The 556878-nt window shown below is 42.8% G+C and overlaps 6 protein-coding genes across 7 annotated transcripts; 4 read left to right on the forward strand and 2 right to left on the reverse strand.

Moving 5' to 3' along the window:
• The first annotated feature begins 15006 nt into the window (after window positions 1-15006).
• Window positions 15007-15897, forward strand: LOC104379212 (ankyrin repeat domain-containing protein 9). Its single transcript, XM_009986431.2, has one exon. The coding sequence runs from the start codon at window positions 15007-15009 to the stop codon at window positions 15895-15897; it is 891 nt and encodes a 296-aa protein (XP_009984733.1).
• Window positions 15898-73280: 57383 nt separating this feature from the next.
• ALK (ALK receptor tyrosine kinase) lies at window positions 73281-405719 on the forward strand. Its single transcript, XM_086629993.1, has 29 exons — window positions 73281-73863; window positions 159571-159690; window positions 171467-171631; window positions 226098-226299; window positions 295888-296015; window positions 325814-325945; window positions 334698-334829; window positions 336328-336428; window positions 346945-347114; window positions 359010-359104; window positions 360491-360634; window positions 371637-371799; window positions 376276-376426; window positions 380506-380637; window positions 381575-381719; window positions 382579-382761; window positions 384256-384354; window positions 385322-385474; window positions 386658-386756; window positions 388515-388701; window positions 390930-391020; window positions 391957-392021; window positions 392925-393054; window positions 398934-399031; window positions 400074-400166; window positions 401945-402046; window positions 402932-403066; window positions 403626-403716; window positions 405015-405719. The coding sequence occupies exons 1-29, from the start codon at window positions 73281-73283 to the stop codon at window positions 405717-405719; spliced, it is 4794 nt and encodes a 1597-aa protein (XP_086486119.1).
• Window positions 405720-415112: 9393 nt separating this feature from the next.
• CLIP4 (CAP-Gly domain containing linker protein family member 4) lies at window positions 415113-444226 on the reverse strand. 2 transcript variants are annotated; one of them, XM_086630016.1, is made up of 17 exons: window positions 444207-444226; window positions 441907-441957; window positions 441175-441321; window positions 438089-438228; window positions 437094-437187; window positions 436070-436231; window positions 432609-432727; window positions 430119-430355; window positions 426730-426862; window positions 425860-426003; window positions 423131-423214; window positions 420872-421012; window positions 420339-420470; window positions 418056-418179; window positions 416858-416922; window positions 416118-416190; window positions 415113-415483 (listed from the first exon to the last, which is right to left on the reverse strand). In XM_086630016.1, exons 3-17 carry the CDS (start codon window positions 441305-441307, stop codon window positions 415162-415164), a joined length of 2103 nt encoding a protein of 700 aa, XP_086486142.1. In that variant the 5' UTR covers window positions 441308-441321; window positions 441907-441957; window positions 444207-444226; the 3' UTR covers window positions 415113-415161. The 2 variants fall into 2 exon arrangements, with proteins under 2 accessions (XP_086486142.1, XP_009991093.2); XM_009992791.2 differs by having other exon boundaries at window positions 426727-426862.
• Window positions 444227-454514: 10288 nt separating this feature from the next.
• On the forward strand, window positions 454515-462579 carry PCARE (photoreceptor cilium actin regulator). Its single transcript, XM_009986212.1, has 2 exons — window positions 454515-458266; window positions 462450-462579. The coding sequence occupies exons 1-2, from the start codon at window positions 454515-454517 to the stop codon at window positions 462577-462579; spliced, it is 3882 nt and encodes a 1293-aa protein (XP_009984514.1).
• Window positions 462580-474522: 11943 nt separating this feature from the next.
• Window positions 474523-502937, reverse strand: LOC147529293 (TOG array regulator of axonemal microtubules protein 2-like). The gene is made up of 13 exons (XM_086626331.1): window positions 502911-502937; window positions 502108-502195; window positions 494989-495044; window positions 494443-494584; window positions 493766-493795; window positions 492672-492813; window positions 491864-491969; window positions 490095-490330; window positions 489698-489856; window positions 486597-486714; window positions 485459-485559; window positions 475496-475509; window positions 474523-474767 (listed from the first exon to the last, which is right to left on the reverse strand). The coding sequence occupies exons 1-13, from the start codon at window positions 502935-502937 to the stop codon at window positions 474523-474525; spliced, it is 1464 nt and encodes a 487-aa protein (XP_086482457.1).
• A 28103-nt stretch (window positions 502938-531040) lies between these two features.
• LOC147529294 (TOG array regulator of axonemal microtubules protein 2-like) lies at window positions 531041-554318 on the forward strand. The gene is made up of 15 exons (XM_086626338.1): window positions 531041-531068; window positions 533216-533347; window positions 533692-533991; window positions 536566-536756; window positions 537695-537836; window positions 538587-538728; window positions 539469-539574; window positions 540934-541169; window positions 542345-542503; window positions 544690-544807; window positions 545909-546009; window positions 548555-548759; window positions 549873-550089; window positions 551727-551813; window positions 554086-554318. Exons 1-15 carry the CDS (start codon window positions 531041-531043, stop codon window positions 554316-554318), a joined length of 2397 nt encoding a protein of 798 aa, XP_086482464.1.
• The last annotated feature ends 2560 nt before the right edge of the window (window positions 554319-556878 follow it).

The raw sequence follows: 556878 nt of genomic DNA on the forward strand, positions 1-556878 counted from the left end.
TCCTTCAGTACCCTTGGGGGGAACTCCATCTGGCCCCATAGACCTGTGTGTGTCTAAGTGGTGTAGCAGGTCGCTAACCATTTCCCCTTACATAATGAGGGCTTCATTTTGCTCCATATCCCTGTCTTCCAGCTCAGGGTGCTGGGTACCCAGAGAACAACTGGTCTTACTACTAAAGATTGAGGCAAAGAAGGCGTTAAGTACCTCGACCTTTTCCTCATCCTTTGTCACTATGTTTCCCCCCACCCCCCAGCATCCAATAAAGGATGATATTTCTCCTTAGCCCTCTGTTTGTTGCTCATGTATTTATAGAAACATTTTTTATTGTCTTTTACAGCAGTAGCCAGATTAAGTTCTAGTTGGGCTTTGGCCTTTCTCATTTTCTCCCTGCAGTGATCCTTTGGACAGACTGAGTGCAAGTTGCTGTTGGGTGATGCTTGCCCTACGGTTTAGAAAAACGAGTTGCTTGTGCAATAGGTGGCAATTCGTAAGGGGAGCTGGATGTTGGCATCTTTCCCCTACTGCATAGTGGAGTCTCTCCTCCTAAAATTATTGAATGGCACCACCTTGTGGGTGCTGGAAGGCGATGAGGCTTTTCCACCTTTTTTTCCATGTGTTGACTCCGCAGGGGTACATTTGAATAGTGAGGCATCCAAAGGTTGATTCATTCTCACGCTGTTTGTCAAAGACCAGGCAGTCATCAAGAGCTGGTTTTCTGCTTGTTTTCTGCCAGCTGACAGAAACAGGTTTTAGCGCTTAGTGGTTGATTTTCATGGCTTAACTGATTTTGCCTTTGGTAGTGGTCTTACTGGAAACTGTAAACCGAATAGATAAGTAAAACTTTTCAATTATAGAGGAAATGCAGAACAAAAACACTGAAATATACATTAAATGTCATCTGTCCTGTACGCAATGTCTTCCCTCTTTCTGAGATGAGAAATTCATGTGTCAGCCAGTCCATGCATCACAGAATTCACTGAACTCATGAAAGCAAAGTGTAGTGGGTGAATTTACCATATGTACTATTGTGTTTGCCTTTAGGGATTACCCTGGCAATGACAGCACATGTCCTCAACTGCAGAGTTTCTGGGAAGCATCAGACATATGTTCATGAATAGAACAACAGCCCGTGTACAGGGAGTCCAAGACTTCCCAGAAAGCATTGTCTGCCTGGTATGTATTTTATGCAGCAATAGGACGCTGATTATCATGGGTATGCAGGAACCCAGGATGCAAAGTAGCCACTGATAAGAGAGTCAGCATGGCTGTACATGTATGGAGTATCAGTTTTTTTTGGTCAAGTGGGATTACTACACATCTATAAATCCCAGACAACATAGCAGCTTCTTTAAATCTACCCAGATAAGATTTTGCAGAGGGAAAGAGATTATGTCCTGAAAAACAGGACATATTGTAGCCTAGACTATATCAAGAAAATGGAACAGAATCTTAAGCAGAACATAGGCAAGTGAGCAGACAAATTCATCCACTTCTATTGCCTATGGTGAGAAACACAATAAAAACATAAATAAATGCAAATGGTTAATGTGCCAATTAAATTTTTCAAGCCTGCTTCTCAAACTCAATTTCAGTTTTGGAAAGAGTGTTTTGCTTTTACAGTGTTGCTCCCCTCCAGCTGTGTGCCCACCCAGGGGTTTTGTAGGCATAGTTACAAGGGCAGGTCATGCTGCATGAAAGGTTGTGCCAGAGACACGCTCAGAACCCATCATGGGCAGAAAGAAGTGGTCAAGCCACATGGTCTATGAAGTGAGGAGGGTGTCAGGGAAAGGGATGAGGAAAGCTTGGCAGGGGATTAGAGAGGTTTCTGAGAGCAGGCATCAGGACAGGAGTGAGAAGGCACAAGGCCAGTCAAAGCAAGGCTCTGGTCATCCTCCTCTCCCTCACCATCAAGCCTGATGTCTGCTGGCTGGTTCTGCCCCTTGAGCCTGAGAGGCCTCCAGACAGGGAGCAGCTTACTGCATAGTACCCACAACCTTGGTCATCCACTGAGATCATACCATCTTAGGTGTCATATACGCACAGAATAAAAGATAGTCTTGTCCCCAGAGAACCTACAACATGATGATAGACCAAGATACAGAGAGGAAGGCGTATGCTACGAAAATAGCTGGGTGGGGCGAGAGGCAGTAATATCAGCACATCTGCAGTCTAACCTCTGTCAAGTGCTTTTTCCAGCCATGACAGTGAAATAGAGTTTAAAGCAGAGATCTGGAAGGGAAAAAGGAGCCAGTCTTAAAGACATTGATGGGAATTCCCTCATCACTGTCCTGGACATGCCTATGCCTATGTGGGAGAAAATATTAAGATGCTCACTTGAAAATTCAGAAAACTAATGACAGCAGTGACCTCCCTCGATCAATCAGAGATGGATATCAATGTTCAGCTGATGAACGGCAGTGGTGGGAAGGATGGGGATTTAGAGGCTGAGGAGATGAGCAGTGAACGTTTGCAACTCCGACGAAAGGGAGTGAGGGAGCCCCTCTAGTGGGAGACTCTGAGAAAGGCAATCTCAGCCATCGGCTGGGAAAATGATCCTTGCTGCAGCGTTCAGGATGGTCACAAACACAAATCAAGATTGTCCCAAGAAATTGACAGTGTAGCATAATTTATATCATGTAAGGCAAAACAGAGAGAAAAAAAAATCCAGCGGTTTCTGCCGTACTGATTGCAAGAAAATTCTTTCCTGACTGGATATCTGGTGATGGAGTCAAGCCTGAAAATGTAAGCAAAACATGCCAATCGTGCACATAAGAGACTTAAAATGGTGTAGAAACAGCAGCGTAGTTCCCACCCTTTTAGCCCAGACTCCAGAATTCCATGTTCATTCACCAGGCACTAGGGAAAGCCATGGAGACCCTGATATGCCGATATTAAATATTGGCCCCACCTCTTGTGTGAATCCGAGGTAGCTGGAAAGACTTGTAGCATGTTAAAAAAATAATACCATGGAAAGAGAAGAAACATTGCTTGCCTCAGTTATTTGGGGAAGTCACTACCTCTGTTTCTACCTCAGTTTCTAATATGTAAAGTGAGGGTTGAATAGCAAATGCTTCCCTCTTACAAAGAGTTGCATGACGAAAATCATGAAGGCTCTGAAATGCCAACACACTCAAGACAGGGAACCAGATCAGTTTCTGGCCCTGATATATGGTTACACCAATTTTTTTACAGTTTGCAGATTTTGTTTTAGCCTCGAGCTGCCAAATAGGACAGCGGACCAGCAGGGCCATGGGAGGAGAGGACGGCTCCAGCTGCAGAGCAGGCTTGCTCGTGACAGGCCCCTTCCACAGGAGCTGTGGCTGTCGGGAGGACAATGCCTCTGCCTGATGAAGAGATGTCCTCACTTCCACGTATGAGGAAGATAATGCATATTAGCCATCTGTAATAGTTTAACACTTTCTATTTTATGATGCAGCAGCACATTCAATATTTCCACCTATTTATGTAGTGTTTTAGGGCTATATTTGACAGGCTTTGATGTAAACATGGCATTGCTGGCACACAGACGGCTTTTTTTTTTTTGAAATTGCTTGTACAGTGTCTTTACATAGAATGAGTTGATGTGTGACTCATTTAAATTCAGATTTTTTACTTCGAGCAGATGCGGTCTCGCAGTGCGAGCCTGGGAACTGTTGGGGCGTTGCTGGGATTTCAGTTACAAACCTTCAAGCCAACAGTTTCAAATCTGGGTTAAAGTTAGATGCCTGTCTCCATGATAGATGGCCTCACTTTGAGAAGGAGTGAGTCCTGACAACTGGAGCTGCCTGAGAGAATGAATTTCTGTTTCACAAAGACGATTCTATTTTCAGGATATTTTCGGACGCCAGATCAAGATCTAAATTTCTGAATTCAAATATCATTTAGAGATGAACAACATTTCATCTTGCCAACACCAAGACTCCTGGAGACCCCTAGCTGTCGCCAGTGTTTAGCCAGGCTGCTGGAAGAACAGGGAGTCCCAGCTCTGTTGTCACCAGCCTGACTGAGCTGCGGGGTGGCAGGAGTGAAGGCTGGCTGGAAGCATTACTCAAGGGGCTGCGTGGTTCCCAAGTACTCTGGTGCTCAGGGGACAAGCCAGCCTGCGAGCTCATGGACTGTCCTTGGGACTTGGCATGGCAAGATTGTGTGCTAGGGGACCCCTGGGCTGCACAGCAGCTGTGAAGGTAAAAGAACCAGAGGGAGGCTGTAATAGAAACCTTGATTGTTCTTCAGCCCTGCTAGGGCCAGACCTCACCAGAGGCTTTTCTGGAGCTCTTCAGAGGAGAACCATTTCCATAAAAACATTGAATCTTCACACTGAAGACTCCAGTAGCTTTGAACAAGCAGTCACAGTCCTCAGTGTGCCCACAGCTGAATTGACCTTCAGAAGGAGAGGTGCGTGCACAGCACAGTGCCACCCGCGACCCCTGAAGCAACAGCTTTAAGACGAGAGAGGCTTCCCCAGTCATGTCACTCAGCATGGCTACTGAAGCGTACGAAGCCACATGAGGTGTCTAACATTGGTGCTAAGTCAGAAGCTCCACGTTGTTTTCTCTGGACTCTGGCTACTTTAGTGGAAAGGTGAGGAGCTTCAGTAGGTCCTTCTAGCAGCTCTGTCTAGGTGTCTCAGATCCTTAGCCCATCTCAAATGACACTAGATATTGCATTTAGGGATGGCAGCCTCCTGTGAATAGTCTGTCATTGTCAACATCACTGCCAGGCAAAGCAAAGGGAGGGCCCCCTCAGGTATCAGCTGAAATTTCACCTCCATCCATGACGCCAGGGAGAGCAGCATTCTTCCAGTCTAATTCCTTGTCCCCCAGAGCCTGGATTTTTGATTTGCGGCTTGGTGCAGAAATGCAAAGCCTGAGACAAAGAGGGAGAGGGGAGAAACCATGTTCAATGTGCCACGCACACGCCAACTGCAGCGTGTACTGCTGAGCAAAGGGGAGCTTGCAGTCCCAGAACATGAATGTAGGCCATGGCCCTTCATTAGCCCGCATTATTATTAGGGTGGTACTCAGAGGAATTTTGCTGCCAGTGGTGCATCTCTCCTCCTGCAAATGATCTCATATCCCAGTAAGAAAAGAGGGCCACACTGATGTTTTGGTTTAATTTCAGTTACCTTGCTGTTGAGATCTTGAACGAGTGTCTGCAAAGGCCGTCTGGCATGAGTCACCCAGAAAGGTGACGGTAAACATGAGTTTGTGCAGAATCCATTTTATGGAGGGAAAGAGCTTCTGCTTCCTAGGTTTTCACCTAAAAGCATTAGAAAGAAAACAAAAGGAAAACAGTAGCCAGCTGGCATGCATATTGAAAATTTAAGCCATCCTTCTAAATTCCGGTCAAGATCTTAAAGTTGAGCTGATTTCTTTCTGCCTCTCACCTTGGTTACTTTGTAGTAAAAGTTCTTTCCTTATCACCAGTTATCAACTTAATCAAAAGGAGAGAGTTTTGCTCATGATGGGCAAAAGACTCTTTTTAAACAGAGTATAGGAGTGATAAACTTAAATCCTGCAGTATGCTGAAGAAATTCAACATCCGTTGGGGCATTATTAATGAATATTTCAGTATGTTTAATAAGGCGTAAATAGAATTTATTTTTCTGTCCTGAATCAACTAGATAGATGAGCCAGAGGCTTCAGTCAGTAAAAGGGTGGCTTTGACTGTGAAGATCTTTAAATTCTCCTTTAGTGTTCAATTCAACAGGCGTTATCTGGGATCTCTCTAAAGGCTGTTATGCACTAGCAGCTCTTTCAGGGTTTCTGATATTTACAGTATTTGTACTGTCAGACAGCTCAGAGGTGTCCAGGATACTATTTTCCTGGGTGTTGACGAATGAGTGCTGAGGCAGTCTTCCCTCAGAAAGTTCACAGTCCAAGCAAACACCGTAGCTCAATGGACTTAATGGCAAACCACCCTGCCCAAAGAATTTCTGGAGCATTAAAATGCTTCTCCTTTAAGCAGCCCTATGGAATTTCCTGCTTTCGTTTCGCTAGTAATCCATCCATTATTGAGCGAATTCTCACTGGCCATCTACACATATACATTAAACCATAAAGAAGAAGGAAACAGATGACCAGCTGCAGGTTAGCAGGCTCTGAACTCATTACACGTGGTAGTAGAAGCAATTTGTCACTGGCTGAGTCATCGCAAGTGCCCTGTTCAGGGAATCCACTATTCCAATGCAATTCTTTGAAAAAAGCATTAGAGATAATAAAGTCCAGAATAATCTTACTTGGACAAATACAATTTTCAGGTATTTCTGAAGTGCTTATTGTTGATCGGACTGTGCACTTACCCCAGATTAAAAGCCCATTGCAGAAAAACCCACTGGAAACTGCGGAGAACATGGTGGCAAGTGGTTATCTTTGGCTCTGGATGAAGTATGTTGTCTATGAGACAACGAAATGCAGGGCCTAGGAACTGGCACTCTTGGTGACTGAATTAACTTTGACGTCTCTCTCAGTCTCTGAGGCCTCAGAAGACACTGCAAAGACTTTCTTAACAAATAATTTTTTAATGATACTAAGATCGTTTCCAGTAACATCCAGCAGTTAATTATGGGATTGTAACTTAGAGACTGTGAGATTTAACAGAGCTGCTCACAACCTGGATTTTTCTTTTGTAATGGATTCAATAAAAATAATTTTAAAAGTATGTTCATCCCGACCGTGAGTTTTTCAAAAGATGCAACGAAACTGATACATTCTGCAAAGTGGCTCAGTCTCATAGCACTGACATTTTCCACACAAAAATACACAGACGTTGACTTTCTGACAAGCTCTTGTTTGCAGTACTAATACAGCAGTAGAACTACTAAGATGGTTCAGACAAATTTGTCATCATCGTGTTAGGAATGGCACAGCTGTAGTTTTTTATTTACTTGCCTATCTACATGGTTGTAGAACCTTGGAGTTGCAGTTTTGGTGTAGTGTCAGCTGTTGCATATGCACAGAACAAAGACGTTAATATTTATAGAAAAATAAAAGCTACTTTGGAGACTGAAAAGCATTTAGCCTCGTTGATATTGTTTAGCACTGAATTCCCCAGGTTAATTATGAGTTGATTAAAAAAGCAGTGCTTTTCATCAGGTTTGGAAACTAAATGTGCTCATGCCTTCCTGAATGCTTTCTCAGTAGTCATCAGCCTTGACATTTTACAAAGAGGTATGGTAAAGCACTGATACCTGTAATCATCACGAGAAAGGAAAACGTCCAACAGCATAAGATTGTCTCGCAGTCTCAGCCATTCACTGGAAAAAACAGCATCTGCTTCAGTGTCTCTGTAGGCACAGACTGTCTGCAAGGGCTTTTTGTTCTTTAAACAGAGCTCAGCTGGCAGGTTACTTTCTGGAAGAGGCATGGTAATCTGTCTGTTTATGTACTGTCTTTGAGAGACGCGGTCTCAAATTAGGACAGGAGTTGGGGACTGAAACAAATGGGCCCACAGAAATGGGAGACATCAGGATTTTTGGCATGCAGGTTCTGTGCAATCAGGTCTCAAAAGCATTTTCGAACAATGGAATAAAATGAGCCTTGTTCCTTTCATAGCTGATTAAACCAAGCTGACATCTTATCCTCCAGACACGAGCGTACTACTTGATCTAACCTATATTTTAAGAGACGGATGACATTCAATGAGAGTTAGCAACATCTTTATCCTTCCTTTGGAGTTTTTCCACTGTTTACTGAGTGCCTGTCTTTAGAAACGGGCAATCCCTCACCGGGAGTTGAGGAAAAGCATTTGATTCATGGCAGTAGGGGTTCTGCCCTGATCAACCTGCAGCACCTGACAGTCTCCAGGCTCTGGCAAGCCCACCAGCTGCTCACAAGCAATTTCCCTGAAAACAGAGAGTTTAATAACCCAAATAGCTTATTTGGGCCCTGGATCTCATATCCATGACAGCCCTATTCAGAACACAGGCAGAAGGATGGTACTAATGGCACCTTGTTGCTCTGTGTCTTCTCCAATACTCTGAGAAAGTTCGCTCTTCATTTCTGCCACCTCACTTGGGTCCTGCTCCTGACCCATCTTTGTCCTAAGCCCAGTCCAACTTGAGACGTGGGCACTCATCCTCCTTGCTCAGGCTTGCTCAGACCCCAATGCCTGCCTGCTATGGCATTCTTCATGCTGAGACTTCGGAGGGAAATTGCTTTGGGAAAGACTCAATATTTCCACATTCCTCATCCGAAGGTAAGGGAGGTTGTACGTCAGAGTCGGAAGCCACAGCTAGTATTATGCCATAAGTCTCTGCCTTTCAAGTGACATCCAGACAGTCTTCAACACGCCTTTGTAGTAGGCCCGTGCCATGCAGTTATGCACCTTGAGGTTATGTATGCCAGAAGAGATGAGAGGGGCTCCAAAAATAAGCATTCAGCTTTCACTGATGCAGGGATAGAGACCTGCCACATATTTTATTACTTTTGTTCCTTAAAGCAAGAAGATGGATTAAAGGAACAAATATTCGTCATAACTCAGGAAATGCTGAAGAAATTTTTGCAGATTCACCTAGGTAGTCTATATAAATCATCCTGTGAAACTGGAGACACAGAGGATTCTGTGTCAAGATCCATCTTTAGTCTTACACCTTTCTTCTTTCACCATTGTGGTGATGCTATCACATTTATAGCAGGTTCCACCATAAGTGTGTTGCAATGAAGCTCATAATCTGCCATTGCTGTGACAATGCTCATGTTGCATAGACTTATGCTCCTGGTGGCCACCACACTGTGTGGTTGCTTCTAAAAGGCTTGCCCCATATCAACATCCATATATGCTTGAAGTGTTTCCTGTATTACAGGCTTTGAGCTTGGAAGTGGGAAAAGGAACAGGTGAAGGCACACTTGGCCCCCTTTTTGTGCATCTCCTGTGCATGCTGTTTGTGGCTTGCTGTGGTAGAGCTCAGACTCACTGCAGTTGGGAAGTGAAGCACTAGGTGAAACTCAAACACAACAGGCTAAGCCCTTTGCAGGCTGGATAAACAAGAGCCTTCCAGAAAACAATGTGTTGCCCAGGTTCTCCTACCTCTTGGGAGTGCTCCAGGTCTTGGTACAACATGCAGGTGAGCGTCTGAATGTAGCAGTATGAACAGGACATATGTCTGGGTTACAGGAGTGCTCAACCAGCAGCGTAGACATAATCTGAACATCCTCCATTTGTCTCTAGGTGACTCCCTCTTATATATATTTCGCTTATGACTCTTTTACGTAATTATCTTTCGCTTCCAAACTTCTGCAGGTAAATAACCATCTAGGGATTGATTTGTACCGCATACAGCACATCAGCTGGTCCCATTACATGTAATTCAAATGCTTTCCAAACTGGTAAAGCTCTGCTTATTTTCATTTCCAGCCTCTAGCCTTATAGTCAGAGATCATTTCACTCATACTTTGAGTTCTGCAAGCAGAAGTGAAATACTCTGCAATTCGGGACAGGTCAGACTGAAGATTTTTCCACCGTCTCGAAGCCTTATTTAATCAGCTGGATGAATTAGAGCTGGTAAGCGTGTAGCAGGGTATAAATGAAACCCTTCATGCTCCATAAAACCAGCCTTCTCTGTTAGCTATAGTTTTGTGACATAGGTAAGCTGTGCACCATTTTCTCAGTAACTAAGCAGTTTCTTTTCTGTCCAACACCTGCAGTCTTTGACCTTGGTTTTATCAAATCTTTTAAATCACAGTCTTTTTCACCGCATCATAGAATCACAGGATGGTTTGGGTCAGAAGGGACTTTAAAGATCATTTAGTTCCAACTCCCCTGCCATGGGCAAGGACACCTTCCTCTAGATCAGGTTGCTCAAAGCCTCATCCAGCTTGACCTTGAACACTTCCAGAGATGGGACAGCCACAACTTCTCTGGGCAACCTGTTCCAGTGCCTCACCACCCTCAGAGTGAAGAATTTCTTCCTTAGATCTAATCTAAATCTCCCCTCTTTCAGTTTAAAGTCATTGCCCCTTGTCCTATCACTACACTACATGCCCTGAGTTGGGATCCACTGTTGCCACCAGCTGAGTCCATTGCTCTTTTCACGACACAGCATTAAGAGCATGAAGAAACCAGAGAGGCACGGCAGGGCTCTGCACAAGGCTGCTAATTGATCACACAATGTGCCCGCAAGCTGCACCGCACAGTCTGGGTGGACGTGGAAAGCAGGGCACAGTGAGCATTGCTAGAGTTCCCACCACGGCTGAAGGGCTGTCATTCAGCAGGGTTTTTTTTCATGAGGAAAGGGAAAAGACCAGCAGACAGGTTACTGAAAAAACAGCATGCCTCTGAATCCAGAGATCAGGTTTCTGTAACTCTCTTGCTTTGTGCTCGGGCACCTGATACCTGGCAATGGCTTTACTTCTTTGTATGTCCTGTCTACACCATCCTGTGCCTCTCCTGTGCAAAGCACCTAGAGGAACTGGCATCAGTTGTGCCCTGCAAACAGATGCCAATAAAGAAAGAAGAAAGATTTCACTGAAGAAAGGCTGAAAGGGAGCAAGAAATATCTCACCAAAGTTTTTGAAAGATGTAGGATGCTGGAGATGGTCCCAGTCTTTCCCAAAGCCTTTTGTTCTTCTGTTCCCCAAGTAGATTTTTTCCTTGAAGCTTTTCAGGTGTGTGCCTAGGCAAAAACGTGGTGGGAAGGAGCTAGGCTCAGCTCAAATTAGCCAGTAGATCATTGTGGCCTGTGGCATGCCTGCTCCTCACTTACAGTAAGGAAACTGGTCGTTCCCATCAGCCAGTGAAATGACAAAACCTGAAAGCCCCACTCCCAGCCAAATCAGCAATTTATCCTCAGTCCCAGTGACCAAAAGCTGCTGTTCCTTTTGTCTGTTTCCAGAAGGTGTCTTCATCTACCCTTGACCCCACAGTGGTCCTCATCCCTCCCCATGTCTTTTACACAGAGTGGCAGGAGGAAGAAATGGCACAGAAAGGGTGATGAGCCTAAGCCACGTCCTCACTGGTGTGCAGTACACAAAGCCCTTCTGCTTTGGTTTATTCCAGAAATGGGATCTATTGAAACCCTCTATTCCTGCAGTACAGTGTGGCCATTGCTAGTAACAGGCCACAGGTTTTGTACTGAGTTTGCAAAGACTGAGGACTGAGGCTTGTCAGGCTTGCTTTGCCTGGACCTTTACTGACCTGCCTGCTGCTTTCTTTAAATTTGGTTTAGCTGCAGGAACATTTTTTTCCTCCTGACCAGATGGCTATGGCTGATTTGTTTTACTTTGATTAGCAACATATGATACAACCATGGTTTTATACAGCTAGCAGAAACAAGTAATTCTTCTGTGCACTGTGAGGTGGTCACAACTTCAACTTCATATGCTAGAGTTAACAGAGTTAATCACAGGCCTGGTATGACAGCAGAGGTCTTGAGAAGTGGAGGCATGGGACGTAGTGCAGAGGAGTACAGGCATGGGATGGTAAGAGATGGGTCTCAGGCTTGGCTCTGGAGACCTCCCAGCTACAAACAGCTCACTTGTGGTCAGTTAAAGAAATGCAGATTCAGAGCTGGACAAGAATGGTTCTAGGGGTAGCAACGAGGACGAAGAAAATGGTATCTTATATGTGTATAAGCAACATACATAGTAAATGTAAAATGAAATTTCAATCCAATGAAGAAAAAACAAGATGTAAAAGCATGTTAACAATCATAAAATGGACCCCCAGAAGATTCCAGAGTGAGGAAGAAGAAACTATCACCATCAACCTCACTAAAGGACTCCAGATGCCGACAATTCCCTGTAACACCCCCATCACCACCAGAACAAAACCACCAACCTTAGGACTCAGAGGAGCAAGGGCAGGGAGAGCATAACACCAGGAATAGGGGTAGAAGCTAAGAAGTGTATGGGTAACAATTATTATTATTTTTATTATTATTATTATTATTGTAACTTTTTCTGCATAGGAGTATTATTTATTTTTCTGTAATAGTTAGACCTGGACTAATAATGATTCTTTTATTAGAGTGCTAAGATTTCAGTTATACTAACAAGAAATTATTCTCTTTATTATGTATAAAGTACACTTCCCTTTTGCCCAGAAATAATATTTTGAGCATAACACTGTAAGAAGATTCCTGAATAACTCAGACACACACTATATTTCTCGCAGGCTCACAATAACCAAATCACTTTATGAGCCGAAATCACCATCAAAATGTGAAAAAAAAAAAAAAAAGCATCTGCCTGGGAGAGGTCTAAAGAGCCTCTTGGTCTCAGCTGAAATGGTAAATGGTGTTTTGGGTAATTTTTTTTTTTTTTATTCAGTTTCACCTTTCAAAACTGTTCCTGCTCCCTTAGATGCTGTCTCTAGGAGTCAAAACTGATTCTGCTCACCTTCTGGACTGCACTTTGGCCAAGAGGGAAGCCACAACAAATACTTTATAAGTTAGGATACATTATTCTTAGCCACAGATCAAGATTTTAAGAAAAAAACAGAAACTCACAAATTCCTAATCTTTTTCCAGTTCCTCAGTAAAGCTTTCCATGTTATTGGCTTTCATTTCTAAAGGATTTGTAATGTTGTACAGATGCATTATGCTTGTAATAAAATTCAGAAGAGACACATTGCCATCAAACACGTGCCCTAAGCTCCAGCTTTTCTAAACTCCTGGAAAAAACAAAACAGGCCAAGGACAGCAGCCCTGCACCATTTAACACCACGCAGAGGTGATGAGCAAACCATGCGAAGAGCTCCCCTAGTTTTGTGCTGGGCTTCCTGGGCAGAACTACGGTGTGACCTATAATTACAAGGTAACCTGCAATTACAGATGTTTTCACATCCTGGACCTGTGGTGTAGAGGTGATTCCCATAAGCCCAGTGGCCATTCCTGATTCTGGGATTTCCTCTTTCCTCGGAGATACTTGCAGAATATTTTTGTCTTGACTTTTATGGGTCTCTGCACCAAGTTCAACTCCCTGCTCCTCGCAGGGCTACCTAAAACTAAACCGTACGACTAAGAGCATTGTCCAGGTGCTCCTTGGACTCTGACAGGCTTGGTGCTGTGTCCACTTCCCTGAGGAGCCTTATCCTAACACCTGTAGCAGGTGAGGGTTGCTTAATAGCTATGACCCCTGGGCAAAGACACAGCAATTCCTGGTTCAGTGCCCAGCCCCATCTGGGAGCTGCTCTGTGAAACTGGGCTATGTAAAGTGCATGTGTGTTTTCTGGTACCTGCAAGATAGAAATAATGAAATCCATGTAATTGCTAGGGTATAGTCATGATTTACTAGTAGGAAAAGCCCTGTGAGGGCTTTAGACATAAGAGCCTAACCGCTTATATACTAATTCACCTCTTTTCCAAGTACCTAATTCCAAGTTTCAGATGCTTCGGGTTAGCAACTGGAGAAATAAAACGTGTGTCTCCAAGTGGTCAACTAATGCCTGATCCGCAGCATGCTGGAGTCAGTGGGAACCTCCCTGTGCACTTCAGTAGGCTTTAGATCTGGCCCTGAGCATGCACATGGTTTATTATGACCATGGGTACAAGACAGGTAATATCATGTGCAAGTCATACATAGCAGCATTTCCATGCATAGCCACAGTAATGGCAGGTGAAAAGAGGACGTATACTTGTTTACTCCAACCATATGAAAACTGGACATAAAATGAAATGTTTGGGCTATGGACTTGCACATCCAGAACTTTGGAAGATGTGCTAGATCTAGACCCAGTTTTGTTAGTGGCTTTGGTTTTCTCTTTGGATGACCCTAGACACCATTTGAAGATGTTCAGATTTGATATTCGAATACTCTCTAGTTTGAATATACTGATGCATGTTTGTCTCCTTGCTAAATGAAAAAGGAATTCTTGATTTTCTGTATTTTCCCTGTTTTCCTATCAAGATGGTGAGCTACCATCTTACCGCAATCTGTTGATTTATAAGATGCATGGAAGCTCTCCTTCCTTAAACACAAGTTGCCATAAAGGGTGCTCAGTTCATTTCTTCTCTATGAGTTTCATTTTGGTCAGGTCCTTCTGCCTCATCCCACAGGCACTACCCCCTCAAGCCTGTAGGCCTCGGTCCTCTGTGTCTTACCAGGGCATTGCACAAGTCTGATTGCTTAATCCCACTTCCTCCCATCCAACTGTCCCTGACCCCAGTCCTGGAGCATGACGTCTGAGAAATGCTTAGATCAAAGCTGTCCATCCGCCAGTGGGGTTTGGCCATTAACCTTTTGTTTATGCACCTGCTGTGCAACAGAGAGGCACTTCAGATGTTTCCTTGCTAAACAAAGGCAGGTGTTTAAACCCAGCAATATGCTTTATGACTCTGGGCATACTTACTCCACACACCGTTCGACTCTTTTCTCTGCCAGGATTAATGCTGGGATCTTAAACATCACTAATGCCTTATAGACAATCCATTAACATCAGTGTCTCCTAAGTGGCTAGCCATACCATTATTTAAAAAATAGGGATTCCTTCCTAATGCTACAGCTACCAATCCCTTGATTTCCCAAGCACGTAATCCTGGGTATGATCAGCTGTGGAGCATTTTACACTGCTACGTATATTTTACTATATAATGAGCAGCGTGTGTGTGAGCGACATACAGAAAATAGACGGATCTTGCTATTGCACTTACTGCAATGCATGAGCTGATCTGGTGAGACATGAAATGCAGACAGAAATCCGCCTCACTTCTCAAGCTAATTTTAGTCTCTCCCTCTCTTCTCTCTAGCTGCGTGCATATAAAATCACTCGCAGCCTGACAGCGTTCCAGTAACCTGTGCCACGCGCGGAGCGGGATGTGCTTACTAACCATCTGCTTGCATGGCACGGGTTAACTGAGCCTGTGGGATTGTGCTTACCTAAACAAAACCACTGCAGTGAGGGGAAAAACAATGAATGGGTGGAGATGATCAGCCCATGCATTCCAGCTAGTGCAGTCCAGGCAGCAATGACAGCCTGAAGGTTGCAGCAGCACCGGGATCTGCATTCCAAGTGCACAGATCTTACAGTCTGGAGTGATTTTACGTGGAGCTGCTCTTTATTTGCTGAGCCATGGCCAGCAACCAGGCCAGCCTGCAGGACGATCAGAGCAGGCACTGCAAGTTCTTATCCTATATGTTCTACCAGGCTGTGAGAGATCACAAGCCTGTGTGGATGCTGGAAGACATGAGAACTATGGAGTATTTTTACTGGGAGGAAAATGCCAGCCTAAGAACCTACTCACCTTCAGAAGCCCTTCTTTATGCAGTGGTGCATAATCACCTGCCTTACGCTCAGTATCTGCTGTCTCATTTTCCAGAGGAGGCTCTCAAGGTACCTGGGGAACACTTCTGCTATTGCCCATCCTCTGCTCCTCACTTGGCCATGGCGGTCACATACGACAGGAGAGATATCTTGGGGCTGATCATCAAAATTGCACACAAGCTCCCCAGCTTGAACTCCTACATCAATAGGACTGGCTGCTTTCATCTGGAAGACGGGAAAACCCCCTTGCACCTTGCCTGCGAACTGCTGAGGTCAGAGACGGTCCTCATCCTCCTCGGGAACGGTGCTTCGCCCAGGATAGAGGACAGTAAAGGGCTTACCCCGCTGGACGTCATCCTGGAGCAGATGTGGGACTCCAAAGTCAATGTGGCATCAAAGAAGCTCTGCCTCGACTACCTCTTGCTCTTCATGCCCAACCCACAGTTTAAGATGCGGAAAGTTCTGCAGGAGCATCCGGACCACTGGACAGCTTTGTTGGGGGAAGACAAATTCAACAGCCTGGTGGGGAACACACCTGCTTCTTTATATCTGCAAGCTATGCAAACTATTCTCCAGACTCTTCCCCCCTCCCACTTCCCTAAAAGCATCCAGGAACTACCTATACCTCAGGCACTAAAGCCCTTACCATCCTATGGCAAAAAGCTACCGACAAAAAACGTGGTAAATGTTTTTCCTTGACTTTATTCGCTGGGTCTTGGATTTTCAAAGGTGACTTAGGGGAGCTGGTCATTCACCACCCTCTGCATTTTAGTGTGATTTTAGTATTTTAACCTATTAGGCTATGCCGGAAAATCCAATATTTTGTGACAAGGTTTTAAATGTCTTTTCTAATTGATTGCAGGCACGGCACTTTTAAAGGCAAAACCCTTCCTTGTTTTCTGTTCTGTTGTGCATGTGAAGGGTTAACTGTAGTCGAGACTGTGTTATGTTTGGTTCCTTAGCTGTCAGCTGGTATTGGTGTATCTGAATTCTCAATATGATAACTGTATCCTGTGTAATGTACCTGTGTAAAAAGGAACTACGTGCCCAGTGGGATTTTCAAATGGTGTAACTATGGGACTGATCTGCTAGAGCTGGGAGAAATACCATCCCGTACCAACAGGGTTCATACGTCAGGTTTCCTTTCTAACAATGATCCAGCATCATCTAGTAATAACCGAAAAAACCCGTGGCTGATGCTGTAGGGACGCAGAGGCAGTCCCGCAGGGTGCGTGATTTTACTGAGTTGCTTCACAACAGGTCATAGTGTGGAGGGCATGAGTTCAGAGAGGGGCAGTGAGTGTATATTCCAGGGGGTGGGTGGGGATAGAAACCAGCAGAATTGCTACCAGAAAGCATCCTGTCTCACCTAGGAGTGAGGAGGTTAAAGGCAATCCCAGCCCTGATGGCTCTACAGACTTGTTCCGATGGGGAGGGAACCATTTTTCCCTGCTGTCCAGTAAAAAAATGGAAATCAGAGCAGGGCCAGTGACATTACCTCTCCTTGACTTGTGTTTTAGGGCTGAACGTATCTCCACAGCAGACTCAAGCTCACTAACTTCATTTCCCAGCAGGTCTCAGAGCCACTGGCATTTGCTAGTTATCCTAAGCTGGGGTGTGATGTTCTGCTGTTAAAAGTTGTCCCATTGCCAATTAGAGTATTTTTGCCACCCGGGTCCAGACAGAGGGCTTGATCCTGGAAAATACAAAAAGTTCCCACTGACTCCCCTGGGCACTGCAGGCAGGGTGTGTTTGCAGAAAGCAGGGCTGGGGCTGCCCTGCTTTCTGGGGAGCTCTGTGCCTTGCTACCCAGGCAGAGCCCTGTCTGTTCGAGGCACTGGTCCTGCTCTCCTGGCCATGCTCAGCACTAACGGAGCAGTGGCAGGATCTCAAATCCCTTTAGGAGACATCTCTTATTTTGGACCCCAATGTTCTCATCTCTCTGTAAGCACAACCCTCTGCTCTGCTGAAGTAGCATAACCCAGTTCCCTGGATCCGTACTGAACAGCAGTGAAGAAGTCACTCATCTCTTTAAATAAATCCGGAGCTGAAGGCTGTGGGGCACAAACCCCTTTTAGCAAGGCTCTGGCTAAGGAAGGATGCGCGTTCACATCTCAATTGCTCCGTGAGAAAATGTCTCGTGTCTCACGTGGCTAATTCCCTGACTGTGCCAAGGCGGCTGTGCTGGGGCTGCACCCTTTTTCCCATCAGCACAAGGAGAACTTCTGCTCGCATTCCCTGTTTGTGGGTACCTCCGATATGCCAGGACACTGGCAATGCCAGCCACAGTCAGGTGGAGATTTCCTGCAGGGCTGTGCAATGTGCCGGACACAGCCAGCTGGAATGCCCTTTCAGAGACACTAGGATGCTCCTCCCGGACATCCTTTCCCGCATGCCATGGAAGTACCTCGGTGCAGGTGCCGCCAGCGCTGCGGAAGGTGAAGATGCAGGCTTGCTTGTGAGGTGGAGAAAATGTCAGCCCAGTCCTAAAAGTGGCAAGCAGGCCGTGAAGGGGTTAAGCCTTCTCCTGAAATCCCACAGCCCTGGTGCTGCAGTGCCCTTCCACCCCTGTCCCTGGGGACTTGCCTGTCTTTCCTCATCAGTATCTATTCCTCCCTGATCGATGAGGGAGGGCGTGAACGGTGGTGGAGGTATTCAGGGCCGATCTTTGGTGAGGGTTTTGCGGAGAGGCGGCTCACTCGCTTGCTCCGCAGCCTCCGCAGCAGGCGGAGGCTGTCACAGCTTGGGAAGCAAAGCAGAGCCCAAGGCAGATTTGCACTACCAGCTGTGGCTGAGGTGCTGCTGCCAAACCCTGCCGGCTCCCCAGCCCTGGCAGAGCCTCGGAACCCGGAGCTGGAGGCAGAGGACGAAGCAGGCACTCGCTGCCCACGGCTGATGAGAGTGACTAACGAAGAGCAGGGCCCCTATGGCAACCCTGGAGTCTGGAGGAGCAGGGTTGGGTTTGTCCCCAGCAGCAATGCGGTATCTCATCCCGATGTCGGTGGGCGAGAGGCGGAGGAGGCTGGTGATGGATATTATTAGAATAGTAATTAGGGCCCAGGAGCAGAGATCCCAGGGAAGGAGGGAAGGGAAATCATCAACTGTTACTGCACTGGCTTGAAACTATGAGAATTTTGGTGCTATAGTGAGTTTCAGAAAAGACAGGAGGGAGGGGAAGGCTGTTTGACTTACAAATCAAAGGAGGCAGGAAGGGATTCATGGCATTAATGAGGTAATGTTTTCTAATAAGGCTGGGAGCTGTACCCAGAGAGCTGGAGCAACCCACTGGGAGCAAGAGGGTCTAAAATGGTGCAGGGATCTCTTACTCACTGCAATAGTTGTGGATCATTGCAAAGGTCAGGGTTCAGGCACTTCAGGCTTGATGGGTGGATTTGCAGCAGGCAGCAGGATGCTTGTGCGCTCGTGTTTGTCCATGTGGGAGGCCACCCTCTATCCACCAGCCCAGACAGAGGATAAGAGATGGATTCTCAGCAGCTGCTCAAGAAGGTCAAGTTCTGGGGCATATCTGCATCTGGCACCACAATCTTGGAAGAAAGCTGCTGGCCCACTGTTGGCCAACATGCAAAAGCTCTAGTGTGCTTGGCCCAGTGCACAACAGGCATCTACCCATGCTGGAAAGATCACTCCACAGCCCTCTCATTCCTCCTTTTCCTGACCATTTTAACAAGAGATGAAGCACCAGCTGGGCCTCAGCTGCTAAGCCACCATCTGACCTCCATGTGTGGTCCCAGTGGGCCATTAGCATTGTGGTGATGACTCTTTCCATCACCTGTAGCGATAATGACTGCAGGATGAGGCATCTTTCTGCTGGAATAGAGGAATCTTCTCCCTAAACCTGGCTTGCTTATCTTGTGGCGACCTGCCTGTTACTTTGAGATCCCATGTCTTCCTTCTCAGTACAGTGACATTACATCAGATACAGCCAAATCTACCTCAGCTTCGTCTGTGTCGGTTTTCTTCCTTCATTCTTTCCAAGCCAGGTCATTAGGAAAAATAAATTCCAATTATTTTCGACATTTCCTGCAACCTGACAGTCCATAGTCTTGAAAAATCCCTCTGCTTGCACGATAAAAATGTTAGCAACTTTGTTAATCAAAAAGGGTGCTTGGTGCTGTGTCGTGGTGTTTACATTTTGCATATATACATACTGAGTAAGTGTTGCTGTATTTCTGAACTGAGAAAAAGGAATAAAAGCAAGAGAGAAAAGGGAGAGGGTAAAGTCTTTGCTAATCTTTGGATTACAGGTTGTCTCTGCAAGTGGCATCTTTTTAAATTCAATTTTGAGGAGTAGCATTGTAAGGCTGAGTGGTGTGTGTGTGTGTGTGTGTGTGTGTGTGCGCGTGTGTGTGTGACTACGGTTTTGATGAGTATCACTTGAGTGAGCCTGGCGAGTGACTCGGCGCGTGTGTGTGCATGCGTGTGTGCGTGTGTGTGAGTGTGTAAACGTGCACATGTGTGTCTGTGTCTCTGCCTGCCCTCTCCTGGTAAAACCCATAACTGACTGACAGCACTCGCTTACATCAGCAATCGATGCCTTAAGAAAGCAGCGTTTCCGCGAGATAAGCGTGTGTCCCAAGCTCTGTGCTGCCAACAGGTAAGGACATTTCTTCTTCTCTCGTGAAGAGGAAGCAGCTTTGCTCTTGAAATGGGTGTTTTACCGCCGAACACTTACCACAAGGGCTTCTGCTCGCCAACAGCCACAACCATCCAGCAAAGGGTTTGTGATAGCGGCCACGTTACATTCTTGAATCCATTTTTTTTTTTTTTAATAAAAATCTGTTAAATGTGCAACTTTGTCTTTCTTTTCTCTGGGCTGCCAGCGAAGCTCAGCCACCTATGACTTCCTAACCCTACGCTTCTGTCTATTTCTGCAGCACCATTAGCAGGAAGGACAGGCCAGATCCTGAGCTCAGTTACAGCTCTTTACACCTGAAGTAATGCTTTTTAAGTCAGTTGTATCGCTCCCGAGGTTTGTTGGCCTAAAGGAAAACACAAACTGTTTGTGCACTGACATTCTTCAAGGCTCCATAACTCTGACTTCAGCATATAAATAAATGTGACGCTTAATCCCCGAAAACATTTTTTACCTTTTTCATACTTTGAATGTATATAGATATATATTTTCCATCTCTCTAACACTGATGGGCATTTTCTTGTTCCCAGTTCCCTTGGCTTTTTTGGGATCAGCACAACGGTGACAGATGCTGTTGTTCACTGATTAAGACCGAATGTTGCCATGCTCCAGTACAAACGAATGTTCATTGTACGATATGACTTTCTTATAAAGCCATACTTTTGTAATTTCGGTTTCTCTTTTTTAGGGAAAAAAAAATCTTCGATATAATTTTGTTTGTACATTACTCGCTGCATGATTAAACATAAAAAGGTTGTAACATGCTGGGAATAAAATATATATACACACCCTGATATAATTAGGTATATTAGCTGCGAAAATAATTTAATCTGATTGTATTACTGTAATAAACTTGCAATGTAAACTTGATGTGTCTTTTATTAGCCCGATGGTCAAAACCACCCATCAATATCCATTGCTTTCACTTTGGCTCATCTTGGTGTTTGATTATTTCATTCTGACTGCTGAGCCATTACCTTCAAAAATGTGATCTGAGGAAGATAATATTTTCCTTCACTGGCTCGCAATAGCTGGCTGTGCTGCCAGAGGATGACCCCAAGTGATGAGGTGAACCCACATTTCACAGATCTGCTGCAAGGTGGCGATTAATCAGAAGAAGGGGCTCAATAGGGGCGAGTGGTAATTGGTTTTGGAGATTTTCATCTTTTAGGTTTGAGTTCAGCTCATGGCAGCTTATGACAAAGTTGTTTACAGGGAATATAACAGTGCCAGCAGCCTCCTTTCCCTATCCTTTCCAAGGATTTTTTCTGTGAGGAAACATGCCCCGTAAGGCTTCCAGCACTAACTCTGACCGCTCCTGTAGGCTCGGCTGCTGCTGAAGGTCCTCAGGCAGATGTGCACCTTGCACCCGCTGTGCCACCTCCCTTGGGGTAACAATCTACCAGCTTCTGTGCACGAACACAAACCGCCCAGCTCCTCCACTGCCCTGTCAAAAACAGCTACACAAAACATTTCAGATGATGGTATCACAGGGCTTGGACTCCACTGCCAGCTGTACCCACAGATCTCCTCAGTGCACACTAGTACATACAAACTATAACCCAAAGAGTTTGTAATTTAGCTTGTGCTTGCATAATAAGTTAATGGTTTCATGGAAGAATGAAGAGAGGATCATTTTCTTCACTGATGTCACTTTAAAAAGCCTATCTCCTTGCCTTCACAGTGGGAGATGTAGCCCTGAACTACTTCACCTCAAGAATGGTCCCCAGAGATGTAAGTTTTCTGGCTTATTTGCTTCCACCTTTCCTGTATTTGAGAATGAAAAGTTGATTCAATTTCTCTTGTGCCCTGGCAGCTCTGCTGAGGCTGACCATCAGCACACCAGTGAGCAGCTCTGGCAGCTGAGGGAGCCTTGGGCTGATGCATCCCTCAGAGTCAGTCTCATCCAGGTATCAGGTCTTTTACAGCTGTAGCTAGTTGTAGCCCACACACTAGCAGGCAGCACGACAGGTATTTAAACAGAGAGAAAAACTTAAAGAGTATATTCCCTTGTGCGGGGGGAAGCACTGTCAGAAGCAGGTGATGCAACAACTGAAATCCTACCCACACCTCAGTTACCTGAGTGCACCTCCCCTGAGTGAGTCACCCCAAATGCAGCTGACAGGTTTGGCACGTCCCATCCTGGCCCACGTCCGTCTGGCTGGTGCAGCAGCAACGCCTTCTGGGAGCATGCACTGTGTTTTGGTGCAGCACCACGCTCAGCTGATGGTATAGATGACCACACTGTCGTGGTTCAGGACAATCCGGCAACTAAACTCCACACAGCGGCTCTCTCACTCCTTCTCCAGTAAAGTGGAGAGGAGAAAAATATAATGAAAGGACTGAGGGTCGAGACAAGAACAGAGAGGGAGCACCCACTGACCACGGTCCCAGGCAAAACAGACTCGACTTTCTTAAAGCAAAAGAATTTATTAACAGTTACTTAAAGGAATAAAGACAAGCAAAACCGGTTACTTAAGAGGATAAAAAGAAACAAGGCCAGATCTTAAAAACAACACCTCTCCACCCCCACTTCCCAACTCTACCTTCTCCCCCCAGCGGCGCAGGGGGACAGGGAACGGGGGAATGCAGGTCAGTTCATCCCATGTTGTTACTGCCACTCCTTTCTTAAAGGAGAAGGAGTCCTTACACCATTTTTCCGTGCTCCAGTGGATCCCCTACTCACGAGGAAAATCCACAAACTTCTCCAGCGTGAGTCCCACCCGCAGGATGCAATCCTTCCCCATCGGATTGCTCCAGTACAGGCTTTATCACAGTCTCAGATTCTTAGGGAGTTGTTGCCACTCGCTCCAGCGTGGGTCATCCCATGGACTCTAGATATGTCTCTACACAGACTCTAAATGCGTCTCATGCTCTACCGACTGAGCTATCTGGGCATCTCTTCTCCAGCGTAGGCTTCTCCATGGGCTGCGAGTGGGTCTCTGCTCCACCAAGACCGTCATGGCTGCAAGGGAGCCACCTGCCGTCTCGCCACCGGTTGCAGGGGAAACTCAGCTCCGGCACACCTCATCCCGTTCCATCTTCACTGACCTGGTGTCTGTGTGGCCGTTTCTCTCAGATCTTAGTCCTCTCTGGGTGAACTCGGCCCGGTGGGCACCCCGGAAGCGGGGTGCTCCCCGAGTTCCCCAAGTGGCTCCACCACGGCCATCCTCAGTGGGTGGCGCCAGCCCAGCACGGGCCACCGCCCGGCTGGGAGCCAGGGAGCGAGAGCAGCGCCCCCCTCCCCTCTCCTCACTCCTGGGCAAAGGCACACCTTTCCGGTTCCTTTGTCCCAACTTAAATAGGGCAATTCACGGAGGTGCTGATTGGCTCAACCCCAAGGGGAATGGAAGTCCGATCTGGTGGCCAGCTCCTGCCACCAGAACCTCCCCCCCCACATCAAACCATCACACACGCGCAGCCATTAGGATCCAGCTCCCAAGGCGCCCACAGTTGTCTCTAGCACTTGGGAAGCCGCTCTGAGGCCAAGCAGCCAGGTTTGCTCCGGCGGCAGCTCCCGAAGGCTGCTAGAGTTGGAAGATCAATGATAATTTTCTAGATTGAGTCCCAGTTCCAGCTCTAGTAAAATGTCTTTGTCTTTTGCTGTGGAGCTCCTGTGGAGCAAAGGTTTATTGCTATTGGGAAGGCTTTTGGTGAATTTCGTGAATACATACAGAGAGAAGATAGCTGTGTTCTGTACACCGGCTATGCCCACCCACACCATCAGATGGGGAGATTCCTGTGCAGAGCTGTGAGGAGGAAGAATGATTATCACAGAGTTGCTAGACTCTCAAAAGAAACTCTGGGAGAAAAAAGAGAAGAAAAGGATTGGGAGGGGCAGTATGGCAAGATCCCTTCTGGGAAGCAGCTCCTACAGTTAAACAGGGAAATAGGGAAAATAGTGTGGAGAATCCCAAACCACAGTACGAGCTATGAGAAACACAAAAGCACAGAAACCACTCCCCTGCCACTTTCTCCTGGACCTTGGCTTCAGGATCACAGAGAATGTCAGGTTCCAGTCTCAAAACCGAGGTAATGTAATGCCCTTGCCATCCACGTTCTGGCTGACATCTGGCTCCGATGGTCTTTGTCTTATACGGAGAGATATTGTCATGAACTCTTAAAGTTGCATAAGCAGGAACTGGCATAAAGAGCTCAGAGACACAGGCCCATCCCGCTGCTGCCTACTTGCTCCCTACCCCTGCCCTGAACAGAGCAAGTCCCAGCAAAGCTCTGTCACCATGCTGCCGCACGAGTGCCACTGCCACCCGAGGGGACGGAGGCTCTGCTAAGGGGAATGAGTGACCAGATAGGCGGTACTACTCATTTCCAAGGTTGCTTTTAACCTCAGCAGTAGAAGATCTCATTCTTTGATGCAAAATTAACAGGGGAGATCTCTTGTAATGCTGAACCAAGCCCACTCCTTCATGCTGTACATTATGTGCACCTAAGAAATACCCTAACTATCTCCTTAGACAAAGCAGACTCAGTCAGCTTACATCAGTGAAGGCTTCTGAAATGGGAGGAGGCTGACAAGCATTAGAAAAGGAAATAATCAGTAGAGCTGACTGAGTTGATGTTTCCATTCCACCAAAAATGACAATATTGCAAAACACGCTTCAATTTTGATTCCAAATGAAAATTCAAATATCAAAATCGGTATTGACTCAGTATTACAAAGAAGAAAACTGATCCAGATCAATCAAAATATTTCTTAGAGAATCGCAAAATTATGATAATGTAATATTTTGCTTTTCATTTTTAATGTTTTATCGTATATTGTAGCATTAAAGGACTCAAAAGTAATGAAAATAGCATGAATTTAAATTCCTCAATAATAGCACAATTAAAAAAAAAACTACAAAAGACAAAGTAAAAGTTTTCTTTATCAAAGTAAACTATTCTGACAGGTGAAACTGTTTAGATTTTCTTCTATGAGAACTTTTGTCAAAATAGGACCATAAAACCCATGTTGCTGGGTCCACCCAGCACCGTGCTGTGTCTCCAGCACTGGCAATAGCAGCAGCCGGGTAAGGAAAGCACCTTTGCCTGGCCACTTTCTGCAGTGCATTCCCTGCTTACTCCCTCAATACCCAAAGCTGTTGGATTGAGAATATAGAATCATAGAATCATAGAATGGTTAGGGTTGGAAGGGACCTCAAAGATCATCTAGTTCCAACCCCCCTGCCATGGGCAGGGAAATCCTCCACTACACCAGGTTGCCCAAAGCCTCATCCAACCTGGCCTTGAACACCTCCAGGGAGGGGGCATCTACAACCTCTCTGGGCAACCTGTTCCAATACCTCACCACTCTCAATGTAAAGAATTTCTTTCTTATATCTAACCTAAATCTGCCCTCTTTCAGTTTAAATCCATTGCCCCTTGTTCTATCACTACAGGCCCTTGTAAAAAGTCCCTCTCCAGCTTTCCCGTAGGCCTCCTTTAGGTACTGGAAAGCTGCTGTAAGATCACCCTGGAGCCTTCTCTTCTCCAGGCTGAACAGCCTCAACTCTCTCAGCCTGTCTTCATAGCAGAGGTGCTCCAGCCCTCTGATCATCTTCGTGGCCCTTCTCTGGACTCGTTCCAGTATCTCCATGTCCTTCTTGTGCTGGGGACTCCAGAGCTGAACACAGTATTCCAGGTGGGGTCTCACGAGAGCTGAGTAGAGGGGCAGAATCACTTTCCTCGACCTGCTGGCCACGCTCCTTTTGATACAGCCCAGGATACGATTTGCTTTCTGGGCTGCCAGCGCACATTGGAGGCTCATGTTGAGCTTTACATCCACCAGCACTCCCAAGTCCTTTTCCTCAGGGCTGCTCTCAATCCATTCTTCACCCAACCTGTACTTGTGCTTGGGATTGCCCCGACCCATGTGCAGGACCTTGCACTTGGCCTTGTTGAATTTCATGAGTTTCTCACAGGCCCATCTCTCCAGCCTGTCAAGGTCCCTCTGGATGGCATCCCTTCCCTCCAGCGTGTCCACAACACCACACAACTTGGTGTTATCTGCAAACTTGCTGAGGGTGCACTCAATCCCACTGTCCATGTCTCCAACAAAGATGTTAAATAGCACTGGTCTCAGTACCGACCCCTGAGGAACACCACTCGTCACTGGCCTCCACGTGGACATTGAACCATTGATCACAACTCTTTGAGAGCGACCATCCAGGCAATTCCTTATCCACCGAGTGGTCCATCCATCAAAACCACGTCTTTCCAGTTTAGAGACAAGGATGTCGTGCGGGACAGTATCAAATGCTTTGGATAAGTCCAGGTAGAAAATGTCAGTTGCTCTTCCCCTATCCATCAATGCTGTAACCTCATCATAGAAGGCCACCAAATTAGTCAGGCAGGATTTTCCCTTAGTGAAGCCATGTTGGCTGTCACCAATCACCTCCTTGTTTTCTATGTGTCTTAGCATAGGCACCATATTAGAGAATACATCCTTGCCTCGTCCTTTCGTATTCATCTTTTGATCTGCTGTCCCAAATTTGTCTAATACTTTTTTGAGCCTGTTGATACAGCCACATCCACAACACCCTATGGCAACAAGTTACACTTGCCTGCACCGAAGCTCATCTGTCACTTTTCTGCCCACTCAGTTTCGTGAGGCCCTTCAGGTGTCTTTTGCTATCGCTGTAGTGTTCGCATACTTGAAAAAGTCCAGTACTGTTGCAAACAAAGAGATTTCACTTTTCACACCTTTCTCCAGTCATTGGTTACATATTGAGCAAAACTGGTTCCAGCACTGATCCCTGGAGGATCCCACTGCTGGCTCTTCTCCATGCCAACCACTAAATCCCATCCTTTGCCGTGCTGTAACTAACTTTCACTCTATGAAATAATTCCTCTGATCCATAACAGCTTAATTTCTTTAATAACCTTTGGTGTGGAACCTTGCCAACAGCTTTTCAAGAATCCAAATACATTCACCGGATCTCTCCTTTATCCTCTATCCTTTTAAGTTAGTAATTTACAAACAATTCAATTTTTATGAAAGTACGTTTTGCAGTAAAACCTGTTCTTGCAGGAGATGTCAGAACTAAAAAGTATTGTCCATCAGAAGGACCTGAAGATTTTTAGAAATGATGCCAAGCCTGCTTATAGAAGCATCTCCCCCAGTGTGGCAGCATTGCCCTGTGTGGGATGGAAGCCGGCAGAGCAGCTCAATACCTCACCGTGGTACTTCCCCGTCCAGTTGTCCTTTCCACTAAAGATTTTAAAAGCTAGATTTCAGGCTTGCAAAATATAGCAGTGCCTATATAGACCTGGGATCTATATTCTTTATCCATCTGTCTCTGGTACGGGGACAATTATAGATTGGACTGTCTTTTCTACTTCTAGCTATCTTTACAGACCTCATCCCAAAACTTTCTGAAGAACACGATTGTCCTATATGTACACGATATCAAACATAATTAGGTCCAGTTTATGAAGGAAGTACTTAAAGGGTCTCTATCAATGAGGTAATGCCTGTCCCTCTGGAGCAACTCCCATCACAGATTACACAGAAAGTCTAGATGAGATTTTTAAAAAGTCTCTTCTGATTTTGAGGCTTTGACTGAAGCCAAAAATGAGCAACTACAGGACAAAAAAATCTCTGTTCTTCTGCCTAGAAGGTGTCAGGCAATGACACTGTAAGCAGCCTCTTTTTCTAAGTTTACAGATCTTAGCGAGATGCTATTTTCAGCTGTGATGAAAATATTTTCAGATGTTAAACTTCTCACCAATGTAGTTGATTGCTTGATCAAATGTTTTTTGTGGGACTTCTTCTGTGGGTAGAACTGAGCTTCAGCGATAGCTGCGGGCTTTGGCTTACTTCGGTACCAGCCAGCAGAGCCCTGTATGGTGACAGACAGAGACAAAATTACATTCCATGCATAATTTGGGATTTAATGAAAGGAGAACAGAAAGAAGAAGAGCTCTGCCTAAACCAAGTTTCTGCTTAAAGGTGTGTTCCCTAAGCACTCAGAAATCCACATGCTTATGTAGACCACCTCACTCAGATCTGGTGAGCTTCAGGAAGGTGTAAGATATGGTAAGTAACCCAAATTTGGGATCAGGGAGGCTGAGGGTAGCTTGCCCACAAAATTACCCAGCTCTCCTTTTGAAGAATTAACAGGTTCTAGAAGCAGAATTGTGTTTTGTGTTCTTTGGAAAACATGAACCAGGTTTAAAAAGGTCTCTTTTACCTCAACACACATCATCACCATCACCTCCTTCAAGTATAAAACATCAATTAAATGACAAGGTCCAAACCTAGACCTGTCCATGCTCATTCTTAGCTCCCTTTTGCAGATGTTTAGACCTGGGGAGCCCCTTCCATCATGTCCTGAGCCTTTGCCCCCCACAGCCATGCTGGGGATGAACACCCAAATTTAAAGCTCTAATAATTAGCTGCACATGATATACAGCGAACAGTATGAAAGCACATGCAAGTATCATGGCTGATGTGAAAGAGGAGGACTCGCATGAGTCTTACTCCTTTTTCTCACTCTCTCTTTTGCTCTCTGTGTAAAAAGACACTGCCTTGGCCAGGCAGGACCCCACGAGTAACGTTGGGCACAAACAACACCCCAGTTTGGTGCTGATGCCAGCTTGCCAGGTTTTGACACGGTCGCCAAGCCTCCACGCCAGACCTGTCAGTGCCACTGCTCCACGATTCAGGAAGGCAGCTCCTTGCGTTTAGGAAGTTCAGGTCAGCCTTTAAATAGGCTACTGCAGCTTTAGTTTGTGGTAGCTACTGCTGTAATCCTCCATGTGGACCTTTATACCACCCTCAATAAAATCTGAAGACTGTTGAACCTGGGAGAACTGCTAATGAATATGCTCTCACCAGCTAAAAGCAAGGAAAAAAGCCTGTATTTTAAAATGAAAGCCCTGTATTCAAGTTTTACATTTCAAATGCTTGAAGTGTTTTTTCTTCTTCTGTCATTCCTGCAGCGTTGTTTGAAAGGCCAGTTTTGCCCGGCTATTGTCTGATTCGCTACATGGCTCCCTGAATTTTTGCCATCGGTCCTCAAATCACCACAGCTTTGAAGTGGATCCATCTAAACCTTTTCTTCCACCTCTCTTCATCATCAGTTCCACAAAAGCCCTGTGGGGCTTTTGGACTCGAATGCCACTTTTTATTAGAAGAGGAAATAAAGATCGTAACTCATAAAATGGAGGAAACTCAGCTGGGCAAGGCAAGATAAAAATAAAAAAAAAGGGGATCACGAACAGCCCTCCCTTCCCCCAGGCTTGCCCTGGCTGCCAAAGCTGCAGCACATGAAGAAGTGAAAACAACATCTTGCACCTGTGCAGCTGCTACCGATGATCGTTTCCACACACCGCAATTGGCCTGTTTAGTGTTTTTTTTTACTACTCTTTTAATATTTTCCAGAGCAGCCCGGCGGGTCCCGCCGGCTGACAACCCGCGCGGTTGTCTCCTCCTCAGGCGGGCGAGGCGCCGCGGTGCCGCTCTCCGCCGCAAGATGGCGCCGCCACCCTTCCGGCGGGAAAGCGCGGCCGTCGGCCGCCGTGAGGGGACCCGGGGCCGTGAGGCGACGGCTCGTTAGACAAAGGAGTCGGAGATGGTGGAGCTGCAGGAGCCACCGTTTTCCTCCTTCTGAAGAGGAGTCTGGTGAGACTGACTGTGGCAGGACGTGGAGGAAGGCATTTCCACTGCGGCCGGGCAAGGAGCCTGCCTGTGAGCTGCGGCGTCTCCTGCAGAAAGCACAGGATTGCTGAAGGGGTTGGTACCTGTCAGCAGCAAGGAAAGGTACTACCAAAGATGTCTTTAGCTGTGTTTCTGGCACATTTAATTAAATCTTAAATAGCTCCCTAGGCAGTGGTAGCAGGCTTGATAAAGTCTCTGCTATTAAAAATCAGTATAGCTTTCTGGAGCTATCGCCCTCTGATCTGGGGGCCTGTCCCTTTATTTTCACTTCTCTCTGCCTTAAGGCTAATCAGCAGAGCTTGCAAGCCAATAACAAATCGGTTAAAAATCAGCTTTATATGCAAAGCCTAAAATAAAACATCTGTATGTATCCCAGAAGCCTTCACGACCGCCTGTTTTATTAGTATCTCTAAAATAACTTTTCTTTCTTGACTCTAATTCCAGCCAGAAGCACTCAGATAATCCTCGTAGGACTGTTATGTGTATTTCCAATTAAGCAATTTATAAGCACTGGCTGCGAGGAGCTTTTTGTTCTTAAGGAAATTATTTCTTCATTAAGCGTAAAACAAGTCTTTTTTTATCCCTGCTTTATCTGAAAGCCCTTGTGCCCCCTTCACATATGGTTTAAGTACTGAACTATGTAGAAGGAGATTAATCATCTTGTATCTCAACAAGCGGGTGAGACACGGCAGCTGGGTCAGCCGCAGAGGGAATAGGCTTTTCAGTGTTTGTTTTCAGAGAGAAGTAAAAGTCAGACAGACAGACACTTACTTTCAAGCTACTTGCCTTTGCCAGAGGCAACCCACACAATCATGAGCCCTTCTGGAGTCTGAGTCATGAAGAACTGCTGCAGATAAAATGAAGACAGTCAAGAGGGGGAAAAAAAAGTCCCATTCATACCCAGCTAATGAGTAGAAGTTCCAAATTGCCTCTTGTTTTCTGGGCTGTATACCTTAATTAGATGAATCACAGAACACTGAGGGTGGAAAACACAGGCCAGAGAGCTCATAAGAGTCCATTCTTTTACACTAGCAGCATTATCTACCTCCCCGCCAGGGAAGAATATCCCTCCATTTTCTCGGACAACAAAGTCTCCTGGCATGAGGCATGGACTAGCATGGAAAATGAAGAGCAGAAATGAGGTATCATTTACTTGAGCTAGTAAAGCACTAATGCTAGCACAAGCACTCTATTCCTATTCTTCTCCCCAAGTCCTAGTATTTACACTTTCTGTAAAGGCACTTACCAGCCGGCTTTCTGGTCAAGGTCAGACCCGTGACAAAATAGCCTGAGTTGCACTCAGCAGCAACATGAGGGACCAACTTCAGAGTGATGGCCCACTTGCTTAGTATTAGGAATCGACTCCTCAGAAAGCCTTCTGATGTGGTAACAGGAAGACATTATGATCCTTGGGCATTCCTGGGATTCTGGGAGGAAACTGCATGTTGGTGGAATAAGTAAACTGTATTCCCTTCATCTTTCTCTAAACCAGATTAGAAGGAGACAGCCTAACAATGTGACAGTTCCTGAATGTTAAGATTGATATCTAGTATCAGTTTGTAGTAACAAGTGTAGAGACGTGGAAGAACTCATAACAGAAAGTGTAATTAGTACAGTTAGTAAACAGCTAACCTATAGAAATGGATGAGAGACCGACACATCACTTCATGTAAGCCTATGTCAATGCTTAGCTTTCACAGGATCGGTGGAAAATGTGTCATACATTCCAACAGAACCAGCAGCCCCACGTGTTTCTCCAAGGAACAGGTGTGTAAAATGGCTGATGTTAACAGAGCTAGTAATGGTATGTTCAACTGTATATTTCAACGTAGGCATCATATAGTTCAGTGAAGAAACGAGTTCAGAATGAACTTAAAACCTTGAGGTTTCTTTCTCAGTCCCTGTATATCATGCTGTTCTCAGTAACACCATTTATCGTCTCCCTTTCTGTTAGAGTGGGGTTTTTTTTAGTAGTGCAAGGAAGAAATACATGGCTGCAGTTCCCTCAGCAAGCCCAACGGCATTGCATATTTTGGTTTTTCTGGTTTTATGATGTCCGTCCCTGTCTTAAAGGAAAATAGGTTTTGAAGAGGCATTTGAAGGAAGATGGGGTAATATGTGTCATTGTGCGTGGCTCCTGGGACAGAGACAGCCCTACTGGCAAACGGAGAGTAACTGATCTGCCAGGTCAAAAAAAATAAAATGTCACTTATGTCATGGCAGCATGAGAGAAAGGAAGAGGATGGAGTGACAAACAAGTCGTACCTGGTGCTCAGAGTCAACATTGTTGTCGAATGGAGGGGAGAACAGCAAAGGAAATGTCAGAAATAGATAAGCAGATTGATAAAGGCACAGTGGAAAGCAGAGATGTGTAGAAGATATAGAATCATAGAATGGCATAGGCTGGAAGGGACCTTAGAGATCAGCTAATCCAACCTCCCTGCCATGGGCAGGGACGCCTCTCAACTACATCAGGCTACTCAAGGCTCCATCCAGCCTGGCTTTGAACACCTCCAGGGAGGGGCATCCACAACCTCTCTGGGCAATCTATTCCAAAGTCTCACCGCCCTCGTACTGAAGAATTTCTTCCTAAGATCTAATCTAAATCTTTTCTCCTTCAACTTAAACCCATTTCCCCTTGTCCTATCAGTGGACACTCTTGTAAAAAGTCCCTCCCCAGCCTTCCTGTAGGTTCCCTGCAGGTATTGGAAGGCAGCTATTAGGTCTCCCCCAAAGTCTTCTCTTTTCAAGGCTGAACAATCCCAGCTCCCACAACCTGTCCTCGTAGCAGAGGTGCTCCAGCCCCTGGATCATCTTTATGGCCCTCCTCTGAACACGCTCCAACAGATCTATGTCTCTCTTATGGTGGGGACACCAGAAGTGGATGCAGTATTCGAGGTGGGGTCTCACAAGAGCAGAGTAGATGGGGAGAATCACCACTCTTGACCTGCTGACCACGCTTCTCTTGATACATCCCAGGATGCGGTTGGCCTTCTGGGCTGCACGAGCACACTGCTGGCTCATGTTGAGCTTCTCATCTATAAACACCCCCAAATCCTTCTCTTCAGGGCTATACTATAGTGGGAAATCAAGGATGAGGAGGATAAAGTAAGTGTGAATGATACTATCATTATGCAGGGCATGAGGTTGGTCTGGAGGCTGTGCCTTGGGCTGGCTGCAGTGTCAGAGAGGCCAGAAAGGAGGGAGGTAACACCAGGCAGAAGATAAGGTAAAAGTGGGCAAGAGCATGATGTGGCCTGAGTCTTAGAAACATTGCAGAAGAAGAATCATTGTGTCCTGGTTTTGGCTGAGATAGAGCTACTTTTCCTCTTAGTAGCTGGCATAGTGCTATGTTTTCAGATTTAGTATGAGAACAATACTGATAATATACCGATGGTTTTAGTTATTGCTAAGTAGTAGAGCTGATTTTCTTCTTAGTAGCTGGTATATTGCTGTGTTTTCAGATTTGGCATGAGAACAGTACTGAAACTACACTGATGTCTTCAGTTATAGCTAAGCAGTCAAGGACTTTCAGCTTCCCATGCTCAACCAGGTGCACAAGAAGATGGGAGGGAGTGCAGCCAGGACAGCTGGGCCAAAGTGGTCAATGGGATATTCCATACCATGTAACGTCATGCTCGGTATATAACCTGGGGGAGTTGGCCGGCAGTGGGCGATTGCTGCTCAGGAATGGGCTGAGCATCAGTCAGTGGGTGGTGAGCAATTGTGTTGTGCATCACTTGTTTTGTATATTCGTTTATTATCATTGTTGTTATTATTATTACTATTATTATCTTTTTTCCCCTTGTTCTATTAAACTGTCTTTATCTCAACCTCTGTGTTTTTTTCCTGATTCTCCTCCCCATCCCATTGAGGGGGTGGAATGGGCGAGCAGCTGCATGGTGCTTGGTTTCAGACGGGGTTAAACTACGACACGTTGGTATTTAGGTATATAGCCTAATGTGCAAAAGAGTATAGAGGGCAAACAGAATTGTCTGGCTGTTTAGCTGAAGGAAAAAAGACACAGCAGCACCTTAGTTATGAAAAATACAGAGAACGAGAGGAGGCAGTCAAAGAGAAAGATCAGGATTTAATTTGCTTGGTGTTCAGTCAGCAAGAGATATGGGGGTGGCAATATTGCCAAAGCAAAGCTGAGTTGAGAGAAATAGATTAGAAGTGGTGAGTCAGATGTGTGAGCTCAGGGTTGCACAGCTGATGTTTGAAGCTGCAGGAAGAGTGAGGATCATATGAAGCTCCAAGGGGGCATTTCTTCCTGGGTTTCACAGTTCAGATCCCATCAGAACATGCAGAGTTCAACAACCCTTAGTCATCACAAGCCTGCAAGAGCACGTCAGAGGCAGAGGAGAGAAAGGGAGAGCAGTGGCCAGATATAGAGCTGCAGGAATATTCTTTGAATGGAGGTAGGAATTTGAGAGAAAATCCCTCTCAAATCTAGATCCTCACTGAAAACCTCATCTCTCGAGGGAATCTTTTGTGAGTAAAGGCTTAGGACGTGTTCGTCAGTTGCTATGAAGTCTCTTTTGTAGCCAATCCAGGCAGTACCTAACTGGATGATGCATAACAACACATGGACCATGTTGGTGCTAGTCATATTTCCGTCTATAATCGCACTCATTAAAATAATTTTGTTTAAACAGCTTATCTTTGCTTTCCAGCAATACCGCTGATATCTCTTGTGGTATCCAAATGCATTTTTCTCCCCTCACTCAAGTTTTTGTGAAAAGGGAACCGCTTTGTGACATCTCCTTGATTCTTACATACCTGCCTTAGTGACTGTGGTAGCAACATGCTCCTCTATTGCTCTGGAAACTAGCTTTACATGCCCTGTTTCATCTACTCCTTAATTCTTCCACTGGGGCACTAAATCTGGACTAAGCTGAAATACTAGGACAATAATTCTTAATCCACTGTGGAACATTAACTGAGTGTTAAGACAGCGATTTGCTGTATATTATGAACGTGGCTCCATTTCGTTTCCTCTCTGGAGACGCTGATTCACTGATGGAGCGATGTTCTTCCAGGCAGGAAAAGATTAAATAGAGACAACAGACTCAGAAGTAATAAATAAGGCTGTAGAACAAAACTGCCTGATATTATATTATTTTAGAAGCTGTATATAATCATGCCATCAGAGATATGATGCACACATGCAAAGGACCAGAGTTAAGGTGGTGCCTCTAATCTTACATGGTGCAAGTCCGTGAGGTTGCAACTGTGTATTTTATGTCGCATCAATGCAGCTCTGGAAAGGAGGTTTTGCATCTATTTAGCTACAGCAGCAGTGTCTCCTTTTAGTTCTCTCTCAACCCCATCACAGTCACAGTGTTCTTGAAAGGAATGCGAGCACTGTTTCCCCTGCTTCCCAAATGCAAATCTGAGGTGCTGGAGAAGAGGCAGGTCCTTCACTCCCTGAGAGCAACATGCAGTAAAAAGCAACTGTGTTTCCTGGTCCCTGCTTCTGTGCGCAGTATGTGGTCACACTCTCTCCTTACCAGTGCACTACTGCAACGGGGCTGCATGGCTGAAACTCTGAAGACAAGTTTGGACAGTGCTTCTCTAACACACACGGAGCACAGGCTGGGAGCACAGGCAGCCTGTCAGAAAATTGTCACATCACCTTGTCTGAAGGGACCATCTTCAAAAACAGACAGCAGCAATTGATCAAGGACAAAGCTGTTGCTCTTCTCTCTTGATTTTGTGATTCTCCAGTCCAGAAAGTAGCTGGGCTGATATTGTCCTGGCTGCTGTTCATGCTGGTGCTGGGACCTTACCAGACTACCCTCTCTCAAGCTTGGGACAGGCAGCACATGGGGAAGATTGAGCACAGGCAGAAGGAAGGGGCTTACTGGACTATATTTCCACCTTTTCAGGGATAATGGCCAAATGGCCTACATTTCAGCAGTCTTTTGAGTGCACTAATCTACTCCAGGGCCAAAAACCGGTCCATGTAAATTGTGAAAATTAGGCAGTTGTAAAGTTTGTAATTCTCCTCTGAGTGGATCAAGGTACAGAAAAGAACCTGAGGTTGCTTGTGCATTACGAGAAGCCACATTGCTCTAGGACTTAACATTAACAAAAAAGCATGCTTCTTTTATCCTGAGCAAACAAATGTCAGAAAGCTGATCAGTGGCTGCTCGCAGGTTACGAGAGAGTGTGGATCTGGGAGTTTTCTGTATGCGCAGAACTCCACAAAAGCCCTCTGATTGTATCTGGGAATCCATTTCACCTAGGCCAGAGTTGCTAAAGAGGTCTGAAGAGAGGGCTTGATCTTTATTCCTAAGCAAAATCAGGGATGCAGAGCACCCCAATTACTTTTGACAGGATATTGTGTAGCTGTGAGAGATCGAACGTCCAAGACATGCTCTGGCAGTGACTCTGCTCTCTCCTGCAGGTGAGGGTGTTCTCCCAGGCCTGGAGCGTGCGTCTCTAAGGCCCCGCTCTTCTCTTTTGCTGTAGGAAGGGCTGAATGCATATACTGGTGGCTTACAGTGCTAGCCGCTCTCACTTCATGCTTTGGGGAACTTCAGTGTTTCACAGCAGGGTCGTAGTTGACATTCTTCTCACATTCCTTTCATTTCTTTCCCCTGGCATAGCAATTGATATTCCATACAATGCTGCCTCATTTCTGGTCAGCCTGTTCTTTACAATTTATTTTTAAGGTTTCCCCCCGAAAACTTGCCTAGTAAGAGCTTTTGCATAATAGCTCCTCAAAATTTGCATTTCAACACAGTATTAATTCTTGGAGCTGTCTTCAGGCTCATGTCACCTCCCTACAAGGTTAATCTACACAGCTAACTTAATCAAATGTTCTAAACACAGGGATACACTTTTGCTTTTATCCTCAGAACAGCATCTTTCTTGACCACTTTTTTTTTTTTCAAACTGATTCTATTGCTTCTGCAGTAGGTGTTAAACCTCCTAATTGAAGGGGGCTGCAATACCTGTGAGAAGAATTTTTTGGTGTATTTTTCTAAGTGCTCATCAGATTTCCCAAGTTTTGCAACTGTGAGATAGGCCTAGCTGATTTGTGACTGATGGTGCCACGGTGGTGGTTCTCTTTTTTTCTTCACCCTTTGTCAGCTGCTTTAAATTATCATCAGTGATAGACTCCTTACAGGTTAACAAGGCTTCATCACCTCCTGTGTCATTGGATTCAAAACAGAAAGATGACAAACTGAACCATATTTGCTTGCCAAAACCTAGCTTTGAAGTTTCCCTCTGGACTGGAACTCCCTGATTTTAATTCATTTCTGGATGGTACTGATTTAAGTATTTTCTTCACTGCACTCCCTAGATAAATGATTCTCTTTTTTTTTTTTTTTCCCCCTGTAAGGATTATCTACTTGTAAAGGTCCCTTGATGTTCTGCCTACACATTCCCTTTGCTTCAGATCATTTTAGAATTCTCCTATTTCTAACTGTTGCTCCCGTTATGATGTTTGGACTCTTGCACGCAATTTAAAAACATCTTCTGTCATTCTTACCTTTGCAGTTGTTACTTTGCCCCATTAGTTCTTTTTGATCTTTCCTCACTAACTCCAAAAGCTCTTTTTTTTTTTTAATTTGGCAGATAATGTTCTTCAAGTTCAAGCTCTTGTGATCCTATCTGCCCCTATCTGCCAGTATCTGTAACCTTTTTCTTATAAATAGTTCTTAGCGCTTTGCCAAGATGTCATAATAAGAGCAAAGTGGGAAAAAGTACAGATGCTAATGACATTTATTGAATTCCCAAGTAATGATCCTTGGCTTCATCTCCTGCCAAAATGTGCTTGATATGCTATCTTTTTGGTCTCTTGCTATGGGTATAAAAATGACCTTCCTCCTTATTCTTTTGCCGTAATTTTAAAAACTCTTGTTCCAAATAGGTAGTTTAACTGCCTTACTTGGCAAGTTTAACAACCTGAGTACCACTGGCCTGGGTCTTTGATGAGAAATGGAAGGGGAAGTAAGTGGGGGGAGTAAGCTACTGTCACACCATCTCTGTGGGTGATCACAGTCATTTTTTTTTGAGTTATGAGCCTGTTTGAATCTCTCTCTACTAGTAAACAAACTGGCAAGGTAGTAAACAAACTAGTAACCTCCTGGCAAGGCACAGGTAAACTCATGCAGCCTCCAAAACAAGGTAGCTGCATCCAAACTGCCTGTTGGGAGCTAGCTATACCCTTTGTCAGTTCCCAAACCATGCGCAGGCATTGTCTGGAAGAGTGTTAGCTGACCCAGACCAAACCTGTGCCACGGCTGTGCTAGCAGTTTAACAGCATAGGGACTCCCAGTTCCAAGTCTGTGTCCAGGCCTTACCCTGTGTCCTTTGGGTAAGGTGTATATTGTGCTTCGTTCCTTAATTTTTTTCTAGTGTGACTGTTGGAGTCAAGAAAGAGGTTCAAGATGCCTCACCTGTGCTTCATGCTCTGGGTCTGAGGGGAAGGGGAAGGTTTCCGTTGCTGCAACGAGGTGTGATTAGGCTCTATGGTACTGTGGTAGAAGGCAGATGTTGCAGAGGTATCTAAAATATTTTATAACACTGTCTTTCAAGGCACCCTTTCTCCACAGCTCATGTCAGCCAGACTTTGGAAAATTTTATCTAAAATTATTCAACCATGCATGAAAATGAGAGTATGGCAAATACGTTGACTTGGTTAAAAATCTTACAATACTTTGACTTGGAAGTCTTACTTCTTCCAGGGTTTGTAGAAAAACCTATTTTTGGTATGAAGTAAGCCCCTTTCGCTGTCTTCAGGAAAACGTGGATCGGCCAAATCATAAACTCTGACTAATTTTGATTTGGACACCCTCAGCAGAAACTTGTTAGAATTTGGCAGCTCAATTCCTGGCTGCTGACATGCAGCGAGCATCCTCCAGCCCTCCAGCTTCAACCTGCCAGCTCATGTGCCTCCATGCTGCAAGCCATAGCTGGCAGCTTCTCCTGTGGAGAGCAGAGCACCACAGGGTAAGGAGTGGCAAGCAGGGCCAGCAGGCAGGTAAAAGCAGATGAAAAGGGCAAAAGTTGGAGACTGTACTAGGACCTGAAATTATAGAAAGGAAAGAGCTATGAGGAAGGAGAATAAGCAGGGAGAAAGCAGAACCAACATTTATACAGCCCCATGTCTGTTCTTTCTCATCTAGCATTGAGACAATCCAAGGCTTTCTTGAGCCTCCATGCTTCGTTTGTGGGCAAATATCTGTATTATCTGGTGATGAAGTATGTGTGCTGCATCCCTCAAGTTTCTTGATTGAGTTTCTTCCTCCTGTGACTGATCTCTACGGCTGATAACAGACATCTACAGCTACCAATTACTTATTAGCACATGTGGTAGAGATCTGTACTGGGAAGCTAAAAGGTTTCAGTTCCATTTGGAGGTCACTAAGGTTTCGTATAATATCATTTATTTTCAATTAACATGGGAAGTGACTTGATAATTCCAATAAATTACTAGATACGTAAAGTAAACCCATCTGGAAATATGAATTTATATCCAGCTGAAAATTTTAACAATTACCATTTCACTTGAGACAACGTGGAAAAAAAATTTACTGTATTTTTGTGGCAGAACATTGAAACAAAATGCCTTTTTAATTTTTCCATGAGCTATGTCTTCAAAGGGTTAACAGGAATGAAGAAAATGAGGTGATCAAAGATTTTATGGACGGATGACTTTGATCTTGTACATGGCATAAGGCAAGGCTTAATCCAAAATTAACATACTATATGGGTTAATTAAAGGAAACAAATGTGAGAAAGATAGTTCTACTCTTGAACAGCTCATTTAGCTTATCTTTAGTGCTAAATTCCTGTCATGAAAATAAATCTCATTAAAAATACATCACTTCTTCACACACATGTAAACCAAGGAAAGAATGTGCTCCTACCGGGTGAATTTGATGTTACCCAGCTGCAGAGCAAAGATAATGTGGGTTTCAAAATGCAGTCACTGTTGCTTTCATCCAGGTTTACTTTCTTTGAAAATGTTTCTAAAGGGTAATATCACTCAGTGGACTATCAGAGTCCTTAATCAACATGGAAGAACGGAGGGCTGTAAACCTCCTTTTGAACCACAGTAGAGGAGTGTGATTGTCACCCATTTTACAGGTGGGAGACCTGACTAATTGAGGAAGTTAGAAGTTACATGGTCAGAATCAATGAATGATGATTAAAGGGCAGACTTAAGAGCATCAAGAGATCCAAACCTACGTTCTCTCTTCACCTCTGGACTCATATTGCCAAAGGTTATGTGTCCTTAGGCTTACAATCTCCTTGAGGTTTTCTATGACTTTCTATTGAGCAGAAGTTCAGGTAAAAGGAAACTGTGAAAGCAAATACTGTTTGAAACTGTATAAAAATGTAAAAAACTATATTGTGCTTATAAATCATGACATCATATTATTATTATTCTCTTGGAGCAGTTTATGGAGCAGTAAAGCCAGAATTCTGTACAGAGATGAAAGTCAATATCTATCTCCATCCCTGCACCAACATTAGTAGAAAATATTGCTAGACATTGCAAGCTAGGAAGGAGAGAAGAAGAATATTAACTAGAGGCTTTTTCCATATTATAGTCCCATGTTACAAAACAAACAACTATGTCTTCCTTTTTTGTATGCTTACAGAATTTCCTCTCCACTGAGCAATAAAGAAGTAGAGATTCCTAAACATTTGGGAGGACAAAGTCTGACAACTACAACATTGAGGATACCTCGAGAGGCAGTGATCTCCCTTCCCCTTAAGGTGAGAAACTCTAATAAAACACATTTTTATGGCAAGTAGGCACAGAAAGAATCTAATGATATTTTCATTGTATTTTAAAATGTATGTGTAGAGTGTAGTGTAAGATCAGCAAATCTTTTCTTTCATGTTTGTGATCCAAAAGGTGTTGTCTACGTTGAAGTTGTTGTGTCTTCCAAATGTCCATTCATTCCGCATATACTTTCTGGGTCTAGGTTAAAGCTTGGTCATCTCACTGAACTTTAGATCAGGCCCATGACCCGAATAGGAGTAAAGACACAAAGTCGACTGTTTAGCGTATTAAATTCTGTTCGGTATCTGGTACAGCCAGGAGGTGGCAGAGCAAGTCTAGTTTACCACGTCTGAATCTCAGGCTCTAGGTATTTCCCAGTCTCGACGCTACGGAAAGATGGTGAGTTGCTGCAGTTCTCCCATTTGCACCATTTAGTGGCAACTGCCTGCACACCACTCACAACATTTGCAAGGCTGTTAAGAGGGTCCCAGGAAGCTTGAAGAGCCCTCTAGGAAATGCTGCCTCGTCCTTTTTTTTTTTTTTTTTTTAATTATAATATTGTACTGCTGACTCAACTCTGCTGTTCACTGGCAGTTTGACCAAACTGGTCCTTTCAGCAGCAAGCCTGAGTCTTCTGACTATGCACATCCTTGCAAACAAATGATGTTGGCTTTTGCCCACAACAGCAAGTGAATGAAAACCCATCCTTAGAGCAAGTGCTTGACAAGTAATAGTATATAAATATGTAGTATATAATCCTGAATAAGTGTTAATGCAGATGCCCTCTCCTTTCTCCCCTTGGTTACTCCTGGGCACTGTAAGTGACCCACACGAAAAGCAGAGAGAAACCATGTGAGAGGGCAGAGCAGATGAACAAATACACAGAAAAAGCAAATAGAGAATGACAAACTGACCAGTATCAGCTGGGATACTTTTTGTGTCAGCCTGAGCTGCAGTGCATGTCTTTTAAACTAAACTGCTCTGGGTTGGGTGAGCGCATGATGGGGGTTGCTGAGGGAAAACCAGATGTTGCACACAAGTATTGCCAATAATTTGGTAGTTTAAACTGTATGTGCTTGTGAAATGACTATTAAATAAGAAACAAACTTCAGCAAAATCTATCTTTTTCTTAAGAGCTACTGCTGCTGGTTAGTAACAAAAAAGCAAAGCTTATTAACAGAAAGAAGCCTCAAGTTCTCTGTGCGTTAGTTTTAATGGGCTGCCTACACAAAAGGCAATCTGTCCTCTGCCTCTCAAACAGATTTTTGTATGTCCCTTTCCCTGAGGCTGCCGTAAAAGAGGAGGTAGAAGAGGAGCAAGAGGAGAATGCAGTAAGCATTGTCTTAGGGTTTGGTCATCTTTAAGAAAAAACAGGAAAACTTCAGATCTTGCTGTTGTAAAGAACTTGAAAAACCGATAGATGACAATGGAAATAGAGAGAAGAATCTCATTCAGTAAAGACTGCAAGAGGAATAGATGATGCAGAGAGTTTTGAACACAGGGTCAGATACAAAGGCAAGAGAACCATGCATGAGGGAGACAGGCAGTGAGGAGAGGTGAACAAAGGATTTTTTGCCCTGAAAGTACTGAAGTTATTATACTCTAAATTCTTCATCTATTGTCTGCCCCAAATGTCTGCTGGTTTCAAAGCGGCAATGTACGATAGAATCTGACCCTAAATGGATGTAGTTGTCAAAGTCAACAATGAGAAGCACAGATAGAAAGAGATTTGATATCTTCTCCACAATCCTACAGCTGCTGGTGATAGTTACTGCTAAAACTAGTCAGAGGAGGGAGGGAAACTGTATTTCTTCCAATCTCTCTGTTAACAGTTCCATCATTTTTTTAAATTCTAAGAACGAACCAACTATATGGCTGGGGAGAAATCACAAAAAATATCACTGATATTCTCCTGGAGTTTTCCCTAACCCTCTAAAGTTTTAGCCAAGCACAGATAAGGCATACACCCTGAACGCTAATGCAGGCAGTGCCCTCCAGACAGAGAGAGACTCAGCTCCAGATAGAACAGCTTGGGTGAGAGAAGAGGTCATCTACCATAGCCTATGTGGCCCCTGACTGCTCTGCTAACACCAGATGTAGAGATAGCATCTGGAAGACTGACTTATGTCCACAGGCAACTGAAATGAAAGCAATTAGCACAAGACAGACTGTGGAGATCCCTGTAACTTCGAATTGCTCCTGGCCAGACTGGAGTTAAACTGACATCTACCATTGAAAGGCTGCAGACATATCTTGTGGTCCCTTCCATGAGTTTTTCAAACAGTTCTGTGCATGTTACTGCAAGTCCTTTCTCATCAAACTGAGGGCTACAGCTGCCAGGAGGTCATGCGTTGCTCTAAGCATCCAGGTCCAAACCTCTTATCTAAAACAATGGCGTTTGGATTGGAAATGCTATTTTAATTCCCCTCTTTTTTTCAGTTGCCCCAGCCTTGAGGATGATGGCTTAGAATAGCTAGAATATTTAAAAACTCCACCAAGCACTGTGCTGACAAAACAGCAATTTGTATGTGCTCAGTACTTCTGGCTAATCTCAGCGTAGAGTTCACATGCTGAATGAATCTTTTTTTCTTTCATCGTTCAATGTATTAACTCAAGGTCATGCTCCACTGACACTCGCAAACAGCACCCGGCTCTGTCAGTCACAGCCATGGACAGAAGGAGCTTGAAAGGAATTAACTCTGTCTAATAGACGTAGTCAGCTTGCACACAGCCCCTCAGGATGGAGTGATAGCGTTAGGGACTGATGTGAAATCGTGGGAGGGGGGAACAGGGGTTAGCCTACAGAAATGGAAATGCTTCTGTTTGAAATGGTGCCACTAATAAATAATGTCACAGGTATTTAATTTGTGGGTTTTTTTGAGAGATCTACAAAACCCAGTAGTCATGGCGAAGCCAGCTCTTTTTGTATGGTTGCAATTATGGAAGTCCAAATGACACTTTGTGGTCCTGTGAACCGAGCACAGTGCTCTGTATCACTTCACGAGAAAGGAGCAGTGACTGGATTTAGTTCAAAGCTGTAAGAAAATAGAGAGAGCAGACCAATAATACCAGCAGTAACAGAGCTCTATTTCTTAAAGGAAAAGACATTCAGCAGCAATAAATAAAGGTGCTATTCACAAGAAGCCATTCATATTGCTGATGTGCAACATCACATATATGTGAGGTTAGAAAATGTGAGATTTGTCATCTGTGCAGCTGATCTCTAAGGGTGGATCCATCCTTTCTTCTCCTTTCCTCTTTCTTTCTTTCTGCTTTTATTCCAGAAGCTTCAGGAGGCTTCTTCCACTGGTGCAAGACTAATTATTTCGGGATTGAGGGTAAGTCCACATCTGATTAGCAGGAATAGGTGTAAATTAGCAGCATCTAATTCTGCATTTATATTCTCAACCCAGAATCACCAAGTACTTTATTCAAAGTTTGATAAGATCTTACCGCACATGTGCTGTAGGGAAATGGTTATTTTTATTTCATGGTCCAACAAATCGAGGTTGTGTGAGGAGCTACTGAGGATCACCACAGGCAATATTCTGACCTAGGATAGGAAGTCAGTACTTTTAGCTTTTGTGCACATAATGCGTTCTCTCACTGATGAGAAAATCTGTCCAAGGCAGAAAGGTTAGGAATATTCCATTCCAAAGAAGAAAATTTGGATGCTCTGACTCTTGTTTTGCCTCCCTTTATACTCAGTATACAGGTTTACTAGGCTGGTTGGAAGGAACTGACCGACCCTTCTATGTTATTAATGTTGCTTATCTGTCCATAGAATTATCAAGAACTGTCTTAGAAAAATATTAAAGCTGAGTCATATACCAATAAAAGCAAACAAATTCACTCTGGCAGCTGCAATAGTGAATTTAACTTACTCTCGCTGTGCCTAGGAAGAGTGTGGCATATGGTGCTGTGGTGATTTAATTTCATTTCGGGGTTTCTTTTTGACATATCGTGAAGTCTAATCGCGTCTCAAATGGAGTTACTGGGAGAGCAAAGGCAACTCTTTCAATATAGTACAAGCAAGGGACTCTGTGCATCTTACTGCCACATGTAAAGCCACCTATGAACATTGCTAGAAAAGTGAACAGGTGTTGTAAATGTCTAAATTCAATCTGTGCAAAGACCTCTGTGTCCCTAATGTGTAAAGGCAAACAAGCAGTGTTCTCCAGAGGCTGAAGCAGAGGTTGTGTGTGGATCTCCTCCTGACTCTCTGTTGTGATCAAACGTTCAGAGTGTGAAAAGCACAGGTGCTGCCTCAATTTTCCTGTACATTCAGCAAGATACAGCCTATTCATTGATGATAACTGTGAGATTTCAAAGTGAAAAGTGATGTGTTAAGCAGGAGATAGGATTGTTTTACTGATTGAAATCACAAGTGAAAAGATTATCTTTTCTTTCGAGAAGTATGCCAATTTTTGAGGCTATAGACAGCAAAAAGAATGGTGATTTTTACAGGCCGGAATGCAAATTATTGAATGGCACAGTATTACTATGGATCCTGGAAAACTGAGATGTTAGCTGGTTTAATATGAGAGCTGTACTGACTCTCTGACCATCATTGGGCGGATATTGCTCAGATGATGTGTTGTTCACAGTAATCCGGGTCTTGCTCATGCCTGACTCACATCTCCTGCATTCTCATAAGGGATCTGTATTTCTTACCATTCTGGCCTCCAAGGTACTGAGCCTCCTGTATCTTGCCATGTGTGGGAGGCCTGAGATCAAACATCAGGGAGCAGTAGCAGTCACTGCCAGAGTTTCCTGACGTGAGGATGTCAGATAGTGCCCAGCTCTTGGGATCCAACATGGATTTTTCATATTCCAGCAGTTAAAGTGCACTTAAGGGGGGTGGCAGGGAGGAGCCAGAAAGTGAGTCAGAATGGTGCAAACTTGTAGTTAGAGAAGAATGGGCTTTTCAGTCCATCTCTTTCTTTTGTTTAACAGCCCTGCATCCTATTTTATATCATCACAGGGAAACATCCAGACCTCGTGCATTAAGGACAATAGAATGTGGACACCCTTGGAAGTGAAGTGAGCAGGCTTTCACTAGACAATGTGCTTAGCTGAGATTCAGGGTGAAGAGGGAATTTTTTTTTACTAGAATTGCATGATAGCTCACAAATGTCTGTTTGGATAGATTTGGATAGGAATCCAATCCCCGAGGTCTCCAATGAAGGTGTCTTTCAAGGCAGGGAAGGTGTTCTTCAAAGACCCATGATTCTCCGTATAGACATAGAGCAAGTGTTGGACAATCAAGGCTGTCTTGTGGTGTCAGACCAGAATCTAGAAACCTGCTGCCATCGATGAGCAGATCCCCTCACTCACAGCTTTTGCTGATATTAATGGGTGTCTTAACATTAAGATAATTCTGCTGATGTTCCTGGACCCTTTTCTGGAGATGACCTTGAAGTATGAGGATTGGAGCCAGGCAAAGAGAGGTTGCTTTTCAGGAGGCGAAAGAAAAAATGTGACAGCAGAGCGCAGTGGATTAAACAAGTCATTTAGTATGTAATAATGCATGTGGTGATGGTTTTCTCTACTGCTCTGCACGCCTGTTACTGCAACTGAACAAAACTGGCCCCGAGTTACAAATTTTCATAGAATGTGTAAATTTTGAATCCTGAGTCCTCTGGACTCCTTATGATCTTTGCTGTAAGGGGCCCATCTGCACCTCATCAAAGTCCTCATAAATTTCTGGATAGGTTTGGAATGGATGACTAGATTATTGCTCTAATTTATCTACATACACTATCAGTAGTTACCTACTCGTTCTTTTAATTGGGCTAAAATTTGCCAAAGCATATGAAAAATTGCTTATCCCACTGAAAACAGAATTATATGCTGAGAGCTCACAGCCCATTCTTCAAATTTTGCATAAATATTTTTATTGTATAATTTTATGCTCTGCGTTAAAAGTATGTCCATGGGAACGTGTACTGGTTGTGAACACTGTACTTTCCACCAGCACCTGCTTCTTGAGCAGGCTAAATGTGGAAACATGTTCTAATGTTTGAGCTGTACAGTTTACTCTCTGTTCTGCAGTGGCATGAGTAAAGCAGGAAAAATGATATCTGGCTGAGTTGACCCAGAGTGAAACCTGACCAAGAAGCTTCAGTTCTGTACTGCAGGGAGACTCATTTGTTTTAACTTTTGAAAAGTAAGTGTGACTGAATTTGGCCTTGAAAGATCCTGTTGGGATGAGAAATAAAAGGATTTCTATTAGAAAATGTCTAAATCAAAAGTAGCAATTCCACCCTTATTTTCTTTTTTTTTTTTTTTCCCCTTTTTGCCAGTCGTAAACAATTGTTTTAAATGCATTCAGACTTCACAACTAGCCTAGGTTATGTCATGACACTGCATTTTTCTCCAAATAAACTTTTCATCCTGGATTTGTGGCTTGGCTGTTGAGTTAATGTTTGCTGTGAGGGTGATGCTGGAGCAGTATGCCGCAGACTGGTGGGAGGGGAGCTGTGGAGATCCCGTACCAGCAGCAGTGCACTGCAACCCTGCAGGCAAATCAAAAAAGGAATGCCAAACCCTGGTGAGACAAAACTGCTTAGAAACCTTCAGCTACAGGTTGACTCATTGCCCAGCTTTTTGTAAAGCAAGTAGGTTTGTCTAATTAATTAGGAAAAAGTAGGTGAAAGAACTGGACTTCAATCCTTGAATGATGACTGTTGACTTAAGCGTCTAAATGTCTGTGCAACAGCTCTCCTTTCTGCATATGATATACAAAGAAACGCTGCATTCTCCCACTTCCAAAAGCCTTGCAGAGTTTCAGAGTCATGTTTATCGTGGCAGAGCCCATGTTGTGAGCATGCCTAGTTTTGCTGTGGTTAATTCTTTCAAGCCCAGCAAAAAGGCATTACATATTTAAAATTCCCTCTCTCTTGAAAGCGTTTTTGTTAGGCAGCACTAGCTCTGAGGAAGACCTGTCTTGGTTGGGAGGCTGCATGTGTTTGCCAGGGCAGCCACAGGCTGATCAAAGATCCACCAAGGCACTAACTGATTGACCCAGCATCTCTCCTCCTCAGGAAGATCTCAGTGAAGAAGCTCTTTTCTATGAGGAACAAGGTTTGAATGAGCCTTGCTGTAATGAGTGCAAAAGGAGGCTAAATTCCCTTTTTTTCCCCCCCCCCACACACTTACTCATTCCATCACTTCACTTTGGATTTTACTGAAATCATTACATCAAACACTGGCATAACCTACAATATGCTGGAGGAGAGCAGCGTCACTGGTAACAAGTTGTTTTCTTTCTGGGGTCTTTCAGAAGTGGCCTCTTTTTCTCACTTCTTTTGTACTGGTTAATTAAACAGGCATACTGGACTGACCGCTCATGCCACAGATTTTTATTACACTTACTGATTTTAGAAGGACTTTTTTTTGTGCACAAAGCTAAAGCAAGACTTCTGTAAATTGGAGGAGGTCCTATTTGTGAAATCAATGTAGTAAAGAATATAAGAAGAGCAACATTGCATGCCTTTATGATAAACAGTATCTGATGGTTATTTTGGTGAGACCCCACCTGCAATACTGCGTTCAGCTCAGGGGCCCCCAACATAAGAAGGACATGGACCTGTTGGAGCAAGTCCAGAGGAGGGCCACAAAGATAATCCAAGGGCTGGAGCTCCTCTCCTATGATGACAGGCTGAGAGAGGTGGGGCTGTTCAGCCTGGAGAAGAGAAGGCTCCGAGGTGATCTTATAGCAGCTTTCCAGTACTTAAAGGGGGCCTACAAGAAAGCTGGAGAGGGTTTTTTTACAAGGGTGTGGAGTAATAGGACAAGGGGCAATGGCTTTAAACTGAAAAAGGGTAGATTTTTGTTAGACTGAAGGAAGAAATGCTTCACTCTGGGGTTGATGAAGCACTGGAACAGGTTGCCCAGAGAAGTTGTAGATGCCCCATCCCTGGAAATGTTCAAGGCCAGGTTGGATGAGACTTTGAGCAGCCTGGTGTAGTGGAAGGTGTCCCTGCCCATGGCAGAGGAGTTGGAACTAGACGATCTTTAAAGTCCCTTCCAACTCAAACCATTCTATGATTCTATGATACTGGAGCCTGTGGTGAATCTCTGCTCTAGGCCAAACGTCACAGTATCACATGCCCAGCAGGACCCATGAGAAACACTATGGAGAATAATATCTCTTTCTACGCAGAGATGGTACAGAATAGCCTCTCACTGTTCCTTTTCTCCAATTCCCTTCCCTCACAGCAGAATTCCTCCTAGAAGAGAGAAAGATAGTTCATTCTCAGTGGTCTGGGTACTGTGAGCAAATTTTAATCATGATAAGTTGGACAAACAATACCTTGAACTGGTTGAAAACCACCATTTCACATATTGGTCAATCTATCACAACTGTAAGACTGTAAAGAAGACAAGATCATGTCCCACATAGCCATGGGGCAAATTCTTTCATATGTCAGATTTGACATCTTTCGTTGTCAGATTGTGCTTTTGTTGGGAGAGAGGCCAGAGTTGCTTCAGTTCTGATGTTGCTTGTTCACAGAAAAAATGTATGTTGAATTCTGAAAGAAAAAAGAAAAAAAAAAAAAGGCATATGTGCTTTAATGGCCACAACACACTCCCAAACAGCAGCAGATATCACCAAACTATAGCATATCAGGATAGTGCTTCATACCAAAGGCAAAACTGATCAAATAAGTCACCAAGAACAGTTCTTTTGGATGCACCATGTCCTCAAACCAACCAAGAGGTCACTAGATGCAACAGCCTCCGTGTGACAACTGGGTGCAGCTTTGGTAATAACCTCTAGAAAAAAAAATACAATGCATGGGCACTTCAGAGAACAGCACCGTACAGAGGGCACTCTGGTGGAACAGAAACATTTGGAAAATGCTCCCATCACTACCCATGGTTTCAAGTCTCTGCAGAATCCTTCTTCTCTACTACGTGAGCTGAAAACATACTTCAAACATAGATCAGCATCTTTCCATTCATTAAGGTATTTATGTAGAAGTAGGATCTGCACTTGAGTCTACCTTGAGGGTGTAATTGTGTGTTGCTAATGTAATGGCTGGAGCTGGTGATCCAAATGGCAGCATATGAAAGGTCAATATGCAGAATGCAAGGTTGTGTGGAGCAATTGGACGAAAAATGGAGTCTGATTTAACAGAGTAAGAAGGAAGAGGGCGGGCAAGGGCAGTGAATGAGAGAGTGACAAGATGACTTTTAAAAATGGGCCCTGCAGAGGTGCAAACAAAAACCTTAACTCCATCAATTATATGCAAAGAATGTCTTAAAAAAGAAAGATAATAGATAAAGGAAGAAAGAAATAAAACCCAGAATCCGAGCAATTATTTAGCTGGCGTAAATGGGTATAAATTTCAGAGTAGCTGTTTCCACATGTATCATCATGGAATCATTATGTGTATATCCCATGGATGCCCTTAAAACATCATAGGCAATGGCATACCTTAAAAGGCAAGTTGTGGTAAAAAATTCATATTTCATATACCCTATACTGAACATCCAAAAGTAGTCTCTACCAAGAATCTACATGGCACAAATGAAAGCAGGACTGAACTCTTACCTTCATGTCATGTGTGCCATCATATTTTGCATTTTCCTATGTGCCATCTGACAAATCCGTGCAACTCAATTCTACTGACAATCAGAAAATGTCAGAACCCAGTGCAGCGTTATTACAGGGATTTATTCGATTTCCCACACAAATTTAAAATAGTATCATATCTTAACAAAATGTATCAGGGTAATTTTCTTGCCTTGAAACTGTCTAGTGGTCACTTTTGTGCTTCTGTCACTGCTTTGAGGTGCTCTCATTCACTTTAATGTAAAATGACTCGGACACTTGTATAAGGTTCATTTCAGTGTCTGAGTAAATATTTCAGTTGCTGCATAGCTCTCATCCCCATAGCATTTGGATGAGTACATCACTTGTCTAGGCCCAACTTCAGTGGAAGTAAGAATCTGAATCTTACTAAAACTGTCCAACCAAAAGAAAAAATTGATCTTTTATTTTCTTTGCTGGTTCTTCCCTTGCTTCTCTTCAGATGTAAAAACTAAATATAGCGTTTTGGAAAAGAAAAACTTGATCCAACAGTATTAACCTGATTACTTGTGATTGCGGATGGCACCATTACAGCTGATGTCATATACCAGTCACATATATCAACAGTCACAAGTTAATGTATTGTGTGCTACAAATTGACTCAAGTTTTTTATCCTTGTAGTGAGATAGAAAGGAGTGCTGTGGGTCTGTGACAGTGATAATAAAATAACAAAGGAAATAAGCAGGAAAAAGAAATAGAACTTTTACGCTCTCTTCTTGTGCATGCTACTCCTACTTAGTTAGATTTTGAACTACAAATGGCTTGAAGACCATGGTACCGCACTGGTTTATGTCACCTGAAGATCTAGTCCAGTATGTTACCACTCATTTCAATATTGTCATGCTCTGCTGAGGCCACAGAAAGGCTGGCCGGAGAGGCTTTTCATGTACATGGAGTTCTGTGAAGTACTCCGAGTTTCTTCAGGTCACAATTTTAAGTACTGCTACATGAACTTGTACCTCAAGAGGAACGCAATTCACAGCAATTATATAGAAATCAAGACAGAGGTGTCAAGCTAAATTCTTGGCATGCCGAATTGAAGTAGTTCTCAGAAAGCCCTTGTTCCCTGCACAGTTCCAGTCTTGTGGTTGCCTGTTAGGGAATTTGTTCTTGGGAGAGACTGTTGCGACAGCAATCTCCAAGGGACATTCCAGGAAATGGGAGCTAAAGGTGTGTTCAGAGGGATCCTGGGCCATGTTGAGGATCCGTCGTCCTGGGAGGGTGGACCGGTCTGTCCATTCTGTCAGAGACCTGATGGTCAGCACAGTCTATTTATTGTATGTGCTGCATGTGCCTCATCTGATGGTAAATCTTAATGACGTCTCTGTTACTGGCCATTCCAAACACTCAGCAAAAGTGCAGATCTGTCCTTTCTATTACAAGGCTACATTTTTACATATGAGAACAATTCCTGATGAAAAATCTTCTTTCTCTAGTGTATCTTGGGTCCACTAAGAGCTCTAGTTAACCCTGCTCACTTCCAAGTATCTGGCAGGTGCAGCTGCCAGAGCAGTGTGTTCAGCTGGGCCTTACAGCTCCTCATTTTCCAGGGAGGTGTTTCTTGCGTGCACCGAGGTTGTCTTTATGGATCAGAGGAAGCATGAAAAGGATTTTTCAAAACAAATAAACTAAACAAAATCCAACTGATCTCTTTATCCTTTAGCTGGAAGCCATTTCTTCTAAAGGGATCTCATCCAACAAGAGAGTAATCATAGCTGTGGCACTGAGAGCAAAACAACAAGCAATTTCCTGTACTTTTGTCTTTCCCATTTTCCACAAGTGCAAATAGCTTCAATTACTTCCTCAAAGTTTGATGAGAACCACAGCATGGCCAGTGATTAACTGCAAGGGAAATTTTTACTTCCCTCCTTGACTTCTGCTTTTTGGTAACCATTAAGCCATTCCACAGAAGCACTGAACGTCAGTCCTAACTAATCACCTGCACAGAAACACAAGGGGAAAGGAAGAGGGGGTGGCAGGAACAGCCCAGCTGAAATGCTGCAGAGGAAGGACTTTCTGTGTGCCTGGCCTCCGAGTGCTGTGTGGTGTGAGAGAGTTGAATCATGCTCTGAACACCAGAGCATGAGTAAGAAAGCCCAGCCTCCTCTGAAGCTTGGTTTTACTGATGAGCTGGCAACATCAGCTCCTGTTGCCAGCCTAGCTCTCCCCTGAGCCGCTCTCTGTGTGACTTCCTCTGCACTAGTCCTCTCTGCCCAAATAGGTAGTCTCATCCGCTTGCAGCCAGGGCCAACTGGAGCCACCTGCCATCATGACTCAGTGGCAACTATGATGAGTTTGGCATGATTAAGCAGCAGTGGTAATAACACCAGAAAACAAAGCAAGGGAAGAGGCCTGCAGGAGTTCTGCCTCGCCTTCTTATACAGCATTGCCATAATACATGAATAAAAACTGATTTCATGAGCAGTGGGGGAAGAGGAGGGGTAAGTCTTATATGTGCTGGCCCCATTTTACGTGCTGAACTCCTACTGATGGTTGAGAGGCCCAGGGCTGACTGGGAAACAGGTTTAGGTAACTTGGGAATGACCATGATATATAATACCTTTAGCACTGGAGATTTCAAAGAGGTAGATTCCTGATGAAGTACAAAAGGTATTGGGCAGTGAGTGCCCTGACATTCATAGCAAGTTTCAGGTTGGCTGGAGGTAGGAGGCAGACCCTGGCCCCAAAGCGTGGGCTTTTGTACCAAGCCCTGTGTGATGCTGCTCTGAACCCAGTGGACCTGCCCTTCTGAAAAGCACTAAGAGCACTCTACTTACAGAAACCACATCTTCTAAGCACACTGGAGGAAGCAAGCTTTGGCTCATTTGCTAATGTTTCCATTAAAAAGGTGACTTTTTTCAGTCAGAGTTAGTGTTTCTTCAGTCAGTGTAGGACTAGTCCGTGCTGATTTATACGGCTTTAGTACTCACCATGACTTCTTTGTCAACAAACTCCTCTGAGGAAGAATAACAAATGGAGCGTGTTCAGTGAGTTCAGTCAGTATTCTCACTTGGAATAACAGTGAGAAGAGATTGCAAGATTCACGAACCAAAAAGAGAGCAGCATTTCTTGAATAACTTATTCACTTGGGTTTACTTGCTCAGTGAGCCGAGAGGAAACGTAAAGTCGGGGAAGGGTGCTGAGGCCAAATAGACAGAGTGCCCAGGGGGATGGCAACGGAGACTGCAGGCACTCTTCCATCTCGCTTGACAGCTCTGAGGCCTTAACAAGGGGACCCTGGAGTAAGAACAGCATTGTTTACAGACCATGAAATCTTCTCCATCCATACCACCAGCGTATGGAAGAGTGCTTCCTTGTTCTGCAGGTGAAATCTTTCTCAACAGCTCACCTAGCCACTGGCCTTTTTGCCAGCACTGTTGGTGAGCAGTTGCTAGACCAGATGATAGGCTTGTGAGCAGGAGTTTGGGCGAGGTTCTCTTTGCCACTCTGTCCCCTTTTGCCAACCCCCTAAGTTAAAAACTTATTCTAAATGGGAAACTGAGGAGCACATAATGACAGTGCTACCTCTAAACCTCTCCATCCCATCTTATTCTGTATGGGCTTACTGTTTGGGTGAGGAGAATGATTTAGATGCAGTGGTGATTTTCGCTGACTAATGACCCTCTAGGAACTGTGAAAAGCCTTCAAGCATCCCTAAGCTGTATGGAATATGAGGACAACAGAAAAATGGTACATGATCTCACCTGCAGCTCTCCCTTCTCTTGATGCTTTCATTGCTTCCTTGCAACTCCTACATGCCAAGACCTGTGCTAGGACTTTACACAGAACATCCACCCTTTAGAAGTGCATCAACACATGATACAGATTTCTTCAAAAGAGATTTTATTGCTCCACTATCAATTGTCTGGCACAGATAGAAAATTAGGTGAATACTCACCTGCCCTGGAACATTGCTTATTTAAACGCAGTTTCAACTGAATACAAAGTTCTTCACTTCTCGGCCAAATTATTCTGCAGAGTCACTTGCTCTACAGCTGCTGCATCCTCCTGCTCCTATGTGGCAGCATTTCAGCAGTATCTGGAGGGGAAGCATCTGCCTGTCATAGCATTACACTGAGCTTTGGGATTCTCCCAAGTGGCAAGTCATTATATCACTGCACGGTGATATTACGAACGTATTTTCATCCAGCAACAGTCAATGTCAGATTGTTTCACGATGTGTTCAACAGGCATCAACATTTTAAAAAACACCAGACAAATGTCTTTTTACTTGACCTCTTTAATGCAATGTCATAGATCATTTGCGTGTCTAACAGCTCTCAAAACATTGACGCGTGTGTGCTTACAAAATAGATATCTTCTCACTCCTTTTTTTCCATCTTCAAGTGCCATGAGAAATTATTTAAGGAAGTTTTAATGAAATGCATCTGTCACTTATGAAGATAAATAGCCATAGTATGGCTTTCCATTACTGGAAATGGCAGAATTAAATTAGAAAATTACAATCCTCAGCATCTTCCCTGACTTGTTTTTGCATAATGTGTTAGAAAATATGCCCACATAGGCAGAATGCTGCAATACCAATGGAGCATGTCATAAAACAAGACCTCTTTTTATGGTTGTTTTGTTAGTTTGCATTGGGGAATTTTCTCCCATGGATTATTTTTGGTCCTGTTTCTGGGCAAGGAGGCCCAATCAGTAAGGGGAACCTAACTAGAGGGGCAAATAGATCAAACCCTCCCTCTCTTCTAAAACTTAAGTTCTGGACTTCAGTCTATATTGTTATATGGCTCCCAAGCCAAATGGGAAGACCACAGTAAAGCATATGATCCAGACTGTGTAATTCCTCATCTCCCATCTAGAGAGCATCTCCTTTTCCATTACATGGAATAAAAATAGTGTTACCATTAAAATCCTTGAGGCCTCACTTCGGGCAATAGGAATAAATATTGTATTCTGACTCTTAACAGACAAAAGGATGGCTATTAAAGGAGGCATTTAAATTAACAGTGGGATGGTGTGAAATTGTCTTTTCAGATGGAACCGGCGCCTCTTAGTCCCTCATTAGCAAGCTGGTCTTTTTGTCCTCAGAAGCAGATTGTTGGTAATTGGTTTTGTCTTTTTAAGTGAAGAGTTAGACTCCTTAGAGTCCTGCCCAGTTAGAGTAAGCCAGAATGAGATTTGCAGCCTTCAGCCCTGCAACTTCTGGAAGCAAAGAGGTAGCAATTGGAATAAGCACACAGCGGGAAATCCCCTGTGTTTCTCACCTGTGCTTCCAGCTGGCAACGGACGATGCATGCAGAATACTTGTGTCCCTTGGCTCTCATGCCCACTCCACACCAGCAGCATATGCTCCTGCTCCCCTGCTCCATTGACCTCCAACTGACCCAGCGCTCTTCCACTCATTCTCCTGGTGTTTCTCTCTTCTTTTTTTTTATGGCATGTGAATCTCGCATCTTTTGTTGCACAGAAGATGGCTTCGACAGAGACAGGAGTTCTTTTTCCATGCCTGCTACTCAAACTCAAGTTTCTTTCTCGGCACGTTCCTAATGAATCCTGATCCCTCACTTCCTCAGTAAATGCTTTAACTACTGTGCTTTTATTCAAAGCTGGTCACCAATGCTGTAATGCCTCTCACCAGCTGGCGTGTAGCTGTTACGCTACAGTTCACACTGAGCCCAGCGCTGCCTGTGTGTGTCAGGAGTCTTCAGCCAGGAGTCCTGCAGAAATGAGGAAGGACTGCCTTGCATCACATCTTGCGGGTAGTCAAATGCAGACGCAAAGGTTGATGTGAGCAGAGAATGTTCTTGTAACTAATGAATGTAGCAGGTTAAAAAGGAAGAGAAGGAATTTCACTATCATATCTTAAAAAATTGCTCTTTCTCTTTTTCCAAATGAAATTGATGTAATTTTTATTGTTCTTGTTCGTTCCAAGCTGCTAAATTTCTGAAACATTCCAAAGATCCCTGTGAGGAAAGGGGGGCTGTGTGTGAAGCAGCAGTAACTGAAGGTCCCAATGTACTGAATACATTTTAGGGAATCCCAGGGCTCTCTGAGAACAGGAGGAAAGCAGATAAAATGTATGGGGCACGAAGATGGACTTGTTGAGAGATGAGAGCTTTTAAAGCCCCAGCTGCTTTCCTTTCAGCTTCATCTTAATTGAACTGCTCAGATAACAGCAACCCTGCATGAAGTAAATGCTGGTTATCCTAGCTTTGACCTTCAGTAATCCTCCAGCAGTGCGGATAGGGATGTACATCACTTCACTTTTCCCCTGACTACACAAAGGAAGAAATACTCAGATTTGAATACCCAGATGAACAGGAACAACATAATCGATGAGCACAGACAGCACCAAGGTCACAGAGAAACGGCACAAGCAGTGGTCAGTGTGGCAAGTGCCTGGTCTCCAGCAGGGATCAGTAGTCGGTTCTTGCAGATGGCAACACATCCCTGTAATGCTCCCAGTTAGTAGTGGGATTTTGTTTGATCACTTACATCCCAAGGGTAGCATGTCTTGCTGACCCTGGTAGGGGTCATCCTAGGAAGCTTTGAAATTTGATTACTCTTAAGTTATCTGGCACTGCTCTGCATGTTATTAATAATCACACAATGAACAAACTCTTATAAAAATCCAGCCTTAGTATTTAACTTTATGACTTTCTCTGTAGCATACTCTACAGGTTGACTGCATCTTATGCAGAGAAGCATTTCTTTTTTCTTTTTTCCCCTACATGTAATGCCCTTTAATTTCATCAAGTTTCACTTGTTCTTTGACCTTCCATGCAATCTGCCCAGAGGTGGGATGAGAAACTTCTCCTCTATGCCTCCTGCCATCTGGAACAGGCTTGTCTGTGTTTCTCTGCTTCACTGGCTTTCCATCTCATTTTCAAATCTCAGCTGAAAACTCCTCCCTTCTCCCTTACTTCCGTCTTCCTGATCTTATTTTACCTCTGAAGCTACACTACTGGTTTCTATAAAGCAGTTGAGAGATGGAGTTTCCATGACAGACAGAATTCAAAGACTCAAACTTTTAACCTTTACTTACTAAGACATGTCTGTACTGGAGACAATGGGCTACCAGTGTAAGCAAAACCTGCAGGACCAAGCAGATCTGCAGACCAAGTGGACTTTCTTCTAGAATACATACAGGAAAGAGTAAAGAATTTATTTAGAGCATTCCTAATTGTAAATGCTAATATGAGCTCCAAAGCACATGCGCTTCGTGGGCTACAGGAATACTGTAACAGAGTATGCTGCCCCAGCATGGACCAGGGACCTGGGAGCCAGCTGGCCCTGTATAATTAGCAGATCAAGAAGATAAATGACCAGTGACTAAGCTGTAGGAAGCCACAGACAGGTTGTAGGAGGAAAATGGTCTTTCATGTCAGATGCTGACAAAGCTCAGGTTAGAGGGAAGGAGAGGCTGGCAATAGTATCCAGAATGGGCAGAAAGGCTAGAATTTTTTCAGAGAGAAAGGCAGGACTGAGTTTTGCCTAATCTTTTTTTTAAAAAACTCTGCCTTGCAGGAAGCTTCATCCTGATGGTACTGGGCTGGAGAATGAGTCCAACTGCCTGATAAAAATGCTGGCAGGTAATGAAAGGAAAATGCTGTAGAAAACTGACCCTGAGGTGTGGATGTGGGCTTCCTCTGCGCAATGTACTTAACAGCTCCTCTTGGAGGGGAAATACACGGTTGACTAGTGATGATGCAGAACGATTACTGCCTTGACAAAATGCTGCTTCTTTCCATGTCTCACCACACTGAAACCCCTCAGGATTTTGATTCAGTTTTGGATGCAAGGAATAGGAAATGGCACCACACATCATGACGTGTGGCTCTTTGGCCCTAAGACAAAAAGGATAAAATAAATGCTGGGTAAGAGGCATTCTTGTAGCAACACTTTATCACCCTTTGTGTTTCAAAGTGTTGAGACTCACAGTAAATTTCTTCTCTGAAAGGGTTGTCAGCCACCGGAATAGGCTGCCCAGGGACGTGGTTGAGTCCCCATCCCTGGATGTGTTTAAGAAAAGGGTGGATGAACTGCTTAGGGATATGGTTTAATGGGGGATTAGGGACGGTTGGACTGGATGATCTCTAAGGTCTTTTCCAACCTAGAAATTCTATGAAATTCTATGAAATTCTAAATCCAAGTCTGGAAGCCCTGCATCCTGGTGTGTCATCCTGTGCACTGTGGAACAGCTGCTTGGCCTTACTCCACCAGCCCTTGCCCAGTACAGAACACTTTTCATACCCTATCATGAATTTCAGGCTTTCATCAAAGCCTTTCCCCTGCAACCATCATCTATGATAGAAAAGAAGAAAGAGATTGACTTTGTCAATAATATTTTGGATATAATAATATTTATGATATATTAGATTAAAATTATCCAGTGGTTTTAGGTGGTAGACAAGTCTATGCCCTTCAGTAAAAAGCCAAACTAGGAGGAAATTACCTACTTACATCAGATCTGGCAATCAGTGGAAACCCAGTTATGTGGACAATAACGTAATAAAGCCACTTGGAAGACTTTAATACCTTGAGGAATGCCTATGCATACATCTCTGCTTCCTTTCTTCCTCTATGGCTAATCCCTGGTACTTCAGGGTAAAGGGAAAAAAGGAAAAAAGCCCAAGAATCAAAATTATGTACGAAGTGGAAAAAGATTCTTCCTATCCCTGGCAGGTAATTGGGAAAAGCTCCAGAGCATGGAATAAAATTTATGTAAATACATAGTGTAAGCAACACCTTCAACAAATAGTTGATGAAGTCTTCTTTTTTTTCAAACCCACTTGGTTATTCAAGGACTCACATCACAAGTTTAAATTGAAGTTCTTTGCCCATCACTGCTCTGTTTGAAAGGCTGTTCCAGAATGTCATTCTTCCGATAGTTGGAAACCTTCCCCTAATTTCCAGTCTAAATTTATTCATGACCAATTTATATCCATTTGATCTTGTTCCAGCATTATCATTTAGGTTAAATAATTCTTCTCCCTCCCTGATATTTACTCCTTGATATATCTATGAAGAGTCATTATCTCCCATCTCTAGTCTCGTTTTGCTAGGCCAAACAAGCCGAGCTCTTTTTATCTCTTTTTGCAAGATAGATCTTCTGTTCCCAAACTCCTCTTAGAAACTCTTCTCTGCACCCCTTTTAATTTCACTTTACCTTTTTTGAACAGAGGTGACAGGAACTGCGGTATCTGAAATGAGGCCTTACCAAGACTGTCTATGGTATTTCTCTGTCTTCACCGACAAAGCCTGGCCTGATGCACCCTAGAATCAGACCAGCTTTTCACCACTAGTGTCAGTCACACTGAGAACTACTAGTCATCTGGCACTGGGGCAGAAGCACAGGTTTGGCACATGGGCAGCATGTTAGTTCTGTGTGATTTGCTTGGATGTCAAAGGATACGTCTCTTAGGAAGATGGAAGTTATACTTCCTTCTATGGCAAATTTCTTTTATGCAGAGCAGTTCCCAACAGAAATATTCTGGGGAAAATTTGCAGAGTGGAAATTTCCATTCTTCCTTTCACATGAATGCAAGATGCTTTTAAATTGGAGGCCTAACTCCTAAGAGGACCTAGTAAGCAAACACAAAGAGACAAGGCTATTTTGGACCTTGCTTTGCTGAAATGTGGGATTTTCTGACTTGTTTTGTTTTAATTAAAATAAATTTAGAGAAAGATGAAAAACAACGACTTGCAAGTCTGAAGTCAACGGAAATAAAAGAGTCTCAGAAGTCCTAATCTCCCAGGGGCTCGTCTCGACTTCAGGAGGGGCTGAGCTTGCTTTGCACCTCGCTGGATTAGGGCCTGAGGAAAGCAAACGATCTTTCCTGCCAAGGGCAGTGTCTTTACGGGCTCTTTTGTGCCAAGTGCAGAATGCAACAGAAGCATAAATTACTTTTAAACAAGCAAATACGTAAGAAATGTGTGTGATCATTTCTTGGGGATAGTAACAGAAATAATTATGCAGGGAAGCAGGTTTCCATCTGTTTGTTTTGGTTTGTTTTGTTTTGAAGATTATAAAGCAATCTGGAAAGGATATACTGAAACGGTGCGATTCAACACGTGATTAAAATATAGCTATTTCTTGTTTCAGTAGGATTTTCTTGTTTTCTTGCTTGGATGTCTAAGTAAGCATTTAGTAAGAGTCAAGACGAATCCTGAGTGTGGTGGTTAACAAACGTTCAAGAACCTCCCAGCACTTCTAACAAACTGTGAGCGTTCTGCAATGGCCAAAGTCTGCTCTGACTTGTAAAAATAAACTTCTTCACACTGGTTGTACTGGAGTTCGATGCAGGTAATGATGACATAGAATTGGACCCTTTCTTTATGCTAAATGTTTGGAAAAGAGAGAACGGATCTCATTTCTTTGTGAGGCTGCACACAGGAGAGCAGCTGCTCTAACTGTTGTGCCAGTTCAGGGTTGGACACTTTTCTATTTGAATATGGCGCTTGTTGAAAAATGCAGATTTAGGTCAGTCAAAATCTAATTATGAACTGATGTTGATTTCAAATTTGTTAGCAACAGACGTTTCTGAGTGAAGGCTAAAATTGTTTGTTTGCCATTTCTCAAAGGGGAATGTTTCACTGAAACATTTACACTTTAGTTTTGAAATAGAAGCACAAACAAAAACAACCTAAAAACCTGACATTTTATTTGATTGAAAATGATTGATGGGAGGAAATGGAGGAGGGGAATAAGGGAGTATTTCATGCTGGAAAACTATTCTCCTTTGTTTGTGTATTGGTTTCAGGTCTGAACAAATCAAACCACTTTTTGATATTTTGGTTTGGCTAGTGCGCTTGATTCTCCGGGCTGCCGATAAGTCTCAGAAGACCTGCAGAACAGTCTGCTTGCCCCCAAAGCTGTTATCTAAGGTTTTGAGAGGAAGCCGCAACTTACTTTTTAATAACCTTGTATTTTTCTGACATTAATTTGTTTCATCACCCTTTGAATCCAGTTAAACCTTTTGGTATACAGAAAGCAATCTGGACAGTGTTACCTGCATTCAAAAAGCCCCTGGACAAATTCATGGAAGAAAAACCAAAGCTCCATGCTTGCCGTTACCCTTTAAAGCTGCCTCAGTGGACTTGGTGTAAGCGCGAACCAGGCCCGGTGTCACTCCCAATGTTCATCTTGCATGACCTCTCACATCTTTGTAAAAGTATGATACAAATTAGTACGTGCAACAGTCTCTCAACTATATACCGTGTATACAAGAGTGAGCTCAGCTCATTTTCAAGGCAGACAATTAAGATTCAGTAAGATTAAATGACTGACCCATTGTTCCTTAACAATTCATTTGTGAAGTGTAAATGATTAATTGGAAGCTCTTGTCTTCCTTTCACCTGGCCAGAATGTTTCTGTCGCAATGTAGGGAACAGACCATCAACAAACCTCTCCATCAGAAATCTGTAATCTTTTGCTGATGGCTTGCTTGGCAGGCTCTATGGATACTCTGGGACATCGTCCAAGAAGGGCCGAAGAAATTAATTGTCTCCTAGCCTGTTTTGAAATATAGGTCAGCCTTTCATGCCTGTGCTAAAGCAAAGACAACCTTAATCATCTTGGACAGCTAGTAAAAACTGGAAAAGGTGGAGGTTTTCAAGCTTTCCTATAGAGGATCTCCCAGGGCAAAATAACATTCTGACTGCCCTGGAGGGCGCCTTAACTCAAAAAAAAAAAAAAAAAAAAAAGGAGACAACTCTTTCAACCTTTCTTCTTAGCTGCCTTTCAATTCCCAGAGTATGATGCCAGTATTTAAAACTGGAAACTGAAGTAGAAATGTTAAGTGACTCAGAGAAAATGTAACAGAGTTCTGAAACTCCAGACTCCCCCTCCAGCACTCGCATCATCAAATAGCCCCCCTCTGGAATGATTAAATCATCATATGGGGATGATGCAGACAACTCCGTTGGGCTGCTATTGATGTGGTTCTGATGAAACTTGCTCTTTAGCCTATTGGGAGACGACTAATTCTTCTGGCCCCAGTGTGCTGCCTTTGCAGGGGAAGCAAAGTCACCCTGTTGGGACACAGTATTCCTCCACTATAGTTCTTACAGAGCTGGTTGGCAATAGCCCAGAGATATTATCTGTGGGATAATATCTGAGTGGCCTTCCCACCTAGGCCAGTCATATATGTGAACATGAATCTACATCTGCTGGGCTTATTTGCAGAGCATTTTGTAGTGAATTTGCTTCATCATATTGGGGAAACAGTGGGTTAATTTTTAACCTTCCCTCACTAAGCGATGTAGTAAGTCTTTATCTCCTTGATGCAAATTCGCAGTACCAGTGTCAGAAAAGATGATCATCAGCACTTATTTCCTGGATGACTTCAGAAATATCAAGACAAACTGCACTTATTTAAGGGCACATTTCTCAATGCTCTCAGGCTTTCCTGCTGTCTTAACATCAGCAGCCATTTAACCACTCTATAAGCTCTCAGTATTTTTCCTAACTTGGTGTAAGCAAATATTGATCGTGACTAAGATAGTAATTGAGTTCATTCATGATAATAGATGGTCCATTGGCTGCACCCATTAAAGCTTCTTTAAAAGCAAGAAACAACTTTAATTGCCTGGAGAGACATGGGATGATATTGCAGCAGATTGGAACCTATTAATAACAGTAAATTCAAGGTTTACCCTAGCTTGTTTATGCTTGTTATTATTAAAGCTTCACATGGAATAGAAAGATGACTAAAAGGGGCATTCCAGACAGAATACTAGCCTGATTATGCAGCTTTTATAAAACATCCTCTTTAATCCCTAAGAATATCTTCATACAGATCTGCAGAACTTTCTTGAAAAGAGCCTGTTCTAGGTTAAAGGTTTTTTTCCCCGTTACCTGAAAGATCTGGAAATTTGTCATGTTTTATGCCTTATGATTTAGTTTGCCATAGGAATAGAGGACCAGAAGGGATCACCAAATTCCTGTGAGTTAGTGCAGAGGTGATGAGATGCACACAGCTTATAAACTTCTAGTGTCAGTGTCTACTTGAAAATCTGAAGCAATTACAAATATGTCTGCATGTCTCCATGAACGATTTCAGGGGCTTTTGTAAAACAAGACCTTCAAGATATTAACAAAAAGCTCCTTCAGGCTGATAATAGTGGCTGGCAGACGTATCTCAGTATCTCTCAAATTTCAGTAAACCTTGGTATACAGGCAATGAGTTTCATTTTTGTAAATATCCAAGCAGAAAAAAACTTGCCAAGAAGAGAGGATTAGTAATCTAGGGATGAGGGTAGGATACCTTTTTCATACATTATTCCAGAACTGCATGGTTTTCCTTCATTCCTTGGCATCACCAGTGCTTCTTGAAGCCCTGTGACTCTGATAGCATGGCTCCTCCTTTATATATCCCAAAGCACCTGTGAAACTGCCAAATTAGGATGGTGGGATTTCATACCCATTCTGCATCAAGAGAAATGGTGAAACAGATCTCTGTTTTCTTCAATCTATTATCTACACTGGATATTATCTGAAACCAACTGCTTCATTAAAATTGGTAGGCATGTGAAGAGGACTCTTGAGAACACTTTCCATTGCTCTCTGCAATATACAGAACTTTGTTTTTTTCTAGATTTACAATGAAATATTATATTTATTATGAGGTCATTCCATTTATATTTTTTTAAATTATTATTAAAAAAACCCTCCTGTGGTTGGCAGCGTGTCTAAACATGACATCAGCAACATCTGGGAGCACAGAGTAACACCTCACAGATGCTGAGCAACAATCTCACTGAAGCTAATGGCAAAGGCACTTGTTCATAGTGTATGAAAATTAGGCCCCCAGCCAACATCTTCCCATTTAAAGTTAGGCACTGCAACCGCTACTGAGTATCATGAACATGTTCCAAATGTGCCTGCAACAGCATTAGGCTCTGCAGACAGAAAAGAAAGTCTTCTGCAGTTAAGTATTACTGTTCTTTTCATCCAACCTGAAAAGTTTAGAGCAAAGGCAAATGGATATTTGACAGATTTGTCACACAGAAGGGCAATATCGCCACAAATCTCTTCAGGAATTCCTGACACTACCCCCTCCTCCTCCTTCCAAGCAGCTGAGGGAGACCTCACAGCAATCAACTCTTCGGAAGTCATTGAGTTTTGGGGAAGTATTACTTCAGAAAATTAATGAGGAAAAGCAACCCCTAAGTGCAGTGGGTTCATCTTCATTAAGCAGTTTGCTGATTTTGCTGCCGGCCCTAAATATCAGCTTACCGCTGGACTGAGAAGTCCACTCCCTAAAGTCTCTTGCACTTACTGTTCATTATTTCTCTTGCAATGCTTGACTCAGCATTAAATTAGCCTCACAGACAGAAGATGAATAGCTGTGACTGTTTTTCACTTTGAAATGGGAAAAATCATGCTTCTCTGATAACACAACAAACACCAAACAAAATGATCAGATGTATACACCTGCCTGAACTTAAGATCACAGTGCGCCTCTCAGAAAAGGTCCTTTTCACTCCATTTGCAATAAGATAAGATGTGACCTATGATCCTAACATGATAATCCAAAGAGCCTCTGTGACCTTGTTCCATTTCCAGAGAAAGAGATTTAAGAATGTTACTGTCTATAAGGAATTCAGAAATTGTTTCAAAAGCCACTGATGTGCCAAGCCACAAGCATAGAAAGCAGACCTGAAATATTTCTTTCACAGCAATTTTGGGGGGAGTATGTCCATGTACTAAGGAGGTAGTCTCGCTGGTGCTCTGAAACAGCAAAACCACAAATACTTGAGTTTGATGTGAAATGCAGTCCAGCCTAGCTTGGCTACAGAGTCTGGTGTTCAAAGAGTAGAAAAGGGCCAGACAGGTCATTCGAAAAATCCATGTGTCAGCAGAAGCCTTGAAAGCCATAGAGCATGATCACCTGGAAAAAAATTCAGACGAATTTCAGGCACATGAAGTTTGGACAAGAAGGAGGAAGGCAGTATGCCCCCCTTAAAAGGGGGACTAGCTGAGGGAGAAGGGGTATAGCTGCACAAGGGAGACAGGTTCTGTGTTTCAGAAGAAAACTTGTGACCTCAAGAGGATTCCTGAGCACCTCAAAAGCCTGAGAACCTCTGACAGCAGTAAGGGAACGGAGGCAGAGAAATGTACACATATTTTATCATTTCCTTGCATACATCAGCACTTAAAGTAAAAAGTGATTGTGCTTCTAAATCTTTTCATAAACATGTCTGTATGTTTTAGTCATATGTTTAACTAAAATCCTGAAGAAGTGAATTGTAAGTCCAAAGCACCTACAGGGAAAATCCTTTAAGCTCTAATGTGATTAGCACTGGACCTGGGGACTCAGATAAGCTGAGCTACAGGTTGCTCTTCCTCTACAAGGTTCAGAGACAGAGAACCTGTGTTCAAAACTCCACTGGTTCTGCTGTCTACTCAGATAAATGTATTTGAAAAAAGGCAAGACTCAACTGGGAGCTGCCTAATGACTACCCGGGCAGCAAGAGCTTTTGCCACTGTGAAAGCAAGATGCACCAACAGCTTTTCAGTGAGGCCTTGTTTTTGGGAACTGTGGTTTCTGTCAGTCAGTATAGCATGAGGCTTCACACTGGGCACATTACACTATGCTGAAATCATAGAATGGCATAGGCTGGAAGGGACCTCAGAGATCATCAAATCCAACCTCCCTGTCATGGGCACATTTACCCCTTTATTGTTGGGTAACAACGCCTCTCAACTAGATCAGGCTACTCAAGGCTCTGTCCAACTTGGCCTTGAACACCTCCAGGGAGGGGGCATCCACAACTTCTCTGGGCAATTTATTCCAAAGATAATTTATTTACACCACCCTCGTACTGAAAAATTTCTTCCTAAGATCTAATCTAAATCTTTTCTCCTTCAACTTAAACCCATTTTCCCTTGTCCTATCGGTGGACACTCTTGTAAAAAGTCCCTCCCAGCCTTCCTGTAGGTTCCCTGCAGGTATTGGAAGGCAGTTATTAGGTCCCCCTCAAAGTCTTCTCTTTTCAAGGCTGAACAATCCCAGCTCCTGCAACCTGTCCTTGTAGCAGAGGTGCTCCAGCCCCTGGATCATCTTTGTAGCCCTCCTCTGAACATGCTCCAACAGATCTATGTCTCTCTTATGTTGGGGACACCAGAACTGGACGCAGTATTCGAGGTGGGGTCTCACAAGAGCAGAGTAGAGGGGGAGAATCACCTCTCTTGACCTGCTGACCACGCTTCTCTTGATACATCCCAGGATGCGGTTGGCCTTCTGGGCCGCACGAGCACACTGCTGGCTCATGTTGAGCTTCTCATCTATAAATACCCCCAAATCCTTCTCTTCAGGGCTACTCTCAACCCACTCTGTGCCCAGTTTGTAATTGTGCCTATTCAGCTCTTTTGAATTAATGTGGTCAACTGAGTTCTCTTGGAGAAACTGCTTCTCAGATACTGAGTTCCTCTACAAGGTCCTTTGGTATCTGTGAAAGAGCAATGTTGCAACTAGCTTGACTGCTTTTGAAATTTCAGCCGTCACTTCAAATGCCAGAAAATTGGCCTTTTCCCTCTTGTGAGCACAATTCACTGGAGGGCACTGAAGCAAGGTAAGTTCATATTTGTGCGTGTATATTGCTCGTTCAGGTGATCAGGGAAGAAATCACACTTCATTGGTGATGTGTTTGATCCTGCGTGGTTTGAAAAGCACAACACGGACTGCACAAACAGCAGTAAACAAGGACTGCACAAACAGCTGCTGGTAAGCAGCTGCTTACCAGCTTCCACCCTTCTCTGTTCTTACCCATGTGCTTTATAACCAGTCTTGTGCACACCAGCATCCAAAGGGATGTAAACTCTGGTGCAGATTTAGAAGCAGACCCCTGCATTTATGCAAGGTGAGGCAAGCAGAATTACAGGAAAGGTAATGCTGTCAAATGTCCCCATGCTATTTTACATAGCGCTAAAAGTAAGGTGAGACCAGATACCTCTTTTTTTGGAAATGAGAGTGGCATTTTCCCCTATTATAAACACAGTAATTCATCTTATTTTATTTTTGTCCCCAAACCTGCTTTATAGGGTGGTTTTTCGTATTTTATAGCCTGACACAGATTCAGCATTGATTTGTTTGTTTTTCTTAATGGGCAAAACTGTTGTACTGATGCACCCTGGTGCTGGGTGATATTAACGATCAGCGGTTCATGGCTGACACTTGAAAGTGCAGGCATTAAGTGATGGATTAAACTTGTCATTCAAAAGCTCCATCCTGCTTTTATCTGTGGCATGCTCTGTCCTTGATAAAGATTCTCACCAAATAGGAAAAAATGCTTGGAGTATTCAATAAGAGGAGAGATGAATCTGGATGAAAGTGAGAAAATATTTCATACAAGTGATGACTCATCTATTTTTATTTTCCATGTAGAATTCCGGGGATGCGTAGAAAGCTGTGACTAGGGGATACCCAATGAAAAAGAAGCAGCTTGGCTGGAATTGAGCACCAAATTTGCAATCAGGCTCTTAATTAGAATACAAACACTGTCAAATAGTAACATTATCACCTATAATTGGTCCAACGGAAAGAAACACTAATTGTGACATTAGCAGCCAGAATGCTTTCAGGCAGGATCTCCGTTAAAATGCAAACACTCTAATTGACACGATGAGGAAGATGAAAAAAAGAAGGTAATAAAAGAGGCTATTATGCTTTATCTTGGCAAATGGAAGGCTACTTTAGAAACACTCAATAGCCAAAGAAAGGGCAGGTAGCTTAAGCAAAGCAGTGGATGAAATAATGAGCGTTGTTGATTCACTGCCTTTGTCTCAGGGAGCCAGAGTGATTACAAAGTGATGAGCAAGAGCCAGAATCTACTTTCTGCCTCATTAGTGTAAACTCAAAGTAGCTTCATTGAAGTCAATAGAGTTGAGATTTACAGGCTTTCAGGTCTGGCCCCTCAATTACCAGCTCTGGATCCAAGTCTGGCTCTTTTTGGGACTCCAGACAGCAAGGCAGAGAGTAAGGAAATCAACCCCTGCCTTTTATAAATGAGATGCAAATTGATCAGCAACTGTTCTGGCCAACCCTAGTGAGGAAAGATCTACCGAAGTAGAGGTTGGGCTGTCAACTGGATCCCATTGGTCTAATGCACCCGTCAGGCAGTTTAGCTCAGCAGGCTTAAGAAGCAAGATTGCACCACGTAGAGGAACTACAGCTACTTCTCCATGAAGTGTGCTCTCTTCCTACACAGTCCCAAACAAAATGCACATCACCACGTCCCATTCTTTCTGCTGAACTGACATGTCTAGATACAGAAAACTTTATCTGGCACTGGCCTCCATCCTCAGCTCTCTCTTCGAAATATTTGCTGTGTATAGTACACACTTTGCTTTGAGGCCTTGCCACTACACCTTGGATCTACTATATCCCCAGAGTACAGATAACTGATGACTTGTATTAGGAACTCAGTCAGGAGGGGGAAAATATAAATGGCATCTCCCTCTGTTTACACCACGAGGAGTGCTTATACTCAGTAGTCGCTATTTCTTCCCAGAATCATAGAGTCATAGAATGGTTTAGGTTGGAAGGGACCTTAAAGATCATCTAGTTCCAACTCCCCTGCTGTGGGCAGGGACACCTTCCACAACTTCTCTGGGCAACCTGTTCCAGTGCCTCACTGTCCTGAGTGAAGAATTTCTTCCTTAGATCTAATCTAAATCTCCCCTCTTTCAGTTTAAAGCCATTGCCCCTTGTCCTATCACTACACGCCCTTGTAAAAAGTCCCTCTCCATCTTTCTTGTAGGCCCCCTTTAGGTACTGTAAGGCTGCTAGAAGGTGTCCCCAGAGCCTTCTCTTCTCCAGGCTGAACAACCTCAACTCTGTCAGCCTGTCATCATATGAGAGGTTCTCCAGCCCTCAGATCATCTTCGTGGCCCTCCTCTGGACTCACTCCAACAGCTCCATGTCCTTCTTATGTTGGGAGTCCCAGAGCTGAACGCAGTACTGCAAGTGGGGTCTCACAAGAGCAGAACAGAGGGGCAGAATCACCTCCCTTGACCTGCTGGCCACGCTTCTTTGGATGCAGCCCAGGATACGGTTGGCTTTCTGGGCGGCAAGGGCACATTTCCAGCTCGTGTTGAGCTTCTCATCCATCAGTATCTCCAAGTCCTTCTCCTCAGGGCTGCTCTCAATCCATTCTTTGCCCAGCCTGTACTTGGGCTTGGGACTGCCCCAACCCATGTGCAGGACCTTGCACTTGGCCATGTTGAACTTCATGAGCTTTGCACGGGCAATTTCATAAAAAATCTAGCTGAAAAACACCGTTCTTATATACCAGCTCCTTCTTGATAGCTTGGCTTAGTTCCTCACCAATATTTCTCTCCTTTTGCTTCGCTGACACTCTTAACACGGTTGTCCAAAATGCTGTCTCCTCATTTGGCTGTTGGTGAAGCCTTCCCAAGGCAGTGTTGCCTAAGGAGCTGACATTGTTTACATTCTCAGCTAAGTACAAGTAGAAAAGCTAAAACAAAGCAATTTTATCATGCTCGCTCAGTCTATTATATACCCATCTTCCACTCATGGTACTCCAATAGTCTTCTGATTTATTTTGAGGTTGTGTGGTATCGCTTAGCTCTATTACCCTGGTGGTATTTCCCATGAAGTTCTGGCAAAGGTTTGCTAGAATGTGGATATGTGAAAGTTCCTGGGTCTTTTCCAACATCTACGCAGTTGCAATTAGAGCCCCAACAGGTAATACAGTTTCCCTGGCACCATTTTTTTAATGTTTGAGGTTTGTGAGTCTTTTATCAGCAGAACGTGTCTTCCAGGGGCGACACGCCCTCAGCTCTTGCACGCTGCTATGCTTCCACTGAAGTCCCCTGTCTGGTGTGTTCTCTTTCACGTTTTCGCTGGCGTTGAAATGTAGACCTACCAATGTGACTGTTTTCCTCCATTGTAAAGGTTAGTACTGTATTTAATCCCCCACCCCTCATCCTTTGAGACTTCCTTGGTTTTCCTCTGTTTTTCAAAATTAGTTGCCAGTAGCAGTCAATTCATTAGCTAAATTAAAAACCTGGGAAGCATATTGTCCAGATCTGCTGATCCCAACCTATCACAGAGTCGAACAAAGTATTTCTTTACCTGGTCTTCATTAGTGGCTGCATTGGCCAGGCTTCTGTTCCTTCCCAAATGTCCATACCACTCTTCCTGTTAAAGACCAATTTAAAAAACGAGATAAAAAGGCAGGCCAGCAACTCAACCACTGGATATCCCTCGTTGATTGCTTTGCCTCTCTTCATTCATTAATGGGTCCATTTTCACTTTTCCTCTTTTGATGGATTAACAGCTGTTCCTGTTTCATATAAAGCCTATTAATAAAGACACCTCTTCATTTCAGTTTCCAGCTCTCACCTTCTTGTCTTTTGTGGGAATGAAACAAGGTAATACAGTGGGAAAAGTACACATCTACATACTTTGATGCACTACCTGATTTCCTTGGGACTGTTAAATAACAGTCCATTAGCTGCCATGACAGTTTCAGAACCCTCCTTTTTTTCCTGAAGCACACGCAGATTATTTCATTGAATGCCGTGTGTGGTTTGGGAATGCAGGGCTGCATCACCACTCAAATGCAGGCAAAGAGCACCCTCCCTTTCTCTTGTCCCCTGGCATCTCAAGGCTTTTTCCATATTGTCCCCAAGGAAACATCCCCAAAACAGGTGGGAGAGCCCCTAGGGTCTGTACAGTGCCCACATCGGTGACACTGACCAGAAACAAATTCCCTTACTCCTGGGTCAGGCACATCACAAAACCTTCTCCCGCTCAACAGCTTTTTTTTTTTGGCAAACTTAGTAGAGAAGGCAGAGCGTGAGATAGAGTGACAGATTCAACTCCAGGAGACAGCACCCACAAATATGAACAAGGAGTGTGAGAGAAGGCTGCAGTGAGCCACCACATGTTTTTAATCTCATTCTGAGGACAGATCAGAGCATGAGGTTTCTAGCCATGCCAGCCTGACTCATCACTGGGGCCAACTTTGGCTTTCCAGTTAAGATGACAGTCAGTGAGATACCTGTACAAGATCCAGGATAAAGAGTGAATTTGAGAAGACATGGTTTATCTTAGCAAGATGCTGAGCATAAAAAAAAAAATCAATTAAATTATTCTGTTCCTAGTACACAAGTTGAAAATCTGAACTGTGTCCTGGGTCTACCCAGTTACAGTCAATGGGAGAGCTACCAGTTGCTGAAATGAGCCCAACATAAGGGTCGAATTGATTGAATCCTGGAGGAAAATACTGAGAACTGAAAACTGTAGAAGTCCCACAGCAACAACTTTATTTGATGGAAATCTGATCAGTGCAAGCAGGAAAACAGCCCACAATAAACTGTAGAGGTTTTTTAGAACATTTCCCATGCCCGGCATACCCTTTTCTGCAATAATTGTCATTCTTCTCACGAGTGTGTGATGCGCAGGTGGAGTAAGATGACAGTCCAAAATAATGTGGTGAAGGGGGCAGGCTTCAGCACGTAGTTCTGAATCCACGAATGCGTGTGTTAATACGACTATCCACAAGAGTAAAAGAAGAGGTTGAACGTAAAGACTGGTGGCCCATGATTAATTCAGTCCATTTAACATTTTTTTCCAGTAAAGAATCTGAGCTCAAAGGCACAGACGCATACAGATCAATCTGAAATATTCCTGCGTTGGACTTTACGTCACAGAACACTTTCTATATATTTCAGTATCTTTCCAGTCGTCTTCCTCTTCTAACAGAAGGAAGACCGAGCCCGAAGGTGTTACTAAAACTTAAAAAGTGAAGGATTAGGGTTCACATATCGGGCAAGTGAATCTAATGGACTGTGAAATAAGAAGAGCGGGGGGAAAACTGAGGGTATGTCCAATGCCCAGATGGGGAAACGCCGCCGTCTTGGACGGGCTTTGAATTAACACACCTGCGTGAGGCTGAACACAGCACAAAAGTGCTGGTTTTGTAGGAATTGTATTATCTAACCGATCCTTCGGTGATCACCCTGAGGTTCCCTCCTCAACTTTTCCGTACAGAAAAGATCTTGGTTCCCTTTTCTAGCATCACGCCTGCAATTACACTCTTTGGCACTACAATTACGGAGGCATTACACTGTGGTTCTGCTCCACAATGTCTGTATATTAACATTAATTTGATGTAAGCAGAAGAATAACCGCATGACAGAATAATTGCGCTCTAATGATTATATAGTTAAAGTACCTGGATTATAAAAATATACATGCATTAAGTATCAAACTAAAGAGATAATAATAAGTCATTAATTCATATAGGCAACTTCCAGAAATTTGAATGAGTTATGATTAGCTATCCTAAGGCATAGCACCAATGTAATTACAGTAATTATATTGTATTTATTAAAGGTAAAAAAGGGGAAATTGTTGCATGAACCTTTCTTAAGGCTGTTGTTTTCATTCTGAAATGGAAGAATACTGTTCAGATTTTTAGAACGACTTATACTTTAAGATTTCCCCCCTCCTACTTCTCACTTCCCCCCCCCCCCCCCCCCAGAGGAAAGACAGTCAGGGTTGTTTTGGGGACGTCAGCCTTGAAGGCAGTAAGGAAGGAAGCCAGGAAGGAAAGGAAGGGAAGGGAAGGAAAGGAGGGTAGAAAGTGAAGGATGGGAGGAAAAGGAAGGATGGGAAGAGAGAGGGAAGGGAAGGAAGGGAGAAAATCGAAGAGCTCTGTCCATCGTTGCCTGCACAGAGAGAGAGAGAAGAAGCGGGGAACGCGACCCCAGAGCCCCTCACCACCCGGGGGGACCGGCCGGGCTCGGGGGCTGGTGCTCGGCCCCGGCCCCGGCCGGCGCCGTGGAGGTGCGGCTGCAGCCCTGCCCTCTCCGGAGCGCCGGGCCTCCCGCTGCGGGCCGCAGACGGCCGCTGCCCCAGCCCCGTGCCCGGGCACCGTGCCTTCCCCAGCCCCGTGCCCGGGCACCGTGCCTTCCCCAGCCCCGTGCCCGGGCACCGCGCCTTCCCCAGCCCCGTGCCCGGGCACCGCGCCTTCCCCAGCCCAGGGCCAGCGCTCCCGGCCCGGGCAGCGGGGCGCCCCGGGCCCGCCGGGCCATTTTATTTTCTCAATGAACGCGCCCCCCCGCCGCGCGCCCGGTGCCCGCCCGCCCCGCCCCCGGCACATTTGCATAATGACGGCTGCCGGGGCCGGCATTGGCTGCTGGCGGGCGGGCTCGGGCGTGATGTCAGCGCTCGCCGGGTAATGCCTGCGTTGTGGCGGGTAGTTGGAGCCGGCAAAGCCCGCGCAGCGCCGGCTCCGGCAGCACCGCTCTGGCGGCGGCCCCGCGCTCCCCGGCCTGCGCAGCGGCCCGGCGCCACGTCGCGCTCCCCGGGCGGAACAGCCCGGCGCCGCTCCGCGGCCGCCAGCCCCGCGGGCGCAGGACGGGGCGCGGCGCCCCGCGGGGCGCTGCCGGCCGCCGCGGGCGGGCAGGTGATGGCGGGGCGCAGGCTGCCCGCCCGCCTCCTGGCCGCCGCCTGCCTCGCCCTGAGCTTGGCCCCGGGGGCGGCGGGGCCGCGGGACAGCCCCGGCCTGTCGCGGCTGCAGAGAAGGAGCCTGGCGGTGGACTTCGTCGTGCCCTCGCTGTTTCGCACCTACGTGCGGGAGCTGGTGCTGGGGCCGCCGGGGCGCGCCGCGGCGCGGTGCCGCCTGCGGCTGGACTGCGCGCCTCTGCTTCGCGCCGCCCGCGGGGGGCCGCCGCGGGCCGCACCGCCCGCCCCCCCCGGCGGGCCCTCCGCGGTCGGGCGGCGGCTGCGGCGCGCCAAGCAGCTGGTGCTGGAGGTGGGCGAGGGCAGCCTGCGGGACGGCTGCGCCGGCGAGCCGCCGCCGGGCTCCGGCGGGGCGCAGCTGGAGTTCAACCTTACCGAGCTCTTCGCCTGGTGGCTCCGCGCCGGCGACGGGCGGCTGCGGGTGCGGCTGATGCCCGAGCGCCGCGGCGCCCTCCCGGGCAGCGAGCGCGGTCTGTCGGCGGCCATCCGCGCCGCCCGCCCCCGCCTCCTCTTCCACGTCTCCGCGGCAGGTGAGCCGTGCGTTGCATGCCGCGCACCGCGCCGGGCAGCGCCCCTCGCCCACTCCCGCCGAGCCCCCGCTGCGTGCGCCCCCGCGGAGCCCCCGCGGGCGCGGAGTCCCGGCGGCGCGGTGCGATGCCGTGTGCCCTCTGCACCGGGACGCACGTCCAGCCCCTCCGCGCCGTAGCCCCGCTCACTGCCAGCCCGGCGGGTGCGGGAAGCGCAGCTCCCCCGGGCAGTCGCGGCTTCCCCTAACAGCTTGTCCTTAAGGGCTGTGCTTCACCGGTGCAAAATGTATCGAGGGGCTTTTGCGGGGCCGGGAGGACTGGTTTTGAAAGCGCTGAGGGATTCTTACGAAATGCTAAAGAGTTCGTTTGTGCCAGACAGCCGCAAGCGAGACCCAGAGGTTAAAGTGTCATTAGTCTAAGGGCATCGAGATCAAGTTCTTTGAAACTTAAAAAATAAAAACGTCGTCTTAAAAAGGGAAGCTTCCTCAAACTGCTGCAAGTGATTCCAAGGTTATGTGCAGACAGACTTCAGGGAACAGCACAAACATTTCCAAAGCTGGAGCTGACCACCAAATTTGTACGTTAATTCTATGGGCTATTGCTATCAATATTATTACTCTTCTTTAAACATACAAGGTAATGGCTGACAGACAAACCTGCAAGAAGCAGGTTTTCCTCCGAGTTGCATGTATTTGGAACTGAGTGAATTTCTATCCCTTTTAAAAGCACAGAGGATCCTTAGTGAACTGCACTGTATCAGCTACAGTAAGTCAAGAAGTTGAACATCTGAGGCGGCTCGTGTGGCACTGGTGCTTCTGTGAAGAGAGAACCTGGCTTAAAATTTTGTTTCTGGACTGCAATGATTTGCAGTCAGGGTATGGAGCAGCTGCGTTACCTCAAATCAAGGCTCTGCTTTGGGCCAGTGATCAAGAGAGATTTCCATTCTGTGTGTGCGTTGTACCTTTAACACAAGCTCTGATTCAGACTCTCCCACTAAAAGAATATAATACCTAGAGGACTGCAGGGCCAAATAATTTGTCACAGTGAGTTAAGTCAGGCAGCTTTTATGAGGCTATGTCGAAGTCGGTGGTGTGTCCCTGAGTAGCCACCTACTTAATGGACCACAGAATATACTTAAGTAAATTCACAAGAGATGAGACAAGTCAGTGCTGGGCTTTGAATACAAAGTTGGAGCAACCGATTTTTGATGCTCATCTGAAAAGCTGGGCCAGCAATCTGAGTAACTACAAACTGAACCCATCCCGTTCCTTGCTGCCTGAAACAAAAATCAAAGCAGACTGTCCGAGCAGGCAGGGTGTGAGTCAGTCTTAAGCTTGCGGCTGAAGTGAGATAGCCGGGCTAGCAATTCCTCTGTCGATTCTGGCAGGGATAACACAGAGGTACCACCTACCACAAGGTGGCTAGGTGAGGCCAACACACCCTGCTTTCCAGCAGGTCTTGCCTTGCTACATTGCAGTAAAAAAAAAGCATAATGAATAAAAATTAAAGACACCGAAACCCACCGTCTCTTCTTTCTGTTTGGGGTAAGACAACAAATTTTATTGTGAGTAGCAGTTGTTTGCTTTACACATCTCTCTCTTTGGCAGTGAAGATGCAGTCTTAGCTTTTAATGCCATCTTGAGTCCCGTGCCTATGGCAATAAGGGAGCTGGAGGGCATGCGCTGGTGTTCTTTGAGGATGATGGTTTGTTTTTAACCTGAATGAAGGATATACATGTGAACTAACAGGTGCTTTGATCTTGTGAATACAAACCAGATGGAGCTTTAAGCAAAGTTAGTAAAACCCATAGGCTCTGGATGTTGTCTGTTGTCTCACTGTTGAGAAGAACTGTATGTTTTTCCAGATAAGTAGTAGTTAGCTACACCCCCGTAAAAGCATGTTGGAGACAAGGCTCTGCTGTTCTTACTGCAACACAGTCGTGCAAAGTCAGTCATAGGGCATGCAGGAAAAGGAGGAGCAGAGGGAAGGAGTATGGACCTCGTTTACCTATAATACACTAATAACTTCTCCTAGCAGCTGTTCATAATCTCCTGTAAAAATCTTAGTCTCTTCTTGAATTCTACGCCAAGGTTGCGCTATAGAATTGCATCTCTGCTTTTTCAGCAGTGATACCTTGATGTAGCTGTACTCTTATGTGGCTTTGCACTGGATTTGTAACACAGGTTTGTTTAAAAACATTACAAATCCATTCTTTCTGCTTTGCGAAGGTGCCGCCTATGTGAATACCATGTGTCACTGCCATGCTTAAATTTGTGCCGTGTAGCCCTGCCGACAGCAGGATGTGCTGACACAGTCATAACAGCATGAGCAGCATCCACCAGCCCATAAGCGTGCAGATTCCAGCGATTATTAACACCGTTGCAGCTAATGTGTACGGGGCTTAACTAAAGCCTTTCCTAAGGCAACTGAGCCTTTTCTTCATTGGTTAAGCTAATTGGAAATGGATTTCAAACAACACAGTCCTCCCATGAGCAATGGAAAGCTCCTTCACTTATGTTGACATACTTAGCTTGCCTTTTTTTTTTTTTTTTCTGTTTTTCTCCTCTCCTCTGCTGGACATGCCCAGGATTGCAGTACTTCCCAGGAAAAGGTATAATTACCTTGCTAAATTATTTTTGACAAATTATCCTCCATGGGAATGGAGAATGAATTATATTTTAAGGAGCAGAAAAAATTGCAGGGGGATGAATTCCCATTGACCTTAAGGGTGACGACAGAGTCCTGTAAATAACTCTTGATTCCCTTTAACTGTTATACTTGCCGATACTGGCTGGAAGATATTTAACTGGAGCGAACCTTTTCCCTTTTTAACAGCGTGTTTGCACAAAGCGTAAAGCAATTTGTCTCAGTGTGTTACTGAACAATTAGTAAAGGATGTATTTACCAGACTGCTGTTGTTTAACGGGCAAACCATGAAGTTCACAGGAATTTCTACAGGGCTCTCCTGCAAATATTCTCACTGCCAGATTTCTCTCACACACTCATGCTCGTGGGAACAGAGCATCCTGCACAAAAAACTTCCATTTAGAGAAGCTGCGGTCCTAAGCCCATCTACCATTTCTGTGTCAGCTTGGCCTTTTCAAAATCAAGTAGAAGAGAGTTTTCCTCTCTTGGAAATGCTTTCAGAATTAATATTGGCTTCTTCTTCTTCCCGCAGTGCTTCTCTGGGACAAAGAAATCAAATTAATTTCAATTATTTCTGTGGAAAAACACACAACAAAAAATGCAGAGGAAAGAAGGGGTGAGCTCAGAGAGGATCACAGTGCTGCAGATCTCCCATATTTTAGGCGAACCTCCCAACTACCAGGTTGCTGTTGACTTTGCTCTCATTGTCTTTGGTTTTGACTAGAAATTCCACCCTACTTCCAAGGAAACATGTCCCCGAAGAGTTTAGTCAAAACCAGCACATTGCCATGGAAAACCAAACAGCTAGCGAACCTTTCTGTCAGAAGAATCCTGACCAGGTTTAGTTCTGGTCTTAAAGGATTTGCTATCTAGTGTCAAAACACAGTAGGTCTCTGTAGCAGTGTACTCTCTTGACAGTTTATTGAGCTTTCTTGGGAAAAAATCCTAAATTATCTCTATCTAGAGACTGTCAATTAGAGAACAGTTAGTCAGCACTGACTGCCCTTTGCGTGACTGATCCTCTGCTGCTGAGCTAAAACTGTCCCCAGGACTTTTAAGATCAGGTAGGGTAGCATGTGTTGTGCAGAGGTCTTGCGAGGACCTTCTTGGCAAATCCATCCCACAGGCAATATGGTGTGGGTAGGCATGGGTTGGGGTAGTCCAAGGTGAGTGCTCTACACTCACACTGGCTCCGTAGTGATCCCGAGCCCTTGCACCCTAACCCTGCATTGGCGTTTGGATTTTTTTCATGTTAACGTCACAGGTAACGAAGCCACTCACTGTAGGGCACCTGAGCCACAAATGTTGCTAAATAGGTTTCTTGTGAGTTTACTCAGGAAGTTTAATAAGCTGAAATGGCCATAAAATAACTTCCCATGAGAACTAATTGCTACTTACATATGCAAAGGTGGGAAGCGTATGTTAAGAAGGGGCATACAGGGATGAAAATGAGTCATTCCTCCCTCTAAAGGTCAATGTACTTTCATTCATGAAATAGGTTTAACATTCCAATTATATTTTTTAAATAGCAATGCATAACTTTTCATCCTCTGGCTAGGCGAAATATTACTCCTGCACTGTGGCCTTCATCTAAAATTTTATTAACTTGCCACATGTATTCTCCCTGAAACTGTCTGCATTCACTACATACCAATGCTATGATAATGCTGAGGCAATTAGGCTTTACATCTTTAGGGTACTGCTACCATGCACGTGAACTCATTTGCAGGAGGAACCCTTTGCCTAAAGATCAGAAAGAACTTCAGACTAGATGAAACTGTGGTTTTGAAAGTGGACATTTTGTAAATGAAAATCAGATTTCCAAGCTGAAATTTGGCTGTAGTAAAGTCTGCAGAATTCTTTCTGCCTCTTTTAGAGGTACCAGAATTTAATCAAGGACTCTTGGTTACATTTTTGTTTTGTTATTTCTTGGTTTTGTTTTCCTGCTTTCGAAGAACAAAGTTTGGAGTTTTGCCATGCTGAGCAGAAAACCGGTAAAAGACGTCAGTCACTTTCCGGTTGCTCTCTGATTTTCTCTCATCCTCGACTGTATGTGACATCTGAGATCTGATCTTGCTCTTCTGATAAATCAGTGGCAAAACTTGGTAAATAAGACTGAAGCATTGCAGTAGGGCTTCTGAAGGATTATTTTCATTGCAGTGCAAGTGGTTTTGCTCTTTTCTGCTGGGGTTTTGCGCTTTGCCTCGGCTATCAGGCCAACTTTGCCAGTCCAAAACTTAAGGACGGGCCTGATGTTGCACTTGAGCTTCCTCTAGGCATGAACTAGTGCAAATTGAGGTTTTCGTTTTCTACCCTAGGGTGGTCGTGGGTGCCAGTGTGCTGCATGCTGATTACCAGTTGCTAAATTGCAGCGAATCTCAAGTGCACTTAGGAGAACCTTTCCCTGTCCTTCCTGCTCTAAATATTAGGTCTGTAGCACCTCCCTCTAGACCTCTGGTCACTGGTGCCCTCCAGAAATGTGCCTTTAGTCAGTCCACTAATTGAACTGCTGGCCTCTTCTTGAACTGTAAATGCCTCTTGAAGAGGAAACCTAGTGATGAGTTTGCCTAGCTTCACGGCAGCACGATCCTTGGTTCTGCTGCTGTCCTCCTGCCTGATCCTGTCCAAGTCACTTTCCTACTCCATCAGCACCACAAAAACTCATAGCAAATGACCCTCTTGACTCATGATGCCTTGTCCACTATTTCCATGCTGACCACAAAAATGTAGGGCTTTGCAAATTTGTCACCAATTATTTGGCAGATAATGTTAGAAATGATGCTCAATCTTTGAGTGGTTCATGGAAAACGTGATCACTATTCCACGTGGTTTTGGTTGACCCAGAGTTACGTGGTGTTGCGGATCTTTGACAGGAGTCAGGATTATGCACAATGTGTTTATGATTTCTAGGTCTTTTTTCTGCAAATTTTGTTTACTTTTAGGCTCATTGTTCTTATGAATGTTCTTATTCATAAGTGTGTTCAGTAAAATATCCATAAACAAACACCAAAAGGGGCGCAAGTATCAGTTTATTATGTTTATTTTTTTTATTTGAATGAACATTTATGGCATATTTTAAAAAGGTGTTTTATCTAAACTTGCTGTGTTTTTACTTTCCCATCCTGGAAAACAGAATAAATACCTACAGCAAAGCAGCACACTGGGAGGCTTAAGTGCTTTATTATACAAACGCAGAGACATTCTTCAAAATCAAAGGCGGTTTTGCAGTATCCGATTGACTTGTATCCTGAAGCAATGTGGTCATTTGGTTCACTGCACATCTCACGTGAACATTACATGATAGGAAATAAAATCTGCATTTGTGACTATGTTTGTGAATTAGCCAAAAAAAAAGTAGAAAAAGTGAGGGGAAATTGGCAGATTTAGCACTTACCGACAAAATTCCCAAATAAATGAGCCTCATCATAGTAAAGAAAGTATCACTGCCAACTCATTTGGGGTTATGGTGTTTTGGGAGTCCAAGTTGTGATTTTCTTCCCAAGCAGCAGCAAATTCCACGCTGTGCCTGGACATTTTCTGTCTTTAATTCTTATACCAAAGCATGCGCTTGGGCTTCCCGGAACTAGAGAACTGAGACTGGGAGATCTACTTTTCTGGCACGAGTGATTTACCTAACAGCAAACAGCAATCCAGGTTGCCTGCTTTCCAAATCTCTTTCTATCCACTTAGCCACAGCATCTGTTTCCTGAGCTCAACGGGGCTGCTGAGACTGCAGTGCTGAGCTGAGAAAGGTCCTTTATGAAATGTGCCACATTTGTCTTGCTTCTCTAATTCAGAAAAATTTGGTTGGAGAAAAATGTCATGGAAGCATAAATGCAGATTTGATAAGTCTGACCTTTCTTTTCTTGCTAACAATAAATGTCAGAAAGCTTAAAATGACAAGCTGGAATGGCTGGAAGTTATTTATGTGTTTAAATATTTGGGCAAGAAACACATTTTGAGACTAAAGTCTAATTTACTTGAGTATTTTGATTTATGACTGTGGTGGCTGAGTAGCTTCATGGTTGTCACTATCCAGCTTAGCATGGTTACTCAGAAATTCCCTGTGACAGCATAGATAGGATTTAGATATCTCTACTTTCAGACGCTATAAACTATGTCAGTTGTGGTGAAGGAGAATCATCTTCACTTGTTAGTCATGTAGGATCTATGACATGTGGTTGAATTGTTCTAGCTGTATCCAGTAGAATGAGCTGGTGGCCAGCTGCAAACAGACTTCAGACAAGTTTCTAGCCACAGGCATTTTAAAGAAAATGGTGAACTATTGTACGAAGATGGAATCGAGCATGGAAAAATAGGTACTGAATGTGAAGTGATCCTTGTGGTTTGAAAACAGCGTATCAGTTTATATTTTGCATTTATTTTTCCTTTTGCCAAAGAACTTCAGTAGTTAGCTGCAAGGGTAGCTGCAAGAATCGAGTTCTGCTGTGGCTTCCATCTTAATTATCTTGCAGTATTGGGTCTGTTGTCAGTGCCTATGGCATCGAGTGAGCAGGGAGTGAGGAGGGAATCACACTATTCTCTCCTGAGCAGGGAGTGAGCAGGGAGGAGGAGAGAATCACGCAAGGAACTGGCCTCAGAAGAGGGGTTGTGCATACACAGCTTTACCATTGACATGTCGTATGGCACAAAATACTTCCCTTCATGGCAGATGCTTCCTTTGCAAAGCAAGGGTAGTTTTGACTGCTTTTGAACTCCGTTGGTAGAAGGTGCTATTTTGTGTGCATTACTAGTGCTTTTACTTTCTAAGAACCTCAATAAAGACAATAAGGTGCAGTTTGAACTCTCAGATTTCTAAGGGAAAAAGCTAAAACAGCCTACAATATTGATTTATTCCCATCTCTGCAGTGCTAATCCTGCTATTTCCTTCACTTCAGTAATAGCAAACTTATGAAACTTCAAAATGGCATCAGTTTTGTTTGATGCTACAAGACATGGAGTTTCTGTTGGTGTTTTGTTTTTTTTTTTTAAATTATGATCCCTGGTTTTGACTACTAAAACATCACTTGTCTTGAAGCCAAATGGTCAAATATAGATTTGCAATTTGAATACTTTGTGAGGCTTTGGACAGGGATACTTGTAGCCCCACAAAACATGAGGGAGAGTGGATAGGCTATGGTTCCTCTGCCTGTGGCCAGCTGGCCAGGGTGCATTTAGCAGCTGGGCACCATCTCTGTTTGCAGTGAGGAGCTGCAGGTATTGGCTGCTGTTGGCTGCTGAGCAAACCAAGCACTGGCTGTCCTGGGAATGGAAAACATTGTGGAGACAGTGGGAGAAGGTTGGTTCTTTATGGTTTCCTACTTAAGGTAATCAGAAATTAACTCAGAATGGAGGATCTGAGGTTGTTTAAAAATTACTTGTTTCTTCCTAGCTTACAGATGGCAAAGTGGAGGTACTAGGCAGGAACCTTTCATCTAGATGGTTCTAGAAATGTAGGGCATCCCCTTTACAACTTCTCTCTGAAAACTCTTCAGTTCGGTTTGCAAATCTCAAAAGTCTTTCAGTGGTAGTCCAATGTTTACATCAAGGCAGAACTACCTTTCCTGCCCAAACAAGGGCATATGCTGAATCAATGTTGGGCTGGGATTCCCCCTATAGCAGTGCACTGTGAAGCCTGAAGGTGCAGGCTCTTTCTGCAAGCTTCTCCCCATTTTCTCACTGACAAGCAACTCTCTGTGATCTCACATCTTACAAAACCTTGTGATGAAAGAAAACCATGACTTTATCTCTGAGTTACAAGCTGAGCAAAGGAAGAAAAGATGGTTCTGTGTAAGGTGAAGAGCAGAGAACGCTTGGTGGTGAGTGCAGGGGAAAAGGCAGGGATACTGCAGTGGTGAGGCTGGGAGTACAGAGTGATATGGCTGAGTGTGGATTCTTGTGCTATGTATTTCTTGGCGTCTATTAGGAAGAGGTAATACTAGTCTAAGTACATACTGAATGATGTGGATCAGTAGGCACATCGGAAATGGTGTTTCTCCATATGTCATACTCTGTCTAGGACTTTTATGTCATTGAAGATTTCTTTCCAGCTCAGTTTGAAAGCTCACGTGGTTTTTCCGAATGCAGTTGCTGTAGTGCCTGTGACATGCAGCTGAATATCTGTGACTTCACCTACTAGAAGTCTGTGGTGATCCTTCAGAGCTCTGCAAGTTGCAGCAGACCTCCAATTATGACTTGTACATTGGCATTTGCCTGCTGTTTCTACTGGCCCGTTAAGTAACGGGCTATCTCAGATGCATCAGAATGTCTGGGCTTTTTATAGCCTCTTTCATGTTAGATTCTGAAAGTACTTTAAGCCTTATCACCCTGGTGACAACGCTAAGCATTATTATATGTATTTTACAGAGAGATCTTAGAAGCCAGAGATGGAAAAAGCATTATTTGATTGTGTTAGACTGCAAGTGCTGAATGCAATTTTCTCATATAGAATATACTAAATAGTGATGTCTGTCTCTCTGCTTCAGCCGAAAGGCCAAGAAAGAACAAGAAATTAGAGTTGAGAGGCTTGGTAACTCACTGGAAATACTGCAGCAGTTATTGGCAGAACCACCTTTGGGTCTTCTCTGTTCCACACCGTATTTGCGACATTTGTCTTTCAAATAAATCTGGTTTTGTCACATGCCACACTTTTTACAATATTGTTTGCCTTTTGGTTTTGGGAGCATCTGTGATCTGCCGAGCCTCTCCCTGTCTTCAGACATCGCCCTGTGGCCTTTCCGTTTGTAGGGCAGCATGTGTCAGCATTAGAGAGCGTGATGCAATCGTTATTTCTGAGGGACATTTCATTATTGATGCTAATTAAACTTGAAACTAATGAGAAAGGATTACTTTTCAGGCCTGGAGAGGAGGCCAGAATAGTTATTATAGGTTAATTATTCTTCTAAAAGACTCAGTTTAAGTAACAATTAATTTTGTCAACTTTTTTTCTTACCTTGTACAAGAGCCCTGTTTGAAGAGGATTCAAAATATAATTGCTGCACTGACCTCATCTAGCTCTCAATCAGTAATCTCCTTCCATCAGCAAAAGGTTAATAAAATCTTTAAGGAAAGGAATTCTGTGCCTTATCTATGTGTAGACAATTCAGAATAGGTCTCCCTGCAAGTATTTCCTATTACCCTTCTGCATGATTTCCTTGGCATACTTTTTAGATTTGAAAAATGTCATATTCCATAAAGCTTCCAAATTTAATGGTTGCTTTGCAAAACAGGTGCATTACAGAGGCAGAGAGTGAATCTAGTCAGGGCTGGCTTGAGAGTTGGCACATAAGTCAGAACCTGCTTCCCTTTGTTTTTAAAGGACTAGAGCCTGTGCTCAACCTTAAAAACCTCTCCTCACTTTACAGGGCAGTGGGGCGTCCACGTGATAATTAGTATTTGCTGAGGAACCAAGGAAAGGAGGAGACGAGGCTCATTTTGCATAGGAGCCAAGATCTTTTTCTTGCTGAGAAGCACTATGGCTTTTGGCAGGGAGGACGCACGCTGGTCCCCTTTGCTCCTTCCCAGGTCTCGTGTTGTCATTTTCTTCCCCTTGGCTTTTTGTAGAGACGGGTAAATGGCTTCAGACTGTTGCAATATGTACTACAAAAAGGGAAAGGGAGAGCTGGATTAGTGATACTGTGAGTGTGGAAAGCTGAATAAAATGTTTGTGGACAGGGAGGATGTCAGTCTTTATTAGCTGTAAATGTTAGGGCAGCTTATGTGCTCCATTATCCAGTTGCCTGATGCCTCTGTCAGGGCACCTGTGTTGCAGATACGGAGCTCTTGTATTAACGTGAGGGCTGTGAAGGCAAATGTCCATTTTTGAAGCTGGTGCTGTGAGCACCAAGGGCTCAAATGGATGGTTGGAGGATGCAGCTTAGGAAAGCCTCTCAGTGCTGAGGCTATTAACCTACTAGGTGCACGTGACAATCTGAGATGCAACACAGTTTCCCTGGGAAACTGCCCTCAGGGACAGGGGAGCCCAGCAGAGCTGACAGATCTTTAAGGATGTTTTCCAAAGAGTACAAGAGCTCTCGATCCCCAGGTGTAAGAAATCAGGCAAGGAAGGCAAGAGACTGGCATGGCTGAGTCGAGACCCGCTGGTCAAACTAAAGGGCAAGAAGAGGGAGGCTCAGTGGAAGCAGGGATAGGTAACCTGGGAAGAGTACAGAGACGCTGCGCAGCAGTGTAGGGATGGAGTCAGGAAGGCCAAAGCACAGCTGGAGCTGAACTTGGCAAGGAATGCAAAGAATAATAAGAAGGGCTTCTACAGGTATGTCAATCAGAAAAGGAAGGTCAAAGAAAGTGTACCCTCCTGATGAGCGAGCCTGGCAAACTGGTAACAATGGATGAGGAGAAGGCTCATGTACTCAACAACTTTTTTGCCTCAGTCTTCTCTGGCAACCTCTCCTCCCACACATCTCAAGTGGATGGACTGCAATGCAGGGACTGAGGGAACAAAATCCCTCCTGCTGTAAGAGAAGATCAGGTTTGTGACCACTCAAAGAACCTGAACATACATAAGTCTATGGGGCCTGATAAGAGGCATCCCAGAGTCCTGAGGGAATTAGCTCATGTAGTTGCCAAGCCACTCTCCATGATACTTGAAAAGTCATGAAAGTCACCTGAAGTCCTTGATGACTGGAAAAGGGAAACATTGCATCCATTTTAAAAAAAGGGTAGAAAGGAGGACCTTGGGAACTACTGACCTGTCATCCTCACCTCTGTACCTGGCAAGATCATGGAACAAGTCCTCCTAGAAGCTATGCTAAGGCACATGGAGGACAGGGAGGTGATTTGAGACAGCCAGCATGGCTTCATCAAGGGCAAGTCCTGCCTGACCAACCTAATAGCCTTCTATGACAGAGTGACTGCATCAGTGGACAAGGGAAGAGCTATGGAAGTCATCTATCTGGACTTCTGTAAGGCCTTTGACATGGTCCTCCACAGCATCCTTCTCTCTGAATTGTAGAGATATGGATTTGATGGACTGGGTTTGGTGGATGAGGAATTGGTTGGATGGTTGCATCCAGAGGGTAGTGGTCAACAGCTCAATGTCCAGATGGAGACTGGTGACAAGTGGTGTCCCTCAGGGATCCATATTGGGACCAATTGTTTAATATCTTCATCAATGACATAGACAGAGGGATTGTGTGCACACTTTGGATGTTTGCAAATGACACCAAGCTGTGTGGTGTGGTTGACAAGCCTGAGGGATGGGATGCCATCCAGAGGGTCTTGGACAAGCTCGAGAAGTGAGCCTGTGTGAACCTCATGAGGTTCAACAAGACCAAGTGCCAGGTCCTGCACATGGGCAAGCAATCCCTGGTATCAATACAGGCTGAGGAATGAAGGGATTGAGAAATGCCCTGTGGAGAAGGACTTGGGGATACTGGTGGATGAGAAGCTCAACATGAGCTGGCAATGTGCGCTGGCAGCCCAGAAAGCCAACCGTATCCTGGGCTGCATCCAAAGAAGCGTGGCCAGCAGGTCAAGGGAGGTGATTCTGCCCCTCTGCTCTGCTCTCATGAGACCCCACCTGCAGTACTGCGTTCAGCTTTGGGATCCCCAGCATAAGAAGGACATGGACCTGCTGGAGCGAGTCCAGAGGAGGGCCACGAAGATGATCCGAGGGCTGGAACACCTCTCATATGATGACAGGCTGAGACAGTTGGGGCTGTTCAGCCTGGAGAAGAGAAGGTTCCGGGGAGACCTTATTGCAGCCTTTCAGTAGAACTTAAAGGGGTCCTATCAGAAAGATGGGGACAGACTTTTTAGTAGGGCCTGTAGCAATAGGACAATGGGCAATGATTTTAAACTAAAAGAGGGTCGATTTTGATTAGATGGAAGAAATTTTTTTTTTTTATGAGGGTGATGAGGCACTGGAACAGGTTTCCCAGAGAGGTGGTAGATGCCCTATCCCTGGAAACATTCAAGGTCAGGTTGGACAGGACTCTGAGCAACCTGATCTAGTTGAAGATGTGCCTGCTCGCTGCACGGGTTGGACTAGATGACCTTTAAAGGTCCCTTCCAACTCAAGCTGTTCTATGATTCTATGAGAAGGGCAGCATTCACTAGTCCTGAGTTCAAGAAAAGAGTTACATCCTCCATCTGGGCATTGGTATCAAGTTCGAAGATAAAATATCCTCTGAGTAATCACTCTTGTCAGAGGACTCTGCTTAGGCCAGCTCGTAGGATTTTTGATATTTGAAGTTCCGAGTCCCTTTTGCGATTAAAGTTTTAAACCACACAAAGATTGATCAAGAGCCCAATGTTTCCTTCTCTGCCTTGCCAGCCTATTGTCCTTTATCTCCTGTAACAAAGCAGCATTAACTTTTAAGATCTGATTCGATAACTTTTTATGGATCATAATTATGACTGATATTAAGCCTTCAGCAACCAGTCTGTATGGAGACTTAATGTATTGAGGTTTATTACCAGTGTAACCTATCTTTTTACATCGGTTGTAAAGCAGAATCAACTACACTGATAAGAGGCAAAAGAAATATCAATGAACTATGTGCCTTTGCTTCTCTGCAGGGTGTTGGTATGCTTGCCACTTCATATTGCTAGCACGGTGGGTGTTTGCTGGTGAAGAGTTTCTGTTTACAGAGCCTGCTTGCGCAACTGCAGAGTTGTGATGAATGAACGAATGGGTGAATGAATGAGCTACAGCAGTCCTGGGCTGGGAAAAGGAATCCATTAGTGGATAGACCCTGGAGACCAATCGATCATCCTTTCCCTTTTAATAGTGTGTGAATTTGAAGTTTTCAGAGTTGCTATTTGGAGACGAGCTCCACAACTTCCTCTGAGGCTTATCCTGATAATGGAAGTTCTCAATGTGTGGAACATCTTTAGACAACCCATTATAGTGCTTTTTTTCCTGAAGTTTCCCAGCTTCTGTGATCTCATTGGGACATAGTTGTGTGTATACATGTCGTGACTGTTTATGGAAATGGTCCTTGAACCAAACTGAAGACCATGTTGAGCAGAAGAAAGCTCTGGTAGTTTCGAAGTCCCGAAGTGCTGTGCACAGTGGTCTAATATAAATTATAACATGAGGAAGGAAACTTGCCTTAGTTTCCATACAGGGTCAACACAGGAAGTTCTATTGTATTGGCACTGAAAAAGTCACCTGAAGGACCCAGGACTGGGTCCTTGCTCAGCTGAACCTTGTGATGTTCGTGCATCATTAACTGTAACTAATATATAGTTACCTTTTGTGCCTTGCTACTCCTCATAACTTTCTGTATAAGGAAATCTACATCCCTGGTAAGTTCAAATAAGATGCTGTCTGCTTGTGTCCTTTTTGCCTTTTTGATGGGAAAGCAGAAGGGAATTCTAAAGTGCTCTGGGAGCTACATGGAGGCCTTGCTTTGACATCTCTAAATATGTGAGTAATGGGGTGCTTAGAACTGATTTTACATGTGATGGATGCTCAACAATAAGGAATCACAAATTGTGGGCAGCAGAGCTTGGAGAGGAGAGCTGCTCAACAAGATTAATGGGAAGGGAGACCTTTAGTGTAATGAAAGACACAGTTCAGGCTTGAAAACAGACAATGACACACAAGATCGAGTCTTGAGGAGTTGGACAGTCAGGTTTCCTCTGCAGGTGGTAAAGCTATGCATCCGTAGAGCCCCTTGCTAGGTAGGAAACACAGAACAGCTGTGAGACAAATGCACTGTAATTCTGACTTCACCCACAAATGAGTACACTGGTGTACCAAGGGACTGGACTGTCTAAAGGTTATCTGTCAAGCTGGTGATAGCGATGTCGAAGGAATCCTAGAAATTGCTTTTTGTTCTAAGAAGTGCAGGCCAATGAGACAAACAGAATGAGACTGCAGTAGAACATCGCTGGATCTGAGAGCTGTGAGGTTTATTTTACAACCAAAATACAATCCTTTTAAGTATCTCACTGAGCACTTGGTATAAGATTAAGGCTGAAGTCAGTAAGATCCTCCTTGGATCTCACCTAGCCAGATTTTCCTATGCAAGGGAAACATAATTAAAAAAAACCCACCTTGGTCCCCTTTCAACTAGATAGTTAATAAAAATTTAAAGGTGTATTTTCTTACTAGTAGAAATATCAAGTTTAAAAGACAACCAATAGCTCTGTATATTTACTGAAAAGAATAAAAAAACCCCATGAAAGTGTAGCTCATCTTTCCAGCTCACTGTAAGTTGCAAGCTGTTGTTAACTCTGACTGTCATGACTAAGGGAGGATGAGCGGGGAGCAGAATTAGCAAAATGTTAGTGGAGCTGGCTACAGGATCATTGTTATGACTGCAACTGTTATTCTCTATCTCTGACAAGGATAATAGTGTGTGGAAATGAAGCCAGCAAACATGTAAAATACATCTAAATATAGAGGACAAAACAGCAAATAATAACCGGACCAGTAATCAGATGCAGAAGGCCTTATCTGTAAGTACAGTGGCTTGAAAGATGGCAATACTGGTAGATAAACATTAAGAGGACTATGAAGCTGAGAATAAATAGAGCAATATCCTCTAAACAGTAAAGAGCTGGAGCATAAGACCCTGGAAAGACATTCAGGACTTATTGCTTGAGAAAGATTCCTAAAGCTGTCAAGCAGATGTGCAGCTGGTAAGTAGATGACTCGCTGGGACATTGACTGAAATGGTAGAAGAAATAAATCAAAGGGGATTGCATTAGTGTAACTGAAGGCAGTATATTACTTTGCTTTGAAGTATAGTGTCCTGTGGAGAAAGCAATGACTGTCATCCCATAAGAATGATCAAACTGAGTGGAGACAAGTTCCAGATTTAGGCTGTAGCTTAGGCAGGGGTTTGTCTTCCATGCAGTCATAACTTCCAGGTTTTCTGGAAGGCTGTGAACTGGAGTTTGATGGGAGGCATAAGGAGCTGATCCTAAGCCTTCTGAAGCCAATGTCATCTTCCCATTGTACATCTGCTCCGCTCTCCAGCTCTCAGGTATGGCCAGGCTGGGCAAGAACCACCTTTCCTGCTCTTTGCTATCGGACCATCTACTACAAGTGCACAGGGTGACACAGTACACCTCATTTCTTGTGTCAGAAGATAAGAAATAGAACTTCTTTTCAATCTGGTGTGTTTTGTCAGCACTTCGTCTAGATGGTAGGCAAAATAAAACGTTGGTGCGAGGTTTAGTGACCAAAAGAGTATTGCTGGTCCTGTTCTCATACAGGCCAAATGAGCATGTGAGAGGCTGAAAGCTCTTCTTGAATTCTTGCTGTTTCATGGAACATAAACTCTTCCACTGTAGCAGGGGTGTTAGCCATCGAACACCTATTTTACTAGCCGACTCTTAGACCTTTGGCATTCTATATCTGGGTTTTGAGTTGAATGAAAACAAGGGAAGCATCAGCCCAGTAAGGGGAATGAAGAAGTAAGAGCATCCTAGTGCAAGCAAAGGGAAAAACGTCACCTCTGCAGAGTCCAGTGACAGGAGGAAAGCGCTTGTCAGGCTTACCAGAATATACCTAAAGACATGGAAGGTTCTGATAGTCACCTCTTAAAAACTTTACATCCACTTTTTATTAAGCATTGCATCTCTGAAGACCTAATTTCAAGTTTTTTACCTTTACTTAAAATGAAATTATGTTCGATTTACCCCAAGGTACTGTACAGCACAAACAGACCAGTGGGTCTCCTAACTGAGGATAAGCACCCTTCCCCTTTTCTACCCTTACTATGCTTCTGTGGTCGTGCCTTCATGGTAAGGCACTTTTACATGTTATCCCAGACTTGAAATTAAAAACATTAACAAATTTGCCCTTTCTGCCCCAAGAAAAAGTTCTCAGTATATGATACTAACTTTATTTCAAATACACTTTTTTCACGCCAAAGTGTAAAAAGAAGTCATTTTTAAAAATAGGGTAAAAGGATTGGAAAGTGGGCGAATGAGGCAATATCCTTCCTGAAAAGAAAAAGGCAACTGACTTAGTGTTCTCCATTCAGATGGACATCTCACTTTTTACTCAAGAAGGGACAGAAAATGCCTTGTTCCTGCCTGTAAAATCTGTTCCGAAGTATCTGTGATATTCAAATCCATCTGCAAAGATAAGGAACTGAAGTATGATCTTGTTTCTTATCGTGTCTTTTATCATCACTCTCATCCCTTTCCCCAGAAACACTTGGGGATGATGGACTGGAGTCCAGATTAAAATGCTGAAGGAAAGGAAAAATAATATGAGGGTCAGACTAGATTGTATTAAAGTCACATCAACAGCATTATCAGAAGGGAGCGCAGGCAAAGTACTTCAAACGTAATGAAAACTATTATCCAGACTAGTGTACAACTAACATGGAAGTGCCTTTTAACCTCCTGTGTTAGTTCAAGCTAGAATAATTCATAAATATTTTTTTCCTAGTCTCTAAACTGGTCCAACAATTGTTCCTTTTGGGGTAGCATCCTGAGAAACATCTGTTTTATTCATAGTTTTGATCTCATGGCAACACCAAGACTTCTTTCTCATGGGTGCTGATAACTCTAAGAAGAAAAGCTTTATATGGTGATTTTTGAGCTGCTCCAGGCATGTCCCTTCCTTAGCAATGAACCCCTAGCTTTCAGGGTAGCTTTGAGAACATGGTTCCCTGTCTGGAGCCTCATTACTGACCTCCCAACCCTGGTCACTGCTTTACTAAAGCCTGTGTCCAGATCTTCATGGACACTTCATTATCATAGAATCATAGAATAGTTTGAGTTGGAAGGGACCTTTAAAGGTCATCTAGTCCAGCACCCGTGCAGCGAGCAGGCACATCCTCAACTAGATCAGGTTGCTCAGAGCCCCGTCCAACTTGACCTTGAATGTTTCCAGGGGTGGGTCATCTACCACTTCTCTGGGCAACCTGTTCCAGTGTTTCACCACCCTGATCATAAAAAATCCTGGAATGATCACTGTGGCTCTTGAGGACAGAATCCTGTGATGTCTGGAAGCAGTTCTGTACACAGGTATCTCTTGCTTCTCTGTAGCTTCTATTGTTGGTACAGATTGCTGGGGTCACACACAGGGAGTTTCAGCTGTTCTTTTCAGTTCTTTTTCTGCCCAAGGACAGAGAGGGTGCTTGACTTTTGGAGCTACAGTTTCATGAAGGCTTAGTTTTGAAAATCACCTCTGTAAAAAGTCACAGGTAAAAAGGCCTTCTGGGTCAGAGCCAAAGCTGGAGCTAGAGCTGCAGAGGGGCAAGTTCAGCTCTAGTGACCCGAATCTCACCTGCCTTACCTGCAGAGACCAGGTGGGTTTTATTTTCCAGGGAAACCCATTTGGTTTTTTGTCTGTTTTTAACAGAATCTTCTCCGTTAAAACTCTTTTTTCTATCTGAGCAAGCTAAATGCTGTGTTGTGATTCTGTACTACAGCAAACAGGAATCCCTTCCCAAAATGGCCTCTTCCTCTAATGAGGCTGGTTGTGGTAGAACTTGTACCTCGCTGTGACTGACAACGTCATGACTTGGTCCTATGCAGATCTTCCTTGACACAACTTCCTTCACATGTTCCTTCCCAAGTGGTATTTTTTGATTTATTATTTATTTCTGAACAAGTAACTCTTCTCTCAAAGGCACTCCGTAAAAGCAACGTGCTGTAGTTCCTCTGAGTAGCACTGAAGCTGTGGCAAACCTAAGGGAGGTTCCCCAGCAAAGTGATAAACTACTGGCTTGACAACTTTTTTGCTGGCTAACTGGAAAATGAGGCAGGCAGCTTTATGCTTTAAAGTGGAGGAGACAAGGGCAGTTTCAGTGTTTCACAATCAGCCATGATCATCCATAAACTGATGAGGTCCTGGTTTTTGAAACTGATGTCTCGATAGTGAGTGACTCCATTTTTCACCAGTATTCATGCTTATTCCTGTGCTATTCAGTAACAGAAGATATTTACTAATATATTACACAACTAAGATTTCACCTGTTAACCATTTTCCTTGAAATGAAGTTTTCAAAAACATTTGTAATTGGAGCTGTTGATGAGGTCAAAACAAGTAAGACTGATGCCCAAGAAAATGACAAATTGCTGGAGTTGAGAGTGATGGGAGGTGAAGATTTGTAGCAGTTCCATAGTCTTTCATGATCCTAATTTTTCAGTAAAATAATGACATCAAGGAACCTTGCAATCCTGTGGAAGTCATGGGGAATAGAAGTGAATTTGGCTTTCTCCTAAGGCATTACGCTGAATAGGTTGTGCTGTAATCTGTGTCATTGGGAAACATCTCTGATACTTCAGGGAAGATGAGAAACTCTGACCTCTTGTTTTCTTTAATCTTAGGGCACTTCAGATAGTTCACTTTGTTATTCCTTCTTTTTGGGGTTTGATGTAACTTACCTATCAGTGCTGATAAATGCATGCCACTACCACAGTTCAGACCAGCAGTGAGTCACAGCCTGGTGCACCTGCCAGGTCAGTGCTTGGTGACAGGCGATGATGGGTGGCATTGCCAGCGGTGCTGCTGTAGGCCTGTGCTCTGGCAAGTGAGCTTCCCCACGTCACTAAGACTCCTCCTGTGCCCCAACTGGAACTGTATGTCTGTAATAAAACGTCAGCTAAGTGGTACCTGATGATCATGGCTTTCCTCTACCTGGGTGAGATAGGTGAAGTGCAAATATCTACACCATTACAGTTTGTCCTGGGAGCTGCAGGTCAGTTTCTTAGCACACCAAAAACTTCAAGGAGTTTTGGCTTCAGAATTCTTAAACAGGTCCAGAAGTCCCTTCCAGCCTCAACCACTCTGTGATTCTGAGATCTGTGACTGCAGAAGTCATCAAATAGGATTTGGCCAGGCTTTTTTAGGGCAGCTTGAGCTGTGCTGTGTTAGCCTGTGATACGTGTTCTTAACTCTATTATTCTGTCTTTTTGTGAATGCCAGCAACCTGAGCACCTCTGCTTGGAATACTGTGCTCAGGTTTGTGGCACTCTGCATGCAACTGCTCACCGTGCACATCAGCGGAATAAAGCAGTGCCTCTTATTAGAAGAGTGACGGATTTTTGACGAGATCATCGAATCCGAGTCGTGCATGAGTTCTCTAACTGCTTGAGGGCACGGCTTGGGTATCTGGTCATTACACGGGACTGATATGTGGTTCACTCACAGAGACAGCAGGTCAGCCCATTGACACGGGCCCAGTCTGTTAACGGACCAGTGAACCTACTGCTGTTTAATATTCGTATGACAATACAACAGAGTTGAGACTTGAGTTATAAAATGCAGGTCACTTGGTAGATGCAGCAGTCAGGGAGGGAGCACGAGGTGACAATGAAATAATTCAGATTAACAAGCGGGGGCATTGCAGCTGTTGGTGCTCTAATTGCATCTCTCCAGATGTTCCTGTGATGCGCGGTAGAAGCCAAGCAGTCTCTAGACAAAACTGTAATTCAGTGTTCAGCTTTCCAAACACTCTTCTGCGGTCTATAGAGAAGAGAGAATTTAAGGACCTAAGCCGTTTCATCTTCCGTGCTGTCAAATAAACTCTGTCATTCTGAAGTAACATTTCCTAGGTATATTTTTTTCGGAGATTTCTTTTCACATTAAGATCAGCAAAAGCTCTTTCTGAGAAGCCTGATTGAAAATGCAGTTCCTCCCAGGAAAGAAAAGAAAATAACATTTTCAGCATCAAAAGAGATCACAAAATTATAATGAAAAAATGAAATTAATTTTGACGATTATGCATTGCAGGAAAGTAGGTAGAAGTGACCTCAGGGCTTTCTGCTGTTTGTAAAGTAGTTTGTGTTTTTTTGAATAGACATCTGCTGGGAGTATAGGTGACAAAGACAAGAAGCGTCCTGTGTAGAGATTAGCTTCAAGAAGTTGATGAAGCTAGCTAATTTCTTCGCGAAATTTATCCTTGTCTGTATATTTAAAATTAAAAAAAAAAAAGCAAACAAACAACAAAACAACAGCAAAAAACAGACAAAAAGCCAACAAAAGCCATGTTTCTTTTCAGCTACATGCTGTTAGCCTTGCTGGGAATGCAAACACAGATGGCTTCCAGCTCTGTTGCAGACCTTTGCCTCCTAGGATCAGACTGGGGCATTGGCAAGTCAGGCTGTGGAAGTACAAACACTGCTTTCTTATTTTGCTCCTTTGAGCTGGGTCGTGTTCTTCTGTGGTGGTGTAATTAATCATACAACTGCCTGCATTCTATGTGGCCCTTAACTCTGTTAAAAAATAGAGAAAATCTCAGAAAAAGGAGTAATTTCTCCTTCGGCATTTTTGACATTTTACAATGGGTATAGAAGAGAGGATTCCAATGCCTTCAGATGTTACCTTCTATATTGCATATGGCCAAAATCTTTTCAAATGGTGTCCTTTTTATAAATATGTTTCCAGTCCAGATCTTCAGAGAAAAATGAATCTGGCAAGATATTCACCATTTTGTTTTGACAGTCTGAATTGTTTGCGAGACCTTAGCATTGAAGGCTCCTCCAACTCTAGTCTAACCTTCATCTGTAACCAACCCCTCTTCTGTTTCCTCCTCAAACATCCTTTCAGATGCGCATACGTTTCACAGGAATAGAAAATATTTATTGTTATTAGCAAAAAAATAATGATGCTTCCCCAAGGCCTATTTTTTATCAATAATTTTGATAAAGTGTGTTTTGCATCCTGAGATGTATCTAGCATTTTAGCTTGGAGCAATGCATTGGATACCTGGAAGGCAATGGTGACTGTCTTTCCAGTGTCTTTCATCAATCATTTAAGATGAGTTGTGTAAAATCCAACTGACCCTTCTATAATAACTGGGGGCAAATAGCTTTGAATTGTCATTTTGATAAATTTTGGAGTATTGGCAGTGTTACGGGCTAAGGAGCCAGGCATCCAAGCCTTTCATCTCTCAGTGCCATTATGAAACACCTTAAAAGAACAGGGGGAATGTGTCCTAGTGATTCGATAAATCTTATCTACATGAATGAGTGGATTTTGCGTGGTTTCATAATCTACTGAACTCTAATAGCCTATATCCTTTGCTTCAAAAATAGCTGTTAGAACAAGGTGTTTGATGAGTCCGTGTATTGTTTTTCTGCAACCTTTTGGATTTTTTTTATGTCAATGAATGACTTTCGGTGGTGAATACCATAGCAATTATTGACCTATGTGGTACACACATGGTTTTAACAATTTATCGTGCGATCAAAACTAATTTTTTACTGGATGGATGCATCATCAGTCTCTTCCCCGTGTTTCTCTGTAGAATATAATACCAAAGGCAGGCAGAACACTTTTCACAGCAGCATCGCAAGGAAAAATTCAAGACTAAGCGAAATAATTTTTGTTATATGTGTTACCAAATAAAATGCTGGTTTTAGCATCCTATATGGTGTCTACCACATGACTGGGGCCTATACTGATGATTTAGTGCAATCTAAGGACCTATTGTGGGTTTTTTATCAACACTGACTCTGTGTCGTTTTTAGCACAAACTGAAAGTTGAGTTCATCGCTTCACGCGCGATAGTTTAAATGAAACACAAATAACAATGAAATTAAAATAAGCTTCAGTGATCAGAAAGGACAGTTTGTGGAAGCCCAGTGGCCTTTTTCTACCCACTATAATGGGATTTCACAGTGCTTTGAAAACTAGTCCCACCAAGTAAACGACGGCTGATGAGGGCCCTTTTTCAATCACTACAAGATAGATAGTTAGCTCTGGTGAAGTCTGACTCTCGTTTTGCCAGCTGTGTTACCATTTTTTTTCTTTTTTTGGGAAAAGGCAGGCGAGGAGAGGAAGAGTGGAAAGAAGAGGAGAAAAGGTAGTGATGCTGCCTTGCTGGTAATATGTGTTAAACTGTCATGCAAGCTCATTTCCCAGACACAGGATATTTCTAGCAAAATGGGAATGGATATTACTGCAAATGTCAAAAAACAAGTCCGTACATAGGGGTTCCATATGAAAAGAGCTTGGCTTCTAGCTGAATGGTTTATAGGGTATCAGATTAGGAAACGGCCCATTATCTGAATTATATTAGGTGTATCTAACTCTTACTAGACTATTAACCGTTCTCCACAGTTTCGTGTTGGGTCATCATGACCACTGTTCAGTACTGAGGCCAAGAGTGCAATGTCCTTATGAGATATTTTGTCCCAAAGAAGTTGCAGGAGTTGGGCAGAGGGAGTGAACAGTGCAGGCATCCGTGCAAAGAGATTTGTGAGCAGATGTGATAGTGCAGGAGTGACCTGCTGGGCTGCCAGGTAGGAGTGAGAGTTTCTGTCTCTGTTTTTGTTTCTTTTCTGTTCTGGGGAGACAGTAGAGCCAGGGCTTACTAGTAAGCTTCAGACTTACTGTGCTTGTATTTTATAACCGTGGTACGTGTCCTTGTGCTGTGAACGGCAGAGGTTTCCAGGTTCTGCCTTGTATTTGAGGAAAGTTCGTGATTCTCCTGAGCATCTCCACATAGCACTGGTGCAACAGGATGAGTATCTTCTACCTAATAGAAGGTTCCACCATGCTCTGAAAGCCTGGACAAATGTAGCATTTCCTTGATATGTACCCGGACAAAATATCTGGGACAAAAAATAGAATCTTCACCAGGGAAAAAAGAAAAAAAAAAGAACAGAAGTGTCATTTGAGATTAAAGCTGAGTTTAACATAGCTTCATCTTAAGCCAGTGTTAATAGAAACACAACTGTGTATATTTTTTGCACTAATACAACTTGTTTTTAACTGACAGCTTAGATTTGTGTGACTCTGTCTTCAAAAATGAGGCTGCCTAGCTTGATAGTGAATGAGAAGTTCGTGGAGTAACTTAGTAGTAAAGAGCAAATTGACCTGCTATTTTGAATAATACAGTGCAAAAAAGGCTTGACATGACAGAAACCTGAAGAGGCACCAGCAGTATTCTGACAACGCTGATGAATGGCAGGTGGCCACAAGCCTGACTGCTGCTTTTTGGTTGCTGCTCGTGATTCTCAGGCAGGTGGGTGAGAATGTTAAGGGCCTGACACACGGAGTGACAGATACCCTTAGTGCTTGTGTGCACAACGCAATGGCATGTCTTAAAATAGAGCCAGCTGCATGCATAATTAAGGAGAAATAATTGCAATGCACTTATGTAAATCATCTTGTACTTCTCCTCTCTCCCCCGCCTTCCTCCCACAATGTTTCCATCAGGAAGGTCCCCCAGTCAAAAGATTCACCTGATAAGTGAGAAACACTAAAATGTTATGTTTGGAGAAAAAAAAAAAAAAAAATAGTTGTTGTCTTTAAGAGAATAAGAACAACATAATATGAGAAAAGTATGTGGCTCTAGAGTATATAGAGTCAATGTTGGCAATCTGGCAGTTCGTTATATGAACAAAAATTAATTTTAGAAACCTGCATGTGAATTTAGTGGTTCTGTCATTCTCGCTGTCTTATAACTCAGATAAATATCTCGTGTTTCTGCTAGCTGAAATTCTGCCTACATAAGCTTTTTTCATTCAGCCTGTTAGAATCATTCTGATAATATATGACTGTGAACTTAACCTCGTTTCTGTTTGTGCTAATTATAAGTTAGATTGTGTTTTTACTTTCTTTGGAAGGAACACAGAAACTCCATTCCGTATGTCACGGTTTTCTATGTCTCCCGGATGACTGTTCTGGATGCATCTGGAGTATTGTTTTCAATAAAATATTCTTTCACTCCACTTTGCTCATATCCCCCTTTCTTTATCAATTGAATAAAACTCTGTATATAGCTCTAACAAATTTCTGTATTTCCAGATCACTGGTGACTGCATGTATCCGATTCAAAAACAGTAGTCCAGAAGCTAGTGGATGTATTTCACTGCTAGGATGTTTGTAAAATGTTCGCATTGGCCATTCACTTTTCTCAGTATATGGTGGATCACATAGCACAGGATATAATTTTCAAAAGCTCTGATGCACCGTAAGTTCCCAAATCCTGGACTCCTTTTGCAGAGCTGTAACACACATGGTGGTATGACCAACTCCTGTCTCTGAGACCTCATTCTTGCATTTATAGGACTATTTTTAGGAGCAGGAAGGAATTTAATCACCCGTATCTCACACAGTCTTTGAACTCTGCTGAGACTGCTACAGAGTGTGCAAGCTGGGGTGGTGATGGTCTTGGGGAGTCAACAATTGCCCATTACGTTTTTTACTCAACCTCGTGTTAAATATTGAATACGCCACTTGGCAACTGTCAGAAGTGGATTGTTTGTAAGTAGCCCTGATCTAGGCTTGATTTAAGCTTATACCGTGCGGTTTCTCTGCTGTCCATTAGGTGCTTTTCTGGCATGCGAGAAGCGTGCATACAGTCCTGCTGTCCAACAAGAGAGAAACACGGCGACTGCACCACCTCCCTGCAGAATTTCATCCGCCTTCCCCTAGGATGCAGTGCCACAGGGCAAGGAACAGGGAAGGCAGCAAAGCAGAAAAAAATAGCATAAAGCAGGAGATGCACATCTGCTCATTCTGTGCTACATTTTATAATCAAAGCCCTGGAAAAAGTAAAACATCAAGTAATATATGAAGCATGACCATTGATTTCTATTTAATAGTCTCTACCCTTTTCTCACTTAGGGACAGCTGAATTCAAAATATTTATGGTTGACTGTACAGCAAATGCTGGAATCAGACTTTCCCTGCTCCTTTTGTGTTGCAGTGTCCTAAAATGCAGAGCTCGTGAAACTTCACAATGTATTTGAGAAAGATATAAGATGTGGTGCAATCATGTGAAACTCCGAGGTGGGAAGAGTTCCTCTCATGCAGCAATTATCAAGTAAATTTATTCAGTGGTTCATCGACCTCACTTTAAAGTTGATTAGCTCTCCTTGGAGCTGTTATTGTTGGTCTGCACAGACAACTGTTTTTGAGTAGTGGGTCCGGGGAAGAACATTTTCCCTTGAAAGCTGGCAATATATTGAAATAATTGAGCCACTGTATACGTGCAGTATATTGTGGAAATGGAGTAGTAACTCCTGAATGAATACAGAGCATGGAACCGCTAATATCACAGTTTAGTACATGATACGGTGTAAAACATATCACATACTAAAAAGCACAGTGTAAAAACTACTGAAAGCACTCTAATATTATAGGAGCCCAGATCACAGCGCCTATAGAAAGTGTCACCCCAAAATTTCCACTTACGACATTCTTTGATTGCTTATAATTTTCAGCCTTTAAAGCTTAAGAGAATTCTCCATGCTGATCATCTGCCAAAGACTCTTTTTGAGTAATGTTTCAGCTAGGACATCTTATCCTCTCTCAAAAATAAGCATATTAAGGAATTTTATTATGGGAAAACTTGAATTCTAAAGAAATTCATAACCAACTCTCTGTACTCTTTTTGAATTGGGGAAGATGGAGCTAGTGTTGCGATGGAAAGACTGATGGGCAACGTCAGTGATAGCGAAGTCTCACTGCTTACAAGAGTATAAATAAAACACTAGGAAAATTTTTGCCAAGCCATCCTTTGGACTTCTGAAAGGTTGGTAGCAATTTTAAATCAAGGAATTGATTAAAAGGAATTGCTTGTTCAATAAGTAAGATCTCAAAAACTCTTACAAACTACATGCCAAATTTCCCCATCACATGGTGATTGTTAAATCTTTGAATGTAGTTGATCTGTGTCTATTTTGGGAAAATATAATTGAGATGGAACCAATGAAATTGACAGCATCAATTTAATCAATCCCTAATGTTTGCTTGGTTGTGTATGTGTTGTTGGTTTTGTTGGTTTTTTTTTGAAGGTTGGAATGGGTTGAAAGTGCAAAAACATCTCTGTTAAGGACATCTGTAGCTACTAATGAGGTTAAAATCAATCAGGTAGTCTGGTTTAGAAAAAGAAGTCAGGCTTCCATCTGATACAATTTTCTGAAAATTGAAGTCTTGACCTGCAGGGGCAGAAACAGTTTCTTCAGAAGGGAAGTGATTTTTGAGGTGTGTATACCTACATGTCAGTGTGTCCTGCATGTAACCGCGACACAAAGTGATTTTTCTTCCCCCCTCCATTTTATTGAGCTAGATCTGACGCTGCGGTCGCCACAGAGGACAAGAATATGGACAGCTTCTGCTGCGTCTAAGAGCAAAGGATCTAAAAGGTCACTGCAGCCATGGACATTGCTTCTTCATGTTTCAGACAATATCAATCTATTCTGGAGATTCAAAACTTCATCAACTGCTTCTCAGGAGCTTTAACTTTTAGTTTTTAGTTTACCATTTTGAAGTATGAGCTGTACTGTAGTCTCCATTTTATATAGATAATCTATTTAAACAGCTCTAATAACTGAAACATCTGAAAGTTTATGTCCTCGCATGTCCAAATGCCTGTTCGTGTACTGAATTTGTCTTTAAGAGAATCGGAGCCCTAAGCTAGATACTAGTAAATTAACCCAGTTTCTAATCTTCCTACATGCTTTTAAATAATATATTAGTCCAGGAATTATTTGGGCCTAAGTATTAGGCATTAATGTATAAATTCAGTGTATAATTCATTAATCAGATGAATAATTTCTGAAGTATCAACAGAAGTAAAGAAGGTCTTAAGGGATGTGTGTTTATATGCATATGGACATTATAATGTATAAAATTATCATCCTAATATCCTATTGTGACTTGTGTTTGATACAAATACTGCACAGAATGCAACTGAACATTCTCCTCTGCTCTCTTCTGCCTCCTTTTTTCTTTCTTTTTTCTTTTTATTTTTTTTTCTATTGAAGCACATATACGTGACCTAAAATAGGTTGAAGTCTCCAGAGATTGGGATAATCAGCCGTATAAGATAAACTTTTAGAGAGCTTCTTGAAGTTAAGGCTAAGTCTGTCTCCCAATAGGAGACACTTCTTTCAGGGTGTCCTTGTTTTCTTTATTTATTTATTTATTTAGCTTGGCTTGCATAACCGTGGCCATGTTTTGAATTTTTTCTGAACTCTCTGAGATGTTCTTTATTCATGAACAAGGGATACGTCTTCTTCATTTGATATATATTTGGGCATCCTGAAAGTTCTATGACCTTCTACGTGAAGATGGATCATTCCGTATTATCTCTTTTTCTTTTTCTCCTTCTTTGGTGAAATAACCTCTCCCAATAAGTGCAGCCCCTTCAATGCATAGACTTGCCGCTTCTACATCTACGCTGTGGTCCCAGTCTCAACTGGGCCTAGGGAGGCACGAAGAACTTGGTTCTGTACGCATTTATTAGAAAAATGGCAATGGAAGTTGTGTCAACAAAAGATGTGAGTGCAGCCCAAGCTACCTGTGCATGCAAATATAAGCAACATATGCGGGTGCTTGAATGTGCACTCTTGTGCGAGCATTTCAGATTTTGCTTTTTGCAAGCTACTCAGAATGCATTATTTCCTTCCAGTCTCCTGTTTTAGGAAGCTTAACTGTCATGTGAGGAACTTAGGCTTTTTCTGAACAGCTAAGTTTCTTTTGATTTTCACTATTTGCATATGACTCAAAATTTAGATTAGCAGCTTACCAGAAAAAGGGATGTACTGAAGTTCTGTTTGATATATAGTGGGAATTGAACACATAATTTGCTTAAATGCTTTTACAATTTTACATCAAAAGCTCCTTCTGAAAAGCAATACATAAAACCTGGGATTTGAGTAAGATGGGACTGAATGTACAAATATTAGGAGGTCATTTTCCATGCCCAGAGTGACAAAGATTTTTGGTCAAAGCAAATTGTTAGAGTTCCCAGAAACCATGAAGGGAAAGAATTAACAGTCAGACCTGTGTCACAAAAACATGCTGGATAGTAAATTGTGCGAAAATTGTCTTCATTCAGTTTTTACTTCAGACTCACTGTTATCTGTTTAACTAATGTAAGGCCATGGATAACAAACAGGATTTGATGTGTCATAATCTGGTAGCCCAGTGACATTATGTATTTCCAATTAGCAGTGAGATCTTGATCTTCATCCTCCTTCCCATTCTGAGCATGAAATAACCTTCTGAGGGGTGGCTTCCTTAAATGCATTCAAGTGGTAACCCTCGAGAATAGTCTGGTCTTGCAAAAAATCATCTTAAATAGATTCTTCTAGTCTGAGTTTTTAACATCAACAGATGTTATGAAATTCTACTGGAAGCAGCCTAGAATGGAAGTGGAACGTGTCATTTTCCTCTCTCATTTCAGATGGCATAAAGTATGGCTGAAGTCCAGCTCTTTCCCCAGGTTAAATTGATGCAGTCTTGTTCTGAGATTTGAATACTTACTGGGCTTTTTGTTTTGTTCGTGTCCTGTGTTTCCTCATTTTTGAGCCAGTCTGGAATTAGCAGGGTTAAAGTACTGCAAGGAAAAGTTCCTGCTTTCATTCAAGGATCTCAAAACACCTGAAAAATTAATGAATCCTCATTAGTTCTACTAGGTAGGTAGATGATATAAATGCGTAGACTACAGCTAAGTGATTTACTGAGGATTACTGCATGTGGCTTTGCAAAGCAGACTTTCCTGCCAGTACTCTTAATTGCACAACCCTGTTGTCATCTGATCTCATGGGATCTCTGCTTCTGCCAGAAATGGTGGGGGGTAGGAGGAAGTTCACCAGCAAGGTCCTACTGCACCTTCTGCTGAGAGATGTCTGTGGGGAAGTCTGGATGAGAGTCTCTTGGAAGTGGCCTGAACTGCGAAGGCGACTGCAGTTCAGACAACACTAGTGTTTTGATTATTTAGCAAAAGGCACAGAATACCCTGGATGTTAAGAAGGAAACGTTGCTGAAATTAGAACTAGTACGTTTACATCTGATTTTCTTTCTTCTTTTTTTTTTTTTCATGGAATAGGAATCATATCTTGTTATCTTTTCAGAAAAACATTTTTTCTTCCTTCATGCACTCTTATCTTGTCTGATTCTGAAATTCACTAACTAATTGCTTGAATCTCTTACGCTAATTCTCCTGAAAGTTCAAGGATGTTGTGCTTGGATGTCTGCTAATTAATTAAAGGTTATGAATTGGCTCTTAATCAAGGATTTCTTCTGAAATCCAGAGCCCCGAATGCTCTAAGTGTATCATGTTCATGGTTGAAATGGGTAGGTAATGAGACCATTAGCACATTAAAATGGATCTCCGTCCGTGATCTAATAGCTGAAGTGTAGTACAACTGTGTACACAATTGCTTATCAGTGTGTACATCAAAGCTTTGTCACATGGCCCAAGCCTGGAGACTATATTGCTTCGTGTGATCGTTGACACAGTCAAACCGTATGGCAACAGGACGCCAAAATCACTGGAGATTACTGGGGGTGAGTCTGGACATTGCTGCTCTGGCCCACGGTTATTGCAGTCCAAACGATGGAGTAGACAGCGTTATGCATGTGGCAGATCTCCAGTAAGTGACGTGTGGAGCTTGCTTGCTTTCCTCAACGAGCGTAAACTACCTTTACATGAGTATGTTCATGCTGGCAAAATGGCCAGGACTGGGAAAGGGCTGGCGTATTTAGAGAATGAAACCTCTTTATAGCAAATAATGTCTCAGATGTCATAAATCAGACCCCAGACCCATATGCTGAAGACTGTGGCAGGTCTTTACATGGGCATCACCAGGAGCAGGGCAGTCATCAAGTGAGGGACTTGCTCAAGAACAGGCAGAGCGTGGGGCTGTGAAAGATTAGGCCCTTCAGATGCCCTGCAGGAGCTCACACAACAAAGAACACGCAGTGCTCTGACAGATCAAGGCCATGTACATGAGGTAGACATTAGACCTGTATTTATTTTTATCATCTATATATTTGTTTTCCCATTATTTTAGGTGCTGAGTTTAAATTACACCTTAGCTGAATCTCCTGTTCCCTCAGTCCCAATTGTTTTCTAATAAAAACCCCAATCATTTTCAGGTATTATTTATTGCTGTTTCCTCTGAGGATTATATTTTCTCAGTAGTCTATTACTCACTTTTTTTTTTAACATCCTTTCTTTTCTCTGATTTTCTTTTTAACATGGGAAATGCATGGGTAGAAATTTGCAAAGGAGCCCAGAAAGGGAGCGAGGGAGCAAATTGTGCCCTCTTCTCTCCCATGATCTGCCCCCTCACCTTGAACACAAGGTGTTCTCAGCACTGTCTCTTCATTCCCCCAATCTCTTGCTCCATGGTTTAACTGTTCAGTCTGTTACTGAAGCCTGAGTGATTGGAAAATGGCTCAGAGGATGCTTTTCTATTTATGTGTCTGTTTTTGTCTAGGTGCAGATTATTAATGGGCTTTTCTCAGTTATACTTACTAGTATGTAAATTATGTAAATAATTTTTTTTAAAAAGTAAGAGAGGGCATCCAATATTATCTTTAGGCAGAAGCTCAGCCCTGAGGACTGTCACCACTAAACCAATCCCATTTTCTCCTCACCATAATTGCCCAGCAGGTAGAGTTTCAGAACATATAGCATAGGTTGCTACATTAAGATGGCAGATTTCCTCCAGGGAATCAAAACCAAGATCAGGCTGCAGATCCATTTCCATAGGATTTTTTAAAATGGTATTTCTAATCCAAAGGTAATTGGAGCCAAGTTATAGAAACCATCCAGTGTACGGAAAAGCTTTATAGGAGTGGAGTGAGTGTTTGTTTATACGGGTATCAGACAGCTACACAGATTTATTTGGCAATTAGGGATTAGTCAGTCATGATCACTATTTTCATCCCTACTTCATTATTCCTTAGAAAGATAAAGTACTTGTTCTTTTCCCCTTTGAGGAATACAAAAAATGTTAGGCCAACCTTTAAAATTGCTTGGTCAGTGGTTCTCAATATCTCATATTTCATCCAGCTGCCTAGACTGTATAATTAGGATATTAAGACAAGCTCTTGATTAGATAGATACATCTAATTGTAATTCAGATTATGCTCTCTGCAAATCTGAATGTGCTCTACTACCTGCTCTTCTGGTGTGCTCAAAGAGAATCCAAGTTCTCCGTAACTAAGCCATAAAACCCCAAGTGTCAACCAACTAGATGTCTAAATATATGGCTAAAACATAGTACATTCTCTTGAAAGTTAATACTGGCTAAAACTGATCTCAACTTTGAACCATGGTCAGCTCACTTTCATCGCATAGAGAAACAGCTTAATTGTTGTATTACTGCCATTATTTCATGAGAAAGTGTTCCACTCTTGAAAATTTGAATAGACAGCATGCCAAAAAAAATTCCCACGAGTCTTTCAGAGTTAAATCACAGATATAATTTCTGTGAAGACTAGATCTTCTCCACTCTTGTAATCTCTACAGCTGAAACTTGTTGTATTCTGGGCTGTTGCAGCACCAGCTGTACTGGCACCATGTAAGTGCTGTGGATGGTGGTTGGTATCGGGCAGCCGAACTGGCAGGCACCGATGCTGCCAGCAAGGCTGGTGTGCTGTCTGCGCTACCTGGCCCCGCGCCGGCGAGGGTCTGGGTGCTGGGGCGTCTGGTCTGTTGGCTTCTAGCTGATGGATGCCGCTCATATATGTTCTGCAACTTCACAGGGAATAATAGCCTTTTATAATTACAGCTGCACTTTTGCCAACTCCTGCAATTTTACTGCAACCTTTACAGTATGTGATATCTTTTCTTATAAAAAATCCAAACAACCTTCCGCTTTTGGAATGGAGAAAACTGTTAAGTTTTGGTGAAAAGCCAGTCTCTTCTTTGTGTGGCAAAGGGAGAGGGGGAAGCTAAAATAGAGCAAACCCAGTCTCCAATATTTGGGTTTAAAACCATGAGCTTTCAAAAATACGCGGACTCGACTGCGTGCCTGTGCGTGTTTGGAGAAGTGAGCTCCCCTGTGGGGTTGGCATCAACTCAGCTACGCCCGCCGTGGTGCATCTCAGCCAGGGATATCAACAATACGTGAGTTTGCCTGGCCCGGGAGGCTTAGTGCGCTGGAGGGGCTGGACTGCAGCAACGAGCAGCAGATTGACTTGCTTCAGCTGTGGCAGCCGGGAGCTGCTGTAGCAATGTTTCCCATTTGGAATCACACCTGCTTTAGCAAGATCTTTTTAAAAGAATTGTTATTGCCATTTTTATGTAAGGGAGTAGAAGATTTTCCCCATTTCTTCACTCTTCCTACTTTTTTCAGCCAGCTTCTGTCAAAAGGCAGGGAAGAACTAGGGAGAGGAGTTGGCCACTACTCAGAAAATTTTCTGAAGCATTTGAGAAAGTAAATACCATTTTGAAGATCATGCTGCACTCATGTGTACACATGTGTATACTTTGGTCACATGCTGCCTGAAAATATTGCAGTACATCCTCTGTAACTTGCTAATATGTCATTAACAGGTTTCAGCATCCGCAATGAGCTGCGTACAGTTTTATATTGCAGTTGTTCTATTTTTGTGTCAGTTGTGCTAGCAGCTTAGAGCTTAGCTAATGTACCATTGACAAATGGCTCTCTTTGAAAGGAGGCTGTATATATTACATAAATTCATTTACATTGTATATATTCATTTAGGAATGAAACACAGAAGAGAAAATCAGTGCTTTTCAAATCAAATATGACAAATTCACCAGCGGAAGATATTTGATTTTCTAGTTTTTGAAAAGCAGACAAGATATTTACCATTCTGATGTATTTTGTTTTAAACTTAAAAAGACTAAAATATGTTCTAGAGCTGAATTTGTCATATTTGATTGGGCAAACTGTTCTTGTGGGCTTTTTTCTTTTTTCTTCTTCTCTGGTTTTCAAGATGAGTTTGAATTTACAAAGCTGTATTTTGAACACCTTAATTGAAATGCCACAACTTCAATATCCTTTGGGCAGTTCTAATGAGACAGGAAGGAAGGAAGGAGCTGAATGGGCAATTACCTTCCACCCCAGAAATGTTAAGTCTCTTGTATATTATTATTAATTTGTATTGATACATTTTAAAGTTTTCTGGGCTCTGATCCACAAAGGTTCCTGGGCACCTACATTTCACATAAATCCCACTGAGGCAATTCAGTTGAAGGCTGAGAGCCCCCACAACTGCTGTCTGGTACATTGGGGACCACTGGTGCAGCACCATGCCACATCATCGCAAGCTATTCAAGGCAGCTCCAGATGAGGTAGTTCAGCAGCAGTGAGTGCAGCACAGGAGAGAGATGCTTGCAGAGGTCCCAGGCACAGAGGCTGGCACACACGTGAGTCACGGTCACAGCACTTCACAGGGGCTGTGAGGAGCTGCAGGTGTCAGAGTACCAGTCCTTGTTAACAAGATTTCCTAGTGCCTTTTGCATTGATTGGGAGTTTTATCTGATAACACTCTAATTGTTTGAGTGTAAATGGATAAAATAAATATTGTTAATTCTTTCCTTGAGGGTGTGGCCTGAGGACGACATAAGGTCCTGACTCCGCTGGTGTTTAGCACTGGGTAAAGAGAATTGTTCATTCATCCTTGCCCTGGAGAAGTCATGGCCTAAATTATAGCTCATTGTTCTTCTTTGGCTGTGCCTCTGCAGAGTAATTTCTTCAATGAAGAAAGAAGTCTGCTCTTTCTTGGAACTATTTACAAATTCTGCGTATATTAACTTAATAGTTGCAGCTGGAAAAAGTATCAGGAGTTAGATTTATAAAAATGGCAAGTGGTTTCCTTTTGTATATTTAACCAACTGGTTAGAGCGATCACTCAGGGTGCAGAAATTCACGGTTTAATTACCTTCTCTGCCTGAAGGAGTTTGGGCTCGCAACTCCCACATCGCAGGAAAGCACCTAAACCATCAAGCAGTGCTACAATCAGTGGGGGAGGCAGGACTCTGAATCCTCAGAATGTCACATGCTGCTCTGTTTTGTGCAGAGCTTTTGAATATTCGTTTCAGCAAGAGCCAGAGCTCCAGTGTCCCACCTGCCAGGTGAGATGTGTCTCCACAAGATGATTGCATCATCTTCTCTCCATTGGACTGGTGATGAATATTCAAGCATTTTGTACAAAGATGGACAACTCCAGCAGGAGAAGCTGAAGGCAACTCACCTCAGAAGGCCTTGTAACTTACTTGTTATAGAGCACTTTCCTGGGAAGAGGGTCTCAGATGAGCTTTAGACCTGGATAAGAGCAAGGGATATTGGATGCAAAAACATTGCACTCTCTCCCACAGTGACTTCCCCTCCCTGCCACGTACGTGCTCTCCCAGTCCTGCAGCAGAGCTGAGAATTCAATTACTCACATAACATTAATCTGAACAGAGAAGATATGTGCAAGTTAGGACATGGAGCAGCAGAAAAAAACAATGAGAAGGCAGCAAACCTTACTGGAAGGAACAGTTCGGAAGGTTTTGTGTTATGGGTTTTTTTTAAGAGCAGACAGCTGAGGTGATAATATAACAAGTGTATTTAGAGTGATTTTTAGCTGTCTGTGATATTAAATGAGGCAATACTATGCCTAGAAACAAGAGGGAAAACACTGCTGGATATTTATAGGTGTTGGTTTTCTAAAGCTCTTTTGTTAGACTGAGTGAATGCTACATAGAGTCTTGTCAAGCCTTTCATTCTTCCTCCCGTTTTGCGAAACCTAGTGCCTTCAGATTCTTTCAGAAAAGAGTCACTTTTGAGAATCTCTGAAAGTAAACAAGTTTTAAAAAAAAAATCAATAATCTTGGCTGGTTGATACACGGAGTTCATCACCGGATCAAACGACCAGCGCTAACGCATGTTGGACTGTGCATTGCTGGGAAGTGTCCAGCTGGGTTAAAATCAGCAACTAGAGGCCATGCTTAGGTGTGAAGTGGGAAAACCTCAGATTGTTCTTGGCATTAAGGCCTGGCTCGGAGCAGGCGGCACAGTGCTGGTGCGTGGCCGCAGACACGCTACCAGGTGGGATTCGGAGGCTGCGTTTTAATGCGTATTTGTAACAAGAACCACATCGTTAGGAGATTTGCGAATCCGTGCTTTCCAAACTGTTGCTGAAGGATGCAAACCCTGCTGTTCTAAAGAATAAAACCTTTTTAAGGTAATATTTTTTTTTTTTAAAGTAATTGAAGCCTCCTTGCGAACATCTCAGAAGGTTGTAGCGTGGGATTAAACAGTCTTCTGGTGCCTTGTTAAAGTGCCATTTTGAGCATTGCTGCTCAGCCCAGAGGTGCCTGCAGGGCATTTGCTAGTGTGTCTGCAGCTCGTCGTGCTCATCAGAGAGAGGCCCCAGTCAAGCATGTCAGCAACTGTGTGAGGGATGGTCAAAGCAAGTGCAGAACATGAATTTTTCAGCTTGGCTTTATCTGAGCTCTAAATCTTTAATGGTCAACACATAGTAAGATGTTTAACTTAGCAGTTAATGAGGAAATGTCATAAAAAGAGCTGATGGAAATGAAAGTAAAGAAAGAATTTGTTGGTTATCATCCAGACTGGTATTAGGATCTAGCTTCACCATGTAGATAAAGTATGCTGCCAAGTGGTATCCAATGGTGAGAAGATGGGATCACGTAATCCCTCGTGTACATAACCTCAGCCTATGACTACACTTGACTTTTACTCTGCCAAAACTGCAGCTAACTGCGAGAGCCAGGCGTGAGTTGGGAACCGAGGCTTGAGCTTTTTCTGCAGTGTAAATGGAGCATTTCTGTAACAGAGAGGACCAGAAAAGTAACATGCTGATGAAAACTGCATGGGATGAAGGCCTGCTGCTTCCATCTGAATTGTGGCCCAAGACTTCAAGCGAATATGTGAGGAGTACAGCCAGTGGCATGAAACCTCCAGAGGGTACAAGTGTACCACTTTTTGGTAGAGCTCTGTTTATGCTATATTCTCTTGTTTCAGCCCTCTCTGCCTCTGAAACAGCCCCAATCCAGCTGCATATCTGAGCAAGCTGGTCCTCTTAACATCAGAGTCCCTTCACACTAAGCAGAACCCTTTTCTGCTTTTTTTTCCTCTTTTTTTTTTATTTTCCCCCTTTTTACTCTGTTCATGATAGTTTGCCATGAAGCAATTCATGCTGCTAAGCCAAGGTACAATGAAGTGGAGGTCTTCTCCAGATTCTCCTCTGAGGCTTGCTGCGTATAGCACTTATATCTCATTAAGCATCAAGCAGTTCTGTAAAACGCCACTTAGATCAAAGTGGCATGCTCTTTTAGGTATCTTAATCTTTGTCTCATGATAGACAGCTTGGATACTTTACTTGTAGGGACAAAATTATTTTGAAGAGACAACTTCTTGAAGTAAAAGCATCTTCTTTAGCTTATTGGTGCATCTGAGCCTAGAAGCAACTTCTAAACACATGCCAAGAGAAGAGTGATGGAATGCAAATGGCACTAATTGACACAAAAATTACTGCTCTGATTAATCATAAGATGGCTCAGAGACCCTTTGACCGGAGTAGGATTTTCTCCTGAGATGTGGAACCTATTTTTTCTTGTTCTCTGCACACTCAGAACTTGTTGTTGCTGCTTAAAGCACAGAAGAGGGTTGCATAAACATTTTAATATTGCATGAGGCTTCTATAAGCCTGAATGATCTTACGAATGCTAAAACCATGACATACAAGCACAAATGAAAGCAAGCAGCAAAGATTATGTAGTCTTATCTTCTGGATGAACATGATAGATAAGCCAGCACACTTTGGTGTCTTGTCATGATTTGTTTTCCCTCCCAGGATAATTCAGCCACAAGCCTTAAAAATACGCTGCCTGCCATTATTATTTTCAGCATTCCCGTAATATTTCGCCTCAGTTAGCAGACTAATTACACGTATTTAGACACAGCTATGTACTATGACTTAAAAAAAGATCGTGTGTGAATGGAGTCTCTGATTTGAATGAATGGCGTTGCACTTTCTGATCTTATTAACTGTACAAGTAACACTGAAGACTTCTTCAGTTTTCTTGCTGATACAAGATATATGGCTGTAGTAAAAGAACTGAATATCTGAGTAATATAAATTCAGAAATGAGATAAGGTGAAGACTTTGAATGGTAACCAGCTAGGACAATCTGCGAAGTAGTTGATGACTCATATAGTTTACAGTCTTGTAATGACATCCTCCAGGTAGTAGCTGTACCAGAAATCTGAGACTGAAGCAGAAGTTTGATAGTGCAGCTCTATAATATTCATTGGTTTTGTGCAATAAGTGAGCATAATCATCCTTACCGGCTTCCAAAAATAGTTGACACCGTTCAAACATTGAGTGGTTATACCAGATGAGACCAGGAACCTATGATGTCTGCCAATAGTCATAGCTTTAAAAAAAAAAAAATTAAAAAAAGTGTAAGAACAGAATGTCTATAAAGTGGTGCATTCCTTGGTATTATTATATCACAATTTCCAGCAATTTGTAGGAGAGGAACTTCCAGAGATGGAAGTTTCATCAGCATCATCTTGTTTAATAGCTTGTAATGGACTTTTCTTCCAAGAATTTGTCTCATTGCTTTTGGAATCCTTTGTACTTTCATGACATTTTGTGGCCTGAATGTCACAATTTAATAACTGTATCATTTGAGAACAATTGTATTTTAAAAGTTGTCAGATGACTTTACTGTGAGCTTCTAGGTTTTGACGTATGAAAAATAATTACCATATTTTCCCTGCAAGTCATAATTTCATATTCCCTTTTTATAAACCGTTTCAGTTATCTCTTTTCCATGCTGAAGAATTCTAGCCTGTTTAAGTTCTCCAGGTCTGCCATTTGGCTGATTGTTTTTGTTGACTTTTGTTGCCTGAAACTTTTCTAGCTCTTTCATGTTTGTGTTGAGAATGAGGGGAAGAAGTAGGCATCTCAGAGGGGAAAATGAGACCAGAGTTGTAACATAATTCCGTTTCCTGCTTTTTCTTGATTTCTTTTTGAATATTTTCTGAAGTTGCCTTTTTGACTTCTGTTGAGTGTTGAGGTGGTATTTTCGGGGAACTATGAACAATGAGTCTGAGAACTCTATTCAGAGAAGCACTGGCTAATTTAGTCATTGTTTGGTAAGTATACTAGGGCTGTTGATCACAATCTAATTAAATTTTGCAGGAAGGAGTGCTAACTCTCAAGCTGTCCTACTCCCCTTAATAAAACCTAGCGTTCAGTGTTCTTTGTTAAACAGGTTGATGGATACCCTCTGCTTCTTGTCAGTATTTCTCCTCGTTCATCAGCCTGTTCTTCATTGCAGCTGTGACAGGGGTACAAGTAGGGACTGTGTAGTTGAAATCTTGTTTATTTCCTGCAATGATAACCGCCTGAGCCAGCAGGAGTTGGTAGTGGGAGGATGGAAGGTACTAAAGAGAAATATGGATAATTAGGGAAGATTAGTGTGCTTCAATTATCTCAAAGATTTACCTATTTCAGCTTGCTTTTAAACAGAAATGAAGTGGGCCTTGTGTAGATCCTTCAGTTATCTACCAATTCATAGAATCATGGAATGGTTTGGGTTGAAAAGGACCTTAAAGATCATCTAGTTCCAATCTCCCTGCCGTGGGCAGGGACATCTTTCACTAGACCAGGTTGCTCAAAGCCTCCTCCAGCCTGGCCTTGAACGCTTCCAGGGATGGGGCATCCACAACTTCTCTTTGCAACCTGTTCCAGTGCCTCACCAACCTCACAGGGAAGAATTTCTTCCTTATATCTAATGGAAATCTCTCCTCTTTCAGTTTAAAGCCATTGCTCCTTGTCCTGTCACTACCTGCCATTGTAAAAAGTCCCTCTCCAGCTTTCTTGTAGGCCCCCTTTAGGTACTGGAAGGCTGCTAGAAGGTGTCCCTGGACCCTTCTCTTCTCCAGTCTGAACAACCCCAACTCTCTCAGCCTGTCTTCATAGGAGAAGTGCTCCAGCTCTCAGATCATCTTTGTGGCCCTCCTCTCGACCCGTTCCAGCAGCTCCATGTCCTTCTTATGTTGGGGGCCCAAGAGATGAACGCAGTACTACACGTGAGGCCTCGCAAGAGCAGAGTAGAGGGGCAGAATCACCTTCCTCGACCTGCTGGCCACGCTTCTTTGGATGCAGCCCAGGATACGGTTGGCTTTCTGGGCTGCCAGCACACATTGCCGGCTCATGCTGAGCTTTTCATCCACCAGTACCCTTAAGTCCTTCTCCACAGGGCTGCTCTCAATCCATTCTTCACCCAGTCTGTATTTGTGCTTGGGATTGTGCTAACCCATGTGCAGGACTGAACCTTGCACTTGGCCTTGTTGAACTTCATGAGGTTCACATGGGCCCACCTCTCCAGCCTGTCAAGGTCCCTCTGGATGGCATCCCTTCCCTCCAGAGTGTTGAACGCACCACACAGCTTGGTGTCATCACCAAATTTGCTGAGGGTGCACTCAGTCCCACTGTCCATGTCACCAACAAAGATGTTAAACAGTGCCGGTCCCAATACCGATTCCTGAGGAACACCACTTGTTATTGGTCTCCACTTGGACATCAAGCTGTTGACCGCAACACTTTGAGTGCGATTGTCCATCCAATTCCTTATCCACCGAGTGGTACATCCATCAAATCCACGTCTCTCCAATTCAGCTGATTTTTAAACCATAGCACAAAAGAATGCTTGTCTGGCACTCCAAGGGTCCTACTATTCACAGATCTGTGCAGCAGCTTTGTTAGAGAGCCTTGCACAGGCTTTTTGTGACAGTAGGATCTTCAGCAGTCCTAGACCTCCCTCTGTGGACTGTTTGTCCCTGTGCCATCCCATCCATTGGACTGTGGCCTAGGTAGACAGGAGTATTGCCTCTTCTAACTGCTTGGTGTTTTTTAATACGCTGGATTTGCCTCTTGGCAACAACTCGTCTAGGACATCTCCTTCCTTCACTTAATGCCTGAACAGATATTGGGTGACGACAGCTTTCAGCTGTTGCTGTGATTCTCTTTGGGAGAGGAGTAAGATGGGACTTACCTTTACAGCAGTGGAAGCACTCGATTGCTGCTTTGCAGTTCTCTTACCAAGGGACTACCGAGCTGCTTATCAGAGCTAAGAGCCGTGGGCTCTCTGGCTGGGCAGACAATTCTCTGTAGCCTTTGCTTGCTGTGGAGGTAGCCTCTGTGCCATCTTAGAAGTGCAATTTCCCTCAATTTATGTCAGAGTAATTAAAAAGAATATCTGATTGTTGATGTTTTATGATGATTTCAATATATACCCAGCGTTAACCTCATGTGATGATGAGAATAACACGTTTGACTGCTTTTTCCCCAGCTTTCCTTCCTTCTCTTTCACAACCTAGTAGAAAACTCAAAAGACGGCTGCCCTCTTGTTCACGTGAGGCAGGAAGGACAGCACTTGAACAGTCATATCTTCCTTTTGCTTGGTTTGCTGTTTGGTTGCTTGTGTGTGCTGTTCTGTGCGGGTCCAAGTACATTTGCAGCAAAACCAGATGCTTTGTAAAATGCCCAAAATAAGGGAAAGTTGTGCAGTGACAGAGTGGGTGTTACAGTTGAATAGTTCTCAGATGTTGGTTATGTACAGGATATTTCTCTGGAAGATGTACTCACGTTAAAGGAAGCCTCTTAGGAGAAGTCCCTTGCATCAATTACTCTAGATGCTATTGATTGTCGTGAATTGAAGGGCTTCAGAACCACCCAAGATCAGCCCCCATGTGATGGGATTACCATTAAGCATTGCAATGGCCAAAGGTAACATTGCTAACACAGGACTCGTAACAATCCTGTTATCTCATGACAAAGAAGAGACCTCTGAACCAAGAAAAGAAAAGATTCATCGGTTTGCAGAACTAAGACAAACCTCATGTAGGAGGAATGGTATATACTGGGTCATCATGTTTGCTTCCCCATAGACTCAGTGGTAATCCCATTTAAGATTTAAATAACTTCTTTTAAAAATAGCTAAGATTCCCTTCCTGCTTGTAATTAACACTCCAGAAAGGTTATTGCTGAACCTCGGTCCTCTGCTGTTCAGAAGCTCTGTTTTCTTTTCCAGATGTACTTTAACAGCAATTTGTATTTGTTTGCCCACATGCCAATAACTCCGTTTGGCTTTAATGACTCTGTTTTCCCCTGCTATTTATCTCCAGACATATTAAAGAGAGCAGCCTTCTACTTTTTCACCTTGTAGTTCTATCTGATATGTGGTCCCCCTCCATTTTAGTGTTCACACTAACAGCCATGCGTGTGATCCAATTCAAACTCACCCTGCTGGAATGCGCCAGAGCAGATCTGTACTCAGACTGACAGCTCCAACGTGTCTTGTGTCTCGTTTTGGCTGATAATTACTGGTAATCACTAAATGTATGACAATACAGGCACTTTCTCCATAGTCTGGTACTTCTATCCAGGCATCCAGTTTTTCACTTAAGACTTTGTGTTCCTCCTCCTCTTCCCAGAAGGGTGAGCTACTGTCATTTTGAATAACACTGAAATAGTGCCTGTTTCTGTGTGCAGCTAACTGCACCAACACTCCTTAAAGCTCTGTAATATACGGTTGTCTCAGTCCAGTCTGGAAAACAGGTACAGAATTTGTACCCAGCAATATTTGTAGGAATGGACTGAGGACCTCTCGTTGCGAGTTGCCCTTCCAGGACACCCAGTTATCACTACTTTGCTTTTAGCTACTCCCTTATTTCTCTCTCAGTCCTCCACTTCAGCTTTCCCAGTCTCATAGATTCCCTCCATGGCAGTGCCTCAAATGTTTTGTCTGCACAGGTGGAATATAAGGCACTGCCCTTATTTAGAAAATCAGTTACCTTAGCAAATATCTGTATTAGATCCGCCAGCTTTTGCTAAACCCAAGACACCTTTCAACCCCTTTTCCATTCACTCCCAATCTTTTACGCTTCAGAACCTGTTCAGCCTTGAATTCTGCCAGGGTCAGGCTAACAGGTCTGGATGTCTGGATCGCCCACCTCTTTACTCAATATACATGCTGTATCTCTGGTCGTACGATACCACCATTGACTTGATAGAATTATTTTTAAAGAATCTTTACTGCTGACTTGTAATTACAGGTGACTTATGGCAGAGAACAAATAGGAACAGGCTGTAATGAACGCAGGGGTAACTCTCGGCAGAGAGATTGCTGGACAGAAACAAAGTTCTGTGTTTCTTTTCCAGTTCAAGACTTAAACAGCCTGTAGTATCTAATGGCATGATTTAGAGAGAGTGGGAAATTGCTTTCTGTTTTTCATGGGAAATCTCGGTGAAGAAAAGCAATTCACTTTCACTAGCAAAATAGTACTGAAAATTTTGAATCCATGAAAACCTTGCTTTTTTCAGAGAAAAAACCCAGAATGCTTCCATTTTTCTATCCAGAAGCTTGCAATAAATGATGGTGTAGACTTAGGAAGGGATGTTGGAAAGACTGGACCACAACTCTACACTTCTGATTTTAATTTTAAAAACTTTGTATTTTTTCTTTATTTGTTCTGTCTAATTTCTGCCATGTTCATGAAGCAGTAGCAGTAAACTTGGGTTTTGAGGGCAACTACATTACACTAAAGAAAGAAGGCAAGATAGAGAAAAGCATCATTCAAGAGAATGCTAGATGATATGAGGGCTCTGCACTCTGTCACTTAGTCTGCAATTCACAGGTTGATGTACATGGACCAGTTTGTCTAACCCCTTTGCCTCTTTTGCCTGGGAACTGGGACTGCTGGTAAAACCTACCTTTTTAACTAAAGTACTTTGATATCCTTTAATGAAAAGCAGGAAATACTAAAAACACATAAGCCTTTGATTCAAGTTTGATGATTCTTCTCACTGTAGGTAATACTCATTTCCTGTACCTAGCTCTTGAAGATGCAGTAAGAAGTGTGGGAAGATGCATGGACTTAGGGTTAGAGAGGGGCAGGAGTGTATCCCTGGCTGTTTCGGAGCTATTCGTCATCTCTTTGTGGCTTTAATCCTACAGCACTGGCTCTGATCTCCTGTATGTAATGTGTTACGGTGCCTTCAAATCCTGGACATGGAAACTCTCTAGGACCTCAGAGGATAAAAAAATAAAGTTTTTAGCGTAGCATCCACATGCTGCATATAATACACTGGTTTGTGTTCCATCTATTGCTCTTCAGTGTTAATTTGATGAGTTTTCACTCTCTGAGAAGGAAGTCTTGTTTTCTTTATGGCAGAAGCGAGGGAGATTTCAGATTTGGGCCACCAGCAACAATTCTGAGGTTGGAAGTGTCAGAAGCTGTTTTGACTGTTTCCCCAGGTACTGAGCTCCTAAGCTAATGACTGTTTAGCTCGCTTGGCAACCCAGTTTTGTTCCCTGTGGGCTGAAGACAGAAAGAATAAGGTGGCAAATAGTTAATAATTTCTGTGACTCCTGGTTGAAGCGGATTCTAATTTGGGATAGCTTGACTGTTTAGGCAGTAGTTCCTTATTAATGTCCAGATCTCCATGGATGTAACTTCTGTCTCTAAAGACAAAACATGGCTCTTTTGTCATTGCTTTCCAGATTCTACCTGGGCATTTTTTACATTTTGAGCAGGAGGAGGAGGACACTCACTAACATGTTCTTCTTTTGCCTTCATGATAAGTATATGAATTGCTAGGGCAACAGGACAAAGAAAATGTTTCAGATAAGACTCAGATGATATTTTTATTCACATGTACATATGTGCCTAAATATAGAGGCAGCTGGGCACATAGGAGTCTTGTTCCTTTAAGAACATTGCCAGATAGCTACCTTCTAAATGATGACATTTATGCATTTTAATATAATGCATTATGTTCAGAGGAATGTCCAATACAGTAATTTGGTACTCTATATCAGGTCTCAGCTAGTGACTAATCCATCAAATTTGTTCAGCACTACAAGTCAGAACAAGATTTTTTCTAACTGCCAATGAGGCTAGCTCATGCTGTTCTTAGAAAAATCAAGTTGTGGGTTGTTTGGGTTTTTTTCCATTCCATACATCATCATCACTGCCCATGGTAAAGAGTTTAGAATCTGGGCTTGACTGACTGGCTATTTTTCTTAGAGTCACATGAGGCAAAGAAGCGCACAGCTCACTTGTCCAAACCTATTCAGAATTTGAAGGTACTCTGTGATACAAATTTACTGAGCAGATAAGAAAACTTGGAAGGCACAAACGGGGCAGATAAGGACGGCTGCAAAATCCCATGAATTCTTTCAGAATAGGTTTGAGAGTTTTTGGTGTTTTGCTTTGTTGTCTTTTTCTGGCATTGGTGCAGCACATTTTTGACAAGCCTCAGCAGTTTTAGAAAAGCATTCAGAAGTTTTTGATGCTCATCTGAACCAATTCCATCTAATCCGAACAAGAGCTGAGCGTTACTATTCACAGGAAGCAATTGTATTCATAGAATTTCATCTTTTCTGATGTCCTCAATTTGTCCTCTGACAGAAGCAACTTTTATTAATCTGTCCTTTCACTGTTATTGATTGGCCGTTTATTATGCCAATGCATCCAGCTTATGTTTACACATAAGCTGTTCAGTGAATCTAGTTGACAGACGTAATTTGAAACTCTCATGGATTGAACGAAAGCGCTGTCATATTTCTGTCACCTGCCGTATTCCAGCTTTCAGGGGTAGTGGTACAGACTTCCACTGCAAATGCTTCTGATTTCAAATGTTAGACTTCTTTCACTTGTCAAAGTATTCCCCTCATATTACTGCTTTGGGAAGTTCCTGTATTAGTAGACCCAGCATCATATTCACAAGAAGAGACCACAGCGAGGACATGGATCTACTGTCCAGTTGAATTCATGTAGGAGATTGTATTGTGGTGCGCTTCAGGACTCCAAAAGACAGCTTTCAGCTACCTTACCCATGGCATCATGGATCTCAGAGCTGGGTTATGCGCCTTGCTCTTCAGGTGGGCTTTGCAGCATGTGGTGGTTGGGTACTAAGTGCTGCTTTAAAGCCAGCACAGCATGTATCTGCATTAACCTCTAGCCATTGCCACAACTGCAAATTCCACGCACTGTGACTGGGAGTTGACAATCAATGTCGAAGGACTGAAATATTTACCCAAAGCTCATTAAGGTTGTTCGTTAATGCCAGGCTAGGCTAAAATTGTCAAGTAGTTGGCTTCTTCCTTTCTACTTGTAGCTAGGCCAGGTGTATAAGAACAGTCCTCACAGTTAACGTGTATATCGTGTGTAAATGGAAAAAGGCAATGGATAACCAGACATTTCTTCGGCTCATTATTTTTGTTTTGGATCAGCAGCGTGAGGAAGCATGGAGTTCAGCAGTGCCTCACTCGAAACAGACACTGCACATGGCCTCTCCCGTAGGTCCTCTTTTTCTCCGTGAGAAACGTGACTGCATGCTCCCATCGCAGCAGAACAGGGACTCCATCAATCACCAATACCCGCAGTAGCTGGCCCAGCCTGAATCACCAGGCTTGAAGTAAACACGCTGCCAACGTAATGGCTCTTTACACAATGTGGCAACGGGGCTTATCAAAAGTCACTGAGAATGCAGCTCTGCTGTGTGCACGTCACTGATCTTTGTCCTAACTTCCCCACTCTTTCCTAAGCTCCTGGCCAGCTCTACCTTTGCTTGGGTGGGTCACAGTCAGTTTGCTTTTCCCCACATAGCTTGGCACCGGTGCTGGAGGTGCCTGTCTGTCCCTGCAGAAGCTCATTTATACCCATTTCCTTCACGTAAATGGGTACAGAGGGTAATGCCAGGCACTTTTGCATAGATGCTATGCAGAAGTTGTAAGTCGAAAGTGATTGCATTGGTCCCACTACCAGTGAGCTCTGGTTGTCACTCAGGGAGCTCTCTGTTGACTGTATTGCACGATGTAGATAATACAAGCTATCAAGTCCTCCTTTTACTGGTGACATATGATTGGAAAGAGCCCAGGGCTTGTCCATGGGTTTGGGAGGGGAAAACAGCAGTTTATGTGAGAATCAAACAGATGTAGTTTTGAAATTGGTGAAGAGCAATGACTAGAGAACCCAGTGGTACCATTTCTACAAGCACACTTTTCTTAGGTTAGAAATCACAGTTTATGTGGCTTTAACAAGTGCATCTGAGGTTTTCAAACAACTAATATTATTGTTTTCGAATGAACAGTTTCCGTCTGGTTGTATGTTCACTGCACTATTTCAGCATGAAGGTAAAGCTGTTTGATTTCACAGTGGGGTTATCGTTTTCCTGTTGAAACTCTAGTTTCTTGAACACCACATCTTAATATCAAATCCAGCTTTGTCTCTGAGTGGTTCCGTAACATTTCCTTTTAAATCCTTTCTTAGCTATTTTGGGGTGGGCTGGAGGAAGGGCACAGTGGAATGCAGATGATAAGAGCCCTCAGTGCAAAATCTAATAGCCAAAAGAAGGTAAAGGTACAGCTCATACCCTGGCATGTTACTTATGTTTGGCTGACAGAGGACTTCCCCTTCTGGAGTTTGTGCTCACAAGGTTGCTTGCTGAAAGGTTACCTGCAGGGCCTGATGGCAGCTCTTGTGAGGGTGATAAATTAATACGTTGCACGCTAATCTCGGAATAACTACTTGTGAAGTAAAGCACTAATCAGCAAGGGAGAAGTTGGCTGAACTGTACTGCTTAGTTAGTAGAGGAAAAAAATAAAACATGCAAGATACTTTGCCCTGTAGCCCCAGGAATAACTCTCCATGTTTTTGTGGACCAGCTTTACTAGCTGGGGTTGGTCCTGCAGGGAAGTGCTAAATGAGTCCTGAAAGTGACTTGTTAATGCTGCTCTGGGGAGATTGCACTTGAGGGAGGCAGGACGTAATGCTCAGCTCAATGAAGTCCTGAGGTGAGACAGGAGCCTTGGGAGAACCCAAAGCTGAGGAGATTGTTCGGGCCAAACCTTGCTCTATCCTCATTTTAGTGTTTTTTGATTTTAATGAAACCAAATTTTGGGAAAGCTGAAGAAGAGGACAGTGTGGAGGAAAGGAGGAAGGAGAGGCATTTAGAGTTATTATATGGAACAGATTTAGAAAATTTGGAAAGCCATGAGACTGCATCATATTTGGGCATTTCTAGGATGTGGCACTGGTTGCGAATAGCCTTAGTGTGGCATCATCTGTTGGGCTTTGATGTCATCATTATTTGCTGATGTCATTCCCGTTAGTCCTTGAAACATGCTGGACATTTCTCCATTTCCTTCCTTTTGGTTAAACTACCCAGCGTGCTTTGTCTAAACCCTAATATTATACCCAGAGCCAGAAGATATGCAGTTACTATTCTGCTTGAAAATACATTTTGAATAATGCTGCATATATTTTACAGATTTTATATCCATTTTGTAATATTCTAACTGCCTCCTTCACTGATATACAGCCTCTAGATTCGTTCCTGTAGTAATGGGAAAAAGTACTATATTACTTCCTGGCTCTTCTCTTCTCGTTCTCCAATTCTCTCTTTCCTTGAAATATGATCTATTTTGTTCTTCCTATTTCTGTTCCAAACATATATTATGCATCCTGATCCCCATATGCACTTGCTATTACTTCTTACTACTTAACTGGGGATTGTTTGACTTTACCGACGCTAGCTAGCCAGTTTAGCCCTCTTTCTGTCCCCCATCTTTCCCCTGCTTTTCCCTCTCTTCCCCCTTTTTCCCCCGCCTCTCTCGTGCTGCTCCTTTTCTCACCGTCTATTCATCAGCCTTTCTTTGCCTATTTTGTTTGCATTGTTGATGGAATGCTCTCGAGATAAAAATAATATATTTATAACAAAAGCGGTCTTGCAGACTCACTAGAACAACATTGCAAATTATCAGTTGTACAAGCGTTTTGAAAATCTAGTTTCCGTTCTTCAGAGGAAAAAAAAAGATGCCTTAAAGCATTGTGCTATGTCAGTATAATTACTTTTAACCATCTATTTTGTTTATTACTTCATCATTTATTTCCCCAGTGAAATAAGACAAGTGAGTTTTGCTTTTTATTCTTGTCAGTCCTGGTTTGTGCGCTGGTACCGTGGTTAGACGCTGAGTTTACAAGTACTGCAGAGAATATTTGATTGCTTTGTTCCTTTTCATTGGAAGGAGTGGTAGGTAAAATGCTAAAAAGGTGAAATTTTAATGTCTCCTCCTCTTCTGTGTAGCTCCTCATCTGTCACGGGAAAACAGGGAATTTTTTAACAAATATTTGATGGTTCATGTTTCCATTTCAAAGCAAGATTTGGAAGAATCAATGCTAGAAACTGTTTCTGTAGAGACAGAGAGACGTCTGTATTGTCCCTCCACCCTGAGGATAGGAATGGGCAGGACATTTCCTACACTTTTGTTGTTTTTTTTTTTTTTTTGTTGTTGTTTTTGTTTTGTTTTTTTTAATTTGCTAGGAAGTGAGAGGCAACAAAGACAGAATTCAGCTCCTTTACTTGGTAAGAAACAAGGTCTGGCCTTGTTAGCACAGTGCTGATCATCTAAAAGGAGCTCAGCTGGTCAACCTGTGTCTGGAGGTTGGCCTTAAAGAGGGATCTACTCACCATACAAGTACCTTTCTCTTTTTTTCTTTTTTGTATCTGTATCACTGCCCTTGGCGATGGTACTCTTCAGATACTGGTTCTGCAGACACTGACTTTTGTGTAGTAGGTGTAAGTGGATGCTTTCCCAAACAGCTCTTTTAAACCAGTGGGCATTTTGTAAAGTCCCACTGCCTTTGATTCTAACCACCCAGAAAATCAGCAGAGAGGCTCTGAGATTTGGTTCTGCTGCAACACCTCAGCCTACATATCCCATGTCCCTTTTCCAGAAAGTCACTTCTGTCCTTCTTAAGCCTTGAATTCTTCCCCTCAGTGTGACTGCAGAACCTGCAAACATCTCTTGTAGGGATCTGAGTGCTTGTAGATAGACATCTTGCACCTCAGAGAAATCCTGCCTGCCTGCAAGAGGTCTTTGATACGCTTTTTAAAAGCAATATCCATTTCTTTCAAAAAGGCTGATCTGTCCCATTTGTGATGTATTTTCACTTCCGTAAAACTTGCTGAAGCAATAATCAGCCTTTTTAAAATTCTACTCTCTGCTCACTTCTAAACCACTTGAATATTTTCCTCCATCCAGGATCCGAGCAGCTTGCTCCTGTGCTTGCTGTCATTTTTTAAAGTAACTGAGAGGTTTGCATGAACAATGAGCTCATGGAAGTGATGAGCAAACAGAACTATTTAGCCAAAAATTCTATCGTTCCATGAACTGAGAATATTACAGATTATCTGCTGGGCTATCTGACTGTAATTATGAGAAATACATGACTTCTCGGGCTTTATTACTGCATCTTGTATGAGTGAGCGGGTCCTACTCCCTTGCATTTTACAGGCGTTGCTGTTGTCCTAATGTCGACTAACATTTGGTTCTGCCATGACAGTCCTTTAGCTCCCTCCTTGAGTGTATCTGATGGCCTCATTGTCTTAAGTAGTGGCTGGAATAAGAATTGTGACTTCCTGGTTGAGAACTTCTGGAATAACCCTGTCTGGACCATTTTGTTCCCGTTTGAGAAGTACTCGTATACATCTCTGACCTGCTGTTACAGATAAGAGGAGAATATAGGCCCATTCTGGTGGTTGTTCTTCGAGAGGTTTTCTTTAATAGCCAACCTGAGATGGGCAAGACTAAGTCATGCTGACAGGGTGCCATCCCATGAATTCTAAGGAGAATGCTTTCTCTGACAAGGGTTTTCCATTTAGTCTCTTGCCTGCTACCAATCTGAGCTTTCTTATCGACCGGACCTCAGTTTTTCCTTCCACGTGCAATGGTGACAATGACTTGCCACTTATCTCATCTTGAGATTTACTAATTCGTAGTGCTGTAAGAGCTAGATAGGAAAATGGAGAGGATTTGTGGAGGAGGAAGGGGATTGTATTGCTATTTCTTGCATGTTTCCTTTAGTTCCATAGATGTTTATTTCCAGAGAGATCAGTCTTGCTTTATTAATCTGACGCAGAAATTAAGATGTAATTTGTCAAGCCTATCAAGAAAACTGCACGATGCAAGTGAGACATTAGATTTACTCAGTGGCACACAGTGAGCCTATGCAGAACAGTGGACACCTCAGCACAGCACGAGAGTGGTCTTAACCTGAAGTAGTGGCTGATGCAGCTGTTCTCTGACTCTCATCAGCAGACACAGCTGCTTGAAAAGGTTGTGCACAGCGTTATGGGTTATATCCCTCCAAATCCAACTGGCCCCTCTAGGAAACGTTTTACTAGTGTTCGGATTCTGCCTCATCGTTCAAGCTGGTCCTACAGAGCTTCCTCTGAATTGCAGTGTCTGATGGATTATGAAGGCTGTGATCCAATATCTTGACTTTATTTGCAATTCAATAGCAGCATGATAACTTCCTCCAAGTTATAACAGGGATAGGATGGAAATAAAGCAATCCAAAATGCTGGATAAATATGAACGGTAGAATCCAAAATAGGAAAGCGCATACAGGAAGATTAAGGAAGATGAATGGCTCAAGCTTTCACTTTGAATGGCTGCAGTGGCAGGAGTCCATCACACCTCAGTCATGCATGGAGTCTCACCACTGCTTTCAGCAGCCTGTATGTAGCTGCTGCTCCACAGGTACCGGATATTGGCTTCTTGGTTGTGATAGAAAAATCCTGGTACGACTATTATGGCTATTGCAACTGTGGCTATTGCCCAGATTGCCCAGCTGGATTGAATTGATTGAATTTCCTAATTAGGGTTTAGACCCTGCCTACAAAAGGTGGGCCATTTCCTCCTGGCTGTGGGAGATGCAATGATATCCTTGGAGTTGCAGTCTGTGCTGGTGAGCAACAACTGGTGACTCTGATGTGATATGTCTGATAGACCCTGAGGACTGTGACTCCCTTGCCAGAGCCAGAGTAGCTGGAGCCAGGGCCAGAGCAAGAGTCCTTTGGTAAAGAAGGTAAAGCCGCAAGCCCAAAGGAGGGAAGTGAGCTGGGGTTGGAATGAATGGACTGGGTCTCTGCTCATTGTAAAGCCTTCACCTTCCTTTAAAAACAAAAACTGGTAAAACAAAAAGGGGGAATTATGGCTATTGCAACTGTGGCTATTGCCCAGCTGGATTGAATTGATTGAATTTCCTAATTAAGGTTTAGGCCCTGCCTACAAAAGGTGGGCCATTTCCTCCTGGCTGTGGGAGATGCAATGACATCCTTGGAGCTGCAGCCTAGGCTGGTGAGCAACATGACTAAATTGCCCAAGACTGTGAGTCCTGTAAAATGTAACTCAATCAAGTAGTTCCATGGGCCTAAATGATGCATACTGGGTAGGGTGGAGCTATCACTTCATAAAAGTCGCATCTCTCTAGAATCTCAGCCAAAATCATAGACTGTTCCTTCCTTGACACGAGGCGAATCCTTTTTTCCTTCTACAATGCCTTGTAATATTACTATTAATGATAGATGGTCTCACTCCTTTCTTTTGATACATCCTGACCAAACTGTGGAAAAATGGAACCGAACATGGCTACAGAGACAGAAAATAAAGATTTATTACATACACAGTTGTATCAGTGCACAAGCAAAGTATAGCTCGTAATGCTTCATTCTTATAGCAAAGAAAAAAAGACTCTATATAGGTAAAATGAAAACGGTGTTGAATAAACACATTGTTTTGGTGAAATCCATCGTAAGATCGGTGCTTGCAGAGGGGAGACAAAATCAATTCATCCTCATTATAATTGCAAGGTTATGATCTTGTTTGCTTAGATGCTGTGGTGATAGACTCAGAATTGGCTCTTGGTAAATACAAAATACTTTTCGCATAATATTGGTTTAGCTGTTCCAGGAATTTTTCAGTGCCGAGTGAAATTGCCTGCTAAAGCAATGTTGAAATTGGCCTTGGTTGTGTGGCTTTTTTGAAGCTTTGCCTGATCATTTCCTAATAGATCATGGTAAATTTGTTTCGTGATCCTATTAAGAAAGAACCGAGGAGACTGAGCATTCATCATTGTAAAAATTGTCAGTTTGTCTGAAAGTTCATTCACAAGTGCAAATCTGCCTTGTTAATCTTCTGTTTCCTTTACCCTCACCAGTACCATTGCTCAAATTTTGTGCTAAGTGCAGATGTGGAATTTAGGGAGCGTAGAAAACAAAAGCCGTGAATCAATCAGGTGTCATTAAAAAGTCACTTCTAATCTTCTGACAACCCTGTTAGGGATGAAGGCTTCACTCTCTGGTGTCTCTAGTGGTAAAGACAGTTTGACTTTTCACCGTGTCCACTTATTCCTGCTGCTATCCTCCTGGCCCTCACCATAGCTATATCAGTGCACTTATTTGAGGGACTTCGCTGGAAGACAAATCAATGAAGTGGGCAAGGCTTAAAAAAAATAATCCTCAAACTACTTCACACACTGCACCATTCTTTGGGTGTGATCCAGTTCAGGCTGCAGTGCTGTGTGCGTTCGCGTCAGTACAAAGTGGGGAAGGTAAACTGGGAGGATGAGGAAAACACGAAGGGAAGAATGAGATGTCCTCAGGGAAGAAAGGGAAGAGAAAAAGGACAAAATTGTTGCTGGACCAAATGCAACATGGGATTATCTGTTGGCCTATTGCTGGGGAAATTAGATCCTGTGAACAAATCGGTAACCTGGCTAGGCCATTGCTGCAGGAGCACGTGTGCTCTGCTTTGTTTTGATGGAAGGGAGTAGCTGCTTAGCCGAGAAACATGATCTCAACTACTGAAATCATTGGCAGGAAGGAGGAGGGGAATGTTGGTAAACAGTTTAACCAGAATGAAAAATGAAAGAAAAATTAAAAATGATGACCCATCGTGTCTTGCTGTTTAGATTCACAAGCTGTAGAAGCCAAGGAGCCTCACTTCTCCCTAGTATCAGCTGAGACGTTCATCTAGTAGACCCATGTTCAGATCTCCGCTCAGTTTGGGACAGCAATTTCGCCTCTGAGACACCCTTCCTGCCAGGCTGCAGGGTGCATTTCAGCATTCTCTCCCTCCCTCCCCCCTAAGAGAGTTGAATTTAACCTAAAATGATTGTTTTGATTGAGACGGAAAGCAAACGTAAAGCTGCCTCAGTAGCTGAGTTGCAACATGCCCCTGGATCTTGCCAACTCTGCTTTGAGCCAGGCAGAGTGGAGACTGCAGTGCACCTTCACACCACATCTGAGAGCCCTCACCCGCAGGCTGTAAATTACACTGAGAGATCATACTTATTGGGGCACTCTTTCTAATGCTATACCCATTATTTGACCCTAAACAGCTTTTTACTTTCCTCTTTGTCTATTTTCCTTTTTTCTCTTTCCTTGCCAAACTATGAAAATACAGATTGAACAGATTCAAATGACGTTGCTCTTAAATTGACTCAGCATAAGTTTTAGTCATAGATTCTGTATTGACGCAGCACAGTTTAAGCGGTGTTTGACACATTTTATTTCATCCAATATGATATGTAGAATAAAGCAATATAGGCCATATTAAGTAAATTAAGCACTCTGAGGCCACAAGTTACTGTACAAAGGGAATGTTTCTACACAGGATTCCCCAGAAACTTCTTGTTACCTAATGTTGTTGTATCAGAGATCTGGAGAAATTGTAAGATAACTGCAAAATTTGCGAATGAAACAAACAGCAGGGTAAGGTAAACAGCAAGCATAATGCTCTGGATGCAGGAACGAGATCCAGGCAGTAGCAAGGTGAGCTCTGTTAAGCGATGTGCACTGTAACACAGCCAGGCATAAAGTCTGCTAAAGAAACAGGACCACATCTCATCATCCCAGGTAGGATGAGGAGGCAGTGTTTTGCAAAGCCATGGCACTGAAAAGGAGATGTCACCTTCGCGGTCCTATCCTTTGGAGCGTTTCTGCTTTTTACTATTGGTGGGAGCTCAGCACAGCTAAGCCTCAGAGTGCTTGTAGAGAGCTCAGTGTGGATTGAGTCGTCTGACTTTTCAATCCCTGACTTTGAACGCTGTGTTTGACTTTTTGCTCCAGCGAGGTCGCTGCCATGAGCCAAACGCGAGCAGGGCATATTGCTGACACTGCTTCTGTGAACAGTAGGAGTTGAGCAAAACATAACGTGCATATTTATTTTGCTCATTTAACATGCAACAAATAATTTAAATAAATTAAAATGCTAACACCTTAATGGCAAATCAATGAATCACTTAATGACAATAGATTCTCCTGTACCTTTTGTGTCTGCATTAATGCTGCATTAGATCAAATGACTTTTATTGTGATGGATATGAACTGAACTCATTTAGCAACAGGACAACCAGCAATTTCTTACCCTGAGAGTCTGAATGTTTCTGTCAGGGACCTTGATTCAGGGAAACGTGACAGTTCAAGGTAGCATCTGAGTTTCTGTACTTCAAGCTTCTGTGGAGGTACCTTTTAGAAGGAGAGCTGAGGTTGGGTATGTGCCCAGTGTGTAGAGGGCTACATGAAACCAGTGAAAACGAATTGCTGAAATCCCACACAAATTCTTGTTTTCTGAGTATTTTTGCTATCTGGACAAAAGGCATGGGTGAGTTTTGGGTTGGTTTTTCTCCTCTGCCCCATCATCACAAAATTAACTATTCAATAATGACAAAATTACCAACTTCAGAATAACAAAAAATATCTCGGACAGATGATTTTACTGGGAAATTTGTCCTCTTCACAGGAAAATAAAATGGTTTATGTGCAAAACTGGCCTGATCTTAGAGATAACTGGACATGTTTAATCCCTGTTTTAAGACTCTGGGTCAGCCCTATGGGATCGATACTGCACCCTAAGGAAACCAAGGCCTACACAACTTCCATTATTTCCCATAATCCTGAACAAAATTCCCAGGAAATTCCCCCATCAGCTAGATGTTTCCCAGCCCAGCCGATTTTTCTTTTACAAAGATTATGCTATTGTCATACATTTTATTAGGGATGATCTTTTTGTTTATAATGTACCACCTTGCCATTTGCATGAGGTGCAGTGTTCATCCAAGAAGCTTGAATCAGGGACAACAGGATGGAAGAGCCAGGCCTTTACATTAGCTATAAATTTCATTCTGACATGGAGAAGTAGCAGGTTCTTCAAGTTCCTCTGACCAGCTTTTAGAGAGATGTAATCGTGCATCAGACTCTGTATCCTACATCTGAAATGGATGTTTAGGGCATATCTACGTGGATGGGTTTAGACATCCTGGAGTTTGCTCTGCCTGTGTTTGTTGTGGTCTTTGTGCAGCAGTGTGACAAATCTAGCGTGTCCCATGGACAAGGCATCCTCAGAAAGAGTAGGCTATTGTCTCCTGTACCGCTGGGTAAGAGCGCAGATGTCCATAGTTACCGTGGAGTGGCTAATGCATTGTAAATCCGCATGCCAGTTTATTTTGCCATACTACCTCTGTCCAGCCAGACCCTTAAATTTATTAAGTGAATTTTGGGTAGGAGCTATTTTAGTATGTACAAGGACATTTGGCTGTGTTAAAAAATCCTGCATGAAATGTAGAGCATAGTACCTAACCTAAATTTACAGCAGCGAGACTTTGATGTAACTTTTTACTTGCATCGGAATCCTTACAGAGAGGTGAATTTCTGCTGTGCGACAGGCTGATATTTACTGAACTTGCTTTTCAGTTGTCTCTGGCACATTGCAAGCCGTTTAAAAGACACCCTTTTTGCATTTCTGAGCACAGGAGCGAGCGCTGCAGCTTCATGCATTATTGAAGAGTGTGGCCTCAGCTCATGCAGTATAGCAGGATCCAAACGATCAGCACACACAAGCTTTTTCTGTGCACACAGGCGGGTCAAAAATGAGGTTCCAGAGATGTAGAAGAGTGAAAGGACTGAAAGCCAATGCAGAACATAAATAAAAACTTGTGCTTATGCAAAAACGAACAAATCACTTTTACTGAGGATGCAGCAGATGAAAATACTGGCCTTTAGAAGTCCAGGTGACCTCTAAGCCTTTTTTTGTGCTAATCTCAGCTGGCCAAGCACTCTGTCTCTCTCAATTTCTTCTCTGGAAGCTATTTTGCTCTGTGTATAGCTATTGAATATTCTTTGAAGCAGAACCTCAGTAACCCATTTCCTGATTGAGTGCTCTCACCTGAAGGTCATATCTAGTCATCCATTCCCTTCACCTGACCTGTATCGTAATGAAGGAAAGCCTGCAAAGTTATTGAATAGCCAAAGGAAATGCTTTAGCACCAGAGAATTGAAGTGCTTCGTCCCTTTAGGTGACCAGGAAAAGATCAAGGGGTCACTCTGGGAGACTTCATGTCCTGATTTTCTCCTTCTGGTGGTAGCTATCCAACACAGAGAGGTAGGAAAAGAACCTGTATGTGCAAAGTGACAAATCCCAACTTGGAGCACGGATTTCAGTTAAGGGTAGAGGGGATAATGAAGCGTTGAAACAAAATGTAGCAGCAAGTCCTCCTACTGCGTACACCTTCAGGTCATGTCTGGATGCCTTCTGGAAGATCTGTTTTAAACAGAAGGGATGGAGCTTAATAAAGGGGCAACTGGGTGAAATGTAAGGACCATTGCTACAAAAGAGCTCAGATGAGATCTAAAGCCATGTCGAGGAATTTATGACAAGGCTTGCTTCCAGGTGATTAATCCGGGAATTATCTCATGTCAGGCAAGTGTGTAGATTTGAGATCTTGGAAGTCGTCTATTTTCCTGAGCAGGACAGCCTGAAGGTTTTCAAAATTTTATTTTTATTTTTGTCTTCCCATTAAAAACAAACAAACCAACCAACCAACCCACACGAAACCAGGAGAACTAACTCTGGTCTACCTCAGCTGCTAGGCCAAGTTCTTTCCTTTTGAAGATCCTCCAGATTCAAGTTCCCTCGTGAGCTTCCCCCTTCCTGTGCATCAGCTTTAGCACCTGTAAAGCCACATCCTTTACTGTCCACTCATTTGCTGCCATATAACCTTCCCTGGGTTTGTGGTAACACAGGGGTCATTGCAGATTCTCTTCATATCTCCATCTGTTTGTCTTTGCATATGTTTATGCTAATTGGGCCCAGAAAAATACCATCTACATGCATGCTGTTGTACACCTATAAAATATTCATGCTAACATTGGCAAGTCAGTGTAGCTGGGACCTAAGTTAAGCCAGTAATATCCTTTTAAGACTCTGGTAAATATACTAGTGGCTTTTGTTATCTGCTTTGTTTTTTCAAGTGTTAGTTCTACATAGATGTGAGTAAGCCAGACTTTTTGTTTAAGAGATGCTAAATTATTTCCATAAATCTTATATTGCTGGCTGTTTAAATTATTATGAGCCAAGGTCCCTGGCACTAAAGGCTACACACTACAATGAAACGCGTTCATATTTTCTGCGTTTATGTATTTAAATTATGGCAGGGTACTGTCTTTCTCTTCTGTCTCATGTTTTTTCTCCTCAGAGCACTCCACTGTGGGTATTCACAGATGGGCTAATAATAATCACAAGGGTTGCCTATTTGTCACCCTGTCATGGGTTGCCAGAGATTCTTTATTTGTGCTATTAAAACCACACAAATAAAAAACACCTTTTAGCTGTTTGATGGTCCTCCTTGAAGGCCTATTTAGTTTCCAGAGGGAACTGAAAAATCAGGTTTTTAATCCTTAAAAAGAATAAAGAATGAGAAAGAAACTTTCCTACTTCATTGTAACTGATCTAGGTCTTCTTTCTCCAGTCCTGCCAACACATATCACTTATGCAAAGCGTTTCCTTTCTTCATCCAAAGGTAGGATATGAGGGAAGTTCAGATCATAACCAAACAATGGAGAACGAGTAACGCAATGTGCTACCCATTTGACAATAGCTTTATCTGTATCAGCTATGCGTTACAGAATCTTCTCATTTTGAGCCTTTTTAAAGCAAAACTTTTTCCAACTTTTCTCAAGTAGGTGGCTTCGATTTTCTTTCTCACCCATTTCCAGCAATTCATCTCCCACCTTCGCCATTGAAACAACCACTTGCAGGTCATAATATAGCAGCCGTTTCCCAGTATAAGGGAACAGCCATTGCAAGGCAAGGTGTAATTATGCATATGAAATCACAGGTAAAACTTGAATACATAGCCCCAGGCAATTCTCCCAAGCAGGACTTACCTGGCAGCCTGTGCTTCACATCCTAGTTTTGTCAAAAATATCCTGAGAGTTTTCCGTGGATTAGAAATTATGAAAACTTTGCGCTCACACCTCTGGTAGCACCACACTCACACCTGTATGCTGAGCCAGGGCATTAGCTTAGCAAGTGTCTTCAAAAGTACCTGTGCAGCAGTACCCAGTCCCCTCGCTGCCCACACACGTCTTCTGTAGCTTTGTTTGGAGCACAAAGAAAGTTTTTGGGGTGGGGAACATATTTCTCTGTGTGCAGACAGCGCATAGAATAATGGAGCTGATCTTGGCTGGAGTTGATAGGTCAGGTCACAACAGAAATAAGGAATGCTTGCAGTGGCAACCAATGCTATTCTCCTCCCCTGTGGCTGGACTTTATATAAAGCATCAAAGTTTTTCCACAGTGCCGTCTTCTAGGATCCTGATAAATTATGTACACTTGCTGGAGCTGGCTATCTGATACTCTCCCTTCTGGTGCTCTCTCTTACAAAATTGCTTCCTCTGGGAGCTTGTAGTAATGGAAGAAACGGCCAAGATGAAGTGGGAGCTAGCTAATTGGTAGATGCAGGCTACCTGAGCATTAAGTAAAGTAATCCTACTTTATACTATTTTTCTCAGATCTCGTTTCTGTTATCTAAACTTGCTGCTATGTGTCCAGCTGGAAAACAGAGCTTAGCTTAATGAAGATGCACTTTTCCCAAGTTTTACAATTGATCGCTCATTATAATAAATATATACAGCACATTTTCAGAGTTCTGTCCCCGTTACAATCTGCTGTTTGTGCTCACACTAATGTGGCCATTTCACTTTGGGTTTGCTGTGCACAAGTGATAAAAGCCATTAATGTTCCCCTGGAGTAGCTGATGGGTTCTTTCATAATTTGCAGGTCCCTTATTGGCATTGGCTGACTTGAGGTCCAGGACAGGTACTTCTTCAGTTTCTGCAAGAGACATAGTATTATTTACTCTGAACAGTGGAAGATTTTGCTAAATATAGTACTGACAAAGGGACTGAGTTCTTCGGAGTGAGAATCCGCAGAATTATAAAATTTGATCACCAGTTAGGGACATCAACCCTGACAAGCAAAAGAGGTCAAAAGACAGGTTGGCATTCTCCATCTCACACATGAAAGAACGAGCAGGTAAATGTGGAGCGCAGTCCTGTACACTTAATCCCAAACTGTTTCTGTTTCACGCTGCTGGAAAGTACCACAGCTAATGAGCAGCTGTACTGGGGATGCTGATTTCTGCTCCCATACAGGGGACACCCAGCAGACTGTGGCTTGTACTGAAATGGTGGACTCTTATGTAACTGTCTTCATGCAAGGTTTTGAGTATGATAGTTCTAAAGCGCCATAACAGGTATTACATTTTTTTGGTCTTCCTTTCTGCTGCATTATGAAAGTTGAACAGACATAAAAAATAAGGTGGCTGGTCCTTGCAGGACCAAAAAAATCTATGGTTTCTTTTATGGCTGTTAGTCACAGTTGTTCTGTTGCACACGGTTAATAAGTTCAGTAATAACAGACAAACTGCTGATGAGTCCTGTGGTGGTTGTCCTTGGTATATGTTTGCCTTTGACATTCAGGATAATCTTAAGGATGTTTTAAATGTCAGCAGAGGAGGTACCATGAAACGCCAAGAGAGTTCAGCTGTTTTCATCCTACTGTAATAATACTGTTCTTCACCTCATCCTGCTTTTCTCTCCATCAGGAACCACCTTTGCTTAGCTGCTATTATTATTATTATTATTATTATTATTATTATTATTATTATTATTAATTTCAGGTCTTGGCGTTGTTTGTGAGCTGCCCTATGTGGGCACAGTACTGAGTGTGTGTGCACATGTGTGCATGCATGCATGAGCTGCTCTAGCTCATGGAGACACTCAAATGCAAATAACTCAATGTTAGTCTTGTAGCAAAGGTTGCTACAAGTAGTTCGTACTGGCTAATGCAGGGCTACTTGTAAGGCTTTCCCAGACCTCAGGTTGGGCTGAGGAATCACTGAAGAGTTACTGATGGCAGTGCAGGATTTACCACCCAGCTAAATATCAGTGTAATGTGCTTTATTGCTTCCTGGCCTGCTGTTCTTCTCCTTCATCTTCCTTCTCCATGCTTTCTTGTCTGTCTTTTCAAGAAACCTGGGGTTTTCTTCTTCCTTGCTGATCTCCAGCTCCCAAGATACTATCTGGAAAAAGGCTGCAATGGGTTTTATACTTCTACAGAGCCTTGTTTATGAAAGCCTACACTGTAAAGATGCATAGTCTCTATGGAAGAAAAGCGTGTGCCAGGGATATGATTACTTTCTGTTATGTGAGCAAGGTTGAGCACAGCTGAGGTTTGCTTTATTAGCAATAAACTAATATTTCTGTGGTTTTAATATCGTAATGTCTGGGATATTAGAAGTTATATCACCCTTTAAGTCTTAAGTTCAAAGGTTCAAGTGCAGAAGATTTTTTGTTTGCTGAAAAGAAACTCCTCACTATTCTAGCTTTAATGGTAAATAGTACTGTTAGCTTTGAATTGGCATTGGGGAGGGGTGATGTATTAAGGCCATCACAATGTTGTAATTCTAAATGACCAGGACAGCAAACAATGCGAGAATCTCAGGCACCAGCAATATTCCAGTATCCACAGTATTCACCCAGCCCTGTGCGTGTCTCCCCAGGGTGAAAGTGGTGCTGCTGTGCTGGCAGCTCTCCTTGCTTACCTGGGCAGAGTGACAGAAGAGAGCTCCCATCCTTGTGGACTGAACAAGGAATGTGGGAGTCATAGCGGTGTGTAGGGAAGGGGGGATCGTGATTTGAAAGCGAGAGAGAGGGAAGGGTGATCTCAACCGTGTTGCAAACTCCTGCTGGCTGCAGGTCTCAGGCCCTCCGTGGGATCAGATTGACTGGAAGCAAAAGAGTGAGAAAGGGAATTGCTTCTTCCTGCAGCACCCCAGAATCCATGTCCTACAGTCTTAACAGAGTTGTGATACGTGATGAAGGCACAGTTCAGTACTGCCTGTGAGTCCGATGGTATCGCCAGGAAGTAGATTATGTTGTGTTCGACCCACTGGTTATTTTTCATCGTGGTTCTCGTTGTGTGTTCAGAGATATTTGCAAAGGAGAAGAGCTTCTTGGTGTATTGTTGCTTTTTAGGTACGCTTCAGTAGGATTGAGACAGAATTTCTCGTCTTGCTCTACAGCAGTGTGTTTATGGCATAAGTAGTGAAGAAATGCCCATGAGACACTATTATATTTACCTTCCAGATGATGGATTGGTTATTCCAGCCACAAGGCCCATTGAAGGGAGATCAGAAGATAATTGACTGTCAAGCTTTTGAGCAATGTTAAGGTCAATTGCTGCAGAGGTCAGTTTATTTGAACAATGGGCCCGTTTACAAAGGGTTACAGAATGCTAATAATAATTTTTGCTTTAATGGAAGTTCTCAACATTGTCAAGGGAGAATTAACTTTAAAATGTTAAGCTTAAATATCTTTTTGAAATCTGAAGGCTCTTGGACAAAGAACTCAGCTTCTTTTTTTTTTTTAATTGCAATGAATGTGAAAGATTTGAAAAAAATATTCTCTGGAAAATGCCAAAAGTCAATGCTTTGATTGCATGCCAAAAATAATTGATTTTTACCTCCAATCAGTCAGTTGAATTGCTAGTGTGTGCATGTATATTACATGCATATATATATATATATGTTTTTTTTAAATTTCTCAAGGCTTATCTTATCGAAGATACCTTGGTGGGAGTACATGAGTGAGTTTTCGAATCAAGCTTAGTATCAATGAAATTTCTGGTAAAAATCAGCAAGATTTCTAGGTCGATCCATTTGTTGCATTCACAGAGAGTGTTCTTTTTACCACTTGAAGTCACCAGAAAAAGCTCACAGCCCTGCTTCCAGCAAAATGCTGAAAAGCGTGCTGATTTTGGCATCTACACTTGCTGAGCTTCCCTACTTCCCTTGCTAGTGGGAGCCTTTGAAAGGAGGAGGAAACCACTCTGCCATACACACACACGGAAATTAGTCTTTGTTTTTAATATCTACTTTTTGTGTGTATGTAGAATGACACAGTGAAGCAGCATTGGTGGGAGTTGCCATGTCTTTCAGCCCTCCTGTTCTGCAGGAGCTCTTTCTTCATCAGTTATTAGTACATTTTGTCAGAGGGCTCAGTTGACCTAACATGGCTTTCAGGGAGAGCTGCCACCAGGACGATGCTTGGCTGCATGCAAGCACCATTAGCTCAATTCTAAGGGTGCCAGTTTCTTTTGTTACTGTGACAATAGCCTTGAGTAGTCTTTTGGGCCATTGGGGAGCACTGAGCCTGTGTGCTACCATATCTGCTGTGGCCAAAACTGGGCCTGTATGAAAGGAAGAGGGATGCTGAAGGAGTCTGAGGAAAATTATCAGGCTTATTAGAAAAAAAACCACACCACAATCCAGCTCTTGTTCCTGTGGTGGACAGGGTTGGAAGTCTAACAGAGGTTTAAACAGCTTTCATAGGCTGCCAGACTATGTCTAGTGTTAGGAAGTTCCTTCAGGCAGGTCTGTGTGATATTTTGCAGGCAGATGAAAGTGCGTGTGCTGGTATTCCTAACCTGCTGGTTGATCCTAGCCATGACCACAGGAAAGCTACACTCAGTGGAGCCCGTATGCCCTGCTGAAGGGGGAACTTATTCACCTGCTTTGGCACCAGCAGTTAAGGCTCTGTGTCATTACTTTCTCACCTGACTTACTATGTGCAAGGCAAGGTGGACTTGCAGAGCAAGTTCAAACCTGCCTGCAAAATACTAGAAGACTAGATCCTTCAATGGTTCTTGACAGTTTAAGAGAGATATGAAGGCCTCCAAGGCTCCTAGCCATTTTCCACCATCTAAGTGGTTCAAATAGGTGGTAAAACACATGAAAATCCCTTTATTCTAATTAATCACTACACTATGGGGAATTAGGAGACTGAATTAGTTCCCTAATATCCCTGAGTAAAGGGAACATCCATATACCTTTGATTTTTACATTAGTCTTCATTTGCTTTTCCTGTCCTACACACTTAAGGTAGAGTGTTCTGAAGCAGCATTTCAATTTTATTGCTTTTCGTTCTTTATGATATTTGTGCAAGCTAAACCAAGTTTAGGAAAGTAAACAGTGCCTCCATGTAATTCTTTTGCTTCCTGGTTCTTATGTGCTAACATATCCCTGAAATGTTTGTGTAGCATGTTCCTTAAAACAAAGCTTACTGCTTGACTCCCAGTCCAAACAAGTGAGATCCTAACAAATCTGGAGATTTCCAGAAGAGCTTAGCTACATAAATGTAATTGCAAGACTGGAGCAAATGTTCAAGTGCTACCCTTATGCTGTCTTGGTATGAGGAATCCTGTATAATTGGTTGTGTAAATCTGGTGAGGAGCTGGCTGTGACCCTTTCTGTATGAGTGCCACCTGAATAATGGCAGTGAGGGGGGGAATGTGCCAATGGATGTAAAGCATACGAGGACTAACTCCGTGTTAGTCATGTGCTGAAACAACATTACTGTACTATGCAAGCAACTGGGCTGCTCCAAGTGAATCTCTGTGGGATGTACAAAGCTAAAGTTAACTCTGTTTAGATTCCTCTGAAAATCCAAACCTCAGCTGGAGGAAAAAGTGTGACTCGTGTATGAGTCCAGATCTATCAGAGTATCAAAGAATGGTTTGAGTTGGGAGGGACCTTAAAGATCATCTAGTTTCAACTCTCCTGCCATTGGCAGGGACACCTTCCACTAGAGCATGATGCTCAAAGCCTCATCCAACCTGGCCTTGAACACTTCCAGGGATGGGGCGGCCACATCTCTGGGCAACGTGTTCCAGTGCCTCACCACTCTCATGGTGAAGAATTTCTTCTTTAGATCTAATCTAAATCTCCCCTATTTCAGTTTAAAGCCATTGCCCCTTGTCCTATCACTACATGCTCTTATAAAAAGTCCCTCTCCAGCTTTCTTGTAGGCCCCCTTTAGGTACTGGAAGGATGCAGTAAGATCTCCCCAGAGCCTTCTCTTCTCCAGGCTGAACATGTTGAACTTCATGAGGTTCACACAGGCCCACCTCTCAAGCCTGTCAAGGTCCCTCTGGATGGCATCCCTTCTCTCCACCGTGTGCAAGATTCCTGGCTAATCGGGAACCAGGGTGCATTGGAGTCCATAAAATGTCTGTGTTCTCCTGTGCAATGAGAGGAGGTCTAGAGAAGGAGGAGGAGGAAGAAAGAGCAATAAAGTTCTGCAATGGAAATAATGCTGTGAATTTAGTTAGAAGCAGCATCAGCAATCTGTATATTGCTATATCTGGTCCAGTTCATCCATCTCTACTTAATAGCCTTTTGGCTTATGTCTGTTAATAGAGTTATAAAATAACTCTTATCTGATGATAGTAAATACCTGTGTGTTCTCTGTGTGCTCAGATGTTTTCAAATATTTGGCTATATTCTATGTTTCAAAATTAAGACATTTTGGAAATATGCATATTGAGTAGTGTAAGACGAATGTGAAGTTTTAGCATATCCTCTTTAGGTTTTGCAAGCTTAAATGATGGCATAAAATACATGCCAAAGAGAAACAAGGCTTAGATGATTACATGATTTGTAGAAGGTCACCACGGGCAGAAACAGAAGTGAAAGACAGAACTTGGAATACGGTAAACCCAGGAGTCTTGTTCCCAAGTCCTTGACAAAGTTTGTCTAGGAAGGGATGAGTTTATCTTGCCTATATTCTAGGTATGTATTCTAGTAAGTTTCTATCATATTTGTTTTGTTTTGTTTTTAAAAATGCAGTTTTTAACAGTTGTTTTCCTATGTTTCTCAGTTTGGTAAACTTTTTATTCGCACCCTTAGGAGTAATGAGTATCTTGTGTACAGAGAGGAGCAAATGGTTGTAGCAGTGGCCGCTTAGTTGCAAGGCAGTAAAACATGATGATACTCATTTGCAGTGTTGCACAAATACCCAAGTCTGTGCATCACATTGCTCAACGCTAATGCATTTATGTGACTACAAATTCCATTACTTCGTGCAACTGAAAGGACAGAGGACTTTGCCAGATAAGGGAGAAATCCCAGAGCACTCTTATTAAGAACCTGATGTCAGTCCAGAAAGGGATAGTATATCTTGTTTTAAACATTCAACAAACCAAAGCTGAACAAAGGGAAAATAACAAACTCAAGATGGCTTAAGTTCTGCTTCAGGGCATAAGCAGATTGCCGTAGGAAGGTAGAGGAGTAATTGCCTGCTAAGGAGACCTAATTTCTGAAACAGGCACAGCTTCGAAAAATAATGATATGAAATTCAGACTATTCTATTTGCTGAAGAATAAGGAGTCTTATATGCTGCAGGAGGTTGTTCTAGAGGTAGTTTTATTGGAGATTAGCAATCAAAATATTACCATAAATTATTTTTGAAGGCAGTCAAGTGAGGCCTAGAAGTTTCTACAGTAGTAATATTTGTTTTAAAACGTTACTGAAATCAGAGGGCATAGATTTGCTGGTCTCACAGTGTTCTAGTGCCAGATACCTAGCTGTGTTCAGCATTTAGAGAAAAGGCTTTCCTAGGAGCCTTCTGCTCCAGAGGCTGTTTGGATCCTGGCCATGACTGAGGGCGACTCCAACAGCGGATGTGGAGGAGACAGCTCTTTTGCCTACCTGGAAGATCCGAGTCTAAAGGCAGCTGGATCTGAGCAGGATTGGTGAGTGAGCGACACGGAGTCAGGAGGGCTGGAGCAGAGCCAGGGAGCTCTGGAATGGCAGATTTAAGGATCTTTGAATGGACAGTTTGCTGTAAGCAAAAGCTGATGCCTCCCAACATGGTTGCAAGTGTGTGGCTCTCACTATGCCAGCTAAATGTCGGAGTTCCCCAGCTTGACTTCTTCCAAGCTCTGCTGAGCACAAGGTGGCACTGGAGCATATGTGTGCAGGTATAATATTTTGCAAGCCCTCCCAATGACTCATGAGCCAGGGATGGGATAGCGTGGGGGAAGAGGAGAAAGAGGGAAACAAGTTATAAGAGTAGTTTAGAGTTGAGAGGGATTCATATAAGCAAAAAGAGGAATAATGTACTTTTTTCCTATTTCTTAACTAGAACACAGTCACAACCTGGGGGAGCTGGAGTTGTCAAAGCCCCTCTGAAAATGCCTCTGGGTGCCCACTGCATCACTAGGTAGTTAGTGACACCCAGTGACATGTTGGCACCTCTTCCTTGCTGCAGATGACATACAGTGACTTTCGAAAAATCCCTTCTTTGTGATAGAAGACAAAGACTGGGAGAGTGTTTTAAATTTGTACGTTTATTTTCCTGGTTGGTAAAGAGAAGCCTTGAAAGAGACTCGAGAGCGAAGTAGAATAATCAAGCAACTCATTGATCTAAAGTTAATCTGCTGCAACTGCCTCAGCAAATGCTAAAAATGGTCTCCTTTCCTCCGTTCTATAACTGAGGAAACAGCTTCTGCCAATATCCCTCTAACACCAGCAGCCCTTGGCGCTTTTGTTAAACAACGCTCTGTGTTTGAACAGATCAAATGAAACTCATTTGTTGTTATTGTTTAAGATTAAGCCGTACTTATAGAATTACTGTGGCATTATTAGGCCAGTTTCCTAGAACACAAATAGAATGAAAAACAAAAATAAAAAAGAGGAAATTCTGTTTATTTTTTGTTTTAAAGCTCAGTGATGGGGTTTGAGTTTCTGCTGTTCCCTGTAGTGAATTACACAGTATTATGTTCTACAAAGACGCACCAAGAAGCTGTCTTAAAAACATATAATCGTTATACAAAGGTTCTGTGTGACATACGAAGCATTCAAAATGTTCCCAAAATGCTTGGTGTGTTTCTGGTGCAAAATAAGAGCAAATCATGCCTTTTGCTTTTTGGCTCTGGTATGGAATCTGTACAAACATAAGCAGGTCACCTTAAACTGACTATCTGCTGCTCCATCTGCAAAATGAAGCTATTGAGTGCCTCAAACTATCCAGGGAAGCCAGAAAAGGTATCTGTAGGCAAAATATTTTGGTGCTGACCTGCTGGGATTCATGCAAGCTGAAGTCTGCTTTTGTGCTTTCGCTGGTGGAGAGCATTCAAAGCCAACCATTGATACCAAGCCATCAGAAGTCATAATTTTCTTATATGAAAACTCATCAGTCCTCTAAGTCATCTTGAAAATGTATTATGGCTCACCACAATTATTTTCATAGAATCTTAGAGCAATTTGGGTTGAAAGGGAACATGGGAGGTCTCTAGTCCAGCCTCCTGCTCAAAGCAAGGTCTAGACTTGAATTGAAACCTGGTCTCAATTCAGACCAGGTTGCTCAGGGCTTTGTCCAGTCAGGGCTTGAAAACCTGCACATCTTCTCTTGGCCCCTGTCCCACTGCTGTGTCGTTCTTACAGGGATTTTCCCCCCTCCTCTTATGTCCAGGCAGAACCTTGCCAGCTCCAAGTCATGCCCATGTCTGTTGTTCTCCCACCATACATCTCTGCAGCAAGCTCAGTTCCACCTCTCAGTCACTTTCCCAGATCCAGTGGTCTAACAATTGCTAAGTAAAGGGGACTAATCACTTCCCTTAATCTACTGTCTGTGATCTTCTTGATACAGCCCAGGATGCTGCTTGCCATCTTCGCCACACTGCTGGCCTGTGCCCAGCCTGCTGCACCCCTGGGCCCTTTCAGCAGAGCTGTTCCCCAGCCAGGCAGTGCCCAGCCCTTATCGCTGCAGGGGATTCCTCATCCCCAGGTGCTGGGCTTTGAGTTTGTCCCTGTTGGATTTCACAAGGTTCCCGTCGGCCCATTTCTCTGGCCTGTCCCTGTCCCTCTGGATGGCAGCTTTGCCCTCTGGCACACCAGCTGCACCCCTTGGTTCATTGTCATCCACGTGCTTGATTTTAAAACAAAACTTATTCTGAATTGAAAAATAAATCTAAGCACCAGTGGCCTCTATTCATCCTCCATGTTGTTCCACTAATTTTGCTGCATTTAACAAGAAGCTTCTTTAGAAATGTTTTACAAGGAGAGTTTTCCTTGAGTTTAAAGAAATTCACTGGTCTGCAAACCTTTCCTGTCTTTGTTTTCAAGCAGTGAGTAAACTTACCCCTCTAGCTCCTTTAGATCTTGTGTACCTGCCAGATCACAACTTTATTGAGTTAAAAACAGAAAAGCAAACAAATATTACATTCCTCCCTACCACCACCATTTCAGGATGAAGTTAAGTTGCAAAGAATTTTTGTTAAAAAAAAAAAGAGCAAAGTTTGGAAAAAAATCAATACATTGACAGAGGAAACTGTTTCCCTGATTCTGCCAGAGGATGCAGGCATTAGGTTGTATCCCACTTGGGTTTAGGTTTTTTACTAGTTCTATATTGCCTGGAGCTCAGCCACTAACTAGCAAGATACTGGTAGAGATAATGCTTAAAGCACACAGAGGATTTTTTTTGTTTCTTCAGTAAAGTATACCTGGTGTTTAGCCAGCACATGGAAGCTTTATATATTAGCAAAATCTCTGGCTTTTGACCCCACAATAGCTATGGATTGTGCTGAATTTTGCTTCCGCTTCAACCCAACCTTGCAGGCAGGTGTTGTAGGATGTTTTGCTCTTACTGCAAGACTGGAGCATGCTAAAATCATGAATGCTACAGCATCCTGATGAACTCCCCAAACAAATGTAATTCACTACCAGTCTTAAAATTCTATTCTACTCTAGAGAATGACTATTCAGAAAAGGTTCTTATTTAATCAATAGAGTAACTCCCCGTGTACATTCAGGCGCATATAAAATCCGTTAGTGACAACATGATGGGTTTTATTGCTTTTTACTTCTAATAGTATGGCAGAACCAATTCAGCTTTGAGCAAGCCGTAATCTCCACCTTCCTATATTATATCCACCAAAAATAATAGCTGGCACAGCACAGAGGCTCTCAGGCACCTGAGCGCTATCAATAATGGCACTGTTAACCCAGGTTCTGGTGAGTAGCCTGCCCTGACCACTGAAAGCCCTGGGACTGCACAGGTTCTACTGAGACCATTATTTCAGTTTACAGGGTTTTTGCTACTGTGTACTCTGCAAGGACAGAAGAAACCCAGCTTGACTCTGACCCTAGCTTGTGTTTGCAGGTTAGGACATTATGGCATTTTTCATTGTGCAGCCGAGTACTGTTGCTGCATTAATGTAAAGCCTCATTAAAATATCTTTACAGAGCTGATTTCTGTGCAGTAGAGTTATATTAAAAATTGAGAAGTGTCATTCGATTTGGTTAAGGAAGTGATCATTTGGATACTCACCTCCAACACCTGCAAAACTGGATGGAAAAAGAGAAGAGAACCTGTGTGCCTGCAGTATTCTGATTTGTTTCTGTGGCTGGTAAAGACATAGCTTGAATCTATATTACTGGAAAAGCAGCATTACCTAGAAGAGAGAGGAACTCAATTAAGGGAAAAAAAGAAAAAGAAAAAAAAAAAGCCAAACAGATTATCTTAAAAAGTTGAGATGAAATTCTGAGCAATCTTGCTTATTTCATCCCATATCAATTCTGATTGCCCAGTGTCAAGGTTTCACAAAAATAGACTTAGAAGTAGCAGTTTGGATTTTGATTACAGCGCTGTGATTGACCTGTCAATGATGATAGGTCTGTGATAAATCCTTTTTAGACTACTCAATACAAGTGGCATCATGCTCTGCAGTTACCGGACATGAGATGATACAGATCCCTCCAAGCCAGGGTTCCAGTATGGATTTTGATTTTGCACACGCCAGAATTCAGGAGAGTTTGACTGAAGGTGTTTGACTTAGTTTCACTTTTAGTGAATGCACTGTAGGAAGCGTCCAGCGGTAGCCGGTCATCGTGGAAGTGGCAGGTTAGGTGCTGCGGGAGACCCAGAGGCCAGTGCCCTGAGGAGCAGGACAGACTTGCATTTCAGAATAGGAGACAGAGAGGAAGGAGGGAAGGTTCTTGGTGTTGCCACATGCAGCCCAGGATGTAATGGTCAGAAAGCAGAAGAGCTACCGGCAGATTAAAACTTAGAGCCGGGGAAGTGAATTTGCAGCTCAGGCAGCCTGTACAAGGAGATAATGATGTTAATTCCTGTGAGTAGTGAGCTGGATTCTGATCACCCTTGTGTAAGCAGGTGTACTCCAGAGATAGCAAGGAGCAGAAAAACAAGTTAATTACTATTTTTAGCGATGCAATAAGGGCAGACTGGACAAGTTAGAACTATTTCCCTTATAAATGTTAGATTTCGGGTGCTCAGAGAGCACAAGTGTCTGAGATGGAAACTACTAATCGAAAACTCTGCATGAGCTGGGCAGAGGCGGGTTTCATCTGCAGAACAACATACTCCATCCCTCACTGTGAGAATCAATCTGCTCCTGTACCTTGCCATCCCATCAGTGTCCTTCAGGTGCTCCAGACCAAGCTTTGCCCTGGTGAGACACACCTCACTGTTAATTGCCAGGGGAAACCTCCCCTCAGAACCAGTGCTGCCTCTGGTACCAGCTCCCAGAGCCAAGAATGTAGTTCCTTCTTGATGATATGAGAATTCCTAGGCCTCTTGCGCTCAGTCGTGGTGCAGGAGCAGGGATATAAAAAAAAAGATCAAGGAGAGAGCCTGTCCCTAGTACTTCTCTTGAGTAGAGCAAGGGAGGGGAAGAAGCAGATATACCCAATTCCTGAAGCCTGCTTCTAGCAGCCCAGAAGAATGACTATATTACGTCCATGAGCAGGAGGCTATAATGGCTTAAGGATACCTGAGTCAGAGGCAGATAAGCACTGAGGACAACCTGGGGAGAAAGAGAGGATGCTCTTGCTATTGGAATATCTTACTGGGGCCCTTATCATCATCAAGATGTCTGATAAGTGTCCTAGAGAAAACAGGACCCTGACCACCAAACTGTATTAGAGTTGCCTTGATGGCCAGGTAGTGAAGTTAGTGATCTGGTGGTAAAAATCCTCTTAACACACTCTGTTTTTTTGCATCATCTGGTCACCTCAGTATAATTCAGAAACTCTGTCAAATTATTCATACCTTCTCTTTGCAAGTTGCAATATGTCCATAGGATGGTGGTCTCTCTATTACCTCCTCCAGTTGTCTTTACAGACTTAAGACACCTTGCTGAACTAAGACACTTTACAGTCTTTACAGACTTAAGACTTTAAGTCTTTACAGACTTAAGACACCTTGTCTCTCCTGAGATAGAGTTGTCATGGGAGAAAAGCATGCTCCCGGTTTTTCTTCTTGCTTGGATTTCTTTTAGTAAATGGGATCGAAAGAAGGCTGCTTACTTTCACAAAGCACTTTTTTCTTAGGTAGGAGTTCAGCTATGTGGCTCCAAGATCTACGACACATCATCTGATGTGGGCTGAATCTGGGGGGCCTTCTGTCATGTGCAAAGCAGGACAGTTTCAGTTTGTGCTGAGAGCCCATACAGTCATCTCCACAGCACGCAGATTAGAGGGAAAAATGCTCTAAAACAGCATTGTGGCGTGCAGCAAATATTTTAATGCAAGATAACGCTCTACAACAGTTTTGAATAACAAGTTACTTAATATGGATACTTATTCTTCATATAATTTTATAGGCTTGCCCAGAATGTCTCAAACTGTAGTCCTGGGTGATGCATAGTCAGTTCATTAATGAATTCTGGAGGGCTGACTGCTAAGGTGATGCTGGCTGCTGTTTATTGCTACTTGGTAAGCCGTATGAAAAGAACCTTTAAAATACCCCAAATCCTCACCTGATAGTTTCTGTGATTGCCAATAGTGTCCTTGGCAGAGGGATATTAGGCAGGCTTTGGAAGCAGTTTGCAAAACTGATCGTTTCAAAAGACTTCTACCAATTAGGAACCAGAAATTACGAAAAGGCTGAATGCTCTCGCCTCCCTGATGGATGCAAACTTACAGAGCGGCTCTCTGCAGCTCCAGATGTGCCAGTTCAGCTTCTTGCGTTCAGTGACGGATCAGCTGCTTCCACTGTAAGACAGTGGAAGGTGTAGCTAGGACTACAGGTGCGGGCAGCTTGTAAACAGAAAGGCCAATTTTTATTTGCAAAGGAAAGGAAAATGGGTGGGTTTCATTCTTAAACTGCCTGCTAGTGTTATCAAGGAAGGGTATGGATATAAGGAGCAGTGGCATCATTCAGTGGGGATTCAGTCTGTTGTAATTCCCACAATGTTTTCCTGTCTCTCACATGCAGCTCCCTCTCTGTTGATAAAAAAAATACCTGCCTGAAGTTTGTAGCCGACAGAGAGTTTCTTTCATTTGAATTCTTTATGAATTTACCATAGCTGTGCTCATTCTGTTTTGCTCTTTACTAAATTTTCTGAAAGACCTCATTGACCCTCCATGAGTTTTTTTCAGACTGGCCAAGCTGAGTGGCCTCTCCAGTTCAAGGTCCCTGTCACGGGATTCTCAGAAAGGTGCTCTGGCAGCTGCGTAGCAAAGTCATATCTTGTCAGATGCACAAGAATTAGAATTACTAAAGTTGTTTCCTAATGCCAGATTTTCCATCAGGAAATATCATTTTGAAAACTAGACTTCCTATGGGAGTATATCAATTTACACAAAATGCTGGGGTCTTTTTTAGTCTGGGAGAAAATAAAAATGAAAAGTTTTGACCTTGCCACAATGAAGCATTTGGATCATTTACTTCATTTGCAACTCCACTATAGTATACTTTACTGTAACATAGGCATGAAACACTTAAATTTTAATTCTTTTACATGAAAGAATTTGTTCCCAAGCTGTTTTCCTATACAAGATTTTATTTTCAGGAAACTTCAGATTTATTCTTGTTCATTCCAACATGTAGAATGGAAAGAAAGAGAAATCATGGAGTTTCCCACAAAGCAGAAATTCAGATTGCTGCTCGGATCCAGCACCTATTCAGTACCACAGGCGTTTGAGAGACCAACTGGTGCATAGCTGGTGTACCACGCAAAGCAAACAAACAAAAAACCCCAAGGGCTGAAATCTGTTCCCAGTAAATATTTGAGTAATTTCAAAGTATTCACCAACCGTGGTCTGTCCATGAACAATTTGCAAACAGCCAACTAGTGCCAAATTTCACAAACAAACTGTTCATTGCAAATAGTTTGCCTCTTTACTGTGGCTGAGGTGTGTGTCATTAAAAAGCCAACTGTTCTTGTTAAACAAGCTTTTTAACCTTGCCATAGTAAAATTGTATGTGAGGAGCGGGACAATGGGGTTTAAGTGAAATGATATTTTGAAAACCTTGCTTAGATGTTTCTTCATTAAAATATTTACTGCTTTTTATCCAAGGATTCCCAGTGAGCATGGTTACTTTAATTTTAGTAGCAGAAAAAACAAGGCAAAAGGAGAAACTACAAAATTTATCTTAGATCCCATTGCAGATAAGAAGAGCTGGGAATGGAATTAGTTCTCTCGAGTTCCAGTTCACAACACAGTATCTATGGGATGATAAGTTGGCTTTTATTTACAATGGGTATTAATGTGGTACTCATCACAGAAGGCACTGTATAACTCCAAAAAATTCAACTTACTAGTTTCCATAGCAGATTTACAATAGAGGTCGGTATACTCTTCCTTTTCACAGCATCACAGAGTGTTAGGGATTGGAAGGGACCTCAAAGGATCATCTAGTCCAATCCCCCTGCCAGAGCAGGACCACCTAGATCAGATCACGCAAGAACGCGTCCAGGCAGGTTTTGAACATCTCCAGAGAAGGAGACTCCACAACCTCTCTGGGCAGCCTGTTCCAGTGTTCTGTTACCCTTACTGGGAAGAAGTTCTTCCTCATGTTTAAGCGGAACCTCCAATGTTCCAGCTTATATCCATTTCCCCTTGTCCTATCATTGGATGCCAGCGAGAAGAGCCTGGCTCCATCCTCATGACATATTTATAAACATTAATGAGGTCCCCCCTCATTCTCCTCTTCTCCAAGCTAAAGAGACCCATCTCCCTCAGCCTTTCCTCATCAGGGAGATGCTCCACTCCCTTAATTACCTTTGTGGCCCTGCGCTGGACTCTCTCAAGCAGTTCCTTGTCCTTCTTGAACTGAGGCAACTTTTCTCGATGCGGAAAATGAGGCATAGATTGCAAATTGTCTTACAGTATTTGGGTCTGGCAGTGGAAAAGTAGCGTGAGGCTAGCAGTGCTGTCTCAGCCTTTCCTGGCCTCCTCTCTCTTAATTTGTCACTCTTACCATCATCTCTAAACTCACCTTTAGAGCAACTGCCGAAAGTACTTTGATTTCGAGACATGCACACAGATAAAACATTCCACACTCAGAAACTAAAGGTGACACTGAGAAAAAAAAACCACCCCAACCCTGAAGCATCACACTGATGGCAGCTGGTGATGATTCCTCCTTGATTATTGCTTAAGGACCGCTATTTGCAAGCACCTTATCCCAGGAGGACTTTCTTGGGGAAAAGCCATAGGAAGAAGTCTTCTTGAAGAGGTGTCATCTGTCATGACAAGTTGCCTGTCCTGATGAGCCTGGTGCTGAGACCGCATTATGATGACTGATGAGGCCGTCCGCAGCAGTTAACTCAGCCGTTTGTAATCATTTCTCTTGCAGGCCTTTCAGTAATCACTTTGGTAAATCCTTTTTGAACAGTGCGGGTTCTGGGGGGAAGAGAAGCAAAGTTATTTTCTCTTTTGCAGGAAGGGATTTAGACAGACATAAACTTGGGGGAAAATGAAAAACAAAAATTGGTATAAAATATTTTACTGTCCTTCTAGATATTCCTGCAAGGCTCTTTTGTTTTATTTTTGTGTAGATTAAAGCCCCATCCACACACTGGCTTTGTTCCAGATACACAGAATTTCGCTTTCATAAGATAGAGTTTGGCAGAGGCAGAGCTGGACTACCAGAAGTGGAGACCTCTGGGGAGAAGGAAACAGTAAAGGTTGTTTTCTTTTCTAAACTTTACTACCACTTTGCAACATGAATTTGAGCAGGTTCTTCCCCACACAGGTTCCTCTGGCAGGGGGCTTGGAACTAGATGATCTTTAAGGCCCATTCCAACCCAAACCATTCTATAAGTCTATGATTTAATCCCATGGTTTTTTAGTACCCTCACATATAAGAGGTACATACTTCTGCAGCAAATCTGTTATGTCCATTTTTTTTCCATGTGGTTCTTGTCTTCTACTAGTTGTTTTACAGCTCCTTATGTTTCAGCTCCCTATGGGCCAGCTTTTCAGCCCAGCCCTTCTCACCAGTTTTGCCATATCTGAGGACGGCTGTAGCACTATATAGGAATATGTAACAGAGAAAACAGAAAGCTCCTGTTTTCTGTGATAGGCAGATGATAATAACCTGCCTCTTCCTACTCATCTTAGCTGTGTCTCATTGAGTATCTGGACAGCCGTCCTTATGCCAGAAGCCAAATATAAGGCTGAGTAAGACTCCACAGCAGCATGGGTTGCATCAGCAGAGATAACGTGGGCCATCCTGCCCAACACACAGGCTCTGCCTTGAGCTGCAGCACTCTCTTTTGTATCACCTAACTGAACCACTCTGGTGCCATCCAGCAGAGGATAGTGGTGGCTGGTGGCATCAGCTGCTTTACAACATCATTCACCTCTCTTAAGTGAATGCCGAGGATTAGTTAACATTTAAGATCTCTGGAAAGCAGCTATACAGAGCAAAATTGTGCCACAGTGGTTAAAAAAAACCCCGAAACAAACCAACTAAAAAAAATCAGGGCATCTCCAGAGATACTGCTTCTCGTTTTTCTTTTGCACCAGAATGACAAGTAATTCCCCTTTTACAATCTGTACTCATAGTCAACTCAGAGGTGTCTGTCTGGGTGAAGAAAGGAGTTTCTCATGCCTCGCTCAAGTGCTTTATGGCCTTCATTTTGGCAGCATTTGTAGAACTTCCTTGAGAACTACTTTCACGTCTAAATACCCCACAGTTGTAGTCAGAGATGCTGTCCTTTACCTTAAGCAAAATTAAATGTTGCAGTGAGAATAGACAATATAAGCACATTGGCATCTTTCCCAGTAAAGAGAATATGAAGTAGTTTTTATTGTTACTGCCAAGACAGCTGTGTTTTAGATTGAAATAGTCATCGCACCCTTTTGCTATTTCTAGAAATAATGCAGCTTGCCTACCAATAACAAATGTCTTGTATTTTCCCTGGTACTGAAACACCCTGCACATTTGTTTCTATCCTGCAACGCTATATCTTAACAGAAATGCCTAATGCGGCAAATAAATGGTTTTAGCCATACGAATGGCAGGAAATTCATAACTGTCACTGCTCACAGTTTGTGTCTGTTGTACATATGTAAGGCTTTGTATAATTCCTCAGAGCGTTCACTTTATGTTTTGATGTGGCAGGCATATTTTAAAACGTTCTTCTTCTAAAATGCCATCTTTAGATTGCAAGGTTTCAGAATTATTCCATGTATTAAAGCTGGACAAAGCCTCTGGAGCTGGAGTGACCTTTCTAAAGGTGTTCCCTCTGTTTGTGTGGTACGGTCGAGGCACAGTTTCTATGGGAGACATCACTTCAGAATTTCTGCCTCTTTGTACGGGAAATCTCCAGTTTTTACCTAAGTTCCTGTATTTTATTTCTTTTGCTTGTGGCCTATTTTAAATGTGAAGGGGTGACGATGTCTGATTTTAAAAAAAGCCCCTGGATTTGTGTTTCTATATGTGGGACCGTTATTGAGCCTTCTGCCAACATTATCTTTCACATGCACTTGTGCAATAAGCATAGAATTTGCCTCCTTTCACAGAAGCAATAATAGTAATAATGAGGAAAAATAAGGCTGACTTGTGCCACTGCCGTTGCTTTCTTCCAAATAACCAGTATTTACTGGCCACCATTTGCATCTGGCATTGTTGAATGGTTCCAGGCAGTGAAACGAGACCGGCTTGCACCTGAGGTGGGCTTATGCCAGGTGGTGGATGAGTGACTGTTCTGGACATTGCCCCACGCTCTTTGAGGAAGAAGGATGGTGCACGTCCAAAAGCTTCAGAAAGAAAGGGGTATACGCAGCAGTACTATGGGATACAGGGAATGAGAGTTCCTGGGGAAACCCGGATAAATCAGCTCGAGTGAAGTAAAGACACTTCCCAAATTAACTCAGGCTGAACTGGGACCTTTAAATTGTCTCTTGTGTCTGTATTAGGAACCATAGGATAAAAGTTTGTCCTTCCTTCGGATACGCAACAAGTTTGTGAAAGTGAACTTTGTGTCCTCTTCACTCCCCATCCAAGCTCAATGCTGCGGCGCAGTGGAAGAGAGGGTTTAAATGCTCAGGTCATGTGTCACTGTAGATTGATTTGATTTGGAAGGGGGGCATTTAGTTGCTATATATGAAATAAAAAAATTGTTCCCTAAACTTTGTTACGAGTGTCTCCAGAGCCAGAGGTATGAAAGTGTGGGAGAAGTGAGTTACCACTGTTTTCATCCTGATCAAAGAAGTCTTTAAAAGTTGATGCAGGCTGCCTGCTCTGAGGGTGAAAAGCCTCCTGCAGACCACAAAGATTCAGATCTGCGCCGAATCCTTCAAATACGTATTCCCCTGACGTTAAATGTTCAAGGAACTTTTGGATGTGTCTTTGTCCACTGGCACTTAAGAAATATGGAGACAAAAATAAGTGAGCATTGAATGCCACACCTGGAAAACAAGAGACACAAATCAAAAGGCAGATGTTGAGAAAAATATGAGCTTGTATTAAAATTTGCAGGGACTGAGTATCTAAATATCTGCAGCTGTGTTAAAAGTGGTAACTGCTCAGAGGTGTAAGTTTGTCTATGCATTCTGGTTTAGTACACAGTCAATGTAGTACAAAAGAAGGTTTTAAATGTAAGTAGAGCAAGAAGTTGTTTCTGGGTTTGTTTCTTTTTCTTTAATCTCACTACTTAAAACGATATAGGAAGAGTGCAAATCTGATGAGAGACTCCAACTGGGTATGTGTGTTAAATATGGAAGTAGCTATGCAGAAATCCAAGGTAAAGACACTATATGGTCTGAAGTCAGCATGTGTAATGACTTATTAAAATGCTGAGAAAACAACTGGTTTATTTTCCTTGAAAGCCTTGCTGCTGTGCTTCTAGAGGTTATGTTAACTGGGTACAGGCTAAGGGAAAGCACATGTAGAGGAGTCATCTGAGACATGTGATAGATGGACTCTGAAAATACTTGGGATCAGGACCTCAGTTGTGACAGATGAGAATCATACTGGCACAGCAATCATACTAGTATAGTATGAGATATATATATATAGTACATATACTGGTGTAGCAATCATGCTGGTAAGCAACTGCTCTGAAGTCCTTTGGATGAGGAACACTATAATAGGGAGTCCTTCTAGGGGCCAGTCCAGCAGGCACTGGAAGGGCTCCCGATGACTGTGAATGGAGGAACTCTAATGTTGACACACATGGACCAAACATTAACACTGCCTTTTGGTTGTCTTGCTGGAGGTTTTTCTAAGCTGCAGTAGAGAAACACCCCAGACAACAGTGGAAGGGCCACTTTATTTTTACATGTACAGAAAAAATTCAGAACATCTGCAACCCAAAGTACTTTAATGTGCCTTAGTAGAGAGGTGACCAATTCCACAGACTGTATCTTGTGCTTTCCTCCTGTCTGCAGGGTCTGGAGGTCTGTCCACGCTGCAGGAAACAGCTGGACATAATGGCTTCTGGTTTTCACTGCATACCTGGTCAGTAATTCAGACACATCAGTTATCAGTCCAAAGACAAGGGCAAGTATTGCCCTGTGTTGAAATACCACAGCCTCACAAAGTCACCACCCCGACACTCCTTTTCCAGTTGTGATCCTAAAATATCTAAAAGCTAATGCACAAGCATCCAAAATTCTGAATGTGTGTTTGTGTAAGGAGCTTTGCTGCTAAAGGGCTTTTCTCCTTTGTTTGGCAAAGCTGCAGGCTGGACAGGCAGAAGCGCATCCCTTGACACAGTCCTGCCAGCAGCCTCAGCTTTTGAGGGGACAAACCGGAGTTGAGAGCAGTTCAATTTCCAACACGCAGTCCTTTGTTTTCTCCGTGTTGCCCACAGAGATGCTTAATTGTGCTGTAAAAGATTATTACAGCAAAGATCAGTCTACTGTTGGATATTTTACAGGTTTCTTGTACGCACACCGATGAGTAATAACTTTAAGCCATTCCTTGTCTGGTCTGTAATTGAGACCCTGAGCTCTTTATCAGTGATTCATTATCGTTTTGTGGTGTCTTGCTGGGCAGGTCTTCAGCAGCCGCAGAGTGTCTGAGATGCAGTACTGTGCTCTAGATGGCAGTGTATTTTTAAACTGTATTAATTGAGCTGGGTAGAATATAAGCTTGGTCATTTTAATTGTGTTGGGGTTTTTTTAATGCTTTTTTTGTGCATTACTTGTTTTCAAAGTAGAAATCAAAAAACCTCTTAGATTTTGCAATATACATGCATATACTAAGAAGAATTCACAGAAAGCAGCAAAGAAAACAATATTGTTTTCCCCTGTGTTTCCCCTGCAGGAAAATGTGGATTTTTTTTTTTTTTTTTATTCCTGTAATGAGCAGCAACACATGGTACTTTGTTAATATTTCCCTGTCACAATGCCTTGGTGGAATTGTAATTTGGGTGTTTTGTGCTCCTCTCCTTCCAGAGCCAAGGTCTGCTGATCAGACCACATCTCACAGACTTAGCATAGACCCTCCTTCCATCAATAAATGTCCACGGGATGTTGTAGGTAGAGGGACTGCCTAGTTGGTAGAAAAGAATGGAGCTGTGGAGAACCTATTTGCTGATTGAAGTAGTCAGTTTTGGGGCATTTGGGTTTTTTCAATCACAAGTTAATAATCCCTGTGAAAAGGACATGAAAAAAAATACACTGCTAACAGAAAGAGGTTGAAAGAAAATTTTAAATAAGCCTTACAAAGACAAAAAAAAAAAAAGAGTAGTCAGGGCCAGAAGGATAACGGAGTTGTTGAGTTAAATACAGTTATATTAGTGACACGTGCTTCACGTACAGGAAGTGTATGCTATTCCCAAATTTACTCATCAAGCATCTGCCAGTCAGCGTTGTTGATCACTTCTATGCCTCATGCAGTACGTCTGACTGAATCCACTATCCACGGGTCTGCTACAGCCCACTAAATGCAAATCTCTTCTCCACAGCAATCCAGCAGAGGTTCAGTGACACACATACTATCGTTTATTTGCACTCATCAGGCCTTCAGTATGACATAAAATCATTGGAACATAATGCATTATTAAATATATTTTCCAACTGAAAAAGATAAACTTGACAGACTGTCAGCGAACATTTTCTTACTTTAGAAAAGGTTTGTAAAAAGAAACCCTGGAGTACATCCACCCATTAGTGTAAGTAAAGCTCCCCAACTACTCAGAGCAAGAAGCTGCGTGGAATGAGCTTGCCCTTTGCCTCGTTCTCTGGCTTGACTAAAAACAGAATTGGAATTTTGCTTCTGAATGTCATTTAGACAGTGATTTGTATCAGCGTAGTTCAGTCTATGGATTATTCACAAAGCGTTTACTTGGGCCGTTTGTTGGTTTTGGTGCTGCTTGGTCACCTCGACATAACGCGTTCTTTGCGCTTTCATGGGTGACTGAGTATGTTTGTAGCCGGGAAGAGGGGAAAAATGGAATTTTCTAAGAGGCTGTATGAGCACTGTTAGTGTGATTGTGAGGATCGGCTGTGAATTTTTGAGAGCTTACAGGGAATTCTCAGGCAATCTTTTTTGCCCTGGTTGCATCCCTTTACCCCGTCCGAAACGGAAACTGGGAACTTCTGTGGAGCCAGGAGCTCGCGACTCCTTTATCAGGGACCTCTGGGGCATATGCTTTCAGCTAGACAGAGGCAAGCCTGAACATCTCGCTGGTCATAGCCAGCCAGGGCTTCATAAATGCCAGGGTCCTGAGAGCTCTTTTGCAAGATGGAGGTGTTTGGCTTCAGGGCAGTGTTGGGTCTGCCACTTCCCAGGATGTCCTTGGATTACTGCTGGTTCGTAGGAGAAGCCTGCAGAGATTTGCATACCTGGGGCAGTCAGCTGCCTGTAAGACTCTCTGTTTTAATGCAATGAAGTTGGCTTGGTCTTGAGTAGATTTGGCCTTATTTATTTATTTTTTTTAATAAGGGAAAAGATAACTGTGTAATAGCCTTTCTGTGGAAAATTGCTACCTTTTGCTTAGAACTGGAATAACCTTTTCTGAAATGTCAGGCTTCCCCAGAGACTGGAAAATCCACATCTTAATGGAGGCTGTTTTGAAACACATCATTGTAATATTTGCTAATAACTACTGTATTGATTGCTGTTATAAATCAGAGCCACAAATACTACTAATGTTGATTTCTGATTTCCACACAAACAAATACGAATGATTTTGAGATATTTTTCCAGATGTAGATGTAGCTGAAAGTTCACATTGATCTCAGTTGTTAACTTACACATCTGTTGCAACTCTGAAATCTAGTGGACAGGTACACGCAGGTGTATTGCCTTAGATTTTCCACTGAGAAACTGGGAATAATACAGTTTAGTAAAGTGAGAACGCTTATCCACTGAGTAATGAAGCAATACCCAAAGGTAGTAGTAAGCAATATTCAGTTACATGTAGGTGCACATTTTGGTTAAAAAAGACATGGGTGTTTTGATAAAAATTCAATTACGTTTCTGCACTGCACGGAACTTTAGAAAACGATGTATGTTAATTGCTGGGGATATTTCTTCCTTCTCCCAGAAAGGGCAAAAAAGGGAGGAAATCCTATTTGTTTGAAAATTACTCAAGTAGAAAGCTTTTCTTGTTGCATTTTTATAGGAACATGCAGGGTTATTCTATTAAAGAGGTATTTTTCATTAAAATAATACATAAATATTTTATTTATTGAATTTGTGGCCTTGAGGCTTGACTTCAGTACACATGAACCATTTTCTATTTTTTTACCAAAAATCTTGGTGGGCTGAACAAATTTCACATCCTCTAAGTAGATTCCTTCGCACAGGTTTTAAAACAGGAATGTCAATGGCCCTGGGTATTCCTTTAAGCAGGAATATCTAAGAAACCTCTGTCGTAGCTTGCCATACTTCTGGCTACTAAAAGTGGAGCTTCCAGTTGCTAATCTACTAATTTTTTTTAAAGGTTAGGGTTACTGTTGACAAGTGACAGAGCACCCTGGTACAAACAACCAGAATGGGAGGTTAGCATATTTAAAAAGAAGGAGACAAAATTATCTTAGTGCTTTCTGACTTCAATATCAGTTGTTCTGGAGAGGGGAAAAAACTTTTATTTTGTAAAATGGCTACAGCGTGGTCTACATTTGCATTACCCTTGCTGCACAAGAAGCATTTGTTTAGCTGATCCAGTCTTCTGTAATTGCCTTTCTGGACGTAGAATGCCCTGGAGGTGCAAGAGGAAAGGTCTCTCCTTTTCCTAACCTATAGCTCACTCTGAAATCAAATCATTCCTCACTGTGAAGACTAGCCTCTTGGCTATACAAAAAGCTTTTACCCAGCATCTTTCTCTGAAGATAACTTAATTGGGAAAGATTCATAACTTCTGATACAATCTTCAGGTTCAGACCAATAGCCCAAGCAAATCATTTGAGATGAAGTTCCAAAATTAATCCTAAAGAATCTGAGAAAAAGGAGTTCTTAGGTTAAAATGAATTGAACTGATTCCATTTCATTCTTTAAAAACAGAGAAAAACTTTCAATTTTTTATGTTATCTCTTATGCACCTCTTGCTGCTGATAGAGGGGAGGTTCAGGTGCCTGGATTGCCCTCTCTTCTCTGCTCAGACATTCAGCTTTATTTTTTATCTCAATTTACTGCATACATTGGTGACGGAGGGAACATTTCCATTTAGCTGAGGCTGAAGGTAGGTGGGATTTCTGAAGAATGCAACGTGTAGTGCATTACAGTCATCAGAGGCATTCTTCTGAAGGTGAGGGTGCCAAGGAATTTGGGGTCCTGCAGCTGATTGCTGGGTTACTGATTCCCAGGTAAGGCTGTCCAGGCTAGTAGCAGTGATTTAATTTCGAATCCTGTGGCTGCAGCATTAGGGAGAGAAATGTGCAGTGGGACCTTCTCTCGGATGATTTTGGCAGGGGAACAGAGATGGGCAGCAGGTCAGTTTTTCAGGTTTGTGTGAAGTTTTCACAGGAATCTGACCCCAAGACTCGCTCATTATCAGTACTCAATGCATGATATCTACACTCATTTGGGTCTGTTAGGGATAAAGAGGCCCCAAAGTTCTTGTCTGTGGGAGACACATGACCTGTGTCTAGGGTATTAAATCCTTCCCCATTTTGGAGACTGAGGGCATACAGATGTTACATAATAGAGATATTGACACTGGTCAGGAATCTCACATCTGACAAAACACACATAATACATCCATTGTTTTTAAACCTAGCTTATTTCAGGAGCTCAATTTTTATTAATATTATTATTGTATTTATTATTTTATATCAGCATCAAATTGAAGCACATTTGTTGGAAAAAAAGCCTGCTTTTGGCAACTGTTATAACTATTGTAATGAAACCTGACATTATTTGCCACAACCAGCTTACGAGGAGCTACTGAAAGATACGTCAACTATGTCTTGATGTAAGGAAGGAAAAGCCAATATAAAGGTTATTCCATAGTTACCTAACACTTCACCATTCGCAATTGGAGGCAGGACTAGCTTTGATATCTACCCCCATAAATGGAATCATAGAATCATAGAATGGTTTAGGTTGGAAGGGACCTCAAAGATCATCTAGTTCCAACCCACCTGCCATGGGCAGGGACACCCTCCACTACACCAGGTTGCCCAAAGCCTCATCCAACCTGGCCTTGAACACTTCCAGGGATGGGGCAGCCACAACTTCTCTGGGCAACCTGCTCCAGTGCCTCACCACCCTCAGAGGCCTGATCTTCTGTGTCACTACATTCCAGACAACAGTAGAGGATATGTAGTTATTGTAACGCAACTTAGAACTAATTGAGCCATTTGGGATGTTAAATTTTTGCCACTCTAGAGTGGCTTACATTACAGCCTGAAGTCCATGCTTATCTTGAAGATTACTGCTCTAAGCAATGAGCAAGAGTCAGAGCTCTTACGTAAGAATGGTTGTTTTTCTCTTGGTTTTGCTATCGTTGCCCAGTTACGGGAGCGTGCTAAATATGCGATTGCACTGAGAACGAGACAGGGCACAACTAACACTTGGTATTTAAGCTTCTGACAAGCCCCTCTGAAATTTTCAAGTGAATTTTTCTTTAGTGGAAGTGGGAAGCAGGGCTAAGCAGAGCTTTAACAGAATCAAAGCAGTGTTTTCCCCAAGGCTTCAGCCATTTGCCACGTTTACTGTTATCCTCTTAAATGTATCTTTTATTATCCGTTACTATTTATCCATTGAAAAGGACAGTTCTTCAGCACTCTGAATTAATTATTACCCTAAGTTAGTTAATTCCTATTGTTACAGAAAGTTTTACCAAGCTTTTACTGGAAGTATTATCAAATTGGTTTGCTGTTATTACAGTGAAGCTTAGCACTGCACCTAAACTAAAAGAACTCAAGTAAGCAACTTGACAAAAATATTATTTACTAGATCAAAAAATGTACTTTTTCTTTCTGAACAACAAATTCTTTATGGCTTCTCTGAGAAATCAGAACATACCAGCAATCCAGAGGTTTATTTTGTTCCATCAAACGAACCTTCCAAACACAAGTTTTGCCTGCCTGTATTTCTGCAAAGTTAAATCCTACCTTTCCCCTGAGGACCTCAAAAAATGAGATGAGAATACTTAAGATCCTGTCATCTTCAGAAAATCCAACTTAAACGCTCACAGGGAAAATCTGTGCTTTCAAAGCTTACAGAGATCTGCTTTGCTCGTTGACCTTGCATGTTACTTCAGCTACTGTTTCTCTTTGCACCTCTAATATCATTGAGGTCTTGCAGAGTTAGCGCGGGGTTGTGCAGATCCTCACCTGTTCTGGGTCGCTGTAGTATTCTAATCCCCAAAAGCATCTTTGAGATGCATTGGGTTGTTGAACAGAAGCTTAGCACATATTTGCCTGTTCCATGTATGGCATCTCCACATGCTAACAAAACTTTAAAACAACAAATTGAGGGACTGAAAGGTCAAAGAGAACTTAGAATCAGTGTGAGATTAACGCTGACGGTTTTTCTAGGTGATGATAATTTTGCTATGTAAAGCAATTTATGTCCTGTCTCCCCGTGTGCCTATGTAACAGGAAGGAAGAACCGACCCAGAAGTAGTTGAATATTGGTGCTTATTGCATATGGTCTATAGAGCTGTTTAAGATCTTTGTGCTTGATGTGTAGTAACCAAACAGCTACGTTATACATAATGTTTGTTTTTCTTTTTTTTTAAACGAAAGGTCTGAGCACTTCTGAACTCCCAGCAAGCAGCCCTCCTCTTCCTCCTGGTTACTCTGCTTGGAACTTGACCTGGGTCATGAGAGACACATCCCCTTTCTTCTCCCACAGAGGACGACACAGTGAGTGGTATTTATATGTTATCCTCAAGAGGCTGTAGCTAACTGCCCAAGGATACTGGTATAATTAATACTGGTGCCAAACAACACAAGTCAAATGATTCATGATAAAATACCCTAATAAGCTAATAATAATCAGCTAATAAGCCTTACTGCCCCTTACCAGCCACCCCTGGGGCCTTTCCCCACCTTGCCCATAGGCCCAGGATCCTCATTTCAGCCCAGCCTAGGGTCAGGCTGATGTCCCAATGTGGCTTCGGCCCATCACCATCTCCATGGAGGTGCCTGGTGACCCTGGCTGGCCCAACCTGCCCTATTCTCTCAAAAACAAGGTCCCAGACTGTAATATCAGGGTGCTGTGTTGGAATCCAGTGATATTATGAAAAGAAGAGCTGCGTACCAAGCTTATTTTTTCTTGCCGTCTCTTTTCATAACTCCCATCCCTTCCAAAATTTGGGAATCTGTTTTCATCCATTCTCTGGTATGACCTCTTTACTGACTAACCATAGTAATTTCACTGTGAAATACTACAGTTGTAGTTAGGACCAGGCTGCATAAGGCAATATCTAATATGCAATCCAGAAAGTGACTGAAGTAGAATATATCTACTATATATCTACTACCAGTTTCTATGAGGGGAGATAAGGTGCTGAGAGGCTAATAAGATTTACTCACCCCAAGCCTGTAATTATCTGCTTGAGGGAAAAGTTTGACCTACCTATACGAAGGAGTCCCATATTTCTTCAAATTTATGTTGCAGCCTTTTATGTGTGCAATATATATTCTTTCCACTGGCATACAATATCTGCTGCTAGCTGTTGTATCTGCTTGAACGATGAGGACACACCAATTTTATTTTGGAAGGGACAGTAGTACAATCTTTTTTCCCTCACTTGGCTTTCTCAGAAGTTGCAAGGATGATTTTTAATTTATCCTTTACTACTTCTTCCTAAACTCTTTCAGTTTCTCCGTAATACTATTCTAAGGGAAGGCTTTGTTCTTAAAACCTGAAAGCATTGATTCCATCTGACAGCATCACATGGAGATAAATGTACTGCATCTAAGCACAAATGATTTATTATGATTTTAGCTGGTTGCACAAGACCAAATTTTACCATATTCCAACCATCTGTTTCGCAAGGAAAGGCAGGAATTGCATGAGGTGTTAAACACAAAATACAATCTTCACTCAGGACAAGTCTAAACTGTTTTCTCCCTCAGTAGGTGTAATTCAGGACATGCACTTGAAACTACTGGAGAATCTTGAAGAGGGGCAGGAGTAATTTGTTTTTTTCTAGCTTTGCACTTTAATATTTCCAACAGTTGGCAGAACCTCCTTTAAACTAAAGGGGTAACAGTAGCCCTCAAAGTCCTGCATTTCAGACTGGAACGCCCCATAGCATCACTATGCGGACATACTTCCTGCCACTTCAGACATGCAGTGTGTGGAGGACTGGTGTGGGCACGTGGAGTAGAGCCTTTAAGCAGAGCCCAAGCCTAAGAGGGCAATTCTTAAAACTCCTCTCCATTCCTCTGCATCCCTACAGCTTATATGCATCTGAATGTTTATCAGTAAACTTCCCGAGGATCTAGATTTCTGTCCAGAACTGCTATGAGCACGACAGGGATGGACAGTGCCTTTCAGCAGCTGGTTATTGGCTCTGGATCTAAGCAGCTCTGTGAAGGTCATGCAGGGAGTCAGCAGAACGAGGCAGAAGACAACGTTAGACCATCCAAGCTCTAGGCAAGTTACCTTGTCCCAGGACCACCCCTGCCTTCTGATTAAGTGGTTAATTCAAAATCACACAATAAATCATTAGCAGAAATAAAACCTAGCAGTCCTTTACTACCAGAGTGTTTTGCTCTGCTGTCAGAAGCTTTCCGCACTGCTCCCAGCATGATTATGATTACAGAGTGCTCTATAAAACTTCTATCAAAACTTTGTTTGCCTAATCATCTGATGGGACCCATCTAATTAACTGGCTCACATTGCTGGATTGGGGCAATATTAGTTGCCTTAATTACTTTTTTCCCATGTTGCCCTATTGGAGAAATCTCTTTGATTGAAAGGCTGAGTAAATTGAAACGTAGGGTCCCTCTTCCTCTGCCAAACTAAGTTCCCTGCTCCTTTCCTCAGAATTAAAAATTCTGACGGTCCACCTCCAGTAGTTCTGGCATGAACATTGCTTGGTGATATCTTTGAAACTAGATGCAGCAATCCCAAAAGATAATCACTGGCACAAGAGGATACTAGAGAGTGATGCATTCACAAGACTTTTTTTCTATTTTGTCTAGAGGTTTCTAGATTTGTCTCTATCCAAGCATTGATTAATCATCTACCATCTCAGAGATGCAAAATCCACCTGCCTTTCAGAACGTAAAAACTTAAAAAAAACAAACGCACGAAGTCAAAATTATCTGGGAATTCAGCCTGGAGGACAGGAGGAGTCTTTAAATGCCCATATTTTTGTGTTATCTTTTGTTCTCTTTGAAGTACATTCAGACTATTTCATGTGGCCAGAAGAAACTTTTAATGCATTCTGCGTATGTGGACTTATGGTAGCGTATTAATCTCCCATTTGCAGCGCTGATGGAACTCTGTCCTGAGGCTTACATGATTAAGTGCACCCAGCTGCATATTTCATTTCTTGTCCTGGTTGGTTGAATATTAATTTTCTCTTCTGTATAGGTATTGTATAAGAAATCAATTGTCCACTGCATAAAATCCATTAAGCTTCTGTAAGAGGGGTTCCAGATGACGGGCACCCCTTAAGGCCTGGAAGTCTTCATACAGTTAAATACACTCCTCTGCCTCATCCTCTACATCCCCTTGGGCCAGCCAACAACACAGAACCTGGAACACGATCCTGGCAGGGTATGGTAGCAACTGCAGAAAGTGCTACCAATTGGAAAAAAATCAAATGCCATTCAGCCCATCTAAATTCTGTTTTGAAAGAAGAACACATTTAATGAGAATAATAGGCGTAAGGGTTGCCATGTTGGACCTTTTGGGAAACAAGAGATGGCTTTTGCTTTTTAACTCTTCTTATGCCACTGTGCTATGTGTGCATCTCTTTGCCAGATTCCCCCAGTAGCAGCTGAACTCCTTGGCTGTTGTGAACCAGCTGAACTCTCAGGCTGTGTCATACTTCTTCAATATAGTTTACCAATTTTTTTTGCCCCCATGAAGTTTAGGAAATAGTGGTGGTTTGGATTCCAAAGTTAACTGGGGCTGAAACTCAGGGGGAAATAGCAGATTCAACTACCAAATGACTGGTTTGTTTAAAAATGTCTACAAAAGGTAAGTTCAGCAGAGGAGGAGCACATACCTTCAAGAGTGCATAATTATTCACAGCTTTGATTTAATAGGTACTAAAAGCATAATCCAAAGGATGGCCTCTATTAACAACTTATTAATAATTTCCTCAGCTCTAGGTCTTCAGGAAACTAATTTGACAGGGTTGTTGGTGGGTTTTTTTTACACTTTCTAATGGAATGTCGTCTATGACGAGCTCATGATTTCCTGAATTGGGTTTGCTAAAAAAACAATAAAATGCGTTGGACTAATTTTACTGCGGAATAATTTGGGGTCATTCTCGCTGTGTATTTGATGCTCAGTGGCACGGCAGCTGCTCAGCGAGGTGTCAGATTATTAATTTTTTCGCTGGTAGGTTGTGTGCACATTGCTGGATTCAAGTCCTCATGTGCGTGCGTTCAAAATACCATTTCATTCACATGAGTTGGATACCAGATAGATACTGCTGACATGAAACTCAGTGAGTCTGAACGTCAAACAAAAGGGAAGATGGAGAGAAAAAGGGCACCAGCCAGATGAATCCTTGCTACAGCTAGGTTCCCATGACTACTTGTTTTATAAATCTATGACATATCAGACTAATACTGACGTTTTCAGAGTGAAAAAGCTATCATGATACTTGGCTCAGCATGGCATGGTGAGATGCAGGGATACGAACTAATTGTTAAAACAAGCTCCTGTTCAGAAGGTGAGATAAAGTCAGCAGAGGAATGAGGAGAATAATACTTAGTCCCTGAGGAAAAATGAATCAATGCTTTCTTAGTAAAGATATTGCAAAAGTGATATACTACCTTAATTCAAACACGTCCTTTTTGCAATCTTAGAAGTACTCTAACATAGTTTTGGAAATAGTGTTATGAATATAATAGGGCAAGACTTCAATTAACAGCAATTATTCACACGAGATTAATAGAATTGCTCCATAAAAAATAGCAGATGCTGCGACCCCACATACATATGCAAGAATTCTTGTTTAACAATTAGATGGTATTTTTGCCATGTGCAATGGTGCTGAAATCCAGAGGGAGGAAAATCACAGGAAAAGCAGCGTCTGCCTACCTAAACTGAAGGCTGTGCTAAGCAAGAAAGAAGAAAAAAAAATCTTATTAGGGAGACATTTTTACTTACTTTCAAGTTATTCTTTTCCTTATATCCTCTTTGATCTGCAGATAATACGTCAATGACAGCACAACATTTTTTCAATAATAAAATAACATACAGTAAGACAACAAATGTCATTTCTCTCAAGTATTCATTTTCTCTAGAGATCTCTCAAACTTCACGCAAGAGGTCCCTTGTATGCATTGTCAAAATATGACGATTCATCCAACCACTGTTTCGCACCAGCTGGAGCATGTTTTCCAACAATTGCTGTTAGTCGGGACTTCTGTCTTTTGGCCAGAACTGGCATTAGCAATGCACTTTTGTTTATGGTTTTTGCTGCACGCATGGGAGACTCGGTGGACAAATATTTCCTGCGTGGAGGATGAGCTCTGTCACGTCTTAGAGCAGGAGGAATGAAAACAAGAACTATTGCTGGCTGTTCTTCCCCCACCCCTCACACCTCTCTCTGTAGCCGTCTTGGAAGACTGTGCTGATAATTGATTGATGAAGGCGTCCTGGCCCTCTTCTTTGTGGCTTGATTTCCACTGAACAAAGCAGCTGTCAAAGATTTGGTGGTTCAGTCCCTGGTGCGCGCTGAGGAGCTGGGAGGATATAAAGTATACGCTGTCATTTTAAAGGCTCTCTTAACAAATAAATGAATGGTTGCATTATTGCCGTTTTCTCCAAGCAGCGGCCCATCCAGCTGTGGCTCGCGCACTCCCCAGAGGATTAACTGAAACGCTTCTGGCACGAGAAGAGCGCCGGGCTCCCCCGGGAGGCAGGCAGCTTGCCCTCCGCTTGGCACCCAGGCCTGAGAGCTCTCCCCCGGGGAGTGATTCCCGCTTCCTACGGAGCAGGTGAAATCATCCCTCCTGTGGGGCACCGCTCCTCCAAAACTTTATTTCTTCAGGATGCGATCCGACTTTAACAGCCCCTCCCGAGGGAAACCCGAGCGGTTCTCCTTCGAGGCGGGCGGCGCAGGCCTGAGCAGCGCTGGCGCAGCCGGCGGGCAGCGCGCCCGGGAATACCCCCCGGACGCCGGGCACAAACCGGCCGCGATGAAACCTCCCTCGCACGCCGCGCAGCGCGCTCTGACGGGCCCCGGAGGCGGGCACCTGAGCGGGCCCGGCCGCCCCGGGTCCCCACCGGCGGCTGCGCGGGCTCGGGGACCGGGCGCGACCCCAGCCCCGCCGGGGAGCTGGGGGTGGCGGGGATGGGGAGCCTCTGCGGAGCGAGGAGGGAGGGAGGAAGAGGCCCCGGGCAGCAGCAGGGAAAGAACGGGGCGCTGCCCTGAAGGGGTGGGGGGGCTCGTAGGCAAGCGGGGCGAGCCCCTGAAGGCGTGCCGGGCATCGAGCCCCGCCGGGCATCGAGCCCCGCCGCGCCACCTCCCGGCCTCTTCCGGCCCCGGCTGCCCCACTCCGCTCCGGGGTTGGCCGGGGCTCTGCACCCCGCCCGGCCCGCGGGGTCACAAGCGGCCGCCGCCCGGGCCCGTGGGCGGGGGGACAGGCGCCGCGCTGCCGAGCAGCGGGGCCCAGAGGGACTGGAGCTGTTCCCGTCGGCGAACCGGAGGTCGAGGGAGCGTGCGTGAAGACCCACTGGTGCAGGGGAAGGACAGAGGGATGAGCTGACTTGCGCTAAGTAGCTTTAAATTAAAAGAAGGTCCCTGATGAACATGGGCTGGGTGTCAGGGCAGGGCGGGGGGTTGGTGTGCTGCCAAGATGCTCTCCTGCTCTCCTCACTGCTTCACTTGTCGGTGACTGAGGCACATCAGGTGGGATGGAGCCCAAAGCTGTGCAGTATGGAGCAATGCCATGGGGCTCCTCCAGTGCCTCCCTCGTTGCTCCCCTCCCTGTCATGCCGTGCTGCCGCTCTCCAGTTTGTCAGCTCCTGGGGCGGCACCCCAAAGACCAGGCACTTACTGTCAGTGCAGGTGTTTGCCAGGGGCAGTAAGGCCTGGGTTGGATGGCCGGGGTACACGTGTAGTACTATCCCTTAAAGTGTGCCAGTTTGTCCTTTCTCAGTGCTGAGCAATGGACGGAAGTAGGTGTAAATGTCTCTTCAGGCTTTCGTTTGTGTCAGGAACAAGGTAGTTAGACCCTGCAGTTGTTTTTCTGCTTTAATTTGCACCATTGCTGACACCTTTTCCCTTTCCCCTTGTGTTTTCTTCTGTACTCTTCCATCCTGCAGTGGATTCGTTCATTTTAAATGGCTGCTGTACCTCCATTTGCACAGTGGAAAGGTGGCACTGGGAATCCTTTTGCAAAGAGTTTCACCCCTACTTTGTGCCAGGAGGGCAATGCTGGCTTCCAAGGGCCTGGCCTGTGTTTGGTGTTCCACCAAAGGTGTTCAGCAGACTGTGAGCTGACAGCCAGAGAGCACAGTCTCCTGTTTATGTGCTGTTTTGGGGGAGAAATACTTGTCGCTGCAGGCTTCTTTGCATCGCCCCATGCATGTACCCCCCATATTGCTGGACTGAAATTCAGAAGGACCTGAAGAAGCAATCAAAAGCTTTAGATTGTATGCCCTGTACCCTTTTCTACCCAGAGGGAATGGGAAGGCTTTAGGAGCTGGCTCTGTCCCTAGGATTAATAACTGGAAAATCAATTTGTCATTTCCCTGTCATAAATTAAAACCTTATAGGCCTTCTAACATGAGTATAATAGAGGTTAGTGGGTATTGATGGAGGTCTCAAAGCTCACTCAGCAGAGCAAATCTCTACTATACAATTTAAATTATGTCTCCTCCACAAGGAATAACTGTCAATATTTGTATAAAAAAAGACATCTTGTGCAAGAATATTTTATCTGTTTCTACACTGCTGCTGCGATTGTTCCTGCTGGAGGTGGTGTGTTCTTGAGGGAGGTTGTGGTCCCATTTTGATCAGTGGAAGTGACCTCTACGCTGTGCATTTGTGTCTGTAGATGTAGTACAAATTAGTCATGTTTAAGCTGATGAGATGCTAGTTAGGATGTACATCTCTAAGCTTGTCCTTCTGAGAACAGAGAACTTCTACCTGCTCTCTTGTCTATTGTAGTCAGGTGAGAAAGCAGCCACACCTTTTCAAAGGGGTGACCAGCTGAGAGTAATGGAGGAGGAGTGATTTGTAAAAGTCAGCAGACCAGGAGTGAAAAGGACCTTTTTAGGTCAGACACATGTAGAACTAGAAAGGAGCAGTCTAAGAAGAAGAAATTACCTTCTGGTAAGATTTTTGTGGTTTAAAGGAGATGTGGCTTGAAATAAATCTAGTGTATTGTTGGGTAGCTGAAGAAAGGATAATCTGAGTAATTTCTTAAAAAGAATAGACTTTTTTATATCTATCTTTAAATTAGACTATTTTGGTCTAAATAAGGCATGTTTCTGTGATGTGTGGTTGCACAAATGATCTAAGATGATCCAAAGAGCAAGCGATCCATAATCTGACCTGCAGCAATGTAGAAGGTATTTTCTGCGGATTACTGTGTTTTGGCATGCGATTTATAGTGCTATTTTAAGTCATTTGTTTATTAGAAAACTCTAGTCAGTTTAATTGAAACAGATGTAGTTGCCAGGTATTTTAGTTGTTTGTGGACAGATTATTGCCGCTAGGTATGTTGATTAAAAAGAAATGAATTGGAGCACTCACAAGACTCTAACACCATCAGACATACACAGTTTCCGCTGTTTTTTCAATTGGATAGTAGCTTAACTTACTTTTCAGTCTATGATTGGTGTCCTGTATCTTCTTACATACCAGAAACTGAAATGATTGATGTCTACAGCCTTTCTTAAAACAGGTGTTTACCTTGATTTGATTATAAACATCACTTTTGTTTCCTCTCTAAAGGTGTAGTGCTGATGAAATACTTCTAATAAATTAGCTGTTCTGTCTCTAGCATCCAGTGCTTGCAGATGCAAACGATTGTTGGACAAGGAGGTTTTTTTTTTCCAATATATTTAAAAAGCGATTTTGCAATTTACTGGAACTTAAATTCCTAGAGAGCCTTTAGGCTGTATCGTGTCAATATAGCGTGGCATAAATGCGTATACTAGATATAAATCTTTGTGACATGTCTTAAAAAACCCCACCAAAAATCACAAAAAACTCCACTTTACTCACGGGGCACACTACTCGAGTCCTAAAGCTCTTTATCTAGTCAATTTGTATTGGTAGTAGGTCTAAAAAATAATCACTAAAAGTTGTGTTAGATTTAATTACCTTTCCTGCAGTGTTTGCTGTTTTTCAGAAAAGGGCAGAATGGCCTTTATTCAGCTTCCGAAGGCACGTGGCTACTTCTTTATGTGCTTGGCTGGGCAAGAAAAAAAATAAACTTGGTGTCACATTTAAACATGTTAAGACAAAAGTAAAAAAGGAAGGAGAAAGACCGTTTTTTACGCGTGGGCCTTAAAAATGGCAGGTGATTTGTGGCAGCAATCCAAATATTGTGAAGGTTCTGTATTTGCAAATGTGGTTTATATGGTCTTGAAGCAGCTACCACACCAAGGGCAACTTATTTGTGAAAAAAATGTAGGTATTGTATATAATGTGGGTTGTGTCTTTTTTTATAAAGTGTATTACATTGTCAGTAGTGAAGGGCATTGTGAAAGAAGGAAAGCCTGAGGGTAGGAAGTCAACGTGAGGCTTGGAAGACTGGATGCTTTTTGCACAGACTTTTGCTGTGTTGCATCAGATATCCTATTCTGTACAAAGAAATACTAATAGCAGTGAAATTTGTGTTCGATATGAGATTAGTTTAAGTAAGAGCCTTTGAAGAGTGCAGATATTCTGGTCATGTGGGAGAACTAAAAGATGGAAGTATGTTTTCGTTAGGTCGCAGACAATCTCAGATGTATGAGCCAGGTAGTCTCCCCCTCTTTCAAGGAATAACGTGTTGTAAAGGCTGTTCAGCTTGACCACAACAGGCGTGTCAGATCATGTCCGCTTCTCCGTAGGCTGTTCATTGCAAGGGAAGGAAATAGTATTCCTGCTTGCCTTTTTTCCTGTACTTTTCCTCCTTCAGGCAGAGGCTTTAGTTGTCTGCAGAGGTCATAACACTAAATGTGACGACTGTTATTTAATCACATATCCCAATTAAGCTGTCCCAGTTGTAGGTCAGAGACCTGCTGTGTTTAAGGCCTCCACAACCAATTGATAGCTCTCAATCTCAAATCTCTCTCTCTCAATTGAGGAGGAGGTTCTGGAAGGTGAGAATGAATGGGGGAGCTGAGCTGGCTATGGAGTGCTTGTAGGCACTGTAATCAGAGTGTCAGAGGGCGAGGGCTGGAGGAGGGAAACGGGAGCGCCTTGTGGATTCCATGAAGGGCTTCTCTGCGTGGGGGCAAGAGGGTATGAGAGCACAAAGGCTTCTGTTCCTGCCAGCTGGATGGGAGAGGAGTGGAAGCAACCACTGAGTGCTGGAAAGCTCATGAAAATAGGAGAGACTGGCAGGGGAGAGAGAGGCCCATGAAGAATGAAATAGTCGATTTGAAATGATTGCTCTTCCCATGTGTTGTCCTTGGTCTGTGCTTTCTCTTCCATTGTCCTGTGGGTTCTGTCAAAAAAGGTCCTTGCACGAGCTGTGTTTCTCCCCTCTGCCTTTTTTTTTTGACAGTGCCTTAAAACACGTACTACTCAAGGCGTTCCCTGTAACTAAACCGTACAGTAATGGTGATGTATCTTCTCTAACATGTAGTTGAATGTTTGGTTGCCCTTCTGTCCGTTTGGGCTTTCATACAGAGTTTATTACACCCTTAACACTTTATAGGGTTAAAAAAATGTTGGCTGTGTTTTTTCTTTTTTAATGAACATCTATGGGACTAGAGATAAGTGGTCTGAGGTTTGGGTATGATGTTGCAGTAGTAAACCATATAGCATGAATATATTCACTGTTCCCTGCTGCCTAAATTGAAGTGTGCTTCGTGTATCATGAAATTTGTATTGATAACAGAGAGGCCTGAAGAGGGTTGTGACTTGTGCATTCAGATTTAAGGAAATAATGTATAATCCTTGTTACTGCTGCTTGTCGTGTACATGGATTCCTTAGATTATATGGTTTCCATGGTGTTGTGAAGCATTTGAAATGCTGGGTGAATGATAGAACACCTGATTAAGAAAATCAAATGTAGACTGGAAAAACAGACTCTGCTCCTTCCAGCTTGCTGTTAAAAAGGCAAATTAGCTGGGAAAAGTAGAGTGAGAGGGCAACGGTATTAACCTTCAGATTAGAAAATGTTATATTGCCAGGAGAATAAAATGAACTACATAAATCTGTGCACACTAAGAAGAAATTAGATGTTTAATAGAGAATGTAATTGAAGTTTTTTTAAAAAATTAGTTAATTTCACTAACGTCAGTTCAGATTACTTGTTCCACTTGCATAGCTATGGCAGGACAGTAGACAGCACAGAAAACTGTAGAAGAGCTGTATTTTTTTGGGGGGGCTTTTTCAAATGGATCTAGCATTTCCAGAAATACTGAGTTAGTTCAGGAACAATTTCTTTCCGTTACTGAATAATATTGTGTTGAGTGCTGACTGTGGTGACAAAAGCAAACGAATACAGGGCATTCCAGCAATCTTGATGATTAAAAGTGAAATCTGTGCAGGTTATCACTGCCTGTTGTGTTAAGCAACTTGAATTAGGGTGTGATAGTAAGCTGGACACTGGGAAGTGAATCATAGTTGCACCAGCAGGGTAATTGGTTTCTGAAAGAGAAACATCTCAAAAAGAAATGTCTGTGTTAGAGGCAGATGCTGGCTGTACTGCCTGGAGGCTGAAGTTTTGCGGCAGTAGATCAAGCTTCTGCTGTTTCTGCTGCCTCAGTGAAGCTTTTCAAACCCAGGGGGTCAGGAGGTTGCTTCGCAGGGTGCAGTCCCTATGGCTACCAGCGTGTCCTGTATGCCCAGGATATATGACTCGCTTTGCAGAGTTCTGTGCTCGCTGAGATGGAACATGACTATGAAGCCTGTTAGTAGTCTTTGCACTATTATGGTCCTGGTTGAATTTGAACCAGCATCCCAGAAGAGATTGGCTTTCTGTCCCATTTTATCAGTTGACTAAGCTATTTCCCTTTCAGTCTAGATGATGCCTTTCCCTGCTTTAGCCTGTGCTGCCCTTTTATCTGTCCTGAAGGGGAATTACCGGCTCTTGGACCTTCCTCTTGATTTGCTGCTACCTCCATAATGACCCTCTCCGTGCGGTCCATTTTGGGCATGTTTTTGCCTGCCTGTTTATGGACTTCCTCCATGTCTTTCTACCTCATTATGGAAAACAGCAAGCCCTGACTTACTGAAATATAAAGTGAGTGTGTATACACACCTTCCAGCACAGAGGAAGCTGGATTTAATTAACCTGGTATGTTCTATGTCTGTTTTCTTTTTCTAGTATTTGAATGCAACTTTGAATCTCCTTGTGAGCTGGAATATTCCCTTTCCTCCAAAGATCGGGAAACCTCCAACAATGCCTGGCTCAGAGTGAGTGCAGAGGAGATTTCTCAGCTAAACATCCCAGATGGGCCAGAGAGGGATCACTCTGAGAATACACCTAAAGGTAAGATGAATACAACTATGTAATGCCTTCAATGTAGTGGTTAGTTTTAAAAACAAAACACCCCCTCTGACCACCTTGCTCCAAAAAACTACCAAAAAAAGCCTGAAAACCCACCCAAACAAACATGTTCTCTTAAAATACTGAAGACAGCTATAATCTTTTTGCTGGAGCAGACAATGAATGCAAATAGGGTCACAAAGGGAGTCACACTGCACATGAAGGATTTGGTTTTCTCTAAAGGCAATCTGAATCATATATATGGGAAACAAAATAACCGGTATAGTGTGGCGTAAAATCTGACTCGGGCTGACCCGTGCCACGGACAGTATTTGGATGAGAACAGTACTGTGGTGCTGATGTTTGAGGTCCTTCAGCGGTTGGAAGAGATGAATAAAACAGAGTCTGGTTTTACCTCTGCTCTAGGTGCTGTTTACTGCTTGCTTATTTGCAGACCATTTGAGGCAATATCCATGTGTCCCAGGCGTAGGTTTTCTGTTTGGTGAGAAAGCAAAAGATGGGATTTGCTCCTAATATAAGAAAAAAGTTCTTGTCTCTAAAGAGAACTAGGAAACATGAAAAGAGAGGAGTGCAACAGGCTCTTCTCCTTCCTTGGAAAAAACTTGGTTTGTCGGAATTATTTTTCCTACTAGTGATCATATCTGGGAGCAGCAGCATATTTCTTTAAGACTAGAAGTGCTAAAAAGTTTTTTAGGTATATTTGCACTCTTCTAATCCTGGGAAAGCAGGAAAATTCTTAACATCTGTCCTGCTGTTAATGACACCTGCTTGAAACCTCTCCCTGAAAGGGTCGAGTGGTGTTGATGAGAATGGAGCTACAAAATGCAAAGGGGGAATTAGGGCTACAAGCTTTATCCAAGCAAGGAGAATATAGAACAAAGAGGTATAGAGAAGGACAATAAAGATTGTCAGGGATATGGAGCAGTTTCCATACTAGGAAAAACTAAACAGACAAAGATTCTTTATTCTGTCTGCGATGGAAGGACTTAAAGATCTATGAAAATGCACATTGAAGAGCAATGGGAAGCGGCCATGAACTTAGTGGGTGCTGGGTGTAGAACAAGCAAGAGGAGATATTTTTCATGTGGTACCTGAATAAACTGTGGTAACAAGATGCATGAGGAGGCCAGAGGTATGCATAAGTTAAGAGAAAGAGCAGATGAGTTCTTGCAGAGTACGTTCATCGCTGGTTATTTAACTCGGTAGTCTGTTTACAGCCCCTGACTGAGGAAGCCTCTGACAGAAAGCTGCAATGAAAGGATCCTTTTCTTAGTAGCCGGTGTCAGAGATGGCATTTGACTCTGCAGACCTGCAGTCTGACTGCTTTTAACAGTTCCTATGTTCAGACAGATACTGAGGAAAAGTTGTGCTGCTTTAGTTCATATTCTTTAATTCTGTTTTCTCATCCATATCAATAGGATAGTACTTTTCCCCAGATAGCCGTTATAAATTAGCTTTCAAGGCCCATTGCTTGAGCACTGATTCATCAGCAAACCAAGTCATTTTGGTGGGATCTATGTCATGTGTAAAGCAGATGGACCACATTTGTGATGCATGCAGATATCTTCTAATTTTCGTGACAAAGAACATAGATATGCATAGTAAATTTATTGCTGCAGAGATAGTTAAATGAAAGTTTGAGGTAAATCGGAGTGTCTGCTGCTGAGAAGGTGTTTTCCTTAAATTCTCTTGCAAGCTGGCTGCTGCTGTAATTTAAGAATTAAAATCCGCCTGTTTTGAATTGAGAAGAGCAGCTGTCACTTTTATGGAGTGGGGAAAACCTGTGAGGAAGTAAATGTGTTGTTCCAGGTGAGAGGCCTGGCCGGGTCACCGTGGTGCTGCATATTGCTGTTGTATGTTTCTTTTGGATTCTTTTTGGTAAAGTTATACCTTTGTCTGTATTCAGTCAATTTTATATGTCTATCAAAGCAGAAGAAGGAGAGGCTGTTGGCTGGCCCTGTAGCCCAAAAATGAGGGTGGTATTAGCTGATGATTTCCAGTTGCCTACTGGGATAAAATTCCATTTCTAAGTTCAAAGTTTGGGTTTTTTTTTCTTCTTCTGGAATATAGGCAGTTTAGGCTGAAGCTTGTGTTCTGCTGTTTTCTCCCATTTTGAGGGGCAGGTACCCAGTGTCACACATCGATTGAATGGGTTTAGATTTGTGGGGTGGCAGTGTGGGTTGTTTGGGATGTTTTCTTTGCTTGTTTGTTGTTGGTTGGTTGGTTAGAAATTGTAAGGCTTGTAGGATATAGTCAGTAGTAATTTTCTCTTGAGACCCTCAGTAGAACTGTAGGTCTGCAACTCCTAGATGACTGTAACATGCATATAAAGACGCATTTGAAAATCGACACTTGGAGCTAGCATCTCTCTCTTTTAAATCACTTTAATTACAGCTGCTTGGCACACATAGTTGTGTGGTCTGTTTCAATCTGAAATAATTAAGCACAGTAATTCCAGCCCCCACTGTTTCCTGCAAATTGTACTTCCAATTATCTCAATCTCATTTCATCTCCTTTGCAGACAGTAATGCACAGAGATAAACAGATAGCTTAACTAGATTTTGGGATGGTTTAGCTCATCCTTGTCACTTGGCTATCAAGTCATGTCAAGACATTGATAGAGACAAATGCCTTGGGTATGATTCATTGTACTTCATGATGTTTCTGTAAAAAGATTCAGTAGGTAATCATTGGTAGATCTCCCAAAGAGTGATATTGGAAGAACTTCTGTATTTTTTTGCCCCTGTCCCTGCAGCATGATGCAGCTCAGTCTCAAGGAATCGGAACAAATCGGCATGGATCAAGCTACCCATAGGAAGAAGTAGTTTCGGGTGTTTCTGGATTTGGTTACAGTCACATCTGAGTGCTCCACTCACTTGACATGTTCAGCATGTGGTGTCACACAAATGATTGACCTTCTGAATAAGGATAGATGGTGAGGTGGCAAAGTTTGATATTAAACGTGAAAGATTGCAAGTCTGGTTTGCAAGGAATTGAAAGATGCTTAACCAGGTAATAGTGGCAGGTGAAATTTAGTGTAGATTATCTGAATTGAGTGATGGCTGAAAAAAAAAATCTGAGTTTGTCATATATAAGGACAGATTCTGAGCTGGTTGTAATCACTTAAGCCGATTTAGGGGTAAGAATAGAGCTGTGAGAACATCAACTCAGTACCAATCACAAAGTAAATGTGATGTTGGGACTTCCTAGGAAGGGAGTAGAAAATAGGAACAATATGCTATAGTATAAATATGTGGGGCAGCTGCATGTGGAATACAGCATTCTGTTGTATCCAGCAGAATGCTGTTTTGATCCCAAGCATCAAAAATCTTTTAGTACAGCTGGGAGGGTTATTAACAGAATGGAAACACGGATGATCTAAACTATGTAATGGCTGTCTTTTAGGGATACTTAATTTAACTAGGGCTACTCTGCCTGCAAGAGACATCTAAAGGAATACATGGCAGAGTTTTATAAAAATCACAGAATTTTAGAAAATCTTTATAAAATATGTATAAAGGTTTAATAAACTCCTAAGACTTTATAAAGCACCTAAAAGATGAGCGTAGAAGGAATATTCGTTATTTCATCTGATGCCGTCCAGTTCTGTATTAGAAGAAATCAGTAGATGTCAGGTTCAAAACAAAAGGAGATCCTTCAGTAAGTAACCAAACAGTAAAACTGTGGAACCGTTTTCCACAAGGTATTGTTGGTGCTAAAACCTTCTATGAATTCACAGAATTCACAGAATCACAAATTGACAGGATGTTTTCAGGGAAGAAAAACAGTTACAGCTACTAAATTCTCAAGACTACCTTTTCTGGCTCAGAAAATCCTTGCGCAGTAGATCCGTGAAGGCCAGGAGTGAGGAAGTACAACTGTTTGTTCTCCCTGCTCGTATATTCTCTCTTATGTATCTACACCTGACTGTTTTCAGAGCCAGACATCTGAAGCTGATGGATCTTTGGTCTGTGCTAGTAGGGCTGGTGTGGTGGTGTGTCCCTCCCTCCCTCCCCTCCCAGCCCATTTTTTTTCTTCCTTTTGAAAAAGGAGAGAAATGCAATAAGGGTTTCAGGCCAATTTGGAGAGTCAGAGAAAAGATGCTATTTAAACATTTAATGTTATTTGCTATTCTGTTAAAGCCTGATGAATGATATTGAACCATGCAAAAACATTGGGTATTTGGTAGGAAGAACTGCAGGACTGTCTGTTTATAGAAATCTATAGAAGGGAGACTGTCAACGTACTTTGTGTTTTTTTTTTTTTTTTTAAATTTTGTGCTAAAATGCTTCGCTCTTATCCATTCCCCCCCATCTTCTAAGTGGACCAGTGGGTAACAAAATCACTAGTGTATCTGCCAGCTAGATCCTGCATGGTATGTGAAGATCTGCTGGAGCTACTAATGTTTCCAAGTCAATTTTACGTAACTTTCTGCAGGATCAGAGATTTAAGATTGAAATTCCAGTGAAGTGCTAAAGATTGACAGGATAACCTCCGCTGTTGGGATCTGATTCAGACCTGTAATGAGTAGGCAATCCGTTGTGGATTACTAGACTTCTTTTCTTTTAATTCATGAATAAGCAAAAAGATGCTATAAAAAATTCAAGCATTCTGCATCGCTGACTGCATTTATTTATTTTGACAAGTGTGATTAATTCTTAATTATTTATGATACTTCATAATATATTATACCAGCAAATGTACTGCAGTCTATCATAACGAAATATGAGGAATTAGAGGTCTTGCAACTGTGGCAGTATTTTCTAAGGAGGCAGGTTAGACAACCCAGTCTGTGGTTAGAATGACAGGGTTTGTAGACCAAGGAAGTTGCACTTTGCAGCTGTGTGGACGTATGTGTTTGTCATGCTCAAGTGAAGGAGTAATTTGCCTCTCTGATAAACTTGAGATGGGTCAAACCAACTATAAATTCTGTGCCTCTCAACTCTTGATCCAAAGCCAGGGTTTGCTGTACTGTGAGGGCCTCTAGGATACAGCTCTGAGTAACAGATGGTTTAACGTCCATCAGAAAGTGTGCCTTTCCGGAATTCACCTGTCCTACTACCTTGTTGCAATGCTTGTGTTTTCCTTCCTCCAGAGAGGCACTGGCTCGGGTTCCTGTCAGCAACATTGCGTTGCTGTGTTACCCATGGATTTGTGGAGGGCAGTAATTGTGGTCCCTGATCTGGGATCAGTCGTGGCTTCCTTCTGAGTCAAATTTTAGGAAGGAAGAAGAGAGAAACAACTAGTACAAAGTTAATCTTGTGTATTCAAGGAGGAAGGACCGGCAGCAGCTGGACCCAAAACAGGTATACATAAACTGGATCCAGATCTGTGCTTGATCAAATGTCAGCGTAATCTGCTTCCAACTGTAAATGTAGTTTTAAACTTGAAGGATTAGAGGCTTGACTGCTCCTGACTGTGGTGATGCAAGCAAGTTGCCTGCTTCTCTTTTTAAATCTTGTGATTCTAGATAAAGTGAGTGAATTTCCGCTTCTGTTATCTGAAGATTTCAGGACTGTGAAAATTTGCAGCTACTTGATAAAAATTTTGGATGAAGGGATAAGTTGGGGGGAGTATGACCACCATTTCCAATGAGAATCAAAAAAGTAATAAACCACCCTGTAAATGTGAATGCCAATTGAGACAATTTCTTAATGGAAAATGTAGATTAAACTTTCATGAAGGGAGACAAGGAAAGTGGGAGATGAATGAGAACAGTGTCCTAACCAGCCACTGATTAGTTGAAAAGCTCTTACATAAGTTCTAAACCAAGAATATCTGCACATTGTGTTAATGTAGTTTTGGTTTTCGTAATTATTACTAAAGAAGTGGAGCAAGGCTAAGGCACTGAGCATATTAGCAAATGGGAGTTAATGAACTGCAGGATTATAAAATAGCTGTTGACTTTAATTTATGGTTCCTCAGACAAAGAGGAATGAGGCAGATAATAAAAGATAATAAATAATATTTTGTTTCTGATTATCACTTTATTAACAAAACAGTAGAGTATAAATCAATGTGAGCTTGCAAGAAGTAAGTAGTTGGAAAGTTATTTTTCATGTAGGACTCTTAGGCAGAGAAAAGACTTTTAACACTTAACATTCCACTAAAAACTGGGGGAAAAAATTCTTTCTGGAAAAGAATAAAGTGTGAAGAGAGTAACTGGGCTCATGCTAGACAGACAAAAGTCTTCCCTTTACATTAATCCTTAAGACTGGTTTGAGGATATGCTTTGATCTCATAGAATTGATCTATCTTATGTGCCTTTTAAACAGGGTGTGAGAGTATTTCTTCTTTTCTTTAGTAAATCAATACATGGAGTTTGAGGTTTTGACAGGGTGAGTCTTGAAAAAAAAAAAAACCAAACAAACCCAGCATTGTCTTCTCAGGAGAATTTCTGTTTTGGAAGAAAAATGGTTTTGAACCCATTGCAAATTTTGACAAAAACCTTGCAGACCTGAGTGTTTATTGCACTCCTCTTTTTTGTGCTGGAGAAGAATGTGGATCATCCTAGTCTGCAAAGATTCAGTCCAGATGGTTGAATGGTGCTTAAAAAGATACTGCTGTGGTATGGGGCCACCCTAGTTTTATTGTTTATGAACTACAGGTATCTTATGAAGAGTTGTAAACTTTTGCATTTTTCTTTAGTCAAAGTGAGATTCAGTTTTCTATTAGTCGTTTTTCTCTCTAAGATTTAGCCATTGAGTCAGTGGAAATAGTTGTTGCATGTGAGTTGAAGGATCAGCGACATACCACGAGTGAAATAGTAGAAGAATTAAATGAGATCTGGAAGCAGCACATGGACTGAAAATTATTCATCAGTCTTATTGCAAATGAGAGATTTATGGATATGTAGGGGCGACTCTCAAGCTCGTTGTAGAAAGAGAGGATTTTAAAATTAAAAATACTATTTGCAGTGAATAGTTCTGGCTGTTCTACTTGAGATTTAAATGTTGATGCTCAACTTGGCAACATATACATATCAAGTGTTACAACACAGCCCCATAGGAATTTATGCAACATTAATACGTGAAATGCAAACCAAACTTGCATCCAGAGTCCATTGGGCTGTGAAGGAAAAAAAATGCAGCCTTTTTATGGTGGTCAGATTCCAGCTCATACTGTCAGTACAAGAAATGGACCAGATGTTCTTAGCATTTTGCAGCTTGCTCTTCTCGTTAGTACTACACTTGTGCTTTGTTATTGCAAATTATTTCCCTTTAATGAGCCTTCTCTAAAGAGGCAAATTATTGTCTCACTGTAGGACAGTGTGATTGTTTATAGAGTGGATATGTATTTATATGGACTATGGATAAGCACGTGGGCTTGTTGATTTTAGAAATCTTGTTTATTCATTCTATAATTCAGTGAAGACTTGCGTGCAACTCGACTTGAAGCATTCTGTTCCCCAAGCTGAAAAAGAAAAAATAATTTCAGCGTGTATCAGATGTTAGTATGCTCTAATGGCTTGCTCCATACCTGTGACTAATGTACTTCAACAAGTATATCCAGAAAAGGCATAGACAATGAAGAATAAATGGGTTGTAAAATGGTCTCTTTCTCAATCATAGAGATGCTTTCTCCTTGGCAAGATGAGGCGTGTTGAAAAGACAGCTGGAGGGAAGTGTATCCTGCTCTTGGCTGTGTTTGACCTTTTTATAGGAAAAGACTACTGGATTAACACACATTTGTAGTTTTTTTTCCTCTGTGATGTAGGGGCAGTGTTCTTTATCCCCAAATGCTTGTGCACATCCATGCGTATGTTGTGTTTGGGATTTTTTAAATTGAACTTCTCAAGTATAGAAAACTTGTATTTGTGCAAAGAACATTCAATGAATTAATAAATTGTTATTTGATGGCTTTAATTTGCTTTAATTTCTTTCTAGCCTGCCTGCTACCCCTATTTTCTGTGTGTTTATTTTTTTACTATGCCAGTGACAGCTCTGTACATACAAATATAATGTATGATAAAGGGGTATCAGCAAGAGACTGTAAGCCTTGTAGCCACTTGGTTGCATGTTGCCACTGCCTGCCAACCATAGTCTAATGATATCCATTGCCGATTATTAAAGTATCCTGTGCTTCTTTAGTACTTTTCCTATGAGGCTCTCAGTGCTCTACTAAATACGGCACTTCATACAGTTTTAAAGTTAGGAGAATTGTTTCTCCATGTCATCAAAGAGAAACTAAAGCACGGTGTGGTTAAATCAATCGCGCAAGGTGCGTTGTGTTGCTAGCTGTGCCAAAGGTGTTTTGTCTCTTGCACTCTAACAAGTACTAACAGTTAGATGCCTGCTGTTCCACGGTATTTTTGTCAGGAAGTTGGCTTGGTCCACTTATAATACATGAACGTCACCATGCGGGATTTTCTACAGACCTATTCTGTGATATTATGTTAAAAGCATCAGTAAATGGATGAGAACTGGAATATTTTCACTATCGTTCTTAACATTGATGATAACGTGTCTGTTGTTGTGTTGCGGTAGCTATCTTGCACACCTAGGCTTTAATGAAGGCCTTAGAAGAGAGTCATAGAACTCTGGAAGCTACAGGATTTTACTGGTGTGACTCTCGACAAGAACAAAGCCTGAATAATTAAACAGAACTGTGATAGAGAAAAGATCATGATTCAGTCAGGATCTTGGGGCAGGCTAAGCTAAACCTGAATAGAGCCTGACCTAGACAGGTAAATTTGGGTAAAGAAAGAGAAGATCAATTTTGAATGTTCCTGTCCTCGGTTTTCTAATGAAATTTGTGTAGTTTAAATGCAAATCTGTAAAGGATGTGTTGGTTCTAACGCGTGTGTAATATCTAATCTTTGGAAAGACGCAATTGAATGTGCTGTTTCTGAGGTGTTGCAAGAAGTCTTCCCCTAGACGTGCCTTCAGAGGTTAAATCTTACTCACAGGAATTGTTAATGTTGGAGCTGACTAAAGCAGTTTCCTTTGCCTTTACCTTAAAGGGAAGGGGGGGGAACCTATGAGCTTAGCTGTATAATCCGTGAGTTTTCTCTTAAAGTGACTTAAACAGAGCGTGCTTGTTTTATCCTACTCGAAGTAACCAAAGAAGGTTGCAGTGTTAAGATAGTGAGAATTCTGTGCTGTATCTTTTTTTTTTTTTTTTTTTTTTTAAGAAATAATACCTGGCAATGCCTGTTTAGGTGGCCCCGAGCAACTTGCCTAGATTCTAATGAATAATCATCCATTCAATTATGAGCTAGAAGCTATCCCTGAAGTTTCATCTCTTTTCTTTGTTTGCTTCTTTGGAGAGCACAGTGATTAAACAGATGATATAATGGAGGAACATGAGAAATATGGGAGAACATGAGAATACTGTGAGAGCCGGAGAGGGAATCAAACTTGTGGCCAGACTTCTCAGAATATTCTCTTGGTCTCCAGACATGCTTGTGTCATGGAGCGCACGCTGAGGGGAGCAATAGAATAGAGTCCTCCATGTTAACGTTGTATGTCCCCTGGGATGCATACTACAATATCTTGTTGTTGATTTGGGATCTCCAGTCCTAGACCTTGTTCCTATGTTGAGCAATGCTGCCTTTCTGTGCAGTGAATTATGTTGTGCATCGCTCTCTGTGAAGAAATAGCTTTTTCTGAGTCCCTTCAGTCTTGATGGCACAGCCTTTGTTGTCTATATCAAATGCAAGCGATCTAGAAATGCTTGACCTTTGTCTTCTACCTTCCCTAAATAAACATTATTTAAAAGAAGATAAATACGAATGACTGTCATTAAAATGAAAAAAGGCTATTTTAAAAAATCATTTTGACTTGATATTAATGAGTTCGTATCACTTGCTAACCCAGATGAAAGTCATCTTTGTTAGCTGAACACTCCCGTGTCGCAACAGAGAGGAGAGAAGCAAGCGCCACTTAATTCTAAATGGCGTTTCCTTAAGAATTCAAGAAATGTGATAGTGGGGTTTTAGCCTTTGTTCTGCATTTTTCCTTCTTCCTGTTCTATGACTGTGATCAGATCTTCCCATTCTTCTGTGAGAGGCTGTCTTTCTAAATGATCTGATGTAAACATGAGTAAACAAGATCATGAGTAGGCTTCTCCGGATTTGAAGAGGTGTTCAAGCAGCAGAACCAGAAGGTTTGTTGCTTGCCATTAAACCTGATGTAGGACAGAACTACAATAACTCGCTTGGTATGCTGCTTTTAGCGTGGGTCATCTTGCTGCTCTCGTGTGCTTCCAGTGAGGAAGTGGAAAGGTCAGGCAATGAGGGGAAGCGTTCTGCTGCGTACCACAGATAGTCATCTCTGGCAGTCATTCGGAGCCTTGCCAGGCACATAAACAGCATAATAAAGGTTAGATCACAGCTCCTCTCACCTGTCACCGTAATTTTGTTTATCAGAGAAAAGCCCAAGCTGCAGAACTCAGATATTGATTTTGAGCAGCTGAAGGTTCAAGGATGTTCTGGTTTCAAGGTGTTTATTCAGAGTGTAGCAGAAATAAAAAGGACAAGTCAAAACAACATTACGATGCAGGTTTAATTCCACTCTCAGTGTTTTTCCCGAAGGTGAGGAAGTATTTGGGGAGGAGGCAGAGGATGGTTTATGTTTGACTGCCCTAAAAAATTATGGCTTTTCAGGCTGCCAAGTGTGGATAGGGCAGGCTCTGCCTGCCTGCCTGAGTTGATCCTGCATGTCAGCAAGGTCACTTCATTACAGTTTACTGTGACATATGGAACTTGGAATTTTACATGCTGAACTTTCTTAGATCGAGGGAAAAGAGAAGATCATTCTGGGAGCCTTGGTGTCTAATTACACGGTAGTGCAAACCCATTTGAATTCGGTAGTTGTTGGTTTATCTGTCTGGCTGAGGACGGTGTATTTAATGTTGTCATGTCATTGTCAAACCAAGATTCCTGAGGAACTAAGAGTGTAGAAAATTTAATTAATCTGTGTTTTATCATCAAAGAAGGGTTAAAAGCAAGAGTCCTAAAATAAGATACCATAAAATATTCGGAAGCTGTGTCTTCCACCTAAAGTAATGACCTTTCCATTGACCTGATGAGGTGCATCCACGGGTCCTGAGGGAACTGACAGATGAAGTTGCTAAGCCACTATCCATCATATTTCAGAAGTCGTGGCAATCTGGTGAAGTTCCCAATGATTGAAAAAAGGGAAACATAACCCCCATCTTTAAAAAGGGGAAAAAAGAAGACCCAGGGAACTACAGGCCAGTCAGTCTCACCTCTGTGCCTGGCAAGATCATGGAGCAGATCCTCCTGGCAACTATGCTAAGGCACATAGAAAATAAGGAGGTGATTGGTGACAGCCAACATGGCTTCACTGAGGGCAAATCCTGCCTGACTAATTTGGTGGCCTTCTATGGTGAGGTTACGGCATTGATGGATAGGGGAAGAGCAACTGACATGGTCTACCTGGACTTATCCAAAGCATTTGATACTGTCCCACATGACATCCTTATCTCTAAACTGGAAAGACGTGGTTTTGATGGATGGACCACTCGGTGGATAAGGAATTGGCTAGATGGTCGCACCCAAAGAGTTGTGGTCAACGGTTCAATGTCCACGTGGAGGCCAGTGACGAGTGGTGTTCCTCAGGGGTCGGTACTGAGACCAGTACTATTTAACATCTTTGTGGGAGACATGGACGGTGGGATTGAGTGCACCCTCAGCAAGTTTGCAGATGACACCAAGTTGTGTGGTGTTGTGGACACGCTGGAGGGAAGGGATGCCATCCAGAGGGACCTTGACAGGCTGGAGAGATGGGCCTGTGAGAACTTCATGAAGTTCAACACGGCCAAGTGCAATGTCCTGCACGTGGGTCGGGGCAATCCCATGCACAAGTACAGGCTGGGCGGAGAATGGATCGAGAGCAGCCCTGAGGAAAAGGACTTGGGAGTGCTGGTGGGTGAGAAGCTCAACATGAGCCGGCAATGTGCACTGGCAGCCCAGAAAGCCAACTGTATCCTGGGCTGTATCAAAAGGAGCGTGGCCAGCAGGTCGAGGGAAGTGATTCTGCCCCTCTACTCTGCTCTCGTGAGACCCCACCTGGAATACTGTGTTCAGCTCTGCAGTCCCCAGCACAAGAAGGACATGGAGCTACTGGAACGAGTCCAGAGGAGGGCCACGAAGATGATCCGAGGGCTGGAGCACCTCTGCTATGAAGGCAGGCTGAGAGAGTTGGGGCTGTTCAGCCTGGAGAAGAGAAGGCTCCGAGGTGATCTTATAGCAGCTTTCCAGTACCTAAAGGGGGCCTACAGGAAAGCTGGAGAGGGACTTTTTACAAGGGCGTGTAGTGATAGGACAAGGGGCAATGGATTTAAACTGAAAGAGGGCAGATTTAGGTTAGATATAAGAAAGAAATTTTTCACTCTGAGAGTGGTGAGGCAGTGGAACAGGTTGCCCAGAGAAGTTGTGGATGCCCCATCCCTGGCAGTGTTCAAGGCCAGGTTGGACGAGGCTTTGGGCAACCTGGTGTAGAGGAGGGTTTCCCTGCCCATGGCAGGGGGCTTGGAACTAGATGATCTTTAAGGTCCCTTCCAACCCAAACCATTCTATGATTCCAACGACTAAAAATCACTGCTTAGTCAAGATGCCGAGCCATTTGCAGTTAGTGGCAACAGCTGAGTGAGCAGCCAACAATTAACATTTTTACTAGCAAGTTTCTTTAAGGACATTTATTTATGAATACTAGTGTGAGGTAGATAGCTAGTTGTCCATTTATGGAGAAAGGCGGATAGAGGTGTAGATGGTGTTTTAGCTCTGCTGAAGGAATTGTTCACCTAATTAGAGAACAGAAAATCTGGATCCCAGGTTTTAGGAGGTTTTAGTAAACCTCCTGAAAAAAATAGTGATAATTATAATGACTTTGAAGCAAGGGATGACTAAAATGTACTCCAGGCCTTTTCAAGGTCGGTGTTTGACCTGCTGCAGGCAGTTCTCTCTGTGGTCAGCATGCAGAGTGAATGGTTCAACAGTTTGCCCTCTGAGGGACTCAAGGGATTTTTGTCAAGCTGAATTGAATATGGGCTTCTGAAATGTTTGAGGTGCTTAAATTCATGCGTATTATTCCTGAATGCCTTAAAATCAAGGAAAACTCAAGAACTACAAGTTTAAATATTGACTTTTTAGAAATTGAATTTGGGCTTCCATGAACACCTCCTGCTCTGTTGTACAGCGGGCATGTGCCAGGGCTCGGTGGCAGGACTGAGGGATGTCTCGCTGCAGATGAAACGTTGGGAATCGATGTTCAGGTTTTCCTTGTAGTGATGAGAAACGCCATTGCAAAGTCCTACTAGACCGAACGTGCTTTCAGTAGTGTTAGCATTGTGCCTTCACTTATGCGTGTAGCCGAGATGTTTGGGGAGTTTGTCATGGATGAGTTCTTTGTGAAGCTGGCTGCTTCTTTCCCGGGACCTGTGGTGAGAAGGTGGCTGCTGGACAGGTCCCGCCCAAAAAATTGGTCCCGCCCAAAAAATTGGTCCCGCCCAAAAAATTGGTCCCGCCCAAAAAATTGGTCCCGCCCAAAACCACTATTTCCTGCCAAAAAACACTATTTCTCACCAAAATTTTTCCCCCGCCATTTTCCCCCCGCCATTTTTCCCCCCGCCATTTTTTCCCCCCGCCATTTTTTCCCCCCGCCATTTTTTCCCCCCGCCATTTTTTCCCCCCGCCATTTTTTTCCCCCCGCCATTTTTTCCCCCCGCCATTTTTTCCCCCCGCCATTTTTTCCCCCCGCCATTTTTTCCCCCCGCCATTTTTTCCCCCCGCCATTTTTTCCCCCCGCCATTTTTTCCCCCCGCCATTTTTTCCCCCCGCCATTTTTTCCCCCCGCCATTTTTTCCCCCCGCCATTTTTTCCCCCCGCCATTTTTTTCCCCCCGCCATTTTTCCCCCCGCCATTTTTTCCCCCCGCCATTTTTCCCCCCCGCCATTTTTCCCCCCCGCCATTTTTCCCCCCCGCCATTTTTCCCCCCGCCATTTTTCCCCCCCGCCATTTTTTTCCCCCGCCATTTTTTTTCCCCCCGCCATTTTTTCCCCCCGCCATTTTTTCCCCCGCCATTTTTTTCCCCCGCCATTTTTTTCCCCCGCCATTTTTTTCCCCCGCCATTTTTTCCCCCGCCATTTTTTCCCCCGCCATTTTTTCCCCCGCCATTTTTTCCCCCCGCCATTTTTTCCCCCCGCCATTTTTTCCCCCCGCCATTTTTTCCCCCCGCCATTTTTTTCCCCCCGCCATTTTTTCCCCCCGCCATTTTTTTCCCCCCGCCATTTTTTCCCCCCGCCATTTTTTCCCCCCGCCATTTTTTCCCCCCGCCATTTTTTCCCCCCGCCATTTTTTCCCCCCGCCATTTTTTCCCCCCCGCCATTTTTCCCCCCGCCATTTTTCCCCCCCGCCATTTTTCCCCCCCGCCATTTTTCCCCCCCGCCATTTTTCCCCCCCGCCATTTTTTTCCCCCGCCATTTTTTTCCCCCGCCATTTTTTTCCCCCGCCATTTTTTTCCCCCGCCATTTTTTTCCCCCGCCGAAAAAAATTTCCCCCGCCGAAAAAAATTTCCCCCGCCGAAAAAAATTTCCCCCGCCGAAAAAAATTTCCCCCGCCGAAAAAAATTCCCCCGCCAATTTTTTTCCGGCCATTTTTTTCCCCGCCATTTTTCCCCGCCATTTTTCCCCGCCATTTTTTCCCGCCATTTTTTCCCGCCATTTTTCCCCGCCATTTTTCCCCGCCATTTTTCCCCGCCATTTTTTCCCCGCCAAATTTTCCCCGCCAAATTTTCCCCGCCAAATTTTCCCCGCCAAATTTTCCCCGCCAAATTTTCCCCGCCAAAATTTTCCCGCCAAATTTTCCCCGCCAAATTTTCCCCGCCAAATTTTCCCCGCCAAATTTTCCCCGCCAAATTTTCCCCGCCAAATTTTCCCCGCCAAATTTTCCCCGCCAAATTTTCCCCGCCAAATTTTCCCCGCCAAATTTTCCCCGCCAAAATTTTCCCGCCAAAATTTTCCCGCCAAAATTTTCCCGCCAAAATTTTCCCGCCAAATTTTTCCCGCCACTTTTTTCCCGCCACTTTTTTCCCGCCAAATTTTTTCCCGCCATTTTTTTCCCGCCATTTTTTTCCCCGCCATTTTTTTCCCCGCCATTTTTTTCCCCGCCATTTTTTCCCGCCAATTTTTTTTCCCGCCAATTTTTTTCCCGCCATTTTTTTTTCCCGCCATTTTTTTTTCCCGCCAAATTTTTTTCCCGCCAAATTTTTTTCCCGCCAAATTTTTTTCCCGCCAAATTTTTTTCCCGCCAAATTTTTTTCCCGCCATTTTTTTTCCCCGCCAAAATTTTCCCGCCATTTTTTCCCGCCAATTTTTTCCCGCCATTTTTTTCCCGCCATTTTTTTCCCCCGCCATTTTTTTTCCCCGCCATTTTTCCCCGCCATTTTTTTCCCCGCCATTATTTCCCGCCAAATTTTTTCCCGCCAATTTTTTTTCCCGCCAATTTTTTTTTCCCGCCAATTTTTTTCCCGCCAATTTTTTTTCCCGCCAATTTTTTTTCCCGCCATTTTTTTTTTCCCGCCAATTTTTTTTCCCGCCAAATTTTTTTCCCGCCATTTTTTTTCCCGCCATTTTTTTTCCCGCCATTTTTTTTCCCGCCAATTTTTTTCCCGCCAATTTTTTTCCCGCCAATTTTTTCCCGCCAATTTTTTTCCCGCCAATTTTTTTTTCCCGCCATTTTTTTTCCCGCCATTTTTTTTTCCCGCCATTTTTTTTTCCCGCCAAATTTTTTCCCGCCAAAATTTTCCCGCCAAAACTTTCCCGCCAAAATTTTCCCGCCAAAATTTTCCCGCCAAAATTTTCCCGCCAAAATTTTCCCGCCAAAATTTTCCCGCCAAAATTTTCCCGCCAAAATTTTCTCGCCAAAATTTTCCCGCCAAAATTTTCCCGCCATTTTTTTTCCCGCCAAATTTTTCCCGCCAAATTTTTCCCGCCATTTTTTTCCCGCCAATTTTTTTTCCCGCCAATTTTTTTTCCCGCCAATTTTTTTTCCCGCCAAATTTTTTTCCCGCCAATTTTTTCCCGCCAATTTTTTTTCCCGCCAAATTTTTCCCGCCAAATTTTTCCCGCCAAATGTTTTTCCCGCCAAATGTTTTTCCCGCCAAATGTTTTTCCCGCCAAATGTTTTTCCCGCCAAATGTTTTTCCCGCCAAATGTTTTTCCCGCCAAATGTTTTTCCCGCCAAATGTTTTTCCCGCCGATTTTTTCCCCCGCCATATTTTTTCCCCCGCCATATTTTTTCCCCCGCCAATTTTTCCCCCCGCCAATTTTTCTTTCCCGCCAATTTTTCTTTCCCGCCAATTTTTCTTTCCCGCCAATTTTTCTTTCCCGCCAATTTTTCTTTCCCGCCAATTTTTCTTTCCCGCCAATTTTTCTTTCCCGCCAAATGTTTTTTCCCGCCAAATGTTTTTTCCCGCCAAATGTTTTTTCCCGCCAAATGTTTTTTCCCGCCAAATGTTTTTTCCCGCCAAATGTTTTTTCCCGCCAAATGTTTTTTCCCGCCAAGTTTTTTCCCGCCAAATGTTTTTTCCCGCCAAATGTTTTTTCCCGCCAAATGTTTTTTCCCGCCAAATGTTTTTCCCCCGCCACATTTTTTCCCCCGCCACATTTTTTCCCCCGCCACATTTTTTCCCCCGCCACATTTTTTCCCCCGCCACATTTTTTCCCCCGCCACATTTTTTCCCCCGCCACATTTTTTTTCCCGCCCAAAAAAAATCCCTCCCAAAAAAAATTCCCGCCAATTTTTCCCGCAAAAAAAAATTTCCCGCCACATTTTTTTCCCGCCAAAAAAAAAAAAAAATTGCTTTTGGGGAACTTTCCCCCGGTTGACAGCAACTTAATGAGGGGTTGTGACTTTGTAATCAGTTTTAATTACGGTGTAGTTAGTGGTGCTTTTTAGCAACTAAACTAAACAACACTGTTGTTTAGCAACAACCACTTCGACTTTGATATTGGGTGATTGATTAGCGAAGCCACTTGTAGACAATTGATCTTTTGTTCCCCAAAGGTTTTCCTGTTAACATTTTTTAGAGTAAAGAAAAAAAAAAACCACAACAGGCAAAATTTCAGGAGCTAAAGCACAGATAATGTAGTGTCATAGTGAACGCTGCCATCATAACTGGTTTCTGTAAACTGGGAGCTGTGTGTTTCAATGGTTAAACCTGGAAACTCGGAGTCAGTGTTTCTGGGTGTGCTTTGCGTTCCTTCACTGAGTCTGTAGGGATCTAACCACGTACAGCAGCCGTTTTCTCCCCCGGTTTGCCAACAAGCAAGACTCTCTAAAATAGTCAGCCGGCCGTTAAGTGTCGTGCCAGTAAGGATCAGAGTAGACTGGTGGTAAGGTGACTGGTAGTATGGTAACTGATGGTAAGGCTGTTTTGCAAAGACAGAAGAAAACTGCCTTGTCCCGTTATTTTAAGAATACCTGTGCTCAGTTTACACATGATAAAATGTTGGGGTTTTTTTTTCTGTACTGGTAACTGTCAATCCAAAAGACCAGTTTCTTCTGGATTTTTTTCCCCCCTGTTATCAATAATATTAGAGAGTCTCTGACTGGACCGTTGTGCAGCCTGCTCTTCTGTTGTTGAGTAATAACTTTTGAGAATTTTACTTTTAATGTTTGAAGTGGAGGAGCATCGTCCTTCATTCCCCGAAACTGCCAGCCTCGTGGCATCAGAGATTCGGATGCCGCTGGAGCGGACCTGTTTGCTTGCGTGTGCATTGAAGGAGGCGAGAAAGAGCAAACCTCTCTCAGCTCGCCGTTGCTTAGAGCAGGACCACGCTCCGTGTGTTTGCGCAGTACTTGGACTTCCTTCAGAAGGAAGGTGCTGTAAGTGAATATGGCCGTTCTGCACCTAAGTGGTGCGGGGCTGTTCTGTTCCTTGGCAGTAATGGGGCAGCGAAAATGGATTATCATAATGTCAGCAAATCCCGTTCTAACGATGTTAAACCCGTATCTTTGTGAAACCAAATGAGATTTCTCCTAACACAGCTACTTATTTGTATGCACTACGCATCGCGCAGACCACCTCGCTGTTCTTAAAGCAACTACCAATCACCACGAGGAGTCAAGCAGACGCTGCATTCTCCATAATTACAAGCAATTTTCCAATTGAATTATCCCATGATTTAATTCCTTAGCTTGCATCTGGAGAGCATCAGCAATGTGCAGCTGTTTTGGCTTTGAGAATTAATTGTTGCTAAATGCATTAAGAGTGGTCTTGCCGCAATGATTTCAGAAAAGAGTTAAAATCCCAGCTTGCTTCTGGACTAAACTTTTACTTCCTATTTCCTGTGCTCTTGACTCAATGTCTTAAGAATCCCGAAATACGGTGGTGTATTTTCATAACTCCTGCGGGTTAATGAGACCATTCTTGAACTGTTCTGAGTTAACTAATGATACAAAGAAGATGTGGAACTTGTGAAGCATGCATTAAGTTTCTAGCTTTGACTTGTGTGACCTTTATATTGGTTATTTAATGTCCAGGCCCCTGTTGTAAACAAATACCTTTTGTGAAGCGTCGTTGATGTAAAGTAAGGTTGATATCAAGTACTTGCTTTGTTAACTGGTTTTGTTGCATAAATTCAGCTAGCAAAAAATTTTCTAGATTTTTAGAAAGAAAATGTTACTGTTAAATGAATATAGTTTAAAAGATATGCATCCCCGATAAGTAAAAGTTATTTATCCAAAGCCCAGGATTTAAGATTATGTGGCTAAATATAAAAAATTGGCTGGTTTAAGAGTTCTGAGATCCTGCAAGTCTTGTTCATATAAAATATGCAATGCGTATGGTTAACTTCTCTGAAAGCTTGGCTGTTTTCATCCAGTTCCTTGGACAAATTTGGGCCATGCTTTATACTAAATTAGCTTCTGGGTAACATCCTGAACTACCTTAAGGTAAGGTAGCATGACATAACACTATCGAAATTCAGTGTTTTTTCTGTTTATCAAGGGACAAACTATAAGCTGCTTATGCATTACTATAGCTGCTTATGAAGAAAATTAACTTAAGGAAATTATTTACTGAATATCTGCAGGATATTTGATCTGAGACCATGGTATAAAGCTTCTAATTATATTAATGATGGTAAATTTATATGAACCTGGAATAGAAAATAAGTTCTGTTTATGTATTGTTTATATTTTCAATGCATTTTAAAGATACCGGTTTGCAGAAAGTGTTATGTTTTCAGATTATACATATATGGATTATCACAATTCTGGATCTGACTCACTTTCTCAAACGCAATTTGTCTTTTCCCAATGATAAATATTCTATACCTTTACTTTGTTGTTTGTTTGGATTTTTTTTTTTGACTGTAGCAAAGTAATTTCTGTTCTGCAGAACTGAATCTACAAAGAAATGGAGAGTCCAGTATTTTATCTTTTAGTAAGTAGCCTTACATTAGAAGAAGGGGGGTGGCAAGTCCCCGCTATAAACACTGTGCTTTTCAAACACCTTACAGTGATAAGGACAAGTAGGTTCTGATTATATCTGAATAATATAAACATGATTGAGTTTGCCTAATGATTGTGTCTGGCTCATGATTTCTTCTTCCAGTGAGAATCGTATTGTGCAGGTTTAATGTAACCAGGACACTAAGGCAACAAGCAGTTGAATCAGCTGCTTCTTGCAAATTTCCTTTGTTCTTGCCCAGAAAGCAGCTTTCTGTAGGGCTTGTCTACTAAAGAATTTCATGCTGTTATTTTTATTCCTTAAAGGAAGGCTTAATTTGGGAACATGGACGACTAGCAAATGCCCTGAAAACAACTTTCTTCTCTTAAAACTGAAAAAATTTTCTTTGTTCTATGTCTTATCCTGTTCCCATACAAATGAAGCATCGTAGTTGCGTTTGGAAAGCCTGTGTGGGCAATTGCGGAGTCTTCACAAGCTGAAGAGAGGAACTCCTGAAGGAGGAGCAGTGAGAAAGGCGTAGGATTGTTGGACCAACAGATACAAGAATTTACAAGCCATTGCCTCTAGACAGTGTTGGCAACACAGCAGCAGTGGGATAAACGTGGCCACAGAGGAGTGAGAGGCATTGCTAATATAATAGTGGAATAAAGTAAGGAACAATGTGATGCCTTTAGGACTGCAGTCCTGGAGGCAAAAACTGTAGAAGAAAATGAAAAATCTTGTCATGGAGTATAGTAAGAATTTCTTTTGCAAGCAGGGGTTTTATTGGCTGGAAGCGGTAAGAGAGACTTGAGAGTTTGTTAATTGCCACAGCAGTCAGCTGCGAGACTGGTGAAGATTTTCTGGAATAAAGAAGAATATGCTATTGCCATTGCATAAAGCAGTAACAGTGCCTAATGCAGGGTGCTGCGTATCAGTCTGGTCAGCTATGTTTGAGAAAGGAAATCAAAAAATTGTCCAGAGGAGAGCCATGAAGATAATCAGAGGGCTGGAGCACCTCTCCTATGAAGACAGGCTGAGAGAGTTGGGGTTGTTCAGCCTGGAGAAGAGAAGGCTCTGGGGAGACCTTAGAGCAGCCTTCCAGTACCTAAAGGGGCCTACAAAGAAGCTGGAGAGGGACTTTTTGCAAGGGCGTGTAGTGGTAGGACAGGGGCAATGGCTTTACACTGAAAGAGAGGAGACTTCTATTAGATCTAAGGAAGAAATTTTTCACAGTGAGAGTGGTGAAACACTAGAACAGGTTGCCCAGAGAAGCTGTGGATGCCCTATCCCTTGAAGTGGTCGAGGCCAAGTTGGATGAGGCTTTGAGCAACCTGGTCTAGTGGAAGGTGTCTCTGCCCATGGCAGGGTTGTTGGAACTAGATGATTTTTAAGGTCCCTTCCAACCCAAACCATTCTATGATAATGTTAATAGGTGTAGAAAAGGGCTCCTAAGTTGTGCTAGGGAGCAGAGATCTTGCCACACCAGGTGAGATTACAAAATGGCCCTTATGAGTCTACTGACCTGAGGAGTAGATATTGATGTCTATAAATACATTTGAAGAAAGGCAGGCAACTGTTTAATTACAGAAGACAGCTAGCTGAGGGAGAAAGAAGTGTTGACCAAGGAACATGTGAACAAATACAGACTACAATATCGTTTAGCACAGAAATGAAAAAAAGATTACAAAGGATCAGAGCTGAGAATTGGCTTTTCAGTAAAGGGAGCTCATAATGAACACAGTTTTAACATAGCACTTCCTACTGTCCACCAACAGGTGAAAGAACTGCCTGGTCTGGTATTATTACGTGTACTTCTTGCCCTAAAGTGCCTACTGTGGTAACTTCTGAATTGTCCATAAGGCAGTCATCAGAGTGGGGTTGCTCTTCCCAGGTGCTGAAAACATCTGTGTCTCACACCATGCAGATCCTGTAATAAGTTCCCAGCCTGCAACTGCTTGCTGTCCCAGATGGTAGTGCTGTTTCATGCAGGTGCCTTGGCTCTGAGTTGCCACTGTTGTCAGGTTGCTGGGTTTTCTCTGCTTTTCAAAAAACCACTCTCCGGTTTTATGGTTTTATTTTCATGTGAATTTGAATGTCCTGAAATACATTCGATTTCATGGAATCATAGAATGGTTAGGGTTGGAAGGGACCTCAAAGATCATCTAGTTCCAATCCCCAATTTGCCGAATTTCTTTTTATATTGCAGAGTGAAGGGGCTTCTACCACCCCACAGGAGAACAGGGTGGCAGTAGGCCACCAGTGCTGTTTACCTAGCTACACTGTGAAGAAATAAAAGTGGGCACTTGGCAGCTGTATTCGTTGCCCCAAGTCCTCCACCAGTCCAGCACTGCATGCTGCACCATTTACGTTTGGTAACTGAGCAGTTAAAGTTGTTGTATTCTAATTACCTGGCCAATTATGTGCAGTGCTAAATTCCCTCCTAGTGCTGCCGTGATAGCCTGAGCTGCAGACAGTCTTGTGATTAAACTGTCCCTTGATGATGAAGTCGATAATTAACAAGAAGGCGTTTTGCTGAGTAGTGAACAAAGTCAGAGAAAGAACAGAATTGAGTTTTCAATGCTGTAATATGGTTTTAATGGTGCACTTCTCAGGGACGAGAATTGTCTCTGACCTCCCCTGGAATTAAAAATGCATACGCATGTGCAAGAATGTGGATCTGATTTCTTTACACAGAACATAATTTTGAGGATAAAAGGGCCAGCCTGGAGAACCTACCCTGTGAGGAAAGAATTAAGGAGTTAGATCTTTTCTCCCTGGAAAAGAGAAGGCTCGGGGGGACCTCATTGTAGTATTCCAGTACTTAAAGGATAGCTACGAAGAAGACAGAGGGTCTCTCTTCTCAAGGAGCCACATGGAGAAGGCAAGGGGCAACAGGTACAAGTTGCGCTGGGAGAGGTTTCATCTTGACATAAGAAATAAATTTTTTTACAGTAAGAACAATCAGTTGCTGGAAGAACTTCCTCACTGCTGGAGGTTTTCAAGATGCGATTGGACAGGGTGCTAGATAATCTCATCTAGGCTCCCTTTCCCATGAAACATTGGATCAGATAATCTTTCGAGGTCCCTTCCAGCCTGGGCTGTTCTATGATTAAAATTTTAACTGCGTAAAGCACCTCAATAACATGTTTTTCTGTGATAGCTTCATCCCAATAAAAACCTAGGCAGCCCATACCAGCCCTCTTGAAGACCATTCATAGCTGAGCATCTTTGTCCTTTGTGCCAATATGTGGAGTTCTGTGCCCTGAAAATTTGAGTGTCACTGTCCAGTAGTGACTAAAGATGAAATTCTTATTGTTCATTTTTCCTACAGTCCCAAAGTGGGAATTAGACATTTACTCCTCACAGTGTTAAGTATTGTATGGACATGCAGTAAACTGGACAGAAAGCCACACAGCTCATCCGTGTCGGCCTGGCATGAGCTAGGAGTCAGGCAGACCGAAAAATCTGTGCTATATTACAGCACTTTACTTGAACTGATTTTTCTGAATGTCCGCTTGAGCCATTCTCTTTGGAATTGCTTAGCTTTTACTGAGGGCTATCCACATAGAAAATTTAATCTTTGTGAAGATGTCAGCTGAGAAAAATTAAAGAGACTGTATTTTTCTTCCTTAAAAATTTCAAAATATTAGCAGAAGTAGTTATCCTGAATAATCAAATGTTACAATTAAAAGTTATCCTGAACATTGTGACCGTAATTAAATTATGGTAACTGGTTTAAATAAACTAAACCTGGATGTTTTATTCTTGCTAAAAGTTGTGGCAAGACAACTTAAAAATATACATGAACTTGAATAAACCTCCTTTGACCTGCTAAAAATTAGTTTTGTACATGGAATGAGCCATTTTCCTTAAAAGAAAAAAAATTAAGGAAAAGTTTAATTTCAGTCTAAAAGTGAAACTTCTGGCAAAGATCTTTCAAAGACAAGAACAAGTTAAACCAAGGGCTCGATTTTCTAGCTAATGTTGTTCATAAAAACAGCAATCATCATTTGCTAAATTAGTGCCTGAGAATGGACTGACAAGCAGAGAGAGTATAATGCAGCAATTGCGTGAGGTCTGTGGATATCAGGTTGTTATGACATGAGATTATCAGCTAAGTTAAATCTGATTAGTTTATATGTTTTTTTAAATTTTGTGCTTAGATTATGAAAATGCTCCTCATGGTTGAACATGGTGTTCTGTAAAAGAGGAGTGTGTCTTCCTCTGTGCTTTTTGAGGAATATTTGTCCTTAGAACAAGTACTTTGACGTCTCGTGTGTAGCAGCTTCTACTTGGATGGTTTTTAATGGCCTTAAAGGCACAGAAACTTACATCTGATCTTTCTAAGGTAAGTCTTATTAGGTCATTCATCACCTTAATAAAGGAAATAGCAAAAGCTGTAGAGAACTTCAACCATTACAGCAGATATACTGGCTAGCTCAATTTTCATTTAACCAAAAGCAAATAGAAATAAGTTTCCCTAACATCTTTGATGTTTGTGCATGTCAACCATCCATATCATACATGACATCAAAACTAGGCTGGACTTTTAAAAAAGAAGAATACTTATCATGAAGTTTCCACTATTCAGTCTGGCTGCAAGTCGTGAAATGAGATATGTTCTTGTTCAATTTCATTTTCCTTCCCTGTCTTTAACTTGGGACAGAAATGTGTGAATAGCAAGTGTATTAGCTCAATTTGGTAGGAATTCAGGCTTTTCTCTAGAGGTGTGTGAAAATGCAGAGGAGAAATTAGCGTTTCTTAAGTTGTAGGAAATTTCTCTTATCCTACAGAATTTTGTCAAAGCACAAAAAATCTATAGGCCCTTAGACTTGTTTTTATATTTTGCTTGTTGTAAGCATATATGTTTATATATCTGTGGATTGTACTGTCAAAGAAGCTTCATAAAATGGCTTGTCTACCCCTGTAAATTGTGAGGAATGAAACCAGTATCTCCTACAGGTGCTAATTTTGAAGAGGCTGAGTGTTAATGATGACCTCCAGTGAACTAACCTGTGGGGAGGCCCAAATTTGATAACAACGATGATAGTATTTCTAATTTTGTTTGAGACTGAAGGTGAGAGCTCTCATGCCATGAAACTAGCGTTTCATCAAGTCTAAGGTACTGTTGCAGAAACTAGTACTATGTCATACTCTTTGAGGGCTCAACATGAGCCAGCAACGTGCGCTGGCAGCCCGGAAAACCAACCGTATCCTGGGCTGCATCAAAAGGAGCGTGGCCAGCAGGTGGAGGGAGGTGATTCTGCCCCTCTACTCTGCTCTCGTGAGACTCCACCTGGAATACTTCGTTCAGCTCTGGAGTCCCCAGCACAAGAAGGACATGGAGCTGCTGGAGCAGGTCCAGAGGAGGGCCACGAAGATTATCAGAGGGCTGGAGCACCTCTGCGATGAAGACAGGCTGAGAGAGTTGGGGCTGTTCAGCCTGGAGAAGAGAAGGCTCCGGGGTGATCTTATTAGCAGCCTTCCAGTACTTAAAGGGGGCCTACAAGAAGGCTGGAGAGGGGCTTTTTACAAGGGCCTGTAGTGATAGGACAAGGGGCAATGGCTTTAAACTGAAAGAGGGCAGAGTTAGATTGAATATAAGGAAGAAATTTTTCACTCAGAGGGTGGTGAGGCACTGGAACAGGTTGCCCAGAGAAGCTGTAGATGCCCCATCCCTGGAAGTGTTCAAGGCCAGGTTGGATGAGGCTTTGGGCAACCTGGTGTAGTGGAGGGTATCCCTGCCCATGGCAGGGGGGTTGGAACTAGATGATCTTTGAGGTCCCTTCCAACCCAAACCATTCTATGATTCTATGACTGGTGCAAGAAGCACTCTAATGTGTAGGTATAGAGTAAGCACCTAAAACCAACTTCCAACCCTCTGCAGCAGGGATGGCTTACGTTGCTGTAAGCATTTGTATCTTCCTAGAGCTGTGGATATTTTTATTTCTATAAAAAGCTAGTTTGTTCTTAGTTTTTTTCCTTTTTTTTTTTTTTAAATGCTCTTGACTTCAATACTTCATTGCAATGAGTACCAGAAGCTAGTAGTGTGTTCTGTAAAAGGTTTTTCTTTTATCAGTTTTCAAACTGATACATTTCAATGGCTAGACTTTTCATCCTAATATTAGTGGAGATCTATTTAACATACATGAAATCAAGTCCTTCTTGATTTGAAAAAAAAAGAAATAGAAGACTAGATTTATTGAATTATTTTTAAAAAGCTTTCAGAATCTGTCTCTCCTTTATCTCCATGAGACTGAGATACCTGAGCACTGTTAGGTACTTAACAGCCTGTAAAAAATCTATCTATAGCAGATGTATGCTATTTAGTTGTGCTTTTTCTTTAAGCCTTGCCAGACTATAATTAGAATGTTTTATACAAATGTTTCTTTATCTGGAGGACGGATTTCACTGATTTGGTGGACTTCTTTCATAGTTTGCAAAGTGATTTGTGCTTCCCTTTGGAGTGAGGCTTAGCAAATCTGCTAAAATGCATTATTAAGAGTCTAATGTGTATGAGTACTTCAGATCTGTGGTGCTTCAAAGCTTGCTATTGAAGTAGTGTGGCTTAATTCACCTCTCAGGTAAAATAACATGTTACTCATAATCACCAAAGAATACAGATAGACTATTAATTGCCTTTTATCATCAATGTGGTTTTAGCTGGTCGCACTGAGTGTGTAACTTGTATGTCATTTTATAATTGACCGTGTATTTCTAACAACTACACAAAGCTCAGTTGTAACTGATAAAAATCAGAGGCGAATGTAAGGAGTTTTCAAGTTACAAAACTGCTTTGGAGAGCTGGAGCTTCTAGAAAGTTAGACAAGTGTCTTCCCATTATGCTAAAGCAAAATGCACTTGGAAGGCACCCATGAGAGGGACAAGGAACTGTATTACAAGGGCTGCTGTTAAATAGCTGTAGGTAGACTCCCACTTGTGCAGTAATTCTGGCTTCACAACTTGAGGATTTCTCCACGATTTTCACAAAACACGGGGATGGGAGGAAGACTGAGACAATAAGTAATGATTTCAGTCTGCGTATCTTGTTTTGGGCTTATTGGTTGAAAGGACGTGCAGCAGCATTGAGAGAAGCTCCTAAAGCAGAAACCTAGAGCTCTGGTGACATCAAGATGCAACCAAGTCCTGTGCCCAGAACTTAGGTACATTCTAATGCTTCAGAATATCAGAACTCAGAAAACTTGGCATTCAGTTGCTATAATTTTATCTGGTGGTTAGGAGTAGACTCATTACACTGGGACCACAGAGGGGAATGAATCAACATATGAGCCTTGTAAGAGACAAGTAACTAAGTTGCTGGGGAGACTGGGAATTGTTCCTAGTAATCTTGTTTGCTAGTAAATGCTGTAGTCTGTAAAAGCAGAAACGTTTTCCTCTGCCAATACAAATTCATTAGTTTGCAATTTACAGTGTAAGTTGATACAGAGCCAAATTCTACAAGAGCAAAGTTTATTTGCAAAGAGATCGTGCCATCAGTATGGTAGCTAACTGACCGGAAAGCATATTCTCTGCTTGCTTGAAATTCTATTTAAAAACATAAATAAATGCATGTGGATTTGTACCTAAATAATAAGTTTCATGAGCAATACAAAGCAGAGAAGGGGCAACAGATTTCTGCACTGTGATGTGAAACCAAACTGTATGTCTAAAGAGCTACTCAAGGAAAGGAGGAAGCCTGGAGAGGCAGAAGAGAGAGAGTTTAGTTGGAATCACGAGCTGTGGAGTATTTGCTGCCACAGCGTGGAGCAGCATTGTCAGGGGTCTGAGCACATGCTGTGACAGTGAGATTTATTGCAGAGGAAATGGCCTTTAGCATAAGAGCTGTGGATTTGCAAAGGTTAGGGCACTGCAAATGGAAAAGGGGGCAAGCCCTCTCCCTTCAGTCGCATAAAATGAGGGTAGTGACTGCAAATGAACTCTTATAACAGCTCCTTCCTGGGAACTTTTACTGATGTACCTTAGGAGATATACAAAGGTGCGCACATTTTAGGCACACAGCTTTGGACAAAAGTCCTTTATATATCTAAAATGTCTTAGGAAATAAATTTGTTGGGTTTTGTTGTTGTTTTGTTGGGTTTGTGGTTTGTTTTTTTTTTACTGAAACAACGTGCTAGAGTTTGGAGTTGGGGTGAAGAGACCCAGAAGACCTTACATTCTAAAATCTGAATTGAAATCGGCTTTTCTGGAATCACTATCTTTTCAGGGAATCAATGTCAAAAACAATTGGCATGAATAATTCAAAGTGCTTAGAGTATATACTTACAACGAAAGTGTTTAAAATCTCTGCCTGTAACTATTCATAGCTTTCATGTCCTTGGTGTCCCTTTAAAAAAAAAAAAAACATGTAACTTGATGTATCATCTTATATGCTACTGAAAGAGAAGGTTTCTAAATTACTTTATATGAAATCAATATAAAATGGCAGAAACTTAATAAATTCTTAGTAGGAGATACAAGAAGAGTACAGTCAGTCACACTGATTTGTTTTCGATGGAGGTGAAACATGTTTAGGTAGCACAATCTACATCCTGCAGACTAGATTTTTTTTTTTTCAATTCCACAACATTTTCTAGTAGTTTCCTTGCAGAAATATCCCTTAGGGTTTCACAGAAAGAAACCCTTTCCGCTGCATTGTGATTCATTGCAGTCAGTGGTAGAAATACCATTCTCTGCTACCTTTCACAGGGCTTGGATTGCCTTGTGATCTTCTTGACCATAGAGATGTCTGTGATTAAACCTATCCTGAAAGCAGAGGGGAAAAAAACATTTCTCCCCTTCTGTTCTTGACTTGCAATCCCACCCCTGATAGAGAGGCCTTCCCAGTGAAACATTTGCGAAATAAACCGGGAGGTTTCCTAAGCTTCAAAAAGATTGCACGTATTAGTTGGCTTGAATTGTTTGATTGAAGGTGTGTGGATCAGTCCTGCTTTGGACTGCCCGGAGGCATCCTGGACACTTCCAAGCAGTCTTCTGCTCTGTGTCTGCAGGCAGTGCTCTCCGTCTGTAATGCATTCATCATCATTGGGTTTTTTATGCTTATAATGGCATTACCTGTTCTTGAGTTAAACAGTATTTGCAGCTTAATAAAAATTTATAATGATCTTTGATAGCTTGATAGTTTTCTGAGAGAAGGGACATTAAAGTACTTAAAAATTGTATCCTTTTTACAAAAGAGAAGTGGCGATTTTTTAAAGGATTCTATATACTTCACTATACAGTGAAAGTGCTATTAAAGGGAATAATTGGTCATATTTTTATTAATAATTCAGAAGGATACAATCCCACTTCTAACTGTAGTCTTGCCTAGCAAATCACAGCATCGATATTTGCAATTCCATATTTTAGCTCACTGGCCTCAAAGTAAGAATGTGTGTACTGGCGTGGTTGGGATATTACAGGACTAAACTTGGAAAAACTGCAAAAATCTTTTCATGGACATTGCTTTAAGTAGCAGAGAGCTCATGTGATATTATTTTTTTTCCTGACTATAATTGTATCATTCCTTAATTTTCTCCGTCTTTTCTAATGATTTAGTTTCAGCCTGGAACTGGCACACCTGCACTGTCTTCACATTCTCATAAATCTGGGCAGTGCCGCTTCAAAATGTTCTTACCCTGGATGTGGATTTGCTTCCCAGCTGTTGCCAGTTGGTGTCCAGGCATGCTTCACAGGGTTGGTGGTACTGCGTAGCGTTTTAAATAAGATTGAGTACTGATTGAGATCCTGGGGTTTTCCCCCATACCATGGTGCTGCAGATGTGATCATATAAAGAAATCAAGCCGACACTGTGGTTTAAAAACCTTTGGGATGATCATTAGGGTTTTCTTAATGAGCAAGACATTCTACAAAGATCCTTTTAGTTTGTGGGTGGCTGTTTTTTCCTTCCCCAGAATGTAGGTTTTGCAGCCACTTGCCTTTGTGGTCTATCAATTTCCTGTCTTCCTACACTAAGAGGTTCATATAGCCTGGGAGTAGTAGTAGGATCTTACTCGTTGTTAGGAAAATTACAGTATCTTCAAGTCAGCCTCCAGGGAGATTGCTTTTGCAGGCAGTTGTTTTAAGCTTGGGAAAAGCTTTTGAGTGACATGATCGTCTTGACATTTGATTTAATGTATGAGGTTCTTAAAACTGTTGTAAGTAGTTAAAGGTGATAGATACAATAAAACTAAATGAATACCATCATGTACAGCAGCAGCAGGGTGGTTTATATAGTAACAAAGCATTAACATGGGTGAACAAGTTCAGATGAAAGGCTAGACCTTGCATGTCTTAAGAGAAGTTCACGTTCTCTTCTCTCAACCTTGTGCTGAATAAGGTTACTGCAGTAATAGTATAAGACGGCAGCCTTCAGCCTTCTGGGAAAAACTGGTAAGTCACATTAAGAGATTATTTCTCATGGCCAATAAGCTACTGTTGAATTGCATGCGGGACAAGCACTTTGCTTTTTTTTCATCTGCCACGGAGAATGTTCCAAGGGAGCTAGACTGGTGATCACATAATGCGTTGTAAATCCAAGTTCCCATATTAATCACGTTTACTTTGGACTTCTCCACCTTTTTTAGTGCATCTTTAATCTTTTTCTTTTGGATAAACTCTGCTATGGATATACTGAGAGACTTCGTGTTTTTCTTATTGTTTTTGCCATAGTTTTTCAAAGGGGAAAAGACAAAAACATTTAAGCTAAGTATCAGTACTGACAGTATGCTTGTCTGGGAGTTCCTTGCAGACATCTAGAACATCATTCATCTTCTCAGCAGGTCAGTGCTCTCAGACACCACATTTACATCCAAATTATACCTAAACTGAACGGTATCAGTTGAAAATTAACACATTCTAGTAAAAAGCATTTCCCTACCAAGGTGGCTTCGCTCTGCCCTTTCCTTATCTAGGGTGGTAGTCTGTGAAGACTGTTCTTGGAGTCATGTTTGGTCATCTGTGGAAAACAAATTAGTTAATAGATTTTAAGGTCAAAGGAGGCCATTATATCATCTGACCTCCTGTGTACATAGTATACAGAAATTGATCTAGTAATCTCTGTATTGATTCCTGTAAGTTATTTATCAAAATACACCTTGGTGAGAGATGGCTAGCATTTGCTTTGCTTGCTGTGTTGAGTGGCAGTGTGCAGAGCACACTAAACATTGTCAAAGTCTTGCATTATTTCAGTTGTTTGAAGGGAGAGGGTGAAAATACCAAGTTTCTGATAATGGCAGTACATTGCACTTGTAATTTATGTGGAGATCTCAACAGACTGAAAGATAGGAGAAGGGTTTTGGGGGTGGGAGGGTCGTGTTCAGTTTATCCTTCATACAGCAGTTATCCTGAAAAGTAACTCATTACTTGGCTAAAAGTGTGAAGTTTTTGCCTTATAAAAGAACAGTTTTAAAAGATGCCAAGTTCAGGACGCCTCTGTGTAAAAGAGTTTAGCTGGCTGCAGTCAAATGTCTTCCAGGCTCTGTTTCCTCTCACTGCCTGGTCCAAAACCATGTTGCTGATACTGAGAGCTCTAGTCAGGTACCAGCTCCCTGAAACTTTTGCATGACTGCTCAAAGCCCAGTCCAGTCGTCATGTCAGAACAACACAGATTTCCCTTGTGAAAATATGTTTACTTAGTAATCATCTCCTGTCTGTCGTGTTGTAAGACCCATCAGTCAGTTCTGAAGCCATTTAACCTGTCCCACGTTGATTCTCTGGTGTTCAGAATGTCAGGATCACCTCTGCAAACCTTTTAAAATTACTGGCGTAATACTGAATTTTCTTGGAAATTCCCTGTTATTCTAGGAGTTATTAAACATAAAACCTAACAGTTTAGAGAACTCCTTTAGCCATGTCTTCCACAATATGTCAGTGTTATCCCAGAGTAGATTGACTGTGTTTAAAAAAAAAAAAAAAAAGAAAAAGCATTAATTGAAAGAACAGCGATTTTTTTCTCAAAACTGTGTGAAGGTACAAGTGTTGTCTGAATTTACTAATAACATACCTATGAATAATAAGAAGCTGCTGCTGGAATGTTAAACAGTTGCGAACAGTAAGCAAGCAGTCTTTTCATATACTTCATAGCTACGTTGGCACCTTAAAAAAAAAAAAGCTGTCATTGCTGTTGCTAAAGACTACTTCGGATTCAGTACTGAATATGTTGGTTTAACAGTAGCAAAGTGCTCAGAAGGATGGACTGTGTCTCAACAGAGCTTCTGGCTCACCACCCTTCGAGCCAGTCAGCTGCACGCTGTCTTGGCAGGAGGCTTCCGGTTTGAATGTGTCCAAGATTACGATCAAGTAGTCCAGCTGCGACAAAGTGAAATGAAATCTGGATCCTTGTCCGTTACTTTGAACCAGGAATAGCTCAACTGTTCGCTTGAGTTGAATTTATTTTAATAACGTACTCCGCTTTTAAAATGCATTACGGCAGTTGGTCAGTGTGAGCAGGAAAGGTAAATTCATACAGCGCTCAGCAGAACCTCGGCTGCACACACGCCGATGCATCTTTTCTGATAGCAGAAACTCACAGTTTGGACTGATTGCATAACGCTTGGATAGACATCGAGAAGGTGGGTCTTCTCTTTAATTTCAGTTTGAGGGCATTAGAGACTATATACAGTTGTAGAGTAAATGTTGAGGGTGGGGTTTGTTTGGTTTTTCTTAAATATTGTGATTATGTTTGTTTGAAGTTCATGTACATCCCTAAAAGTAAATTACGTTCATTTATGCATCCTTGAAACATAAGAGCAGAATTTTAATATTTTTCAGATATTTTATGCTATTTCTAGCCTTAATAACACATCTGCTTCATAAAATATTAATGTTAAATTCTTGTAGTATTTTTCTAGGGATTTCACACACCATACTTAACAGGTACGTCACTAAGCCAGTGGGTGTTCTTGTATTTATTATGATACAGTTTTTCCTTTTTCCCTTTCCTTCTCACTTTCTCCTACTGCTTCCAGATCCATGGCAAAGGGTTGGATACTTCACTATTTCATCTGATGGAGTGAAATGAACACTTTCTGGAAGCTTTCAGCATTTTAATTAAACATGCAGATAGCTGAGGAGCAGTATATATTAAATTTTTTATTAAAAACATGGGTAAGGTACAACGTTAATCAGTGAGAAAGATCTTGCCCTTGCTTTTCTTAATGGATTATATTAGTCATTAGATCATTAGAATGAGTTCAAAGCGCTCCCTCTTCGTCTCATGCTGTCACTTTGTTAATACCACTCTCTTATGAGTCACCTTCCCTTTTAGGCAGTAATAAATTTTACCTCTCCTCCTCTCTTCTTTTCTTCCCAGCACCCACTTATTTGATTTGTTGGGTAACTTTCAAGGAAAGGCCATGTTACCTGGCGGAGGAGATTGAGAAAGATGCAACTGAAATGAAACAGCTAGGCAGTGAATTAGCTTTGCCGGTTCGTATTCTGCTTTGATTTATATTCTTTCAGATGCTTTTGAAGCACAGAAGATATGCTGGTCTCTGGAAATGAACACTTAATCTCCCTCCACCCCCTCCCCCCAAGGTTGACATTAGCTACTTAAGCGAAGTCTGATTTATGCAATTGGCCAAGGCTTCTATTCAACACCTCTATCACTTCCCAAGCCGGGAACTCGGAACAAAACAAAGTGCTTGGAGAAGTGCTCTTTGCTTCCTTGCCAGTACAGGTGTGTACTTGGGTGCAGAATGGCAAACCGGTAGGAACAGCTTTCTGTCTTCACAGCAACAAAAATATCGGTAAGACAGGGGATTGGTAATGGTTTTGGGACCTTGTCAAACCTGGGTCACTGATTCAAATTCAGCCAGTCCCCAGATGCTGGAAGCCATTGCCGTCTGCAGGGCATTTGATAGTCAGCAAGAAACGTGTTGAAGAACTCTGTCGTTTCCATCAAAGAACTGTCCGCAGGAGATGACACTAATTGGCTGCCCCTCTTGATAGCTTCTGCAGTGAGGCAAAGATTCTGAGCTACCTTGTCAGTCAGTCCTTACAATGGATTCATATCATGGTAGTGAGGTAGTACGTGAAGACACTTTCTTAAATTTTGGCCAATATACTTGTTCTAAGAAAAGCACTGATTTTCACGCTTTCAACTGGGAGATTTGTTGTAAACACTGCATTCATTCTGAAATCAGAGATCATTCTGATCTCTTTCAAAAAGATACAGGACAGCAGTTTTCAAAATCTTTATATTTTCCTTTGATGCAACTGAAAAAGACATCCTCCCATGCCCAAGCAACTGTGATAGTAACAAAAGCTTATAAATGCATAGCTGGCTAGTTGGACTAAATCAGTAGTAGATCATGGAGTAGTACCTTGGAGGATGGGATCCTGGTAAGGAGGATTTTTAAGGAAAGCCTGCTGTCCAGGTTCCTACGAATATTCTGCACCATGAGTCTAGTAAAGGAGAAGTCTGCAGTAATAAGATGACCGTCATGTACTGAGCAATCTCTCACCTGGAGAATGTAGAATGGAGTGCTTTTACAAACACTATCTTAAGCCTGCTGCTTGCTCATCTGAAGATTTCTGTTTGCAATAGCTTATTTGTATTGTGACTTAATCTTCTCCTCCTGACTGTTCTTAAGAGTGAGCTACATATTTTATATTTTCTTGCTTTGCATAGAGGTGTCACGTTCAGTCAGTCAGTCCTAGAAAGGAGCGTTGCCTCCTAAGAGTTAATGCTTATCCAGTCAGAGGTGCATTTGCATTACAGTGCAAACATAAAAGTTCAAACAGTGAATTAAGAATATTGAATTCGCTAAGACACAGTCTTTCTAAGCAGTTGAAGAGCAATCTATATTGCACATAAAACACTCCTCAAATCATTTCCAGTACAGAACATGTTCGTAAAAACTTTCCATCTGTTTGCAGATAATTCATGGCTAAATTAATAGAATATTCCTACGTTATTCAGTTATGGCATTGTGCACCTTAGCAATGCCTTAATAGGATGTGCTACAAACACCAGCTGTATTTAAAACAAAACAAGACCCACCAGATCCACTGGTACACCAGAGGTACATTTCATGATTGATATTCTTTGTAGTACGGCGGTTTCCAGGATCTATATTCCTGGGGAAGTACCAAATTCATTAAAAACCCACTCCTAGTGTAGAAGATTACATGAAAAAGGTTATTTCAAAGCTCCCTGAAACTGATGAGAACACTACAAAACTCAGACGTTTCAATGGAAAATTTTCCAGTAATTTCAGTGCTCTTTGCATCAGGTCAAGTATTTAATTTTATTTTTTTTTATTGTAGGATTGCATTTGTTAGGAAACATTTCTGATTGCCTTTCAGTGTTTTCTTGTCACATAAAGTTATTAATTTGTAAAATCAGAACTTTCTTTTAAGTATGGGGGAAAAAAAGGCTTTTTGAACATTCGTGCTTTAGCAACTGTTGCAGTTGCAACTACTACCTTCCTGAGCAGATTCCATAGTAGAGACACCTGCTTGTTTCAGTGTTCCAGTAGATTTGCACATGATGATTATCTGTCCACCAAGTTGCAAGGATCAACTGTAGCTGGGGATAAGTGCTCCTTTTGGCTGGGAGAAGAAGGAGCCAATATTGTGGTATCCAAAGTCTATAGAAAAACTTGTAAAAGAAACAGGTCTTCTGAAAGTCTTGGGACATGTCAGTGGTCAGCAGGCATTAGCAGCCTGATGAAGCGTCACGCAGACTCAGCATCGTCTTTCACTTGCTGTCTATGTTATTGTCAAGTGTCTCATCACCCCCTTTGGGACTCCTGCTTCAGCTGCCTTTAAAAACAAGCAAACAAAAAAGTCTCTCCAAAGACGGCAAAGTGTGCGTCACAACTGACACTTGAACTGCGTGGTAGTTGTGCTTCCTCGACAATCTTTGCTGCTGGGTCTGCTGTGCTGGAAGCCAGATCACGTTTGAGTTATGGCCTTGGCTTTTACACACTTTATTATGCGTTTAGTAGGCTGTGTACCCTGTCTAGCAAAGGTTGGTCACAGAGGTAAATTTGAGTGGTTGTCAAATGTTTCATGGTGTTTTCTCTGTTTTCCCTTCAGTTTCACTCAGTACAGGCAATGGAACATGTACCTGTGATAAATTTAATCTGATGATAATGTACATTCATCTTTGATTTCATGGCTGAATACCAAAGAACGGAGAGAGAAAGAAATTAGTAGAGGATCATGGTGGCAAGCAGGATTTAGAAGCTGGTAGAGATGATGGAAGTATCAGCAAGACTACTTGCAGCAGGAAAGGTAATAGCTAAAGAGGAACCAATGTGCACAAGATGGAAAAATACCAAAACTGGAGGCAAGAAAAATGATTATCAGTGACTTAAGGCTGAGAGTGTGAGACCAGCAAGAAAGCTACTGTGTGTAAGTTATTACAGCAGAGAGAGGGATACATACTAGAAGTGATGTTAATTGCAGGAATTTGCACTGTGACCAATCCAGTTGCATCAACAAAGTTCATTCAGTTGCTCTCTTTAGCTCTCTTGTATCACTTCAGAGTACAAATACCTTTGCTGCTGCCGTTGCTGAATACTAAACATATAAATTAATTCTCTAATAAAATTTAGACATGAAATAAATAGGTCAATCCATTTATGCTCTAACTAGAGTTCAGGAGGATAATGAGGTTTAGCTGGAGGGAGCATGGTGCCCTGGAAGCATATTGCTCTTTAGCTTGTTAATGATCTCTGTATGCTTAATGCTGATTCATTTTAAGTCATTCATTTGTTTAGGCTTTTAAAAATTGGTCTTAAGAAAATACTAAAAAATAGTGTTTTGAGAGACAAGCCCACCAACAGGCAGACCTTCATTGTCTTGTACTTCTGCTTAGAACAAATTTAAGTTTCTGTAATCTTCATTCTGTCTTGTTCTGTAGGTGCTCACTTTGCATCCTCTTGCCGTTGCTTTGCTACCTTTGTAATTTAGCTGTGGAAAGTCCTTGGACAGATTACGTGTTCGTGTGTGTGCCATGATAGTTACGTGTCTGTTTAACCCCTCCGTTAATTTTGTAGGTGGGCACATTTCTGAAGAAAATCTCTCTGAGGTGTGTTGGCAGTCAGAGTAATGCTCTCTGAATGACCCATCACAGTAATATCGGTAACATTTTGGTTTGTTTCTGTCTGTCTCCCCAGGGCAAAATACGTCAGTTTGTAAGCGACTGTGTTATGTACTTGCCTTAGTGAGAACATCATCCAAGGAGGTGGACTGCTTTCAGCAACGAAATGGCCAAGTGTTAAAGATATTCCTCCTTTTTGAGGATTTGTAGTCTAACATTTATGAGATTGCAAGAAAGTGATTATTTCTTTTGCCTAAGCAGCAGGCAGCCGTGTTTTGGTAAAAGATGGTTGCAGATGATAGCCGAGGTCTTGACGTTGGGGGTACATTCCTCTCTCTAGGTCTTACTTGGTTAAATAAGAGCTTCTTCGTTTTTTGTTTGGTTTGTTTTTTTTTTTTTTTTATCCTATTTCGTAGCGTTACATGACACCGTTAAAGACTTGCTAGCCTTTTCTCAAAATGTGATGCTTTTCCTGGTGAGCAAATTAAATCCTTATATGACATTTGCTTACTTGAGGTAGGTACTGAGAATTAATATATTATGAATCCCATTTTAAGACTCCGATGAAAAGGGCTACAGAAATGCAAAATATTTATTACCGTTTTTATGTACAATTCTCCTGTAATGTATGCAAATTCACTACAAATTCATAATGACATTTATTATCCAAAAATTTTCAGACTCTTGCTGTTAGTGTCGCGGGATTGGTTTCAGTACAATCTAGTTTTGGAAAGGCTTTCTTTTTTGAACTGTAATAGGCAAATCATAGCAGTAGCAGAATCTCAGAACTTCTTTTTCCTTTAATTGAGTTTAGCAATTACAAATCTGTGGCACCTGTGTGAACTACCATATGTTATTCATCTTTCTTATTGTTCTCAATTAGGGGGTTGTCTGGTAAGGGTTTTTTTGTCTGCATATTCTGCAGTGATTAATATAATAGAGTTATAATCTCACTTATAATCAAAATTTCAGGAAAGCTTATTGGATTTGAGGTGACTTGTATGCAAGCAATTTCCCGACAGCCAAACTAGATGCTTGCAATTTATGGGATGTCAAACCTTTATCATTTCATGGCCAGATTACTAGTACGTCTGATAGTCAGGTTTCTGGATTGTTGGGTTTTGGGTTTTTATTTGCTTTTCCATTTCAGAAGCAGTATCTGTGCTTCATTAACTACTGTGTAATTTTGTAGGAGTCCATTTTTTTCAGATACTTAGTAATTGGCTTGTTATCAAGGTAGCACAAAGCCATCGCCTGTCAACATGAGTGTTCCAGGCACGGTGAGGTAAGGAGAGCTGACTGGAAAAAATGATTTGCTTCAATGAAAAAACACAGAAAGATTTCTCTTTTAAACTATATATCCTCTCAATGTACTAGAAATATTGAATTTCTATGCATATATTTAGAAGCTACATTTGCCTGGAACAGGAGAAGCAGTACTAAGTTATAGGTTGACACAGTACAAAAATGTGTTTATTTCAACCTTTTAAACAAATCCAGGAGATAAAATAAAATGTCCTCAAATAGTGGGACGTCAGAATTGTCTTTTAAGAATTTTTACCCCATCAACAAGTAGGTGCCTGATGCTGGAAATTCTTCTTTTTGTCCAGTTACCCACTGTCGTGGTTTAAACCCAGTGGGCAGCCAAGTTACCACACAACTACTTGCTCATACCAGTGGGATGAGGGAGGGAATTGGAAGGGTAAAAATGAGAAAACTCATGTGCGGCGATAAAGGAAGTTTAATAGGTAAAGCAAAAGCCGTGCACGCAAGCAAAGCAAAATGAGGAATTCATTAACTGCTTCCCATGGGCAGGCAGGTGTTCAGCCATCTCCAGGAAAGCAGGGCTCTGTCATGCATAGCGGTTACTTGGGAAGACAAAAGGGATAACTCTGAACATCCCCCAGCTTCCTTCTTCCACTAGTTTCATATACTGGTGTGGAATATGATCATATGGTGTGGAATATCCCTTTAGTCAGTTGGGGTAAGCTGTGCCATCTGTGTCCCCTCCCAGCTTCTTGTGCACCCCTAGCCTGCTTGCTGGTGGGTGGGGTGAGACACAGAAAAGGCCTTGACACTGCGTAAAGACTGCTCAGCAATAACTAAAACATCCCTGTGTTATTGAGACTTTTCATCACAAATCCAAAATATAGCCCCGTAGTAGCTACTATGAAGGATTTAACTCTATCCCAGTCAAAACCAGTACACACACATTCTCTGTATGTAACCATCTTCCTTGTCCTCTCCTTGAATTAAGTGCTATGTGCATGTGAGGAGTGGTGTAGTTAGTAGGCTTGGTACTTTGTGTAAGAAGGTACGTGCTCGAAGAGGGAGAGGGAAAGTGTGGAATAGATCGTTTGCTTGCAGAAGATAAAGATTTGATTTTACTCAGGACAGAAATAGGGTAGGGTAATTTGCTAGCTGTAGAAGAATAAAGATTGCATTAAATATGTCTTTGTTTTTTCACTATATAAAGGTTTTCATTTCAAGCGGACCCTGATACTAAGGAACTATGATGGGACATTAGTGCTTTTTCCCCTAAAATTGCCAATTCTCTTATAATTGAGATCCTCTTAAGTCTCACTTGATACGCTGAGTGCTAAGGTGTATGTGTGGGGAGAATATTCCTGATCTACCTGAAATAATACTGCAAAGTTGAAGAAAGTGTCAGCACCTGTGAGAGGGTGCATCATTGACAAAACAGAAAGGCAGATATGATTGAGTTTTTTGAAGCAGCTGGCTGGAGAGGAAAGGTACTACATTAAAAGTGTCTGAATTACCAAAATTTACCAGCTGTGAAGGTTTTAGGATGATCTACGTGAAATAAATAGCAGCTGCAGCTTGGTTTCTGACTGGGTAAGTATCCACATGACAGAAGCTCTCCATCATAAATTGATAGCCCTGCTGGAAGTCTAGAGGCCAAGGAACAAATTGTCACCGTTATTTCTATAAAGCCAAGATTATTCTGTATGCTATCATGTAGGTGGTGCTAGCTTTACCCAGTACTTAAGCTCCCTAGAAAATATGAAATATTTTGATTCTTTTGAGTGCTGTTGTATTTCAGAATGGTTTATATTCCAAGTGTTTATGAACCATGATCCTTGATCAGCCTTCATCTCCCCTGCACAAGGTATTACAATCTGCAAATAGCAGGCTGATGTCAAATCCTTGAATGCCCTTTAGTATTTCCAGCAATAGCATCAAATTGAGTTTGCTGTATACTGCCCTCTTAATTTGAGGACTGCAGACTGAACTGTATAGGACCACAAAGATTGTCTTTTATGGCTTTGTATATCATTCCTCACTACCCTATTTGGTGTGGTTTGGGCCTTGTATGCTTTATTTACTACCAACTTGATGCTTTTACTGTAATATAAGGTGTCATCTGATTTCCATCTAGCCATACCAGGTTGGTATTTTCTCTCAGCTTTGTGGGCTGTGTAGTCTTCTAAAAAGACTACCAAGTTCTAGTTGTCTGCTGTTTCCAAATAGAGGAAGACATAGTGCTCATATTGGCCTTAATACTATTTTCTGTGCCGATTTGAAAGATGAAGACTCACTCACGTATTAATTAGTGTTCAGTTTGGTTGTGATGTGGAAGGTGCTGGTGTCTATAGGATAGCAACCAATGATCACTGTGAGTCAGGCCTGCCATTTTTGGCTGGCACATAGGGGTGCTTAGCTTCTAGCCGAGGCTTTGTATATCAGGTATCTCAAACCACAAAGGTCCTAAGATTCCCTGTCTCATCTGTCTGTGCTTGAATGCTGAATTATAGCCCTGAAGAGAGGATGCTGTGTCATGCATCTCACCAATGTTCTTCTTGTCTCCATCTTCCTGTGTTCAGCGTTCCCATTCAGCTGATTTTCCTACAAGAAAACCAAGAACTGAAAGAGACTACTGCACCTTTTCTCTTGATGCAAGAGTCATGTGGGTGGTAGTTGTTCAGTGTTGATGGCTGCCAAAAGAAGGCAGCTTTTCTGTTTTGTTTGTTTCCTTTTACACATTTGTCCTGAAGGAGAAAAGCCCTGTCAACTGCATCTAGAACAAGGGCTACAGCCATACTGAGACTTAACTAAATGAAATACCTTGATAGCTCATCTTCAGAGATGGAAATGGTTTGAAAGCCTCTTCAGTCTGAAAGTCTCTGCAATGTTCCTTTCAGGATCAGTTCTGTGTTTGTAATGAACAGAAAAAACATGTTATTCCCTTTTTTTTAAAAAAAAAAACAGTTTAATAAAAAAACCTCAACATTAAAACCTTGACAGTTAGGGTGAAAAATACTGCCTTGAGGAACTGTGAAAGTGCATACTGTCAAATATGACATATATGCACAAATACCTATGGGCTTATTAGTGCCTCCATAGTGATGTGCTGTCAACAGTGTATTTCTGCTGCATATGACCTTGCAATATTTACCTTTATCTAAAAGGAAAAGAGGGAGGGAGCGTTATTCAGTGAAGCTTGGGTATCTTCTGTAACCTTTATGGAGTCTCTGCCAACCACTTCCTAACAGTCCGTAGCACATTCGCTCTGTGTAGGGCTCAGGTTATTGAGAAACCATAGCGGTAAATCCTGTGTGGCTGGATGTCACAAGAAATAGGAGAACTCTCTGTTTGCTCTTCATGGTTGTATTACAGCTTACATGTCTGTTTCTTCCCCTGGCTTACTCCTCAGGGAGTTTATTTTCCATCCTTAAAAGAAGGCTGTCAGACTGATTTAAGGCCAGAAGCGATGCCTTCAAAAAAACATGGGTTTATTGAACCTTGGATCATTTGGCAGGTGGTCATAAGGTTTTGTTTGAAGTCAAAGCAAGCAGAATCTTATCTGGGTTTAAATAACTTGTCCCTTGCCACAAGTTTTGGCAGCCTTGTGCTAATGCGTCCAATTAGGAAAGGAAGGCAGCATGGTCATGCAACGAAAACTGACCTGCAGGTGAAATGCAAAATGTAGGCAAATTACATGAGTGGTGTAAAAGTGAATTAACAGGTAAGGTCTTTCCTCTCTTAATAATACAGGGATTTACAGTACAGGCTTTTAGAAGCAGCCTTGTTAAAAGTAAGTCCTATGCATCTTTCCTTGTTCTGTAGAGCACCAGTGACCTTTGTGAATTTAAAGACCACATGGATGGTTTCCCAGATGTACCTTAAATGCACTCTGCTTACTTCATTCATGTGTACCATATTGCATAAAACACTGCACCAGTTTACCATAATGCATCAGTTTGTAAAATTAGGTGTTTCTACTAGTGCTTCACTAGCAGGTAAGTCCTCTATCATTAGAGTGAAAAGCTGAGGGCGAGGATAGTTGTGTCATGGTAAACTGTCCTCACTCATGAGCCTCATTCATGGCTCCTAAATCACTTCTGTACTTCTTGCACATGCTATCTGATGTACCTGTTCATTTCAAAAGTAACATTCACTGTGTTTTTACTCCATAGGGATAAGCACTGGGAGGCATTTAGGGCTTGCTGCAGGTAGAATGAGACAGCACTGAGGTCAAAATCCACTGTGTATCTGCAGTGCAGGAACCACACAAGTTTCATTTACACCACCTCACCAAAATACCTTGCTTTGGTACTGATAACGGTAATGGCTTTGTGATGAGGACTCACTGAAACCATCAGCTGGAATCACTCTGTCAGGCAGAGCCAGCTTCTAAACTCTTGACTGCTGTCCTGGGCTGTGTAAAATCCGCATTATGAGTCACAATCCATTTCCACTTCACCCTGCCATCCAGTCCTTGTTCTGTTATCTCCAGGCTGAAGCTAGAGTAAGGAGATAGTCTTTTAATAAGACAGTAGTTCTTTCGGTCTACAGCCAACAGAAAACAAATAGAATGGAATTTCTCATTTATGCTATATCTTAGGAAGTGAAAAGAGAATGGAATAATTGTAACCAAGATAGATACACAAGTCATAACCTTCCTAGAATAACTATGCCTGTTTCTAGAAAATTAGAGTGTCAGTGAACTAAAGGTAATTTGTTCAGGGTGCCAAGAGAATAAGTCTGACTATTCGATTTTTAATTTTTTGTTCTCTCATTAGATAGTTTCAGTAAGACTGAAAGTGAATGTAGTTGGTCAGAAGAGCTTTGCTGATACACCTCCATCCACCTCTCCCCCAGCAATAATGTACGTGACTTCCTCAGTTTGATTTTTGAGGCAGAAATGTTTGGTAGGGCTGTAATGACATTTCAGAGACATTTAAGTATTTTTTTTCTGATTGTTCCATGAAGAAGAAAACTCCTATGATGTATAATGGTTAGTGCGGTTTAATTGAATTTCATGTAAAATTTCTCCATTATAGCTAGACTTCGTGCTGTCCAAATTTGTTATTTTTGAAGATAAACATTTGTCTCTTGAGCAATAGAATTGATTTAAAAGGCACGCTGAAAGTAGAATTACAACAAGTGAGATGATTGACATGCCCTGTTCAGTGGGCAGATCCCCTGTGGCTGTGTTTTTTGTTTTTAGAGCAAAAGAGCTGTACGGTCTTTCAGCCATAATGTTCATTGAGAGCTTGAACTTCTACAATTCGTACTCATGCAAAACCCAGATTGAAGCCCCATGGGTATTTGCCTGCAAGAAGAGTAGAGGGCTTGGTTGTCTGTGCTGGAAAAAGCGGTGTCCTTATTATTTCAGTCAGTTTGTTGTAGTCAGAGCCCAAACGTGTGAAAGGCAGCTGGCAGAATAAGTAAGGAGGAAGTGGCTCTTCCCTCGCAGAAATGTAGTGTGTAAGTGAATCGCAGCGCAATCACAGTGAGAACAGCAGACTGAAGAGACGAGACAGGGCACAGGAATTATGGTTTGGTATTGCAGCAAAAATATTTTGAGGTGCATGTGGTTTAATGGTCCCTGCTGGCATGACTGAAGCTCCAGTTTGTTTCCTCATGTGCCGTTGTTGCTATCCATCCATTCATAGCTGCCAGCTGTCTTTTCCCCCATTCTACAGGACTCTTTGGTGCAGTGACTTTCTAAGGTATTTTCTGTAAAGAGGTCTGGCTTTCAGTGAGACTCCTAGGCCCTGTTAAAAAAAAAAAGTAATAAAAATGATCCTTTGGTCTTCCTTGGTACACGTTAAAGCGTTTTTGGAAGGAGATGACAACACAACCTAGTAACAGATAATACTGAGAACGTAGAAGTACTTAGTGACTTTCTTTCGCGTTTACAGGCCAGAACAGCCCCCAGATCTTGTCATGTAACAGCATGGTTTCAAGAAAGGGGCAGCCAGGATTGGGAGGGCACAAAGTCAGGGACTGCTTAGAGAAGCTGGAGGCATTCAAATCCCTGGGACTGGGTACACCCAAAGGTGCTGTATCTAAAATTTATGAGAAATCGTTGTCATTGAAGGAGGTCCTTGACAACTGGAAAAGATCAGTAGTGTGTTAATTTCTAAGAAGGGTGAGATGGAGGACTTGGAGAACTGTAAGCTGTTCTGCCTCATATCAGTCCTCAAAAAGAACATGGAGCACGCCCTCTCGGGACTCTATTCCCAAACAGGTAGAGGACAAGAAAATAATTGGGAACACTTAGCATGGATTTGCTAAGGATAAATCATAGTCCACCAGCCTGATGTCCTTCTGTGTCAAATGACTGGCTGTGTAAGCGAAGGAGAAACCATGGATATGCTTCACTTTGGCTTATTAAGGCTTTAGGCACTGTCATCCCCAGCATCCTCATGTGGGAACTGAGGAGGTCTGGGTGGGTGAGCAGCCTGTTGGGCAGGCTGAAAAGTGGATGGTCTTTTGGGTGCTTCATGCCCAGTGACAGCCAGCACTGAATGCTGACCCCAGGGAGCCAGTATTGGGGCCGGTAGTACTCAGTGTCCTCATCCATAACCCGGATAATGAGACATTGGTCAAATTTGTAGATGATCTTCCAGCAGAGAGGAGAGAATGCTTGACTGATGCAGTCAATAGTAGAGCTTTGATCCAGAGGGACCTTGGTAAACTTGAGTATTGGGCTAACAGGAGCCTTCTGGAGCCACCAGAAATTAGAAGGTCTGCTCTTGGACCAGGACCCTCTAGGCTGGGAAGCAGTGGCCTGAGTAGTCCTGCTGAAGAGGACCTGCAGGTTATGGGGGACTCAACCCATCACAAATAGGGTAGGCAGCCGTCCAACCCCAAATAAGATGGGAGGAAGGCAGCCAGTATTGAGAGGAGTTATTATCCCGACCTGCTCAGTGGTGGTGAGGCCGCACCTAGGTTGTTCTGTTCAGCCTCAGCTCTCCTTCCCGGATCAAAGTGGATGTGGAGAAACTGGCAGGGTCCAGTCGGGGCTGCCTGTGTGTTCAGGGGCCCGCAGCACGTTCTCCCTCAGAGAGGTGACGCGAGCTGGGCTTGCTTAGGCTGGAAAAAGATGTCTGAGAGGTGAGCTAGTGGTGGCCTACAGCCGCCTGATGGAGAGATACAAAGAAGGCAGAGTCAAATAGTTCCCAGCCATAGCAGATGATACAAGAGGTGGTGGCAACAGTTTGCTGTTTGGGAAGTCCGGGTTGGACTTTAGGAAAGACTTTCACCAGGAGGGGGGTGCAGTGCTGGAACAGGTTACCCAGAGAGCCTGTCAAATCTCCATGCCCAGAGACATGCCAGACAAAGCTGCAGCTGCCCTCATCACCGTTGGTGATGGTCCTGCTCAGAGCTGGACGGTGACCTGTGGAGGGGCTTTCTAGTTCTTGTGGTTCAGTGATCCCATTGTAAAACAGTGGCAGCAGTGGGCAGGTCATTTCTTTCCTTGTGCTGGAAGGCCCTCCAGAGGCCAGAATCAAGGCTAGGTAGCTGGAGTCCAGTCTATCAAGATCTGATCTCACCAGGACACATGGCCTTCATCTGAACCATCCTCATTCCTTCGCCTGCATCACTATCTCTAAGGTGGAAAGGAGGATCTGTGTTATTTCATGAAAAAAGCAGATTAAGTAGAGTTTTAATTAAATAGCTAACTGCAAGAAGCAGATGAAACCAACTCTTTCAAATGAATGTTGCCATCATAAATAATATTGTTGGCACTTCAGCGGTTCAAACTACTAATTCTGCGTGATGACTGATTTTACTGCATTAAGGAGGCAAGCCCCTCACTTTAGTGCTATCTTTTCCAATTTGAAAAAGAATTTTTTAGAGTCCTGAGGTTTAATCGGTTAATGTTTGTGCAACATTTTGAATTTGTAAAACGCTATCTAAATGTGAGGTTTAACTGTGGTGTTGGAGAACACTTTTTATAAGTGATCCGAAGGCCCAGGGAAAAGTGATTGTCTTCAAACTCCCGGAGTCCTGTTCTCTTTCATTGATTGCCATGTCATTTTTCAACATGTCTGTCAACGTTCAGAGCTCTGACCAATTGTCAGACCTAGTGGAAAGGGTCGTTGTCCCCTCACTTGTCTGCTCCTTAACAAGTGGTGTGTGGGTGAAGCTTGCTTTTTTCCTGTACATGAATGTCAAGTGGGTTTTTTTGAATCACTGGAAGGAAAAACAGCAGCTGCAATGATGACTTAGGAAAGCATAGGATATATGAGGAAACTCTGGAGCTAAAAGATGAGTGGAAAGGGATCTGTCAGACAAAACTGACATACAGGATTGATAGATTGATACCGAGTTATTGAAAGGCAGATTTGGGATGGAAGTGGCATGGAGACTAGAGATGGAGGAAGGATGACTGATCCTCAAGATGGGCAGGGATTTGGCGACAGATGCTTTAGGCTATCAGGCATTCAACAAGCCGTGGATAGGATCATTGCTTTTCCCAATACTTTTGGGGAGAGTTGGCCAACTGATTGTCTCCCGGTACTGTCTGCATGCATGTATGTAGAGGAGAGGCTGACAAGGACAGATTAAAATGTATGAGACATTAGAATACACCATTTCCTCAAGATTTATCTTATTTGTGTTACCTGTGGACCAGTTTCATGATTCTCCGATGGTCTGAGTTATGACTTGTGCACTTAAAGCTGACATAATGGCAGCCTCTATGTGATGAGTTTAATCCTGGCACAGAATGAAAAAGGAGGAAGACTTACACCAAATAGATTTAGTTAATGCACCTTCTCTTGTGGCTTTTCTAGTTCTTCAGGGGAATAATTCGGAGTACTTGCTACTTATTTAATGTGATCTCTGACTTTACTGAGCTGTGAGTTGTTGCAATACCCATTCTGTCCCAGGCATGTTTCTATTCAGGTACTTGTGTGTCAGAGTATTGTCAAACTTCTTAATTTTTAAGCTTCTAGCCTCCTGAGAGTAATCGAATGAGCACGCTCAAGAGCAAAGTGGCAACTAGAGGCACAGTATTAGGCTTCCTTTCACACCCTGCCCTTGACTACTGCACATGCTGTGGAGTACTGAACAGACATTCTGCCTCTCTGTTGTTATTGACAGAATCAGCTTCCTCTTAGCTTTCCCTTTAGGTTGTTCTGTCTGTCTTGCTCGTAATGACGGAAAATTCTCCCATCCTCTAGTCTCAGAACAGAGATCTCAAAAGTAACTTGCCGTTCGCCTCTGTCAGCAGCAAAAGAGAAGATGCATATTGGTTAATCAGCTGTGCAAGGCTGAATTATTTAAACAGTCTTTTGTCATTCTCTAGGAAAGATTTTAATTTCAGCATTGAATTTTGAGTTTTTAATTAACTAACTACTTTTTTCAGTTCAGTGCTTTTCAGCTGGGAGCAAACACTGCTTGAGTCATTTAGGAATTGGGCTGTAACAGCATCTGGCTCTAGCTCCGATTAAGGAAGGCAATACCTGGAGCTTTTAATTGTTTTCTTCTTCCTTCTGATTTGTTCCTCTTGAAAAACTGGATGTAAAATGCTTAGTGAGAAAAACATCTTTTATTGTTGTCTATCTAAAGTAGATAGTGTGATGGGGTTCAGCTTTCCATGTGGATATGCTAAGGATCATTGGAATTTAAAGTGATAAATAATAATAAAGTTTTGTAGTAGTGTTCCTTTGGACTTCAGCTCACACACTACACCTGAGTTTAGTGAAGCGACAAGGGAAACCTGTAAAAGAGCTTTGTGAAGGTTATTGGTAGGAGACTGCTCCCTCTGCATGTAAGGCTTCAGGGTTGCCTCTAAGAGAATAGGTAAATTAATGAGGAAAATTTCTGGGACTGGAGTGTGAGAAAAGGGGCAGGACTCCTGTCTTTCCTGACTTCAAGTTATGTTTCTATAGCACTGCTGCAGTTCCCAAGGATCACAGTGAATACTGGTTGGTTGAGGGAGAAGGTTTGATACAAGTAGTGTCTTTGAATTAAAGAGAAACCGTATGGGGCAAATCGGATTTGCCTGATGCCTTAGTGAGAGGACAAAATTTGTCTTTCTTTTGCTTTGATGGGTTATTGACCTTCTTCTTTATACTTAGGAAATGAAAAATACTTGAATAGGAGGTAATTTTAAAGACTTGCAGATCTCTGCTGATACCAATCTTGGCCACATGCTGTTTACAGTTGTTTAATGTCTACCTTAACTTGTCCATTTGTGAAATGTATTACATGCCCACAAGAGCTAATATGAATTCATTAGCATTTCTGAATTGCTCTTGCATCATCTGGAGAAACGTGCTGTCATACCTGGTAGGTATTAGAAGTGAAATCCTGGTTCTATTTAAGCTAATAGCAAGAACTCTGATTGACTTCAAAAGAGGTAAGATATCATCCAATTACCATAATTAGATTGTTAAGAATTGTTCAGCTACAAATTTTGTAATAATTCAAAGGCTGTTACCTTCGTGAATTTTAAGTCAGATGCAAGTATAGCATGTTGCACATCTTCTGGTGCTTCTGCAGTCATGTAGTACTCAGGCAGTGGAGACTGTTCACATTCTTAGCGCTCAGCACATTTCCGAGCCTTGATGAGGCAATTAGAAAATCCATATAAATAAGCCTAGAAAAAGTATAACAGTATCTTTTCTTAATGTTGACACTCAGGTAGTTCTTCCATGGCTTTTACCAACTACTGAGCTCCTGCTATGAGAGTTTTGCTTGAATAGTTAGTTAGGAAATTGAGTGTAAAATGAAGAATCCAAAGACCAGCTCTGTGGCATGTTTTGTGATACTAGTGGAAACGTTCTCTTCAGTCAGCATCTCCAAAGACCATAAAACTTGATTTAAATTTTTTTTTCTACTGTACAGTCCCCAACAGACGTTAACCGTTAATAGTTTTTACAGCTCTAATTTAATCTGGTAGAGTATTGAACTTGTACGTGAAAGGTAATAAAATCCTTTTAGTAGGAAGATGGAGTTTATGTTCGGAATAACAATCTATCAGTTTTGCAAAGGATTGTTAAATTACTGCTTTATAACTGTGATCAGATTAAGTCAGCCTAGCTGTGTTTTGAGCCTTACTTTTCAAGAAAGTAAGTTAAAATAACAAAACTATCGTCTTTAGTTATTAGGGAAGAAATCTGTTTGAATTGGCATGGGGACACTTTAATTTGTATCAGATATCTGATTGTCTGCTCTGTGTGTATTATTGGCTTGGGTGTGTTGCTAAATATTATTTTCAAATAATGTGAACTTCCCTCTTCATGAATTCTAATGAATGCTGCTTTCATAACTGGTTTTTATGTCCCATTTCCCTGTTTGATGTCATGTCTTTAGGATCTTACTTGATTGTGTGATGTCAGGTATACAAGAGCATCTCATACTGGAAATGCTAGACCTCAGGTGCAAGTTGAGGAGTTGCCTCCATGTGTTTATCCCAGGTTGCTGTTTTCGGCAGTGAGCGCTTTCCTGGAGCGCTGTATGTTGCATTGTAGCTTCTCAGGCTGCCATCTTTCTGGGCTGCAGCCATCTTTCCTAGACTGCTGCCTCAGGAGGGTCAAAGGATGCAATAGGGTGCACTGACTTCACTGAGCATCATGAGATTGTTGGCAGAAGAACCTGACCTGGCTCTGTGCTGTACTTACCCTGAGACTGACTAGGAAGGATTTAGCATATGAGCAGTTAGCAGGATGCATTGGGTGGCTGTCAGATGACCAGCTTGTAAAGGGGCTAGCAGTAGGATACTAAGTTTGCCCAGTTCCTAGGGCCAAGTGATATGGCTCCGACTTTTGAACATCTCAGGATTGCATCAGCATTCACTGGCATGAGTTTCGGATATCTGATGCGCGTTCATATTGGACAAGGATGTCGGGCCAGAGATTGTAGGAATGGGCTTTGTTGCTGATGTGGTTTTGAGTTGTACTCTTAGCAGTCTATACCCCTTCATTTGAAAACTTTTTTGGACAGGTGCTCTATTCATAATGTATCTGTACATGCGTAGTACATTAGCATCAGTTTTCTTGTTTACAAATATCTCTCTTACCTCATTAGTCTTGAACAGCGCAACTTGAAGCTGTCTTCATCATCTCAAAAACATCTTGCTACTAAGCTGATAAGCCATCCTTCCCTTTTTGTGACATGAATGATAAAATGTTGTAAACAAGCTTCCAAAGGATCAACAGCAATTTTTCATGTGAGATATATTAATTTGTCTTGTAATATTCCCTTTATGTCAACTGCAATAATTCCCTGTGCTTAAGCATAAATGTCTTTTCATGTGCATTTGTCTGAAGTGACAGCAAGTTGCCAAAGATGTTATCAGACACAACACATGAGGATGAGTAAAACCATTGCGTTATGACTGCAGTTATTAAAGTAAGGAAAAAATATGATTAGAAGCTGAGTACTATTGGTAGGATTCTCCCACAGTTTGTGAGCAATTAGGGAGAACATGGAAAATAAAGTATTTGCATTTAGACCAGCAGTTTCTGAAACATCACAGAGCAGTACTAGCTAGTAGGGTTTCTGTCATACAATACAAACACAGGTGTATGTGGTGCGAAACGCTGAATGCTGTTGCCTCTGCAACCACATGGTTCTGCATGATGGTGATGATGAATGAGCTCAAGATCCAGGCAGTGCTAAGTGCCTGGGTCTGTGGCTGTGCATCTAGTTACAATGTGGTTATTTTAACTGTGTCTCTTCAATATCAGCACTGTGTTGTGCAGCCAGAGTCCAATTCAAAACCTGTAGCGGAAGACTCCTGACATGTCTCATTGGTGAACATCTTCCTGAAAAGTAAATAGACCCTTCGGAGTCCTGAGCAGTAGAACGTGACACTGGCAGCATGTACCATGAAGGGGCCTTTCATCTCAGCTTATATCCCTTGATATCTAAATAGCAGCAGAAGTTTGTTTGAAGCTACAGTGCTTTTTCTAGCTATTCACCCGGGAAGATCCCATGAGCCTTAGTAGAGCTGCGAGCTAATAGGAGAAAATAAGTGCATGGAGATCATAGCTGGAACCTTAGAGTCTCACGGGTCTACACGGTGATCTCAGAGCATGCCACGTGGATTTCCTCCCACTGGAGGGAAACATGAATGAACATGTAGCTTCTGATTTTGCCCTGAAAGTCCATTGTTGTGAAACAGTATTCTTATGTCCTTCAGCATGGATGGGGAATTGATCTCCATGTGATCTTTTAACTCTTTCTGAGTAGCAGGTTCTAATCTGAGCCTGGAACCGGTGCTCATATTGATCCCGTGGGAGGCTGTCGCAGGAAACAGTGGCAAGCAGTGACTGAGAGACTGTGCCTTTGAGGGAAGGGACAAGTATAAGGATTTGTGTTCAAAACGTGTCATTTCTCACTTCAGACACGTTAATTATTCCTTTGTGGGGTTTGACGCCATTGATTTCAGTAGCGTTAACTCCTGTTAACTTCAATGAAAGAGAATTTGGGCCTCTGTCAGTGGGTTGTTGTCTTTGTGTATTTGTGTGTATGTGTGCAGTTGACTGACAGACGTGTCTGGTATGCTTTGGAGACAGCAAATTCGTGAAATTGAGTTTGTCTGAATTGGCGTTTCGAGTCTGTCACTTATGTGGAAAAAAGTATGTGCAATGTTAATGTATGCTGAGATGTCAGGTCTGGTTACTATAGGAACTCACCGGTCTGCTCTGTAACAAGAAGATCTAACTCGTAGTGCCTGAACAGAAATCTTCACGTTCTTACGTGTAACAAACCCTCTGCTCTTTCTGTGTGGTTTCATCACAAGTACCCCTCATTTCACATTTTGAAACGCTTCCAGTAACACCAGAGCCAAAGGCAGCTCTGATGGTTCTTTCCTTAGCACTTATGGACTAGATGAGCAGTAAGAGCAAAAAGACAACGCCGCAGCAGGCAGGGAAGTCACCCACGGGATGGTTGAGCTTTCGAAACCGAGAACAAAGTTATGGTTATTCTGTCCCTTTGAAAAATAAAATAAAATTTAAAAAAAAAAAAAATTAAAAAAAGGTAATCTAGTCTTTGCCCGGGTAGATGATCTCCCCAAAAGCATGCCCCAGTAGGACATTTTGAACAAGACTGTGTACCAGTGGTGAGGACAACACAGTGTAATAGCCATGTCCTTTGGAGTGATTTTTCTAGGCACTGCTTCACAGCAGCGTATTGGCAAAATTGTTTTCCTTTTAGCAATATCATTTATTAGGTAGAACTGGCCATATGATGAGTAATAAGCCACAACTGCAACGTGTGAGCCCTGTACATACAGAGTAGAGATGTAAAAACCGAAACAAAGGCTGTTAGTGACCATCTCACAAATTTGATGTAGCAGCTAGCCTTGTCTAGTAGTAGACTTCACTCATGTTTCAAACCTGGCCCAAAGTCAGGGCATAAGAGGGACTATCCTTGGAAGCTCTTTTTATTTAGAACCACTGCAAGGAAAAAAAAGGAATGAGAGCTGCCTTTGTTCGTGGTTTTTTTTGTTTGTTTGTTTGTTTGTTTGGTTTTTTTTGTTTTTTTAAATCTGACTCCCTTTTGCAAGGCGGTAAATGAGCAAATGGCTCTTGCACCTGGCAAGTTACCATCAGCAATTACTGCAACGCTTAGTGTCTTTTTGCCACTAGCAGAAGTCTCTCTGCTCCCTTCTGTGTCACAGATTTCAGTGTTCTTATGGGGATGGTACAATTAAAGCCACAAGATTTAGTGCTCTAATTCTCTTTTGTTTGCAACAAAAGGGAGAGACAGGGAAGGATGATACATATGGCTGGGTTTTTGTTTTTATTTTACTGACCAGCAAAAATACTGTGTGTATATAACTGTGACAATAACAGAGTTTGTATAAACTCGTCAAATTGTTCTGTTGGTAACTGGATTAAAGGCTATTATTTCACATAAAGGAATCTTGTTATTAAAAAAAAAAATGCGGCAGCTACATTTCACTCCTCTTTGTTTACAAGCCTCGACATCTGAGCAGGCTGTACCTTATGTATTTCTGCATGTTTCTTTCAGTACAAATGTTTTCTAGTTTTAGATATGTCATTAACGTGATGCCAATGTCAAGAACACTGTTTTTGACAAGTATGTCAAAAATGCTGCTTGTGATAAATGTGTGTAGGGAGGGAAATGTGGTTGACAGGAATCCAAGTTTCATTTTTAGCCCTTCCATTATTGCCCTGTGTGCGGCCTGAGATGAGTTGCCAAATCAGACTTTTTCAAAGGGGACATCTGTGAGCAGGAGTGCAGTTCTCCTGCTCTAAACTGGCGTCTGACAGTGAGATTTCAAATCTGAGCTCTTGACCCTTAGTTCAGTGGGAACCACCAAAGGGCGGTTCACCAGATCCATTTCAGGATGAAGTGAACTACCATAGGAGCTCAGAGTGGCTGGTTTGCATCTTGTGGTCCACAGCTTAGACGCTGAGGTGAAGGCGAGCAGGATCCATTCGTTGGCCCCTCCACAGGGTTTCTTAGGCACCCTGGATCTCAGCTGAGCCATGCTCAGTGATGTGGAAGATCACACCTCTGAAGATTGAACCTTGATATTTTCAAAAACAAGCTGCTACTCCTGCTAAAATTCATGCACACTTAAAAAGGTTTAAATTACAGCCCTGTTGAGCCTTAGTTTTTCTCTCTGTGAAACTAAACTGTTCATCAGATCTGCATGTTTTAAGCATTAATGGACAGGCTTTATTAATGGGCGCTCCAGGAAATGAAATCTCATTGTCTTGATTACCTGACCAATCTTGCTAGAATCTGTGGATTCTCACAATTTTTCTTGCTTCAAGGGTTGGTCCCTTTCATTTACCTAACTGCACCTTTCATTCACCAGCTACACACCCCATTATGCTTGCTCTGTGGACAAACTGGTAACTTGGTCAGCTGCCAAAAGGGAATAATTTGACTTACCTGAAATGATGAAAATACATTAGCTCTGTCCCGCTGGATAAGCCTCAGATTGTATTGAAATAGAATTAGGCCAAGGGAGTCAATGTACTGGATAATAATGAAATGTTTAATGTGGATTAGCTGCATATAAAATTAATACATTAGAATGAATTGCTGAAGAAATAGAATTATGTCAGGCCTTTATCCTGACTCTAATGACTTAAAAATGCCGCACTCTTCTGTTTATAGAAGAGGAAAAGTAGAGCTGTTGAATTTGTGTTCTTTATTTGGGTGAGAGAAATAGATATAAAGTGTTATTAAAAATGATAAAAATAATAAAAAATAATATATGTCTCTCAGAGCTCTCAAATTAGGATCCCACTGAACCAAGGCCATAATGTTTGGGTCTGGACCATACCCGAGAGGTTACAGAGATGGGGATGAAGCCCAGGAAGACTAGGTACATGAAAACAAGAATCTAAACCTAGAACTCCTTAATCACCTGCCTAGGCTTAACTTTAGAAGTCTCTTGGTTGATTGAGTTTTATTGTTACTGTTTGGTTTTCCCTGCCCTTAATATTTATGGCTTTTTCCACTTTATGCTTTTTCTTCTGGCAGTTAAATCTAAATCTAATCTCTGTTTTAGACCATCCAAAGGTGAGTTGAAATGTTGCCTGCCCAGGAAAGTCTTAATGGGTTTAATAAAAAACGGGCAAACTTTCCAAACCGGTTGACAAAGATAATCTTTGACTGCAGAGTGAGCTGTGACATAAAAATTGCAAGTATTAATCTGCACTCTGTGAGACTTTTTGGGGTTTTTGTTCTTAAAGCTTTCTTGTTGCCTCATCTGTTCCAGGTTCGTTCCTGTTCCTCAATGCATCAGAGAGGCTGAGCCCTGTCATCCTGAGCCCTTGGCTGAGAAGCAGCAGTGACCAGTGCATAGTTCAAGTGGCTGTCTATAAGTTTTACCAGCAGAACGGAGAATATATCGCTCGTGTCCTTCCCATTGACGAAAGTAGCAGTGAAATCTTATCAGTGGAGACTCCAGAGAAACACGGGTAAGTCTCATTCTCTCATTTGACTTACAGCTTGAGCTGAGAAGAATCACGCGATTGTGTAGTGACACAGCCACAAAATGCATGCTGCACCTCTACTAAGGGGAGCAGGACACCACCCGAGTAGATGTTTGTCTTGCATGAGTCTAAATTATTATAGAAGCTGGAGATTGGTGCTCATTTTATTATACGAAGCATCAGCAAACTACTGGATCCATGTAACAGTGGGTCTCTAAGTCACCATCTTTATTCTCAGTGCTTGCAAGTACAGACATAGTGTGGATACTCAGGATCCTAAGTTTAAAGCTTTTCTGCCTAATTTGCTCTGTCTAATTTCTTTTTACTACTACTTTACCCAAGTATACTATTGAGCTTGGAATACCTACTGAGTCTTTGCAGTTTCATATGGCTGCATATACTTCAAGTTTTGTCTTGCATTTGAGTCTCTTTAAAAGCCATCTCGTGTCAGTAAATCAGTTCAGAGCTGCTGCTGGGGGAAGAACACTCTTGATCTTTCAAGGGTGCAACTGTTTGAAATGTTTTACCCTCTTTGTGCAGTTAATCTTAATTGTTGATGATGTCTTAATTTGACAGACTTCCCGTGCATTCTTTCAAGTTTTGGTTAGCGGCAGAACACAAGGAGCTGAACACAGTGGATATTTCAAAATGCTATAGTAGTGGAGTAACTTAGAATTGAATTCAGATATATGTGAGGCTGATGTTCTACCTGTTCTATATACTGGGTTTTTTTATTTTTTACTTCTGCTATGAAATGTGTGTTGAGAAACATAACTTTTACTAAGCATCTCAAATGTTCTTTGTTTTGATGTGATAGATTAGAGAGTTTCTAATGGCAAGTCCTGCTGGCTTGTGCTTGTAACAAGATGTGATTATCTGATTACTGTCTACAGCAAATTCTGTATTTTCCAGTAGCAAAAGAAGAATGCTCAATAAAAAACCTTCCAGGAGATAACCTAACTCAGAAACAGTTCGAATTGTTGTAATTCTCATATAACACATGGCCTATAAAAGTGAGGAGGAGAGCTTGTGTGTGGATCTAGATCATACTTAGTTCCAGCAACATCATCCAAATTGTAAATTACTGTTGATGTCTGGGGAAAGGTAATTAGGGGAGCTGCAGCAGCTGTCTTCTTCCTTAGCTCTTTGCAAACGCTGTGCTCCATGTCACAGCTAATAAGCACACTTCGTGCAAAGTGCCTCCTGCATTGGCAACACCACTGTTCCTTGGCACTCACAGGGAATACTGCTGTGTGTAAAATGCTTTGCTGTGCTGCTTGGAGGAGCCCTAGCTTGGATCTGTGGGCAGGCGGAACTCACCAGGAGCACAGGCAAGTGCCAGATGTAAGGAGCCTTGAAGGGAAGGGAAGGATGGCTTTAACTATGGTAACAAATGCTTACCTTTGCCATTTGCTGGAGACAATATTGAATCATAGAATGGTTTGGGTTGGAAGGGACCTCAAAGATCATCTAGTTCCAACTCCCCTGCCATGGGCAGGGAAACCCTCCACTACACCAGGTTGCCCAAAGTCTCATCCAACCTGGCCTTGAACACTTCCAGGGATGGGGCATTACAACTGCTCTGGGCAACCTGTTCCAGTGCCTCACCACCCTCTGAGTGAAAAACTTCTTCCTTATATCTAATCTAAATCTCCCCTCTTTCAGTTTAAAGCCATTGCCCCTTGTCCTATCACTACATGTGCTTGTAAAAAGTCCCTCTCCAGCTTTCCTGTAGGCCCCCTTTAGGTACTGGAAAGCTGCTATAAGATCACCTCGGAGCCTTCTCTTCTCCAGACTGAACAGCCCCAGCTCTCTCAGCCTGTTTTCATAGCAGAGGTGCTCCAGTCCTCGGATCATCTTCGTGGCCCTCCTCTGGACCTGATCCAGCAGCTCCATGTCCTCCTTACGTTGGAGACTCCAGAGCTGAACGCAGTATTCCAGGTGGGGTCTCACGAGAGCAGAGTAGAGGGGCAGAATCACCTCCCTTGACCTGCTGGCCACAGTTCTTTTGATGCAGCCCAGGACACAGATGGCTTGCTGGGCTGCCAGTGCACATTGCCAGCTCATGCTGAGCTTCTCATCCACCAGCACTCCCAAGTCTTTTTCCTCAGGGCTGCTCTCAATCCATTCTCTGCCCAGCCTGTACTTGTGCTTGGGATTGCCCTGACCCACGTGCAGGACCTTGCGCTTGGGACTACTCGGCTGTGTGTTGCAGGTGGAAATTGTCACTGCAGTAGAGAGGTTCTGTGCTTTTAAAGAGGATGGATTTGATATCCCATACACTGCTTGCGCTGCGACAGCATTTCTGTGGCACATGGGGTACTAAGGATGTGCCTGTGGCTTTCATGGCTTTGTATGGCTGAATCCTTGGTACTCTGTGTGCTATAAAACTTTGCAATTGGAGCAAATGGCTGGTTCATTTTTCCTCCTCTGGTCTTGTCTCTTTGCAGTGAGAGGTGGTAACTCTTCCCCCAGCTCAGCAATGCAGAAAGACTCTGATATTGTGCCTGCATAAATGGCACATAGGGATAGTTAAGTATCCACCCACAGACCACAGCCATGGATGATAAGGTAGCAGTTTTTTATCATCTACCCCGAACCTTCATTCCAGAATTTATGAGTGCTCCCCTGCCCTTTGTTCGGAGCAATAATATTTGATTATCCCAGGTCTGATAACAAACCGTGCAAATCTTACTTTTGTGAAGATCTCCTTTTCTTTAAATAGGAATCAAGAATAGCCGATCAGAAGCCAAGAATAATTCAATCAGTTCTTAAATGAACTAACAATCCTACAGTGGAAATCTGTTGTGTTTAATATTTTATTTTGACTTGATAATTGCAAAGACTTGTGTTGTTTTGTAATGAATTCTTTGACTATGCTATAACCGAATGATTTCTAAAATTTTGTAAGGATTTTAACTCTGGGTGCAAGGTAATTGAATTCCTCAGTGATGAGCGTGTGCTAGAAATAAAAATACTTCGAAGCTTCACAGGTGACACTCCTTTGATTCTACGTGTGTTATGCGTTGTTTTGCAAACAGGAGCTGTGAAGTGTGCGTAGTTCCCGGTGACTTGTCCATGCGGTAGTGAGCCCATGCCATTGCTTGAAGTCAAGCTCGTAGCAGGAAGAGTATGCTTTGCTGAAACAAATGCACCCGAAGGGTGGTAAAGCAATGAAGTAATTCTAGGGTGGATTTTCTCATACCTTGAGCTATGCACAGTGTCAGTAGTTTTTTACCCTTCTTTTTTTTTTTTTACTTTTTTTTTTTTTCTTTTTAAAGTGTGTGACCTGAATTACATATATTAATATCTTACAAGATCTTCACAGTTCACCTACATTTATGAGAGAAAAAAGTAGATGCTGTCAGGTACTACCGTTTCATTCAGGGTGAAACCAGGCAAGCAAAGGTTTTGGTTGACAGCACTTGGAGCTAATTTTAAGTAAAATATATGTAAAGCTATGAAACTTTATTGACCAGGCCGAAACAGCATAGCACCCAATATTTATTTGTTACCAGGGTTCAACTGTGTTGTCTTTGTGTGTAAAATACCAGGTGTGATTCCGATGGATACTCAGCACGCATAAAGACTCAAAGGCAGAACTAGTGATGTTCTGTTTGCTCCTCTGGACTTGGTCTCTCTAGAAAAAAATAGCCCAAGCCTGTGGACTAGAGTTGTACCAATTCCATAATGAGGCATAGCCATTACAGAAATTGTGGAAGACGCGTATTTGTTTATTTTCTTACTTGACGTATTTCACCGCAGCTCATCTATTGCGCACTGGGAGAAAGCTAGCTAATTTAAGATGCGTTACGTAGCAGTAGGATAGGGCAGATGGAACAGACGCCAGGAAGAATACGCCAGAAGTGATAGCTGCGAATGGTTCCTGAGTGAGGAAACACCAGAGGCTGGCAAAGGGATGCTTGTTTTGTATTATACAGAAACTTTGTCAAATACGATAGTAACTTTTCTACATAGTATTTGCAACAACGCTTACCAGTCGGAAGGTAATGATGTCCTTTTTTATCAGTTCAACAGAATTGTATACCTTTTTTTTTTTTTGTTAAAGAGCAGAAAGATCTTACTCTGTATTTATCTATGAGGTTTGGAACACCTTTGGTTAGACCTTCTCTAATTTAGTTCCTAAGCAATCAGTAGGACTCCTCTGTGGAGAACAATACATTACTATATTCTGTTAGAATTAGATTTTTTACGTGATAGTTTCTAGATGATCTGACTTTATGGATGTGTTTCTGGTATGGTTAGTCTCTTGTGGTATCTCTTGCAATTCTGTTGTGTTTCACAAGCACCTGCAAATGATACAGGGAGAGAATCAGTGCAGTGCTATCGATCCTTAGTAATGGCAGAAGAGTTGTTACAATTCCTGCCCTGCCATGGAGCACAGCACTTTTTGATTTATTCCATCTGCCACTAGATGTGGGTACTGTCTGATGCTGTTTTTCTGCTCCCATGGTGCTCTGTACAATCCTTTCTTGTTGCTATTTAATGAATTTCTTTTTTTTGTGTTACGGGAGGTGAGGAGGCAGCAAGTACATTCACGTACCATCTCGGTTATTTAGCAAAGCAGATTTACTTCCACAATTTGAATGGTGACTTCTGGGTGCTTGTCAGACTGTCACTGTGGCCACTGATTTTATTTTGCCTCTTAGATGTTTTCCCAGCTGTTAAATTTATACTTATAAAGCTACTAAGATTGTAAATATGGCTAATAGAGTGGGGAGAACACAAAGGAAAACTTGTCAATGAGGTCAGAGTTTATAATACAGGATTGATTTTTATTCCTTTTGATCTGTGTATTTCAGAAAATTTAGAGTTGGGCAAGGACAAAAATAGGATTGCTCATTTTAATTACCGTTATTGTTTTACATCTCCACCTTCACTATTAGTGGTAAGTTGCGGTATTATATACTATATATCAAACCAAATTTTTTAACAAGCCCTTAGCAAATGACAGAGTTACTTCAACTTGGTCTTTCATTGCAGACCTCCCTCATCACTAAATTCCATAACTGTGTTCTTGTCCCAAAAAATAATGTAACGAGTGGGTCTCAGTACTGTTCACATGACTGAAGGTAATTGAGGCCTCCTGGAAGAGGAGAGGTAGGAAAGATCCTCAGGTCAGCTACTTCAGCAGGAATACCAGGATGACAGCCTTGTTCAAATATAGATTCAAAAAATAAGATTTGAACTACTGGATTGAGTTCACTTCTGACATCTATCCCACATTTCCAGCATGAGCTGGGCACACCACATGTTCTGTCTTGTTGCTGCTTTTTCCTTATGGAAAAGAGCAGAGTAGTTTCTCTTAGATATATTTCTGTGTCTTTTTAGATTGTAATTGCTTTATGTTAGGTGGGACTTTGCTTCTTCCTGCAAATCCTTGCAACACTTCAGAGGCAAAGGGAGGTTGAGGCTGTGGCACTGACGGATCAACATGATCTGTTCTGTCGCCCCAAACTTAGGGAATGTGGATTGTAGAATCCCTGCATAAAATTGTTGGTACTGAACTATACATCTTTTGACTTAAGCATACCTATACAAACCACATAAAGTAACTTTGCAAGCCATATGTGATTTTTAATCTGTGAGTAGGACTCCTAGACTGGTCTTGAGACTTAACCAAACTTGAGATTCATCTGAAGACTTTTGTGTAAATATGTGAAATAAAAGATGTCTCTTAAATAAAACCGGAGATCTGAACATTCATGCATGAGCAAGGAAGCCATAAAATACTACTACTCCATATAGCCAGTACTTTAGTAGGTGTGTGTATGTTTCTGCACAGAGCACTTCCAATAGAGAAAGAGCACCTGTATTTGAAGGTTACTACAAATCATGATAGGCTGTTCCCTTTCTGGCATCTACAACTTCACTTGAAATTGATTGCATTGATAGATGTGAAGGAAAATAAATGAAGGAATCACTAGCATCTGTCACATTTGACCTTGGGGCTTGAAGTCTGAAGGTTATTTCTTGTACTGGTGGTGTTCCTTTTTTTTTTTCTTTTTTTTTTTTTTTTCTTTCTTTCTTTTCAATAGCTTCACTAATCTGTCACAGACCATGGGCTTAATAGAAGGAATTTACTTTCTTGGAACCCTTTAACCTTAAAAGTACCTTCTCAGGTTAGTGGTAATATGAATTTGCTTGGTGGTTTTTGTGGATGGTTTTTTTTTTTCCTTCTTCCCCTTGAAAAAAACACTTTCCTAAGTTCAAGCCTTTGTTTTGAAAATGCCTGGACTACAACATAAGAAGAATGAAGACTGAAATGTGTGGTTTTGGGGCACTTAAACTCATTGTTAGGCATAAAAATATGTCTCAAAAAATTTACAGCACATTTTACTCTCAGAGAATTCCAAATCAGGAGTTTAAGTCATTCTGTCTAAACTATACATTTGAGAAATTCAGGTAATCCAGGAAAGTAATCTGGATTTATGGATTCATTAGAAACTAAGCTCTTCTGCCTTGGTGGCCAGGCACAACTAATCCTACTTTTAAACGAAACTTCAATTGCTCTAGACAGAAAATCAGCACTTAAACTTTTCCTGTGCTGCTATCCACTAGCCAACTTATAGTCCCTTTCGGTCTGCCAAATAAAATGCAAAGAAAGCAATGGGGGGGGGGGGGGAGGGGAGGAAATAACATTGATGTCTCTTTTCCCTCTTCCCTTTTCAAAAGATACTGTCCTTGATATCTCTGAAGAATTAGTCGTTTTCATAGCAGATGCATGTATTTGGAAAGAAGTTTCTCATCTGCACCTCACAAAACCTTGATTCTTTCAGTATCTCAAGTCTAGATCTGAAGGAAACTTTAACTCTGTTGGTTGTGGCACCTTAAGGAGTTCATTTCTGGTTTGCTTTTGATAGATGAGGTTTAAATCAAAACGCTTCAGAATGTGTAAGGTGAAATGGAACCCCTCAAAGCTTTGTGAAACTGATGTACAGATGTCTTCAGATATGGAAAGATTGTCTTCCTCTTCCACTTGAGCACTAGAGCGTGTAGATTAAGTTGTCACTTTAGCACTAGAGGTAGGTACATGTCCATACACTTCTGCTTGAAACTTCTGTAGTGGTTTTGCTGCTGGTGAAGTGCTATATTACTTCTGGAGATAAACTTGGATCCTTTTTGTAGATTTTATGCAACATGGATTTGCTTTAGAGCATGCCATGTTTTTGCATATAACCCTCAAGTACAACAAAGGAGAAGCTTCAAACTGCTCCAGAAGTGTGTTGTCAGTTGAGACTGGACTGTAGCAGTTTATTTCCTCTTATGGACAGGTATATGGAAGAGAACTATTACAAAGAAAGATATCTTAATATTACCAGAAACTGGATTTTGAGTGCCATTCGCTGTAGTGGTATATCATATTGTGAAGCAACAACATTGTATGACCTCTTGAACCAACCAAAGCCAACCAACGTAAGTTCAGTAATTAGTAATTACAATTACTTCATTTTTTTAGCAGTTGATTATAGTTCCAATCAAACTGATTGGAAATCAGCTGGGGAGAGTGTAGGGGGGAAGTGCCCTTTCTTGTCTTCTAGTACATGTTATCAGACAGTTATTACGTGGCAGTGCTGCCTTTTGTTGATGGTTTGCCAGATGCAAATGCAAACGGGAATGCCGAAGTTGTATAGTCTGCTTCCAATTACAAGTATGGAAAAGGACAGGGGAAATAAAAGCCATCTTAAAGTTGAAATAAAAGTAACACATGAGGAAAACTTTTGTTAAATATAACAAAATTTGGCTTACTACAGAAGCAGATTACTTAATGTGTAGAGAATGGAACAGTAGAAGAAAAATAAACTTTTTTTTCAGGGTAAGAGTTCAGTTTTACAGATACCTAGTGGAGCAGCCTTTTCTGATGCTTTTAACATAGTGCTGAATGCACTGTAGCGGAGGAGGGCTAAGGTGGTGAGCTGGATGCCCAGTGTGTGTTGGCACAAGGATCCTCGTGGCTTCCCAAATAATTGCAGCAGCTGTTGGTGACCTCTTTGGGCTCTAGGAGCTGCTTCTGTGCCTGATACCCCAGAGGCTGGTACATCTGATCTTGTAAAAATGATGCCAAACTGACCACAGTAACAGAGTTGGGACACCCTTGAAAGTGGCTGGTTTGGGTATTTGTGCTTTTGAAACCAAAGATTCCTTAATATAACTTAGTTCTTACATGGCTGAAACAATTTCCTCAGACCACTCTGAGCAACCTAATCCAACATCTATACTGTCCAAATCCTGGGCACTGTCTTAAACTTTTATACCTTGTGTCCTTCAGAATTACTTGCAGTCTCCTCTTTCCTTGTTGTTATGCTATTCTCGCTTTCCGTAGCCTGGGTTGATTCCTGCCCTCACCCCCTGCTTCTCTTATTCCTTTAACTTGTTTCATAGATCTCTTGTTTTTTCTTTCTACCTGAGGCTTCAATTTTTAAAAGCCATCCCAAACTAGTCTTTACAGCCCCATGTTGACACTGGCCCATGTTGCACTTCCTATCAGTGTAGACATGCCAGGATGTATTTCAGTTTCCTAGAACCTAAACAAACAAGCAATGGGGCACACATACACACACCACCCAGCCTCCTCTTCCCAAGAACTCACACACACACTTCGTCATCTTTCTTTTCTTCGTTTAGGTATCTCTTCTGCTGTACAGAATTGCAAGCCGTTTCTTTAGGATCCTTTGCTACATAGCTTCCAAGTGTGCTTTCCCACAGCCAAAATGCTTCCAACATTTGTTTCCAGAGACTAGGCAACACACCTCATTAATATTGCCAGCCTTGTTTCTAGTTATTTTTCTGCTCCCCTCTAGCTAAGCTCTCTGTCATTCTGCTGTTGGCAAAGTTTTATAACTAGCCTGCGGTATAATTGCTTTCTGTATCTCTTACTTATTTTTGACCTTAAAAACCTCCTTCTGAGTTCTGCGCAACCTCCTCTGCGTGCTGCACCTTGGAGCATGGTTTTGTCGTGCACGATTTCCTTGGGGCTTTCCTTGCTAATGCTTAAGATTCTCCTTCTTATCCAAGACAAATCTACTCTGCAGTAGTAAGTGCTATACAAGATTTACAAGGTAGTATTTTTCCTTTCAAATTCAAAGCGGAATTATTAACTAGGTGCTGATAACCTTGCAAGACTTAAAAATCAAGTCCTTGACCTGTCCAGCTGCTAAGGGTGTTAGTGTAGTGCTAATGCAGTTGATTCTGCATTCTAAGCCAGATTCTCGGGTATTGCTCTTGAATTATCTCAGTTCTGTTTCATGACTCGCACCACAGGGTTCAAGTCCAGTAGGGCAGCTTTGCACCCTCACTTTAAAGAGCACTGTCTATATCACTGCCTCACCGAAAATGGTGCCCTGTATTCTCAGGTGCTGGTAAATCAGGTGTTTTCCACTCAAGAAAGAAGAAAGAGAACTCTGATAAGCTTGAACACTAACTCACAATTTACTTCTGCATGTTAAAAAGAAATCAAAGATTTATTCAACAGGAATTTGCAAGTTAATTCTTAATAAATTCCCAACTTGAAAATTGAAGGAAATGAAGGCAAAGAAGCTATTTAGATTCTGATGCTGTGGTGGCAGAGGAGGAGGCTTGGGGTTCTTTTAAGTGATCGAGGAGAGTACAGCACAGGCTTGCTTTCTGCAGGAATACAGTGAGGACTGCAGTGTTCCAAACCAGTGTGAAGCACTTTGCAGAGCTTTTCATTTAAAACTTGTGTACTATATTTGTTAACTAGAATTGCTAATATCTGAAAGCATTTTTCTGTCATTTTTCTGTCAAATAGCTACCTTTGTTTGCTTTGCAGTTTTATTGTTTTCTGTGGCATATGTCTGGTGCAGTAGAAATTATATTCCTGTAACAAAATACTGTCTCAAGGGCTTTTTTGTACTGGCAGTGGCAAACTATTAATGTCAGTGGCTAGTCTGGCAAAAACATGATTTTGGGTTGACACCAACACCAAAGGCACAGGTTTCAGACAGGGCTGTCAGATCTACTTCGTACATTGCTTTGTACAGCTTATTTCTTGACTTGTGCACTGAGACAGAAGGCTTTTGCCCACACGGTGCTGGATAATGCTTGTTTTCAAAATGAGTCAATATAGCAAAGCCATGAACATTCATGGCTTGCACAGTAGCATTTCGGTATCTTGTATACAGCAATGAACAGTCCTCCCCATTGCATTTGGAAGTACTTGCCTTTTCCCTACCTTTTTTGCAAGGATTGTGTTCATCTGTTTTTCTTTATGGACAGTGAGTTCTCTGAGTCACCAAGTTCAGTTGCCAGCTCTTCATAAGCACCAGTCAGTAACCTTACAATACTTGTTATCTCCTGTATCAGGCTGACTAAATATGATTTTCTGTTGGAAATAGCAGTAGTGAAGTTTGTTTACTGAATGTAATCGGAGCTTTTCCTGATCATCCTGGCTTGGTGTGCCATTCACCCTGATGGATTGAGGCCACAAAGATGCAATAATAAAGTTCCTTTTGACAAGACAAAGCTGTTCTAGTCTGGGACTTGAACCAGCAGCACCATCTGCCATCCTTGGTGAACTTCGCATGAGGATAAGACTACGGAATATCGGCACAAGTCTAAATCTTTCACGAGGCAACAAAGTTTTTATGACTCCGCTCCATTTAGCAGAGAATACGAGCAGTAAATGAAACTCAACTGTCTCTCATATTCCGATCACTGGCCAGTTATTATGAGTAAATAGAGTAAAATTACACTAAGGGGAAGATTTTATCAAAATATTTACATTGAAATACTTCTAATGAAGAAGCCAAATAATCTGATTTTCTTCAGCAGAGGAAAAATACGAAGTGTAGAAAAACTTTCCCTGTGCAGTGTGCTTACTCAGAGAGGTTAAGATAACTGTAGTTAGAAGATTGCTATAAGGACATTAAGTGCAATGGATGACCTGATTATTTTTAGGATGTCAAGCATCCTAAGAGCGTCTAGCTAAACGTACTACTACACCAGGAAATAAAAACATGAGGTGATTCATCTGGATGTTGTCTTAGTTTGAATGGAGACAGCGTTCTCAAATCTAGCAACTGTTTTTTGCATCTCTGCTCCATTCCTTTCTAAATGCCTGGCTTTCAGGAGGCCGTGGTGTGGGAAGCCTGGGCTAATGCTTTTGACAATTCAGATCCATATCAAAACCATGATGATTGCAATTTGTTATTATTTCATGCCAGATGAGCTTTTCAGAGGCTCATTTCTTAGAGGTCTCTAGATAACATCTGACACAAGTTGATTTCCTTTTTTTTTTTTAAAGCCAGTTGTCTGGAAACTTGGGCTCCTTTCATTCCTTTAGGCAATTTCTCCAGGTCAAGGCTGGGGCACGTATCTGGGCTATTTGAAAGGGAATTGACTCTGCTGTTACTATTTCTGTTTTAGATAGAGGATTTTGATTGCCAGCATCAAGGCAGTTGTGGTTGACAGTGCCCAGTAAAACAGCCTCTCTCAAACAATGAGAGTTACCATCAGCTTCAATGTTTATCAACAATCAGAACACTATCAGTTTTGAAATGTTTTTTTCACTAACATCTTGCTTTCTTTTCACTTACTGCTTGCCACCAGTATTCTATTGCAAAAGGAAAAAAAAAAAAAAAACCACAAAAAACCCCTATATAATTTTACTGGCTTCTTTCCTTAATAATTTGAAAACCGGGAGAGTGGTGTTGTCTTGGGTGACAGAATTTCTGTCTTTCCGTCAGCTCTTAGGTCTTTTCATTTATTCCCACTGCTCACTTGTTCCCTGCTCCCTCTATCTCAACATACTCTTCCCTTCTAGTTTTGTCTTCCAGGCTTTTCTTCTAAACAGGCTTTCCAGCTCTTCAACAGGTCTCGTTCCTCTCTCTCCCTTTATCTTCACTCCCTGTCTCTTGCTCCTGTGCTGCTTGCCTTTGACTCAGGTTTCTTCACATGTTCTGGCTCCAAAGGCTGGGAGGGTACAGAGCAGCTTCTTTTATGTGCGCAGGTCTGGTGCTGCGTGCTGCAGGCCAGGGTGAGCGCTGGACACCTCCCCTTGCCCAATTCAGCTGCCACTTCTAGAGGAAAATCTCTGCCAAGAGGACACACGCACCAGCCCGTTAGAGGCTTGCAAACTGGCCTTGTTGAGGTGAATTTTCACCGAAGGGTCACACACATGAAGCAAGTGATGCTATAGCTCTCCGGCGGCGCTTTCATCAAGTCATCTTAAAAGCATTAAGACCCTGCTGAAGTAGGTGGTACTATACAGATGGACACAATCAAGCATTAAAGAGATATTCTAGCAGATCGTTAGCGAGGTTGGTATTCAATAGAAGTGCAGCTGAGTGGCACTGCATTTATGGCATTATTTTTACTAGAAGAGTGCTGGTTTTAATGGAGAGAAATAATGATGTCTGAGTTTTCAGAGTGAAAGAAATTGATTCCAGCAGAGATGTTAATGTATATCTCCTTCACCTCAGGTGAGTGGCCTAGCGCTGTTTGGGGAGCAGGCATTAATCTCTAATTTCAGCGTACTCACAAATGAAATCTAGATTCTGCATTTGTTGCAATGTAGAAACACTTGTAGGGACAAAGTAAAGGGGGGAAAAATCTTAATTATTCATAACCTAGGAAAATTCTATCTCTGTAGCTTATCCTGAGACCTTTACCTCATAATGAGCACCACATGGCAGATAAATTTCCACCTCACAAGGGACAAGCGTTGCACAAACTCTTTCCATGTTCATGTCCTTTCCAGCTCTCCTTATTGCATTGTTTCCAATCCTAAGCCATGGATGTCTTTTTCTAACTGAATTGTGAACATTTCTTTCTCAAATTAATCACTACCCAATCCCAATTGCATGTGCCTTTGATGCCTGGTTTTAATTGCCTTAAAGTAGAAAGCTTCAATGAGCAGAGAAATTAAAATTGCAAAATCCTGATGGCATTTTTTTAGTTGAGTTATTTGCCTCCACATTCAATTTGAGTTGTGTGGGTTTTTTTTATTTATTTTTATTTTAAGCGAGTGAATGTCTTACTAGTTTTCTATTTATGACAGCCGCAGGCTTAACTGCAATGGATAGGCTACATTTTAGCTCCAGAACAGGGAACGTGTTCTGCATTGCCTACGTTCTGGGAGAGATGTTGCAAGTCAGTGAAATGAGCTCTCCCTTTCTTTTGAAGCTGGATTCTACTCAGGAAGGAAACTGCTGTTTGGAAAGGTGGAAACCTCTTATATGTAAAGGAGTCTGATCAGGGATGTCATGGATGGGGCAAAAGCAGGCATGAAGCATGTTGTGTCCAACTGAAAAGCCAGAAGTAATTTAGGACAATCACACGATTTCTTTAACCCAGAAATTGTATCTTCCATGAAATCAGAACTTTTCATGGGAAAAGTTCAATTTTGATTGTTTTCCCTTACAGCAAGCTAGATGAAATATTATTTTCTTGGACTAACCCCAAATACCTTCTTAGCTTTCTGTTCAGCATTACAGTGGGTGTCATTTTGCAGCCTTAGTTCGTGCGCAACAAAATTCGTATGTCCTGTTTCACAGGGATTATTCTTTATTCCTCTGATGAGACAGTATGTCTCTTCCAGCCATTATGTGGCATGCCATGGAAGTTGCATGACTCGAGGAGCATCGTCATGAGTGCTGATGGGAAAAGTCATAGAATCATAGAATGGTTTGGGTTGGAAGGGACCTCAAAGATTATCTAGTTCCAAACCCCCTACCATGGACAGGGAAACCCTCCACTACACCAGGTTGCCCAAAGCCTCATCCAGCCTGGCCTTGAACACTTCCAGGGATGGGGCATCCACAACTTCTCTGGGCAACCTGTTCCAGTGCCTCACCACCCTCTGAGTGAAAAATTTCTTCTTTATATCCAATCTAAATCTCCCCTCTTTCAATTTAAAGCCATTTCCCTTTGTCCTATCACTGCACACCCTTGTAAAAAGTCCCTCTCCAGCTTTCCTGTAGGCCCCCTTTAGGTACTGGAAAGCTGCAATAAGATCACCCCGGAGCCTTCTCTTCTCCAGGCTGAACAGCCCCAACTCTCTCAGCCTGTCTTCATAGCAGAGGTGTTCCAGCCCTTGGATCATCTTTGTGGCCCTCCTCTGGACCTGCTTCAGCAGCTCCATGTCCTTCTTGTGTTGGGGTCTTTATACAAGGAATAATGACACCATTTGAGTGTCCATGTGCAACTGTGCCGTACAGCAATATGGCATCATAAAGGAGTGCAACTGAATGATGAGCTGACTCTGAGAGAAATACTGCAGGTCAGCTATATAAAGCAAAACAAAACATGCTGATAAATGCATATCCATCTTTAGCTTTAGAAATGCAACTGTGATGCTAATTTACAAATTGTTTGGGTTTTTTTGAACTTAATGAGGTGTAATAGCAAAGCTAAAGGGTTCCGTATTTTCTCAGACTTAAGAGAAAAGTTACTTTGTGAAGAAAAATCACCTTGGTACAGGATAAGTTTATTAATTAGTGAGTGAAAAAGAAGTGATCTGTCAAACTGCTAGATTTCAAATCTGAACTTTGTTGCCTTTTACTGACTTGTTTTGTTTCTAGGACTGATACGACTGCTTTTTCCCAGTATTGACTTTTTCTTAATGACTTCTGCTTGTAGTCTTCTGTAATAATTTATGCCATGATCATGCTCAGTTATTATCTACTGACTGGTAATGGAGTTTATTTTACAAACAACATTCATTGTAATGTAACTGTTCAGTACTGACACAGCAAGCTGTGGTAATAATTTCTGCAGGTTAATGTCATTCTTTACTCAGCTGTTGCTCAATTATCCATCAGAAAGTATCTTATTTTCTGTTCCTTGCCTGTGACAGCCCTAGTGGGAGTGGATGGGATTTGTGGGATTTTTCAGTGTTTAGGTGTAAAATGGATTTTGATGCCTTTTTGCTTCAGGAAAGTATTTTAAACATCCTCTTGGAAAGTTCAGGATGTTCTTGAGGGACAAAGACATAGCGTTTATTGACCGTCTTTTTATACGGTTACCCTTTTTGACCAGAATAGGTATTCAGAGCTGAAGATCCACAGGTTGTCTTTGTAAGGAAGAAGAGTTGGCAATGAGGCAAGAGGTTTTGGTCATCCCGTTGATTTGAAAGCCTTGTGTTCCTGAAAACTGGAGACATCAAACACCGTAAAAATTTTTTGTTCGCAGCTCATGTAGCCCAGAAGCCTCTCTAGTTTTGTTTCTGGGCTGGTCTTAGTACTTCCTGAGCTATGTTTGATGTTTGTTCTTTTCTGCGTGTGATGTTCCTGGTTTTCTTCCTCGTTGTGTCTCTTCCTCACATGTGCATTATACTATATGCAGGAACTGGCCTTTTCCCTCCCTCTCCCTAAGAAGTTACTGTTTTCTTTCTCTTTCTCTTTTTGCTTGACTCTATATGGAGTGAGGGATTTTTTGTTTATGAGCTTGTGCACATAATTTTTGTGTGTGTGTGAGAGAGACAGGCACACGTATACACATACATACACGCATACTTTTTGCTTTCTGACTCTCTTTCAACAGTCTGGTACTGTATCTTCTTACATCCTTCGTCCTGGAATGACTGCTGAAGGGTGGATTTGCTGATCCCTGTTGCCTTTTGGAAAAGCTATCAAGGTTATGCAAGTCCATCCATCTGCTAGGAAATGTAATTCTAAAATTATTTTTTAATGATGTAGAAGAGGCATAAGCTCAATATGTTTTCAACCACAGAAGGAGAAGGAAGGGAGGAAGCGTTCCTCCAGCTCATTAATCAGAATGAGAAATGGAAACAGCTTCCTAGTCGTTTACTATTTGCTCCAAAGTAAATCTATCTAAATATTAGTGCACTGATGAGAGTTTAAAAAAAAAAAAAAAAAAAAAAAGGAGGTTGTGGGAGAGGCAGGAAAAAAGCCTTGTCGTTAGCTTGTCACGCTCTGTAGCAAGGTACATGGGAGACCATAGATATATGTACCATGGCATTTCTGTAATGAAAACTTGAGCAATAAAAGTTGTTTCTGTTATGTTCTGGAAAAGGAACTCTCAGAGGAAACACATTAACAGTATTTCACATTACAAATTATTATTGCATATTCAGCTATTGTTTCAAATGAGAATTGTGTGTATTACAGGGAGAGGAAAGAAAGATACAGTTAGTATTTCTTCTGTAAGCAAAATTAAGATTTTATGCATTTGGCTATATCAGTTCTACCTTAAAAATGTAATACTTTCACAGAATGATGAGTTGATTGGCCCTAAAATACTTGATGGACTTACACATGTAGTTCAGGGCTGAATATGTAGATCTCTTCACTTTCTCTGTGCTAAAGTGGAAGGTATTCCAGTGTGAAAATGAGTCTTGCTGGATATATCCAGTAAAGGGTGGTCTCCCGCATTGAATTTAATAGACCTCATGTTGTAGAAGTTGAATATTAACAAATAACAGTATTTTGGGCTCTGAATGCAAACTGCGTTTTTGCCATCATGCCTAAAAATTTTGAATTAATTAAATGCTTTGTTTCATCCACTCCCCTTTCTGCACCCAGGCAGGGTGTGTGCATAAAAAACCACTTGGTTATTTTCATTACCTTCTTACACTGTAATTAACTTTATGACCTTGCACGGGAGGTCACAGTTGTCTTCACAACAATTTGGAAGAAAGTTTAAAATATCATTGAGAGTTTCTGTATTAACATGTTACTAGCACAAAGCTCTTTCTGTGTTGTTGGAATGCTGATTTTTCTCCTTCCTCCTCTAGCCTCCTTCCTAGAGGAAGAAATGTCCCGTTTTCATCTTCATCTACTGTCCTCCCTTGACTGGAGAGCCAAGCAGTTCACCACTTGGCTCCCTTTTAGGCTTCCAAGAAACAGCTTCCAGCTCTTCTCTCCGAGCTGTGTTTATTTGGCTCTGACTGCGTACCTCAGTTTCCATTTTCTGATTTCTGAATGAAATTATCGATATGTGCTAGCACTTCAGAATTTCGCTTCAAATCTGTGTGAAAGTGAGAGAGAGAGAGAAATTGTTTTTCTTATTTTGTTAGTTTCTGGGTGTATAAATTGAAAAGTCTTAGAGACAACAGTTGTTCCAAAAGTGGTGTGCTGCCAAAGCTCCTACTTCTTTATTTGCCCCATTAAGCTGCAGAAAACTGAATCTAGGGGGAACTGGGTCCTATTTCCAATTTCTGCATTAGCTTATATAAGGGCAGGAGGAAGAAACAGTGTTTTCTTCTAAGGTTCTTCAGTCTGACAGATTGTCAGGCTGGCCTGAGATTAGATGGGGTCAAAGTAACAACGCTTGGACTGACAAGTCGCTCTGAATTTACAGAAGACCTAGGCTGATGTTACCAGAAATCAAAAGATGCAGTTAACATTGGTTTCGTTCTTCTGTTGTAATTACTGCTTTCTGGAAACGCTCCAGTGTCTTACCCTGCTTACCTTTGTTGTGGCCTGGCAGAATGGGATGCTGAACTTAGTTGCCTTGCAGAAGGCTCCAAAGAAGCATTGCATAAAGCTCGGCTTTTAGATCTTATGTACTGCTCGCATTTGGGCCTTAATGATGTTGCGTCAAGACAGTAGGATGTCTAATCCATATCAGCAACACTTTTCCTTCATTTATATTTACATTAAACTTATGTTAACAGTGTCATTAACATTTTAGTGATATTATAGCGTAGCCTTATCAGTGTGTTCTCAAAATGCTTCTTGTTGAAAGGGATTTGCCAAGTACTTTATTGCTAGCTACAAATGGTTCTAGAAAACCAATGAAACACTCTCTAATTAAATGAAAGTAGTTAATTTTCCTTTTCTTCCATTGAGATTGCAAGCCACAGTGGCAGCCCCAGGTACCCTGCCTCTGTACTCAAAATGACTGTGAATTGTTTTCCTCTTCACCATTGCCTGGCAGAGGATCTGAGATCTGACCCATTCAATTGACTTGCGGTCTCACATGCTGTCAAGATAAAAGCTCCAAAAGTTCTGGGGAAACAGAGGAGAGAGTGAAGCACTGTTGCAGAATGAGTAACTCAACTCTTGATTTTCCCTGGGTTTGCCCATCTGAGGTAGGTTAATCTTGGAGCTCAGGTGTGAATGAGGACATCTTAATTAGCACTGCACTGAAGACATACTGTGACGAAACGACATAATTGAATTTTGTAGAGGAAACATGGCTGCCCGCTCTGTGATGCAAGTACAGCATATTTCACAGGTTCTTATCAGTGTTCAACTGACTAGAAATAAAGCAGCTTGGCTCAGAAAGTAATCTAAGAAATGTTTTTGTGTTTCCCCCTTTATTTCCTTCACTATTTCTAATGTTTTGAAGTTAGGTTTTCCCTGGAGTGTTCACCATTCCCAAAAAACAGAGAGACCAAAGTGGACTTGTTATGAATACTCTGCTGTTTCTTTTTACATTGCTCTTCCATGACTATTTGTAATAGTAAGCATGTTTATAATGATATTTGCAGGAAACACGCATGGAGCAGGCACAATCTGAATCAAAACTGATTTTAAAAGATCAAATAGCTGCTGGAAACGTACTTGTTGCTTTCTTCTGTAGATGATAACCTGTCAGGTATGGGTGCTGTAAAGCTGAGTTCAGCAGTATGTGGAGAACACTTTAAGAGGATGGCAACTGAAAGAGCCGTGCATAGCATCGGTTAAGTGGAGCATGAGGGTTTTGATGTTTAGAAAAATGAGTATCTTATGGTGTATGTCTTCAACAAGGTAGCATCAGGTCTTTTCAGTGCCCATTTCAAGTCCTCTTGATTATGAATCTGTCCGTAGAGTTTAGTAGTCTTTCAGTCAAGTCTTAAATCATCAGCCAGGATTGCAGCCATGTTTCAGATGTATTTTGCTTTCTTAGTATGCTTTGAAATACATATAATCGGAGATATTCTATGGATATAATATATGGAATATTTCTTTCTGTTTTAACGTATGCAACATGTGGCAGATAAGTTTGGTGAAATAAATATGTGGCAATCTCTCACCCACCTGTCACCCCTCCTGGTTTTTGTTTTTGTTCGATTGTGGTTTTTTTTTTAAAAAAAAAAAAAAGCAGAATGAGAAATTGTGCCCAGATCTCCCTTGCAATTTTTATCTTCTTAAGTGAAATTTCAAGAAGTAAATTTCAACACATCAAATTAAAGCAGCAACAGTCAAACGAGTAAGTTGTGGATATAGATGTTGATTTCAGGTACTCTGAATGCTGGCTGGTAGCAAACTTTATCCCAGGAGTGGAGGGAGATAGTGAGAAGTTCACTAAGGCAGAAAGACAAACTTCTAGAGAAACAAAGAAGTTATGCTAATGTATGGCATGGTTTAGCCATATATAATTTAATGCTTTGCGCTTCAGCAACACCTTTCAGGTAAAAATCTGCAGGACATTATCAAGCAATAAGTTTTTTTATGATGTATTTTCTGCTGTCTTACAGGTAGCTGATTAGAAGACCAGCAATGTTAAGGGACTGTTCAGAGCTCTGTATTCAGAGCCCAGCAGTCCTGTGTGACAGTTGTGCGTGGTGGTGTTAGACTTCATTTTGGAGCCGTTGTCCTGCTGAATGCTTGCTTTGAATTTTGAAGACTTATTTGTCAGGATATTGTTTATACTGCTCTTTTTTTGTTGTTGTTCTCTGAGTGCTGTTTCTTCATCACAAGCCATAATCGGGATCCCAACCTTTAGCTCTCCAAGTGCTAAAAGCAAATTTTGTAATGAGAGATTTTATGGCTTTAGTCTGATAAAATAGAGCAACAGATGGAACCACTTCACTGTTCAGAATAAACTGTTGCCCAGAGCAGGTATATCGTCTTAAAATATCTTCCAGAGTTCGTTGGGAAATAGGAACAGAGACATTTGTCTGCATGAAGTGAGACCTGCCCTAATTCTGCATATTGGGCAAAGCATGATATTTATAGAGATTTCAAAATGTTTGATTCCTAGAGAGAGAGTATAGTACTCTGCTCCACCACCACTGAGGCTGAAGGTGGTTTGTGGTGTCAGACAGGCTAGAAGAGGCTGGAAGACACACCTGTGACAACTTCATATTTCAGTATTATTATCCATCTGTCTTGCTATAGTTGAGTGTAATCCCTTCACCAAGCTATCAGTGGTGGTGGACTCTTGCCAAGTCTGAAGACAGGTTGCCAACGCTAGTCAGTATGGTGACATGGATAGAATATTTTCCTATTAGTTGAAAACACTCACTTGACCTTCTGGGATGTGCTCTTCCTAGCACTGCTCATAACCTTTGCTGTTGCCTTGCATGAAAAGGTGGTAGTCTTCAGATGTAAATATCTGATAGTTTCACAGCAAAAGGAGGATTAGGTGAGGCTTGGGACCACTGGCTAGCCCTGTATCCCTGTTGTTCTCTTTTGTACTGCTCTTTGTCCTAACGCAGGGAATCCTTTTTACCCATCAGAATAACAAATAAAACTCACTAATTAAGAGACCAATCCTAAACGTTCTTTGTGTAGTCTCTGCTGCTGTAAAGACTGTGAGATTAAGCCAAATCTCTACTCATTATAAATAACAGCTATTGACATTCATCTCTCTTAGAAGTTGTCCATGTAAGTGCCAGATCGATCCATGTTTCCTTGAGTAGGGCAAGTGGCAGGAAAGCCCTGTTCTGGAAAGACATGCACTACCAGTGGTGCAGAGGTACAATTGTAAAGAATGAAATTTTGAACTCTGAGCTTTCTTTTTATTCTTTAGCTCTTTTTCACTCACTATTATCAGCTTTCTGGTTCGGTATGATATTTTAACATAAATTAAATCTTCACAGCGCAGAGTGCTGGTGTTGAAAACTTTAATGTCCTTAAGTTACGTACAGTTTCTTCAAATCAAGTGGTCTTTGGAAATCCGTCCATTCATTGGTCCTGACTGAATCAGTGGAGATGTGTTCGCTTGTAACCTGCTAAATTAAGTATCCTTCCTTTCTATCCTTTCCTTTCTTGTTTCTAGTGTATCGTGTACAAATCTCCCACATGGCATTCAGTCAGAAATACATACAGCAATTCTGGAGGGCATTTAGCCTTCTGTATTGCATTCTGCAGGCTGCCAACATGTTGTGGCAGATCCAAGCACACAGGTGGTAGGACTGTGTTGATGTGCAATATGGCTTGCCCTGTTTTCCCATGTGGACTTGGAGAGTTGGCCAAACACAGGAATTGACCCAAATGTGAAACTGAGATTTGGCTTTGAGAGTTGTCAGGAACACAGGCTAAATCAGATCTTTCTCGGTCTAATATTGTGGTTCCAGGAGTGGAACAGGCTTTTCAAAAAACTTTGCATTAAGTTGATGCTGGATTATCTGCTTTTTTTACATCTTAGATTTTATCGTATTTTTTTACTCTAGTTAATCTTCTATAGCTAGAAACTGCTTTAGGCTTTGAAAGAATTAGGTTAATAAAATAACATCTTAGGAAAGTTTTTGTCATTAATTCATTTTTTACCTTTAATTGTTTTACGTTGTAACAAAGCCAACACCTTTTCAAGTGTTAGGTGTGTGTTTCCTTGTCAAGCCCTTCTCTTCTGCCTTGCACCACAGCCTGGGATATATCCTGGTGCACACAGTAGACCCACAGACTAGACCACTCGCTTCCCTATAAGTATCAGTCTTGAGATACTGTTCTTTCTGGCTCATAGCTGGGATTTGTCTATTCTAGTGGTGTTTGGGGTGAAGTGAGTATTGATGCCTCTTTCTGCTAACAGAAATTCCATCATGAAATGAAAATCTTTTTTGAGATTGGTGTATTTGTTATCAAAAATTTTATTCCATTACATTTTCATTTTCATACGAAAATGTCTTTAGCCAGATAATTCCCAACAGTGTCATCTTAACAAATTCTTTTTAATAATTTTAACATTAGATGCTATTACAAAGATCTAGTCCTTTTCTGACCAGGTAGTTTTAATGCCATGTATTACAACCAAAAGCTTGTTTGTTAGCATTACTTGTCTCCTAGCTTCTAGTGTTTGCAAGTATGAACAATCATTGTGACATTGGGAGGAGGCTTTGAGTTGTGATAACTGTTACAGCTGTTGTGGTGGTTTTATGAGGAGTGAGTAAAAGTCTGTGCAAGTGAGTTAGCAACTTAATCTGCTCCCTTTCTCCCAACATGACTCACTAGAGCATTTCTATATGCGCAGCTGCCACCTTTCTCCCCAGTTGTGTTTGATGGACATTAGTCTGTTTAAGCTCTCCATACATGTGTTACCCTCTCTGTACCATGCAACTTTTGTCACGGTGCTGATGCCACCAGCTTTCAGATTCTCATGTGAGATTCCCCTGCAAGAGGATCTGACTCATAGACTCCTCCCGAGATCCATTTAACACACTGAATCAAATTCAAGTAGCTCTTGATGCTTGTTAGCATCTTCTGTCTGACTGACTGGGATCTTATTCCTTAGTCTTGATGTTGTTTGTAATATTAGATGGGTACATGGCATAGAATTATAGAATCATAGAATGGTTAGGGTTGGAAGGGACCTTAAAGATCATCTAGTTCCAACCCCCCTGCCATGGGCAGAGAAATCCTCCACTACACCAGGTTGCCCAAAGCCTCATTCAACCTGGCCTTGAACACTTCCAGGGATGGGGCATCCACAACTTCTCTGGGTAACCTGTTCCAGTGCCTCACCACCCTCAACGTAAAGAATTTCTTCCTTATATCTAATCGAAATCTCCCCTCTTTCAGTTTGAATCCATTGCCCCTTGTCCTATCACTACACCCTTGTAAAAAGTCCCTCTCCAGCTTTCCTGTAGGCCCCCTTTAGGAGGTACTGGAAAGCTGCTATAAGATCACCCCGGAGCCTTCTCTTCTCCAGGCTGAACAGCCCCTACTCACTCAGCCTGTCTTCATAGCAGAGGTGTTCCAGCCCTCGGATCATCTTTGTGGCCCTCCTCTGGACCTGCTTCAGTAGCTCCATGTCCTTCTTATGTTGGGGACTGCAGAGCTGAACACAGTATTCCAGGTGGGGTCTCACAAGAGCTGAGTAAAGGGGCAGAATCACTTCCCTTGACCTGCTGGCCACACTTGTTTTGATGCAGCCCAGGATACGATTTGCTTTCTGGGCTGCCAGTGCACATTGTTGGCTCATGTTGAGCTTTTCATCCACCAGCACTCCCAAGTCCTTTTCCTCAGGGCTGCTCTCAATCCATTCTTCACCCAGCCTGTACTTGTACTTGGGATTGCCTCGACCCATGTGCAGGACCTTGCACTTGGCCTTGTTGAACTTCATGAGGTTCTCACAGGCCCACCTCTCCATATCACAGATTTATGCCACTCCAGAGTCCCAATTGCTTTTTAATTTGGGTGGGGTTTTTTGCTGACTGTGTCTCCTTGAAGAGCTACAGAATATGTGGTCTCACTTCACAGCAAGTCCTTAGTGTGCAAACATTCTCCACCTGCTTTCTTAGTAATTTGTCCTTTTGTAATAATATGTCGTGCTCTGTTTTGCGTGCAAGCAATGCATTCCAGTGTCACTGACTGAGCTGGGAATAGAATGGTCTGTGTCCACCTTGGTTGTTGGCCTGCGGGATGATCTTGAGTGAGGCTTTTAATCTTGATTTCCTCAGCCTTGAGTAACATTAGGACCTTGTGAAAGTGTATGTGGTGTTAGACCACCCAAAGTATAAACGTTTGACTCCAATGTCTTTTGGAAATATTTGAGTGCTCACATGTAGTTTTGAAATGAGGTTCTAGTTAGGAGTTACTTTCTTTTTTTTCGCAGAAATCATAGTCATGAGGTGCTGTAAACCACACATTTGTATCTAAGTCTGCTTGAATTTTTTTTGGTTGGCCAGCTGGCAGTGCCATTAAGGATTTTCACACCACTTCCACAAGCTCCAACCTCACTGTCTGTTCACTGTTTCGAGGGTTTAGATTCCTTAAATAGATCCTCCAAGTGTAAGATATATCTTAAGCTTGTGTTAGTTCTTGCCTTCAAGTCAAATTATGAACCCAAAATAGTGGGCGTTTGGGAAAATGTTGACCTAAGTAATTAATCCAAAATCATATCAAAGCCCAACTGGAGATGAACAAGTAGCAAACATGAAAGCTAACAAGAAGGTACTCTACTAGTACAAGGAAATTCAGCAAAAGTGTTTGTCCATTGGTAAAAGGAAAAGGCAAAAGTAGTGGATGTTTTTTTAACTTGAGTCTTCACCAGCAAAGCCTGATCTGAGACCTATGTGCTTATTAGAACAGCTTGGAAAGGAGAAGTGCAGCCAACGTCAGAGGAGCAACAAGTCAGGGACTGCTTACGGAAGGTGGGTGTATTCAAGTCTGTGAAGCTGGAAGTGCCCAAGGGTCCTGAAAAAGCAGACTGGTGTGTTTGTGGGGCTGGTGTATAATGTCTATGACAAATTATGGTAATTGGGAAGGAAGCCGGCAAATTCCAGATGAATGAAAATAACAAGCGTTATACCAGTTTTTTGGAAAGGCAAGAAAGTGAAGGATCTGGGGAACTCATCAACCACATTCCCATCTCTGGAAAGGGCATGGTGCACATCATCTGAGAGACTATTAGACTAGATTGCTTCCAACCAACATTTTTATGATTCTGTTGTCTGAAAATGGAACCCTGATCAAATTGATGTTGTTCACGGTCAAAACTCCTGTGAACTTTGAGAAAAGTTAGGTCAAGTCTGAAGCTACACATTGCAGCTTAGGTAGTTTGTATTTGCCCTTTATTATCCTTAGTGAATCAATATTCAAAAGTGAATTTCTTTCTTTCTGTGATGTCATTGAGTTTGAGTTCGTCCAGTATCTGGGAAGAGAATAAATGCAGGGAATTTAATATCTTGCAGAGGTCAGAAAAGATTGATCTCTTTTCAGTTTATCGTGCTGTAACAATTATTTAATGCGTTATACAGCGTTGCTGGTTTTTAGCTCTTCCCCAAGTATTACGTAGTGGCTGTATGCCAGAGGCAAACTGCAGAACTAGTGAGATCAATAGTCTGACACATCTCATGTTCAGGTGTTATGCAAGTAGAAAAACACATACCGTGCTTCCAGAGCACAATGTAAGCTTATTTACTACTACTTTAGGTATTAAAATATGAAGTTTAATTTTTCCAATTACATGTTACAGTTTCATATTGTTAAATGCTGCAATGTATACTTGAAACGCTAGCAGCTCTGAATTAGGAGAGGCTTCTCAGCTTAATGAGAAGGACATTTTTATTGCTGTTTGTATGCTTTGATTAAATAGAAGATACAGAAATTCAAGTCTGATGATTATATTTTCAGGATAACATAATTAACAATAATTTGCTCTTTTCCTAATCCAGTGAATACATTTGAGAGATAATATTTGTGAAATGCTGTTGTGCTTTAGCCCAGCTGGCAGCTAAGCTACCTCGTGGTCACTCGCTCACTTCTCCCCCTTGATGAGGTGGAGAGGAGAAAAATGTAACAAAAGGCCTGAGGGTTGAGATAAGAACAGGGAGAGATCACCCACTGACCATGGCTCCTGGCAAAACAGTCTCAGTTTGGGGACAAATCAATTTAATTCATTACCAAGCACAGAGAGGAATGAGAAACAAAAGCCCAATCTTAAAAACACCTTCCCTCCACCCTTCTCTTCTTCCTGACCCTACCTCTTACCCCAGCGGCACAGGGGGATGGGGTGCTGGTGGGGGGAGTGTGTATGTTGCAGGTGGGTTTGTCACAGATTGTTTCTGCCACTCCTTTCTTTGAGGGGGAGGACTCCTTACACTCTTTCTCCTGCTCTAATGGATCCCCTCCTCATGGGACATAGTCCACAGACCTCTCCAGCGTGAGTCCTTCCCACAAGATGCAATCCTTACCCATCAGATTGCTCCAGCGCGGGCTTTTCCCACAGTCATAGCTTTTTAGGGTGCAGCCACCCGCTCCAGCATGAGGTCCTCCATGGGCTTCAGATGCATCTCTGCTTTGTTGCCAGTCTCCAGTAGCGTGAAGAGTCCTTCCCATGGAGACAATCTACAACCTCCCTTAGGCACAGGCATCACTGCTCCAGTGTGGGCTTCTCCAAGAGCTGCGGGTAGATCTCTGCTCTGCTGTTAATCTCCACAGATGACAGGGGGGCCGCTGCCATCTAAATACGGGCTGCAGCGGAATCTCAGCTCCAGCACACCACCTCCTGTTCCATCTCACTGACCTTGATGTCTGCGTAGCCGTTTCTCTCACATCTCAGTCTTCTCTCCGCTGCAGCCGTGCCAGGCCCGACAAACCTCTGCAGTCTCAGCAGGATGAACTCTGCCCAGCAGGTGCCTCAGGAGAGGGGCACTTCGGAGCTCTGCAAGCCGTGCCACCATGACCATCTCCAGTCGAGTGGGTGGCCCAGCGTGGGCAACTGACGACCCAGGAGGGCCAGCCCCTCACCTTCCCCCTCTCTTCACTGTAGGTCCACCCTCAGTTCAGGTTCATTTGTCCTTGTCTTAAATATGGCATTCACAGAGGTGTTGATTTGCTCAGCCTTGGCCAGAGGGCAGGAGGGTCCAACCTGGCCAGAGGCCGGTCCAACTGGTTTTGGAGCCCGGGAAGCTTCTCACAGCTTCTTATAGAGGCTATCCCTGTAGCCCCTCCCCTGCTACCAAACCCCCATCACACAAACCCAGCACAAATGCCAGTTTTGTCAATGAAATGAGAGCAGTGTCATCACACCAGAAGTGATTTCACATTCCAGGACTGTTTCCGTTATCACTAAACAAGTGCCCCGACAATCTCATACAGTACTTCCTGAGCCCCTGTCTCTTACATGCGTTTTTGCTGCAGTATGGAACGTCAGGGGACATGGCAAGGTTGGAGCTCCTGTCACGCATGTCAGAGCTATCCGGTCCTGGATCTATCAGCCTGCATGTGAGGTGAAAGTAATTGATACTGTAATGTAGAGACTCACTGGAAAAGTTGGTGCCAAGGCTGATTTTCACTCTTACGCTTCACTCCTCATATGTGCTTTCAGGTGCCTTCCTGGTCTTCTGCTTTAGCACAGACCTCGGTATGAGCTGAGCAGATGGGCAGTCCGGGCTCCCACGCTGGTGGTATCTGCTGCTGCGTGCCAGGGCTACCGCTGCTCTGGGGCTGAAAGCCACGTAGCTGGGTGGCGTGGTGTGGAGGGGCAGGACTTTGCAGCGAGGGCCTGCAGAGGTGTGCAGATGGCACCGAGCAGAGGTTTGCACGTGCTGTGGCTGCGGCCCAGAGTGGATGAAGCTGTCATGGTGCAGTCAACGTCTGAATGTGTAGGTGTGCTTGTTCTCTGAGAGCGCGACTCAGACAGGACTCTCACAGGAGTTATTGTACTAGATCTGTGCCACCTCTGGGCTGGGAATCACTCAAACTGTCCAGTTCCAGACACAAACCTGCTGCAGGAGAGGGCAGGTACTGTTTCCCTGCCTTCTGTGCAACTTTGGTGAGAGAGTGGCTTTATTTTTTGAAAATAAAAAACCCCAACAAAACAAAAACCCCAGAAGGTCTGTGCTGTTATTGATCAGTTTCAGCGTGATACCGCTGCTGCTGGCTCTGTATTTATGTTCACTCCTACCCCATATATTGCAATTCTATCAACAAGAGTGATCTGTGAGGATAGAGACATGGGAGAAAATACCCATAGGGTGAGCATGTCATTGTGAAGGAGAAGGAATCGTCGTTGCATTTTATCAAATCCTCAACAGCTTGGTCTGCTGGGGATAAATGTTTTTTCCTTACTGCTCTCTGGAATCCTGATATTCTTCATCCAGCATGATCCCGTGGTGTGCAATTGAATTGAGATTCATATGGTGTGGATTGCTATCACAGAGGCATATTTGAGGAGAATTGCCTAAAAAAACTTGCCATCTGAGGGAAGATGTTCACAGGATAAATGCTTTCTTCAGCCTCAATTACCTTCAAAACTAAGTCAAAGGTTGCCATATCGAATACACTGAACTCCACTGAGTAACTACCACGTACTGGTGATCTTGTTGCTCCCATGGGCAGGACTCTGGTCTCACCAGCCGTGATTCAGTGAGGGTCTGGCTTGGTTTAGGCATGCCTCTTCCTAAGAAGCCTTGGAGAAATGCTTTACGCTACAGGTGCACTAGGGCTGTAAATCAGAGCCCTTGGCACTGAGTTCTGCTGAAAAGATCTTTTCAGGGGTGGTGGCAGAATTTTGGTTTTCTTTCTTGCGTCGTTACAAAAGTGATCAGAATTGGGGCATTAAATGAAAGCAAAGTTAATTTTCACCCTGTGAATTTTGAAAGTGTATTATTTTTCATTTGCTTCATTAGCACATTTCAATTTGCAGCTCTGGAAGAAGGAAGGGCAGAAGCTATCCAAGCATCTGGAACTAGTGCCTGCCTGTGTTGGAGGTTAATTGTCATATTGCCTTTAAATATCTGTAATTTAAAATGAGTATTAATGGAGAGTGAGGCTCTGGTTTGGGTTCTTATATATGATTATCTGCTCAAATTCTTTGTGTACCTGGTGCTCTTAATTAGACCATGAGCTTTATAAAGCATACACTTTTTTAGTAAATTTCTCTCTTGTTTCTTTTTATTGGTCATATTTCCCCTCCCTGGTATTTATAAATCGTGCATCTGGCTTGAAAATAACACTGTTGGCAAGTTCTGTTAACTTGCCTCAAGCTTTTAAAACCTTAGCTCACATTTGTAAACCTTTTTTCCTCAAAACAATGATGACTAGAAACTTTTAGAGAGAAATAGTTATTTGACATTGAGAAAGACATCAAGTATTGCAAGACTTGTAATGAATTCACAAGAGATGGCAAGGCAGAGCATTTTGAAGATGTACATGACTATGTACCTATTACATCCACTTTTCTAAATTATTAGTAAGTAGCTGTGTACTGAAAGTGTCACTCAGTAGTTGCTCATTTTCACATTCAAGCATATGTCTTGCTCGTAGCCTGAGGGGTCTGTTTTGGGTACAAATGAGGCTTCTACATTTGAAAGCCTGGCTGAAATCTATCATGCCATCAAGAGCAATATTTTCTCCTTATCATAACAGAAACCATTTGTACTTAGTGCCGACGCTGTTGCTTGTACTCTTCTGATGGAAGACCAAACACGTGAAATAATCAGCAAAGTGATGTGCTTATCTTGTAACTGCTAAGTTGACTGCTCCTTGTGGACTGCAGCCCGACATGGTGTACAAGCATTGTATCAGATGTCACGGCCGCAGTGCAGCCCAGCATTTCGTCTCTGCTGCTGTTGACACATGACTGAGTCTGCAAAGACCTAACGTGCAGCTTTAACAAAGCGTATTTCGTTTCTGTGTTAGCATACAAATGGGAGTACATGCATATAAACTTAATGAAAGTGTGAAGCATCTGGATCTCAATCCCAGAGGTCTGGGATACCATAGGAGGAGAAGCACCTTAATATGGTGCTGTGACTTGTAGGTGCTATGGCAATATGAATATTAATAATTAAATAGTAATTCAAATGTTTCAGCAATTAGACTTCATTTCATGTGCTGTGTAAGGACTTAGGAAGTTAAGGACAGCTTGCATTTCCTTTTCCAACTCTCTGTCCGTTTATGTGGTTCAAAGTTCAGGGTAAAGTTGGAAAGCAATTAGCCTCCTAACTATGAGATGCAGCCATTTGTGATGCTGTGCTTTTTAATTTTTTTTTTTTTAACAAAGACATGATAAATGCTGTTGTTCTTTGACCGAAACTGAGTTAAACTTGTTTTCTGGTAACGGCAAAAGAAAGCAAAGTTAGGTTCGTTCTCATATTCTTTGCACTTTGCATCACTTACAGTGTTTGTAGTTTCCAACTGTACAGTGTTTTACACTTCCTGTATTTAATTTTTACTTAAAAAAACCCCAAACCCTAACTTCTAGGAGAAAGAAAATTCAATATAAATGTCTGTTACCAGGGAGATGTGGTATTAAACGTGATACATGAACTCCATCATTCTGATATACTTGTAAGTCTTTGCGTACTGGTTTTAATATGGTATTAGGCTACACCGTCAGCAAAATGTTTGCTTTTTCGTTCTGTGCAGTATCTCCTGCCTCACAGTGCAGCCTCGTTCAAGCTGTACTGACTTAGCATGCTGTCTAAAAATGTGCCGACTCTGGTTACAAGCACAAAATGTGTGTGATTCTAAACTACCAGAAAGTGTTTGACTTTCCGTTCCTCCAGATAACCAGTGAAATGGTAAGCTTTTTGCCTAGATACCAAAACGGTAGAAAGCTTAGAAGCATTTTAGCCACCTTCTGCAGATACCAGAGACCAAGGCATGAAAACCAGAGGGAATTTCCTAAGGCCTCACACACCTGAATGACAAGACCAGAATTGACAGTATTGTATTTTTTAGCTGGTTCTCCTTTCGTAAGTCTCTGCTTATCTTTATTTTACTTAGTTTTCTCTTCAATAGCAATGTTTTTCTCCTTCAAAAATTGCTGAAGGGAGTGATAGGGTCTCAAAATCTTGGATCCAACCACTTGAACACATCGGTATCAGGATATGGAATCCCTCTGAATTCCCCTTTAAGGTGCCAAATCTGCACGTTCAACGTGAACATCTCAAACTCTTTGGTTATATTTCGATTTGCATTCAGATCAGATTGGCCATTTGAATCCATCTACAGTTAAAGCTGGTTTGAAAGAAACATCAAGTACGCATGTCTAATTAAACTGAAGGTATCGTGCAGCATATAAATTGCAATCCATCATTCTTTTCAGCCTTCCTAGAAATCACTGACTGTATTTAATTCGAAGCAGCTATCTGTGTGGTTTAGGAATGTACTGCAGTAGGGCAGGTGAAGGGAGCACAGCTCTCTCTAGTGCTTAGCTTTGATGGTCTCAGAATGATGAATCTCAACGTATTTGTGGTCAGCTTGACAGTAGAATAGGCAGCAGATCACTTCTTTCCCCTGCTTTCCTGCTGTAACCACGTCCTGTCAGCCTGGGGCTGCTTCCTTGGGCTCTGATAGACAGCTCTCTCCTACCTGCATTACATTCTGCTACTGTTATAGATTGCATCTGAATACATCCCAGGAGCTAAAGCAAAACTGGCACCTAATTTGAAATGTCATTTCAACAGCTGCTTTGCACTGCTTGCTTATGGTCATGAGTCTGAAGCAGCTTCTCAGATAAGCATACCAAAAATAGACTTTCCTGCTTCTTTAATAAACATTTTGTGTGAAAAGAGGATGAAGAGAAGATGACGTGAATCAAGTCATGCTAATGAGAGCAAAGTACCTAGCCTGGAGGAGTGGGCTATGAACTGCTATGATCCATGCTCACTTGCAAGGGTGATGGAGAAGACTAATTCTACCACACTTTGGTATTACTTGTTTGTATGTCTATCCCAGACGTCTTTAGCTTCCTGTGTCGTTTAATGTAATTGTATCCTATTCATAATGCAAAACCATACAGATTTTAAAAAAATAAATCCATCTAATTCAAATTGTTGGAGTCAGATACTGGGCTGTGTAGTCACGATAGAGTTCACGCTGTCACCTGTTAAAAGAGGGAGCTTAATCGGAAAAAAAATCTAAAAATTTTTCTCTCAACCTGGTCCTAGTTTTCCCCTGGCATGCAGTGACTGAGTATTTAGCGTGTCACAAACTTCTCTAAGCACATGGATTACAGGGCTTCCCTTGAAGAGAACTGTAAGTAGAAACTACTCCCCAGTCTGTAAGTGAAAGGCTCTAGCTCTAGTGGCCTGATTAATTGTAATATTTATAAACAGTAATTTAAGCAAAGTGAAAAAAGGAAGAAGGAATTTTAGCCATCTTTAAATTTTTCACCAGCGTGTTTAAGGCAACAAACTGAGGCTGAGAAATATGTAAACTGCCTTCTAATTAAAGTAGTTCAATATACAAGGGTTCCTGGTGCTGTAACTTTAAGGTACAATATGCATTTAATTATCCCCAAGGCAAAAATGACTTTCGGAGTGGTGTAATTCTCCCCATACATGGAATAATATGGTTTACTGAACTGGGCCAGGCTTTAACAAGGCCTGCAACAGCAGTAATTTTAGTGGCTCCTTGGAGATTACAGAGTAAACATTTTAAAATCTCATTTATAGGAAATGCATTATTATGGTTTTGGTCAAGCCTAATTTATTGTTAACAGGATTATTAAATTGATATAAACTGAGGATCATTCCTGCTGAGTATTATGTACTCTTTGCTCCCAGTAAGGTTGACCAAAATTCAGCGTCGCTGTTTCACTACCTTATACAGATGTATAATACTCTCACGAGAGTAACACTTAATTTTTTAACTCTTCCATAAAATAAAACACTTTATCCCAAAGTAACCCACCTCTTGTTTGTTTTAATTTCTTTTGCATTGAAATTAGAAGTAAACAAGGTGTGGAACACGTAAAACTGTCTAATAGCAGTCATTTCTTGGTTTACTGTTATGACTGCCTCTTTAAAGTCAGTTGGATTTTTGTCTGTATTTAGCATTTAATAATCACATATCTTAAGATTTTTCAGGAACCAGGGGCGAAGTTACGTCAGAAACTTCAGAGCAGACTTTAGGTTTGTTTTTCCGTTTAACTGTCAAAATCCAGGCATCGTATTTGTTCTTTCAAATTCTGTTTGTACTTATGAAGCATGCCTTTTTTTAGGCAAAGAACCTGAATCTCGTTAAGAGTTAGACTCCTGCTGTATATTTCTGGGCTTTGTCCTTCTGTAAAATGACCTACAAAGCATTATTGACTGAAGATGTGCAAAGCCTGGAGCGAGTACCTTGTTTAAAGTATCTTAGTGCTGTCTTAAAATGACCAGTAGATTTATTGAGGGGCATCAAAATGTTCCATGTGCTGTATTTCTTATTTACTCTTTTCAAATTAATTCAGGGGGAAGAAGCAGAGGGAGAGGTTTCTGAAGCTACGATTCCCCAGAGCTTCAGGAAGGAGGGATGTGTAGCAGCTGCTGAAGTCACTAACTGATGAAGTGTTTGAATCCTGTCTCTTCATGGGTCCTTTATGCCCGGTTGTTCCTGAACTGTTAGTATTGTATTTGTTCTTGCCAGCTGATCATGGGAGAATTAGCTTACCTAGTTACTTCTAGTATGGTACTAGTTAAATCTGGTAACATACCTTGCAGTACATTAATAGTGACTGTGACTTCTGTCACAGATGAAGAGGACCAGTCAAGGTCAGGTCAAATGTGACTAAGTGAGCAACTTCAGTGCAAACTCAAACCCTGTATTTTGCAGAGGTTCAGGGTTTGCAACTGGGCTTTTTTTAAGAGAAAATAAAGTTTTATTTTCATGTTTCTGGTTCCTTCTATGACCAGGAACTTAAGAACTCTGAGCTAGGATTTGGAACACCTTCTCAAGAAATTTCCATCTCCATTTTACAAACAGGAGTACTTGAAAAGATCTACACACTTCTCAGAAGTCTTTGTTTTAAACCTGAAGCTGTGATGTATTTTAAGCTACTGATGTTGTGGTAAATGTTTTGGAGGTCAAGCCAATCTGCAGGAAGTTCTGAGCTGCGTGAGATTTGTTTTCAAAGGTGTTTTCTCAAAATGCTGTGCAGTTTGACCACAAGTTCATCTCTGACTGTCCTTTGGAAATGATTAGTAAAGAACAGGTTACTTTGGGTAGTGGTGGTTTCTTTTCTGTCTTGGCTTCCTTTTGAAAGTTTGTGTAGCTGTTAGGGCACTCTCTGTTGCTTAAAAGGAAAAATAGTAAGAATAGAGGTTAATCAAGCTCTTTGCTACCTCTGTTTTCATTTGTACAAGTAATTATTTTATTACTTTTCTGTGGCAATGGTGTTATCTAAGTTGAAGTTTAGGGGTCTTAGGTGTGGAAACTCACTGTTGTTGTTTGTGGTGTGTTGGTGACACTTTGCAATAGGGATGGCAGAAGTGCTCGGAAATAAGAACTTCTTTCTTCAGGATTTGCCATTTGAATTCTTATCAGATGTTCAAACAAACAACCCCTATAGCTCTCAGCTGAGAGCTAGGCCCCCTATCCATTTTTTCTCTCTTACTAACAGGGAACACACTCAGGAGTTAAACTTCAGTATCTTGAGTCCTAGTCAGCTGTGTTAAGTACAACATCATCTTTTATTCCCCTGGTAGAAGGGAAGTAAACAGCAACAAAATCCACATGTGTTCATCCTAGCATTAAATAGATGATAAAATCCTGATACTAAACTGATGATTATTTGCAAATCTACAGAACAGCTTAGTAAAGTACTTGCCTGTGTTTATGTTCCTGTTTTAAACTTGAAAAGATGAATTTTCCAACTCACTGTCTCTTAATCAGCTAATCATCAACTATGGAAAATTGTCCATAGCTCTTTTCATTGAGCCAGTGCTGTTGTTTTTATATTCTGGGTGGAAAGTTCATCCCTCTTCCGTCTTGCATCGGGAGGAACATGCATGCACACATACATACAAGCAAAAGTAAGAAGTATTGTGTTTTCTTTTTTTTCCCCCATGAAATGTTCAGAATTATGTGGAGTATCAATATGTCAAGGCAGAAAAAATAAGCATATGATACCTTTTGGTCCCCGGTACTCTGGACTCAAATCTATAAATAACATGGGCAATTAACTAAAATCTCCCTAGGTTTGCATTGATGTACCTGAGTTCTGCATATCTCTGTTTTTCGAGATTAATTTCCTTGTTTTATACAAAAATTATTAGACCAGTGCAGTTGGTGCTGTTACTGGTCTAATGAAAGTGGATAAATGTTAACCTTGAGAACACAGCGCATGAAATGGTCAGACAAAAACCAAATCTCCAGTTTTTCATTTCATTTCTGCAGTGACGTTTAATTTGAAGTGTCTTACACATTTCATTCTCTGATTATCTGTACCAGGTGTTTACCCCCCTCTGAATTTGCCTCCTCTTTTGTTCTCTCTTTCCAAAGCCCCTGAGCCTGTTCTGAAGGAATGCAGAAGCATCCAGTAGGCTGATTTTAGGCTGTTGCTGCCAGCGAGCCTCTAGGTACAACCCCACGTGCAGGTCATTGTGTCTGATGCCCTCCTAAATCAAGGAGATTCTGTAGCCAAATGCCCAGCTTTTGAACTAAACGCTGTCTCTGCAAACCTCTCAAAGGATGGGCCTAATCCACAGTGTACTGTTGATGAGTTGGGCACTTCTGGTTCAACTGCTTCTTCAAAGGAGAGCAATAGGGAGTGTCCAATGCACACAGAAATAGCCTGCGAGCAGGGTTTCTGAACACGACTGTCCTTTAAGAAGTGAAGTAGGGCTTTGCCGGGGAGTGAAACAAGACTGTGAACCTGATGGCCCTTTGTCCAGTGCCCGGGGGCCGGTGCATCGCTCGGCTCTGCTGCCTCCTCCACCACGGTAAGGGATCCTGCCCTTGCCGCTGCAAGCTTCAGCAGGGTTTTCCACAGCTGTAGCTCATGAAAATGAAGGCAGATACATATGACTGGTTTGCCTTCTAATGACTTGCAGTCCTCCTTATTTGATACTGGCCTGCCTTCGGGAGTTATGTCATGGTTAAGCCATATCCTACTGGTGGGTCGGTTCTGTTTGGCAGGAGCCTGACTTTGGTTCACAAGATCTGAAGATAACCCCAAATATCCTAATGAACAGGAGAACACAAAATCTCTTAAACTTTGTCCATGGAAAGAAGGGGATCACTGTGAAGGTTTTGTCTTAGTGCGTGGTTTTTGGAGGGAGACACAAACACTTTCTACAAAGCTAGAAGTTCTAGTTTTTATTAGAGAAACTTTTGTACTCCAAGTTTTTGTGAAATACTGGATTTTGAGAGAAAAAGAAAAGAGTTTGTGGAAGCTTCAAAACCCCTGCACACTCTTTTTACTATCTGTAGTTTGTATTTAGGCTAACACAGTGCATCTTTATTAACATTTGGGCCACTTTTTGTAGCCCAAAGCATTTGGGGACATTAAGTGATAAAATTTTGAAAAGCTGTTAAACCACAACACATACCTAGCAGAGAAAGGACTGTATTTCAAATCTTGTTTGAGCAGATGTAGGAAAAAATGAGGCGTGGCTGTATGAGACCTGTTCCAAGTGGCAAGATCTGCAGTACAGGATGGTTTTTGTACCAGCGGTGATGGGGATAGAAGACATGGTGAATAAATAGTTTGCTTGAGTTTGCGTTTGAGTGGAGCAAGAGGTTTAAGACACAGAACTGAAAGAAAGTCTGGCAAGATAGGCTGGGAGCATATAGAAACGGGTTTTAAAGAACGAGGAGAAACGCCATCAATCTCAGGGTTAGATGTGCTCCCTGCCCTTCTCCCCAGTCTGTAGCAGTGTCGTTAAGCTTCAAGCTCCAGAATTACATTCCAAATAACACAGTTTCCCTCTGTGGTTTTGGTTCAAGGGGTACTCTGATTCAGCCCCCTTATCTAAGAGCAGGAGAAATGATCCACATAGACCTGGTCCTTGGATTTCTTGGGAGAAATGTGCGATACAAATTCTCAACCACCTTCTTTATCCCTGTGGTATAGTGCTCTATTTAGAATAGAGTGGACCTTCTGGACTGAATTTTGGTTGTTTTGCTTTCAAGAGGAAAGAACCATAGTTACATCCTACTTGTTTTATGTGGTCACGTGCAAGACATGAAATTTTGGTAATTTCAGTAACATCTTTCTGGTAAATTTATCTCATCCATTGTTTTCTGATGTTCTATAGTCAAGGAAGAAAATTGTTCCTTTTTTGCAAATGTACATCTTAAAAGGGATTGATATTTTAGGTTGAGTATGGTGATCCCTTCATAACATGAGGTGAATTTTGCTGGTGGTAGACTTGCTTCGCTGCGGTGAGCTTAGCTTGCAATAGCCTGGGAAATGGGGAAGTTCTGTGTCTTTAAAAGTGGAGAAAAGTGTACTTATAGAATCAAAGAATCATAGAATGGCTTGGGTTGAGAGTGACCTCAAAGATCATCTAGTTCCAACCCCCCTGCCATGGGCAGGGTCACCCTCCACTACACCAGGTTGCCCAAAGCCTCATCCAACCTGGCCTTGAACACTTAAACACCTTGAACACTTAACACCTACTTTCAGAGGTTTGGTGTGGAAGAGATCTTTCTTCTCCTGTATGTAGTCTGGTTGCAGACTTTTTAAGCTGTCAGGACTTAAACTGGAAAACACATGAATATTTTTTTACCTGACTATAAAAAAGATATTTCCAAAACAGATGACAAGTATCGTGCATTAATTCCATTCTTTGCCTTTGTAATGCTTTTTTATTTGGTTGTGTCATCTGACAAGGGTTTTTCAGGGGATTTTGTTTTGCTTTTGGGTTTGCATGTATTTAATCAGATAGCAACACTACAGCCCTTAATCTTAGCCTGTTAAAATATATTTAGGCCTTCCTGTATTCAACTCCTTAAATCTAAGTCAACTTTTTACTTCTGGGTCTTCTCAACACAAGAAAAAGCAGAACAGAGGCATTTTTCCAGTTTTCACGCATCCAAAAGGTAAAACCAGCTTTAGTTGTGTTTTAGTCTGAGATGGCAACATGCATGAGGCGTCCCGCGTTTTGACCAAAGAGATCTCACAATCCCTCCTCCCTTCAGTGTGAGCTTACTCTCCAAACCTTGTAATTAAAAATGAGATTAAGATCGTATTTTCCTCTGAGCATTAGTCTCTGACATTATTGTTTATGTTCTTTCTTGCTAACTATACTCTTATGTATATGTATGCACATTCAAAGAATATTACTGAAGGATAAAATCAAGCATTCCAAACTTAGGAAATGCCAGAATGTTTTCCTGTCCAATCTTAATTCTACCTCTTGTAATTACATTCATTATGATACAGTCTTTAATTATATGAATTATAGTATTTTTAGTACAAGATACATACTTGATTCAGCACAGAGGATTGATGATCCTCACATAATGAGTAGCTGTGCAATATTTTTTTCTCATTGTTCAGTTAATGCCTCTGCGGTTTATTTACTGAAATGATTCAAACCTTGCTCAGAAGACAAAGTTGTTCATTTCCTTAGGGGTTTTATTCTTATCACACTCACAACTAGCATTTTGAATACTTCAGATACTGGTTTGTTTCTATACCATCTCAGTCAGGTGGGGAGATTATCTTTATTATGGAATCATAAATCTGTTCATAAAACCTGTGTATGTTGCCATTTTCTATTGCCAAGCTAAGAAAAAGAAGGCTTAAAAAAGTATGCACTGATTTTTAAGAGCCCAATTTGAGGCATGTATGAGCAGATTTTTGTTATGTGACACTGGATATTCAAAAAATATCTCCCATATATTTCAATAAGACAGTGAAAAACTGACAGAAAGACGATCTTTCTGCACAATTTCAAGCTTCTTGCCTTTCCAAAAAACCCACCCCCACAAAACCCAAACAACAAACCAGAGGAAATAATTAACCTGAGAATTTTTTTCTGTACTTGGCCTGAGGCAACTACTTCTCATGGTAAAACTCCCACTGGATGGGAATCTACCCCCAAGGTTCCTCAAAATTGCAATTCACATTTAAGAGAGATGTTGGAAAATATTAATATCATTATAGTATCTCTACTCATAGTATTGTAAACTTTTTATTAATAGTTTCTGGAGAATACAGACATTACAAAAGTGCAGTATATCATTCTTTTCCTCAGCTCTTATCCAATAGCTTTGTCATTCCCGAGTTTGATTTTAGTGTGTCTTTTTTGTGTGGGGAGAAAAAGGAGTTCTCCTTCAGAAAAGATTCTGCTGGAATCTAAAAGATTTCCCAGCTGAACAGTGTGCTCATAGGAGAAGCTCTCTTGTAAAGAGACCAGCACTTCCAGAAAAGGAATTAATTCTTAAAAAGATCTCAGCTGGCTGTATTACAGAGTTCGTTTGAACAACAGCTCTGTACATGGGGCTTGAGGAAGGACTCGTGACACCTCTTATACCTCTGTCTTTTTCCTTTTATTTTTTAATTGACTGATTGAGATGACATCCATGAGCTATTCCAATATAATTTTAGCATTGTAACTCATGTTTTGATTTCTTGAAAATTATTACTTAGCTTTTCCTTCACATGAAATTGACTACTGGCATGGTGGGTAATGAATTCTCTCTTTATTAGCACAAAAAATGCACTAGGCTGATTGTGATCATTCTGTTTTAAAGAAAAGTATGACTGTCAATAAGTATCTTTCCCTAGAGCTGTGTGGAAGGAGTTTCTCTTTCAGGTACAGGCTAAATCCTACAGTTTCTGCACAGGCAAAACACTCACCTAAGCTGCTTGGAATTCCTCCTAGTGTAAACCAGAGTTTTGCTTAAAAAACAGAATGAAGTTTATCCTGCACAATCTTATCTTAGCTTTCTCACTTAAATGAGGAAAAAAAAAAATCAGATTTCAAATGACAGGGAGAGCCTATCATGTTAATAATTTAAATTCTATTTACATACTGTGAGTTTGTGACTTAGACATGCCACATTTTTAAGTACAGCCATTCTGTCATTGCTCTGTACGTTGCTAAACAGGTCTAAACCCAGACTGAATCAGTCAAGTTCATTATTCCTTTTTTATAATACCATGATCGAAAGCAGAATCTGCCATGTTTAATGCATGGTAAGGCCAAACTAGAAGCCTTATTTCAATATCTAGGATTTCAACAGCAGAAACAGAAGACATGTTAAACTTGACTTTAGATTTAGATTAGGTTAAATCTCTCCCTATACATTTAAGACTGCAGAGTCATTTTGGAGGCCTCTGTAATTCTCCATTCAGGACACTTTTTTTCATTCTATGCTGCTACCATCCACTTTTACCTTTCCAAAACAGGACTTGTCTGTGTTTTGACACTAAGATCCCAAGCCATGGTTTGTCTAAGGACTGCAAGTGAAATTTGCACATCGTTTTTACCACAGGTGCATACTTGCTGACTTTGTATTACTATGAGCTAATTTGTACTGTTTTTTCTGCCTTATCCACATTCCCACGTCTAGAATTTTTTAGGCTGACTAACAGAGAAGCATAGTTTTAAGAAGTTTGAAACAGATCTGCATTAACAAATCCTGCCTCAATTTTCAAAAATTAGTGATAATTCTGATCACCTAAATGTTGATCTAAGTGTTATCCTATGGCCCGTATGTCCTGATCTTTTCAAAACTCTTTCTAGGGGTGGACAACTCGCAGTGACTTTCCAGAATTCTAACTCTCTCTGCAGGACCAAATGATTTCTATCAGTAGGAAAAGGCCAATGTCAGAGACAGTGCAGTCCACTTCAGTGGAGTCCCTCAACTTAGATAACTGGGGTATAAGTTTGTCATGTGTGTGCAAAGGAACAGAAATTTAGGAAGGTGTAACCAATGGCAGAGGATAGACTACTTTGACATATAACTATAGCAATCCCCTATCCTATATTCTTTGTTGTATTCTTCTGCTTTTTGTTATACTTCTATTACCCGTTGGTAGTTTGCTGAGTTAGCAACTTAGTGATGATACCAAAGAACCCCAGTCTGTTAAGGTAGAACACTCCATGTTGGAGAATCTACCAATTCAGATTTTGCTAATATGTTCAAGGAGAAAGTCAAGTGGTGGTATAAATCGCACTGGTTTAGACACTCTCTGGACTTTCTTTGTATTTAGATCCATTTCTGAATTTCCTTGTTCTGCTCTTGGAAACTAGTCTTCCTTAGTACTCAAGTTTGTCGTAAAAGGGGGATTTGTCCATACCTTCTGTCAGCCAGTGTCTCCTCGACAACATGGCACTGCAGTCAAAGCAGTTGAGACACTTCGCTTCTGTTTAGGCTAGATGCAGAATCATTTCCTCAGGAGTTGAAAAGTTCAGAGGCAGAATGAAATAAGATAATTTTCCCTCTATACTTTACAAAATTCTGCAAAGTAGGATAGACCTTTTTGCTCTTGCATCATTATGTACAGAGAAAGGTTAGGCTTTCATCACAGACTTGCTCAAGGCACATTATGTGAACTCCAGAAGAATGTATGCTTGAAATTGTCCAGCATGATTTTTGGGACAGAACAGCCAGAGCAACAAGAAAATATCGACTTGAGCAAATGCTGAAACAGTGAATGTCATTCAGTATTTAAAAGCCCTGAGGCAGATTGAAGTCATCAGTCTCTGCTTCAGTGCCCCCCATCCATGGTGTCTTCTCGTTTTACCTGCATCTGCAGAGTGATTTGTGGTACTTGAAGAAAGGACATTAGAAGAGAACAGAGAACCCTGACAGAATATGTGGCGTATGCTCTTGGGCTGATACTCTTCAGAGCTACAGAACTTCAACTGGATCCAACAAGAGAGGAGAGGGTATGTTTGGTATCATCTCCGTACCACGCAAATTCCGAGGTGCTACAGGGACAAGCAGTGTGAAGACAAGCCAAGGCTCTCTTGGGAGCTCTTTTCCTTCCCAGGGCCTCCCTGTGCCAGGCTGCAGCTTGTGTTGCTGATGGAGCCTCCACTCCACCGAGCAGTTTAGCAGCAAGCCTTCTTGTCACTGCTGTGCCAGCAGCAGCACCCTCCTGATCTCCTCAGCTTCCTTGGCCTTCGTTCCATGTCCCTTCAGCAGCACCCAGGGATCATGGTGGGCACTGAATTAGCTCAACATTTTGAAGGTGGTGAGTGCAGAAGATGTGTTTCTTATGTTCACTACTTTTAAAGGGAATTTCAGTTTCCCACCCTTTGCTCCTGCCACTTTCTAAAGGGAGGGGTAGGACTGTGTTTCTGAGGCAAGAGAAAAGCAAAACCAAGTCTTTATTTCTTTATCTTTGGTCTGGAAGAACCTCCTTATTGTAGTTGCCACAGCTGCAGCTTCTTCAGCCTTCAGATGAATGGCAAGACAGTTTTTGCAGAGTGTTTTTTTCTAAACCTTGTTTCTCAGGAGTTGAAAATAAACCTTGTGTCTTCCTGACTTAATATTCCCTCAGGGCTGCTTGTACAGCAAGGTTATAGCTTTTGTGGAGTCATAACCTGCCACCTAATGAGCCTTCCAGCACAAGGAAAGGCCTGATCTTCTTGTAATAAAAGACAGGCAGGAGAGAAGAAAGAAACAAAACAATACTCCTGAATAAAAACCTTCTGTAGTTTCTCTCTTCCTCACAGAGACATGACTCAGTGACCAAACTTTACTTTTGCTTTCAATCTTTTGACTGTTGTAAAAAAAGCATTGACAAAGGCAATGTCATAATTATATTCAATAAAAAAAAAACAACTGTTGGAAGACAATTTTATTGGCAGATCCTACTGAAGTGCTGATCCACTTCTCTTCTTCCTACACTTTCAACACTAGGGAAAGAGAAGAAAAGGAAGAGAAGGAAGGCACTGAAGAGGAGAAAGACAGAAATAAAAGAATGAACTGCTGCTGACAACCAGTAGCATTTTCTTAAGTTACGATCTGTGCAGTTTGATGGGGCAAAACTGAACTTGTATTTTAGTGAAGGTCTCACTGCCAATGCCAGTGTGTATTGGAACTACAGCCTTGATTTCTCTTCAGTATCAGTCTGAATAACCAATATTGAATGCTCGCTGAACCAGGGATTCGTGACTTCCAGGTGAATATTCCAATCAACAGAGCCTTTCTCACCCTCTTGCTTGCTTTCTCCTTGCACGTATATAGCGCGTTATACAAAATGAAGCACATAGCACAGAGGGGTGCATTTTTGGACTGCCCTTGTGTGCTGATGATTGAGGTGGGATTTTGATTTGACCTTCTAAACTGAAAAAGGGGTTTATAATTAAAGTCCCCTTCTTTTTAAATTGAAGTCTTCTTCTTTTTAGCCAGACTGTCCTTATCATTAGCCACCAGAGTGTATCAGAGTTTTGAGCAAGAACATTTTTTGAGAAACACTTTCTATCAGCACCTTTGAGACCCCAGGCAGCCTCAGTGTAGTTGCATGGAACAGACTTATCATAGACCACAAATGAGAGCAGCTTAATTTGATGTCATTGTTGAAAGGCACATGGACAAAATAGTTCCCATCTTCCCCTGCCTCAGTAAGAGCATTGATTCACATTCAAAGTCACTCAAAAAGTGGAATGATGAACTAGAGCTATCTGTAATTATTGTTAATTTTTCTTTTCTGGTTACTTCCTGTTTTTCCTAAGACTAAGCTATTAAATTCTCAAAAAATAAATAGAAATGTATCTGGTAACATTATTAATCTAAGCAGTTACTTGCAAACTAAGATGTTTTCTTCTAGGATAACATCCCTTAGGTATTCAATTTGTACAGCACATTTTTTCCAGCCTTTCCTTGGTAAAATATAAATACCAATTGAGTGTTTGGCTTTATGGCTTCTGGCAGACTTGGGAAAAGATGATAAACATTCAGTCGTAGAATCATAGAATGGTTTGGGTTGGAAGGGACCTCAAAGATCATCTAGTTCCAAACCCCCTGCCATGGGCAGGGAAACCCTCCACTACACCAGGTTGCCCAAAGCCTCATCCAACCTGGCCTTGAACACTTCCAGGGATGGGGCATCTACAGCTTCTCTGGGCAACCTGTTCCAGTGCCTCACCACCCTCTGAGTGAAGAATTTCTACCTTATATCTAATCTAAATCCGCCCTCTTTCAGTTTAAAGTCATTGCCCCTTGTCCTATCACTACACGCCCTTGTAAAAAGTCCCTCTCCAGCTTTTCTGTAGGCCCCCTTTAGGTACTGGAAAGCTGCTATAAGATCACCCTGGAGCCTTCTCTTCTCCAGGCTGAACAGCCCCAACTCTCTCAGCCTGTCTTCATAGCAGAGATGCTCCAGCCCTCTGATCATCTTCGTGGCCCTGCTCTGGACCTGCTCCAGCAGCTCCATGTCCTTCTTGTGTTGGGGATCCTCTTGCGTCCAAAATCTAAAAATCCGATAAAAAAGGGTTTTATTTTGCTGTGTTACGTTATTGCTGTACTGTGGAAGGCTTTGCCATTAAAACCACAGCACACCTTCTGCATTGAATTTCTCAGTATTTTCTTTTTCTTGTTTTAAAATGAAACTGAAGGTAACAGTACCAGTTTACTAGAGAGAAAACTGTTTCCCTAGAGGGAAGAATGATTTTTTAAAAGAATTCTTCAACATATGCCGTTTATTCTGAGGGATGAAAAGATGTAAAAATTTCATGAAGTAATCAAAACCTGAGAAGAGCAGAGAAGCATTGTCCGATCGATGGCTTCGAGAGCTGTGTTCGCCAGCGCATTCACTCCCTAACCGAGTTTGACGTTGACAGCATCAAATTTCTGGTTTTAGGACACTGCCCTGAGGATTTAAGCAAGACGTAAGTGTTACAGAAAGACATGTTCTGATGCTTTGTAAAAGTGACAAAATTAGCTTTCATTCTGTCAAGTTATAGTTCTGTGAGCATTTACTAACTGTTGTGACGCTGGAGCGGATCTGCATGGATCGGAAACCGGGATTATGGTCATGCCCTTTACTGAAACTTTGTATGTCTCCCAGAGCTGTGATTTGCAGCGTGATACACCATTTACCACCAAAGAGATTGGTAATCGGTGCTGATTAACAACAGAAGGCTTTTTGAACGCAGAATTGTACAGAGGCAAACATGCCCAGCAGGTGCCCTTTCTGATATTTAATTATAAGAGAATCTGATGGAGAGAGGTTTTTTTACAGTACTGGCTCTGGATTACCTACAAGGGGGTTTCTCACAGCAAAGGTTTAAAAAAAAAAGCACACGCTACTGCCAGACAAAGGTTAGGACAGTAGCTCAATTAGAGCTAATTAACGTCCTGTGAGTGCTTTGCTTTTTCAGCCACGCTGCCTAACAGCCCGTGTGGTGCTTCACTGCACAAGAACTTTTTGCTGTGCGCTGGAACAGTCTGATTCTTAAGTGCCTTAAATCAAAGAGTGCCACGATACTGCTACTGTAAGTCATAGTTTGCAAATGATCTTTGAGGGATTTAGAAGGTGATAAGGCTGTGACTAGTGTTGGTTTTCTGGTGTGTGGCTGGATGCTTAAGTGCCATATGGATGTATGAGGTACTGCAGTTAATGGATTGATCTGGTTGATGGTGGGTGTTTTGGGGAAGTTCAGGATCAGTTGGTGTGCTGTTCCCTGATGAACTAGAGAAGAGTAGCTGCAAGTTAAATAGAATGTTGAAATACCGTATCCTTTCTTTATGTGGAGAAAATAGAAAGATTTTGAACACTTGATCATTTGTTGCATGGATCAAAAATTACTTTTGTCCAAAGGCTCTTCAGTTTGTTTTGAAATGTGTTGGTGAACTTGGTGTAACTCTTAATGAACCCAGGTGGGATTTTCAAAAGCATAAACATTTGTCTGACTCTTGTCCCAGTGAAGCAAGTGTGTTCATCCCTGACTTCAACTGGGGTAAAGTTCAACCACATCTCAGTGCCTGTTTCTGAGAAGCCCACTCTTAGTGCCCAGATCACAGCGATCTCCCTTACACCTGACATTACTTGGCACTCTTGTTTGCAGTGCGAGTGGGTAGGTCACGGAATAAATAGATGCTGGATACCAGCCTTGCTTCCTTCTTCTTAATAAAAAGCTGCTGTTAAGGTCATAGATGGGTCAGGCTGATGGGCAATGAGCAAATACTTGTAGTGCTGCCTCTAGTCGGTAATTGCGCAGAAGATAACAACCGGGCTTCTCAGTACAACACAACCAAGATGAAAATGACAGAGGTAGGCTGAGAATATTGTACCAGAGCTTACACATAAAGCTTTCTCAAAGTGAAACTTTGCAAATTATTTTCTCCTTTCAAATAAGAGCTGGGGAAATAGGAGCATCAGTTTGAATAGGTTTTCAAATTGAAACAGGATGGCTGATGGAAACGTGAGAAGTAGCTTTCTGCAGTACTGGATTGTGAGAGAAAGGAGACCTTCAGCCTTTTCTCAGCTCCTCCAAACAGTTCAGGTACTTTGGGGCAGGTGTCTCTACCATGTTTTCCATACAGAGGTGCCTCAGACTTGGTTAGAGCATTGACATATTACCACGCTCTTAATGGAAATGAATTCTTCCCACCCTCTTTTTGTGTCTCCTTATTCTGAAGACGATTTAAGATGTCTTTTGAGGTAGTTGTAAAATCAATATCTTTGGCTTGTTGCATGTATTTGACTGTAGCCAGACAATTCACTTTCTTCATCTTCTGAATTATATTTTGATAAATACGTTTACTATTTTTCAGTATTTTTTCTGTCAATTTTTGCAAGCTTTAACAATCTAAACCTCATGGCTATTATTCCCTGAGTTAATCACCCAGAAGGATAGGAGACAAATGCTTAGACTTGAATTACTGAAATATTTGTATGTCTGTGCTGTGATCTCAAGACTACTACGTTTTTATGTACAGGGCAAGAAATAAAGCACCTTAAAACAAAGTTTAAGTTAGAAGCATTTCAAGATTGAGGTCGATTAAATCATCACTCAAACATGTAATGAGTATTTCATTTTCACTAGAAAAATGTAAGAAGATCTCTGATCCAAAAGTAATTGCTTTGAACTGAAACTGCAATTTGCAGTTTGTTTCACTTGTCACCAGATTTGCTTGTAGTGTACTGGCTACCTTCACTGAACCTATTCTGTTAAAGCTAGGAGTACACTTGTTTTGAGATGGATATAATTTGCTTTTTCTAATACTCTTTTAAGGAAACAGAATGAGAATTACCATTGAGAAATCTGAATGACAGTAGGGAAACTCTGAAGCATCTTGAACAACAAGGAACATGCGAGGAGTTACTATGCATCTTGCCTGAGAGACAGGATGGTCCAGGGACAGCTTAGGGAGTGATGCTCTTGGCCGCTGCACCTTCTTCAGAGCTGTTCGAGTACCTTGTGGTGCCAATAGTCTAATACCTCCTGCTCAGCCCGTGCCAAGCACAGGCCACTTCACCCCTTCGGACACCTGCTCATGTATGAAGTCCAACAGCCTGTTGTTTCGGCTGAAGAAGAAACATGAAGAAGAAACATGCTGGCTCATGTTGAGCTGTAGAAGCTCAACATGAGCCGGCAATGTGTGCTGGCAGCCCAGAAAGCCAACCATGTCCTGGGCTGTATCAAAAGGAGCATGGCCAGCAGGTCGAGGGAAGTGATTCTGCCCCTCCACTCAGCTCTCGTGAGACCCCACCTGGAATACTGTGTTCAGCTCTGGAGTCCCCAACACAAGAAAGACACGGAGCTACAGGAACGAGTCCAGAGGAGGGCCACGAAGATGATCCGAGGGCTGGAGCACCTCTGCTATGAAGACAGGCTGAGAGAGTTGGGGCTGTTCAGCCTGGAGAAGAGAAGGCTCCGGGGTGATCTTATAGCAGCTTTCCAGTACCTAAAGGGGGCCTACAGAAAAGCTGGAGAGGGACTTGGTAGTGATAGGACAAGGGGCAATGGATTTAAACTGAAAGAGGGCAGATTTAGGTTAGATATAAGAAAGAAATTCTTTACATTGAGGGTGGTGAGGCGCTGGAACAGGTTGCCCAGAGAAGCTGTAGATGCCCCCTCCCTGGAGGTGTTCAAGGCCAGGTTGGATGAGGTTTGGGCAACCTGGTGTAGTGGAGGATTTCCCTGCCCATGGCAGGGGGGTTGGAACTAGATGATCTTTGAGGTCCCTTCCAACCCTAACCATTCTATGATTCTATGACTGCATGTGGTCAGATACATGAAAGTGAGAGGTTGCCCAGCAGAGAGTGTGAAAAGGGGCGTTTTGTCCTAACTGCAGTGCGCTCGTACCCAGCACCCATTTGGAATGAGCCTTTGTAACTCTGGATGAAAAGCACCAAACAAATATTGTAAACTAGTATCTTGGCAAGCTGGAAAATGATACTGAGCCTTTCCACATTAGTTTTTTGTTAAAGGAGAAATCAGTCATGTGAAGCTTGAATTTATGCTCAGGAAATTGCTTTTCATCCTACAGCACGGGTTCTTGAGCAGAGGTAGGCTTGAACAATATGTTGAAAATTATCTTTTCACAGAATTTTGATCAAAGGACAAATGCCCTTGCCTCAGGAAGCAGTTTTCCCCTGAGAAGTGGTGCTGGAAAAATCAAAAAGAGCAAAGTCTGCTTGCTGACCAAAATTCACCCATGAATAAATAGCATCGCAAAGCTACCAACAACATGATGTTTTCGAAGACCGTGTCATATTGTTGCTATAAGAAAAGTGATTTCTAAGACTCAACGTTGTATGGGGCCTCTTGCCAGAACAATATTATTAGAAACTACTATTGTTTGTAATGCAATAGAGTGTAGAAATCTAGTAATATTTGTTCTAATTTAGTGGAATCCCGACCTGAACCAAGTTTTGACAGTTTCATGTTTTGCCTGTTTGGTAAGTTTCATGTAAACTTTTTCTGTGAAATTATGTTGAGACCTTTTGTAGGAACATACCTATATTTATTATTCGTATGTTTAGAATAGCAAAAAAAAAATAAATTTGTAATTACTAGTACATGTTTGAATCCTGAAGGATCCAAAAGAACTATCCAAGTAATGCTAAATGCCCACTGATGTATCATTTTACTTATTTTAATTTTGCTTGTTTGTTACAAAGCTGAGATTCTGTGATCCTATGATTCAAGGCCTCTTTTTTCTCTTTAACATAAGCTCTAGGAACCCAGGAATCTTCACTAATCAGGAGCCTCTGAATAGGCATAAATAATTGTTCATTATATGGAATTTTTCTTTTTTCTTTGAATTTCCCTTTTACTGAAAATACCTGCTTCTCATTCTGGTGTGGAGTGACACAGTTCTAAATAGAGAAGTTCTGGTGGAAATGATTCTGACTGTTTACTAGTTCTTTTTTGTATCTCAGCATCATTTTTGTGTGTTTTCACATGCTTTGGAAGATGAGAATTTCTTCTCCCATCCAGACTCTCTCTGTAAAAGGGACATCTGCATTGCCAGAAGACTTGCAGCTCAACTTTCCTTTGTCATCCCCTGAAAAGAAGGATGCATCTGCAGTTGAGAATTTTAATGTGTTTCACTGAAAAACTAAATTCTGTTGGTAATTCTGACTTTGCCTCTAATTCCACACCAAGATGTAAGGTTGAGTAATGCTGTTGAGGGTCTTTCCCAAGGAATTGGCCAGGGGAATCCCTAGTCAGTTATTGGTGGGCTTGTTAAAGAAGACCTTCTCAAAACCATGTTAAGTTCAGCTGATGTCAGTTTTTGCTGAATGTTTCAAGTTGTAACATGGGCTGGACACAGCTGCTGTGCATTGTCAGCTTGCATGTGCTTTCTTAGCAGACTTAGCTGAAAGAACATATAAAAGTGCTCTTCTAGCCACCTGTCACTTTCATACACTATTCCCGCAAAACCCCACCTCTGCTTGATATAAATGTTACAACTGTAGTTTTCTGCTCTATGCATGTGAAGAGAAATATAGAACATACGCATAAGAAAACTTAGGAGAAGACATTGTTACAGCACTGCAAAGGTCTCATCAAGAAGCTTTCTTTGGATCAGGGCTAAGGGTAGGTAAATCTATTTAGATAAGAAAGAGGGATTTAGATAGGAATCTGAACCTTTATGGGATACTTGCCAAGTTTGTCATTACCACACTTGTCGTTGGTGCAATAGAGCAAAGCTGGTGGTAATCCTAGATCTGGTCAGAAGCAGAGTCATGCCCATTTTCATTATTCTTCAGGCATGACTCTAAAGACTGCAGACATTTAGTATGCTTCTGGCATTTTTTGGCTGTTTTTAATGCATTAAGTGGAACTAGCCTCTTTGGAGACTTAAGTGTTCCATTTATTCAGAGATGTCTTCCTGTGATGCCGGTATGTTTCAACTATATACTACGGGAATAATTTTTAGAGGCAAGAGGGATTTAGTCTTCACAGTCTGCAGAGACTCCCAGCGCGATTTTCAAGAGAACCTCACCCTGAAATGGGGAAGGAATATCTAGGGTGAGAATATGAATCTTCATCTTTTGTACTTCATCATTTATTCAACAATGAGGTCTGGATGTGTCACTCGTTCCTATCTCTAGAAGTTTTCCTTCTGTGTGTGCCTCACTTGATTTCTTTTGTCTGTCACTTCAGCTGCCCTGGCCCATATGTCCCTTTCTGTTGACACTTTGTTGCTGATGCATAATCCGCATATTGTCATTATCTTTTCTTCAGGATAAATTTAGAAATAAGAGATTATTGAACTCAAGTGAATTTTGTAGTTCTTTTACATAAAAATAGTGTATTCTTTTCATATTTAGCAGATGTTTTTCAGTATAATTTAGAGATACAGCTGAAATGGTAGTCCAACATCAAAGTCCAGCTTGTCCTCAGGGGGTGAAAACCTGTATCAGAGTTGGTAATCTAGAGACTTGGCAGTTTAGAAAAAAAAAAAAGAAAAGAAAAGAAAAAAAAAAGAAATAAAAAAGGAGGGAGGGAGAAGACTCTGACCCTACTGAACTCTTTATCTAAAAAGCTGTTAGAAGCAAACAGCTTTTGATCACCATCAGCTTTTGGCTAAGTTAAAATATATGACTTAAAGTTAGGAACATAAAACTGGGAACAATCACTAGCATTGCAAGAGCTGGGGCATTAGTTAGTCTGTGCCTTTCTGGTCTCTCCACTGTAATGGAATCTTTTCTTTTTCCTCTCTTCAAATGAACTGAAGTTCACTAGTCTCACCCATTTCTACATGGATTGCATAGTTCAGGAGGCTGCGTCCTGTCTTTAATCTGCTGTCTTCACCTTGTCCCCGTTCTTTTTTCTTTTCCTTTCTCATGGGTCCCCGTCTTCGTCTCCCCATTTCCCAGAAAATGATGATGTTGAAAATCACCGTTAAAACTCTCTTTGGTATAGTATTTTTTCCCTCAGGCATTTTTAGATAAATTTCTGATTAATACCTTTAAGTTTCAGTTTTATGCTCTTTCTGATATTAACAGGTATTTCTGTAAAGGTTGTACGTACAGGATTATTCATAAAGATGATCTCAAGAAAAGAACAATAACTCAGGTCTCCTCTGGACTGTAATTCATGCAGCTAGGTTTTCCACTGTACAAAGATGACTCTGCTTTTTCCCAGTGGCTTTCTTCCTGAAATGTTTCATGGATTGCCTGGTATCCTTTCGAGAATGCTGATAGCACACAGTGTTTCCTTGCTCGTGACTCATGGCTGTACCCTGACATCCCAAAGGCTGAAGGAAAGGGAGAGCAGTATAGGGCTGAGGCAGAAGTTTATGTAGAGAAAGAGTCCGTGCTGGCTTTCAAGTATTTAAATACACTGTTTTGTTTGTCTTGCCCTAGGCTGTTGGTTTCATCCAGAAGTGTTCAAAAGTGCACCTGTTTTCCTGTCTTGTGTGAACCAGGAACTACACCCACAGTGAGAATGTGGTCACAGCCTCGGCTGCCTCTGGGGCACCGTGTCTGAGGCAGCTCGTGCTGTTGCGTGTATTTTGGCTGTCTTGCTTTTATCCACGTGCTTGTCTGTGCTCTGCCTGATTCATTGCTTGCCAACGCTATGGTTCTCCAGCTCCCCCTCTGTCCTTCTCCTTGGCTCCTGCTCTTTGACTCACTTGCCAACTGATGAACTTTCTGGCCTGGGTATGATCTGCCCCTATTCTCCAGTGCTCTGTGTTACAGAGACGTGTAAACATTTCAGTGTTTTGAATGTTGCCCTTTGCTAACACTGAGTAACAAGAAGAAATAACCTTTTTGCTTTTCTTCCTTCCCCCTCTGTTCATAGAGAATAGCGACCGGAAAAACAAGGTACAAGGTACAGGAATCACAGAGCAGCATGTCTAATAGGTCTGAAGGGTTTCCCTCCAGAGAAAGGCTGCTTGACACTTAACTAGCTTCTGCACATTTAACAGGAAGATAGTTCTTCCATTCTGAAATTAATTTCAGAGGGGACTGAGGTTTGAAACATTTGAAAGAAGCTGCATTAATGACTCTTGATGCTCTTCTAGCTCTTTCTGTTTTCAAGGCCTACATTAACTGGAGCAAAGCACAGTTTACTTCAATAAGTTGATAAATGTATCCTGTTTCAGTGCAAGTTAGGTTCATTCAACAAAAGCTCAGAATCTATAGCTGAAAAATTGAAGATGTGGCTACTGTTGAGCCTCCAGTACTGTTGATCCGGGAGCACCAGTAATTCAGCATGCTTAGTTAAAGAAAACAGCAGTGAAGACAGATCTTTAGCCAGTGGAACATCATCTACCTGTACAGGATCACAGAATGGTTGAAGTTGAAGGATGCCTCTCGAAATCATCTAGTCCGGCCTCCCTGCTCAAAACAGAGCCAAAGCAGGATATTTGTACATATTGATAAGATGCTACCTGAGCCTTCTCTTCTCCGAGCTAAACAACCCCAACTCTCTCAATCTCTCCTTGTATGTCAGATGCTTCAATCCATTCTGTCATTACCTCAGCTATTTGTCTAACATCTACTTATCAAAGTATCTGGAGGCTATTCTTCCTCGTGTGGCTGTAGGGTTGAGAAATCTTTCTCCTACTGGCAGAATTCATGTCTGAGTTAGCTGAAGTGGGATTTTTATGGAGACAGAGTTCAGGGCTTCTAGCAAAAGAGGCCCTGCCCCATCCATCCATCCATCCTAGAAAGAGTGTTACTGCTCAGACAGGTTACCACATCCACTACTGTGACCTCAGGCTGCAATTTCTGTGAGTGTTAGCAGAGTCTTGTGATAGACTCCTCTGTGTTGCATCTCTGCTTCTGCACTTTCATAATGAGTGGACATCAGGAAGCTTTATTTAGGGATACGTTGAGGACTTCAGAGTGCCTTTCCCTGGCACCTCATGCTCAAACTCAGGGGATTACATTAAGCTGTAGTGCTTTGTTAAAACACTGACAGGTCTCGTTCCAGAAGTAACTACATTATCATCATAGAATGGTTTGGGTTGGAAGGGACCTCAAAGATCATCTAGTTCCAACCCCCCTGCCATGGGCAGAGACACCCTCTACTACACCAGGTTGCTCAAAGCCTCATCCAACCTGGCCTTGAACACTTCCAAGGATGGGGCATCTACAACTTCTCTGGACAACCTGTTTCAGTGCCTCACCACCCTCTGAGTGAAAAATGTCTTACTTATATCTAATCTAAATCCCCCCTCTTTCAGTTTAATGCCATTTCCCCTTGTCCTATCACTACACGCCCTTGTAAAAAGTGTAGTAGCTTTCCTGTAGGCCCCCTTTATGTACCAGAAGGCTGCAATAAGATCATGTGCCCAGCACGCTTCTATCTGATGCCAGGGTTTAGCAATCCCAAGCTGGCATACGAGTGGCTGGGTATGTGGCAGGGTATATTATGCTGGTGTATCAGTATGGTCAGAAGAATAAAACTGACTTTTTGTTTAGTCAAAGTTTAGTAAAATTGAATTTGGTTTGTTTGTCCACTTGATTGCGTGTGGTTGAACATAAATTCCCTTAAGGGAGGAATTTCTGTGTGTGCTTTTGAGCCAGTTCCATTATTTTCTGTATAAACATTGCTGTCTGAGATCTTAGATGTCAAACAAAAGTTATAAGGAAAGTTCTTGAATTTACATGATTCACATCAGCAGTCATGAAATGTAATACCTAGATTCACCATTTCTTTTGTTGCTGTGGAGCGATGGTTCGCATGGGACATTACCTGCTCGAAAATTAACATTTTGCATCCACCAGGTGCCTCAGGATACAAACTTGTCCCTGTGAAAGCAGGGAGAGGAGAAAGGGCCTACATCTTGTTTTTCATGAAGTAGAAATTACAGAACATGTAAGCATCAGGACAGGAATGCTGGAGTTGCTTATACTTGGCATACTCTGAAAGGAGTTTGTTCACATTTGCAAAGCAAAAACAAAAATCTGGAAGGCTGAAACAGAAAATGACCAACTGCAACCAAAGCATTTGCTGCCTGTTTGCTCTGAATGTGCAATTGGCCTTGGTCTTTTAATTATAATCCGTAAAGATGGCTCTGTTCCCTACCCACCCATGGGCTTCCAGGAGTACTGAGTGCTTAGGGCTTGGGCTGCTAATGCTATAATTGAAACAGCTGCTCTGCTCTCTAAGTACTTTATTCATTCACCTTCAAAAATGTTGATGGATCTGTGGCGTGTTCTGGACCTTATCTGTAGATGTGAATCTCAAACACAGCCACTTGCTAGATAGAACTAATGAAGAGAATTTGCTACAGCTTTTAGTGTGTTGTCTCAGTTTTTAAAAGGAGAAGAAAAAGGGAGGGAGTGAGGGGAAGACTGCTTTTAGGCCATAAAGCTCTTTGGACTAAATTCACTTTACCTACAAGACCAGACACCCTAATTCTCCATTACTCTCAATGACTTAACCTTCAAGAGAATGTAAAATATTACTAGGCTAAAAGGTCATTATTTTTACATTCTGCACTGATTTTTAAATTAGCGCATACGGAGAAAAGCCTCTAGGAATTGTGCTGTAAACGAGCAGAGCATTGGGAAGGGTCCACACTAATTCATGAAGGCCCCAGGCTAGTGGTTGCTCCGCAGCCCTCCTTTTCTCTCTTGCTATGGGACTGCCGCAAAAGGGCTAAATTGCTGTCGGAGGCCTCATTAAAGCCTGAAAACTTCAGGCAGCCAACAGAAGCTCAAGTAAACCCATAGCCTTTCTCAATACGCCTTTCTTTACTCATTGTTTTTCCTTATCCTTGTTTTCAGCCCATTTCTGAATTACTGTCCAGAGAAGAAGAGTTTGTCGTCACGTCAGATGAATGCGTTTAGTCAGTGGAAGGTCATCCTAGTGTGAGCTAATGGAAAAGCTGGGATGCAGCTGGCAGTGGCTAACTTGGATGTATTTGTTTGGTAGGGCTCTGGCAGACATGGAGTTACTAACCAAAACATGACTGCTTGACTGCTCTGATAGAGGTTTAGCCCAGCGACATCTTCCTTGCGGCCCATTGCTCAGCTCAGCACATCCTACAGACTCGGGCAGCTATAACCTCCTTGTGACTAGAGTTTGATATATTCCAAGGCAAAAAGGGTTGTGCAGGAGCATCTAAACTCTTAATTACCCGGGAGCTGGTTCACCCAACAATGAGCTGAAACTGCATAAAACCTTTGAGCTAGGCAGAGACAAGGGCCGCCGTGGTCTAGAGTCTGATTTTTATTCAACATTATTGATTGTTCTTGGCAGATCCAGAGCCTGAGAGCTTTGTGGTTATGTTTGTTAGGGAGAATTAGAGATCATTGTGAGACTTTGAGAGTCAATGAATCTAAATTTTGATGAAAAGGCAAAATCCTACTCTGAAGCAAGTACTCAGCCCATGTGGGAAAGCAGTGAGGGAGGAAAGAAAGGGCTGGAAATTTTTCTGTATCTTCCCTGTCAGCCTGCAGGACTCGGATTATGGTTGTATTCTGTTCAGGAGAGGAAGAACAGTGACAAAACGGTCTTAGAAAATTGTACCTTGACATGAAACATGGTTAATGTCAGGAAATGCAGTCTTGGTGTTTGTGGTGCCTGAAGGTGAGCTGACAATATGTACCCCTGCAGAGAGACTTTGCATACCTACAGCCTTTGCCGTCTGAAGTGCTCAAAGTTTGTTCCAGGTTCATATAGCAAAACTCATCCTTGGTCAGAGTTTGATTTATAGATTCAAAGTAGGACGTAAGTCAGACCCTGGGAATGGTGCCTGGATTGATTTGGCCTTTTTCACTGACCTCGGTGTTGTTAACTTAATCGAACCTTGCAATATCCTCAGGCACCAAGTATATCCTTTTATACCTAAGTTCACGAAAATGTCACAATCTTCCTAAAGTCACGCTGGAGTATCACAGCAGGGGCCTTTCACCCTGTATGTGCCTTGTGAGGGAATCATGGAATGGTTTTCTTTCCAGGCTTTGCCTAATACAGGCGAGCTTGCAAGCAAGACTTGCTCTTTGAGGCCAAGCTCATGTTTCTGAGCTTTCCAGGATGCTGCAGTGCATGCTGTCCTTCCCAGGATGGTGTCTAAAGGCAAGAGCTATCCCAGGAGATGTTATTAAATTGCAGTTACTGATGTTGGTTAAAAAAAAGAGAAAAAAGACTCCTTGAATTTGAAAAACAATTTAATGTGATACTGAGACAAACAGCATTGGCAAGACTGCTGTGTTTTGGGAATGCATGAAAAGACCTAAGTATTTTCTTTATCAGTAAATACTAAAGACATTCATCATGTTTTCACACTGGTTTAAAATCACTGTTCAAAAACCACCTTCAATTTCATTGGCAATATTAACCCAAGGAAATGAGCTTCTTGGTTTAGGTACCTTTTTAATTTGGCTGTGAGGAACGAGTAAATTATACTAGAACATCTTGTGGAGCCTCTTTTGTATGCGTGTTCCTTGTCAAGACTTTTCTTATTTATGCTCAAAGGAAGCGTGTATGCCAAATGTTGAGACTAACAGGCAAACGTATGCCAAGCTAAATAAAACATCCCTGAGCTCCAAGTACTGGGGAGTTGAGATCCTAGACAATGGCTTAAACTCGTATTTCTAGGCAGTGGCAGATGTGGTCGGCTACTCTTGGCTTCCCTTCTGGGTGTTCTGCATGGCCTGTTACGATTCCTTTCTCAGAAATGCCCAATGCTAAATGAGGGAGATTAGATCAGTGGGACAGAGACATGTCTGGCAAAAGTTAGTCTTGACTGTAGGCAGCATTTCTTCTATTTGGACCTACACAGCGTGTGTTATTCTCGTATATCTTCCAAATGTGGTTAAGATAGTGAGGACATTCTTACCAGCTGGGATAACGTTGCTGTGACTGCTGCTCTGTTGAAAGCTGTGCACACCTCATGCGTTTCATGGCGTTTCTCTCTCTTTAAAGTTGGTGTTTCAGTTGTTAGGTAGTACGATCTGCCTGACTTCTGATGTGTCGTTTGCTCTGATGAGTAGATGCTGGCCTCCCAAGTTCCGTTTCTTTGAGTACAGTGACCAGCTGATTGTTTTAATCGCTCTTTTTTTTTTTTTTAAACATCTTTCTCCATTCAAAGTTGAGTTGTGCAGTTCAAAGGCCCCCTTCCCCACCAGGGTAACTATTATAATACCTGCTATGTAAGCGATAATGAACACAACCTTTCTGCATTCCAAGCCTCATCTTTCTTCATTCAGATCCTTCCTAATGAGTCATTTCTTTCAAAAGTCTGTGTCGTGGTTTTAGGCTGATCCAGCAACTAAAACTCACACAGTCTCTCCTTCTCCAGTAAAGTAGAGAGGAGAAAAAAAATAAAATAAAATAAAGGGACTGAGGGTTGAGACAAGCACAGAGGGAGCACCCACCAACCATGGTCCCGGGCAAAACAGACTGGGTTTTCTTAAAGCAAAACAGTTTATTAATGGTTACTTAGAAGGACGAAGGGAAATGAAACCGGTTACTTGAGAGGATAGAAAGAAGCAAAGCCAGATCTTAAAACCGACACCTTCCCCCCCCCTTTCTTTTTCCTCCTGACTCTACCTCCTCCCCCAGCGGCGCAGGGGGCAGGGACTCGGGGGTCTGCAGAGTGCAGGTCAGTTCATTCCGTGCTGTTACTGCCGCTTCTCTCTTAAAGGAGGAGGAGTTCTTACACCCTTTTCCCCTGCTCCAGTGGATCCCCTACCCACGAGGAAAAATCCACAAACTTCTCCAGCATGAGTCCAGCCCACTGGAAACAATCCTTCCCCATGGATTGCCCCAGTGTGGGCTTTACCACAGTCTCGGATACTTAGGGAGTTGTAGCCACTCGCTCCGGCGTGGGTCGTCACGCAGACTCCAGATGCCTCTCTGCCTTGTCGTGCGTCTCAACACGACCGTCCTCAGGCTCAGGCATCTTCTCTCCACGGGCTGCGAGTGGGTCTCTACTCTACTGAGGCCGTCCTGGTTGCAGGGGGGCCGCCTGCTATCTCACCATCAGCCGCAGGGGAAACTCGGCTCCGGCACACCTCCTCCCGCTCCATCCTCACTGACCTGCTGTCGATGCAGCTGTTTCTCTCAGATCTCAGTCCTCTCCAGGTGAACTCAGCCCAGTGGGCACCCCGGGAGTGGGGTGCCCCCGAGTTCCCCAGCTGGTTCCGCCGCCGCCATTCTCCGTGGGCGGTGCCAGCCCGACGCAGGCAGCTGCCCGGCCGGGAGCCAAGGAGCAGGGGCAGTGCCCTCCTCCCTTCTCTCCCCGCTCCTGGGCAAAGCACCTTTTCCGGTTCCTTTGTCCCGACTTAAATAGGGCAATTCGCAGAGGTGCCCTATTGGCTCAACCCCGAGGGGGATGGCAGTCTGATCTGGTGGCCAGAACTAAGCCTAACCCGGTTCCAAAACTGGGGAGGTCACAGGGAGCAAAACCCCTCTCCTGCCACCAGAACCCCCACCCCCTCCACATCGAACCATGACAGTCTGTTTGAAGGAAGCAAATGAAATTGGAAGAGGAAGTTGTTCATCAGGAAATACATATTTTATCTTCACCCCTGCAATTTCCTTTCATGCTACCTCTCACATTACTTATGTACAGACATCTTCTGTACTGTACAGTTTTATGAGAGATGTTTCACTTCTATTTATTTTGCACCATGTTTTATTTTTATTTACTTACCTCTTTTGCACCACATATGGCACACCCTATGTCTGATGCAGTCGTATGCTTACCTCTGTGTTGCAGCCAAACACTGGGAACAGCTGAAGCTAAGCTGGCGTTTGCTCAGGATTATTTGCCAGCCTTATTGGTTTCTCTGAATCTCTGAAATCCAGTCAGGCTATTTTTTTTTCTAACCAGATAGCTTTTCATGGGGTTTGATTTGATGAATGGATTTTAGGAGCCTCTTACAGGAGATTGGGGGCTGTCTTGTAGTGGGTGGGAAGGGAATGCCTGGAGTAGATGTTCTGTAAATGCTTCTGAACCTCATGATCCAAACAGTCCTTCATCTAGGCCTTAATCTTTCTTTGCATATATTGATACCTTATTTTGAAGTCTAGGTTATTAAAGATGCTAGCTAATTGCAACATGTCCTTAGAGGATACAGAGTTAAAAACAGCTTTTCTCTTAAGTAAAACCTTCCCTCTCATTCACTCTTTTAAACCTTTGAGCCTAAAATCTTTCATGGTTTTTATTCCACCATACAGATGGTGAGCAGACACAACATTCGTACTTCCCTTTAGCTGTGTCTTGAAAAGCCATTGCTGCATGCTGAGGTAAAACTCGGAGTTTAATTGTTCTCACAGACATGGCTACTGAGAACTCAGTTATTTCAGAATACTTTGCCACTACTCTTCTCTTTGAAAAGACATCCTGTCTTTCTGAAGCCTTGACTGTAATTAAGATTAGATTTTTTTTTACTTTAGATATTTAAATTAAAAAATGAAAACTACTCTTTGGCACACCTAAGCAGTGCTGTACATTGGATTGAAAGGATGGAATTTCTTTCTGATCCTCAAAGACAATTAAGTTACTCCCTGAAGCATGAAATTTAATTACCATCAACAGAAGCAGCATGATGCTATGGATTAGGACGTAGGAAAAAGAATCAGAAATTTTTATCTCTGATCCTGGTTCTCCATCTAGTTATTGACTAAATGAGTCATGTAACCTGTCTGTGCCTCCTTTTCACCCATCTGAAAAATGAGGTGTTTGATTACTTTGCTAGGGGCTGTGAGGTCTTTATAAGCATCTAAAGATGTAATGGTTTGTATGAATGCTAAGTGTTGCTGGGATTGCCTTGGCTTACATGCTGCCAGCAGTTACAGCAATTTGGTTTCATATAGTGAAATCTTGGGGTTTTTGACAGTATTGGTTTCATTAAAGGAAGTGTAATCAAGCTCACATGCAAATAGGGAGAGGACTACAAGAGGAGGTGACACTAAAGAGCCATTGTGCATCAGAAAAGTATGCTGAGCTGCTGTTCTTTTCACATCAGTTTTGATGCTACATCTTGAATACAGTTATTAATTGAAGCATCTCAGGAGTGCCCCCAAATGTGTACTTCTCAAGAGGTGGGAGAAAGTCTTCTCCGTCTTGTATAGTTTAACCGGAGAACAGAAAGGAACGTTCAGTGCCAGATGAACGTATTCCTCTGGGCAAGTTGCTTAGCTCTACTGTATTTCCAATTGCAGTAGTCTCTTGCTGGAGTGATTAGTCATGTCACATCAGTGAGGAGCTCCTGTGAAAAACTCAGAACTGTTTATTGGATGTGCTGAAGTGGCTAATTAAAATAATTTGTTCTGTCATTTAAAAACACAAAAATGCTTTCTCATATCTCAGCTCAACTTGGCCAACAGAGCTTTTGAGTAGACAAATTTCTTAGCATGCCTGTAGGATTAAGTTTACATTTCAGATGGTCAGTAACAAAAATTATATATAATTTTATAATATTATAATAATATAATATTATAATATTATTATAATATAATTATATATAATTTTATATATATAAAATTATATAGTGTCTGGGTTACTCTTTCCACAGACATTTTAAAAAAGAAAACTGAACTAATAACAACCCTCTCATTTAGTGAGTTACGTTCCAATGCAAAGGTGCCGGATTACTCTGTTGGAAAGAAGTTTACCCTCCACCAAGCAGCGTAATTTCATTGTCTGTTGGTGAATCCCTCTGCAGTTCCTGTGCTCTTTCTTCCAGAGCCTCTGTCTGTTTTAAATTCCATTAAAAGATTCTCATTTGTAACCACAAGAATTAGATTTAATTGTGAGGCTGCAGTTCTTTGGTTACTTAACTGATTCAATTCTTTACAGCACTCAAATGTAAGTCTTCAAATTTTCAGAGCAAGGAATTTACTTCAAACAGGTTAGTAAAGCAAAATCTTTGTAAAAATAATTTTTCTACAAGATGCTCAGGAAAGAAATGTTAAAAGAATTAATATTTTTTTACTCTATGGAATTTAACAGGAAAATACATTTTTCTGTAGGTTTTATCATTTGCTATTTTAATAAATTTTCCCATGTTGTGTTGTGGTCTTGTAGCTTGCTTTAAATACAGGAGGAGATTGTATTACCAATGAAACTCTAGTGGCTTAATTGCAAACTTACATTGTTATCCAAGAGTAAGTGTGACATAAAAATATCCTTTATGGGCTACTTGTGTCTCTCTGAAACCTAAAGCAATTTCTGCCATATTGCAATATCTCCCCAGTTGTACGATTCTAGCTGTACAAAAAAGCCCAGCATTGCCATCCTAGAAGTAGGGTAGAATCAGCTTCCTTCCTAGCACATGTGAGGTGATATCATTGCAGTCTGGATCCAAACTCTTGTTGATCTCCTGTTCTAGGCAAGGTAATTGCATACTGCAGCTGACTCATCGGTCAAACATGGCAGAATTACAGAGCATTTTTTTGCGGGGGGTGCGTGTGTTACTAGTTTTTTCTTAAAAGCGTTAAAAGAGTAAAAGCAAAGAAAATCATTACAATTATTTAATCTTTTTTATGGTGAAACTTTTGCAAAGCCATCTTCTAAACGCATTTTGAGGGAAGGGTGGAGAAACTTTCTTGGAACTAGTCACAGGGATGTTAAAGGTCTGATCCAATGACACTAATAAAGATCTTAACTGTATTTAACCTATCACCAACAGTTATGTCTTGCTTATGCAAAAGGCCACAGAAAAGGGTAGAAAGACAGCTGGCATTAAATCAATAGAGGAAAATGTATACCATTTTTCTTTCTCTTGTCAAGTAGAATGATCTGTGAGCAGGAGAGTTTGCGTTGCAAAATTTCTGCATTGCATGTCAAGAATTATCTCCTTTAATGCTAAATAATCTTCTGTTAACATACAGTAACTTTATTTGTTGCCATTTTAGAAAGTAGATCCTTTTCAAGACTATTATCATCATGCATCAAATTCAAGCCCTGATGTCTTTTAAGTAATTTTAAGATCAATGAACTGAAATTAATTTAAAGTTGATAATGAAAAGTAGTTACAAGGCAGTGTATTGTATTGTTTCAACTCTGAGGAAAGAGTTTACACAACCTTCTCTGGGTTCTATTTTTTTTTCTCCGTCTCTTAGGATTGCATTGGCATACAATACAATACATACAATGTGTTTCTTGAAAACATTTTTTTTTTTATTTTCTGTTTACTGCAGCCTGTAAAGATCTAGTCTGGTTCTTCCTTTGTGCAGTGCCTGTTAATTGCTGAAGCAAAAGAAAGTCTGGAGCAGTGTGAAGTCAAGATTAAAACCAGTTATAAACTCCCGGATGATCATACAATGGCATGCAGGATGGAGAAAGTTATATTCTTTCACCAAGTCATCTAGTAAAGGAGAAAAATTCTCTTTTGGACTCCTACTGATAGTTTTTAATTCTGCCCTTAGCAAGGTTTAATTCTCAAAAATCAGCTTCTGTTTTTTTTCACAACCTTTATCGTGCCACAGGTGGATTTTGATGTGAAATACTCTGATGCAACTGCTATTATTGCTATTTAATTTTGTAATTCTCAAAAGTTCACTAACCTTTTACCAAAGAGATAAACTAAGTCCTTGCCGAGATACATTGCGTTTTCCTCCCAGGCATACCAGGATAAGTGTTGGTAACAAGAGGAGTGTTTTAGATGGGAGGGAGCCTGGACCTGGAGAAATAAAATCACAGTGTAACTCAACTTAGGTATGAGAAGTCTGTTACATTCCAGAGTTTTTTTTTCTGTGGCGAGTGGAAATGAGAGCTGACTTCAGCTTGACTTCAGAGAGCTTTTTTCCTAAGGGGAGGAGATGTTTTGGAGTGCTCATCTTCCTTCCATCTCCCATTAATGGCTGCTGGGAGCACACAAGCTGAAGTGTGACCCAGGAGGGGCCATGCAGCTCGTCATTTGACACACTTCAGCTCAGGTGCATTGAGCCTTCATTTACTGTGTATAAGACAATAGGATTTATGAGTTGGTTGTTTTGTGCTCATTGTTTCCATATTCTTCTGATATGTTGAAGACTTCTGCTTTCAAATTGGTCTCTAAATGTGAGAAAGCAGTGGCTTTATCAGAGCCAGGCTGGGACAGTGTTCTGGGTGAAACTTAATTTACGCCTAGGTGCCGGAGCAAACCGACAGTGCACTGTACTGGAGACACAGAAACACCTCTTTAGCAGGATGAAAGAGCACAGAGTGACTATGTGTGTGTCAATTGGATTCAAAATCATTTATCTGTGAAGACAGACAAATGCAGGACACAAGTATGCTGGCTTGAGATTTTACTTGAGAGTTCTGGCACATCTTTTCTTTTAATTCACTGCCTCTAAGAGAGCATCCTTGCTATTAATCAGTGCTGGCATAACCCAGAGGAGCATGCAAAATGGCATCTAATGCATTAGTGTATTGATGAGAATTAATCAGAAATGTGTTTCTCCTGAAGCTATGTGCTGCATGAACAACCAAAGAGTGTCTAAACTATAAATATCTCTCCGAAGTTAAGTTTCCATTAAAACTGGATTATGGCTTCTAAAACTGGTTAACTATGTGTGAAATAGAAGTGGGGGAGCAAAACCTGCTACCTGGCAAGCTGAGTCATGGGTGGGAGGATTAAGAAGAGTTAGGTTACAGAGAAGTACTTTGGCTTGTTCAGGATCTATTTGCAAACCTAACCCTTGGAGGGTTGTACCAGGCCTGAGGTTGTTTCTAGCTTTGGGAAGGAGTGATACAGCCTTATAAGAGAAACTCTGGGTGTTGCCCAGGCTTTCCTTAAGGAACAAATTCTCTGTAGATAATATATCCAAGTCTGAACTTGTCTAAAGTCTGAAAATACTTTAGATTTCACTAAAATGCTTTAGCTGAAATCTAGGATTTTCAGCTACTCTGTCACTGAATCATAAAATCACAGAATGGTTCATGTTGGAAGGGACCTCAAAGATCATCTAGTTCCAACCCCCCTGCTATAGGCAGGGACACCCTCCACTACTCCAGATTGCTCAAAGCCTCATCCAGCCTGGCCTTGAACACTTCCAGGGATGGGGCAGCCAGAACTTCTCTGGACAACCTGTTCCTGTCCTTCACCACCCCGAGAGGGAAGAATTTCTTCCTTATATCTAATTTAAATCTCCCCTCTTTCAGTTTAAAGCCATTGCTCCTTGTCCTCTGACTACATGTCCTTGTAAAAAGTCCCTCTCCAGCTTTCTTGTAGGTCTCCTTTAGGTACTGGAAGGCTGCTAGAAGGTCTCCCTGGAGCTTTCTCTTCTTCAGTCTGAACAACCCCAGCTCTCTCAGGCTGTCTTCGTAGGAGAGGTGCCCCAGCCCTCAGATCATTTTCGTGGCCCTCCTCTGGACTAACTCCAACAGGTTCATGTCCTTCTTTTCTTGGAGGCCCCAGAGCTGAACACAGTACTGCAGGTGGGGTCTCACCAAAGCAGAGTAGAGTGGCAGAATCACCTCCCTCGACCTGCTGGCCACGCTTCTTTTGATGCAGCCCAGGATACGGTTGGCTTTCTGGGTTACAAGCGTGCATTGCTGGCTCATGTTGAGTTTCTCATCAGCCAACACTCCAAGTTCTTCTTAGGGCTGCTCTCAATCCATTCTTCACCCAGCCTGTATTTGTGCTTGGGATTGCCTTGACCCATGTGCAGCACCTTGCACCTGACCTTGTTGAACTTCATGAGATTTGTACAGGCCCACCTCTCCAGCCTGTCAAGGTCCCTCTGGATGGCATCCCTTCCCTCCAGCGTGTCAACCACACCACACAGCTTGGTGTTGTCAGCAAACTTGTTGAGGGTGCACTCGATCCCACTGTCCATGTCACTGACAAAGATGTTAAACAGCACCGGCCCCAATACTGACCCCTGAGGAACACCACTTGTCACTGGTCTCCACTTGTACATCGAGCTGTTGACTGCAACTCTTTGAGTGCGACCATCCAGCCAGTTCCTTATCCCACCGATTGGTCCATTTGTCAAATCCATGTCTCTTCAATTTAGAGACAAGGATGTCATGAAGACCAAGGTGTTATTAGTTTGTGTCTGTATTGCAGATTCTACACATCTGAGCCAACTCCTTTATTACTGTAACTTCAGTGAAGGTCCTGTTCACTGGATCTGACCTGCTGTATCAAGACACTGAGCAATACCTAAATAGTACCATATAGTATGTTCCTTTACAACATACAGCATTAAATTAAGATGTTAAACCATGGTCTCTTTTATTGTTTGGAGCAGTATCTAGAAAGATCATCTTAGTTGTTATGGCCAATGTTGAGGCAAAAATAGGTTTTGATGTTGAAGGCTGTGTGGAGATGATAGCTGTGTGCACAGTAACTGATGCTTTTGTCCTTGTGGTTGTCAGCTTACCAGTCTGATTCATCACTCTGTGGAGTGCTTGGAGGTTATGCAGAGGATAACACGAGCAATCTGTTATCTGCTGTAATTTGCTTTTGGGAGCTAAGTTTCACAGAATCACAGAATGGTTGAGGTTGGAAGGGACCTCTGAGATTGACTAGTCCAACTTCCCTGCTCAATACAGGATCAGCTAGAGCGGGTTATCCAGAGTCCGCATCCGGTCAGGTTCTGAATATCTCCCAGGACGGAGACTCTATAAGGTTTCTGGGCAACTTGTTCCAGTGTTCAGTCACCCTCAAAGTACGCAAGTTTTTTCTTGTGTTTAAATGGAAATTCTTGTATTTCAGTCCCAGCACATTGTCTGTTGTCCTTTCATTGGCTACCACTGTCTGCTTTTGTCTTCTTGCCATCCTCTCACAAGATAGAAACATTGATAAGGTTGTGCCTGAGCCTTCTGTTCTCCAGGTTAAGCAATCCCAGTTTTCTCAGCCTCTCCCCATATGTCAGATGCTCTAGTCCCTTAGTCATCTCTGTGGCTGTTTGCTGGATTCACTTCACTAAGTCCATGTTTGTCTTGTACTGAAAAGTCCAGCATTGGACCCAGAACTTCAGATATGTCTCCACAGCACTGGATAGAGGGGAAGGATCATCCCTTCAACCTGCTGTTCCCAGTGGAGCTCAGGAAGCTATTGATCTTGCTCGTCGTTGAGGACACGTTGCTAGCTTGTGTTCAATGTTTTGTCCAGAAGGACCTGCAAGTCTTTTTCTGCAAAGCTGCTTTCCAGCCTGTGCTGTGCAAAGGGTTGTTCCTCTCCAGAGTCAGAATTTGGCATTTCCCTTTGTTGAACTTCAGAAGGTTCCTGTTGGCCCAAATTTCAAGCCTGTTGAGGCCACTCTCAGTGGCAACCCAACCATCCTGTGTATCAACCACTTTTCCCGATTTGGCTGGAAACTTGCTGATGGTGCAGCCTGTCTGATTATCCAGGTTGTTAATGAAGATAGAAAACATTATTGGCCTCGCTGTTGGCCCAGAGGTATATCACTAGTGACCAGCTTCCAGGTGGACTTTGTACCACTGATGATAACCCTCTAAGCCTGGCAGTTCAGCCGGTTTTCAGTCCACCTTGTTGTCCACTTACATAGTCTGTACTTCCATCAGTTTGTCAGTGAGGATGACATGGGAGGCAGCATTGAAAACCTTACTAAAGTCAAGATAAGCAACATCCACACTCTCCTCATCCATCAAGCTGATCATCTGAGCATACAGAGCTGTTCAGGTTGGTTAGGCATGATTTCACTATGAAGAGGTTCCACACATGGTATTTTCTCATCTATCTCAAAATATGACTGAAGTAGCTTTTCTGTTACCTTGCTAAAATGCTTTCTAAAATTAGATTCATAACACATAGGCCACTAATAGAAATTTAATAAAGCTACTACTAATTAACATCTAATGCATATCAGTTATGCTGAAGTAGATCTTGCTGCTGCCAGGCAGCTTGTAGTACAGGATCCGCAAATGGGTATGGGTCTGTTAAATACAGGGTGTTTTATGGAAAGGCCTGGAGATCAGAGTCCCTATTCTGCCACGGAATGATGGCAGAATCGACTCCCATCCAGATTTGCTTGCAAGTTTCTCTACTGACCCAGTAGCTATTTTTAGTGTCCCTGATAATTCCACCAGTTAGTGTTGTCTTTAGCTCATTTGTTTTTGTGTCTCTGAGGAAAGAGGCTGATACTTGGGATTTCTTTTCACATGAATCTTTAAATCTCAGACAACCTATTGTAGGAATTTGTACCACAAAGTAGGAATATATTTTGTAATGAATCTGGACTTGAGTGAGTCTGCCTTTTTCCTTCTTGCGTTGCAGTGATATAAAATACCTGCTTGGCAACAGCTCTGGGAGTTAATAAAGTTTCTGTAGTAAACTATGAGAGGCCTGAGAATTTCAAACGAAAGTTATTGCACTAGTAACTCAGAAAAGCAATTCCTAAAACTCCTGGCACATTTATCCAGAGGGTTAGCAGTAGCACAGAAATGGAAATCATTGTTGAGAGCCACTGCGTACTTGGAATTAAAATCCATCAGTCTTCTGAAGCGGAGGAGAACGATTTTCATGACATACAGAACCTTCTGTATTTCATAACGAGAATTAAATCTAGGGTGGTTTTTTACTCTATTTGTAGGGAAATTTGTATCCTCTAATCCCTATAATATGCCTAACTTGAGATGACATCAAAAGAAATAATGTGCACAGAAGCTAGGTATTTAAAATACTCTCAATGCTTTATTTTATTTAATTTCAGTAAAGCAGATTTATGTATTTGTGGGAGGGAGACAGAAAAGGAGCAAGGATGTCAACATCCCTTTCTCAGGCGGGATCCTTGAGCACAGAAGTTGGAAGATGGGATGTGGCAATGAAAATAACTAAACAACAAAAAGAAACCTGGCAGTCTAGTTTTGCTCTTCTCGCTGGAAAAGAAAGGAGGAAGAAACCTAGTAAATCATTAAAAGCAATGTTTACTTTTCTGAGTTGCAAGTTGAACTGCATTAGCTCTCAGCAGGGTCTTTCCACAGCCCTTGCTTAGGACTTTTCTTTAGGTCCTTATAATACCTGTTGGCAGCTTCCTTGGCTGTGCCTGCTGGGAATTTTGTCCAGTTCAGTGGAGTGTAATGACACCGTTGTGTCCCTGATGAGATCAACAGTGTCTCTGCCTCTGGAGCAAAGAAAACTCTCCTAGCAGGTAGCAGTATAGGGTCTGCGATTTGGGATTGATCCATGCTTGCAGCAGGCACAAGTGATGGTTGGTTGGTGCAAATGTAATACCCATATGTTGTTATATTTCCTTTCAGAAGTGTGTCTTAACTTGATAACATCCAAATTTTGGCATACTTTTGGACAAAGAGGTTCTTGTTATGGATGCCAGATAAACTGTGTAGTTTCTTTTGTTCAGAACATCTGTTCCAGTTGGTTCCCTTCCCCAAGAAAAATGTGTTCTTGTGCACAGCCCACGTACAAGCACAAATCCCTGCACTGAGGGGACAGAGGTACTTGATGAGGCAACATTTCTGTAAGAGCAATGAAAAATGTGTTGCCCCAACCCATTATGTCAACTAGAAATAGTTACAGTCTTCTTCAAAAATGCTTAATATTGGCGTTTGAAAGCAACTTAAGGAAACACAGGAAGGTTTATTTCTCATCTTTTAAAATTGCAGCTGGAGCTGTAAAGAGCATTTCGTGATAGGCTTTATTAGACCCCTGTTGTCTTGTTTGGTTCCAGCTGACCAGTTACAGTACGCTAAAAAGAGATCTTTTTTCCTTGGTGCTGCATTTTTTCCCGTAACAGAAGTGTGAAAAAGTGGATTAGTAGTGACTGAGTGGCTTTACGGAATCTCTCGTCTCTGATCATGTTTATGGCACTGAATAAACTGGGGTGAAATGGGGGGTGGGCTCTGTATTGCTGCTGAAGTGATACATGCCTCTTGGGAAGCAGCCCTTCACAAATGGTGTCAAGAAGTGGTTTTACTGGCAGCCTGTGCCCAAGGATGAAAGGTGAAATGGTCCACAGCATGTTGTCATACAAGTATTTTATTCCTTATAGTTTTCCTTGCAGATCAGAATTCCACTATGCTGGGGGAAAAACAAATACTTATATTTTTACTGTATACCTGTAGACATGTCTTGCTGGACACAGAACATTTGGAAGTTAAATCAGAGGTAACGTTGTTAGAGCTGAGGGTCTAGGAGTAGTTCTTGTGCTGGCTGGCAAGGTGTTTCAGGCAGAGCAGCAGATCCAGCTGATCAGAGGGGAGAAGATAGACGTTAGAGACAGCCAGCCCTTGATGTCTTCTAGTGTCTCAGAGAGTAAATTAGGCTCGTACAGACTTTTTGTTTTCTTTTACTCTTAGCTGCATGCAGACTAAGTTGAAACACTCTTGGAGTGTGGACATTAGTCTCCAGTGCTGCTAACCTGGTTCCTTAGTTCCTTGATTTACTTGGTGGGACTTTTTGTTTGTTTGGGAGGAAGGGGGAGGAAGTATGAGGAGGAGAAATAACATGTTTTAGTTGTAGTGCTTCATGCATGTGTAGGTGTTCCAGCCAGCCACATTAGAAGAAAAATATGTTACCTCACCAGTGACACAGTGCTGGGAATTACAGCTATTGTGCAAGCCCTGGAGACTGGCTTACTGCCTGAGTGACTGAGAGGCTTTGCCGGTGAGAAGCAGGAGGAGTGGTATTTAGAGAGGATGTGCATATGTGCTACAGATTTCACAGCTTGCTTTGCAAAGAAAGTTAGGCTTCTTTTAAACAGCAGGCAGACATCTGTGAGAAATCCAGGAGCACAGAAGTGTGACAGAAGAGAAAAATAAGCTACTCTTCAGCTGGGTTTTTCACACCTTAGCTGGTTGGAAATCTTGGTGCTTAGAAGCTTGCTTTTGCAAAGTCCATGGGAGGGACAGGCCTTGGCCATGGGGCACCATGAGGAGAGTGAAGGCTGGGATAGGAGACACAGTATGAGTAGCCAGATGTGGAGCTGCTCCTTTGGGGGATTTGGTCCTTGTAAAGTAGTCTTTCTTACCCTCTTCTCCTTTGTTCTTTCCTTGCGCTGTATGATGAGACCAGATGGGTGTTGCTTCAGAGGAGAGTTGGACATCTAGAGAAACCATTTCGGATCTCACTGGAGTATGTCGCTAATGGGAACAAGAGCGTAGCAGCTGTGGATTCCTTTGCAATGAAGAACTGCAGTACAGGTAACATAGAGTGTTTTATTGCTTCTAGCTTATAGCTTTTTGATGCCTTTTGGGGGAGGAGTGTGATTTCTGGCTGTTACAGAACCTTCAAGAATGAAAGCTTCTCGTCAAATCGATCATTTAAATTAAAAAAATAGGGTCTCTTTAAGGGAAAAATTTTTTTAATGCTGCATCAGAAGTTTTTAACTTTTTGAAGGAAACAAGATTTTTTTGTTTTCCCCCTCCTTCGGAAAGAATTTCTATGAAAATTTCATTTTGGGAGAACCAAAGCAGTATTTATCCTGGCTTGCCAAAAGCCTATCCTGACGACTTCACGTTCTGCAACAGAAAGTAGAACAGATGAATGGTTCCTAGACAGGTAGCTTGCAAACCATCTTTTTCATTTTCCTGATAACAAATTTTAGGGTTGTTGTTTTAAACAACTGTGGAAAACTAGATTCTAACAAAGTATGCCTTTCTTTGGCAATGTTCCAAAGCAGTTATTGCTGAGTAACCCCTAATTCCTCAGTGTAGTGCATGGAATTTTAATAAATGGGCAACCTTAATGGGGGTTACTCTTTTAAATACAACCTCCGTTATAAATTCAAGTATGTAAATGTAGTGCTTCATGTCAGAAGCAGCTGCATTTTGGTTTTACCAGCTTTATGGAGCTTCCGAATCATACTGAAATCTTTAGGTGGCATGTCAGCGAAGATTATTATTACTTATAGCATTTAACACTTTACCTTTTGTCCGTTTTGTTTATTTGGAATACAGCTGAGTTGAGCTGCATGTCCTGCTTTTCAGCCTGTCTATGACAGGGATATCTGCTAGAGAATATACATTATTTTGGTTATTTATGTTGCTCCTCACAAAGGCCAGCTGTATTAAGGAGTTTAGTGCACTGTCCGTACATAAAGGTGATCTCTAAGCTCTTTTCAGCCTGGCGTAGTGCTGAAAGCGCAAGGCATGTTCTGACAGAACGCACCTGTTCTGCTGCCAAGGAACGGAACATCTTGGTATCTCTATAGGTTTAAAATAAAGTATTTCAACTCCTCAAAACAAAGCAGCAAATGGGACAGAAGTATTCAAATCCACAGTGCTTTGGGAATTCATTGCAACAAATTTTATGACAGGCTACAGGAGATACTCAGCTCCCACAAAGGTACATGGATTCTTCTCTTGGGAGTGCTTGAAGGAGAGCTGTAGGTGACAGTCAGCCAGCTGAGTGAAAGGGTAATGTTGTCTGAGTGAGCTCATACCAGCGCTGGGCACCGTTCTGCAGATGACGGATGTCAGTTGCTGAGGCTATTAAGATGCATTGTGAGTAAAAGAAGGAACAAGCCTCCCCTTTTGTCTATGAATTTGTAGTAGTTGGCTACTCCCCTGCTCTGCTTACAGGACACGATGAGTGAATAATACCAGCAGGGAATAAAACCACTTGTTCTTTTTTCAGTTGGTTGGAACCGCTAAGCCTTTTCCACACAGCTGAAGATGCGGTACTGTGTTGTCGTGGTTTAACTCATGGGCAGCCAAGCACCACCCAGCCGCTCACTCGCTCGCCACATCCAGTGGGATGGGGGAGAGAATCGGAAGAGTAAAAATGAGAAAACTCATGGGTCGAGATAAAGGCAGTTCAATAGGTAAAGCAAAAGCCACACACGCAAGCAAAGCAAAACAAGAAATTCGTTTGCTGCTTCCCATCAGCAGGCAGGTGTTCAGCCGTCTCCAGGAAATCAGAGTTCCATCAACTGTAACAGTTACTTGGGAAGACAAATGCTATAACTCTGAACTTTCCCCCCTTCCTTCTTCTTTCCTCAGCTTTGTATGCTGAGCATGACGTCATATGGTGTGGAATATCCCTTTGGTCAGCTGGGGTCAGCTGTCCCGGCTGTGTCCCCTCCCAACTTCTTGTGCACCCCCAGCCTGCTCGCTGGTGGGGTGGGATGAGAAGCAGAAAAGGCCTTGGCACTGTGCAAGCACTGCTCAGCAATAATGAAAACATCCCTGCATTACCAACAGTGTTTTCATCACAAAACCTTCTAGCTACTAGGAAGAAAATTAACTCTACCCCAGCCAAAACCAGCAGGTGTCCTTTTACTAGAAAGCAGGTGGTGATGAGCAGCCGAGGATGACACCTTAGGCTTGGAGGAAATAGGGAAAGCAATAAGAAAAGATTAATCTAAATCTAATTTTTCTGCAGCTGTTAGAAGCCTTTGGGCAGCTTAACTACTCACATACCTTGATGTCAGCAAAGCACCTAAAACATGGGTAAATTTTTGAAAGAAATATCTGGGAAAAAGTAACAAGCCTTCAGTCTAATTTTTATAAGCCTTTTAAAGGCCATATACACAATTTTAAAATAAATAAAAGTGCATGGACAATCTTACAAAATTAGGCTACTGTTTCCATAGGTGGATACAGGTTTGGATCTAAATTAGATGCCAACAAGGGCTTGAAGAAGGTAGAAGTTTGAGGTTGGGAATTGCTTTTGAGCATTGGGAATTCCATTTTTTGATTTCTTTAATTATGGAAAAAATGGGATTTTTATTGCATTTGAACTGAAAAAATAAAAGCCTGTTTGGGATTGAATCGGGAATTAAAATAAAAAAATAAATTCAGATGCTGATAAAATTCTGTTTTTTTTTTTTTAATTCTAAATTTAAAAGTTCTAGATTCATATCCCATCTAACTAAAAATGTTGAGTGGAAACATAACACCATCATGGCACTGTCTTAATTATGCTCCACATTTCCCTTTCGTCATTCAACAGTAGAGCAGATTAGAAAATCAAAGTTATCTGTCACTTGAATATCTTCACATTTCTCAATTCCCATCATATAATTGGTCTTGATTAGGTTAGCTTGATAGAAAAAAGGAGAGCCCTTACAGATTGAGAAGTTTCATTTGGGTTTCGTTTTTTGGGTTTTTGTTTTGTTTTGTTTTTAAATGCTCAGGACTGGCCAAAACTGTATTTGATGCATCTCTTACCATTGCTGTAGTTCATCACCACCATTCTTCTCAAGCGCTTCATTCTCTGGCATTAATTCTTGAAGGGCTTTTTAGCACCTGACATGTGCTAAGTGCTTTTTTTTTTTTACCCCTACAAAAAGTTTTCCTGAACCATAGGATTAGAAAGCCCCTACAGTCAATAGAAAGGCTGCTTGGACTTCTATAGGTTTTGGATCAGGACAGTTAACAGGTAGCATTGCCCATCATCCTACAGCCAATTGACTTTCAATTACTGTCTTAAATGTGAAGCAGATTGTGTTTGTCAATGTGTAAAACCTAAAATGTTGATTGCCTAATTTTCTTTCTTACAACTCACTGTTTAAATAAGTGCAGTATCCAAAGCTAAAAAAAAAAAACAAACAACAAATTGCAAAGAAGTAATGTATTAATTTAATAATGTCGGTTAAGAATTTGTTCCTCTACAAGTAAAGTAATTGGTACAATGGCATTTTATAGTTGATGGTAATTTCTAGTAATAAAAATAGAGTTCATTTCCTAAGTAATGTATTGACTTATTAATTATATTTAATGGCTTTCTTACTGATTTTTTATTGCAGTTGTAAATTAATTAATTTGCCAATTTATTTCCAAAAGTCTTAATTAAAGTACTTAATAGTAAGCACAAGTAAATGACAAGACATTGTTATACTTAGCAATGTTCGATGTACCAGTTCTAAGTAACTTTCTAAGTAAGGGGCATGGAGATCAAATGCTTCTAAAACATGTTAAAGGTTTAATGATGCTCCGAGGCTGTTAAAAGCAGCTATTTCAGACACTCAGCTTGTCCAAGAGGAAGCACTTAGCTTTCAAGATTTCAAGCTCAGTAAGCAACATTAAAAACATATTTATTTTAGAAAGGGGAGAGACCGTGTGTTGTTGATTAAGTTAATGCTTCTATCCACTCAGCAAAAACTTTTTTCACTAGGTACTGAAAGTACATAGAAATACACTCATTACCTTCAGAGCTGGTAAGTAGGTAGTTCTGTAGTGATCTCATGGTTATAATACGTATGCAAATTTCTGAAACTTAAGGTTAAGGTTATACTAAAAGCAAAATGCTTGATCCAAAAGCAGAGGACCTCTCACGAAAGGAAGAAATTTTGAAGACCTAAAGGTGATTTTACTGGAAAAAGAGATAGTGAGGGAAGAGTGAGAATATAGGCTTGAAACATGTATGAAGAGGTGTGAGCAACTGCCAGACAGAACTTTTCGTGATCCCATTTGATAAATAGTCTAAGCAACAGATTTATGAATCAACTGTGGGAAATCAATAAGGGATTTTGCGCGACAGGATTACTTAGGTCTCTGAATCATTACTAAAATGATGGGTTTGTGTATTCAGACAAAACCTGAATGTGTGTTGTTTCAGTTTTCCCACGTATGCTCACTTTCTGCAGTTTGTCTTATAAATTAAATTGCTGACAGGATGTTGTGGTTAACTGAACTTAATGAAATACTAGTGAGCCCCTTTTCAAAGTGAGTTCTTGCTGCTTCCCACTGGAAAATTGCCTAGAAAAGGTAACCTCTTCCAAACTGAGAATAGTATCAGCCTATCTGATAGAACTGTAGAAGAGCCCAGGTTGTAAGGGACCTCAAAAGATCATCTGGACCAACCTTTCATGGAAAGGGGAACCTCGATGAGATTATCTAGCACCCTGACCAGCCGCGTATTGAAAACCTTAAGTGATGGGGAATCCACCACGTCCCTGGGGAGGTTGTTCCAGTGTTTGATTGCTCTCACTGTAAAAAATTCTAACACAGGTTTCTAATTGAAGTCCCACATGACTCACATCTAATTTAGATGTTAATAATTAATTCATAACAACTTTTTTATACTTTCAAGTAAGTTTCACTTGAGTAAAATTGCAAGATGTTTACAGAAGCAACTAAGTTAATTGTGTTGATATTTTTTAATTAATTATTTGCTTAGTTGTGATTATGAGACAGAGGAGAGAAGACGTACCTTCAGTGGAACCAACCATGTCATTTTATATGGTCTGGAGATCCCGACTGCTCAGAAATTCAGTGGAATGGGTGAACAGAACAATGAACACAGTCGATATTGTGCCATTGTTATAAACCAAAAACAGACATGATTAAAAGAAAAAAAAAAATAGTCTTAAACTTCACAAGTAGTTGTTTCTGTTTGAACTTTAGGTCCAACATTTACCATAATACTTACTTGGCCTATTCAGGTCATTTTTGTGTAAAGGAAGGTGGAGGACTTCTTTTGGTATTAATGCCATGGTTAAGGAGCTTACAAAGCCAGAGGATAGATCCAGAGTTAACTGAAGTCAATGGGAATTATTCAGTATGTTTGGGTTAAGTTCTGAGTATCCTTCATTTTTAAAAAAGTAAAATTGGGCAGATTGGCTGGATTTTGCTGAGAGTGGCCTATGCTATTTATACAGTTCCACTGAGCTGGTTTTCCTGTGGATCTAATTTCACTAAGTAGGCATTTGGAAAAGCTTTACTATTTTAAGGATATTTGCCTCCAAATGGTTTGGCAACCACCTTCCTCCCGTTCACCTCTGCTTCCCCATGTGGTATGACTGATTATTCTGACTTCAGGTTGTGTGCCAAAAACCGTCTCTAACCTGCTAGTGTTATAATCCTGTAGGGATCTTGTGTTGGAGGAAAAAACAGCTTTACAGATGAGTGTGGTGGCTATAGTGAAGTTAAATTATTTTAAGGTAATTCCAAAGTGAAAATTATTTCTCTTGTGGTTTGTGCCCACTTAAGTAAAATAAATTTAATGCACTTGTTATGGGGCTATCTTTGTTTTAATTTTTCTTTGTCATCTTTTTTAAATTAAGTTGCAGTAATGCTAGGAATAAAAAATTAAGCAAATTTAGTCTTAATATTGCTTCTAGAAAAGGCACAGTAACTCAGTTAGTGGTAGAGTAGCTTCTTACAGTAATGAATTAGTGATTATGCATTTCTGTTGCTGACTGTGGACACCTACTTCTTGTGTAGCCAAATTTAGACAGTGATGGTTATGTTAAATAATTTAATCTATATAGAACATTAGTATGCTCACCAAAGGGGAGGGAGATAATCCTGAATATCTAGAGCATTTGTTTTTCATAGGTCTGTCATGCCATTATGTTGGTGAATGAGACCTAGTGGTCTGTTGTTTTATTTAGAAATCAACTGATGATATATTTGGGTTTTTAAGATATGAGCAGAAAGGTATAAATAAGTGCTTTAGATGGTGTAATGATGCTCATAAAATGGGTCTTTAAAATCGATGCATTCATACAGAAGGTGGAAAGGCTAGAATCTGCCACAGAATGGGGGTGTTTCTTAGACAAAGTTACTCACTTTTTACCAGAATGAGTAAGTTCATCTACTCTAATTCAAAAAAGGTTAGGTGATTTGGGTTAAGAAACAGAATTGAGAAATCTCAGCCTTTAAAATTCAAAGCTTTAGCAATCAAAAGAGAAAGACCTGCTCATAAGAGCTACTGGAAACTGCTTGAGAGACACTGCAAATCCCTCAGTTCCCCTGCAAATGTTGGCAGTTGTGAGTCTTAAGTACTTTTTAACACCTTGAAGAATTGTCCAATACATTATCTTTTTAGTGCTGTATATGATTTTTATCCTGACCTTCTCCCTTAATTAAGGCTTATTTCAACAGGGGACCCATTGATTCAGTGAAAGAAAATGAACTCTGTAATCTGCTTCCCCCAAATTGAACTTATTTTTATTACTATTAATTGCTGCCACTTAGTTCCTGTGATGTTTTAACTGCTTGGATTTATTGAAACAATCATAGGATTCACTATTATCACTTGAGAAATGGGGAGGACAGTGATGATTTACGGATGACCCAATGGTTTTAAACCAGTATTACTCCAGATTCAGTGATTTATGCAAGCTGATCCATTGTGTAAGTAGATGACAGTCTATCTCTCCCTTTCTTTCTCCATAATAAACCCCTACATTTTCAAAAGACTGCTAGCCTGTAACACAGGGCATGCAGAACCTTGATTTTGTTAAAACAAAGTCAGGAGTAATTTTGCTCTGAGTTTTGTTTTATATAGATCCATGAAGTTCCTTGGTAGCGAGGTAGAAGGGTTTTTGATTTAAACAGAACTGATGTCTGAAGACGTTAAGACCTGGCTGTGCAACTTGATTCATGTTTGTGAAGAGTTACAGTGGTCTTTGAGAAGAGGCAAAAGACAGCAGGGACGCTTAGAAAGTCAGAACAGAGGAGGGAGATGATCAAGCAAAAAGAATAGAGTCAGACTGCATGAGCAAAAGAAGAAACAAGAGAGGGAGAGATGAGGAAAGAAGAGATGGTGATAAACCAGTAACTCTGAAAACAAATGACAGGATATCAGGCAGGAATAATTAGTCTAGATAGTGGAAATGATTAAAGAGTTTGACCAGTTAGAAAGTGATTGGAATAAACATTTGCAGTCCAGTTAATGAACTAGAGCAGTCAAACTTAATCAGATAGGCACTCAGTCAACCAGACTGAACTAACTAGATGCATAATCTGTTGAACCAAGTGAGAACTGAGGGAAATGCAGTGAATTGTGAAAATTGAATGGAATGCAAAAGGATTAATCAATTAACATTTAAAATTAACAAATCCAAAGATAAATGCATGGATGTTCAGATGGAAGCTAGGCCTGCTTTCCAGCATGACTCAAAAGAGCCCAAAGGGCATTGGTGAGCAAAATCATTTTTGGAAGATGAAGAACGCAGAGGAGATGGGACAAGAAGGAAAGAAGATTTTCTGAGTGCACTTCCAGGTTGTGGAAGATGAAATAATATCAGCAGCAAGAACTTTAGGCATGCCTAGGTGTCATGCACACTAACACTGGATTCTGAGGTACCACTGCTCTGTAGTACTGCAACACATACAAGATTGAGAAATGTCTAATTTCTCTTTCTTTACCACAGTGAAGACTTCTTTAGATTTTTGGCTCTGAGCACTTCTACACCTCAAGGCTTATCTTCTGAAGTGTTCAAGTTCAGCTCATCTCCTCTGTCTGAGAGGTCTCATTGCAAATCTGCCCCAGTCTTGCTATAAGATCCTGTCCAACTCCTCGCCTTTTCTTGTCCAAAGCCTTCCTCTTTCTGCCTCAGGGAGCCTTGCTTGCTTTGTCCTGCTATTCGGTTTCTGAACCATCTACAGCAGCCAGCTTTCTTAGCAAACCAATTGCTGCACCAAATCACAGACATTGTTTAATAATTCTGCACTGTATCTAGTGTGGAAGAGGTGTGTCACGTTGATATGCCAGCATCGATGGATACAGTGAAGCAGACGCCTTGCAATGCAACAACTAAAACCAAAAAGCCCTGATCTTGTAGTTCCGAATCAAATCCATAATACATGAACAGAAATGCCAACTGACTAAACCCGATGCATGGATTTTTCCCTGAAAAATTTAAGAATCTGTAACGGAGGACCGAAGTTTTCTGAAAACGAGTGCGTGCCCTTTCAGCAAATGAGACTCTCTTATGCTGTATTTGGAAACTCACAACCAGTAGCTGCACATCAGATATTCGGTCAGGATCATTAAACCTGTATGTTGCGATTCTTTTGCTTTGAAGTAATGAAAAACGTGGGGAAACAGAGGAGCTTTCAAAAGCTGCCAAGTGACTTAGGAGCCCAAATTAATGGGAACTGTCTCCTTAGTCCCCCAGGAGTTTTCAAAAACACCATCGTTACTGAATTGCACTGAGGCATGCCTTCCACCTGTGAGGACGAGAAAGGGCAGACTGTGCACTGTTCTTCCATGGAGGTGGTTTTACAGAGTACCTCCACAAATGAGGCGTACAGGGCTTTTATGAATTGAGTCTTTGAAAGCCCTGCTAGTAACGCATATTGATCCCGAAGTCACGCACGGATGGCAAGATCCTAAATTACCAGTCAGGTTTTATTACATGAAAGAAATTTTAAGAATACTTTTTTCCCCCTTCTTTAAATGATTACCAGCTGAAGTGTGGAAGTTTTGTACAACTGGGAGGTTGCAAGCACTTAAATGAGTCAGCTGGATTCTGGGTCCAATTCCAGATTGAAGTGTATTGTTCATGAGGCATGATCGACGGTGTATCAGCAAATTTGTAAGCAAAGTAAGAGATTTGGAAATGTTTTTCAGATCTACAAGGAAATATAATGTGGTCAACTCTTACAGAGAGATTTATCATATTCCAAAAATAGTACCAGTGGTGGATTTTTCCACTGATGTGAGCAGAGATGAATAGAGATGAACAAAGCAACTATTTTGATACCTCAAAACTTTGAGGGTTGAGAGGCAATCTGTCTGGTTCTGTGAAATGATGGGTTGCAGCATACTGGGATCTAAGCTGTTTTGGTTGATTTGTGTGAGCCGCAATCTAGAGTAAATGATTTTGCGGGGACTACAGCAGTGAATATTCCATGTACTTAAGCCTAAATTATGTACTGGATTTTTAAGACATCATTTAGAGCTGTAAGCAACAACTACATAAATCCAGCATCATGTTATACGGTACAAAAAAAGATGAATATGAAAAGGATGAAATTTCAGTATTTCTGTAATATTATCTGGGTTGCTATTGATATATAGAAAGTCACTGTTAACCCTTTAAGCACCTCATAGAATAACAGTGTATGTACATGTGTCTATGAACTTATGTTAATGAAACCGTAATGAAAAGAAAGCAATCACTCCAAGATCAGAAACATTAAGTGTAAAGTTTTGGCAACAGTATTAACTTGTCAGGCACATTTATTGTACACATCAGTAACAAAGCAGTAGTAAAGTGACTCAGCTGTCTACAAAAATTGCCAAGTGGCTTAGACGCAAAGTAACATAAGTATTTACTGCGTGCGAGCTATTTCCTGAAGTGAAGGAAGTGAGTAACTATGAAGTTACTTGTGTGGAGCTTCTGCTAGTGAAAGTTGTAAAGCATGTTTCACGCCATCCCATTAATTGTTGAAGCTTCGGCTACTTTCATCATCTGAAGATTTGTCCCTGTATATTTATCAAAGCTTTTGAAAAAGGAGGATCCTAACAAGAAGTTCAATAGGAATATCGCTGATTTGAACTTCAGTTTCTTTGCCATTGCTGGGTTCTTCACAGCCAACAGAAGAGTTTGGATTGGAAAACAGAAGAGTAGGGTTAAAGTTATGGGTGTTCCTTCTTTGTAGGTAAAGGAGGCTGCAGCTGGTGCTTAGTGTTTGCAATGATACACATTACTGTAATGTTACATTGATTTTTAAAAAATTGCATTGCAAAATACATTTTGTACAAAGTATATTTTCTAAAAATATAACTTAAAGCTGATTAGGACAAATGTGAAACCCAAAATAACCTTTTGTATTGTATATTGAAAAAAAGTTCTACTTCAAGAGATGTTTGACCTACTCATCTTTGCACAGAGTGCTTTGCAGTGGTCTTCCATGCTTACAGTGTTTGTCTTTTCTTTTAATTTCATCTTTGGAGCACCTCCAAATTCCTCTGCTCCCAAATGAAATCAGTCAATTTCTCTCATTTGGACAAGCCTATTCCTCCTCTTTCTCTTTAGTCATAAAACATTCCTGCCTATCTAATCTCATCACGAAACCTTTAGGGCAATTGCTACTCCATTATAAGTTTATACTGTAGCAAGTAGTCTTCATCTTATTTGTTGTTTTGTAGAATGTGGGCTAATTTGTGACTTCATGTAGCTCCCCTTAAATTACAATAAATGTGCATCTTCTTGCTGCTTGTGTTATCAGCAGTACTAGGCATCAACAGAGTCTGTAAAGCGTCGCAGTTGTCTTTCTCAAGTGTAATAGCAGTCAGAGCATTCTCCGGTTCACATTATTTTTTGACTTTTCAAGTAAACAGTGTGTACCTTTCGTGGACAATTAGGGTAATTGCTGAAATGAAACCAAAGTGTTGACCCAGGCAGGATGCCACCACATGGAAGTCAGTTGTGCAAAATTACTCCTCATGCACTGCAAGCCCACAGTGATGCTGTTCTGAAGATACTACAGAGGAGTTTATTACTTTTTCCATTTTTTCATATTGCTATACCATCTCCGAGTAGTACTCACAGATGAGTCTGGTCTATGGTGCGCACTGAGACTGAGTGCAAGGACAAAGGATTAGATCGTGAATTCCTTAGTACAAATACAAAGGCAAGTGGCAATAGATGAATAAAGTTTAAGTTGAGAGATTTGACTGATAAAACAGGAAAGTGTAGACGCTGTCAGCTTTGAGTTTTTAGTTAGTGCTAAGCATTGTTTAAGCTGTAACCATGTTGGTATAATTGAGTGCTGTCTCTGGGGACTCCGCTTTAGAAAATTGCACTCATTCCAAAAGTTGCTTGGGCAGAGAGCTTGCTCATGGCAGAGCTTCACTGTTTGCCTAAGGAGTCTTGCTGTACTTGTGTGGGTTTTGCAAGTGGTCATAAAGAATTTGTAGGAATGGCGTTAGGTGAAATGAAGACAGTTTCTTTTCCAGTTTGCAAAGCCAAGCAGTGGACTTGTCCTCTGCTCTGTATTTCTTTGTCTTAATAGTGTTTAGGAGACTTCTTTTCTAACACATCTACTTTCTGCTGGTGTTGACTGCTTTTTTTAGCATTTGAATAAAAGCCAGAAAATATTTTCAGTGGATAGGAGACAAAAAATCCTTTTCTAAACTCCAGCTTGCAAAGCTAATTCCCAGGCAGTTCAGCACAATTCTGGGTCTAGACCTCAACTGAACTGTCAAGGAATAAAATCTATATAATAAACCACTCATCTAATTCACTACATCACGGGATTCAATCTCCCTAGGCAAGATTTAGTTCAGACATTCAGATGCTTTGTTGTATGAAGTTAGACAAGGTGGTATTCATCTTTTGTGACTTCAGTTATCTGAAAGTTAGGCATCATGTCAAAGTCAACAGGGAGAAAAAGTAGTACTTTGGAGAGCAATTCATTCCACCTTTAACATCATAGCATCATCAGAGTGTCAGAAAGGGGACAGTGCTTTGCTTGAGGAATTGTAGCCTGGAATTTCTAACAGAACTATCCTTTTAAAGGCAGTGGATGCTTTAATACCTGTAAACTATAAAGTCTGCCCACCAGTTCCTCACTTTTGAATGGTGTCAGGCAAGGAATCTTTAACAAACGGATCCTCTATTGAACATCCTTGACGCTCACTGGTTAGCAGGCTAGATAAATCATTTTATAGTAATTATTTTGTGGGAGTTTATACAGAGTCTGTTAGGATAAACCCTGAAAAAAATTAAATGGCTATTGAGTGCAAGATTAATAGTGCTATCCAGGAATACTATACAATATCAGCATTACCAATACAAGCTTCATCTGTGCATCTTTGACAGGATGCTTCCAGTCAGACCTAGAAGCCTCTCTGCACTAAAGGCAAAACTGCCAGCTGTTCTGTGAAACCTGTACGAGTTATAAACCAGAAATCAGCCTTGAGCTTTTACCCTCTGTAGATATATTATAAGTGGGTCTAGAAAAGAAGGTATATTTCTGAAATAAACCCCCAGTTCTTCACATAGAAGAACATTCAGATACAGAAGTGGTTTGTCAGAACTAAAGTGGGTTTTGGTAAAAGCAGAGCTACAGCCAAGAACTTTCTAGTGGAGTCCTATACATCATATTGCTTCTCTGCATCCTTACAAAATCACTTACACGTAAAAGCTTTGATTTATTTTTTGTTGACCACATTGCTTTATGGGAGACCTCAGTGAAGGCTTTTTGAAAAATCTACTTAAATTGAGTTGCATTTGGACATTGGATCCCATGCTGCTCTCCAAAGAGTGGTAATAGAAGATCTACATTATTTTTTCAGTTACTTCCTTACCAGTATGTGCAATTCCCTCTCTTGCATTATCTTGTTTATTTTTTATTACCCTTGTGAATGACTCCGTCACTTCTGTTTCAGCAGAAGCAGTAACTCAATCCCTTAATAAAGCCTTAAACAACATTGCTTCTAAATGAGGTTAAGATCTCTATTGTATGCAGCATTTGCCTTGAACCTTAATTCCTCCTACTTCTGCATGGATATCTGGTTACATTCAGGAGTTAGTCATTTCAAATCCAGTTTCTGGAGATCATTAAGTTCTATCCTAAATTTCAACTGACAAGACATCTTAGGTGTGATATACCATTAAGAGTCATATCAGGGAATTTCTGTTCCTTTAGGTTAGTGTAATGAATGTTTCTTCTGTATCAGGAAAACTTAAAATCTTTTTTTCTAAACAGAAACTTGTAGCACATTTGGGCTTTTCTGTGGTTCTTTTTTTTTAAAATATGTTCATTGTGGTTTAATAATTTTAAATAGTCTTCCACAAAAAAAGCTGCTATGATTTCCCGTACATAAACACACACTTTTTTCTCCAGCTTTGATTTAAAAGAAGGTCCTTCTTGTGTAGTTCTAAATTGAGACAGAATTTCCTCTGAACTTCAGCAACGTGCAGTTATTTTTTTCATTTCCATTCTCCTTGTTTTAGAAGACTTGAGCTGAGTATCTCAGATCAAGACCAAGCTGTGTTTACGAGTTTTCCCGGAGTTGCAAAGGTAATGGGCATTTGCAGTCTGATGTTCCACAGTATGCCCTCTTTAAAAAAGTGAAAGAGAAGTACTCCCTCTTCCATAAATTGCTTTGCATGGAATAGTAAGAATATTATCATGTCTCAGAATTACCTCACATATTAGAATGACATTTTTTTAAAGTGACTAGAGCACAGCCGCTGAGTTGCTCCTCTGCCTTGTACCACCATTGTACTGGGGCTTCAGTCCTTTAGTCTTTAAGCAGGTCACAGGAGTCTGTAAGATGTTTTAATGCAGCCCAGAGAGCAGCTGCCATTTGAAAATGAGACAGGTTAACATAAAATCCTTGAATAGGTAAGAACTGTTGTTCTGGGCTCACCTGTCTGACTTTACCTGGAATAAATTAGGGGGTATCTGCATGTGCTGCTTCATCAGCAGGTCAGAAGGGAAAGTGGTCCTGAACAGATGGTGGCAATAACCTCTCCTGCCAATGCGGCTGAAAGAGTATGTTTACCTGCAACCAAAGGGACCTACCTGTACCACAGCTACAAATAACTCCGAGATCTCATTACAGTCCAGTTTAACTCATTAGTGTTGACAACCATGAGCTGGGGTGTTGTAGCTAAGGCTAGAGCCTTGCACTACCTGGGATTTCTGGAGCAGAGTACCTTCATCTTGTGAATGTGTGACAGTAACGCTGAAAGTACTTGGCGACTGTTGACTCATGGAGGGTAACATCTGTAGAAAACTGTAAGAGAAGGACTGTGCAGTAGTTGGGCCAAATACTTAGATCTCAGGGCCCTTCTGTGGCATTTCTTTCTGTAGTTTCTTCAAGCAGCAGATCTGTATTGTATTGAGTATCACTAGAACTCGGGGATGGGCGTTTCTTGAAAGCACCTTTTTGGAGAAATAAATCACGTTTCTAAAGCATCTCTCCACCTTCAAATGCACATCCACTAAGAAGCAGCTTGGGTCCAGACTTGATGTTGGTAGGTTTCTATTGCTGTGTTCCACTACAATGAAAAGCAATTTGCACTTGAATTTTGGAAATCTGAGCAGTTATAATAGTATCAAGTACTCCAATGACAAAGTCTGGAAGTAATTTTGGTCAGAAATTGAAAGTCTCTCTTCATAATCTCATCCTAAAACTGTAATAGATACTCAGTGCTTCACCTACGGAAAATTTAATAACTTACACAGCATCAAAAATTGTTTGACACCATATATAAATTGCTGAGTGAAGTTCGTGATTTATAACATTGCATGTGAGATTTGTTTAGTATCTAATTTACTGGATTAATCACTGAATGCCAAATCAGTTTGCAGATTGCATGTAGATCAGTTTAATCTGTCACCTTAATTGTCAGTGAAATTTTTAATGCTGAGTTTACATTAACTGTTTTCCATACTACTTCCCACTGAGTAAGTAGTAGCAGCCTAATACATCCACAGTGCTCGGGTGACACTGCAGGCATCAATGGTTGTTTTTCACTGCTCTCCAAATCTGAGGTTCCCACAGTTAAATCTGTGTTTTGCTAATATTTGCATGTTTTAATACATGCCAAATGGAGAGAACGGTGTCAGTCCTGTCAGTGCTGACATGGTAAAAAGTTGTCTCTTTGGTGCAGTGTTCGAGTGAGTAGATTTCAGGGGACAGGACCAAGCTGAAATGACCCAGGGCTTCCTCAGACAAATGCTGCATTAGCATGTGGTAATATTAGACTCAAGTGATTCTGTCATCCTCCGTGCTTGTGATTAGCATTTAGTGATACACTCAGTGTAGCCTTTCACTCGAGAGCCGCCGTGAGTTACACAAGGGTAAGCAGCATCTCCAGTTTTATTCTAGGTTTGTTACAAATGCAACTTTAGTGGGACAAACCTGTTCAAAATTCTGGTCAAACTTAGTAAGTGTTTTGACACACAAAAAAATAAAAAAGGAGGGGGACGAAGAAACTGTAAATTTTAACACCTTTTCCCTGGACTTCAGGGTTTTTTTATTTGAAACTATGTTAAAAGGCACAAAGGAGGAATGAAATATCCAAAATGAAACAAATTTTTAACAAGCTTCTTGGAGCTAACCCGTATTTTATTTCAGGTCAAATAAAATCTTTTGGAATAATGCTGAGCAAACATTTTCCTTCTGCAGGGGACATTTTCATTTTAGATAGCTCTTAAAAATGAGGGAGTATTTTCTGTGCAAACAAAAATATGCTGTTCATATAGTGCTAGTTCTACTCAATAGCAAAGCCATATATCCCAAACAAAGTGTTATTTCTTTGTTGTGGGCAGTGAGATGGAAGCTTGAAGAAGTGAAGACACTTGCCCAAGGTCACAGCGTAAGAGCCAGTTTGGAAATCCTGACCGACTGGCTCCTTATTTGATAGGCAGCGTTTCCGAAGGCATTTTGCTAGCAACTCAAGGCCCCTGCACACATAAAAGGAGTGCTGGTTTGCAGTACCTTGAAAAGGGACACAGGGCTGCTGTGTTTTGTCTGTTTTCTGCTCAGTCCTTTGTTATTTAACTCTTTCTTCCCTTTGTTGGGTATTGGGAAAGGATGCCAGGCTTTTTATTTCCAAGGATACATTGTATGAGCTGGTAACTTAGTCGTGATGTACCTGGAAGAGGCCTACTGATTGCCATGAGAAACCTTTCACTTCCACTTTCTGTTAGCAGAGACCGACCAGGTTGTCCAGAGACCTTTCCACCAGGATTGTCAGTGGGAACAGGAGAGGGAGGTAGGATGGATGAGTTCTCACAGTGCAGAGAAAACTTGAACTGCTGCTGTCTGTGGTGAAACTGCTTAGCACAAAGGGAGCCAATAATTAGGGTTTGACACCTCGTCTTTTCCAGCTCTTAGTTTCTGTAGCTGTCCTACTGTTCTGCTGAAAACCTTTCCAAGAATGAGTGACTGTTGCCCATAAGGACCTGGCTGCCGTGGATGCAGAGCCCGCTGAGCTTTCTGATTATCTCACTGCCTGTGGGATAGTGGATCATTGATTTTATCCATATTAGATGCTAAGGCAAGGCACTTTTATCATCTTTGTGATACCTCATTGACAGGCTGTTTAAAATTATATTACTCACTAAAAAGCAGTGGTAATTACCTGTGGGATGGGAAGGAAGGACATGGTCAAAGTAGAGTTGAGAGCCTTTACTGTAACTACGGCCGCATAAGAGTCCTGCTGCTGTTTATCAAGAAATCCTGGTAAAGGAGGCAAGGCATTTTCCTGGTTTAGGTACAAATTCCAGGGCCATTGATTTTGTTGGTAGCATTTCAATAAACTTTCTGAATGTAGATTCTCCATGCGCTATGGTTACATTCCAGGCTTTGAGGTACTGCAGGGATGAGAGTAGTTGGCTGGTGACACCCTGGTGAACTGCCTCCACATCTCATTGAGTTAAATCCCCAGCAGGGCTGGAAGTCAGGGTTTTTAACTACTCTCTTTGTAAAAATTATATAGCAGGTATCTAGCACCTTTGCACTCGATATAACTTAACTACAGCATGAAGAGGACATGGGCAGCTTAGGATGAATGCAAGTACAAGTACAGAGCAACTGTGGACCATAGTAAAAAACAGGAAGAGTCAGTGTTCTCTAAGGTGGCTGACATCGCCAAGGTGGCTGACCTCACCAAGATGGCCACCACTCAGGAAGAAGGCTTGATGAAACGCATATGAAAATTAATGTTATTCATTATTTGGTCTTTTAAAATGATACTTCAAGACCAAGTGTAGACACACGTAAAGTACCTTTTAGGTCTCCCTTAGTCCATTTTATGGCCAAAGAAAGTCTGATGGTTCTCTTTTATTTTTCAGTGTGTTTGTGCAGTTTGTGCTGTCGAGTGAGTCCTGTCCAGTACAGCTTGTTAACTGTAACCCTCTCCTAAATTGATGGGGTTTTTTTCTAATGTTTCCTTTGAAACTGTGCCACAACTCAATAGGTCTTTGGTGGAGAGTGTACTGAATTTCATTATTTCCTGATATTAGCTTATAGGTCTCTTCTCTTAGTTCCTTATATGCCTAATCGGTTTTGATTCCAAGTCAGTCAGAATACTATGCATGTATGGCTGGGTTGGGTTCTGTATGTCATTTCTATGTGCTCTGCTTCTCCTTCTAGACCTTCTCATGATTATTTCTGAGTAGTTTATTACCTGTTTGCCACAAAACCAGACTAATCCCGTTTACTTTGCAGTGGGGCTAGCAACCCGTTTCATATTCTGTTGTTATTACTTGTTTTGTACCCGAATGTTTCTGTTCGCTGTGAAAAAGCAAACTGTTTGCTTGATGAAGAATGAGCAGTGAGCTGTGTGTCCTCCTACTTCTCTATTTTCTATAATGAATCATTTTGCAGTTGTGGAAGATTTAGTTATAAAGGATTTGTCTGCCAGGAAGAGGTACATTTGCATTGTATAAATAGATTTATCTCGAGTCAACAAGGTGTTACGCTTTGCTGAAACCTATCCAGCTGGGAGGAGCATTTTACATAATAACAGCAGTAGCAGATTTGTGAGAATTTGATACTGTTGTTGACAATAGTTAAGAGGTTAATTAATGGCCAACTGAATCAGTTATCAAAATGAGGCAAAGAAGAGTTGGAAGAACCTTGAAGAGGAGGTTGCCCTCAGCAGAAAACCTATTGTCAAAGTGGATATAAAGGAATATTTTGGGTTGGCATACATTTTGTGGTGCCAAATTTGAAGATGAGAACTGTAAAAAAGATGACTGTCAGTTCTGAGTTGTTGTGTAAAATCTTCTGAGAGTTTGATGGCACAGTCTGCTCATTGAAAGGTAAAGATCTTAAAAAAAACCTAGTCATAGAGACGTAAGACATGTTCTGTCTCCTTGATCTATCTTTACATATAGCAAGTGTTTTATTAAGATTCCTATCACCGTATTAAAAATTTTTCAAAGCCATTTTAATATTATTTAATGTTCATCTAGCTATTTTACTGTTGCTAGCAACCCACAGGCATCTCATCCTCAGGGCATGGTAATTCTGAGTAATGATATTGGACAACTCTTACAATTCTCTCTGCACCTCAGTATATCTTTGAGGAAGAGATCTTGCATGGAAAGCATTAACTGAAGTGTCTTTTAGAATGCCACAAGACAGTAGAGAGACTGCAGGAAACCTAGGTGGTCGTCTTGGAATTGTAATGTCATCCCTTCTTGTGTTTTTCCACTAATATCTTAACCACATACTTGGGCTGATACAGAGCTAATCAGTGCATCTGTTTTTTTTCTGTAAGCATTCCCAATTTGTAAGTCTTCCACACGTTCAAGGGTTAGCAGAGATCCTCCAGCAGAGACACAGACTCCAGAAAGGAGTCTTTCCGCAGGCTTTTTCTGATGTTGAGGGCCGTTGACCTTCAGCGGCTTTGCTCCTGGGATAATTTCATTCAAGTGTAGTAAGGCCTTGAAGCACAGCCTGATGCAGAAGAGCAAAGAAGTTCGACTTCCCCATCCCTTTGGACTGGCATCAAAGCATAGAGATGCAGGCAATCTTCAGTGCGTTCGGCTGGAAGAGTCACCAGTGAGTCATAGTGTCCACCAGCATACTGATGTTCAGGGGGTGTTTGGAGGTAGGATAACACTGCAGTATTTCCTTTTGCTTCCCTAGAACTGAAAGCTGGATAGCCTCCATCCGCATTATGTCTCTCCCAGTGGCAAACTTGTTATGTGTCATCAGTACTATTGCTCATGAGCACAGCAAGTGCTCATGTGCAATTGCATTTTGCTTATGCTTTGAGGTTTTGGGATATTGTTGTTCAGTTTTTGAACAAAGTGGAAATTATCTGCTTGATAGCAATTTGTTGCACTTACACAACTGCACAGTTTGGCAGAGGCTGGCAAAACGGAGAGGGGCACGACGCAAAAGCTTCTTCCCCAGCAAGCTTCTGCCTCTGCCTGGAACAACTATTGCTCTTCCACTGTGGGGCCACTGCTCTGCACAGCAAAGCATTTGGCCGTGATGTGAGGATGCATCACTGCACCCTGCTGAAAGGGACCACGTATGCATGCATGTGATTGTGCTGATTTGGGATATTCCACCCATCTCCCCCAGCAGCTGATCTGCAGTAAGGCCATAAACCTTAATTTAATACTGCTGAGAGCTAAAGGAGAGATACTGCTTTAAACAGCTACAGAAGCAGAATTGCAGTTTAGAAATGAAAAATATGATTCCTATTTAAAATGATGTTTGAATACAATTAAGTGTCATACCTCTATTTGTGTTTTTCATGACAAGGCATACAAATGTACCTCTGACTGGTTTGGCAGCGCTAAAAGACTGAGAAATTACTGAGATGCTACTACGGCAGAGTTCAGAGAGAGGTTATCAGCTTTTGAGGAGCCAAGCAACATTCTCCAGTCTCTCCTTTCTGTGGCTTTTTTCTTGCACCTGGGCAATTTCAGCCCAACTGGTAGAGGTTGAAACACGAGTCAGAGAGTTAGTCTGGTTTGGGCAATTTACAGTCTCATTTCAGTATTTGAAATTGGATGGTGTGTGCCTTAGTTTCCTCATCTGTAGAATGTTAGTGATTTTTTTCTTGATGTGATGTTTTTAAGAAATAAGAATGGGGAAAAATCCACTGTGTGTAGTGACAGTGTTGGTTGTGCTTGAAATTGGGGAGCCTGAACAGGCAAAGATAAAATTTACTTGAGTAATTGAAAGTGGATTTGAGCCCAGCCTTCTAGGAAGCAAAATGTGAAAAATTACATGTATATCCTATCTAATCAACTCTGAGAGTTTACCCCGAAAAGTCACAGATGACATTTGGAAGCACTATTTTCATAACCTGTCTCCAGTAACCTTGTTTTATTTCATATTCAATTCCATGTCTGATGTTGAGACTGGACCTGTGTTAAATCTGCTCCTATTGTCTATAAATAAGCTTAGAGATCTTAACCACCTCATGATTTTGTCAGCGTCTGCCGCACATGGCAAGGAGCATTCATCTTCCAGTGAGCTGGCAATGAGCCTGGCTGGCCTTTCCCCTGGGTGAGGTTGCTGGCTGGTAAGAGCTGGTCTCTGAGCCCACTCAGACCCAGAGAGGTCTGATGGGAATGGCAGACCTAACATTAGAAGTTGGACCTTTTTATTTTCCCTCTCCAAGGTTTGTATTTTGAAAAATGCACAGAAAAACACAGAAAAGATTGCTTTGGTGTTTTGTTTTGTTTTTTGTTTTTTTTTTTAATCAGTTGCTTACTGTTACAAGTATACTGATCACTGCTTTTAGGAGAGGTATGAAAGCTAAGTTTTGTTTGTATGTTTTGTGGTGAGTTTGTTGGGTTTCCTTAATCTCATGAAGATGCAGTGGTACTTGAAAGAAAAGGGAATCAAAGAGAAAATGTGGTCTGATATTGAAACAAGGGCAACAAAAAGCAACCAAAAGAAATTTAGTTCAGGATTTTAATAGAATTATTGTATCCCGTTGCACTGTTCTAAGTCAGCATGTTCATGTTTAGGGATGAAAATATTAAAGAACCGCTGTGCTGGTAGATGAGATTTTTTTAAAAAAATCCAGTGACTGTGCAAACACAGTGTCTATTAGGTATTTGGGAATAAGTATTAATTTTCTATTTCTTTTGGTCCCTTTCAATTTTGTAGATACCTCAGAATATATGTAGGTATCAATGCATGGTGGAAAATACGCTTCCTTTATAAAATTTACTGCTGCTGCTGTTTACTTGCTTGCTATTAATTTTTGGATGTGCTGTTGGAGCTACTTACCAATCAGTAAGCAAATCACAGGAAGAAATACATATGTTACATGAGCCCTAACAAAACCAAAAAAGCGGCTTGATTTTGTGCAAGATTAATAGGGAAAAATGTTATCATATCATTTATTGCTCTCAGCAATTATTTGCTGTCTCAGAAGCTATGAAGATAAATATTAGATCCTCAGTCAACTTCCCTAATTGAAAAATGAGGAAGTATGAAATATAGCGAACTTTCTTATTCCACATTCTTATTTCATTATGGTTTTAAGGAAGCTAGTTGTTGCTGTAAATTCAGAAAAGCTACATCACGCCGACATTAACTTTGGGGAGTCATTCAGTCAAAAGGTAGGAAGAGTAGCTAGAAGTGAAAAGCATTTCCAAGAGGACACAGAAGGCCTGGCTAGTCTCAATGCTGTACAGCTCTGCAGAAGGTTCATGCTGCTGAAAAACGGCAGTGAGCAAGTGCCCGCTCCTCAGGTGTGCTGCGAAGCTTTCTTCCATCATCATGGCATTAGGCAAGGCTGAAGGAAGGGACATTTTAAAATTTGCATGCTAAGCATAAGGTCCCTACTTTGAAACAGCAGCAGCAGAGAGGGAGAGCACGTTAGAACTGAGCTGGCTGAACTATTGACACGAGTGAGTTCCAAAACAGTAAGTTTCCACTTGAGTTTCCTGCCCAACATTTTATCTTTTTTTGAATTCATATGTTTTCAAATTTCTTGGGTTTATGATGATATTTAATTACATCTTGAAACCTCTTAAGTCAGTATTTCCAACCCAGAACTGTTTTGAAAATTTTGTTCTGTGAGATATTTTGGCATTTTTGTTTTATGATTAGATACATTTTCTGTGAAATGAAAATTCTGTTGCTACGTGTCTCTAATGAGCAAGACTTCTCACCTTGGAGTAGCTCGCTGTGGGAGTGCTGCGCCCTTAGCATGCAGGGCAGGGAGTGCTCCTTCAGTGGGAAGTTATTTGCTGTCCTCTTTCCTGCCTTCATCGGATGTATGACCCTATTCACTTTATACCATAAAATATTCAAACTGCACTGTGAAGACAGAGTAAATAATTTCCTTACAGGTTTTTCTGGTGGCTCTGTTATGATAACATCTTAGTTCCTTACAAATGTTAATGAAATGAACATCCTAGACCTCTTGTGATGAGTTTATTCCCATTTTATGTATAGGAAGTGAAATGAGAAGATTAAAGCCAATTTATGTTACTGGAAAAATGGGCAGGCATTGTGGTTTAACCCCAGCCGAAACTAAGCACCACACAGCAGCGTGCTCACTGCCCCTCACCCCTGCAATAGGACGGGGAGAATTGGAAAAAAAAACCCTCATAGCTTGAGATAAAGACAGTTTAATAGGACAGGAAAAAATAATAATAGCAACAACAATGATAATAAAAGAATATACGAAACAAGTGATGCACAGTACAATTGCTCGCCCACTGACTAATGTCCAGCCCATTCCCGAGCAGTGACTGGCCAACTCCCCCAGTTTATATACTGAGCATGGTATGGGATATCCCATTGACCACTTTGGCCCAGCTGTCCTGGCTGCGCTCCCTCCCATCGTCTTGTGCACCTGGTTGAGCATGGGAAGCTGAAAGTCCTTGACTGCTTAGCTATAACTGAGGACATCAGTGTAGTGTCAGTGGTGTTCTCATACTAAATCCGAAAACACAGCAATATACCAACTACTAAGAAGAAAGTTCGCTCTATCCCAGCTAAAACCAGGACAGTAGGCTCTCAGGCGTATACAAACATGGGCTGCTTTTTCTGCCTGTATCAGACAGTTTAATAAAAAGAGATTACCTCCTCTTACAAATGTGACTTCGCTTGCATCCTGAGGCAGTGACAGCAACAGTAACAATGCTGTCACAAAGATTAAAGCCAGAAATTATGAGTTGTTGACTAATTTTGGCTGCCTGGTGTGAGAAACCTGGAGTCCAATCTTTTTTCAAGGCGTTTTTTGAGGACATTGTGTTTTCCAAGTATCTCTCTCACTGGTCTCATTTGCAGCTGCGACCACTTGGCTTCTCTGCAGATCTGAATACAGGTGTCCTGGGGTGGGTGGCTGGAAATGAGGGCAGTGTAGATCGCTGTGAAAGTTTTGATTTATTTGATCTGCCCTATATCATGTTGGAATTCAATGACCATTTGCAAAGAATGGCTTCAATTCCCTTAAACACGAACTCGTCTTTCTCTTCTTTCACTTTCCTACTACCTTCATTTTATGTCTTCCAACTTCTCTAATGGTGGAAGCAGGAGTATTAATGACTCGTATCAATAGAAAATTTGCTTTGTCCTGGAATATGGCTGTCCTCAGCACCAAGTGAGCAATCAGCCTTTGAATGTCTGCGCTGCTATAAGGCTGGAGGGTAGGAAATGAAGAGTGAGGAAATTATGTGCCCATCAGAAATGACGAGTCATAGGAAAATCAATAATCAGAAACTCCTCAGAATTCTCACTATTCTTTTATAGCTAGACAGCAGCTTTTCTTTGTTTCACACAACCTCTAAATCCCCCAAGTGCTCTCTCTCTAAATATCTCTAAGTCAAGGCCTTGAACTCACACCAAAGGAGGAGCAGATGAAATTGAGAAGTTAATGACAAATACTTGTGACAGATAAGCATTGTCAGCGAGGTTGCACGATCCATGATTTCTAGTGGCGTTTAGTGGAGGAACGTTAGACTGCAGCACTAGACAGTTGGAAAATATTATTTAAGAGATGTAATTAAATAATACGAAAGTTTCTCTTTTTGGGGATGTAGCATATAGGGTGAGATAAGCATGGTGGAGTTCCGTGGGTAGGTATTTTTTACTACATACATGCATTTAAAAACGGATAGTTTTCACCGTGTGTGCACACAGGGTCTTGCTTCGAGAATCATTGGAGTCAATTCAGCTGTGTGCAGCCGGGCTTCTCAGGGATAGCCCAGAGAGCAGCTGTTTTTTGGTAAAACATGCACGAGGGTGCATATTCATCCCAGGTCTTTGCAATTTCTGTTCATCTTTTTTTTCAGAGTAGAAATGACAGGGTTTTTTAGCGACAACTGAGTACTGTCCTATTCAGCGATCTGGTTTTAATGTGCGCTGAGTGGGAGGACTTCACCTCACTGTTGGTCCCAAAAGCTTTCAGTAGCATTAAAAATTATGGCCTGAGAAGTTGAACGCAACATGTGAAGGTATAATTATGTTCAGCTTGATTAATCCTGCATGATAATTAGCATCGTAGCCAGTTTTCAAGATTAGGAATATCTTTGGAAGTGTCTCTAGGAATTTCAGTCTTCCCTCCCACTTGGCCAGCTGTGGTGGCAGTAAGGTGAAGGCTTCCATTTTTCACTGATCAAACATCACAATCTTTCTGGCCGCGTTCCTCAGAGTCGGATATACCAGAACTTGCCAGCACACTTTGATTTCTCTGCTCAACAAGGGAAGGGGGAAGAGGGAACTTAAATTATTATTTAATAATAAGGTCAGCAGTTCCCAGGTGAGTTGGCCTACGGTGTCTGAGTGCAGGGAGGGAGAGCAGATTGAAGCTCCTGTGATCCAAGAGGAACGGGTCAAGGATCTGCTCCTTCGGCTGGATGCCCACAAGTCTATGGGGCCTGATGGTATCCACCCGAGAGTCCTGAGAGAGCTGGCGGATGTCATTGCCAAACCCCTGTCCATTATCTTTGGGCAGTCTTGGCTCACTGGGGAAGTTCCGCTGGACTGGAGGATGGCGGATGTTACCCCCATTTACAAAAAAGGGCGGAAGGAGGATCCGGGGAACTACAGGCCTGTCAGTCTGACCTCGGTGAGGGGCAAAGTCATGGAACAGGTTATCTTGAGTGCTATTAATGAGCACATACAGGTTAACCGGGTGATCAGGCCCAGTCAACATGGGTTTATGAAAGGCAGGTCTTGCCAATCAAACCTGATCACCTTCTATGACAGGGTGACCCGCCTGGTTGACGAGGGAAGGGCTGTGGATGTAGTTTTCCTGGACCTCAGTAAAGCCTTTGATACAGTTTCTCATAGTGTTCTGGTGGAGAAACTGGTAACTGCTGGCCTGGATAGGCACACCCTCCTTTGGGTTAAAAACTGGCTGGACGGCCGGGCCCAAAGAGTGGTGGTAAATGGGGCTAAATCCGGCTGGAGGCCGGTCACCAGTGGGGTTCCCCAGGGCTCAGTGCTGGGTCCAGTTCTGTTTAACATCTTTATCAATGACCTGGATGAGGGGATTGAATGTACCCTCAGTAAATTTGCGGACGACACCAAGCTGGGAGGCTGTGTCGATCTGCTTGAGGGTAGGGAGGCCCTTCAGAGGGATTTGAACAGACTGGATCGTTGGGCTGAGGCCAATGGCATGAGCTTTAATAAGGCCAAGTGCAGAGTCCTTCACTTGGGGTATAAAAACCCCAAGCATCGCTATAGGCTCGGGGAGGAGTGGCTGGAGAGCTGCCTGGCGGAGAAGGACCTGGGGGTGTTGGTTGACTACCGGCTTGATATGAGCCAGCAGTGTGCCCAGGTGGCCAAGAAGGCCAATGGGATACTGGCATGTATCAAGAATAGTGTGACCAGCAGGAGCAGGGAAGTGATCCTGCCCCTGTACTCGGCACTGGTGAGGCCGCACCTGGAATATTGTGTCCAGTTTTGGGCCCCTCGCTTTAAGAGAGATATTGAGCTCCTGGAGCGAGTCCAAAGAAGGGCAACTAAACTGGTCAAGGGGCTGGAAAATAAAACTTATGAGGAGCGGCTGAGGGAGTTGGGGCTGTTTAGCCTGGAGAAGAGGAGGCTGAGGGGAGACCTGATTACGGCCTATAAATACTTGAGAAAAGATGGTGGGGAGGTAGGGGAAGGGCTCTTTACATTAGTGATGGGAGATAGAACAAGAGGAAATGGGCATAAGCTTAGTCAGGGGAGATTCAGGTTGGATGTTAGGAAGTATTTCTTCTCTGAAAGGGTTGTCAGCCACTGGAATAAGCTGCCCAGGGAAGTGGTTGAGTCCCCATCCCTGGATGTGTTTAAGAATAGGGTGGATGATCTACTTGAGGATATGGTTTAATGGGGATTAGGGATGGTTGGACTCGATGATCTCTAAGGTCTTTTCCAACCTAGAAATCTATGAATCTATGAATCTATGAATCTATGAACAGGCAACCCAAATCGGAGAAAATCTGCTGAGGAGTGAGATACATCCCCTTTGGCCCCACAGTCTGAGCAGTAATTCCTTATACTGTGTTAGGCTAAGCCATGTGATTTTCCTCTTTCGTGTTGATCTGCTACATGGAAACTGAAGTCCAAAAGCACAGGCAGTCAAGAGCCCAGGCTGTCGTTTGTGTCCAGGGTCTGGTACTGGGTTTGAACGCTGCCAAGGCTGGACTGTGTTCAGAAGTAGGACCTGTGAGGTACAAAGTCAGCACTTGTTCCCCAGGGAGTTCTTTGTTTCTCCTTTCAATTTAGAGCCTGAAATGCCATTTGTTTAATGTTGCTGTTTAAATAATGATTTATAAGACTCCAAGCCAGCCGTGGCACAGCTTAATGACTGCTATAATTTATGGATACCACTGGCTACATAAACATTGCTGTAAATATAAAGGACTTCTCCCACAAATTTTGCTTTGATACTTATTTGATACCATTCATTTTCCTTTCCTTACACATCTTTTGTGTGTGAGTTGAGGCCACTTGACTCAGCGATCCAGGTCATTCTGGCTCACCTTGCCAGGAGTGACTGGGGCTGGGGAATGAAAAGATCAAATGTCTATTTTTGTTACAAAAAAAATTAATTAAAAATTAGGTTTCCTTGAGCTTGGATGCAAACATCCGCATCAAGTGGCTCATTAAAACGGTCATTTGTATTTGGGCTTTTTTCGGTTATCTATTTGTTTTACTAGTTAATCATCTCCTTTATCCAATTCATTTTGCCTTTGTGCACACAAAGCAAACAGTGAGACAGGAATAAATCATGCACTGTCACAGCGCCCAGCCATTCTCCAGGCTGCAGCTTTGCTATTTGTGTTCTCTAACCTATACAAGGAGCATGTATATATGCGTCTAATGCAAATCTGAGCTAATTCAAGCCCTGTCTCCACAGAGATGAATGAGCATGCAAATCTGCTGCTTTGTTTTGGAGGAAAAGCTCCTGGAATTGCTTGATGTCTAGTTGCAACTGACAGCTTTTAAATACTACTGTCAGTTGACTTCAGGAGATTTGTGCTCCTGGGCTGCAACAACAACACCTGGGAAGATAGTAGGTGCTCTTGAATACCTTGGTTCCATTATAATTAGTGTTAATGCAGTCATGTGCTTGGAAAACTGAGTGCCTTTACAAAATTAAAATGAACTGAGTAAACAGAGAAACTCCATTGCCTACAATAACCCCTCCTCTGAATCTCTGCATATCATATCTCAGCAGCTGCTGGGATAAAAAATGGATGTTGCTGAAAAGATTGCAGATAAACTGAGTGGGACGTGAGAGCTGATAATAAATGTGGGAGCTTCTTCAAAGCCATCTGGGGGGTAATTCAGAGAGGCAAAAGTACCTCTGAATTGAGTAGGACTTAAACACCTTTAAGAGTGTTATGATGTTACTAACCTTATGGAAGTGCTCTAGACCTTGTCTCTTAACTTCTCTTTAGGTGATACTTCCGGCAACATGGTGCCATATAGGTTCATTGCATACGCCTAGGAGAAGAGATGACCTGCTGAGTTACCAGGGTCGTTTCTTACAGTTTTCTAGCACCCGTTTGCACACCATGACTGAGCTGTGACATGTGAAGAGCTTTACATCTAACATAGGGAAGGCTCCGAGTGGTGTCTCTAAGAGTGCATTTTTGCAAGGAGCACAGCAAGGACAAGGAAGATATCTTCTCATTGCCTTAAACCCTTACCAAGGGGCCTTCAGAAATTGTCAGCAACCAGCGCCGAGTTACTTGGTCTATTTTTTCTGCAAAGCTCTCCACTGTAGTCAGCCTTGACCCTGACTGAAATACAAGGGCACTGTGCAGCCTGTATGCGGCAAGCCAGAATTGCTCCAAGGCAGTCAAAAAAATTGAGCTGACAATAACACAGAGCACCCTTTTCAGGATCTGAGGTCCTTTATTAAAAAGGTTTGGCATGTATTCCCCCCACTCCTGAATTGATTTGCGCCATAAAATAAACTTGAAGAGAAATAGTGGTTGTTTTCCTACATGCTTCATTAATTTTTAGTTTTGGCAGGCAATATAAATAAAAGTACCAAGTGCACATCTAATTGAATCACCAGTGATTCCCAACTCCCTGTAGTACCAGAGAACATGATGTAGCTGCACTGTTTAGCAAGCACAGATGAGTTAGGCAAACAATGGCTCACTCTGCCCAGAGGCTTTGGTTTAATCTTGAGCATTTACCCATTTAATGTGAGACAGGGCAGTTACTGTTCACAGCACAGACCTCTTGGTACTTCTAGGCTTATCTTCTAGGAGTAGTGAACTGGAAGCACATTTCTGCAGAAAGTCAGGAAGATTTTGGTGAATTGCATCTACACCCAGATTTTTGTGGAGGGGACTCTTCCACTTCTCAAGCTTGAACTCCTCCGTATGTACTTACTGTAGGATGTCGCTGAACTAATTCCTGCCTCTCCAGGTGGCTGATCTAGAGCATATATCTCTTAGGACACATTAGACAAGTCCTTTTCTTTTCTTTTCAAATATCTCACTTGGCTACAATCAAAGGTCTCGAGATGAGAGAATTCTTACAGTAAGGAAAATGATACCTGTCGGGCTGGATGTTCTCTGACTTCTCAGCAGTCCAGGGAATCAAGTGCCTCCAGACAAGGACGGCGCGAAGGGAGAAGTACTTAAGATCCTTTCTGAATGGATGATATTGGCCTCTGATTGTAATGTTCAGTGACGTAATTTCATAAAGGTTTGCTCCTTTCCACATTGCTAGCTGCCTTTTGCTGCTTAGCATAAGTGAAATGAATTAGTGATTTTTGTGTCTTGTTAGATGTAGTCTGCTGTTCACTCCCTGACTCTAAGGAAGGGAAGTGCAGGCTGCAGGAGCAGGTATAGAATAGAAAGAAAACTACAAGCAGAAATCAGACTGTTTTTTTCTCATGCAGAGAGAATATGACAATGTGATACATCCAAGTCATAGGTAATACATGTTGGCAGGAGGGTATGTTGAAAGCTTGTGTTCTTTCCAAACAATGTAGCCACGTTATTCCTGAGTTAGACCGAGAGGATATCTGTCTTCAGGACTGTCAGTCTAGCAGTAAATTCACATGCAATTAAAAATCTGTTATGTGTATTGTGTTGTTCTTGAGAAGTACCACAGAGCAGGCTGCAGGATTTCAACCCTCTTTTCAAGGGTCAAAGGTGCCTTCTGAGTTAAAACACCAGAAAAGCCTGGGAAACTGAAGTTCTCTGTTAGGTGGACCATTAGATATTTGGCAAGATTAACAGGTCAAACAAAATAATTACCTTATCAAGTAATGGTTGGATTGAGAGGATTTCACAAGGTGTTCTCCCCTTCAGTGTTGTCTGGAATCTTATGACCTGTTGATTGAAAGGAAGGCAATTCTGTAATCTGAAGTGATTTTTGCTTTCTTTTTCTCTAGGATCTGCTTCTGGCTCAAAAATGGCTCTGGAGGGTTCCTTCAGCTGCTGGAATGGAACGGCGATCAGACTGGGGCAGGCGTGTGACTTCATCAGGGATTGCGCTGAGGGAGAAGATGAGGGAGATATCTGCAGTGAGTAAATCCAAACCCTAAGGCCGCGTCCTTCTTTTCCAAAAGCATTGATTGTTTTGAATTTTAATGCCTGAGACTTTAGCACTAATAGACTAATTCAGTACTATCAAAAGACTAGTGTCCTCCATAATACATGCAGTTTCTCTGGATGTCTGCCTGGAGCAAACCATTTGATATGTTCCTGTACTTGCCTGCATTAGTTCTGCACTAGGTTCTTAAGATGCTCTTAGTGCTTTCTCTTCCAAAGTCCTGATCAAAAATGCAAAGGAAGTGTAGCATGAATAGCTAGATGCCTTACAGAATTATGAAATGGGTAGTTTGTTAGAGCTTTTAATCAAAATGTAGCACAGCATGTGGCAGAAGGGAGAGGAAGGAGAAAACTTCTAAGATGAAAAATGAGTAGAGCCAGTAGCTTGTCTTTGACCAGCTCCTGTGTCTTTGTAATTCCTCTTGGTTTTTATCCCCTATTCAGCAGTCAGTAGTCTAATAAATACAGCAGAAGATAGATAGCAGCCTGAGTTTTCTGAAGTCGTGCTATGCCTGAATACTTTGTGATTGTGCTGCATAGCCTAGATACTTTAGGACTTTCTTTTAAGAAGAATGGGTCTTGAAGACCCCATGTCTTTTTTTCTATCCTCTACATGTTCTACCTCCAGCATCTTCCTTTTTGCCAGTCTATGGATAGTTAGGAGTGGTGGATTGTCAGCTGTATGGTTATCCACAGGGCAAATATATCAAGAAAAATAATCATTGAGAGTTCATCATTTACTGGCTTCAAGTGTACGTTCACAGCTGGTCTAGCCTATGGACTTCTGTCAACAGAGCTGCATTGATTTGGTATGCAAAAAATGTGTACCCTGACCAAAATACCAGTCCTGGCAAAAGCCTTTGGAATAGAAGAGGCAGCTATTCTCCATTTAGCTTTCATATGCAGTAGCTAGAGCAGAGGAGAATCTGGGTAAGGTAATTCAAACAAGCTGTGTTGATACAGGTGAGATAGAGAGACATGTTATTTACCATCAGTTGTATGTCCAGATCACCGTTGTGTCCTTCTACTATAAATGAGGGTAATCCTTCTGCCTTGTGAGGGTAATCCTGTCTATACCAGTAGGAACAGCAGAGCTCGCAAGATGGAGTTGTACCAATCATGGATGCAAACTAAATACCACTATAGGATGGGGCAGGCCTAGAGGAACATGCTTACCTGTTATTTTCAAACACTGGGTGCACCTGTGGCTGGTGTCTCGTCCATAGTCACATATCAGGAGGCTGGCTCTGGTTTTGCCCCTAGCTGCCACCCTGTATCCGATGGTGAGCCAGTTGGTAAAGAGACCAGTCCCCCACTCACATGCGCTCTCCACAGATGTTGGTTTGGTTGCCTTTTCCCCCTCCATGCATCTTTCATCTATAGCTATTTGCATAAAGCAGTATAGCACTTACAGTTGTGTCAGCAAAGGATGTTCTGAGAATGTAAATGAGAAAATGTAAAAAGCAGAACATATTTAACTGCCTGTTTAGCAGGGAATTGTTCCCTAGCTTGAGGAGAAGACCACACGACTTGTTTTCAACCACAGGTATTGGGAATGAGAGTTCTTACTCCCAGCCAAAAGGTCTGAAAAGTACCATCTTCCACCCAAGCAACAAAAAAGACTGTCTTGTCTTAGCAAGAGCTTGAGTTGTGAGTATGTCTGCTTATCCATTTACAAGCCTGCTCAGTTCTATGACTGATTTCTCTGCTTTTGCCTCTTTACTGTGTTGAATATTGTTGGCATAAGACTTCTTACACAAAACAGAGAAATGATCTGATGTTTTAGATGTCAGTTACATCTGCATGGCAGCCCAGCACAAAACATATGTCATCTTTCAGCATTTCAGTTGTCATTTTGCTCCGGAGCAACATGGATGTTTTCATCAGCTTTCTGCAAGTGTGGCAAAAAGTGATTCAGTTATATAAAGCGGAGAAAATGGTTTCTCAAATGCTTCTGCTTTAGCCATGCTAAAAACTGAGGGAAGAGCTTTTAAAATTACCAGTAACCAAAGGCTTCTACATTTGAGCTTCAAGGCGATGTTGGTGTTTTTTTCCTATCACAGTCTTATTAGCTGTGCAGGTGATGATTTTTTTTTTTCGTTTTTTTTTCTTCCTAGTTATTTGATTTTTGTTCCTTTCTTAGCTGAAAAGAAATCTCCCTAATGCCAGCTGTTTGTTAACATCTCTTTACTTATTAATGGCCAATGAAATGTCACGGTGCTTGCTCTGCATGCAACCAATTAGTCTGTGTAGAGTGTGTAAAATCAGAGAGGGACGAACCCTAGAGAAAAGTGTGTTGCTGTTTGAGTCATAATCAAATATTTTTGCAGGAGCAAAAGACAGCTTCAACGAGGCAGATGTGGAATTAGATACCGAACTGTGTTGATTTGGAACATGCAGAATCAAGGAATCATAGAATGTCAGCTTGGAAGGGACCTCAAGGATCATCTGGTCCAACCTTTCTTGGCAAAAGCACGGTCTAGACAAGATGGCCCAGCACTCTGTCCAGCTGAATCTTAGAAGTGTCCAATGTTGGGGAATCTGCCCCTTCCCTGGGGAAGTTACTCCAAAGGCTGATTGTTCTCATTGTGAAAAATTCTCCTCCTGCGTCCAGTCAGAATCTCCCCCAGAAGTAACTCGTACCCATTACCCCTCATCTTTTCCTTGTGACTCCTTGTAATAAGGAAGTCTTCATCTTCTTTGTAGCCACCCTTTCAATACTGGAACATGGTCATAAGTTCTCCCCTAAGCCTTCTTTTCTCAAGGTTGAGCAAACCCACTTCTCTCAGCCTTTCCTCCTATGGCAGGCTTCCCAGTCCTTTGATCGTCTTTATGGCTCTTCTCTGGACCCTCTCCAGCCTGTCCACATCTTTTTTGTATAGTGGGAACCAAAAACTGAGCACAGTATTCCAGGTGCAGCCTGACAAGCACTGATTAGAGTGGGATAATCATAGAATCATAGAATGGTTAGGGTTGGAAGGAACCTCAAACATCATCTAGTTCCAACCCCCCTGCAATGGTCAGGGACACCTTCCACTACACCAGGTTGCTCAAAGCCTCATCCAGCCTGGCCTTGAACACTTCCAGGGATGGGGCAGCCACAACTTCTCTGGGCAACCTGTTGTACTGCCTCACCACCCCAATGTAAAAAATTTCTTCCTTATATCTAATCTAAATCTCCCCTCTTTCAGTTTAAAGCCATTGCCCCTTGTCCTATCACTGCATGCCCTTGTAAAAAGTCCCTCTCCAGCTTTCTCGTAGGCTCCCTTCAGGTACTGGAAGACTGCTATAAGATAATGACTTCTTTATCTCTGCTAGTGATGTCCTTGTTGATGCAACCTAGCGTCCTGTTGGCTTTCTTTGCCACAGCAGCACACTGTTCACTCACATTGAGCTTGTTGTCCACCAGGACCCCTATGTCCCTTTCCACAGAGCTGCTCCCCACCTGGGTAGATCCCAGCCTGTTCTGCACTCCTGGATCATGTTTTCCTAGGTGCAAGACCTTACACTTGTCCTTTTTGAATTTCTTAAGGTTTTTGTTAGCCCGCTCTTACAGACTATCCAGGTCTTTCTGCAGGGTGGCTCTCCCTTCCAGAGCATGCACTTGCCCATTCAGCAACCTTCATCAGGGTACGCTTGATCCCATCATCCAGATCACTTCTGAAGATATTAAACATCATTGGGGCCCAATATTGATTCCTGGGGGACCTCACTTGTGACAGGTTGCCAGTTTGAAAAGGAGTTACAGATTTAACAGACTGATGGAAGTGCCCCCCACTGGAAATTACTTTGCAGAAGCATGCTTTGCAGACACACATTAAGACTTCAGATAATGGTCTTCTTATGACTTTGCTAGTAAATTCATGCTTTTATGAGTTATAACTTACTGCAAAAAAATAACATGCTTCCTCTTACTGTAGTAGAGAATCATATATGTAATATATATAGCTGGTATAGTACAAGACAGAGGTGAAAACTCATAGTAATTACTAATATAGATTGGCAGAGCTCTGCTTTACAGAAAGGAAGAGTTTGTTTCAGCAGTTTTGTACTTTTCTTTTTAGTTAACAGTATCTTGGATTTTGGTTCAGTCATCTTTTGTTGCAGGGAAGGAAGTCTGGGCAAAAATAAAAATGTTACTGAGAAAAAAAAGTGCATATACTTTTGGCTAGTCCAAAATTATTTTACTTTTTGTCTCAAATTCACCAGAATTTCAGCCTGGGAAAATACTGGTTAATCAGTCAAAGCATGTTAGCAAAGTAATGGGTATAGTTAAAAAAACAATTTAAAAAGAATAGAGGTGCTGATAGTATATTTATTTACTAGAGACCCAGAACTTAGAGGATTCACCCTGGTTATGACAAACCCAGGACTGATTCTTTCTTCTGCTTAACTGAATTTGAACCCATATTTCCTGTTTCCATGGAGACCTTCCAAGATTGTGGTCTGGAGTTCTGGACTAGTTCAGAAGAAAAAGGGTTACTCAAGTCTCTCCTGAGGTTACTCTTCCACATTTTATAAATTTTACCTGGAATAGGGATTGAAAGTAATGTCCTCTATCTTTCAAATAAATCTCATAACCACTGGCTTATAGGGTAATTTTCACTCTTTGCCTCATTGAATATTTAAAGATGTTAAACACATTGCCAGGTGAGGTGAGGAAGATGAGTGTCTGATTCATGAAAGGAGTGACTCAGGCTGTGCTGTGTGGTTGGAGGAGTGCGTGCACACGTCTGTCAAAAGACCAGGTGGCAGCTAGAATAGGAACCTATAGAGTTTGAATTTGTGATAACAGGAGCAGGTGGCCAAAAAAGCGTAGATAATTAATTCTATAGGGGCCAGTTTAATTTCCAGGCAAAAATGCATGAAGAAACAACTGGATTCATTTATGTCCTAGTGATAGATACAGCCCAGCAGTCTCCCTGCAAGCAAAATAATGAAGTAGCAACCTGTTGCCAGCAGTGCTCTCTTAGGTTGCCATGCAGTGCTCTCTTAAGGTTCCTGTCTTGCATATACTAATCCTTTGGCTTCTTTCTTGATCACAAGATGTGCCTCTAGCAAAAAATTCTAACCTCTGGCAGTTCTGAACTCAGCAAAGCCTTATGGCATTACGGTATAACTCTTTGTTGACTGTGGTGAAAAGTGTTTTCCCCTTTTATGCTTCATTTCTGGTAGAGTTTGGCAGACCAACTTTGCTAGTGTAGAGGCAGCCATTGAAACAGACCCATGTCTAAGATTCAGGTGCTTCTTTAAGTTCTTTGAGTAGATGGATCTTTTTGCCTTCTGAGATTTCTTCCTACATTTGGTAAAGGTCAATACATACCAGAGTAGACTTTTATGCTTGTGTCTTTTATAATATGTCTGGAATTTCACCCAAAATATTAAACTATACTATCTGGTTGATTTACACCTAGTTTTGAATCAAGAGCGTGCTCCATTTGCTTCATAAACTATGCCAGTTGCTAATTTTTCTTGCTATTAAAGGATGAAAATTCTGCATTAAAGTTAAAAAAACCTTGAACTTAATTACCTTTCAAGCAAAATCTAAATCATTCTGAAGGCTTGAAAATATTTGGTTAGGAACAAGTTTAACTTCCTACAGCTTTTCTCTTCTTCATCACTCAAATAAAAGCAGGGATTCTTATGTTCTTACAGTGCTCCAGTCTCACTGGATTACTCTATTCTCTGTCCTGTATCTACAAGATGCATCTTAATTTTACTGAGGTCTAAATTTTTTGAGGTTTCTGTCACTAATGATAATGTCCAACGCAGCGACTTTCGATACATGTAACTCCTGCCCCCTCATTTACTTGATTTTCCAATAAAGTCAGATTAGCTTTCCCTCATCAGTGCAGTGTCTGCACTAACGTGAGTTTAAATTCTAAGCACTGAGAAAATTCAGAAGTACCCATTGATGGAAAATTGCTAGCAAAAGAGCTCTTTTTGGAGTAGCTATATGTGGAATCGTAGGTGATGTATGTATTCCAAGTAGGAAAGAGCAGCAGAGAAAATGTATCCAATGCATGGGACATCTGAAAATTCATAAAAAATTAATTTGTGGAGGAGGAATGAAATTTTCTGGGAAAGTAATAGCTTCTTATTTATGCCCTTACTTGTTCATCAACAGTGAGCTTTTTCTGGCCTCCAGGCAGGGATTGCTACTTCGATGACTCCTCCTGCTGCTCTGACTTGTTTACATCATCCTAGATAGCGTATGGTCATGAAATGAATTCAGTTGGACACTGAGCCAAGCTGTTTCAGTAGGAATTCAGGACACATTATAATTTGTCATTTTCTTTGGATCCCAGCCTCAGGCTGTGCAATGAAATATAATCAAGTCCTGAAGAGGGGTAAAACACAAGGAAGCAACTCTGCTTAGCAGCTACACATTTAAAGACTAGACTGAATGAATTCAAAGATTTTTAAAAGGAAAAAAATTAAAAACCCTTTACTCCAGTACAGGTTTTGATCTTTTCATAACAAATCTGAGTGCTTGCAGAAAATAACAATAAAACATGGCTCTCGCCTCCATTTCAGGTTCCAGGTTCAAATTTGGCCCTACTAAAAAGCCACAGATGTAAGATTTGTTTCAGTTTCCTCTGTGAAGTGAGTTGTGATTCAAGCTCCTAGAAAATCAAATACTCGTGGTCTAGATAGTGCAGTTGCGGTGATCTCCAGCTGTTTTCTCAGGGTGGACCAAGGATATTGACAATGAATTTCCTTTTGAGATATGTAAGTCAAGGCCGAGGCCGTGAGAGCAGGTATTTAATTGATCTCCAGTCTCACCCAGGGGGTTCTGCTGATATTTAAACATTTTGTATGATCTGGGATTTGGATACTGGTGTCTCACTTCATAGGAAATTTCAGAAGGAAAAATTCCTAATAATCACAACCAAATCTGAGTTCAGGAGCCTCCTCTTCTCATAGAGAAGCTAATGCAATTGCCATTATCACATGACCAGCCCATCCTCTTGCTTTAGGCATTTGTAGTCTATCCTACATTTTGTAAGTGAAGAAATTTTTATTCTGCATTTTGACAGTTGAAAGGAAAAACTAATTTCCTAGATGTGGGAGTTTATAATGTGTTTGCACATGAAATTTCGTTTTTAGCTTGCAATTTTAAACAGATTTCTTGTCTCATTTTCCTTTCAGGGAAAAAAACAACAATAATAACAACAACAAAAAACCAAAACAACCCACAACAACAACAAAAAAGAAAGATAGTTTTAGGGGAAGTTTAGGTGAACAGGGATGGAGAAAACAAATATGGGCTACACTGGTTTTTAGTACAGATTTGAGTACACAGTGGTGTGAAAACCCTGAGAAGTCAGGAATTTCATCATCCCTTTTACAGCTACATCTGTTCATCACAGCAGTTTTTCTGGTTCGTTGGAAGAAGGACCACCCTCACTGAACAAGCATGTTGTTTAGTCTATATAACAGGGTAAAATGACTGGTTGCTCTTCTTTACTTCTCTTCTGGCATCTTTAATGCCTGATGTAACTCTGTATTTAAAGGTCACCTTTTTCCTCCAGGCTAGCTTAGTGCTCTGTCTTTTTCCCCGTAAAACCCAGTTTGTGCCCTTTTACTGGGAAGCCTTCTGGTACCTGGCAGAGTTGTCAGCTGCACCCTGGGTGCAGAATCTGTAGTAAGGATCATTAGTGATTCATGATTGTGATTTTGCATGGTGTTTTGCAAGGTCTGTTTTCTACTGAGATTACCTAATAATTACAGGATCTGGCCTCATGTTGAAGTAGAGAACCGCAAAGGTAGAACTAGACAGCAGTAGAAATTAGGGAGGCAGTGAGTGTTTATTCAGGATGATGGGAAAAATTATTTCATGAGTTTTGAATGATTTGCGGCTGAGTAGAGGATGTTCACCTATGTAAGTGTATGGCTCAGGACAAGAGGAGCAGTGCTTTGCACCCTTTGTAAGAAGAACTTGCAATGTAGGTAGAAAAGGAGATGAAGGCATGAAGTTACCTTCTGCTTTGAATGAGATGACTATTACTTTAAAGCTGGTTCATTCAAAGACAAAAAGCTAATGTATCTTTATTGTTTGGAGCTGGAAACTTGCCTGAAATCCCAAGTCAGTGACAGTATGAGTGGGCTTCAAAGCCTGAAAGTATGGCTTAAAATAAACTATCCTCTTTTCATCCATTCATCTCGCCAAACAGATCCACAGGTGCAAAAACTGAGGCACAAAACAATTCCGTGCTATACTTGAGAGCGCATCAGTGCTCACAGAGAGAAGAGGTCACCTTGCTGAGCGGGGCTGACTAGAGACCTAGACTGTAAGGGAGGGGTGTCATGTTAGGATCTTAGACCTCTCCAAGATCTCCTAACACGGGGCTGCAGAAGCAGTGGTTAGGAAAGCCATCTCCAAGGTGTAACCCTGAGTGAGTTTATATCTATGGAGCTGTAGAGGCCAGGTATTGAGGAGACCCCATAGTGTACACTGAGATATGTTGTCTTACTCGGATGCATTAAAGTGTGGGGGCAGTTGCTTAGCCACAGTCTGGGGGTTGTTTCGCTTGCCACCACCCTCCCCATGGTCAGGCATTCACATGACTCCACCCAAAAAGACTGAGTAGCTGTGGGGGTGCCCTCATGCCCTGAGTAACCCAGTCAGAATAGTCACTGCAACTTCTCTGCATGCCCAAGAGTCTCCTCCTCAGCTCACCTGGGTTCTTCTGTATATGTGTGTGTCTTTCCCTCTTGCAGAAAATCTTCCCTCTGGCTTTTACTGTTCATTTGAAGAAGGAGACTGCGGCTGGATGCAGGGCTCTTCTGCGTCCCATCCTTCTCCATGGCGGATTGGAAGCCCGGAGCACAAGCGTTTTCCTTCAGTAGAAGGTGTGTGAGAATAAATAGTAAGTGCAGAGAATAAACAGCAGAGAGCAAAAAAGATACACAAATGGTGGGGAGAGGGAATAAAACACAAGGCACGTTTCCTATGTACTTACATATTCAGCCTCCTGTGAAACAAAAGCCATCTTTCTACTGGAAGCGCTTTGAGCAAAAGACTATCCTGCTCGCCTTCTGTCTTGAGGGTATAGACTGGTATTTCACATCTCCACAACTGACACCAGATACTAATCTTGTCCCTTTCTAAACAACTTCACACCAAGTATTTATCTGCATGACCCTCCTCCATACTGATCTGATTTTTTTTCTTTCCAGTTTTCTTGTTTACTTCCTTTGTTTCTGTGTTCTGCTTCTTTTTCCCCCTTCTCATTTCCTCATTTTTCATTTCTTTACTCCATTGTCCCTGGAGTTCCACTTCTATGTATAATTACTTTATACTTGGTTCCTCTAGCCCAATCCTACGAGATCATTTCTGATCCTTCTTGTACAAACCACTGAAGGTTTATACCTTGTGCATTGAACTGGTTGTTCGAACCATTGAGTTGCTGGTTGAGTTTTGGCAAACAGGCTACCTGCCAGGAAAAGATTTTTCCTAATGCAATAATGTAAATCATTGGAGGCATTTATTGCTGAGGCACCGAGCATCAAAGGAATACAACAGTAACAGCAGAGCTAATGGTGTATAATCCCAACATTGCTTTAGAAAGTTAGATCCGGAGTTGAAGAGTAAGATTCTCTACTTTTGTGTGAACTGGTATAGACTACAATGCATTTATGCCATCTGATGGCTCAGCCCACAGCGTTACAGACCACAAAGTGATGGAAGCATAGGTAAGCATGACGGCAGAGAGCTGGAAAGAGGGTACTGTAGGGAGCTGTTGATAAAGTGCTGCTGATTCGTGATTTCTCTATGCCGTAGAGGCAATTTCAATGAAAGCCCAAATAACTGGGCTCTAAGTAGTGATATTCTCCTGAGCTGAGGGGCAGAGCTAAAACAGTGCAAATGCACACCTTTTCATGCAGAGCTGCCAAGAAAAAACGCTAGTGTTACTACTGCCCTTGTTCCTCTTGTTACAACCAAATGCTTAAAGGAGCAAAGAGGCCTCCAGCTATGCTAATATTACTCTGGTGATGTTTTGCCATCGTTTTGTTTTGTTTGGGGATTGGCTAAGATAAATGTTCTCTTCCAAGTTACTTTGCATTCGTAGAAGATACGTTTTGTTATTCAGCCTTGCAGGGAGGATGAATCTGAAGTCATGGATAACAGAAAATAGCTGTAGGGGGAAGGTAGACAGACTTCTTAAATGTATTTCCTGAGTATGTTTGTTGGGTGAAGCTGCATCCCTAATAAACTGAAAAAGCCTTCTGCTCTCTGGCATTCTCCTGTAGTAGGAGCCAGCTAACGTAGGTTCTGGGGAGGCTTCACAAACTCTGAAACCTGAAGGTAAGTGCTGCAGTTTAACCTTCTTCCTGCTCTTGTATCCAGGTTGTGCACTCCTCCTTAACACCAGCAAAGCAGCAGCAGTAGCAAACACTGTCATGACCAGCACTGTGTTTCCAGCTCCTTTGAGGAACTCTCCCTGCGAGGCAAGTACTAATGTGCTCTTTTCTTTTGCAATTTACAGAGCTTTTTTGTGTGTCTGACTGGTTTTCAAATACAGGCACTAGGTCAGTAGCACAGCAACCGTCTGATGGCTTATCTATAAAATATACTTACTTAATGCCCTATGTGCAGGCAAAAGACATGGTTAGCTCCTTGGAATGCCACAAAACGTGCTCTGAAAATCTTGGCGTGTCTTGCCTTCATTGTATGGCTTCATGTGATGTATTACAATTTTCATAATCAGGTGTATCTGCTGTAAGGGTAGGGCAGCCAGCATCCCATAGACGCAAAGAGGAAGAAGCTTACTGCATGAACAAACATTGTATTTGCAAGATCCAAGAGGGAATAGGCTTCAGGACTGCCCGTGCGCTGCTCAGAAAATATGGTGCATGCTTTCTTTAACACAGCTGGGAGTTGAGCTGGCAGGTCTTCATCGTGCTGCACCTCAAACCTACCAATCCTCATGTAGGCCTTGTTCATAGGTGCGCTGAAGTTAGCAGCAGCATAGATAAATTCATGTAGAATGGAACTAGGGTCTTATTCAAGCAGAAAAGCTGTTGACAGTTGTAAGACATCAACTTAAGCAAGCATATCGAGGCTTGCCAACCCTGCTCAAATGGTTGTCGTTTCTGAGTCAGTTGTACTTAACCCTTAAACTGCAGATTACAGAAAGATGACCTGTCTGCATCTTTTTGCTCTAGTCTATAGCCTCACAGATTATATTGTCACTGACAGGATTTGTTAATGACTTAGGACTTTAAACCATGGTTAGTGATTTAGAGCATTTCACATCTCAAATGGTCACCCTGAAATGTCACATGAGCTCCTGTATTCTGGAGCAGAGGGATCTGGGAAAATTGATCCTAACAAAGCACAGTGCGTGTTTGTTGTTTGAGCACCAAACAGGCAAAAGAACCAGATTCTCCCTGTTGCACTAATCTTAAAATGCAGAAAGAGCAAGAAATGATGCGTTAGAAAATTCTCTGGAATAAAGTACACAGAATACAGTGCTTCTTTGGCTTAAGTTTTGTTTGGTTCACTTCTGTTGGATATCTCGGTTCATATAGCAAAGCGCATCTGGTTTTGCGCTCTTGATATATTCATGTTCCCCTTCTTTAGGAAATACATTCTACCTTGTTTTTCTTCCCTTTTGTGACAAAGGCATATGCAGGTTCTGAATATTTTAAGACCTTGTTCTGCCATGGACCAGCAAGAGTGAGTGTTTTTCATAATCCACCTGACACAGGAATCAGTATGAATGATTTCCCAGTATGTGTATATTTTTTTTGTGTGTATACAACAGTGCAAATAATTAAACTTGCCATCGGGGGAGAAGCTGCCATGTATTTCATCTGCTCACATGCCATCCCACCTCCGTCACTCCCCTTGGCACTTAAAAGGCATCCGGACGCATCCAGCATTGCAGCTGTCGGTAATAAAGAGTGAAGGAGTTTGGCAAGGGTTTTGTCTCTTGCCTTTTCATATAGTGTAAAAGCTTCTCTTCTCAATGAGCCCCGGGTGGCTTCAAATTCTATTTTACTGGAACAATCTGTCTGTGAGCAGAATAATTTAATTCCACTTTTCAGCACAACACAAGAGGAGAAAGGAGATATTCCCCCCCCTACACACTTATTCCTCCAGTAGGTGCCAACAAACCTTCTTATAGTGAAATTATAGTCAGAAAAGAGATTGTGAAAATACCATAATTCTGTCCTGGGTTTATTCACCCTCAATCACATCCCGATTGAACTGGCTCAAGTTCAGGCACTAAAAGATGAGTTTTCTTCTATCTGTCACTGCTGACAGCTCCACCTGGCACGTCACAACCAGGACAACTGAAATCCCACTGACAAAACTCACTCACGATTCATGTGGCAAAGGGACCTCAGCAAGTATCTGCGAATTAGACCCGTTTACTCTTCTACAGTCAGAGCAAGCCATAAACCTGCCCTCCCTCTTGTATTTGATCCAGCTCACATGCTCCTTTAGATATCTGCTTGCTCTCCTTGCATGTTCACTTATGTAGTGGCTAGTTCTGACAGCTGATTCCGTTACCCTAGAGAGATGCAGCTCAGATTCACATCCTGCACCAATATATGTTAACGATGGAGGCTGTCCTTACGCCTGTCACTTCACATCTTTCCTCCTGCTTGTGTGCTGTGTCTTCCCCAGTATCAACATGCCTAGCTGAGCTGAACTCCTGAGGTTGAGACTGAATGTGCTGCCCTGGCTACTCAGCTCGCTCACCTCTCCTGGGTGAGCAGGGCTTACCCCTGCTTTGTGCACAGGACTTTGATACAAAGGCCACGTGCTGCAAGCCCTGAGAGCAACAAGGAGGCCAGCAGACGTCCCCAGTTTGCTGATCTTGACTCTACTCTCTCCTCTTCCTGCTACGTGGGAGTTCTGGGGCACTACTAGACCTGCTGTTTACTGAAGCTATTGTTTGTTCCTCTTATCCCTTAGTTTGCTTTTACTTTATTCAGTCATGTTAGACAACTACACCCACCACAGCAAATGCTGACACCCGGCTTTTTAGCCTGAGGTGTACATGGGAATTAATTACTTCGGCCTCGGCATGAGGAGCATTACTTGCTGCAGCACTGTTTACCAGGCTGGAGGATTTTGGGTTTTGGCCAGAATGTCCATGGAACCAGGATTCAATCCTGATAAGGAAACAGTCAAGCAGTCCACAGTGGGTACGAGCCACAAAGAGTTTGCTATTGCTTCGGGCTTGTTTGTTTTATCCCTCAGCCTGGCTGTTTAATCTTCCACTGTGATAGACTGGCAATGGAGATGACTGAACAGCCTGAGAAGATGACTGCTAACACCCTGGAGGCTTGTGGGGTGGCCCGGGCCAAACACCTTCCCTGCTGAGGTTCTGGGCAGCTGTTTGTAGTAGTGCTGACACTAGCACTTACGGACTCCAGAGCCTGGATGATCTTTGGCATATATATTGCTGCTAAGGGCAGGACAAGTGCGACCCTCTATCTTTGTGCTCTCCCCAGCTTGAGGTTGGTCACCGGGAGCATACTGGGCTGCTAGCAGGCTGTGCTCCCCTGGCATTTCCCATGCCCTGTGGGAGGCTCATTAACTCAGAAGGGGAAAAATCAGTCAGACCTACTCTGTACTGCCCCACGTTCAATCAACAGATGTGAAAAGGGTAAAAATGCATGCAGGAGATACAGTAATAAACACAGCCCATATTTTCCCACGCATGTTTGGAATTGGCCCTAATGTGCCTTGCATTTTGTGTATGGCTTTGTATTGCACTTTGCTCCTGGTTTGTTTTAAGCAGCTTTATATTTTCATTTTCTTTGTTCTTCAGTGCTTTGGAAAGTCAGAGCTCTTAGTTTGTAATGCTGGCCTTTGTTCTCAACCAGTTCAGTTAGTTTTTCTCTTTCTTTTTGTTGTTTTATTAAATCTTGGCTAGAGTATCCTAACTTCAAAGAATCTCTCTTGTTTGCAGTCCAGACAGTCTTTGTTATCTTTTTCATGTTGCACATTCAGGAGAGTCTGTTGCCTATTGACCTCATTAACTGTGTCTTTAAAACTCAATTTATGTGGTAGAGGGAAACTGTGGCACTTCTACTAAATCTTGGGGGAATGCAGAAGTGGTACACATAGTCCATGAAGAGATACTCCATTACCCTGAAATAGCCAGAAAGGGGAGACGCAACAAAAAGCTCAGGAAATGCTTCAGGAACCAGAGTCACAGTAATCAAGGGTGAAAATCTTTTAACCCACACGTAAAAGTTCATTGGAAACAAAACACGTGTAATTGAGCATAGGAAAGCATATGAAGTGCGAAGAATTAATCCAAACAGTGGCTTGGTTTGAAAGCAGAATTTATGGAGCTTGAGCAATAAAGCACAGCATTATTCACCCCTTCTCTTCACACTGTGATTCCCCTCCTCTGAGTAGGAACCAGTTGGCCTGCATAAGGCTGACAGGTCAGAGGATCGTGGGGTGGTGAGACATTTCCTCATTTTGAAGAAGAAATCCATATGCATGTCATCAGTACCTGTACTGCTGTCTGGGAATCTGAGAAACCACACTGCAATTAGAGTCTAAGGGAAGTGCTGTCATCTCAGACACCACCCATGGCACAACCAAATTGCTTTGCCACAGTTGATAGCCCCGAGGTGTGCACAGTTTCCAGACTATAATGGCCACCTACTTCTCAGTACTTTGCAAAGATGTCAGAGAGCTGACACCAGTCTTGCAAATGTCCAGGGAATGCTCTTGCCTTCATGTGAAAGGTGGAGAGTCAATTCTGGCCCTCCACATCTGGACAACGAGGCAATCCCATCTCCCTCCGTCCCAGCCTTGTTGCTGAATAAGTACAGACATTGACTTGCTTTTCATTCCGTTTTTCAGAGATGCTCCCTGCTGTCTGCACCCTCAGGCTTTGAAGGATGCTGTGGTGCCTGTAGATCGTAAGAGTCATACCTGTGTCTTCCCAAAGTGTTTCAGCTTCTGTCATAAGTAGATGGAAGAGCAGGTCCAGGACTACTGCGTTCTGTGAGGACTTGGTACAGTGTGTAGCTGCCTGGGCAGCAGTAGTTTTTATCTACCCTGCGAGATTTCATTTTGTGGTGGATTATGACTATTACTTCTCTTTGAAAGTCACTACAGAAACATGAACAGTCTGGAGACTGATTTTTTAGAAAGGCCATGCTTTGCACAGCGCAAGGGAATCTGTGATAGACCCTAGTGCCATAACTGAGAAGTAAAAACATGCAAGCAGTTTTGGTGTAGACTATGATAGAGAACAACAACAAAGGTGGTGTTGCCTGGATGGTGATGAACTTGAAATTAGCCTTAAATGTTATCACATGCATCTCCACAAAAGAAAGTGACTCTGCAAGAGGGACTAATTGTGATTGGGAACCAGATTATTTTGTTTCTCTGTTAGATCTTGGGTCAAATGTTTTAAAGGGTATAGTTGTGCTGAAAAACAGTAAAACAGATTCCTGTGATAGTAAAAGAGCTTTGTGCTTTTGGCTATGTTTAAAATAATGAAAATCTTTTTCTGATGCTATTTTGACATTTCAACTAGCTTGTTTTTTAAAGCCACCATTATGTTATATAAGTAAGTACTAAACTGAGCCAGACTTCTTTTGAGCCTGAAATTATTTTTTACATGTAAACATATTCTCCCTAGAAAATAAATATAATGTGTTGATGTAAAACAATAGTCGAAGTTTGCTCTCTCATTCAGATTTGTAGATATAAAGATGTTTTCATGCTCTGAGGTTATTAATTCAGTTCTCTTTTCTATGCACAAGTGTTGTATTTTTTTAAAGCATGTAAGTCAATAATATAATTCATTCTTTGAGCGCATTTTGAGCCCCATGCTGACACCTGCAGAGCATGTCTCTTTTTCTCCTCTATTCCTTGAGCTTTAAATAACTTAGAAGGGTACATGATAATAACATGGACTCAGAACATTTATGAGCATGAAAAATGCAACATAGATATGCCTCTAGCACAGCCTTTCATGTGCTTTATTTTGCAGAATGTTGTTAGCATCCTTTTTTTAATTTCAAAGTGTTGTTTTTAAAATCTGTACAGCTTATTCACTGTTATCTGTCTTTATCTTTTCTTGCGTCCTTTGCCACCTGCCTTCTGTGTCATTGGATTGGTGGATCTATAACATCTGAAATTTCTTGAAGGCCTGGTCACTCCACAGTACTCTGGCAGCAAGATTATGACCTCTTTCTTTCTCTTTTGTTGTTGTCTTTGTTTTTATGTTTGTTTGTTTCCTGAAATGAAGGTGCTTTTATTAGGTTCTTCATTTTGTAAAAGTAAACATAAGTAAGAAATAATGTGAGAATAAATAGCATGAGAATCTGTTCATATAAAATACAATCTTCTCTTGCCTGCATAGGTATTTTAAAGCTACCTGATAAGATTAGTTAATTATCATTTTATCATAAGGTTTTTGCTTGCATATCTGAGTCCTAACCAAAAGCAGAAGTGTCAGCAGGCTGATCGTGCACAGCTGTTGATCTGGCCAAAAAAACAGGAACAAGACCTTTTGGTCACCTTTCGTATGAATAAAAGTCCAAGTCTAAATTGCTAATCAGTCCAAATAGATGTCTTTCTTGCACGATTGTGTGCAACCATTTCTCATTTCTAGTAAGAAAAAGAATATTGCCAATGTGATCAACTTCATGCCTCAAATATAGTTCATATTAATGTATAAAACTTACTGAGACTTGGCAAAAGTGTCTGCAGCTATTGCCTAATTCTGTGTAAACTGTATTCCAGCTTGCAGCTTCAGTTTCTATTCAATGATGAGGTGTTTTCCAATCTCCTTTAATGCCTGACTTACGTTTACTGGGTCAGTGCATTCACATCTGAAAACAACTTACTACTGTTTCCTGTCCAGTGAAGAAGACCCAGGAAAAGAGTTATGTTTTTCAGAAAAATAGGTGTCTGTATTTCAAGAATCCACAACTCCTGATCTGGAAAATTTTGAGCAAATCCTTTTAGCAAGTGTTATAGGTGGAGGTCAAGGGTCAGGGGCATGAGAACTAAGTGATATGCTGTCTCAAAGATGTAAGCCTGCGGTGCAGAGTTGGGGTGTGGATAGCAAGAGAGCCACCATACTGCAGTTCCTTGGGAGCAGGACACCTGTAGGCTCTTCTCCGTCTTCTTAAAAGTACCTTACTTCAAGCCCTGTTTGAAGCATGTTTATCTTTTCCCTTTTCCTTTATTTACTTGTGCTAAAGATGGACAACGTAACTTTTCCTGCCAGGTAGGACCATAATGCTAATAATGAGGGGCACTGCCACTCCGAAAGGGAGGAATAAGAAACAGCAACTCTCCAGAGTGCCACTGAGGAATGTTTTGTTTATGCTGCTGTGAGCGTGTGTCATTGGTCCTCAGTCAGACATCCAGTTCATACTGGAATGTTTCTAGCCATTAAAGTAGACTTACAGGTGTGAGCAGGCCCAAACTTCACCCAAAAGGTTCTAGGTGTTTTATTTCTTTTATGCATAAGGAAGTAAAATGCAAGTCTTGGTTCTCAGGTGGTCTTGAAATTATGCAGCTTGTGTCAGAAAATCTACCCTCCTTGTTTTTCTTCACCTCTCTGTTAAACCTGCCAAGCCCTGTTGATATTGATAAGGATCAGTTTTTTCTTCTTTCTTGGATGAATCAAGTCTCCTGTTTGTCAGTTCAGAAATTCCACAAACTCAGAGGCTAAGGGGATTCTCATAAGGCATCTTTCCAGATGGTGCTTGCAGTACAGTGCGTGTGGCCATCTGACCCAAGTTTTGCCTCAATATGCTGTGCATTTATCATGGGCTCTCTCTCCCTTTAATTTTTCCTAAATCAGTTTAGAACGTTTGTTTACTGGGTTTGAGTATGAACAGCGAATCACCAGCTATGGTGGGTTCTAAAGCCAGCTAGCAGGGTGCTGTTGAGCCAATGTCTACCTGCAATGTTTCATTGATTTCTCAGTGAGGTTTCTAGCTTCTGAGTATTTTGCTGCTGGTTTAACCCAGAGGGAGATGTTTGATGTATAATGTTAGGCGTATACCACCAACAGCCCAGATTCAGATTTTTCCGAATGTGCCACTGTACTACTTACAGGATGCATCATGTATGTAGTACCATCTGCCATCATTGATGCCGTATTCTGTAAAACGAATGCCAGCCCCATTCGGAAGTCTTTACTATGGCATCCAGCTCATCATCTGCTCTGGTTCACTTCAGCAGGTGTGAAAAGACCTGGACTGCCCTGCTGTGAAGCTTGGAAACCATGGAAATCACAGCCAAAAATGCCCATTTGGCCACAGTGCCAGTCGATTCACTCAGAGCCAGTTCATTAGAGTCTGCATATTGCACTTTGCCAATGAGCTGATCTCCCTCGTCTAATGCCAACTACGTCTTTCCTTCAAACAGCTGACATGTGTGCAAAGGCATCCATTCCAATTCATCAATTGCTTCAGCTTTTGCTCTAGTGTTACGTTAATAGCTATCAAAGGCTCGTTCTTTTCTCACTTCTGACTGTGTAGATGTTGCCTCTTACTATCTGGCAGGTCTCCAGAAGAGGCAGAGGTCTGAAAGCTCCTGCATAGTAGGAGCTTCAGGGCTTTACCTCTCAAATTTTGAAATGGCACAGTGAAGTTGCTCAAACTTGCTTGTATTAGAAATTTCACATAGTGCATTACAGTAGAGTTAGCGTTAGAGTCCTAAAAGTGCTTCATATATGGACTCTCAGTAAGAGGAGTTGCTTTGCCTGCTATAGATTGAGTGCTTTAAATGTCCACTGGCATTCCAAAGTTATTTAAAAAAAAAAAAAAAAAGTTTAGTTGTGATCAGTGTTCTCAAGGGAAATTACTTAACTGGGTCTGAAAGGTATTCTAATGATATTTAAGGGAGAGCAATCTCTACTGTAATTTCAGTAGTCTCACTTCATAGGCATTTGAAAGTATAAAATTCCCAGCAGGTTATTTAATCTTGGTTGTCACACGACATTAAGACCATGTACTCACTAAGAGTTAGGAGTGGCCATGCCAATACCAAGTGTGACACCATTAGCCTCCTGTACCATAAAGCTTTGTCAGCAGCCTCTTCCACCAGTGTTGGTTCTAGTGAACTCGTGGATATGAGCCCAGCCCTTCTTTAGCTGCCTCCCTTTGTGTCTTATCTGAAGCAGTTCTTTGTAATCCTGCTCAGCTCTGCTTTTTCTCTCTGATGTCTGCGAGGTGAAAATCCTTACAATTCATCCTGTGGTTTCCACTGTCTGATGTTACGGAAACAGACATGGGACTCCACAAGTCCTTTCCCAAGATTGGGATGAGAGTGAGCTGGTAGTCAGAACTTGAGCAGTGACTTGTCCCTGGAAGTGCTGTGGTCTGGTAGGCCCCAGTGATGGTTTGCTAAACTACTGAAAGCGTGTGCGTCAGTCTGGAACATCTGTGGCCAAAATGAGGTAATAAGATAGATTTGTGGACCCATACTGCATATCATTTGTATACCTTATCAATGCTTGTGTCATACACACTAGCAGTTCAACAGACCCAGGAATGATTCCAGGCAAGTGCAGTGATTTCTGGACTGGAGAGAGAGAAGAACCACATCTAGATTTTTTTGGTCTCTATCATAGTTTTGCAACGTAGTCAAAGTCACTGCTATTTTTATAACTTTGAAGACAGGCAGATGAACTGCACTGTTTACTTAAATTCAGTACTGATAATTAATATAATGGGTACCCAGAATTTTGTTTCACCTGCCCTAAAATTGTGAGCGTAAGCTAGGAATAGTAGCAACACTCCTATCGTTTCAACTCCTATATCTGACTTATCTGTCAGGACAGACTTACACCATGAGACAGGAACGGCAAGCAAAATCTAGCAGTTGTGTTTTATGTTGAGAAATGGTTATGAATATTCTGTATCATCAAAGCAAGAAAGTAAGTAATGTTATCAGGTGTTCCTGTGTAAAATATAAATTTAATTCCTAGTCTCCTGGCTTAGGTGTTGGCTTTGAAGTGTTAAAAAACAGAGGGCTATGGTTTGACATGAATGGATGCTAGATACTGTGCTGAACACTTTCTTGTGTCCAAAAATCCATCATTAATGTAGCTTTAATAAACTCGTTCCTTCAGCATTCTCACTCCTACTGGTTATTGAGATGAGACCCAGCTCCTGCCTGTAATATATATGTGTATTTTACTTATGCTCTTTATCAAAAAAGACCTAGCTCTTCTTCTTCTTCCCAAGAAAATTGGAACACTATATTCATATAATATGGATTCTGAGACTACCCTGATGTAAAAGAGTTTGGTTTTGTTTTCATACATTGAGGGAGAGAAAGTCCTAAGATGAGAAAACTACATTAAATAATTTTACGTACAGGGATAAATGCATAGGAATGGAATCAGTTACATTAAATGTAACAAAAATTTTAGAAAACCAGTTCCCTAAGGTATTTTAATTAATAAAAACCCTAATTATTACTGAACTTTAATTGGAAAGTCTGTAGAAACTTGGAAAGAGGTAAGGAAAAAACGATTTTTGAAAAGAATATCTGGGAGATGAGGACGTGATTACTAGTGATGCCTGCTTATTGCAGCTGTTCTCCCTGTGGTTTTGCTGCTGCTAGAATGTAAAAGTTTGTTGCTGAAAAAGTTGTTAGTCTTAACTTGAATCTCTTAGGTGGCATTGTAGGGGAGTGTGGTCTTTGTACTTTGTACTAGCTTATCCCTTTAAAATTATGGACACGTACATGAAAGCTAAAACAGATGTTTTGGACTCAACTTTACCACAAAGAAAGGCCAGTGCTTCCAATATCAAATAGCATATATACTAAGTATTACAGGCTTCCACACCTGTGGAGTTTTCTAAAGGGATTACATGAACATAAGGGAGGGAGAATTTACTTTTTGATGATTAGAAAACAAAGAAATAAAAGAAGAGTTGTGAATTTTGTTAACTTTTGGATGATGTTTCTGATGTTTAACCTCATATGTTCTCTTTCTTCTAGCTACGAATGTCATGGCTCATCCATGGTGTCTTGCTGGGAAATATATCCCTGGTGGTGGTCGAGAACAAGACAGGAAAGGAACAGAGCCGGACATTCTGGCATTCAGATAACAGCGAAGGTTTGGGAATATGGCAGTGGATGATTGTACCTCTCCCAGATATAATGGATAGGTATGAGTCTTCTCATTGTTCTCCTTCATGGTGATCAGTCATTTCATCACTAGCTACCTGGCAATGAAAATGGCCAGCATCGCTCCTGGAAGTGGTTCCCTCAGGGAGAGGAAGCACTTTGTCCCTGGGAGGTATCCTGTTACAAGCAGGGAATGAGAATAACTGAGTAGTTAGAGCAAAGCACCCAGTTTTAGAACTCTTGAGTGGTAGTCTTGGTTCACAAACTGGGCCACTGGGTGGCCTGCAACAAGGTGCCTGAACTTCTCTGTCTCCATTTCACTGACTGGAAATAATCATTCTCCTCACATACTGTTTCATGTAGCATGTTTGATCCTCTTATGTGGTTTGCTAGAGTTGGATGTGAGCTCCGTAGTTGATTTTTTTTTTTCTGGATATCAAAGTCCCCAGTGTTCAGTGTGTCTAGATCTGAGGATGAAAGAGATGGGAGAAGAACCTGCTGAAAATCAGACCAGGATGCATCTGAACACCTTTGTGTTAGCTGTAGCAGGAGGCTCAGCGTAATAAAAGGACTGTCTCGCTTATGGCTGTACCCTGGCTTTAGGCATAAAAGGTTTATCTGGTAGCATATGCTTAATCTGGTAGCATGTGCTTATTTAAAGAGTGTTGTTTTAGCTGTTGCTTACTAGTCAGCTTTAAGGGAATACTCTGTTGTTCATTGTTTACTTTTTGTGTGTGCTCTGGCTTATGCTGTTTATAGAGAAGACACAGACAGACTTCACCTCCTGCTGCCCTGGCCCTTAGGCTGTATGATGCATCTACAATCTGTGTCATGAGCACTGGTGTCCTTTGTCTTTTTGGAAATCTGTCCCCTAAAAATAATGGATTTCATTAAGGGATAGTTTGCCTCATAAGAAGTTTGAACAAACATTGTATGAATATATCTTTTATCTTGCTGGCTCTTGGCGATGCACGTAGGCTGCAAATACAAGGACACTGCCAACGCTTCGATCCTGAATGTATAATTAATACGTGTGCGTCAAAGATTTAAAAAATACCAGCATTAGGCTTATTGTGCAGTCACTGCTGAAGCACCATTTGTAAAAATACCTGGTTGCTTCGTTCCCTTCAGCTGTGTTTCCTTTGAAGAATGGTGTATTTTGCCATTATTATTTATGTGATTTATTTTCTAATGTTACCAGGGGAATGTTTTGTACTTGAATTATTCTGTACTCTTATACTATTGCTTTCCTTTAAATTCTCTCTGGATGCACAGTCAGGCAGAGAATACTTTGATCTTAGGAGCCAGGCTAGCAGTGGTTCGTGTGGAATCACAGATCCAACCGATACACGGTGCTGACTATTGTGTATAAGGTGCTGACACTCTTACTTCCCCATTACTTACGGAGAAAGACAGCTGGTTCACTGAGGGAGGGGAGTTTGTTGGAGGTTAAGACATAAGCAAGGAAAAACGTGAAGTTTTGGTGTCTGTTGAAAAGTTCTTGTTTATTGTCCTTGTCCTTGTTTATTCACAGAAAGTGCACTATTTTAGTGATTTTTTTTTTTTTTCTAAGATTGATTTAGTTGAAACCAGTCCTTTCAGGGAAGCAGTAAATCTGTGAGACTTGGAAATACTGCAGGCATCTATCTCACCATCTTGTAACCTGTTTCGTAGGAAATCTGGACTGATGTAGAAATTATGAAGGAGCCCTGTGGAAGTGTACACCGAAATGATACTAGGAGACTGCAGTATATATACCTTAGAGATACATGACAGTTTTATTGAACTGTAAGAAGCATTTAATTGATGTGAACACAGTGCTGGTGCTGCTGAAAGCTTGCTGTGTCTGTCATTTTCTAATTGTTTCCTATGTTAGTAGCTATGAGAGTCTGTGTTAGAGTAAGCATCATATTCCAGATATTCCTATAGAAGGAGCTGAAACTTTAAATCACCTCACAGAAGTAAAGTTCTTGAATAAAGCACACCAGCATACCGGTTCCACACAAAATAAAAGCACATTCCATTGTGACTGGGAAGCTGAATGGAAAGCATTATTAAGAACAAGGTAATATGCTCTAAAACTGCTCAAAAGCATGCTTGTTCAAAAGCTGCTTAGCCACAATTTCCATGTTTGGCTTCTAGCACTTCAAAGAATCATTAGGAAGATTTCCAAGAAATTAGATCAGCTCTATCTTTAGGAACAGACATTTCTTAAATGTTTGATATCCCTCAGGCTGTTAGGAGAAATTGTATTTTGGCAGAAATCACAGCTAGAACATTTCAGGTGATTTGGCAGGAACAGAGAGTAGGGAGGAGTATGACAAAGAAGCTCAGTTGGGACTGAGGGATGTTAGATCTCTAGCACTGCGTTAGCCAAGGCAGCCCTGGACACATGCTTAATTTCCCAGAGTACAATGAGGAGAGGATTGTCTTCTTTCCTCCATTCAATCCTTAGGAAAGCATCCAGTTGAAATTTCACCCTGTGTGAGGTCTTACCTTTTCCGTGTGGACTTTAAAGAGACTGAAGTCCTGGCTTTTTACATCTTCCCAAAGTTATCTGTCCTTCCTTGTTCTGAAGATGTTGATAAAACAGTCTTGAGAGTCAGCTCATGTGGTGTGGAGGATAACAGAGCTGTAACCCAATTCCAAATACTCAATATCATTCTGTGAATGAGGGAGGAAGAGCAAAGGGCCTGGTGAACAATATGCCATCCTTCTACAATTAAAGAAGCCAATTATGGACAAGAGCTCCTCGAACTGTCGGATGAACATGTTGTGTTTACCAGACACAAAAGGCAAAGTCTCCAGAGGTGCTGTATTTTACCTTGCCACTTAAACACGCTCAGCATGAACTGACAATCCGGCCCCCATGGAGCCGCCTACCCCTCCCTGAAGGACATGTTGTCTGCAAATCAGATAATCTGCACAGATGAGTGAAAGCTGGAGAACTGGTCGGTATTACTTACTGGAATTTACACGTTAATGCAGGGCTGAAGTATTCCGGGTTGAGAGTAGTGTAGAGAAGTCTGTTACTGTAAAAGTGTTGTATTTGATGGAAAATTACTATTTATTTTCCAATGATAAGTGATGAGTTTGTTGAGAATTGTTCTTTTTTAACTTCACAGAAATGCAAGTAGGAAACAGAGTCTTGAAAGCTCTGTTGTAGTTGATAGTTTGGGCTTGCTTTTTTTATACATCTGGTTTTAGTTAGTAAGTTAATGTGAGTTTAAAGTTTAATAATGAAATAGTCATGGGAATGTGACAGCAAGAGCAAACAGAAAACTATGTAATTGAAGATGAGTGATTTGTGTAGTTAATAATTAGAGATTCTGTTACTTTAACAGTATGGTTAAGGGATATCACACAGATAAAATAAAAGCATGTATAACAGTGATTCTCTGGAGCTTGCTGTAGGCTGATGCTTATTATCACCAACCCATCTAGAAACTGTTTTGCTAGGCAGTGTAAAAGGTGGAAAAGGATTAGCTCTAACAGGCTGAAGCCTGGCTGGGAAAAAATTGCTTTAAGAAACAAATTCTAATTCTCTTGATTTCTGCTCCCTTGGTGAAGCTGAGGCCAGTCACGTCGAGTGACATGTAGACTAAATGTTCTGTGGGTCCGCCTACCACTTGGCTGGAGTTGCCTGGAATTGTTCTCCCCATGAGCCAGCCCAGCCCAGCTCTGGTCTTTTAAGGCCTATATCTCTACTAAACCTATCCTTTTCTTTAAAGAATTGACTGTAACTTCTATGAGAGGAACATTTTTTCAAATGGCAAGTATCAAAAACAGCCTGTCCAACCTCAGTACAGTCTTCTGATAGAAGATTGTGTAGAAATACAAAAGGAATGTAAATGTGTCTACTGTTTAGAAAGGTTTCGTTGACTTCTCCTTCTTAAGTTTGGGGTTTTTTGGCATTGCAAAGTCTGAATTTGTAGCCAGTCTTAAGTAGTAGTGGCCAGATGGTGGAAGGAGGAGTGAGACAAGGTGTTTATTTGAGGTCCTTAGAAACTAAATTTTTAGTCATAAGTAACAGCATCATTTGCCTTGTCATCGATAGCAAGACTAGACTCTGTGTCCTTTTAACAGGGCAGCATGTTCAGAAAGTAAAAAACAATTTTCTTTTGGTCCCATTGTGCTCAGAGAGCTTCAAAGTTATTTTCATGCTGATGACCTTCTCCTGAACACAGACTGAAGAATTTACTGTGTTGGAACAGAAAAATGTGACTTACCTGGAAGGCCAGATATGGGTGTGATCTTCCTGAGGAAGAAAGCAAAAAAGTCTACAAACTTAAGTTACCCCAGAAGGTAATATTCTGTTGCAACAAGTCGAGATTCATGTCCGGATGATTTCTTTGTTTAAACTGGCTTCTTTACCTATTCCAGTGTTGCTGACTCACTGGACTTTTATAAACTACACTGGTCCTCATCAGTTTTTCATCTGCATATCAAAGTGGGATTCCCTTTCAGTCCTCGGGAGTGAGAGCCTTTGCTCTGTCTGACTCTTTCAGAAGCTCTGATCTCAATGGCAGTCAAAGCAACTGGGGAACCTTTCACTCATCGCTGCAGTAAAGAGCAGCAAAAAGAAGTCTCAGTCATACCACTCTGCTGTGTTTCTACCAGCTGTGGCTGAGCATTCTCCTTGTCTAGTAATTTCTTCTTGCGTTGCTCTGTCTCTCCCTAACATTGCTTTCAGATTTTCTTACTAATATGTTTCTGGGCATCAGGTTTCCCATCAAGGAAGAAAAAGGAAGGTTCTTGGCAACATTTTGTACCCAGACACCTGTTTGTCTCCTGTTATTCCTGAATTTTCTTCCTCTTCTGCTATGAAGAAACAGGGACCCTCCATGCAAGCTAGACATATTTCTCCCTACACATTACCACATATATTCATCGGTCACATCTACACACAGATCTCTTTTTTCTTTCTTCTTATATCCATCCAATAAGCCCAGCCTCTGTTGCTCAGATGTGGTCCCACTTTACTTTGTTGAAAACAGAGTGAGACTTTAATGCCCGTATCACTGCTTTTCTGCTCTGTAGGATTAACTATGTCTGCTACTGTCCTCCTTTTGATATAGAGTTATTCTGCTGATGGCTGTTCTCTTCATCTAAAAAAGGGAGTTTTGGTGACAATGTGTGCAGAGTACCTGTGACAGATTTTGTATGTGACTATATTCAACATGGTTGCCTTTAATAACACCTTTGAATCTCAGCTTTTATTATTGGCTATTAAGTAACTTCCTGCATGGCAATTCTGTCACTGTAACTGAGTTTGGTTAACATACTTATATTTCTCCAAATAATCTCATTCCACCTAAGTATGTCTTTTATCCCAAATAGTAAGTATTCCTTTGTGAAGTGAGCTAACAATGCACCATTTGTAACAGAGAAGTTAATGGGAACCTGAATGTAATAAGGGTTAGTGACCTGAAACTTCTCCATTTCGTAAGTACTTCGGTCTCAAGCAGGTTCAGCCGTAATTATTTTTGCTAGGTAGAGAGAGAAATCAGTTCCATCAGAGGCAAAACATTACAAGTTATGAAATGGGATCTGTACGTACAGGCACGCTGTGATTGTGTCACTGCATGGGGGATTGAGTACAGAGGAGATTAACATTCAATCTTGGTTAATAATCCCTATCTTTATGATAAAAAGAAAAAAAATTATTATGAGCCTTTGTAAAATAATGGCATGAGGACAGCTGCCTGAGTCTGGCTAATGGAAACCTGAACTGTCTGTATGAGCCAGGGACAATATTTAGGTGAAATTCAGAGTTGTTACTGAAGGGAGGGAGCTGCAGAATTTGCACAGAATCAGCTTTCTGAGGTCTTCAATTCAAGGAGAATGTTTTTGATATCCCTCCAGACAGAAGAGGATGTAATACACTCAACAGCTAAGATTTCTGTGCAATGAAAACCGAAGGATAGGTAACGTACGCAAAATGGTTTGTCTTCATAGAGGCTATACCAACATAGCTATAGATGTATTTTCATATTTTTAGCTCTATATTTCCCTCTGTAAATAAACCCCAGCTATTTTGGGAGGAACTAGTCTTCTCTTAGCATCAAGAAAAAAAATAAGCAGAAAGAACCAACTGAAGAGAAAATCCAGGATGATGTGATGAAGCTCAAATACTGATCACAATGAAATTAAACCCAATATTCAAAGATTCTGAGGAATGGGGAAGGTTACAGCCCAGAAATGTTGATGTTCTCCTGTTTCTGTTAAATTTAGAATCATAGAATCATAGAATGGTTAGAGTTGGAAGGGACCTCAAAGATCATCTAGTTCCAACCCCCAGGCCATGGGCAGGGACACCCTCCACCACACCAGGTTGCCAAAAGCCTCATCCAGCCTGGCCTTGAACACTTCCAGGGATGGGGCATCTACAACTTCTCTGGGCAACCTATTCCAGTGCCTCACCACCCTCTGAGTGAAAATTTTCTTACTTATATCCAATCTAAATCTCTCCTCTTTCAGTTTAAATCCATTGCCCCTTGTCCAATCACTACATGCCCTTGTAAAAAGTCCCTCTCCAGCTATCCTGTAGGCCCCCTTTAAGTACTGGAAGGCTGCTATAAGATCGCCTCCTCTTCTCCAGACTGAACAGCCCCAACTCTCTCAGCCTGTCTTCATAGCAGAGGTGTTCCAGCCCTTGGATCATCTTTGTGGCCCTCCTCTGGACCTGCTCCAGCAGCTCCATGTCCTTCTTGTGTTGGAGACTCCAGAGCTGAACACAGTATTCCAGGTGGGGTCTCACGAGAGCAGAGTAGAGGGGCAGAATCACCTCCCTCGACCTGCTGGCCACACTTCTTTTGATGCAGCCCAGGATACGGTTGGCTTTCTGGGCTGCCAGCACACATTGCCGGCTCATACTGAGCTTTTCATCCACCAGCACTCCCAAGTCCTTTTCGTCAGGGCTGCTCACGATCCATTCTCTGTCCAGCCCGTACTTGTGCTTGGGATTGCCCCGACCCACGTGCAGGACCTTGCACTTGGCCTTGTTGAACTTCATGAGGTTCTCACAGGCCCATCTCTCCAGCCTGTCAAGGTCCCTCTGGATGGCATCCCTTCCCTCCAGCGTGTCCACAACACCACACAACTTGGTGTCATGAAAAAATTAAGCATAGTTTCCAGGAGGTTTTACTCCATGATCTTGCCAGGTACAGAGGTGAGACTGACTAGTGAGTTTGAGTATGCTTGGTCCTACTTGTCAAGGAACTGTTCATCTGGATTCAGATTTCACAGGTTGGGCCAGAGAAACAAACCAAAAAAAGGTTATTTGTTATGCCCTTTTGCCATTTCTTATCTGTGACTCTGAAATATTTAATCAGTAGTCACCCTTGAATGGTTTTTGAATTTATGTAAAACTTGTATCCTTCAGACAGCCAAGCTGATGTTACCCAAAGGGGAGATTTGAATTAAGGTGTTTTTTTTGTCCTGTCCTGATACAGCATTTCCTGTCTGCCTCAAACAGATATATATATATATTAAAAAAAAAAAGGCCTTAATATGAATTGCATTCATGACTCAACATGACACTCAGCTCTGCAGGATGTAACTTGTACTTCCCAATTGCCATACATCTAAGGAACCTTTTTTCTAGCTGTGCTCTTGGGGTCAGGTAGAATGAAAGAAGAGACAGATAAGAAGTAATTTCCACCAGTCCTTGAGTAAAAATTTTTCTAATATCCAAGCCATTAAAGCCTTTTGTAGCAGCCATATTGTCATTCCTATGAAGATTCCTGTGAAGAAATCTAGCTTACAAACATGGATTTACGTGATGAGCATTTGGACTCCATGTGATGAAGTTGGTGGGCTTTATTAAGCAACAAAGTCACAACAAACTTGCCAGCGCTAATTTGTTGCACCTCTGTACTTGCCTTCAGGAATACTCTTTCAGGACCATCCAGCACAGCATCTGTGTTTGCAGTGAATGTCTGTACAGTGCTGTGGAGCAGTACCTGTGCTGTATAGGTGCCAGGTGAAGTACTGGATGTACAGTTAGCATACCCCACTTTCATCTGTGCAAAAATGTAGGGGAGACGTTGTCACCTCCAGCGTGATACTGAGTTACTGCGAGAACATGCGCTTCTGGCGCTTCGGTATCAGCTTTCACCAAAGTCAGAGGGAGTTGTTTCGTTGATTTCAGGGATCAAACAGAAAGAAAAAAAAAAAAAAAAAGGAAGGGGCAAGGGAACAAGATTGTCTGTGGGGTTTTTTCCGTCTCACTGATCTGTGACATTTCCATCTTCAGTTTTGATTAAGTTTCCCTTAATTAGCCCATTAAGCTAAAACCACCAAAGCTAATGACTGAAATGTTGGTTAACTGATGATCTTGTTTCAATGGAACTTGAAAGACATCATATTTCTAAATTAATAGTGGCATTAAACTGGAGAAGAAAAAAAGATGAACTATTTGTTGCAGAAATGCTGGTCTCAAGAGAAGATTTGTACTGAAGCTGCACTCATGTTAGAAAAAAAAAAAACAACAACAGATTAATAGACAACCAGAGCAGCACTGATGGTCCTAACAGTGTTTGACATTCACATGATTCTTCTATTTTGAAGGCATTTCTGTCATTTTTTTTCATCCCTGGTGATCTTCAGGAAACTTATCAAGTGTTCTGGTCCCAGCGCTCCTGCAGGTGAAATCAGCAAGGCTGTCTCTTAACTTGAATGAACTGTGAATAAAAGTAAAACACAACCTATTGTGTTTTTGTATGCACGTTAGATGGCACTCACTTCCATGAAAGAAATACTGGTTTGTATCATGCCTTTCTGTTCTTAGGGGCTGAACGGTTGGTAATTCTCATATGAACAAACCTTCATCGTCTGCAGAGGGTGACATGAGCAGTACATCAAAGAATAACACCTCGGGGCGTGAAGCTTAGGTTCTGCCAAGGAAATTGCCTAAAGCTATTTTCAGAAGTGTTTAGTTGCCAGGCACAACGAAGATGCATAGTAGTCTTTGCAGAAGTAACTGTCTCTTCTTTTATGCGACCTGAGCTGAAGTCTGCAGAAGTGGAGGGAAAAGCTGACGTGGAGGACCATGTCTAAGAACTGCTTATTTGTCTTTGTATTTCATTTCCCAGCCTCAGTTTAGCACCTTGCAAACATAAGTACACATCAAAATGCCCACATCTCCAAGTGGCATTTAGTGTGCACCCCCAGGAAACAGGCTAAAGATCAAACGTGTCAGAAACTCAGTTCCAGTCGTCCTTTCAAAGCAGCACCAAGGTTCACTGTGTGCAGGGCATTTGAATTCAGGCCCAGCCAACTGAAAGTTGTGTAGCTGAATCCATTTCCACCTTACCTCTTCCTGGAGGTTTCAGCAGCACACAACAGGGAGGGAGAAGCTTCTGCTGAGCTACGGCCTGTAGTTTACAGCCCAAGGTAGGTCCAGGTTCTCCATAACACACCAGACTGTGACCTGTGGTGGTTCAGGACCTGTTTCACATACAGCTCAGTCATTTCTGCTGCTGGCACAGTAATTTTCAGGAAAAAGTAGATCAGAGCACACTTTGTCTGTCCAACAGCTTTTGTTTAAGACTCACATGGCATGTCTCAAACCGAACAGCTTATGTTTATGCTAGAGCTTGTAATTTCATTTGAAGTGTTGTGAGATGTCAGCTGTGGAGCAAATGGGGGGAGGAGGCAGGAGGAGAACAGATGTACTTGGAAGCCAGTTTAACATCCAAGAATTTTATATTCCTTCCAGTTCTCCTCCTAGACATACCCACAATGGATTTCAGGTATACTAGCTAAGAACCATGAGGCTTCTGGCATTGCCAGCCTGCAGTTGCACTTTGTATGGATTGAGAAGGCTAAAGATACACTATTGTGATCTTCAGATTTGTTTGGATGGAGCTGCTCCTTTAGAGCTGATAAAGATGGATCATTTAGCAAGGAACATTATGTCTTGATGTTTGGAGATTCCTTTGATGCTAGGAATGCTCCTCCTTCACCATATCCATGGTTCTTTGTGTCGATCACCTGCTCTTTCGTAGCAGCTGTTCATGTCTCTAGAACATAAAAGTCCATTTTAGAAAAGTCTCTCTATAGAGTGAGGAATTTCAGTATTGAAACATCATTGTTTTATTTACCAGAAATAAAGAAGGAGGAACATAGTTACTGTATCAACTCTTTTCTATTGTTAAGGGTCTGTGTTCTGTTCTAAACTCTTTGCACTTTTCAGGGACTGCCATGATCTTTTCCTGTTTGAAGTTTTTGCTTTGGTTGGGGTCAGCTTTTCTGACTGTGTCCCCACCTGTAGCTTAGCAAGAACACCAGTTACAGAAGACGACGACCCTTCAATCTAGATATCCTCAAAAGACACATATATCCCTAGAGTCTGCTTTAGCTTATGCCGGACCTCACTGTCATCACTGGTGGTGAAAGCTGCACTGTACGCAACATGGCAGCTGGTTATGTTTGTTGACAGAGTCAGGTGACTGAAACAGTCACAGGAGCATGCTGTGCCAAAGTAAACGTACATAGGAGCAGAGAAGCTTCACTTGAATTTTATTTTGTGAGGTTGGTTTGTTGGTAAAGGAGAGGTAGATTGTAAAAACAGCAGGGGATAACAAGACTGATGTAAGAATACCGATAGACAAAAAGCTGAGAGAAAATATTTTAGACTCAGTACTGTGCGTAAAGGACTAGAGTCTGTGAGAAGAAAAAAATTCTGCTGGTGTTCAGATTCTTGCTGCAGTGAAGGGACAGGATTTGTACACCCTTTCCAAATAAATAGGACTGCTCCTCAAAAATACCTTGTTCTGTTACCAGTCTCTCGTCTAAACTGGAACACCTGCAAGAATTCACATTCTGGATAAACACGTATGTCTAAAAGGTAGAACAGGAACCATCAGCCGTAGATCTATGTTAAAGGGCCCCATGAATGGCTTAACTTCTGCTGGTGTAAAACATCAGGATGTAACAGAGAATGAGGTTTAAATAATATTTTGTGTTCTCTTGCAGCGTGTTCTACCGCATGTGATAGTTTCGTGTTTTTATAGTCTTGATGCAACCTCTCAGCATTGTATCTCACTTCTGGGCCATCGTGCTTTTAGAAATTGTTCTCCTTCCTAAGCAGAGTATTATGATTTTATGTGGCAGATATGCATTGGGAGAACATGAACTTGCTAAGCTAAGAGAAAATCTAAATCCATGAGTGCAATAAATTTATGTGGGGTCAATATACTGTCAGATTTGAAGTTTTGATTGTGGGTTATTTTCCTGTTGACTTGTAGTATCACTGACGGTGAATTTACAATGATCTTCTGGTAATGTGGGAGTGGCAGAACTTCCTGGCAAAAGCCAGCTGAGAGTGTGGAAGTGATTTAAGGCAAACCTGCTCAGCTTCTACGGGGAGATAATGAGTTCTGGTCTTCCTATGGAGTGCCCGGTGACAGTTCCTCTCCTTTGTGGCTGCTAGGACTGTTAGATATCCTTTGCCTCCTAGAGGGTGGATCAACACCAAATACGGTGTTGAATTGGTTTCAGCCTTTTACTGTCAATTCCTTTTAGGAACTCCAGATGTCTTCAGGAGCCCCAGCCTGCTTATTTTTCTTAACACTTTAGGGTGTAAATCACTTGTGAGAATAAAATCACCTAAGTGTCTTGATTTTTTTTTTATGCCAGAAGCCAGGAGGCTTCGTTTTCTGTCCTGACTCTCACACCCACACATACTTGCACTTGCTTCAGGTTGTATGCCTCTGGAGGGAAGAGGGGCTGTATTCTTTTTTTCACGTACAGCTCCCCTCCTCAGATCATCTTTGCTTGTTAGAGGTGAGGATGCTTTCTCTGTCAATTTAATATTTTTATATGTGAAAAGAAAAGTGGTTTTCCCCCATTCTAAAACTGCTTTAATTGCAAAGAGCTCACAGTTTCATCTCTTTAACAGAATTTAATCCCTGTTCTTCCAATCTGTGCAGGTTTTGGTTTCAGATCATCGCTTCATGGGAAGAAGGATCTGATGCCATTATTGCTTTTGACAATGTCTCCCTTAGTCTGGACTGTTATTTAACAAGTAAGTTTTCTTTTATCTGCAAGTGACTTGTCTTTTATTTGTCATGTAATTGAAATTTGGAAAGGGGTTGAAACTGTGCAGAAGGGATTGGGTGTTGTTATCTTCAAAAGACTCTTGAAACACAAAGGTATGTTTCAGAAATAACTGTGCTTTGATGGAGGAGGCCGTTCAGATGCATACCTTATTAGCGGAGCCGACCAGTGAATGGGTCCTGAGTTTGGCAGTAAATGGGTAGTAAGACATATGGTGTGGGAGAGTCAGCTTCCCGCTGAGACAGTAGCATCACCTATCTACCCAGGCTGATGCAGAAGCCAGTCTGTGATTATAGAGTTCCACATGACCTGGTTTGCTGTGTGACAGTTATCAAAATGAATGACAGTTGGACTCTGGCTAGGGAAAGACAGACACCCTGTGATTGGCACTAACTTTGCAATAACATTGGGCATAATACTCCAGTTAAATTAGAACAAGGTTATTTTATTTGGACTGACACGCATTTAAGTCTGAAGCAGAAACTAGGATCTTCTCTCTCTCCTACTCCTGGGAAAAATTTGGATTCTGATTCAGACTTTGTGATTGACTGGCCTCTAGAATATGCCCAGTCTATACCTCTGCTGCCAGATTTCACCCCATTTAGATTTTTATTGAACATTTGTGTCTGGCTCATCTTTCACAATATCATGCATAGTGAATTGCTTAATTTGTAAATGTGTTCAATGGTCTGTCACTCTATACCTCAGACCAACAACTTACATGAGGATTGCTGCTCTGAACACATGAAACTCCTGCCTTGGGTTGAACAACAGAACTTGTGTTCTTTCTTCTCCTAGGCTTGAAGCTACAACCTCTGTAGCTCTGTTCGTATCAAAAACCTCTAAGCCACTTTCTCATCCAACAGCAGTCAGAACGTTTCATCCGCCTTGTGTTATGTTAATTTGCGTTGGCTGGGGCTGTGAGTCTTTCCATTCATGCAGTGATACCCCTTGGTTTCTGTGCATAAGTACAGTGTACCCCAGGTTGCAGTATTCTAAAGAGATCTTAAAATTAGACTGTAATTAAAAAAGATTGCACATACTTTTAATGGCTAAAAGAAAAACTTTCTAACAGTTGCTAAAGAAAGACTGTATTGTGTATTTCTGCTTTGAGTCTTCGTTCACTTGCTGTTTTGCCCACCATTCATTCCTGTTTATTTTTCTTTTGTCTCAGTTCCCATAAAAGAATGGAAAGTCAATCTGCCCTTTCCTTTTAATAGTGTTATACCCTGTGACTACAAGCTCTTATCCTCAACAGAGGAACCTTCAGCCCTTAATTTAGCTTCGGTTTTGGATTACATACTGACTCAGCCACCCTCAGTGATAAACCAGTCTGTGACTTCTTGTTTTCTAGTCAGTGGAGAGAAGACACCTCGAGGTACCACTCCAGACTCAAGTGATTTGCTCACCAGTAGAGGTGGCCAGAAGAAGTTTGGATGGGAACAAAAACTTCTGGGAAATCTGCAACTCAACACTGCCCCCATTTCTGGTCCAGCAGGTAATTGCCTGGTCTGAGAAGCATTTTCAGACAGCAGAGATTTCCAGCTAGTACAGATTTCAGTTAGATGTGGCTAAATGCAATGATTCCTTTTCTTTTTTTTTTTTACCAAACCCTTTGTTCAGAGCTTTTCCCAAGTTCCTTACAAACAAAACAAGCTCTAGGAAGCAATTACCTTTAGGTGTTACCTCTAACTTGGATTTTGATTGCAAGCTGGTGAAAGAAAACCAGAGGGAGCCTCTTCTTGAAGTAAAAGGTGCTTTTAAACTGTAAGACAGGTTTGTTTGGTGTTGTGGTCATTTAAAAATAGGCAGGAATCAAAGCAAAGTGTCCAAATTGACTGAGTTCAGCATGTGGTAACCTGAACACCCATCTCTAGTCAATATATGCTTGGTTTGAAACAACGTAGCTTCGCATTTTCAGCAATATTTTCATTTTCCATTTGAAAGAGTACAGCATTGGACTTTGTTATAAAACATGATTTTTAGTTAGTTAGAAATATCAGTCTTGTATGGTCAATGTTATTTAATTCTCCCCTGTCCCCCAGCTTCCCTTTCGAGTTTAACTGTAGCAGTGTGGGCCAAAAGGATGGAAGACTTTCATTCTCTTCCCCTCACATCACTGTCTCCCAAATGTTTGTCTCTTCCCTCTCCCAGGCTTGCCCCTACATTGACGATATCTGCTTTTGGGTCTATGTGCGCATTTCTATTTCGATCAGCTTCCTTCCCTCCTCCTTGCCAGCTTCTCTTCCTGGTCTTAGGTGGCCTCAACCTCCAGCCTACCTGGGGGAGCAGGGCTGACCATGGAAATGAGGGGTGACTACAGGAAAGATGAGCACTTGCTATAACTGCCACCCTCAGTACTGTGTGCAGCCATTTCTCCTCACTTAGGGCTACCTAGTTACCTGCCAATTGGAGATACCACCCCTCCCTCTTAAGGTAGAGAACAGGAGTGTGGCTAGTACATGCTTCCTTTACTTTGGCAGTAAGCGCAGGGATTTGTTCCTGCTGCCTCCTTCTCGCCCACTCCTCCGTCTTAGAAAGACTTCTTTGAGTCTGTTCTATCCTAAGTTATGTTTCGCTTTGCTACCTGGGTTGTACTCTTGAAATACATGAACTAGTGGTGTTAGCTCTCATACCAACAGCAGCCTGGTCAGTGTGGTCAAAAGCTCCACACAGTCCTCAAAGCCTGCCTGAAAAGCTGGATGTATTAGCCTACTCTGTGCTGCTGCAGCAGGGCAGCTGCTGGTACCTGAACTCTCTTGTGAAACAGAGCTGATGATATGGTCTGCAGTGTGGGCCAAGAGTTGCAATCAAGTGGAGTTTGTTGATATTTTATGTACTGAGCATTATACAGCAAGAGAAGTGCAGGAGCACTGACAGGAGTCTCAGGAGCATGAGGCAGAGGGAATGAGCCCATATGAGAGGATGCTGGGCTGGGCAGACCTGTGCTTTTGTTATAAAGGTTGTGTCTAGCTCTGTTACAGATGTCATGTGTAAGCTTGGGCTGGTCACAGAGATACAATTTCCAAAAAGACCCTTACGTCCTCTTTGCAGATCCTTTGAAGTGTTCCCTTCAATATCTGTATCTCCATTTCCTGCCTGTAAGTGGAGCCACCTTTTACTTTTAAGTGCTCTTAAGTCAGTGATCTTGTGGTAGGATCCATACACAAGTGTACATCATGGACTTCTGGCTGACTTTCCATCACTATGGAAAATCAGCTATGGAAAGTCAGCCAGAAGTCCATGATGTACACTTTCTGATAAGGTGATGACGTAGTTCCCTGAGGCAGGTGTACATTTCCTTCCAGAATACCTTTAGAAACACAAAAGCCATTAGATACCAGGTTTAGATTGGAGAATGGCCTAAACTTTGGATGCAAAGCTGATGTAAAGTGTGTATGTGGGTGTTAGGATAGAAATCTTGTGGCTGTAGGTTTCTTCAAGAATTTTGTTACTTCCTACTTCTCACTAGACCTGAAGTGGTGGAACGTTTTCTAGCTCTTCTGCTCCCTGACCTGTCTGAGGAATGCAAGTTAAAGAAATGCTTGGATAGCAGAAATAATGGGAGTCAGATTGCATGGGGGAAGAGAAGGTCACCAAGGTACTTCGAGCATTTCAGATCAGTTGTCATGACCTGGGGGAGTAAATTCAAGAAAATTCCTGTGATATCTAAGCCAGCTTGCCTCGTTTCTGGGCTCGATCCTCAGTCCTGTTCATGTTCTGTTTAAAATTGGCTCCACCCTTTGAGGTTTGAAATCACTTCTACAGCAATGTTCTCCCCTTTGTGCCCTGAATGCAGACAGGGCAGAAATCGGAGAAGGTAAGCTGCAGCTTCTTGCAGTGAGAAGTCATTGCATTTCTCAGGGTCTCCACAGCAGCAAATCACCTTTTTCCTTTGTGTTGTTGAGTCCCCGCTCCGTTATCGCTGCAGATGCTTGTTTGCTCCCTGGGCTATGCATTTTACCCAGCTTTAATCTTGTTTCTTTCTGCATCCTGTAATGCATTTAAGAAACCTCAGGCTGAGTCTGTCAAGTACTTTACGTTGATGGCCACATATTTACTGTTGTGTGAGTGAAGCAACAGCATCAGCACCACCCTGAAGTCCCAAAGACTGCATTGACCAATATGAGCTCAGCCAAAAGTAATTACAGCTAATATGATCTTTGGCTTGTGTGATGGATCACAGGCGATAATATTTCCTTCTCAAGAAATCATATTAAAACAAAGAACTGTGTTCCTATAGCTGAGGAGACAACAGGAAAATAAAACACCCTCCCCAAGTCCCCAAGCCAGCTCAGCCTACACAGCAGGAAGTACCATCTGAAAGACAGGTACCACTTTGTTTACATGACAGTAAATCCTAAGAAGCTCCATTGTTTTCAAGGGTACGGGCCTCAATTTGCTCCTTTGTAACTGAGAACAACCTCTTACATGCACCTGCTGGGTTTGCCTCTGCTTGGAAATCCAGTTTCAACAGAAGCCATAGTCATCTCCACCTACCTCCCTGTACTTTCTGTTCTCAGGCCCTGTACCCAGTTATTTACTTCTTCAGCCTTGCCATTGCTTAGCGTGATTTGGCATGCCTCCAGGATATGTACACTGAAGGTTCAAAACACGTAACACAGCCATGCTGTGAAAGATCCTAAAGCTTCCAGAAATCTGTTAACCACTGTCATGTGTCACACATGGTGATGGTCATGATGAATGCACTGCATAGAGATTAAGACCCAAAATTGCTATGCTTAATGTGGTGGTGTTGCTCTCTCAAGTTTCTTGATGATGACCAGGACCAACACAGAAAAATTCCTATAGGTTTCAAGTCACGCAGTTACTCATAGCGCAAGGTGGCCAGTAGATAGATGATCACAGAGAGATGCAAATGCTTTCCTTTTCAATTAATTAGTGAGATGTTATTTGCTGAAATGCCAGCTTCTTGCTGAAAGGTTGTAGGTGAAACTTGATTCTAGACAAAGCCTGCAAAAAAGTTGTAAGAAAGCCTGCGTATAATAGAAGACTGAAGCAACTTCAGTGGAACTAGGATTTTTGATCGAAATGGTTAAGTCTGTACAAAAGGCTGTGCACTGCTTATTTTGATGTATGCCAAGCTTACTTTGGCTTCATTTTTAAGTTGGTTAGGTATTAGTTTAAGTAAAACTGAAAGCTGCTCAAACCATAGCATTTCTCTACAGAGAGTTTAACTACCAATTAAAAAGCCAATTTATATCAAACCAATGCAATTTCCTTTTATAGACAAGGCTAGAATATGGGAAATTCAGGCATATAAAGATACAGTGAGCAATAATGAGGAACTCTAGGTAAACAAATTACTATCATGGAAACTGGAGGAGACAAAATAGGATTCTCAGGAGGCAAAAGGAGATAACAAGACACAGAGCAATCAAGCTTTAATTAAAGATTCCTGGTGCTTCTGAATAGGCTGTAAATACCATGAGGGTAGCTTCCCTTTTGATGTTTCAGCTTCTCATCTGTCCCACTGACAACTTACTCATGTTAGGGCACACCGTACAAAAATGATGTGTTGTGAAATGTACAAAAAGCTTAGCCTTTTTTCCCCTCAAATCTGACATTGTTTTGTCTCACCTGATCTGCATATCCACCAGGCATTGTGTGACCGTGGTTTCTTGCAGGGAAATGGTCGTCAAATCATTTTCTCATCCAGACTGGATTACTGTTTTCCTTCAGCTCCAGTCTCTTCGCCACAACACTTAGTGGTTGCACAGATTTTGTCTTTTGCATCAGGGAGAGTCCTCTTATGAGTACTTACATGGCTGTTTCTCGGAAGAACTGAGTCACATTAGTTAATCAGATGAAGGAGCTGAAAGGAATAGCGGAGTGAGTATTAAGTAAAACAAAATTGCATTTGGTTGCTCTTCGCGTGCAATTATACTAACTGAACTGTTGGCATAATGCAATAAAGGTATCTGCAGAATTGTATTTTTGTATTAAGCATCAATTAACTCAGAAAATAACAGCTCAGTGCCCTCTTCCCAACAAAAGTAACATCCTGAACAGTGATAGAAAATGTTCAGAGACGGATGAGTGGACTCTCAGATTATGTAGGCATGAGTTTCTTTATTGCAGTGTTTACACTTGCTTTCTATGTAGGATTGAAAATAGCAAAGATGCAATGCTGAAAATCAACATACAACCAGATCCCAACATAGCAAAACTGGATTGGCATAACTGGTCTCGGAGTTAATCATACAATTTAAATAAGCATGGTGATTCACGCATTTTAGACCTAAATTTTAAAACTTCCCACTCTTAAGAATAGCAGTTTAGGTTGTGCAGAAACTGCTATGAATCTCAGGAAAGGTTTTGAAATAATTTTGCCACCTCCACCCAACTTGGTCTTTGTTATCTAACATGCATTCCTACTATCCTTTGTAATTGTGAACAAACAAATTCCAAGAAATTAGTAGCATGTCTCACTTGCCACCCTTTATGGAGGACTCTCGCTATCTCTTTAAGTGAAACATAAAAAATAGAAGAAACCAGTTTTCTTCATGCTGCTTTGTTAGTTTCTGTTTCTAGAAGGGAGCAAGAAACAAGCCATTCTCATTGCTGTTCAAAGTCAGCAATGCCCGTGCCCTGTTACACTGACTAGAGATAATTTCCTACGAGGGTGCCCTGACAGTGTTCCCTTTATATGGACACTTAAGAAGAATCTAAAGCATGAATCAAGCTTTGAGTATTTCTTTGAAATGATACTCAGGATCAATCTGGCATACATTTGTCATCACTGCAGATCCTCTGAAAAACATGTCCAAGTCTTCCATCGCCACCCTGATTTTGAAAATGGAAAGGCAGAGGGAGAAATAGTAGCTTCATAAATAGTTAAAAAGCCGACCTCCTCTTACTCTAGCCGTACCTGGGTAACTAGTTCTGGTATTGCTGGCATGATTCACTAATTCCTATGATCATTTTGTATCCCAGTAATATCGTTGTGTAGGCACATTTAACAGTTCAGGGACTGCGATCGTGAGCACAACCTATTTCTGCCATTTACCATCACCTTTCAAACCCCCAACCCACCTCATTAATCTCTGAGAAACTTAGTCTGGGAAAAGACAATAATCTTAAATTACTGCTCACAGAACACTGTTAAACAACAGAACCCAAAGCAAAATTGAAAGGTTTTTTCTTCCTTACATCACTGAACAGGTTTCTTAGATATGCTTGTAGTATATTTTGCACAGACCAACCCTGGAATTACTGGTAATGCATAACTGAGATTGCTCATGTCCGGAGTAAAAGATATATCCTTCCACACATACCATGGTGCCAATGGTGGCTAAATATTAGTCAAGATTAAGATGGGCAATTTCCTATAAGCCTCTGATTTCCCATATTGGCCAAGTATTGTAAGGGAGCTTGTGAATCTTTTTGCAACTAGATGAAGCAAGCGTTCTGCTTATTCATGGCATCTAGTTTGGTGACATCTGCCTTAGAGGAAGAAGGAAAATCAACTCCCTGAGGGACAACTAATAGAGTGAATTGTCTCCAGAAGTTTAGTCACTGGGGTTCTTACGCCCCTGAAGCATGGCACCTTATAGTCCTTGTTAATGTTTTTTTTTACTCTGTTGGAAGTAGGGGTAGCCTCTTGGCCTGAATAGAGGTTGTAGCAGCGAGTTCCACCAACTGCCTACATGTTGTTATAAAGCACTGATGCATTTCACTGGTATGTTGTTCTAGGTTCCAAAGTAAGCCAAGTAGCATAGTATTTGGTTGGTGATTTTCTCAAATCACAGTAAAGTTTTGGTTTGGAACAAGTTAAGCCTTGGTTCAAACAAGCTTAATTTAACAAATGCCAGTTAACACTTTTAGGCCCTTGAGGTGTAGCTAAAATACCTATGTCTGTTTTGTGATATGGAGTTTATGTGCTATATGTGCCAGTGAAATTGCTTTCCTTGTTAGAAGTACAAATATGCTCTAGTCTTTGCTCCAGTTTTCTTTTCATTGTTGCTGGTTGTTATTTGCGGCACTGCCTGCAGCAGTGCTGCCTTGGGCCACAAGTAGTATCAGAGCTTCAAATGAATTAGTCATTTTAAGGCTTGTGGGGTTTTATTCTTTTTGTTTTCCAAGAGCAGGACATCGCTCCCCTTTGCTGTGTCCAAAATCCAGTGCCTTAATTGCTGTGCGTTTTACATATCTAGCCGAGCTGTGCGAAAACCAGAATTTCTGCTGTGCAAAAGAAAATAAGCATGAGTGGCTGTGTGTGTAAATATATCAGTAATTTGGAAAGAAAATTGGGAAGAAGGAATCTTTATCTGTTTTAGTAGAGCCAAAATGGCATTTCTTGCAAAATATTCTTGCTAGGACCTTAGCAATGTGTTGGAGAGACTGCCAGGGAGCTTGAGGAGGGCAGGTGTGTGGGTGAACAGGCAGAAGACCAAATGTTTCCTCTGCCACATTTCTTGTGAAAGTGGGGATTCCGTCAAATGAACTGATGTATAAATTATTCACTGAAACATAGTACTCCGGTTCTGAATGTCAGTGTGATCTTCACTTCTTTTCTTTTCCCCCACCTTAAACAGGAATTTCCAGCTTTTAAACCTAGTTAGCGTCTTTCAACTGCCAATGACAGAATATGCAAGGACCCTACAGTTAACTACCTGTTTGTTTTCATCATGGGAGTGCTCAGCTGTTTCTGGAAATGGGGCATCTGTAACTTGTGCAAAGTTGGGCAGACTTCCAAAATATGCCAGTTGTTTGGGAAGATTTAGACTGGAGAGTCCTGCTTTTTTTTTCCATCCTGTGAGTGTGATTTGCCAACAATAGTTATCTTGCCGCACACTGCAGAAGGAAGGAGGAGGTATGCCATGCAGTATGCGACAGACCACAGTTGTGCACGGTGGAAAAAATCTGTGCTTCTCACCTAGCTGCTTAAGGATTTTCGATTCAGTGCTGCTGCTTTAGTCTTTGGAGATCAAAATAATGCTTCAAATTGAGTTACTGTAAACTGCTGTGGCATGCAGCAACCTGTAGAAATGCTCTCTCTGAGCTCACAAGGCATGCTGCAGTCATTTGTAGAATCAGGAGAAAATCAATACTTTACAGGGAGTGAATGGTTATTCCTACCTAGATAACCCACCACTTCTGTTTTTTTTTTAAGATGGACAGTACTCTGCTTTGTTACTGGGTTAGTGGTTTAAGATCTTGGGCTACTGTTACATCTGCAGGTTGAGAATTGGCTTTGTGAAACATTTAAAAGAGCAGAGGGAGGGAAGTGCAAGGTTTTTAGTCTGTATCCAGAATTGTAACTAAGACCCATCTGTCCCAATTATGCTGAAATGAGGGGAGACTTCTTCCCATGCCATATTCTGTCCCATTTAATTCAGCAACAAAGCTGTTACATGTTGGACTGGCTTTCAGTATCATGTGTGAAAGTGCACATTAACAGGAGGAGGACTGTTTGCAAGTCAGTGCAGCAATGATAAATAAGGAGATCATGCAACGCCTGGCTATAGGTCTACTCAAATCCTTGCTGGTTCAAATCAGGTGCAGTCTCCTCATGGACTTCACTTAGGCCAGGCTTCCTCCTGCAATGTTTTGGGCAAAGGTCACTACCCAGCTCTGCTACTTCTGAAACATGTCTTCTCCCATTCCTGTCTACCATCTACCTGAATAGAGCAAGTAAATATGTCTGCTAGCACTGACTGCAGCAGTGGCAAAACCTGGGAGGCTTTACATGTGATCTTGTATATACCACTGTCTCGATTGCAGCAGGACCGCTTTTGAAATCTAAGGCAGTACCTCCTGTGCTCAGTCATCTCCACGTTCCTTACATCACACTCCCTGGCATAACGTATCTGTGATTTTTCATTCCCTGTGCTCTCATGCTTTTAAAAGCCAGATTCTAAGAACTTAGATGCACATTCACTAATCTTAAATTACCAGCACTGTTTGCTTTTATCCTGACACTGCCTCTGCACTGGCAGTGACCCCCCTCTCATCTGTCCAAGAGACAGAAAATACGAAAGTTGGTCTGGTTGCTTCAGTTCGAAATCTGATGGCAAAATGTTTGCAGCAGGAGGACATTTTTCTTCTGTTCCATCAGGGCATTGGACTTTTAAGGAAACAGGCGACCATTGAAAAGCATTTTGGAGTAAGATGTAGTTCATTGATCCTCTGTCCCTGGAACCCAGTGGGAGTCAAGAGCTGCTGGTTACAGGTCCAGCTGTGCTGCGCGTTACATGTGGGATAGCCTAGAGATACTTTTGCTGAGGCCGGGTAAGGAGATACCGTAAGGAACGAGATTTATTTGAAGGGAGTAAATTAGAAACATACAGCTTAACCATAGCAGCAGTATGCACATGCTGTGGTCTGTCCCAGGTTTTATCACTTCCAGTTTTCCGTTTTGATTCTCCTATGTTTGGGGTTTATTGTCCCCTTGAAGGTCACCTGCTTCTACCTTTGGGAACGTTTGATGTTTCACCAGAGACATCCAAATGGCTTCTTATTTTTACAAACGAAGACACTTACCTGCCTGCTTTACTGAACATATGTTTCAGTGCAGGTGGCTTAGCCCACTGGGATATTGCAATGTTAAATCACTGTGATAGCTGACAGGATGAGTCTCTCTTCTTCCATTTGTGTGAGATTTTGCTTTGGTTTGGGGTTGGGTTTTTTTGCAAGAATAAACATAAGTAACTTCTGGTGCAAGACTGTTGATATCAGAGCTACTGAAGCGTTCTGCTTTAGGAACTTTTAGACCTTGCTTTCTTAGGTGCTTTTCCCCTCTTGAACTGTTGTTCTTGGGTTTTTGTGGGGTACAATGGAGGCAGAGAAGGAGAGGAGAATTCTTCCATTTGCTATCTACTAACTTTAAGACTTTATACTGGCACCCATTCCAGAAGGACTGGAGAAATAAGAAAAATAGGTATGTAAGTATCCATGCAAAACAAGTAACAGTAGCAAAATCTCTAGGGGACTCTTGCAGGGGAGTTTTGTGAAGGGGTGGCATAGTGGCATAGATTTTGCAGTAAGAAGGAAGAGGTTATTCTCTCAGCTGTACTTAGATTGAGAAGTTTACCTGAAGTAGTAGTTCTGCATTGCTTCTTGGAATAACCAAGACTGCATTACAAAGGCTTTTCAGAAATACCTGCCACTTTATTTCTTAAATTCCTGCCGAATTATTTGATTCATTTCATGCATTGAACTTTTTTATAAGAAGGAATTCAGCTCAACTTCAGAATTAGTTTGTGAAAAGGTAATTTAGACCCTGTTCCTGGCTAAATTAATGTATTTGATTGTATTTCTGGTGAGTGAACCCCTCCAGTAATAGTAATGGTAGATACTGCTGGCCTATCTCATCCAGACAGATGCAGACCATCATTTCTAGACCAGATCTGCTTAGACAATAGCTCTAAGTTCCAAGAAGCAGATCCAGCTAACACTCTGAGTTGATTAGTACCATCGCTGAAAGAGTCTGTTTGTGTTGTATTGCATTAGTGAAGCTGGGGGAAAAAGTGGTGCCCTTTGTCTTTAATGGCAGTAGAATTAACTAATAGAGTTTATTAGATTGTGTATATCAATGTGTTAATAAGTATGAAATCACGTAATGTGCACCAAAAATGCTTCATCCACTTATTTACCATCTAGATCTTAATTTTGATTACGTATGAAATATTTCCTGATATTCTAGCAAACATGTTAGAGTGGGTTTTACAAGAGCATTGTGGTCTTCCAACTGTGCTGGCCCTAATAATGAATCTTCAAGGAAAAGGACAGTATTTTCAGCACCATGTATTCAAATGAAAAATTAGATTTTCAAGGCACAAATTAGAAAAGTCTTGTTCTAGAAATCTGTTTGCACAGGGCTAGTACTTCCAGTTGATGAAAATGGCTGTAATAGACATGCATTGATTTACGCCCACAGATCTGGCCTAGAACATGCAGAGCTGAATACTTGTTTTACAGGCCTCGGTTAGGTGTTTTGCTTTCTGAAGCTTAACTTGAATCTCTTGTGAGCAAATAATTATTCAAAATACAATTAGTTTATTGTTATGTTTTAATGACTGAGATTATGTTGTATTTACAGGTTTTTATCTAATTAACAGCTACTTTCCCGTATGAAATAAATTCAATAATCAAATGTCTGTAGAAACTGAAAGGGCTGAAATGCACCAGTCTGATGTTATAAGCATGCACTTTAACAGTCCAAAGAGCAGAGCCCAAAAGTGGGTGGTCTGTGTTGCATTTTACTCTACGCTGTGATCTTTGCCTTTTGAGCCTTAGAAAAAGTAAAGCTATGTTCATAGTTGTGATAGCTTTCAGGACATGTAGATGAAAAGCTGTCAAATACTGAGATACACAGTGCTGTGAGTCTTTTAAAAGAATTCTGTTGAGTGTTTGTTCTGGCTAAAACCTCAGGGGCCAGGTTCTTCTCTTGGTCCAACAAGAGAGAGTGAATAAAGAGGAACAGCTACTTGATCTTTGGATGTTTGGATCATGCTTGGTATATGTCTTTATTTCAGATCACTGGTTATTCACAACCTGTGGTGCCAGTGGACCCTATGGCCCCACACAGAGCCAATGCAATGATGCCTACAGGAACTCCAACCTCAGTGTGATTGTAGGAGCTGAAGGGATTCTCCAAGGCATTCAGATCTGGAGAGTACCAGCAACCAACACGTACAGGTATGGGAGCTGTCTCTGATTGTCGTGATACATCTTTGCATTTGAAACTTATCCAAGCTGCAGATGCATGTGAGGCATATATGAAACATTATATTCAGAAGTTTGGCCAGATCTACTTGGGTTTTCTCCTTCATCCTGTGATTTCCAGCCTTTCCAGTCTTGGATTTGTTGACTGGAAGATGCGACTTTTTGGTGAAAGAGAGAAGAAAAGAGAGAGAAGCAACCATCTGAGGTAGACAAATCTTTAGCCTAAATGGTTACAGGTTGGGAGAGCTCTATAAGTAGCTGAAAACAAGTGTTTTGACCTCCCCAGGCCAAGGGGAATACATATCCCATATGCCATCCATTGAATTCTGGGATCAGAGTGAGTTTTTCCCACTCTTCAACTGGTATAGGAGACACAATCATCTGTCAGCATTTCTTATGGGACAGCTTGCATCAAGCTCTGCTCAGCATCTTGATTTTTTTGAATCTAAGCATGGTAAGTTGAGCCCGTAAGCCTGGCTCACCACTGTAGAATTGATTTTGGAAGCCAGCCACCTAAATGTTAGGCTCTGTGATACTGAGGGTTCTAATACTTAAATCCCTCTGTGGAGTTATTTTCAAAGGGAGATGATCAGATACGGTTCAATGCTACTTAATCAGATTTTTACCAAACGTTTTTTTCTTTTTGCTCTTGCTGAGGAAAGAAGTACAATCAAAGTTTAGTTCACTGTATCTAAATGGTAACATCAAGCCATTACATGCATCAGTTTGTAAGCAGAGCTGTCTATTTGAATCAATGACTGTCTAGTGGTGTTTTTTTTATGCAACATTCACTCTTGAAACCAATGATGATATCATGGATTTCAAAGCAGAATGTTCCACTGAAAGCTTTGAACAAATTTCAGGTAAAACTTACTGGCACCTTTTTTTTTTTTTTTATTGAGAAAGAATATTAATATTGAGGATAGATTTCAGTCTCTAACAGAAGCCTACTGCAAAGCAGTCTTGAGAAACTGGCTAGGCTAGGCTAGGCGCAAGTTCTGCCTGAGTGGCTATTACCACAAGGATTGATGGTAATGAAAAAAGCATTAATGATATTTTACTCAGCTATCAAAAATGAGTTGCCCGAGGTGAATAGAATTTTTCAGGATCGACATTCAGTAAATATGGTTATAAAGTATAGCTCAAAAGAGAAGAGGCAATAAACTTACAACATTGTCATTTCTTTAATATCGCAGCCCAAGAAGAGCCAGAGTTCCAGTGCAACCGTGGACTGATTTTTGCTACACTATACAAACCACACGTCCTGCAGGGTGGACCTGTCTATTTAAGTCCTATAAATGACCTAACAGACTTTTAGGTTCTGTGTAGATAATAGATGACTAATGTCATTGGTAACCTATATATAAATGGATGACATTCTCTCCTGCACCTCTTAAGGCTGTAGTAGAGAATTCACAGCCTGGGGAAAGGAGGCAGCAATTGTGGACTTAAATTAAGTTGACGTCTTCCTGATTCTGGGCTGCTGAAGGGGCAGCAAAGTACCCCAGTATAGCATAGCCCTAGGAAAATGTCAAGTTGCAATATCAATTCTAGGGCTTCCCGGAATCTGGACCCACTGCTTGTATTTAGCTCTCCCCTGCAGGCCTGCTGCACTGTGGATCCTGTAAGTTAGCCTGATAGCCATCTTTAATATACCTGAACCAGAGAAAAAATTCTCCAGCTGGCTGTTGGGTTCTTAAGAAAGCCGTTGTGATGCCATATCAGTGCATTTCACACTATGTAACGTAGAGCAGTGAGTTACATTCCTGATAACTGCATTAAAAGGATATAGATTGTGTGAACATGACGCAGAATATGCATTACTAAAATGCAAAGACAGAAAGCTCAACGTTGCACAAAACTCTACTAGCACAAGCTAACCACGCCCATAAAACCCCACCATCTGTGAAGGTCTGGATAGGCTGCTACACACTGTAGACGGCTTCATTCGAAGACTGGAGTCCTACATGCTCCAATGCTGATATGGACAAAATCGTCTGATTCGCTGCCACAGGACTGCACATTGTATAACAATAAAGTTAGGTGATACAGAGGAATGTTTTTCTTTTCAGATTTCTGTCTAAGCATTCAGAAGGTCTTGTCATCCCATATCTAGGCCTGTGATCAAGTATGAGAGAAGTGAACCCTAATAAATTACAGGTTACCATCCATTACCCGAATACTTTCCATTTGTAAAGCAAGACTCCTTGGTCCATTTTGCTGAGTGCCTCATTTGTTGTCACTTCCACTGTCCTCTCTTTTTTCTGGTCCCTTGTTGTAAGGTAGCACAAGAACATGGCACAGTGGAATGCAAAAAGGTGTCCTTCTAAGTTGGCCAGTCTAGGCACTGAATTTTCTCATATTCTAGAGAGAATAAACTAGCTTGTATTTCCCATGACCTGTCTACCTGGAGGTGGATTTTTTTTTCTCCAGCCCTGGTTGCACAGCCGGTGTGCTCTGCTCATCCTGATCCTTCCTGTAGACACAGTTTTGTTTTTCAGTTCCTACAAGAATCAAAGTAAAAGAAAAGGAGGAAGACAGTGGAAGGTATTCTGCGATCTGGTTATAGCTAGTCAGAGTGGTCTGAATCTTTCTTCAGGGCCAATATGGTTAAATGGATTCCTCCTGTAAAATAAAGTTGTACCTAAAGAAAGGGATCTTGTGAGAACTTGAAGTCAAGATAACCCATCTGTTTAAATAGTGACACCTGTTTTGAATAGAGAGTGACCGTCACCTGAATCTACTGGCTTTTACTTGTCTGCAGCCTTTGAATGAGGTCAAAATGGATTCTCTTGAACTTCCTGACATCATTGCATGTATGTAAAACCTGTTCATACACAGAAAAATATGGCCCCTAATTGCAGCTGATTAGCCCTGCCAGCTTGCTGTGCCTGATAGTGCACCTCATTAGCCATTACAAAATTCTACAGCAAATCAACTCAGTTTTCAGATTCATGCAGCATCTGTTCAGGGTAGCCTAGTGCTGTCCCCATCACTTTTCCTGCTGGCTCCAGTGCAGCCTTACTGAGGAATGATTGCTTTGGTTATCAGCAGTGGCATGAACATAATCGTGTCACACTGAGAGGATCTAATGTGCTTTATGAGGCACCTGATGCTCCATAGTTGCTTTGACATCAGAACTGCTCTATGCTGGCTGGCTCAGAGCAGTATCACAAGGTGAGTTCCTCATGCTAATCATTAAGGCAAGTTGTGGGCTGAAAGTGAGCTGGCTGCCCAACTTGTTCAGGGTGCTCATGCATGATGGGCACTGCTGGTTCGTTCTGCTTGTAGCCTGTTTGCATGCAGGATTGTGCTGGGCAAAGACCAACCAGGTGCTAGAGGAAAGGAGGAGTAAAGCGGAGTGGCTATGCTGTAATTGGTAAGAAGACAAGAGGAAATTTTGTGTTCTCAGCCCTGCAGTCCCTGTTTACATGCCTCCAGGTTGAATTTTGCTCTCGTGGAAATAGCTGCAAAGCTACTAGTGTCATTGGAGAATCACCTGCTTTTTTCAGGTCTAAATTGAGCTTGCTGTACCACCACTCACTTGCTCAGAAAGTTGAGTAGCTCTGTCTTTTGTTGCAGCAGAGATGTGTGTTTTATCATGATTTTTATAAAGTGCTTTGAAATCCTTTGATAAAAACTGCATCAAGTGTTTAAATTGTTTATGGACTTAGAAAGGGAGAGGGGCGACCAATACAGCGGTACAGCCAAATCTTTGGGTACATCAAGAACAGCAAGGACCTCTGAATATTGACTGCTTGAAGTAAAAGTCCCAGAGCCTTAATTGAGACTGCAGTAGCCTGTATATGCAACTTAACCACTCCTGGCTGGAGAGAGCGAGACATTCGTGATGACTGTGTGTTTAGCCAGGAGGATTTTGCCTGCCTTGTTTACTGCAGGTAGTGTTGTGTCCATCTACTCTTCTCTATTCCTCTGGTTGTGGGAATAGGAGAGCTGTTTCCCATCTGGTCCATGCTACCAGGACCAGTTATGCTGTCTGCTTTCTCAAATCTCTCCCTGTCAATCTCGTGCTTAATGTTCTCTTTAGCCATATGTGCTGTATTTACCAGTTCTCCTGCTTCTGATTTTTCTCTTCCTTGCTGCAAACCTCTTAATGGTGCACCTTCTGGGAAACAAGACATGTTTCATATATTAAAGTTTGAAACTACAGGGACTTGTTCACTCTGTCCTCAGCGAGGGTTTGCCCAAGAATCAACATGAAAGAAGCGGTTTTGTAGCTACCCAAGTCCATAGGTCCATGTAGAACATAGAACCTGAATCTTCAAGCTTTGGGTTTAGACTTTGAGTGTCAGGTCTTCAGGGCATGGCCCTGTGACACTGTGTACAGTTCAGGTATGCAAAACATTCAGTGCCTGGAAGTGGTTTGTACTACCTTCCACCTGTCTGGGACAACTCAGGTGCCAGGCTCTTGTTTTCTTTTTCCTGCAGCATCTCAGGCTATGGAGCTGCTGGTGGGAAAGGAGGGAAGAATACCATGGTGCGGTCCCACGGTGTGTCTGTCCTAGGAATTTTTGACCTCCAGAAGGACGATACTTTGTATATCTTGGTGGGACAGCAAGGAGAAGATGCTTGTCCTAGTGTAAGTGATTGCCTTTTCTGTTTTGCCTTAATCCCTTCTACAAATCCATGGAGTTTTATCTGTTTATAGAGAAAACTGTGTCCTTGAGGGGTTTTGGGTTATGTGGTTCAAGGGATAGCTATGGTTTCACTGGGAGGGCACGAGTGTGAAAAGATAAAGTACCATGTCACTGTGGTCACTTCCTCTTCAACATTCAGGCCCCATTCATAATACAGTAGGGGTTCCAGTTTCATCTGCATATAAGAACTAGCAGGGACTGTGAGGATGAACCACCGCCCACTGTACTTGAAGAGCAGGTTCGGGAACATCTGAGGAACTTGAAGGTGCACAAGTCCATGGGACCTGATGAGATCCATCCGCGGGTCCTGAAGGAACTGGCGGATAAAGTTTCCAAGCCACTGGCCATTGTATTTGAGAAGTCGTGGCGGTCTGGCGAGGTCCCCGATGACTGGAAGAGAGGGAACATAACCCCCATCTTTAAAAAGGGAAACAAGGAGGACCCGGGCAACTACAGGCCGGTCAGCCTCACCTCTGTGCCTGGCAAGGTCATGGAGCAGATTCTCCTGGGAACCATGCTAAGGCACATGGAGAGCAAGGAGGTGGTGGGTGACAGCCAACATGGCTTCACCAAAGGCAGATCGTGCCTGACCAACTTGGTGGCCTTTTATGATGGGGTGACAGCATCGGTGGACGAGGGTCAACCAATGGATATCATCTACCTGGACTTGTGCAAAGCTTTTGACACTGTCCCGCACGACATTCTTCTCTCTAAACTAGAGAGGCATGGGTTTGATGGATGGACCACTCGGTGGATAAGGAATTGGCTCAATGGCCGCACTCAGAGAGTAGTGGTCAACGGCTCGATGTCCAAGTGGAGACCGGTCACGAGTGGCGTCCCTCAGGGGTCCGTGTTGGGCCCGGCCCTCTTCAACATCTTTGTCGGTGACGTGGACAGTGGCATGGAGTGCACCCTCAGCAAGTTCGCCGATGACACCAAGCTGTGTGGTGCCATCGACACGCAGGAAGGGAGGGATGCCATCCAGAGGGACCTCGACAGGCTGGAGAGGTGGGCCCGTGTCAACCTCATGAAGTTCAACCAGGCCAAATGCAAGGTCCTACATCTGGGTCGTGGCAATCCCAGGCACAAATACAGACTGGGTGGTGAATGGATCGAGAGCAGCCCTGAGGAGAAGGACTTGGGAGTACTGGTGGATGAGAAGCTCAATATGAGCCGGCAATGTGCTCTTGCGGCCCAGAAGGCCAACCGCATCCTGGGCTGCATCAAGAGGAGTGTGGCCAGCAGGTCGAGGGAGGTGATTCTCCCCCTCTACTCTGCCCTCGTGAGACCTCACCTGGAGTATTGCGTCCAGTTCTGGAGCCCCCAACATAAGAAGGACATGGACCAGTTGGAGAGGGTCCAGAGGAGGGCCACGAAGATGATAAGAGGGCTGGAGCACCTTTCCTATGAGGACAGGCTGAAAGAGTTGGGGCTGTTCAGCCTGGAGAAGAGGAGGCTCTGGGGTGACCTTATAGCGGTCTTCCAGTACCTCAAGGGGGCCTACAAGAAAGATGGGGAGAGGCTGTTCAGGAGGGCCAGTTGTGATAGGACAAGGGATAATGGCTTTAAAATAGAGGGAGGTAGATTCAGATTGGATATTAGGAAAAAATTTTTTACCATGAGAGTTGTAGAACACTGGAACAGGTTGCCCAGAGAGGTGGTGGATGCTCCATCCCTGGAGACGTTCAAGGCCAGGTTGGACGAGGCCCTGAGCAACCTGATCTAGTTGGAGATATCCCTGTTCCTTGCAGGGGGGTTGGACTAGATGACCTTTGAAGGTCCCTTCCAGCCCTAACCATTCTATGATTGTATGATTCTATATCTCAGAGCATCTGTGTGGGTTTTCAGAGAGAAAAGACAACCCTGCATTCCTTTCCTCTGGAGATCAGTCTTCAAAGTTGACTTCACAGGGCTTTGTCTTTGCTCCGACATTGGGCCCAGCCCTGCCGTTATAGTACTCTGCAACTCTGAAGACACCCACCTCACAGGGCCTGTGTGGTTATTCTATCAGAATGGGGAAGACAAATTGATCACTGCTGGGTCAGTCGTGATTTTTTGTGTTACTAACAAATAGTTGCTGCAAATGCCTTGACAGAAAGGTACAACTTCCATCATTTGCAGGCACAATAATCTATTATTTGTTTAGTATTCTTTGGAGGATGAGGGAATAGGAGATTCTTAAGGAGGAAGCTAACCATTGTCTGATGAAACTTCACCTACAGATTGGAGCTGGACGTTTAAATGCTTTGCATTTCTCGACTGTTAGTGGATGGCATCCAAGAGTTGAAAGCTTAGCAGTCTGTTACAGCAGAGAAAGGTTGAAGGATGTAGATGAGAAAGGTTGAAGGATGTAGACAAGAAAGGGGTTCTCAAGGGTGGATGCTGAAGTAAATAATGTTAAAACTGGAATTATACATATCTACAAACAAACCATTAATATGAAGCGTCTTTGAAATGAGAAATGCCCTAACTCAAACGTCCATCTAACGTCTGTAACTAGGACATTCCAGCTGAGTGTAATATATGGGCTCATTAAATTGCAGGCCACTGTAATCTTAGTGAGAATTTATTAAGTGCTAATGTAATTCTTTCATTGAGGCAAAGAGATTGCATTGACTTGTGGAGGGGACTTTTACTAGATTGGATTGTAATCAGTTATGTCTTTGCCATGAAGGATTTTTATTTTTTTTAATTCAATTGTAATCTAGTGGTTCCTTCGGGTCATTGACTTTGTCATTTTATTAATCATCCCCACCCAACTCCAAATCAATTAAGGAAAAGGAAGACTAGGGAAAGGAGAATTGTTTAGTTCCATAGGCACACACAAAATGGATGCCATTCATTCTCCAGCACAACCTAGGACACATTTTGTGATATAGAATAATTTATAACTTGAGGATGCTTTTATCAGGTTCCTCTTCCAAAAGAGAACACATACATGAAAGTAGAAGGAAGCAGAAAGTCAGTCCTACTATAACAATTGTTTGTGTATTTTTCCCTTAAAGTGTTGTTGACTTCAGTGTGCATAACAAGTTAGTTACTGAGATAAAATGTATAAAGTAAAATAAACTAGAAGCAAAGCTTTCAACTTACAGATACAGCAGAGTCCTGCTTGTCATGCACATTAGTGCTCCAATTTAAAATTGAAGTGACAGTTATGTCTCTTAGGTCGTAGTGTAGAAGTACTTATAAATGATGGTTTAATGTTGTGTTTGAAATCATTTAGAGAATTCAGTGATTTGCCTCATACAGAAGGTTCATTACATTTGGTGCTGATTGGTAGAGGGGAAAAAAGTGCTAAGTAGGAAATGTGTAGGCTTTTTAGTGAGATTTTTTTTTAACATCAGGTCAACATTGCAATTGAAGATGGGATTGCAGCTGTTTTGGTAGACTTTGAGCTAGCTAGCACTGGTAATTACAGTGAAATTGCTGCTACAGCATAAGCATCAGATCAACCTGAAAACATGCTTGGAACTCTACATAAATATTAGATGGCTAGTCAATGCTGAGCTCATTGCTCTTGTCCATGCCATGACTACCAAAGTTAAAGCTGGCTCTGGTACATCTATGTAAGCCACACCTTAGTTCTGGATAGATGCACGTTGACTACCTGGCCTCAACAAATGGGGCACTGGAAAAGGAATGAAGAACAGGTCGCATCATCGCTGAGTTACTCCCTTCCCTCCACTTGTGAAGTACAGATGGTTAATGCTGGGCAGTATTTGCAGTAAATTCTGCCACATCTTGTTAGTAAAAGTTTATGGAGCTGTTTTACATGGTGATAGGTATCAGCGCTGAGCTTGCTTCAAAATACTTCAGTTAAAATGGCAACAAATTCTTCTGACAAACTTTGAAGCAAAAAACGAGATTCTTCTAGAAAAGCATTCACTTGCTTCTGCTTCTGTAGTTTCACTGGAGGACAATTTATTGTTTTGGGAGGGCGAAGGGTCCACGAGGGCAGTGTGTGTACAAGGACATGGAGATTTCTTACCAGAATTCAGACCTGGTCTTCTGTTTACAGACTAATGATGTTATACAGAAAGTCTGCATCGGAGAGAACAATGTGATTGAAGAAGAGATACGTGTGAACAGAAGTGTCAATGAATGGGCAGGAGGAGGTGGAGGCGGGGGAGGTGCAACTTACATATTTAAGGTATGGAAACATAGTCTCCATGCACCTTCAGCATGAACACATCCTGCCACTTGCCTCTAGTATCATAGCCTGAAATATCTGAGAACCCTTTATACACCTCTGGGGAAGAGTCCACAAAGTGAGCTCTGGGTATCCTTCATTTCCAGTTGATAGCTGTAGTGAGCTGAGTTGGCCCTTCATGCTTCTTAGAACTGCTACGCAGTAAGGCCAGACTCGCTTCAGTGGCTTGGAGTTTCCTTTGCAAAAATAAGAGTTTGAATTGGATTTTTTTCAATGCAAGCTGAGATGCTGAAGCATAATTCTACAGTAAAGGGCAAATTCCACAGGACTGTATTCAAATCTGTCGTTGTAGAACATCAGACTTCAGCTACTCATTTGGCCTACACGACGCAATGACAAGAAGAGTTCAGGATAGGCTGTATGTCTTCTGTTGGCAAACCTATAGCTAGAGACCACTGATCTTTTCTGTCATGTACTAGCTGAGACAGTACTCGTTCCAAACACTGGTTTCAGATGTTAACAATATGTTTAGGTCACCCAGCTTCTATGTAATTCTAGATCACTCTGCATGCTCAGACAGTTTCCAGTGCCACAGTCCTTTACCAGTGAAGACACTGTATTGCACTATATAGAGCAGTGCTCCTTTGTTTGATGAGTCATCACACAGTAACATTACAAGCTTTCTGAGAGCCATCAGCACTGTTGGTACAATTCATAGAGCTGCTGATGCCACTGTTCTCTGTTGCAGAACTTGGTGAGACTAGTGCTATTCATTAATCTCTTGAATGTAGGTGCGTAAATAACGCACCAGGAATTTGTAGTGCTGAGCAGTCCTAGATGCCTGCTTAGTGCAACATGCAGTAACTAGCATGTGGTCGAACTTCATTTGTGTGTCTGACTCTGTCTGAACACTGTCTTTACTTCTGAATTTGTTAAGATGGAGAACGGAGAACCAGTCCCCTTGATAATTGCAGCAGGAGGTGGTGGCAGGGCCTACAGGGCCAAAACAGACACATTTCATCCGGAAAGGCTGGAGAATGATTCCTCTATTCCAGGGTTGAATGGAAATTCAGGAGCTGCAGGTAAGGAAAGTTTATTCTTTTTAGGAAAACCTTTGTGAATACGTGGTACTCTCAGATTTTCCCCTCACAAGGAGATGAAACTCATGAAAACACCGTTCAGAGGGAGCATGAAAGTATAACAGATGCGTATAGGATGTACCCACAGTGCAGGATACTTGGCCTAAAGGTATTGGAGATGGTATAGCCATAGCAATGGCAACATTCTCCCAAAATAATGTAGTACCTCTCATAAGCAAAGTTGTTTGATTTTTGATGTGGGAGTTTGCAGTGCCGATGTGGCCATCCTGTTCCCTGCACTGTTCTGTGCTGTGTAGACATATTCACAGTTTCCCTGGCTTGTGCAGAAAGAGCATAATTGCACCCTTGGGTAGAAGTCTCTGTGGAGAGACCTTGGACTGAGCAACCAGCAGAGCTGAAAGTGAGTCACTGGTGAGTATATTGTGTTTAGAGTGGGGCTGGGACATGTTTTCACATCCCTTTCACTAAATTGCTTTTGTTCCAGTTCAGAACCGACATAGGATTTTTTCAGAACTATTTTTTGCAAAGAGAAGGGGAAGGCTCTGTAAGCCAGAAATAAGTGGTTGGGGACTAGGCAGGGATATCTTTTTACGTTGTTCATAGCAAATACTTGTCCTTGTATGGCAGGTGGAAAGAGGTGCAAATGATTAACATGGTCAAAAGCCCTACAGAAAGGTCACTGTAGCACTGTGTAGCAAGCACATCCCCTCTTCTAACCAAGACATGAGACTCTTACTTTCAGCTGAGGTGCTTTGAAGGAGTGTTTGTTCTGCAGATCCCCGCAGTGTTTTTTACACAAAAATAACCCCTACCTGTGCCTTTTCTCTTCTCTTAACTGCAGGTGGTGGAGGTGGCTGGAATGATAACACTTCCTTCCTGTGGTCAGGAAAATCCTTGCTGGAAGGTGCTACTGGAGGAAGATCCTGCCCCCAGGCCATGAAGAAGTGGGGGTGGGAGACAAGAGGGGGTTTCGGAGGGGGTGGAGGGGGGTGCTCCTCAGGTGGAGGAGGCGGAGGATATATAGGTAAAGTGGCTTCGTGTTCAAGGTGTCCCTTCCCCTCCTTTAGTGCTAATGACCAGCAAAACGCTGATAGATGATTCTCCTGTAGCTAGCGTATTTGACTGTTATGTACTAGTATGTCTGTGTGTTGCCTTTTTAGCACTAGATGAACGTATGGCATTTAGTCTTTGAGCAAACAGCCAGATGTCAGTCCTTCAGCTGTACTCCTGGCTTTGCTCTCTGCAAAACGTGTCATCAAGATCCTGCTGTGATTCTTGAGCCTTCCGTTTTGGGGTTATAGTGCTGAAGAAGGAGGAGCCACAGGCTGTGTGCTCCCAGTGCCAGCACCTGTGTTGTGAGGACTTTGGTCCTGGAGACCAGCAGCCAGGCTTTACGCCAGGAGAAAGGCATGGCCACTTCTACCCTGCGCTGCTGTGGGTGGGCCTTGGTCCTGCACAGGTGGTCTCTAGGGGCAGCGGCTTAGGCTGCCAGCCAGGACCTCTCTTAATAACGACAGTGGTGTTGACTTCAGTCAACAAGGAGCTAATTTCATGTGCTGTGGGTCTCAGGACAGCTGTCAGATGGCATTATGTTGATTATAACTGGTGTGGGCCAGATTCAGGATCTCTGCTAACCCATAATCTCCTGGGCCACATAGTTTCTTCAGCCATCTGTGCTGTGGTGGACTTTTTAACCCCTGGTTCTCCACAGCTTAAATCAAGTGTATAATAGACTAGAAATCCTGAGAGGAAGTAATGAGTTTAAATTATTAAGTGCATGTTTTGTACCAATGTTATTGTGTAACACTTCTTTTTCTAACAGAATGCCTCACATGACATAATTTTAATTGCACTGAAGATGGTTAAAGAGGAAAAGCCATTTTTGGGTGGGGTGGGGGAATCTTTGCATGCTTGTAGTACAAAATACATGGCCTGTACTGTGCTTCTAATATGTTCTGTGTATTGCCCATACTTTCCTCCTGATATGTTCTATATGCCCAAGCACAAATGAACAACTCATAAATTCCTTCAGTCCCCACTCTTGGTGGACCACCCTGCTTTCAGGGTGCAAAGGAGAGGAAGGATATGAGGTTATTCATTCCCTGTACTGATGCAGTACATACCTTGATCCGCAAGAGTGCTGACCTTAGCCCCATGAGGACTGGTGTTTTCCAGTCTCTTGGCTACATTAATTTTTAAGAAGGGCTTATATGTTCCACAGCATCCAAATGGTTAAAGATTAAGTTTGTGCCTTAGTTTGCAACAGTCTGCCTAAAACAGAGCTAAGAAATTGATTGTCACAAGCTGCTACTGTTAAACTGAAGTTCTAGCAATAAAAGACCAGTGGTTCTCGCCACAACTCACTAAGTCTTCCCTATATGTTAAATACTTTGATTTATTCTCTTTTGTCATTTGGATGCCTCCCTAAATTTGCTGAAGTCATGCATGTTGCAATGCTTATCTGTATTTTAGTGCCAATGAGCCTCAGTCTGTTAAGGTAACTTCTGGTTTGACGTAGGTGGCAATGCTGCAGTGGACAATGACCCAGAGATGGATGGGGAGGATGGTGTGTCCTTTATTAATCCAATTGGTACTTTATACACTCCAGCACTTAAAGGTATTCATATTGGTCAGAAGTCTTCTAGTAGGTTTATTTAATGTTAAGAATAATTTGCATCTGTAGGACACTTTACAACCCTTTGGGTACAGCTTAGTGTTGTCACAAGTGTGATAGCATAATCAAAGTCCTGTGGTGAATAAACAGAAGTAACAGGTAGAAAGCAGATGCAGAGAATGTCAAGGCTATTAGAAAACACTTCTCAACAATATAGTCTACCAGCCTATAGAATAATTTTGGCCAAGTAAAGTGATAACAGAACCTCATAGTTGAGATCATTTAGGAAAGAAATGGACAAAACACCTGACTGTTCACTAACAAACATGTTCCTTAGAGCATCCTTCAGCCAAGTATCCAGGTTGGACGAGGGACTTCCTAGAGATAACAGTGCAGTGCTGCCCAGGAGTGCGTGGGAGTGATAAATACTGCCACTTCAGCCTGTGTTTGCCCAGAAGCCATTGTCTTGAATATGTTTGCAATGTGTTCAGAAAATACAAAAGTACCTATTTGCTCAAAAAGAATGTTTGCTTTAGAACAGCCAGAAGTATTTTCAAATACAGATGCACTCTGGCCTGAGACGTTCAGCCAGAAAGTTTTGAAAATATTGCAGTGTTTGATCTCAGAGGCAGTAAAGGCCAGGAAAGAAAAGAATGAGCCCCAGGGACTGATGAAAGGGCAGATTTCCCTTAGGCTCAGCAGCAGCCGCCTCACTAACCTGGTAGGTCTATCTGCTCAAAGACAGCCAGTGCGCCTCAACTGCAGTGAGGCTAATTTAGCTGGATGTTATTTTCTACCTGAGAAAAGAAGAAGAGCTATGGAAGGTGGGGAGAAATCAGTTTCTTAGATGAGGCCCACCCTGCCACATCTGGCAGCCGTGACCACTGTGTCCCGTTTCTGTCAGCACCCAAGGGAATGATATGAATGATCTTTACAGTAATTAATTCAGCTTCTTTCATCCACTCCCTAGTGACAGAGGGGCATGGAGAGGTGGATATTAGGCTGCATCTTAACTGCAGTCACTGTGAGATGGACGAATGCCGTGTTGATCTTGAGACTCAAAAAGTCATTTGCTTTTGTGAGCCAGGCACAGAGTTGGCTGAGGATGGTGTGTCTTGCATAGGTAAGTAGGCGTATGGGGCAGTCTGCTAGTGCGTGAAGCAGAAAATACATGGCAAAAATCTGTAATTTGGACTGTAAGACATCCTGAAAGTGTTATCTAGTCCTTCTTAAAACTGGCTTCTGTTGAACGTTACCTTCTTTCCTGCTGGTATATGCTGCAGTTATTTTGCTAAGGTATAGGCACATCAGTGCTGAGGTATGGTGCACAAAGCAGCATTGCTGGTTTACTTTACCATGTTTTACATAGTGGGCAGCACTGAGAAGAGTCAGATTTTGTGCCTCGTGCTGATGCTCACATTCTGCTCTGAAATCATGAAGGTTTGCTCACTGAAGGAATTTTCCAGCTAAGCTTAAATTCCAGGTCAGTCCTCTTAAGAATGAAAAAAATGTACAAGGTGAAGGAGAATATAATTCCTGTGGATATGGACATAAAAGGTGCAGGTGCAGAACCTGTAAGAAATTCGGCATGAGAGATCTCTAAAGACAGTGCCTTACTTGAAAAAATCAGGTGCTCAGAGCTCCATTACTAGGTTTCCTTCCTATTCCTGCTTATCAGTTAGAGCAAGTGACTCTAGGGTTTCAGGATCCTGCTCTCAGCTTTGTCACTGGCATGGGAAAATTATTCTGTATTTTTACCATGCCCATCTTTAAAATGGATAAAAAGCAAGGTCATTTTGCCAGGGTGAAGTAAACCTTAAGAGATGGTCATTGAGTGCCTTGTGGTCCCAAGTGAGGGTGCAGCTATGGAATACTTTGTACTACGCTTACCGTTACCTCGTTTTTCTGCTTGGATTAGATGCACTTGAGAGATGATATATTGCAGTCCTCCTTCTGCTTTTGCTGTGATGTGACATTGATAGCAGCACTTTAACCCTGGCAATGTAACGTTCTTTCCACCTCCTCAACCTCCTGCCCCTGTTTTTTATGGTCTTGTTTTCATACCCAGGGAGTGCACATGTTAATTTGTTGATAGCAAACCATCTGTTTTAATGGCTTGATATTAATTGAGGAAAGTGAAACAATGAGGTATTAGAAGCCATAGATCTGAGAACTGATCATGCCAGAGGTTACTCCTACACTATAGGAGCAGCAGATGAGTAAATGGAAGGAAGAGCAGACAAAAAAGTGGCTGCTGGAAGATGATTTCAAACATGTAATTCCTTCTTCTCCTGCCTCTGTTACAGCTGAGCCAGTGGTTCATCTCCCTCTCTCCTTGGTCTTGTCTGTAGTGACTTCAGCATTGGTGGCTGCTTTAATTTTGGCTTTTTCAGGAATCATGATAGGTGAGTGTTTCTCTGCAAAAGATATTTTCATATGAGGGCTGGATCTGAGCCAGGGATAATTGGGCCCTGGGAGGGAAAGGGATTCAGGTTTTTAGCTACCGCTGTATTTGATGACACCTTCCCACGCGCACGCCTTAACTTCAGATTTCAGAAGTTGTTTCTAACCACAATGACCAATTTGAGGAGATTGCAGTTACTGAGTGCATCTCAAAAGAGTCATTATTGTTTGTGGTGTAGTGTAAAGCTGCCAGAACACAGCTGCCACAGGTTTTGTAAGAGCTGTTGGTGTTTAATGCCTAAAAGCAAGCTTCTTTACTTGTGTACCTATATACAGATTTAGCCTCTTAATGTATGACATGTAAGTTTGAAATTCTCACATAGGTTCCCCTTTTGCAAACTGCTACTTAGTAGGATGTTGGCGTTCTTGGCATCTTTATTTGAAATTCTCAAAGATATTTTTCACCCTTTCATTTTCTTATTTCAAACAATTGCTCACCTGCGTTCGATTGCAAGTGGAATAGATTTTAATCAATGAAAAGCAGCCAGGGATTCAAACCACGGCTCTGCCACCTTTCTTTGTCCACACTGAATATGGTCTGGGGGAGGGGAGGGATGTACCCAGAGCAGCAAATGGCAACAATTGAATTAGATTTGCACAGCTCTTTCAGTTTTAGGTATTTCAGGAGTTATCAGTTGCACACACATGGTCCTACATGTATGATTTCTGGCCTGACAGTACCCCTTTAAAATTACTAATTACTTCTCAGGGAGTGGAAGAGTAATCCTCTTTCCATCCAACTAGCCTATCATTGCCATCTCAGGAAAGAGCAACGATTTAAAAAATCAAAGCAAAAGCAATGAGGAGGAAAATGGAGGACAGGAAGGGTTTGTGGATAGGTCATTACATCCATCTGCCTTTGCGAGTGCCTGTTTACCCCTTAAATTCTTCCCCTGAGCAACATCTGCTGGAGAAGATGCAATAGCTATTACCGTCACAGTCTTTGGGCTCAATCCAGCTCCCACAGAAATCAATAGTAAGTGTAGTAGTGATTTAACCTGCTCATGATGGGCATCTTGCTTTAAAAAAAAATACTGCAATATCAATTACTATTTCAAGAAATATCCACAGGATGTCTTCTTTCAAGGTGTGTTTTCTAATGACGTTTCAGAAGTATCAGTGAAGTGATTCAAGGAATATAACACTATTGTAAACTGATTTCAAATTTAGTCTGACTCTGTTGTTTAGAAACAGAGGAGGGTTTACAAAATGAGCTAGTTTTATGTACAGTGTGTTATTCTGAGATAACAGTTTATCCATTTTTAACAATATGATGCAATAATTCATTTCAAATTTTAGTCACTTCTGTGTGATTTAGGAAAGTTGATTGTACCCTGACTCCCTGAAGTTTGGAACTGGACTTAGACTTGAAAGGTCAGGTTAAACTAAATAGAACAAAATAAAAACCTCAGAACTGTGAAATCTGAGATCTCTGCAAGAGAAATTCATTTTCTTCTTCCAAACAGTTCATGAACAAGCCTGTTTCTTCATAAGATGTGTAAATCAAAGGTTCCTGGATAACTTCAGATTCCATTTTCTGTCTGTAATTATTTGATGTACAGAAATCTGACAGTGTCGCTGTCTGGTTTGGTTCACTGAAATTTGGCCACACAGCGAATTCCAGTGAGACGTGCTGTACAGCTCCTGACCTGTTCCAGAGTCAATCTGTGTCTCTGGTTTACTGTGTTCTTCATATCTAGTATATCGTCGGAAGCACCAGGAGCTTCAAGCCATGCAGATGGAGTTACAGAGCCCAGAATATAAGCTGAGCAAGCTGCGTACCTCCACTATCATGACAGACTACAATCCCAACTACTGCTTTGCAGGAAAGACCACATCCATTAGTGACCTCAAAGAGGTGCCTCGAAAAAACATCTCCCTCATCCGGTAAATTCATCTTTGTCTTCCTCATGCTTCACGCTATGCACTCAACCTCTGCTGGCTTTCTTACACAGATGTGAACTCATGTCTTTGTGCAGGCACATACAGGTTCTCATGCACTTTCAGACTCATCCTCCTTTACATAAGGAAGCTGTAAAGCTGCAGTAGTTAGACTTGTGTGGAAGGGACTAGACTTTGGCCACCACCTTGACCTTTTACAGGTGCAGTGTTAATCTTCTGGGATTATGAGAGGAACCGAAGAGTCACCACCAGTAATTCAGATACATCTTTTGCACACTGTGCAATGAGTAGCCCATTTCCAGTATTAACTGATGAAATGCTGGGAAGGCTGAGACTTCGAGGAGACTCTTTGAAAGTCTTTGATGGGATCTTTGGTAAAGACAATGACGTCCTTAAGTACAATAGCAGGAAAAGCAATGGGTTTGAGACTTCCAGACAGTATTAAAAAGACAGGAATATAAAGCCAGCAGGATAGTCATGTCTAGATCAAAGCTTCTGGAAAATTTGAAATAGTGTATTAAATAAAACTTGAAAATTCAGAGTTCTTTCTTACCTTGCTCTACTGCAGGATACAGTGCGTGCCATTTGTGAATGTGACATTACCCTGGTACTATGCAGTTTTACACAAAAAACAAGAAATGGAAGAAAGAGAGCTTGGAAGACTAGGGAGCTTACAGTGCTAAAAGAGATGATGCTTAGAGCAGTCTATGCAGTCTGCAATGTTTTGTTGTCTCTTGTATCATTCCCCCTTAACTGCACATCTTGCTGGAAGGCATCTGAAAGTTTCCAGTGTACCCTGTGCTGCTGCTGCCTTTGTCACTTGGGCTCTGAAAGGATTTTTGAAGTGTGGCAAGCTGCAGAGAGCAGAGGATACAGCTGGGAATTGATAATGGCAGAGAAGGTGGGCTTTTGGGGAGGAGAGTGAGTTCGGAGTTGTAGAGATCTGTTTTATACCCTCAGTTTGTAATAAGTTGGTCAGGCATAGCCAAGAATAGTGTCTCAAGCTGATACCTACAAAATGTTCTTAAAAGAAGTGGTTGAGTGACAGGCATCACAAGTCCTCACTGTGGTTTCACTGCCTAGACTAGTCTTTGTCCTGGCAAAACTCTAGACAAAGGTTATGCAACAACAGAGCAGATTGCCCTTAGCAGCACTCGTTTGAACAGGCAGGAGGGCAACAGCCCATGCGAAAACAGTCCACCGATAGACTGGAGAACAGAATCAGTGCAGCTCTCAGGCCAGACCTGGCTCTACCAGGAGAGTGCATGCTGTAGAAGAGAGCCCTATTGAGACCCTTTCACCCAAGATGCAGGAATGTCTCTTAAAGGCTCAAACTACTACTGCCTAATGTGCAGCCCATGCAGGCTTAAGAGGGACTCAGGATCTGGGATGCAGCCTTGTCCTCTGCCAGAGTTTGCTATGTCGTTACGACATGCCACCTATGTGATATAGTTACTGTTGCACCAACTGACTTAACGTTAAGACTGACTTGAGAGATATGCAAAATCTGTATCATAAGGACATAGGACAAGAACTGTTGTGTGATTACTTTAATTCCTTTTTCTTGTACCCTTATTCAAAATAAAACTGTAAATTTCATAATATGATCAGTGCCAGAAATGATTCTTGGCATGAATTCCTAGAGCCAAGTACTTTACAAAGCACTATCATCACCAATTACCAGATAAGGTACTTACCCAGAATCACAAAAAAAATCAGGAAAAGATACTTGGTTTAGAATTCATGTCCTTTGAGAATCATTGTGCTTCCTAGTTTCTTGTTCAATGTTTTCTTTAATGGTGATGCATAAACATCATGAGAACTGTTAGTGTGTTTAGAGTGTGGGAACACCAAGACTTAAGACTTATCTATATTGACCTGTTTTGGAGCTCCCACCACTAGAGCATTGACACCAGAGCCATGGAAGAGTGCTGTCCATTACACACTGCAGTGCCAGCAGCTTGATTTCACTGAGGACTGTTCACTTTTGAGGATTGCTTTCCCTACCAGTTAAATACATCGTAGGCCCAGGAAAGATCATATCAAGGTTTGGTCCCCTGCGTAGCATGAGGAGCGGTATCATCAGTGTCAATATCCAGTTCTCCCTGTTGCACTACCATGACAATTGTGAGCCCATTCTGTGAGCTGTGACCACAGTGTTATAATATCTGTTCTCTGTAGTAAAATCTTCTTGTCTTCTCTGGTCTGTCCAGGGGTTTGGGCCACGGAGCCTTTGGTGAGGTGTATGAAGGTCAGGTGGCAGGGATCCCCAGCGACCCCACTCCCTTGCAGGTGGCTGTGAAAGTAAGTGACAGTGTATGAGTTATGATGGTTTCATGCACCTTTCACCCAAGAGTCCCAATGCATTATAAAAATGAAGATGAATTAAGCGTTATTATAGTACTGAAGGATGTGGCTAGAAAGGTTGCCGCTGTGTTGCAACACTTTAATCCATCAGAGCGATGGTACAGCTTGTAGCATATTGGCTGTGAGACTATTAAAAGAGGTCTGTAAGTAAAAAATAGACAAAGATTTCCCACACAGTTGCAGTAGACTGCAGGTATGAGAAATAAGTCCATCCTCTGTCCTTCCTCCACATGCTACACCTGGTGTGGTAATCTCTCCAGAGCCTTTAAGTCAGAGGCCAAAAGTCTTCACAGGGCCAAGAGCAGCTGGCACATACATCAGAGAGTCTGCAAGTAGGAGATGGCTGGTTTTCCAGGGATCTCACTGCTCCGTTACAGGACGGATACACAGTGAATGTGAAGCTAAATCCTAAGAGACCCTGGTAAGGGTTTTCCAGGCCTTCAGCAGCCTAGCTAGCTTGTTTTCTCCTAGAGGGTTATGTAGCAGCACAGTTCTACTGCTGGTTATAGCTCATAGTCTTGCTGAGAGATAGGAGTATTGAACTGTTAGAGAGCTCAGGAACTGTGGTCTCATTCCTCATCCTCTATATAAGAGAGTCCCATATATTGAGCACTGCTCCCTGTGCACTCTGGGGTATTTCCTTTGCTGGGAGAAGGATGACGGTGGTGTTGATGGGCCACATGTTCTGATCTTTACCTTTCAACAGGCTTCACAGTCTAGTTCAGTAATGGTCTGACTTTTATCTTAGAGTGAGATTTCTTTTAGGGAAACAAGGATTGCTGCAGACAATGTTAGTGCTTTTGATTATGCCAGTTGTTCTTCATCTGTAAGTTTAAATATCTTCTCCTTGTCAACCTCTTCTTTCTTTTCTAGACATTGCCAGAAGTGTGTTCGGAGCAAGATGAGCTAGACTTCCTCATGGAAGCTCTCATTATTAGGTGTGTATGAATAAGACAAACAGTACTCATGTGGGGTTGCAAAGCCCAGCACTGTAAAGAAAAAAGATGTTTTGAGAGATGATGTCCATGCAACATACCTATACAGTAGTTTTGGCTCACGACTGTCAGTATTTTACAAAGAGGATAGGCACTACCATCCTTTTCTGTTCTTACAAATGAAGAGACGCCAGATGATTAAGGGTTAAAATTTTCAAGACAGTCCACACTGGTTTTCATTTTCCAAAGTGAAAATCTTTAGACCCAGTTTTCAGAATTGGTAACAGGATCCTTTGATTTCTCTTTTAGATCAGAACATGAGGTAAAAGCAAACCTTAGGAGTTTGGGTTTGACTAGTCAAAACTAACAGATGGCATTGACTTAATGCTGCTTTCATGTCATATGTCAGTGACTGAGTCCTAGAATCCATGGAAATAGTTTCCCATCACAGTGAGGTCTGGAGAAATAAGGAAGTATTAGAGACTAGACCTTGAAAAGTATCCCCTACATAAGCAAATCCCTGTGTCAGTATGTTGTTTGAAACAACTCTGCCCTAGACCAGCCTCTCCCCCTTGGATAGGGAAATTAGGAGCAGACTTTTCTCTGATATCAGACATTCTCTGCTTCCTGTGGCTCACAAGTCTTGCTGTAGCCTGAAATAGGAAGAGGAAAAACAACCAAAAGCCACTCCTTCTCCACCTCTGTTTCTGCACTGTGCAGACAGACACAGAGTGCAAGGGTAGCACTTTAGCTTTATCCAGTTACCTTACCTTTGAGATTTGTTACTTTCTGGAAAAAAAAAAAAAAAAAGAAAATATTCCCTGCAGCAAAACATTTTGATTCTTTTCTGCAATTGTGCTTTTTGTATCAAAGCTGCTCCATAATTGAGTCTCCCTGTCTCCACAGCAAGTTCAACCACCAGAATATTGTGCGCTGTATCGGGGTGAGCTTGCAGGCACTTCCCCGTTTCATCCTGCTAGAGCTCATGGCTGGAGGTGACCTGAAATCATTCCTGAGAGAGACGCGGCCTAGACCGGTAAGAAAAGAGAAAATTGAATTTTATTTAGTAAGCTGCCGCCACAAGGCAGATACGTAACTATAAAAGAGCTGATCCATGCAGCTACTATTTCCCAGCGTTTTAAAGTGTCAGAAAATTTCCGTTGCTAGAAGACCACTGTGGAGGTAGGACACAGATGTATAGGGAACTGATGCTGCTGGGGTTATGCAGAGGTGCCTCATCCTTGGACTTTGCAAGATAGCATTGCAGATACTGTCTAAAGAAAGAACGAAATCAAAGTTTAAAAAAAAAAAAAAATTAAACTCTACTCTTATCTTCCTCATACCAGCTGGGGGCAGGTTGAGGGGAAGCATTGAGCTAATAAGGATAAATCCATTATTTAAACTGCTGATCAGATGTATTTCTGTGGATATCTGTCAGTGCAAGCTTGACATAGGCAAGGAGAGAATCTGGCCTGGAGCTGTTGACTTAATAGCAAATATCTTCAGTCCAGAATTTTAAAAAGATTTCCCACTGAAATCACCATCAATAAGAAATGAGAGTCAGTTAGAAATGTGTGAGAAATAAATTATGACTTCTAGAGAGAAATCAGTGTTTCAGAAGAATAAAGTTTACTCTGAGTCCCTGTGTCAGAAGGGTGCCCCGATGTTGTTGAAGTTTAGCATCAGGGCCCAGCTTCATACTTTTGTCTTTACGTTTCTTTGATACAGGGTGAAATGCTGGATTTTATCAGGACAAGAGAGACACAAATTGGCTCCAACAGATATAAATAAGATTCTTCTTCGAGGCATCTGGAAACAGATCAACTTTGTATTTTTTTCCTTGCAGTCTGGTTTTCAGACACAGAAAATGCTCTGTTGCCTAGGAGCCACTACAGTCTTGGATAGATTGCAGTAAAGTGGCTCCTGCCTGGAGAAGAAGGCTAAACACCCAGAAAGTCAAGGTGTTTGAAATCTGAGCAAGCAGTCTTTATAAACAGAGGTTTGTTTTCTGTAGCACCTAGAGATGCTCTTGTCAGCTCAGACAAGTGGGCTAAACTTGGTGGTAGGTGAATGGGGAAATCCATGTTTTGCAGTGTGGGCTCCACGCTCGCCTGGTGCAGAGCAAAATGGCATGAGCAAGGTCTGCTGCCTGGTAGGTGCTTTGTTCAGAACTGCCAGGACAGGCTGTGCTGGGTGTGTGAAGTGGCAGGTGAAACGGGACGGTGTACGGCAACGGCATCCATCACCTTGCAATGAAGCATCTTTTGGGCTTGTTTAATTAAAGAGAGAAGCCAGCTCAGGACTGAGCACGGTCTTGTGAGAAGGCACCGAGAGAACATTAGTCCTGAACAGCAGGAATTTTTGCCTACTTGCAATAAAAATAAGCCTGTGCTATGTGCAACCTCTGTGAAAGTTAACGTTGGAAGAGGTGGATAGTTCACTCCAGGCACAGCTTACATTAATTCCTTGGTATTTCTCTTTCTGCCTTCACAGTCTCTCCTTCCTTTCCTCTTGTTTCATTGTCTTTCCTGACCTGTCTGAGGTTATCTGAGACTGACCATAACTACTCCTACGGCTTTACCTGGTATATTTGCATCATTCCATATACAATATCCAACTATTACTTCCATGTGAAAACCATCAGGAAAATACATTTTTACTGATCAGTATTATATGTATATTGGTACATCTTGGAAGAGAGTCAAAGTGGAAGATTTGGTTAGCGTGGAGGATAAATAGTGAGATGATGAGTTTCCTACTTAATAGTTATAAATCCAGCCTACGTAGGAAGTGACCAATGATTTTGATGACTAGCAACAGTATTTTTACCTGACTTAGGTAAAAAATACCTTTTATTTATATTTTTTACCTGAAACAATTATAAAAACTTATCTAATTTACAAAAGCCATTGCTGCTCATTGGGTGAGGCTTTGAGCAACCTGGTGTAGTGGAGGGTGTCCCTGCCCATGACAGGGGAGTTGGAACTAGATGATCTTTGAGGTCTCTTCCAACCCAAACCATTCTATGATTCTATAATTCTACACACAGGGGCTGTTCCAAACACCTTGAAGATCCTCCCCTATTCCTGCATTTAACTCGCTCCCAGCACTGAAGCAGACCTGGGACTGATGCTGCTGATTTCCGCTCTGTCCCATTCCCGTCACACTTTGGGAAAGATGAAGTTCAAATGCGGGTGGGCCATTGCAAGCCAGAACTGATTCAGAAAAACAGTTTCCAGTCCCTCTCTAACAATTAGGTGAATGTGGACAGCCTGACTGTGTGCAGACACAGATCCACATATTTCTACTCCACTTCTAACACTTTCCCCTTGCTTCTGCTGCCATCCTGTGTGGTGGATGCCTGGTGAGAATGGCAGGGTAGTTCATTGTCTGGCTGCTGGGGCAGCTTCTGAGGGGCTAATGGCACCTGTGTGCTGAGAAACCAGCCCCTGGTGCACATGCTTGACTGCTGGCTCAGAAACTATGAGGCTAGGCTGATGAGAGATGAGATGTGTGTGGGGCATTGTGCTCTGTGAAGTGTGGGACCCAGCTGTGGAAGGGGATTTACCCTCTGCATGTGTTTGAGGTGCGACAGAGTCTCTGTGCATAAGGCCCATGGCTCAGTACTGCTGGCTGTATCTTCGCTCTGCTCTTAACGAGCCCTCAGCTGTTTTGTTCCTCATTCAAGGAAGACAGGCAGAATGTAGGCATAGCAGACTGGACATCTAGCTTTCCAGGCCCACAAAGGGAAGGAAAGACAAGGAATAGTGCAGAGTAAATGGGCTTCCATGTGCTTTGTTTCCAATAGGAATTAATTGAACACATGAGACCTGGCGGACTGACTCGGTAACAAAGGTGCACTGCTTACAGTGCAGTAAGCAGCGTATGAATTACTGTTGTCATTTCCCCTTGTTTTTTTCCAATTTTGTATTTTCCAGCTGATTTCCGTAGTACCTTGTCTTTCCTACCTACTTCTGCTTTCAGCCTGATTACAAAAGAGAGAAGATTCATGTATTCATTCTCTGCCTTCATCCCCCAGTTGCTCTCCCCACTCCCTTGCCACTAACCTCAAATTCATTTGCCAGTTTCAGACAAATTTAATAGAGGTATCAAAGGCATTAACATTTCTCAAGGGTCCAGGAAGGAGAAAGCACTACACTAGAGTGACCGCTGAGCACAACAGCTTTGTTTGGCTTGCCACTGGCCAGCGAGAACCTGTGTGACTTGGAACAAGACACGTGCAGCATGCTGCCATGTGCTCAGCTGCTCTAAAAGCATGGAAAGTGAACAAAGGGAATGGTGGAGGAGAAAGTGAAGCGAGAGAAGGGGGAGCTTAAGGCATTGCAGGGAACATGAAATGGGAAGCTAGAGCTACCACAGGAGGTATCAGGAAATGAGATCCAACTTAATGGGAGATCGAGATTCTGCTAGCACAGGTTATTGCATGTTGTTTGCTCGTGTTCTTCATGTAAATAAGGAAAGCCATGTTCAACCAACATGTAATGATTCTTCTGGACTTAAGCAAGAATGGTCATATGTGTGAGCCAAATGTTCATCCAACATCACTGATACGATACCAGTGACTCTTGTGGACTATCGTCGGTTTATGGCGGCCAGGTCTACTCCATAAGCTTCAGATTCATACTTCTCCATGGGTCCAGGGTTTATAGCCCTGAAGGGTTTCTGTGTTCCATTTCTAATAAAGTTTCACATCTATTACAGGATTACCCCTTCCCCCTTGTCTGGAGAGAGGCAGTCTGATAGATTCAGAGACGCCTGGAATCGGAGCCTTTGCTCATTATGGGTGTTGCAGAATCGTCCGTTCTGGGAAATTCAGTGCTGATCTTTCTCACACACAGCACAGCAATCAAAGAACACCTCTGGAAGATAAATCACATACGGATAAATGATTCCCCTCCTTTGTGTTCTGCAGCCTGTTGCACAGAGCAGTGATTACACTGAACAATACACAGAATTTCATTCACCTTTAGCAAGATTCAGCCTCACCTGGGGAGGTGTCACCCTAGTGCTTCCAACGTGCCTGCTGCTCGGAGCAGCAGTGCGTTGCAGCTGGCATTGTCCATTCATCTGGGGAGCAAAAGCTGTAAAGTGAATCCTTTGGTGTCTCAAGGCTGCTCCCCTTGCAAAATGAATCCCAAACCTCCATTTTTCAAACAAATTACATGGCTAAATTGTCCTTGGCTGGGCAGTCACATCTGTTTCAAGACTGTATTTAGCTAAATAAAAGGTGGAAGGAGTTCATCCAAGGAGGGGAAGGAAGGGGAAAAAAAGGGAAAAAAATAAAAAAGCTGTACTGTTCAAATCAACTTGTGGCTTCAGCCTACCGATTGCCTTGCAGTATAGCTCAGGTCTGGAATCGATTGCACAGTAAAGAATGGGGCTTTTTACTCGGTTTTCACTTCAGGTTTCTGACCCTTGGTCAGAAGAGGAGGGAATGGGTAGATTAAGGTATTCATTTCCCTTTGGTTGTGCCCTGAAAGGGAAAAAAAGGGCATCTGCATCCTTCCTTACTGTAGCCATCTCATGAAGCTGGTGAGTCACTTCAACTCAGAGGTAAAAAAGATTATTCCCCCCTCCCCACAGAAGGAGGGGCTGGGGGGAGAGGTTTTATGTTTTCAGGAAGTGGTTACTCTACAAAAAGAAAGGTTTAGGGGGAGACACGGTCTAGTGTTTTAAAGAATCAGTTAAGAATATATGTGCAATGAACTATACTGTGCAAATAATAAAACATAGGCAGGTGATACACAGTCACTAACCATTTTGTACTATGGCACTGCACTGAAAAAAACAGGCTTTGTTCACACAGAGATGCAGCTTTTTTCAATTATTTCATTAGTCAAGTGTTGAGGCTAGGTTTTTCCTGACATCTTCAGAAGACAGGACTTTTTTAGATTTTACCAGCCAGTGCCCACTGTTTAACTGCTGGCTGCTGCCTGCTGCAGAGCCTGGACTTACTTCCAGTTCCAGTTAGCAGTCATTTAAATCAGGTGGGATGGCCAGCACAGAACCTCATCAGTCTGGAGATACGTTTCATCGTAACGGACAGGCCAGCAAAGCCGGAGGACCGGTGCCGGTGGGATGGGCTCTTTTGGTCAAACAGCTAAGGGCACAGATAAACGCTTGGCTAGGAAACGGCTGCTGTGGAATAAGCAGTGACTGCCACCCAGTTTGTCATCGCCCCACTGGCAGCAACCATCTCCTCCTGCCCCACAGGACTGGCCGCAGGGATCACTGATTCACACCTCAGTGCAGAAGCTGAGGATTTGGCTTCAGAGGCCAGCAAAGGCGCGCTGCAGCTAAGCCTGCCCTTTTCACTAGAGCATCTGGCTCCCGCTGGCAAGGGCTGTAGGCTTCATCAGAGGGGCAGGAACAAGGAGTTGGCAACCTTAGTCTTCCATAGCCGTTGGCTATGCAAACCTGTGTCACTGCTCTGAGGGGTAAGATAAAACCTACACAGATGTGGAGGAGGGAAAGAGCAAATTCGACTCATGCCATTATAGAAAATGTCATTCTCATTGTTGAAGGTGACTTTAGAGAGGAGCTAGTGACAATACGAAGAAACTGAGCGAGGACTGGTTCAGGCTACAGATCTCCTCAAAAATCATGCTGAAAATTCAGAAGCGTCTCCCAAGAGAACTGGGGGAAGTGCTTACAGGGGCATCCCTATGGAGCTGGAAAGTCAGATCCAGCTATTCTGATTCTGTCCCTGGGATTCATACGACATCGTGCCTGCACATTCTTTGCATAGTACATGGATATGAACTCTCTTTTGCGCATTATTGTAATCCCTTTGTGTATTAACATCTGAGCTACGTCACTTGTTGGAGAGTTCCCAGTGCTGTATCAGTGACGAATCATGCCGTATTCTTGCTGTTGTCCCTTGTCTTTTGGTAGAATCAGCCCTCCTCCCTCTCTATGCTGGACTTGCTCCACGTGGCTCGTGACATTGCTTGTGGGTGTCAGTACCTGGAGGAGAACCACTTCATTCACAGGTAGGTGAACACATCTGTGTCATCATGGGCATGACTTGCATACAGGCCAGCAGGGACTTGTAATGCCGTGCTTGATATGTTTATGTCTTGCTGCGCTCTAGTGGCTGGATGCCTTTAAACAAGGTAGATAAAATCGGAAAAATAGAAGCAATTAACAAAAAAGCTGCTATAAATCAGGTTGCAGAGGTCCGTAGTTTTACCAAAGATCCTGAGTTCTGTCTCAGTGTCTGTGCAGATGGAAACACAGAAGTCTTCAAAGCTCTCCCCGTCATGAATATTGCTTAGTGCCTTTCTGCTCGTTCTGGAACCCTTTTCTCTTGAAGAACGGCTGTACAAGTACAGCCAGAAGTGCAACACTTCGAGACTATTGTTACCTGCTCCTGCAGAAAGGGTGTTTGGCAAGTGTCTAAAATTCTGCCCGATGAGTAGAGAGTGATTGTAGGTCACTCTTCCGAAAGCGTTCCCAGAGAGTATGCCACCATGTTATTCAGATGTGGAGGTTTACTTCAGCCCAGCAGAGGTGGAGCTGGAGCTTTACCTGCATACACAGGTTCAGGCCCATACTTTCAGTCTTCAGAACAGCACCTGCACGTTGTTGTTCTTCCTGTCTCTGGCAGTACGACACCCGTTTGACAATGTTTGAACATGCGTGCGAGGAACAGGTCAGTGGATCATTCCCCAGATGGCTCGATGTTAGGACTAGTACATTGCCGAAATCAGTCCCGCTGCTTGCAACTCCTTAGAGACTTAAAAATAGCTCCTGGGGTGAAGGGAGGCTCGCAGGAGCTGGAGACTTTCAGCTGGAAGATGTTACGTGAAGTGTAAAGAGGAAATGTTAAAGAGCAGAACCGCTCCTGCTGTTGCCTAGATTGGAATTTGGGGCATCGCTAGTTATCCATAAACGCTGACTTTTCTGGCTATTACGGGCTCTCTGCAGCTCAGGAAAGTAGGTGCTATTCTTTGTTTTCTTTTTGGCTTGCAAAATTGTCGAATGATTAAGTGGCTCTTCTCTTTCTGTTGCTTTTCTTCCCTTTGCTTGTAGGGATATTGCTGCCAGGAACTGCCTCCTTACTTGTCGAGGGCCTGGGAGAGTGGCTAAAATTGGAGACTTCGGAATGGCCCGGGATATATACAGGTAGCAGAGCTAAGCCCAGAGTATCTGCAAGTGAAAGCTCGCTAAAACAAGGGAAGAGCAGTGTTTGTGCAGGAGAGCAGGCTCGTGTGCTGCTCCACGTAACCCTAGCAAGGCGAGAGTAGAGAGATCCCACCCTGGTGGATCCCAGCTAATGCTTTTTTGGTGTTTGCCTTCACCTGTAGTTGAACTGTGCTCTGGAGACTTTTCCCACTCTTGACAGCTTTCTTCTGGGTAATGAAGTCTAATGGTCATGGATGTAATTTTTCCTCCCTCTTGTACTCTGTCCTATTTCCTGTCTTTACTCTCTCCACGCTGAATGGCGTTGATGTGCCCCTTTTGTTTTGTGGTCCCAAATCATTCTGAGTTTAATCTCTCTCCTTGATACTACCCCTGCCCCTTTGGTTTGTTGCCATCAGTAAATCTCCTTAATTTACTGCAGATAAAGGAGGAAGGTGCAGAGGAAGGTCAGGGAAATGTAATCACCCAAACTGGAATTCAGCCAGGACATGGGGTTAACTACTCCGCTCTCGCAAGAAGTGCCAGGAGATCTTTAATGACCACGAGCAGTCAGGGCTGCAGTTTGATATCTCATCTTCCAGATAGCACGTCCAGAAGTGCAGCACCATGTCCTGCTGTGCTGAGGAATTGATTTGCTTCTGATTTGGAGAAAGGAACGCCTTGTAGTCAGTCACCTGCACTGTTTATTCCAATGCCTTGCTTGGGGATTCTCCTGTGCAATTACTAAGCCAGACCTGGCTCTGCTTAGCTTGAGGTCTGACAGTATCACAGCCTGAGGTAATGCAAACAGACTGTTACCTTCAAAAACTCATGTATCAGAGCTGCTTTTTTTTTTTTTTCCCTCCCCTCCTCTCTCTCCCTTCACAAAGAGTCCCCGCTCTGCCCCACTGTCAGATGGGGCTCTGCTGGGACAAAGTAGCATCTGTCACACTCACACAATGAGCAGAACTGACTGCCAAGATGAGCGCTTTGGTACTGAGTTTTCAAAGGTGCCTTTGAAGTTTGCACATGTTCCTGTGTCCAGGAATATCCTTTGGATGCTCAGGCTGTGTAGTTACGAACAGCAATACCAGCTTGCATGAGCAGCCTCCTGCATCTGCCAGCACAGGATTTTGGGGCTTGTAGATTTTCTTTTAAATGACGACAACACTAAAGAACTGATGTAATTACTGTCTCAAGAGCACAGGAGGTGGTTCCTGTGCTACTTCCCCAGCTCTAATGGCCAAGCATAGAATCATAGAATCATAGAATGGTTAGAGTTGGAAGGGACATCAAAGATCATCTAGTTCCAACCCCCCTTCCATGGCATCCTCCTGATCAAGCTCCTTGTTCTTATAAAGGGTTTTGGATTTCACTTGCAGTGGATTAGACTGGGTACATATGGGACAGGCTTTATTTATTTTTGGTAAAGATGCTCGAGGTGACCACGTGTGAGGTGAGCTGGAGATCTTGCTGTGGCTGAAAAGTGCAGGAGGATGGCTCTGCCAGCAGCAGTTTACTGTGTGAGTAATTCGCTAGGAGTATGCACACAGGTAGGGATAACTTGGATTCACCAGATGAGCAGTCCTGCCATGGTCTGCCCATTCCCACTGTTTTTATGAGAAGGAAAAGATCTCTTCAGCATTTTATCTGCCATACTGTTTTGCCTGAATTAGTCTCTCCTCTGGCTCATAATCTTAATATTTGTAATTATAAAAATCCCAAATTAATGGCATTTTCTGAATTCTTGGCTGACTCTTTGTTTTGTTTGTTCTTTTCAGAGCCAGCTACTATCGGAAGGGTGGATGTGCAATGTTGCCTGTCAAATGGATGCCTCCTGAGGCTTTCATGGAAGGGATATTTACATCCAAAACAGACACGTGGTGCGCTTCCTTTCCTTCTCTGTCTGGTTGGTCTGTCTGTGTTGTAACCCCTTCTGTAAAGTGTGAATATTTTGTGAAAAAACACATGTTCTTGTTAATTTCTCCTTCATTAAAAAGACAAGCTGGGTCTTTCAGAGGAGGAGGAGACAAGGGAATCTTGGAGGAGACAAGGGAACAGAAAGATCAGACCTGTGTGAAGGCGGGTGCTGCTGGGGAGGTGAGCAGGCAGGGAAGGGAGGCTGAGGCAGAGGGCTGGAGGTACATTCATACCGCTGAGCTGCTGCCTGTCTCAGCACCAGGTGGAAGAGCTTCCGGGTGCTGCACATAGCTCTTTGCAATTTTGATCAACAAGATTGTGATTTCCAAGCAGCTGACCGGATGAATGCTGTGGAGGGGCTCCTGTGACCTGAGCTACAGGTGGGGGCTGTGGGGCTCAGAGCATCAGTGGGGATTCACTGGCACATTATTTCATGCAGGGTAGCTTTTTCAAGAGGCAAAGTTTGTCATAAGCGATCAGGCCACTGCTCCGCTCTGTCCTGTCTCCAGCAGTGGCTGATGTCTCAAAAAAGCATAATCTGACTTTCATATTTGTTGTATCTAGTTGAACAGTGCTAAGTACAAGGGCAAAGCAACCATATTTATCTACCTATGTTGTAGACTTTACTCACTTGACAGTCACCTACTAGTCTTCATTAAATGATTCCAAGTTCACCGTTACAACTGTGCAGCTTATTTACGTCAGAATCCTGCAGCAGTGACTTCCACAAGCTGCCTGAGCACAGACTGCAAAGAGCAACACTGACAGTAGCGCACCTAAGTGCATTGCCTCTCGTTGATGGTTGTTCCTGTGTCCTTCACTTTGTTTTCCTTCGCTTCCGTATTCAGGTCCTTTGGCGTATTGCTGTGGGAGATATTCTCTTTGGGATACATGCCCTACCCTAGCAAAAGTAACCAGGAGGTTCTGGAGTTTGTCACCAATGGAGGAAGGATGGATCCACCTAAAAACTGCCCTGGCCCAGTGTATGAGACTTTAACTATTATATATTCATGCAAATAAGTTTCTGTTTCAAATGCTGTTCTCTAGTCAAAAGTTAATGACTTTTAAGATTGGTCTTATTGTGGCTGATCTGCCTTATTGGCAATAATTTAATTTTTCTATCTGTTTTGGAGAATAATTCAGGGCCCCTTTGAGAAGTACTGGCCATTGCTTGTGTGGTCAAAGATGGTGCAGTATTTCTGTGTCTTAGGTTAACTGTGAAACTGCAAGTGCATAAGACTGTTCACAGGTAGGGAAAACTGGGCTCCATTATCTGTAGCCCTGCCTACCTTCAGTGAATTGTCCAAGGGATTTCAGGTAGGTGGGTTACTCCTCTGTTGTGCTGTGGACTTCACCCCACTGGTGGCCACGTTTCAGTGGTTACCAGTATATCAGTTGTCCAACTCTGGGCAAGGCAGAGCACTCTTATTTATTAGAAGTCAGAGTGGTGATGCGTGCTTACGGTTTCTAAGCTGCAGTGACTAGCTGTTATGTACCAACAGGATCTGCCATTTATGAGCGTCTCCCGTTCTGCTCTTTTAGTTACCGCATTATGACCCAGTGTTGGCAGCACCAGCCTGAAGACCGGCCAAATTTTGCCATAATCCTGGAGAGGATTGAGTACTGCACTCAGGTATCGGTGTTCATTTGTCTGGAATGAGATGAGTGGAGAAGCTTCTTCTTGAGGAGCGGTCTAGGCAGGCCAGAACGTGAGATGAGAAGGCAGCATTGCTGCAGTCAGCAGTCCAGGGAGACTGATGTCAGCCTGGGACTAGTTGCTGGGATATTTACCTCATCACGTAGTTGATCCTTCTTGTCTTTCACTGCTGAAAGGCACAGGCTTACACAAGCATACTCAGCTTTACCAATAGCAGATCTGTAGCTCTACTTCTGCTTATAAAGGCACAGATTTCAACAAGCAAAATTGCTAAGACAGGCCAGCACCCATACGCGCTTCACGCGCTTCATATGAGCCACTCCATCCCAGTGTTGACCCTGAAGACATGGTCAGCGCTGAGCAGAAACAGTCCTGGCTCAGAGCACCCTTTGCAGGTGGCTTCTGCAGCTGTCAACAATTTTCTGTATCTGACTGTGCTGGAGAAGGCAGGTGGAGACAGCCATGCTAAAGGAGTTGGAATTCTAAGGCTAAGTAATGGGAAAAGGATGTGGTGCTTTTCAGGCCAAAATCTGACTTATTTTTTACGACTGTTTTTAGCTTATGAGGACTGGAGTAGTTTGGAAAATGTTTTGCTGCCTGCCTCAGCACAGGCTTCTTGTGTCACAAGTTACTTGCTTCAGTCAGTTTGCTTTCCCTCACTGTTTGGGAGGCTTGGTCTGTTTTTCATGCGTGTTTGGATCTTGGGATGAGGAGGCATTGTTTTCTGCTATCTATAGCTTGCTGTGGCATCTAGCAATAATTAAAGGTTGCCCAGATCACCACATTTTCTCTCAGTTTAATTTTCGAAACTGCCTAAATAGCTCAGAGCCACAGTCCCTATGGATTCAGGCTTCAAGGGGTCTGCCAGTATTGCCTTTTCTCTGCATTCCCATTCCTCCCTTGTTGTATGGAGGCAATACTTTTGTGCCTGAAACTTTCTCAATATTATCTGAGAACGTTATGAACTTTGAGATGATATAGATTCCAAAACGACATTCCCACAGGAAATTTGGCTGGACATAAAAAATGTTTTTCATTGGTTTTGTGCCTCTGCTGTTCTGTGGTGCTTTTCTTTTAAAGAGTTCAATTTTAAAGGTATCCTATTGCATCTCACAGCCAACTGCATTTTGTCAGCACCCTCTACACATGGCATGTGGGCTCTGGGTAGTGGGAACGATGGTCTGTGATCTTAGCATGACAGCTGCCAGTTGTGTTGGGTTTTTAATCAGGTCCGAGTGCAGACTTTGAGAAATTCTCATTGTTCTCTACGGCAGGATCCAGATGTCATCAACACTGCTTTGCCAGTAGAATATGGCCCATCTGCTGAGGAGGAAGAGAAGGTAGCGAGGCGCGCCGACGATCCAGAAGGAATTCCTCCTCTCTTGGTCTCCACACACCAAGACAGAAAGGAGGACAAGCAAACTCTGCCATCTCCACCACCCCTGCCGTTGGCCGTCACTGCTGGAAAACCTCTAGGGAAAGTGGGAGCCTTGGAACCACCAGTGCCGGGGAAGGTGCAGTCAGCCTCAGCAGGGGGACATATCAACATGGCCTATGCTCAGTCCAATCCTCCTTCTGAGCTACACAAAAGCCGGAGCTCCAGAAACAAGCCCACCAACCTCTGGAATCCAACCTACGGTTCCTGGTTTGCAGAGAAGCAGGCCAGCAAAAACAGTTCTCTGCTGGAGAAGGAGATGCCTGAGAGGGAGAATTTGGGACAGGAAGGAAACTGTACTGTGGGGCCCAGCATTGTGACTGGCAGGCTGCCAGGCTCCTCCCTGCTATTAGAGCCATCTTCCCTAACAGCAAGTGTTAAAGAAGTGCCTCTCTTTAGGCTCCGCCACTTCCCCTGTGGGAATGTCAACTATGGATACCAACAGCAGGGCTTACCCTTGGAAGCCTCCGCGCCACCTTGCGCTAGCAGTTACGAGGACCCCGTCCTTAGAAACAAGAGCCACATAAACCAGCAGGGGCCGTGAGAGCCATCTACCCTCTTGACTTTTCCCCCCCGTGGCCCCTGAGCCTTGAAGAGACGTCCTTTTACCCAATACACCACGAGCAAGGGACCTGACAGCATTACCTCCCATTTTGTGCCAACTTGCTCCAAAAGTGCCACCCTTGAAGCTGTAATTTCAACTAACCCGGGAGGCTTCAAGTCATCGGAGCCCCGATAGAGTACAAGAAACGAGGGGGAGGGAGGAGACAGGAAACAGATGTTAACTGCAAGGCCCAGCTGCTGTTGCATCACCTCATCCGCATGGTTGTTGTCATGGCCTTCCTGTGAGCTTTTCTCAGTTGTGCGTTCTCTGCTTAAGTGTAAAGCCACGGCTCACTGCCTTGAGTGTTTCATGTCTGGGGTTTTCCGTGCCACGCTTGTGGTTGCTGTGGAACACCTGAAGATCTCCTGCAGCTGGCAGAGGTTGTAGCGGGTTTGGGGAGAGCGTCCTCTATCCAAACCGAAAAGGGATACAACAGCACTGAATGGTGACGCGATGGCACATTCCCAAGTTGTGTTCCAGCTACAGTCCAGTCTTCGAAAGTCCTTGAATACACAGCGGTTATGGGGATGTTGGCAGGGCAATAGAAAGACACTGGTCATATTTCATCGCTTGAGAGAGTGAGGAGAGGAAGCATAGAGGATGGGTGTAGATGCCATGAGGCATTCTGGATTGGCAGGGGGGGTGTTTGGCTGGGGTTTTTGTTTTGTTTTCTTCTTCCTGTGCTTAAGCACTAAAACTGAGTAAAGCCCTTTAAAATTTCTTCTGTCCTACATAAGTAGGAATGTCCTTCATCAGGAAGTTGTGAGTGTCAAGTGGAACCAAGGTGACGTTTTAAAGGACCACGGTCGTAGAGAAGCTTTCACCATGCCCTGAAAATGGACGGCCACCTGCATACCTCAGAGGTTTACAAGAGCCTTTGACACACCCTGTACAAACAACAACGTAAAGGCAGAAGACTACATCGTGCCACAATCCGGATGCCAGATACTGTCTGTATTTGAAGGGGTTAGAGCCATCGTTCCTTTAACAAAATACGTGTATGATAAGTGGTTTAAAGACAAACACTGCATTGACTCATTTTGTACACCTTGTGCATGAAAAATATTCCAGTTAAGTGTATTGTCAAAACATAGATGTAGGTAATAACTCATGTGTAAAGATGTGCATTAGTAACTTCAACTTAGGGTTGCAAGGAGCTGTTTTAGCATGAATGCTATCCAAAAAAGGGTACCTATTTCCATGGAAATGGGCGTACTGGAGCATCAGCAAAGGAATGTGAAGGTGTTCTTCAGTCCAAGTCTCTTCGTTTCTGTGAAGTGACTATGAATCTGGCCCTGGATCCAAGCATCGAGGTAAGCTTCCTATCTGCGTAAGGGAACAAACCAGAATCCCCATATACATACTCCTAACCTTTGGGATGTGCGGATTGAAAGCGGAGGGCTTGGTTTGGGCCACCACCCTTCTAAATCCGAGCCTGCCTTTCTGACATCTCTGATACACAGAACTAAAACCCTTTTTCAGACAAATGCCAAAATTGTGTGTGACGGTTGGTTAACGGGGCCATGCTCTTGTGTTGGGATGCTCGAGTCAGAAGCCGCTCAGATTTTTCATGTTCGTCTTCTAGTGATCCATCGCCCCACTGCTGCGCGGGCTTGATGGGGATAACAAAGGTTACGCTTCGGGTGTTCTGCTGCTGCGCACAGGCTTCTTTAGCTTGAATTATAATGTTTGTCATCTCCAAGGCTGTTAGGCTCACAGCTCTCGTCGTGAAATAGCCACTGGGGAGGGATTCTGTCTACATTAGGACTGCGTTAGTGTCACACTGGCCACTCTAGCTCAGTAAGCTCAATGGGGTAGTTTCTAGAGTCTCAGGAAAGCTGATTAATTCAGCAGGTAAGCACTATCACAACAATTTCCTACACTAGTATACTATTCACATATAACAGAAATTGTCATTTAAATATTCCAGCTTTCTGATTTTTCAAAAGGGCTGAAATTCCTTGTTGTTTTCTTTAGCTCTTCTTTGCATTGGAGCACACTGAGCTTTTGCTGCCCTGCCTCTTACGTGTTACTAAGGACTGACTCTGCCCTGTACACTGATGATTGTTCTTAAAGAACACACAAGAACAAAAAAGTAGCAAGTTAATGATCTTTGACTAGCTGAAATTATTAATTCTTGGATCTGGGGCAGCAGCTCTGGTGCTGCACAAATGCAGATAAGCTGCCAGGTTATAATGTTAGAAGTAGCATTTCTAAAGAAGCTTTAAAAGCACAAGCAGCAAGAGAAGATTGTAAGTTTGTGGGGGTGAAGGGTGAAAAAGGCAGGCTTTCCCCAGCCGTGGCGAGAGCGTGATTACTGCTCTGCAGCTTGTGCCGTACAGTTCTCTTATCCCAGAAGTTCAACTAAAATACTGTTGAAGAATGGGAGTTGTAAACAATGAAGGAGCTGAACACATTACTGCTTCTTACCTATGGAATACCTGAGGAGATAATTCTGGTCAAGGGCAATGGTGAATTACTATGGAAATTCTCCAGTCTGCTGGGGACTGTGCAATGAGATAAATACTGTTCAGCATTAGCAGTTGGTTTTAAGTAAGCTTCCTTCCAGCGTCTCCAGTGTAAAATGCTTTTTTGTGGGTTGTGGGTTTTTTTTTGTGTTGTGTTTTTTTTTTAAATCCTTCCTCTTAAGTCTTGTAATTCAGAGGGATTCAGAAATCTAGTTTGGGCTTATTTCTAATGTTAAAAAAAAGGTGTCTCTGACCTCTTCCACAGCAAGCATTTAGTTTGGTACCCCAGTTTGCAAAAACTGCTTTGTAAATATCGATGCTAATCAAATCTTTCCATTCAGAAACAAGGCTTGGAGCATTTAAATGCTCTTTCTTTGGAAAAAAGTAATATCATCAATGACAAATGATTTCCATGAATTAATTGCCTGGGCCAAAGGGTGCTCTGCTGCTTGTGCGCAGGCTGCAGCAAAGACAGGTTCCTGGTCATTCTGCATTGGCGTTGCTTAACTTTACACGTCTGTCTTGTTGCCAAAGCAGTACCAGGATTTCGGTAACAATATACGATTTTCTTTGTATCACTGGGATGACGTGAAGAAAGCTTTCCTTAATGATACCTGCTTCTTCCGTCACTAAAGTGACAGTTCACGCTCAGGCACTATCACCATCTCAAATTAGCTGAAGGGTGGACAGAAACCGTATCATTTAGCCGGTGAGCATGTGAGAGCTGCAGTTGCCACAGCGGTTTGCCCTGGGTGGGAGAATGACTAACAGTCCTCAGTGAGGCAGGGAAAAAGCTATTGAAGGGCTTTCCCAGGGACAGTCCAAGTAGTGCAGAGGGAAACAACAGGAACTTGGCTTTGTGTGCTGAGGTAAAGCTGACAGACTGCAGTTCAGAGGTCAGAGACTTTTTGTTTTGTGTGTGTGTGTTTAAGGAGCTGAGTAATTCACTTAACACAGTTTTAAGTGGCTTGAATTCTGTACAAGAAAGTACATCATAGAATTTATTTTAGCATTTCTCTTACAACACCTGGAAGTGTTCGTTTCTTCTTTTCCAATTTCTAGCAGTTTCATTCTAGGATATTTCCTATAGCTGTACACAATTAGCAAGAGCACTTTTTCTGGTCATGAACTAGGAATTTTTCATTTCTGTGTCTAGAAAGATTCACCAGTTCAGTTCTTAGAGCTGCAGGGAACAGAAGGGGCTTAAGTCACCATGAGTTTACCAAAGCACCCTGGCATGTGTAAATCCCAGATTCTCATATTAAACCCCCCTCCATGCCAGACTTACAGTGTTGTAGGAGAAAATTAATTCAAGCTATTTTAACCCTTTTACCCATTTTTGTCTATGACTTATTTTTTTAAAGTATAATTTATTGAAACAATGTAAATTTTTTTAAGGAACTTGTTTTCAAGACTGTTAATCTTTTTCATTGGCAATATTTACATTCTGGTCTTATGTGTCTTCCTCACTCTACAGTGGAAAAGCAGGAAGCAGTTCTGATCTACAGGATGTAAAGCACAACTGGGAAAATCCTGTGCTACCACTGTCATATTCTGAAAATGGCTTATTTCCATGTGGATGTTACCTGTTTCCTATAGATGTTAGGTAGGTTCCTGATTCTGTAAGCTGCTGAAGGTAAACGAGGTTGGGATGCCTCTTTATCTACCTTTCCAGTTGCCCCTCCATCTTCCTTTTCGCTACTGACCCTTGCTTCTCCATCACATGCCTGGAAATGAAGCAAGGCAAGAAGTTTGGGTGGTTCTGCTTCCTCGAGGAGCAGTGGTAGGAGTGGTGGTGGGAGAGGGGCTCCGCTGTAGCACAGGCAGGTACAGGTACCCCAGGCTGACAGCGCGAGGGTATTCGGCTGAGCCAGCCTTCCACAGTGCTGTAGTGCCATGGGTCCACTGGCTTCCTTCCCTGCGCGCTCACAGGAGGACACGGGCTCCGCATGAGAGCAGCTGCCGCACCGCTGGGCGCAGCGGTGTGTACACTGCATGATGTAAGAGGTCTGAAATTGGCTATGAAGGATTGAACTTTGCATGTCTGCTCCTGTTACTGAGCCTGTCTTCTGGGTGACAAGAACCTTGATGTAGGAATAGCATAAAACAGCCTTTCACAGCAGCAAAGACATCACCCTTTGTCTGTCCCAAAGTTAAACCCATCACAGGAAAACGTCCGAGTTGTCTGCATCTGGCTTCTTTTAGTAACAAGCTTCATTGTAGGAGTGTCTGTCTCATGTACAGCAGTTTATGCAACATTGTTTATAAAGGAAGGGCCTGTGCACTTCAGGGATACTATGAAGAAAAATACTAATATATATGGTCATTGAGTATTTTGTATTGAATAGTGTATTTGTATTGTAAACAAGTGTAGTGAACCACGAGGCATGAAGACAAATAAAATGGCTGTAGCTGGCTTCCTCTGTGTTGGGCTGTGTGATGACTGGACCAACATCAGGTCGCTTCTGTAGTAAAACCCAGGGAGGTCTCTGGCCATCAGTTTTTCCTTGGTAAAGCTACAGAGGTATTAAGGTACGCTGGCACCCGAAGGAGCAGGTGGGGTGTTAAACTGAGCCAGTCTCCTTTCTGGCTGGCAGCAGTGTGTTTAAGACCTGTTTGCATTGCAAATGCCATACCTCCCACTTTTCTTACAGAGAAAGGTGCCATTCCTGCTATTACAAATCACCACAGTTGGCCTTTACCTACAGGAAACCGGCCAGTACAAAAGAGAACAAAGTACAGTCTAAAAGAGCACTGAGGTGTTTTCATTCCTAAACGTTTATATCCTAAGACAGCATTTTTCTTCAAGCTGGGGCATGGAGTTGGAGTAGGTCTAATTGTAAGCTGTATTTTAATATGGTGGAGTGCCAGTTTTGAGTCCTGTGACAAACACAGGAAGAGGCAGCTCCTGCCCTGAAACACTCACAGGTCTCCCCTTCCCGTACCACTCCGATGCTATAGGTAGCTGCTTTTTCACAAAATGGTCCTTGAAATTAGGACTGACATCTATAAATCTTACTCTCCGTCACTTGCTTATCCACACGCTTATTCTCCTGCAGGATAATGCTGTGGTTGAGTAACAAGACTTTTTTCCCTGAGCAGGTATCCAGCAGGCATCTCTCTCCTCCCTCCATTTCCCCCACACTTTGGTTCCTTCTTAAGTGAAAAAGAAGCTCTCCTCTGCTCTTCTAGGAGTACAGCTAGTCACTGGACAGCCACCACCTCCTGGTTTGGATCTGGTACTGGCTGGCAGTCTGCGCTCTAATTTCCATTTTTTCCAGAGTTGTCTGTCTGCAGTGAGGCAGGAAAAAGGACGCAGGTGGGTACTCTGCTCAATGTGGCTTTCATGGACATGGTTTCAGTTTCCACCTGGTGTTTGACAAGGCTTCTGCAAAACTTGGAACTCTGTAAAAGCCATGACATAAATGCTGGACTTGCCACCTAGGCAACACTCTCACAGGTAAGAGTTAACTTGTCAGAGAAACCAGGTTATGTTTTGCAAATCTGTAGTGCCAATCTACTTCAAAACACAGGCTCCCTGCCCAGAAAACAATTACTGTCAACACATGGAAAACAATCATTAAATCCAACTGGACTGAACTCTAGAAATTAATTCCCCATCCTGGGACACTTCAAGAGAAGTTCTTGTCCTCTTGTCACACCTGTGACCTTTCCAGCCAGTGTCCAACAAAGCTGGAAAGATTTCATTGCTGAGAGCACTGAAGAAGTATGTTTTCTGAAACTGGACCCCAGAGATACACTGCGGTACAAGGACAAGCCTCGAAGTCTGCACAGGCAGCGCAGAATGGCTGAGGACCATCTGCTTATTTATAAATCAGGTAATATTTTATTTATATGGTTTAAGGAGACTTTGAGGATCATTTATCTTTTTTTCTAACCAGTCAGGCTGTGATCACGCCGACCTCAGCACAGCACCTAATTTCAAACTTCACTGCCAGTTATTTGCAGAATTGTTTTTATGACACGAAGTGTCCTCCTGCAAAAGTTGGACAAAAGGATTACGGCAACTTACCTCAGATTTAGGGAAGCACAAATCCTTTCACATCACCAACCTGAAGACAGCCATCAGTAATCCTTCCTGGAATGGAGGGACTGATTTATTTCTGTTTCAGGCCACATAAATTTACAGTGCTTCTTGCTTCCTTGCAGAAGATTCTCAGTGCTACCAAAACAGCTCCATACTGATAACAGTCCTGACTTGCTCCTCTAACCTACACTGCTCTAGCTGATTATAGCCAGAGCTTTCAGGAGAAATGTGCAGCTAGCTGAAGCTGGAATTGAAGAAAGAAAAGCACACTACACCAATGCTCAGATGGTATCTATGCCCTCCTCTCTACCTATCACGCAGGATTCAATGACATCCTGCAGTCTTTGCTAGCCCAGGCCACTGAGACTCCACTTCCAGCTGAACTGGGTGTAGCTACAGAGCTGTGGAAGGTACAGCCTGACATCCTTGGAGAAAAAAAAAGTTACCAGTGAATCAGAAAACTCCTGGAAAGGGTTTTTTCCCAGATATTACTTCACCTCTCCTATGAAGACAGGCTGAGAGAGTTGGGGCTGTTCAGCCCGGAGAAGAGAAGGCTCCAGGGACACCTTATTGCAGCCTTCCAGTACCTGAAGGGCCTACAAGAAAGCTGGAGAGGGACTTTTTACAAGGGCATACAGTGATAGGACAAGAGGGGAGATTTAAGGGGATATAAGGAAGAAATTTTTTACAATGAGAGTGGTAAGGCCCTGGAACAGCTTGCCCAGAGAAATTGTGGATGCCCCATCCCTGGAAGTGTTCAAGGCCAGGCTGGATGAGGCTTTGAGCAACCTGATGTAGTGGAGGGTGTCCCTGCCCATGGCAGGGGGGTTGGAACTAGTCCCTTCCAATCCAAACCATTCTGTGATTCTATGATCTGTGCAAGAAATGGTATGACTACAACAAACTGCCAAAGCCTCCTGCTGCCTTACCTGCATGCTTATTCCCCTATGTACCTCCTGAAGAACTGCAGCTACCCACCAGGAAAAGCAGTTAAATCCATTCCATCTTGTCAGGGAGGAAAAAACAGCATTTCTGACGAGAGTGTTTCGTCACAGAAACTAAACTGCCCACCCAGGAGCACAACACTGGGACAAACCCGAGAAGCACAAACACACACACACTTTGTTTGACAATTGGCAGCTCTGTACCAAATCACTAGAAGATACAGAAACTCCTGGTTTATATGCTGCAGATGCTGCTCCAAGCGGTATTCTGTTCACCTAATTTGTACAGAAGGACACAAGTGAGAGGATTACATTCTGTAATGGGCTAATGAATACTCTTTTCACCGTACTGTTCACCAGAGTTACATTTTACTAATACCAGAAAGAAACAGATATTGGGCAAAGTAAAGTTCAGTACATCACTGAATATCTGCATCTTCAAATATAAAGCATTAATTTTTTTTACATTCCAAATTTACAGCTTTTATATTCCATTAAAAATTCCCATAAGTTAGAATACAATATGCATTATTTTAAATACAGCTCAGGAAAAAATAACTACAGCAATATTTAAAAGAAGGTAACAGCAGCAAAATTCTGTCTAAAAATAGGATATTATGATGTAGTTTAAAGTGTCACTTATTCAAGTAGGTAAGAGCAAGCAGATCATTTAAGAATAAAATGATTGTTCTGGAACACAAAAACCATCCTGATAAAATCATGTTTACATATGCCGAGCAATTAAAATACATTGTATGTTTAAAACCTGGACAAAATATTAGCTGTTTTAGAAGGCTGATATGCTAATAATGTCACATCAAAGCATGTTAACAATGCTGTACCTAAACTTTAATTTATCGTAAGACTCTTAACGAGAAATTTATACTGGAAACTGTTCCAAAGGAAACAAAAAGCAACATGTATCGCAAACAAATCAAATAACGTTAGTAGCTTGCTTGAAAACCCTGCGTACAGTCCATGCCACTGGCAGGAATTACCACGCTGTACTTATACAGACAATATTTATGATGAGACTATTACATATAGATCCACTCTGGGTTTATTTGCATTTAAAAACTTGATACTCAGAGCTGGCAGCACACCAAACAAAAAGAAAAGTCTTTAAAAACAAGGGAAAGCTCTCCAGGAGAGTGCAAAGTGCGTTATTTTAAAGAGTGCTTCTTATACGTAGCTCTTTCTACAAATGCATACAACAAAAAGTGCTTTTTTACTATACAGACTGACATGCAGCATGTTTGTGCTTTTTAAAGGCTTTTTATTTCATTGCTGCTGTTCGCTAGGATAGCCGCAAAATGTATTTATCAATCAGCCCTTTTGTGTTCTGGAGGGGAGAAGAGGAGGGATCCGAACGATAAAATGAAAAAATACTTCACAACCGCTTGGAAAAAAGGGGTCTGTTTTGGTGTTTTTGTTTGGTTTTTTTTGCTTTCTTATTGCTAGCAGCTGGTATTGGAATTGACAAAGTGCCTTCTAACCAGACTAATATCACTCATTAACCACCTCCCCTGTCGAAAGCAGGCAATGCGCAAAGCATTATCAGTTCATTACTACATGGAGGAAAATTGTTTAAATACTGCAGGAATCACAAAATAACTTTAGAGAACGTTGTTCTCTAAGTGGAACATTATTCAAATAATACAGCATCTCAAACCCAAGATGCTTTTGCAATAACCTTCCCAAGCAAGGGCTGTTTCAGCCAGAGGAAACAGAATAGTGGTTTTACTGCTTAATGAAACTGAACTTTTTTAATATATATTAAAATATATATTATATATACACACATATATACTTATATATATGTAAAATGCAAATGATTTAATAATTTAAAAATAAGTTTGCATTCTAGATGGCGTCTTGTGTGCTTTAAATACTTATTTCACATTGTGTGAGCACATTTTGGCTCAGCAAATATCGTCCACGAGCTTTGCCCCGTTAATCCCACGGTAGGTTACCCGGCTGGGTCGAACTAAGACCCCGTGGTTCAGCTTACAGGTGAAATAGCGCTTTTCCCCCACAGAGCCATCGTTCTTTCCCTTGGCACTTCTGAGTTCGAGTCCGAGCCATATTCCCGGTGCAAAGTCTGTAGGACCAATGTACCTGATTGTCCCCATTTCATTGGAGCTGGTCAGAAGAACCTGAGAGCCTTCGTGCAGCTTCACTGGTCCCTCCATGTTAGCTGTAGTGGTGTTACTCCAGCTGCGCCGTAACACAGAGCTCTTAGATCTAGTTAGAAAAAAAAAATAATTTCTTTTCTATAAAACACCCAGGGCAAATCTGTAACTCAGGGAAGTGCATGGGAAAAAAAACTCAAATCCTTTTAAAAAAAAAAATTGGTTTTGATCCCATGTCACTAGCAAAACACGTAGTAACATCAACAGGCTAGTACACACACAGCAGTCTGAAATATTTGGGAAATCAACTTCCTTTCCCCTGATGCTAGGATCTACAGTACTTACTGTAGGTGACAGTACTGGTAAATTAAGCACTACAAAACATTTTATTTGAGGCTTCAAAGGGTTGTGCCAAAACGACTTTTAATGTGCAAGGGTCAGTCAGGATCACCAGGACAAAGTGAAGTCCTTCAACAAGACCCACTGCACTTCACCCAGCTGTGTGAAAATAAAAGCATTTGGAGAATATCCAGTGATGAACAACTGGAAAACAATTTTGATGCCAGCCTGAATCCAAGGACTGTACTCCTGGATACCCACAGAAAAATAGTCTACTACTGGTGCATTTTGGAAGAAAAAAAATGAAGATGTAAAGGCCTAGATGTTATACATGCATAAAGATCTTCTTTTGAACAAGAAACAGTGACAGCCAGATGACCCAAACATTTTAAACTCAACACACTCACCTAACAAAGGAGTGCCTTCTGTTTATCTCCTTTTGTGAAGTTGCAGAAGTGGTGCTTAGACTGCGCCTAAAACCTAAGTGGAAAGGTTAATAAGCTGTGTAGGACAACTTAAAAAAAATATCAAAAACCTTTATGAACTCATATTCTTTGTATTTTATTTTATACTGCTTCCACTACGTTTGCTACACGTTCCCCCCTCCACTTTGGAAATTAAGTGATGAAACTTCTCATGAAAGTTAAGTGTCCATAACATGTTCAAATTTTCAGAGAGGACAGAAATTAAATTAAACAAGCTGAACAAGGGTAATGTGAAGCAGCCTTTTCACAAAAAGCTTAGGTAAGGAAAAAGAAAAATAACTTCTCAAAGTATCTCACGGAAGTTTTAGTAATTCCATGTGTAACTCTCCCTACACTGATCCCTTCATCAATCTCATTTTAGATTAAGGAGCAAGTTCAATTTACGTTTAAGTCTGACTCGTACGCAATACAGTAATAAGGGAAGAGTGTCAGCAGTCTTAACTCTGAAGTTATTCCTGCCAGTATAGGGAACATGGTACTCCACAGCACCTTCTGCAAGTTACATTCTTAGAAGGGACCAGCCAGACTACTGGCTGGCATTTGGGTTCCTTGAAAAATCTGTTATGCTTTCAGAGAAGTGGGCTTTGAGCTGTGGGTTCTGGTTGTAGAATGCAGTCTATGGTTGGACACCTAAGCCAAATCACAGCGTCTTACGCTCCTACCTGGAAAAGTGTGATTTATTTTACTCGACGACGTCTCTGTGAGAGAATCCAGAGAGCCTGTTAGTCTGAAAAGCAATAACACAACAAGGAAATTTCAACTCAACTCTGAACAAACCTACTGCTGGAGTCCTTGTCAAATGTTAAGTTATGATTCTTTCCCTTCGCTATCCACCCCCAAGAGACATTAAGTTGTATCAGGTTGGTATGCAAGAGGTGCTAGAGCAAACTAGTTTATTCAAATCGCTTGCCTTTTACTCAGCAAGAAAGCAAGTTCTTCAACAGTTTGGCTGAGCTAGGATATTCAGGGAAAGAAAAGCAAGAACATGTCTGGCAGAGTAACTAGATACAAATACACGAGGAAAGAGCACAACATTCCTTGGATGTTCTTCCTGAAAACTAACAGAGAACTAACTACTCTGTGTAGTTAGCTGGAATGAGAATAGTATTTCCAGTCATGTCCAAGGGCAACTTCCTTTTATAACCAAATTTTGCTCAGTGCATCAGGATTGCATCATGAAAGTAAGGTTTAATGACCACAGACTGTACCAGAATCAGAGGCCCTGGAATGAAAATACCTGAAGTGGCTGCAAGAAAAACGGAGAGTTGCATTTCCAATTTATACTCTGCTTTCAGAAAGCTGATCTAAACCCACCTGGTTTTTAATGGAGGTTATAAACTTCCATTAGCAGAAGAAAACATTTATTTCTTCCACATCTGCTGCAAAAGTCCTATGAGAAGTGGCTGAGCGAACTGGGGTTGTTTAGCCTGGAGAAAAGGCAGCTGAGGGGAGACCTTCTCACTCTCTACTGCTACCTGAGAAAGGAGGTTGTAGCGAGGTGGGTGTAAGTCTTGTCTCCCAAGTAACAAGCAACAGCATGAGAGGAACCAGCCTCAAGTTGCACCAGGGAGGTTTAGATTGGATATTAGGAAAAATTTCTTCACCAAAAGGGTTGTCGAGCATTGGAACAGGCTGCCCAGGGAAGTGGTGGAGTCACCATCCCTGGAGGTATTTACAAGTGTAGATGCAGCACTTAGGGACATGGTTTAGTGGTAGACTTGGCAGTGTCAGGTTAACAGTTGGACTCAATGATGTTAAGGGTCTTTTCCAACCTAAACGATTCTAAAACTTCGTTTCCCCACTGGAAACTTACTAAGAAAGTGTTTGCAACACAAACATTGAAACAGCTTCAGTGCTCACCTCTGTACACGAGATGGTGGTGCAAATATGCCATATCTGGGAAGACAACTGAAGTACTGAACACCTCCCACTGAACCATCGTTCTTCCCATGAGGCTTGTCCAATTCAATTCCACACCAGAAGCCTATGTTTCAAAACAGTAAAATCACAGTATTTTGAACAAAACACCACAGGCTTTTCTTCATCTAGGCAGTTGGTACAGTTGGCATTCATCCACATCAAGGAAATTAGTTTCTAGTTAGAAACTGTCTAGGTAGATCAGTAAGTATAAATATATATATATTATAAAATAACTATGTGACTATGCAAAAATGTATATCAGAATAAATCTAATTACGTCAGCATTTTTGTATGCTGTTTTAATTAATAGAGAAAAGGTAAAACCTTTGAGATATATGCTAAAGCCAAACAGAACAATGGTACAGTGGCTATTAGGAGACAGAAAAGAAGAGCAGTGGTGGTTCAAGTTGCTGTCTTTAGTCCTCTGACCACAAGGTTTATGCCTCATCTGAGATCAGCCACAGTAAAATTAAAGTTTTGATATTAATTCGTTCCTTCTCTCCATCTAGCAAGTTATAATTAATACAAATTGCAAGGCTGGTTGTACGATACTGAGAGAAGGGTGTAGGAATCAGAACTGGCCAGCAATTCATCTCGTACAGAACACTGAATAGGCATCAAGATGTTAATAAGCTTGATCATTCATAACCTGTGATAAATGTGAGCTAATTACGTAAAGGTGCTAAATTTCATACTCCATTAGCAGTCCTTATGCTATCCATCCCCAAAAGAGTCAAAATTTAATTCAAGTCACTTGCTATGAAGGCACTGGATAAAATGGTAATTCTAATTACCAGCTGAGAAACACAGGAATGACAGCTTATGAATTAGAAGGGCTTAGTACATCAGACGTTCTCCCCTTCCTGTTTTTAGAATTAAATAAAGATCTGCATTACAGCAAAAGAAATAAAGTTTGGGTAACTTCCCAGAGCTTTGATACGTATTAAAATTGAAATACTTAAAAATGCATCTCTTGTTACATTTTCTGTAAATTACTGGTTTTGCAAATGGTGAAGACTTGTGATCTTTCCATCCTCACTTCTTACAATACTATGTTTTTCTCCAAAAAATTTCCTTCCCTGACTTGGCCGGGGGGGGGGGGCGGGGTAGAGCTGTCAAACCGCTTTCTGATTCTACACTTGTTAGAGCCTATTTGGAAAATCAGGCCTTTTCTCATTGTTTCCTTTGTAAGCCACAACATGAAGTTAGGAGCTATCACACAGAAGCGTAGGATTAGTTCATCGCAGTATCCTGAGCGAGGACTGCCTAGAACGAAACTGGGGAAAGGAGCGAGAATGATAAAAGTATGTGGCGTGTACCCTAATCTTGTGTTCCGTCATTCCAACTTTTTTTTAAAATAGTGATGCCACCACGTGTCAAGACAGAGTATTGCTGCTCACAATCAATCACACGGACCTCATTTAAACTGGGTACTTACACCAGTACTTGCCAACTGGTTCTGCATTGCTCTTGCAATAACAAGATTATAAATAAGGACATAAAGAACACAGAATTTGTTTACAACGAATGAGTATTCAGAAATCAGTTTCCCTAATTTAGAACAACCCAATTCCATTTGAAAACAGCTGCAGTCACTGCAATGTGTTTTTTTTGAAAGGGAAAGGGGAAGGAGGAGCTGAAAGGCAGAAGGATGAGAAAACGGTGGTAGGGTTTGGGGCTTTTTGAGATGCTTGTAACTTTTTATCTGTCCTGTGACCTAAAGGTTTGGTAGTTAAGATGTAAATGTTCACAATTACCCTCTTAAAGATGCCAAAAAGATAAGACTGAGGCAGGTATATGACACACTAAGAGCACCAATATTGCAAGAGATGGGCTGTGTCAAAAAGGCTTGCTACAAAAAGTAAGAAGTGAAGGCATGCGATCTCAACAAACTATATACCACTTTGGAAACGAAACTGAGGAATTTCAGAAAGCTTTGTAACAATACCCACAATTTGAACATCAAAATATTTCTCCTAATTAAGTCATGGTAGCGTACAAGGAAAAGTCACATTTTAAATCATTATTTTTCCCTCGCAGTTGCATTAAAATAAAAAACATTCACTGAAACATAGGAGAGAGAGAACTTCCAAATAAACCAGTACATTTAGAATTCTTTTGGAAGGAGTGAGGAAAAAGATGGAGTTCTCTTAACGTTCATGTCCTCACGTGCGAGCTATTCCATACTGACTCTACAACATACACAAAGAGTATTGCAAATACCTGGTGCAAATTTTGTCGTCCCACAAAATCTAACAGTGCCTGTCCTCTGTCCTACCACCAGTACTCTGTCTCCAACCTGAATGTCTCCTTCATCAAAAGGATTTTTCCTTGTAGCTGGAGAACTATGCGACCCTGTTCAACAGAAGGACGAGATCTGAAATTAGTGACATATCTTTAAAATTTAAGAAAGCGTTAGGTAGTGAGCCAACTGATTGGTAAACAGAGCATCTATCTTTAACACATGCCAACACACTGCATATTTTCCTTAGACACAGAATCGCTTCGCTTCCGCACGAAAACTGCGGACTGCAGCCTTTTCTCCGCGGTTGAAAGGTACAGTGACCAACTACGAGAACACTTTTCCACTTGGAAGATGTTCTAAAAAAGTTGTCGAGTTAATGGTTTAACTACTTCCCAAGTGTCTGTCTCGAACTATCTCAGATTCTGAAGCAGCACAAGTAGTTCTGCATAACTATGCAATGCAGCAGTAAACTTCCACCTGTGCAAATACACCTCAATAAACCAGACCATACCAGCACTCATTTTAGATGAGGCAGAAGACACTCTAGTCACAGCCTTTTTGTTGCTGCTAGTTGAGTTCCGCTTCTTGGAGTAATTCTGTTTGCCTTCCAAGGAGGTAGTGGAAGAGGAAGAGCTGCTGTACCCAAGAAAACCTAAAAGGCATAAACACAAATAGTCCTTCGGAGACAATGTTCGCAAAAGGACAGACTAAGCAGAAGGGAACACTTCTGTAGGAAGGAAGTTATCTGTTCTCCATAGTGGGTAGAATACAAAGTAAAGAGACAAAATTAGAGGTTGTTAAGCAGCATTTACACAAACACCCATTGAGATTGTCATGGGTACATCTCATCCTGCCTTGGGAATTAGGTGCTAGTTTAGTGCTGGAAGAGGTCTCCAAAAGCCCCTTCTTCATTACTCACACTGTGAAAGTTTTTCTAAACAGTCCCAGGCACAGGTATTAAAACACATGAGTCTTACTAATAAGAGATCACACCACCGCTCTTTCAGCATCCAGCCTATTACAGATTTGATGAGAAGAGGAAGGAAGATGATGTTATGTGAATGAATTATTGTCTGGATTAAAGACTACTATATCCCATTACATACTGTATTAATATTACAATCAGTGCTATAAAATAAGAATGGGAAATAAATCACTTTTACCTCCATTTGCAAACCTCAGTGTCTAAATTGTCTGGTAAGACTTATGTTCAGCTTTCCTCTTTCCTTTTCAAGGCTCTCCCCAGTTCTCCCCTTTCCTACCTGCTTCTTCCCAAAAGGAGGCAGGGTACAGCGAGACATGTCTATGCCTCAGTTTCTCAACGTGAAAAATCAAAATAGTCCTTAACTCTCCTGCATCTTTCCCCCTCACCCCTCCCAAGATCTTTTTTCCAATTTGCCAAGGGTTTCTTTGGGAAGGTTGGGGTTTTTTAATATTAAGCCAGTCATCTGTCTGCCAGGCATCATCTGCATATTGCAGGAACAGACTCTCCCTAGTGCCAAAAAAATATAAAATAATAAAAAGCCCCAGCAAATTATCAGACTCAATCAAACTCCAGGAAAACCCCAAGCTGGAAGAGCCTTCCTGTTTGACAAAAACTACTGACAGTTGCTAAGTTGGACGTTGGATTTTCCTAAAGGTTCTGCACCTGCCTTATGGCAAAATCATCTAAACCACTAGATCCCAAAACGAGGCTTCACTCCACATCACTCACAGCCTGCAAAGTCTTTGGAGTCCTATTAATTGTGGATATCATATTGTATCCATCAAACTGCCAATTAATTTCACTATGTGACAAAAACCTGAAGGCCAAGCCATTAAGTGGCCTCCATGAACAAGATGTTGGAAACCTCTGTCTACACAAGTCTTTTAGCTCACCTCTGAAAAAGCATCATATAGGGCAGCGATTAAATACCTTACACTAGCCTCTTCCTCACAACTGTCCGCTGATGGAGGATATAAAAAGATGCTTTTCTTCAAAAAAGGTACATTCAAACTCACACTTGAACTTATTTCAAAGAAATACTGCTTTTGCCAACACTTGCAGTATGATTTTTATCGATGAAATCTCAAAGGAAACCTGATTTTTAGTTTGTTAAAAGACATCCCTGAAAGCGAGGTCCCGTTATGTTTAAACTTCAGCACACAAAAATACTGATGCAGTAAAAGTCACGATCCAATTCTGAAACTAGATAATTGCACAGAATGATTCATATTTAAAAAAAAAATTAAGCTAGTTTCGTTTTTCATATTTGAAGCTTCTTATTATGAGTCTTTCATGATACAATGCCAAGACTATTAAGCGCTGTTAGATATGCGCTTCACTGTACAAGCCTGAACACACAGATACAGGAGAGGGAAAACTTCCAACAGAAGACATGCACAGTTCTTCTTCAAAACCTAAGCAGTGATGATACAGGGCAAAATGTCTCCCTCAGAAACCTAAGAAGGTGGTTCCGCAGATCCTCTGTAAGACCTTTTACTAAGAGACAGCTTTCAGCTTTAAGGGCGTTTCTATATTCTTGTCCAAGTATTTGGATAGAAGCTGTCACCAAACCAACACAGAATGCCAGACAAACATCCACACAAATTACTCCTAGTAAACTAAAGGTGTACAGCCTGCCTGGGACTTGAATACAGACAGGCAAGGCAACATTTTTCTGTAGTGTAGATACAGGACTTTTACAGAGGTAAGACAGTAATAACACTTCCTCTCTGCCCTATACAAAATTTTTCTCAAGATGTTAAAAAGTAAAAAAAATTTAGTTACCATCTTTTGCAGGTACAGTTTTTCCCCTGTTAGCAGTTGTAAGGTTGGTTTCAGAAGCACTGTCTTTTTTTGCCGCATTTAGGCCTATAAAAAGAATATATACAATTAAACATATACAACCTAACAATGAATAGCAATTTTACAGGAAAGTCACGTACAAAACCATTCTGACAGATTTGCAGATTAGAGAATACATGGATAAAACTGTAGAGCCCTTAGACTCTTGATAAACGGGTAAAACAAGACTGCAGAATTGTTTTGATGGACAAGTACAGATGTTAAACCCCTTAACGCATTAAGACAGTCCAAGCTACCTTGATAAACAATAAACAAATTGTCTGCAAAATATTAATGTTCATACTGAAGCAGTTTTACTTAAATCTTCCAAACATTTACACCTATACATAACATACACTTTTATAGTACTTAAGGTACACTATTCACTAGTACTAATTTCACAATTTCCTTATTAAAGATTATACATAAAAGGTGTGAGACCAAATCTTCATTCCACCTACAAATAATGAAGCACGCCAACACCCTTTCTAGGAGCCTCACTCTCAGAGCATCGATGTTGTGATATGCTTATGAACTAGTATTGCCACATAAATTATAACCTGTGAACAGTTGTTTTGCATTTCTCAGTTTCCTACCCTAACTCAATGAAGAACAAGTTTATCTGTGATGTATCCCTGCCCTGTCATGAAAGAAAAATCACATCCTTTTTATTTAACTACATCTCTCGGCTTAATTCAGCTACAGGGACTGAAGTAGTTTGCAAATGTACTGTATTTTCAGAAATGTTACGGTTTAGCCATTAAGGCATCCAGTTTTTGATCCGTGAGATCAAAAAAAACCTAGCCTTTGTGACTGATAACACGATTCTCAATTTGATCACAGTAATCCTTTTTCTAAAAACTTGAAAAAGACCTATTATCATCAATCTGATGGATTAGTCAAATCCAGTAGAAACAAATCAAATCTGAAAATCTCTATATAGTTATTATAAGTATATTTTACTGTGCAGCTTATAACCGTATCTACAAAAAGCGTATTTTTTTTTTCTTGGATCATTACAAACCAGTGTATTGCAGGGGTGAAGTTCAAAGGAAAGAAATGTAATTTGGAGACAGACGTAAACACTGCAAAACAAAGTTCTGCCTCTGCAGCTTTATCCTCCCACTCCAGCCAGTGACTCAGCCAGGCACATTAGTTCTAATGGACCTTCCAGTGCAAGAACACCCTTCAAACGGCAGCTTCCAGATTACTGATAGTGGATGTAAGCTCTGCAGGGCAGACGCTGCATAACTCCCTCTGATTTTTACCTAAAGCAAGTTATCAAATGTTTAAAACGTACGAAGACGCAAATGCACCTTCATGACAAAAAAGGTGGTTTATGACTAAGCTGTCTGGAACGCACTGCCTGTGACAAAGGAAACAGTCCTTTCCACTATAGTTTAATCACAGTTACTAATCAGCTCACAACAAATGATCAACCACTGAAAAGTATTTTAACACAAAAAGTCTGTTTTCTTCTTCCATCTGCTCCTGAGCCATACTCCTAACAAACCAATTATTCTCAGAAGCTTTTTAGGCAGGTCGTCCACCTAGAAAAAGCTTAAAACTTGTGCTAATTGTAAACACACATAATTAGAGGCTTACTTTCCCCTCAGTCTATGTAGTGAAGAGCTACATAAATAATGCAAAACGCTGCCAAAATGCATCTCTTCTACCAGCCTGGCACATTGTCTCTATACCCTGCATATCACCGGTGAAGAGTGGAGTGGTTTAGGGTGCTTGAGTGAATTCAGTGAGAAGGTATGCTTATCTTCCATCCCTTAGTATGAGTCACCTAAACACGGTTTGAAAGGCAAAAGAAATGCTGATGTAATATATTTAATGACATCGTTATGTAGCCAGCCAGACACAGGGCCAGATTAGGCACAGTGGGCACTGTACACAGCAGGAAAGAGTCTATACTCCAAAGACCTTGGAACTTAAACAGACGAGAAAAGATGCATCATTCTTACTTCACAAGGAGGGAATTTACACAGAAGGATTAAGTAATTTGAATAAACTACTAAAAGACTAAACCAGAGCCAGGGACTGGGCCTGGAACTCCAATCAGCAGATTGAGGCTTTATTACAGGGACATTCTTTCTCTTTGAATTTGCCTCTGGCTTTACTCAGGTAACTTAATTAGCAGATAAAACACAATCAGTTAAATAGTTCCTTGATCACTTTGCCAGAAAAATAAATGGCATTTCTTCAATTTCTATACATAAAGGTGTATATAGATCGGTTTCTAGATTTTCACTGATTTCATTGAGATGTTTCAAATTACCCAGGAAGATCTTAGTACATGAAATCGCGTTAAGTTTAGACGTTTAACTAGTATCACAGCCAATCAGAAATCAACTTCAAAGGCTCGAGAATAAACGTTGTGGTGAACTTCTGGTTTTTGTAGAGAATTTATAAAGACCAGAACCTCTCATAGCACATCAGATCACTATAATCCCTAAGCAGCTACACACAACGTCCCTCCAGTACCAGTTTAAAGGCTAGTGAACTTCTAATAATGAGAACACGTAGTTAATAAATACCTTATCGACTTCTCATCCCAAGTGATGCACTGATTCCAAACAAAAGTATTTTAATATCAAAATCTACAAGACCGGTGCTAATTCCTGAAGATTAGTATCTTTCTGTCCTATCTCAACAATACTCACCAGAATTCACTTTGGATGTTATGTGCGTCACATCGATTTTCTTGGATTTGACCAAAGGTGAAGATCGCATGGAAGAACTTCTTCGTACAGAGCTTTTTTTGTGATTGGAAGCCTTGCTTATTTTAGAAAGAGGTGCAAAGATACCTGGGGAGAAAATTTTATGTGCCAAAAAACAGAATGAGGAGTAATATTAATGTAACAAAACTTTCTGGCTACTATCTTTTACATCAATGAATTTAGGTTTTTTTTCAGCCACAATCATGGCTTGCTATGCTGTCAAAGCACTTGTAGGGTAGGAAAAACTAGCTCAAATGAACAGTGCAACCAAAAGGATCATCAAGCAACTTGAACAGAGTAATTCAGGAAGTCAGTACAACTCTGGATTAGAATCTCCTTTATGTCCTAATAGTAATACTCAGCCTCCACTGTTAAAAAATGAAAGACTTTGTAATGAGTGTCCATGAAATACCAATTTAAATACCTCACACTAGAATTTGGAAAACAACTGCAAGCGTGAGTCACTTAAAAAGGAAGACAAAGGAGGTAAAGCAACACGGCCATTGTGGCCAACACAAACAAATAGCTTCAACAGCACAGATGGAAAACCAGGAAAGACTATTATCTCACACTTTCAAGGAAATAACCAGAAATTTTGACGGGTTGGTTGTTTCAGTGGTTTTGCAAAAAGTTGCAGCTAAAAAACTAGGAACAGTTAAAAGAATCAATACAACAAACAAAGCACTACAAAGAAGAAAAGCAACAGAATTAGTTATCTATATTTATTCTCCCAAAAGGTTCGTATCTTCCAACACTTGTTTTAAAATTCAGGTTTTTTTTAAAAAAAAAGAAAAAAATTAAAGGTTATACCACGTTTCGGTGCACACTTGAAGTACTGGACTTTTCCAACACTTCCATTGTTCTTTCCTTCTGGTTCATCCAGTTCCACGCCAGCCCACTGGCCACTGGCAAATTCCGTTGTACCACAAAATCTTAATGTACCAACCTAAAGCAAAAAGCATCAACACAGAATGACTTCCTTAAACAATTATTGTCCTCGACAACATAGTACAGATTACAAAGGAAACAGTGAGTCACCTCCGAGCTTTTGATCACAACAGAGAAATACAAACATAACAATCTCCCTTGAGTATTGACATTCCTATCCTTCAATGCCAGCCGATGCATCTTCCAAAATGCATTAGTCTTTCTGTGTATGTTTTTTATGGAACAAAAAGCAGCGGTTATTGACAGATCTCATAACAGACCAGAATTAGACAGGCAGCACCACTGTACACTACCACTCCAAGTCAGCAAGGTACAGCAGTATATCCCTAACGAGAAATTTTACTTTCACTGTCTTCCACGACAATACTTCCAGAATCATGGCTAGATATCTTGCTGAACTGGAGATTCCATGGAAACACTAGATTAAAAAAATCTCTATAAATACATCTCTGTGTGTATAAATACCCACATATTAAGTATATATATTTTCACATATATATGTAGAGCAAAGGTTAAAGGGCAAACTTCTGAACATACTTAATTTTTTTCTTTGGAAAAGATTCATAAGTCTTTTATTCCCTCCTTACAATTAAACAAAATCTAAAAAGCCAGCAAACGTTGTAACTTTTTTTGCTGTTTCCATATGTACTATATAGACTCTGAACAGATAAGTATATCAAGAATATCAAGACAGACCAGTCTTGCTGGCAGACCTCGGTCTCTGCAAATATGCATTATAAGCTCACACGCCTCAACCAAAAGGAGGAGGAATAACTAACAGAGATGCATTTAGCACTGATTTAAATTCATTTTTATATTTGATTTTTAAATTAGTTTTAGTCATAAAAACCTTTGATCTTTCAGTTGCTCAGTTTTCATTATCTCGTGTGACCTTAATACTATTAGTTCATTTCTTACTACGACTTCACTGTCTAATCCACCCTCAGAGAGTAAACAGACAGAAATAATTTTTTTTCTTTACTATAAAATCTGCCAGCTACTCTCTCAATGTTCTGAAAGGAATAAACGTGACCCAGAGCCTGTTGTTGTTCTACTCTGAAGATCTCCTTTAAATTTGATTGTTATAGGCAGGTACATCACACTAATCTAGACCCAGACTTTTTAGCTTACCAACCCAGAGATCAAATTCAGCCGGAGGAAGCTCGGCCAAAGAGCCTAACAGGTTCCTCCACTCTCCAGAATCCAGCCAAAGAGCAGAGCAGAGGGAAAGGACCAGCAGGCATCTTAAACTGGAGGTGGAGATGGCGAAACTGAGGCTCCAGTTTTGCACAAGCCCTAGGACTCATGCAAGCAAGGAGCAGAGGACATCTTGAACATGAAAAATAGGGCAGGAAGAGGAGAAAAGAGTTTTCTCCCAGCTACTAGTTTCCCTGCACTCACATTTCACCAAGTGTCCGCTCAAATAACATCAGTAGGAATCAAGAGAGAAATGCATTTTCCCTCTGGCATCTACTGTGCTTGGCTTTCAAGCTTCATTAAAGCTGATATGCTAGGAGACTGCAGAAGCAGGAAAGAGAACAGGAATCCATAAACATCACTCGTAAAAATGCTGCCGTTCCAGTGCCCTCATTCCAGGTTCTGTATTCCGGAAATGAGAACTGATCCAAGAGGAGGTTAAGAATTGGGCACCATTTTCATCATCCTGTTCTCACTTTTGCTCCACCCCGCACACATTTATGAGTATCAAGGGAGAGGGGAAGGCAGGGCTGAGATCAACTTCTCCATTCAGACAAATGGAGAAAGTGGGTGGGAAACGATGTGGGAGTAAGGCAGAACAGCTCCTCGCACACAAAGAAAGGAAGGGAGGAAAGCGGACGTGGAAAAAGAAAACCAAAAACGGCAATCACATTCCTCCTTCCCACATGCCATATGACAGCTTTGGGTCCCTTAAAAAAAAAAAAACAAAAAAAAAAAACAAAAAAAAACACCAACAAAACTGCTAGAAAGCCCTCCCAGCCTTTGGCAACAGAAAAACAGCCTCCAACAACTCCTTAAAAAACACTGTAATAGCATACTCAAATTGAAAAAAAAAAAAAAGTAACCCATGAACCAAACCCAGGAAGCTTCATCTATACGCACCAAGCACTTTACAGTACAAACTACTGTGGGCCTGACTTGCAGCAAAAACTACACAAGAGGACTATTTTCTTCCCTTTCTTGCTCTAAAGCTTCCATTACTTGCAGTTACGTTATGTCCCCTTGCTTTCACTGTGCGACGGCTTTCTGTAAAGGAAACTTTCTACAAACTTCTCACTGTCTTCAAAGAGTAAGTGGCTTCCTGTACAGCCTTCGGTTAAAATGCCTTCTACTTAGCCAGTGATTCCTTCACTTTTCCTGATGCAGTTTCAAGAATACAGCAAATGAAAATGCAGAATGGAAGCAGCTTTGCACTCTCGGTGGGGTTCACTTTAAAACACTTCGGTTGTGATAATTACACATCTGAAGTTATACTAGAAAAATTATTAAAGGTAAAGCTACTCAAACATAAAATTTTGCTCACAAATGCCTTCAACATTTACCAGAAAAATATTTGAAATCTTTAAAAGAGTTCTAGCACTGTTAAATGATTTCAGAGCTCTTGCTATCAGAGCAAATAAAAGGTATGAATACTAACTGCAGTATCAATATTACATTTTTTCAAGTACATTTTTTAAAATGTGCCCAGCAAGGTGCTTCTTAAAAGCTATTCACATCGGAGCTGGCCCAGTATTAGCTACATTCTTGTACTTCCACAGACCCATGTAACAACCCCTTCGGCACAGCACTGCTTCAAAGACTTCAGCTGCATTGCACCAGTGAAATGGGGTTACTACAGGCTAAGCAGAATTAAAGTTTTCTTTTATTGCCTTCTGGAAACTATCAGGGGCAATTCACAACTGCATACTCATAACCGAGAGCCGGGCAACTCACAAAGTAATCTGCAAATTTCACCGTCATTTTGATGTGACACCAAAAGCTGAGCCACGCTGATGTACTATAGGAGACTGTTAAAAAAATTGTTTACAGATATCGAATGCAGACTGTGCCTGTCAAAACAGCTTTTCATAGTAGTGACTTTCGTTAATGCGTAACTGTTCAGCTTACTACTTTCTGTAATCAGATCCTTACTGCCATCCAGAGTTCATACCTTCCAGAAAGTGTTTTAGACCCTCAAATTTGAGGTATGTCTCCAAAGGGGTAAATAAATTGACTGTCCAGAAATTACGAGGGTAGTATCAGGTTGCCCGCCATACCTTCTGTCCTGCAATAACGACACGATCTCCCAGTTTCAGGCCAAGCGATAAAAGCATGGCCTTGCCTGTGACATGATCATAGTTTGGAATCATGGCTTTTGAGATGTCACAGGAGAGAGGCACTGCGTCCAGCAATATCTGCTTGATCTCTTTCGCACTGGCTGCTGCATCTGCCATTTCCAGTGGCATGTCTACCGGATCAGGAACCACATCCGCTGGAATCTGCCCTTTGTCGTTCTGTGGAAACATAACATAGCACAGGATTTAATGCTGTGATGAGATAAACCTGATTAAGCAAAACCCTAGTAGTTTATGAGGTTCATTAGCTATTTTTCCTATAATATAAACAACTGCTAAAACATTCACATTTTCAAAGGAGGACACCAAAACGTCCTTAGATATATAAACACGCATTTACAGTGACTTACGTTCAAAAGTGCTAAATTATCAAAATTTTTAATCTAAAGAACATTATTAGTACTCAGAACACATGAAAAACACACCTGTACATATCTGTGTACCTGAACACAGATTTAGAAAAGTAAGCAAGAACACTGGTCTGTAATACCAACACTGTAATACTAATAGTTCCCAAATAATTTATCTTTACCCAGTATATAGTTTACTCCTTGGTGAGGCTTATTCCAAATGTGAGATAGAATTTAACGAATATATATTGCATGCGTGGAATACACAAAGTTGACATCTCATAAATACTTGAATAATACCTGAATAAAGCCATTCAGGTTTATCAAGATACAGACTATTGCATCAGAGATGAATTAAGGACAGAGCCCTTTCCAAACACTTCCCATTCCCAGAGAGCAGTGACTGTGATTCCCCATGTGTCCCATGGGACACTCGTCCTAGGTGAGAGCTGTTGGAGTACCAGCTCACCTGGAGCCAACCTTAACTCCAGGCCACAGCCAGACAGCAAGCACACTGTGGGGCTATCAGGCTGCTACGATGGCAAGTTCTATCTACGCTCTCTTCAGCAAAGGCATAAGTAATGGATCTTCACCTATCTGCCAATTTTCACAAACTCTGTGGAAACATCATTATCTCAGTCTTCCAAATTTGTCTCAGCTGAGACCTTGGACTCAGAAATTACCAGAAGCTCAAAGAGGGAATGATGCAAAGCAAGGCTGTATTTGTTTTGTTTGCTTAAAAGTCAGACTAAATCTCAACCTTCCCTGAGCCCCCTATAAATCTCTGGTCTCAACCCTGGAAAACTATAATCCTTACTCAGCATTTACACTCTGTTGTCCTCATATAATTAAACTCTACACACTGTCTCTGGTCAGAACTTTATTGTAGGACTGCAGAATTAAACACCTACCATTCCTAAAAAAAAACGATGGTCATTCTATAAGTAAAAGGTCAGCCTCGTTCAAGTCACAGTACCTTAAAACCAGGATATAGCTGGGTTAAGGTTGAGTGGGGAGTTTGTTTTGATTTCTGAGTCACCACATTAGCGATTATCTTGGTCAGATCAGTCCCACAATTCAGCCCACCAGGTGCCCTGCAAATCTTTGTGACAACACAAGGTGAGGGCAGAGCAGAGTGGGCGCAGTGGCACAGGACTGTCTTCCTCAAGGGCAGAGCCACCTTCCGCCAGCTCAGAAAGCTTGTGCAACTACAAAGCAATATTCCCGGTGACAACAGACTCTTTAAACACAGCAGTGCCATAGAATTTGAAACATGTACATGCACACGAAGTAATGAGACAAAGAAAAAAACCAGCATTTTTTAAGAGATCTAGATTGAAGATCATGAACGACTGCATGAACAACGATGTTCCGGAAGATTTCACACCATCAGTGATACATAAAATAATGACTTTTGAGTACCCTTAAAGCAATTATAATCTCATTTAAAAAAAAAAAAAAATCAAAAACACAAAACTGAATTTGAAAATGGAGAACTGAGATACTGCCTGTGCTAAAAAAAAAAGAAAAAAAAAAAGAAAACAAAACACAAAAAGCCAAGATTTATGGCTACACACATATAGCAGCATTTTACACTACAACTCAGGCTTATTATTTGGTTAGTAAGTGGAGCACTTAATGTTTCTTCATTATCAGTTACTTCTGGTAAGACTAAGTTTACTGCTAAGCAACGCACTGCGTTTCTGGATGTCACAGACTGCACTCCCGTATTTCTGAAAAGGCCCACCACTGCCATGACAACTGTTACAGGACACGAAGGAATATTAACAAATGAAAGTTCAAGCAACAAACAGAAGAACACCTTCCCAGCCATTTGCACTAAAGAATTAGACCGTGACACAAAACCACAAACTTGAGCACACAAGTATGATAAAGCATACAAAGTAATTTTTCTGAGGAACTATTTATTACTCATGTAACACATTTTTAGCTAACCAAAACCCCAGACAGACTGTTCAGTTCTTCCAGGTACTTTTTTCTCCAGATACTCCAATCAACCAATTATTAGCTTTTTTGGTGAATCTACAACCTAACTCCTTACCCTAAAGGCAGGATTCGCTCCATGTTCCAGTAAACACTTGACAGCTCCTGTACACAGGTTAAATGCAGCAATATGCAAAGCGGTTCCAAAATCAAAATCACTACAGGTGGCATCCACATCTGCAATTAAACATCACATATGAGGCATGTAAGTCTGTTATGTGAGCATTTCACCCTACAGATTCCATGAGAGGACGTTTATTTTTACAGTTTATGTTAACATTTACAGAGTAACCATTATTTATGTACTAAATGCATATGAGAAGTGATTCTACATTGAATATCGACCTCATCTGCATCTACTTATTCATACCATGAACCAATCTAGACGTTGAGCATTTACTTTCACTCATTTTATAACAGTAATGACTTAACTGCAAAACTGTTTCTATCCAGGATGCCTGATCTACTCTGCTAAGATTAACAAGTTAATAACTTCAGATTAGCGTGTAAATTAATGTTTCAGAAAATATTTATATTTTACTGGTTCTAGGCATCAAATGTTAAAAACCAGCTGTTTTGCTTTGTGAGCAGATAGTGGGGCAAGGGAAAACTTATTATACCTTTGCTTTACATTGATTTAATTACTAATGGCCAAGAATGAAGTAAGAGCTAGTGATTTTTGTAATTTCTTTGTTTTCAAAGAATTGCACTCTGAAGGGTCTTGCACTGATAGTTTGGAAAATGGAGGACTGAATTTGGCTAGAAGAGATTTAGCATGATATACATTTCCGCCAATTGTTCTTGATGTATCTTTCAATCTGCTATAAAGTTATTGCTGTTCTAGAAGACTGGAGTTTTAATGTCCAGTTAGTCTTTGGCTCCTCTCCTAAACTATACAAGAGAGATGACAGTTTGAGTCAATTATGTACATGACTGTTTATTAAAAATGCCAGCTGATTTAACAGGCAAACCAAAAGCCAACAAGTATTAGCGATAATGTTCCAATTTTAAATACTTGAGAGGAACATAAAACTTTCCACCTCAGGGCTGTAGAGTCTCCTAGTATTTTCCACTTACAATCTCTGTCCTACAAACCACTAGCCCTTCTCACAATGTGATAAACAACGTATATGCCAACTGTATCAACATTCTTATATAGTTATACTACATTAATATTGGAGGTAAATAAAAAATCAACATATACAGAAGACACAAATATATGTGTCTGTATATATGTGAACTTTATACATACTAATAAAAATTGACTCTGAATTTTATAAAGATCAAATATAGCAAATTTGAGATCTGATTTTAACAGTTTTACAATTGCACCAATATGAATACAAACTTAGCTATTTCAAATTTAATTGGCACATGCATGAAAAAAGACCGCATTCACATGATGGTAACGACAGCTACGTATGCAAATGCATCCTTTATATATCAAACGCCAAAACACCACTATCAGTTCAAAACTGAGCAGAAGCTGTGTGGTTGGATACAACCACTGAAACTTCCATGGTTGATATGGCCATCAAGTATTTTCTGCACATGTAGGAACCAATCTGCAGAGATACTGATCAGTACTGTCAGCTACTGAGTCAGCAACAGTTGCATGTACTCCTATTTTAAAAAGTAACTGACATGTAAATTTTATTTTTTTTTTTTAATTAGGTTAGTATGCCTTCATCAGACTAGCAAGCTTCATGCTTGGAATTTTTAAACAGTGTTTTCTTACAGCTTTCTTCTAGGTCAAAGTTGGCACACTAAAGGCGACAAAAAGAAATGCCTATGTATCAAATGTTACCCAGTAACTACCCACAAACCATCTAGGGGAAATTTATATGCAGCAATGGTCTGTCATTAGGAACCCATACAGGTTACAGTCATATATATGCACCACAACGTTTCTAATTCTTAAGCCTTTAACAATTTTCATATTTAAAACCTCTAAAAATCTAAAATCAAACTAGCTCTCTATTCTACAATTGAGGACTAAATATGTATAAAGAATTGAACTACAGAATGTCATAAAGGAAATAGTTTAGCAGTAAATCAAAAGGAAACATCTGTGGTACTGGCTGTTTCACAATGAGTGTCTCACAGTCAGTATACCGCTGTCTTGAAAAGGTATTTATACACAAACAACCATTTTTTATCCAACTCGGTATGGATCTATCCAAGGCAAATTTGCCTTTTACGTGCATCCTCCCTTCTCTGCAAACTGCCTGATGAAGTATGGAGCTAAGATTATTCTTTCTATTCATTCAGACCATCCATTGTTTTCGTGTCACAGCTGGTGCAAATAATTTTAACATCTTTTGAGATTTAAAAAGAAAAAAAAAAAATCATCTGCTTATCCAAGAGTTTCCAACTGCCAAAGCATTTAGCCAGAGTAGCTTCCTTGGAAATCTGAGCAAATCCCCACCCCTTCTGGAGGCAGTGCGCAGCAGCAGATGAGAACACCAAATGCAAACAAAGTCTGAAAGAAGATCTAATCTGCTGATGCAAATTATGGAGACCGGACTCTTGCAATGTGATGTGGACTTGGCTACTGCAGAGTCTTGTTTTGCTTTTTGTTACCAATCTACACTTGTTACCCCTTAAGCATGTCATGCCAATAACAGCTCTGTTTAACAGCTACCTCCGTGGTGATTCAAGACGTGGTATGCAAGTCTTGTGTACTCCCAAAACCTATTGCCTCCTCAAACTTTTGAGACAGAGTATTTAGCTACAACTAGCTAAAAAAGGGCATTAATCAGTTCACAAAACAACACGATCAGAAGGATATTCAGTAGAACAATTTAACATTTGTATAATTTTAGTACTAAAATTGCTTCCTGGTTTTGATATCCCGACCAAATTAGGAACAAATGGTTCTGGTTTGGAACCATTTCTGTATTTCCTTTTGCATTAGTATCAGCAGGGCTTCAATAACCAATCCTTCATATTATCACTCTAAAAGGTATTGTTTATTTATGCCAAACACTAAGGTCAAACTTACACATCTTCCTCACACATCACTCTCTAGATAGCCAAGAAGTGGGAAAAACGAGCATGTCAAAGTTGCTTCAGTCACTAGTTTGCCATGTTCTGTTGCCAAATCTCCACTTCTCCTTTACCCCTCTCCCAGCGTTTCAAACACAATTCTCAATGACTAAGGAATTTTAAAAAGCCTGAGAATTTACCAGAATAGTTACATCCTTGGTTTTCTGCATCCATTTGCTTAGTCCTCAACAACTTAGAATTAACCTGGTTGCTTTCTGTTCTTTGAGATACTTCACCACCGTCTTGTACAAAGCTCAAGTTTACAAACTTTAAAAAACAGCAATGGAGTCAGTGCATTAAACCACAAAAAAATAGGTTAAAAGGAAATGAACGAATGAAGCTGACTAAAAGAACAAGAAATTATAAATCATTTACCTGTAATGGATAAACAAACCCCAGGACACACCAGCTTAGGGTCAAAAGAGTAACAAAATATGAAGAGCTGCATGAAATAAAAGGAACAATGCCTACCTTTTGGCTTTGCATTTTTCAAAATAACACTGATAAGTTCTGGAACGTCAAAGTAGGCAGCATAGTGCAAGGCGTTCATATTTGTCCAGCGGCTGCGTAAACTGCTATCAGCACCCAAATCAATAAGCTGCGTCGCAAATTTTACAGCAGTTTCAACATCCCCTGCAAGGCAAATTTGTAAAATAAGCACTATAGATTTATTTAAATGGCCTCAAAACATATGTGTGTGCTTAGGTGTAAAACATAACATACGTTAAACCCTTAAAGCTCACAGCAGAACAATTCCTAGTAAAGGCCCTTCTTTTTAGGATTAGGATGTAGAAATCTTTGCCTTTTGTCATCAAGAGCTGAAATCTCTACTATATTACATAATAACACTATCTGTCTATCTCTAATGTAAATAACACATCGCCCATCAAAACCAGGGATTTTAGTATCTGATGGAAGAAAAACAATTACACTCCACAATGCTGAAGTTTGTGTTAAAAGATCTTCCACCACCAGAAAAGCTAATCTCTGCCAGACCTCACTCACAAACTCAGTTCAAATTCAGAGAACTGAGTTCAAGTCAACAAAAAATTAGCACAACACAGAAAAGCTTATAGGGGTGTTCAAACAGAGATAATACGTTATTTCAGTACTTCCAATCACAATCATGCAAACAAAGACTATCGTTTTCTTCTGACACAATCAGGGTGGCGGAAAAAAACCAACAGCCAGTCACCCAAATGTTCTCGTTTCCTTGATGTAAGAAAACTGTCAATAGCTTAGTTCACAGCTTGTACCTCAGTCTGAAACAGCCTGTGCTACATTAAATACGTGTTTAAGCTGGTACTACTGTTTGCAATACCTATACCACTAACTCAGCTTCCTCCCAACTGTCACAGTTCTGTATCTTCCTTTCTGATGGCCACTAGAGAGCGAAAACCAAGCACTTGAAGAAGATCTACTGGAAGGAAAAGGCAGGATTAGCCTCTGTGAATGAATCAGGTTTTTACATCTATAAGGACGTTTCTTTACTCACCAATACCATGAGCCCCTGATTTGCAAGTGTAATGCAAGAGAGTCATATCAGTCAGTCCATCTCTGTCATTCACATTGCAGCCCCTCTTAATGATCTGAGAGACAAGTGGAAAACAAGGACCTTTTAGCTCTGGCACACCCCTGACACCGGTATTATTTAGGAAGTTATTTCAGACATATTGACTCCTGGATTCATTTCAATGGCTAGTAACTCAGAAGCCTGCCAGAATAGACTGTAACTGCACAACAGTGCAACATGCACAAATGTCATAAACAGTATCACATGAACATCATTAGCCTTCACCGTTTACAGATTTTAAAGCTTCTTTATATCATCGCTTCCAACATACATTTCACATGCTGAAAAGTTAACTGCTTACTGAACAATAGGAAAATGACATCATTTATGAAGTCTCGCCCCTTGTTCTTTGGTCTCGCAAAAACTCCCCCTCCTCTGCACCCCCAAAAAAGCCTGCAGCTTTACTATGGTAAGAAGAATCTTTACCATCCTTCCCCTCCTGTCTAGAAAAGCCTGGAATCCAGAAGAACAAAAATAAGAAAGTAGGATGGGATTACTAGAAGCAAGATGTCTTCTGAAAGCAGCCTATTACAGGTTGCAAAAAGATTTCAGATCCTTACTCATTTTGTGCCTTGGAAACATTACCCTTGAGGTCAGGCTTCACTGTAGCTTCAGGTATTGGAGTTAAGATTACTGCTAATTAGGAAGGTGAAGGGTCTCTAAACAACTGCTTTAAGAAACATTGTTTCTACCATTTATCCAAATGCACTGAATTTTTATCCATCATCTTTCTTTTTCCAAACGAAAGCTGACAATATGTGGAAAACAAGGCACGGATCAGTAACTACTTGTTAAAAGGCAAAAACTGTATCTGCATTTAGAATTAGTTCTGCTTCTGAATGAACTGGTTTCATTTGTTGTCACCACAATACTTCTTTAACACTGAAAGAATTCAAAGATCTTCATTTCTACCTTACCTCATTCCCAATAATATCAATATTCTGTTGGACCTGTGGAACCCATTGCCTTAAGATAGCAAACAATTCAGAAACTGATGTTTTGGGGTCGAAAAGTATTTCTTGGCATGCTGCATCATTGGGATCAAAGAAGGAAAACTCTGTTCGAAAAAAAAGGAATCAATAGGTACAACTGTAAGTTTTAACATACATCTAGTTTTTCAAAATCAGAGGCAAAGAACAGCAGAGAGAGTCACTTCATTCCTAATCACACTGGAAAAATCAGAATGTTGAATTAATTTAGAAAATTTTAACAGCTGGTCTATTTTTCCTTTAACACTAACATCTCGCTTATACCTCTGAAAAACCTTTGAATCAGCAACCAATACAATGGTACTGCAAGACCGATTTTAAGTTTAGGCTAACAGAGATGTGAGACATGTGCAGTGATGATGCTAATAAGGGTTGACTCTTCCTCCAAGCTAGCCAAAGACTGCTGATTCTAAGCTGTTCCCAAGCACAGAAAAGCCTCTTGATCTCTCAGGGATTAAATGTGTTCATGATTTCTCCATATGCTACAAAACATCTTTTCTTCCTTCTTCTTCCATCGCAATTTACATAAACATACCAAAATAAAAACACATGCACAAATCAGGAAGGCACTCTATGGCCTCCATTATTTTCGAACATTTCTTGAATCTATCAGTCCGAGCTGGTGGCAGCTGCAGATAACAAGCATCTTTAAAAATTAAGCCACAAAACCAACATAAAAAAAATAAATATATTTTTAAGATTTTTAAGCCTCATGTTGCTTCAGGTAACCCAAAATATAAGTGTAAAAACCACCTTATTATTCCAGTTGAATATTTCACATTACTTACAGGTGTATGTGTGTGCATGTATATGCACATATTGTATTTTAAATTTGTGGGATTTCTTCCAACTCTGGAAAATTACATGAAAGAATATGGATAGCAATGGCTATTAGGAGAGGGAATGGAAGCAGAACCTACTGTCATCAGCAAACTACTGAATCATGGGAAACACTGAACTTTTGCCCCCACTGCAGCTATCAGGCAGTTGCCTTTTAGAAAGGTTTCAAGTAAACGTCCAGTGTCAGCTTGCATCAATCGCAGATACAAGGCTCTCAGAATGGACATACAGGTTAAGTAAAACAGAGCATCAGCCATCTGGGTGTGTAACATGGTATAAACTATCTTTAGATGAATCATCACCACCTCTCCTCAAAAACAGCACACCACACTTCTTGATTGGATTAACAGATAAAAGCACATATGGAGCTCACGTCCCGGCTATCTAGAGTTCCTCTAACTGCACTGCCTTGAATCAACAAGGATGAAAAAGGAGGACAATTTTACTGATATTTAGCATGAATTTTTATTTGCATCTAGCATACAAAAAAAAGCAAAGCCCTTGTCTCCCAGCACAACACAAAGTGTGTCTCTCACCTACATCCCACGCATTGACACAGATACACTGATTTATCTACTAACGTTTAACTTCCACATAAACCACAGTTGATCTCATCCTGAAAGCCATGAAGTAAACAGACAACTGGCCAACAAGATTAATGATCTTACACAACATGCATGATTCTTACTCTACCAGGAAGCTTTCTAGCTATGAACCCGAACCAAATTATATATCAGAAATCAACTCTAATAGGCTGTTACAATTGGCACGCTAGGGTAAAACCTGAGAATATATTAAGTATTAATAACAACCATCATAAGTGCTGAATGGATGATCAGCTGTAGTGTTTGCAAACCAAAGAAATGTTACAGAAAATCTGTTACAACAAAAAGTTCCATGAAAGGATGACAACGGCATCTAGATACTTTAAACCGTTACTTTCTCCACCTCTGTCTTTCCCATGCATCGATGACAGTGCTCAACTGTATTCAGAAAAAATAAATGCACTTAATGTAATGGCCAAAATCTTTGGCTGTTATGGTTTAACCTTCTTTATCCAGATTCACTGATATTACTGATACACAGGCAACAGCAACTTCCTATAAAAAGAAATTTTTTTATTCCATGAGTAGGCATAGACCAAGTAAGACAGATAGTAGTGATATTGTAGTGTTCTTAGAAAACATCACAACACACAATGGTTAAAGAAGGAGGAATGGAAACTTTTCTAAGGGATAAGAAAACAGAATGGAACAAATCATGGGAGTACTTAGGGTCGAACAGGACAGACCAGTTTTGAGAACAGGGCTAAACCATGTAAAGACACATGTTCACATGCTGAAATATATTGTATGGAAGTGTTATGTTTCCAGCCTGTGCTAATTCATCAAATGCATCTCAAGAATGCCGAGCCTGTCAAAGACAGAACATTACACTACATGGATTTATTTTTCCTGAATACAGTTGATTGCTGTAATCAATGCATGGGGAAAACAGAGGTGGAGACGGTAATTATTAAGGTATATAGATATGATTAACATCACCTGCAATATCCAAAGGCATTATAATTGTAGCTATCCATGAAGATCCTTACCTACAGTGACGTTTTAATATAACCTGTGTTAAATATAATTTATACGTGAAGACAATTCAACAGTATTGTAAAAGCCGATCACTGATACTTGCTATAATATTCTGTTAACACTCATTTCACAGTCCTTCCACCTCAAACACCTACACTTCCAACAGAAATATCCCCCTATAGCACAGTTTGCATACTAAAAGCATGAGAAAAAGTGTAACTCTATAGGTTTTAAATGTGGGGTAGATGCTTAACTACATTTAATTGCATGTAAACTGCAATTTTACATCTTAACACAATATCCAGTTCTACACTGAGATGTAAAAAAACCTACAAACATCTGACCACACAAACAGAAGAAACCGTAAGAAGGAAAAGATATTATAACTTAAAATGTATGCAATAAGAAAAATAGAAAAAGCGTGGGTCTTCCTGTTTCATTTCCTTTAAAAAATAATGAAGAATTCATTTAATAAGCAGAAAACTTGTTCTGAAAAGAAGGAAATTAAGAGTTGATAGCTTTTCTCTAAAGTTTATTATTCAAACATATTCTCTGTTGCTCACAAATTCATTTTCTGTTAGAAGTACATACCACAATCTGAAGGCATTGGTGCTGCAGCAACAGAAAAAGTAACACAAGTTTCAGAGTTTGGGTACAGGAACCGTTCTCTTTCAAGGAAGGAATCGCCTTCTGAGGAAGGTTCTGGGAGATCCTCTATGGTCATCTTCTAGAAAGCCACTTTAGGAGAAAAAAAATGAATAAATAACCTCATTAGAAACACTTTGAATTAGTTCTACCACAGTGAGATAAAACGTGCAATAAGACTATCATGTTTTTGAAAACACAAATATTACCACTGTTCTATTCTTACAAACTAATAAAGTTAACTACTAAAAGCTAGTAGAGTATGGTGTCAAGGATACTCAACTTCTAGTTTCGACTTAATCGCTAAACTTATATGGTATTAATGGAAAATATGGTATTTCTCCCTAGCTTTCCCCTTGAGCGGTAATGAAAATAATAATAATGCTATAATTACCAAGCACACAGTGATGATGAATGGATCAATACTTTTTACAGCTTTACAAAAATGTGAATCCTCAGCTATTTTTCCTCATACTCTGCATGCACATTCCTTCCTTTCACCATGACCAAGCACGTGCTACCAGCTACTGCTTTCTCCTCTTTTAAAATTCTCAGCACTTTAACCTTCCCATAGAAAGCTGCAGACAGCTCATCACTGAGTGATTCACTCCTGGACTCACGAGTCCGTATCAGCTCCTTTCCCACCTTCTCCCCTCTGTTTTAAAACAGCATACTTACCACAGTGTCGTAGCCTGTACCCCAATGTGGTTTCCAGTCAACTTTTCAGGCCTTAGAGCAACCCAGGAGAGAAAAGAAAGATGAAATGGCCGTACAGAGTTATACTGACATTTTCTAACAACCAGGTCAAGTTACATTCAAGTTATGTTCACTCGCTAAGACCAGAGGAGAGCTGGTTACCACTTGTAAGACATCTGTCTACTCAGGCAAATTCAGTAACAGGCAACGAAAAACATTATTCTTAACAGAAGCAGGCATTGTTACCCTATCAGAGACTACATCTTACAGTTGAAAAACTGAAATTCCATATCTTGAGTTTTCACGGTTAAATACCTCTATAGACAACCCAGTATTTTATTTCGGAGATTGCTACACAGTGCTCTTTACTCGGAAACTTTGCTTAGCCAGTTTGCTTGACAGAAAAATTCACAGAGCTTTAAGGCACGTTTGTTTTTATTACATTTAATCTATACACGAGTAAACAGGAAAAATAAAAAAGTAGTCTGGTTTTGAGATTTATTTCGGGTTTGGTATCCTACACACAACAAGCTAGACAAATAGATTTATTCTAATGTTTCCCCAAATAAGTTTGTGACACTATTTGAGAACCTGACATAATCTACATTCTAATATAAAAAGCATTTTAGCAGTAGATTACAGATTATAATCTCAAAGTAAAGAAATGAAAACCTCCTCTTCTTGCACACCATGCACAGTTCACTCTGCCCTCAACTTGGAAAAGAGATCCGGATGAAAAATGCTCATTTACTCCAATGGGTTTATTTCCACAGCCTTATGCAGCTGTATAAATGCATGTGCTGGCACAAAGGCAAGATCAAGAAGGAGGCCACTGGGAAGGGCAGGACTATTTCTTCCCACAGCATTATCAAATTGCATTGACTTAAGCATTCTCAGATTCAACAAGGCCAAAAATATCACTAATTATTTCAATTATTATTTTCATCCAGTACAGACAAGTTAGAGTTTACATTCTGAATGGCTTTACAGTCATCATAAACTTGACAGCAATGACTTTTTTGTATGAGGGACTAGAAAGTCTCTTAAGCTGCAAGTCACTAATTAAATCTCTTTTATAGGGCAACACTGAAATAAATTTGCTACCACCTGATATTTGTTCAGAGGCTATGGCAAACCAAAACAAAGCAAAGCATTGTAAAATACATGAGTCCACAACAGTTTTTCACAGGTAGTACATCAAACACTCTCGTGAAACGCACAGAGAAGCATGTGCATGAGTGTAGAAGAGATGATAGCTGAACCTGTTAAGTCAGAAAAAGACAGGAAAGGAATTACAAGCTTTTTGCACAGCGCTGCCAGTACAACAGTGAGGAAACAAAAGAAACACAAGGAAAAGTCGCCAGACCTGATTGAGCCGATGGTAACAGGAAGAGGTGAGATTTGTAAAGTACGATGACAAAGACTGCTGGAACTGGAAATCAACACAGACATTTGAAAATTAATACAAAAATGACGGCTTATTGCACACAGAAAGGCAGACTAAACAGAACAGAATCTGTGTGTTTGCAAGTATGCAGGGCATCCTTTTACCCTGAGGGGCCAGAGGGGAGAATACAACCTGCCACATGAGCGAAAGAATTCAGCACATGAACTACCAAAGCAGAACAGGCAGGGAAACAACCCCTGTTGTTGGGAAGGTGACATGAAGACCTAAGTGCTACAATGCATGTGCCCACTCAACACCGTAAAGAACAACTTCCCAAGTTTACACAAATGCCAACATCCCCTGACCTAAGCATGCACATCCTTACACCGTGAGATTTTAATTTGGATCTAGAAATATATTACCGTGTCATGACACAGTACTGAACCATGCAATGTCAAAGCAACAACAACTTCTGCACCCATGACTAGGTGCAGAGACTGCTAGCTCACGTACAAGAACATTACAACCAGTTAACGTCACACACATGCATACCTGGAAAGCCAAAATGAAAGCAAAAGGTTGAAAACTATCTCAAAAAAAGGGAAAAGACAAAAAGACATCATCCTCCTAGGAAGTTCTGTTCTGAGCAAAAACACAACTGCCTGAGGCATTAATAATATCCAAGATATAGAGACTCAGGTGCGAAGCCCCAGGGAAATGGAATGGAAGGTCTTCCAGAAGAGTAATGATTTCCCTACGTTAGCAGGATGAGAAGTGTAGACAAACAGCAGGACATGGTTGGAGAAATTCAATGAAAAAACAGAATTTTCCTGTTCACAGCACTGCCAAACTACCACCAAGCGTAGTTTAGCGCAGCAGAGAATACCATACTTACTATTTGCCAGCCATACGTTCTTCTAACTGAATTCAATCTGAAAGTGAAACATAGAAACATCATTTGGGGGGGGGGGGGAACACAACAAAAACTTAAAGGAGTCATCAGATGTACTTGCACTTATGTCAGCAATACTGAAAAGCAACTACAGGTTTCCTGATATCCGCACATTACAGAGAACTGCATAGTACCTCTGCGTATTAAAAAAAAAAAAAAAAAAAAAGTCGTGCAATACAGGATCCAACTTTTTAATGTACTCCTGATTTTGCAATTTGTGTTAAAGCACAAATACAAAGTTTTCCTGCGAGTGGTATAAAACACTTGCAAATGCTCGAGCACTTTAGGGGTTGAAATACAACTGTGCTGGGGGTTTGACAGCAGAACTTGTCACAAACGTGATGTCATTTTTTACTTGTCATGTACTTTATATGTGCTCAGGAAAAGAAATTAAGTTCAGAGACCACGACTCTTGCTCATACGCTATCTGCCTGCTCCATAAAATTCACGGTACGAGGGGCGGACGTGCTCCGCGTGTGTTGGTACGCTCCAGACTGGTTTTTCCTGGTGTACGGGCCCCTCTCGCAGGACGGCACTCCGTCCGGCGAGGCTGGAAGTTTGGCAGAGTTCAGGTTCCAGGGCTGCCCGCGCTGCCTCCGCTCCTCCGCGGCCGCCCTCGGTGCCTCCCCCGGCAGCCAGCCACGCACCGCTCAGCCGCGACCACCGGCGGAGCCAGCCCCTCGGGAGCCGAAAGGGTTCCCGCCGCCCCAGCGGGGAGGGGCACGCAGTAGCACCTCTCCGAGCCCCGGCCGCCCCGCGAAGCCGCCGCACCGCCGCCCCCGTTCCCCACGCGGTGCTCCCGCCCGCCCGGCCGACAGACCGACCGACCCACCCATCCCGCGCCGCCCCGGCCCGTCGGGCGGCCCTGTAAGGCGCGCGCGCGTGTGCCCGCAGCTGGCGGGCGCTAACTGCGCCGCGCCGCGGGGCCAGCGCCGCTCTCGGCCCGTCCGCTGCGGCGGCCCTGGTGCCACCACCCCGCCCCCACCGCAAGCGGAGGGAGGGCGGCAGAGCAGCGGGAGGCCGCCGGTGCCCGCCCCGCTCCCCTGAGGGAGATGCGGGGTCGCGACTGACTTCCACCCCCCCCGACCTCTGACCCCTACCTGCGCTCCGCGGGGAGGGGCACGGCCGCACGCTCCCGGGGCCTCCCGCGCCCGCCCGCCCGCAGCGGAGGGAACCGAGCGAGGCGCCGGGCCCGCGCCCGCCCCGCCCCCCGCTGCCCCGCCCCGCCCACCGACCAATCGGCTGCAAGCCCCGCCCCCGGCCAATCGGCTGCAAGCCCCGCCCCCTGGCCAATCGGCTGCAAGCCCCGCCCCGCTCCCCCGGCGGGCGTGGGCGGTGCTCCCGCCGCCGGCCCGGGCTCGTCCCGGTGCGGGGTAGGTTGGGTTGGGCAGAGCCTGGCGGCTCCTCCGCCCGAAACGCGGGGCGGGATGATTCAGGTAATTGCGGAGCAGTTGCAAAACAGGCAGCGTCGAGCTAAAGGAGGTGGGCAGCAGGCGTTACTGCTGGTCGGACGGCGGCCAGCCCGGCGTGGTCACGGGAGGCGTTTCTAAGCACAACCCCTGTAAACACAGGCGGGAGATCGGGAGATGCTCTTGCGCCCAGGGTGACTGGAGCAGGGGTGGCTTGCTGGGCGGGCAGGCCGGTTATGGGTCTCGTTGGTCTTGGGTGGGGACAGGCCTGGAAACCGGCCAGGGCGACGGGGAGGACGGAGCTGTCGGCTTAATCCACTGCACCTGCCCGTAGTCACCCAACGCCAGTACTGGAGCAGTCACAGTCCTGACCAGCGTGCAGAAATCAAGTCGAGGGAAAACCAAAGGCCAGCTAACAACAGATCAGGCAGCTTCGGTCTGCGGGTGAGCCGGGAAGTAATTCCCACGCTGCTCACACACCCAAAGAAAAATGGGGATGGGGGTATGGTCAGGACAAGAAGAGGGGGAGCAAAGAGACAGCAGTGCAGTGCTTCCCAACTGAGGATTCCAGGTGCCAAGTGCTCATGAATGCTTAACGCCGCAAAGTGCTTATGCCCCGACAGCCACGCAGAGGGACTTGCTTGAGGTCACACATCATCGCTGGGGGATTTAAGCACAGATTGCAGGAATCTGGACTTCTCAGTTATTTTCTAATGAAACGGAGGAGCGAAAGTAGTGGCTTCCAAGAAGGCTTTTCAGGGGATGCTTATCCAGTGCTGCAAACCTAATAAGGATCTAAATCCAAAGACTGGTAATCTCTAAGAAACCCATGCAGTGGTAAACCCATTTTCACACAGCTTGAGCCCAGGCTACTTGAGGGGAATTTGACCTGGATTAAAACTCAGACAAGTCCGGCTATATTTTTATGCTCGATGTGGTCACTATTAAGTAAATATAACTGATGTTTATAATCATTTTGTTGTTGTTGTTGTTGTTTTTCCAGTGATAATATTTATCATGGGGGGGAACAAGGACAAATAATGGTAATGACAAGTGGAAACTACCTCAAGTGAAGTACAGGCAAAGTCAACAGCTGCAACTGCTCCCAGGTCCCAGAGACTTGAAAACTTCTTGAAAAGAAGTGGAACATGGAGTTGCAGTTGCAATAGTAAACATCATACCAGATGGCTGGGGAAAAGCTAAGAGAATTCTTCCATTCCTTAGAAATGTTCCATATGTTGGAAAAAGCAAAGGAAAAATTTAATCCAGAAATATTCAGGCCTGCTATTTTCACCTCAAGGGTACTTTCAAAAAAGAGTTTGAAGTATAACCAAAGACGTGGATGTCAGCAAGTTGAAATGTGAGGTTGGTATTGGCAGTGGATGTCTGCTTTTTTTGAGCTGCTTGATGTTCTGAGCAAACGAAATGTTTTATGGCTGATACAGAATAATGGACTGTAGTGAAGTGCCTGAAATGGAAATTATTAGCAGTTCTGGAGAAGACTAGAATTTAAGAGAACCTCAATGGAGGTAAAGTGCAAGCACGGGGGGGAAACAGTGTTGAGTTAACTTGAATGCAAAGTACTGGACTGAGGCAGGTTACTGATGACATCCTGGGGTATTAATCTTGGAACAAATCTTTGTTTCGTATTTTCCTTCAATGATTTTGGCAGAAAAAACAGCAAACTGATGAGACAAAATTTCAAAGAATTGCTGTTAAAAAGGAATGAACTAATAAGATTGATGTATGGGGTCATCTTATGGAAGTGACTGAGAAAGAAGAGAAAGATGTGATTGTAGTCGACAGTTACATAATAAACATCATTACCAATATGATGCCATGGCACAAAAACCAAACACTTAACCTGAGGATGTGTAACTGGAGAGTTGTGGCAGGGAGGTACTCATGCCAGCAGATCCTGCCATCCCCTTGGGAAATTGCATGCAGTTCTGACCACCCTTTTTCAGCGAGAGGCAGCTAATCTAGCATGTCCAGAGGTGATTTGCTAGCACAGTCAAGGAAAAGAACAGTCTATTTTAGGAGGTTACCAGAGCATGGCTTGTTTAATGCAGCAGAATGAAAGCTGAGACAGAGGGTGTGGTTGCCATCTGCCATAAACCATGGAAGATGGTGTGTGAATTCAAAGGTAATGTTGAATAAGAGGACAAAACTGTGAGTAAATACTTTTATGCTAGAAAATGAAAGCAAGCACCTAACAAAGCCTCTTAGGTTGTAGAACATCCTTCTGGTTGGAGAAGTAAAGGCAAAAACCCGAACATTTTAGCTCAGAGTGAATCCTCTGACTCTAGTTCTGCAACTTCAAAGGAGACTGGACACCACTGCCTGACAAAACCGCTGCCCGTCCTGACTTCGACCCCTGGGCCTTGCAATGGAAATTCTTTAAAAAGTTTTTAAACCTCGTTCTGTACCTTTTCACAATACCTTTTGCAGGCACTCCTACGTGCCAGGATATGAGCCTAAATAAAAGTCTGTTCAGCCTACCCTCTCTGACTCATTTGGTGCTGCCGTGGGCAGCAAAGTTGCTGAACACCTGGAGAGCTCAAAACAATGGGCTGCAGCAGCTCTGACCACCTCGGGAGGAAGATGGGGAAACAATGCTTGTGAGCAACAAGCCTGTTTTAACTCAAATATGATTTCACTTCTTGTTTCTCCTTTGGGCAGAAATAGGGCATTACTAACCAGTTCCTTCATCTTGGAATATTCACTTGTCAGAGGAAAGGGAGCATTTAAACGGCTTTGGAAGACATTGCAGCTTCAAGTAGAGCCACTCTAGAGCGAGGATTAGGGCAGTAGAGAGGTTCTGAAAGTCAGTGCACTTACATATCACGTTCAGTGCGACTTCGGGACAGCAAGCATGTTCAAAAGACGATGGATCCTCCAGGAGCTACCCTCAGAGCTGGGTGTGAAACAAGGCAGCTGTGTATCCACCTGCAGTCAGGACATTTCTCTCCTACAAAAAAGGCTACCGGTAGCTGTCAGTCTTTCCAGCCCTGCCCTTAATTCCCGAGGGACACGCCACCCTTCCTCCCTCCAAGCATCAGCCAGCGCCTCGCCATGTGAATTGCCCTTTCCAGTTTCTGCTGGGTGTGCCAACTCCCAGCTCCTCAGATTGCATCCACCACCTATGGATCCACAGCCTCGAGCCTAGCACTTCTTCAAGAGCCACCTAGCTCCTCTCTGGTTAGTGCCCAGGCAGTGAAAGGAGACCATCATTTCTCCACAGTAAATGCCTGCTCCACACACATGCGTGTCCCGACTCGCACCAGGACGGCTGCCCTGGCACACCACACCGCCGGGCAGCAGATGCCACGCTCCAGGCTGCCTGTGGGTTTGACGTGGTTTCACATAGCTTTCTGCACCCATTGCGGTTTGAGACACGTTGCAAGAGGAAGCCAGGAGGAATGCTGTATTTATCTCAAATTTTCAGGGAAACCCGGAGATGCCTTAGGTGAGGGGACCTACCGGGAACTGAAAGAAGCATGAGGCTAAATAGCTGCTCTCTTTTCTAGAGCATCCTGGGGTATTTTTCAGGAATATGAATCACCTGGACTTCGCTTCTGGATCCCAAATCAACACTACCACCATCCACTAGGCATGACAGAAGCCGCTGCCTGCCTGTTGAATTGCCAGTCCCTCACTTGAGAGAAACTCGCTTCCCTTGAAATTGCTTCACAACCACAAACTTGCTTCCACTTACAAGAACTGCCCAGGCTAATGGAACTGTCTCCTTTTAATTTTCTAGATTTGCGTAACTGTTTATTAGTTTTCTAGATTTGCATAACTGCAAATTTGTACTTAAAGCGTTATGCTGTTTCACACAATTCTTGCTCCTAACTCTTACCTTTTGGCAGTCACTGTCTTAACCACTGAAACCAGCAGTGAAAGTATTAGTTACGACAGACAGCGAGCTTTGAAGTGCTCGTGGATTTCTTAGCGAAGAGAAACTATGACCGAGTGACCAGAATACGCATTCCAAAAATAACAGACAAATGAAAATATATCTGACAAAACTACTGCTGATCTCAAGTGGTGTGAAACTCCTACAATTTTTTCTTGATTCCTTTGGGTCATCTGAGTGTACCAACAGCCCTGTGCCCGCAAACCCTCCAAACTGACTCTCTCTAATTTTCTACTTACATTTCTTCCTCTGTTAATTCCTTTCTAAAGTATTTTTGCTGGAGAAGGAAACCAGTTTCCTACCTGTTTTCAACAACTGTTATTTCTTGTCCTGCTGCTGTTCAAAAAAACCAAGGTCCTGCTTTTGCAGAACAGGTTTTTGAAAGCATTGAGTTCATATTTATTGTCTCATGAAATTAGTCTGAAGCAATTTACTGAGAAGTTAGAAATAAAACAAGAGAAGGCATGAGTTGAGCTTCAGACAGCCGGTTCTGAAAAGTTTATCCTTGACCTAGAGTCAATATGAATTTTGTCTTTCACTTGCACCATCATCGCTAAATAAAGGCTCTATGTAGACTCACTGTTTTCATTTAATTCTTTGCAACTAGATTTCCTTCAAACCATGATATTCCTATTCCTAACCATTGTCAACAGGTTTCCACAGGGGAAACAGGATGGAGCTTTGTAAGCATTTCTGTTAGTGATTACAGAAAAGAGAGAATCTACTCCATCTCCCAGAACAGTGTCAGCTCTGCAGGAGGAGCTGAAATAAAAAGCAGCAATTTCTTACTTAGTGCTATCTAGGCCAACAATATGAACAGGTCCCTGGTTATATTCAATGTGCTGCTATAAAAGAAGAAAAATCAGGTTCCTCTCAGAGTAAAATAGCTCTTTAAAGTTGTTGTTATCACTCCAGGTCTTCGTAATTCCTAAGTAAGCAGAAATTCAGTTGCCCCAGAAGTCATCCACAAATACAAACCTTAAATTTTTAAGACCCAGTATGAGCATTTCTGCGCTTTCTCCTTTTAAATCTAACAACCTCTCAAAAGCAGTCCCTCATTATAATTTTTCCTTGTTTCCAGAATTTTTAAGCTTATGTTACTAGTTTTACGCTGAAATTTCATACAGTATTTAATCGACTGTCTCTTCCTTCGTAAGGCTTTAAAATCCATCCCATGGTTATGGCATTGGTGACACCTCTGGGGGCTGAGCAACACACATCTCCATCCAGGTTCAGTCCTTATTCTGTCCTTTTCTAGAGTACTTACAGTGCTACTTTCAGACTTGCCTTTTTAGGCTATTTTTAATCATCTGTTGCACCAACGATGTCTGATGGGGCTTGAACAATTAAGTTCTTCCCTTCAGGAAGAAGGTGACCAGGCAGCTCCCTCAAAATGACAATACTGACAATTTTAGAAGTAGGAAGAAAGGGTATGAAAGGAAGAGCAAAGGCAATTTACACACAATCCACATGCAAGGGAAAGCCTCCTTTAATCCTTACTTATCTTATTTTTAGTGCTTTCCTAGGCTCTGTTCCTCAAACACAGTTTGGGGTTCATTTGGAGCACTTGTAAAATCGTTCAAGTCAGCAAGTTCCCAGGTAAAAACACTTGGGCATCTACTTAAACATGACCAACTGTTTCCTTTTCAACTCGTGTTCTGCAAACAGTGGCACTGTAAACCAAAATACATTACTATAGTGACTGCACTAGAAATGACATCAACATATTACAGATTACAAATCCATCTAATCCCTTTACACTCCAAAATATTTCCTTGTCATTCTCTTCATCAATCTTCTCTTCTACCACTGCTTTTTACCCAATGTACCCATTTGTCTTCTCTTTTGTTACATGACTATGAGACAGAACATTTTCCTTAGCATTTTCATAGAATCATGGAATGGTTAGGGTTGGAAGGGACCTCAAAGATCATCTAGTTCCAACCCCCCTGCCATGAGCAGGTACACCCTCCACTACACCAGGTTGCTCAAAGCCTCATCCAACCTGGCCTTGAACACTTCCAGGGAACGGGCATCCAAAACTTCTCTGGGCAACCTGTTCCTGTGCCTCACCACCCTCAGAGTGAAGAAATGAGGTAAAGCATTTCCATGAGGTAAAGCATTTGTTTTTTTCTGAAGTGCCTCAGACATTCAAAGCAATATATAACTACTTAGTAACAAGAATGTTGATGATAAAAATACAGTTTCATAAGTGGTTGGAAAAGAGGCACATCAAGGTTCCTGCTCTCTCACAGAAGCGAAAATATTTGATGCAACATTAAATAGTCATATTGCATATACATGCAAACTGCAATTAAAGTTAGGACACATTTTCTATGACCTTGGATCTCTATTTAATAATAAATAAATAATAAACTGAATATTGGATTAATATTAATGTTTAAAATAATAAATGAGTACATAATAAATAATCATAAACCAGGATTTTGCCTTTTTTTAACCATGCATGTATTTCCTGTAAGATGTTAATGCATCGCGTGAAAATAACTGCAAAAACCAAACATGACTGTAAAATCCAAGGGAAAAGTGCAGAAAAAGAACTTCCCAAATATAACAAACAACTCACATGGAGTTAATTGTCGAAATCCCCAGTGCGAACAATGGAACTGTTGGAGCTGGTTTTTGAAGAAAAGTCACAAGAGATTTTATAGCACAAATATTAAGCAGCTCCATAAAGGTGTCTCTCAACTCCCACTCTAAACAGAAGAGGTGCACTGAGGTAGTTGCTTATCTACTGTGTTTGCCTTAACTTATTGTGGAGGGCTATAGCACCCTCACTGTTAAGATCACTGGGATGAAGCAGCTGCCTAAATCTGCTCCATTTCTCCACTTTGAACACATTAGATACGTGCCTAAAAGGGAATGCAAAAAGAGCTGGGACTGTTGTGTAGAAACCACACTGTGGCGAGACGCAGAGGCAGGCAGTGAGTGAGCTACGTGACTTGCAAGAAGCAGAGCCAAGAAGTAATTACCTGACGCCTTCCAGAAAAGCACTGAGGGAAATGACTATGCCATCATGTATATTAAGTATAATTTATGTGTTCCAGAAAAATTACTTTAGAGAAAACACACAGAGTTTTAAAAATTTTTCTGGGAATCACTGTCATGCCTCATCGCCTGTAAAACAAGGTAATTTTGCTGCCCCTGTTAAACAGAAAAAGAGATTTAAACAACAAGGCTACAAAGAATATCAACTTTCCATGCAAATCATAGAATGGTTTGGGTTGGAAGGGACCTCAAAGATCATCTAGTTCCAACCCCCCTGCCATTCCAGTATCAAGGAATGAATCATGTAAGCAGTTCTTTAAAGTCTAAGAATGCTTTATAGGCTTGGCAGCATGCAAAGATTTTTGTGAACCAGATGAGATACCCACAACCACGCAGGTAGAAATCATATTGCTAGACAGAAGCTGCAGGCTCCTAGCCAGTATTGGAGTTGGCCACTGTTGTCTTTGTGCCACTGAGAAATGGCCACCTCTGGTAGAAAAGCTGCATCCGGAAGTTAAAAGATTAATCCACTTAGGCTAGTCTGAGTAATGAAGAGGGAAATTGGGAGGTGATTGCTTTTATCACCCTCATTCACATACTGCCCTTCATAAATAAATACTTGGAAAAGATAAATATCTCCTGCTTCATCCAATTCCTACTTTGGCTTCTTTAATTTCTCTTTCAGAGGGGGATTATTCTGTCCTGACTTCAGAAGTGACACAAACAACAGTCCTTTTTTTTTTATTTTATTTTATTTTTAGAAAAGGGTCTGTGGTTTTAATTTGTTAGCTTTTATCTTAGACTTTTAACCCATAAAGTCTTGCAGTTAAGAGAACTAAGCCATAGCCAATGAAAAAGAAATAAAAGTAAGCAAGTCACTTTTGTAACTGCAAAGAACACATTCAAATTTTGTCCCAAGACACTCAGAGGAAGGAAAAAATTAATTTTCTTTTTTTTTTTTAATCTGAAATTCTACTATTTAGATCTACTAGATATAGACACCATGTTAACAACATATGTTAAACTTATTCTGCAAATACTGTTATTGTGCAATTCAGCTTTCCAGATTGGGAAGCTATCTATAAGAGAAAAAAATACTTTCCAAGAATGATCACCTGAGGGGAAGAAAAAGATCAAAATCTCATTTGGCAGTCTTGGAAGGAAAAAGTATAAAGTTTGTCACGTGCAATTAGGGGAAAATTTTGAAGACCCTCAAGGCAGAAGTCTAATAGGCATCTCTAACCCATTTGATTTTGTGTCTTGTACTCTCCAGTGGATACGTACTCAGTCAAGGTCACCTTTCTCTTGGTTAAGGAGTATCTAGTGTCATTTACACACCTGTTTAAATAGTTTGCCTTCAAAATCGGCTTCAAAATAGAGTCTCTTCCTTTGGATCTCTGCATTCAAGCTATGTTACGTTTTTGCAACAAGGAAAAAAAAAAAGAGGGAGAGGTACCAAGTCCTTTTGCCTCCTGATATAGTGCAGAAGAAAATCTGCCTTTATAAATACGACACGGGTGCTGACTGGCTGGTGCCTGCTTACCCTAATGAGCTTAAAATCTTATTTGTAGTGGACATCTGTCAATACAGAAGTGAGGCACACAAGTCCTTTTAATCCATTAGCTCTAAATCCAGCAGAGCTTTCACACTCCTTTTTTGAATTGAAGAAAACCTGAGTTGGAACGTACAACAGGACAGGGCATGTTTTCAAGAGAAGATCCTGGGCGGTAACAACGTGAGATTTCAAGGCAAATGACAATAAAAACTGACAACAAAACTGGGATCGTGATGGCAAACTGATGAGAAAAAGGACAGTCTGCAGTTCAGGATGAAACAGTGAGTTTGATTCTTTCTTGTGTTTTCCCTAGTTCATCTGGATTTTTAATAAAAAATAAAGCCAAAAACAGAGGAAGAATGGGCTGCACACCCTCCCACAGTGAGATTGCTAATACTATTGCAAGAAGTGGCCTTAAGGCTTTGAATAAACCCAAAAGTATTTTGCGTATTGATCCAGGAGATAAAGGAATCCCACTGCTCATTAAAGGTTCGTCTTGCTACAATATTGATGAATTCCACCAATATGAGATCCAGAGGAAAGACTACCTGAGAGAAAAGGAGGATAAACTATCAGAGCAAGACAAAAATGATAATCTGCACTTACCTTCCAAGTCTCATTCAGATCCCCAGATTTCCAGGGAAGACAAGAAAATTGAGAGGACAGCCACAGATGCTGAAGTCGTTATGTCCAAACTGATTGAGTCTCAAAAACATATCACTGAGGCCATACAGATCAGAAAGCAAAGCTCCTGTGAATCAGAAGCGTCAGCTTTCATTTGGGATGACAAGAATGAAAGCAATGCAAAGCAAATCCAAAAGAAAGGAAAAAAGCAAAAAAATCATAAGCTGGCAAAGCAAGGTCGACCTAGCAAAACTAAAGAGAAGTCCATTTTGCCCCCGTGCGAGACAGAGAAAAAGGTGGATTTCCCAGAACTGCTTGTTAAGGCTCATCAGAGTGCATACGCTTACCTAAATCCCAACCTCTCAAAGTATGAAACGATACTTCATATGGCCAACCAGGCTACCCAAACTCAGCTCTTCTTACAGCAGATGGTAAGCTTTCTCATGCTTCGCTTTGATGAAATCAACCAGCTCTTGGAAGAAATTGCTGATGATGGGGAAAGTCTTCTCAAAGACATAGGTGGGAATCTGGCATGGCCAGCAGAAAAAGGTGATTCGAAGGAGCACCCTGATCTTCTGCAACAACTACTGCAGTACACAGTCAATAAAATGCAGTTACTGAGTGGGACGCTGGCCTCCCTCACCTCCGATGCCCTACAGGAGACATGCAGCTACCTGCAGTCTGCTGCAGGCAACTTGGAAGGAAAATTGAAAGCAAAGCAAAGCTTTGATGAGCGCCTGCTACGGACAATAAGGCTGCTTGAAGCGGCAACAGTGGGATCCTCTCAGTCCCACGGCGATGACAGGACTCTCTATTCTGAGGACAGTGGCATTGGTGTGGACAATGAATCCCTCAAAGAGTTCAGTGCCCTCAGCCAGCATGGAGGACAAAAGCATGCCACAACAGTGGAGCAAGTGCGTGATGGGACAATGTCACCAGGCACAGCCGCATCCCATGACTGTGCACTTGAAAGGCATTTTAAAGATATATTTTATTCATCCATGCAGAGTAGGGAAGCAACTTCTTGCCAGGATGGAGTACCAGAAGGCATTTCTACCATGTCCCAATATACCAGCTTGAGAAAAAGCCATTCCTATAACTCCTTCCACTCTGATTCTACTCAGGAATGTGAACATTTCAAAATCTGTGAATCAACAGATTTTCATGATGATGATGATAATGATGATGATGAAGAAGAAGAAGAAGAAGAAGGGAGCATCCTGGGGGAGGAAGATGACAACTCAAGTTTATCAGACATGGGGAAGGATGCCCTGCCAAGAAGGCCTCTGTCTTCGCCTGCGGTCACTGATAACACACAAAGGCAGTCCATCAAGAGGACGGAGAATGCAGAGACAGACGAAATTATTCTGAAGATGAAAGATGCCATCAGCGAAAAAATCAAGTTTGTCCCAGCTAAATGTGGACATAAAGAATGGCTAGAGGATGAGAGTGGAAGAGCAGTCCTAACAACAAGGCCCAGTACAGCAACGGGCAGCCAGAAAATCTTCAGAAAACAACAACGGTCCAGGTCAGAGGAGTCCCTCAGAAGTCAGGCAGAGGACCCGACCCTCCTAGAGCTTCAGAGAACTCAAAAAGAGCTCAGCAAAAGGCTGGAAATGTTTTATGGAAAGAAGGATACAGATAACAACCTACAGCCTTGGAAATCAAGAAAAGCTCCTTATTTACAGGACGAGCAAGTTACAGCTAGGTCCTCTAGGAAGCTGAAGGCATGCCTCTCAAAAAATTTCACCATCTTGCCTAACCAGGATAAAGTCCCTTTGTTCATGATTGATCAAAATCCTGCCAATCAGCTGGATGGAAAAAGAGGCAGGAAGCCTTTAAGAGCTACTGTGCCCACCCAAGAGACATCAGGAGGCAAAGAAATGGAGCCTTCTGGAACACAAATGCTCAGTGGCAACAGCTGTGCCCCCCGACAGTCTGTCAAAAAGCTTATTGAAACATTCAGTCCTACTGATGATCTTGCAAAAGCCACACCTTTAAGATCTTTAGGACCAATAAAGTGCATCAGAAAATTTGGACTTCCAGTCATTCCACCTACCATTCCCTTTCAGAGAGGCCTGGCACCTTTAAATCTTAAGCATCGTATTTCACCAGTAGATGACACAAACCCTTTAAACACCAATGGAGTTTCTTCTAGCTTTCCAAATGCCTTTCCTCCTGCACCAGCTGCAGAATTAAGCAAGAAGGACACAAAGGAAGAGACTGATGAAGACATTGAGAACCTGCCACCACCACCACCTGAAATGTTAATGGACACTTGTTTTGATTTATCTGAACCTGAAGAAACTGCAAGAATAGAAAGAAACTCTTCAGAAGATGCCAAAAAGCCTGCCAAAACAGAATTTCATGCTACTAAGAGAGCACAAGTTTCCCCAAAAATGAAAGCCTCCCTTCAGTCCCTTGACTTACTGCCAAGTAAAAATATCAGTGGCCCCAGTGTGATCACTAATAAAGGTCCAAGGAATACCAGAGCAGGGGATGAAAAACTGCAGAGGTACTCTCTGGAGCTGAACCCTACCAACGTGCACATCCCTAGCCAGGAGGAGATATTGGCGACCCAGAGAAAAGAGGCTGCGGATTTGTACAAGCAAACCCATAAAATTATTCCTCTTCAAAATCCCAGTGGCGTTTCAAAACCACAGAGCAACAGCTCAGAGAGCAAAGAGCCCAGTTCGCCTGTGACTTCGGGACAACACCAGAAGCATGGTTCTCCCGATTTGCTCAGGAGAAATGAAAAAGGCTCAGCATTTGCCAGGAGGGTGTCTCCAACAAGAACTCCTCCTTCTTCTCCACCAACAGAGAAACAGCTTTTCAGCCCTCCAACACACCACAGACACTCTCTTGCTTTTAGCAACCCACAGCCAAGTTCACCCACCATGCAGAGGAAACCCAGTCCCCCCACAAGCCCCAGGGTGCCCAGCCCACCCTTGCAGAAGAAGCTGCCCTCTCCGCCACTCCAGCGAAAACCACTCAGCCCTCCTGCGGGACACAAGCAAAGCTCACCAACGCCATACCGTCTGCTCGGCTCCGCAGCCTACCGCCGAGATGCAAGCCCTCCTCCGTTCCCCACCACCCCCTCCCCACCAACCTCCCCATCCCGCTCCTACAAGGGGCCAAGAGCTGGGCTGGATGCTGGAGATGAGCATCAGCTCTCCTCTTCCAAGAGGGGTGGCAACGTACGTTCAATATTTTGCCCAGTGACTTCTTCATTATTCGAAGCCAGACCTCCACTGGTACCCACCAAACATGCTGTGGAGGTCACTAGCCAGCCTGAAGCTTCATCGCTTTCCCAAAAGAGCAGCCTGCTTTTCCAGCAGCCCGGAGATCGGACTAGAAAGCTGTCCCTGAGCGCCACCAATCCTCAGCCATTCGTGAGGAGAAGTTTCTCTGATCGCCGACCAGGGGTCCGGTTTCATCTTCCAGCTCCCGTAACAGCTGGCAGTGAACCTGCACTTAACCAAGCAAGGTAAGAAACTTTTTTTGCTTTAGGCCACTGAAGCAGAAGTATAGTACTGCATTGGCTTTCTAAAATCCTGATGGGAATTTCGTGTTGTTAAGAGATTTCCCAGAAAAGTGCCCTATTCATGTGCAGATCAGATGGCTGGGCAAAGAGAACATTGTAGTTGGACTAGATGATCGTTGTAGGTGCCTTCCAACTGAAATCCCTGCCTTTCCCTTCACTTTCCCCAGATTTCAGTTGACTACCAGTCTAAATAAAGGGAAGAGTTAACTTTCCATGTCTTGTTTAAGCCTTACACTTCCACATCTGCTGTGACAGGCACCCCAGGGAAAATCCAGGGTTGATTTCATGACACAGAACTCTCCTTATTTGCATGAAGGCTGAGGACATCCACATTCAATTCTTAAAATCTCTGAAGTAACCCTCAGTTTATAAACCTCTTTAGATAACCATGAGAAGGTAGGCTTGGACCAAGAGGAAGGGTATCGTTCCTAATATCAGCCTCCAAACCAGTAAACTGTTCAGCTGAAATCTGTATTAAAATGTTTCAAATCAACTGGCAAAAATGACAGACAGATAATGTGTGGATGTATTGTATGTAATTATACATATGGATGGATGTAATTATAGCTTAAAGTTTTGAGCTTCTTGTGTAGGCTTTCAGATCTAGGTGCTGATTCCAGTTGGGATAGGATCACAGACCAAGCCCAGTTTTCAAAGGGAAAAAACCTCTCATGGCTGCAGGAGATTCATTGCTCTGAAAAAGTCAGTTTAAAGAAACTGAAGCATCAACACATGCCAATGCCACGTTTGCAATCATTTGTGGCCATTTTTAAAAAATCTAGGCTTGGCCTTACATTTTCTCTACTACTTAAAAAAAATACATATATATAAAAATAAACAGCCAGGAAACAGAAATGAGTATTTGGGAATACTCAAAGATCAGCGTAACAGCATGGAAATACAAAGTGTTGTTATTCTAGTTTCTTAGCATCTTAAGATGTTTAAGTCCATTAAGCTCTAAGCTACGCAAGCGTGTTAAGACCCTTCTCAGGTAACCTTTCCTCACGCGAGCAGTATTTTTACTCTTGCCACAGACCAACTGAAATCACATGAATCGTCCCCATGAGTAGGGATTGCAAAACCAACCCTAATGGGAGATAAAATCGCACTTGTAAGTGCACAAGTGCTCAGTGTGATGCGAGTACAGGGACAGTCATGGATACCAAAGTCAGATGTCGAGGCATTCCCTCCCAAAGAATAAGGACCAATGTTCACAGTAGAGGAAAGGGCTGAACAAAACATACAAAAGCCACTGGGATATGCAACCAGTTTTGAATTCCCAGTTCTAATATTCTGTTATATTCTGATATTTAAAGATTTCCTGAAAGTCACGTACATTGTTGCTGGGTTTTCTGTTGTTGCTATGTAGCATGTGAAGTCAGCTTTGTCTACTCCAGTGTCTGCTAGCAGAAATAAATGTTTGCAAAAGAGGCTTTACGTCGAACCTTGCAAGATAAAAGCCCTGGCAGTTTTATGGATCAATTTTAAAAACAGCCTATTATAAATTGTTAGCTAATTTATGCTTCAATGCAGTGTATTATCTTTCTATTGTAGTCTGTCAGAGCACGGAGAGTAATCTAAAAAAACCACTGTAAATAAAATCATCCCTTTCATGAAAAAATTATATGTCTTGGTGTTATGATATACAGCATGCTGGAAGAACTAAATCTATCCTGAGCCGAATTTGGCTTACCATTTATACAAATGGACATCAAAAGTAGTCCTCCTCAGTTAGTCCAAATTTATATCAATATAAGCAAAAGGGAAATTTAGTCCATTAATTACCACGTGCACTGATTTAAGATGCACTATGCTACTATGTGTTTTCTTAACACTTAAAATAAGCTGCCTGGAGTAAACTTTTACAGACCCTGCATTAAATGGCCTAATGCAACTATCTCAGCAAACATGCCAATGGGAAGAGAAGGACTGTTTTAGGAATCAGCATGTGGCAGAAGCTCCGAGAGCCCCTTGCATCACTGCTGGTTGTCCCCTCCTGCTGAGGACCAAGTGGTTGCCACAGCTGTGAGCACCACATCCCCACCCACAGATGCTGACTCCTGCTCTTATAGCACATGCCTTAACAGACAAACCACCACACTCTGATCCGTATTTTGCCTGTAAGTTCATTAAGTATCCAAGGCTTCCTCTGCTTGGCAATTCATTCAGCTGACCGAGGAAGAATTCATAAAGTCTACTAACCAGAGGTCATATTCCTAAACTTCCTCATTCTGGCCATGTTTGCATCTGGTTTCGTATTCACAAGGTACTCCCACCCAGCTGTCAGTCTCCTTTCCTTCATTCCCTCCCTTCCTATAGTTCTCCTCTCCAAGTATAAAAATGCTTCTTTTTGTGTGTGCTTGCTTTTTTTGTGTGTGTTCTTAGCAGCTTCAAGCACTAGTTGTAGGAAGGAGGGGAGACAGAGGCAAACCTGCAATAGCACTACTCTTTTATAGGTAAAATATTTTAAAAATCAGTGAGTTAACCAGTTTCTCCCATGCTCCCAAACTCTGGGATATATGCCTCCACTTTTTTGATGCCCAATTAAAACATCCATTTGCTGAGAAGCAGATTGCTAAAGATAATCTGGCAGGAGCTTGTAGCAGCAACATCTTCCAGCAATTCATCAGGCAACTGAGTCCCCTCTCCCATCCACCCTGTTTTAGCAGGAACACCAAAACCAGGCGACTTCCATCTCATTTTGCTAGCTAGCATTGCCAGGCATTAAATGTCAGTCCTGTGTGCAAATTTGTATGGTTTCTGCACACTCACTCCTCTCCTAGAAGACAAAAAGTGTTCCTCTCCCAAGCATGTCTCCTGCCCATCCCATGCTCTAATGAATATCAGGACATAAAACATCGTTAGCCCTAACTAGGGCTGGAGATAGAGCTTTTGTGTTTAGTCTTAGGGTATCTGGACAGGAGTTTCAGATTCAGTGCTCAAGTTAGTACAACTGGTTCCCATTTGGACAGCTGGTGGATGGATAGGCTGAGCTAACTTTGCTGGTTTCTAAGCTTGGTTGTTTGACAGCAATCAACAGTTATTGGCATCTTATCAACGTATAACATGTACAATTGCTCTGCTCATAGAAATCCTTTTAATCTGTAATAGGATTTCTCTGTATGCAGTTAAACGAAATAATATTTCATTGAGATTGCTAATCTCCCGAGAGGTAGAGCAGAGATAGAAGATTAAATTCTAGTGCCTTTAAGATATTGTTCAAGGAAAGCTTGAGAATGAATTAGGTTGACTGCATGAGGCCCAAAGCAAGTAGCCCAAGTAAGACCTTCTGCAATTGGGGGATATTTGAATCTGGATTATTTTCATGACTGGTCATGTATCACAAATCTCTTAATTCAGAAGTTCAAATCATCAAAGTCCTGGCAGTCATAATAGGAACGTAATAGCTTTTCTGTAGGTGAAAGCTAATTAAGTTCTGCAGTTTATGTACTTAAAATACAGCAGTGATTCCCAGATAACTCTGGAATATTTCCTCATGTTGAGCTTTAACCACTTTAATTAGTCACAGCAAGACAGGGCACATTTCAGCATGAAGGCCCATGGTGTGAGATATTCACGACTAGATACACTGCTATAATCAATCGTGATTATTCATAAAGTCCCTGTGCCTCTAGAGATTGCCAGTGTGACCTCAGGAACATCATTTACACGTTTTGTGTCTCAGTTCTCCTGTCTCCAGAGTGGCAGATTTATACCACCAGAACACACATCCCACAGTCATGTTGGCATACTCAGAAATCACTGTAACCACACTAAGCAGATGTGTAACAGAGGTAAGACCTTTCCTCCAGTGGAGTCTGGAACAAGACTTTTCACTCAAATCTGTCCCTATCTGTGAGTGAACTCAGATTCATACTGATCCCCTGTTAAACATACAAAATGTTTACTTCCCATGAGAGTTTTGGGAGGAGACAGTACAGTGCATTTGGCATCGTAAGATTAAAATCTGGATGGTGCATATAAAGAGTATGTATACAGGAGGAGACAGGGAATGACATAGTCTCGTGCAGCATTTGTGCTTCGTGGGTTATCGTGGTCTAATCAGCACTGTTTTAAAAAGTCACGATTTGTTAGCCTCTTAACTTAAGCATCTTTCCTTCTGCAGCTCGGAGGAGAGTCCTAGAAAAGCAGGCGATGCTTGGAACAGCCCTTGCGTTCCTGAAATCAAAGAGTCCAACAGATCCGCTTCCCACCCCGAGCTCTACGTCGTGGGCCAGGGGCTGCAGAGGGACTGACAGCAGAAGCACCCACAAAGGCAGAGGCACAAGCAAGGCCAGAGGCTTCGGAGGGAGGAAGCAGCCTTACCTAAGCCTCCAAAATGTGGCTTCTTTATTTTTCGCAAGGGAAAAAAACTAAAATTGCATCTAAACCAAACTGCATCTAAAAACTCAAACTGGCTCAATCTAATGAAATATCAGCAGAGTGGTGGCCAGCTCCTTCTCCTTTGAACTGCATTTCATGGTTTAACTGAGATCTACCTTCAGCAAAAGAAACGCTTTGCAGCTGGGCGAGTCTCAGAAAAATTGGTTTGACAAAGACAGGAGCTGTAGCTGAGTCCTTCCTTTCACTGTTTAGATAAAGGAGTTCAAAAGCCATCAGAAATGATCATTATTTGACATGTTATTTATTCAGGAGGCATCACAGTTTCACTTATGTAAAAAGTGGCTGTTGTGACATTTCCAGGAGGAGGTAAACTCCTGAACCAATTGAGTTTTATTGCAAAAACGCCAATCACTTCAGCAAAGCCACATCTTTACACTAGGTATTTATCAACATGCAGAGAGAGAATAAGGTCATATATAAGTCAAACCAAAATAACCTCTTTTAAAGGAATAAAATTAGGGATCCTATTCCCTCAAAAATACTTTGATCTTCTAAATCACCTTTGATTATCACATAATCTCATCTAGTTTCCAGGGTATGAGGCTTAAACCTGATTAGAGTAGTTTTGCAATAGCCCAATCAAACATTATAAATCCTGAGGCACCTAAGGACATGTATCTTTTTTTTTTTTCATAAAAGAAGAGAATGATACTACAGAGAATCCTGTTCTCCCCAAAACAGATTTTATTCTTTCTGATTTATGCAGTTTGAGAGGATTTACTGTAATTTCAGTACTGAAGAGTCTAGACAGATTCTTGTTAATAAAAACAAAAGTTATTTACAGTCGGTTAATCCTCAGCTTTTACAGCACCCACTGGAAAACAGTTTCAGAATTTACTGAATCTTGCTCACCTAACGATTTTATCATCACAATTAAGATGCAACTTTTAATTAATATAATTTTAATTAATTTAATTTTATGTGTTTTCATATGCAACTTCAGTACAGAACAAAATCCAGATAAAAGCCATTTGTAGTCTTATTTTGATGTGAATAGTTTTAATTTTCCTACAATTTTCATGATGGTGGTGTCTGGGCACTTCACCTTCACACATGATTTTTAACTCTTCCTGCCCACCTTCATGATTGGGAAAACGAGGCTCGTCTTATGCTGTACAAGGGAACCCTTTGGCTACTGAACCCCTGAGTTTTAGTCTAGTGCCTTAATCACAACCATCCTCCAATAAGTTCAGTGCCATTTTACGCCACAGACACAAGGAAACCTTAATTGTTATGTTTAAGGTGGGGGTTTGAATATAAAGAAGAAACTCATAGTGAATAGATGCTTTGGATTGTCAGGGCTTTGTGAGCTTGAGGTGGCAAAGCAGCAATACCCACAGTGAGCAGCTAGGAAATGTCAACAGATCCACCTTGTAATCACACAGGCAGACGCACCATCCCCTATCGAGCTGGAAAAATACCAGGGAGATACTGCAAAGATCATTAGCAGGGTAAACTCTGCAGGCCAAACTCTGCAGGCCACTCTTGCCCCTCATCAGAAGTGTAGTTCTCTCTCAACTGCATTCAAATACAAATATATTTTTGCACGCATTTTGGGTTTGTCTGTTCTGCTGGCAGTAACCACCCAGAACGGAAACAAACCAGAAACACGACAGCAGAAAACTGACACTTTGCACGCCTAAATGGAGCTTCAAGGATGAAAAACAGAGTGGGAGAACGGCTTCTGCTCAGCTACTACCATCTTTTTCTCTATTTATGGTTTCAGGCTGAAATTTCCCAGCATCTGTGATGGGTGATAAGAGAAAGTACTTATTTATATCCCCAAGCACCAAATTCTGTGGAGCAATACTTCAGCAATCAAGCTGGAGACCTCCTCACACACGTGCTAACTGGACATGGAGTCAGCCAAAGCGTTTTCCCCCAAAACTAGGGTCCCCTGAAGATGAGGTACATGAGCCGGCATCCTACCACAGCATCTCTCCCAGCTTTGACTGAGGTCGTGGTCATCAGAAAGCTCATTGCAAACACAATCTCACCTAAACACTGCAGCTGCTGAAGGATTCAGATGCTGCCCTAAGGATGCTGCAGCAAACTGAGCGTTGTATTCCAGAAACAGCTTCTCCAGGAGTGATCTACAATTTTGAACTCACGAACTCACGAACTCATGACTATGTATAGCTAATGGATTCTCTACACTACAGTTAATGTACAGGACTCTTGCAAATAAGATGTTTACCTTCAATTTGTATTGCAAGCATGAGATTAAGAGTAACTAGAGTATGCAGGAAATGATAGCTTGGCTCACGACTTTTATAAAAAACACTTTTGTTTTTTTTTTTTTTACATTACAGGTTTTTTGGACACCACCTCCATTTTTCATGAGTAGAAAATTTAGGGATACAATTGTTTTATAAGATCATACTCAACTTTAAGATTTTTTTTTCCTGATGTAAATAAATCAGTTTTACATGCAAGGTATGAGTTCAATCTCTCTTACATTGTGTATGCAACCAGCTTCAATCTTAGCCCAATGTTGTACTATTGATTCCTTCCTTAGTACACTAACTAGTGCCCTGTGCTCTAGAAAGTCCATTTACTTTCTCCCCACCACAGCACGAGCCTGTCTTGTTTTATGTTATGACCGGAACAGAGGTCAGCTGTGCTTCCACCCTTCCCTTGCCCTAATTTAAGCTTGAGCTACCTGACAATTTTGTACTTGGTTCAGTAGAGCTTCTATGTACAACAGCTAACTTGAGCATGGGGTATTGATTTTGTCCTCAGAGTTAAAAGCAGAGAGCACCCACTGCAGTGTCGTCTCATTGCAGAGGGGTTAAGCACAGAGTGAAGTAGTATCAGTTTTCCAGCTAGGGCTTCATAGCTGTGAAAACAGCAGCTAGCAGCTGTGTGCTGCACTTTATCTGCAGACCTTTAACAAGCTGGCAGCTGCCCTTGCTTCCAGTGGCACTGCTCAAATCTCAAACCTTTAAGGGACTTGTCATTTCATGCCCTCAGCATCTGAAAGTGACTAGAATATGAAAACACTAAACATACTTCAGTTACTTCTTTTGACTTCAAGAACTACCACAGATATTAGCAATATGGTTGACGATACTATGCAGGTTACCAATAAAACTGGTATATTACAGTGTTTGCACTGTACATCCAAACATCCAAAGCATCTCATAATCATTTATGAAGTTTTATCATTAAGAGGAATATTCTGAGAAGTCATCCCCTTTGCTATAGGTGAGAAGGAAAGAAATCGCAGCACAAAGTAATCTGTTCGTTCTTGTCACGTCTCATCAGTAAGGAGCTGCCAACATCTCCTAAAGAGAAATCCTTCTAGATTAGCAAATCATTATTCCTTCTACATCAGATATGCTCAGTGCCATCATGACTACAGCATGTATAGATTCATGTTGCAGGTATGAGTATCAAACTAAGATTTTGATCTTTCCGGGCAAGATCCTGAATGTTTCGTAATGCTTGCAGTACGGATTAGGGGCTCACTTTCATGTTGTCCTCAGGTAAACACAAAGGTTTGTACAAACTCACAACTGTATATTTGATCATCTGAAAACTGGGGGCAAAGATCTCAACTTTGCATTCCCTGCCCACTGCCCATTTTGGATGAATAATGAAAATATTAATGTCAAAAAAAAAAAAAAAATGTGCAGATACAGACAGCGATACTCAGCAGGGCAAGATGATCAAGATCCAGGACCACGTTATCCCTCTGATCGCTCTTCTATTCATCTCACATCTGCCCACTCTGCATCTATCCTGTTCCACCACTGCTATGCAAAATTACCTGCAGCCTTCCCGGTCCCTAATTGCTCTCCACTTTACCAACATTCTAAATATCAATATCTGGCCTGTTACTTCTCCTCATGACATTCTTTTCTCTTTCTTTACTAATATACAACTCTGTGACTGCCTTAAGTAATCCCGTGAGCATTTCTGAAGTTAGATTGTACAGAATACACCCTTTATCAAGGTTATTTTAAAGGAGAAAGGGATGATAAGCCTATCTTACTCCATATGAATTCCTCCTGCTTTAATAAAAATTTCCTTGAGGCACAGATGAGTTGATTATATAGCAATTAAAGAGAAACTGAAAGCTTTCAATGTTATACGCTGCCCTTCATATATTATTACTACTACTGAACCACTGGGTCTTTAATACGTGAACGAAAGCAAGCTGAAGCCTAAGGGTGCTAACAAAGACCTATCCTTCCCCAGAGCAGTAGCTGTAAAGCTGTGAACAGCACTTTCCAGGCATTCCAGCAGACACACAGAAACATGCAGCAAGGCTGAGACAACTCTACAGAGAAAACCTAAACCAACAAATTCACTAGCTGCTTGGCTTTTAAATGTGACTAAGAAGTCAACCTAATGGGGCAGTTTCCATCTTGCAGCCTTACTCTGTCTTGTAACTAATATCAGTTTCACATCTCTTACATCCAAACTGGAAATTAAACCTGCCAGCCATAACACAATGGGTTTTTTTATACATATATTTTAAAATGTTTTCCTCCGCTTTGAAGTTTTGTGTCTCTTTGCTTTTAAATATAGTTACTGTGGACAATTAGGGCACAAGGCAATGCATCTTTCTGGACTTTTTGGATATTGAGGTTTTTATCAATAACCTGATATCCATGCAGATCCTTTCATCTTTGTATTTCAAAGAAAACACATACATATACATACATGTATTAATTACCATAAGAGATCTAGCTGGCATAAAAGTAAGTTTCCATAGTGCAGTTTTTCATGTGTATAAGCCAGGGAACAGAGAGCATCAGGGATGCTCTGAGTCTTAGGCAAATTTCATATCAATCCACGTAGCATATTAGCAACAGCTGGTAACAGGATATCTCTAAGGTGCAAAATAAAGCAATCATCTAGAAAACACCATGGACGATTAAAAAAAAAATACAACATACATTCTTCATATTGAAAAAAAAACAGTACTTCAGAACTACTTATCCTACCAAGACAGGGAGAACACATGCACTGCATCTCTGAGCTCTGCTAGCCCTGGCAAGTCAACCATTTCCCATTTCCAGGCCCACTGTCCTGGTTTTAGCTGGGACAGAGTTAGCTCTTCTTTTTAGCAGCTAGAAGAGCTCCGTGTTTTGGTTTTACTCAGAGGCTCGCTCTGAGGAGAATGCTGATAGCAAGCTGATGTTTGTAGTTGGCACTGAGGTCTCAAGGACTTTTCAGCTTGTCGTGTTCTTGCCAGTGTGCAGGAGCACAACAGGATAGGGGGGTAGCATAGCCAGGACAAGGGGGCCACGATTCCCCTTGTGATTTGTACTTGGATTTAGGGCCAAACTGGCCAATTAGTATTCCGTATCATGCAGCATCATGCCCAGTATAAGACTGAGGGTCAGCCAGAAAGAAGGGCTTTTTGCCTTTCCAGGACTCTCACTTTCGGACTCTCAGAGTGCTTTCTCTCTCTCTCACTCTCTATTTCGGGCCTCCCGTTCATCCGGGATTGCGGTATCGGGATTTATCTGTTTGGGGATTGCATCTTTGGGAAGAGACAGGCTTTGGTCAAGGGGTGGTGAGCAATTACACTGTACATCACTCGTTTGTATATATTTATCCTTGTACATATCCGTACATATATATTGGTAGCGGTAGTAGTAAATTGTTCTTATCTCAACCCACGGGTCTCTTTTCTTTTTCCTCTTTGATTCTCTCCCTCATCTCTGGGGGTGGGGGAGTGAGCAACTGTGTAGGGTTTGGTTGCTGGAGCGGCCTAACCCACAACACCCAGAGTTCCCTCAACAGTAAAATAGCTAGATTAAGCTTTTCCACAGAAAAAAAAATCACTGGAAACACCACAGCATTAGGAGCGCAGCAGGCAATTAGATGCTCAGTATAATCCCTGTTTCCCTTGGCTGACCAATGGCTCTACAGCCTATCTACTTCCAACGCACGGCGAAGCTTGTCATAACGTCTTCAGAGGTTGTTTACAAACCAGCAAAAACAGAAAGGTACTACTTTAAATAATAATTTTAAGAGTCCTTTCATAGGTTTAATTCAGATTCCTTGCAGCAAAAAGGAGACTAGTACTTGTGTGAGATTCTCTGTTCTTCAGATGATGCTTTCCAGGAGACTGATATGCTCCAGAAGTACAATGCAATAGCACTGAGGCTGACCATCCCCCATCCACCCATTTGCGGATGACAAGCCAGTCCTGTAAAAGGGTAAGCAGAAAGCTAACACAAGGCCAAATGGATCCAATTATCTCAAGTTTTTCTATATCAAGTTTTCTTTTCCTCCTAAATTTGCAGGAAACTGAGCCAAGATCCAAGCTAAAATCTAAATTTAGTTTTGTAAGCTGAGCACTTACCAGAACTTCAAAGCATCATCAGGAGGACCATGCGTCACCCACATTTGTTTATTACCATGTTTAAAGATTAAGAAAGAGCAATGACTTTAAGGAGAGATAAAAAAATCCACCCTTCAAACAGTGGTGTGCAGGTAGATGTATTAAAAATATTGAGAGAATATTGGGATGAGGAGGGGGGTAAACAGGCAGTTTATTTCCCTAATTTTGCCTCCAAGAAAAAGCCAAAAGGACACATTCACTGCTGGTAATCGCAACCCTATGAGCTCAAGGACTGAAGTGGGAATTCTGTTCTTCCCTGCAATGTGCTACCCTGCCTGGGCTTTATGCAGAGGCCAGGATTAGATCCACAGCTAAGCAAACACACACAGCCACATAAAATGGCTTTTTTTTTCCTTCAGAAAGCCTAATTAACACATCGCACATGCATTTTCTTCCATAACATCAGATATTGGCAACCATGCAGCCTTTGCTGTCAAAATGTTATAGTTTGCACTGGGCTATGAAGTGTTTTTTCCTAAGGCAGAGGAATAATGGCAGCTATGAATTAAAAAGTAAGTTTAACAGATTCAAATGATTATTAAATGAAACTGTTAAATAATTTCTTAAAAGGCAGCATTGCCAATGATCACACAGTCCGCCAAGAGTCAGCGCTGAACCCAGAAGTGCTTGTCCCAGCTACGCAGGAATTCATGATGCTGGCAAGCACTGGCCCACGGCAATAAATTATCACATAGCTCTGGGCTGAATGGCAGCCAGTCTGGAGTATAAATAGATTTGAGAAACCCTTCTCACCTGTTAATGGCCTCACAGTCAACTCATCCTTCTGCAAAAGAGTTACAAACACCACTACCTGACTGCTGTCCTGGGTAAATATACATATATATGCCTTTTCAAAAGCAGTGCATCTTTTCCCAGTGAAATACGTTTCTTCTTACGTATAAAATTGTGATTGAAGACAGCTACGAGAGCCGGAAACGACTTGGATTGCGAATGTGCAAAGCTTTGGGATTTGGGCCAACTTTTCTTTGCTTAGGCCTATTGTCAGCACAGAACATATCGAGTTAGAAAACTTTGTTCTATACAGGACCTCTGAGGAACATTGTCCCCAAACATGTAAATAAATGACACCATCGTAATGCCGAGTAATCAACAGCAGCAGATAACACAGAGAAGTCTATAGAAAAGAGGAGAGGACAAGTGAGGAAAGGATATGGTGGGATGGATTTATTCCTTATTGGAATTGCACTAAGGAAGATTTTAGGCCAACACTTACTGGAACAAAAGCAATCTGTAAGTTTTCAAAAAAATAGCTTCCTGCGAATGTGAAATGTGAACTACTGTCAGCCCCGGGCAGGACCAGCGGAGGGGCACACTGGTACCCTTACCTTCAAATGGAGTACTCGTTGCCCTGTGACAGGTAAATGAAACAGCAGGACCTGCCAGCAGCTGCCGGACTGCGCAGGGAGGTCCCACAGCTGCAGAGGTCCCGCCTGCAAGGGCACCTACCGGAGCTATGGGGCTGATTGAGCTGGAGAGTGGCTGTTCCCTGGGGAAACAGGAGCAGGCTTTGTTTGTACTGGGTGATACCAAAAATAAAAAACTGCCAGAATAATACAGCAGTCAAAGCAACAGAGATCCAAGTACTGGCACAATTGGATTCGTATGAAAGTCATCTTAGTAGTATAGCCAGTTCTCCTTCTTGAAATGACAAGTACTACTATTTGAATATTTGCACTGACAGAAACGTGACAACACTGAGCAGCTTTATAGCCTGATATAGAGCATAGCCTGACAGCATACGCAGAGGAGAACTATCGTGTAGAGGAAGCATCTCTATGTATAGGCATGTGTGTATAGATGTGCGTGCAGCTGCAGAGGAAGCTCAAGCAGCAGCAGTCAAATCACAAGGGACGTGAAATTTCACGCTGTGCTTGAAAGCCTGCGCTTGACTGCAGCGCTGGCTGCTGGGCACGTACATGCTTTCCAGGGCCCAGCAGCCAGCAGTGACAGACCTGTGCACCCTGCAGCCTTCACTGCAGTCGCCAAAGGGGACAGAGTTTTTACTTTCTGCTTTCAAATGCAGCAGAGTTGCAGCACACTAAACGGCTGTGAAAGTAGCACAGCCGTCATTTAGACAGGGCACAGCTACGAGCACAGAGAGAGGCTTTACGGGCTGGCCTGCCACTGCCAATTGCATTTAAAAACTACTGGGGGGCTTTGAAGGTTACACATGAGCAGTTTGTTGGCCAAGGTTACTGTTTTTTTTCAGCTAGAGATACCAAAGCAGTCTGGAGGCTTAAAGGTTCAGGTCAATTCTAATTTTAACTAGAGTGTTTTTCTCACCTCTGCCTGTATCAAAGGCAGTATCTCAGTATCAGGATTCAGTGTCAGCTGTCAGAGATTTGGTAGCAATGTAAAACCTCTTTTATTCCCATCATCACTATTTAACAAGGATGAAAATAACCACCTGAGTGCAGCCTCCCTCCCTCCGCTTGGGAGAGGGATTTCAGCAGCTGGTTCCCAAGCCCACTTTTAACCTTGGCAAGAGCAAATTGTAACGGAATCACTTTATTACACTCCATGACCCAGCTGTATCTCTGCAAAAGCAGCTCCTTTCTGATGCATTCTTTAGTTCTCTGCTCCACCTCTCACAGCAGCACCATGAGGCAGCATCAACATTACTTACAACAGGAGCCTTTAGCCTCCGCACCATACTTTGGGTCCATCCTTCCTTTGTCGTCCTTCCTTCCCTGCCACCCTCCCTATTTCCCATTCATTTTTCCATACCATCCCAATAGTCTTCTTGGCCCTGCAAAGTTCATGCATTTACATTCTTCCAAGGGTTTGTGGTTGCATTTCCATAGGGAGATTCTGGGTGCAGCTAGCACACTTGCATGGCACGCGCACTCTGAACAGCAGACAAGCCATGCCACCAGGCTTGTGCTTTGACTCCTGGTGAGAAGAAAATGCTCATTTGAGGAAATTATGTATTTTGCAGACTAGATGCAGAGTACATAGCACCAGTCTCTCTGCTCATGCAACTTCAGAGCTCTAATGCCCCCTTTGCACAGAGAGATGGCACAAGACTGCTTGACCACTCTCATTTTATAGGGGAACATAAGCTTTCTTCAATCCTTTATTGTAGAAGCCATTACCTTTTCTCTCCCACCTTCTCTTGATGACAACCACTTTTACCTTCAGTAAGCAGAAGGAACCATCTGTGACAGCTAAGGGTCTGTCCTGGAGCTCTGGCAAGATGTAAGGTAAGAGTAAGCCAATGTACAAGATTGTCATACATTTCTTTTGCTACACTAACTTCTGTTGGTTGCTATACTAACTTGCTGCACTGCAAATTAAATGCAATCATTAAATGAATTAAACTGGCCCTGCAAATGCAGCTTGCTGTCTCCTCTCTGGTAAGGATTGAGTAATAAAATTATAATAAAAATAAATTAGAAAAATTAAATATCTAAATTCTTACCAGTGCTGGAAGAAGGTCAGACACTGCTCTGCCTTTTCTTTGTATCATCCAAAAACCTTAGTAGCTTCTTAATAATTTCTGAGATGTACACCTGTGCAAACATGTGGCAGGAGAGCTCACCTGAGCTGAATTAACCCCCACCTATTAACCCCTCTGCTTGTCACTGCAGGCAGTCACCTTGTCAGCTAAATTTGAACTCGCTGTGGTAGGAGTGCCCCTCTCACAGGGAAAATGTTTTAGCTGGAAAGTTAAAAGAGTAAAGCACCTAGATAGAAAATAGGTAACAGCAGGCAATGCTTTATTCTCATTGACAGTGGGGAACACTGCATGAAAGCACCACCTGAGGCCAACAGAGAGTTAAGGAACCAGTTACATGGGTTACTTTTCAAACCTACTTTGCAAGTGCTGCAACTAAACGCGTAAAAACAGGCTCTGGGAGGGCTCACAGAATGTGCATCAGAGATTTTTTTTCTCCCAAGTGCAGAAACTTCCCTCCACATTGCCAAGGGTCCGAGCACAGCCAAAGATAAAGTAAAACCAATGAGCTTTTATTCAAGCCCAGCAAAAGCAGCCTGCACAGAGCAGAATTTATGGGGCATCGGAGGGAGAGATCTGTAGAGAAAAAAAACAGCAAGAACAATTTTGAGGCAGAAGAAGCAAAATCAGGAGGGCCTCTAGAGACGCCAACTGCTTAAAAAAAAAAAAAAGCCTGGTAAAATACATCTCGAGCAGTAGCAAACTCCAAGTTCTTAACGAAGAGACACAGTTCAAGATCTGTGATTTCAACTGAGACACCCTCTAACGTTCTCCAGTGTTCCACCCTTAGCATTTGGGTGCACACATACACTCTGTGGAGCCCCATCATGCCTGCAAAACAACTGCACACTACCTGGCTGTTCCTGTTTCTGTTAAGTTGTTAAGCAGATCCACAAGGACTATGACTTCCACCAGATTCTGCAAGATCCCCAGAGACACCAGTGTTTCAGAGCCAGGCCCCTGGCCTAGATCACCTGCCAAGACTTCAGAGATGAGTTTCTGAGTGCTCCCTCCTACCAAAAGTTGGGAGTTTAAAACAAAAAAACAGCAGCAAAAAAAACATTTTAGAAGAGCCTACAAAATAATTTCGCCCCTTCAGTACTACAAAAAAAAAAAAGAGGTTCCTTAAGAGGTGACCCAATGCAACGAGAGTATCTGGCAGGTTGGAGTCTTATAGAGCTTTAGACATACCAAACACTGCAGCAAATAAACATAAGACCCCAAGACCCCTGGGATGGGCAGATCTTCCTGCAGTATTCTTTGGCCTCCCAGCTTCATACAAGGCCCTTGTATCTGTCAAGACTCTTTTAACCTTACATGGGCCCAGCGTGTCTCGTGCTGTTATTTGAGCTTCACCTGGACATCTCAGACCTGGACATCTCAGGTATCTGCCCTTGCACCAGAAGCTCCTAGAGACTTGTGAAGGGGCCACCTGGTAGCTTGGCCCCTATGGCGTACACCCACACATCCAGTGACCTGCACATCCTCTGACAGCCCCACCGCATACCCTCTGGGCAAGCAGGTCCTGGTCTCATTCTCTGCTTCCCAAGTCAAGCCATGTAATCCTACAGTCCCAATGCTTCCAAAACCCATCTCTCACTTGAGAAATAAATATATATATATATATGCGTATCTCTTACTTTCTAAGCATGTATATAAATACATTATTTTCTTTTTTACAGTTAGAAATTGCATTGACACACGGGTTTTAGCTTTTTGGTATCTATGCAAGATTCTTAATTAAGATGAGCTCAAGATATAAAACTCAAGAAAAAAAACTTCCTTATGTTTTTTATTATTTTTAAAAGCCTACACCTGTAGCGATAAACTCTGTAGGGTAAATCCCATTCTTCAGACACAAAGAGGAAATCCAAGGCCACTGCCACATCCACCTTTGCCTCCACCTGTCCCACTCAGCGCCTCCCCATCAGCTTCCTGGAGCACATCAAGCCTTCATCCAGCTTTCAGGTCCAAAAGGTCGCAGAGGTTTTTCTCCACCTGCTGAGGCTGTTTGGCAGCATACTCCTTCAGCCTGGAGCCCATCACTTCGTAGAGGCTTTTTGCAAGTGTGGTACCCACAGCCTTGAAGTTCCTGCTTTGGACAGGCAGGGCCCCGTTTCCCAGGAAGAACCAGAGCACAGGCAGGGCGTAGTTCTTGACAGCTTGGGGTTTCCAGGGATAAACAGATGTCACAAGCACTGTGGGACGAAAGAGACAAGCTTCTTAACAACTTTAATGCAAACAAGTATGTACCTCTAGTTTTAGTGCTTGGAAGGCTTTTCTGGCTAAGATCAGCAAGCACAAAGAGGCCAATGATACAGAAACAGGCACCAATGACTGATCAGCCACTGAACAGTACCACTTACCTCTGAGGACCTTAATTTCTCTAAATCAGAGGGTTTGTATCTGTGATAGACTTAGCAAAGCAAATCACACACATTTTGTAAATCATTTCACTAGCCACTTCTGCATTACAAATGACAAAAATGACAAATTGCTGTATATTTCCACCAAGAAGTTGTCTAAACCAGCTGCTGAAGATTTTGAAATGCAGCTTAGAGAGGTAATTGAAAAATTTCTAATAAAAAAGACGATTCTTTTTTTGTGACCTTTGATGATAAATGCCGAAAGTCTTTGCTCAGTGGCACACAGCGAACGGCAGTATTATACCACACTTCAAAACTCCAGCCCACAGAAGATGTGTGTTGCTTCAAATCAGTTTTCTAATTTTCATTTCTTTGAAATGAAATTTTCTTAGAAACCTCAGTGACTGATGTCTGTGGCAGAATGGTCTAATTTGAGGTTTTTCCCCTCATACTTGGTAGCTTCTACTGAACAGCTGTTTCAGACTTCAGGAAGTCTTAGCTAGTTACTCAGATCCCATTGCTGTGGCATTTGAGCATCTCACGATTTTGATGGCATTTACCCTCACAACATTCCCTGAAACAGGGATACTGAGATAGAAAAATCTTACAAAGGGGGCTGAAATGTAACAAAAAAACAAGCATTTCCTCTCATTCTCTCTGAAGTCTGCTCTCATCTCATTTTCTGAACGGTACTATAATAAATACAAACAAAAACGTGCTACCAACAGGCTCCTTGCATGGCAGATTTTGCTGAGAGATCAAAATCTGAAATGGTCTGGAGACAGAGTTCTTATTTTCTGCTCAGTGGAAATGCTATGCAGCAACCATTTATTACTCTGTAGCGGAAGGACCTTCATTTCCTCTACGCTGTTGATCTAGCATCAGTCATCACATTTAAAGTACCTGAAGACAATTCTGGTAAGCAGTAAAAGGGTTATGGTACCTATTCTAAAATGGGAGTCAATTTGAGCTTAAACGCTATTAAACACAGCGGTCACTATGGAGCTTCAGAAGAGACAGAGCTGTTTGTTCCCACTAAATCCCAGCGAGAATATCTGCTCTCTCCAAAGTAGTCCCGATTTATGTTCAAATGCTTGATTTGAAAAAGAGATTAAAATGACTGTAAAACTAAATTCTGTGTTTGTGAAGATTCACCTTATTCAAACTATCTTTAAAGGCCCTTTTACATTCGCTATGGCAAAACGCGCCCTTTTGAGATTCAGAATGAAGCAGCAAAGTGTATTAAACCTTGGATTAAAAGATACTGGCATAATTAGCAGTGGATTTAGCCCTAATTAAAGCACAGCTACAAATAGTCTTCTCTAGTATATATTGAGATGATTATTTTTTCCATTCCTCGACTATTGCTGACATTGCAAGCTACGATTCTGAATCAGTTATCGGCTGCGTTTGTAGCGTGTCGGGTACTGCTGATACAGAAACAGACTGTTTGCACATCCCGAAATGCTCAGAGTCCAATGTCGTATCTGCCATACAGGCAGGGAGCATCAGTGGGTTGAGCTGAACCGCCCACTTCTGCCCCCAAACCCTGCCTTGCACAAAATCCTTGCCTGTAATATGTGTTGAGTTTTCACCTACGCCATGACCCCCAGGCTCTGCAGGCTTCATCCCCAGAAGTTTCCAACAGGAAAATAAGAATCACATGATCACAACACAAACTGATCCTCAGAGATACCAGTTGCCACGATTTTTTCTAACGGATGGTCTTCCGCTTTAGAAAAGGGACCTCTTGCAGACCTCCATCACCTTTACTGTACTGTCCTTCAAAGAGAGGAGCCAGCCAGGGTACTTTTAGCCCCTCTCTTTCCTGAAGGCGGGTCCTGAGATGTCCCAGTGAGGGCTCAGCACTGGAGCCTGAGCACCGTCCTCATCTCACATGCCACATGACTCCACAGCAGCCAGGCAAAGCTCTGCCAAGTACATCAAGGATGTGTATTTTGCAGGAGGGACAAGCTCAGGACCTTCTGCTGTTAGATGAGCTACTGCACTGTCCATTCAGAGCCATTCCCTCTAAATATTCCCACTGAAGACGTCTTGCCTTAGAGAAGTAGAAATTAGCTGAAGCAGGTGATACCTGAGAGATATTTTGTGACGTCCAGCAGACCTTGGCCGCTGAGGAAACGCGCTCGTTGGGCAAAGGCTTGCAGCAGCAATGCCTTATCTGAAAGAAAAACATTTATTTATGGTCACTCTTCTGAGGTTATAAGAAAAAATAAATAAGAAAAGAGGGGAGGGGAAAGGGCAGGGGTAATTGCATTTTGTAAAAGAAAGTAAATTTCTTCCGGTTTCTGAGTCCTTTTCTTCTTCTTTCCTTCCAGCTTACTTGGGAGGATTTAAAATTCAAAAAGAAAAGCTCACATTTCACATTTGTAAATCCAAAGCTGACTGCTGTACAAGGAGCTGCGTTAAACATTTCACATCAGGGCCCTCAAATTTTAAATCACATATAAGCAGTGAAAATGTTTTGCATTCCACAGCTTTGCAGAAGTGACCTTCTCTCTCCTCTAACGAAAAGGGTGAGAAGGCTCAGAAGTCCACACATCCAATTGCACTTTAAGGATAAGCTGATGTCAAATCTTTAAGTTACCTGTTGGAATCTACAGACAAGACTCTCAGAAGAAAGAATTACTGCTCATTGCCAACACCATCCGGTCTTAGGGGCTCTTGTTACATCTCTGAAATCAGATCTTGGTAGAGAGACTGGAAAATGAACTGATTTCCCAACACCTGACTGTCATACACATTTTAGTGTTTCCTATACTGTCTGTTGTTTATTTGGGGTCTTGTTTTAATTTATAAACTGTTGCCTGAATCGATCTGCAAGGCTTCAGTCTTACCGCTGTGATAAGCCAAGCAAAGCTTTTCTTGGAGGCAGAATGCACGTGGGATGCACTATGATACCTCATGGTGTCACCAGGATGGCACCGATAAAGCAGGCAACCTACTTCTTTACGAACCACTACAGAGCCAAATCCCAAAGTGGTTTTAAGCAGCGCTGTGCTATTAAGTGCTCCTTTTTGCAGAAGACAAAACGGAAGAATTGATCCTGCTACCCTAATTAAGTTTCTGCTTTGGTAATTACATTCTTCTCATTCACCTTTTTAAACAGACACTTCACTTACTGCCTCGCACTCTTGCATTATTGGCAGATGCTGTTTCACACTTGCCGTTCCTCCCCAGAGAGTTACCTTACAGCTGCTGCTCTGAAAAAAACACCCTGAGATCTGGAGATCTTGAAGAAGTACAAAATGTTAATTAATCATTAATATGGGTATCTACACAGATTTTCAGGGCAACACTTGAGTTTTGGATAGGTGAAGGGGAACTGCTTCTTTACTTGGCTTTTAGGAAGTATATAGGCACTATTCACCTTTCAATTTAAGGGTTCTAAAAGCCCTGTGAATTTTGAAACAGTAAAGCTCAAGTCAATAATAAATTTGCCCAACCATTACTTTAGCTGCCTTGAGAGACCTAGAGACAGAGGTGCTTTTAACGGCAGTTAGAGACAAGGCAGCAGGCAGCTCAGTTCTTATTAACGCAGCTTTAATTCTCTTAGCTAAACCTGCTGGCCACCGGACAGGCAGCCCAGCATTTGCAACGTGAGCAGCAGAAGAATTTGCTTCTCTTTGCTCTTATTTTCACTGTATTCCCCTCTTTGCTACGTTAACACCTACAGGGGAAACTTCCCTTCCCCCCTTGCAGAGGGCTGGTTCCTCTGGGAGCTACTCGGGCTGCTGGCCTGGCTCCATGCCCTGGCATCAGGCAGTGGCCATCTGAAGGGCATTCTTTCATGACAGAGGACAGGGTAGGACAGATGTCAGAGGAGAGCCAGATCTATGTCTTGGTCCTGTTGCAGTTGGGATTGATTTGCTGACTCACCCCCATCTACAAGGGGCTCCCTCAAGCAGGATTAGGGTCCCAGGTCACAGCTAATGAAAGCGTGCAGCCTTCAGCTGGGGATATCCAGGCCAATGTCAGGGTTAAGCTAAATAAATGATTCAGGCATTTGGAAGCAAATTACTTTGTTTGTAGTAGAATTTTAGTCTCAGGGATGAGGGGTTTTTTTGGTTTGGGTTGGTTGGTTGGTTGGTTTGTTTTCACATCAAGTGATCAAGCAATTTTGCAACCAGCTTGCATTTTTGCATGGATCATTAAAGGTGACAGATGAGGAAGTCTCACCTAAGACTTACAATCTGAGGCATATGTCAACAGTGTCTTGAAGCAATAGCCGGGCTCTGAGCTATGCAACCCAGTGGAGCAACAGGGCAAGATGCGCTCACTTACTCTAAGCTAGGACAGTTGCACAATTATTTAGAGTCCTGGTGGTTTTTTTGTCATTTGCCACTTGATTTTAAATTGCAAAGGCAGACAATTTTAAAGCACGTGGGAAGGTTTCACTCATGCGTTTTTCCAGTAGCACCTTCCGTCCTCCACTAAAGCCCTAGGTCTTGATTTTTGAAATATTTGTGATTCAGTTGCCTCTTTGAATTTTTGCAAACATCCATAAAAATGAGCAGAACGAAAAAAATATATCCCACCTTGTTTGCTTGAACCTATCTCTGGGTAAAGTCAGTGTTATGAGACGGATGTGCCTTGCTCCTGTTCTGACATCTGCCAGCATGGAAATTTTCCAGTGGTCTCTCAGAACTGGTGAGAGGGGAATGACAGAAAGCTCCATACGAAACCCTGAAGGGATATGTTTGCCACATTCTCTGTTAGCAGGATTCTGCAACTTTTCCCCAGCCTTCTCCCAGGCACCACAGAAAATGGATAAGGGCCAAGAGCAGTACAGGTCTTACACCCTTCTCCCCACTTCATGATCAGGAACAACCCTGTACTTGGGACACAGAAAGGCGGCAAGTCAGCAGATTCACTGAGTTTGCAAAGCAGCTGATGTGGAGAAAGTTGTTCATTCCCCTTTAAGACCTGCCTCGTCAACACTAAATTTTTCAGGCCTATTCACCCAGTGCTGCATTTTCACAGCTGCCATAAATCTGCGTGGCAAGGGAATTTACAGCAGACCTTGGCTATGTAGTTATTGGCTATAGCAATCTTGCCCCATGCAGAACAACATTTGGAACAAGCAATCATTTACAGCTGGATTTATACCTGTTTGTTCTAAAGAAATGAACTTGGCAAATCATAAATTCCCTTTAAAAAAAGAAGACTAAGAAGAAAGGTGGAAAATAGACAGGACCAGCTAAAGCCCATAATACAGAGTCTTCCAGGAAGCTGTTCTGCAGAAGTTCCGATGGACCAGTGTCCCTTCACGCCAAAAGCAAAGCAACTCATTTAGGAAGTCAAATTGGGCCCAAACAACCTCCAAAAATCCCTTTGTCCCTGAATTCTAGCAAAGTTGCACTCCACGATTTAGTGCTCAGCTCCTTCTGTACCAAAGCAGACAAGCAGCACTCCTGGGACTTTGGGAAAATGCTGGTACACATTCAAGCCTGTCTGGGAACGGGTGCATGAGGACTGCACCGCCACAGCTTCTGGTTAACCAGCTCACCAGTTACAGTCGGCAGGAATTGAGGGCGTTTGATAGACAGCATAAACTACATGAGTGATCTGCAAACCTGGCATCAACCATAGAACCCAAACACTTTATGTGGAACCTGCTCTTCTGTAGCAGATTTTGATCAGTGTTAAAAAAAACCCCAAACCTCCTGCCATCGAGACTTTTATTGATGGCATTCGTCTTTCCAAAACCAAACTCCTTGCGTGCATAAGTACGCACACACCAGCTTTCATCTCACATTTCGACAGAAGTCAGAGCTGGAGCAAACAGCAGATGAAGAGCCCTAGGGACTAGAAGCTTCTGGTCACAGCTGCAGCTATGACAGTGGTAACACAACTATTGCCGGTGGGCTTCTGAATCTACACCAGAAGACCGAGAAGGAAATTCAGGCTGGATTCATCTCACCAAACTTTAAACAATTCACTGAGGTTTCAGTGGGCAGACGTAAACACCTCCAGAAAGCTACACAGAGCAGCCTTAGTCTCCCTCCCCAGTGGAAATGTGTGCAAAAAGAAAACCAGGAAATATCAACATGTCTCTGCTAGATCCTTGCAGCTGGATCCTCCAGGGGATCCAGCCGCTTAAAATAAAGTGCCTAAGAATAACCCAAGAGTCACAGAGAACACCATTTGCTACAAACTCGGGCATGGTTTTCAACTGTGTCCCCTGGCCGCAACCAACCCCTTACCAGCCCCTTCTTCACTTAGAGAGCCACCCAGTTGTCCATCCTTGTACGCATTGTTGTGAATCATTAACAGCAACCATAAAACGGAGGTGAGACAAAAAAATCTTAGTATAATCCCATTCTACTTTACTCTCATCCTTTTACTTCTGCTTTTCTGACTCCTTTATTTTTAGGTTACTGCCTCCAAATTAAGGCAAAATGAAACCTGTGGCAGGTGAGGGGAAGCAAGGAGCTAACATCAGAACAATATCTCCATATGCTTTTAAAAAATACATAGAATCATAGAATGGCATAGGCTGGAAGGGACCTTAAAGATCATCTAATCCAACCTCCCTGTCATGAGCAGGGACGCGTCTCAACTAGATCAGGCTACTCAAGGCTCTGTCCAACCTGGACTTGAACACCTCCAGGGAGGGGGCATCCACAACTTCTCTGGGCAATTTATTCCAAAGTATTACCACCCTCATACTGAAGAATTTCTTCCTAAAATCTAATCTAAATCTGTTCTCCTTCAACTTAAACCCATTTCCCCTTGTCCTATCAGTGGACACTCTTGTAAAAAGTCCCTCCCCAGTCTTCCTGTAGGTTCCCTTCAGGTATTGGAAGGCAGCTATTAGGTCGCCCCAAAGTCTTCTCTTTTCAAGGCTGAACAATCCCAGCTCCCACAACCTGTCCTCGTACCAGAGGTGCTCCAGCCCCTGGATCATCTTTGTGGCCCTCCTCTGAACACGCTCCAACAGATCTATGTCTCTCTTATGGTGGGGACACCAGAACTGGACACAGTATTCGAGGTGGGGTCTCACAAGAGCAGAATAAAGGGGGAGAATCACCTCTCTTGACCTGCTGACCACGCTTCTCTTGATACATCCTAGGATACGGTTGGCCTTCTGGGCCACGCGAGCACACTGCTGGCTCATGTTGAGCTTCTCATCTATAAACACCCCCAAATCCTTCTCTTCAGGGCTACTCTCAACCCACTCTGTGCCCAGTTTGTATTTGTGCCTAGGATTGGCCCGACCCAGGTGAAGGACCTTGCATTTTGACCTGCTGAAGCTCATGCAGTTGGCACGGCCCATTATTCAAGCCTATCAAGGTCCCCCTGGATGGCATCCCTTCCCTCAAGTGAGTCCACGGCACCACGCAACTTGGTGTCATTGGCAAACTTACTGAGGGTGCACTCAATGCTGTCATCCATGTTGCTGACAAAGGTGTTGAACAACACTGAACCCAGAACAGACCCCTGAGGAACACCGCTTGACACTGGTCTCCATGTAGACATCGCACTATTGACCACAACTCTGAGTGCGACCATCCAGCCAGTTTTTTATCCACCGAGTGGTCCATCTGTGGATAATACTACCATCTGTGAACATACTACCCATATGCACAGTTTCTAGAGCAGATCACAAGGGAATAATTCCAAACACATTGACCAAAAAGTAGCTGTTAATAGTTGTTTTGATGAACTGTAAAGACACCAACATAGACTTCTGTAGTACTACCCATGAAGGAACATGCTACCATATTTGCCAGGCCACAGCATGCAAACACATCACTTTTGGAGAGCGATAAGGAATGGGCTGGAGGTCTCTCTGCAGGGCAGGTGTACTCCCAGCCAAAGCAAGCCTGAGGATCCCTGAGACCTTCAGCATGACCCTGGTAGGCAGCGGAAGGCATGCTGCACAACCTGCAGCAGGTCATATGGATCAGGACACAGCGCAGATCGGACACAACGCAGATCAGGACCTCACCCTCTCCCTACTGCAGGAGACAGGATAGTTCATAGGGTGTTTCTCTTTCCCTATAAATCATTAAACTAATCCCATTTTAACAATGCAAATAGCATCTTTGGTATTGAGGTATGAAAACAGGTATTTACGATGCCTATTTTTCCATGAAGTTGTCTGCAGTACTGAAGGTAGTTTTCATTTTGCCAAAACTGTGGCTGGATGAGATCCAAGTTTTGTTTTATCTGGCCCAGAACCTATATCTAGAGGAGTGCAGGGCTCTGAAGAACTCTTCAGGATCCAGATCATTTGTCTACCTAACAGGTAGAATTCAGAAGTTTCATGTGCTGTGCAGTTCTCATTAGAGCAGGTTCAGTCCCTTGACAGCCACATTATCTGGCACCATTTTCTGGAAAAGGGGAAAAAAAGCAGCTCCTGGGAGAAGGAAGAAGATCTATTTCTAGTCATTTTCCTCCTCTTTCCAAAGAGAAAAAAAGACCTCCAGGAAGAGTGAGAAGTCTTTCCCAAGCAGAGGAGGATGGAAGTGAAATGGCAGAGTTGTGAAGAGGCAAGACAAAGTTTACGGGAGCATCCTTTAAAACAAAATCTTATATTTTTTAAAATCAACCCAGCCTGACACTTCTCTCCCCCATCTCAACCCTTTTTTCTTCTAGAGGATAATTGCCAAGCTTTCAGTGGCTGCACTTCCTTTATTTCAACCTAACTGGTAGAAGGAGACAGCAGAAGCTACAGCAACAGTAAATTCTGACATCATCTCCTGAACAGCACCAATAGGCACCTGTCAGAAAAACACATCTGGACTGAAATTACTTGCCCTGAAGCTTGGAGCTGAATTAAGTTATTTGGGGTAAGTTTGGGACCAGCCTGTCCCAAACGACTAGTATGTAATGCCAAGACATACTGAGTTAACTGTACTGGTAGAGGCTTGGGAAAAGAGCTAAGGGGAAAGGAGCAATAGAGATGCCCTACATACACATACCTAGAAAATGTTAGTGCAAACGAGCTGGGGGCTGCTTTTGCAGTGATCTAGGAGGAGCAGCACTCCCTTCATTCGTGTCTGAAACTCCTTGCCCGTCAGAAGCTCGTAAAGGTCCTGGAGCTGTTCACTCTCTTCCGCAGTGCGAAGCACAGAGCGACGGACTGTCTTGCGGTGTAAGCTGAGTACATCAGAGCCAGACCTCAAACTGGAAAATAAAATCTAAGTGAGACCTTTTGGTGATAATACCTTCAGTTCACTGCGAGGAAAACATCTTGAGGAGACTTCCTAATGATGTGATTTCAGCTAGATCCTGATCTGAAAAGCAACTTTGATCTGATGACAATCATTACAGGAGACAAGATGCAAGTACCATTATTGCGAGCGCTTACTCAGGAAAACCAAGGCACCGAAGATGGGATTAATCTAATCTGTCTTCAGATGTCTTCCCAGGTACTCATCTAGCATCCCTTTGTGGGGAAAAATAGGCACTACTTCAAAGCTGAAATGCCTCATCTTATGGGAGGTGTCTGTATTATACGGAAATTGCTTACTCTGGAGAAGTGTCTCTCCAACAGGCATGGGAATCCGGATAAATAGCTCAGATGTATCTGAACAGATGAATCCTACCCAGAGTGATTAAGGGGCATATCAGAAAGGATCCAGAGGATCAGCAACAGAGACAAAAACAGAAGCCAGCCATCCCACTCCTATGCTCACATTATTGCTTCCCTAGGGACTGAATCCACAGCTCAACAAACCCAATCGAAACAATTCTCTTGGATCCACCTCTGTCTGCCATGAGCATGTGGAGATCCTAACTATGCTAGAAAGGCGTGTGGTCACCTTCCTGCCACTGCTGAGCACAACAGAGCTAAATAAATCCATTCTGTTATCAGAGGAGAACAGGTACAAAGAGCTCTCCTGCTGGCACAGGGAGACAGCAAGAACCAAATTCCTGCCTTGAATGCTGATTGCAGCACAATGAAAAAAACATGCTGTCCAAGAACCAACCAGTAATGGGTCTGAACGATATGAAGAGCTACAGAAAAAGTCTACATTGAGACATCTGTCAACCAGAACTGCTCAGAAATTGTCTTGCTGGTACTGTTTGAGGGTCAGAAAGCAACGATTCAAGTCAGGCCAAACCACATGCATGGAAAGTGCTAGTTCTGGGAATGGCATCTTGGTTCTAGACTGGGACTTCTCATCAAACCACTCACCTAAAAAAGACTCCACTCAGATAATAATATGCTGATTGAAACTACTTGTCTCAAGACAAACGGCAGAGACATGACCCTCTCACAATCTCCACAACAATGTCCTCAACACTGCACTGGATCTTTGGAGCTACAACCGGTGGTTGTCTCTTCCCCTCTCTCAATTTTTGTGGAAAACCCTTCCCAGATGTTGTGTTCAGCCTAACGTAGAAGTAGGCATTTTTTATCAAGGAAGATTTGTGAGGCAAGGAAACAATCTCTGGCACAGCTCATCTCTGCCGGAAAGATTTTACCGAGGAAGAGACATGTACAGCTCCTCACGTGCTTTGTCAGATACAACAGAAGTGCTCAGTACCTTCCATCAGTAGGCGAGTTGTCCTGGGCTATCATCGAGTCACTGTTCCTAGGCTTCCTGGGGTCCTTGGCAGATGGACGTTCACATTTACGGTCTCCCATCTATATATATAAAGAAACCCAACATGAATATATAGAAGATAAAATTTGTTATTTGTTTAACAGAAAAGTTATAAACAGTTTCACTGCCACCTAGAAAGGCTGAGGAAAACATTTCACAACATAGACAGGCCAGAGGTTCAGTGATGTCTATTTGTTTTGAACAACCCAAGGCAGGTTATAGGTGCTACCATAACGGGCAGCAGTATAAAATCCTGAATTCACTAGTCTTGAGCACAAACGGGAATAATGCAAACTGGTAGGGAACAAGCCTTCCTAAACGGGATAGCAGGAAACGTTTGGACTCTTTGGAGGTTGGACCATTGTGCTGAGAGTTGATTTGGTTCCTGTTCACTCTCCTTATTCCTGCACAAAGGCACATTCCTTTCTAGAATGTAAATGGAGAGGAACAAAAAAAAGATAGGGATGATTTTCCACTGGATGCTGAATTCACAAAGCCTCTTCCAGCTCCACAGTGCATGACAGCAGGGCAGTATTCCCAGAATACAGACAGTAGATGTACTAATTAGGATTGCCTTGTGCATCCTTCGTATGTTTGGAAATTTTCTTGGCACTGCTACTTCCTTCATCTGTTGCAAAAATTCTGTTACCTTCAGAAGCACCATTCTCACTTCCTTGCCTTATCGGGGGTGTAGTGGTGGGAGTGGTGATGGTGTTTTTTTACACCTGAAAGTGAAATAATTTTCTCCTACTTTCCTTTCCTCTTTCCTTTCCCCTCTCCTCTCCTCCCCTCCTCTCCTCTCCTTTCCTCTCCTCTCCCTCCCCCCCCCCGCCCCGGTCTCCTCCTCTCTCCTCTCCGTGTCTCCGTGGCTGATATTCAAAATGCACCCACTTTCTTTCTAACCATACTACTTCCTTCACTGTCTGCAGATAAACACACTAAGGATCCACAGCTCATTCCCAAAAGCAAAACGATTCAGCAGAAGAAGAATGAGAGAAAGAAAGATGAGGTATGTTTCATCTCACATCAGCAATCTTGGTACTTGCAAAAGGAGACATTTCTCCTGTCAAGCACTTACTTTCTGCTTAATTGTTGCCATAACTTCTTCCAAGTCACGTGAGGGGACAGACTTCTTCAAATATCTATCAAATTTTTGATGACTCATCAATATATTCAGCATCTTCTGTCCATAACACCTAACACAGGAAAGAAAGAAATGAATGACTTTTTTTTTTCTACAGACTATTCCTGTCTTTCCTCTCTTGTGAATAAACAAAGGAAAAGTTTTAGTAAAATAAGCTGATATTTTAAACTCCTCATGCGCAATCCTTACGTGAGAAGGTATTACCTATTCAGCAGAGAGAGATATTTACCTCCACTTATTGCCACTGCACAATGCTGCCAGCTGAACACCGGAGGCAACAGGACAACGCCGGGCAATGGGAACATACAATTTTCCTCCGAAATTGTGGGTATGCTTCTGTGGGATCGAAAGATCCCATGGCACGAGCAAAGCACATCCCCTGCTTTGCTGTCACGGCTTATTTGCAGCGTCTTGCTGCCATTGCACAATAATTTACCTTTCTTTCACTGGCCGAGAAGCCAGGACAAATCACCTCATGCTTACTATTGACTATTCCAGACTATGTGTCTGTACACAGACAGCTGGTTGTTCATGTCTTCTTGCCATCTATCAATGGGAGTTTACAGTAATAATCAAAGCAAGGGGATCTTTTTGGTTTTGCTTTGGTTTTGCTACTATGAAACTGCAGCTGTCTTCAGAGGAAACCTGGAGGTCATTCAGCCACAGACAACGTTCTACAATGATGGGGAAGCAAAACGTGTGACGACCACCACAGGCAACTAAATCTGCAGAAGGGATTTAGAAAGACTGAACACATTGGTTGAAGACAGACGGAATCTTTCCAGGATCGTCTTGACCTTCCCAGATACAACAGTCTGGGATCATTCAGGGACCAACAGCGGCCAACGCTTCAGCTCTGCATTGCGCCCACAAGCCCAAACAACACTGGCTGAGCAAAGCGAGGACAGCCCGGGAGAGCCAAGAGCCCCCCGCGCCGCCGGTACCTCTCGCGAGAGGCGCGGCCGCGGCTCCGGCAGCGCCCCCGCCCCTCCCAACATCCGCCAGCCCAGGCGCGCGGCGAGCGGCGCATGCGCGGGAATTCGCGGGCAAACGGCGCGCGGCGCTGCGGCCGTTTGGGAGCAACGGCGCGGTGAGCGTGAGCGCTCGAGAGGGGTGGTTCGTTGGTGGCCGTCACCCCCTCAGAAGGAGCTCAGCTCTGGTGACCACCCGGCAGAAGGTCTGCTGCCTCCCTCGTGCCCAGGTTAAGGCCATCGCTAGGAAACTTCCCAGCCTGGGACAGCCCTCAGACTGTTACCCGTTGCTGCTCTTCCGTGTGGGTGGTGATGAAACTGCAACACGGAGTCCGAGGGCGGTGAAGAGAGACCCCAGGGCCCTGGGACAGCTGCTAAGGGGATCTGTGGCGCAGGTTATCTTTTCTCCTATCCTTCCAGTAGCGAGCAGTGACACTGGAAGTAGCAGATGTGCCCAGACTATTAATACTTGGCTTCGTGGCTGGTGTCATTGCCACAGTTTTGGGGTTTTTGACAAAGGGATGGCCCACACGGCACCAGGCTTGCTGGCACCAGATGGGATTCGCCTTTCTCAAAGGGGAACAAGGGTCTTAGCACAACAGCTAGGGGGGCTTATTGACAGGGTTTCAAACTAGGTTTGAAGGGGGAGGGGGGTAATACTAAGCTTGATAAAGACAAGCTGAGAGCACCTGAAGAGCAGCAGAGAGGAATTCCAGCCAGGAAGTCAGATTCATCCGAGTCTCAGCTTAAATGCCTCTATGCAAACGCACAAAGCATGGGGAATAAACAAGAGGAGTTAGAGGCATATGCACATCTGCAGGGTTATGATCTTACTGGCATCACGGAGACATGGTGGGATGAATCCTATGACTGGAGTGTCAGAATGGAAGGATACAGGCTCTTTAGGAAGGACAGGCAGGGGAGATGAGGAGGAGGTGTTGCTCTCTGTGTCAAAGACCGGCTGGAGTGCCCGGAGCTCCACTTGGGGATAGATGAGGAGCCAACCGAGAGCTTATGGATCAGGATTAAAGGGAGGGCGGGGACAGCTGACATTGTAGTGGGGGTCTGCTACAGGCCACCTGACCAGGAAGACTGAGTGGATGAGGGCCTCTGTAGACAGACAGGAGCAGCCTCATGTTCACAAGCCCTGGTCCTCATGGAAGACTTCAACCACCCCAATATCTGTTCAAGGGACAAGACAGCAGGGCACAAACTATCCAGAAGGTTCCTGGAATGCACTGATGATAACTTCCTTCTCCAAGTTATCTCCTCTTCCAGAGGAACCAACAAGGAGAGGTGCTATTCTGGACCTTGTTCTCACCAACAAGGAGGAGCTGGTGGGGAGTGTGAAGCTCAAGGGCAGCCTTGGCTGCAGTGACCATGAAATGGTGGAATTCAAGATCCTCAGGGTGGCAAAGAGGGGCGCTCAGCAAGCTCACTATCCTGGCTTTCAGGAGAGCAGACTTGGGCCTCTTCAGGGATCTGCTTTGTAGTGTACAATGGGATAAAGCCCTGCAGGGAAGAGGGGCCCAAGAAAGATTGCTAATATTCAAAGATCACCTCCTTGGAACAACTCAAACATAAAAAGGAAGCCTAGAGAGGGTGGAGGCAAGGACAGGTAGCCTGGGAAGAATACAGAGAAATTGTCTGAGCAACCAGAGATCAGGTTAGGAAAGCTGAAGCCCTGACTGAATTAAATTTGGCCAAGGACATCAAGGGCCACAAGAAAAACTTCTATTGGTACATAAGGGATAAAAGGAGGACTAGGGAAAATGTGGGCCCTCTCTGGAAGGAAATGGGAGACCTGGTTACACAGGATATGGAGAAGGCTGAGGTACTCAATGACTATTTTGCCTGGGTCTTCACTGGACAACCTCACGTTACTCAGTGCAGCCATTTCCTCAGACAACATTATCCACACTGTGAAATAACTGTCTTTATATTTAATAATACTACTACTAATAATAATATCTACTTCACCTTCCACTCTTTTGTGGTTTTCTCATTTATAGCCAGACATCAAAAGAGTTTTCAAGTTTTCAGAGGTGAAATGAAGATCATCACCTTGTGTCCTGATGACAGTCCTGAGCGAGCTTCACCAGCGTGTGCACCAGCAGCTCGGTTCTGTCCTGTATGCCCGACAGCAGCTTCTTGGCTCCAATTTGCTCCATCACGGTCAGAAGGTGTTCAGCTGCACTCTTCCGCACCAGGACGTTGCGGTGCCTGGAAACAAGTGAACACACACAGGGGCAGAGGGAAAAGGAGGGCCAGAAGCACAGTCATTAGTCCCTGTCATTGCTGGGGGAAGGAGGAAAGACAATTCATGCTGACTCATCAGAGGGCTCCCACTACACAGACAGCTACAGCGAAATTGGGACTTATCCCACTCGTTTACCTCCAAATCTGCAGACTCTTGAAAAAAACCCCAAATTAGAGGGGAAAACCCTGTGGGCCATAAAGCTGCAGAATATGCAGCCAGTTGGTTCTTTGAGGCTTGGCAAGAGGTACGCTCTGCACCATGACCCCCAGGGTTCGATTGGCTGCTTTGCGAATGAACTTGCTGGAGTCTGCCATCCTCTGGAGCAAGACACAAGCAGCTGCATCCACCTCATAGTCCATGTGCGTCTTCAGGGTCCTGAAGAGCACTCCAAGCGTGCCAATTGCAAAGTGAGCCACCTTCGAGCGGAGGTTGTTCACCTGGGGAGGTCATGAGGGAAACCATAAGAACCACTTTGTAAGGAAAATCAGTTCACCTAGACGAAAGTCCACAGGTTCTGCCAGGAGCCTGCTCCAGCACAGGCTTCCCACAGGGTCACAGCATCCTTCGGGCATACACATGCTCCAGTGTGGAATTCTCTGTGGGCTGCCAGTGGATTTCTGCTCCACCATTAACCTCCATGGGCTGCAGGGGCACAGCCTGCCTCACCATGGTCCTCACCACGGGCTGCAGGGGAATCTCTGCTCCAGCACCTGGGGCTCCTCCTCCCCCTCCTTCTTCACTGACCTTGGTGTCTGCAGAGTTGTTGCTCTCACACACTCTCACTCCTCTCCCCAGCTGCCAGTTGTTGCACAGGTTGGGTTTTTCTCCCCTTCTTAACTGTGTTATTACAGAGGCCCTACAGTTGCCAATTGGCTTGGCCTTGGCCAGCAGCGGGTCCCTCTTGGCTGGTGCTGGCTGTCTTGGACACAGGAGAAGCTTCTAGCAATTTTCACAGAAGCCACTCCTGTAACCCCCCCACTATCAAAACCTTGCCACACAAACCTTCCAGAGAAGTTGTGGATGCCCCATCCCTGGCAGTGTTCAAGGCCAGGTTGGGTGAGGTGTTGAACAACCTGGTGTAGTGGAGGGTGTCCCTGCCCATGGCAGGGGGGTTGGAACTAGATGATCTTTGAAGTCCTTTCCAACCCTAACCATTCTATGATCCTATGATACCTAATACAAACCCTTCAACATCATTAAATATTGGCTAAAAGGACTGATTTTCATGGAAATGAGATAAGTCTTACTATCTTCTGCATGCAAAGGAATATTTTCTCTATTGGACAATCGTGTAGTAAGAGTACAACGCAGCTGGTTCAGGCCACAGACAAGCACCAAGTTGGACACATCACCGCAGATGTTATGAAGGAGCTTAGGCTGAGACCTCTTGTTAACTGATGAGAGAGTGAAGCTGAGTGCGGCTGCGCTGCAAACCCCACAGCCAGGCTGCTCCAAGCACCCAGTGGCTGCAGTGCAAAATTCCACCAGTGCACGGGGACAGCAGATCACTAGAAAAGGCAAATTGCCACAAATCACCCAGAAAGGAAGAAGGAGAAGACATCATCAGGAAACACTGGAAAAGAAATGCATGCAGTCAGTCCCCCAGGATGCTGTGGAGGAGGAGGAAGTGGAGGAAGCTGGAAGGCAGAAGCTGCAGTGTTTAATTACAGTTTGGGCAGAGATTTGGGCTGTGGCAAATCACCAGATTAGTGTCTCTGTTTCTGCATTTGTATATTGCATGAGAATGACACCTAGCTCCAAGAGGAGAGAGACAGATGCCCTACGTACTGGTAGACATAGCTCTATGTACAGACGGATCATATAGCTAGGTGACACAGCTGTTAGAAAAATGAGGACTAAAAATAGTAATTAAGGCAGACACCGAGCACACATCTAAGTGAACAAGCAGATACCTACTCCACACCCCACGTACGAGGTACATGAGACACAATTAAACACAGAGTTCTTACCTCTTTGCTAACTGCCAGGGAAACATCACGAAGTCTACAGAGAAGGACTTCTGAGTGGCAGATTGCCAGGCGTCTGACACTGGAGAGGCCCCTTGCCTTCTCCTGCCTGAAAGGCAATTACCAAAAGGAGTGATTTTTCTCACCGCCCAAGAACTAGGCAGCACCCTCTGAAATCACCAGGGTGTCGACTCACACCAACAGAGGGAGGCGCTTCTCATGCAGCACTTAATCAAATCGTGGAACTGTTTCCACAGGATGCTGTGGCGGTCAAAGGGTACATAACCCCAAAAGGCAAATAGATGGTTTCAGAGCGGATGGGTTAATTTGTGGCTGTTAAACAGGACAGTCTTCCTGAAATCCCTGGCACATGAAGTCCCTGTGCCGCCGCTTCCTAGAAGCTGGGAGACTGTTTCCTGCACCCTCCCTGGACCCTGTCGCTGAGATACAGTCCCATCTGGCTGGTACTGAGGCATTTTCCCCTCTTGGCCATCCTCAGAGGGCAGTTCAGGAGTGAGAGTCTGCACTGCCACCCCATAGCTGAGTTTGCACTCTGTAATTTAGTCACGTCCCTCCAGGACCCTCAACCCCCTGAAGACTTCACTTGCAGCTACATGGAGCAGAAGGCAAAGCTAGGAAACAGCATGGACCTGCTCCTGTTCTCACATCTTTATACTGGGACTGCTTTGGAGTGGAATCACTAGCTCCTTTTGGACATCTGGGCAGTCTGGGCCCTGAAGCACTAGGAAAAAGCATTTCTAACTTAGGTTTACACTGAGAGGGAGGAAGAGTGAACAGGGGGCTTTCTTACCAGTTGTCACTGCTGAGGCACATGAGCGCGTTGAGCAGCCCCTGCTGTGGATCAGGGAAGGGTCTGGCTTCTGTGGTGTCCCCACGCTCTGGATCCTCTTCCCGCTCCAGGAAGTCCACAGCAATGGCCGGCAGTGAGTTTGCTGTAAGGAGAGGGTCAGACATCAGCGTCACATACCCCAGGGCAAGGCACCCCACCACAGAGCAGACTACAACCCAGTCCCCCAGCTGAGATTACAGATGGGTGCAAACTGCCACTGGTTCAGAGACTTCCCTGCTGTCTGGTGCACTGCTTTGCCCAGCACCCAACTAACTCCCAGTCACCCCCAGATGGGAACCACAGCCAGCCTGCAGATGCATAGTGCCTGCTAGAGCTTTACCAGTACTTTATTCAGCTCAGCTTTCCAAGGGACCTGTAAAAACCAACTGCTTGGTAGCATCAAGCTGAAGTGGATCCAAAGCAGGTTTGCTCTCAATCTTCAGGACAGGCTTTGGACTCAAGATCCTGCCTGTGGTTGAGGAATGAGGCAGTTTGTGCTCCTTGTGCAAGGAAAGTGGTGGACTTGGGAGAGCTAGGTCAGTGGTTGGACTTGATGGTCTTCAAGGTCTTCTCCAATCTAAACAATTCTATGATCCTATGAAAGAGCTTGTGCGGGGGCTGCAGTGGAGCGGGCTTACCTGAGGAGTTGCATGGGAAGCTGCCACCCTGGCTGATGATGGGAGTGCTGGGCAGCGAGAGTGTGTTGACCCGCTTCCTCAAGGCAGTACCAGTGCTCTCCCTGTGTGCATTGCTTGTGCTGGGGGAGATGGAAACTCTGCCATTGACAGGTGGTGGGCCAAAGCTTGCAGAGACCAAAAAGGGTCTTCTAAGTGGAGAGTGTTGCACAGGGTAGCTGTGGGCTTGGAAAGATCTAGAAATCTTGCTGGAGCTGGGTAACATCCCTTTGTTGTCTCAAACAACTCCAAGCGTAACAGTTGCACACTAACATGGGACAGTGATCTCAGAATGCAGTGATGCTTTCCCTAAGAAATGAGGAAAACTCAATACGGCTTTTCTTATGCTTTCCTTTTTCAGAGGCTGGATAGGGAACTTACGTTTCGGGGGCACCAGTACTTCACAAAATACTGGCAAGAAAAAGAGCAGATGACCTTGTCAGATGACGCCCTTGGGCTGAGTGCTGACTCCTGAGTTGGCTGCTGCACTCCTGGTAGCACGTGCAGCAGCACAATCGGAGCCTGGCGGCTGCAATTAAGTCAGTAACGCTGCTTGCTCCTGGGGCCGGAATGTAAGCAGTGGCTAAGGGCTCCAGCACAGCTCTGCAATGCCAGCTCCTCAGCAGGATAATCTCTCCTATCACCTGAACAAGATCTTTTGTGTTTTAGTTAGAAATCGTTTAATTGTGTGCCTTTCAGGTTGCACCTTGGTTGAAAAGCATTCTTTTGGACTCATCCATTCACTTTTCTCGGGGGCTACTCTCAGTTAGAGAGCCTGAAGCCCCAATGTAGTTAGCAAGACAGAATCATCCAGTCTGAAAGACTTGATAGGAGAAGGGAGGAAGGTGATACTCTGTGACAGAATCAGTGTGTGCCACAGGAAAGACAATTCATGCCTCTGTATTTTTCTTTGGAAAGAGGAAACAAATCCTATTCAAATTTCCAGTCAGATGCATGTGTAACAGCCTTCCAGTCTGATTTCAGACATTTGCAACACTAGGCAGATAGCAAGCAAGTAAAAAAAAAAAAAAAGGCCCACAACTATAGCAACCACTTACTTTTTTTGCCTGCATCCTCAGAGTCGACACTCTGCAAGGACTTCTCTCTCTCTTTCTCCCTCTCTATACGCAAAAGCTCCATCATTCTCATTCGATGCTGCTCTATCTTCTTCCGAGCTGACTTGGACAAGATAACACGGACCTAGTTGCAATGGAAATATGTTAGGGAGCATAAATAAAGATACACAAACGATACACAACCCCTCATCAGGAGTACAGTGGTGGAGTGTCATAGACTTTAATGCAGCTCCATACACATCCCAATAGTTTCAGAAGAATTCCTCCTTTCCTCGCCTTGGTGTACTATTACACCCAGTGACATGTAACACTTCATTGCCATAACCTTTCCCTGGTCCAAGACAGTTTCTCAACCTACGTCAGGAAGCCCTCCTTGAGCCAAGAGACTCGCAGGAGTGCTCTAAGACGTATGAAGAGCTCACGTTACCAGTGAACGGGCAGTTCAGTTCCTGCAGGCCTGGGCAGGGGAACAAAACTCCTCTGCAGTAACCAGCAGTGAGAGGTAACTGGCTGTTTCTTAACACTCACGGCTAGTAATTGCAGCCGCTTCTCACTTCCTTGCTTCCGAACGACTCGGCTGCTCTCTGAGAGCACAGGAGTGCGAAAAAGGACTCATGTGACAACAAGTTTGAGAAACGTTCGTCTTAATGAATAGAGAAATCCAGAATGAGAGGGCTGTGAGATACAGCAAGAAAGGTAACCAAGGAAAAGCAAGCTCTCCCATTTTATTTTGCAGCCTTGCTTACGCTCAACACTATAATCTTTGCTGCTGTGCTTCCGAGCACACACTTTGCACGTACTCACTGATGTGTAACGTGCTCTGCCATTCAGATCTGCTCTAAACTGGCCTTCATACATAAAGAATGTTTCTTGCATAACCTTAGCACCATCTCCCAACCAGTGATGTCTACACCAGGGAAAATACTCAAGCAATTGCTCTGGAGCATGTATTCCCAAGAAAATGTGCTCCCCAAGAGAGGAAGGTCATGATTTTCAGTGACATTGCATGCTGAGCACTGAACAGTCACTGAAAGGAAGCTCACCCCTGTCCTTAGCGCTTACCCTTCCATTGCTGTCCTTCGGCTCATCGTCACTCAAAAGGCAAGGGCTCATGAGACGATCCGTGTCCTTGTCCAAACTGTGTGGGAGGCCTGTTAATGGTGGCACAGGTTCACACAAACGTCCGGCAGACTTCACACCACCACTAATGCGATGCTGGAGAACAGGCAAGACAGGTTGCAGAGTCTGGAGCTCTGATAAGACACGGATATAGATTGGGCTTTAGAACAGCAAGGAACATATGACCTGTCCAAACAGATGGGGCACTACCATCTGGCACTGGCATTGCTCTGTTGGCCATCAGACACAAACCTACTGCATTATAAAGGCCTCAGCCCTTGGCTTCTGGTGAGCAGCTGTGTTTGATAAAGAGCAGAGAGATGGAGATTGCCCTTGCCGAAAAGGCTCTTATCTGTTCCTATGCATTTTGATGTTAGTAAACATCCTCTTTTTCCTAGTTACTAAAAAAACTCTTGGTTTTTAATAGCTATATTTCATATATTTCATAGCCTTCCTCCTCTTTGCCAGAGCCTTTAAAGAAAGCTTAGGATTGCTAGAGTGTTACAAAAAACAGTATTGCGTTCTTGAAGCTAGAATTCATGTTCCCCGAGGGGTTTCACTCTAAATTGTAGCTGATCAGCCCACTTTCTGGGCAGCCTCACTAAAGGTTCATTTCCTTAATGGGAATAGCACAGTGCAGCTCATTCTGAAATATTCTCCAACAGAGCTGTTAAAACTCAGAGAACTAATCATTCCTTACATGGCTTCACAGAGGTTAAAATCATGTGAGAGCAAAGCAGTAAAAAAGGACTAACTTTCTTAAATCAGGATCTTTTTCCCAGTGGAATAGTCAAGTCGATAATAAAAGAGAGAGATGGTTTAACGATATAGCTCATTTCTAGTCCAGAGTGTATCCACCAAAAATATCACCTTACTTACTCAGCAATGCTTCTCCTTGGTTGCATTCCGCATCTGAGCGGCATCTCAGCACTAAAGGAACCAGTCCTTTGGGGCATGCCCACTATACTCAGCTGAGGGACCAGTGGATCTTATCCTCTTTTCTGCATCAGCAAAATTATTTGTTAAATTCTCATCTCCCCTATCACTCCAAGCCCACGAATGGCAAAGGGACAGCAACAGTGCCTTTGAGGTTTTCAACTCAAAAGCATTGGCTGACACAGATACACCACGCACTGCATTTTGTCTTGCAGAACTCATTGCTAGAGATCATGCAAGGAAGGGAGGGGGGAGAAGCCTGTAGCATTTCTTACTCTAGCCTCAGTTTGCAATACTGACATGTGCAGATAGAGTAGGGGAAGAAATTTGTAATAATAAACCTAGCATGTGTGGTTTGAGGTAAAGGAGTTGCAAAAAGGAAGCCTCAGTTCATTACTCAGCATTTAATTTAGGCCTATGTTTTAAGAAGATGGAAGACTCAGATCCTGCACGGGCTGGCTCCTTTTTTAAGGCTCTTTCTCTCTAAACGAAAAATTCACAAGGACTGGAAGACTTATAGCAGTCTTCCAGTACCTGAAGGGGGCCTACAGGAAAGCTGGAGGGGGACTTTTTACAAGGGTATGTAGTGATAGGACAAGGGGTAATGGCTTTAAACTGAAAGAGAGGAGATTGAGATTCGATATAAGGAAAAAAATTTTCACTGTGAGGATGGTGAGGCACTGGAACAGGTTTTCCAGAGAAGTTGTGACTGCCCCATCCCTGGAAGTGTTCAAGGCCAGGTTGGATGAGGTGTTGAGCAACCTGGTGTAGTGGAGGGTGTCCCTGCCCATGACAGGGGGGTTGGAACTAGATGATCTTTGAGGTCCCTTCCAACCCAAACCATTCTATGATTCTGTGACTTCCTATCACACAAGGTTTCACTATTTTTCCCAGTGCCAAAATAGGCAATGTTGATAAATCTGCCTCCTATCTCCACGGGTTTGGTTCAGAAACAGCTCCAAGGGAAGGTTTTCACCTTCAGGTGTAGGAGGAAGGTGTGGGAACATTTCTCATTTCATGTGAAGCACCTTGTTTTTCTCTAATCTTTGTGACATTAGAGAGCATGCAGGGAGATAAAAGGCACGAGCACGAGGTAGAGGAACGTATTCTTTTCCTGCTGTGCATTTCCGGTGGCCCAAGGTACCCCTGCAGCTCCTGCCATTCGTAACTCAATGCTGGAATCATTTTCACTGGATCACCAGAGCACTTTCCCAGTGACTGAGTTTGGGGGCACCCTCTGAGCCCATCAAGGAATTGAAAAAAGTTACAGGATGGTTTTCGACTGAACTTTCCCAGTGCCACCCACGGGTCAGGATTCCTATGTTCACTTTAGGGCAGGCATGCCCTGTACCTACCTGGAGATTTACTGGTCTTCTCTTTGCTTCTGCTGCCTGATCTTGGCCTTAAGAAAATTGAGGATAAAAGAATATATGAGGAGATAGAAAGTGAAGGGGAAGTAGCATTAAGGTAGGCAGACTTTCTTAGCAAGGTCTTTCTGACAAAGGAGGAAACGCAACCCATAAAACCAACAATAGGCAAAGCTGATTAATTGCCATTAAACTTTCAGTTGCTGGAGTCACACAGAGCTCATCAAGCTCCAGCTGAAACACCAGAGTCATTCTTCAGTTTGGGCCTTAACTATCCAATTCAGCTGTCTCTCCTTTTAGAGCTAAGTGGCTCTCGCTGTTACATACATCCTTTCTGAATCAGCAAGAAATGTTAAGTCAGTCCTAAGTCTGCAGTGAGCGAAACTACCCTTATGCTGCTGCAGAAGCCTACCTTTGCCTAGTCCTGACTTCAGCCAATGACAGCATAGTAATACCACTGCTATCTCATGAGAAGATTATTACACCTCTCTGTTGTTCCAAGAAGAAAAAGGGTTTTTCCAACTCAGCTGTTAGGTAAATATATTCAGATTGCACTTCAAAAGCCATGCTGAAGCTTTTAGATTGGAACTTCATTTCTATGACTCCTTATTTATTGTTATAACTAGGATAAGGCTGACAGCTAGATTTCCCCACACATATCCAAGCAAATATCTTTCAATCAGTTACAGCCCTATGACTGTTCTCTAGCACCTTGCCCGTTGATCTTAAAACCATGTGTAAATATTACACATCTATAGGATTAGGCATCTGTAAACAGAGATTTATCTGGGCTGTCATTTCACCCTGAAAGCCCAGACACGGAGAATTACAACTGACGTTTTCAGAAGCGGCATCTGAATTTGCAGACAGCTATACGATAGCCAATATCTGCACTGATATATTCGTGCAGGTACAGATATTGGCAGTCCAAGGTCACACACAAAATCAAACGCTGTATTCAGATCCATGCAATACAGTTCCCAAATGGCACCACAAAGATTACAGTGAATCCGTATCAGAGCCCAGCAGAGGACCTGCTTTTAAGGTCCTCTGAACTTCTGCCTCCTCCTCCCTGCCACTGTCCCAGCTCTTAAGAGTGCATGATGTTGGTTTTGACATTGTGCTACATCATCACAGATATGCAACATGGTGAAAGCACAGAAGTTTGCCTAAATATATTGGAGAGCTGACTGTAAAAAGTAATCTCAGAAGACAAGAATTGCAAGCTGAATGGCATATTGGACAAACTTGGCTTACCTCATCTCCAGGACCTCTTGGAAAATCAGGGGCTGAGAGCTTGGGAGAGGCACTGCAGTGCTGCCAGGAACCTCCTCCTCAGACGGTCTTGCAGGCTTGGGGATAGGGGGAATCAAAGCCGCTCCCAGTGACTTCTTCCCATTCTCACCACTGCAACGCAAGGACAGCAGGGAAGCCTGGAAATAGTAGAACAGAGTGCTCGGCTTGAGCATCCGGCCTTCCTCCTTGATGCCACGAGAAGTTTAGGCATGCTTGGTGAGAAAGGTGGGAGAGATCCCCTTCATCCCCAGTGCCAAGGCTGTGCACACTTGCCTTGCTGACCCAGTCATCCAGGGGAGAGATGGCAGTTTCCCAGCTTCATCCACATCTCATAAACTCGACTGTTTCTTCATCTGAGTTGTTGATATGGACTGAGAAGAAGCTGTAGACCAAGTAAAAGGGAAGAATTGAGTTAGCTGACCTCATATCTTTACAGTCAACCCATCTAATGAGTGAGGCATTCAAGGTGGGTTTTTTTTTATCCTTCGGAAGATCAGTGTTTTTTTATTTTTCATAAAACTAGCATCAGTTTAATTCTTCTGAACAACCTTGAGCTAGCAAGCCGAGAGAGAGGTTGAAGGCCTCACTGGTAAGAGGAGGAAACAAATTCCCATTTCAGGCCTTGAATTCTGTGAAGACTACCAATAAAGACCCATGTAGTGCTACCAGTATTTCTGGAAAGCTTAAAGACATCTCAGCAAACACACAGACCTTGCCAGTGTTTCTACAGCACCATCCCATCTTCAAGGTCAGATCTGATGGGCAAGCAGTGGAAGAACTTGGAATTTACCTATGACAAGGCCACACATTGATAGCGAGGACAGAAACAGACCTCATCTCATTACCATGCCCAATTTATGGCCAGTTGGGCTACAGTCCCTGTCTGGGCTGACAGTAGTAGTGATTTGGCTAGGAGGAAGCATAATGAACTAATGATAGAGAGATGTGATGCCATGTGCACTACTGGAGGAGGGCAGGATCATCTGGAGCTCTCCTGTCAGACACCTACTCTGACACAGACCCAGCATATGAGGACTGACCTCCAAGGACCATTTCTCCCTGAAATTTTTTTTTTTCATTTGGCTGGGGCCACCATTGCATATTCAACCCCTTTCCATCCTCACCTTTTTCAGTGGTCCAACTGCTGTCACAAAACTGCAAGATCAAACCGATGCTTCCACCTCGCAGAGCTGTGTATCTGGTTTTGAATTTGGGAATGCTCCCACAGTAGACAGCAACTGGAGCGTGACACTTAGCTTTAAAATAAGGACAGTACAAATGACTCAAATTCGCAGCATTTGAGAGAGAGGAAAGAACAGACACCCCTTTTCCATAAGAGACTGAGACACCAGTAGTGACCTGGTCACTGGTCTCTGCAAGGTCTGTTTCACCTCACTCTGCAGTTGCCTGGGGAGGTGCTTGCATTCCGGCACTGTGACATCACAACAGTCTATTCCTTTGCATATGTTTGCATGTGTTCTGCATATGTTTTGCTAGTTGCCCACCCACAACTGCAGGATTTCCTTCCTCACTTTTCAAAGGGTAAACAACCCACAATGGTCTCTAGAATTTGACAATGTCTAATAAATAGATGCTTTCCAAAGCGAGTTTCCAAGTCCTTTGTTTCTGTAATTTCACTCCATTTTGGGTTGGGTTTTTTTTTGGTTTTGTTTCTTTGTTTTTATTTCTCTTCTCAGCAAAGAAAGTACTAGGGCACAAACAATTAATCACCAGGTGTTATAACCAAAAGGTTTGCAGTCTGCATAAAGTATACCCAGTGGTCATTGGGCTTAGTTATTAGTGTATTTGTAGGATGCAAATTATTCAACCAAACCTTCTCGTCTGGTCTGCTTCACGGTTACAGGGGTTGATTCCCCGCTTTCTTTACTGCAGAGACACCCATAACCATAAACTTGGCCTGCCTCAAAAAATTTCTCATCTCGGCGGTTCCTGAAAATTCAAGATTGTACGCAGTGTGTTCCCTGCCCCTTGTCCAGGCCAATATCTTCCCCATTGCCCAGCCTCTCCAAGGCTGGGCCCTCACTTGTACAGCAGAAAGAACAGCTGCTGCACTTGCCAGCATCTCCAGGGTCTTGTGATCGGCACTTTGAATGCAGCTTTTGTACACGTTCTGCCTCCATGCGCCAACCAGCATTCCTGGGCACCAGCACTGCTGCTGCAGGGGAACGTCCTCCTGGCAAAGGCTGCAGGAACAGGATTGCAACAAGCCCTGGCTGACGAAGTCACCAGTCTGCTGCAGCCCTTTACCTGCTGCAAAATCATCTTGTGTTGCCATGGCAGAGGGAACAACGGGCTCTTTGCACATGAGAGACTACTTGATGTGCTGCTGGTCCTTGGGCCTGATACCCCTGCCGGTGGGTTCTTCTGCAGTGTCAGGAACCTGCAGGCAGAAAGAATACAGCTAGTGCAAGTGACAGCCACCCATCGCTGGCATCGTCCTGCCTACAGGGGTTCCTGAGTACGAAACCGCTCAAGGCAGGTGGTGTTAAGACAACCTAAAAATATAGTCAAGCTCTGCATTTTCCACATTCTGTCAAAAATCATGGCCATAAAGTCCAAACACTGGAGGAATACCACTGTCGGCATAACGGGGGAAACACAACTCCAGCGCAGCAGCTGCTCTCCCCGTGGCTGGATGGGCACGGCAGCAGAGGCAAGTCTCTCACCACACCCACTGCTGCTGGATCCGGCACAGTGCATTGGAGTTGTTCCCACTGAACTCGGCACTGCCGCTGCAGCAGGAGCATCATCTCACACATTTGATAACAAAGAGCTGTAATGTCGCACTGGGCTTGCCCCAGCAACAACTGAAAACATGGGGAGTAGAATAGTTCGCTCCTTTTTAATACAAATGTACTTGGATTTAAGGGGGAGCACCGGGCTAACAATACTGGAGACTGGTGTGTACCTCCTGTCTCTAGCACTTTCCACCAGTCTGCAAGATTTTTTCCGTAGAAATGCCTCAACTGCAAGGTAAATGCTTCCAAATCTGCCACCTGTTGGGAGAGGAAAGAGAAAAACAGTTGAAACAACGCCGCTGTAGCTAAATTGCCTGCATTTGTAGTGTTGCTGAGGTTCCTATAGCACTTCCTCGGAAAGCCTGAGGCTACAGCATAACCCATATTTAGCAATGTCAGCTCTCCAGAAATTGCCATGCTCACATCAGCAAATGCTGCACCCATGCCCAAGAGATTTAACTCTGCTCAAAAGCTGTCAAAACGTTCATCTGGAATAAAGCAAGTGATTTCAGAAAGGCTGGAGTTAGCTGAGACAGTTAGCCCACTTCTGGCTTTCATCCTTTTTAGTAGTCTAGATAAATTCACAGAGACAGTCAAGGAATGAAGGTGCTTAGAGAGTTTTTAGAGACTAATTCCCATTACTATCAATGAAAGGCAGGCACTAAACACCCTTGAAAATACAAACGTAGATCTATTTGGATCGTGTACTTTAAAACAAGGAATGGGACTATCATTGTGAGCGAGACTAGGGCATAAAGCAGGGATTAAGATATATTTTCTTTGATCTCATTGCACAGGATGAACATCTAAGAAATATACCACTGGCAATTTTGGCTTGTTAAAATCACCTCCTAAATGAAGCTGAGCATGCCCCATTGCTTAAGGCAGTAAAAATGCCCAAGAGAAAGCAGTAAGTACCAGAAACGAGTGTATCATGTAGCTAAGAGAGCAGGCTGCCTCTGCACTGACTTACCCTGTAACACAAAGCCAGGCTCTCCATGCCTCAGTTTTGGTCCTCTGCCAGGCTGTCCTACCTCAGTGCTAGCATGCTACAAAGCGTAATTAGGAAGGGCGTTATTTATGGCACCTCCATCGCCCCCAAAGGCTTCATTGCCTGAATTCAGGCCAGCTACATGATATGGGAACCCTCAAATGTACAGCTACGTAGGGCCACCCCTTTCTCCCTTGCGCTAAAACCACTGTAACTGGAACAATAATGGCAGAGCAATTTGCTGGCATCTTCTGACACTGCTGATAGGAGCATGGAAAATAAGCTGGCGCCTTTCTCTGTGCAGAGGAGCACAGTGGTTCTCTGCTGAGTGAAAAAAAGTGTTAGAAAATGGCTTTCTGAAGAGGAAAAAATGGAACACAGCTGCATTTGAACAGCTCCAGGCCCTGGTGATGTTTCAGCAGACAGTAACTGTACTCCTTGTCATCCTTACACTGGGTTAATCAAAAGCAAATGCATCCTCTGGGATTTTCAGCTTCTTTGGGTCATTAGCACCCAGTAAATAAAATCAGAGATTATTTAATGCTATCATTGCTTTCTTTCCCAACTAACAAGCTATTTCTCTTGTGGCTTCCAGCACAGCAAACATACAGTGGCATTATGTGAAACGTGCCAATGCCAACAACCCTACAGAGCTCGTCAGAATCGGAGCCACTGTGGAGGTTGAACCCAGGATCTCACCAGCCAGAGGCTTGTTGTTAGGCTAAAAGGAAATTGGAGTGATGACCATTGTTTAGGACTTTTTTGACCAGGGGATTTCAGCTTACAGGGCCATAGTGCGTCTGTAGCATGAAGTTTTTATGTAGAGTAAAACACCATCACCCAGTGGAACCGGACAGTTGCCCCAGGCCCCACATTTCTAAGTTCTTGGTGTCAAAGCTGCTTAGGTTAAACACCCAGCTCACAAGAAGTGCTCCTGTATCTTCCTGCACAATGATCCAAGCGAGATTACACAGGCAAAGTCTGTTTTCTCTTACCGCTGAACTTACTCTTTTGAGGAATTTCTGAACCAGCAAACTTGCTTCCTCAAATATTTACTGTGCATGGCAGGAGCACAGACAAAAGACGTAATGTGAAAAGCGTCACTCCCATGATGCTCTTTTGACAATTTCTGCCCTCAGCTTTCATTTTGAAGACCTTAAAAGTCCAATGCCCCTATCCAAAGCTCCTGCAACAGCTGCTTCTTAGTAGAGTAGGGCTGCTCAACCATGAAACAAGAGTTAGCACAAGCAGCAGCTCACCCAGGGCAGCAAATCGAGAGTTAGGAATAAGCTGATCTGAATGCCAAACCTCATTAGCTCCTTTAAAAAGCACTTGAACAATCCCTCATTCCAGCTCTAACAAGGTGGTGTGCTGTACACCACGGTTATTTGGGTACTGTACACAAGTTTGCTCCTACAGAGTGCTACGACAGTCTCCATTGGAGCTGTGGTCAAGGGCAGTTGTTCCCCAAAGGTGGGTGATCGATTGCTCTGTGGGCTCCTGTGACTGCTGGACGCAATGAGACCAGAAGGAGCCAAGTACACTGACGCACCTTTGCCTTGAGCATAACCCAGCCTCAACCAAAAGCACTGAAAGGTTTCCGCTCCTTCTTGAGGCACTTTGAAGAAGACCCTGAAACTATCAGATCCTCAGCCCATGCAGAGATCTGCAGAGCACCTCGAGCAAAGAGGTCCTCACCCTGAGGGGCCTCTGGGTGCTAATGCTGTATGAACACAAATTAGCTGACAGCAGTAATGCTGCGGGGGCTAGCACGAGAAAAAGCAGGCAACAACTGGCTGCTGCTTCTCTTCTGAAAGCAGGTTTTCATGGCACATAAGATCTCTGCTATGAAGGACTCTAGGAAAGGCTCTAGATGCCCACCACTTAAGCCTTGGGTACAGAAGCAGTCACAATGAGCACCTTCAACTACTATATCCTCAAATTAAGTCCAACCGGTGGCCTGTGTCTCAAAGTTTCAGGCCAGCTGTTTGTTAGCTCACATCAGTTCCTTCTAAAAGCATTTTCCTTAGAAATATCAGGCTCATCTCCCTCAGTGCCTTCCCTCCTCACCCTCCTACATCTTTCCCAGATCCAAATTTCAGAGATTTATACTTTTAGTAGTAAAGCCCTTTGAAAACAGAGGCTAACCTGGAGGCAAGTTTGTTCGTTAGAGTAATATTGCTTTTGGATTAGGCGTTTACATGTCAGAGAGTCTGTAAGCTCACTCAAGTTCTCTTCTCCTCTCTTTGCTTGGAGTAAGATGATTCCACATTTCCCCCACATTCTGTGGAGTGAGGTGGCAAGGTTAAACTTAGTGGTGTTTCAATTTAAACCACTGGCAAGAGCAGACTTGATTACCATCCTACAAAGATGAACCAGCACCACCCAAAGCCATATAACTAATATGATGGCTAGTGGCCTAGCAACTTCAGCCGCCAGTTCCTTCAGGACCCGTGGATGTATCTCATCAGGTCTCATGGACTTGTGCACCCTCAGATTCTCTAGGTGTTCCCAGACCTGATCTACTCCTACCCTGGGTGGTTCTTCACTCTCCCAGACCTGATCTACTCCTACCCTGGGTGGTTCTTCACTCTCCCAGACCCAGCCAATATCCTCTGTGATTTGGGTGGTGTGGTTTGAGTGGTTGCCAGTGAAGACTGAGGCAAAAAAGTTGTTGAAAATTTCAGCCTTCTCCATGTCCTCAGCAACCAGGTCACCCGTATCCTTCCAGAGAGGCCCCACATTCTCTCTTCGTTTTCTTTTTTCTCTCACATACCTATAAAATCCTTTTCTGTTATTTCTAATATCGCTGGCCAGATTTGACTCTGTCAGGGCCTTAGCTTTTTCTAACCTGGTCTCTGAGTACACGAGCAACTTCCTTGTACTCATCCCAGGTTACCAGTCCCTGCTTCCAAGCTTTGTGCAATTCCCTTTTGTATTTGATTTTAGCCAAAAGTTCTTTGTTTATCCATATAGGTCTCCCGGTGTTTTTGCCTGATTTCTTCCTTTTAGGGATGCAATGCCTTTGAACTTGGAGGAGATGATCCTTGAAAGTCAACCAGCAATCTTGGGCTCCCAGTCCTTCATCCCATGGCACACTAACAAGGAGGTTCCTGAAGCGGCGAAAGTCAGCTCTTCTGAAATCAAGGGTTTCAAGCTTGCTGAGCTTCCCCCTCTTAGCTGCCCTTAGGATCTCAAACTCCACCATCTCATGGTCACTGCAGCCAAGGCTACCCATGAGTTCAACATTACCTACCAACCCTTCCCTATTGATGAGAACGAGGTCTAACATGGCACCTTTCCTCGTTGGTTCCTCTATCACTTGGATAAGGAAGTTATCATTAATGCATTCCAGGAATCCCCTGGATTGCTTGTCTGCCGCCGCGTTCTTTTTCCAACTGATATCAGGGTGGTTAAAATCCCCCATGAGGACCAGGGCTTGGGAACGAGCAGCAACTCCTATCTGCCTATGTAGGGCCTCATCCACTTGGTCCTCCTGATTGGGTGGTCTGTAGCACACTCCCACTGTAAAGTCTCCTACCCTTCCTTTCACCCTGGCTCACAGGCACTCACTTCTATCATCATCACTTGCCAGGTGGAGCTCCATGCGTTCTAGCTGTTCCTTGACATAGAGGGCAACACGTCCTCCTCGTCTCCCCTGCCTGTCCTTCCTGAACAGTTTATACCCCTCTAGTCCAACACACCAATTGCAGGAGTCATTCCACCATGTTTCTGTGATGTTGATCAGGTCATAGCGCTGCAGGCTCACAAGCATCTCCAGCTCCTCTTGTTTATTGCCCAAGCTGCAGGCATTCATATAGAGGCATTTGAGTTGGGTCCCTGATGAGGTACCTGGAGCCCCCTGATGATGCTCAGATGTTTCCACAGTAACCAACCACTCAACAACCCCTGTGCTCTGTCTGCAACCCAGCATGACACCTTGATCCCTTGCTAATTCACAAGACTGCGCGATCTTGCTAGTGCATTCCCCCCCCACAAGCACTGGCATACCACATTCCGGCTCCCTTCCAGTGATCCTGATCCACCACACAGATTGTCTGGTTCAGGAATCGATGACCCTTTCAGCTGCCTCAAGTCAGAAGTTCCTGTAATCAAATCAATGCAACAAATCTCATGGTGTGAACTCAGGGAACGTAGGAACACGGGTCTTTGTGGTCACTGTTTCAGCTGACTGGCTTCCAGCACTTGTAGGTAGGAAGGAGCTTGGGTCCTCTCCAAACCTGAGGTTCTCTGATGCTTCATTGTGCGTTCAGGCTTCTCAAAGCAAGGTGTATAGCTGAAATAGAGTTTGCAGATACGATTAAAGATTTGGAAAAGGGGTACGTTTTAGTGCAGGAAACTAACAGGACAAAGGGAAGGCTGTTCTGGAAAGCATGAACTCTGGTGGATGCTTCAGACTTTGCAAACGACTTGTCCTTTAAATAAAGGAGTTTCAAAGTGACAATTCCTTTTCTACAGCCTCCTCATTTCCAGCGAAATATTTTCATGTTTAGAGGAAGGGATTTTCCCTCTCTCTGTAAATAAAAACTGCTCTCTGACTAAGGTAATTCCATGGAAGACTCTCTTTGCAAGGCACCGAAACCTGCACTTGCTGCTGCTTCGTGGAAGAGTCTGATAACAATTTTGGAGCTTGACTGGTGCTTCCGGAGGTTGTCCTCTCCTCTGTCCCCCACCAAGTACCATAAATTCCAACTTAGTTTGCCGATCTTTGCTTATTCTAGATGTTTTTTTCTAACGTATATTAGTGCCATGATGACCACTGCCAGGAACTGCAAGCAGAAGAAATGCAACCATCTGCTCGGCACCCCGTGTGCTCCTGAGAGCACAGAGGCTTTGGCTGCACATCCCTGGATCTTCCAAAGGTGACCTGCTGGAATGGTGATAAGCCAGCCTGATGCATGATGTGCGGAACCTGTAAAAGACTGGGAGAATGAGTGTTTGCATTTCTGTACAATTGAAGCCTGAGTGGAACAGCACTAGGTGGCATCCAGGTCCTTCTTAGTGCTTCCAAAACATTGCAGGTAGGGAACCAGCCTGCACACGCTGGAGGGCTGATTAACATCCTCTTCCTGCTTCCCCTGGCAAGGCCACCCTTGTCTCTGCCCCATGGTTCAGAACCGTGGTGGTCCTCACTGCTCTTCATGGATGATCTCCTTTCAGTCTGTCTGTCTGTCAGGGGAAGTGCATATTGTTACGGATGTAAGGTCGCTTCTGGTTCAGAAGTGGTGTCGGGAATACTTTCCTTTTCTGGAAGCTTGAAGTTGGAAATGAAATTTCAAGTCGACTTGGAAATGATACATTGGCAGAAGAAGAAATGAATTTTGAGCAGACTAATAGTTTGATGCACAAAAAACGGAGAGAGTGCAGTGAACGACAAGGGAGGGAAAAACTGAAGAGAAACTCCCAAGTGTTTTGGCTGTTTTTATTGGGGAGAGCCTGAAGGATTTTATATTAGTCTCCTAGCAGAACTGCTGACTTTTTATTTGGAATTGATTGGTTTTGAACTTAATTTCATATTTTCATGTAATCTCCTTTAGGTTCTCATAAAACAATCCCCAATTATGTTAGTTTTGGTTTTTTGGTTGGTTTTGGGTTTTGTGTGTGTTTTCTTTTTTTGAATTCAAGTCCATTGAATTCATTCATCTTAAATTCAGTTTTCACTCTGAGAATTTTGTTTCCCACTTGGTCCTGCCGAGGAGAGCTGCTGAGAGGTAGTGCAGCAGGCAGCAGTGCAAGTGAAATCCTCTCCAGAGCCACTCACCAGACACGATGCTCTCAGTTCTTTACGTTGTTCAGAACCACTCCAGGAAGCAGTGGTGCTCCTGGGACTGGTCGTAGTCCAGCATTTAAAAATTGATTTGTTGATAACAGAGCTATAATCCACACTATCTTGGAAAGGGAGCCAAAGGTCAGGTTGCTTCTGGAACCGATGACTCTTTTAGCTGCCTCAAGTCAGAAGTTCCTGTAATCAGATCGAAGCAATGTTTCCTGCCCCCAGCTAAACCTGGGGTTTCTGGGAAGGGGGGTTGTGGGGACCAGGCAGTGAAACACCTAAAATACCCTCAGAATGGGGAATACAGCTTTTGGGGACTGGAAGAGACACAATAACCATCGAGGCAGGTTTTTCATCTCATCTTTCAGTCCGCCGCTCCAAACTGTTGCTTGCTTTGCAAAAAGGTGGGGAAAAGCAGCTAATGCCAAACTGCTGTAGTATCCCACCTCCTTCTGCGCTGCCTGGGATCTGTCCCCAGGCCTTTGTGGTTCATCACACAGGAAAACCTCAGCGCCTGCTCCTTTGAAAGTGGCTTTTGGGTCTTTGTCTCGCACCACATCAGTCTGCCTCTTCTGTGGGGAAGGCTGTTGCAATGTTCTTAAATTGCTGGAATGACAGAAAAAAAAAGAAAGAACTTGATGATGACTTTTTAAGTAAAGCAGTGATAGTACTTTTGGAAATATGCAGAATAATGCACTCAGGGACCATAAAGGATGCCATTCAACTCATTGTGAGATGTCTGTAGAAAAGAGAGTTAAGTAAGCATAGTCTATGTGTCCCAATTAATTTGCACAGTGTGTTTCTCTGGTGTGTGTAGCTTTGCTAGTGTGTGCAGAATCTCAGCTTTCATCAATTGTTAAGTGTACTTTTAGTTCCCGTGGCTTCAAAAAGCACCTCCCAAGAGAACCAAGCCTGATTTATTGGCGAACAGGCTGAATACGCAGATGGTCTGAAGTGCTGGCTGGCGTGCCAGTCCTGAAATCTGGTGATGTTGCTTTGTTGTCCACGCTTAGCCCTCTCCCTGCTGGCAGGGGCTAGTGTGAAAAGGGGAGGGGATCAGAGCGAAATGCTGAGGTTAGGGCAGGGATAGCCGTATTTCTGGGCAGTCATTACGTTCCTCAGGGGGTCACTGCATAAAGCTGTTGTAAATAAATGCCTCCACTAGTTCCTCTGTAAAGGCTGTATTTCCCCCTTGATCTCTCCACCAATCTCTTGAAGGCAGTGCTGGTTGCAGCATGGTGTTTGCCACAGTTGAAACTGCTGCTCTAGACTGAACTATGAGGCTAAATACATTGCAGAAGCTGCCCTTTGGAGAGAGTCTGATACCGAGATGCCACTGATGTGCCGGAGGAGAGAAGAACCTGGTGGAGAGAGTAGCTGAGGTCCTGGAGGCCCAGGAGAGTCTCAGGTGCCATCTGCTGAGGTTGTTGAGAGCTAGCAAACTGCCAGAGGGAGTTCAGCATAGAACGCTGAGGAGCTGTAAGCTGAACATACAGGAGCTGATGTTACTGTGTCACTCAGCAGAGGGAATGACTGATCACACAAGGTAATGACTGATCACACAAGGTAATCATCTCTAACTTTGAGGACAAAGATTTATTTTCTCCTGAAGATTTAAGATCAGCACCTTAGTTGTATCTGCTAAGAAATGCTCTGAACATCAAAAATAGGGCTTGCTGAGTGGGGCTCCAAGTGTCATCGCATTATGGCTGTTGAAGGATTAGATTAGAGTGGATTCTCCTGTACAAATCTTCCTCCCATTAACCTCTCCAGTCAGCTTGATGCTTTTGGTTGCTGGATTAGCATCTCCTAAAAACGCCTGCTCTTGTTCCTCTCGGCATCCCTCTCTTTGCTAATCCTTCCTTTGGTTATCACCTCTCACTTGCCAGAGCCAAATAAACAGTGTTGTTTAGAAAACAGCATTTCATGCTGTTTTGCATGATAGTGCTGTAATATCTTGAAGAGAGGGGAGGCTTAGGGGGGGGCTTCATCTTCTCCATCTATCTTAACTGCAGCATTCTGCGTTTCTGTACTCTAAAAGGGTTTAAAGCATGATTTCATGGGGAACAATCCAGCTCAGGATGTGAAGAGAGGAAAGGCTGACGGAGCAGAAGGGAGGTGTATGCATGTACAAGAAATCCTTGTTCATTAGAGGCGGGGAGGGAAGCAAAAATGAGTGACTGTGCAAGTTTGACTCTGATGTGTGCCTTAGGGAGAACTCAAATGCTGCCCTGTAATTTCCTTTTACAAATAGGAATACAGCCTCAAGCGATGAGAAGCATTAAAACAGCTGCAGATATCTTCCCTTGCTTTCCAAGTGTTGCCCAAGGGGGCCTTTAAGAGTTGTCATAGTGTTTTATACTGGTGCCTATTGCCTTTGCGTCTGAGCTGTCTCCTAGCAATTAGAGTAGGTTTTGTGGAGTCTGGTCACCTCACGTTTTCTCAGAGCTTGCATGGAGATCCTACGTTTTTCATCTCCTCTGTCACTACAGTGCCATTGTGGCAATATCACCCCTGATGGCTGACCTTGGCCAGCTGCTCACCCAGCCACTCTCTCGCTTCCCCTCCTCAATGAAACAGTGAGGGAGAAAATCAGACGGTAAAAAGTTCGTGGGCTGTGAGAAAGACAGGGAGATCCCATATCAACTACCATCAAGGGCAAAACAGACCTGACCCAGAGCAAATGGATTTAATTTTTGCCAGTTAAAAGAGATTTAGATGGTGAGAAACAAAATAAACCAGCACCATTCCCCTCCCCTTTGTCCCAGCCTGAACTTCACCCCTTCACTCCTGACCCCTCTGCCTCCCCTGTCACCCTTGATGGGGCGGCGCAGGGGGATGGAGGCTGCGGTCAGCCCAGAACGGCTCCTCTGTGCTGCTCCTTCCTCCTCAGACTTTTCCCCTGTCCCAGCGTAGATATTCTCCATGGGCTGCAGTCCTTCAGGAGGAACAGGTCCTCTATGGCTCGCAGCTTTCTTCAGCTATTGCTTGCGTGGCTGCCAGGGGCTGCAAAATCAGCTGGCTGAAAACTGGGCAGAGGTGTGCAAGAGGAATAAAGCTGCGGCTGATGGAACTGGCCCGTTTCACAAAGGTGAGGGGCAAAGTGTGCTTAAACAGGAGCGTGTGAACTGACAGGTGGGATGGGGCCTGGGTCGCCTCAGCTTGTCCAGAGTCTCGTCTGACAGTCCCAGGCCTGGTGTTTGAGAGCAAGGCACAAGAGCCCTGCCATGGCAGATACAACATGTCATCCTGACGGAGGGCATGAACCCAGCCCTGATCCCTGCTTCAGAGTGCTCGATGGGAGCTGTTGGGAAAGTTATGAATTGGACAAGAACTGAAGATCCTCAAGGGGTCTGGTTTTCAGCCCCATCTCTGTTCAGATCCTTTGCACTCCCTAGGACCCCTCCTTGAAACTTCAGCTAGTGGAGGAAACAAAGCAAATGAACCAGCCCTGAGCTGTCAAGGGTCTTTTACCTCGCGCTCAGTGGAGTCATGCAGACTCTCTTTAAATCAATTTTCTACATAAAGCTCTTAATGACACAGCTTAAAAAAAAATACAAAGTGATGGCCAGATGTGAAACAGGGTAAGACATTGACTCCTACTTGAAAAGAGGAGGTAGGGGGTTGTGCACTGGAATGTATTTCACTTTTTAAGTGCCAGGCAGGATTCTGGAGGTTTTGCAGTTATCATATCGATCAGGAGACTGCTGGTATGTTAGACGTGTTGGAAAGCTTTTGTGATGACCAGGCAAACCACACTGCAGCCTGGTGTTTCTTCCTCTTCTGCCTTTCCCTTCCCCAAAATGTAATGGGTTGGTCACATGGTGATGCTGCCTCCTAATCAGGATCCGGTCTATCTTCATGTAACCTCCTGCTGTGTCAAAGCAAATCCCAAGTAGCACAATGATGAGCTGAAAGTTGTCACTGCTACTTTCCAGCTCCATACGGTTTGCACTCCTACAGCTGTCCTTCAGTAGTGGCAAGTGCAATGCTTCAGCTGGGTGAAAGACAGGCATCAGTTTACTCCTTCATCACTGCCACTGAGGTACGCAGCTGTCTGGGGCTCGTGTGCCCTGACCTGGCCATGTGCAGAAGAGTTGCCCTGTGGAGGTAGCAGAGGGTGGGTGTTGGAGTGTGGATCTTTGAAGAGACTGCACGAAGAAAACCCTGTGTGAATAAAGACGGGAGCTGGGAAGTTAGGCCTCAGGGGCGGAATGCCCTTGAAGTAGAGGATAAGAAAACTATGCAGTATGATAAGGGAGTAGTGTTTGCTTAGAGCAGAGCTTCGCTAGGCGGGTGTTTTTTGAAATAGCCTGTTAAACACGACAAGCATATGCATCATCCAATAATGCTGTAGAAAAGGTGTGGTCTCAAGATGACTGACAAAAGTTGTCTATATAAGCAATAAGAACTGCGCAATAAACGAGATTCCTGCAGCTAACTCATATTGAGTCGTCTCTGGGGTCTTCAAATCCCGCTTCCGCAGGTGGGCTCGGTGCCAGGGGAAGCTTGTGGGAGTTTGAAGCTGTGAAACTGCGTGGTCTCATGTCCTTCTGCACGTTGGGTGCACGTAAAACAGAAATGCCTTCTCCAGTGTTACCCAAGCAGCTGCAGAACCCCTGAACATCTGTCTCATTGGACACACTCATAAAAATATATGCTTTGATCCAGCTATACTTTCTTTTGCAGCAAATGACCGCTTTGTCCAGAACTTCAGACTTGCTCAGAGTCTTACGATGAAAAACTGATAGAGCAGGCTGAATCAGTCGAAGAAAGATTGGTTTGTATTTTTGTGAATAAAATGCCTGATCGTGTTGTGATACCTTCTGGGAAAAGCTGCATTGTGGTTGCCATTGCAGATACTGGTTTGTCCAGTGAAAGATTCAGAAACCACAAGGATAGAAAAATTTTAGTATGTATAATTGTTCGCTCAAAATTCAAACTGAAAAGCAGCTGTAATTTAGGGTTCATTTTGTTTCTGGTTTTTTTTTTTTTGCCCGCTTCAATTACTTAAGAAGCAGAAACAATGCCATATGGCTTGGGCACCCACTTGCCGATGTGCCACGAGCTGAGAGGCAGCAGTGTGGTGAATTGTTCCAAGAACAATTACTCAGCTGAATGTTGCTTCTGTGAGCTATTTGGAAAATATTTGCTAATAATCAGTTTCTGCATAAAAGTCAGTATTGGTTTGCAGAGAGCAAAATGAGCTATATTTGTCAGCTAATTTTTTCACAAACATTTCAACCAAAGCTTGTTTTTCTAAACAAATATCTGTATCAATAGATACTGTTTTACTTTATAACTCAAGAGCTTTATCAGCCATTACCTGAACCAGCAGCTAAGTTAAAACTTTAGCAAAACCTCTTATCTCTTAAAATGTTCAGCAGTAGAATTAAATAGGTGTTGAGAAAGAGTGAAAGAGATTTTCAAAACAAAATTGAGGAAATCATCAGTAGGGGTTCTGGAGTCTGGTTGCCTCACTTTCTTTGGTGGCAACCTAGGTGTCCTTTTCCTGGAGAAGTGGCGCATGAGGACTTTCCATCCATACGTGCAAAGCCTAGAAGAGAACTGGGAATTACTCTATGACAGTGGGACAGATGGAGTGTCGGGCTGTGCAGACTCCCTGGATACTGGAGGAAGGAATAAGCACTAAGGTGCATGTGTGTTATTTTGTTCTTGCTAGGTTCTCCAGAACCATAGGCTGACATTTGTGTTTATTTTAGAAACATAGCCAAGAGCATTAGTTCTAGTAAATCAGAGTAACTTGGAGAGGAGGTCAAGTACCACTATGTGCCTGACTGGTGTCACCTTTCATCCAGCTGCAGAGGACAGCTATGGGCAAGGCAGACCCTCAGCCTGACCCAGCGTACGGCCACTCTTGTGCCATGCAGGGAACTGCTGCATTATCCTCTGCTGTAAAGGTGCTTTACAGTCCCCGTGCAGAGGAGTGGCAATGCATGTGGTGAGTGCCTCAGGGGAAGTTTACTTGAGTGTCATACAGATAGCTGCACCCTGTTTGATCAGGGATAAAATTTCTGTACCTAACTATAGGTATGCTTAATGTATAGACCATACTGGTCTGGATTTTACTGCTTTCTCATATCCTTCCCCTTCCACCCCCCAAAGGAGACTCATTTTGCAGTCATACACAAAATGTCTTACTGAATTGCTCCTATAGTAGTATTTCCTAGCAGTGTGTTTCTTACAGAATTGCATGTCCTGTGTCCTGTTGCGCTTCAGGATTTTCCTCCAGTCTGGTCCTGCTTAATTTGTGAGGTCTAATGAGATCACAGCCCAAAGTGAAAGTACGACGGGCAAGCTGCCCACACAAGTCACATATGAGCCAACCATAATGTATTCAAGTGTCCTGCAAAACTGAACTCTACCGAACGACAAGGCCAATAGCTGTTATTTATCAGTAATGAAATGGGAGTCCCTGGGAAGGACAGATGTTTGAGTCTCACCACCTGTGACCTCTGGTGTGTGTTATGGGACATGACAGAATTAACAGTGACGATGCGTGCCTGACATCAGCAACTGCCTGCCTTCCCACTGGTTTGGTTTGGTGGCCTCGTTGGTTAGGCTGTGTTGTGAGGATGGAGGAGCAGCGAATGACAAAGGTTGTAGGTCAGTGCAGCTGCACAGGCAGCAGCCACGTCGTTAGGGATGAGAAGAATATTCCCTGTACAGTCCTGAAGATTAATCTAGAGACGGTTTGTGTCATTCAGTCCACATGCAAGGAACGGTCGGTCCCTTGGGATTTGCTTTGGTCATGATTAGTGCCATGTTGCCTTTACAGCTGAATTGCCCTGTGTGCTATGACACGTATGGAAACTGCATCATCTTTCCAGAATGCAGAAGCAACTGATGCCACCTTCTGTCTTTTGCTGTCTCAAAGCAAGCAGTAGGTTGTAAATTCTTCTCGTGTGGCTTTGTGGAGCCGGCACTTTCTTTCCCTTACTTTAAGCAAGAGCACTGCCAAGCTGCCTGCCCTCCCCGAGAACCTCATCCTCCAGGTTTGTTTGCACACCACTTGCCGAACGCCTAAAAAAAGGAACCAATCAGATTGCATGTGCTTAATGCATTAATGAATCTGCTTAGGTGTCATCAAGTCTAATTTCTTAGTGAGCTGTGACAGTTTAATGCCTCAGGACCGAATTGCTGAGGAGAAGTTGCAGGGTGATGGATGGCCAGAGCAGTGCTGAAACCTGAGGACTGGACCATGCCATGTCTCCCAGCCCCAAGTTAAACTTCCCTGGGTACTAACAGAAGCATGTAAACAAAAAACAAAGACGAAGGTAGGTCTCCTTCTTGTCATTCTTGCAGCAAACTTGTTATGTGCTTTGTGGTAAATGCCCTTTGGCAAAGGAGCTCCTTGGCTAGTTGCACGGGAGTAGATTTTACTTAATAGCGGTTGAGCCATAGTTTCAAAAAACTTTTTTAAGGGATCATTTGGGAATGCAGGATCATAATAGCCTTGGTTATCCCTAGAAGCTGCATGTGAAAACCAGATTCAATGCATGCTAGCTGCTTCCCTGTCTCCTGCGGTGGGGCACCACCAGCTCTTCAGCAGGTAATTTTTATGTGTAAGGGCTGGCACACAAAATTCCAACACTTCTGAAAAAGCAGCCTGTAGCCAGTAGCACTGATCCTCAAAGAAATGGTGTGCTGCACGTCTCTTCACACTGGGAAGGCCACTCATTCCTGGAATGACAGTGACTGGCCTTTTGGCTAGTGTGAGGAGGGTGCCTGGATCCTTCCATGCAAGGGTCCACCAGCACTTTTGGGGTGATCCTTAGCAGGTGTTCAGTCCAAACATACCAGTCTGTGGTTTTCCTTCGTCACACAGCGAGACCTGCCTAAAATGCCCGGTGTGACGGGCCTCAGGGCTCTGCAGTCACCCTCCTTTGCTGGCTGAACCGGTGGCACGTTTCAGTCTCTCCCAGGCAAGGCTTTGTGGCTGAATGCTGCACCGATCTGGATGGCAGGAGTTGTGCAAGTCTTGTGTGCACCATGTCCCGTCCACAGCTGCTCCAGGGTTCTCCTTAAGGCTTCTTTGGGGATGTGTGGGACCAGTGAGATTCCAGTGGGCCATTCCTTTGCTTTAGGAAAAAAATGGGCCAAGAGCTTCCTCTCGGAAGCTGTAGCTTCTCTGGGAAATTTCTAAAGCTTTAAACCTCCTACCAAAGCACTAGGCGTATTAGCCAAAGTATAATTTATTTTTCCAGTGGAAAATGAACAAGGCAAGCATTTGACATAAAAATGAGAGCTGTTCATGTTCAGGTGTTTGCACAGCTTTGTCAAATCTTTCCAAACATCTCAACTATTGTTTAGCTGAAAACAGTTTTGATCTTTTTTACTTTTCCATGGAAAATAAAAGATCACAACCAAACTATGTGTTTGGAGAAATTTTGTGGTTTTATTGAAGAATATATTTCCAGGTAAGGTTTTTATTCCATGTTTTAAAAAATGCACAGAGAGAGAGAGAGAGTGTGTGTCTGTGTGTTTTAAAGGTTTTTCCCTGATTTTACGATAGAAATGAGATAAGACCAGATCCAGATTTCAAGGACATTTCTGTGTTTGGGCGCTTCTATTACTACTCCTAGGTACAAACAATGCAAACCTCCACTGTTTTTCTGGAACTGCTCAAATATAATCAAATTTGGCACTAAGAAATGCCTACATTGATAGGGAGCAGCTCTGTCACAGCTGGAAGGCTTCAGGCGGCTCCAAGCAGACCAATGTTCTAATGCGAAAGCTTCAGGCTCTACTCTAAGGAAGGCCCACACTCCTCCAAGGCTCAGGAGGAAATGCCTCAGCCTTAGGAGTAAACGCCCTGCCTTAAATAGTCAGGAGTCATGTGGTCTGCTAGATGGGTCAAGGCTATTGGTCACTTGACCATCCATCTCCCAGAGTGATTGGCTGAGTGCTACAGCACCTGTTTCAATGCAACTTTCCCAGTGTAACGAGCCACAGGTGCTTCTTAGTTAGCCTGCATAGGGGAAGAACCTTCACAGGATGCTGCAGCAGCCAAAAGATTTCTCCACACAGCTCTTGGTGCCCCACAGCAGAACACAAAGCTATTCCCTGTGGGAAGCTCACCTTTTAGTCCTCATTTCTTGAGAGGCTGCACATCTTGTAAAACGCCTCACTAAACTCTCAGAAAACGTTAAGTAGATGATGGAGTTTTGTGTTAGAGAAAGACGGAGAAGTCCTGGCTTTGCTTTAAGATAACGGTGTAACCGCCGACATAATCCCTCTCACTCAGATGAGGAATTGAGTGACACAGTGTGAGTAAGGTGCATGGAAAGAGATTTGTTTCCTTAGCAGCTGAAGCTATCACAGTGGTATCCAAAGTATCTCAGGACTGAGCGATGGGAAACCAGTGACCGTTAAGGCTGCACACTTGTGTTTCCAAGTCCTGTGCCTCAGCATCCCCATCTTCAAAGAAGGGATAACCCTACATGGCTAGTTTACCAACATGCTGTCTTATCTGTGGCTAAATGACCAGAATTTCTTGCAGGAAAATGCATGGTGGAGGCAAAGCATGTCCTGCTGAACTCCCCTTGTTCCTGAGGAGAACACTGCAGAAAGGACGTCTGGCCTGAGCAAGCTTGCAGCGTAGCTCGGCAAGACGATCAACGAGATGTGGGGAAGAACATGCTGTTGCAGCTGGAGTGCAGAGAGGATATGAGAAGATATAGACACACTGCAAAGTGCAGCACCCCATTGAGCTGCCGACCCTTGCTCTTGGTGCGGCCATGTGGGATCTACTTTGCAGGGCCGCAAGGAGCCACTGGCTTGGGATCCACAAACTGGTCAGCAGTCACCTCTACCCAGGCACTAGTTGCCTGTGAGCTTTTTCTGCCTGCCCCCAAAGTCTCCTTTTTATGGCACTCCCACAGTCACTCCTAGATGTACTGATGTTTCAATTACCTGCCTCTAGGTGCAGTCACGAGGCCTAATTTTGCATGAAGGCTCGAATTGCTTCAAGCTCTGCCATCACGGGATTTATGGCACTTCAGTACACTCATCATTTGCCTCTTCGTGAGCAAAGTCTGCTTCCTGCCCAAGGCTCAGCACAGGGTTACCAGCTTGATGAAACAGAGTCCTCTGCTAAATGAGCTGTTCCCGCTGTGCTGCCGCCGCCACGGAGCGGGCTGGAGTGATGCTGTTCCTTCTTGGTTCTCCCACCAATGTGCTGTGCGTGCAGAATTCTCCCGTACTTCATTTCTGGCACCTGCTGTAAATGATAGCTTGGCAATTTTTCATCCGTTATTATCGTCTGCTGTGGGCTACTGGCTGGAAATCATTTTCTACCCAAGACTGACAGGGATAACGTGATTCAGAAGAGGAGCTGTTTCTCCAAACATCCACAGGCTTGGCACAGTGGGTGCTTGATTTCGGCAAGGTCAGATTTGGTCCTCTAATTCCTACGATTTCCTACACCTGCCAACAGGTTCAGTGAAGGGAAAAGGATGCAGAATTGCATCCTATACAATTTTATTTCAAGAGCAGCTCTATAAACAAAACAAAAAAATCCCCAAACCCACCACCTTTTTCACACAAGTTAAATTCAAGGCAGCCATACCAAACTGTAGGCACAGAGTTTTGTTTAAAGTATTGAGGGTGTAAAGGGCAATATATCCATCTACCACTGCAGTCTTCTCCATAAATTTATTGTGGTCTGTAAATACTTGTAGTTTTTGTAGGTTTTTAAAGAAAAATCCACCAGGCTGTGCTTATTTTTTCTTTCCGTAGTGCTCAGACAGCTAATTTCTGGAGCCAGAGAGGATTTGAATGTAGAGCTGTTAACAAGGAAATGAGGTCCTTCCTCATCATGTCTCATCCCTGTGTTTATTTTGCCGTGACATCCTCCAATATGGGACAGTGAGGAAAAAGCTGTTACGTTGCTGTCTGTTTGAGACAGACTGTTACCTGCCTCTGAGTCTGGGCAGGGCACCAGTCTGGGCACCTTCCAGCTCATTATATGCACTTTGCCAAGCTCTTATCAGGGACTGATAGAAGCTGGAAGTGTTTTTCAGGACCTCTTCAAAGCTGATGGCAGGTAAAACAAGTTGCAGGCCTAATTTTTCTTATCTCTCTTTCCAGTTCATGTTTCCATCACCTTCATTACATGGATGTTCAATAGCCTGAACAAATCTTTTCATCTGCTAGCACATTTATTTTTCCATCCAAATGATCATACTTTTTTTCTCTTTCAGAAATGACTGAAACAAGATCTTTTCCAGCTGTTTGTAAGACTTAGGGAAGGAACAGCTTCTCTGCTTCTCTTTTCCCCCCAGTGGCTCCTTTTTTCACTTTCTTCAGGGCCAGCCACTGTCTGACCTGTGCTGTGCTGTGGTGAGTACTGAGAGGGCTTAGCAGATCAGTATCTCAAATGTGGTTTGGTGGCTGCCACCTGGTAAAGCATGTAGCAAGACACGGACCTCTAAACATGCCTCCTCTGCACCTTCATCCTTCACGGTGCTCTGTCTCTGTTACCATGAACATACCTGTCGTTTGACAGATTCTCATCTTGTGCATTCTCTGCTCGTAATCTTCATGAACCCCTCAGATCAGAAATGCAGTCCTGAAGCCTCAGCCCCAACACATGAAACTCTGCTGACAGATTTTCTGCTGGGCACATGAACAGTATAGAGCGGAAAACAGCCTCTTGGGACAAAAGCAACCACTCTTTAATGTAGGAGTAGAGGGATTTTAAAGTCTGAGGACTGAACTCTGCATCTCTGGGGCTCAATTCATGGTTCTTGCCTGGGCTTTAATGTGGTGTTGTGGGAAAGTGTTTTCTTTATTGTGCAACTGCCTCACTGTGTACAGTAGCTTACAGAAGCGCTTAAAAGCAAGTCACCAGGGCCTGTAACTCCTGCAGTTGCACTTCAAGGCAGCAGAGCTGGTATAGCAGAGCTGCAGTTAGCACCGCATATTGCTCTGTACTAGTGGTCCATGGTGCAGTGTCAGTGCAGCTGATCGACTTTGCCCATCCCCTCTAGGTGCACCAGCCCAGGTCTGCCTCCAACAGACAGGTACCCATGCTGACGTTCAGGAGACTGGACATTTGGTAAGGACCATAGCAGCTGGGTTCAGTTTTCAAAATTATTTGGACTAAATTCTGGTAAACCTGGGGAGAAGACTTTAGCATTTTCAGTCATATCTAACCTTCAGGAATATGAGAGATGTATTGGCATACATTGGGTTAGCAAAATGGCTTCCTAGCCTTGCTTTTGACATGCTTGTGTAAGAACCAGGGTCTTTATCTTTTTTTTTTTTTTTTTTTCCCGTGTCCATCTGCCCCTAGACTTTTAGTTTGTGAGTGGTGTCCTGAGGTGGTTGTTCTTTGTTTGTGCTTTTTTTCGTTGTTATAGAATAACACTTCTATTATGGTAAAGCAAATGAAATGCAGACTTGCACGAGACTTCCTCTGTGTCCCCAGATGAGGTGCAGCATCATGTGGTTGCTGACTCTTCAGGGAGCCAGAGCGAACAGACGGTGATACTCCGCACTTGGCAGAGAGATAAAGCCTGCAATTAGCAGTTACCTAGATTAGCAACATGGAGAACCACGTGGCATTAGTTTAGGACCACATGATTCTGAATGAATTAAGTAGCAAAGTATGGTGTATGTCCAGTGCCCTGGATCACAAGAGGGTATTAGAGTGGCTCTGGGCAATCCTAAACTAGGCTCTTTTTCTGCTGCCTCAGGAAGGTCTCTGTTGCAGTTTGTGGGTCCTCTTTGGGGACCAGCACTGTGATGTGCAATACTTCGTCCTTGTCCTCTAGGGCATACTTGCAGCTTGGAGCTTACTTGCCTCAATCCCTTTGTATCATGAGCGTCCAAGAAATATCTTGAAGTCCTTTTTTCAACCCTTACAGAAGTTAAGATATTCTCTATGACTTCCCAAGCGCACAGCAATTTCTACTCCACTGCTGTATCAAAGAAACTTTGGAAATAGGCTTTTGTCTCATCAAGGCCTGATCTGGAAATGCATCTGAGGTAGGTGGTAGGTAGATTCTCACTGCATAGAATTAGGGTTATACAGAATGGAGATAACTTTATAATTTCATGGAAGAATTTGAGAAAAAAATCAAATGTTCCATTCTAAAACTTATTTTTTCACAGAAATAGTTGAAACAAGGACATTTTCACAGATCACATCAGTTTCGAGGAATCACTGTGTCCTCCATCAGAAAAATTTGACAAGCTGTAGTCAAGATACTCTGTCCATCAGTCTGAAAGTCCCTGATCCCCATATGCCAAGCTCTGAGAATGCTTATCTGGCAGCTCTTACTGTAGTACCTCTATAAATGAGAATAGTGCCCTTAAACCTGACGTTGTTTCAGCCTTCTTTTTGAAACACCTCAGGGTTTTCTCCTCCAGCTGACCCAATCCCAATTGTTACCTTGCCACAGGGAGCTGTCTCTAGATCAAGAGCAGCTGTGTTTCGCTGGTCTCACTGCAGTTCATTTACTCTGAGGTCCTAAGTGAGGTTTGGAGTGCTTTTGCCTGCCTCAGTATCCCACTGTATTTTAACGCTGCTTGAGTCACCTCACGGAGCTGTGTTAAGTGCCACTTGTGGCAACACAAACTGCTCTGGGCTCATCCGAGGGAAGCTGCAGTAGAATTAGGAGCCCAAAGTATTACTCTCATACTTTTCCCTGACTTGAGTGTTTCTGAGTCTACATGTTTCCACTTTAAAGTGTAAAGTTGTAATTTCCCTTCCCGTTTTCCTTCATGAGCTTTGTTCAGAAAACACATCTCCTTTAAGGAAACAGAAGCAGTTTTTCTGAGATTTTTGTTTCAGGCATTGGCCTCAGCATGCAGAAATCTTCCACTGCAACAGGGATTTCTGAAAATGTAGGTGCCAAAGCCACAGATCTTTCTACCTTGTATGTTTTTGTATCTTAACAGCTCCTCTCTGCTTGCCTTTCAGGGCACAGAGGTGCATGCCCTGCACACTTTTGTCACTCCTTGGATAATTTGATTTATTCTTCATCCCAGCCCTTGGTGGAGGAAAGGCTGTAGAAGGTGGTATCCCTCTCAAAGGCCTAGGGACTCTGCCAATTAGGGGACAGTGTCTAATGAATAAAGAAAAGCCAGGGAGGTCTTGATGCTTCCCAGGGCTGAGCAAAACAGAGGCAGATGGAGAGAGGCAAATACAGCAGTAACTCTACTCTTTCTCTTTTCTGTCCAGTTTTTTCTTTCTTTTCCTATCGCTATGAATTTAGGATTGATAAAACCAAACATTTTAAAAAGAAAAGGACTTTAAACTAAAATATTCACCTTTTCCATATGTTGGTATTTCAGCTCACATTAATTTTTATCAGTGGAGGAGGCTTTGGAGCACAGCTGTACTTGTTACTGAAACTCAACTCTTTCTTACCAGTCTGCAAAGCTTCATTGACACCTCTGGTACTAAATTAATTACCTGCTTCTGTGGCTGTAGGTCATGTAACCAAAAGGTCTGTATAAGCTCATGTGCTCCAGACCTGTCTGCTGGGCTCTAATTAACATTTACTCTGTGTGCTTGGGCCATTTCCCTCGTGGGCTCAGATGCCATACAGTATTGATTGCCCTTGCCCAATGCACAAATGAGGTTGCCATGGGGAAAGCCCAAGGGCTCCCAACCTGGCAGAAGTTCCAGCGAACAAAAAAGAAGCTCCCTGTTCAGCAGGAGGCTGCCGCAAAGGGCCATGCTGCTCAGCATGTTGAGAGGAATAGCTGTGTAGGTTCTGGGTAAAAGCATGTAAGGTGGCATGATTTCTGTCACTCCTGCAGATGGGGGCAGAAGACCTGCTCAGCCCTGTGCTCCTGCCTGCAGTGCCCCAAGGCTTCAAAGTAGAGTCCAAAGGTTTAGCCAAATAAGTCCAAGTTGTGTTTGTTGAAATAGGGAGGCCATGCTTCATGTCTAGAGAAAGGGGTTTTCAAGGAATTAGTTTTATTGACTTGTGAGGGACGATTGGAGTGTTCTGTCAGGGGGGACTGTTGGAGGTGCTTGGGGTGTTATGGATGGATGAGAGAGAGGGTTTGACCTTGTAGCAAGGTTTATCCCATGGCTATCTCAAGGAATGGCATGATAGTTGTCACTAGGTTCGTTTCCATGATGTATATGTGTACATGGACACTGCCGCCTCCCTATGTAATGTAATGCATCATTACAGCGTGTGCAAGTGATACAAGAGCATGGCCATGTGGGTGACACTGCTGAAGGTGAAGTGGGTCTGACCCAAGTTAGGCTCAGGAGAGAAGGTGCTCTAATTCTTGATGAGAGCTGAAATGTTTTTCTTCTTTTTAGAAAGTATGAAATAAAACTTTTGCTTACTGTTTTTAATGCTAAGCACATAGACTTTCAAGTTTCTCTTCGGTTGAATGTGACTCATCAGCTTCAGTATTACTGAACCAAACAGAGAGACAGCGTAAGCAGGTGCTCAGGGAGGAAGACTGGACATTAGATACTCCCGAGTGGTCTTAGTCTGACCAGCTGACCATCTTTGCTCTACTTTGGTCACTTTGGGTGATTTAATAGGATTACACTTTTCTTTCTAATGCCATTTCCCTGTAGAAGAGCTCATTCTGAGACACCCAGGAGTTTAACTTTTTCTCTAGAGCTCAGCTGCTAGCTTATTGCTGGCCCCTTAATTAAAGGGAACGACCAAACACCGTATTGGGGAAAATCCTTTGAAGAGCTGCTGCCACCACTATTTTATGGTAATGTCCCTAGCTGACAGCTGTGCCAGCTCTGTTAGATAATACACACATGCAGGAAGAGACAATTCCCTACCTTAAAAGGTTTATTGCCTTAAATGAAAATACGGAGAAAGGTGAACAAGCAGCATTTCTGCTATGCTTGCTTTGCAGACAGAAGCTGGAGCAGACCAAGTCTTGCCTAAAGCCTGCAAACATGGCTGAGGCAGAATTTTCCTGCCTCCTAAGGTCTAAAGCAGTGCTGGAGCCCGAGGGCAGTCCTCTGCTCTTGTTTGTAGCAAAAGGGAGAAGCCTTTTGGGAGAATTCTGTTTCATGTGGGAGATGTCACATTTGGAGACCCGTTTGCTGCAGTCAGAGCGTTTAATGCCATTCTGCGATATACAGGTTTTCTCACCTATCTGATTACTCAGCCTTGGAGACGCTGAGAGAATTGCGTGGTTTAAGGTGACTCATTGTAAGGCTGAATCCTTTACTCCTACAGTGCCAGTACCAACAGGGTGGCTCAGCAGTGACAGCACGATGCTTCCCTTTGGCTTTGCTGCTGCTTTTACCAAGTGAGGTGACAGTCACCTCCCCAAATTGCAACAGGGTGCATGTGCTGCATTTGCTAGTTGGAGAAGGGTTGCTAACTCTCGCAGATGGTTTTCTGTGGTATTTTCCCCTGGAGGAGCTGAATTATTGCACATTTTACAGCTAAAAAGCCCTTTCCCTCTTACCTGTTGGCTTGCAGGTTGGGTACAATGGCTCAAGACTCGCTGCTTAGTGTCTGAATTCCTTTTCTCATTTGTGTGGACACTCTCCATCCAAATCATTGTAAAGATGAGTTAAGCTGCTGTTTCCCATGGTTAACAGAGAACCTCATGTGAACCTTTGTGCCTTTGCACAAAATTTCTCTTTTGTGTGTACAGGTGTTTATAAAAGCAGCCAGCAGTGACGTTGTATGGAAGATGTCAAAACTAGATACGGATATGATGAAAATATTATTATTTTTACATTTGAAAGCAGTTTTTGAGTGAGCATAACAGCAACAAAACACATGCAGTAGCAAAACTAAATTTCTGCTCTGCATTGCATATTGCGTAATTATCCACAGACAGGGGAGAGGTATAGAATATTTGTAAGGAGGGTGGTGCAGAATTCCTGTTCAGTAGCATTTAGTGGAGATCACAGTGACTGTGGCCATGCCATGTTGGAGAGGGAGGGCCAGGCTGAAGGAATGTGTACTCCTCTTTTCCTAATCTTGCCTGAACATGGTGCTTTCTGTAGGGCTAATATAGGTTTACACTGATCTAACTGTGCTTTCTGTAGGGCTAATATAGGTTTACACTGATCTAACTGAGAGGGGCTCCAAGCTCACACTACCTAGCTAAGCAATTTACCACGCAGAGATATCATCAAATCCTGCAGATTAGGGGGTGGAAACCTTCCCCTCCCCTTTATCAGTTTCCAGCACATGCACGCTTTGCTGTTTACTTGCATGTTGTACAAAGCTTTAGAGACGATCCTCACGCAGTGGTCACAAGCAGGCAGGGAGAGACCAAGAGCATGTTGCAGTTCAGAGTGTGTCCCTACCTGAAAGTCTGAGTGCTGCTGAGGTCGCTCAGATGCTTGTGGCTGCAGCACCCAGGGAGCTGCCTGCCAGCCCTGCAGGAAAAAGATATTCCTTGCATCTCATGCTCAAGATTTCTTCAGAGAAGTGGTTGCTATGCAGCCTTGTTTATTCCTGGTATGTGACACTGTTTGCTTGCTGAGCTAGTACACCTGGAAGGGGGAGCCTGCTGTCCTCCTGGAGACAGGGTACGGCTTGACTAATGGCCATCCCTGCTTCCAGTTTTCAAAACACAAGGTCTGGAGCAGAAGAAATCTTCATTCCCTTGTGCGAAACAGCTTGCAGCGGGGGTTTATGGCTCCTGGGGGATGACAAGCTTAACAACGTGGAGCTAAATTTCCAAAGTGAAGGACGTGCGTGTTTGTGAAGGAGGTTGGTGGATAGCCCTGTCTCATGCATTGTTGCTTTCTCAGCAAGGTGATGCTTCAGTGGGGAGTGGCAGGAGCTAGGCGGAGGAGTTGCTTTTACTGTGCCTTGGTGGAGATTGCTTGGTGCAAGCATCTCTCCCAGAAGGCAATAAAATCTGGGAGAAAGATTTGATGATATTTCCTTTTACTTCTCACTTTTCAAAAAGTTGTTTAAAAGTCTTAAAGCCACACAAGGGAAGCTTCTGCTGGGTGACTCCACCTATATGCCAGAGAGTTTGGGTGTTCTTTAAAAGAGACACAGTTCTGGGAGATGTGGAAGAAGAGTAATGCTTGGGGTGGCAGATGGAAGGAGGGAAGAGGACAGGCAGGAGCTGGAGAGCAGATGGGGTGGTTTGTTGACAGAAAAGCTCCTCTTCATAAAAAAGCGATAGCACCGAGAGGTGCTGCTCTTGGGCTCCCAGGGCTCCCTTTGCTGCTGTGTGTGGGCAAACGGGCAAGTCCCTGCTCAGCTCCTGCTCAAACTCCCCTTGCTCTGACTGGGACCAAAAAGCAAAATCTGCACCTTTGCTCCTTTCTGGGCTTTCACTCTCATTTTCCAGGTAGAATCTGAATTGGCCGCTGCTGAAGTTTAGGTCAGTGTTATATGGCTTCTGGCGGTGCTGGTTCATCTTTGTAGGATGGTAATCAAGTCTGCTCTTGCCAGTGGTTTAAATTGAAACACCACTAAGTTTAACCTTGGCACCTCACTCCACAGAATGTGGGGGAAATGTGGAATCATTTTACTCCAAGCAAAGAGAGGAGAAGAGAACTTGAGTGAGCTTACAGACTCTCTGACACATAAACGCCTAATCCAAAAGCACTATTACTCTAACGAACAAACTTGCCTCCAGGTTAGCCTCTGTTTTCAAAGGGCTTTACTACTAAAAGTATTAAATCTCTGAAATTTGGATCTGGGAAAGATGTAGGAGGGTGAGGAGGGAAGATCCAGTCTAACACATCTTGGATTTCTTTTGGGATGTGGCGATGCCAGCTTGCCACATCAGCAGGAGGAGGACAAACTGAACTCTCTGAAGGATTGAGATACAGGGACTCCACTCGTTATCAGAGGTGTTTGCTCGTTACTTTCTTAGTTTCTCTCTTTCTCTCTCTAGAGAGAATGCCTTTGCTTCACTTTTATTTCATTCCCTTTCTTCTTGGTAATATCTATACTCCTTCACTCCCAACAATTTGGCAAGCTGAGGCTCTGCTGCAGAGACCACTGATGTAATGACAATGGTAACCTCTCATATTTGCATAATGTCCATCACCCTGGGTCCTTTGAGAACTTTGCAAAGGTTCCAAGTATCATTTATGTTTTTCAGTTGGAGATATTGACCCACAAGAAACTAAAGTTGACTTATGCAAAATCTGTGGCCTGCAGAGGCACATTTATGTGCATCTGACATTTTTTCTGGCCTTCGGATTTATATTTCTGGCCAAAAGATTTCTATTTCTCCTTCTCTGCAGGCCAGGCAATGCATCGGCAGCAGAGCTGCACGAAGGTTGATACAGCACGAAGAACAGAACTGGGAGTTTAGTGGAATAGAGGGAAAAGTAATAAAATGGACAATTGAACGGGTCTCGTTAGAACATACGCTCCTGCTTTCCCGTGTCAGCCCTGCACCTCGTGCTCCCAATGCTTGTTACTCATCGTGAAAAATTTCAATACAGAACTCGGATCCCATGTTGCAGCTGAACAAAATTGCTTCAGATCATTGAGGATTTCCCTGCCTGATGATTACACAGGAACAGGACAGAGCCCTTAAGATGCTCACTTGCAGTTATCCTGGATTTATGCAGCTGTTTGTGGAAACCTGCTGTAGTCGCAGTGCTTGGAGTTGGTTTGTGTCTTTATGAAAGATGCGTGGAACGGTATGCAGGGCCCTACCAGGAGAAAACTACTGGCTAGGGCATGTATTTTAGTAGCCCTCTGGGATGGCTTCATGCAGGCGTATGGAGTGGGACAATTCTCTTCCCGAGGCAGCTGAGAGGAAGGCACTGAGGGAGACGAGCCTGATATTTTTAAGGAAAATGCTTTCAGAAGGAACTGATGTGAGCTAACAAACAGCTGGCCTGACACTTTGAGACATGGGCCACCGGTTGGACTTAATTTGAGGATATAGTAGTTGAAGGTGCTCATTGTGACTGCTTCTGTACCCAAGGCTTAAGTGGTGGGCATCTAGAGCCTTTCCTAGAGTCCTTCATGGCAGAGATCTTATGTGCCATGAAGACCTGCTTTCAGAAGACAAGCAGCAGCCAGTTGTTGCCTGCTTTTTCTCGTGCTAGCCCCCACAGCATTACTGCTGTCAGCTAATTTGTGTTCATACAGCATTAGCACCCACAGGCCCCTCAGGGTGAGGACCTCTTTGCTTGAGGTGCTCTGCAGATCCCTGTGTGGGCTGAGGATCTGATAGTTTCAGGGTCTTCTTCAAAGTGCCTCAAGAAGGAGTGAAAACCTTTCAGTGCTTTTGGTCGAGGCTGGGTTATGCTCAAGAAAAAGGTCCTACTGGCTATCCCTAAAAAAGCGTCATTTTCTATCTGCTAAGCTAAATGTCAGCTTCTCACATTCCCCATGCCAGCTGCTCACACTCCCCGTGCCAGGTGCTCACACTCCCTTTTCCTTTTTATCAGCATTCTTCCTTTTTATCGGTGTTTCCCAACTTCAACAAGAACACAGGCTTAAATCATCAAGGTCAAACCCCAACTGTAACTGTGTGTATGATTCCACATCTAAGCACCTTCATTCCTTGACTGTCTCTGTGAATTTATCTAGAATACCAAAAAGGATGAAAGCCAGAAGTGGGCTAACTGTCTCAGCTAACTCCAGCCTTTCTGAAATCACTTGCTTTATTCCACATGAACGCTTTGACAGCTTTCGAGCAGAGTTAAATCTCTTGGGCAGGGGGTGGAGCAGTACAGGGCCTTACTGCAATAGGAACAATTTCTATTGAAATTTGCGTGAGAATACTGGTTTTTTCTGATTGTAAGTCTCATTGCTAGTAGGGTACCTTAAGTCCTTGTACAGGCATTCTTTGTTATTTAAGCTCACAGAACACATTAATAGGGAATTAAGAGAGAAGAAGCCTTTGCTTCTTCCATGGAGTGCAGAGGTATTTTTCCTTCTGTAATAATTTAACTGAGCTGTGTCTGTGATTGATCCTTCTGGCTGCACTTTGCTACCATGTGGTAATTGTTCTGTTTGCAGAGCTATAGAGGCACCTATGAGTGGATTTTCAAAAGCCGTTCACGTTGGCGTCCTTCTCTACTCACTGACATTTATAGGAATTTTACTGCTGGTTTACCATCCTGACCTCTTATCCGAAGGTAGGCTCTGCAAAGTCCCCTCTTAGCTCTCACTTAGGCCATAAGAAATGGGCTAATATGTTTAAGGAAGCCCAAGCCCTGGATGGTGACTGAAGTCTCTGTCAGAAGGGGAAAAGAAATCTCTCTGGAGTTTTGAGATGAAAGCAACCAAACTGATAAGGAAACGGACTGCAGGGGCTGAAGCTGAAAAATGTCACGTTTCTCTGCAGCACTACCTGAAGGGCTAAGCATAAACTTCCTTTACCCTCCTATACCCTGCACACTAGAACACTGTCTGCAACTCCACTAGTCCCACGGGATGTGCATTTGCTGATGTGAGCATGGCAGTTTCTGGACAGCTGGCTTCACTAAATATGGGTTATGCTGTAGCCTCAGGCTTTCTGAGGTGTTGCAAGTGCTATAGGAACCTCAGCAACACTACAAATGCAGACAATTTAGCTACAGCAGCCGTTGTTTCAACTGCTTTTCTCCTTCCTCTCCCAACAGGTGGCAAATTTGGAAGTATTTAGCTTGCAGTTTGAGTTGTGGCTCGGAATTACTCCTGGATGTGTCATAAAATCTTATCCAGGCATTTCTACGCAAAAAATCTTGAAGACTGGTGGAAAGTGCTAGAGACAGGAGTTACGCACCAGTTTCCAGTATTGTTAGCCCAGTGCTCCCCCTTAAATCCAAGTACATTTGTATTAAAAAGGAGCAAACAATTCTACTCCCCATGTTTTCAGTTGTTGCTGGGGCAAGCCCAGTGCGACATTACAGCTCTTTGTTATCAAATGTGTGAGATGATGCTCCTGCTGCAGCGGCAGTGCCGAGTTCAGTGGGAACAACTCCAATGCACTGTGCTGGATCCAGCAGCAGTGGGTGTGGTGAGAGACTTGCCTCTGCTGCCGTGCCCATCCAGCCACGGGGAGAGCGGCTGCTGCGCTGGAGTTGTGTTTCCCCCGTTATGCCGACAGTGGTCTTCCTCCAGTGTTTGGACTTTATGGCCACGATTTTTGACAGAATGTGGAAAATGCAGAGCTTGACTATATTTTTAGGTTGTCTTAACACCACCTGCCTTGAGCAGTTTCGTACTCAGGAACCCCTGTAGGCAGGACGATGCCAGCGATAGGTGGCTGTCACTTGCACTAGCTGTATTCTTTCTCCCTGCAGGTTCCTGACGCTGCAGAAGAACCCACCGGCAGGGGTATCAGGCCCAAGGACCAGCAGCACATCAAGTAGTCTCTCGTGTGCAAAGAGCCCGTTGTTCCCTCTGCCATGGTAACACAAGATGATTTTGCAGCAGGTAAAGGGCTGCAGCAGACTGGAGACTTCGTCAGCCAGGGCTTGTTGCAATCCTGTTCCTGCAGCCTTTGCCAGGAGGATGTTCCCCTGCAGCAGCAGTGCTGGTGCCCAGGAATGCTGGTTGGCGCATGGAGGCAGAACGTGTACAAAAGCTGCATTCAAAGTGCTGATCACGAGACCCTGGAGATGCTGGCAAGTGCAGCAGCTGCTCTTTCTGCTGTACAAGTGAGGGCCCAGCCTTGGAGAGGCTGGGCAATGGGGAAGATATTGGCCTGGACAAGGGGCAGGGAACACACTGCGTACAATCTTGAATTTTCAGGAACAGCCGAGATGAGAAATTTTTTGAGGCAGGACAAGTTTATGGTTATGGGTGTCTCTGCAGTAAAGAAAGTGGGGAATAAACCCCTGCAACTGTGAAGCAGACCAGAGGAGAAGGTTTGGTTGAATAATTTGCATCCTAGAAATACAGTAATAACTAAGCCCACTGACCATTTAGGATATTTAATGCAGACTGCAAACCTTTTGGTTATAACACCTGGTGATTAATTGTTTGTGCCCTAGTACTTTCTTTGCTGTGAAGAGAAATAAAACCAAAAAAACCCAGAAAAAAACCCAACCCAAAATGGAGTGAAATTACAGAAACAAAGGACTTTGAAACTCGCTTTGGAAAGCATCTATTTATTAGACATTGTCAAATTCTAGAGACCATTGTGAGTTGTTTACCCTTTGAAAGGTAAGGAAGGAAATCCTGCAGTCGTGCATGGGCAACTAGCAAAACATAGAATCATAGAATCATAGAATGGTTAGGGTTGGAAGGGACCTCAAAGATCATCTAGTTCCAAGCCCCCTGCCATGGGCAGAGAATCCTCCACTACACCAGGTTGCTCAAAGCCTCATCTAACCTGGCCTTGAACACTTCCAGGGATGGGGCAGCCACAACTTCTCTGGGCAACCTGTTCCAGTACGTCACCACCCTCAATGTAAAAAATTTCTTCCTTATATCCAATCTAAATCTGCCCTCTTTCAGTTTAAATCCATTGCCCCTTGTCCTATCACTACACGCCCTTGTAAAAAGTCCCTCTCCAGCTTTCTTGTAGGGCCCCTTTAGGTACTGGAAAGCTGCTATAAGATCACCCCAGAGCCTTCTGCAGGCTGAACAGCCCCAACTCTCTCAGCCTGTCTTCATAGGAGAGGTGCTCCAGCCCTCAAATCAGCTTTGTGGCCCTCCTCTGGACTCGTTCCAGTAGCTCCATGTCCTTCTTATGTTGGGGACTCCACAGCTGAACACAGTACTCTAGGTGGGGTCTCGCGAGAGCTGAGTAGAGGGGCAGAATCACTTCCCTTGACCTACTGGCCACACTTCTTTTGATACAGCCCAGGATACGGTTGGCTTTCTGGGCTGCCAGTGCACATTGCCGGCTCATGTTGAGCTTCTCATCCACCAGCACTCCCAAGTCCTTCTCGTCAGGGCTGCTCTCGATCCATTCTCCGCCCAGCCTGTACTTGTGCTTGGGATTGCCCCGACCCACGTGCAGGACCTTGCACTTGGCCTTGTTGAACTTCATGAGGTTCACACAGGCCCACCTCTCCAGGCTGTCAAGGTCCCTCTGGATGGCATCCCTTCCCTCCAGCGTGTCCACAACACCACACAACTTGGTGTCATCTGCAAACTTGCTGAGGGTGCCCTTGATCCCACTGTCCATGTCTCCAACAAACATGTTAAATAGCACTGGTCCCAGTACTGACCCCTGAGGAACACCGCTTGTCACAGTCCTCCACGTGGACATTGAACCGTTGACCACAACTCTTTGAGTGCGACCATCCAGCCAATTCCTTATCCACCGAGTGGTCCATCCATCAAACATATGCAGAACACATGCAAACATATGCAAAGGAGTAGACTGTTGTGATGTCACAGTGCTGGAATGCAAGCACCTCCCCAGGCAACGGCAGAGTAAGGTGAAACAGACCTTGCAGAGACCAGTGACCACCCAGGCACCGGCAGAGTGAGGTGAAACAGACCTTGCAGAGACCAGTGACCAGGTCACTACTGGTGTGTCAGTCTCTTCTGGAAAAGCGGTGTCTATTCTTTCCTCTCTCTCTCAAATGCTGCGAATTTGAGTCATTTGTACTGTCCTTATTTTAAAGCTAAGTGCCACGCTCCAGTTGCTGTCTGCTGTGGGAGGATTCCCAAATTCAAAACCAGATACACAGCTCTGCGAGGTGGAAGCATCAGTTTGAACTTGCAGTTTCGTGGCAGCAGTTGGACCACTGAAAAAGGTGAGGATGGAAAGGGGTTGAATATGCAATGGTGGCCCCAGTCAAATGAAAAAAAAATATTTCAAGGAGAAACGGTCCTCAGAGGTCAGTCCTCATATGCTGGCTCTGTGTGGCAATTTGTTTCCTCCTCTCACCAGTGAGGCCTTCAACCTCTCTCTCCTGGCTTGCTAGCTCAAGGTTGCTCAGAAGAATTAAACTGATGCTAGTTTTATGAAAAATAAAAACACACTGATCTTCCAAAGGATAAAAAAAAACCCACCTTGAATGCCTCACTCATTAGATGGGTTGACTGTAAAGATAATGAGGTCAACTAACTCAATTCTTCCCTTTTACCTGATCTACAGCTTCTTCTCGGTCCATATCAACAACTCAGATGAAGAAACAGTTGAGTTTATGGGATGTGGATGGAGCTGGGAAACCTCCATCCCCAAGGGCCATCTCTCCCCTGGATGACTGGGTCAGCAAGGCAAGTGTGCACAGCCTTGGCACTGGGGATGAAGGGGATCTCTCCCACCTTTCTCACCAAGCCTTTACCCAGGACCTCCAAGAGAGGGTGGTGTGCAGCGCTGTCCCAAAAGCCATTCAGATCAAGGACAAGCTGAAGACGAGGAGCATGTCCGAGGGTCTGTTTGCCTTACCGAGAGGTAAGACAGGAGCCTGCCCGCTGTCCTGAGGGTAGAAGGGTCTCTTCCCATCTTAGAGAACTAGCGGACATTCCCAGTGAACAGTTCTCCCCTGCATGTGCCCCCCTACAATAACCTTCCCTACTCTCAGTCCCCTGCGTAGCCCTCCTGTTGCTGGGGGGCTGTACAACTGTGGGGCAGGGAGAGGAGAAGAGAGTGTATGTGCAGGTGACTTATTCTGGGTGAGCACAGATCCACGGGCTCCCTGTTGTCTGACAGGAGCCCAGAGGACCAGGGTGTTCCTCTGGTGGCTCTGTGGAAGTGGATAAGTGTTGTCCACTGGCCTGCTTCAAGTGGCTGCCAGCATGAGCATGTTTCCCTGTGTCTCACATCCTTTGTGTCTCCTCTTTGCAGGCCTGACTGGCTGCAGTGTCTCTGAGGGGCTTACCCTTAAGCCCATAGTTCCCAGGTCAGCTTCCCAGAGGCTCCTGGTAACCTCCAAGCCTGTGCCTCCCATCCAGAACAGGCTTCCTTCCTCAGAGCCCGGCACCATGAGCAACGGAGAGCAGCAGCATGGGGAAAATAGCACAGGCTGTGATGACTGCGATGGGAATAACAAGGAGCTGATGTCAGATGGAAAAGGATATAAAGTAAGGAAACCAAGCCAAATCACATGTGGTGGATCCTTGGTTTATTTCCTGTAGGCAGAGCTCTGAGATCTTCTTTCCCTGTGGTATGAACTCAGGGAAGCAGCTGAGCCAAGGAAGAGCTCGGCTGGACATTCTTGTGCTTCAGGCTGTCTTTGCAACGTAGAGAGCTCTGCTGAACTTCATTTGTGACAGTGAACCTGAGATGAATCGTGTGGGAGCTGGAGAGCACTGACCATCCAGAGAGCACGTTAGCATCTGGGCTGAAAGGCTAGTGGGTGACTGTAGGAAGGGCAGAAGCAGAAAAACCGATGGGCTTGAGAAAAGCAAGTTTTGACAGCTTGCAAAATGAATTTGTGGGGACTCGGCTGGAGTTCAGCAATGGCTGGTAGGTCCTTTAGGGACAGTGAGACGGTAGTGATCTAAACCCATTCTCGTATCATCAGAAAGGCTAACAGAGGCAATGGCAGCACAGAACATCCTTAGGCCAAGCAGGTGGATGACAGATGGGAATGCAGCCATTGCCAGAGAGATGAGTGAGGGGAGGGAACTGGCAACAGAGTGGGACATGGTCTCTCCCTCACCACTTCCCTTTTCATTGCCCATACTAGGCCAAGCTGCTCCATCAGGCTTTTTTTTTCCTGCCAAGTCTTAGCTCAAAGCATGGCTAAACTTCTCGTGGCATCAAGGAGGAAGGCTGGACGCTCAAGCTGAGCACTCTGTTCTACTATTTCCAGGCTTCCCTGCTGCCCTTGCATTGCAGTGGTGAGAATGGGAAGAAGTCACTGCGAGTGGCTGTGATTCCCCCTATCCCCAAGTCAGCAAGACCATCTGAAGAGGTTCCTGGCAGCACTGCAGTGCCTCACCCAAGCTCTCAGCCCCCAGTTTTCCAAGAGGCCCTGGGGATGAGGTAAGACAAGGATCTCCAATATGCTGTTCACCTGTAATGTAAAATTGAAGTAACAATGATGTATGTAAGAGTGAGAGACACTTAGCTTAGCACTTAGACCTTGCTAAGAAAGTCTGCCTACTTTAATGCTACTTCCCCTTCTCTTTCTACCTCCTCATATATTCTTTTATCCTCAATTTTCTTAAGGCCAAGATCAGGCAGCAGAAGCAAAGAGAAGACCAGTAAATCTCCAGGTAGGTACAGGGCATGCCTGCCCTAAAGTGAACATAGGAATCCTGACCCGTGGGTGGCACTGGGAAAGTTCAGTCGAAAACCATCCTGTAACTTTTTTCAATTCCTTGATGGGCTCAGAGGGTTCCCCCCAAACTCAGTCACTGGGAAAGTGCTCTGGTGATCCAGTGAAAATGATTCCAGCATTGAGTTACAAACGGCAGGAGCTACAGGGGTACCTTGGGCCACCGGAAATGCACAGCAGGAAAAGAATACGTTCCTCTACCTCGTGCTTGTGCCTTTTATCTCCCTGCATGCTCTCTAATGTCACAAGGATTAGAGAAAAACAAGGTGCTTCACATGAAATGAGAAATGTTCCCACACCTTCCTCCTACACCTGAAGGTGAAAACCTTCCCTTGGAGCTGTTTCTGAACCAAACATTGCCTATTTTGGCACTGGGAAAAATAGTGAAACCTTGTGTGATAGGAAGTCCTTGTGAATTTTCCATTTACAGAGAAAGAGCCTTAAAAAAGGAGCCAGCCTATGCAGGATCTGAGCTTTCCATCCTCTTAAAAGCACAGGCCTCAGTTAAATGCTGAGTAATGAACTGAGGCTTCCTTTTTGCAACTCCTTTACCTCAAATCGCGTATGCTAGGTTTATTATTACAAATTTCTTCTCCTACTCTATCTGCAGTAGGTTTGTGTCTGATGGCCAACAGAGCAATGCCATTTTTGCTGCCAGTGCCAGATGGTAGTGCCCCATCTGTTTGGACAGGTCATATGTTCCGTGCTGTTCTAATGCCCAATCTATATCTGTGTCTTATCAGAGCTCCAGACTCTGGAACCTGTCTTGCCTGTTCTCCAGCATCGCATTAGTGGTGGTGTGAAGTCTGCTGGACGTTTGTGTGAACCTGTGGCACCATTAACAGGCTTCCCACACAGTTTGGACAAGGACACGGATCGTCTCATGAGCCCTTGCCTTCTGAGTGACGATGAGCCGACGGACAGCAATGGAAGGGTAAGCGCTAAGGACAGGGGTGAGCTTCCTTTCAGTGACTGTTCAGTGCTCAGCACGCACTGTCACTGAAAATCATGACCTTCCTCTCTTGGGGAGCACATTTTCTTGGGAATACATGCTCCAGAGCAATTGCTTGAGTATTTTGCCTGGTGTAGAAGTCACTGGTTGGGAGATGGTACTAAGGTTATGCAAGAAATATTCTTTATGTATGAAGGCCAGTTTAGAGCAGATCTGAATGGCAGAGACCGCTACACATCAGTGAGTACGTGCAAAGTGTGTGCTCGGAAGCACAGCAGCAAAGATTATAGTGTTGAGCATAAGCAAGGCTGCAAAATAAAATGGGAGAGCTTGCTTCTCCTTGGTTACCTTTCTTGCTGTATCTCACAGCCCTCTCATTCTGAATTTTTCTATTCATTAAGACCAATGTTTCTCAAACTTGTTGTCACGTGACTCCTTTTTCACACTCCTGTGCTCTCAGAGAGCAGCCGAGTCGTTCAGAAGCAAGGAAGTGAGAAGCAGCTGCAATTACTGGCTGTGAGTGTTAAGAAGCAGCCAGTTACCTCTCACTGCTGGTTACTGCAGAGGGGTTTTGTTCCCCTGCCCTGGCCTGCAGGAACTGAACTGCCTGTTCACTGGTAACGTGAGCTCTTCATACGTCTTAGAGCACTCCTGCGAGTCTCTTGGCTCAAGGAGGGCTTCCTGACATAGGTTGAGAAACTGTCTTGGACCAGGGAAAGTTTATGGCAATGAAGTGTTACATGTCACTGGGTGTAATAGTACACCAAGGCGAGGAAAGGAGGAATTCTTCTGAAACTATTGGGATGTGTATGGAGCTGCATTAAAGACTATGACACTCCAGCACTGTACTCCTGATGAGGGGTTGTGTATCGTTTGTGTATCTCTATTTATGCTCCCTAACGTATTTCCATTGCAACTAGGTCCGTGTTATCTTGTCCAAGTCAGTTCGGAAGAAGATAGAGCAGCATCGAATGAGAATGATGGAGCTTTTGCATGTAGAGAGGGAGAAAGAGAGAGAGAAGTCCTTGCAGAGTGTCGACCCTGAGGATGCAGGCAAAAAAAGTAAGTGGTTGCTATAGTTGTGGGCCTTTTTTTTTTTTACTTGCTTGCTATCTGCCTAGTGTTGCAAATGTCTGAAATCAGACTGGAAGGCTGTTACACATGCATCTGACTGGAAGTTTGAATAGGATTTGTTTCCTCTTTCCAAAGAAAAATACAGAGGCATGAATTGTCTTGCTTGTGGCACACACTGATTCAGTCACAGAATATCACCTTCCTCCCTTCTCCTATCAAATCTTTCAGACTGGAAGATTCTGTCTTGCAAATTACATTGGGGCTTCAGGCTCTCTAATTGAGAGCAGCCTCTGGGAAAGTGAATAGATGAGTCCAAAAGAATGCTTTTCAACCAAGGTGCAACCTGGAAGGCACAAAATTAAACGATTTCCAACTAAAACACAAAAGATCTTGCTCAGGTGATAGCAGAGATTATCCTGCTGACAGCACTCCCTGCTGAGGAGCTGGCATTGCAGAGCCGTGCTGGAGCCCTTAGCCTAAGCTGAATTGAATAAAGTACTGGTAAGGCTCTAGCAGGCACTATGAATCTGCAAGCTGGCTGTGGTACCCAGCTGGAGGTGACTGGGAGATAGTTGGGTGCTGGGCAAAGCAATGAGCCAGACAGCAGGGAAGTCTCTGAACCAATGGCAGTTTGCACCCATCTGTAATCTCTGCTGGGGGACTGGGTTGTAGTCTGCTCTGTGGTGGGGTGCCTTGGCCTGGGGTATGCGACACTGATGTCTCACCCTCTCCTTACAGCAAACTTGCTGCCAGCCATTGCTGTGGACTTCCTGGAGCGGGAAGAGGATCCAGAGCGTGGGGACACCACGGAAGCCAGACCCTTCCCTGATCCACAGCAGGGGCTGCTCAACGCGCTCACGTGCCTCAGCAGTGACGACTGGTAAGAAAGCCCCCTGTTCACTCTTCCTCCCTCTCAGTGTAAACCTAAGTTAGAAATGCTTTTTGCTAGTGCCTCTGGGCCCAGACTGCCCAGATGTCCAAAAGGAACTAGTGATTCCACTCCAAAGCAGTCCCAGTATAAAGATGTGAGAACAGCCTCTTGTTTACCTTGGTCTGTAGCAATCCTACAGCCGCAGCAGGTCCATGCTGTTTCCTAGCTTTGCCTTCTGCTCCATGTAGCTGCAAGTGAAGTCTTCAGGGGGTTGAGGGTCCTGGAGGGACGTGACTAAATTACAGAGTGCAAACTCAGCTATGGGGTGGCAGTGCAGACTCTCACTCCTGAACTGCCCTCTGGGGATGGCAAAGAATGGAAAATGCCTCAGTACCAGCCAGATGGGACTGTATCTCAGTGACAGGGTCCAGGGAGGGTGCAGGAAACAGTCTCCCAGCTTCCAGGAAGCGGCAGCACAGGGACTTCATGTGCCAGGGATTTCAGGAAGGTTGTCCTGTTTAACAGCCACAAATTAACCCATCCGCTCTGAAACCATCTATTTGCCTTTTGGGGTTATGTACCCTTTGACCGCCACAGCATCCTGTGGAAAGAGTTCCACCATTTGATTAAGTGCTGCATGAGAAGCGCCTCCCTCTGGTTGTGTGAGTCGACACCTTGGTGATTTCAGAGGGTGCTGCCTACTTCTTGGGCGGTGAGAAAAATCACTCCTTTTGGTAATTGCCTTTCAGGCAGGAGAAGGCAAGGGGCCTCTCCAGTGTCAGACGCCTGGCGATCTGCCACTCCGAAGTCCTTCTCTGTAGACTTCGTGATGTTTCCCTGGCAGTTACTGAAGAGGTAAGAACTTTGTGTTTAAGTGTGTCCCATGTATCTCGTATGTGGGCCGTGGAGTGGATATCTGCTTGTTCACTTAGATGTGTGCTCGGTGTCTGCCTTAATTACTATTTTTAGTCCTCATTTTTCTAACAGCTGTGTCACCTAGCTATATGATCTGTCTGTACATAGAGCTACATCTACCGGTACGTAGGGCATCTGTCTCTCTCCTCTTGGACCTAGGTGTCATTCTCATGCAATATACAAATGCAGAAACAGAGACACTAATCAGGTGATTTGCCACAGCCCAAATCTCTGCCCAAACTGTAATTAAACACTGCAGCTTCTGCCTTCCAGCTTCCTCCACTTCCTCCTCCTCCTCAGCATCCCGGGGGATTGACTGCAGGCATTTATTTTCCAGTGTTTCCTGATGATGTCTTCTCCTTCTTTTCTGGGTGATTTGTGGCAATTTGCCTTTTCCAGTGATCTGTTGTCTCTGTGCACTGGTGGAATTTTGCACTGCAGCCACTGGGTGCTTGGAGCGGCCTGGCTGTGGGGTTTGCAGCGCAGCCGCACTCAGCTTCACTCTCTCATCAGTTAACAAGAGGTCTCAGCCTAAGCTCCTTCATAACATCTGCGGTGACGTGTCCAACTCGGTGCTTGTCTGTGGCCTGAACCAGCTGCGTTGTACTCTTACTACACGATTGCCCAATAGAGAAAATATTCCTTTGCTTGCAGAAGATAGTAAGACTTAGCTCATTTCCATGAAAATCAGTCCTTTTAGCCAATATTTAATGATGTTGAAGGCTTTATATTAAGTTTTTATGGCAAGGTTTTGGTAGTGGGGGGGCTACAGGAGTGGCTTCTGTGAGAATTGCTAGAATCTTCCCCTGCGTCCAAGACAGCCAGCACCAGCCAAGAGGGACCTGCTGCTGGCCAAGGCCAAGCCAGTTGGCAACTGTAGGGCCTCTGTGATAACACAGTTAAGAAGGGGAGAAAAACCCAACCTGTGCAACAACCGGCAGCTGGGAAGAGGAGTGAGAGTGTGTGAGAGCAACAACTCTGCAGACACCAAGGTCAGTGAAGAAGGAGGGGGAGGAGGTGCCCCAGGCGCTAGAGCAGAGATTCCCCTGCAGCCCAGGGAGAAGACCATGATGAGGCAGGCTGTGCCCCTGCAGCCCATGGAGGTCAATGGTGGAGCAGAAATCCACTGGCAGCCCACAGAGATTCCCACACCAGAGCATGTGTATGCCTGAAGGAGGCTGTGACCCTGTGGGAAGCCTGTGCTGGAGCAGGCTCCTGGCAGGACCTGTGGACTTTCGTCTAGGTGAACTGATTTTCCTTACAAAGTGGTTCTTATGGTTTCCCTCATGACCTCCCCAGGTGAACAACCTCCGCTCAAAGGTGGCTTGCTTTGCAATCGGCACGCTTGGAGAGCTCTTCAGGACCATGAAGACTAACATGGACCATGAGGTGGATGCAGCTGCTAGTGTCCTGCTCCAGAGGATGGCAGACTGCAGCGAGTTCATTCGCAAAGCAGCCAATCGGACCCTGGGGGTCATGGTGCAGAGCGTGACTCCTGCACGAGCAATGACGGCTCTCATGGCTAGTGGAGTCCGGTATGGTGTTCTTCTTTCAGTGATATCCTTCACCTGAAATTGTGTGGGTAGAGGGAAGGGATGGGAGGCAGAAGGGGCATGATGGGAGGGAAGAGTCCTTTCTCCTGCACCTTCTGTGAACTCGGGGATCAGATTCCCTGGTTACCCTTGCTCCCATCCTGTTGTCATCTGCTTCTGCCCTCCTGCAGCCCGTTTGTTCTCACAGTCTGTCAATGCTGCCTAGACATGGTGAATGACAGGGAAGCAAAAGTTTCTGCAAAGGGTGGTGATACAGCCTTGTGGCTTTCAGGGAGCGAGCGCCCTTTTGATATTTCACACTAACCACAGAGGCTCTGGGAAAAAACCATGTGTCATCATTAAGCCATTAACTTGAAAAATAAGGAGGCTTATTGCTGGGACACGGAGCACGTGGGGGAGAACCCTTTGGGGGTAGCATAGCCTGCTCAGCAGACACGGCTCCTGCCAAGGGGAGTCTGTCAGACCGTCGTGTCCTTAGAGCTCCACTTTCTTTTCAAATTGATGCTGCCTTGAGTTGGTGAGCTACTTCATAGGTGCCTTCACAGGCTGACTCCCATGGCATAGCTGAAGCAAGTGCTGCCTTAAAATAGTAGTGCTTTGGCTAGTAGGTTCAAATAGGCTCCCTGTAGAAAGGACAACCTGGCTAAAACGGCTGCTACCCTTTCCTCAGCTTTTGAAAAGGCTGAAACACTCAAACGTACCTCTTGCCAAGCCTCAAAGAACCAACTGGCTGCATATTCTGCAGCTTTATGGCCCACAGGGTTTTCCCCTCTAATTTTGGCTTTTTTTTCCAAGAGTCTGCAGATTTAGAGGTAAACGGGTGGGATAAGTCCCTGTTTCGCTGCAGCTGTCTGTATAGTGGGAGCCCTCTGATGAGTCAGCATGAATTGTCTTTCATTTCCCTCTTTCTCAGAGTTAATTTTGGGAAAGAAAAGAAGTATCAAATAGTCCAGGGAGACTGAATCCCTCCCTCTTCCTTGCAGGTAGCCTTTCTGTACAGTGCCAACTCTGTGTTTATCTGAGGACAGAATCTTCTAGAGGTGGCTAAACTGGCAGCAAGAACACACATCTCCTTCCCCCAGCAATGACAGGGACTAATGACTGTGCTTCTGGCCCTCCTTTTCCCTCTGCCCCTGTGTGTGTTCATTTGTTTCCAGGCACCGCAACGTTCTGGTGCGGAAGTGTGCAGCTGAACACCTTCTGACCGTGGTGGAGCAAACTGGAGCCAAGAAGCTGCTGTCGGGAGCACATGACAGAACTGAGCAGCTGGTGCACACGCTGGTGAAGCTCGCTCAGGACTGTCATCAGGACACAAGGTGATGATCTTCATTATACCTCCGAAAACTTGAAAACTCTTTGATGTCTGGCTATAAATGATAAAACCACAAAAGAGTGGAAGATAAAGTAGATATTAAGAAAGTTAATTCACAGTGTAGATTATGTCATCTAAGGAAATGGCTGTACCGAGTAACATGAAGTTGTCCAGAAAGAAGAACCATTGCCAAATTCCTGTAACTTGAATGACTCTTTATTCAGATCATAGATTCATGGAATGGGTTGGGTTGGAAGGGACCTTAAAGATCATCTAGTTCCAACACCTTTGCCACAGGCAGGGACACCTTCCTCAAGACCAGGTTGCTTAAAGCCTCATCCAACCTGGCCTTGAACACCTTCAGGGATGAGGCAGCCACAACTTCTCTGGGCTATGTTCTAGTGCCTCACCACCCTCAGAGTGAAGAATTTCTTGCTTAGGTCTAACCTAAATCTCCCATCTTTCAGTCTAAAGCCATTGCCCCTTGTCCTATCACTACATGCTCTTGTCAAAAGTCCCTCTCCAGCTTTCTCCCAGGTCCCCTTTAAGGACTGGAATGCTGCTAGAAGGTCTCCCTGGAGCCTTCTCTTCTCCAGGCTGATCAACCCCAATGCTCTCAGCCTGTCTTCATAGCAGATGTGCTCCAGCCATTTTTGTGGCCCTCCTCTTGACCCGCTCCAACAGCTCCATATCTTTCTTGTGTTGGTGACCCCAGAGCTGAACACAGTACTGCAGGTGGGGTCTCACGAGAGCAGAGTAGAGGGGCAGAATCACCTCCCTCGACCTGCTGGCCACGCTTCTTTTGATGCAGCCCAGGACACAGATGGTTTTCTGGGCTGCCAGCGCACATTGAGGCTCATGTTGAGCTTCTCATCAACCAGCACCCCAAGTCCTTCTCCTCAGGGCTTTTCTCATTCCGTTCTCTCCGTAGCCTGTACTTGCGCTTGGACTTGCCCCGACCCATGTGCAGGACATTGCACTTGGCGTTGCTGAACTTCGTGAAGTTCGCACAGGCCCACCTCTCCAGCCTGCCAAGGTCCCCTGCATGGCATCCCTTCCCTCCAGTGTGTTGACCACCCCACACAGCTTGGTGTCATCACCAAACTTGCTGAGGGTGCGCTTGATCCACCGGCCAACCACCCCTCTTGAGCGCTCACGCTCACCGCGCCATTGCTCCCAAAATGCCACGCGCCGTTTGCCCGCGAATTCCCGCGCATGCGCCGCTCGCCGCGCGCCGGGGCTGGCGGATGTTGGGAGGGGCGGGGGCGCTGCCGGAGCCGCGGCCGCGCCTGTCGCGAGAGGTACCTGCGGCGGGGGGGCTCTTGGCTCCCCCGGCCTGTCCTCGCTTTGCTCCGCCGGTCCTGTTTGGGCTTGTGGGCGCAGTGCAGAGCTGAAGCGTTGGCCGCTCTTGGTCCCTGAATGATCCCAGACTGTTGTATCTGGGAAGGTTAAGACGATCCTGGAAAGATTCCGGCTGTCTTCAACCAATGTATTCAGTCTTTCTAAATCCCTTCTGCAGATTTAGTTGCCTGTGGTGGTCGTCACACGTTTTGCTTCCCCATCATTGTAGAACGTTGTCTGTGGCTGAATGACCTCCAGGTTTCCTCTGAAGACAGCTGCAGTTTCATAGTAGCAAACCAAAGCAAAACCAAAAAGAACCCCTTGCTTTGATTATTACTGTAAACTCCCATTGATAGATGGCAAGAAGACATGAACAACCAGCTGTCTGTGTACAGACACATAGTCTGGAGTAGTCAATAGTAAGCATGAGGTGATTTGTCCTGGCTTCTCGGCCAGTGACAGAAAGGTAAATTATTGTGCAATGGCAGCAAGACGCTGCAAATAAGCCGTGACAGCAAAGCAGGGGATGTGCTTTGCTCATGCCACGGGATCCTTCGATCCCACAGAAGCATACCCACAATTTCGGAGGAAAATTGTATGTTCCCATTGCCCGGCGTTGTCCTGTTGCCTCCGGTGTTCAGCTGGCAGCATTGTGCAGTGGCAATAAGTGGAGGTAAATATCTCTCTCTGCTGAATAGGTAATACCTTCTCACGTAAGGATTGCGCATGAGGAGTGTAAAATATCAGCTTATTTTACTAAAACTTTTCCTTTGTTTATTCACAAGAGAGGAAAGACAGGAATAGTCTGTAGAAAAAAAAAGTCATTCATGTCTTTCTTTCCTGTGTTAGGTGTTATGGACAGAAGATGCTGAATATATTGATGAGTCATCAAAAATTTGATAGATATTTGAAGAAGTCTGTCCCCTCACGTGACTTGGAAGAAGTTATGGCAACAATTAAGCAGAAAGTAAGTGCTTGACAGGAGAAATGTCTCCTTTTGCAAGTACCAAGATTGCTGATGTGAGATGAAACATACCTCATCTTTCTTTCTCTCATTCTTCCGCTGAATCGTTTTGCTCTTGGGAATGAGCTGTGGATCCTTAGTGTGTTTATCTGCAGACAGTGAAGGAAGTAGTATGGTTAGAAAGAAAGTGGGTGTATTTTGAATATCAGCCACAAACAGGAAAGGAAAGGAGAGGAGAGAAGAGGAAAAAGGAGAGGAAAGTAGGAGAAAATTATTTCACTTTCAGGTGTAAAAAAACCCCCTTTGTCTTTTGCCATTTTATACCTTTTTCATTTCTTTTAGGTGGAGCTCGAGTGACTCTAGTCATACATAACTTTATTAGGATTGGTGTAAATTTCTCTCGTGAGGGGTGGTTGCAGCTCGGAGGCGGGTGGAGGTGTGATTTGGTAGCTAAAGGACATGATTTCACCATCACTGCTGAGGCAGAGGTTGTGATTCATCTTTATCTTCACCAGGCGCCCCTTTTCCCTGATAACAGGGATGAGCCGTGATACCTCCGTACCACTCTACTTCCCATTTCAAGGGTATTACGTAGGCCTTTCCTGGGAGGAGCAGCTGTGTCTCGTCTCAGAGCTGCTCTGATATTACAGCTTATGTTGAGATGTAGCTGAATTTTGGGGGACAATGTTCTCCCATTCCCCTCCAATTTCAGTTATTTTCCCACAGTGCCTTTGTGCAGGAATAAGGAGAGTGAGTGTGAACCAAATCAACTCTCAACACAATGCACAAACCTCCAGAGAGTCCAAAAGTTTCCTGCTATTCCCTTTAGGAAGGCTTCTTCCCTACCAGTTTACATTATTCCCATTTGTGCTCAAGACTAGTGAATTCAGGATTTTATACTGCTGTCTGTTATGGTAGCACCTATAACCTGCCTTGGGTTGTTGAAAACAAGTAGTAGACATCACTGAACCTCTGTCTATGTTGTGAAATGTTTTCCTCAGCCTTTCTTGGTGGCAGTGAAACTGTTTATATCTTTTCTGTTAAACAAATAATTTCCTATTTTATCTTCTATAAATTAATATTTGGGTTTTTATATATATATAGATGGGAGACCGTAAATGTGAATGTCCATCTGCCAAGGACCCCAGGAAGTCTAGCAACAGCGACTCGATGAAAGTCCAGGACAACTCGCCTACTGATGGAAGGTACTGAGCACTTCTGTTGTATCTGACAAAGCACGTGAGGAGCTTTACATGTCTCTTCCTCGGTAAAATCTTTCTGGTGGAGATGAGCTGTGCCAGAGATTGTTTCCTTGCCTCACAAATCTTCTATGATAAAAAATGTCTACTTCTACGTTAGGCTGAACACAACATCTGGGGAGGGTTTTCCACAAAAATTGAGAGAGAGGAAGAGTGTCATGGTTTAGGCCGATCCAGCAACTAAACTCCACGCGACTGCTCTCTCAGTCCTTCTTCAGTGAAATGGAGAGGAGAAATATAGAATAAAAGGACTGAGGGTCGAGACAAGAACAGAGAGGGAGCACCCACCAACCATGGTCCCAGGCAAAACAGACTCGGCTTTCTTAAAGCAAAACTATTTATTAACAGTTGCTTAAAAAGGACAGAGGGAAACAAAACCGATTACTTGAGAGGATAAAGAGAAAACAAGGCCAGATCTTAAACAACACCTCCCCACCCCCCTCTCCTTTTGTTCCCGGCTCTACCTCCCTCCCAGCGGCGCAGGGGGACAGGGAATGGGGGAGTGCAGGTCAGGTCATCCATGTTGTTACTGCCGCTCCTTTCTTAAAGGAGGAGGAGTCCTTACACCCTTTTCCCTTTCTCCAGTGGATCCCCTACTCACGAGGAAAAATCCACAAACTTCTCCAGCGTGAGTCCTACCCGCAGGACGCAATCCTTCCCCATCGGATTGCTCCAGTGTGGGCTTTACCACAGTCTCAGATTCTTAGGGAGCTGTTGCCACTCGCTCCGGCGTGGGTCGTCCCACGGACTCTAGATGCCTCTCTACCTTGTCGTGCCCATGCTTCACGACCTCTCTCAGGCCCAGGCATCTCTTCTCCAACGTGGCTTCTCCACGGGCTGCGAGTGGGTCTCTGCTCCACCAACTCTGTCCTGGCTGCAGGGGGGCTGCCTGCCGTCTCACCACCGGTTGCAGGGGAAACTCAGCTCTGGCACACCTCATCCCGTTCCATCTTCACTGACCTGGTGTCTGCGTGGTCGTTTCTCTCAGGTCTTAGTCCTCTCTGGTTGTGCTCGGCTCAGCGGGCACCCCGGGAGCGGGGCGCTCCATGAGTTCCCCAATTGGCTCCGTTGCCACCATCTTGAGCGGGTGGCGCCGGCCCAGCGCGGGCAGCAGCCCGGCCAGGAGCCAGGGAGCGAGGGCAGTGCCCTCCTCCCCTCTCCTCACTCCTGGGCAAAGCACCTTTTCCGGTTCCTTTATCCCAACTTAAATAGGGCAATTTGCAGAGGAGCCGATTGGCTCGCTGCAAGGGGGATGGGAGTCCAATCTGGAGGCACAGGGAGCAAATCCCCTCTCCTGCCACCAGAACCCCCTCCCCCACATCAAACTTTCACAAAGAGACAACCACCATATATAGCTCCAAAGACCCAGTGCAGTGTTGAGGATATTGTGGAGGTTGTGAGAGGGTCATGTCTCTGCCGGTTGTCTTGAGACAAGTGGTTTCAATCAGCGTATTATCTGAGTGGAGTCTTTTTGAGATGGGTGATGCGATAAGAAGTCCCAGTCTAGAACCAAGATGCCGTTCCCAGAACTAGCACTTTCCATGCATGTGGTTTGGCCTGACTTGAATCGTTGCTTTCTGACCCTCAAACAGTACCAGCAAGACAATTTCTGAGCAGTTCTGGTTGACAGATGTCTCAATGTAGACTTTTTCTGTAGCTCTTCATATTGTTCAGACCCATTACTGGTTGGTTCTTGGACAGCATGTTTTTTCCCTTGTGCTGCAATCAGCATTCAAGACAGGAATTTGGTTCTTGCTGTCTCCCTGTGCCAGCAGGAGAGCTCTTTGTACCTGTTCTCCTCTGATAACAGAGTGGATTTATTTAGCTCTGTTGTGCTCAGCAGTGGCAGGAAGGTGACCACACACCTCTCTAGCATAGTTAGGATCTCCACATGCTCATGGCAGACAGAGGTGGATCCAAGAGAATTGTTTCGATTGGGTTTGTTGAGCTGTGGATTCAGTCCCTAGGGAAGCAATAATGTGAGCATAGGAGTGGGATGGCTGGCTTCTGTTTTTGTCTCTGTTGCTGATCCTCTGGATCCTTTCTGATATGCTCTTTAATCACTTCGGGTACGATTGATCTGTTCAGATGCATCTGAGCTATTTATCCGAATTCCCATACCTGTTGGAGAGACACCTCTCCAGAGCAAGTAATTTCCGTATAATACAGACACCTCCCATAAGATGAGGCATTTCAGCTTTGAAGTAGTGCCTATTTTTCCCCACAAAGGGATGCTAGATGAGTACCTGGGAAGACATCTGAAGACAGATTAGATTAATCCCATCTTCAGTGCCTTGGTTTTCCTGAGTAAGCGCTCGCAATAATGGTACTTGCATCTTGTCTCCTGTAATGATTGTCATCAGATCAAAGTTGCTTTTCAGATCAGGATCTAGCTGAAATCACATCATTAGGAAGTCTCCTCAAGATGTTTTCCTCGCAGTGAACTGAAGATATTTTCACCAAAAGGTCTTACTTTGTTTTTATTTTCCAGTTTGAGGTCTGGCTCTGATGTACTCAGCTTACACCGCAAGACAGTCCGTCGCTCTGTGCTTCGCACTGCGGAAGAGAGTGAACAGCTCCAGGACCTTTACGAGCTTCTGACGGGCAAGGAGTTTCAGACACGAATGAAGGGAGTGCTGCTCCTCCTAGATCACTGCAAAAGCAGCCCCCAGCTCGTTTGCACTAACATTTTCCAGGTATGTATATGTAGGGCATCTCTATTGCTCCTTTCCCCTTAGCTCTTTTCCCAAGCCTCTACCAGTACAGTTAACTCAGTATGTCTTGGCATTACATACTAGTCGTTTGGGACAGGCTGGTCCCACACTTACCCCAAATAATTTAATTCAGCTCCAAGCTTTAGGGCAAGTAATTTCAGTCCAGATGTATTTTTCTGACAGGTGCCTATTGGTGCTGTTCAGGAGATGATGTCAGAATTTACTGTTTCTGTAGCTCCTGCTGTCTCCTATTACCAGTTAGGTTGAAATAAAGGAAGTGCAGCCACTGAAAGCTTGGCAATTATCCTCTAGAAGAAAAATGGTTTGGGATGGGGGAGAGAAGTGTCAGGCTGGGTTGATTTAAAAAATGTAAGATTTTATTTTAAAGGATGCTCTTGTAAACTTTATCTTGTCTTGTGCAGACACAACTCTGCCACTTCACTTCCATCCTCCTCCCTTTTCTGCTTGGGAAAGACTCTTCTCACCCTTCCTGGAGGTCTTTTTTTCTCTTTGGAAAGAGGAGGAAAATGACTAGAAATAGATCTTCCTCCTCCTCCCAGCAGCTGCTTTTTTCCCCTTTTCCAGATAATGGTGCCAGATAATGTGGCTGTCAAGGGACTGAAGCTGTTCTAGTGAGAACTGCACAGCACATGAAACTTCTGAAGTCTGCCTGTTAGATAGACAAATGGTCTGGATCCTGAAGAGTTCTTCAGAGCCCTGCACTCCTCTAGATATAGGTTCTGGGCCAGATAAAACAAAACTTGGATCTCATCCAGCCACAGTTTTGGCAAAATGAAAACTACCTTCAGTACTGCAGACAACTTCATGGAAAAATAGGCATCGTCAATACCTGTTTTCATACCTCAATACCAAAGATACTATTTGCATTATTAAAATGGGATTAGTTTAATGATTTATAGGGAAAGAGAAACACCCTATGAACTATCCTGTCGCCACTTGAAATTGTGCCAGCAGGCGCTGACCTGACGGAAGGGATTACGTTCCTCTTTTACATTGCTGAGTACTTGTTTCTACCTCAGTTCTTGAAACAAAGACTTTTTAATCCTGCTTTCATGACGTTTTTTTTCTTGACAGATTTTTGATGTTTTTGTCCTGAGACTTCAGGATTGCAACAAGAAAGTGAGCCAGCGGGCGCTGGAGGTGCTGGCTCTGATGGTGCCCATTCTCAGAGATGCCTTACACCCAGTGCTGTTCTCTCTGGTGACAGCAGTCACTGAGAACCTGAACTCAAAGCACTTGGGGATTTATGCTGCAGCTGTGAAGGTGCTGGAGGCATCCATTGCTCACCTAGGTAAGGCTGACTTCTGGCATTGACTCTCCTCAGCTGTGGCTCCTCCATCTTGGAGCCAAGTGAATATGGAGTCTGTTGATAGTTGTTGTCATCTGTGGAAATATCCATCTGCCACAAGATGTTTATGAAGTCCTGCCTGCCTTCTTTCTATCCCAGTCTGTTGTATCACGTTGTGATGTGCAGCTGAATGGATGCTGCTTATCACCTGGATAGTATGTCTGATTATTCATTCGGTAGAGAGGGCATTATAGGGATTAGTTGAAGTTCCTGCCAAAAGAGCAGGAGGGACGTGACTAGCATTTGTCATGACTGTTTTCCCCCTTCCTCCTGGGAAACTGCGTGTGTTTGGTTTTTATTGACTTGGATTTCTAAGATGTGCATTCTGTGCAAATGAAAACGTCATTTTGAATTCAAAGATTGAGATCTTGAATTTAATGAGATACTATGTTATGATATCAGAGATCAGATGAAGGATGAAATGCTTGTTCTGTAGCCAGCCTGGAGGCCTCCATATGTGTGGGGTTACAAATGCCTTGGCTCCCTTGTTCCAAAAGCGTGAGGAGCCCATTATCGTCCCCTTTTCTGGATGCTCCAGCGTGAGGCTGCAAGAATGCCTGTTGATGTAAAATCAGTACCTGCAGTAGGGAGAGGGTGAGGTCCAGCAGAGCATGTCTTCTGCTGCCTACCAGGGTCATGCTGAAGTTCTCAGGGATCCTAAGGCTTGCTTTGACTGGGAGTACACCTGCTCTGCAGAGTGCCCCTCCAGCCCATCCCTATCGCTCTCCGAAAGCTACGTGTTTGCATGCCAGGGCCTGGCAAATACAGTAGCATGTAAACTGGCAGAAATTTATTTTATTTTGCAAACTGCAGTTACCCCTGCCCTTTCCCCTCCCCTCTTGTCTTATTTATTTTTTCTTATAACCTCAGAAGAGTGAAAAAGAAAAGCTTTGCTTGGCTTATCACAGCGGTAAGACTGAAGCCTTGCAGATCGATTCAGGCAATAGTTTATAAATTAAAACAAGACCCCAAATAAACAACAGACAGTATAGGAAACACTAAAATGTGTACGACAGTCAGGTATTGGGAAATCAGTTCATTTTCCAGTCTCTCTACCAAGATCTGATTTCAGAGATGTAACAAGAGCCCCTAAGACCAGATGGTGTTGGCAATGAGCAGTAATTCTTTCTTGTGAGAGTCTTGTCTGTAGATTCCAACAGGTAACTTAAAGATTTGACATCAGCTTAAAGTGCAAATGGATGTGTGGACTTCTGAGCCTTCTCACCCTTTTCGTTAGAGGAGAGAGAAGGTCACTTCTGCAAAGCTGTGGAATGCAAAACATTTTCGCGGCTTATATGTGATTTAAAATTTGAGGGCCCTGATGTGAAATGTTTAACGCAGCTCCTTGTACAGCAGTCGACTTTGGATTTACAAATGTGAAATGTGAGCTTTTCTTTTTGAATTTTAAATCCTCCCAAGTAAGCTGGAAGGAAAGAAGAAGAAAAGGACTCAGAAACTGGAAGAAATTTACTTTCTTTTACAAAATGCAATTACCCCTGCACTTTCCCCTCCCCTCTTTTCTTATTTATTTTTTCTTATAACCTCAGAAGAGTGACCAGAAATAAATGTTTTTCTTTCAGATAAGGCATTGCTGCTGCAAGCCTTTGCCCAACGAGCGCGTTTCCTCAGCGGCCAAGGTCTGCTGGACGTCACAAAATATCTCTCAGGTATCACCTGCTTCAGCTAATTTCTACTTCTCTAAGGCAAGACGTCTTCAGTGGGAATATTTAGAGGGAATGGCTCTGAATGGACAGTGCAGTAGCTCATCTAACAGCAGAAGGTCCTGAGCTTGTCCCTCCTGCAAAATACACATCCTCGGTGTATTTGGCAGGGCTTTGCCTGGCTGCTGTGGAGTCATGTGGCATGTGAGATGAGGACGGTGCTCAGGCTCCGGTGCTGAGCCCTCACTGGGACATCTCAGGACCTGCCTTCAGGAATGAGAGGGGCTAAAAGTACCCTGGCTGGCTCCTCTCTTTGAAGGACAGTACAGTAAAGGTGATGGAGGTCTGCAAGAGGTCCCTTTTCTAAAGCGGAAGACCATCCGTTAGAAAAAATTGTGGCAACCTGTATCTCTGAGGATCAGTTTGTGTTGGGATCATGTGATTCTTATTTTCCTGTTGGAAGCTTTTGGGGATGAAGCCTGCAGAGCCTGGGAGTCATGGCGTAGGTGAAAACTCAACATATACTACAGGCAAGGATTTTGTGCAAGGCAGGGTTTGGGGGCAGAAGTGGGCGGTTCAGCTCAACCCACTGATGCTCCCTGCCTGTATGGCAGATACGACATTGGACTCTGAGCATTTCGGGATGTGCAAACAGTCTGTTTCTGTATCAGCAGTACCCGACACGCTACAAACGCAGCCGATAACTGATTTAGAATCGTAGCTTGCAATGTCAGCAATAGCCAAGGAATGGAAAAAATAATCATCTCAATATATACTAGAGAAGACTATTTGTAGCCTTGCTTTAATTAGGGCTAAATCCACTGCTAATTATGCCAGTATCTTTTAATCCAAGGTTTAATACACTTTGCTTCTTCATTCTGAATCTCAAAAGGGCACGTTTCGCCATAGCGAATGTAAAAGGGCCTTTAAAGATAGTTTGAATAAGGTGAATCTCCACAAACACAGAATTTAGTTTTACAGTCATTTTAATCTCTTTTTCAAATCAAGTATTTGAACATAAATCGGGACGACTTTGGAGAGAGCAGATATTCTCGCTGGGATTTAGTGGGAACAAACAGCTCTGTCTCTTCTGAAGCTCCATAGTGACCGCTGTGTTTAATAGCGTTTAAGCTCAAATTGACTCCCATTTTAGAATAGGTACCATAACCCTTTTACTGCTTACCAGAATTGTCTTCAGGTATTTTCAGGAGCTCTTTAAATGTGATGACTGATGCTAGATTTACAGCGTAGAGGAAACGAAGGTCCTTCCATTACAGAGTAATAAATGGTTGCTGCATAACATTTCCACTGAGCAGAAAATAAGAACTCTGTCTCCAGACCATTTCAGATTTTGATCTCTCAGCAAAATCTGCCATGCAAGGAGCCTGCTGGTAGCAAGTTTTTGATCGTATTTAATATAGTTCTGATCAGAAAATGAGATGAGAGCAGACTTCAGAGAGAATGAGAGGAAATGCTTGTTTTTTGTTACATTTCAGCCCCCTTTGTAAGATTTTTCTATCTCAGTATCCCTATTTCAGGGAACATTGTGAGGGTAAATGCCATCAAAATCGTGAGATGCTCAAATGCCACAGCAATGGGATCTGAGTAATTAGCTAAGACTTCCTGAAGTCTGAAACAGCTGTTCAGTAGAAGCCACCAAGTATGAGGGGAAAAACCTCAAATTAGACCTTTCTGCCACAGACATCAGTCACTGAGATTTCTAAGGAAACTTCATTTCAAATAAATGAAAATTAGAAAACTGATTTCAAGCAACACATCTTCTGTGGGCTGGAGTTTTGAAGTGTGGTATAATACTGCCGTTTGCTGTGTGCCACTGAGCAAAGACTTTTGGCATTTATCATCAAAGGTCACAAAAAAAGAATCATCCTTTTTATTAGAAATTTTTCAATTACCTCTCTAAGCTGCATTTCAAAATCTTCAGCAGCTGGTTTAGACAACTTCTTGGTGGAAACATACAGCAATTTGACATTTTTGTCATTTGTAATGCAGAAGTGGCTAGTGAAATGATTTACAAAATGTGTGTGATTTGCTTTGCTAAGTCTATCACAGATACAAAACGTCTGATTTAGAGAAATTAAGGTCCTCAGAGGTAAGTGGTACTGTTCAGTGGATGATCAGCCATTGGAGCCTGTTTCTGTATCATTGGCCTCTTTGTGCTTGCTGATCTTAGCCAGAAAAGCCTTCCAAGCACCAAAACTAGAGGTACATACTTGTTTGCATTAAGGTTGTTAAGAAGCTTGTCTCTCTCGCCCCACAGTGCTCGTGACATCTGTTTATCCCTGGAAACCCCAAGCTGTCAAGAACTACGCCCTGCCTGTGCTCTGGTTCTTCCTGGGAAACGGGGCCCTGCCTGTTCAAAGCAGGAACTTCAAGGCTGTGGGTACCACACTTGCAAAAAGCCTCTACGAAGTGATGGGCTCCAGGCTGAAGGAGTATGCTGCCAAACAGCCTCAGCAGGTGGAGAAAAACCTCTACGACCTTTGTGTCTGAAGAATGGGATTTACCCTACAGAGTTTATCGCTACAGGTGTAGGCTTTTAAAAAATAATAAAAAATGAAAGGAAGTATTTTTCAAGTTTTCTATCTTGAGCTCATCTTAACTAAGAATCTTGCATAGATACCAAAATGCTAAAACCCGTGTGTCAATGCAATTTCTAACTGTAAAAAAGAAAATAATGTATTTATATACATGCTTAGAAAGTAAGAGATATGCATAGAGATATATAGATATTTACTTCTGAAGTGAGAGATGGGTTTTGGAAGCATTGGGACTATAGGATTACATGGCTTGACTTGGGAAGCAGAGAATGAGACCAGGACCTGCTTGCCCAGAGGGTATGTGGTGGGGCTGTCAGAGGATGTGCAGGTCACTGGATGTGCGGGTGTACGCCATAGGGGCCAAGCTACCAGGTGGCCCCTTCACAAGTCTCTAGGAGCTGCTGGTGCAATGGCAGATACCCAAGATGTCCAGGTCTGAGATGTCCAGGTGAAGCTCAGACCCCCAGTCCCATGACAGCAGAAATCTCCTTAGCTGTGCTGACATCTTCTTCTCGTTTCAGGGGATGCGTCTTGTCTGCGATCCCCCGTGCAACGGACTGATGGGGCGAGGTGATGAGTGCCATCAGGCTGCCTCCCAGCACCTTGGGGCACCTCTGGGGAGGTGCAGGAGAGGGGCTCAGGGCAGGGGGCTGTGCCACCTTGCAGGGGGTGCTGGGTGACACATGGGGTGCTCGGCAGTGAGTGGGCTGAGGGTGTCCTACAGAAGCTGGAGGGAGGCAAGATGTGGGCAGGCAGCGTGGGACAAGGTATATTTTTTTTAAAAAATACACATTTTCTAAACACTGTCTTTTCTGTCTTTTGAGAATTGAAGCGCTTGAAGTGCTTGACTTATATGTGGATCAATAAAGTGCTTCTGAACCTGAGATTCAGGAAACAGAGTGAGGAAGGGATGTGCCAGTCCTTCACCATACAAAGGCTTGGAAGCACAAAGGAGAGAAGTGATGAGAGAAGAGAGGGAGGGCTGAAAGCAGCAGATGTTAGTGCATCTGTACAGCCAGATCTGAAATCAGAGCAGCCTTATCTGTGTTCATATAATCTTCCATATACTAGCAGAGTTTTGAAAGAAAGGAAACGGGAAGTTTTGGGGAGAAGAAAAAATAGGAAAATAACAGAATGAGACACAGCGGGCTCCTAGAAGGTTAAAAGAGTCTTGACAGATACAAGGGCCTTGTATGAAGCTGGGAGGCCAAAGAATGCTGCAGGAAGATCTGCCCATCCCAGGGGTCTTGGGATCTTATGTTTGTTTGCTGCAGTGTTTGGTATGTCTAAAGCTCTATAGGACTCCAACCTGCCAGATACTCTCCTTGCACTGGCTCACCTCCTAAGGAACCTCTTTTTCTTCTTAGTACAGTACGAAAGTGGTGATTTTTGGTTTTAACACCCACCTTCAGTGTAGGTCCAGTCTCAGTTCAGGTTCCTTTGTCCCCATCTTAGGGTGTTCACAGAGGTGCTGATTGACTGGCCCTGGCCTGAGGGGATGGGGAGGGTCTCACCTTGCCAGAGGCTGGTCTGACTGGTTTTTGGAGTGGGAAAGCTTTTCACAGCTACTTACAGGGGCCGTTTCTGCACCCCCTCCCATAGACCCAGCACAGAGTGTAAAGGAAGTTTATGCTTAGCCCTTCAGGTTAGTGCTGTAGCAAAACGTGACTTTTTCAGCTTCAGTCCCTGCACCCCTTTTCCTTACCGGATTGGTTGCGTTCACTTTGAAACTCTATATGGACATTTCTTTTCACCTTCTGACAGACTTCAGTCACCATCCAGGGCTTGGGCTTCCTTAAACATATTAGCCCATTTCTTATGGCCTAAGTGAGAGCTAAGAGGGGACTTTGCAGAGCCTACCTTCGGATAAGAGGTCAGGATGGTAAACCAGCAGTAAAATTCCTATAAATGTCAGTGAGTAGAGAAGGATGCCAACGTGAACGGCTTTTGAAAATCCACTCATAGGTGCCTCTATAGCTCTGCAAACAGAACAATTACCACATGGTAGCAAAGTGCAGCCAGAAGGATCAATCACAGACACAGCTCAGTTAAATTATTACAGAAGGAAAAATACCTCTGCACTCCATGGAAGAAGCAAAGGCTTCTTCTCTCTTAATGTGTTCTGTGAGCTTAAAACAAACGACAAAGAATGCCTGTATGTCACGTTTAGGCACAGTGTTGGGTCAATAGAGGACACAGAGGGGGGCTACCTCAAGCCCTTTTCAATATGCCCAGCCTGCCTGTTTCCCAAGAAAGATGAGACCCTTGTACCCGACTCACCTGCCACACCCCGTTTAAGGAGAAGGGGGGTTTCCTACAACCCTTAACAATTTGACCGGACTGTCAGGATCACGCTGACAGCGTCACCGGGACAAATCCCTCTGGACAGCCCACAAGGTCAGAGGGTGATCACCTAACCTGTTCAGGGACCCTTACGAGCAGCGACACTGGGACAAATCCCTTACATTCTCTGTATCAATTATCAGAGATTCCAGAAACTCATATTTATAGAT

Source organism: Tauraco erythrolophus, chromosome 2 (assembly GCF_009769465.1).
Source record: "Tauraco erythrolophus isolate bTauEry1 chromosome 2, bTauEry1.pri, whole genome shotgun sequence".
NCBI lineage: Eukaryota > Metazoa > Chordata > Aves > Musophagiformes > Musophagidae > Tauraco > Tauraco erythrolophus.

Excerpts from the sequence above, each read along its gene's own strand:
- LOC104379212 (XM_009986431.2), top strand. The coding sequence starts at position 15,007 with ATGGCCAGCAACCAGGCCAGCCTGCAGGACGATCAGAGCAGGCACTGC.
- ALK (XM_086629993.1), top strand. The coding sequence starts at position 73,281 with ATGGCGGGGCGCAGGCTGCCCGCCCGCCTCCTGGCCGCCGCCTGCCTC. Across the intron at positions 381,720-382,578 it reads TGGAAATTCAGGAGCTGCAG|GTGGTGGAGGTGGCTGGAAT; the intron begins GTAAGGAAAGTT and ends TCTTAACTGCAG. Across the intron at positions 384,355-385,321 it reads ATACACTCCAGCACTTAAAG|TGACAGAGGGGCATGGAGAG; the intron begins GTATTCATATTG and ends TCCACTCCCTAG.
- CLIP4 (XM_009992791.2), bottom strand. The coding sequence starts at position 441,307 with ATGACCATAGAGGATCTCCCAGAACCTTCCTCAGAAGGCGATTCCTTC. Across the intron at positions 438,229-441,174 it reads ACCAATGCCTTCAGATTGTG|AGTTTTCCTTCTTTGATCCC; the intron begins GTATGTACTTCT and ends TTTTTCGAACAG. Across the intron at positions 423,215-425,859 it reads AACATCCAAAGTGAATTCTG|GCCTAAATGCGGCAAAAAAA; the intron begins GTGAGTATTGTT and ends TTCTTTTTATAG.
- PCARE (XM_009986212.1), top strand. The coding sequence starts at position 454,515 with ATGGGCTGCACACCCTCCCACAGTGAGATTGCTAATACTATTGCAAGA. Across the intron at positions 458,267-462,449 it reads CCTGCACTTAACCAAGCAAG|CTCGGAGGAGAGTCCTAGAA; the intron begins GTAAGAAACTTT and ends TTCCTTCTGCAG.
- LOC147529293 (XM_086626331.1), bottom strand. The coding sequence starts at position 502,937 with ATGGAGAGCCTGGCTTTGTGTTACAGG. Across the intron at positions 502,196-502,910 it reads GCCTGGCTTTGTGTTACAGG|GTGGCAGATTTGGAAGCATT; the intron begins GTAAGTCAGTGC and ends CTCTCCCAACAG. Across the intron at positions 490,331-491,863 it reads CCCTGGCAGTTAGCAAAGAG|GTGAACAACCTCCGCTCGAA; the intron begins GTAAGAACTCTG and ends TGACCTCCCCAG.
- LOC147529294 (XM_086626338.1), top strand. The coding sequence starts at position 531,041 with ATGGTAACACAAGATGATTTTGCAGCAG. Across the intron at positions 542,504-544,689 it reads GACTGTCATCAGGACACAAG|GTGTTATGGACAGAAGATGC; the intron begins GTGATGATCTTC and ends TTCCTGTGTTAG. Across the intron at positions 544,808-545,908 it reads TGGCAACAATTAAGCAGAAA|ATGGGAGACCGTAAATGTGA; the intron begins GTAAGTGCTTGA and ends ATATATATATAG.